The sequence below is a fragment of the Myotis myotis genome, unplaced genomic scaffold, assembly GCF_014108235.1.
Source record: "Myotis myotis isolate mMyoMyo1 unplaced genomic scaffold, mMyoMyo1.p scaffold_m19_p_24, whole genome shotgun sequence".
Taxonomy (NCBI): Eukaryota; Metazoa; Chordata; class Mammalia; order Chiroptera; family Vespertilionidae; genus Myotis; species Myotis myotis.
In genome coordinates, this window is record NW_023416329.1 from 4,918,520 (window position 1) to 5,421,573 (window position 503,054).

At 44.6% G+C, this 503,054-nt stretch overlaps 9 protein-coding genes, 1 long non-coding RNA gene, 2 other non-coding genes and 2 pseudogenes across 24 annotated transcripts; 7 read left to right on the top strand and 7 right to left on the bottom strand.

Annotated features, from left to right (window-relative positions):
* Positions 1-9,106: 9,106 nt before the first annotated feature.
* SLC18A3 (solute carrier family 18 member A3) lies at positions 9,107-11,504 on the top strand. The gene has a single exon (XM_036356060.1). The coding sequence runs from the start codon at positions 9,568-9,570 to the stop codon at positions 11,158-11,160; it is 1,593 nt and encodes a 530-aa protein (XP_036211953.1). The 5' UTR covers positions 9,107-9,567; the 3' UTR covers positions 11,161-11,504.
* Positions 11,505-13,004: 1,500 nt separating this feature from the next.
* On the top strand, positions 13,005-66,485 carry CHAT (choline O-acetyltransferase). The gene is made up of 16 exons (XM_036356032.1): positions 13,005-13,181; positions 15,321-15,401; positions 18,523-18,714; positions 19,333-19,451; positions 21,019-21,072; positions 26,629-26,809; positions 27,831-28,008; positions 50,553-50,722; positions 52,987-53,087; positions 53,916-54,041; positions 56,251-56,373; positions 59,163-59,304; positions 59,413-59,475; positions 61,832-61,969; positions 63,670-64,435; positions 64,872-66,485. The coding sequence occupies exons 2-15, from the start codon at positions 15,336-15,338 to the stop codon at positions 63,913-63,915; spliced, it is 1,899 nt and encodes a 632-aa protein (XP_036211925.1). The 5' UTR covers positions 13,005-13,181; positions 15,321-15,335; the 3' UTR covers positions 63,916-64,435; positions 64,872-66,485.
* On the bottom strand, positions 47,850-51,853 carry LOC118679372. The gene is made up of 3 exons (XR_004975220.1): positions 51,758-51,853; positions 51,475-51,581; positions 47,850-47,961 (listed from the first exon to the last, which is right to left on the bottom strand). It is a non-coding gene; the product is annotated as an uncharacterized LOC118679372 (long non-coding RNA).
* A 5,604-nt stretch (positions 66,486-72,089) lies between the features above and the next one.
* On the top strand, positions 72,090-89,144 carry CUNH10orf53 (chromosome unknown C10orf53 homolog). The gene is made up of 3 exons (XM_036355905.1): positions 72,090-72,186; positions 88,288-88,407; positions 89,080-89,144. Exons 1-3 carry the CDS (start codon positions 72,090-72,092, stop codon positions 89,142-89,144), a joined length of 282 nt encoding a protein of 93 aa, XP_036211798.1.
* A 9,743-nt stretch (positions 89,145-98,887) lies between these two features.
* Positions 98,888-98,994, top strand: LOC118679385. The gene has a single exon (XR_004975224.1). It is a non-coding gene; the product is annotated as a U6 spliceosomal RNA (small nuclear RNA).
* Positions 98,995-113,535: 14,541 nt separating this feature from the next.
* Positions 113,536-141,106, bottom strand: OGDHL (oxoglutarate dehydrogenase L). 4 transcript variants are annotated; one of them, XM_036356009.1, is made up of 24 exons: positions 140,995-141,106; positions 138,728-138,800; positions 137,092-137,296; positions 134,863-135,033; positions 128,418-128,520; positions 127,928-128,043; positions 127,648-127,802; positions 126,733-126,879; positions 125,041-125,131; positions 123,747-123,926; positions 123,491-123,619; positions 122,539-122,718; positions 122,136-122,288; positions 121,579-121,681; positions 121,009-121,137; positions 119,894-120,044; positions 118,849-118,976; positions 117,995-118,173; positions 116,563-116,634; positions 116,361-116,486; positions 116,179-116,251; positions 114,723-114,886; positions 114,427-114,581; positions 113,536-113,994 (listed from the first exon to the last, which is right to left on the bottom strand). In XM_036356009.1, the coding sequence occupies exons 3-24, from the start codon at positions 137,293-137,295 to the stop codon at positions 113,871-113,873; spliced, it is 3,033 nt and encodes a 1,010-aa protein (XP_036211902.1). In that variant the 5' UTR covers position 137,296; positions 138,728-138,800; positions 140,995-141,106; the 3' UTR covers positions 113,536-113,870. The 4 variants fall into 4 exon arrangements, with proteins under 4 accessions (XP_036211902.1, XP_036211903.1, XP_036211904.1 ...); XM_036356010.1 differs by lacking the exon at positions 140,995-141,106 and adding an exon at positions 140,088-140,200; XM_036356011.1 differs by lacking the exon at positions 121,009-121,137.
* A 36,259-nt stretch (positions 141,107-177,365) lies between these two features.
* On the bottom strand, positions 177,366-364,132 carry PARG (poly(ADP-ribose) glycohydrolase). 5 transcript variants are annotated; one of them, XM_036356033.1, is made up of 18 exons: positions 363,515-364,131; positions 357,443-357,509; positions 355,105-356,085; positions 353,840-354,023; positions 344,268-344,390; positions 344,056-344,139; positions 329,986-330,060; positions 272,013-272,105; positions 263,812-263,969; positions 247,810-247,889; positions 239,191-239,251; positions 231,974-232,049; positions 224,532-224,679; positions 212,851-212,929; positions 206,975-207,083; positions 195,231-195,336; positions 180,438-180,566; positions 177,366-179,655 (listed from the first exon to the last, which is right to left on the bottom strand). In XM_036356033.1, exons 1-18 carry the CDS (start codon positions 363,732-363,734, stop codon positions 179,501-179,503), a joined length of 2,928 nt encoding a protein of 975 aa, XP_036211926.1. In that variant the 5' UTR covers positions 363,735-364,131; the 3' UTR covers positions 177,366-179,500. The 5 variants fall into 5 exon arrangements, 4 of the variants coding, with proteins under 4 accessions (XP_036211926.1, XP_036211929.1, XP_036211928.1 ...); XM_036356036.1 differs by having other exon boundaries at positions 363,794-364,122; XR_004975221.1 differs by having other exon boundaries at positions 179,517-179,655; positions 206,989-207,083; positions 363,515-364,132.
* On the bottom strand, positions 243,606-245,605 carry LOC118679307 (annotated as a pseudogene).
* LOC118679375 lies at positions 259,866-261,217 on the bottom strand (annotated as a pseudogene).
* A 45-nt stretch (positions 364,133-364,177) lies between the features above and the next one.
* LOC118679374 (mitochondrial import inner membrane translocase subunit Tim23) lies at positions 364,178-390,048 on the top strand. Of its 2 annotated transcripts, none has more exons than XM_036356038.1 (7): positions 364,178-364,311; positions 366,758-366,816; positions 374,236-374,329; positions 374,520-374,604; positions 377,593-377,651; positions 378,553-378,663; positions 389,536-390,048. In XM_036356038.1, exons 1-7 carry the CDS (start codon positions 364,206-364,208, stop codon positions 389,649-389,651), a joined length of 630 nt encoding a protein of 209 aa, XP_036211931.1. In that variant the 5' UTR covers positions 364,178-364,205; the 3' UTR covers positions 389,652-390,048. The 2 variants fall into 2 exon arrangements, with proteins under 2 accessions (XP_036211931.1, XP_036211932.1); XM_036356039.1 differs by lacking the exon at positions 364,178-364,311 and adding an exon at positions 365,889-366,196.
* Positions 376,854-377,056, top strand: LOC118679388. The gene has a single exon (XR_004975226.1). It is a non-coding gene; the product is annotated as a small nucleolar RNA SNORA74 (small nucleolar RNA).
* Positions 390,049-391,844: 1,796 nt separating the features above from the next.
* Positions 391,845-418,824, bottom strand: NCOA4 (nuclear receptor coactivator 4). Of its 4 annotated transcripts, none has more exons than XM_036355892.1 (10): positions 418,672-418,824; positions 401,942-402,090; positions 400,145-400,285; positions 399,916-400,004; positions 399,501-399,609; positions 398,867-398,956; positions 397,261-397,407; positions 394,289-395,287; positions 393,742-393,885; positions 391,845-393,396 (listed from the first exon to the last, which is right to left on the bottom strand). In XM_036355892.1, exons 2-10 carry the CDS (start codon positions 402,077-402,079, stop codon positions 393,391-393,393), a joined length of 1,863 nt encoding a protein of 620 aa, XP_036211785.1. In that variant the 5' UTR covers positions 402,080-402,090; positions 418,672-418,824; the 3' UTR covers positions 391,845-393,390. The 4 variants fall into 4 exon arrangements, with proteins under 4 accessions (XP_036211785.1, XP_036211784.1, XP_036211782.1 ...); XM_036355891.1 differs by lacking the exon at positions 418,672-418,824 and adding an exon at positions 409,847-409,960; XM_036355889.1 differs by lacking the exon at positions 418,672-418,824 and having other exon boundaries at positions 397,261-397,404.
* LOC118679306 (ADP-ribosylation factor 1-like) lies at positions 412,771-413,776 on the top strand. The gene is made up of 2 exons (XM_036355893.1): positions 412,771-412,839; positions 413,046-413,776. Exons 1-2 carry the CDS (start codon positions 412,786-412,788, stop codon positions 413,538-413,540), a joined length of 549 nt encoding a protein of 182 aa, XP_036211786.1. The 5' UTR covers positions 412,771-412,785; the 3' UTR covers positions 413,541-413,776.
* A 3,110-nt stretch (positions 418,825-421,934) lies between the features above and the next one.
* On the bottom strand, positions 421,935-432,799 carry MSMB (microseminoprotein beta). Of its 2 annotated transcripts, XM_036356003.1 has the most exons (5): positions 432,671-432,799; positions 427,692-427,754; positions 426,841-426,946; positions 425,454-425,559; positions 421,935-422,217 (listed from the first exon to the last, which is right to left on the bottom strand). In XM_036356003.1, the coding sequence occupies exons 1-5, from the start codon at positions 432,785-432,787 to the stop codon at positions 422,088-422,090; spliced, it is 522 nt and encodes a 173-aa protein (XP_036211896.1). In that variant the 5' UTR covers positions 432,788-432,799; the 3' UTR covers positions 421,935-422,087. The 2 variants fall into 2 exon arrangements, with proteins under 2 accessions (XP_036211896.1, XP_036211897.1); XM_036356004.1 differs by lacking the exon at positions 427,692-427,754.
* Positions 432,800-503,054: the final 70,255 nt, after the last annotated feature.

Genomic DNA, 503,054 nt, shown 5'->3' on the forward strand with positions numbered 1-503,054 from the left:
GGTTGTGACCAGCATTGAGCATAAATACAGTGGAACCAGGCATATGCCTTGCTTCAGGGGTTGGTACACACATCCATATGTGTACATGGCACAAACTGTTCCCAGATGCTTTTCCACCTGTGAGGCCCATCGTGGCCTGGAAGATGTAAGCGGGATCGAATGTAGCCCAGGTGGGGAGAAGACACTCAGTCAGGCCTGGGAGCACTCCTCAGTGCCAGGGGGAGGCCTGTGCACGTGGGCCAGGGTGCCCCCCGGGAAGCAGTCTGCTGCCGGGAAAGAGAACATGGGCAGCAGTGGGCACCACAGGGCCCAGGGACCCTGACAGCTGTGCACTGCGGGACGCTGGGAGGGCCAGCGTGGGACTGGACCCTGGCAGCGGGAATTGAAAGCAGAGGATGACTAATTTAGCAAATGCCCTTTGAGTGCTTACGATGGGAAGATTTATGTTTCAAAAAGTTGACCATGAGGGCAGTTTAGGGGTGAAGAGCTGGTGGCAACAGTGGAGGCAGGGATCTACTGAGAGGGCAATAGCGCTGGCCAGGGGCAGAGCAAGGACAGAGTCAGAACAGAAGGCGGAAACGGGTACCACACGGCCTCTGTCCCTGGGGCTGGGTGGTCCCTGGCACCCAGCGGGGGTGGCAGCTCCAGGGAAAAGAGCAGGGCTGTGACGGCCACAGGGAACATGACAGCCACATGGTCAAGTGGGAAAACCAATGGGCACAACAATGTGTCTGTGGCACAAACTGTTCCCAGCTGCTGCGACCAGACAGGCAGGTGACCCTGGCTGTTCCTCAGCCCCTGTGCTGCCAGTTTATGAGATGGGCCCCGAGGAGGACTTGGCTCAGAGGAGCGTCTGAGACTGGAAGCTAATAACGGTAAAAGCCTTCTTCCGGGTCTGGCCTAGGGCCAGGGCTCACACGGGGACGGCCTTCTCACCCCTCTCTCCTCACGGCGGCGTGGGAAGGGGCCGACCCCCAGCCTCCGGGACAGGTCGGCGACGCTGGCTGCCCTCGCAGTGCCCTCCACCCTCCAGGCCCAGGTTCACAGCGCAGACCCGTCCACAGGCCTTGGAGCCGAGGACTGGCAAGTGCAGTGCAGGTGCCTCGCAGGCCAGCCCTGTCAGCAAATGGGGCCTCCTCCTCGCACCTCCACCATCCAAACGGGCCCCTCTAAGAGGGAATCTATCCTCAGAGGCCTCGGGACAGATGACCTCAGACCTATGGCCACATTACCCAGCACAGGGGGCTTCCACAGCTCTCAGAGAGGTGGTCCCTACATCCCCTTCAGAACGAGCGTCCGCCTTGGGCTTGCACTGAGCCCTGCCATGTGCGGAGGAGGGTGGAGCTGGGGACCTGACCAGCCTGATGCTGCAGCCCAAGCAGTCCGCACCTGCAGGGGCAGCGTCCTGAGGGCCGTCCTCTGCCTTCCCTCTGCGCTGGTCTCCGAGATGTCCCTGCCCCAAACACACTTTTCAAGTCTAACAGTGGAAGTGCCTCTGACTGGCCAGTGCTTACTTTCCCGACCAAGACAAGCTTCCCAGACCAGCAGAGGTGCCTGGCAGCCTTCATCTGTCTTCTTCCCCACAGAGCCAACCTGACTGTGAAGTGGAGCATTTCCCTTCAGTATTGCTTTGCCCACCCAACGATTCGATGGCGGCGCTTTCCTGTGAGGCTGCAGTGTCAGCGGGCCTTAGCGAAATCTGTGTCGCTCTCCCCAGGGTGCATCTGGGAGACTTGTCAGGAACACTTTAATTTTCCTCTGACTGTCCCTCCATCCATTCCTGGCTCAGGGTTTTGGCATGATGAGGAAGCTTATTCCTTCCAAAGTGACAGACTCCTTCCGTTGCACAGTGTTCTACTGGGCGTGTTGTGTCCCAGGCACTGAGCAGACCCCACACCTCAGCCCCCGTCTGCAGGGCGCACGCTCTGGTAGAGGATACAGACATGTGCCCTCACCCTAGTAATAAACTGTGACAGTGCAGTTGTAGATGCATGGTCTTGGCACAAAGGAGAGGGAGACCAGCTTCATTGGGAGAGAGGGAGTGACACAAAGAAGCATGATTTGGTTATAAAAGGTGAGTAGCAGTCATTCAGGCAGACAGGAGGGGTTAAATTAACAACCACAGCAACTCATGTACTTTAACACAAACCCTGTGAGGCATTGTCAGTGCACCCACTTTACAGATGTAAGTAAGGTTTGGAGAAATTAAGTAACTTGCACAAGGTCAGAGACTTAGAAGACTTGCAAAGAAGGAGCAATTCTGTAAACCTTTTAAATGAAAAACATAGACCCATAGCATTTAAGTAAATTGGCTCAAGTTTGGACAGGTGGAAGGTGTTGGAATCAGGAATCAAATCCGGGTATCATGCCCTAGCCAGTTTTGCTCAGTGGATAGAGCATTGGCCTGTGGACTGAAGGGTCCCAGGTTTGATTCTGGTTGGGGGCACATGCCTGGGTTGCAGGGTCGATCCCCAGTGGGGGGCATGCAGGAGGCAGCCAATCAATGGTTCTCTCTCATCATTGATGTTTCTATCTCTCTCTCTCCCTTCCTCTCTGAAATCAATTAAAAAAATATTTTTTTAAATCCGGGAATTATGTTGAGACCACAGAGGTAGATGGATTAGAGGCCCTTTTATATCCAGCTAAAGAGTCTGGATGCTTCCCTGTTGATGTTGAGAGGCACTGAGGGGTCTCACTTGGTATAGCAGCTTCATGTCACCTCTAATTTATCCTGCCCAACAAGTGTAAACCACAAATTCTAGTAGTGAAAAAATAGCAACAGTTTTTAGCTGGACATGTCCAGGGCAAAAATATTTTCTTTAATGGTGTTATCCTGTTTGATGATGGTATTTTATCTAACAAGACTTCCTACAACTCAGAAAGAAAAAGACAATCTAATAAAAAATGTTGAAAGAAAGTAATAGGCAATTTACAAAAAAAATACAAATGGCTATCTATAATAATAAAAGCGTAATATGCTAATTAGACCGGACGTCCTTCCTGATGACTTTCTGGACAAAGCCAGGGCTTTGAGGAGCGAGGCAGAGGCAGCCACGGTGGCAGCAGGGGGCCGAGCCCCTTGCACGAATTTCGTGCATTGGGCCTCTAGTTAAACATACAATGAAACATGCAATGAAAACAACAATGAGTACCATTTTTCTCCCATCAGATTGACAAAGGGGATTAAGAAAGATGAGATCAAGAGTTGGCAAGGCCTGGTGCTGGGTAGCGTGTCCTCTCACCCTCGGCTTGCACGGATATATATTTAGGCAGCCACTTTGGAAGGCAATTTGGAAATTTCTTTTAAAACTGAAAACGTGCACAGATTGCCGGGATCAACCCCTTTGTTGGTGTATCCCCTGGGGAAGCATGTCCACAAGCCACGGAGACCCATCGCAACAACCTCACACCTGAAAATTACAAGCCACCCGAATGTCCATCATAGGAGAATAACTGCACGCACGGCAGTGCGTTCATCACAAAAACACGATGTGGCGGCTAAGAAAGCTGAGCTGTTTCTGTATCAGCGAAGGTGGGTATGTTGTTGAGTGGAAAAGGAAAGAACTACAGAATGATAGCGTTATAACACATGTTAGAATATATTTATTTAAACATAAAGGCTGTTTATCTTACATTTTATGTGGGTTCATTGATATGTCTAAAACACCCATAAAAACAGTAACAGTGGTGGTTTCTTTTCTTTCCTCCCTCCCCTCTCCCCCAGTGAAGAAAGATTGGTTATTTTCTCGAAAGTCCAGCGAGGGCTTCTGAGTGGTGGCAGAGGAGACGAGGTTTTGGGGTCACAAATGAACATTCATAATGTCCTAATTTCCATGAGCATCTCTATAAACAATGTCTGTGTATGCATTACTTACGTGATTCATTTTCACGTAAAGCATTTAACAACCACTGACACATCCATGCCTGTGGAAGGCGCTGTGGCCAGTGCTCTGCATAGCAAGTCAAGCAGACACAGAGGCAGCGCTGGCTTCAGGGAGCTCCCAGGCTGGTGCAGAGCACATGCCATCACCAGGAAGAATGAAGGCCTGAAGGGGAGTCTACAATGCATGGGCTCATGGTGAGGGAGGAGTTGTTCACAGTGTTTCGGGAACCAAGCAATGTGATCACAAGGAGAGCAGAGCTGGGCATGGGCTGGGCGCACTCCGCGTCCTGGGGGGCTGTTAGGAGGACAGGGACCATTGGGGCACACTGTGAAAAACCGCGATTCTGGGACTCCAGTCCCAGGCAGCCAGGAGTCCTGTGAGGTCTGTGAGCATGTGGGAACTGGCTGCCTCGTTACAGAGGTGTGGGTGGGTTGGCTGGGTCTGGAATCGAGGGACAAGCAGGAGGTGACTGCCTGCCACTGTGGGAGACGATTGGGGTTGGGGGCTGATTGAGGGCAGGGATGGTGTCCGTGGAGGAGGTAGATGACCCTGAGAGACTTATTGGATTGGGATGGGAAGTGAGTAGAGGGAGTGAGAAACCAAGATTTTGAGGCCCCGCTGCTCCACAGTAATTCACAGAAATGTCAGGAGTCAGAGGAGAGCAGGGAGGGACAGCCCCTTCCTACACTCACAGAGAAGAAGGCGCTACGCGGCCCACCCGCAGTGCAGGAGCTGCGTCCTTTCTGTTCCCTTCAGAGCTCAGCTACACTCAGGAGGCAGGCCCAGGCCCTGAGGACGGACTGGCCAAGGGCGGGCAGGCACGTAGTCCTGGCTTCCAGCCACCAGACTCACAGGCTTCCGGGAAAGGCTGGCGGGGAGGCTCTGTTCCTTTGAGTCTGAGAATCTGTGGCTGGGGAAGCCTAAGTTAATTAAGTGATGCTGCGGCCTGAGGCGCTGCCCAGGAAGCCCACAGGGTGGGTAACAGGGGAGGCCAGCCAGCTGCACGCCCTCCCCCCAGCACTGGAATCCAGAGAGGCTCATGAGCTTTGTTGGAACCAAGCCTGCACTTAAGTGCTTCCAGGGAAACAAAGAAATAATAAATCAGGAGCAGGTGCCCCGCCCACATGCTGCCGCCACCATCAACTTGCTTTTCGACGGAAACATAGTCATTTTGTGTCTCAGGGACCAGATGTCTCAGTGAAGCAACAATTGACAAGGCCCTGGAATCGACTTGGCCCATGACCTTCTCAGGACCAGCTGATGCCTTCCTCCAAAGTAGCACCCCCTCACACACAACCCCCCCCCCCCACATACACACACACAAACCAGACCTCGCCCCGGCACAGATGCAGGAAAGTTATCCTTCCATCCCCTCCCCACGCTCCCATATCCCAGGAACCCTGAGTCCTCCACTAGCCCACTCCACAGGCACCGTCCAGTGTGGAAAGGACTTTGCCCAGCAGACTGAAGCCACAACTATGTCCAGCGGATAAAGTGAAAGCAGTCACCCAGAAATCATCAAGGTGCCTACCCCTACAAGAGCAAAATTGAGCCTCGTAAAGTGCCAGGCATCGAGCTAGACGCTCTCAGTAAGTCATGGCGTGTTCCTCAGCCATCCTGGAGCAGGGCGGCGTGGTGGCTGAGCGTGAATGCTGGGCCAGGCAGCCTGCATTGGAATCCTGTCTCTACCACTCGTGAGCAATCTGGGCATGGCTAAATTATCCCGCCTGCAAAAAGATAATATGAAGGTTGGTAAGATGATTAAATGAGTTAATGTCTGTAAAATATTTACAACTGTGCCTGGCACATTATAAACACTTCTATGTGTCTAATAAATAAAGTCCTTCCTTTATTCATTTGATTTACTTTGCATACCAGATAGGCTCTTTGCAGCAACAGTCCCTAAATCTGGCTGAGAAAGGAGAGAAAAAAATGCTTCCATTTTCCCCAGCAGGATGGGAGGGAAGGTCTCTTATGCCTGTAAGTTATGCTCAGAAAAAGGGGTCTCCAGAAAGGAACTCACCAAGAGGAAGCCACAGGCACCGGAAGACCTCGCGGCAGGGCCCTTGTGGGAGGCTGGCTGGCAAATGGAGTCGGGGCCAGCACCCTGGACAACTCCCCAGAGGCCAGCGCAGGAAGGGGCGTTCCCCATGTCCTGCCAAGGCTCAGGCCCCATCCTTTTGCTGAAACTGAGGGTCCTCCCTCCCACCCCCCACCCCCCCTGCAACTCCTGCACCCTAGCTCTTGGGGCTGCTGAAGGATGGGTGTGGGAAGTTGTCTTCTGATCTTGAAGTTGGAGGGTAAAGGAGCTTAGTGTCCCTGAGGCCTCAGGGAGCCAGGCAGGACCTGCTTCCTCCCATGATCTTCATCTGGCCTCTCCCCTACCTGTCCAGGCTGCCACCTTGCAGATGGAGGAGCAGAAGCACACGGAGGTACAGGGTATAGGGAGGTCGTGTGAGGACCACGAGGTGAGTCACGCAGCCTGAGTTCAAATCCAGGCTCTACTGCTGGGACCGTGGGCCAGTGAGCAGCTTCTCAGTGCCCAGTTTCCCATTAGTAAGGCAGGAGGGATGGCACCAGGATGGAGTGAGGATTAAATAAACAGCACACATAACACCCCTGGCCCAGAGTGTGTCATAACTGAGTCTGCTTCCTGCCACTAGGGAATGGAGGACTGGAGAGTTAGGAGGAGCCTGGAGATAGCGTGGCTCCATGCTCAAGGATGGCCTGAGTTATGTGGGCCAGAGGGCTGGGAGAAGGGTCTGTGCCTTGAAGACCTGGGAAAGTTTCTCTTCTCTAAGATTCCACTAAATTCTAAATTCTTCAGTCACTAGACAGAACACATCTGCTTTAATCCCCCCCTTCTAATCAGACAGGGCAAACAGTATATGCATAAGTCACAACTGGTCTGCAGGCTGCCTCTTTCAGAGCCTCATAATTCGAGAGTCAGAGAGGCCTGAGGTTTCAAACTAAATGACTGGACAGCTAGACAGGTGACATACCTGTGCAAAGCTAGTTAGAGGGAGCCTGCCATGAGCCAGAGAGTGTGTGTGTACCCACTAAAGGCCCTCAAATACAATCTATAATAATAAAAGTGTAATATTCTAATTAGACCAGACAGCTGAATGACCTTCCAGATGTCCTTCCGGACAACCTTCCGGACGAAGCCAGGGCTGCGAGGGCCAAGCCCCTTGCACATATTTCGTGCATTGGGCCTCTAGTGTAAAGCAATTCTCTCACCCCAACGGAGCCCTTCTACAGCCCCCATTTCTGCTCAAGGACTCGGGTGAGAGGGCTCTCCTCTAACCCCTTCCTTAACAGAGACCAGGCTGGAACCCAGGGAGAAGCTGTGGCTTGTCCGTGATCACGCAGAGCCAGGCCTCTCCCTCCCTCCGACAGGGAGCAGCTCCACAGCTCCGAGCAGGTGAGCAGGTGCTGGCAGCTCCTTCCCTGGAAGAATGTCTCCTTCCCTGGGGCCAGGGTGAGTGGAGAGATGAGACAATAGGCTGCTCCTCTCACCTGATGCTCTGTCTCCATCACCTCATCCCATAGCCATCTCAGGGACAGAGCCAACTTTCCGATCCCCCCCCAGCCCTCCACCAGCCAGGACAGAGCCTGGAGCCACAAAGCTCACCCACTGGAGGGTCTAGCCAGGAAGCCAGGCTGCCCCTGTACCCTTTCTCTGCTTTTTGCAGACCTACACTGTGAAATGAAGACAAAACACCACATTTTACAGATGATAATAGTAACAATAGCAAGCACTTCCATTGCTCTTACGAGATCAGACACCCGTCAATGGCACTATTACCCAATATTGCAGATGGAGAAACAGACACAGAGAGGGAAGTAACTGTCCAGCACCCTGGCTAGCAAGTGAGCGGAAAGCCGCCTCAGCCGCCTGGCTCTGAAGCCGTCTCAGGGCATCGGGTGCTTCCCTGGGTGGGGAGCGCCCAGGGGAAGAAGCGAGACCTAACGCTAGTTTGCTTTTGAGGTGAGGATAGGAAGATGCTCTCGGACTCTGGAAGGGAGAGACGAACTGGGATTTCAACCGCGCAAGTCTCCCAACCTCCGCCGCCTCGGAGCCCCTCTCCTGCCAGCCCGTAGACCGGAACACGGACTCGAGGTGCCACCCAGGGTCCACGCTCTTATGAGGACGCACTGGATCCAGCGCACAGCCAGGGCGTCTCAGTGGGTGCGGCGCTTTTGGGAGGTAAGGGAGCAAAGTGGCTGTGTCCAGCCCAGGAGGCGGGCGGAGGGGTGTGGGGGAGGAGGAGGGGGCGGGGGTGCTGGGCTTGGAGCCTCAAAGGTCTTTCTTACAGAGAGGACCCAGGCCGCACCACTCCCGGAGCCCACCCAGGACTTGGAGGCAGCTCTGGAGATTAGGGGGTGCGGTGGAGCTGGGGGTAGGGAAGGGGCGGGACTCGCCGGAGCGCAGAAAGGGACCCTCCCAGGAGCACACTGCCCGAGGGGAAGGGGTGAGGGGAGGGGAGGGAGAAGAGGCGGAGCTGGGGGGCCAGGACAGTCACTGAGGAAAGGGGAATACTGGCTGGGAGAGGGTGGCGAGGGAGTGCGGGGTGTGGGAGCTGCAGGGCTAGCGCTCCGGGCCGGTGGGGGCAATGCCACGTCCCCCCCCTCCCCCCCTCCCCCCGATCCCCAGACGCTCAGTCAGGAATCTCTGCGGGGACATTCTCCCGAAGGGCTGGTCATCGGAACCCGCCCGGCAGTCTCTGCGCCTCACCCTCCCTCTCCCGGGGCAGAAGGGGCCAGGGGGCGTGGCCATACGAAGCTCTGGGTCTCGGTACCCTGCGCCCCTCGGGTCCCCGCCCCACAATCCAGCCGCTAGAACAACTGGACACTCCGCGGCTCACCTCGGGGGCTCCCTGCCGGCTGCGCGCGGAGATCCGGGCTGAGGTGGAGGTCCGAGCCCCCGGCGCACCCTCTCCCGCGGGGCCGGGAACAGCTGCTGCTGCGCGCCCTCCGGGAGGGAGCGGAGGGGCTTGGTCCTAACCCGGGAGGGGGAGCGGAAAGCCGGGTCCTCGCACGGAGCACCCGTTACCCGCAGAGTCTGGGCCAGGACTCTAGACGCACCGAGACCCCTTTCTGAGGTTTCCAGCCGGTGCCGCTGGGAAGGAGACCCCCACGGGCCGCGCCCCGCCCCGCCCCCGCCCCCGCCCCCGCCCAGCCGACGTCGCATTAGCATGAACGACGCAAGTGGCCGGGGCACCACTCGGGGGCCGAGACTCACAGCGTCACAGCCCCGAGTGGAAAGGGAAAAAAGAGGAGGCGAAGGAGGAGGAGGCAGGAGCCGGCGCTCAGGGAGGGGAGAGCGGCGGCAGGGCGAGCAGCCGGCGCGGGCGGCCTCTCCGCGGCGGGGGAGGCTCCGGGGGCGCCGGAGGGCAGGGCGCTCCGCTCCGGCCCCGACCCCTCTGCGCGCCGCCTGCCTGGACACCCCTGCACAGCGGCGGCGGGTCTGGGGTTCCGCTCGGAACAGCGGCGGCGCCTCCCCAAACAGGGTCCTTGCCTTCCCCGGGGCGCAGAGCCATGAGCCTGGCCGCCACCTGAGGCACAGGCGGCGCCGCGGGGCGCGGACCGCACCCCCGAAGTCCGAGCTCTCTTCTCTGCCGGCAGGGCGCCCGCGTCCGACCCCTGCGGAGGTGTCCTCGCTAGAGCGGCCGGTGGGGCGATGGAACCCGCAGGCCCGGCCCGGGAGGCGGCTGCCAAGCTGTCGGAGGCGGTGGGCTCGGCGCTCCGGGAGCCCCGCAGGCAGCGCCGCCTCTTGCTGGTCATCGTGTGCGTGGCGCTCTTCTTGGACAACATGCTGTACATGGTCATCGTGCCCATCGTGCCCGACTACATCGCCCACATGCGCGGGGGCAGCGAGAACCCCACCCCGACCCCGGAGGTGTGGGTGCCCACCCTGCCGCCGCCCACTCCAGCCAATGCCAGTGCCGGCTCCACGGCCAACAGCTCAGGGTCCCCGACGGCTGCGCAGCCCGCCGGGTCTGCCCTGCGGCCCCGCTACCCCACGGAGAGCGAGGACGTGAAGATCGGGGTGCTGTTCGCCTCCAAGGCCATCCTGCAGCTTCTGGTGAACCCGCTAAGCGGGCCCTTCATCGACCGCATGAGCTACGACGTGCCGCTGCTCATCGGCCTGGGCGTCATGTTCGCCTCCACCGTCCTGTTCGCCTTCGCTGAGGACTACGCCACGCTTTTCACGGCGCGCAGCCTGCAGGGCCTGGGCTCCGCCTTCGCCGACACGTCCGGCATCGCCATGATCGCGGACAAGTACCCCGAGGAGCCGGAGCGCAGCCGCGCGCTGGGCGTGGCGCTGGCCTTCATCAGCTTCGGCAGCCTCGTGGCGCCGCCCTTCGGGGGCATCCTCTACGAGTTCGCGGGCAAGCGCGTGCCCTTCCTGGTGCTCGCCGCCGTGTCGCTGTTCGACGCGATCCTGCTGCTGGTGGTGGCCAAGCCCTTCTCGGCCGCGGCGCGGGCGCGGGCCAACCTGCCGGTGGGGACGCCCATCTACCGCCTCATGCTGGACCCGTATATCGCCGTGGTGGCCGGCGCGCTCACCACTTGCAACATACCCCTCGCTTTCCTGGAACCCACCATCGCCACGTGGATGAAGCACACGATGGCGGCGTCGGAGTGGGAGATGGGCATGGTCTGGCTGCCGGCCTTCGTGCCTCACGTGCTGGGCGTCTACCTCACGGTGCGCCTGGCGGCGCGCTACCCGCACCTGCAGTGGCTCTACGGCGCGCTGGGGCTGGCGGTGATCGGTGCCAGCTCGTGCGTGGTGCCGGTCTGCCGCTCCTTCGCGCCGCTGGTGGTCTCGCTCTGCGGCCTCTGCTTCGGCATCGCGCTGGTCGACACGGCCCTGCTGCCCACGCTCGCCTTTCTCGTGGACGTGCGCCACGTTTCCGTCTACGGAAGCGTCTATGCCATCGCCGACATCTCCTATTCCGTGGCCTACGCGCTCGGGCCCATCGTGGCGGGCCACATCGTGCATTCGCTCGGCTTCGGGCCGCTCAGCCTTGGCATGGGCCTGGCCAACCTGCTCTACGCGCCCGTCCTGCTCCTGCTGCGCAAGGTGGGCCTCCTGACGCGCTCCCGCTCCGAGCGCGAGGTGCTGCTCGACGAGCCGCCGCAGGGTCTGTACGATGCGGTGCGCCTGCGCGAGTGCCCCGTGTCCGACCCGCACAGCGCGCCTCGCAGCCCGTCCGGCCCGTTTGCCGAGAGCGAGAGCGACTACACCGACTACTGCCCCCGCAGCTAGCAGCCCCCTCCTCTCCGCGCCGCCGCCGCTCGCGGCTGCTCTGCGAGCGCACCGGCCGGCGCAGCCTCAGGGCCTCCCCTCCAGCGACTTCCCCGGCGCAGGTCCCCGTCTTGACTTCCTCGGCCGCGACCCCTCTCCATGGCCTTTTGTGTGTCCCCCTCCCGCTCATCCAGTGGAGTGTGGAGCACTGCGGCATGCGAAGCGATGGGCTTCTTGCACAGAAAAGGCGTGCGGGCCTCTACCTCGGGGCCGCCCTGTGTAGGGCTGTGTGTCTGTCTGCCCTCCCTTCCACTCCTTAGCCCGCTGCGCAGCGGTGCCTCCCGCCCAGATCAATAAACCAGATGTGTCCCAGACTGAGTCTCTTCACTGACGGGGTGGGCGGCCAGGCACAGGGCCCGAGGGGAGAGTGACTTTGGTCCAGCCCCAACCCAAGTCTCAGCGGGGAACACGCGGAAGCCCGTGTGGCTCTTTCACTACCCAGACAGAGAGGTACAGACGGAAGAAGCACCCCAACAAGGGCTCTCACCCACGACCCCCATTCATGCCCCCTCAGCCTGTGACAGCTCCGCCTTCCTAGGCCCAGCTCAGCGCCCAGGGTGCCACCCCCGGGAGCCCGAGGACCCGCTCCCGCCCCGCATAGGCCCCGCCCCTCTAGGACTCGCCCGGCGTCAGACACCTGCCCCCGAGGCACTAGGGAGGGGTTTCCCTTTAAGCTGGGCACCCTACCTGGTCTAGGTTCTCCGAGACGGAGTGGGGCGGAGTTGTTCTGGGAAGAAGTGCCGCGTCTGGAAACTCCCATGTTAGAGAGCCAGGCTCCATCCTAAGAGGAGTGGGACTTGCTGTGTCCTTGCCATGCGGGTCTGAGTGGGACCCGAGAGGGTGCCAGTGCGGGATCTGATGCTAACCCCCACCCCTCCCCCCCTCCCCTCCCTTCCCCACCCCTTCCTGAGTGGAAACTGCCGTCCAGGGTTGTCAGAGGTCTCCCCACCTTGAGTGCGGGTCCCCAGGAGCCCCAGGCATGCCTCTGTGTGTCACTCCCAGTCCTAGAGCCCGCGGCCTGCTTAAGGCGGCAGAGTGCCCCCACTCCAGCCCGGACTGGCCCCCGGGGTCCAGCACCTGTGGTCAGACACGGCCTGTGGGGACCTGCAGGGCTGTGTGTGCAGGGCTGTCCGGTGCTGCCTGGCTGGGTGTCGTCTGGGCAGGGTCTGTCTTTGTGGGTCAACCTCTGAGGAACTACCTGGAGGCGGGGGAGGAGCGCTTTGCCTGGAGGAGTGTTTGCCTCTGGCCGCTTGTCTCTACGCATCCCCAGGTCGGTATCTCCCCCACCCCAATAGTGGCAGCAGAGAGGACCTGCAGTGAGGAACAAACAGGCCGCTACTATTATATTTTTTATTTATTTTTTATTTTTTGCTACTATTATTTTAAAAGGAGTTGTATGTGGTAGGGCTTGACCGTGGGGAGGGCACAGATTTCTCCAGATTCACCCTCCCCAGGGCTTTGCAGACGCAGTGGCGGCCAGGATAATGGGGTGGGGGTGGGGGTGGGGCTCGGGGCCAGGGGCTGGCTGGGCTGGGGCCATGGGCATGGGTGGGGCAGTGTTCTGCACGCCCTTCGCAGTGTGGATGCTGCTACCCTTGTACGAACTGGTCCGGGCTGGGCGGGGAGCTGGGAGGTGGGATCCCGGAAGGCTGCGGGGAGTGGGGAGGTGGGGGACAGAGGACGGAGAGGGAGGGAGGGAGGGAGGGAGGGAGGGAGGGAGGGGTGGGGCTGGGGGAGGGAGGAAAAGAAGGAAGGGCGGGAGGAGGAACAGGAGGAGAGGACCGGCGGGGCCGGATCGCTGGCAGCCGGCAGGTTGGGAGCCGCGGGGACCCGACCACGTCGTCGGAGGCTCTACCTCCGACAGAGGCAGCAGCCCCCACCCCCGCTCTGCTGACGCGCCCCCAGATCCCTCCAGCTCCCCTTCCGGCCCCCAGTGCTGCTCAGTGCGGCGAAGCGCGGCCAGCGGCCGCCGAGGAGAGCAGGTGAGAGGGCTGGGCTGGCGCGCGGGGAGCGGAGGGAGGCTCCGTCCAGAGGCCGCGCCAGGACCACACGCCTGGGACCCTCGAGTCCCGCAGGTCCCGAACGGCAGCGGCCGTCGTGGGCTCGCCCGGAGACTGAGGGGTTCCTCCCGAGTGGGGGCAGGGGACGGGGAGCAGGACGACGAGACGTAGGGGGCAAGGGCTTGGAGAGGCTTGGCCATCGGAGCTCCGGGATCCGCATGCATGTTCTCGCTTCTCCTGGACTCCAGCTGCTGCGTGCCAAGGGCTGCCCTTTCGGTGCCAGTAGGAGGGTCTGCAGGTCTCAGCTTGCCACCCTGAAGGACCCTCCGGCGCTCGCCTCTCTCCCATCCTGGAAGAGGCAGGAGGTGGGGAAAGGGCGACGGTAGCTAGCGGGAGTCAGGTGGGGCTGGGGTGGGGGGAGTCGCTGGAGCACAGGTGCAGGCAGAGCTGGGGTCGGGTCCCTAGGGCAGAGCCTAGATCTCTGCGGGAAGCCTTTGGAAGCCAGGAGGGGCACAGACAGACACCTATGCCCTCTAGACGCCGGACCAAGCCCTGGAGGAAGGGCAGCAGGCTCAGGGCAGGGACCTCCCCCCGCGCCCCCAGGGAACCACATTGCTGTGACCCCTGAGCCTCTCTGACCAGGGGTCCCTGAGGTGTGGCCAGTACCTTCCAGCTCCGGCGCTGGCCTGGGGCCAGGGCAAGAGGAAGCATGGGCTGCACTGGCTCTAGAGCCTTTACCAACCCGACCTTCCCCTGTTGCCCCCTCAGAACCTTGCTGTGCTGGGGGTGGACCCTCGCCTGGATACTGCTGCTTCCTGGGTAGGCAGGGCCACTCCTAAGCTGCATGGGCTGGCGGGTGGGGGACCACCTAGCCCAGAGCAGGCTGCTGTAGTGCTCTGAGGACTCGAAATTCTCTGCCTGGAACTTCCAGGCGCCCCGGGCTCCTCCATCCTGTACCGGAGTCATCCATCTTCCTGGATGCTCTGTCCTCGGGTCAACTGTGCCCATGCCCAGCCCCCACCTGGACTGAACCTGGGGGGGGAGGGTGTGGGGAAGGGGTTGGGAGGAATGGGTGAGTAGAAAGCATGGGGGTCTCTACAGGCTTACGTTAGCACAGTGGTTCTCAACCTTCCTAATGCCGCGACCCTTTAATACAGTTCCTCATGTTGTGGTGACCCCCAATTTCATTGTTACAAATTGAACATAATTAAAGCATAGTGATTAACCACAAAACCAATATGTAATTATATATGTGTTTTCCAATGGTCTTAGGTGACCCCTGTGAAAGGGTCGTTCGACCCCCCAAAGGTTGAGAACTGCTGGCTTAGCGGGATCTCTGAGGGTAGAGGTTGGGTCCTACTAGCCTTAAAACCTGGCCTTTGCTCCCCCTTGGTCTGGCTCCCTCCTGCTGCCCCTTCAAAACTAATCTCCAGACTATTAGGTGGCCCCCAGGGGATGGGGCTGCCCAGCTTCCCTGGACCACCCCCTTAGCACTCCTATGCCACCTGCACTGGGAACCTACTGTCACAGCCCACCCCATGGCGCCAGGGCTTTGCATTCACTGAGGTGTGCACTCGTGCACACGGGCGTTGATTTCACTCAGCTCCCCAACATGCATCCTACTCATGCACCTGCTAGGTCCCAGAGATGAAGCACTGAGCATGCCGCCCTGGAAAAACACGAAGTCTAGTGAGAAAGAGAGATTTTAATCTGCAAGGCACACAGCTATTGGGCCCCACGCAAGAACAAAGCCAGTGCTCTGCCAATACCCTTGTGGATCAGGAGTGGGCAAGCCCAGCCCTGCTCCCTCCCACACTGCCCTGGGGGAATCAGTTGGGCCCGGTGACAGCAGTCTGATGGAGGAGGTAGCAGCTGGAGGCTCACTTCACGCCCCGCCCGCTCTTATTTGGGGGCTCAGAGAGGACACTGTGCGGGGTGGTTGGTCTGGATGTGAGGAGATTGAGGCCAGGCCAACAATGAGGCCAGTGCACACTCTGTCCAGCTCTGGCCCCTCACAGGGTGCAGGTGGGTGTCAGGCTGCGGGAGGGGAAAGGCCCAGCAGGTGTGGCTGTTGTGTGGATGCCTCTCTGCTTCAGCAGCTCTGCACCTCTGTTTCCTCAGCCAGAAGTCACGAAGATGCCCATCCTGGAGAAAGCGCCCCAGAAGATGGCAGCAAAAACTCTCAGCAGTGAGGAGGAGACTGTGAGTAACTTTTGGAGCTCTCTCTCTTATCGCTACTCTCCCCACTCACATGCCCTTGGCTTCCAGAATAGTCCTGAATGGGATTTGCCCTCAGCATTTGCCTGACCCCAGCCCGCCCCTCTCTTGGGCAGGAGGCCCAGCTGCATCCCTGCCTGAGTCTGGAGGGCTTGGCGGCTCTAGGAACAGCTTCAAGGTGCCACAACCTTTTGCAGCAGGGGTTCAGGATCTGAAGAAGGGGCTGAGGCACAAATGAAAACACTGGACAAGAAATATGCATTTAGAAGGCATGGGGGGTTCAGGGGGAGACTCTTCCTCTTGGAGAGGCACACTGAAACCTGGCCTTACTCAGTTTTAGATACACATCTTACCCTCAGTAAAGCACAGCAAACAGGTAGCAGAGAGACCGTCTCCAAGATCAATAAAGATCAGTCAGGTTCAGTAAACATTTACTTTGAGGCTATTAGGTCAGGAAATTGCTTCAAGTCACCACTATCTCAACAGAACAATGGTACTTGGCATTAGTCCTGCTGACAACCAAGGTCCATCGGCCTTCCGAGTTCCTTGATGCACTCTCTGATAGTATGGGCAGTGGGTGGCTTCCCGCATCAACGGAAATGCTGATAGGCACACTCCCTAGCCCCACAGTGCAGGGGGAGCCCTTGACCTGGGCCAGATACTTTTATCTCCCAGGACTTCCCCCACCCCAAGTTCCACTTCCGTGCCACATCCCAGCCCTGGCTATTGTCACTAGTTCAGCTCTGGAGCTGTAGGTACCATCTTCCCCACTGACTTGAGACAAGACACCCTCCCTGGGAAGGCCTCCTCCCTCCCATCCCACTGACCTCCAGAGTGATAGAGCACATCTGATCCCCACAGTGTCACACATGTGTGTCCCTCTGCCACACTTGTCTTCTTGACATCTCCTTGACAACCACACCCCTCTCCACCCTCCCGTCCACCCCCACCCCCCTTGCTTCCTTTGAAACCCTGATCAGAACTTCCTGGACTCTCCCTGTGAAGTGGCTCACCACATCGTCCTGTCTGCTGCTGCTGTGTCGACACCTCTTTTGCTGCTTCTGCTCCATGGCGTGTCCCTCCCGCTGGGCTGTGGCTGCCTTGTCTCTCACTGAGCCTGAGTCCAGCCCAGGGCCTGGCCCACATGAACTGCCCAGGAAACGTGTATTGACCTGAGACCCCAGGGTCCAAAGACCCTGATTAGTGCTAGTCCCTGCCTCTGTTCCCACTGTGGGCCAGAAGCCCATGAGCTTCTAGGAGGAGCCACAAGGGGCTGAGACATCCAAGCAGAGATTTCCTGCCCAGCTCCTTTTACACATCACCAATTCCCCCCTGACCCAGGCTGAGTCCCAGGGCACTGACAGGGCTCAGGGAAGGGAGGCCTATTTTTAGCATGGGTTAGGGTCAGACATGCTGCCATCTTGGCGAGGCCACCAAATAGGCTGGGCTTTCTGTGGGTACTTACCCACTCACCTACCGCACAGATCCACGGCCCCAATAGAAGGAAGAGGGAACCAGAGCAGCTGGGGGGGGCGGGGGAGGCCTGCACCTGGCTCTCTGGAGTGGACTAGATAACCTGAAGTGCTGTCCAGACCTGTCCTCACGAGGTCCCCGGGTAGCAACAGCACAGAGCACCTGCAGCCTCCTTCCGTCCCCTAGGGTAGTGAGCTCTAGACACAGGGCCAGGCAGGTGGAGGACCCCCATTCATTCCTCAGCGCATGCTCAGTCCCATCTGCCCGGGCAGTCGTGGGGACTCCGGCCTGTGCAGCAGGAAGAGCAGAGTGGAGGAGCGCTTTCAACAGGCCCCTTCACTCCACCACCTGCCTGGGGCAGAAGGTCACCGCCCACCACCCTAGAGAGGAGAAACCCCTGAAAGAAGGCAGCCAACTTTGTAAAATTTAAGCGATAATACGAAAATTCCTGGTTTCCAATTGTGACCAGTTAAGTGAGGAAGGAAGGGGGCAGAAAAGAGAGCAAGGGAGACAGAAGAGAACAGCCGAGGAAGGAGCAGAATGAATATGGGATGAAGACTGACTTCAGGTCTCAGCTCTGCCACCAAATTGCTGGATGACCTGGGACTATCTACTCCCTGGGCCTCAGTTTCCTCCCCTTCAGTGAGGCTAAGCCATGATATGTGAGGTTCCTGGTGAACACAGCTGGTAAACTGAGAAGCATGGGGCCCATACTCCCTCCACACTTTGGGGGCCCCCAGAGATTATGAGACTCCTCTTGGGAATTCCTCTGGAAGGATAAGGACAGTAACATTGTAACATTTAATGATGTGCCTATTTAATGAAATGCTTCTCTCATTTTATTCTCTGCGGGCCCCTCTCAGGTAGGAATTGTCATTTATGTCCTATGGATGAGGAAGCTGAGACTGAGAAAGATTAGGAGAGGAAGGACTTCCACCTCACCCCACTCCCGTACCGACAGGGAGCAGAACCCCCTCTCTGGGTTTCATAAGTGCGAGGGATTTAATAAGGAGCCCAAGGCATGAGTCACCTTCCCAGGACACATCTTGCAGAATTCTGGTCATTAGGACAAGCAATGAACGATGTCTCCCACCCTCTTCCACCTGTCCACAGCTCTCCATTAGAGTCAATTGGATTCTAGAGCTCCAGCTGGGAACAGTTCCTAAATTAAGAATGACCAGCAATCACTATCAATTACAGGGCTATTTCATCTTAGACCCATTCACTAGAGTTGATGGGTCTTTCACATCAATGATCTCTTATTCTATAAGAGATAGAGGTTATTAATGCCATCTGACAGGGGGGGAAACTGAGGCACCGAGATAGGGGTGACTTGCTTAAGATCAAACAGCTAGTCAGCAGCAGGGTCAGGGATGAGTCCAGGTCTGTCTGGGATCACATCAAGGTCTTTTCCTCTGCACTTTATTCCTTTGGGGTCAGGGCTGAGGTATGGGAGAGAGCAAACAGGAACCTCCCAAAGTCACAATTCTGCTGAGCTGAGCCCTGGAAACAGATGAGTCTCAGGATAGGGAGCAAGGATGGTAGCAGATGGAGACAGACACTAGGCATCAACTTGGACAGGCCTGGGCCACACATGACAGGCACAGCAAGTACCTGTGACCCTCTTTTCCAGGAGCTGCCCAAGCTCCCAGTGCCCCCCCTGCAGCAGACCCTGGCCACTTACCTGCGGTGCATGCAGCACCTGGTGCCCAGGGAGCAGTTCCGGAGGAGTCAGGCCATCGTGCAGCAGTTTGGGGCCCCTGGTGGCCTGGGTGAGACCCTGCAGCAGAAGCTCCTGGAGCGGCAGGAGAAGACTGCCAACTGGGTAAGCGTTGTTGGGAGAGGGCTGACTCGGGGGGGGGGGGGGATGCGGGGGGGGGGGGCAGGCAAGGCATCCATGGGGCAGGAGATGGACTTGGAGGCAGAGGAATTTGGGGCAAAGGTGAGGAACAGACAAGATGTGGAATGTGAAGTAGGTATGGCTGGCAGATAGGGGAAAGGGATGGGGGACAGACAGGGACGAGGATGGGGCAGAGGGGCACAAGTTTGAGCAACTGTGGGTGACAGGGATGGGGCAGCAGAAGATAGTGATGAGGTCAGGGAAGCTGAGAGGGTGAAAGGCAAGAATGGGCCCTCATAAAGAGGGCAGGGGACATGGATGAAGCACCAGACACCAGGACAGGAACCTGGGGTGGGAGAGGAGAGAGTACAGGGCAAGGCTGAAGGGCAGGCTCCTGGGCTGCGAAACATGGCCCTAGCACATAACGGTGCAGCGTATGTTTGTGGAATGAATGAATGAAGTGCATGATCCGGTGAAGTGTCCCGACTGGCCCACAGGGCTGCCAGGTTGGGATCAGTGTGCTCCACAGGCAAGGTGCCCTTCTGGGAGGGGGTGTATGTGGCCCTTGTGGGTAATGGCTCCCCTTCCCTGTTCCCCCCGCAGGTGTCCGAGTACTGGCTGAACGACATGTATCTCAATAACCGCCTCGCCCTGCCTGTCAACTCCAGCCCAGCGGTGATCTTTTCCCGGCAGCACTTCCAGGACACCAACGACCAGCTCAGGTGAGGCCACCAGCTCCCGGCTCACAGCTGGGGAGCGGCCAGACGAAGGGTCCTGGCCCTGGCACCAGGAAGGAAAGGCTGAAGCTCGTGTCCTGGTGGAGCTTTCTGAGGCCACGTGGCGCTGAGACAGGGGCTGCCCAGGCCATGAAGTCAGCAAGGAGGTTAGGTGAGGCTGCACCTGAGGAACAAACACAAGGCCTGCCTCTGATGCATTTATAGGGGGCGGGGGGACTAATGGAGGGCATGGGCGCCCAGGTGTCCTCATAGCAGTCTTGACCTGGCTGAGGCCCTGGGAGAAGGTGGGTCCCCTCTGATCCTGCCAGTACTTGAGTCTGGGACTTGTCTGTGGGACACACTGCCCCGGGTGATCTGAGAGGCCCCTGCAGCCCCCAGCTCCGAACAGAGGCTCCGAGGAGTTGGCAAAGGTTTCTTCCCCCCAGCCGCCTTCGCCAGAGCCTGTGCCATCTGCTGCAATCTCACAGCTCACTGAGCCACTGCAATGGCCTCTGGGTCTGCTGATGACGGTGGAGGGACCATTCACGCAAGGGTGGGGCAGGGACGAAGGATCTCCCTGAAGGAGTCACTGAGCTCCAAATCCCGTGTCTGGTTTTAAGACCTGAATGGGACACAGTGTGGGACAGTTCAGGGAGAGGAAAAGAGCAGAAGGCAGGGCCCGTCGCCTAGAGGCGGGGCTCAGCTATGGTTGGGAGACCCCCCAGCCCGTCCTTCCTCATCAAGACCAGTCCAAAGGTCTGGGACACCTTCCCCCTCCCCTGCAGCCAGGGCCTCCCCTTCGCCAAAGGAAGTGAGTGGATGGATGAACAACTTCTGGGAACAGTTCTCAAAGTTGCACCGAAGTGGGCATTTTCCTCCGGATGCAATAAGCCGGGCTCATCATCCAGGAACAGTAATGGTGACACCATTCCGTGGCATGGTTCTCTGGTGTGTTTTCCTTCAGCACCCACCTTCCTTTTCATCAGCACTTAGGGGACCAAATTACTGACTTTCCCCAGGAGACTGAATTGCCCAAAACCCAGGATGCTGGCCCCGTCCAGCCCAGCATGAGCCTTTCCTGGGAAAAACCCCTGCTTTTCCAGCCCTTTCCTGCGGCTCTGTGGCCTCTCCCGGCTTCCTCTCCTCCTCCTTTGCCTCCTCATTCATATTTTAGTTCCCTCTCCTCCCCAAAGTTCTTTCCAGGGCACCATTTTTAATCCAAAGCTTGCCAAGTACTGACAGCATAGAGGTGGGTAGGGAGCAGCAGATAGCTCATCTTATTAGCAATACTCAGACCTGGCATCTGGTGGGTGGTTATTGAGTTTGGGAGAGATAGAAAGAGGGAGGGGGAAAGGGAGGGAAGGAGGTGGAGAGAAAGAAAGAAGAAAGAAAGAGAGAAAGAAAGAAAGAAAGAAAGAAAGAAAGAAAGAAAGAAAGAAAGAAAGAAAGAAAGAGAGAAAGAGAGTGGGAGGGCGGGAAGAAGGAAGGAAGGAAGGAAAGAGGGGGAGGTTGGAGACAGAGAGGGAGCCTGGGCCCCGGAGAGGAGAGGCTAAGGCCTCATCTCTCTCTGCAGGTTTGCCGCCAACCTCATCTCGGGAGTGCTCAGCTACAAGACCATGCTGGACAGGTAGGACTGGGCCCAGCCTGCGAAAGGCAGAGCCTTTTGATTCACCTTTCTCCCTGCCACAATAGACAAGGAGCTCTGGAGGGCAGTGACCCTGACATTGTTCAGCTCTGTGTTCCTGGCTCCTGTCAGAGGAGGTGGGACCACACCCACCCCAGCATCAGGATGACCTTTACCCCAGCTGGCCCAACCACCAATAGTTCCTTTTCCTGGTGTAAGCACTGTCCTACCTGGATCCCTTTAAAATGCCCCCTTCCTTCATGCCTTATGTGTACACGGGAGCATGTGCACCAGGAATCTAGGACACACACGAGAAGTGGAGAAGGGAGAGTTGTAGGAGCAAGACAGGTGAGTCATCCTTGCCACCTGCTACTCGAGGGGCAGGTTCTCCTCAGTCCAAGCCTTTTTACTTGGCTTCAACCCCACTTTCCCTTCTGCCTCAATCAAACGATCTCTGGTGTGTGTAAATATAATGAACTGTTTGTAAAACACTACAAAAATTAATTAGTAAAAAGTGGTACAAAGTATGAGATCACTTTTTGTTAATTCATATCTTAATTTTATTTTTTAATTACAGTTTACATTCAATATTATTTTGTATTAGTTTCAAGTGTAAAGATGAGTGTTTAGACAATCATATACTTTACAAAGTGTTCCTCCTGATATTTCCAGTAGTCAACTGGTACTGTATACAGTTATTACAATATTACATCCCCAATATTACTATTTTGAACTACCAATCTGTACTTCTCAATCCCTTCACCCTTTTCACCCATTTCCCCAACGCTCCCCTCTCCTTTGACAACTATCAGTCTACTGTCTGCATCTATGAGTATGTTTCTGTTTTGTTTATTCATTTCTGTTGTTCTTTAGATTCCACATATAACTGAAATAATATACTTATTATTTAATATACTTAATAAAATTTGTTTTTCTCTGATTGACTTATTTCACTTAGCATAATACTCTGTAGGTCCAACCATGCTGTAGCAAATGGTAAGATTACATTCTTCTTCATGGTAGAGTAAAATCCCATTGTATATATGTACCAACACTTTTACATCCATTTGTCTATTGATGGGCACTTGGGTTGCTTTCATATCTTGGCAATTATACATGTGCTGCAATGAACATGGGGGTGCATCTATTCATTTGAATTAGTGTTTTGTGTTTCTTCAGATATATTCCCAGAAGTAGAATGATGAGGTCATAGGCAGTTAAGTTTTTAATTTTTCAAGGAACTTCCGTATTGTTTTTTTTATAATGGCTGTACCAATTTTAAATCCAACAACAGTGAAAAAAGTTTCCCTTTTCTCCACATTCTCATCAACACTTTTTTTGTTGATTTAGTGACGATAACCATTCTGACAGGTGTGAAGTGATATCTCACTGTGGTTTTAATGTACATTTCTCTGATGATTAGTGATGTTAAGCATCTTTGTCTACAGGCCCTCTGTATGTCCTTTTTGGAGAAGTGTCTATTTAGGTCCTTCACCCATTTTTAACATGGATTGTTTGTTTTTTTGGTGTTGAGTTGTATATGCTTTTTATACATTTTGGGTATTAACCCCTTATCAGATGTATTGTTGGCGAATATGTTCTCCATTCAGTGGGTTGTCTGTTCATTTTGTTGATGGCTTCCTTTGCTGGGCAAAAACTTTTTAGCTTGAGATAGTCCCATTTGTTTATTTTTTCTTTTGTTTCCCTTGCCCAAGGAGATATATGTGAAAAAAATATTGCTGCAAGAAATACCCAAGATTTTACTGCCTATCTTTTCTTCTAGGATTTTAATGGTTTCAAGTCTTACACTTAAGTCTAATCCATTTTGAGTTTATTCCTGTATAGGGTATAAGAAAGTGGTCTAGTTTCATTTTTTTTTCTTATATCTTGTTCAATTTTTTTCAATATTATTTATTGAATAGACTGTCTTTAACCGATTATATATTCTTGCCTCCTTTGTCATGTATTAATTGGCCATATGGGCATGGGCTTATTTTTGAGATCTTTATTCTGTTCCATTGATCTAGATGTCTGTTTTTATGCCAATACCATGCTGTTTTGATTACTATGGCATTGTAGTATAGTTTGATATCAGGTAGCGTGATTCCTCCAACTTTGTTCTTCTTTCTCAAGATTGCTATGGCTATGTGGGGTCTTTTGTGATTCCATATAAATTTTAGGATTATTTGTTCTAGTTCTGTGAAATACACCATTGCTATTTTAATAGGAATTGTGTTGAATCTATGGATTGCTTTGGGTAGTACGGACATTTTTACAATGTTATTATTATTTTTTTTAATCCATGAGCATGGTACATGTTTGGTTTAATTTTTTTTTCTCATCAGTGTTTTATAATTTTCCAAGTATAAATTTACCTCCTTGGTTAAATTTATTCCTACATATTTTATTTTATTTGATATGATTGTAAGTGGGATTGCTTTCTTAGTTTCCCTTTCTGATAGTTCATTTCTGACATATAAAAATGCAACCAATTTTTGAATATTTATTTTGTATTCTGCTTCTTTACTGAATGCATACAATAGTTTTAGTAGTTTTTGGTGGAGTCTTTAGAGTTTTCTATGTGCAGTATTATATCAACTGCAAATAATGACAGTTTTACTTCTGTTTCCGATTCAGATGCCTTTTATCTTATTTTTCTTGTCTGATTTGGCAAGCCCCCAAATTCCAGGGTCCTGGTAGAACACGAAGCACACTGGGAAGCCAGGCAGCAAGGCAAACATCTTTCCTCCTGCAGGCGGCCGCGAGCACTGCACACTCAGCAGGCGATCTGCTCGGCTTTTTAATCCTGATACACTGTGACCTGTCCCTCACTCTTGATTGGAGCTCAGGCGCACAGTCTTTCACGATTGGCTAATTCAAAGAAAGGGGTGGGCCTTTGCTGTTTCAAGGTGGCGACTCCCAGGGAGCTGCAAGTCATGCAGCTGACATGGCGGCTGCCAAGTCCCATGAGCCAAAGTGGCGGCTGCCTCAACTGTTCTTTGACAGAAAAGATTACTTGTTTATTCTCACACCTCTATTCCCAGTATACTGAGAGTTTTTATCATAAATGGGTGCTGGACTTCATTAAATGTTTTTTTCTGCATCTATTGACATGGTTATATGGTTTATTTTTCATTTTGTTTATGTGGTATATGACATTTATTGATTTGCATATATTGTACCAATCTTGCATCCCTAGAATAAATCCTACTTAATCATGGTATATAATATTTTTAATGTATTGCTGGATCTGGTTTGCTAATATTTTGTTGAGGACTTCAATATCTATGTTCATTAAGGATATTGGCCTATAATTTTCTTTTTCTTTTTAATCCTCACCTGAGGATATTTTTCCATTGATTTTTAGAGAGAGTGGAAGAGAGAGGGAAAGACAGAGGGAAATATCGATGTGAGAGAAACATATGGATTGGTTGCCTCCTGGTACAAGCCCCAAGGAGCCTGCAAACGAGGTACGTGCCCCTGACCGGAATCAAACCCAGGACCCTTTGGTCTGCAGGCCAACGCTCTATCCACTGAGCCAAACCAGCTAGGGCTGACCTTTAATTTTATTTCTTTGTAGTGTCCTTACCTGGTTTTGGAATTAGGAGAATGCTGGCCTTGTAAAATGAGTTTGGAAGTCTTCCCTCCTCTGGATTTCTTTGGGATCGTTTGAGAAGGTTAGGTGTTGTTTCTTCTTTGAATATTTGGTACAATTCACCTGTGAAGCCATCCATCTGGCCCAGGACTCAGGTTTGTCAGAAGTGTGTGATTCCTGCTTCAATTTCATTAGTTGTGTTTGGTCTATTCAGATTTTCTGATTCTTCCTGATTCAGTTTAGGAAGATTGTATGTTTATGGGAATTTATCCATTTCTTCCACTTTGTCCAATTGGTTGACATATACTAGTAGTTGTTCATAATATTTTCTTATAATCTTTTGTATTTCTGTGGTGTCAGTTGTTACTTCTTGGTTTTCATTTCTGATTTTATTTATTTGGGCCCTCTATTTTTTTTCCTTGAAGAGTCTGATCAACGGTTTGTCAATCTTGTTTATTTTTTCAAAGAACCAGCTCTCAGTTTCATTGAGAATCTTAAAGATTTCACCAAAATGTTACTATTAACTGATAAATAAATTCAGTTAAATAACAGAAAACAAAATAAATATTCAGAAATCGGTTGCATTGTTTTGTATTTTTTAGGCTGTATTTCATATATTTCCACTGTGATCTTTGTTATTTTATTTCTTCTACTGTCTTTGGGCTTTTTTCCTAGTTCTTTTAGGTGTAAAGTTTGGTTGTTTATTTTATATTTTTTCCTGTTGTTTTGAGATAGTCCTGTAATGCTATGGTTTTTCCTCTGATGTAGGTTTGCTTTTGCTGTGTCCCTTAGATTTTGTGTTGTTGTGTTCCCATTTTCATTTGTTTTAAGGTATTTTTTTATTTCTTCCTTGATCTCATTGTTAACTCATTCGTTGTTTAATAACATGTTATTTAACCTCCATGTGTTGTATGTTTTTCACTTTCTTTTAAATTGATTTCTCATTTCAAAACATTGTGGTCTGAGAAGATGTCTGACATGATCAATCTTCTTAAATATATTGACTTGTTTTGTGTTCTAACATGGGATGAGACCACTTTTATTATTAGATTCAAAGACATAAGATTCCTGTTACAAATGTTTCTGTAAGCACCCCATGTTGTGGGTTGGTCTTTACAGTTCAGTTTAATACTCACACTTGGAGCAGTGGGGTGGTGGGACACCCACCCAGTCACCTTGATTGGCCCCAGCTCTTCTCATGGCTGCCTTTTACCCTCATGGCTCAGCTCACATGTCCCATCATCAGCAAGCCTGTCCCTGGCCACACCTCCTTGTCACCCTGGCTCCCTACCTGAAACCCTCCCATTTACCAGTTTGCTGCTTGTTATCTGTGCCCCACTCCCATGTTCTAGGACCTGCGCCCCTTAGAACAGGAAACTCATCTCTTGTTTGCTGCCATATCCTCCCAGATCCCAGAATGGTGCCTAGCACAAAGGAGTGCGCAATAACATTTGTTGTCTGAAAGGTTAGAGGGAAGGAAGGGGAGAGAAACATGGGGGAAGAAAGAGAAGGAGGAGGGAGAGGAAGAGGGAAAGGGAGGGAGGAAGGACACAAGATAGGCTGAGGCCACAGGGAAAAGAGAATATTCTGCCTTGAACTCAGAGGAGGCTTCTAGAAGAGGTGATGGAGTAGAAGGGGTTTTCTAACAAATTAGCTGAGCACAAGGTGGGGGTGAAGGCATGCTAAGCAAAGATCAGCATAAGCAAAGGCAAAGGGGGCTAAAACAGTAAGATCTGCACTCAAGTGCATGAGTAAGGGAGGAGGGAGACTAATGAAGGTGCGGGAAATCCCTGAGGATCCTCTTGGCCATGGAAATGGGCATTCCACTCCTTTAAAAAGTAGAGATTTAAGCTCCTTGACTGCCATCACAGTGCCGTTCTCGTTTCTGTGCCCCGCTTTGCCTAATCAAGTTGCAGTAGAACCAATTCTGACTTCCTGCCTCGCTCCCCACTCTCCCCCTCCAGTCACTCCATCCCCACTGACTGTGCCAAGGGCCAGCTGTCAGGGCAGCAGCTCTGTATGAAGCAATACTATGGCCTCTTCTCTTCCTACCGCCTCCCTGGCCACATCCAGGACACGCTGGTGGCCCAGAAGAGCAGCGTCATGCCGGAGCCGGAGCACATCATTGTGGCCTGCTGCAACCAGGTAAGCGGCCCCCGCTGCAGCAGCCTCTTGGGCTCGGGGAGGAAACATGTGTGCTCAGGCATTCCTGCTTTTCCAAGGGTGCTCACCCCCTCCCAGAGCCACACAGTGAGCTGGGGCGGAGTGGCCCCAAAGTGGGACCTCCGGACTCCCTGTCGGTTCCATTTCTCTCCACTGGTTGGACTTTCAGAATGAGGAGAGTCACCGATTAAGAACACCTTCAGTGGGCTGCCATCCAGCCTGACCCTCCAGGTCAGGTCAAAGAGCTGCCTGGAGAATGGACTCAGGGTCATCAATGAGACCCTGCAAGGCCTCAGAACCTCCACATGCAGTGACCGGGGCCGTGACCTTCCCAGAAACTATACACAGACAGACAGCTTTGCAGATTGTTGGGACCTCCTTGCCTTTTTATCTGCACTCACTAGAGTGTTTGAGATCTATCCCTGTAGCTGTATATGCAACTAGTTTGTTCCTTTTCACTGCTGGGTAGGCGTACACTGGACAAGTACATACATTTTACTTAGCGTCTCCTACTGGAGACATTTAGGTTCTCTCTGCCATTTTGCTGCTGCAAACTGCTCATATGTGCATTCCCGTATACATGTTTCGGGGCACAAGGGTATATGTTTCTCTAAGCCTTAGGCTAAAATGTGTATTTATAAGAGCAATTGCTGAGTCATTGGGTATACACATTTTAGTTTTAATAGACACTGTCCCCCAACAGTGGTTGTGCCAATTATACTCAATTCCCCGTAAATGTAGTGCTTTTATAAGAACTAAGAACCACAAAAGCAAGTGTTCATTTAGCTAAGTTTAATGTGAACTTCTCTGAATTGGAGCAGCTTGGAGTCCAGCACAGTTAACAAAGTTGAGGTGGTCCCCAACTTGTGACTACTCGGAGCCATGACTACATGGGAACCTTGGGCCTGAACATCTCCATCCATTCTCAGATCTGAAGGTTCAGTGAAGGCCTGGCACCTGGCCCGGCTGCCGTGAGTGATGTGTTTGACCTGTTTCCCCACAGTTCTTTGTCTTGGATGTTGTCATTAATTTCCGCCGTCTCAGTGAGGGGGATCTGTTCACTCAGTTGAGAAAGATAGTCAAAATGGCTTCCAACGAGGATGAACGCTTGCCTCCAATCGGCCTGTTGACATCAGACGGGAGGAGCCAGTGGGCCGAGGCCAGGACAGTCCTCGTGAAAGGTCAGCCGCAGTGCCCAGCGCATCTCCACGCCCATCTCATCCTCACGTCCATCGGCTTTCCCTCCGCCAGGGTCGGGAACCATGCCTCATCCCCATCTGCCATCGCACTGGAGCTGAGGCCTCCCTCCAACTCAGGACCCGGTGGCAAGTCTTGCTGTCAGCTGAGGTTCCTTGATGCTGAAGGCACCTTTGGTACCTCTTATTTCATCTGACCATGCTCCAGCTCTCTGGGTGACACTGGCTAGCACTGGAACCCTGGGATTTCTGGGAACACTAGCGGGGGGCAGTGGGGAGGGAAGATTTTGAGCTGGAGGAAGGCTGGCAGCAATTAAGCAGTTGTGCTTTACTTGTTGGCAGGGGTGGTTCTCATTTGAGGGGTCTGAGTTGCTGGGAGAGCCGTCAGATGAGGATTTGGGATGGAGCCCACCTCTGGGAGGGTAGTTGGCTGCCTTCTTTATATGAATTTTTGGTCCTAAACTTTTCATAGTTAAGCTGAGAGTTTCCAAGCACCCCTATAAGAAATCCAGTTATAGTCTTAACATTTTAAAATCATTCTTCTGGAAACTACTTTTCAAATCCAAAGCCAGCTCTATTCCCAGGAACTGGGAGAGCCTTCCTTTCTTGCCCATGTTAGAGACTCCGGGATGAGAGGTGAGACTTCCATAAACCTCCATCTGTCCTTCAGGTTTTCATTTGGCCCGGTGTCTATCTAGACTCCCCAAGTGTCTGCAAGCTGAGGACTTGTGCTAGGCCTGGGGAGTGTAAGAGATAGGATGAAGTGCCCTCCAGCCCACTAGATGAGAACAGGGGAAGAGAAGGCACAGGGGAGCAGGTTCAAATACACAGTAATGTGATATTTACCCATGTAAAGTAACAGAGACAGCAGTGCTAAATAACTGCGTCAGGACTTCAGAGTGGGAAGGGAGCCCTTCTAATTGGGAAGATTTCAAAAGGCTTTGTTGGAAGAGGTAGAAATTGTGCAAATCTCTGTGACATGAGTGAGAACTGCAGGAGGGATGGGTGGCATACAGGCTGGCAGACTGGGGGTGGGCAAAGTGGACTGCCCATCAGGGACATCTGCTCTGCCAGTACCATGAGGAGAGCAGCCAGGCTGGCAAAGTGGCCATGCTGACCGTACTAGTAGAGTGAGGAGGTAGCAGGCCTGGATCTCTGGCAACAGGCACTGCATTTTCTGGTCCCCTCCCTAGAACGTTCGTCCCACAGGGCTGGCTGGCTCTTTGCACTACTCAGAGCTCAGCTCAGCTTCGACACCTCAGGACTTCCTTGAGCGTTTCTCCCCAATTATATTCTGTCCCTTGGTCCTGTTTTCTCCTCTTGATCACCTGTTTCACTCCCCAAAGTCAGCTTTTCCTTTGCTTGATTCCTGCTGATTATCTGCTGCCCTCCCCCAGTCAATAAGGTCCAGGAGAACAGTAAGGGCCCAGCTGTATTTGTTAAATAAAAGAATGAAGGGTTATTAGGAATACTGGGGCCCAGACTTATTTCCCACTTACCAATGAACTATTCTTTCATTCAATTGTTGGGCACCTGTGAATACTTGGTTCTAAATCGGGGTTGCACAGGCCACAGGGAAGTTGGAGAGCTGAGCCTGTTCTCATGAACCTAGCCGCCAAATTGGAGAATTAATAACATCATTTGAAAGTGAGTTCATTCCCTCAGTAGACCGTGGTCTAATCAAATCCCACCCTTCTCCCCTCCGGGGACAGTGACAGGCATCAAAATAATCGCTTTTGCTTCCAGTACAGTTTCCACTTTATTAGCAGGCCAGGCCAAGCCATCTCCCTGCAGGACTACCAGGGATTGCCTGGAGGTCTCAGTGCTTGGGCTGCCCTAATTGGAATTAATTTGTTAATGGCACTTGATCTGGTTTTCTGAATGGAAGTACTGTTTCTGTGGGAAACGTGACAGAAAGGAGGGGGTGCACACGCCTTCCCTTTGGAAATTCAATTAATTCAGTTAGCACTGACTGTGTCGTCTGTGTGGCAGGAAACCATTTCTTCCCAGAGCCCTCTTCTCTAGAGCAGCCCTTTCCCACAGAAGGCAAATGGAGAGACCATTTAGAAAACAATTCCAGTGTAAAAGTAAAAGATTATGACAGCTTGGGCTAGGATTAAGAGGGAGAATAGAAAGACATGGGTGGGGTCTAGATATATTTCAAAGTAGAAGAAGGACAAAAGAAGTGAGAAGTGTTTCCAGGTCTTTTATTTGAGCAACTGAATAGATGGTGGTCTTATTCGCTGAGATGGGAATCAGGTTGAGAAAGTGGCTATGAAATGGAGAAGTCCTTTCCAAGTATGTCAGGTCTGAGATGCCTTGAGTCATCTAAGTGGAGACACCAAATTAGATCTATGTGTCTGGAACTCAAGAGAGAGGTCAACACGGAGATATAAATTTGAGAGCCATCAGCACATAAGTGATATTTAGTCATGGACCTGAGTGAGATCATCTAGAAGCAGAAGAATGGGGCATCAGAGGCCAGATAGAGAAAGATGCTGAGGGCATTGAGAAAGCAGCCCTGAAATCAAGAGAAAACCAGATGAGTCACAAAGATCCAAGATGGAAGGAAGCTGCAGAGAGCTCAAGGAAGAGTCACCAGTGACCTTCACAAAGGCCAGACTGGAGTAGTGGGAAGAATGAATGGTCATATGCTGATGGAAGTGATCCAACAGCAGGAGGAAATTGTGTTTGAGGTCAATGAGTAGAATTAGTAAGTGTGGATGACACTTTTCAGACATTATGGGATTAAAAGGAGCAGAAAAATTCGGGAGTTGCTAGAAGAGGGTTGGGGTCAAGGGAAGTGTTTTTATTAGTAAACGCAAGGGCATGATAGTATGTAGACAAATACATGGACATAATCCCATAGGATAATTAATGAGGAGAGAGGTGATAAATAAAGGGGTAAAATTATTGCAAAGAAAGAAGATGGAACCCAGATAATAGAGGCCTTTGGTTGGTGCCAGGAAAATGGAGATCAGAGGTCCATAAGACTGTGCTGTGGTAGTGGAAGTATGAGGAGGTTTCCAACTGGTAACTTCTGGTCTCAGATTAGCAGAGCATGGCCATGAGCTGAGTGGCAGAGGATGGTATTCTGAAGACAAAAGAGAATGCATGAGTCCTAACCAGCTTGACTCAATGGATGGAACATCAGCCATAGACTGAAGGGTCCTAGGTTTGATTTCGGTCAAGAGCATGAATCTCAGTTGCAGGCTCGATCCATGGCCCTGGTCAGGGTGCATGTGAGAGACAACCAATCAATGTGCCTCTCCCACATCAATGTCTCTCTCTCTCTCTCTCTCTCTCTCTCTCTCTCTCTCTCTCTCTCTCCCTCCCTTCCATTCTCTCTAAAAGTCAATGGAAAAATATCCTCAGATGAGGAGAGAGAGAGAGAGAGAGAGAGAGAGAGAGAGAGAGAGAGAGAGAGAGAGAGAGAACGCATGAAATAGCCTCTTGGAAAGTAGGAAAGAGAGCTTACTCATGAAACTTGATAAGATTTATGGACTGTGTCAAGCTCATATTTGAGGATTTGGGGTCATACATTTAGGAAAAACTAATTAGCATTGTTTTGCAGTTTCCCTCCACAATGTTCAGCTCCTCAGGTTCAGGCAAGAAGGTATATCACCAGGTTTAGCCAAGGTTGGTGAATAAGACCGAGGGAAAGGGGGAGGTGTGGGAAGGGAATGGTTATAATGTTGGAATCTAAACTGAGTTGCTAGGGCTACCATAACAAAGTACCACATTCTGAGTGCTACCCAACAGAAATGTATTTTCTCACAGATCTGGAAGCTGCAGGTCTGAGATCGAGGTATCAGAGGGGTCAGTTTCTTCTGAGGTTCCTCCCTTTGGCTTGCAGATGGCTGTCTTTCCTTGTGTCTTCACCTGGTCTTTACACTGTGTCCTAATTTCCTCTTCTTATAAGGACACCAGTCAAGTTGGATTAGGCCCCATCCTGATGACTTCATTTTACTTAATTACCTCAATAAAGACTCCATGTCCAAACACAGTCTCATTCTGAGAAACTGGGGGTTAGGACTTCATCTTAGGAATTTTGGGAGAACACAATTTATCTCACGATGGGAGGGAAGTGAAAGACAGAGGTGCATAATGGATAATGGAAATAGGTAGTGTGATTCATGGTTTGGGGGATGTCATTGACACGAGTCATGTTGCAATGGGGGTAACCGACTGTGTGAACCAAAAGGTGATGAGTATGGTCAGAAGGTTGGATGCTTGAAACTGAGACTTCAGGAGGTGTCCCTGGTCCTGAATTCCCAGATGTGATTATGGAAGTGGGGACTGATGTTGGACTGCCACAGTGGGGAGGTTGAGAGTCTGAGAGAAGAGGATGTGAGCTGGGTTATCCACATGGACATTGTAGTGATGGGGAGGAGGAAGCTGAATCAGGAGCCCAGATCTGCACGCTGATGAGTTGTGAGAAGGTTGGTGGAACACAGCAATTAAGGGAGTGTTGGCTATGATGGGAAGGTAAACGTCTAGCAGGTGCAACTACAAAGGGAAAGGGGGGAGGAGGAGTCATTTAGGGGTGGGAACAGGGAGAATAAAGTCACCTACCTGACCTGGCCCTTGGGGACATGAGTGTCAAGGAAAAGAGTCTGTGAAAGGGCACAGGGATGTGTAACCCTCAGGGGATACCACCTTCAGGTGAGGCATAAGGTGAACAGAGAATGCATTCAGAAGAAGTTAATGATGCAAGGGGACTAGCCATCACTAGTCAGGCATCAGGAAGGGTTCAGGAAGGAGGAAAGGCGAGGGCAACAGACCCAGGAACAGCGGCCATCATTGCCCACAACACTCCCCAATTCTTAACTCCTGGGAGCTACTCTCTCCTAGTTCCAGGCAGGCCTGTCTGGTGGTTATGGGGCTGGGACATCTTTCCAACTCCATAGCGGCATCACAATTAACACCACGGGGTGGGTGCTTTCCAGGCCATCTCTGCTGAAGGCCCAAGGTCTCCACCTCCCTTCCAGGAACTGGGCAGAGACCAGTGCCTGTGGCAGTGGGCCCAGGCAGGTGCTGTCCTGCAAGATGCCTGCGCTCAGATGAAATCTGCCCTTAAATTCTCATAGGGTCAACTGAGGCCCAGCGAGGCTATTAATTTCATTAACCCTCTCTCCTCAACAGAAGAGGCAGCCCACCCACCCCCAGGCAGGCTGGCTCCCTCTGTGAGGTCCCAGGTTCCTCAGCCCAACCTCCCTGCTATGCCATTGAGAGGGTGGAGGTCACAGAAGTCCAGTGGCGCCACCTTGGCACAGCCCACAAGCAGTGGGGCCATATGTCTGCTATGAAGTCCATACCCTCCCTATGTGCTCAGTGTCCCCACACCTCCACAGCCCCTCACACAGTGCTTCTCATACAGCGCTCACTGACAATGTGGTGCAGGACATGTGTGTGTATTGTCGTCTACTTCGGCAGCCGGATCATCCACAGCCAATGCCGAGAGACCTCCTGGGAGAGTCAAGGCTACCAGGACCATCACTGGTGTTTATTGGGGAGACTGGAATAAGCAGGATTATTAGAACACAAATAGGATAAAACCAAAGGAGTATCTCCAAAAGGAGTCCCGAGGGCATTTGTGGGCCTCACCCCTATGCCTGTCCTAGCCCAGGAGGGCTTCCTGTGCCAACTAGCACTTGAGGCTTATGCCAACTGCTGTCCTTGTGACTGGGGCTGGCCAATGACATCAGGGTTCTCTAACGAACCCCTTAAAACACACACACACACACACACACACACACACACACACACACACACACACACCAGATTCCTCAAGCCCAGTGCTTTCCCAGTAGGTCAGGGGGAGGCCCGGGATTTTCATTTTTAAGCACTACCTGGTGCAGCCAAGGTTGGGACCCCATTGTTAGTGGCCTTTGTGCATGGCGGTCCCCCTTGATGCTGAACCCTGTCCTGGGCACTTCGTTGCTTTAGGTCTTCATTTATAGCCCAGAGGGGAATCTCATCCCCAAAGAATGGAGGAGGCTGTGTCTCCCACGGGTTGAGGGAACCCAACCCTTAGAGGTGGCAGCTGCAGACCTGGGCCTAACCCAACAGCAGGGCTTGGCAGGCGCCCATAATTAGGGACCCCCAGAGGGATGTTCATCTCCTCTCAGGACCTTCCTCCCCAGCGAGCTGTGGCTTTCTGAACCCAGAAGGAGCCAGCACTGTTATCCTGGTCTGGAAATGTAATTATACATTTGGCCCTGAGTCTGGAAGACTGCAGCGCCTGTCAATTTATAGGAAAAGGATAGCCAGCTCGGAGAGCCCACACCCACCCCACTCCAGCCTGCTGGCTTTCCTGGGTGCTGCGGTGAAGATCCAGCCAACAGGCCTGGAGGCAGATGCCTCCGTTTACACAGTCCCGTAAATATTTATCCCCAGCAGCCAATCAGAGCTGGGACACTGCTGTCAAGGAGGGAGCTGACAGAAGGCGGCTGGCTCTGCAGAAGGCCTCGGTCACGGTTTACAACCACCACTCAGGGTGGGCGTTTGGCTATTTAAATATTGTCAACCAGAGATAGGCAAGTCTGCTGATTTATAACCAACTACACCTTAGCAGCCTCTCTGATTTAATTGGCCCAGAATACCGCCTGGGCTCTTGAGGCTGAATGCTGTTTTCCCTCTCGGGGGGAGGGGAGGTTTGATCCAATGCTCCCTCCCACAGGGGACGCGTGAAGGCCAGAGCGCCCACGCAAGCAGAGGCACGTGGTCTAGGGCAAGAGGGCTGGCCTTGACCCGACATCCTGCTGTGCCCTGGAACCCGGCTCCCGAGGCTAGGGCATGAGGACAGCAGCCCTCCCTGTGGGTAGGACCATGGCAATGCAGAGGGCCAGCAAGCAGTGGTCTGGTGCCTGGCACACAGAGGATGATCACTAAGTGAAAGCTTTATTAGATTTGGGGAAATGCTCTGGGGACACAGCCTCTCTGGAAAAATCTGGTGAGCTGAAAATCGGCACCTGTTGAATGGGCACTGTCCATGCAGCAGTGACGGTGGCCTGTGGCCACAGACTGAATGGTCTGTACTCCTTGCCTGGAACCCCAACCCTCGTTAGCTCTGGGATGCTCTTCTGCTGCCCTCAGGTCCGCCACGTACCACATGCCCCGTGTGCATAGGTTATAGACACCTCTCTTTCAGTCCCCCCTGGTTGCCGTGCCCTCACTTCCATGAAATCGTGGGCAGCACAGTGGTATTTGGAGTACAAGGCAGCTGGGAGGTGGTTTGGGTATCTCCTGCTTTTCTTCACTCACCACCCCTCCCCTGATCCCAGAAGTATGGTAGCTCTTAACATCTGCCTTTGTGGGAAGCATGGTTAGAGCACAGAGGAAGAAGCAATTCTTGGCTCTTGAGTTCTGTTTTTTAAATTAAATTACTGTAAACATATTTGGGGGTAATTGTAGGTGCATATCGACTTGTAAGAAATAATCTTGACTCTCCCCTTTTCCTACCCAATGCTAACATCTTGCCAAACTCTAGTACAACATCACAACCAGGGTGTCGCCACTGAGATAGTTAAAATACAGGACCTTTCCATTCCTTTATAGCTACACCCGCTTCCTCCTGCCCCCACCCTTCTCAACCCCTGGCAACCACTAATCTGTATTATTTCAAGGACATTATATAAATGGAATTATATAGTATGAATCTTCTGAGGCTGGCCTCCCTCCCACCCCACTCAGCATAATTCTCTAGATTCATCCATGGTGTTGCATGTGTCAGAAGTTCATTCCTTTTATGTAGTCCATCGGCACGCATGCATCACAACAGGTGATGTAGCCATTCACCCATCGAAGGACATTTGATTTTTTCCCCTTCAGATAAAGCTACTATGAACATATATGTATAGGTTTTTGTGTAATTGTAATTTTCATTTCAGGAAAAATGCCCAGAAATGAAATTGCTAGGTCATGTGATATCTGCATGTTTAGCTTTTTGAAGAGACTACATTCCCATCAACAATGTCTGAGCGATCTACTTTTTATGCATCCTCATCAGCATTTGGTTTGTCACTATTTTTTATTTTAGTCATTCTGATAGCTCTGTATTGATACCTTAAGATAGTTTTAATTTGCATTTCTCTTTATGATTGATGGTGCTGAATATCTCTTCACCTGCTAATTTGCCATCTCTATATCCTTTTTGATGGAATAGTGGCTGTTTGGATTTTTGTTATTGTTTTCTGTTGTTCTGTGAGTTCTAAGAGTTGTTCATGTTCTTTACTAGCCCTTTATTGGATATGTGGTTTTATATTTCCTCCCAATCTGTAGCTTATCTTCTCAACTTCCTAATAGGATGTTTCACTGAGTAAATGTTTTCGTTTTGATAAGAAGTCCAACTTATCAAATTTCCTTTTTATGGGTTCTCCATTTGGTGTCAAGTTTAAGAATTCTTTGCCTAGGTTTAGGTCCCAAAGATTATCTTTTTAATTTTTTCTAAAAGTTTTTAAATATTACATGGTACATTTAAATTGATGATCCATTTTGAATTGGTTTTTTATAAGGTGTGAGATTTATGTCCAGAATTTTTATTTATAAATTTATTTATTTTTGCTTGTTGGTGTTCAATTGCTCTAGCAACATTTGTTGAAAAAGGCCTCCTTCCTCCTTTACTTTTACACCTTTGTCAAAATCAGTTGGGCATATTTATGTGGGTCAAATTGCTGGTTTTCTATTCTCTTTCGTTGGTCTATGTGTTGATCTCTTTGCCAATACCACATTCTTGGTTATGTGGCTGTATAATGTCTTAAAATTGAGTATACTGATTTCTCCAACTTTATTCTTTTTCAAGATTGTTTTAGCTATTCTAGCTCCTTTGCCTTTTCACACAGACTTTAGAAAATCTTGTCTATACATACAGAAAGCCTTGCAGGGATTTTGATGGGAGCTGTGTTGAATCTGTATGTAAATTTTGGAGAATTGACATCTTTGCTGTGCTGAGTCTTCTGATGCCTGAACACAGTGTATCTCTCCATTTACTTAGACCAGTGATGGTGAACCTATGACACGCATGTCAGAGGTGACACGCGAACTCATTTTTTTGGTTGATTTTTCTTTGTTAAATAGCATTTAAATATATAAAATAAATATAAAAAATATAAATCTTTGTTTTACTATGGTTGCAAATATCAAAATATTTCTATATGTGACACGGCACCAGAGTTAAGTTAGGGTTTTTCAAAATGCTGACACGCCGAGCTCAAAAGGTTCGCCATCACTGACTTAGACCTTTTTGATTTATTTCATCAGTGTTTTGTAGTTTCAGCACACAACTCCTGTACCTTTTTGCTAGATTTACACAGAAGTGTTTCATTTGTTTTGCATTAATTTTGGTGTTCGTGTGTTTGTTACTGGGATACAGAAATACACTTGATTGCCGTATGTTTATCTTATATCCTGCAAACTTGTTGAACTCATTTATTAGTTCTAGGAGAGTTGGTTTTTTTCCTTGGGATTTTCTACATAAACAATCATGTTGTGAAAATAGGGGCAGTTTATTCCCTTTCTGATCTGTATCTCTTCTATCCCTTTTCTTGACTGTTGCACTGGCCAGAGTGCCTGGTACTATGTGGAACAGCATTGGCAAGACTGGGTGGTATCTTTTCTTGTTCCTGATTTAGGTGGAAAGCATGCAATCTTCCACCTTTAAGTATGATGTTAGCTATAGGCTGTTTTGTAGATGGTCTTTATGAAGCTGAGGAAGTTACCATCTATTCCTAGTTTTTTGAGATTTCATTATGAGTAGATGCTGAATTCTGTCAAATACTTTCACTGCATCAATTGATATAATGAATTTTTTTGCAGTCTCTTAATATGATGGATTACATTGATGGATTTTCTTGTATCTCTGAAATAAAGGCCCACTTAATCATGGAGCATAACTCTTTTTATATGTTGCTTAATTCCATCTGTTTATGTATTGCTTACTATTTTCGTATCTATATTCGTTAGGATTATTGGTCTATAGTTGTGTGTGTGTGTGTGTGTGTGTGTGTGTGTGTGTGTGTGTGTGTGTGTGTTGTTTTGGTGTCAGAGTAACACTAGGTTTCATGAACTGAATTGGAAAGTGTTCCCTCCTCTTAAATATCTAAAAAAATTGTGTACACTTGTGTTAAGTCTTCCTTAAATGTTTGGTAGAATTCTCCAGTGCCTGAAATTTTCTTTTTTGGAAGTTTTAAACTTACAAATTCAATTTCCTTAATAGTTATAGAATTATCCAATTTTTATATTTTATGTTTGGTGTATTATAGTAGTTTATACTTTTGAAGGGATTGGTCCATTTCAGTTAAGTTGTCAAATTTATGTCTGTAGAGTTCATAGTATTTCCTGATTATCTTTGATGTGTGCAAGGTCTGTAACGATAGCTGTTTCACCCTGATGGTATGTCTTTCCTCTCTTGGATTTGTTGTTGTTGTTAGACTTGCTAGAGATTTGATTGATCTTTTAAAAGAACCAGCTTTCTTTTCATTGATTTTCTATTTTTTGTTTGTTTTGTTTTCAATCTCACTGACTTCCTTCCTCCTGCTTGCCTTGTGTTTATTTTGTCTTCTTTTCCTGGTTCTTGAGGTGAGAGCTTATATTATTCATCTGAGACTTTTCTTCTTTCCTAATGTCAGCATCTGTGCTGTACATTTTTTCTCAGCGATGCTTTAGCTGTGCTCACAAATTTTGATATGGTGCATTTTTATTTTCATTCATTTCCATTTTTAGAACATTTCCTTTAAGACTTCCTCTTTGACCCACAGGAGTGTTCATGAGTATTTAAATATTTGAAACTTTTTCAGATACTTATTTCTACTTTGATTCCAGTGGTCAGAGAACACATTTTGTAAGATTTCAATTCTTTTCAGTTTGTTAAGGGTGTTTTATGGCTTAAAATATCGTCTACGCTAGCATATGTGTTCCATGGGAACGTGAGAAGAATGTGCATTCCGCTGTTGGTGTGTGAGGTGTTCTATAAATGTCAATTAGATCCTGGCGATTGATTGTGCTGTTGAGTTTTGCTATGTACTTGCTGACTTCCTATCTAGTTTTCTATCAGTTATTGAGGGAGGGGTGCTGAAGCCTCCAATTGCAATTGTGGGTTTGTCTATTTCTCCTTCAGTTCTGTCAGTTTTTGCTCCACATGTTTTATCTTGTTTTGTGGCATGTTTAATATACTAGTATACACATTTATAATTGTTGTCTTCTTGGTATTGTTTGTTTTACATGTAATGTCTCTTGTCATTTTCTTTGCTCTGAAGTTTATTTTATCTGATATTAATATAGGCACTCCTGCTTTTTAAAAATTAATGTTTGCTTGATATACCTTTTTTCCTTTTTTTTTTTTAACTTTCAACAAACCTATATAATTATATTTGGTATGAGTTTCTTGTAGGTAGCATATATCTGGGACATGTTTTTAACCTACATTGTCAATTTCTGTCAATGTAATTATTGATATTCTGGGATTTGATTCTGCCGTTTTTTCTCTTTTTCAGTTCTTGCTTTCTTTTTCTTGCCTTCCTATGGGTTACTTAAATATTTTCTAGAATTCAATTTAAATTTATCTGCAGTGTTTTCAGTGTATCTGTTTGTATAGCTTTTCCTGGTGGTTTCTATAGGTATTACATAATTTATCATAGTCTACTTCTGTTAAAATTTTGCTACTCTAGTGAAGTGTAGGTTTACCACCCTTTATATCTCTTTACTCTTCTCCACTTATAATATAATTGTCTTAAATATTTTCTCTAATATAAATTTAAAACCACATCAGGCAGTGTTATAATTTTTGCTTCAACAGTGAAATATAATTGAAAAAAACTCAAAAAGAAAATGAAAATTTGTTTATAAGATTTCTGGAGACAAATTCTCTTCGAGTTTTCTGACCTGAGAATGTTTTGATTTCCCTTTATTCCTGGAGGATATTTTGCTGGATGTAGAATTCTGGGGTGACAGAATTAGCGCAGAGTGGAAAACTCCATACTGTTTTCCACAGTGGCTGAACCAATGACCATTTCATCAGACCTTTTCCTTTAGCGCAGAGAAAGGTCACACCACCTCCCGCCAGCCATAAGGCTTCTGATGAGAAATATGCTGCAATTTCTATTGCTTTTATATTTCTGCATAGGTAAACTGTCATCTCTCTCTCTCTCTCTCTCTCTCTCTCTCTCTCTCTCTCTCTCTCTTTCTTCTCGGCTTTCTTTTCTTTGTCTTTAGTTTCCATGAGTTTGACTATATTATGCCATGGTGTGCATTTCTTTGAATTTATTCTGTTTGAGATTAGCTGAGCTTCAATCTTTAGGTTTATGTCTTTTGCCCAAATTGGGAAGTTTCTAGCCATTATTTCTACTAGTGAGTTCCTAATCTTTCCTGCCCCGGGAGATCTTTTGTTCCACAGATCCCTTAGGCTCTGTTCTTTTTCTTAGTAGTCTATTTTCTCTCTGTTCAAATTGGCTAATTTCTATTGCTTTATCTCCAAGTTCACTGATTTTTTTTTCTCTGCCCACGACATTCTACTGTTGAGTCCATCGACTGACTTTTTTTATATTGGCTCTTATATTTCTTAGTTCTAAAATTACCATTTTTTTATCTTTTAAAATTTTTATTGAATTTATTGAGATGACATTGGTTAATAAAACTATACAGGATTCAAGTGTACACCATATGTGTATTGTATTGTGTGTTCATTGCCCCAAGTCAAGTCTCCTTCCACCACCATTTGTCCTCCCTTAACCCTCCCCTACTGGTCCTATTACTGCACCGGAGCCTGGTGATGTAGTGGGAAGTTGCAGAGAGGAGAGCATTCTATAATCTTATGATTAAAACTCAGTCTTTTAATGGGCCTATGTCCCAGTGTTTGTACTAAGCTGGAAAACTGTTGCTATTTTATTTTAAAATGTTCAGCTTTATTGAGGTATCACTGACAAATTAGATCAATTAATTAAAGTGATGATTTGATATAGACTTACATTGTGAAAGGATTCCCCATCTAGTTAAAATACCACATCCATCACCTATGTATTTTATTTTTGTGTGTGTGAGAACACATAAGTTCTACTCTTAACAAATTTTAGTTACACAATAGGGTGTTATCAACCAAGGTCACCATGTGACACAGTAGATCCTCGGACCTTATTCTTCTCATAGCTCAAAGTTACCAATCTCCCCTTCTTTCCCCGACCCCTTAGCCCATAGCAATCACTTTTATACTCTGTTTCTATGAGTTTGCCTTTTTTTAATATTGCACATATAAGTGATACCGTGCAGTGTTTGTCTTTCTATGTTTGACTTATTTCACCCGCCATAATGCCCTGAAAGACCATCCCTGCTATTCTAAATGGCAGGATTTTATTCTTTGTCATGGCTGAATAATATTTCATTGTATGTAGACACCACATCTTCTTCATTCAGTCACCATTGATGGGCACTTCGGTTGTTTCCATATCTTGGCTGTCGTGAGTAATGCTGCTGTGAATATGAAATGTAGATATCTCTTCAATATTCTGTGTTCGTTTCCTTTATATGTGCCCAGAAGTCATAGGTTTATTTTTAACTTTTGGAGGAACTCCATACTGTTTTCCACAGTGGCTGAACCAATGACCATTTCATCAGCAGTGCATAAGGGTGCTTTTCTCCTCCACTTTCTAGACAACATTCAAGTGTCTCAGAAACCTCTGTGATTGTCCAAGCTGCCTTCTTTGTTCTTCCAGTGGCTCCCAGTTGAGGGTGTCCTAGTTGAGGGTGTCCAAGTTGAGGGTGTCCAAGGCCTGTCAGTGCACATAGATGCAGACTGATTGGAAGCTGGACCCTTGGGCAGATGGGAAAGGGTGCAGTTAGGCCTGTTTCAGGGAGAAACTGGACACGGACTTTTTGCCAGCTCCCTCCACACTGGGTTGATGGGAGGTGTGTGTATATGTGTGTGTGTGTGTGTGGCGGGGGGGAAGTACTCCTGCACCTTTTTAGACTGTTTATTTGTTTACTACAGTCCTTTGGGTCTCATGAATACAAGCCCTGGTGACTTTCGGAGCATGTGATCCAGGGTCTGTCCCTTGCACAGAAGCAGAAAAAGCTGGGGTGCCCTTCTTGTATCTAAGCTCCTTCCAGGGAGATCCTGGTGATTGGGGCAGGGGGTGGGGGCGCTTCAGGGAGAAGGCAGAGTGGTCCTTCTGTCTTCCCTGGTTCCCAGGGAGCACTGCATTAGCCCTAGGTGAGTGCTGACAGATGCCTGGTCCTCAGGAAGCAGCAGCCCCCCCTAATGATTTCCAAAGCCGGGTGTTATACGGATGCCTCTTCCTGGCTCTGGTGCTCTGGGCTAGGGAGCCCAATGAGACCCATGCTCCTCAGGGGGAATTTTCAGCTGAGATATTCCTCCCAAATTTCAGCAGCCACCGAGGGAGCAGGGCCAGCCTTCCTTGCATCTCCGCCCTTCCTATCCATCTGTGTGTGACTTCTTCTGTAAATCCTTCCTTATAAGACTTCTGGTCAGCTAGTCTTCAGCTGGTTATTCAGGTTGAGTATTGTATATTTTGGTTATATTTCCAGTTTAGTCCTGGGAGTAGGTGAGTGTAACTTCCACCTGCGCCACCACCATCTTGGATCGCCTTCATATTTTTTACTAGAGGCCAGGCACATGAAATTTGTGCATGGGTAGGGTCCCTAGGCCTGGCCTAAGATCAGGGCCCATCTTCCCCAGCTGCCAGCAGCCGTCCCCACCCCCTGCCACCAATGGCGACCCTCTGTGTGGGGGGCAACTGGCAGGGTGATGCCCTGCCAGTGTCCGGTGTCTGCCACCACCCAACCCCAGTTCCCAGTTCCCCATTGGGCCATCAGGGCCTACAGGCTGGGGGCAGCTCCTGCACTGAGTGTTTGCCCCCTGGTGGTCAGTGCGTGTCATAGCCGACCTGTCATTTCGCTGTTCGGTTGATTTGCATATTACGCTTTTATATAGAGAGATTCTTTGCTGAAACTCCGAGTTGTTTTGTTTTGTTTTGTTTTTCATTTTTTTCAAATGTGCTCATAAATGCTCTTTCAAGCACAGTTTATGAGGGCTAATTTAAAAATATTTGTTAAATAAGTCTAACATTTCTGTCATCTCAGTGTTGGTACCTACTGATTGTCTTTTCAAATTCAATTTGAGATTCCCCTTGTTCTTTTTGTGACAAGTGATGTCCTATTGTATATATAATGCTCTGAGACCTGAATCTTATTTAAACCTCTTGTTTTAGTTGGCTTCTTCTGGCACTGCTCCAGCAGGGGTGGGGTGGGCTGCCTTGCTACAGTCAGGTGGGATGGAAGTTCAGGATCTTCATCTAGGCTACATTGACATGCCAAGGGAGGTGTTCTTTGCTACTGGTAGGGAGTTATGAATTTAACCGCCCCCCACGTGGTCTCTACTGATGCTGTGTGGGGGGTAACTGTGGTGGCAGTTACTGCCCAGTGGAGATGGAAGTCCCAGCTTCCATCTGAGACCAGGCCTTCTCTGAAACCACCGAGATGAGATGCCTCATTACAGACCGGTGACGTTAGAAGTCTAGGCTCTCCACTTTCTCTTTGCTGGGGGGAGTAAGTTACGGTCTAAGAGTTTTCTGTCTTGCAAGTCTGTCTCTTACCTGGTCCTTTGGCTAAAGAGAGCAGGCTGTTATCAGGCTGCGGTTGTGTTTGTTTATTTTTTGTCTACTCTTGTTTGTGTTTTTATGTTGCTGGCTACTTCAGCTCCAAGTCTGAAGTTTTCTAAAACAGAAAACCTAAAGACTCGGTGGCTTGAACAACAGACATTTTTTCTCACAGTTTTGGAGGCTAGAAGTACAAGATCAAGGTGCTGGCAGGGTTGGTTTCTCCCCAGGCCACTCTCTCTGGCTTGCGGATGATTTCCATCTCAGAGCATCCTCCCATGGCCTTTACTCTTTGCAAATCCATCCCTGGTGTCTGTTCCTCTTCTTATAAGGACAACAGGGCTATTGGTTTAGGGCTCTACCCTTATGACATTATTTAACCTTAATGAACTCTTTAAAGGCCCTGTCTCAAAATACAGTCATATTGGGGGTAGGGTTTCAATATATAAATTTGAGGGCAGAGGGAGGGGACATAATTCAGTCCATAATAGCCAGGAACCCCACTATCATGTGTTCCTTGTGTCCTGAGGTTCTTAGTCATTCTGATTTCCTCTTTCCATCTTTCAGAGTCTTCTATGTTTGTTTTAAATATAGTGGGAGGAGTAGGGAAAAGTCCACTTGCTCTTCCTAGAAGTAGAAGTCCCTCCTTGTTGAGCTTTCTAAAGAGCCTTTGTAACTCAAGTCAAAGCAGTTCTGATTTTCAAAGACCAAGTTTAATTGTGCAAGAGACACATTTCTTAGAATTCTCATAACCTCCTGGGGTGGGGAGCATAAAGATTGCCCCATAAGCCATAGAGTAGAGAAGTATATGGCATGTGTGATGGCAGATTTCCCTCTCAAGGGAGGTATGACCCCTTCATCTGGGGAGGCAGGATGCTCAGATGGGGTTCACAATGGTTTAGAAGCTATAAGCCTCTGAGGAGGTGGTGTGTGTGTGTGTGTGTGTGTGTGTGTGTGTGTGTGTACAGCACCTGAGAGTTCTGCAGACTTCCAAAGGCAGAGGTGCCGTGCTGGTTTTCTCTTTGCTCACCTTAGTCACAGCCTGTAAGCTTTCCACCGCTAACAGAAGCTACAGGGCCCTCCAAGCCCTGGTGGCCTCTGGAATGTCTGCATCCCCAAAGCTGTCAACTCCCCATGCGTGGGTGGCAGGACAAGCTCCTCCTATTAGTCAAGTCCGGCTTCTCACTATTAAGCAGGGGCTCCTTGAGGAAGATTGATTCATCGCATTAAACGAGCCTCCCTGTGCTCGATGGCGATGTCACAAGACAAACGGCCCCTGCCGTGTGCCTCCAGTCCTCGGCTCCGCGTTTCCAGCACATTTGAGCCAGAGTCATGGTGGATGAGTTTGGCTGGAGTTTATTTTCTGCCTCCCACGATAAACTTGTCAGCATTTGACCGATCAGCTCCTTGTATGCAGGGAGTTCATTTGCAAGGCCACCTGGCATCCCCATTCGGCTGTCCTGCTCCCATTTCACTCTGTCTAATGAGCCAGGACCTGGTTCCTGTTGGCTGGCGCTGAGCTCCAGGGCCCTGCACAACCAGCATGCCAGGAGTGATGGCTCAGCCCTCCCAGGAGTCCCCCTCTCCTGTCTGGAGGGGGGCGGGGCACCGATGCCTGGGAAGCTATCCTTTTTTCCTGCCCAGCTGGGAAGGAGTGTGCCAAGCCTCCACTTTCCTACTCAGAGGCTCTATCGGGCCTGTTCCCTATCCTCTGGCTGGGCTCCTGTGGGGTTCCTGGGGAGCTGCAGCCTTCCCACCCACCTTGGCCTTGGAGCTGTTCCTAGGGAAACCTTGGTGTAGGCAGACACCAAACCTGGGTCCTCAGAGCTCACTGAGACATGGCCAACAGGGCCAAGGTGGGCAGCATTGGGGCTGCTCATGGCCCTGTCTGGGTCCAGGCCCGTGTCCTTCTCAAGAGCCCTTCTCAAGATGTTGGAAACCTAGACTCTCTCTGACCACATCAGCCTCTGCCCAGACCTGCCAGTGGCTCCCTGCTGTGCTAGATGAAGTCCATCTTCCCAATGCTGCTATTCATCCTTGATGATCTGCTCCTGCCTTGGCATTAGGTGTGATCAAGGGCAGCTCCCTTCATGTCCTGGGTTACTTCAGGTAAGACATGCAGCTCCTCTGTGCCTCCCTGGGAGTGGGATGGTAACAGTACACGTTCAATAGTCACCTGTGTGAGAGCTTAGACTGATGCCTGACACATAGCAGGAGCTCAGCAAGGTTAGCCAACAGCACCACTGTACTGGGTCCTGCCAGCCTCACCTGCACCCTGCATGCCTTAACCACAGCCTGCTCTCTGCCTCCCAGCCCTCGGAGCCTGTTCTCATACTGTTGTCCCCTTCCTGACATGCTTCTCCCTTCTTCTCTGTGTACCTGAATCTGACCCAGGCCTCCCCATGCTCTGAAGTCATTAGCCAGCCAGGAAGCCCAAAGGAACCCCCAGAACGGCACATGGTGCAGGACCAGACAACATGATAACTGGTCAGGACTCCTACTGGAGCAGAGAGGGGTAGAGCTTGGAGCCTTGCAAAGCGTCATGATTCCCTTCCCATCTCCTTTCCACTCCTCACTCCCCCATGAAGCTCCATGCCCCCCAAGTAGTGGTTTTCTGACCCTCCAGCAGCCATGGCCTTTCCTGTTGGCCAGCTGGGCTCCTTTGGGCTCCGTCTCTGAGCTGTGCACATAGATCTCACCCCTACCTGCCCATACACTATCAAGTCCATTGCCAGCCATAGACATTGCCTGCCTGAGCTTGGGGCCCAGATCGCACCCTCTGCAAGCTCATAGAAGGGGGGAGGGACCAGATCAGGGCTTCTGGAGCTGGACTGGCAGTGTCTGCTTGAGGCATGGGTATCAGGGCAGGATGCACTGTAGGGTGTGTGCTGTGTGGTAGTAGACAGTTGTGTAGAGGGAATTGGACGAGCCCTGGCTCAGGTGCTGCGTGAGGCTGGCCTGGTGGACAGAGCATGGGCTCCTCATCTGCACTGAGCAGGTGGCTCCAGGTGTGAGGAGTCCTGGGGGGCAGGAACTCTGTCTGGGCTCCTCCCCGTGTGCCTGGACACAGGGCCAGCACTGTTAGAGGACTGGGAGCGTGAGAGGGTCCCGGAAGCATGGCTTTGGTAGGCAGCCTGGGAGAAGGGCGCCCATCCTGGGGACAGCCTGCGCAGTGGTGAGGGGCTATGTGTGCACAGGTGTCCAGGGAGTGGCAGGAGGCTGGTGTGCGGTCCATGCAAAGAGCAAGGGGAGTTGAGCCCTGAGGGCAGCAGAGGCTAGCTCTGGACCCAGGAGTTGTGTTTAGAAGTTCGGATTCTACCTGGTGGGCAGGAGGAGCTGTTCCAGGTTGAAGGGGTGACATGGTGACTCCACCACACTTAAGGAGCAGAGGGAAGGCAGCGCCACGGGTCTCATTTATCTTTAGCTCCTCAGCTTGTGTTCACGAGATTGAAGAGGGAAGCCGAGGCCACGTGGAAGGTGATTTGTCATCCTAGCCCCATAGGGATTAAGAGGCATCCTGAAAGTACGGTGCCCCCCGAACCCTCATTATTCTAGGAGGGAGAGGGTGGATGGCAGAGAATGGCTGGTCACCCTCCTTCCCAGAGTGGAAGTTCTACTCTGGGTGATGGCTCCTTCCCCAAGAATTTTCAAAAAGTGGGAGGAAGGGGATGGTTAGAGACGGGAAACACCTTTCACAGGAAGATTTGTGGAGACTTCTCATGAACCTGGAGGAACCGCCTGGGCAGGATAGGGAACAGCACAGGTAGCCTTCGCATTGTGTGCCCAGCAGGTGCTGAGGAGGCCCGGGGAGGGCCTCAGGGATTACCTCACTCGAGGCCACAGCACCAGCAGGGGCGACTTTCCACAAGCCTGAGAGAGTGAGCAGCCAGAGAGGCTAGGGCAAGGCCAAGGGTAAGGAGGAGCAGACAGGACCTCACCTAGGACCACTCCAGGGCCCAGCTGGACAGAAGAAAGGACAGGCACCTTCTTTTTTTTTTTTTTTTTTTTTTTTTCCTATTCTCTCTTTATTCCATTTAAATGACAGAATCTGTGATCATCTCGAGGCACCTTCTTGATGTGGTCCTCCGCTGGCTTCATCGGCCGTGCCTGGACTCAGCCCCCCACTGCCTGAGGACGGTGCTGTGCGCTCGCTGCGACCCACAGGCAGGGCCAGGCTGTGAGCCGAGCCTGCGAGGAGACCTCGAGCCTGAGAGTGGGAGCTGCGTCTGCTCCCCCACGTTCCCTTCAGAAGGCAATTCCAGGCGACTGTGAGACGGTGGGCATAATTCTTGGCTTGAGGCTCTGGAAGAAGAGAAGGATCCAAAGCTGGGCCCTGAAAGGGGGAATCCAGACTCAGCAGGACCCCAGTGGGGAAGGGAAGGCACAGGAGCCAAGAGTGCAAGTGGCTGCACGTGCAGAGGGCTGTGCACCTGGGCTCAGAACCAAGGGGCACCGGAGATGGGAGGCCAGCGCTCAGGACCAGGGCCACCCCAGGGGAGAAGGGAGGGACTGAGCTGTCATCTTGGAGCCCCCCATATTCCACAAAGACAATAGCCTCTGGACAAGGACCTTGAATTTAAATACCTGCAGACCCCAGGGGGCTGTATTATGAGCAGAAACTATGCAAAGCAAGGGTGCACCTTCTCAGCTGCAGCTAATCCCTGCAATGTAGGAATGTGAACCCAATGCACGGGGCAGTGCACGTTAGGTTAAACATGGCCACAGGTGACAGAAAACCCACAATAACAGTGGTTTAAAAATACAGAGGTCCTTCTCCCTTTCACGTGTGCCAGAAGTGAGCCAGCGCTGACGCAGGCGCCTGGGGCTCTTCCATCTCGTTGCGAGGGCATGGCCCTCACCCCCCTGGTCCCGGGTGGAGGCTAGAGGTCCAGTGATTGCACCTGTGTTCCGGGCAGCAGGATGGAGGAAGGCGGGAAGAAGGGCAAAGAGCACATGTCAGTCATCTCTAAGGAGGTTTCTTAGAAGCTGTCAGGTAGTGCTTCTAGATCTTGCTGGAAGGGCTTAGACACATGGTTACCCTAGCTGTAAGGGAGGCTGGGCAGTACAGCTGTATATCTGGTTGCCGCTGTGCCAGCTGAAAGCCAGGTGTCCTGCGGCTGAAGACAGCATGGACATTGCAATATGCAACCAGCAATCACACACTCGCTGCCCGTCTGCCTCAAACACCACCCCCACCTTCCCTGCAGGCAATATCCTGGGACTCGGGGTGGTGAGGGCAGCCCTCATCCTGGTACAGCAGCCAGTCCAGAAGTCTGGCTCTCTGGGTGATGTGCAGCCTCTCCAGCGGTCCTGGTGCCACACCCCGTGTGGGTGGTGGAGAGGGACACAGCCGCCACCAGGAAGACTCCTGACTGGAGAAGGGCCAGGCATTCCAGCCCTGGTGCCCCGGGCAGGCTTTGTGGTGGAGGAAGCTGCCGGCAGCCCATCTGGCTGGCCTAGCTCTGCTCTGGGAGGAACCCCATGCCCAGTGTCCCTGGGGAGGGCTCCAGCTCCCTTGGCAACAGGCCTCCTACACAACTCGGTGGTTTGTCGTGATGAGTCTATTGGCTTGAAAGGGCCCCATGGGCTCATCTGGTCACAGGTTTAGGACAGCCTGGCCCTTCCATCTGCCCCAGCATGGACATAGCTGCGGAGGGGGCAGGGTGCGGGGAGCGGGAGGGCAGGAGAGCAGTATCCTGGCTCTCTTACTTCTGACTTCCATGTGGAACAGACTAATTTTAAAATTCTGGAATCTAATATTTGAAAAGCATAGTTCAGGACAAATAAATATGCCTGTGTGGCAGACTGGGGTTGTGGTGTGGAGCGAGGTGCTGTGGGTGGGGAATTGGCGCTGTGGGCGGGGAATTGGCACTGTGGGTGGGGAATTGGCACTGTGGGTGGGGAATTGGCGCTGTGGGTGGGGAATTGGCACTGTGGGTGGGGAATTGGCGCTGTGGGTGGTGGCATTGGAATTGGCGCTGTGGGTGGGGAATTGGTGCTGTGGGTGGGGAATTGGTGCTGTGGGTGGGGAATTGGTGCTGTGGGTAGGGAATTGGTGCTGTGGACAGGGAATTGGTGCTGTGGACGGGGAGTTGGCGCTGTGGGTGGGGAATTGGCGCTGTGGGTGGGGAATTGGCACTGTGGACGGGGAATTGGCGCTGTGGGTGGGGAATTGGCGCTGTGGATGGGGAATTGGCGCTGTGGGTGGGGAATTGGCGCTGTGGTTGGGGGCATTGGAATTGGTGCTGTGGACGGGGAGTTGGCGCTGTGGATGGGGATTGGTGCTGTGGATGGGGATTGGTGCTGTGGATGGGGAATTGGCGCTGTGGATGGTGGCATTGGAATGGGCGCTGGGGGTGGGGAATTGGTGCTGTGGATGGTGGCATTGGAATGGGCGCTGTGGGTGGGGAATTGGTGCTGTGGATGGTGGCATTGGAATTGGTGCTGTGGATGGTGGCATTGGAATGGGCGCTGTGGGTGGGGAATTGGCGCTGTGGTTGGGGGCATTGGAATTGGTGCTGTGGATGGTGGCATTGGAATGGGCGCTGTGGGTGGGGAATTGGTGCTGTGGACGGGGAATTGGCGCTGTGGATGGTGGCATTGGAATGGGCACTCCTCCCCTGCGTAGAGTCTACTGTGCATGGACAAAGCTCTGCACCAGCTCCGTTCACTTAGACAGGCAGAACAGTGGCCACACATCTGGAGGCAGAACTGGCCACAGCTGGGGGGACACTCAGGCTAGTACAGAAGCTCAGACAGTCTGGCTGACTTCACAGCCCACCCACTGGGATAGGGGAGGGGTCAGGACTGGCTCATGATCTGGGTGTCTGGGTGTGTGTCTGCCTGTGGAGTGTGAGGCGATGCAGAGGGGGGCCCAGGCCCCGAGTGGGACAGGTGATGAGTCCTTGCTTGCCCGCCCTGCAGACTCCACCAACCGGGACTCGCTGGACATGATCGAGCGCTGCGTCTGCCTGGTGTGCCTGGACGCCCCAGGGGGCTTGGAGCTCAGTGACACCAACAGGGCGCTCCAGCTCCTTCACGGCGGAGGCTGCAGCAAGAACGGGGCAAACCGCTGGTACGACAAGTCCCTGCAGGTGAGTCGCCCCTGCCGCGTGGCCAGTGGCCCGAGCCAGCCCTGCTCACGTGGGGCAGACCCGCTCTCCGGCCTCTGCTGGCCAGGATGCTGCATGCGAGGCCCAGGGAGCTGGAGGGGTTGGAGATGTGGCCTTGGTGTCAGCCCAGGAGCAGGGGGCCAAACCCCACTCAAGCTCAGTAACCTTCCTGCAGCCGGTGCTGTGCCGGGTCCTCTGGGTCGGCCCTGGGCTCATTCCCCATCTCCCACCACACACTGTAAAGTGGGGGCCTGCCAGGGCCCCCACCAAACAAGTCCTCAACACGTTCAGTAAGAATCACATCTGACGCCCAGAGATGTTTCGTGTTTCTGAGTTTCTGTCACCCTGGCTGGCCGTTGGATACACCTCCCTTCATCCCTGGGAGGTAGGGCAGCCCAGCATCTCCGCAGAAGAAAAATCAAAATAAAATAAAGCAATTAATTTTTTTTTTCATTCGTATGACGTTAGCTCAGAAACAAGGCACTTGCCTTGGCCTGGAGAAAACACTCATGCAGATGGGGGGAGGGGGCGGGAGGGCCACTCATTCCCGTTCTTACATCCTTTTGCCCAGGCATGCCCCCCTAAATCTGATCTTGTTTGTTTTTAAAGCCACCACACTGTCACAGTGACCCAATTAAATAGCAGAACGATCGCTGGCTTCGGGTCAGCATCGCTCACACGTAATGAGCGTTTAGGCTTGTTTTGTCCTCCCCTGGCCCGCATCCTGCAGTTACCCTCTCGTCGGGGTGCATATTGCTGCTGCCACTTCCGATGCGTCCTCGCTGCTGCGCTGGCTGTCAGCCTTCACGGCGATGCTAATGGCTCACCTTCCACGCAGCAACTGTGGGAGGGAAATGATATAATGGAGGTACAGGGCATGAAGCATAGTAAGGCTTGGCAGCAGTCGTTAAAAGGCACTGTTCGCCTGTCTTTCTTTTAGTGGCAGGGACAGAAAAACATCAGTGTGTGAGTGGGCACCGTCCTCCCCTCCCTGCCTCATGTGGGGACTGTACTCACCGCTGCGTTCTGTTGGAGGTGGGACAGGTTACCAGGCGATCTGGAGAAGCCCACTGGCTTCATGGACAGGAATTGGAAGAACAGAGAGCATCCTGGGACAGAAGGCAGGGGCACTGGGGGAGGGGCGAGAAAAGGGAGGAGCTCTGAGAGACTCTGTGGGAAGTTAGAAGAATGGGAGCGAAGACTGGGGCAGCTGGCAGCCGTGGGCGCCTGGGGGAGAGTGGAGACAGTGGGCCCGGTGTGTGCTGTGTGCCGAGTGCCCGGCAGGGTTCAGTAGCTCTCAGTAGCTCGTTCGCTCGCTGGTTGGTTACGGCTGGTGGGCTAGTGTCTCCTGAGTGTGGCGTGCTGGCTCAGCTACCGGCGGCCCTGCTTTACTTGGGTTATGCTGTCAGAGTCGATGCTCATTTCATTCTTTTCTCCCAGTGTTTCTGTGCAGAGTGTGTCCCTTTTCCATGCCAGCTGACCACAGCCTCTGTAAGATCATGAAAATTCATAAGTCCCCGTCCCAGTTCCCATGGTCCTTCCATGTGCCTTCTCTGGAGCCCTCAGATCAGTGCTGTGAGCCAGCCTTGTCGGAGGCATGTCCGCCGAGAGCTGACGGAAGCCAGAGGAGGTGCCTGTGGGCCTCTCCCTGCCGCGGCCCCCGCCGGGGTGGAGTCGGGTCCCTGATACACCTTTTCCTCGCTCCCATCAGGGGAGGTTTTGTTTCTCCCGAGGAATCTGTGCGCCATCCAGGTTGGAGTGTTATCTTTCATTCGGTCATCCAACAAAATCATTGAGCACCCACTATGGGGTAGGCACTGGCCTAGATCCTGGGAATAAAACCAGTGGTGCCCAAGCACACAGGGGCCACCAGGTACCCCCTCACACAGTGCAGTACAGGATGGTGGCCCTGCCACCCCCTGTGAAGGGGACTCAGGGCTCACAGACACTGAGGGAACAGGCCCATGACTGACGGAGAGTGTGCCCAGCTGTTCAGGGGTCACTGGACCCTGGGCTGCGCCTGCCCTGCCCAGAGCATTTCTGGGAGGGCGCGTGGGGCTGTGCTGCGTGCGATGCCCACAGGCTCAGGCCCTGGCAGCGGCGTGCAGTGTTCTTTTTGGGAGATAACGTGCTTCGGTGGCCTCAAGAAGGGGTTCCCTCCGGTGGCCAGGGGCCCCGGCCTGGAGCCGAAGGGCAGGTTTGAAATGCTGACTCCAGGGGCCTGCTCACCTCTCTTCTACTTGCAGTTTGTGGTGGGCAGGGATGGCACCTGCGGCGTGGTGTGCGAGCACTCTCCGTTCGACGGCATCGTCCTGGTGCAGTGCGTGGAGCACCTCCTCAAGCACATGTGAGTCTGGGGGCAGGACCTCCGGCAGCCCAGCAGCCACGCCAGACTCCCCAGCGGCCAAGCGGCCCACTAAACCGGGAGGCCACATGGGGGCTGCGCCAGCCTGGAAAGTGTCAGCAGAATTGGATTTGCAAACCAGCTTGAAAGGGACATTTTAGCTTTACCAGCCACGCACAGCGGGCTTAGAGCAGCCAGGGGGAGGCGTGGCAGCTCCTAGCTAATCAGAAACATCTCTTCAGCCCAGGGAGGCTCCCATCCGCCCTACTGTGTGCCCTGAGCCCGGGATGGCGGCCTGAACACCCAGCACGGAGGGAAGGGCTGTAGCTCCACCTCCTTCCGTCCATCGGCTGGGCCTCCCTCCCTCGCTTTCGAGCTGGCCGGACTAAGGGCTTCGCTGGCCTTTGAACACACCGCGTTCCTGCTCCATTTACGACTTTGCTCATGCTCTCCTTCTAGAACCTTCTCCCTGAATCTAAGTTCTAAACCTCTTCCATGATGTGGGAGCTCTTTAGGGTCACTGAAAACCCAACCAACCCTTGCAAACAGAACAGCACCGTTTGCTTCAATTTTTCTCCAAATGTTTTATAACTGTTAGTGGTATATGCAGTTGAACAGGAAAATTATTATTATTAATATTGGCTTTGGAGTCGGGTGGAACTGGAGGGACCCTGGCCTGCCCCTTGCTAGTCTGGGTGGCCTCTGAGCCTCAGGGCAGTGGCTGGAAGCTCCTGCCCACTGACCCTCCAGCCGCTGGGACGGCTGCGGAGGCCCCGAAGCTGCTGCCCGCAGCCCCCGCACAGGCTGCAGGAGGGCCCTCTTTGCCTGCAGGATGAGCAGCAAGAAGCTGGTCCGAGCTGACTCCGTCAGTGAGCTGCCGGCCCCCCGGAGGCTGCGGTGGAAATGCTCCCCCGTAATTCAAGGCTTCCTAGCCTCCTCGGCAGAAAAACTTCAACGGTAAGGAGAAGCCTGTCTCCTTTGGGGTGATGCTCTGGGGTTACCCTGTGTCCTCCTTCCTGTCCTGGCTGCTGAGGCACCCTGAAGCATTCCAGAGACCCCGCTCCTCCGCCCCCACCCCACATGGAAATGTAGGCAAAGTGAAGGGGGGTTATAACTCGGGGGAAATGGCCTTGCTGAAGGATCCATCATTTCCATAAAATGCAAATGCGCAGCTATATTTTTCCCAAGGGTTCCACCTGACTGAGCAGAGTCCAGGCGGGGGAACCATCCTGTTGGAGGAGTAATAAACAACTGGTTTGAATAGTTCATTTGAATCCAAGCTACTTCAATTTGCTTGAATTTACACTGCAACTTGATAAGGGAACTTTTATTCCCAAGGGCAGTTCAGGCCCTAATGGGACCCCGGCAGGGGGGCCAGGGGCAGGTGTGGGCCCCTCTGGGGGTGGGGTGCAAGGTGTGGAGAGAGCTGTGGGCTGACAACTGAATCTGGACCTTGGTTGGTCATTCCCTTGTTCAGTGAGTGTGAGTGCATTCATTCATTCATTCATTCGACCAACATGTGCAGACTCCAGTCTATGCCAGGCCTGTGCTAAGACTCTGAGGACACAGAGGTGATGTGCCAGGGCCCTGCCCTCCGTACTTCAGTGGGGAAGTGGACCCCACAGCAAAGGTGTGTGATGCGTAACCCAAACCCACAGAGAACACAGGAACTGGATTCTGTGAGGAGCCCTGGAGGGGTTGTGCAGGGGTTTCGAGAGCCAGGAGGAGCCTGTGGGAATAGGGTAGGTGAGCTGGATAGAGTGTGACTGGGCTTGGAGGCCAAGGGGTAGGGAGGACAAGTTCACTGGGAGCTGCTGGGGAGGTTGGAGGGCCTTCCTGGAGGAGGGGTGTTCGCTGTTCATCTCTAAGGTGGTGCTGACATCTCGACCTGGGGCAGCTGTGTGGGGATAAGCCGAGCACTAGGCGGGTGAGCTGGTTGCTGAGCCCGGGGCGAGGGGAGGAGCCTGCTCACTTTTAGGGGTGGAGCAGGCCCACTTGATCCTGAGGCCCCCAGCTGCTCTCCAGAGAGGCCTGTGGGTGGGGAAACAGAGGTTCCTGAGCTGCACATGGAAAAGGGTGGGGTCGAGTGGGCAGCTTCTGGGTAAAAGGTTTCCCGGGGGCCGTGGTGACCGTGAGCTCAGCCTGTGTGGGGCCGGTGAGTCAACGGGCCAGGCGTTCCCATGGGAACGGGCTCTCTGCGCTCTGAGTCCCCAGACCTGGCATGGCCCCACCGAGAGCTGAGGCCACGGGTGTGCGGCCAGAGAAACAGTTCCGGGGTGGAGGGGAGGGGGAAGGACGAAGGCAGGGAGCGCCACGTCCAGAGGGCGTGAGTGTGTGAGTGGGGCCAAGGTTGCCCCTAGGGTTCTGCTGGCACATGGCTGGTGGGTGTGTGGTGTGGACCTTGCTGGGCACTGCTCCAGTGGGCAGTCAGCCCAGACCCAAAGCTCATTATGAAGGAGGAGATTGGTCATTATTCGGGGGCAGGAAGGGAGAATCCTGTGGCCACATTGGGGGGCAGGAAGGGAGAGGCCAGTGCTCAGGGTTCAGGGTAGACTCGGGGAACCTTCCTGCTACTCTGACAATGACTCCAGGGCAGCCAGGGCCTGGGTGTGGCATGGAGCAGCAGCAGCAGTTTCTGGGTAAAATGGATTTTCAGTCACCGGCAGGCAGCCTTCGCTGAGTGCAACAGGGATGAGTCTCAGAGAGGAGTGCTACGCGCAGCCATCTGAGAACTGGGCTTTTCCCTGGACAAAGAGTGTTCGCGGATCTGGCAGAATGGCCCGGGTGCCAAAGGAATCCATAGGGAAGCTGGACACACCTTCCAAACAGGCCAATGAACGGCCTCTCCCAGGCTCACTTCTGCAGGGCTGCTAAGATTTGGTTTGTTGGCCGTGTTCTCCCTGCCATGCAAATGCCTCTTCTGCCCTCCCTGCAGCCCGGCCCATCTCCCTTGAGCCAGGCAGGCCATCATCCACCCAGCCACGCCCCACCTTCAGTCGAGAGTGACCCTGGCCCAGCATGCCCTGTGCCACGCTCTGTTCCTGCAGGGCAGGCACCGTCCTGGACCTCCAAGTGCTGGCACCGTGCAGGCTCAAGAGACTTGGTTAGACTCAGATGTGTGCATTCTATTTTGCATGAAATCAAACATCTTCTCTTTTTTCCACAGAATAGTAAAGAATCTTGACTTCGTGGTTTATAAGTTTGACAACTACGGGAAAACGTTCATCAAACAGCAGAAGTGCAGCCCCGACGCTTTTATTCAGGTGGCCCTCCAGCTGGCCTTCTACAGGTGAGCGGAGCCGCCCGGGGCTGCGACAAGCTGCTCTGACTCCAGAGTCTAGAAGCACCGGAGGGAGGAAGGTCTCTGCGGGCTGGGGGGCGGGTGGAGGACCGGGGCAGCCTGCTTGGAAGGAGGTGCCACCTCACAGGGTTTCAAGGTGTAAAACCTTCTCAGAAGGGAGAAGGTGTCCCAGTCAGGCAGGTGCCTGAGCAACGGCCAGGGGCACAGAGCACAAAGGCAGGAACGAGCTAACCAAGGCCAGGCCGGCGGTGGGGACATCGGGTTGAGAAGGTGCCCCTCCTCCTGAGCTCATCCAGTCCACCTGGCCCCTGTAGCTGCAGCACAACCTCCTGTTTTTCTGGCCTCAATAGTGAAATGGAACTAGCGTCCCTCAGTGGGTCAGGTCAAAGGGTTAGGACTCATCCTTGATTCGTCCCTGTCCCTTGTCCCCCACCAACTCGGTTATTTTCCACGTGTCTCTTTGCCCTTCACCTCCATCCACCTCCCTCCCCCTCCGTTGGCCCCTCCCGAGCCCCTGCCACCTCATGCTTGGCCAACCGCATCATGCTCCCCGGGGTCTCTGCCTCCCACCTGGCTTACTAGATCCTGTCTTCATAAAGCGTGAAGTTGGGAATACACAAATGAGATTCTCATTTACCACCTGGGACCTCCCAGAGTCCAGGCTTAGCAAGCTCCTATGAGCTGGCTCACCTGGGGTCTCCCCAGGCTCTCCCGTCTCTGGACCTTTGCTCTGGCTGCGCCTCTGCCGATTCACCTTCCACCGCCACTCTTCCCCTGCCAGCTCCTTCCCACGACTCAGGGCCTTTCGTGACCCCTTATCTAAGGCAGGCACCTCAGGCCCCTTGCCACCCAGTCCTCTGTCAGACCATTGTGTCTCTTTTCCTTTTGTGGCGGTTGTGGTTCATGTGAACGACCCTGTCCATTGATTTGTTGACTTTGCTTTCTAGACTGCCCCTCCCAAGCATGACACTCGGGGTACCTTGCATACCTTGCACACCTGGCACAGAGTAGGCCTCAGGCACTGAGTCCAATGTGAGAAGACACAACGTGAGTGTCAGCTAGGGGTGGCACGGCCAGGTCTGTGATTTAGAAAAACCTCTATAGTGGTAGGGGGTGAGGGTTGAAGGCAGAGTGTAGACGCTAAAACTAACATGCAAAGTAGATCTTCTTCAAGATAGGGCGCTCCAGGGCTCAGGGCTCCAGGGGCGACAGCTCATAGGCTGGCATGACGGCAAATTGCAGTCGTCCACCAGATCTGCTTTCGATTTGCAACATCCAGGGGCACGAAGTGACCTTGTCTAAAGCTGAGCAAGGCAGTCTCAGCAATGAGCAGGCAGCACATGTGGGTCCTAATGGCCTGTGAGGCCATGACTCCTGGGAAAGGGAGCAGCCACTCTGAGAATCTGTCTTCTTAACTCATTGGGGAAGTCTGGCGTCACCCGCATTGCCAGGACACAGACCTTGTCACCATAGAACTGCGGCAGGACCTGTGTCTGGAACTGCAGTCAGTGTCATTCTGATGCATAACAATTGGCTGAAATGGGCCGTGAGGCTAGGGTCTTGCTGGAGCCATGACTGCTCACCCCCCCTCCCCCCCCCCCCCCCTTGATTGAGCACTTCAGAGCTTCAGATCCAAAGCCAAGAGGAACCTACACAGAGCACCCCCTCCTCATGCGATCGTTGCTGTCACTGGACCTGGGCAGGAATGGACATGGCCAGAGGCTCAGGGGTTCATGAATAGCTAAAACATGGAGAACATTCTCCAGAGTCTAAGCTTTAATGAATTAAAAAACAAAAAAATATCTGCTCCTAGATTCAGTAAGAACCTGGAAGCTGCCTACAGGTACTGGAACCTGACCAGTACCCAGCCAGTGAGGGCGTCTGTTTGCCTCCAGGGACATGGAGACACAGGGAAGGCACCCCCTGCCAGTGTCCTGGGCAAATGAGATAGAAGGGCAATGGGAGCGTAGTCACTTGTACCCCAAGCAAACAGAGCCAAGCACTGGGCCCAGTCGACTTGGCCTTCTGCCCTCCTGGAGGCCACCAACGAGGGAGAGACGTACCTGAGGAGGCCGAGACCCAGGGCTGTCACTGCTCTTCTCAGTTCTGTGTCTTTCCCTTCCCCAACCCCCAAACCAAGGACTTTACCGGCTGGTAAAGAAAGGTGTGTGCCAGCCAGGTCCGCAAGCACAAGCCTAGGGTGCTGGTCTGGTTCGTGCCTAAGGAAGAGAGGGCCCCTGGCTGTTGGGGGAGTGGCCTGCTGTCCTGTCGCGGCTTTCCAGAGGAGAGGCGCACCCAGGGGTGCCCAGGGGTCTGTGGGAGCCCAGGTGCTTCTGGACTTCACACCCATGACCACTGAGGCCCCTCCCTGCCTCCATCCATAGTTCATGCGTGAATTGTTTTAAATCAAACAGGATTCTCTCGGGGCCGTGAATGATTAATTACACAATTATTCTATTCTGTGCTATTAATCAAAGATTCATCAGGTCTTGCAGAAAATTCTAGGTTTCCCACTAGGTTGGGATTTTTTACAGCTACTTTGTATTTTGCTTTATACCTGTGCAGTGTCACCACTGTATGGAAATGTACACAGCTCTTAATATTAGCGACTTCAGCATTCATCTTGGGAAACCTCCTAGAGCTCGATTACCGTTAAAATGAAGTACTCTGCCAAGCAAAGCCAGGACTGTAAAACTAAAGCTGCCCGGGCTATCTTTCTCCCGGTTTCTGAGTCCCTGAGGATGCATCACCTTTGCACTCATCCCTCATTTGTGCAGGCTCCATTGCAGACTCGTGCCCACCTATGAGAGCGCATCCATCCGTCGCTTCCGGGAGGGACGGGTGGACAACATTCGATCGGCCACTCCAGAAGCACTGCGGTTTGTGAAAGCCGTCACAGACCACGAGGCTGCCGTGCCGGTAAGCCCCGCTCCGTCTGAGGGGTCTCAAGGGAGCCGTCCCTTCGGCCTGCTTGTCACTGAGCAGCCTCTTAACACCCCACATGCTTCAAGCCTGGTCTGTTTGCAGGATTCCGAAAAGCTGCTGCTCCTGAAGAGTGCCATCCGCGCCCAGACGGAGTACACAGTCATGGTGAGTGCCAGTGCCCAGGCCCGGTGAGTGCCCCGGCTCTGCTGCGCCTGAGCACATGACCGTGGGCTCTGCCAGGACAGGCCCCCAGCACAGGCTGGGTGGCAGCTGAGCCACCAACTGTCCAGCTACTTGGCAAGGCCAGCTGGCTCTCAGAACCTCCTCCCTCTTATTTTTAGAGCCTAGGTAACATACCACACCTGCCTTCTACAGGGATTTCATGAGAATACAATGAATGGGCTTTGAAACAAGAACAATAATAGCACCAACTATGCATAGCAATGTCCACTTTATACAAGAGAAGTCAAATGCGAGGGGATTGCACCTGGGCCTGGCAAGCTGTAGTGGCCTGCACACCATGCACAGTCACAGGCCAGGCAGCATCAATCCCACCCCGGCCTGATTTTGCCTTCTTATTTTCCATGCTTTTATTTATGCTGCCTATACTGGTAAATATAAAGTCAGTGAACATTAATAGTGACATTAAAGTTGTAAGGGAAATGTTTCCTTAGTTTAGAGCAGGGGTGGGCAAACTTTTTGACTCGAGGGCCACAATGGGTTCTTAAACTGGACCGGAGGGCCAGAACAAAAGCATGGATGGAGTATTTGTGTGAACTAATATAAATTCAAAGTAAACATCATTACATAAAAGGGTACGGTCTTTTTTTTTTTTAGTTTTATTCATTTCAAACGGGCCGGATCCGGCCTGCAGGCCGTAGTTTGCCCACGGCTGGTTTAGAGAAATGATTTATTTTTTTAGCACTGCAAGCCAGCATACAAACAATAGAGAATAAGCTAGGGCTGGTGATCAATATATTAATTGCAAATCATTCTGATACAGCCTTTGAAAAGAAGTTGACCAGATTTCACTCTATATCAGCCGTGGGCAAACTACGGCCCGCGGGCCGGATCCGGCCCGTTTGAAATGAATAAAACTAAAAAAAAAAAAAGACCATACCCTTTTATGTAATGATGTTTACTTTGAATTTATATTAGTTCACACAAACACTCCATCCATGCTTTTGTTCCGGCCCTCCGGTCCAGTTTAAGAACCCATTGTGGCCCTCGAGTCAAAAAGTTTGCCCACCCCTGGATTACACAGAGGTAACCAAAGAAGCCAGAAGAGCACTCTACTTCCTAGAGGGGCTCCGTCCTTCCCCTGTCCTACTGGGGCACATCTAATGTGAGCTGTGGGTGTGTAACATGTCTTTTCAGCCTATAATTAGGTGCATTTGGAGACTGGGGCCTCTGAGTCATCTTTATGCTTCCATTCCCAACTGAAAGAGAAGAGCTGTCAAATCCAAATGTGCCTTGTAAACCTGAACAAAGTTCACTGTGATGGGAGGTTTCCTCTTATGCGGGGCTTAACAGCTAATGACCAACTTCCGTAACTGTGACCGCGCCCCCCCCCGCCCCCCCTCCCGCCAAGAGTTATTCACAATTGCCTTGATGTTGACCCAGAAGTTATCACTGTCGGTCAGAGGTGGCTCCCACCAAATTGTCCCAAACAGACATGTAATTCAGGCAAAACCAGTGTGTGTGCTACACATGCAGCCTCGAGTGGGAAAGCTGTAGAATGAGTGCCCTGGCCCACTGCCCACTCCCAGCCACACCATCACCCTGCGCGTCTCCGACAGAGCATCTTATCCTTTGATAAGAGCTCAAATACCTTGTGATGATAAAAAGAAAAAAACGTTTCTTCATTCAACAAACTTTCCCCTTGAAAATGTCAGCTGAGCCTCTGCTAAGATGTCTACTTTCTGTCTCAAAATGACTTCTTGGATTTTGAATCATTGAGTTGAATTGGTCCTGGGCCCATGAAATAGCTGCCAAGATTGAGGAACAGATCTTAACACCCTCTGTCCTCATTCCTCGGGCTCCCGCTGGAGGCTAAAGTGTTGGTTGTGGTGAGAGTCTGCGCAGTGACAGCCTGGGCACCCCTCGCCAGGCCTGCATGGGGCTGGGCAGTCCCTGGGCCCTGCACTCGGCCTCTTCTGCCCAGACTCCTTCCCTTCCTACCCGAGAAGGAGTGGGATGGCCAGGCCAGCCTGCTCCTTTCGCTCAGAGCCCCACGTGGCGGTAATGGCACGTCAGCAGGACCACGGGAGGGGACTCAGACGCACATTAGGAAGCAGCCAGGTCTGCAACTCATCCTGGGGACGTAAAGTGCACAAGGGCCCGAGGAGCAGAGGCCACGCGGTAAAGCGGTCAGCCGGGGCCGCTGCCCACACACTGCCCGCAGCAAGCACCACGGTAACTGCGGCCATGGGAGTCCCGCTTAGCACTGCGGACGGAGAGGAGGGGAGAAGGCACGTGGGAGCCACGTCTCCTTTCCTATTCTTGGTTCCCTGCTGCCCAGGCCATAACAGGGATGGCCATCGACAACCACCTGCTGGGGCTGCGGGAGCTGGCCCGGGACGTGTGCAAGGAGCTGCCGGAGATGTTCACGGATGAGACATACTTGACGAGCAATCGATTCATCCTCTCCACCAGCCAGGTACAGCCCTGTGGTGCCCGTCGCCCAACAAGCCACTTAATGTCACGAGTGGGCTTTCTAAAGAGCTTGGTGAATAGGGCCCTGGCTGAAGTCAGGCAAGCCTCATATCTCAACCTCACGAGCTTTGTGGCTTTCTGCAAAATGACCTAAATGATCAGAGCGCTGGGTGTCATCTTCTAAGTGGGGGTAATGACAGACGCCCCCTTAGCAGAGGTGGACAGGACAGGAAGCACCCAGTCTGGTGCCCTAACCATCACACTACTGCCTTTCATCTGCTACCCCCCAAGCCCGACAGGCCTAGAGAGAAGCTCTGGCCCAGCGAGGTGCGATGAGGGAGGGGGAAAGCCCAGCCCAGTGCCCGGCAGACAGGGCCCTCCAAGCAGGACACAGCTATTGTTATAAAGGCCGTGCAACCCGTAGCAGGCATGAGCTGCCAGCCGGCGGCTCCTAGCCAGCACCGCAGGCTTGTCCTGTGGAGGATCACTGTCACAGAGGCAGGATGAAATCATTCGAGAAAGGCAGCTGTTTAGGAGAGAAAGCACCCCCCCTGCCCACATCAATTTACTAACAGTCCACCTCACCTGTGAAAGGCTGGACACGGGCAATAAAAGGGGCTCATAGCACATGTTTGAGGATAAAAGCCCACGCAGTAATTTGATTTTCTCATTACTGCCGTGAGCTCACTGACGTGGCTAAATGAGGGCAGAAACAACATAAATTCTTCAGGAAGCCACCCGTGGGCAAGAAGTGCTTTGGCATGGCTTTCTGGCCTGTGGCTGACGCATGGCACATTTATCTGACAAGGAGGGGCTCTATTAGCAAGACTAATGGTTTGTTCTGCCCGTTTAAAAAAAACAAAAAAAACAAAACAGTGTCATTTCTGAAGGCCCGAGTACACGGTGCCCAGACCTATGGGTTTAAAACAGACCGCCCTGCGCCTGCCCCCGAATGTGGTCCATTTCCCCCAAGACACGCTAATGAAGTCAAGGGGGTGTGGTGGGTTTTTCCATGGAAATGAACATTTATGACTGGAATGCCTTCAGAAACACATTTTCTGGGCTTGTGATCCGGATTATAAAATCTCGATGCTCTGAATTAAAAACATATTAGGTGCATAACTAAGTCTCCAATTGATGGCAAACTTTGAAACACCAGTGCTGAGTAACTGTGCGTGCCAGGCCATGGGGAGAAAAATCAGACCAGCCAAGCAATGCTGACAGTAATTAAGGATGTGGGGGGGATCGACAGAGGCGACGGGCCAGATTTCCTCCAGTTCATCAATTACCCCCTCTGGGAAGCCACTGAGCCGGTGGGTGTCACCAGGGTGCCATTTAGTAAATTACCCTGATTGCCTCGGTGCCTCGAACGGCCCCCAGGTGAGAGAGAGACTCAGCCGAGACCCAGCGGCAGGTGCATCTCGTAGCTCCTGACTCCACACGCAGAGCAGATTTCACACCAGGGAGTGGCTGATGGCCCCTCTTCTCCTGACGTCGTGCGGTGAGATGGGCTTGTTGTTATGACTCTGGCCGTGGCCATCATGCTGACGCAGTCGGTTGGTTTGGTTAATTCAGTCAAATGCCCGGGTGGAAAGTAGTCCGAGAAGCAAATATTCCATGGAGGCCGCGGTGCCAGACGCCCTCACTCCAGCGGGCTGTGGGTGGCATTTGGGAGCCAGGGCTGCTGACCTGTCCTCTCCCCAGGTGCCCACCACCATGGAGATGTTTTGCTGCTATGGGCCTGTGGTGCCCGACGGGTACGGCGCCTGCTACAACCCCCAGCCCGAGAGCATCCTTTTCTGCATCTCTAGCTTCCACAGCTGCCCGGAGACCTCGTCCACCAAGTTTGCGAAGGCCGTGGAAGACAGCCTCGCGGAGATGGGCGGCCTCTGCAGCCCGCCACCGTCCGCTGCCAGCAAGCCGCTGGTGACAAAGGAAAAGTGCCACTAACTGTGACTCCCACCACCACGTCTGCTCTCCCAGCCTAGCATTCTGCAGCTGCCAGACCCTTGCTGAACCCCTCTCCCAAGCCTCACCCCAGCTTTCTGCAGCTCCCCTGTCCTCGGGGCCCCATGTGCAGCACAGCGAGATCCCCCAGAGCTGAGTGTCTGCAGGGGAATGTCCCTGTGCGCAGGAGTGTCCGTAGCTACAGACGGCGGCTGGCCGGGCCCTGATAACATTGCACAGGAGAGAAGAGCAGCCGGGCTCAGGAGGGGTCAGGTGAGGTGGGACGGGCACGCTGACTTCCCTCACTTGCTGCCAGCAGGACCTAGCACGGCTGGGTCATGTTTTGCCCAACGGAAGGAAGAATGAGTCGCCTTATTAAATGCAATGTACCTAGTGAATCATGAGGGAAGAGGCTAATCCAGGTCATTGCCTCCTTTCTTTTGCGGAGAAGTAGGGGCTTTGTTTTCGGATGCAGAGCAGTCTAATCATTCACAGGGCCTGCGCTGAGCTCACATTTAGCTGGGTAAGCACCCCTTCCCGCCCCCCCTCCCCTGACACACACATACACAGCCCAAGTTAATGTAAAATAGTGACCTGGGCCCACGAAAACATTGCCCCTTTGCCTCTCAGGGGCAGCCTTCCATGGAGCTCAGCTTCTGATCTGGCTGCTCTGGAGGGAACAACTCCCTGCCCCTGGTCCTGCCCCCGGGACCTGCTGCTCGCTGCCCCCCAGGGCCTCGGGCAGTCCCGGGTGAGGAAACGCTCAGGCCGGGCAAGCACGGGAGGGAGAGAGGACCATCTGCTGCCCACAGACCCTGCACTGGCGTTTCCTCTGGTTGCTTCCTCACTCCCCTTCACTCAGAACAGGCCCCGCTATGGGATCTGCCTTTTAGGGGAGATGAGAGAGGGTTGCGTTGGGAGTTTTCTGTTGTTTACTCGTTTGTTTCATTCATCCTTAGAGAGGCTGTTAAGAGCACTGCTGTGACATCCATTTCAAGAAATGATCGTGGTGGCCCCAGCAGGGCATCCTTGAGGATGCTGTCCGGGGATTCTGACTAAACCCATGTGGAGGGCCCAGGGCAGGGCTCTCCCCCGGTCTCGGGGCTGAGGGGCCAGCGGGCCGGGAGGGGGACCCGCCACATCCAGAGCCAACCCTGATGGAGGGGCAGACAGTCACAGAACCTGAGTAGAGCTTGTCCTCGAGGCTGTGACCAGCGAGGAGGTCTCCCCGCCGGGGCACGTTTTATGGGAAATCAAAAGGACACGGAGCAGGGAGAACAATCAAACTGCACATCGCTGAGCAGCTGCCTCTGTCCAGAGGAGGCTCCGAGTTCAGCTCTCTCCACTGCGGGTTCCTGGGTGGGGCGGGTCCTGAGAAGTCACCCCGAACCCCACCTGCCCATCCTGCTGTGCTCTGTGCCGTTCTGCGCACCCACTCTGGCCCCTTTATGGGCCGCTGTGCGTGCTGCCTGCACCTCAGCCCGGCTGACACGGGCAGGGCAGAGAGGGGGCAGGCACTCTGACCTTTGCTCAGCTCTTTGAAAACACAAGCAGCCACAAGCAGTCAAGTCCTTGAGGCCCAGGTTTTGGATTGAGGACTTGGGTGGGAGATTCCGGCACTGCTCATCGAAGTCATTGGTCTGTAGGTGCTCGCTCCTGCCCTCAGACAGCACCTTCCTGCTCCCGTTGGATGTGGCAGCCAAGAGTCTAGGGCACACCGGGGGAGCTGCTGCCCCTCTGTAAGCGGACCCAGAGCCACTGGTCTGTTCTCACTGAGGACCACCCTGCAGACCTGCCTTCTCTTCTGGTTTCCCTCCGAGGATTTCTGGGCAGAGATCTCCGGTCTGGGGCCCAGGGAGCCTCCTCACAGGGGAACGAGAATGTGCCAACCTTGTGAGGCTGTGAGGATGGTAGATGGTGTGTGAAGGGCCTGCACAGCAGGTGGGCACTGGTGCCCACTGTCAGGATGGGGTTTCCCCAGTGGGCACTGTTCGAGGGACTTTTATTTCAAACTCTTATACTGATTTGACAGAATCAAACTCACACCTGCCATTCTTTGAGCTGAGGAAGGAAACCGACTCTATATCAGGTATCAGCCATGTGTTCTGGGGGCTTCCCGAAGTGTGAAGGGCCATGCAGGGGGGGTGGAGGGGAGGGGCTGGGAGCTGGTCTTCCGCCTCCAAGCACAGGTGGGTGCACAGAGTCTTTCTGCAAAGGCGACAGTGAGCCATGGTCACGGGCATCTCTGTGGGGACCCTGGTAAAGGAGACCTCCCCAGAGAGAAGGCAAATGCAACCTAGAGACAGTCATTTGGGGGGCAGTGCTGCATCATAAAAGTGCATTTGGCCACCTTACAATATGCTATGTTGCCAAAACATGTCGTTATTTGAGTTCTATTTTTATAAGATAGTTTTAGATTTATGGCAATAATCATATGTGCATTTATAGCCTTTCCATTCTGAGTTATAGTTTTGTGCTTTAAATAAATCTATATATGACTAAAGAACTGTATATTTAAAACACTATATTCAAATTACTTAAAGACTATAAGTCTGTATTCAATAAAAAGTAATGCCAAGAAAGATGGTGTTGGCCCTTGTTTCTTCCCAGAAATGCTATTAAAATTTTGGCATATATCTTGTGAGCTGGGTCAGCAATTCATTTGCCTTTGTCTGAGGTCTGTCCGCAGCAGTGGTGGGTGTCCCAGGTACGGGGACTGAGAGAGAGGGGAGAGAGGAGCTTTGTCTTCCCTGGTGTGTGGGTGTGGCACGCCACCCTGGGGCTGCTGAGGGGCAGGGAAGCTTCATGGGGTGTCTGTGATAAGGTTGGCAGCAAGCTCGTGTCGAGTTGGGTGCCTACATTTGGGCTCGCACAACATGCAGAGGTACAATGGAGTGGAGGGAAAGCACCAGGCACAGAGGTGGGATGCCTGAAATAGGAACCCAGCTCTACTTCTAACTTACCATGGGCTTTGGGGATATCATTTCCTCTATCTAACCCTCAGTTTCCCCATCTATAAAATGGGGATGTTGATATTAGCACTACCCACTCCCAGGGTTGTGATGAGATGACATAAGATGGTTATTGTATGAAAACTTCCTACAGGTACCTGTGCACACAGGTGCCCTCAGCCTGCAAAACCCCAAGATACATTCTGAGCTGCAAGACCTCTGTAATCCTCAAAACCAGAACCGAAATTCCTCCAAACAGAAGCCCCAGCGCTTCCCAATCAGAGCCTAAAAAGAACCTCAAAGTGTATGATGTATGTGATTGGGATGTGGAAAAGGCATTCTCCAAAAAGATGCGGGCTAGGATGTTCCACAGCGAATGGAAGATAGGAAGGCCCAGGATCTAAGGAACCTGGGTTTGCTCTTATCACACATATCACAACTGGCCCAGAAATAATCAGCTGTAGACAACAGAGAAGGGTATGACGGTCAACATGCAAAATGCTGCCACCCGCCCCTGTTGTCTCTGCAGGTCCTGTTGGGTGGATGTTGGTCAATTCAGGTTGAGATGCAGGGAAGAGTCCTTCCCAGTTTCACAAGAGGAACCAGAAGTTTCCAAATTACTCCTAAGCAGTTCTCCTTGGGGGTCAGGTGAGAATCAGGGTCAGGTTTCCTTTATAGAGTCAGCCCATTCCCTGGTTGTGTTTCTCTGCGTTGTCCTTTTAAAGTGAGCAGGATGGGCCATATGCCACCCCAGGGGAAAGCTGGCCTCCCACCGCATAAGAGGACCTTTCTCGAAGCTCTGGTCTTCTCTGCTGCCCAAGGACCAGCTCTCTCCTTGGTTTGGTTTGTTTTTTTCCTACTGCTTCTTCCATCTCCTTGTGTGATTTCACTTCCTATTTCTGTACCTTACGTCATTGGCCCCAGGATTCTGTGTTTGGTCTCTAATTTCTTATATTAAAGGAGCAGGAAAATAGCCAGCTGAGCTGATGCAGACAGGCCCCTTACCCTATAAAATACATACAAATAAAGAGAAAATTCTTTTAAACACAGAGATCACCTCGAGAAAGAAATCCTCACATGCCAGGAAAAAAAGAAGGATGTGCAACACAGAGCAGTGAGCAGGAGCTAAAGGTAAATACAACCAGATACAGACCTCAGAGGCTGACGCCCTGCAAGTTTAAAAGGCATAACCCCAGCCCATGCAAGGTGGGAAATACAGCCAAACTCCCCAGGTAAAACTGTGACCTCATAGAGGCATCCCAGCCCTATATAAAGGACTAGAGAACCTCTCCCGCCAACCCAGGGGAGCACTGAGAAACCACGCCATTCACTCAGAGCTGTAGGTAATGGAAAAAATGCATCAATGAGAAATCAAACTATAAACTGTGTCATATGTGGATGTGGAGTCTGAATTTATACAAGTTAAATGTAAAGCTGGAATTACAAGCCAATAATTTGTTTTAATTGCCCGGGTCAATAAGACCCAAAGGGTCTCAGAAGCAAATGCAAAACCACTTTCCACAGCCACGAACACCACAGACACGCACAGGGGGAAAGTACTCCATTGAAGATGAGCTCACAATCAAACAATACAAATGGCATAAGAATGGCTCACTGGAGGGAAAGTGGCAGATAAAACAAACAGGAAAATTAACATCATAAAGACTGGAGATAATAGATGACTACAAAAAAGCTATAAAATCAATGTTTAACATTAAAAATAAATAAAAATAGAGAGAAGATACACATAGGAGTTCAAAAGGGAAACATTAGAGAGAATGGGGGCAGGGGGAATGGAGGAGTACTGTTCAAAGAGAAAATGGCTAAGAATATTCCACAGTCAGAGAAACACATCTTTCGAAAACTCATGGTTCAAAGAAAAACTAATACAATTTTAAAATTTAGAGCAGAATGATAATAAAGATACTGCATATCAAAACCTCTGGGATATAACAAAAGCATGTTTTCAGAGAAATTTATATGTTAAAATACATCAGAAAAGAAGTCTGAAAATTGATGAACTAAGTGTAACTTAGAAAGTAAAAGTTTGCCCCGCTGGTGTGGCTCTGTGGTTGAGTGTCAACCTATGAACCAGGATGTCACGGTTCAATTCCTGGTTAGAGCACATGCCCAGGTTGCGGGCTCCATCCCCAGTGTGGGGCGTGCAGGAGGCAGCCAATCAATGATTCTCTCTCATCACTGATGTTTCTATCTCTCTTCCTCTCTGAAGTCAATAAGCATATTTTTAAAGTAAATTTTTTTAAAGGAGTCAAACAATAAACTCAAAGAAAGCAGAAGAAACAGTAAACTCAAATAAAGTAATAAAGATTAAAAACAGCTATCAATACAGAATTAGAATATTCCCAAAATTCATATGGAACCACAAGAGAACCTGAATAGCCACAGCAATCTTGAGAAAGAAGGGCAAACTTGGAGGGATCATGCTACCTGATATCAAACTATACTACAAGGCCAAAGTGATCAAAACACCATGTACTGGCAATAAAACAGACATATAGTCAGTGATGGCGAACCTATGAGACGCGTGTCAGAGGTGACACGTGAACTCATTTTTTTGGTTGATTTTTCCTTGGTAAATGGCATTTAAATAACTAAAATAAATATCAAAAATATAAGTCTTTGTTTTACTATGGTTGCAAATATCAAAAAATTTCTATATGTGACACGGCACCAGAGTTAAGTTAGGGTCTTTCAGAATGCTGACACGCTGAGCTCAAAAGGTTCACCATCACTGATATAGATATATGGAACAGAATAGAGAACCCAGAAATAAGCTCACAATTTTATGGTCAATTAATATTTGACAAAGGAGGCAAAAAGATACAATGGGGTAAAGACAGTCAATTTAATAAATGGTGTTAGGAAAATTGGACAGATACAGGCAAAAAAAAGAAAAGAAAAGAAAAGAAAAGAAAAGAAAAGAAAAGAAAAGAAACCACCATCTTACACCATACCCAAGAATAAATTCAAAATAGATAAAAGATTTAAATATTAAACTCAAAACCATAAAAATCCTAGAAGAAAACATAGGCAGTAAAATCTCAGACATTTCTCATAGTAATATTTTTTTTCTGATATATCTCCTTGGGCAAAAGTAACAAAGGGAAAAATAAGCAACTAGGACCACATCAAACTAAAATGTTTTTGCCTAGCAAAAGAAACGATCAGCAAAATGAAAAGACAGCCCACTGAATCGGAAAACATATTCGCCAATGATACATCTGATAAGGGGTTAATAACCAAAATTTATAAAGAACTCATACAACTCAATGCCAGAAAAACAAACAATTCAATTAAAATATGGCAAAGGACCTGAATGAACAAAAGTAACAAACAAAATAGAAACCGACTGAGAACAGACTGACAGCTGTCCTTGGAGAGGGATGTTGCAGGGCTGGGTGGAAAAAGTGAAAGGATTAAGCAAAAAACCATAAAACTCATAGGCACATACAATAGTGTGGTGATTACCAGAGGGAAAGGGGTAGAGGGAGGTAGAAGAGGGTAAAGGGGCATAAATGGTGATGAAAGGAGACTTATCTTTGGGTGGTGAACACACAGTACAATACACAGATGATATACAATTCTAGTATACCTGAAACTGTATAATTTTATTAATTAATGTCACCCCAATAAATTCAATAACAAAAATTTTAAAAGCAGCTATCAATGAAAGAGAAAACAAAAAACAATAGAGAAGCTAGACGAAGTAAAAGTTGGTTCTTTAAAAAGACTAACAATATGCACCCCTATGTTCATAGCAGCCCAATCCTCAATAGCTAAGATAAACACCCTAAGTGCCCATCAGCAGATGAGTGGATTAGAAAACTATGGTACATCTACACAATGAAATACTATGCTGCTATAAAAAGGAAAGAACTCCTACCATTTGCAATAGCATGGATGGGCCTGGAGAGCATTATGCTAAGCGAAATAAGCCAGTCAGAGAAAGATAAATATCACATGATCTCACTCATTCGTGGAATATAAAGAACATCATAAACCAATGAATAAAAATAGATATAGAGACAGAGAAACATCAAACAGACTGTCAAACTTCAGCGGGAAGGCATGAGAAGGGAGTGGATAGGGGTAAAAGATCAACCAAAGGACTTGTACGCATGCATATAAGCATAACCAATGGACACAGACACTAGGGAGGTGAGGGCATGTGCCAGGAGGTGGGGGGTGGAGAAGGCCGGGAGAGGTAAATGGGGGGAAGAAGGAGACATATGTACTACTATTTGTAATACATTAAACAATAATAAAATAAAATAACTAACAAGATAGACGTTTCTGGTAAAACAAACTTAAAAATGAAAGTCAGAAATAAATAATATTATAAATCAAAAGTTGACATAACCACAATAAAGTAGACATTTAAAATAAGAGACTCCATCAACCACTGTATGCCAATAAATTTGAAAACTTACATAAAAATAGAAAAATTATTAGGAAAATATAATTTGTTGAAAGTGATGCAAGAATAAAATTTCTGAATATTTTTATAAATCTTAAATAAACTAAAGAAGTAGTTTAAAATCTTCCACTCAGTGAAAAAGGGGGGGGGGATAAAATTTTATACAGATGTTCTATCAAACATTCAAAGAAGTGATCAACAAGTCGCAGGCAAGATAAATAAGAAGAAATCTATACATAGACACCTCACCAGGGTTTCCAATCCGTGCTGCACCCCTGAATCATCTGCGAAGGTTACTTGGCCCCTCTGAGCCTCCGTTTGGTAAATACTAAATAACAAAGTACAACCTATTTTATAAGAATGGTAAAATGATTACATGAGCTAACATATGGAAAGTGCTTAGTATGTTGCCTGATACATACTTTCTGTAATTGTCTGTAAATACTGGCTATTGTTATTGATCAACACTTTCCATATCAGATTAAAATCTCATGTTTACCTGACTATGAGAGTTGCTGAAGCAAATAATCTCTGACCACCACACCTTTTTGCGCCCAGCAGTGGGCGCACAGTAGGTGGTGCAGGCATCCAGGAGGGAAACTCCTCACTCTCACCCATTACACTGGGCACCGCTGGGTGGGGGTGGGGTGGGCGGTGATACGGAGGACCCTCAAGCTCCACCCGCCTGGCCACGCCCAGCCGCGCCTGGCCACGCCCACTCCTAAGGGCATAAAGCGCAGTTGCCCAGCAGTGTGCGCTATGCGGTAGCCCGGGCAGGAGGCCCAGCCATGCCCAAGAACGCAGTGGTCACCTTGCGCTATGGTCCATACAGCGCAGTCGGCCTGTCTGTGGAGCACCGCACCTTCCGCCTGGAGGGCCTGCAAGGTGGGCAGCCGAGCGCTGGAGGGCCGGCAACACGCGTGTGCCCAGGTATAGCGAGCCTCTGAGCATCCGGGAAGGTTGTGCTTTCTGTCTAGACCTCCTTCCTTCCTCAGACCTCCTTCCACCTTCTCTGGAGAGTCTTTCCTGCACCCCCAACACCCTGGGATGCGTTAGCATCGTCCTCCGCCTTCCCCTGCTTCAATAGAAGGATAGGACCAGTAAGCATGCTCTGTGCGCCCATGAGGTGCCAGGCAGTGCACACCGTTACCTGGATAAACAGAATTGCAGACCCCGCTTTACGCAGTGGAGCCTGCGGACCAGGAATGGTAAGTGACTTCTCCAAGGTCATAAGGCTGACTGGAAAAGGCAGGGACTCTATCCCCTGATCATTCACTCATGCAGCAGACCTTTATTGAGCACCTAATATGTGTGGACACGCTTGTAGGTACCTGGGACACGCTGGGGAACAAAGACATATGTCCTTGAAGTGATGTATGTCCCTCTCATTGATGACTACTAGCTGGCCGTAGTGCTAAGGCTGTGACAGAGGAACGTAATCATAGTGGGCCCTGCCACTGCCAGAATCGGAGGGGAGAGGGGAAATATCTGGAAAGGTTTACTTGCTGCAATTACATTTGAGTTCAGCTTTAAAGAATGAAAAACTAATTAGGTAAAGAGAAGAAAGCTCATTCTCAATGGGGGAGCTAATATCTGTAAAGACTGGAAGCATGAACAAATGATGTGTTTATTGAACTTATGGGAAGATGTGGTTGGAGAGGTAGGCAGGAACCAGATCCTGCAGGGTCCTGTAAAAGTTCTAGGCAGGGGATAAAACACTGGCCGCTGTGCGGACAGATGAAAGGGGTCTAGGATGGAAGCATGGAGACAAGTCCGGGGCTGTTGGAGTGCCCATGGGAGAGATGACAGTAGCTTGTACCAGGACAGCCATAAAGGGGTGGTAGATGAAAGTAAAAGCAATGGTGCTCCCTAAGAAATTGTAGATGGGAGGCAGGGGTCAAGAGGCTGCCCTCTGGATCCAGTCCGTTCTGACTTGAACCAAGTGAGGATGGATGGAAGTGGTCTACATTGAAGTGACAACACCAAAGATATTCAATTGGAGGAACATGCTTTATTTTGGACATTATTGAACTTAGTGTGCTTTCAGCTATGTAAGCAGAGATTCTGAGTCAGCTCTGCAGTTCTGGAGTTCGGAGAAAAAGTCTGTTTTCTGGGGAGAGAAAAGTATGAGTCGTTGGCTCAGGGAGAACACATAGAATGAGAAGAAAGCCTGAGACTGAGTCTCCATGAACTATATTATATGACCCAAACCCAGAATTTTCCAGGCAAAATGCTATGGGAGTCCAGAGGACACAAAGTCAGCAATCATGGAAGGCCTCCTGGAAGAGGTGACACTTGCATTCTAGTTTAGAGTGTGGGGAGAATTTCAGTGATCAGAGAAAACCACTTTCTCTGAGAGAAGAGTTGATTGAGAAATTTCTGTTGTAAATAACCCAGTATTATTTGGTAATGCTTAAAATGTTTGTAGTCTTGGCTAAGGACACTGCCTAAATAATTGACTTTTTGCTTCCTCCCCATCTGATGAACTGGGCCCACTCACCAACTCTTCACCTCATAACCCACTTTTAGTTTTTCATTTAATAAATAATGAGACTAAGCAACTATAGCATTTCCTTAAAAATAAGGTAGGTCTGGCTCTGATCAAGATGGCAGTGTACTTGGAATGTGGTACTTGGAAACTCCCACAACCACGTCGAAATTACAACCAAACTACAGAAGAACCATCATTCAGAACTGTCTGAAATCTAGCTGAACAGAAGACCTCTAACTAAGGTATAAAGAAGAAGCCACATCAAGACTGGTGGGAGGGGTGGAGACACAGAATAGGCTGGTCCCACACCCACATGTAAGTGGTTAAAAATTGGGAGGAATATCTTGGCCACCAAGGTTCCCCCTGAAAAGCCAGAGGTCCTAGCCCCACACCAGAATCCTCAGTCCAGGGTTCCAGTGGCTGGAAGAGAAATATTCAAAACTTCTGGCTGTAAAAACCAGCGGAGACTGTGGCTGAGCAAGACAAAGGGCCCACACGTAGACGGACTCCGTTCCACTGGCTCTGAGCTCAGCACTGGGGCAGCAGCTTGAAAGACACCAGGGGTGTGTGGGAGGAACTGAACTGTCTGACTTCAGGGTGAGTTCTGGAGGAGCAGCTTTCTCCCAAGCAGCAGTGCTGACAGAGGCCATGGTTCCTTTGCTGAGCCCTCTCTGAACAAAGCCAGCAGGCAGGCACCATATTTGAGTCTCCATCAACCTGGCTGACATCATTTCCCTGACCCTGGTGATTCTCAGAGGTCTCCCCCCGCCCCACCACCCAAGCCCTTTCCAGTGTCTTTCCATACAAATGGCCTGTCTTGGTTCATGCTGCCAACTTTCCTAAAAGCTCTCAAACAAGCAACATCTGGCCTCTGTGTACCCTGTACCTCTTGCTAAGTGGCCCCAGGCCTGGCACTAGTGGCAGCTGGCCATGGTCCTCAGCTTGGGCTCTCCCAGGCACCTCCAAGCCCAGCACGAGTAGCAGCCATCTGTGGATTGCTTTGTAGTTCATGCTGTGTGGCCCTGGGCAGGACACAGGTGGCAGCTGGCCTTGGCCCACACCTCCCAGAGGGCCCCAGAGCCAGCACATGTGGTATTAGCTTCAGGACAAACTGAAGCACCACCCAGTCACCTCAACAAGCAACACAGTCAAGGCGTGGACTCAGTGGGTACCTGAGACTTGGTAAAGTGAGTTCTGCTCTCTGGGGTTGGCCTCTGCACTGCTGATTCTCCACGGTGGTCACAGCCAATATTTGCAGCTGATTGGCCTGGAGGTAAATCCACCCCATTGACTTGCCAATAGCAATCAAAGCTCAACTATTACAGGAGGATGCACACAGCCCAGATGGAAGGCACACCTGGAACACCAGCTTGGGTGGCTGGGGAGACTGTGTGAGACCTACAGTGGAACCTGGGTTCTCAAACTTAGCTCATTCCAGAAGACTGTTTGAGAAGCAATTTGTAAGAAAACTGAAGCATTTTTTCCCCATTAGAAATAATGTAAATTTAATTAATCTGTTCCAGAACCCCAAATGATTCCCTGTTTTAACCTTTCTTATATACAGTGCATGTCTAATGTAATGTTTAACCTATAGATAAACACATTTAAAACAAAAAGGAGATGAACTATAAATGAAAAATTTTTAAAAAGGGAATGAAATGTACAGTAAAAAATGAAAATTGATGTCAACACTAGAACTTTAATGTTGAGAGCTGTTGCCTCTGAAGTGCTTTCACTGGCTAACTGCTTTTCATTTATCCAAATCAATAATTTTTCTACCTCTTCAGCATGTGATCAGTGTTTTATGAGCACTTTTACACCCTTAATATCAGCACTCTTGATGGCCTCTTTATGTTTTAAAATTCAGCTAATCAGCAATTTCTCCATGCCATACTAGGTAGCCAGATTAAACACATGAATACCTTGATTATACTTTGCAATTATTTCTTTTGTAAGCTCTATTATTGTTCTCACAACTTTCCTTTTCACTTTGCTGCTATCACTAACCTTCTTAGGACCCATGGTGACTTACTGTACACATTTAATAATAAGCAGCAACAAAAGCAAAAAAAAAAAAAAAAAACAACACATAAAAATATTCACAGCACAATTTCCTGAGGGTTTAACAATGCGAAGTTTAGCAGTAAGCTGACTAATACTAGTACATTCTCTCCTTTCTTTGTCACCTGAGAGGTATCATGCAGGTATCAGCATGAAAGGGTTGTTGGGTGGGGAACCAAAGTTTTATTCAACAAACAGGACATTTTTCCATTGATAAACTTGGTTGAAAACAAAATTGTTTGAGATAGGAGACATTCAAGAACCAAGGTTTGACTGTACTCCATAAGGCCACTCTACCAAGACTAGGAGAGGTAGCAACTCTAACCTTATACATAGAAACAAACACAGGGAGGCAGCTAAAATAAGGCAACAAAGAAACATGTCCCAAAGGAAAGAACACAGCAAAACTCCAGAAAAATAACTAAACAAAATGGAGACAAGCAATTTACCAGATTCAGAGTTCAAAACACTGGTTATAAGGATGCTCAATGAACTTAGGGGAAGAGTAGAAGAACTTAGTGAGAACTTTAACAAGATAGAAAACATAAAAAAGAACCAGTCAGAAATGAAGAATACATTACAAGGAATCAACAGTAGAGTAGATAAATCAGAGGATCAATCAGTGATTTGAAGGAAGCAGAAAATACCCAATCAGAATAGCAACAACAACAATTTTTTTTTTAAAATAAAATGAGAATAGTGTAAGGAACTTCTGGGACAACTTTAAGTATACCAAAATTCACATCATGGATGTGCCAGAAGGAGAAGAGAGAGCACAAGAAATTAAAAAGCTATTTAAAAAATAATAATGGGAAATTTACCTAACCCTGTGAAAGATATAGACACACAAGTCAAAGAAGCACAGAGAGACCCAAACAATATAAACCCAAAGAGACTCACATCAAGACACATCATAATTAAAGTGTCAAAGGTTAAAGACAAAAAGAGAATTTTAAAAGCAGAAAGAGAAAAGCAGTTAGCTACCTACAAGGAAACTCCCATAAGACTTTCAACTGATTATTCAACAGAAACTTTATAGACCAGAAGATAATGGCATGAAATATTCAAAGTGATGAAAGGCAAGGACCTACAGCCAAGATTATGTTATCATTTAGAATTTAAGAACAGATAAAGAGTTTCCCAGCAAGAACAGCTAAAGAAGTTCATCACCACCAAACCAGTAGTATAAGACATGTTAAAGGTCTTTAAGAAGAACAAGGAAAAAAAGATAAAAAATCTGATAATAAAATGGCAATAAAGACATATCTATTAACAATTGCTTTAAATGTAAATGGATTAATTGCTCCAATCAAAAGACAGAGAGTGGCTGAATGGAGAAGAAAACAAGACCCTAAAAGTAAAGGGATTGCCCTAACCAGTTTGGCTCAGTGGATAGGGCGTCAGCCTGTGGACTGAAGGGTCCCAGGTTCGATTCCAGTCAAGGGCATGTACCTTGGTTGCGGGCACATCCCCAGTGGGGGGTGTGCAGGAGGCAGCTGATCGATGTTTCTCTCTCATTGATGTTTCTAACTCTCTATCCCTCTCCCTTCCTCTCTGTAAAAAATCAATAAAATATATTTTTTAAAAAATAAATAAAAGCAAAGAGATGGAAAAATACATTTTATGCAAATATATATTTAAAAAGCTGGGGTAGCAATACCAGACAACATATTCTTTAAAACAAAGGTTATCTCTGGCTGGTTTGGCTCAGTGGATAGAGCCTGTGGACTCGATTCCGGTAAAGGCCGCATGCCTGAGTTGCAGGCTCAATCCCCAGTGTGGGGGCATGCAGGAGGCAGCTGATCAATGATTATCTCTCATCATTGATGTTTCTGTCTCTCTCCCCCTCTCCCTTCCTCTCTGAAATAAATAAAAATGTATTTTTTAAATGTTATGCAATTATCATCTCTATGTACTTCCAAAATTATTTAATACCCCAAACAGAAACTCTGTATCCACTGATCAATAATTCCCTATCCCGCCCTCAGCTCCTGCTAACTTCTAACCTACTTTCTGTCCTTATAACTTTGCCCAATATAGATACTTTATGTAAGTAAAACCATACAATATTTGTCTTTTGTGCCTGGCTTATTTCACTTAGCATACTAGTTTGAAGTTTCATCCATGTTGTAACATGAATTAGTATTTTCTTTCTTTTTATGGCCAAATAATAGTCTATTATATGTATATATCACTTTTTTTATCCATTCATCTGTTGATGAACTCTTTGCTTGTTTCCACTTTTTGGTTATTGTGAGTAAGCTGCTATAAATATAGGTATGCAAGTATCTGAGTCCCTGTTTATAATGTTTTGTGGGCATGTAACTAGGAGTGGAATTGCTGAGTCATATGGTAATTCTATGTTTAACTTTTTGAGGAACTACCAAATTGTTTTTACAGCAGCTGCACCATTTTACATTCCACTAGCAATGTATAAGGATTCCAATTTCTTCACATTATTTCCAACAATTTATATATTCTGGGTACCAGGCCCTTTTCAGATAAATGACTTGCAAATACTTTCTCCCATTCTATACATCACTTCCTTAATATTGTCCCTTGATGCACAAAAAGTTTTAAATTTCATGAAGTTAGGTTTTTCTGTTTTCCTTTTATTACCTCACCTTTGATGTTTAAGAAATCATTGCAAAAATCTAAGGTCATGCAGAATACTGTTTTCTTCTAAAAGCTTTATAATTTCTAAATTTAGATCTTTGACCTATTTTGAGTTAACTTTTATATATGATCCTAATAAAGAGGGAATATGCTAATTGACCCTCATGCCATCGCAAAGATGGTGGCACCCACAGCCAATAAGGAGGGAATATGCTAATTGACTGCCACATCCTCAAAGATGGCAGTGGCCACAAGATGGCCTGCAGGGGAGGGCAGTTGTGGGCAACCAGGCCAGAAGGGGAGGGCAGTTGGGGGCAACCAGGCCAGCAGGGGAGGGCAGTTGGGGGCAACGAGGCCTGCACAGGAGGGAAGTTGGGGGACACCAGGCCTTCAGGGGAGGGCAGTTGGGGGTGACCAGGCTAGCAGGGGAGGGCAGTTGGGGGCGATCTGGCCAGCAGGGGAGCAGTTAGGCATTGATCAGGTTGGCAGGGGAGTGGTTAGGGGGTGATCAGGCTGGCAGGCAGGCGAGTAGTTGGGAGCCAGCAGTCCTGAATTGTGAGAGGGATGTCCGACTGCCAGTTTAGGCCCGATCCCCTGTGGGGTCCCAGATTGGAGAGGGTGCAGGCTGGGCTGAGGGATCCCCGCCTCCCCCCCCCCAGGTGCACGAATTTTGTGCACCAGGCCTCTAGTATAAGATAAGAGTTCAATTTCATTGAAAAGATATTCATGTGGGAACTTCTAATAAAGATGGCAGAATAGGTAAATGCTGTACTCACCTCCTCCCATGACATCATAAAAATCACAAGTAAATTATAGAAGAATCTCACTTGATAACCACCTGAAGATTAACTGAATTTCTATAACTAAGAATATAATAAAGATGTCACAATGAGACTGGTAAGAGGGACAGATACATGGAACAGGAAGTCTTACCCACATCCATGGCATGACAATTAAGAAAGAATTGGAAGGGGTACACCAGGTTCCCCAGCCCAGGGCACCACTGCTGGGAAGAGAAGTCCCTATAACATTTGACTGTGAAAACCAGTGGGGTGTACAGCCAAGTGAGATGGAGGGCTGCTGGAATCCTAGGCATTCCTCTTGAGGAGCCTGTCAATGGACTCACTCAAAAACTCACTGTAGGATCCAGTGCAGGGAAAACATCTCAAAATGTGCCAGGGACCTACAAAGAGGAACTAAATTGACTAGCTTCAGGGTGAGGACTGGAGGGGCTGGGCTCAGGGCAGCTCTCTCCCTAAAAGTGCTGGTAGGTGCCATTGTTTCTTTGTTGAGCCCTCCCAGCACTCAGCTGACCCTGGTGCAGGCAGGTGCCAAATCTGTCCTCTCCATTAATGTAACTAACACTGTTCCCCTGATGGTTCCCTGAGACCCAGCTCCACCCAAGTTGTGTGCCCAACCTGCACAGCTTCCAGTGGCTTTTGAACACAGTGGTCTGCCTCAGCTCATGCTGGGATTGTCCTAAAATCTTTCAGAGGTCTACACACCCCACATAAGCAGCAGGCAGCTGCACCTCTTGCTAAGTAGCCCTAAGCCTGGCACAAGCACTGACGGATCTCAACTTGCATTATAACACCATGAGGTTGGCCCCAAGGCTGGCAAAGCTGTGGCCAGTGGTGACTTGGAAAGTATCCTTAATTAAATGATCACAAGCTGGGCCCAAATGCAGCTGACCTCAGCTCACATCTCCTGGAATTAGTTGCAGCTGGCCTCAGTCCACAGCATGGCCTCGCCCAAGCACCTCCAAACTCTACACAACTGGCAACCGAATGCATATTACTTTGTAGCTCCCACCAGGTGACTCCAAGCTGGCACAAATGACCATTCCCCTGGCCTGCACTATAACCCTTCCAAAGAGGCTGCAGAACCAATATACCTACTGGCTATCTTCAGACCTCACCAGAGCACCACCCAAACAGCTCCACAAACAAAATACTTGAAGGATGAATTCAATTGACACCAGAGCCCTATGAAAGTAACTCCTGCTCTATGGGGGTCAGCCTCCATACAACAGCTTTCTTGCTATAGTTACAGCCAGCTCTTGTAGTCAGTAAGCCTTGGGGTCAGTCCCACCCACTGATGTACCAACAGTAATCAAGCTTAGCTAGAATAAGAGGGCACACACGGCACACAAGAAATACCCTAACATGGTCAGGGAGACTGCACAAATATGCCACACAGGACACCTACTACATAAGGCCACTCTGCCAACACTGATAGATACAGCAGATCTATGTAACACAAAGAGCAAACACAGAAAGGCAGCCAAAATTGGAAGATGGAGAATCATAACACAAATGGACAATAAGACAAAACTCCAGAAAAAGAACTAAACAAAATGGATACAAGTAATCAACTAAATACAGTGTTTAAAACACTGGTTATAAGGATGCTCAATGAACTTAGGGGAAGAATAGATGAACTTTGTGAGAACTCAACAAAGAGATTAAAAAAAACATTACAAAAGAATCAGAAGTAAAGACTACAATAACTAAAATGAAGAATACATTAGAGAAAATCTACAACAGATTAGATGAAGCAGAGGATCAAATCAGTGATCTGAATAACAGGGTAACAGAAAACCCTCAATTGGATCAGCCAAAAGGAAAAAGAAATTTTAAAATGAGACAGTTTAAGGGATGTTTTGGACAATATTAAGCAAGATAACATATCATAGGGGTACCAGAAGGAGAAGAAAGAAGAAAGAAAACCTATAGGGAAAGATAATGACCAAAAACTTTCCTAACCTGGTGAAGTAAATGGCCATACAAGTTCAGGAAGCACGGAGAGTCTCAAACAAGATCCAAAGAGGCCCACACCAATACACATCATAATTAAAATGCCAAAGGTGAAAGACAAAGAGAGAATCTTAAAAGTAGCAAGAAATAAAAGTAGTTTCCTACAAGGGAGCTCTCATAAGACTGTCAGCTGACTTCTCAAGAGAAACTTTGCAGGCCAGAGGGATTGGCATGAAATATTCAAAGTGATGAAAGGCTAAGACCTACAACCAAGATTGCTCCACCCAGCAAGGCTATCATTTACAATCAATCAGAGGAGAGATAAAGAGTTTCCCAGACATTAAATAACGTAAGTAGTTCATCACCACTAAATAAATATTACAAGAAATGATAAATGAACTTCTTTAAGAAGGAAAGAAATGATAGTGAAATATGAATACAAAAATATAGGAAAAAGATAGTCATGGGGCCGGGGGAGTTCTAAAATGGTGGTGGATTAAGTAGAAGCTACATTGACACTCTCCCAGGACCAAACTGGAATTACAACTACAATACAGAAAAAAACATCCTGAATAATCAACTGAAGAGTAGCTGGAGAGAACCCTGATAACAAGGACTGAAAATGGAGACCACATAGAGACTGGTAGAAAGTGCTGAGGCTCAAGAGGGCTGGCCAGGCTCCCACAGACAGCAGCTGGAGTTCTGGAGGGATATCTCAGCTATCAGGGGTTCCCATTGAGAACTCTGGAGTCTAAACGCCAAGCTTGGCTCCAGAGCTGAGAAACCACCAGAACTGAGAAAGGTGCCCACATAACATCTGGCTGTGGAAAGCAGCAGGGTTGCTGTCTGCTAAGGAGAGATGGCTGGAAAAGCAGCAACTCACCTTGGGCTCTGGCAGAGGGAGGGCAGGGTGGGCTAGAGCTGTGTGAGGAGAATGCAGGGTTGGAGGCTCCGGGGTTAGAGCTCAGAAGGCCACTGCACAGTTTCCTGTGCTGAGTCATTCCCTCATTCTGCAGAGGACATCTTTCTCGAGAAGACATTTTCCATCCCGGCAGCTTTTGCCTGGGAGGGAAGCAATTGCCCCTCCCTGTTGGAAAACCTCTCACCTACCCTGTAGTAGAGCCTATGCCTTGCTGTGGTCTGTAGCCTGAGACAAATTAAGACTGAAAATAACAATCAGACCACAGGCAGAGGGTGATCTCTGGAGGCTTTGTGCCTTTGCCTGATCTCTTCCTGGGCCGGGGGGTTGGAAAAGCAGACTTTGATGCACATCTTGGTCCTTTCCAAAGGCACCCAGCCCAGCAGAGGGAGGCACAAGCTGTGGATTCCTGATATCTCCAAACAGTGGTCAGGGCCAGTCACAGAGTCTGACATTGTCCTGCACCAGAGATCGGGGCTCCTAGCTGATCTACCTAATACAGAGACTCAAACCCAAACAGGCAGCCCAATGGGGAGATTAAAAAATGAGCCCAAATGAAAGAACAAGAGAATTCTCCAGAAGAAAAGCTAAATGAAATGAAGGATAAGAAATTTATCAGATATTTTCAGTTTTTTTATTGTAATTGATTTCTAGTTTCTTACTGTTGTAGTCAGAGAAGATGCTTGATATTATTTCAGTCCTCTTAAACTTACTAAGCCTTTTTTTTGTGTCCTAATGTGTGTCTCTCCTTGAAAATGTTCTATGTGTACTTGAAAAGAATGTATTTTTGCAGCTTTGGGGTGAAATGCCCTGAATATATCAATTAAGTCCATCTGATCTAGTGTGTCATTTAAGGCTGCTGTTTCCTTGTTGATCTTCTGTTCAAAAGATCTATCCATTGATATCAATGGTTTGTTAAAATTCCCTACTACGACTGTATTACTCTTGATCTCTGAGGAAGCAGGGATTCTTCTCTGTTCTGTTCTCTGCTATGTCCCAGTGTCTGGAATTGTGCCGGGCATGTTTTAAGGATCGAGAAATATTAGTTAAAATGAACCTACATGGAACTGAATGCTAGAGCCACCGGAGGTGAGATTGCAGAGGAAGCAAGGCAAAACAGAACCGGGCAGACAGTAGGACGTGAGAGTGGTCCCTCAGGTGGGTGCTGATGTAGGAGAGAACCTGGAGGCACAGGAGGCAAATGAGATGAGAATTGCAAGAAGAAAATGGCCAATGGGCACCAAACTGTTAAGTAGGAATTATCTTTAGAAAAAGATGAATTCATAGCTGATGAAGGACCTGGGGAAAATGTGTTCTCAAAGACTTGAGGAGGGAGGGTAAACTGGAGGGCAATTCGGCAGTATCTTAAAATTTAACATATATTGTGGAATCCACCTATGCCATTTCTCAATTTTACACACACACACACACACACACACACACACACACACACACACACAAACTTGCACATGTACATGGAGGCATCCTCTTCCTTTATATTTCTCGATTTCTTGACTGAAAAATAGGAAACAATCAGAAAAAAGAATGGCTGAATAAATTGCAGTACATTTGTCACATGACATGCAGTGTAGCTGATCTATGTATGTTGGCAGGACTGGATCACCACACCACAGTGTTCAAGGCATAAAGTATGTTCCTGAATCCCGTATGCATTGCGATCCCACCTCTAGTGAAAAAAGACAAAGGGCAGGAGGTGGAAGAATTATGTATAATTTAAAATTTTTGTCCATTTCTATACTAGCAAGGGTTTTTTAAGTCATGGGTCTGCATCATAACCTGTAGAATTTTAGCGTAAAAGTATTTTATTTTATCTTATTTTTTACAGGCAATAATAAAAAGGCTATTTATTATACAACAATTCAGTGAATTTTACCTAGTTTCAAGAATAATGCATGCAATTACAAATGAGGGGTAGAAACACTGTATTAGAGACCTAAGAATACAAACATCAAATAAATAAGTGTTCAAATTAACTGCTGGAATTTCATACAGATAAATAAGGTAAATTACATTACTTTGTCAAAGTAAAGGGAAGCCTTGTTTTTGTTTTTATCATGTCACTAAATTAGATTAACGCCAAAGAGCTTCTGTGCAATTTGTCAGTTCAAATTTATTATCTAAGAGGATTAAAATAAAAGGATTAAAACTGAAGAGTGGTTTATTCAAGTATTCAAGCAGGTAAATAAAAGAAACCAAATAATGTACAAGGTAGGAACCATTTCTGGAGAAATATTACCTGCCCACCTTCTCCATAACCAGCTATTTAGTAAACTGTCAGGATTCACATGAAAAACACGTATTAGGCTACAAAGCTGCTGCTTTCCTAAGAGAAAGCAAACCTCATTTCTCACTAATTTCATGTAGGCACTCCCCATCATTAACAAGCCTTTAGATCCCAACATGACTTGGCCCTATTAGAATTCTAGCGGGTATCCCTTGAGTGACATTTTTTTCCTAATACTGCCCAAAAAAACCAGCTGTTAAGAAGTCCCGGCCATCAGTGCACATCCGCATGCACAATAAAGAATGCAACCAAAGGCCAACAGCTGCAGCTCAAAAACATCGCTGAGAAAACCTGGGGTGCAGATGAGGAGGTTAGAAACCCAAAGGTTCACCTGAACACAGGCTCTTACCACTGAAAAGCCTACTAGCGACTACATGTGATGCTGGAAAGGGTGTGTGTAGACAATCAAGTAAAGTATTTTTCAAAAAAAATATTTTAAAGCAATAACGGAGATGGGTCTGAGCGTTCATCTCCTGAGGGGTAGGAGAGACAGGGCGAGCCCCTGACTGTGCGGGCGGTTCTTCACCGAGAGCACAGGGTCAGAGCGGGCAGAGGAAGCAGAGGGCACAGGCAGCTTGTCCGCCAGCAGGGGAGCAGAGGAGTGTTCTGAGAAGATCAAGGGAAGAGTTTTTATGGTTGAAGGAGACTTAAGTATTGCAAGGTATCAGCAGGTGGTTGATTTTTAAAGTTAGCTTTGTATATTCCTGAATGATGATTCGTATTATACTGGCAGCCAACATTCACTGAGGGCCAGTGACACATGCCAGAGTGCCAACTGAAGCCAGGCAGGCAGCATCTGCTCCTCCTCCCTCCCGGGCCCACCCTCCCCGACCACCGTAGCCTCAACGCTAACACCAGAGCAGGCACAGAGCGGTGCACTTGCAGACCCCCTTCTGTAAAGCCTGCATCTGACTTCTGTGTGTTCCTTTAAAAATCATAGCTCTTTATCATTTCCTGAAGCCTGCTGGCTTTGGTAATACATTTGATCTTTCCTGAACTTACTATGCCTTAAGCAATCTGAACCTTTTTGTTCTTTCTTTATTATAATAGCTCAGCAAAAATGTCTGCACTGTGGCTTCAATCCTGATGAAACTAAACTAACTAATGCTTAACGAAAAGTTCTAAGTAAGTCCCCTGGCCATGTTGCTCCTTGCCTGGGTACTTAAGTTTGCCAAGTGACCCGCTGAAGGGAACTAGAAGGAAGTGAAACTGTCCCATACAAACCAGAGTCTGCCTTATTCAGTTAGGATGCTGTGTGACATCCACCGCCCCCCCCCCCCCCCCCTGCATTAGCTACACACACTACGCTCATCAGCATTGCATCTGCACAAGTAGAGAAGGGGGACAGGCCTGTCGTCTGTTTGCCTTGACTTCCTAACCAGCGTGTTTAAATCATTCACAGATGGTGCACACTCCCCCAGCACCGAGAAGAGGGGGGCTTTTCGTGTCCCTTCCGTTACCCAGATCCCACTTGAAGAATGAGGTGCCACTTCAAAGAACCAGGCATTCTGCAGGCGGCCTTACAGCTTCTGGCTGATTTATGCTGGAGGTTCGCCACTGCCTTTGCAGAGACTTTGTTGCATGGAGTATATTTATCTGACCTTTCTTTGAATAGACAACCCATGGCAGTTCACAGAACAAATGCGTCCTCCATGTAGAGAAGTTGGCATTTGCATGAGCTGCAGGAATCTGGTGCTGCTTCAAGTTTTATCCCTTAAGCCTGCACTGGCCACCCTCCCGCTGGGCTCAGCGCATCCTGGCCTGAGGAGAAGGGATGGGTGTCCTGAGAGTAATTTACGACCTAGACTCAGATGGCTTATCGCTTTAATAAGTCAGACTCGGGTCACTCAGGGTCCAAAACAGTCCTTGGAGGTGCCCAGCGCCATTGTGAGCATGTTTATTCCGTGAGTTTCATTAACACCAGGCACCTGGGGGCGGTGGGGAGGGGGTAGGAGGGTGCTGTGGTCAGTGAGGGAGAGGCATGCCCTTAAAGGCCGCGAGAGTGCGTGCTTTGCGACCATATAGAAGGTAAAGTTAGGAGTTATTGCTCTCTTAGGATTTCTTCTTGTTGGGCTTCAGTCACTTAGACCCCATTAGTCGGCACCCCTACTTCCATAGGGTGGCTTGACTATCTGATGGTTCGAATCCAGTGTCTTAGCTGCACCCTGCCAGGAAGAGTGCGCTGTTCTCATAAAACAAACCCCAAGCTCACATGCTGCACGAGGCTTGGTCAGCGGGCCCCGAGGGAAAGGGCCATGGCAGCTGCAGGGGGCACAGCTTCCCCGGTCGCCCCTGCAGCGCCCTCCTCACTTACACTGTGTTTGCTGTGACCAGCCCCAGAGCCTGCAGCCCCCTCCCCGAAACCCCAGGCCTTAGCTCCTAGCCCCAGAAGGGGGGGTGGGAGTGGGAGAGGGAGCGGAGAAGCTGTTTTGTTCCCGATTTTTCTATCATGTTGAACTCCACTTCCCAGCTACATCTTCAGAAAAGGGACAGTCAAGGTCACAGAGGCTGAATTGCCTCCTATCTACCCACTGGGAGCTCTTCCTTCCCTCTCCAGCTACACCCCCCATTTTTCCTCCCCCCACTCAAGAGGGTATGATCCCCAGAAACCTGTAGAGACCTATGCTTACTAGACGACCCACTGGCCATTCCAGACCGGGTGGTCTGCTTCATTTAAACCAGTCCTGGGTCCAAGCTGAGTGCCTTCCTCCAAAGAAATGTAAGAACAAGACCTTTCACCAGGATACAATAACATAAATATGCCATAGAAAACGATGCGGTGTCTGCAGAGACGGGGTTGGCTGACACAAAGTCAATTAGGGCCGCCACGGGGTGCCCGCGGAGCGCTGTCTTGTTAATGGAGATCCTCGCTGAGTTACTTTCTGAAGTTCCTTTCCAGAAGTGAAATTAAAATCACGCAATTAAAATGCTCACAGTCAGGGCTTGCTGTTCTTGAACTGATTGAAAGATGAAGTGGGCATGCCAACATTTTGAAAAAGCAATTGTCTCTGTGATTAAATACAATTAGCTGACATAACTGTCTGCTTTTCGCCACGTAAGGTGAGAATAAGAGTCTAGTCCATTAGCTTTATTAAAAAGATTTTAACCTGAAAACATGATAAAAGAATAAAGAGAAAAAAACTTCTCATAATCTCACCAGAGAAAGATAATCACTGGGTATTTTTTTTCTATTACATATACATTTTAATTAATGTGGAATATGTAGTTTATCTGTAGGCTCATTTTTGCTTATATTACAAATATTCTTGCAATTAAAAATTCATAGTATTGGGCATGTAAGTTATTCACAGTATTTTGCTATTATAAAACTACAGAATGAAATATCTTGTTGCCAAAAATCTGATATTTTCCTCAGGAAGACTTCTTATAAGTGCAATTTCCTTGGCCAGAGATTAGAATCATTTTTTAATTCTAATTTTTTGAGGCTTTTAAGGTTTTTGTCATGTACTGTCAAATTGCCCCCCAGACAGGTTCCATCAGCAAGGTAAGAAGTTACCTAATTTCACAAATTCTCTGAAACACTGAGTGTTGTCTCTATAAAAAACTCAAAAGCTCTTCCTAGAAAAAGCTCATATTTTCACAATCATGTGGGTCTGGATCAAATCACAACCGATCCTGAAACGCTCAGGCCTAGGGCTATGCCTCTCAGAGAAGGCGAGGGCATCTGGGGCCAGCGCCAGGCAGGTGCCCACCGGGACGGCGGAGTTACAGCCATGAGTAACTGGAGAGCAGACCAGCTGCTGTGACCGTGAGGACATCTGCATGCCATGGCCATCGGCAGTCTGTCCGCCACCACACCCCTTTCTCTCTCTTGCAGCTGTGCTAGCTGCAGATGGACACCTGGTCACTCTAGAGAAGATGGAGGACTGGAATGTGGTGGAGCTCAAGGTGAACGAAGAAGTTGTCTTCCACTGCAACATCAAAGACTTGGAATTCGGTAACCTCCCCCCCACCCCCCGCCCAGCCCACCTGCCCCGCAGCGTGGCCTTCTCTCAAGTGCCCTCAGCTTCCAGCTGAAGGGGTCCGTGTGTGTGCCCAGATCCAGCCCGGGCTTCTTTCCGAGTCTCACACTCTTACTGAAAGCCCCGTGCCCTGTGGCACTGAATGAGCGCATCCTAAACCACATACAGTGAAGTGCTTGGTGCTCGCGGCTTCTTCCTAGAACACTGGGAACAGAGAGAGGCAGAAAGAGAATGAAGTTTTAGCTCTAGGCTTCAAATACCTGATGGGAATTTAGGGATGATCGGTTGTTGGGGTGCATTTTAATAATGTGTGTTTTATTATGTTATCTTCAGAACAAATTTTGTTTCATTTGACTATTCTGTCTAGGCCTCATAAGACAGAGTTGATACGCCCGTTGTACAGTTTGTCAGCGATATTCTAAGGATTTCTTTGCACTGGTGAGCTGCTGGCCTGGCAGGCTGGTATCAGGCATACCTCACTCTGCTCAGAAGTAAACGCTTTTGCAATCCACTAATGCAGACCAACTAAGCAGTGCCGTGCCCGTGTACTTAGAAAATGCTCTCCTAGTGGAAGCCATACGTGTGTCTTATGTGACATTAAATTGCATATAAAGCTGGTCACAAGAAAAGTCTATCTGTTTCCCTAGGAGGTGATGGTAAACTAGACCCTCTGTGCCAAGAGGCCAGGATAGCCGTGCTAAATGCCTACTGATCTCGTGGAAACGGGCACCTCAAGTCAAAACAGCAACTGCCTCAGGCGTTCGGTGATGCAAACAAAAGCAGCAATTTGGGCCATGGACGCCAGCACCCCCTTCAGAACGAGGCAACTCCAGACTGTCCTTCCGCCTGCACAGGGCTGCGCACCTGGCTGCAGGGAAACGGGTCCACACTGCAATCAAACCACACCATTTGCTGTGTGTCTCAATCCGAACCCATAGGGAGGCCCTCCAATATCAGGTACATGTTGAGCTGAAGGAAATAATAAAATGCAATCTCATACCAAAGCGTCGTCTCTTACTAATAAAGCACAGCCGCCGGAAGCATCAGGGATTCCATCCTATAGTTAGCAAAGCGCTAGGAACAGGCAAAATTAAAGACGGATGGGGGTGGGGGTGGGGTGGGGAGGGAAAATAGCGGCCTTTGAAAATCTGAACTAACAGTCAATTTCAATATTTGGAAACCTGGCTAATCCTACAGGTTTATTTCTTGTTCCCAATGGAATCCTACATAAATGCTAATAGACAATTACCTGAAGCCAAATCTCTGGTTATTCACCTGGCCAGCATGGCTCAGTGATTGTGTGTTGACCTAGGAACCAGGAGGTCATGGTTCGATTCCCGGTCAGGGTACATGCCCAGGTTGCAGGCTCAATCCTGTGTAGGGCCTGCAAAAGGCAGCTAATCCATGATTCTCTCTCATCATTGATATTTCTTTCTTTTTTTAATATATTTTTATTGATTTCAGAGAGGACGGGAGAGGGAAGAGAGAGATAGAAACATCAATGATGAGAGAGAATCATTGATTGTCTGCCTCCTGCACGCCCCCCACTGGGGATCAAGCCTGCAACCTGGGCATGTGCCCTTGACCAGAATTGAACCTGGGACCCTTCAGTCTGCAGGCTGATGCTTTATCCACTGAGCCAAACCAGCTAGGGCAGCCGTGGGCAAACTACGGCCAGCGTGCCGGATCCGGCCCGTTTGAAATGAATAAAACTATTGAAATAAAAGACCCTACCCTTTTATGTAATGATGTTTACTTTGAATTTATCTTAGTTCACACAAACACTCCATCCATGCTTTTGTTCCGGCCCTCCGGTCCAGTTTAAGAACCCATTGTGGCCCTCGAGTCAAAAAGTTTGCCCACCCCTGAGCTAGGGCCATCATTGATATTTCTATCTCTCCCTCTCCCTTCCTCTCTGAAATCAATAGAGAATATATGTTTTAAAATCTTCAGTTATTCTCCTATCACACAAGAAAATGACCTGCCTCCTTTTGCATTAGCCAGTCCACAGGCTGTTCTGAAGAGGGCCCAGTGGAGGCAGGGCCGAGGGAAAAGGGGCTCCGTCCCTCTGGAGGAAAAGACAGCCTCGGAGCTAAAGAGGGGTTTCCTTACGGTCAGTGTAAAGATCTACCATGTCAAAATGACGCTCCTCTTCCTGTCAGGCCCATGCACCAAGCCGCAGCCATGTTCCCAGCTACAGAGCAGAGGGGGAGCTGCACATACTGACGAATGGCGCTAATGTGAGGGCCCGGGAAGAACGCAGTGCGCCTTGGAGAAGACGCACAGGAGCCTGGGCTGTGGTGACAGAGGGGCTCTCAGGCTTCTGGCGCTGCTGCGCTGGGCTCACCCCGCCCCTCGGGAGTGGCCGCCCCGCCCTGGGCTTCCCCGCACCCTGGGAGCTACCCTTCCCCTTGCTCCAGGCAGCCTCAAGCCCCCTGCACCCCAGGACTTAAAAGGCATCTAGCACTTGATGAAGCCACTGTACAAGTTCTCTCTCCCATGGGGTAAAATAGGGGATAAAACTTTCATTTTCAGCCCAAACCTCACTTATCAGATTGTACTCGGAGCTGAGGACTCACTTAGGGCTCTTTGGAAATATTTCATCATCCTTCCTGGGAACCTGAATCTAAAGCATCCTTCCTGGCATCCGGCGCCTGCGTTCCCACGGTTAGTAGCCCTAGAATGAACCCTCTTTCCAAAAGGCCAGCCAGTTATCTCAGTATAGCCTCCTATCTTTGTCTTCATATAAACATATTACTACCAAAGAAGTGCGTTTTCACTGCAGTAAATGGAAAAATATAGGTAAAAGTAAAGTGTAAATTTGCTAACATTTTGGTATATTTCAATTTGGGTTTCTTCTATTTATGACTGAATACCTACCAAGAAATAGACCTATATAGAAGCTGAATTCAACAATTTGGGATCTTGTTGCATGTACCAATTATATATCTTTTTTTTTTAACTTAAGATGTTTATATTGAGCTTCTCCAGTGTGACTAAAACAGTTGTTGCTACGAATTCCATCTTAAATCAGGAGATTTCTTCCTCCTCGAATAATGATCCCTATTTTCTGCTGAGAAATGCAATGGTCACTTTTCCATCTGCACTTGCTGCTTTAACTTTGGCTCCAAGGACAGTGGACCCGCCCAGGACCCTGGGACATCAATGTTGAACTGGTGAAAGCGCTCTCTTCAGCCCCCTTGCCCTCCTCCTCCTACAGGCCCCTCAGCCTGTAACTGGAGCCTCAGGGCAGCCTCCCACGTCCACCAGGGCCTGCTTTCCGCTCTATGACCAGAGCAGAAGGGCAGTGAGACGAGATTGCACTCGGATTCCATGGAAAACCCAGGGGCAGAAAGCTTCTGAGAGATGCCCGTGCGCAGGGCACCGCGCTCCAGTTTAAAAGAGTTAAATGATGTGTAAATCAGCATCACCGGAAAAGGTTCCAGGGTTAGCTCTGGGTGGTCCTTGGAGAGATGGATGGGGTGGGGAGAGGGGGAAGGTCTGCAAGACCATCATTTCTTCCATACTAGGAATATTTTAAAAAATATATTTTTATTTATTTCAGAGAGGAAGAGAGAGAGAGAGAGAAACATCAATGATGAGAATCATTGATCCGCTGCCTCTAGCACACTCCCCTACTGGGGGTCAAATCCTCAAACCAGGCATGCGCCCTGACCGGGAATCCAACCATGACCCCTGGTTCTTAGGTAGGCGCTCAACCACTGAACCACGCTGGGCCGGGCATACTAGAAGTATTTTCAGGGGTGGCATTGATTTTATTTTGCATGATATTCAAACATTTAAAATAAAATCAATTAAACCAAAAATAAAGCAAAACTTTGACATCGAGGTCATCTGTCTATATGACCCAACCCTTCTCTGTCTTGGATTAGGAAGAGCTTTGCCTGAAAATGTAATCATTTTTAGCCTAAAGAAATGTGCGCTCACCTCCTCTGCCTCCCTGTCTTCTGTCTGCCTCCTCGTCCCTGCCGAGAAACAGGAAACACGCTTGCTCCCAACTAAAGACAAAACACAGACATTCAGGTGCCTTTTAACGCTCTTAAAATACCACTTAATTAGATCACATTTTAAGTTTTGTAAGATGCCAAGCAATTTTCTTGTTATTGGATCATGTAAAGGAAGTCTTTTTAGAATAATGCTATCTTAGTTTTTAGTCTGAAAATTTGGAATCTCTAAGTTTGTTCATATAGTTTTAAAATTTTTAAATAATGGAGATTTTTAGGGGCCTCCCTGAGCTTGCTGCCTGGGGCGCACTGGCTGCACCTGCTCTCTTGGTAAGCTCACCTTTAAAACAGTAAGAAACAATACTTGTGCCCAGCTGGTGTGGCTCACTGGTTGAGCGTCGACTTACGACCAGGAGGTCAGCCTGGTTTACGGGCTCGATCCCCATTGTGGGGCATGCAGGCGGCAGCCGATCAATGATTCTCTCTCAGAATTGGTGTTTCTATCTCTCTCTCCCTCTCCCTTCCTCTCTGAAATCAATAAAAATATATTTTTTAAAGAAACAATACTTGTGACAAGACAAGGCCATCTATAGAAGAAAACCGTGTTAAAAAATCAGTTCCCAGTGTACGCTGCTGGGACATTTGAACACTGGGGATGGAGAGAACCCCGAAGAACACTGCATACCCTTGGGGGCAAACGCTATGCCTGTGGACACATATCCCAGGCAAAGTAGTACTGGGACTTGGTGCTGAAGTTCACCTGTGTCAGACACTCAGCCCCAGCTTGTGGGGTTGTGGGCACCATGGGGAGAACATCCCCTGTGGGTGCCAAGCTTCCAGGGGAAACACACAGTTGGCAAATCCAGATGAAAGACAAGAAACTGCTAGTCCAGGTCCCTGGCATAGGCACGGGGAAAGTTTCTTCCCGAATGGCACGAGCATTCCTTGGGAAAGAGTGGTTAATTGGATAGCAGTGTGATCAGGTGATCCCGTCCTGGCTCTGAGCTGAGGTTCTGACTCAGGAGGGGGCCAGCGTCCTCTCCTCACCCCTGAGGTTTCAGACTCAGGACAGGGCAGGCTGATGGCCTAAACTGGGGAAGGGGACCAGCATGATGACTACCCATGGACACGCCTGCTGGGTGCCGGGAGGGTTGGGGGGGACGGGGGGAGAAGGTGGGATGGCCCCGCAGGGCAGGCACCCGCGACACTGCTGCTGTGAGGCAGGACTGGTAGCAGTAATCGCCTTAATTTTTCCAGAAGATCCAGAAATCTGGATTTTTATTTGAAATGTTTGGTTTTATAGTGTTGGCTCAGTTTTTCGAAGAACACAATGACAACCACAAAACAAAAAGCAAAACACACTACATCTGGCCCATTAGCAGGACAATCGTCTGTTCCTGTGGGCCCGGGGCCCCCTGCTTACACCTGTGGCCTGGTGTAATTGTCCCCATAAATGGCAGGGCCACCCTCTCACAGGCCCATAACCCTCCTGCCCACAACACTGGTGTGTGTCCACTGCTCTGTCCCAGCGGAACCACTTGGTTATGCAAATGGAAAGCAGAAGCTGTCTGCAGATCTGTGAGATGAAGACACTTGGGAAGCTGAGCCCCTATAGAGGCCAATTGTTCTCTGTGATGAAGTACCAGGGGCCCAGGTGGAGGCAAAGCTGCGTCCCCGACCCCATTTCCTGATAGGAATGGTCCTTCTCTCAGTGAGGATTCGGGCTGCCTTTATCTGCCCAAATGGTTACAAACGTCTTGAACGTGTGTTCCTGTTTGAGTTATGGAAGACCAGAGAAAAACCAAGCCACGCTTAGAGGAAGGGAATTACATTTTATTATTAAATTCTGCACAAGCCCAGAGAAAAATGTGTCTTTCAAATTCTGGACCCCCCAACATGAAGGAAACTCTCTTTATTTATACTTTTTCCAGTCCTTTGTCTGGAATGAGACCTCCGGGCCTTCTGAGAAAGAAGGCCTGTGAGCTGGGAAGGGGCCATGAGACCATATCAAGGCCTGGCCTGGCGCCAGCAGTGACAACTCTGTCTGGGGCATAGTTTACGGCCTCTCTGGAATGGGAGTAGTCTTGTTTTCCTTATTACTTAAGCAAGCAAGTGTTTACAGAAGCCAAAATAGCAGGGTTAACATTTCAAACAGCAGTTTTTATATAAGATGGATGCTTCAGAGTGGCTGTTCAGAAGAGGACAAGAGCTAAGGCCCAGAGGACGAAGGAAGAATGGTGAGCCCAGGACCCTCCTCACACAGGAGCAACAGGTGGGAGATGCTCAGGCCTGTCTGTGTGACCGATGCCCCAATATAGAGCATTCAAGACCCAAAATGTCTGACTCCAAGGAATGATGTTGCAGTGTCTTCTAGCAAATTCTGGGCCCCAGGCCCAGGAATCTGCATGCTATACGTGCTTCAGCCGATTCCCATCATATAGTGCATCTTACTCTGAGAAAAGTGACATTGGGGTGTTAGGACAAGACCACATTCCTATAGAGTAGTGGTTCTCAACCTTCTGGCCCTTTAAATACAGTTCCTCATGTTGTGGCCCAACCATAAAATTATTTTCGTTGCTACTTCATAACTGTAATGTTGCTACTGTTATGAATCATAATGTAAATATTTGATATGCAGGATGGTCTTAGGCGACCCCTGTGAAAGGTTCATTCAACCGCCAAAAGGGTCGCGACCCACAGGTTGAGAACCGATGTTATAGAGAGAGGTGAGGGTTGCCCCATGAAGGAGATGGAGTTGCCCCCTCAGTCATCCTGGGCAGGCTAGGAAGGCTGCCCCTAACAGGTGAGATGGACTGTTTCCTCCTTCTGGGCCCCCTGTTCTGGATCTCAATTCAAGGAACGTAGGAGGCCGGGAAAGCCCCGTAGGCTGTGGGAGAAGCTGGTCTCGGAAGCAGGGAGGGGAGCTGGGGATTAGGCCTGGGAGTGTCCTGTGGCTGGTACCCCAGGAGTGTGACCAGCTATCCCAGAGGTTCCAGAAAGCTCTTGGCACCTGGACAGTGGGGTGGGGACTTAGGGACTTAAGGGGCTCTTCTTCTAGGTCTATGCCTGCTCTGGGGCAGGAGAGAATGTACCCACAGGTGAGCACCCAGCAGCAGAGGCCTTCAGAAGCGTGGTCCTGGAACATGCTGGAGGTGACTCCGGGCAACACGGACAAAAACTTCCCAGAGGCCAGAGAAGTGTGGGAGACCATGGAGGTGCCCCCGCCCCCACAACCTGTGCAGAGAAGGGGCGCACGGAAGAGTGCCGTCTTGCCCGTAACCACGCCGCCCGGCCGACACTGCCGAGCAAACTCGGGCTTTTGTTGCTAAGCTTTCATTTGTCCCCACGACCCCAGAAGGGGCAGGTAGCATTGGGTTATGCATATTAAACCATTTTCCTGCCTATAAACATCTATCAAAATCTGCACTCACATTGCTAGGTCTTATACTTTGGATAAAAATTAATCCTTCTCACAGCAGAATAGGCCGGCTACGGCCAAGAGCAGTGATCGGAGAGCGGGGGTGGCTGAGAGGGAGGGCAGCCTCCCCAAGGACGGTCCGATTCCCTGCGTGTTGGATCCGCAGACACCTTCTGTGGAGACTGAGAGGAGGCGCTGCCCATCCTGGGAGCGAGCCTGCGGCTACGTGAACCACGATCACTGATGGGAGCATATGTTGAGAGGAAAACCAGGTTGAGAAACACACTATAAAGTGCTTCTTTTACCATTAATCCTATGTTAAATTAGGAGTATATGTCTAACCTACTGTACGTACAGTGCTACAAGCTGGTCCCCAAATCTATTATGGCTTCGCATTTCTTTTAAGTCCTACCACTGACCTACACCTTTATCCTATGTACAGTCAACCTGGATGCCCCAAATTTCTCACAGTTCTCAACAGAAGCTACGCCTTTCTTTTCTCTGCCTGTCTCGTGCTGCTGTCTCCTCCTGGAATGTCCGTGCTGTGTCCCCCGCTGACAAAATCTTGCTTAGACTTCAGGTCTCTGGTCACCTACCAGACCCCCCTCACAGTGTTTGAAGCCACTTAGAAACGGGAAGCTGTAATGGTTACTTGACTGGGACATGGGCTACCCAGATGTTTGCTTGGCCATTCTTCTGGGCGTCTATGCGGGTTTGTGGGTGAGATTACCATTTACATCTGAGGACCGAGGGAAGCAGGGGCTCTCCCCGTGTGGTGGGCCTCATCCCCTGGTCCGGGCCTCAGTGCACAGGGCAGGGGAAGGGAGAACTTACTCCCGCAGCCCGACTCTCTGAGCTGGGGTGGTGGTCACCTCCTGCCCTCAGGCTGGAACTTACACCATCAATCGGGCCTCCTGGTCCTCACGCCTTCGCACTCGGACTGGAAGCCACACGCTGGCTCTCCTGAGTCTCTGCTTGTGGACGGCAGATTGTGGGACATCTCAGCCTCCAAAGTCACGTGAGCCAATCTTTAATAATAAGTTTATATACACATACATGTAACATACATACTAGTATATCACATATAAAATACATATGTAATACCCTGTATATATGTACACATACATTTATAATATTTGTGTTTAGTGTGTGTAGATATATCTATAGCTGCAGATTAAAAACATAAATGTATTATGAGGACCGGGCTCACGTTGTTATGGAGGCTCAGCAGTCCCACGACCTGCCGTCTGCAGGCTGGAGACAGACATGTGCCTCCTGTTGGGTCGGCTTCCCTGGAGAAGCCTGACTAACACAGACCCTATACCGTGTCCGCTCTCGGTCCCCAGCAGCCCCACCTCCACCACTTCGCTGCTCCATCTGCTTAGCACGGAGCCTCCTGGTCCATAATGGCTAAGCTGCAGCCATCGGGTTTGCGTTGCAAGCCGCCGGGAGGAGGAAGGGGAAAAAAGGGGGGGTTCCCCTTGCCTTTCGGAAGAATTCTCAGAGCCTAATCAGTTTGGCTCAGTGGATAGAGCGTCAGCCTGCGGACTGAAGGGCCCCAGGCTCGATTCCGATCAAGGGCATGTACCTTGGTTGCGGGCACATCCCCAGTAGGGGGTGTGCAGAAGGCAGCTGATCGATGTTTCTCTCTCATCAATGTTTCTAACTCTCTATCCCTCTCCCTTCCTCTCTGTAAAAAATCAATGAAGTATATATTTTTTAAAAAAATAAACTGCCATTGCTAACATGTTAAGTGTATTTCCTCCCTTCTCATGCAATAAAATGCCATCTATTAAAAAAAAGAGAGAGAGAATTCCCAGAAACCTCACATGACCCTCCATTTACATGGCCAAACTTTGCTACAAGGACTGGGAAATAAGGATGTTTAGCCCAGTAGATGTGTGCACTAAAACTCTTATCACTAAAAAAGATGGGAGGCATGGCTAATGGGAGGCGATTAGAAGCCTCAGCCACATGCTGGCAAAAAGTAGGTGCTCACGGGATGGCTGCTAGATGTGTGTATTAAAGGGGGATCAGTCGTCACTGAAGGCTCATGATGCCTGATCTTGTGATATGCTGAGTGTTGTTGGTCTGGGAACATTTTTATTCATCGTACCTCCTTCCTCTGCCAAGGCAGGCTCATGATAAATTACCACGTCCCCTAAATTAACCTATATAGGTAATGTTAACCCAACTAAGATGTCAACAGGATTTTCCAAAACAAGAAAACTGATGATCAAGTTTATATTGAAATATAAACAAATTATAGCAGTAAAATAATAATAATAATAATAATAATGGAAATCTGTTATCTGTAATATAGGACATAATAAAAAGCTTTTCAAACCAGTAGGAAGAGTCAGTCTAAAAACGTTGTTAAACAACTGGATTGCCATCTGGAGGAAAGCTGGATTCCAATTCTACCTTATTCTAGAATAAATTCCAGATGGATCAAATATTTAAACATAGTAAATAAAATCACAAACTTGAAATCTTTTTTAAAACTCTGAGTGAAGACCTTTCTAAGTACAACTCAAAACCCAAAGACATAGTAGAACAAATGGATAAATTCAACTCCATAGGAATAAAAATGATTTTGTGTTTTAAAACTGTAAATAACCTCAAAAGTTAAAATACAGATAAGGAAAAGCATTTTCTGTGCATATCTTTAATATATACAGTGCTCTCACAATCAATATGAAAAGAACAGAATAAAGGCAAGGGATCTGAAAAGACAATTTATAGGAAAGGAAATATAAGTGTTCCTTAAACATAGGTTAACCTCACTCATAGTAAGATCAATGCAAATGGAAACTGAGGTAATAATTCAAAAACTGAGATAACCTTAGCCAGTGTGACTTAGTTGGTTTGGTATTGTCTCATGCACTGAAAGGTTGCCAGTTCGATTCCCAGTCAGGGCACATGCCTGGGTTGTGGGTTTGGTCCCTTGTAGGAGGCATGCGGGAGGCAGCCGATTGATGTTTCACTCTAACATTGATGTTTCTCTCTCTCCCTCTTCCTTCCTCTTTCTAAAAATCAATAAAAATATATATTTTTAAAAACTGAGATAGCGTGCTCGCTTCGGCAGCACATATACTAAAATTGGAACGATACAGAGAAGATTAGCATGGCCCCTGCACAAGGATGACACACAAATTCATGAAGCATTCCATATTAAAAATAAATAAATAAAAACTGAGATAGCATTCTGGGTTGGCAAAGTTGTGAGGAATGGGCACTCATGCATTGCTGGAAGCAGTATAAATTGACTACATGTCTGCAGAGCAATATGGCAATATCTGTTAAATATTGAAGGCATCTAGATTCAATAGATTCCTCTTATCATAAAGATTTATATCCATACATATAAATTTCCATATGTACAAAAAGTCTGTATATCATGGCTTGTAATCAAAGATTGGGAAATGCCCCATAACTGCTAACATAGGACTGATTAAATGAACCACAGTTCCTTCTTGCAACGGAGCCCTGTGTCCTGTAAAGAGACTGAGAGAGATTTTTGGAGTACTGTTCTGGAACAACCTCCAAGATATATTGCTTAAGTCAAAAAAGCACAAAAAGCATGCTATAGAAGGGCATATATGTTATGATTTGTGAAAAAAGGAGAAAGAACGTATGTATATACATTGAAAAACAAGAATCAAATGAAAGACTGTACTAACGAGAGATTCCAGTATGTGGAGAAAGATCCAAAGGTCTGTCTCCTCAAGAAATGGTGCTGGGAGAGCCGGGAAGCCACATGTAGAAGAAGGAAGTTTGATCCTTACCTCACACCATATTCAAAATCTAATTCAAAATGGATGAAAGACCTGTATGTAAGAGCCAAAACTATGAAACTTTTAGAAGAAAGTATAGGGCCATGAAGACTTGCCCCTATACTTTCTTCTAAAAGTATAGGGGCAAGTCTTCATGGCCCTGGATATCAATGGTTTCTTAGCTATGACACCAAAACTATTTAGTTGCTTATGCAACTAAAGAACAAAATAAATTGGGCTCCATCAAAATTAAAAACATCTATCCTTCAAAGGATTCCATGAAGAAAGTGAAAATACAACCTACAGAATAAAAAAAGCCATATATCTGTTAAAGGATTTCTATCTAGCATACATAAAAAATTCTTACGACTCAATAATAAAGATTGAGTTCATGTTAAAATAGACAAAGGGCTTGAACACACGTTTCTCCAAAAAAATATATACAAATGGCCAACAAGCATATGAAAAGACTAGAGGCCCAGTGCACAAAAATTTGTGCACTCGGGGGGGTCCCTCAGCCCAGCCTGTGCCCTTTCACAGTCTGGGACCTCTCGGGGGATGTCCACCTGCTGGCTTAGGCCCACTCCCCTGGGGGATCGGGCCTAAGCTGGCAGTCAGACATCCCTCTGGCAGCCCAGGAGCCCTCAGGGGATGTCCACTTGCCAGTGGGGAGCAGGCCTAAGCTGCAGTCGGACATCCTTAGCACTGCTGAGGAGACGGGAGAGGCTCCCGCCACCACCGTTGTGCTGGCAACCATTAGCCTGACTTGTGGCTGAGCAGAGCTCCCCCTGTGGGAGTGCACTGACTACTAGGGGGTATCTCCTGCATTGAGTGTCTGCCCTCTGATGGTCAGTGTGTGTCATAGTGACCAGTCATTCCCAGCTGCTGTTAGGGTCAATTTGCATATTACCCTTTTATTACATAGGATAGAGGCATGGGAACCCCCATGAGAACCCCCCCCCCCCACACACACACACACACACAGGGGCCTCAGGATAAAGTAAACTCTTCAGCCAGGCCTCTGAAACCCTTTGTGATCAGGGCAGCAGTGAGTAGGTGATTCAAGTCCCAGACTGGAGCATGTATGCTGGGGACTGCCCACTGTCTCCTCCACGGCCCTAAGCAACCATGCCAGGTGCCCTCCTGTTATACCCTACTTCCCCTGGTAAAATGCCACGCACCTCAAGTGGCTCCTCTTGACATATCTTTCCTCATCCCTTCTCTCCCATCCTCTAGTCCAATGGTTCTCAACCTGTGGGTCGCGACCCCTTTGGTGGTCGAACGCCCCTTTTACAGGGGTCGCCTAAGACCATCCTGCATATCAGATATTTACATTACGATTCATAACAGTAGCAACATTACAGTTATGAAGAAGCAACAAAAATAACTTTATGGTTGGGTCACAACATGAGGACCTGTATTTAAAGGGCCAGAAGGTTGAGAACCACTGCTCTAGTCTCCTGCAGCCGTCACTCCCCCGAAGGCTTTGGACCTGTGTCCACGTGCCTCTGTCCTGAGAGGCCCATACAGCCCCTCAAAGCAGCAGTAGGTAATCTTTCACATCCTGGTGCCTCCCTGCAGAGCCGAGCAAAGGAGGCTTCACACAGTGAGCCCTCAGCAAACAACCGAGGGCTGAGAAACCAGCCATCACTGCTCCAGCCTACTCTTGCTTATGGGGCAGTGTGGTGTTCTTGCCTAATAAAGCATGCTGGAAAGTGCTTCAATGCCTTGGAGAAAAGTGCTCAGTACGGACTTAGTGTCTCCCTTTAGGAATTGGTTGACCTCCTGGAGAAAAGTGTCTTGGTGCAGGCGGGGCTGTTATAGGGAGGGAGCAGGAAGGCAGAACAAAGAGGCCAAGGGGAGGGGTGGGAAAGTCCTGCTCAAGCACAGTCCATTCCACTGGTCACGTGCAGTCTGGTGTGAATCGTCCTGGTTCCACGTCATCCTGGCTTTACAGTTGAAGGCCAGCAAATCTCCTGGAACAGGGATGACTGAAGATTGGAGTCTGTATCTTCTGAAGTTATTTCCTAGGATTCTTATAAAACACTAGTGCCCCAGTGCACAGATTCGTGCACATTGAAAGGAAATTAATTAGAAGATGGCCGACGGGCGAGATGGGCCCGACAAACCCTGGAGCCAACCACCCATGGTCCCTCCCTGGCCGGCCGCACCTGGGGTGGCCTGTGGCTTGAAGGGCATCTGGGGAGTGAGCGGGGTCCCTCCGGCAGGTGGGGCCCCTCAGCCTGGCCTGCGGGGATCAGGCCAAAACCAGCTCTTGGACATCCCCCGAAGGGTCCCGGAGTACAAGAGGGCACTCTGCAAAGCTGCTGTTGTGCAGGGTGTGGAACGCAAACACAAGTGTGCAGTAAACCAGATTTGGGCCGACAGTGCCCCAGCAACAACATAACCCACACTGAAGGTGGAACCACATGGCCCCGCGAGGAATCAGGCTCCTTCCTCTCTGGTTTTGGGGTGCGTCACCCGAGAACCTCTGCTGCCAAGTCACTGCAGCTCAGTAGCTCCTGCGGTGAGCGTCTGCCCCCTGGTGGTCAATGCATGTCATAGCTACCAGTTGGATGGGCACTTAGCATATTAGCCATTCATATATATATAGATGCTCTTCATCTACAAGCTACACATTAGTCAGACTCAACATTTACAGAAACAGTGTCAAAGGAATGGTGGGTGGGTTACAAGCCCCACTGTGACACCATTCCCCAACTTTGTTTAGCTGTCACCACAGTTGTCACCATTTTCCAGACAGTGTGACTTGCTCCGAACATGAGCTGTGCCCATCCTGGACTCAGTCACAGGTGGGTGGAGCCTTTGTTGTTCGAAGCACATGTCCCTTTCCTAAACAAGACAACATTGTGCATATGAGTTCGAGAAAATGCTTTACAGGTTACTCAGATAGAAGCACATGTGTCATTTTATGGATGAGGCCATAGCAAAAACAAACAAACAAAAAGGTGGGGTGTTTCCTTTGTCAGCAACGCAATGTGCACAGCCCAGGGTGGAGATTTGGAGCTGGGGTATAAAGGTTAGCCCCCACCCCACCACGGTCGGTATGGCCTGAAAAATTAACCTCCCAATTCTCAATGTTCTCATTTGTAAAACAGGGTGGTAAGACGACCTTCCTCGTGGCAGTGTTCTGAGGATAAACATGAAGCAATGTGATGAGCAGGGCCCAGATCCTGGCACACTGTTAAGCCACCGATAACTGTTGGTGATTATTATGCTTTATTGTTATGCTGAGTGTCTCGTTTTCACTCACATGACATATGTCACATTGCTCCTCTGGAAAAACATAACTTCCGGCTTTTCTGATCCTCCCAATAAGCAGCAGCTGTTCCGTGGCCTTTCCTTGGGCCCAGCAGTTCTGAGAAAAGGACCACAGGCTGTTCCACTGGCACGTCCGCTGGAAGGAGGGCGGCAAGCAGCTCAGGAGGCAGACTCTGGCCTCTATGGCTGAGAATCCCCTCTCATTCTGAAAGTCCCCTTGGGCGTTCAAAGAGAAAACTGCTCACATCATCTCTCACTCCCCACATACAGAGAAAACCCAATGAGCCCCAGTCGGATCCACATGGACCAACCTGGTCGGACACTGAGCGATCCCCAGGGCCTGGCGCTGTGTCAGGGGCTCGCTGCACTGTCCTGCTTAATGCTCAGTCAACCTGGTAACGAAACAGTGTGGCTCCGTGGCTCGGGGTGAGGACCCCACCCGCAGGACGCGAATCCCAGCTGTGTGACCTAGAAAAGTTGCTCAGCCTTTCTGAGCCTCAGCACCTTAATCAGTAACATGAAAGCAATGCATGTCTCATGGGGTATGGTAAGGATTAGAGGTGTAAGTAGATGGGAGAGACCAAGAGCAGGAACTGACACATAATAAGTACTTGATAAATATTGTTATATTGTTCTCACACCTGCTTAGTGACAGAGCACGTAAAATGGGCATATGTAGTGTTTTCTGCCCAACATGCATATTCCCATCTTCTGAAAACAACACCCCAAATTTATTTTGGGGTTTCTTCTCCATTCATCACAATAGTCTTAGATAGGCTATCAATCAAATTGTTCCAATAAAAATATGAATGGCCCAAGAAATGCCAATCAGACATTCTTTCATGAAATCTGACTCTTGAAGATAGTGACAGAATGACTGAACATGATTCTAATCATGTTCTAGGAATTAGATCCCGGAACAGCATGAAGCAGGCTCTCCATTAGTTCCTGCTGCCCAGATCCCTGGATCTACTCATGGGCCTCCCTTCACCCCATGTGCCACCTCCCAGGCTCCCATGTGCAAATTCCAGAGATCATTTCTGTGGCTCGTGATCAAAGAACTCTAAGACACCATTCAAGAAGTCTTCCCACTTCAGCACAACCCTCTGCTCCAAATACATAACAATGACAGAAGAAAACTTTAAAAGAGGAGCACTCTAAGATACAGTCATCTCCAAAAAAAAAAAAAAAATGTTTGGAGCCAGAAACAGGATAGCAATACAACATTGTAGATGGTGCAGAAGCCGCAAGGCTGCTGAGCACTGTAGCCCAGACCAGCAGGACAGGCAATATTCCTGGGAGTTTGGCTTTTTCAGAGGAAAAGGGACCAAAAATTTCCATGTGAGGTGGAGGATGGGCTCCACTTTCTCTGCTTCGAGTTGGGTGTTGGGATTTGGATTTCCTGGTAGGAAACAGGCTGAAACAAACTCAGCTCCACTGCCTGGACCACCCGTTTATTTGAGCTTCTGGATCTCAAGGGAAGGCTGAGCAGAGAACTGAGAATTAATCAAGGCTGCCTGCTGGCTTCTTGTCTGAGCCGAGGATTTCTCTAGCATTACCAAATAATAGGATCTGTAAAGCTCCATCACAATGCTCAGTCCTAGACGGGAGTAGATGTGGCTTAGTGAAAGACAACTATAAAAATGAAAAACTGATGGTCAAGGTGGAAAAGAGAAGAGAGGGAAAAAACCAAAGCAAAACAAGAGCCCAAAAACATTTTACTCAAAATAAACTAGCAAATTAATATTGCAAGAAATAAGGGAGATCCCAGACCAAAAAAAAAAAACTGAAGGAGTTTATTACCACCAAACCAGTGGTACAAGAAATGTTAAAAAGTTTTCTTTAAGAAAAAGAAAAAATATAAAAATCTGAATAACAAAATGTCAATAACTACATACATATCAATAATTACTTCAACTGTAAATGGATTAAAAGATCCAATCAAAAGACATAGAGTGGTTGAATGGAGAAGAAAACAAGACCCATACATATCTGCCTACAAGAGACCCACTTCAGATAGAAAGACACACAGACAATAAAAGTAAAGGGATGGAAAAAATATTTCATGCAAATAAAAATGGGGGGAAAGCTGGGGTAACAATACTTATGCCAGACAAAATAGGCTATATAACAAGGGACAAAGAAGGACCCTATTTCCACTTCTGAGTATTTATTCAAAGAAACCCAAGCACTAAATCAAAAAGACATATACAACCATATGTTCATTGCAGTGTTATTACAACAGCCAAGATATGGAAGAAACCTAAGTGTCCATCAGTAGCTGAATGGATTAATAAAAGTGGTGCATATATATAATGGAATATGACTCAGCCATAAAAAAGAAATATTGCCATCTGCAACAACCTGTATGGACCTAGAGCAGGGGTGGGCAAACTTTTTGACTCGAGGGCCACAATGGGTTCTTAAACTGGACCGGAGGGCCGGAACAAAAGCATGGATGGAGTGTTTGTGTGAACTAATATAAATTCAAAGTAAACATCATTACATAAAAGGGTACGGTCTTTTTTTTTTTTAGTTTTATTCATTTCAAACGGGCCAGATCCGGCCCGCGGGCCATAGTTTGCCCATGGCTGACCTAGAGGGCACTGTGCTAAGTGAAATAAGTCAGGCAGAGAAAGACAAATACTATATGACATCACTTACATGTGGATTCCAAAACAAAATAAGCAAACAAGTGCAACCAAAATAGATTCATAGATACAGAGAACATTTTGAAGTTTGCCAGATTTGGGGGGGGTTGGGGTGCAGGGGGAGGTGTATGGGGGGGTGGAAAAGGTGAAGGGATTAAGAAGTAAAATTTGTAGTTACAGAATAGTCATGGGAATCTAAAGTACAGCATAGGGAGTATAGTCAGTAATCTATATATATAAAAGCCAAGCAACCGGAATGACAGAATGACCAGAACAACCAGTCACTGTGACACACACTGCAGCAGCCAACCAACCCGATCAGGGCCCCAGTCGCCCCCCACCAACCTCCCATGGCCCCTCCCCCTGGCCGGCCCTGTCCTCAATCAGCCCCCACCCCCAACCCCATCATGCAGGCCAACAGGACCCCACTCGTGCATGAATTCATGCACCAGGCCTCTAGTATTGTAATAACTATGTACGGTGTCATATGGGTACTAGAGTTATCAGGGTGATCACTTAGTAAGTTATATAACATCTAATCACTGGGTTGTACACCTGAAACTAATATAATATTGTATATCAACTGCAATTGAAAAATTTAAAAAAAAAATTAACTAAAAAAAAAAGGAATTGCATCCAGTAGAGAGAGTATATTTTAGTACCTGATCCCAGAGAGACCCTAGACTTTCCTCCTTGACAACTGATCTCCTTCCTAGATAAAAGGTGGGGGGAAATGACCAAATCAGCACAAAGAATAAAAGGGGGAATGGAAGTATACTATAATGGTAAGATAACTAAACTGTGTATAATGCGTTACAATAATACCATCTGATGGTAGATTGATGAAATAATGATGTATATGGTAAATCCTAAAGGCACTACTCAGAAAAATCAAAACAAAAACATAGTAAGTGAATATAACTAGTAAGTGAAGATAAAATAGAATATTAAAAAATACTTAATTCAAAGTAAGGCAGAATAAGAGGAAAGGGAGAAGAATGGATTAAACAGGGGAAAATAGCAAGATGATGAGTTTGAAACTAACCACATCAATAGCCACATTAAATATGACTGGCTTACCTATAGAACTTACCTATAGAACTTACCTATAGACTGGCTTACCAGTGCTACCTTATAGAACTTTCTATGTTGATGAAAATGTTCTGAACCAGTTCCATCCAATACAATAGCCATACCCAAATGTGGTTACTGAGCACTTGAAATGCAGCTGGTGTAACTGAGGAATGGAATTTTCATTTTGTTTACTTTAAATTATTTTAAATTTAAATAGCTACATGTGGCTACTGGCTACTCTATTGGATGAAGATCTAAGCAATCCAATGAATAGACAGAGAAAATCAGATTAGAAAAAATATAAAGGTCCAACTATATGCTGTCTACAAGAAAAATCACTCTAAATACATAATGATATAAGACAAGTTAAAAATAAAAGACTAGAAAATATATATCACTCACACACAAAGCAAAAGATAGCTGGAGTAGCTTTATTAGGATCACACAAAGCAGAATTCAGAAAAAGGAATATTAACAAGAATAAAGAAAGATGCCATGACAAAGTGATCCACTGATCAAAAAGATAACAAATCTAAATGTGCAGGCATCTAAGAACAAAGCCTCAAAACAAATAAAGGAAAAACTGATAGAACTGGGAGGATTAAATAGACTGAACCATAAAAAAAGAAGGCTCTCTTACCCTTTGAGACAGCATGGAGGGACCTGGAGAGTATTATACTAAGTGAAATAAGTCAGTCAGAGAAAGACAAGTATCACATGATCTCATGCATATGTGGAATCTAATAAACAAAATAAACCGTTGAACAAAATAGGTCCAGAGACATAGAAGCATGGAACAGACTGCCGAATCTCAAAGGGAAGCCAGGGTGGGTGGGTGGGAAGAGATCAACCAAAGAACTTGTCTGCATATATGCATAGCCCATGGACACAGACAATAGGGTGGTGAAGGCCTGGGTGTGTGTGGCTGGATGGGGGGTGGAGTGGAGGAGGGTTAGAAGAAGTCAATGAGGGGAAAAGGGGACATATGTAATACTTTCAACAATATAGATTTTTAAAATAAAATTTAAATTTAAAAAAATAGACTGAACCATAATTATATTTGGACATGCTGACACTCATTCTTAGTAGAATAGACTCAAAAAATCAGTAAGAATTTGTCTTAAACAGCATTATCACCCAACCTGTCCTAATTGGTATTTGTGAAAAAGTCCACACAACAGCAAAATAAACATTCAAGTTTACAGGGAACATCACCAAGATAGACTACATTTGACGAATGGAACAAATCTCAGTAAATTTGAAAAGGATGGAAATAGAGACATGTTCTCTAATCAAAACAGAACTAAACTAAATACCAATAACAGAAAGATATGAAAAAACACCCAAATATTTGGAAATTAAACCATACTAGTATGTTCCTAAATAACTATGGGTCAAATAAGAAACCACAAGGGAAATTAGAGAATATTTTGCACGAAATGAAAATGAAAATACATTGTATTAAGATTTGTGGGATGTAATGAAAGCATTCCTTAGAGGGAAGTGTATATAATTAAATATTTATATTAGAAAACAATAAAGGTCCAAATATCAGTGATCCAAACATCTACCTGAAGAAACTTTTAAAAAGAGCAAATTAACCTTAAAATAAGAAAATAAAGATGAGAACAGACATCAATGACATAGAAAATGGGGGGAAAAATAGAGAAAAGTCAATAAAACCAAATAAGTTTCTTTGAAAAATTTTTTTAATTGAACAACTTTAGTCAGAATTATTGGGGGGGGGGAGAAGACACAAATTGCCATAATCAGGAAATTTGAAGACAATACTTCAGAGGCTACAAATATTATAAGAATAAAGGCAATACTGTGGACAATCTTTTATTGTAGTATAATACACATAAAACTATCTTGACCTTTTTTAAGTGTACAGTTCAGTGGTATTACATTTGTAATATTGTACATCACTACCATCCAGCTACAAAATCTTTTCATCTTGCAAAACTGAAACTATACCCATTAAACAATAACGTTCCATCCCCCCCTCCCTCCGCACCCTGGGCAACCACCATTCTACTTCTGTCTCTATTATTTCAACTGCTCTAAGTACCTCATAAGTGGGATCATACAGTATTTATATTGTTGTGAATGGTTATTTTACTTAGCATAATGTCCTCAAGGTTCACATTAAAACATACATCAGAATTTCCTTCCTTTTTAAGGTTGAATGTTCCCTTGCATTTATAGACCGCATTTTTCTTATTCATTCACCCATTAATGGACACTTGGGTTGCTGTCACATTTTAGCTATTATAAATAGTGCTCTATCCCAGCTGGTTCCCTCAATGGATAGAGCATTGGCCTGCAGACTAAAGGGTCCCGGGTTCAATTCCAGTCAAGGGCATATGCCCAGATTGGGAGCTCAATCCTCAGTAGGGGGCGTGCAGGGGGCAGCTGATCAATGATTCTCTCTCATTATTGATGTTTCTATCTCTCTCTCCCTCTCCCTTCCTCTCTGAAATCAATAAAATATATTTTAAAAATTAATAAATAAATAATGCTCCTACAAAAATGGGTATACATAATATCTCTTTGACACCCACATGTCTATTGTTTTGCATATATACCCAGAAATGGAATTGCTGGTTAATTCTATTTTTAACTTTCTGAAGAACTGACATACTGCTTTCCACAGTGGCTGTACCATTTTACAATTCCCATAAGAAGTGCACAAAAGTTCCCATTTCTCCACATTCCCATCAACATTTGTCGTTTATTTTTTATTTTTTTTTATAGTAGCCACCCTAATGAGTGTGAGATGGAATGTCTTGAATTTTGACTTGCATTTCCAATGCAATTTTACGTTACAAAATTCAACATCTTAGTGAAATGGGCCAATTCTTTGAAAGATTGTATTACTTCAGTAGGGCTGACATAACAAAGCACCACAAACAAGGTGGCTTAATCAATAGAAATTTTTCCCTCACAATTCTGTCAGCTAGAATCTGAGGTCACGGTGTGGACAAGGTTGATTTCTTGAGGCCTCTTCCTGGCCTGTAGCTGACCAACTTCTTCCTGTGTCTTCATATGCTCTTTCTGTGTGCATGCCCGTGTCCTCATCTCCTCTTTTTAGAAGGGCACCAGTCTTATTGGATTAGGACCCAATCTCTGAACTCAGTCACATTATGAAGAACTGAGGGTTAGGACTTCAACATTAGAATTTGGGGGGGGGACAATATTCAGCCCATAACAGATACAAACTACCTAACCTCACTCAAGAGAAAGTAGGTACAATATCTAGCCCTGAATTTATTACAGAAATTGAATTCATAGTTTAAAACCTTCCCATAAAGAAAACTCCGAGACCACATATCTTCACTGGTTAACTCCACCAAACATTAAAAAAAAAAAAAAAAAGTAGTACCATGACTACACAAACTCCTCCAGAAAATGGAGATCGTGGAACACTTCTCAACTGATAATCAAAACCTGACAAGAAAAAACGCTACAGAACAATATCCCTCATGCCTAGATGCAAAAATCTTAACCAAAATCTTAACAAATTAAGTCCATCAATATACAAATGGGTAACACATCATGACCAAGTGGGTTTATCCTAGGAATGCAGAGTTGGCTTAATATTCAAAAGTTAAGCAATATAATCTATCATATTAATAGACTAAGAAAACTATATAATCATATCAATATCTTTGATGCTATATAATTTACTACATATACAGAAGGTGTCAAATTTATTCAACGAATAAAAGATAGTCTTTTCAATAAATGGTATGGGATCAATTTGGTGTCATATGGAAAATAACTCAGTTATTTTACTAGTAAAGAGCAGAAAATACAGGAGAAAATCTTTGTAACATTAGGTTAAGCAACAATTTTTATAATAGTTTTACTGATTTTTAGAGAGGAAAGGAGAGGGAGAGTGAGAAACATTGATCAGCTGCCTCCTCCATGCCCCCTACCAGGATTGAGCCCACAACCCAGGCATGTATCCTGACTGGATATTGAACTGGCAATCTTTCAGTGCATGGGTAGACGTCCAACCAACTGAACCACATTGGCCAGAACAAGCAACAATTTTTTTACTTAGGATACAAAAAAAATGCAAACTATTAAAAATGATGACTTGGACTTCATTAAAATAAAAACATTTTTGCTCTTAGAGAAAATTAAAATATAAGCCACAGACAATATTTATAAAACATATCTAATAATAGAGGAATATGCAAATTAGCCAGGATGCCATAATGTCATGACCTATCTACAAGTGGTGGAGAGCTACAGGAGGGCGGGGCAGTGGGCGGAGAGCTACAGGAGGGCGGGGCAGTGAGCTACCAGTGGCAGTGGGTGGGGTGGCCAGCTGAGGCAAGCAGCAGCGAGCTACTCTCGCAGGGATTCGTGCACAGGGCTACTAGTATCTAATAAAATATTTGTATCCACATTATATAAGGAGCTCTTATAACTCAGTAACAGGGAGCAAACAATTCAGTTTTCATTAAACTTTTTTATTTGACTTAATTATTTGCATGCAGTTGTAAGAACCATATCCCACATGGCCTTATCCAGTTTCCCCGAATGACAATGTCTATAAAACTATATTACAAGGTCAAGCCAGGATGTTCACAGGGGTAGTCAAAAGAGAACATTTCCGTCGCAAGAATCCTGTTTTCTCCTCCTGGGACCCTGTTAAGATGCATTCAGAATCATGGGATCGATGTTCATTCCATGTCACCTTAAACAAATTCAAAAAGTACATTTTTGCCCTTTGTTCTACGTTCTTAGAATTCCCAGGCCTTGTGTCCAAACTTATTACTTTACATTTCAGTGGTGTCCATTCTGCTATTCAGCCCATTTTTGAGGTTTTTATAAGCAATATTTGGTATTTTCTAAATATCTGATTTTTATTTTATTTTATTGTTTAAAGTATTACAGATAGTAGTACATATGTCTTTTTTTTCCCCATTGACCTATCCCCGGCCTCCCCTACCCCCTGGCACATGCCCTCACACCCCCCCCCCCACCCACCCCAGTGTCTTGTATCCATTGATTATGCTTATATGCATGCATACAAGTCCTTTGGTTGATCTCTTACCTCCCCCCTGCCCCCCCCCCCCCGCAACACTCTGATTTTTTTAGTGTGTTACTGTATCACAGTAGCAATAGCCCCCTTGCCCTCTTAAAGTTATTCATTTAAAGTCTTTGTTTGGCCCATGAGCTCCATTTTATGTCCAGTGTCAGTTCTTACATTTGTAGTTTGCAGCTCTTTTCATGTGGTTGGTTTTCCTGTTGGATCACAGCAGATGGTCCCAAGCAGTCATTTGCAGCCTTCCTGCATGCGCGAGTGAAGAGGCAGTGTGTGCCTGGGACAGGAGGTGCCCACCTCCCACTGCAGGGCATGAGGACGCCCTGCGCAGCCCAGACGCCTGTGTCCCACCCACTGCACAGCCCAACAGCAGGGGGAGCCCAGACGGCTGGATCTCCATGGCCAAGGATGCACAATACAGAAAAAGCTTGCTTCCCAAGAGAAGCAGTGTGGGCTTAGGGACAGAGGTCAAGGTCAGCTGGCAAGTGACCCTAGACAAATAACTTCATGTGAACCTTAATTTCCTCATCTGAAAAAATGGGGATATTCCCAGCATGCAAAGCCACAGTGAAGGTTAAATATTATTTTGTAACTAGCGGCCTGGTGCACGAATTTATGCACCAGTGGGGTCCTTTGGCCTGGCCTGCAGGATCGGGCCAAACATCCCCCAAGGGGTCGCAGATTTTGAGAGGTCTCAGGCCAGGCCGAGGGGCCCTACCAGTGCATGATTGGGGTTGGGGAAGGACATGGGAGTTTGGTCAGCTGGGGAGGGACTATGGGAGGGCTCCAGGGCATATCCGGCCCATCTTGCTCAGACCCCAGCAGCAAGCTAACCTACTGGTCAAAGCGTCTGCCCCCCTAGTGGTCAGTGCATGTCATAGTGAGTGGTTGAGCGGCCTTAGCATATTATTAGCATATTATGCTTTGATTGGCTGAACGGACGACTAGACAACTGGACACTTAGCATATTGGGCTTTTATTATATAGGATATCTGCAAGATGCCCAGCAGAGGACCCAGGACACAACGAACACACTATAGGCAGCTGTAATTACTTTTACTTTGTCACTTACACACTCCTGCCGTGTGACTCAAAGTGTACTCCAGCAAGCTGTGCTTGAGACTAATGGACGGTAACACTCTGTTCTCCAACTTTAGACTGATTTTTCTCTAGGTTGCCTCACCATGGCCAGTATTTCTGGGTCTGTTCCGTGGAAGGCTCATGTCTCCTGTATTCTCCTGTAAGACTCTTCTTCCTTCAAACAACACCTCCTCCTGCTCCCACAGCCCTCTGCAGTAACGTGTAACTCAGTGAATAAACTGTTTGCAGGTCTCCCAGCTGGACGCCTGACCCGGAAGAGCCAGTGGAAGGCAGATGCGCCTCTTCACCCCGGGCCCAGCATCTAGCACCAAGGAGGCGCTCTGAGACGGGCATAGGTGCATAAATGATTTGCAGAAAACAAACCATCCTCCTGTGCCACTGCTCCCCCAGCAAAACCAACAGAAGGCTGAAGGGTGGAGATACCAACAGATCTGCAAGCTCAGTGGAGGGCTAGTTTACCCTCCACAGTTTAGCTTTTCCTCTTCTCATCTCATGCCTTCTCTAAACCATCTGACTTTCCCCTCGATTTTACAACAGGAAATGAAAACAGACAATCTCTCTCAAGCATTTTTTATTTCTGTCATTGGCGTTCTGGTTTGGTACACATGCGCTGTGGCTGTATCTCACACTCATCACGACACACTCCATAAATCAGCGCAAGATAAATCACCAGGCACGGTTTTGCTTCACCTGGTTGTCACACTGAAGTCTCTATTTCTAAGAGCACAAAAGATAGCAGTCCTTGAATCTACACATGAACAAGGACAGGGTGAGTGGCAGCCAGATCTACCAGGAAGCGGGAGACCAAAGTCAGGCTCCGGGGTGGCTGTCTGCAGACAGAGGTGGGAAAAGCTACACAAAATCTCCAGAAAGGCCAGGGCAGCTGCAGAAACACTCCTGACTGCATCCCACCTGTCACCTCCTCTGCTTTCTCAGTCCTAACAGATTCTGGAATAAACACGAAGGCCCACAGAGGCATAAGACCAAAGCCAGTGGTGCCTGCTCTACGGCCTCGATCGCTGCGTGAGTATATTTCACCCTGGGGCCTGAAGGACCCTCCCCAGCCCCAGCCAGCCCCATGGGAAGACCCAGGCAGGCCCTGCCCAGCGCTAAAATGTCTTGCCCTCAAAGGCCTTCAGATTGAAGGCAGTATCCAGAAACTTCTTCAGAGACACCAGGTGAGCGTTCCTGTTTCCCGTGGCCGGTGCAGCCGCTGGGTCACGGCCAACATACCTAGGGGAGGAGAGACAGTGAGGGGAGGGCTGGCCTGGCCTGTCCGCTAGCCCAGGGCTGTATGGAGTCTGATCCCTCTCGTCCTGCTATAGAGATGAAGAGCCCGAGGCACCATGAGGCAAAGTTACTGGCCTAAGGCCAAAGGCGGGAGAGCTGAGAGCGCGGGAGGTGGCCTAGGTCAGTTCTGGCTGCAAAAGGTTTTGCTCCATGAGGTGGTTCTGATGGGGGTCCCTGATGGGGAAGCTGACCTGTCCCCAGTGGTCACAGAGCCAGCAGGTACTATGGTTCCCAATGTGGCCAGAGAAGGGCAGTGGCCAGTTCTCGGTGACACACCAAACGGGCCAGGCAAAGCCAGGACGGGGCCTCGGCCCCCACCCCGCAGGAGCCGCAGTGAAGGGTAGGCGGCTGGCTTCCCTGCACCCAGCCTTGTACCATATGGGCCGTGTCCGTTTCAGGATGGTCATGAAGCGTGGATTGATGTAGTCATAGTAGCCCATGTTCTTGTGCTCCTCCTGGCACCACACCAGCTCTGCGCCTGGGTACTTCTCCGCCTCTCTCTTGATCAGGTCGAAGGGGAATGGGGAGATCTGGGGCAGACAGGAAGAAAGGGCAGCGTAGCCCGGGGGAACGAGACAACACAGCTCCCTCGGGCCCAGATCTGACCGGGCCCGGCACACTGCCCAGGGGGCTGGCTATTTGACCTCGTCCATCTCTCCGAGCAGGCGTACCTGCTCCAGGCGCGTAATGGCCACTTGGTCATCCAGGCACTGGTTGCTCCGCTCCTTCACCAGGTCGTAGTACACCTTCCCCGTGCAGAAGATGAGCCGCCGCACCTGCTCCGGAGCCCGAGCCGCAACCCCATCCTCCGGAATGACCCGCTGGAAGCTGGTCCCTGGAGACCGACAGGGCATGGAAGAGGCATCAGCTCCTGGAGGGGCTGGAGCAGCCGGGGAACCAGGCTCGTGGCCCCCGCACCCGCAGGCGCCCTTTGGCCATTAAGACTAGCCCAGGTTTAGATCTGCGGCTGCACTGGGTACCTCTCGAGCCAAATGATGGAGAAGATGACAAATGAAACCTGAGATGTCACAGGGAAAGAAAGGGAGCTGGGAGCCAGAGCCAAGGGCAGAGCCCGGGAGCATCACCGTTCAGGGGCAAGCGGGGTCCAAGGGGAAAGCCCCTGGCGGGGAAATGAAGGTAATGTCGTGCCCCTCTCATGAGCTCGGTCCCTGCAGCGGAGCTGCTCCCCATCCAGCCCCGCCCACCGCTGTGTGCACTGTAGTTACCCATCACCAAGCTAAGGGTGAGCAGCTGTCTCCAGAGACCACCACACATCCCTCCCTCCCTTAGCCCCGCAACCAAGCCCCCAAGTCCTAAGTGCTGTCCGTCTTCCTTCCTGAGCTCACATCACGTACCCGGCAGCAGGCCAAGCACGCTGCAAAGATCTCTGGGAAAGCTGCCGTGTCCTGGTGTCCCAGGGAGCACAGTGAGCTGAGAGGGAACAGGCTGCCAGGCCCCACCAGAGAAGAGCCAGCACCGGGCGTCAGCCCAGGCGGCCCAACCCAAGGCCAGAGCTCGGAACTGCCGGCTCAGACCTGCCCACACCACGGGGACACCCAAACACACGCTGCCCACGCTGTGGAGACCCTTCCTGGCCAGACCACTTTCCAGGCAGCTCTACTCTGCCAGCCTCAGGGCCCCACGCCTGCACTCCCTGACCCTCCACTGGCTCACACCTCAATTCCGACATTTGGTAGCTTTATTAGGCTGACCCCTGACTCCAGGTAATGAGGCTGAGAGCTCTGTAGGGGACACTGCGTCCCCAGGGACAGTCATGTTTGGCTCATGAGTGGGGAAAAAGTATTAATGAATCAGTGATACTTACTTTCCTGCAAACGAGGCAGACCTCTACCTGGCCTCCTGCCTCTCAGCTCCCCCAGCACAGCCAAGCCAGCCTGCTGGGACCAGTGCACCCCTGTCCCTGGGACCAGTGCACCCCTGTCCCTGGTGCTGAGCCCAGTCCAGCTGGCTGCCCGCCAACCTCCCCACCCAGCCACGGGTGGGGACCAAGCGGGAGTTGCTGCAGAGCTCACAGAGCCACAGAGTGCGTGATCACAGAGTCCCAGGAGCAGAGGCCGCACCCGGGCCCCAGCCTCCCCTCGCTGCCCAGCATGCCCAGGCACCTACCAGATATCATCTGGTCAAAGCTGGACTTGGCCTTCGGGTGCCTCAGCAGAGATTTGGGAGTGAAGATGATCAGCTGGAAGGGAAACACGTGCCAATCTGCCAGCTGCCCCCGGGACAGGCTCCGGGTCTGCCCCGCGTGGCTGCGGCTGCGGCTGCGGCCGCGACCAGGGCAGGCGGCTCACCGGCTTGCGGAAGGGCAGCAGGATCTGCCGGCGCAGCACGTGGAAGTAGTTGGCCGGCGTGGAGCAGTTGACCACGATCCAGTTGCAGTCGTAGAGCTGCCTCACCTCGAAGTCCTCCGAGAACGCCTGGGGGGACAGGGTGTGGCTGGGAGGTGGCCCCTGGTGCCCAGGCCCTGTCCCAGGGGAAGGCAGGAGTACTCACGGGGTAGGCGTCCGAGTCATCATTGCTCATCTGCAGGAACCTCTCGGGCCTCGCCGAGGAGTGCTCCGGCCCCTAAAAGCAAATGCCAGGCATCCAGGTTGGCCGAGGGGACATCACACAGGACAGAAGCCTGGCTGTGCAGGGACCCTGGTCTCAGGAAAGAGAGTGGAAGGCTCTGGGAGAAGGTGTCCTCGCTCTGGAGCCCAGACCACAGGAAAGACCAGGAAGCGGGAGCGGGGTCGGGAAGGCATCCTCAGAGGGGCCCGGGGAGCCAGCACGTGTGGGTGGGCGTGAGGGCCTGGCCGAGGCCTGTCCCCAGCACGTCCGACCCAGGCACAGCTCCGCGGCCCACACGTTAGGCACTGGCCCTGAAAGGAGCCCCATGATGCAGGCACTCGTTTCCTCATTTTACAGATGAAGACGGTGAGGGGCAAAGAGATTAAGAAACAACCCCAAGATCCGTCAGCCAGAAGGACAGATGTGACCCAGAGCTGACTCCCCGCCCACCCGGACCCAGGGGCTGCTCTGCTTCACGAGAGCAGACAGCTCAGGGACCTCCAAACTCGCTCCCGTGCAACAGGGGTGACCTGCCCCACGGCGCCACCCGCCCCTCCCTTAGTGGGGACTCACCAAGGACCCAGTGCCACAGGCTCCAGCCAGGCCACCCCAACCCTCCCCACCCAGCCTGGCTCAAGCTCCGCCAGAAAGAAGCCCTGGCAGCTGGTGACCCTGCGCAGGCCACGCCCCTTCTCCCCCAAGTGTGAAATGGAAACAGGACTGAGGCAGGTCCTTCGTGAGGACTCGGCCGGCCGGGTTTACAGGGCATGAAAGTGCTCAGCACAGGGAGTCCTGGCTCTACACAGCCACGCGACGGTGCCAGCAGTGACCAGCTCCTTACTGGATCCGAGCCGAGTGGGCCCTCAGGGATATCCCCTGCAGCCCAGCCCGCCCTGCTCAGCACTCCACTGCTCAGCCTGCACGTCTGCCCGCCTCCCTGGGAGGGGACCGGAAGGCAGGCAATGCTGCACAGATCGGGTTCAAGTCCAAGCTACTAGCTGAGTGACCTTGGACAAGCTAGTCCACACCTTTGTGCCTCCGTTTATCTGAAAAATGGGAACAGGACTCGCTTCATTACATTGTTGGAACGAAAGGTTGTGAGACTGGAAGCGTTAATACACAGAGAGGGTTTGAAACAGAGCCTGGCACGTAGCAGGCTCAGAGGTGGCAGCTACTTCTACCGCTAGTGACTAGTGTCATCATTTCAGCCGCAGCCACCCAGACCTATGCAGCGCCCCCTAAGGAGACTCCGTGTTCCATGGGCCCAGAAGGTGCATAGGTGCATACGCTCCAACGATGCATGTGGCCAAGCCCCCCCCCCCCCCCCCCGCCGGCCCCGCAGGCCTGCCAGAGCCCTGGCCCCGGCAGCACTCACCATGCCCTCCATGCCATGGGGCAGCAGAAGCACGATGCCATTGTGTCGAACCCACTTGGCCTGGCCGGTGCTGATGAACTGGTCGATGATGCACTGGGCCGTGTTGTGAAAGTCGCCAAACTGAGCCTCCCAGAGGACCAGGGCGTTGGGGCTGGCCATGGCATAGCCCAGCTCAAAGCCTAAACGGAAGAAACCAGGACAGCCTGCCACACTGTCCCCAGTGCCAGCGGCTCGTCAAGCCCAGCCCTTTCTCACACACCCTCCCTGACCCACCCACTCCTCCTGCCAGGCCAGGGGGAGCGGGCTCCTTGGGGCCCACGATCTTGCGTCCTGGGAACTGAGGACACGCGAGGGGCACCCTCAGCCGTAGCTGCACGTGGCTAGCTCAGCCTCATCGAGCCAAGTCCAAAGATTCCCTGGGGAGGCAGCAGGGGCCATCTACCAAGAGGAGCCCCCAAAACAGGTGCAGGGCTGCTGAGGGGGAGGGGCAGGAGCTGGTCCCTGGGGGTCCTGCCTCTAGGAGGAGGCAGTGAGGGAGGAGGCCAGCTCAAGATCAAGCCGAGGGAGAGAATGCAGGGTCCAGTAAGGAGCTGGCCACTGGGGAGCCCTGAGCCCAGGAAGGGGAACTTGAGACAGTCCCATGTGGCCTCAGCACCCCCATGACTGTGCCAGGACCCAGGTCCACCCCAGGGGCCTCTGAGCCTCTCAGTCCCTCCTGGGCCCAGACCCTGCCCTGCCCTCTCAGCCACAGGCCCCATCCATGGTCACAGCGACAGGGCACCTCAGGATGCAAGCCCCTCTTTGGTCCCCGGGCATCCCAGGCCCGCCCGACCTGCCTGCAAAGTCTGACCCACCCAGGACGCCATACTCCGAGAGGGAGCTGTTGCACACGGTGTACGGGGCCTGGTCAGGCCAAAGGTGGTTCATGGGGACACATGTCCTCCGGTCAACTTCCTGGTCGTGGAGAACGTGGTGCCGGTGACTGGAGAGGAACAGAGCAGGAGGGAGGGGGAGCAGGAGGCGGGCAAGCCCTCGTCACTGTGCCCGGGAACCTGAGAGTCCCCTCCTCCAGGCAGCCCCCAGCAGTGCCCCACACCTCACAGGCCTGAGTCTCAGCTTCTACCTCAGAAAGGTCCCCGGGAGACCGGCCTCAATGTCCTCCCCAACCAAGTGCTGGGTGGAGCCCGAGACCCCGAGACCCAGAGACCCCAAGACAGTGCCACACCCCTGGGGCACTCTCCCTGGCCAGGTCCACAGGAGGTACTACCTACACAAAGAGGGGACCGCCTGGCTGACCCCACACCAAGGAGGACTAACACGCAGCTCAGGGGGCAGTGGAGCTGGACCAGGGCCAGCAGTGATGAGCCCCTGGGACCCAAGAAAGCTGCTCATCACACCCCGGACGCCACGGTTCCATGACTCACCAGCATGGCAGTGACCACACCGGGTCCAGAACCTCTGGGCCCAAAGAGGAAATGAGGTGCGGACACTGACAAGTGCAGTCCTGTCCCTGGACTCAAAAACTCAAGGAAAACAAGCAAATGGGGAGGCTGGCTGGACAGCAGTTCACACGCACCGTGAGGCCACAGATGACCCAGGCCTAGGCCAGGCGGTCTGCTCTGCATGCTTATCCCCTGGGGTCAGAGAGGTGGCCCAGGGTCCCCCTGATGGCCTGGCCCAAGGGCAGGGGCTGGGGTGCTGATGGGGTTACCAGTGATGCCCCCGCCAGACAAGGGCCCTCCTTGGGCTCCTCAGAAAAGGCCCAGGAAGAAGAGGAAAGGCCAGCTCCACCCCAGAGCTCCCACGATGATGCTGGGGTCCCCAAGCACAGCTGGCCCCTCAGCTGCCCCACAGGCTCAGTGCTGACAAGGCCAATGTGCACGAGGCCCCTGCCCTCACCTGAACGTGCCCCTCTCCACGTCCTGCCCGCTGAGCCGCACGTGGATGCCCTCCTTGAGCAGGGAGCCGAAGGCCATGTACTCCGCCAGCGCCCAGTCTACCTCCCGCTTCTTGGTCATGTCCGCACGGCCCCACAGGATTCGAGAGAGGCCTACAGGAGGGAAGGGCCAGCCTGAGGTAGCCAGGACTGGGCCACCCTGCCCAAAACAGCCAGAGCCCAAGGGACCAGGGACAGGTGTGTGTACTCAGTGCACACGTCTCCCACTGAGCCGGCCCTGGCAGGGCCCTTCTCCAGCACAGCCCTCCAGCCAGTACAGTGGGCAACCTCCCTCCCATGGAAGGAGCAGGTACCGGTGGGCAGCCACCGGCACTGCGCACACCTGCACGCCTGGAGTGGGGTGCGTCCTCCACCACCCACGGGTGGACTGTCCCAACTCTCCAGATGGAGACAGGAGCAGTAGAGGGAAGTCATTTCCCCACAGTCACAGCTATAAGATGCTTAAATTTGAGCCCCAGCGCCCAGGCCATGCTGGGCTCCTGGGGGCTCTACAGCTGCACAGACCCCGTGACATGCACACAGAGCGATGCCTCAGGACACCTGGGCCTCCAGCACACTGTGGAGGAAACCCTCGGAGCACCCACCCGCTGGTCAGAAGGGGCGCAGGCGCCCATCACCTCCAGGGGTCTCTCCAGGGGCCCGAGTAGAGGCCACAGCCACGATTTACAGCCAGCGGCCACCCCCTGGCCCAGGCTCACCGGGAGCAGCAGGATCACCCTGTCATCCATGCAGGCTGCTGGCAAGCCCAGCGTTCCGCCCCGTAGGCCAGGCCCAGCACTCCTTCCACGGGAAACCCTGCTCCCCTGCTCTCCGGCCTGCCCCAGGGATCGACATCAGTCTGGTCTCTAGAACCCACCGGGAGTGTGGCACCACCTCAGCCCACCCTGAGAGGAGCCAGCATCAAGGGCACCTCCCGGGGTGCAGACAAGGCTCCAAGAGCCCAGCCGACCTGCCAGGGACAGTGGGGATGTGGCCAGGCCTCCCGGACCCGCAATGCCATCTTGGGGCAAGACAGCAGGGACCATGGCCCATGCTGCAGCCCGCACAGCAACCTCACCCGTGTGGATTTTAAAGTCCTCCAGGGGCACAGAGCTCGCCACGTTGCCGATGTGGGTCAGCACATCCTCAGGAATGCCCGTGGTTGGACAGGTCATGCTCTTGGGCTCCCCGTCCACGGTGAAGAAGCCTGAGAAGCACAGGCTCTGTGCACTTCGGGAGGCGGTGGGGCCTCAGATCCCCGCCAGCCTACACCCCAGCCCAGTCTTCCTGGGCCCACCTGCTACCTGAAGACTGAGCCCAACCTCAGGACTGTGGCAGCTGATGTCACAGCTCCAGCTCCTACACCTGCTACCATCCTTCCCTGGGCCCTTGCGAGAGCCACCCCAAGCCCAGGGCCATCTAGCTCTACCCAGGGAGCCGCTGACCATCCCTCTGTCCTCAGCTCTCTCCACTTTGGTGTCCACCGGCCCTGCTCAGCCCTTTCTCTCCAGAGGTTGCTGGTCACAGGTACTTTGAGGGCAGTGCCTGCCCAGCCTTCAGGAATCAGCCCCACAGCCTCGGGGCCTCAGGGCAGGGCTGCAGCCTCGGGGCAGAGTCGCTCGGTCCTGGGCCCACGCGTGCCGCTCACCGGGCCAGGGGGAGTCCAGCCAGTGCTTTATATGCAGGATCTTTTTGTCTTTGGACCTGCCGTACGCCTCCTCACAGATCCGGTCGTATTTGGCAATTTCTTCCTGGAATCAGAGTGAAGGCAGGGACGCTGTGAGCAGCCAGAGCCTGGGTCAAACTGGACTCGAAAGTCGGTCCCCCTCATCATGTTCTAGAACTCTCTCTGCTGGCCTGCAGGGGCCCTGTGGCCAGAGACCAAAGTCTCAGAGTTCAGGGGGATCCCATTCAGCAAGGGACTTGGGGGAAACTCGGGAGACTCACAGTCCTTGCTCTCAGAGCCCCCTCGAGGCGGGAGGACCAACACATCCACAGATAACTGAGGGGACAAGCCCACCTCAGGGGGTTGCTGCATCCCACCAAGCTGTGTATGTCTGGTCCTCTGTCCCCCTTGTACCTGGAGGCTGTTGGGGACAAGGGCCATATTGGCTGCTTCTGTAAATCACGAGGTCCCAGCACTGGGCCAGCAACATCAGCGACGTCCCAGGGCCCCAGGTGCTCACGAGGCCCGCCACCACGCACCTCGAACTCCTGCAGGGTGACCGTGTCCTCGGCGATGAGCTTGTCTGCGTACCTCTTCAGCACGGGCACCTGCTTGTGGATCTGCTTGTACATGAGCGGCTGCGTGAACATGGGCTCATCCATCTCGTTGTGGCCGCGCCGGCGGTAACACACCTGCGGGGACAGCGAGGGAAGGGGGCTTGGTCCCTGTGCCCAGGCAGTGCAGGCTGTGTCACTGCACAGCTGGGGCACACCTGCAGGGCATACCCTTCCAGGCCCCTGAATGCCCCCCGACCCACGTTTTGCTGTCCCACGTTTTGCTCTTGGTAGCACTGAATCTATCTCCCAGGACTCCCAGCCCCGACTGCTTGGCACAGCCCGGACAGGCTGCCCACCACGGCCCCGGCCTCAGCCCCAGACCCACCAGGTCCACAACCACGTCTTTATTGAAGGTGTTCCTCCACTCGGCCGCCACGCTGCACACGTATATCACAGCCTCTGGGTCATCCGCGTTCACGTGGAAGATGGGCGCATTGACCACACGGGCCACATCGGTGGGGTACGGTGAGGAGCGGGCCATCCGAGGGTCAGTGGTGAAGCCAATCTGCAGGAGCAGGAGGAAGCGGCAGTGCCGTTACCTAGGGCTAGACCCGTGGTCCAGGAGGCCGGGAGGGCTTTGCCTCGAGGTCCATCAGGTGTGCCCAGGAGGCATGTGGGACAGGAAGGGATCTCTGGTGAGCAGCCCCAAGAGCAAACACAGCAGCGGGTGCCATGGGGGTGCCCGCTCTTCCCTGCCATCATTTCATATCGTGGCAGTGAGGAGCACGGGCCCGGGTAAACCCGTCCCACCAGTGACTAACTGTACAACCTCGGCAAGGCACTTAAATTCCCAAACGCTGCTTCCTCGTCTATGTAAAGGTTTGTTAATCCTGACATCACAGGGTTATTCTGGGAAGATTAGGTGACTTGGTGCAAATACTGCAGTTAACCAGGGCTGCCCGGGCTCAGGGAAGAGCTGCTACCACAGCTGCCGGAAGCGAAGGCTGTGAGAGCTGCGCACTAAGGTTGACACATGGAGCTAAAGGCAGCATCTCACCACGTGTCCAGCCTCTGAGCTCGTTACCCCTGTGCTCCTTCGTCCTGACAACTTTCTCCAGGATGATAGACAGACAGACAGACACAGTAGATAGATGGATGGATCTCCCGATTCCACAGACAGGCACCAAGGCTGGGAGAGCCGGCAGCTGCCTGAGATCGCACACTGGGACACGCGGCAGTGGGATCAGAACCAGGATGGTCTCACTCTTCCCCTCAAAGTGACGCCTGGATTCAGGGATGGGATGCTGACGAGGCCGGGCATGCAGCCAGACCCTCACCTGGTTGTTGACAACCACATGCACGGTGCCGTTGGTGGTGTAAGAGGGCAGGTCACTCAGGTGGAAGGTCTCATAGACCACACCCTGGCCGGCGAAGGCAGCATCCCCATGGACCAGGATGGACATGACCTGCAGAGCAGAGGGCGAGCTAAGAGGAGCCCCAGGCCCCAGCCTGTGGACCCCAGCCCTGCCCCCTGCACTGCAGACTCAGGGCCCAGCCCTCAGAGCTCACCCCTCAGGACCCAGGGGAGCTCACCTTCTTGCCCTGGGCGTCCCCGCGGTAGAACTGCTCGGCCTTGGTCTTCCCCTGCACCACAGGGTCCACGGCCTCCAGGTGGGACGGGTTGGCCACCAGGGACAGAGTGATGTTTCTGTTCGTGACCCGGTTGATCCTCTCATGGTACATGCCCAGGTGATATTTGACGTCTCCAGAGCCCTGGGGTTGAGGTGGGCCGTGATGAACCCGGCCCTCCCGCCTCAGACAGGGAGACAGACGGACGGACAGACAGATGCAAGGCCAGTGTGGCTGAAACAGTCCCTGGATTCTGCTCTAGAAAGACTTGTGCTGGGTCTGACCTACACCCTCTTGCTGCCGCCTCCCTGCCCTGCACCCTGCCCCTCCTGCCCTCAGGGTGGCCCCTGCATTTCAACCACCGTCCTCTTTTCACAGATGACGGCAGGGTGGACGGGGAGGCCTCAGCAGGAGGCGGCCGGCCAGCGGCAGTGACAGCAGAGACATGCAGGAAGGCCCACTCGCAGGGTGGAGACCGCTCGGCAAACACCAGGCTGGGCCCACTAACTTCCCCATCCCGTGACGGAGCCACAGTATCAGGAAAGTGTGACATATTTGATGATCCTGGAGCAGGGAACATCTTTCTACACAATCTACAAACCTCGGAAGCTATGAAAGATGAGACAGCTAAAACCTAATACATTTGTCACGGGGGCAGCAAATCCTGCACAACATCAGGGGAAAATCAAGCTGAAAGAATAGTCATAAGACAAATGCAGGCAAAGGGCTAAGTGCTTCCATATGTAAAGCACTTTTTACAAATCAGGGATATACAGCCCAAAACCCCACAGAAAAATGTGCAAAAGCCATGAAGAGAAATTTACAGGGGGGAAAAACCATACCATACATGGCTTAAAAACATGAAAAGATACTCAAATTCATAACAAAGAAATATGGTAGAATGCAATCATTTTTATACCAATATATTGTCCAAGAGGGAAGGTCAGTAAGGGAGCACAGGGCCCTCCCACATGCCGGGGTGGGCTCCCTAACGTCTGCAACCCTCCGAGCTCCGGCCACGGCATCTGCAACACACTCAGGCCCTCGTCCCGCTGGAAACAGGGCGGCTGGCCACATATCCCAGGGCTTTCACCACCAGGGGCCTCCTGCCAACACCCCAGCCTCTCTCCCACTCCTCTGTGTGTCTGTCCATTTCAAGGTCTGTCCAAGCCTGGAAACTCCTGGCCCCGTTCCTCCCCAGTCCACCTCCCAAACGCCCAGCTCTCCAGGGGCCCTGAGACCTGGGCTTGGTACCCACCTCATCCGCTGCCTCCAGCTTGGGATCAAATTGGCAGAAGATCTGCTCCAGGTCCTTGCGGATGACGTTAGCCAGCACGTTCAGCCTGCCCCTGGAGCCAGAGGGGCTGGGCTCTCACCTGGCTCAGAGGCCTTCCCTGATGGGCCCTGCTCCCTGCCCACCGGGGACCTATCAGAATCGGCATGCAGTCTGGAGACACCCCTCTCCAGGGAGCCCAAAGGAGGCCCAGCCCTCTCATCCTGTCTCAGTCTACAAGGCATGTGAGTATCCTGGCCAGCCAGTCCCCCCTCCTCCTCCCAGACACCCCTATACATCTCTGACTCAGGAGGCCCTCATGAGCAGGGAGCCACCAGCCTCATGCAATGCCCACCCTCCCCACCCAAAAGTTGAGCCCAACCCAGTACCTTGGTCCCAATCTGCTGATGCATCACAGTGGCTCAAACTACCCCCACCCCAGCCTAGCAGCATGTTGGAGCAGGACAGAGAAGGAACCGGACGGACCCTAAACCAGGAGTTACCAGAGGACCTGTCCAGAGGAGCTGAGGGAGGTCTGAGGGGCAGGGGTCAGGAGAACAGCCAGGGACCAGGGTTCTCCAGCCCAGCCAGCCCCCCAGCAAGGCGCAGTTTACCCAGGGGTGGGCACCAGCCCATGGGGGTACAGCGCATGACTCACCCCAAAGCTCATCAACAGATGCCAGCCCGACACACACATGCCCCGTCCGACCTCCAGCCCCACGTGGCCTGTGGCAGGGCGGCCCTCGTCCAGGTGGGCCTCTCTCCTGTTCTGTGGGTCCTGGGAGCCAGGGAGCCACGGGCAAAGCCCTGCAGCCTCAAAGGCCCCTCAACGACTATGGAGCCTCCACCAGAGCACCCTCAGCTCCCAGGGCCTCCGCAGGCCAGAGCCTGCCCAGCACCACCTCCTGACCTGACCACCCAGTCCATCCCCTTCCACAGGGCCAGCCACTCAGACCCAGGGCCAGCTCTGCCTGACCCTCTGGCCGGACACTGGGCACTTCCAGGCCCTCAGAACAGGCTCCCGGCTCCTGGCAGCCAGCCCACCGGAGGGCCCTCCACACTCATCGGGACTGCTGAACGCCCCACCTGCTGGCGCAGCCCGGCCTGGCCCACCTGAGAGCAACCGGAAGTGGTCAAGGAAATGCTGGGGCTCTGCCCCCGACTGTTCAGCCCATTCAGCATGAACCCACCACTTTCATTTGTCCGGGGCTGCATTCCTGTCAGACCACAGGCTCCAGCCCAGGAGTAACTACCCGACTGCCAAGCCAGTCTCCCGTCTGTATCAAGGCCACAGGGAAGCGGGCAGTCAGCCTGCAGCCAGAAGAGACCTCCAGACCGCCTGCCCAGGCTCCGCCCACACTTCCCTAGGACTGGCCCCTGCAGGGCTCCTTAGCCACAGGCACCTCAAGAACAACGCAACCCTTTCCCGGAACCCTGACCCTCCTGGGAACAGCTGCAAGCTGGTGAGACATTGATCTGGGAGCCCCGTCAGGCCCTGGCTCCATGCGCTGTGACCATGTGCTTGGCTCTGTCTGTGATGAGCAGGGATCTGAGAACGGTCCAGGCCACTCTTCCCCTACCCTCGTGTCCCACTAACAGCCCTGCTGATTCCCATCCCTGCCTCCACCTCGGTGCCCGGCCCCGAGAAGGAAAAGGCGCGGGAGGACAGAGGCCCACCTGTGTGGCATCCCCAGGATGACATTCTCAATCCCCATCTCACTGGATTTGTCAATGATGGTCTTGAGGGCAGGGATCATGACCTCACAGCCCTCCAGGCCAAAGCGCTTCTCAGAGGACCACTTCCGGGCCAGGAAGTCTTCGAACCTGCGTGGAGAGAGGAGGGAAAGAATGGAGAGGCCGCGGCTCATGGGCCATCCCTGGTGGCTTGGAGCAGGGCGCCCAGAACAGGGGAAGGTGCAGAATCGCCTCCCTCCACATAGTCCGGGACCTGCCTCAGACAGCACCAGCCAGGAGCACAGGTCTGAGGGAGGCGAGGGGTCCTCCCACTTAACCAGAAACCTCTGCCTGCACCCTCCTGATCCCAGCTACCACCCTCTCTCCCGCTTCCAGCCAAACTGCTCCGGCCCCCTGCCCTCCTGCGCACACATGCACTGCACATGCCCAATCACCACACCAGACCTCCTCACGGCTCCGCTCAAATTCCAGCCCCTATACTGCTCAGGATGCCGCAGTGTGCCCAGTGGCTGGGGAGCTGCTCCTCCAGGCCTGGGCACACCCAGCCTCAGAGAAGCCAGCAGCAGCGCCAGGTGGTGCCCCCCCAGGGAGGTCCTGCTGTACGCACGCCACACAGGACATCTCTCTGCCCAAACATTCCCACGGCCACTTTCTGCCACTTGTGCCCTCACTCGGCATGCCTCCTGAAGCCCCTCCCTGGCCACCTGCCCAGCTCTGCCTGAGCACCTGGCCCGATGCTCCTGCTGAGCCCTCTCCCCAGCGAGGGGCGAGGCCCCTGCAGTCCTGCCTTCAGTTGCCAGGCATCCTCCTGGCTGCTCAGTCAGGGCCTGGGCAAGTCGAACAGCCCTGGGCAGGCCCCTCCAGCCACTCGGCCGCGCGGTGGTCTGAGCGCCTGACCTCATGGAGCGCACCAGCCGGGCCAGCAGCCTCCGCTTCTCCTCACTGGAGAACTGCATCACGCCAGGGGTCTCGAACTTCTGCCGAATCCACTGGCACTGCTCCACATCGTTGATGAACATGAACTCCAGGCCGATGTGCTGGCAGTAGGTGCTCTGGGGGGACAGCCAGGAAGAGGGACAAATGCCCCGGCATCTGGAACAGAAAAGGCAGCACCTCCCGCCCCCTGGCAGGCTTGAGAGCTCCATCAGGTGTGGCCCCCACACCTGCCCGTGCTCACCTCCAGGCGCTGAATGATCTCCCGCAGGGAGAGGGTGTGCTCGGAGCCTCCAATGAAGGTGGTCGTGGGCAACTGGAACTCCTTATCCAGGTCAGCCTCCCGCAGGTCATAGAAGGCTGGGCAGAGCCCAGGAGGCAGAGAGGAAAGAGGGATCAGGCCCGGGTGGGGCCCCGCAGTATCCCTCCTGCCAGGTCCCGCCTAAGCGCAGGGAACCTGCTGCAGGGACCAGGGCGTGAGAGAGCCCAGCTGCCACCATAGGAGTGAGCCCGGCAACATCTCTCAAGCTTGCCGAGCACAGTGCGCCCCTAGGGAAGACGGGGAGACGCCCTCACAGGGACACTGTGCAGTAGATGGGCAAGGGTCCGAGAAAAGCTTCCTGGGCTGCTTGCGGGGCCCCAGGGCCCACTGTGGTCCTACAGCCCCTCACGGCACACAGGCACCAGGTGGCTCTGGCATCACCGGGGCGACAGAGAAGGGTACCAACTCTCACCCAATTTATCGATGCTTGTGATTAAGTCTGAGGGTACAAAGGAGTCCAGGTCTGCATCCAGAATGCCCAGGGGGTCCAGCTGCGCCACATGGTGGCCCCGGATCTGGGAGAAGGGAAAATGTCAGGGCAGGGCTAGGCCACAGCTGGACAGACCCTCCCCAAGAGCAAGGTTCTGGGACCTGGCCCCCCACCTCGCACTTCAGAACTTCAAGTTTCCACAAGTCTCCAGCACCCAGCACTGTGCAGGTGCCTCTAAGCCACTGAGGTGGCAGGAGCTCAGCTCCACTCCAAGGACAACACGCAGCTTCGAAACCAGGAAAGGATGCATAGACCAAGGCAGTCACTACAGCACTATTAGGAGCTGCGAAATCCTAGCGATTTCCCAAGTGTCCATCACCAGGAGACTGGCACACGGCTATGGGAAATCCACAGGGAGGGCTAGAGGCATGAAGAAAACCCCCACCAACTGCAAGGAGGGATCCCCACAAACATATCACAGAAAAGTGTGTGCCCTAAGCGCCCATTGCCTATGAAAGGGGAGCTGCAGTGAGTGTATGCATTTGCATATATTTGTATATATTTATAAATGTATACATGCATCAGAATAAATTATAAAATAAGAAAACTATGAAGTCTGAACAATTATTATCTATGGGGAAAGGACGAAAAAGGGTAGAGTGGCTGGGCTAGAAGCTAGACTTTTAAGGATATCTTGCTTTGAAGACTTGAGTTTGGAATCTTGTGAATATTTTATATCACTATAAAACAAAATTAATTTTTAAAATTGAAAGTAAAACAAAACAAATGAATTAATGCATCCATTTGGTGGCATGACTCACAGAAAGGAGCTATTCCAATTGACTGATAGAATATTCCCTAATGACACACAGAACTGCGGGGAAAGGCTCAGAAATTCATTTCTACTATCAATCAGTGGTGTGGTGACAGAATTGTATTCTAAGGCTGTTGTATGGGGGTTGTAAGAAAATCAAATAAGTCACTGTATTGCTTGCTGTCTTGGAGAACCTCTGTTTTTGTCAACTTTAAAAAGAAATGATGCCGAAACCGGTTTGGCTCAGTGGATAGAGCGTCGGCCTGTGGACTGAAAGGTCCCAGGTTTGATTCCGGTCAAGGGCATGTACCTGGGTTGCGGGCACATCCCCGGTGGGGGATGTGCAGGAGGTGGCTGATCGATGTTTCTCTCTCATCTATGTTTCTGACTCTCTATCTCTCTCCCTTCCTCTCTGTAAAAAATCAATAAAATATATTTAAAAAAAAAAAAAAAGAAATGATGGGCCCTGGCCGGTTTGGCTCAGTAGACAGAGTGTCGGCCTGTGGACTGAAGGGTCCCAGGTTCTATTCCAGTCAAGGGCACATGCCAGGGTTGCGGGCTCAATCTCCAGTAGGGGACGTGCAGGAGGCAGCCAATCAATGATTCTCTCTCATCATTGATGTTTCTATTTCTCCCTCTCCCTTCCTCTCTGAAATCAATAAATATATGTATATATATTTGAAAAAGAAATGGTGGCATAAGGGTGATAAGGTCAAGGGTAAACCCTAAGTCCCACATTTGACACATATAGAATCATCAATATAAACCCATAAGTATGTTATGTTTTTTAAAAAATACATACTTCCTAGCTACAACCACTGCAAGGCCCAGAAGTCACGACCAAAGCAATGGCAGTGAACTACCAGCACTCCCTTAACTGGCTGGTCCCAGGGCTGCGCAGAAATGCACAAGGTGAGCTCGGAGCACTTTGCTATGACAGGCAGCAGAGAGGAGCTCAAACACCGCGGGCTGCGAGCAAGGACACTCTGAGCATGATAAGCATAACAGCTGCAGCAGGCGGAAAGCGAGCAAGCACGTTTAAATCCACGCATTCACATCATACTAAAAAGATGGAAACCTTCATTGGACATTTTTGAAGGATGCCAGGGAACCACCTCATAATTTTGAAAATTTATCAATAAAAAGAAAAATCAGACATTGATCTTGCCTTTTCTATACAATTTATGCCTCAGAAATAAATGGAGTTTCAAAAGGCCATTTCTCTTGATAGCAGTATTCCAGGAAATAAACAGAGAAAGACTGAATTAGAATACAGTGGGGCCTTGACTTACAAGTGTCCCGACTAACGAGTTTTTCGAGATACGAGCCATCTCTCGGCCGATTTTTTGCTTTGAGTTGCGAGCTAAAATTCGGGTTACGAGCCAGCTTCAGATACCCCACCGCTAGTTGGCGCAGCGAACGTCACAGTGAACACCACAACTTCATCATGTGTCTCACTCGTTCACTTTAATGATTTGACATACGAGTAATTTGAGTTACAAGGTCCGTCACGGAACGAATTAAACTCGTAAGTTAAGGCCCCACTGTATCACCATTTTTACCACCCCTAATGAATCAATGCGTCCAGGAAGTAACCATCCATAGCTGCTCTGTGATAAAGAGCCATCAGCACCAGGAAGCTGATTTTGAAATAAAAATAGAGTCAGATCTATACTGAATAAAGCTTCTAGAGCCAACTACCGATGTACAGAAATTACATAGGACAAAGGGACAGATGGAGTGACACCAGGGTATGTAATCAGTAGAATCCAGACTCCGGATAATTCTAGAGGACAAACAACCTGGTTTCAGAAGGAAGGAAGGAAGGAAGGAAGGAAGGAAGGAAGGAAGGAAGGAAGGAAGGAAGGAAGGAAGGAAGGAAGGAAGGAAGGAAGGGGAAGGGAGGGAGGAGAAGGAGGAGGAGGAGGCAGAGGAGGCGGCAGGGAACACAAAAAGAAATAATGAGCCTCACCCTAATAGTGGCTCAGTGGATAGAGCATCAGCCTGCGACTGAAAGGTCCCAGGTTTGATTCCGGCCAAGAGCATGTACCTTGGTTGCGGGCACATCCCCAGTGGGAGGTGTGCAGAGGCAGCTGATGGATGTTTCTCTCTCATCAATGTTTCCAACTCTCTATCCTTCTCTCTTCCTCTCTATAAAAAATCAATAAAATATATTTTAAAAAAAAAGAAAGAAATAGTGAGCCTTAACCAGTTTGGCTCAGTAAATAGAGGGTCGGCCTGCGGACTGAAGGGTCCCAGGTTCGATTCCGGTCAAGGGCATGTACCTTGGTTGCGGGCATATCCCCAGTAGGGAGTATAGAGGAGGCAACTTATCAATGTTTCTCTCTCATCGATGTTTCTAACTCTCTATCCCTCTCCCTTCTTCTCTGTAAAAAATCAATAATATATATATATATATATATATATATATATATATATTTTTTTTTTTTTTTTTTTTTTTAAAGAAATAGTGAGGAACCCACAGAGTACAAGAGACTTAAGGGCCACATCAACTTATCACAACCTCTGGCTTTATTTGGATCCTGATCCAAAGAAGCAGTAGAAAGAAATCATAAGACAAACAGGCAACATCAATAGCACCTGAATATTTGATAGTGGAAGTTTAGAGACAGGAGGCAGTGTTAGGGAAGGGCGTCCATGGGAGAGGAATGCATCCGTGATGGGCAGAGACGCTCCAAGCCGCCAGGTTGTTTATCTCACATACACAGAGGATGGAGGAATGTTACAAGAGAAGGGGAAGAAGAAGAGCACCGGTGAGCTTTGAACTCTGAAACTGATACCATACAGGGGAAAGGGGGAAAGTGGCCAATTAGGAAAGCACAGGGACATGAATTAAGGAAGGGTCCAATTAGAAAGTGGAATGAACGGACAAAGAGCTGTGAGCATTTATAAACCCACAGACAAAGAGGCTCACTAGATTGGTTTTTTCCCATTTTAGAGAGCGAGCAGGTTCTTTCCCTTTGGGGACCCCTTCCCAGAGGGAGTTTGTATATGCTTGCAGTAAACTTGCACACCGTTGCTTCAAAATCTTTTAGTCCGCGAATTTATTCTTCAACAAGAACCCACAAGGAGAGTCCATTTGCAATTCCACGTACCAATAGCATTAAGAATCACTGTTATTATTTTAGGTGTGATAATGCTATCGTGGCATAATTTTTTTTAATATATATTTTATTGATTTTTTACAGAGAGGAAGGGAGAGGGATAGAGAGTTAGAAACATCGATCAGCTGCCTCCTGCACACTCCCCACCGGGGATGTGCCCGCAACCAAGGTACATGCCCTTGACCGGAATCGAGCCCGGGACCCTTGAGTCCACAGGCTGATGCTCTATCCACTGAGCCAAACCAGTTAGCACAACGTGGCATAATTTTTAAAGGGCCTTTATCTCTAGAAATATATGCTGAAATGTTCAATTAAGGAAATATGACATCTGGGGTTTGCTTCAAAATAATCGGTGGCCAGTGGGTGGAGCCAGGAGTGGGCAATAGGTGAATCAAGGCTGGCACTGTGTTGTGTGGGGTTCGGAACACAATTCTCTACCTTCCAGGTTTGAAAATGTCCATAATAATAAGTTTGGGGGTTTTCAGTACTGTGTGCAGGTGAGTCAAATCAGAATTCTGCCTCCTACTTGTGGCCCCTCCCCCGGGTGCTCACCATCTGTCCCAACCTTGGGCAGGTACAGAGTAGGTGCCTGAATCCAGAGACTTGTCTTGGCTAAAGAACAAAGCGCAGCTGGAAACTGTGCCTAGAAGAAAAGGCCCTTAGGCAGCACTCTGACTGTTACTTTGTGTGTAATATAGTTCTACGTTCCTTGCTCTTTGTTTTCAAAATCAATGGTTAAGATCATGTTCTGCTTCTTTCACCCAGTCAAAACCACAATTACAAACACTGCTGCTTGCTCCAAGGTGTCCCACAATCCATTAGTCCTCAGGCCAGCGAGGGAGCCCAGTGCTACCTCCCTTCCCTCTCCTGCGCACAGGCTGCAGCTGCCATCCCACACAGAGTGCTTCCTTCCGAGGCAAGGCCCTGTCCTCATTGGCCAGGGCCTCCCCCCCGCCAGCTTCTGCAGCAGCCTGCTGCTCCCTCCCGTGGAGTACCTGCCAAGGGCCCCAGGATGTCCCTGCCCTTCCTTCTGCATGTCTGTAAAATGACTTTCGTAGCAAATACATTCGGCCACTGATTCCCAGAGAGATCCCAAACAGTAACACTGGTTTTGCAATTAACACCCAGAGCAGCCCTCCAATTAGTCCTGTTCAGTCAAGACTGGGAATATGGACCGTCATTAGGGCTCTTTGGCAGGGCAGGGGCCCTACCTGGGGACCCACGGGGAGAGCATGAGTCTCCAGAGCAGAGCAGCTGGTAGAGGGAGAGTTGTTTACTGAACTATTCATTCATTCCATAAACACTAAGCACCTGCTTTATACCAGTCCCTTTAAAATGGAAGAAAAGGCCTTCCTTTTTCTTTGCTGTGACCATCCACAGTTTAAGAAGCACCTGGTAATTAAACCCCAAGATTGTTAGCTCCTCAGCTCCTCTGTTCAAGCTGCAAGACAAGTTACTCTCAAGGCTAAATTCTTACATGCATCTCCTCCCTGCTGGTTTTACAAGCCAGGGAGAGTTAATAGAAAGTTCCCTTCTGCCCTCCTCTTCAAATAAGCCTCTTTAAACTCTTCCTAACTTTTGCTCTAAGAATGTGTTACAGGCTTGGGAAAACTACTGATAAGACACCTCCTTAGGACATCTGCCCAGACCATGTCCTGCAGAACTAACAAAGACAATCCCTCTGATGGCTGCTCAATTTCACCTAGCAACAGCAGCCGCTGGAAAATCCCCCTCCCTCCCTTGTATGGTTTTTGTTCTTTGCCTTTCGTATTGATTAGCAATTCACTGGCCCTTTCCCTCGGGGAAAGTAAACTAAACTATCTCTCCTCTCAGTTGTGAATTCCTTCACAGCCTGTGGTCACCGGCCAAAATCCTGACACCTGCCCTCTAGGAATGTTCAAGAGAAGATAATAGACGTTAACAAAAGCCAATCTATTCAACTTTCTTCTCCTTTTTTTAAAATATATTTTTATTTATTTCAGAGAGGAAGAGAGAGGGAGAAATAGAAACATCAATGATGAGAATCACTGACCAGCTGCCTCCTGCACGACCCCTACTGGGGATCAAGCCCACAACCCAGGCACGTGCCCTTGACCGGAATCAAACCCAGCACCCTTCATTCTGCAGGCAGACGCTCTATCCACTGAGCCAAACCAGCTAGGGCTACTCAACTTTCATTCAAAATTTACTGAAATGGATTTTTTACTAAGTCCTTCCCTATACTTGGGCACAGTGGTGTGTGAGACAGATAACATTCCATAGAAAGACCACAAACAAACAAATCAGTAGGCACAAGCAAGGCGAGGGGGTGGTAAGTGACCTGGTAATGTGACAAGTAGCAGCAGGAGTGAGAGCCATTGGACCGAGGGCTTAGAGAAAGGTTCTCTGAAGAGATGCCATCGGAGCTGAGCGAGTTCCCTTCCCTCAGCACCTGGCCACACCCCAGGACCAGTCCAACGTCGCAGCCAGTGCCCTCCCAGCCACTCACCTGGTAGGCCCGAATCAGGGACTGCACAGCCAGGTGGTCTTCCACCAGCTTGCTGGTCTTGGTCCGGCTTGAGGCGGCTGGCCTGCTCTCAGGTACAACAGAGAGGGCCTGCGGCTGAGGCGGGCCACACGACGCTTCCTGGTTGACTTTCCGGAAGAAGCTGTCCCAGGACTGGGCAGGGGTAGAAGCAAGAAAACAGCCAGGTCAGGGTCTGGGAGGAGTGGGGTGGTCCTGGTTTGGGCTCTGGGGACGTTGGGTGTCCTTCACCACCACAGCTCTCAGAGCCCTCCCAGGACCGTGCCAAGAAGACCCCTCAAAACCAGGCTAGGCCCCCCACCCAGAGCCAAGAGCCCTCCGGGACCCAGGCAGGCAGAGGGATGGGGGCTAAAACTTGTGGGCCAGAGGCTTCCGATGTGAAAGGAGCGTCTAGCCCCGGGGTGGGTCGGAGGAGGCCTTTGCAGGGGGCAGCTAGGCAGCAGGCCCTCCGCATTGTCAATGTATCTAGCTTTCGAGCTAGCAACCGCTGCTGGTAGTTTACTCTACGGTTGTACTTGTGCAGGTGTGCCTAGATGTATGGATAGGATGTTCCCGGCAGGACTGTTCATAAAAATGACAACAGAAAAACAATCCAAGTGGTAAGCGACAGCAAACTGGTTAAATAAATGATGGTACGTTTAGATGCTGGAAGATTAAGCAGTCCTCACAGAATCTTTGCTACTTTATTTGTGCAGAAGCAAAAAACAGATATGCATATGCACAAGCACCTCTGTGTTCTAGCCCAGCGATCTGCAACCTTCATCTCACGGCACATAAACCAATTACTAAAATTCTGCAGCACACCAAAAAATATATTTTTTGCCAATCTGACAAAAAAAAATACATATAATTTTGATTCATTCACATAGGATGGCGATTGTTTTGTTGGCTGTTGTCATTTTTTTATTTGACAATCTAAGAGGAAAGGGGTCATTGCCCCTGACTAATCAGGTACTGTATGTTTTAAAAATTCTTGCAGCACACTGGTTAAAAATCACTGTTCTAGCAGAACACATAAAAGGGTTTTCCTCTCATACAGTGTGGGAAACCAGGGTAGTACAAGCCCTATCGGAAGCAATTTGTCAAAACCCATCAGTATTACATAGACAAATAATCTTTGGCCCAACAATTCCACTTTGGGGAATTTCAACAGATAGCTGCACACACGCAAGAGGAGAAATGTTCAAGATTATACACTGCAGCACTGATCGCGACAACCAGAGAAAGGAAAAGAGCCAGATGTCTGTCAGTGGGTGGGGGTGGCACATCCATACAATGGAACAGTACGCAGCTGGGAAAAAAGAAGAATGAGGCTCTGGCTGCACTGGCGTGGAAAGAGCTTGGACGTGTATGCTAAGTGAAAAAAGCCCGGAGCAAACAGTTGCAATAAGTTTACCTGAAGAAATTCTCTGCAAGACAACAGAAGCTAAGAATAAACTGAAATTGACGAGGGGGAGCTGAGCAGATGGATGGACTGGGAGGGAGCCTTACTGTCTAGATCAGGGGTGGGCAAACTTTTTGACTCGAGGGCCACAATGGGTTCTTAAACTGGACCGGAGGGCCAGAACAAAAGCATGGATGGAGTGTTTGTGTGAACTAATATAAATTCAAAGTAAACATCATTACATAAAAGGGTACGGTCTTTTATTTTTTTTAGTTTTATTCATTTCAAACGGGCCGAATCCGGCCCGCGGGCCATCGTTTGCCCACGGCTGGTCTAGGGTCATACTCCTTGTTTCCGGACCATGTGAGTCTGAGTAAAGAGAAGGAAGAGGAGCTTCACTTTTCAGGTTCACCTGTCATCTGATTTTTTTTTTTTTTTTTTTTACCATCAACAGGTATTTATTTTGTCGGCTCAATACATACCTAAACACGTGTACCCCTAACTACATAACAAGGGGCCCTGTGCAGACAGCCCAGCCTGATGGAGGGGCAGGGGCAGGTCTCGGGCCAGGAGTGGCTGAGCAGGGCATTCTCGGGACTTCCAGGCCAGCCCACCCCCCAACTAGTTGGTTCCACAACAGGAAGGAAGCAAATTTTCTCACCAAAGGACAAGGCTTTCACACAGGGATGACGAAGGACCCGGAAGACAATGAAACCTGCCTGAGATCACACAGTTGGCAAGTTGCTTCTCCCCACTCTCCTCCGGCCCAGGAGCTGCCCTCCCACACCGCGGGCCGGGTGGGTGCCAACCTTGTGGACACTCTGGGGGTTTTCCAACCAGGCGACGTACATCTCCTCCATGTAGCTGGAGCCTCCTCCATCTCTGCTGCCTGGGAAGGCGGTCCGTGGCCCAGACGACCTGCTGCGCCAGCTGGACATCTGGACGTCATGTGGGGCCAGAAGCCTCGCGGCCTGTACCCCCAGCCGGGATGTCAGCAACCTCAGCTGACTCATTCTGGACACAGGCAATGAGGGAGAGGCATAAGCCACAGGCCAGGGCAAAGGGGGCTCTGGCAGCCACTCTCACTCATCTGGCATTTATTGGTCCTACTAGGCAGGGGGCCCTCCTGGGTTCACTGCCAGTGGAGATCCCAGCACAATAAATCCACCAACAGCTTTCAGCATCCCTGAGCCCTGGTCCTGCTGTGCCCACCCACCCCAACCTGTGCTCCCTCCCAGCCGTCCCCCCAGCCTGGTGCAAAGACAAGTACAACCCAGGCCCTGCCTCAGGGAGCACCCAGACCAGGTCCTGCAGCCCATGAAAAGGCATAAGGCACGTGCATGCAGAACCCCCAATAAGGAGTAGGCCACTAGGCTGGCCACCCTGGAGCTTAAGCAGGGGAGTCCTCCAGGGGCAGGGTGTGCTATGTCTGGTCAGTAAAAAGCCAGAAAAAAGGGGGTCTGGCTGCGCTGCATTATATCAGGAGGCCCATGGCACATCTGGATCTCTGGTGATTATAACCAAAAGTCACCAGTGACGTCCTCTAACTGCAGTGCTGACTCAGCGCACCATCCAGGCCAGAAGGCCAATGACATGGGCCTGAACTTCCCCACTTCACAGCAGGGAGGACTGAGGCTCAGAGAAGGGAAGGGCATGGGACCAGTGGAGGGTAGACCAGCAGGCCCCACGCCCATCTTAGCTGGAGCCACTCTCTGGCTCTCTTATCCTTCCCAGAGCTTACACTCAGCACCAATGTCACTCAAAACATCTAAGAGCTCAGGGGGTCATAAAGGCCGGAAGCCCACCCCGATGGAGAGGAACGAGTACCTGGAGCTCATCTCACCCCTATTATGCCACCTGCCCTTTCCCAGGGGAAATTCCTGAGTAACAGGGGGAGCTTCTTCCACCCTCAGAGGACAGAAGTTCTAAGAGCTTCCTCCGACCCTGAAGAGCCTCAGGGGTCCCTACCAAAGCAAGCCGAGGGTGGACAAGGCCCACTGAGGCTCCTGCTGCCCGAGACCTCCTGTCCCCCCACCCCCACAACTGTGAGCAGAGCCGCTCCCCTGCCCCAGCCCAGCACTGCCTGGACATAGAACAGCTCCCCCTGAACACTTGCTAATGCTCTTCTGCCCAGAGCACCCCAACCTGTGAGCAGGGCCCAGCACTAGAGCCACCCCACCAGGGACAGTGTAAGCAGGAAGGGCCAGGCTCCCATGTACAACTCAGGCCCCGAAAATGTGCCTTCTGAGCATAACTGGCTCCCAGTCCTGCCTGAGCGTGGCCCTGAGCCAATAGGCCTTTGGCCTGGTGTGCTCTCCTGCTCCATCAGCTTAACCAAGTCACCAGAACCATCAGGCTGGGCCCTTCTACAAAGAGTCAGGCCCCAAGGCAGGACCGGGTACAGCCCTCCCAGCCTGCTTCCTCCACCTCTCCCTCCAAACTCACATGAGCCAAAGAGAAGGGGAGATGATCTCCTCAAGCAAGGGAAAGTGGGCTCCTCAGGCAACCAGTAGTAAGTCTAAACAGAAGAAAATTAAAAAGCAAAAATATATTCCAGTGCAGGAAGGAAGGAGGTGAGATCAGCTGGAACCTGAGCACCAAGTGCCCCAAACTTCCTTCCCACAGGCTCAGCCCCTGAAGCTTTGGACCAGATGCCCAGCCCCACCAGCCAGTGATGCCACCCTACGCGAAGGCCACTAGGGGCTGGCTCTCCCTGGAGCAGCACCTCTTCAAGTGCAGAGTAAAGCTCCAGGCCCAGGGTCCCAACCACTGCTCTACTTCTGACCCCCCGAGGCCTGAGCAAATACAGGCTGCCCCGGCCCAGAGAGCCACTGGCCCAGGAGCTGCTGGCCTGGGATGTCCGAGAATCTAAACAACCCACGAAGCTCTGCCATCCCAAACCAAGACCATCCATCACGGGAATAAAAATAAGAGCACACAATAAGCACTGATTCTGGAGCAGGCACTCTGCCCATTTAACCCTCTCAACAATCTCATAAAGTGGGCACTAGGATTAGGCCCTTTTTATAAACAGGGAAACTGAGGCACAGAGAGGCTAAGCTGGTGAATGATAGGGCTCTGTGTGGTTCCAGAGCCTGCACCCTCCTCACTGTGGAGTCAAGATATAAACCCTGATTTTGTTGGGACAATGCATTTTCCCCAGGCTGCAGCCCGGGGCACTCTGCCAGCACAGGGGAATGGGACGGCTCCAGGGAACAGTGACAAAGCCTGGCTGTACCCAGCCAGCTCAGCTCAGGAACACTGTGTTTTACAAACAATGAACTGTCTGGGCCAGCCACTGGACACTGCTGTGGCCTTCACCGCCTGGCAGGAGGGCAGCCAGCCAGCCACCCCTGCCCATCCCAGCAGGGCTTGAGGACCCAGGAGCCCTAGAGGACAGGACAAAGCCAACCTCAGTATCTGGAGCCAGAGCCCCCTGCCAGTCCTGCCAGGTTCTACCTACACAGGTGAATGCAGGAGCAGAGTCGGTCAGCCCCCTGCACACCCCCACCCAGCCCAGCTCCCAGGGCACTACCAGCAGGTTGCTCTGGGAAGCTCCTGGAATAGGGGGTGGGGGGTACCAGGTCTCTTCTCTAGGGAAAAGGTCAGTACCATCCCCACTCCCAGCCCCAGAACAATCACAACTGCAGACTTCCTCAACCACTAGCCCTCACACACTATAGGCCTGTCTGCACTGCCCAGGTGAGGACTGCTCTGCCTTCCTCCATAGAAATCTGTTAACAGGATCCCAGGGGGAAGGGCCCTCCCCCAGACATTGACTCTGGGCAGCAGAGCCTGCACTCACATTCTGAGAACCGGGTGGGCTTTTCGCAGGAATAAACCCCAACACTAGTTTGCTGAACCCAAAAGAAGGCCCGGGAGGCAGACTCCAAGGTGGGAAGGCAGGGTATGCTTATTTACTTGGCAGAGATGAAGTGCCGGGGCTAAAGCCCAGAGTTGGGCAAAGTACAAAAATAGATGGGCCTGTTCCAGTGAGCTAAGGCCAGCGTGGGGAGGAGCTGCAGGGCAGTCCCCAGCGGAGGGGTGTCAGGTGGGGCCCTTGGGGTCTGGTTAATTAATGCCCATTGCACCCTGCAGGGACCTCTGAGTAAACCCATCCCCCTCCTCCCCATCTCCCTGAGAGTGGCTGAATCACTTCCCAGGTTGGCTGTGACGTCAGGCCAGTCTTGCCTCTCTCAGGGCCTCAGTTTCCCCATCTGTGAGCGGACACAGCGGTTAAAACCGTCTGTAAGGTCTCTGCTCCCACGAGGTCCTGAGGCTATGAAGCCGACACCTGACCGCCTAGCACAAAAGGCGGGCCCCTCCCCATTTTAGTGTGGCTCCGCAGTTCCTGCCCTTGAAGGGACTAAGAGTAGCAGGCCCTGCACCGACCACAGGACAGTCTGTAGTCTTCGAGCTGGAGAACCCCAGGTGATGCCGGAAACCCCACCATTAGTGCGTCACTCCTGCACGCAAAACACTGCACTCGCAGGGTCGGACCTGCGCAGAGGGCTGGGAGTCCTAGGGAGCCCTGATCAGCCAAGGGCGAAGCCAAGGTCACGCTCCTTCCCCCTCCCTGGTTCCCCCGCGGGGCCCCGTAAGACTGCGGGCAGCAGCTCCCCAGGACCCGGGAACGGGGAGCAGAGGGGCCGCCCCCAAGACGGCGGGAGAAGGGGCAAAAGGACCCAGAAGGGAAGGGCCGCCGCGCTCACCCGGCCGGCGGGTTCCGCGCGGCAGAGTGGTTGGTCCGGCGCCTGCAGGTGAAGAGTGAGCGCAGGAGGTGCGCAGCCTGGACAACTACCTGGATCACGTGACGCGGCGGCGCCAGCGAGCGCGCCCGGGAGACTCCGGCGCGTGGTGACGTCTCCATGGACACCACGCCCCGCCCCTGCCCCGGCGGCGCTGTCCTCGGTGCTGACCGCCCGGGCCCGAGGCCGCCCGGGCCGGGAAGAGAGAAGATCCTGCCAACCACAGGGCAGGGCGATCCCATGGGGCTGGCCGTCTGCTGAGCCCCGGACCCCAGTGTCCTTGTCCAAACACTAAGAAGTGTGTACCAGGAAATAAGCAGCCGTGTGTGTATACGGGAGAATGGCTTCCATACACAGCGTGCTATTTAAAAGTCCCACTGGTATAGGGATACTACACATAAAGTGGGGATTTCACAAAGCCTAATACACATGTTTCCCATTTACTGGCCCAGTTATTGGCCTTCACTTCCCTGTTGCTACAAACAATGCTACAATAAATATCTTTCTTCACATTCCCCATGAACGTGTGCGGAAATTTCTCTGGAACATATAACCAGGAGCTGAATTGCTAGGTCAGGGGTATGTGCACACAGGACTTGACTAATCAGTGTCACATTGCCGCTCGATTCTACATTTCCATAAATGGAGCAAGAGGATGTTTAAGTCTTCATAACTCAGCTACTAGTTGGCAGTGTCCAGCTTTCTAATATTTGCCAGAATAACAGATGCAATGTCATGTCATTGTTTTAATACACATTTATCTGATTATCAATAGTTTGCATCTCATTTTCTTTTTAATTTTGGGGTTTTCTTGTGTTATTTCTCTTGGGCTTTTGTTTGTTTACATACAGGATTCCCTGCCTTAGCCGAGTTTTCTCAGTAGTTAAAGCGTTGGCCAGCAGACCAAGGGTAATGGGTTCCGTTCCCAGTCAAGGGCATGTACCTCAGGTGCAGGTTCAGTCCCTGGCTGGGGTCAGGGCATGTGTGGGAGGCAACCAAACAATGTATCTCCCTCACATAGATGTTTCTCTCTTTCTTTCTCTCTCTCTCCCCCCTCCTTCCTCTCTTCCACTCTCTCTAAAAAAATCAATGAAAAAAAATATTCTTGGGGGAGGATTAAAAAATAATAATAACATTAACAGGAGTTCCTCATGTAGGAACATATACATTTGTGGTTCAAACCACCATCAACCCTCCATGGATTTTTGCAACAGCCCCCTAACCAGCCTCCATGCTTCCACACTTGCACCCCTGAATTTTAATCTCAACACAGCAGGCAGACATTCCCTTGTAAAACACTGATTCAAATCATGTTTCCCCTCTGCTCAAAACCCTCAAATGACTTCTCATTTCACACACAGTAAACGCCAAAATTCTTACATTTGCTTCTAAGGCCCATCTCATCTCAAATACTTCAGGCATGCAACCATGCTGAATGAAGAAAATTAGGAAACCAAAAGAAATATGCCATGTAATACTCTTCATGTTGATTAAAAGCACATGCCTACAAAACTACAATATACATTTCACAATAAAACATTAAAATATATATCAAACACATTAATATGGTTGTCTATGGGGAGGGGGGAAAATTGGGGGGATAGAGGTAATTAATTGATTACCCATACCAATACTGACAGGGTGCCATGAATGGAGAGATATGATTATCTCTGTCCTCTGCACCTAAAGTCTCTCCCCAAAAGTTGTTCATTTGGAGACATTTTAAAGTCCATATGGCAAAACCATATTTATTTAATTTATAATTATATCCCCAGCACTTTTCATAGTGCCCAAATCATAGTATGTTTTCAGTAATTATTTATTGAATGAATAATTGAATGAGTAAATGGACATTTAACTTGGATCTTGGAAGATAAGCATAAATAAAAGTTTCTCTGGTGCAGAAAGATGGGGTTCTTTGGGAGTTATTTCATTAAAAGCACAGCAAGAAAATTACCTGGCTATTCATAGGAAGGGTGTCTATAGCACAGCTTACAGCATCAGAGGAAAACTGAAGAATTACTCTTGGAAAGCAAGACTGAGCCAGAAATGGACTATCTCTTCAAAGCTCTTATGATGTTCAAAACTCAAAAAAAGAAGCTAAATGATCTGGCTTGGCCTGAAATGGGGGAGAAGGGGCCTGGAGCCACCCATCTGAAACACATGGACTGAGAAGCAAGGTAGATGGTTCATGGGATGCTGGTACCACAAGAAATAGAAGTGATTGTCGGGGAGGAAAAATCAACACATGTGCACTGAAGACCTCCAGCAGAAAAGCACTGTATGCAAAGGCAGAGTTGTATGAAGGTCTAGGGAATGAAAATTGCCTGAACGTGGACAAGGTGTTAGGGGCAAAAATAGAATATTGGGGACTAGCTGTGATTATGGAAAATATTAATCATGCTCTGTTAACCATGTTCTGGTTAAACAAAGGACATTCTAATCTGGCTGGGAGTTGTATGCCACCAAGACCTGAGAGTCAACCTTGGACTTGGGAGTCAACCTTGGAATGCTGTCCATTCTCATTCAAGAAGGCGGGGGAAGGTGAGTAGGTGGGAGGTAATCAACCAAGGCCCTTGTATGCATATATGCATGGCCCATGGACACAGACAATGGGGCAGTGAGGGCCTGGGACCAGGGATGAGGGTGGGGGCAGGCTGGAGGGGGTCAATGGGGGAAAAGGGGGACATATGTAATATTTTCAACAATAAATAATAATTTTTTTAAATGTGGAGATTGGAATGTGCTTTCATGTTTGCGAATGTAATATGACAATATTAATGAAAATAACACCCCCCTGACCCAGCAATCCACAGTGGGGGATATCTCCCACAGAAATAAGAACTGGAGGGGAGGAATATGTAAGGATGTTTACTGAAGCTTCTTTTGTTATGTTGAACTGGAAACAACCCAAGTGTCCATCAAAAGAGAAAAGACTCTGGGGCCAGCAGAGAGGGGACAGGGGGTGTTGGGGGAATCGGGAGGGCTGGCTAGAAGGGGTCAATGGGGAAAAAAGGGGATGTCTGTAATACTTTCAACAAAACTAAGGATAATTTTTTTAACTGCCTATTATCAAGGAAAGATTAACAACCTTGTTACTCTAACAATGGAGCCCCACTGCAGCCTGCATAGCCTGCTTCCCCATACTTGTACCCTACTCCCCATGTAATCTTTGTCCTGCCTATATAAGCAGCTGGCTTATGGTGAGCAGACTTTTGTGGATGACCTGCTGCTCTCCCATACTGCCGGCAGGATTGGAATAAACGCTCATATCTGATTCAACCCTGTCTCTGCTTAATTGGCTCAAGTAGTGACAGGCAGCCTGGACCCACTGGTTGTCCGTTTCAAAAGGACTGGTAACTTAGTCCAGGTGGGACCCAGTTTTGTATGCCATGTCAAGTTTGAACTTTATTCAGTAAGCACGGGACACCAGCAACATTTTAATCGCTGAAGAATATGATCAAATTTGCTTTTTAGAAAGCTTTTCCTGGTAACCGGAGGAAGGTCATATCCACATATAAATGAGATCATGTGATACTTGTTTTCTCTGACTGGCTTATTTTCCTTAGCATGATACTCTCCAGGTCCCTCCATGCTGTCTCAAAGGGTAAGAGATCCTTCTTTTTTTTCATCTGCATAGTATTCCATGGTGTAAATGTACCACAGCTTTTTTATTCACTCATCTACTGAGGGGCACTTGGGCTGTTTCCAGATCTTAGCTATTGTAAATAGTACTGCTAGGAACATAGGGGATGCATATATCCTTTCTGATTGGTGTTTTGGGATTTTTAGGATATATTCCTAGGAGTGAGACTCGAGGAGGGGGAGCAGGTGCAGGGTGAGGGGGTCAATAGGGGGAAAATGGGACATCTATAATACTTTCAACAAATAAAGATAAATTTTAAACACACACACACATATATATATATATATATATCCTATATAATAAAAGGCTAATATGCAAATCAAATGGCAGAACAACTGGTCACTATGATGCACACTAACCACCAGAGGGTAGGCGCTCAACACAGGAGCTGCCCCCTGGTGGTCAATGCACTCCCACAGGGGAAGCGCCAACCCGGGCTCACAGCTGGCGAGCGCAGTGGCAGTGGCGAGGAGTGGCCCTAAGTCATCAGTCAGACATCCCCTGAGGGCTCCCGGACTGGGAGAGAGCACAGGCTGGGCTGAGGGAAACCCCCTGACCCCAGTGCACGAATTTTGTGCACTCGGATATCCTATCTAATAAAAGAGAAACATGTTAATAGGCGTACCTCCGCTACCCTTCCCATTGGCTAATCAGCGAGATAAGCAAATTAACTGCCAGCAAGGTGGCGGCTGGCAGCCAGGCAGCTTGAAGTTAACATGAGGCTTGCTTGTTTCAGTGACGGAGGACTCCAACGTTCCCCACCTGCCTTGAAGGCCTCTGAGCTTGCAGTTTAAAACATTGTTACAAATATAGAAACTAAACAAAACCCCAGAAACCTACTTTCAGCCCGCCGGGATCTCAGAGCTGGAGTTGATAGTGTTTCAATTATAGAACCCAAACAAACCAGATACCTGCTTTCAACTGCAGAGGCCTCAGAGCTGGAACCAGAGTTAAAGCTGGCCCAGAATAAAAAAAGAAAAAGAAAAAAAGGAGCAGTGGGAGCTTCAGTCACCTGCCAGCCTGAAAACAGCCCTCAGTCCCTCACCCAGACTGGCCAGGCAACCCAGTGGGGACTCCCACCCTGATCCAGGACACCCTTCAGGGCAAACCAGCCAGCCCCCACCCATGCACCAGGCCTCTATCCTATATAGTAAATGGGTAATATGCCTCCCAGCACCAGATCAGCGGAGCCGCGAGGCCTCCCAGCACCGGGATCAGTGTGACAGGGGGCAGCGCCCAAACCCCTGATCGCCCTGCAGCTCTGTGTGTGACAGGGGGCGGGGCCACAACCTCCCTATCCACCCTACTCTGTTTGTGACAGGGGAAGGCGCCCCAACCCCCTGATCAGCTCTGCTCTGTGCCTGATAGGGGGGAGCTCCCCAACCCCCTGATCGCCCTGCGGCTCTATGTGTGACAGGGTGCGGCACCCCAACCCCTTGATTGGCCCTGCTCTGTGTGTGAAAGGGTGCGGTGCCCCAACCCCCCCCCCCCCCCCCACGGGCCCTGCTCTGTGTGTGACGGGGTAGAGCCATAACCTCCCATCGGCCCTGCCCTGAGTGTGACAGTGGTGGCGCCCCAACCCCCTGATCGGCCCTGCTCTGTGGGTGATAGAGGGCGGCACCCCAACCCCCTGATGGGCCCTGCTCTGTGCATGACAGGGTACGAAGCCCCAACCCCCCTGATGGGCCCTGCTCTGTGCGTGACAGGGGGCAGCGCCCCAATCCCCCAATTGGCTCTACCCTGAGCATGACTGAGGGTGGCATCGCAACCTCCCAGTCCGCCCTGCTCTGTGCATGACAGGGGGCAGCGCCCCAACTCCCCAATCAGCCCTGCTCTGAGCCCGACCAAGGGCTGCACCTAGGGATTGGGCCTGCCCTCTGCCACCCGGGAGCAGGCCTAAGCTAGCAGGTCGTTATCTCCCGAGGGGTCCCAGACTGCGAGAGGGCACAGGCTGGGCTGAGGGACCCCCCTCCCCACCGAGTGCACAAATTTTTGTGCACCGGGCCTCTAATATATATATATATATCTCCAGATTGTTAGGTCTGATCAAATAATTGAACCACTTCACAACTGACATTCCCTTTTGCTTAGACCACACTACATTCCACTTGCTAAAACCATTTTCTTTCCCTCAGGACTTTCCTAGGATCCAGACCCACCTAGAGCCCTTTAAGACTTCTGACTCCCCATCCCTGGGTGCTGGAGCCATTTGGGGGCTCAGCCCATCTAGTATCTTGATTACCTAATCCTCCTATATAATAAAGATGTAATATGCAAATTGACCATCACACCCTTGCACAAGATGGCTGCCCCCATGTCATCACAAGATGGCCATCACAAGATGACCAGCAGGGGAGGGCAGTTAGGGGTGACCAGGTCAGCAGGGGAGGGCAGTTGGGGTGACCAGGCTGGCAGGGGAGGGCAGTTGGGGGTGACCAGGCCTGCAGGGGAGAGCTGTTGGGGGGGACCAGGCCTGCAGGGGAGGGTAGTTAGGAGTGACCAGGCTGGCAGGGGAGGGCAGTTAGGGGCAATAGGGCTGGCAGCGGCGCAGTTAGGCATAGATCAGGCTGTCAGGGAAGTGGTTAGGGGGTGATCAGGCTGGCAGGCAGAAGTGGTTAGGGGCAATCAGGTAGGCAGGCAGGCAGGCGAGCGGTTGGGAGCCAGCGGTCCTGGATTATGAGAGGGATGTCTGACTGCCAGTTCAGTCCCGATCCCTAAACCGGCAGTCGGACATCCCCTGAGGGGTCCCAGATTGGAGAGGGTGCAGGCTGGGCTGAGGGATGCCCCACCCCCACCCCTACTCCCCTGTGCACGAAATTCATGCACCGAGCCTCTAGTAAGTTTATAATCCCTTACCACTTTTGACCTTGTGTGTTCCTCCTTTGGTGACCCTAACATTTGGTGTCAAAGTTCAGAGGCTCCCTTACGCTTCTCTCACACTACACGAAGTCAGATCCCTCCTCCTACTCCTTCTCTCCAGTCAGGAATCCAGGGAGTTCTCAGACCTCAGTTAATCTGAAAATCCAGGATACCACTGCCCCTTCCATTGCCTGGCATCATGACCCAATCCTCAAAAAATTAAAAAAGCCCCCCACCCATCCTCATCAACAGCAATATCCCTTGTCTGTAGAGTCCCAGAAGGGCCTCTAACACATTATAGGCAAACTGCTTTCCCAAACCCTCCTCATATCTACTCATTCTCTGTGCAATAGCCCCATCTTACCTATCAAAAAATTGGGTGGCTCCTACCGCCTACTCCAAGATCTTTGAATCATTAATCAGGCAGTATTCCCAACCCACGGGTGGTACCAAACCCACACACCATCTTTTCCCTCATTCCCTCCAATACCTCCCACTTCACGGTCCTAGACCTGAAAGATGCCTTCTTCACCATCCCACCGCACCCGATTCTCAAATGCTCTTTGCCTTCACTTGGATGGATTCCACAACCCATCAGTCTGGTCAACTCACATGGACAGTCCTTCCTCAGGGTTTCAGTGAAGCTAGTCCTCACGTCTCTGGACAGGCTCTAGCCTCCAATCTTCCTCTCTTGACCTCCACCCCAGAGTTCTTACTCAATATGTAGACCTCCTCCTTGGCAGTCCTTCCTGTGAACACTCTCACAGCCATACAATCACCCTCCTTAGCCTCCTTGCAGAGAAGGGATATTGGGTGTCTCCAAAGAAAGCCCAATTATCACCATCCCCAGTCACTGACCTAGGTCTGTCCATTACTCCTCAACACTGAGCTAGCACCCTAGATAGAAAAGAACTCATTTCCACTTTGACTCCCTCTACTTCAAGACAAGATGTATTCTCCTTCCCAGGATAGCAGGATACTGTATCCCCTGTTTCAGAGTATTTGCCCATCCCTCATACCAGGCAATGAGAGAACCCCCAGATCCTACTATTAACATTAACCCACATTTTAGAAAGCTCCAACAGGCCCTCACCACAGCACCTGCCCTCGCCCTCCCTGGTATCACCAAGCTATTCAAGCTCTACCCTAGCAAAAGAGAGGATATGACAGCCGTTGGCTTTGGCAGGACAAAGCACCAGGTCTTCAGATAAATGCTTATCTCTCCAAACAGCTAGATTCCACAGTTAGGGTATGGCTGGCAAGGTAAGGGCCCTTGCAGCAGCCACCCTTCTAATCCAGGAAAGTAAAGAATTAACCTTTGGACAAGCCACGACACTGTACTCTCAGACCTCCTATCACACTGAGCCTCACAGCTACTTCCACCGTCCAGAATACAAACTTCCCATGTAGCCTCCATTGCTTCCCCAAACATCACCATAGCCAAATGTCACACACATAACCTGGCAACCCCCTTACCCACACCTACTAGAGAAACATCACATTCTTGTACAGAAATTTTAAATTGCAAAAAACCTCTCTTTCCAAACATCACAGACCAACCTCTGTCTAATACTGACTATACCTCGTTTATCAATGGGAGTTCATACACCCAACATGGGAAAAGATGGGCCGGCTATGCCATTGTATCCCACAGGGAAATCGTAGAATCTGAAACGCTTCCCGAAGGGACCACATCACAAAAACCGGAGTTAATAGCTCTAACCTGTGCCTTAATTTTAGCAGTGGATACCATTGCTATAACATTTATACAGATTCCAAATATGCCTTCCACATTTATTCATTCTCATGCTTCATCTGGGAGGAAAGAGCATTCCTAACCACTAAAGGCTCACCCATAGCAATGCCCCTTAATTCACAAATTTCTATCGGCAGCCACCTTCCTAAGGTGGCGGCGGTCATACACTGCAAAGGATGCCAAGTCGGAAATGATCCCATAATACAGGGAAATAACAAAGCAGATCAGGAGGCCAAGTCAGCGGCTCAGAGGAAGCATGTGTCTCCCCAATCTTAGCTATACTTCATGTAACACCCTAGTACACTCCAGAGGAACTTCAGTCCCTAGTAGCTCTTGGAGCCACTCCCAAAGACCCATGGTTAAAATTTCAGGAAAATATATCCTTCCCCAGGGACAGGCCTGTGATATCTTACAGGCTATTCACAATTCCCTATGTATAGGGTACAGACTCCTTTTACAACTCCTAAAAACCCTCATTACATATCCTAACCTAGCCTCCTTACTGCAAGATACCACTGAAACCTGTTACTCAGTATCTCCCCAAGGACAGGGTAGACTTCCTTCTTTTCCCACTCATCAGGCAAGGGGCCAAACACCTGGACAAAACTGGCAAATTGTCTTCACTCACATGCCCCCAATTAAAAGAACCAAATATATCTTAACCCTAGGAGATACCTTCTCAGGCCGGGTAGAAGCATTCCCCATTACATCTGAAAAGTTCTCTGGGTTACACAAGCTCTCATTTCAGCGTATCATTTCCAGATTCAGCCTACCCACCTCACTACAATCAGATAATGGACCTGCTTTTATATCTCAAATAACTGAACAGGTTTCCTCCAATCAGAACATCCAGTAGAACTCACACACTTCCTACCAGCTCCGATTTCAGGCAAGGTAGAAAAGGCAAATTCCTTATTAAGTCTCACCTAACTAAATTAACTCTCTAAAACCAAAGAACCTTGGACTACTGTCCTACCTCTAGCCCTTATGGGCATCAGGGCAACCTCCTCGCACCTTCCTTAGTCCCTTTGAACTCATGTATGAAAGACCCTTCTTATTAGGAACCTTCCCTTCCACAGAGACTCCTCTAGGAGGCTATGTCCCAAGTTTAAATCTCGTCCGACAGTTACTGAGAGAACACGCTGGTCAGGTTCTCCCTCAACCTTTTACGGAAGACATTCTCCCTACTCCCCTACAGCCAGGGGCCTGTCTCAGGACCTACAACCACAATAATCCCACACAGGAGGCAAGAATATACAGTGGGTGAAAACAGTCTATTCAATAAGTGGTGCTTGAAAAATTGGACAGATACATACAAAAATAATGAAACTAGACCACCTTTTTATACCATGTACAAGAATAAACTCAAAACCAACTGAGGGCCTAAGTCTAAGCCCTTGGACCATAAAACTCCTAAAAGAAAACATAGGCAGTGAACTCTCTGACAATGCTCTCAGTGATATTTTTTCTGATATATCTCCTCTGGCAAGGGAAACAAAAGAAAGAATAAACAAATAGACTACATCAAACTGAAAAGTTTTGCACAGCAAAGGAAACCATCAATAAAATGAAAATATAAGCTACCAATTGGGAGAAGATATTTGCCAATGATACATTCCATTATGGGTTAATATCCAAAATTTATAAAGAACTCATACAACTCAACACCCAAAAAATGACAATCCAATTAAAAAATGGGCAGAGGACCTAAGCAGGCATTTCTCCAAAGGAGATATACAGATAGCCAATAGACATATGAAAAGATGCTCAATGTCACTAATCATCAGATTCTAGTGCTTGGTCAGCTGTATTTTCTCCCAGTCTGTATCTTGTCTTTGCATCCTTTAACAGGGTCTTGCACTGAACAAAAGTTTTTAATTCTAATGAAATCAAATTTATCGATTTTCATTTTATGGCATATGATTTGGGTTTCCAATCTAAGAACTTTTTGCCTAACCTTAGATCCTGAAGATTTTCTCCTCTATATTTTCTAAAAGTTTTCTAGCTTTATATATTAGTAGAGGCCCAGTGCACAAAATTCGTGCATAGATAGCGATCAGAGCTGATTGGGGCCTTCCAGCTGCCGGCTGGGGCCTTCCTTTGTTCTGTGCTGCCCCTTGGTGGTCAGTGGACATCATAGCAAGTGATCAAACTCCTGGTCGGTCGAACTCCTGAAGGGACAATTCACATATTAGCCTTTTATTATATAGACTACTTAAGCCTATCATTCATTTTGAGTTAATTTTTGTATAAGGGGTAAAATTTAGATTGAGTTTTGGGGTATTTTTTATTTTTATTTTTGTTAATCCTCACCAGAGAATATTTTTTCCATTGATTTTTAGAGAGAGGGAAAAGGAGGAAGGGAGAAAAAGTGAGAAAGAGAGAGAAAAACATCTATGTGAGGGAGACACTTCGATTGGTTGCTTCCCACAGACAACTAGGGTAGGGATCAAACCTGCAAACCAGGTACCTGCCCTTGACTGGGAATCAAAACCTTAACCTTTGGGTGCATGGGCCAATGCTCTAACCACTGAGAAAACTGCCCAGGACTGGGGGGGAGGGGCTATTTTGTTTTGTTTTGGCCTACGGTTGCCATTGCTCCACGCTCCAGCACCATTTGTTGAAAGGCTCTTCTTTGTCCATTGAATTGCTTCTACACTTTTTGTTGAAACTCACTTGGGCATATTTGTGAGGCTCTATTAATGGGCTAAGCTTTACTGAGATGGAATTCACACCCCAGAGAATTCACTTATTAGAATGTACCATTCAATGATTTGTAGTATACTCCCGGAGTTGTGCAACCACCACCACCATCAATTTTAAAACATTCCATGATCCCAAATGTAAACCAAAAGGGGAACTTTTACCATCTTAAAAAAACAAATTGTTCCAAAGCCTGTGGCATGTTAAAAACTGCCTGTGGGCGCCCGCAAGAGGAGAGCAGGCCTCCCTGACAATCCTGTGATGTGTCAGAAGTCTGGTCTGGAGGGGTCACTCCCTTCAGAAGTCCCAGAGCAGGTTGGGAAGCTCCCCACAGTCACAGCTGCCTCCCACAAGCCTCACCGGCCCCCGGCATTGGGCCTGGTCCCCAGTCTCCAGAGACAGATGAGATTTCCACCCAGAAGATGGAACCCGTGCTGCCAAGCCTCTATCACGTCTCCACCCCAGATGGACCTTCACGCTCCGCCCCAGGCCAGGTGGGGCAGGCAGGGAGCCTGCGCGTGTGGGCTTCTGTTTGGAGCAGCCGGATCCAGATGCAAGTTCAGTCCCCAGCCCTCTGCAGCTTCCTCACCTGCAACAACTGGGTACTGTACCTCCCAGAGCAAGCCAGCAGGGGGTCACAGCCAGGTTAGTGCGAGGAAGGTAATGACCACCCAGGTGTTGCTCTCACTCCAGGCTCCGCACCTGCCAGGGCCCCTCACAGGCATCCGCACTTCCAGCCCCTCTGCCTCAGCCGCGGGGCCCTCTTGGGTCCTCGTCAGCAGGGAGGCTTGGCTCGGCGGAGGCGGAGGCGGAGGCGGAGGCGGAGGCAGGCCCCTCCCGGAGTCCAGAGCGGGCTGAGAGCTCTCAGCACCACCACCCGAGGGGTTTCCCGCCTCTCGGGGTGTGGACTCGGCAAAACAGGCATCCTGCCAGTAAGCCACTGGTGTCCCGAATGCGAGCACACAGCAGTGGATGACATCGGGAGCTTGTGGGGTGGGTAAGGATGGACCTTCCGGCTGTGGCCCTGAACCATGAGTAAGATTTTTCAGGCAGCGAACCGGGCTAGCGCAGGAGCAGCACGTGGGAAAGCGCTGGGCGGCGATCTTGCCTGTTGAAGGAATGCAGGGTCATTTCCTGGGCCGGGCTTGTGGGGAGGTAGAGAGGGAGGGGAGGCTGCAAAGGCAGGTTGGGGCCAGACCCCTCCCCCGGATGTACAGAGGGCCAGACGCAGGGACCACTTGCACTAGCCCAGCTGTGGCTAGAACCCGAAGTGTGACCTACAAAAGGCCCCTCCCGCATTCTACCTCCCTTCTCTCCTCTGCTCTGCCTGCACCCAGAGCCCTTGCTGGAATGCGCCTTTAATGAGGCTCTGAGCCGGAGGGCATGTCCTATTTGCAGGTGGAGCTAGCAGGGAGGTGCAGTGAACCCTGAGAGAGAAGATACCTACTAAGAAGGGCTCCTGGTGGCTAATGGGGCTCCAGTGTTAACAAACAGCCTAGCAGCCAGGCCGCGAGGCTCAGTGGTTGAGCGTAGACCTAGGAACCAGAAGGTCATGATTCAATTCCAGGTCAGGGCACATGCGCGGGCTGTGGGCTGATCCTCAGTGTGGGGCGTGCAGGAAGCAGCCAATCAATGATTCTCATCATTCATGTTTCTATCTCTCTCTCCCTCTCCCTTCCTCTCTGAAATCAATAAAAAATATTTAAAAAATAAAAATAAAGGAGTTCCTGGAACCCTATTTCAACCAATAGGACTGAGGCTTTCCCCATCCAATCAAAGCCGCACAGCTCTGACTCAGCAGAGCAACTCTGTTCTGACCAATCAGGAATGCCTTTTGACCAATCAAACTGTGAAGATTTGGAGTCCTTATTTGCATGAGGATGGACCAATTGGGGACCAGAGGCTGGAACTTCTGTCTATATAAGCCAGCTCCCGGTGGCTCTGAGAGTGCACTTTCCCTTTGGACCGAAGACTCCCTGGCTCAGCTGAGACACCACACGTGTCTTGCTGGAGAGGAGCTGGGGAGGAGCAGACCCACTTAGGCTGGAGCAGACTGGCACCAGAGCAGACCAAAGCACATCTGAGCCCAGCAGCACAGCACAAAGCAGGCCAGCAGGGAGCAGAGCAAGGCAGCCCATGGAAGAGCAGAGCAGAGTGGGGTGGAGCAGAGCAGAGCTGTCTATCAGTGATGGCGAACCTATGACACGCGTGTCAGGTGACACGCAAACTCATTTTTTTGGTTGATTTTTCTTTGTTAAATGGCATTTAAATATATAAAATAAATATCAAAAATATAAGTCTTCGTTTTACTATGGTTGCAAATATCAAAAAATTTCTATATGTGACACGGCACCAGAGTTAAGTTAGGGTTTTTCAAAATGCTGACGCGCCGAGCTCAAAAGGTTCGCCGTCACTGGTAGAGAGGGGCCTAGCTCTCTCAGCTGTGCGGTATCACAATTGAGCTGTTTTGCACTAACTAAAGTTTTCCCCTTCACTGTACAGGAAATTAGGGATTCCTGTTCACGTTGAATTGGCACCAAGGACCGTGAGTTGTGCACGGTGGACGGTGCCCATTGTTTGTGGAAATGGGCACCTGGGAGGCAACCCTGCGCCCACCGCTGAAGAACTCCTTCAGGGAGTATCCTGGGAAGACCTAATCCGGGCCCCTGATGTGCAGAGACATGGCCTGCACTGTGAGGAAGCTCTGTGTTCCTTTTCCTAATTTTTTTTATTTAAATGTCTTTTTTTAAAAAAAAAAATATGTTTTTATTGATTTCAGAGAGGAAGGGAGAGGGAGAGAGAGATAGAAACAGCAATGATGAGTATCATTGATCGGCTGCCTCCTGCACACCCCCCACTAGAGATTGAACCCGCAACCTGGGTATGTGCCCTTGACTGGAATCAAACCCGGGGCCCTTCAGTCAGCAGCCTGACGCTCTATCCACTGAGCCAAACCGGCTAAGGCAGCTCTGTCTTTCTTAAGAGGGACCTCAGTTTCCTGTGAAATGAAGACAGCCTGATATCCACACACCATGTGAGCACTTGGTTACGGGGTCCCTCCCAGGCAGAACCAGACAGCCTGACCCCCAAGCATGCCCTCTTGGGGACTGGCATGAGGACAGGTGTATCAGGGAGGACTCCCTACACAAAAAAGGTAAGGATGTTGGTGTGAAGGGTAGTGTTATATGCAAAGGCCTGGAAAGCAAGCAAGTGAGGAGGGTTCTCTGTGGCCAGGCCCAGAGTGCTACAGGGCAGGGACTGGAGTTCAAATGGAGACATCAGCCAGGCCCAGCGAAGGACCTCAGGCTTTCTACCTGACATTTGAGTCCTCAAAGCTCTGTGGAGCCTCTTCAGGGTTTAAAAGTAGGGGAGTCGATCTGATTTTGTTTTAGTAAAAACATTCTGGAAGGTGGTGGAAGACTGATAGGAACAAGGCAGAGGCAGGGAGGGAGTGCCCCACTCTTGGAGACAGCCAATGAGGCCTGCAGTTACAGCAGCGGGTGCTGGGAGTAGGGATCATGGTAGAATATTACGGAGATGGGATGGGGGTAGTTTGACAGTGGTTCATGCAGGACAGAAGGGTCAAAGGTGCATTCCCGCCCCCTGGAGGTGTTCCCAGGACCTCTTATGCTTACTAGGGAGAGGGCTCTTAGGAAGCCCTGCCTCATGCAGAGCTTAATAACCTTTGAGGCCAAGAAAATTGTGTTTCCACATTAGCTTTGGAGAACTAGTATGAGCTCAGTGGGGAGAGGGGTCCAAGCAGTCCCTGCTTCCCTGGTAGTTTCAGAATCTAGAGGTCACTGTCCGGAGGCTCAGTAGAGCCCTCAGCCCTGAGTATGCGCAGAGGCCGGCACTTTTAACTGAGTTGCTTTGTAGAGTCAAGATTTTTTTTCATTACAGTGTCAATGCATCTCATCATAGAAAAGTTTACAAGCACAAAACAATTATGAGGACAGCTATTCATATCCTTCCACTTAGTTAAGTTTATCATTTATTGTTTTCCTTCCTTTCTTTCTTCCTTATATACTTGTCAGTACAGTAGTGGTCATACAGTAGCTCCTTCTTATCAAGGTTTTGCTTTCCTCAATTTTAGTTAACTATGATCAACTGTGGCCCAGAAATATTACATAGAAAATTCCAGAAATAAACTCATACGCTTTATATTGCGTGTTCTGAGGAGTGTGATGCCATCTCAGGCGGTCCTGTTCCGACTTCCTCCCTTTGTCTAGCATATTCACTCTGCAGACACTCCCCATTCACTAGTCGCTTAGCAGCTGTCTCAGTTATCTGACTGACGCACGGTACCACAGTGCTTGTGGTTAAGTAGCCCTTATTTTCCTTAACAATGATCCCAAAGTGCAAGAGTGGTGATGCTGGCAATTCAGATATGCCAAAGAGAAACCATCAAGTGCTGCCTTTTTTTTTTACTCCTTACCTGAGGACATGCTTAGACAGAGTGAGAGAAAGGGAGAGAGAGAGAGAGAGAGAGAGAGAGAGAGAGAGAGAGAGAGATACACCCATGTGAGAGAAAACCATCAGTTGGTTGCCTTCCATATGTGCCCCAATCTAGGATCAAACCTGCAACCCAGGTATATGCTCTGACCAAATCGAACCGGCAACCTTTGGGGCACAGGACAATGCTCAACCAACTGAGCCACCCCAGCTGGGCCATGAAGTGCATCCTTTAGGGGAAAGGTGAAAAATCTCAACTTAAGAAGGAAAGGAGCCGAATCCAGTTTGGCTCAGTGGATAGAGTGTCGGCCTGCGGACTGAAAGGTCCCAGGTTCGATTCCGGTCAAGGGCATGTACCTGGGTTGCGGGCACATCCCCAGTAGGAGATGTGCAGGAGGCAGCTGATCGATGTTTCTCTCTCATTGATGTTTCTAACTCTCTATCCCTCTCCCTTCCTCTCTGTAAAAAATCAATAAAATATATTTAAAAAAAAAAAAGAAGGAAAGGAAAAGAATTGTATGCTGAGGTTAAGATCAACAGTGAAATCAAATCTATCCATGAAATTGTGAAGAGATTCATGCTAGTTTGCTGTTATATAACTTTTATTACATCATCCTATATAATAAAGAGGGAATATGCAAATTGACCATGACTCCACCACAAAGACAGCGGCACCCACAGCGGAGGTGGGGTTTCCGTAACACAAGATGGCTGTGCCCACAGCGGAGGCCAAGTTCCCATAACAAGCCTTAACGAGCAATCAGCAGGGACCTGAGGCTGCACCCCCCCCCCATGGGGCTTGGCAGGGGACCTCAAGGTGTGCCCCCTGCCCTGGTGCTGAGCTGGGGGACCTCAGGCTGCTCCCCCAGCCCTGGCACCAGGCCGGGGGACCTGAGGCCGTGCCCCCCGCCTGGCAGGGCTTGACAGGGGACCTCAGGCCACGCCCTCTGCCTCAGCGCTGGGCCAGGGGACCTGAGGCTGCGCCCCCAGCCTGGCGGGGCTTGACAAGGGTGGGACTGGCTGAGTCTGGATCTAGCCTAAAGGGCGGGGGAGCAGCCGGGGGGATGGCCAGGTTTGGGTCTCACATGATTTTGAGGCTCATGTGAGTGGGCAGGGACTTGACTCTGGGTCCCATGGTGCACCCCAGACTCTGACAGGAGAAAGATTTCCATATACATTTTACTAATTTTCTTTCATCCCTGACACTTCTATTATAGAGAAAGGGCAAATAGCAATATTAAAATATTTCCTCTAATAATCCCCTTTTAATGTGCACGAATTTCGTGCACTGGGCCACTAGTATAGTTATAATTGTTCTATTAGTTATTGTTAATCTCTTACTGTGCTAATTTATACATTAAACTTTATCATAGGTATGTATGATCTGTCAACTGAAGGTCATCACCACCAATTCAATACCAACAGCAGTCCCCAATGTGGAGTGCAGTGAAGGGGGAGAATTTATTCACTATAAACAGCTCCATGTGATGCCGCATGGCTATGGAGCAGCATGGCTGTGAAGCAGCCTGGGCAAGGCAGCCTGGCCCAGGTGCCCAGGTACAGTGTCAGTGCTGCTCTACCCTGGTTACAGCTCCAGCTCCAGCGTTTAGGTCCTGCTGGGGAAGCACAGTCTTCAGTGGAAACTGAAAGTGCACTCTAGTGAGGCAGAAGAGAAAGCTGGCTTATACAGAGAGTAGTGCCCGCCCCCACTTCCTGATTGGTCTGGTTTTATGCAAATGAGGACTTCAAATCCTCAGAGTTAGATCAAAATAACACTGTCCTCATGGTTGAAATGGAGGAGCTCTGATTGGTTGGTGATCAACCAAGATGCAAATGAGGCTATAGCTGTGAGCTCTGATTGGATGGGGAAAGCCTGGGTCCTATCGGTTAAAATAGATCCTAGGAGCTCTCTTATAAGGGTCTACTCAGCTAACAGAACACAGGGCAGGCTTGGCAGCCCAGTCTGTAGCTCTTCACTGAAATTCAGCCTGCATGAGGGACCTCTGCAAACAATGACTGCTAGACTCTGCTATGAATTTGAGTCCAATTAACTTTGAGGTGTCCTTTTTGGCAGGTATGTTCTTCTTGAGGTCAACAGAATGTAGGAAAAACAGTAGTATCTTTAGAGACTGGTACTATCCATGGTTTCAGGCAACTATTGGGGGTCTTGGAATGTATCCCCTGTGAATAAGGGGGGGACTACTCTATTGTCTGCACAACTTGCAGAGTTCCTTTCACTTCAAAATATCTCAAAAGCACTTCCTATTATGTAACAACCTCTCCCCATCACTTTGAACGTTGCAGTGTTGAACAGCTCACCCCATCCTGGCCCGCCAGGTTCAGCTTAACCCCTAATCCTCAGATTCCAGTGACTCTACCAATTTTCAATGCAAATGCCACTTGGTTTACTTGTCTTTTGCATTATTACCAAAGTTAAGAAACCTGGCTTCCTAATTATTAATTTTTTTTTCTGAAAAAATTTAGGCAATTATAAGTACAGTGACTTCGAAACTACAAAAAAGAGAAAGAATTCATGGATGCAGACAACAGTGTGGTGATTTGGGGGAGAAGGGATATGGGCGGAACTAGAGGAGGATATAGGGGGGATAAATGGTGGTGGAAAAAAAATTAAAAACATATACTAAAAAATTATAAACCAAAAACACCAATAAACACATTTAAAAGGAGAAAAAATACATGAAACTACACCAGGGGTGGGCAAACTTTTTGACTCAAGGGCCACAATGGGTTCTTAAACTGGACCGGAGGGCCGGAACAAAAGCATGGATGGAGTGTTTGTGTGAACTAATATAAATTCAAAGTAAACATCATTACATAAAAGGGTACAGTCTTTTTTTTTTTTTTAGTTTTATTCATTTCAAATGGGCCGGATCCGGCCCGCGGGCCGTAGTTTGCCCACGGCTGAACTACACCATCTAATTACTATCAGTGGAAGCAAGGAGGAAGTGTGGGCTGAGGTTAGTTAATAAGATTGGGATTGTCTCCTATATTACGTGGAGCATGTGGGCTAGAGATGGCAGCCTTGGGACGTATCCAATGCCATTTTTAGTTGGGTTCAGATTCATTTTGTAAGGAAAAACTGAGCTATTGAAACATCAGATAGAGACGTTGTCTCATTATTTAAACTCCACCAAAAAGAAAAGAAAGAGTTTGCAATATATTCTCAGTGGTCAACCCTGGAGAGGGAAGGCGATATTTGTCATTGTTCACACTGAATCACAGTCTGGAAGAGGGCCTCTGCTGGCCTCTGAGGAAACTGTAGGGAACAGGCCTATGTTTTGAGCTCAGAAACCCAGAAGCCCAAGTACATCTCCTAGGAACTGGGCTCCATCCTCATGGTCGTTCTCACTCCTCTGGTCAGGTCTATGAACTAGGAGTCTGGGCACTACCCGGGGCTTGTTAGCAGGCCTCACCCCACACCTACTGCGTCAGACTCTGTATTTAAACAGCATCCCCAAGTGATATGCACCTTAAGTGTGAGAAGCGCTGCTCTCTGTCACATCAAGAATCCTTCAGTCCTTTACCTTCAGAAAAGTTGACTATATGTTCAAGAATTCCAATCTTTGAGAATATCTTTCCTTTCCCTCTTTCCAGGATGTTACTTTTCTACCCAGTGCCTCAGGGAGGGGAGATGGGAGGCGAGTGAAATGTGAGGTCTTGCCTGTGTGTGACATGTCTTCTTAGGAAGGTTTGCATTGACTTTTTCTGGGTGAAAAGGCAGCCAACAGCTTTGTTTGCCTAAAAGTATAGTGACCCTGGAATGAACCCCAGTTGATCGTGAGGTATTATTTTTTTGAGTTACTATTGTATTCAATTTGCTAGTATTTTGTTTAGGATTTTTGCATCTGTATTCATCAGAGATATTGATCAGTAGTTTTCTTTTTTCGTGTTATTTTTTCCAGGTTTTGGTGTCAGGATATTAGGCCTCATAGAATGTGTTAGGAAGTATTGCCTCTTCTTCATTTTTTTTTAGAGTTTGAGAAGGATAGGTTTTAAACTTTCTTTAAATGTGTGGTAGAATTCACTGGTGAAAACATCTGATTCTGAATTTCTATTTTTGGGGAGTTTTGTTTTAATTTGATAGGAATGTTCTATTTTATTTTTTGTTAAATATATCTTTATTATTGATTTCAGAGAGAGGAAAGGAGAGGAAGAGAGAGATAGAAACATCAATGATGAGAGAGAATCATTGGTCGGCTACCTCCTGCACACTCCCCCACTGGGGATTGTGCCCGCAATCTGGGCATGTGCCCTTGACCGGAGTCGATCCTGGGACTCTTTAGTCCGCAGGCTGATGCTCTATCCACTGAGCCAAACCAGCTAAGGCATTTGAGAGGTTTTAGATGTTTGTTTAAATTTCTTCACTTCTGATTGATCTATTAGATTTTCCAATTCTTCATGATTTAGTCTAGGGACATATCCATTTCTTTTAGGTTATTGAATTTGGTGGCATATAGTCCTTCATAATATTCTAGTATGGTCTTTTGTATATCTGTGATGCCTGTGGTGACTTCCGCTTTCTCATTTCTGATTTTGTTTATATGTCTTTTTTTCCTTTCTCCCCTAGTGAGTCTAGCCAGAGGTTTTAAACAAGGATGGTTCAACATACACAAATCAACCAATGTAATAATACACAACATTAACAAAAGGAAGGATAAAAATCACATGATCTTATCAATAGATGCAGAAAAAGCATTTGATAAGATACAACAGCCATTTACTAGTATTAGTATGATTAAAACACTAAATAAAATAGAAATAGGCCCTAACCGGTTTGGCTCAGTGGATAGAGCGTCAGCCTGTGGACTCAAGGGTCCCAGGTTCAATTCCGGTCAAGGGCATGTACCTTGGTTGCGGGCATATCCCCAGTAGGGGAAGTGCAGGAGGCAGCTGATCGATGTTTCTCTCTCATCGATGTTTCTAACTCTCTATCCCTCTCCCTTCCTGCTGTAAAAAATCAATAAAATATATTTTAAAAGAAAATAGGAATAGAAGGAAAGTACCACAACATAAAGGCAATCTATATATACAAAAGGCTAATATGCTAAGTGTCCCTCCCACCATCTGACCAGTCGCTATGACGCACACTGACCACCAGGGGGCAGACGCTCAATGCAGGAGCTGCTGAGCTGCAGTGACTTGGCAGCGGTGGTTCTCGGGTGGCGCACCCTGAAACCAGAGACGAGGGAGCCCGATTCCTCACAGGGCTGCGCAATTCCACCTTCAGCCATGGTTTATGCTGTTGCTGGGGCACTTTCGGCCCTGAATCTGGTTTACCACACACTTGCATTTGTGTTCCACACCCTGCATGACAGCAGCTTTGTAGAGTGCCCTCTCACACTCCAGGACCCCTTGGGGGATCTTGGAGAGCCATTTTCGACACAATCCCTGCAGGCCAGGCCAAGGGACCCCACCTGCCAGAGGGACCCTGCTCCCTCCGCAGATGCCAGGGAGAAACTGTGGGAGGTTGGCTCCAGGGCATGTCCTGCCCATCTCGCCCAGTCCCGCCCTGCCGGCCACCTTCTAATTAATTTCCTTTCAATGTGCATGAATCCATGTACTGGGTCACTAGTATATGATAAACCCTCAGCTAATATCATACTCAATGATGAAAAACTAAAAGCTTTTCCTCTAAAATCAGGAACAAGACAAGACAAGGATACCCTCTCTCGCCACTCTCATTCAGCATAGTGCTGTGTGTACTAGTCCGAGCAATAAGACAAGACAAAGAAAGAGGCACCCAAACAGGGAAGAAAGAAGTCAATCTGTCACTTTTTGTGGGTGACATGATGCTGTATATAGAAAACCCTAAACATTCCACCAAAAAACTATTAGAAACAATGAACAAATACAGTCAAGTTTTAGGATATAAAGTCAATGTGCAAAAATCCATTGCCTTCCTGTACACCAACAATAAAACTTCAGAAAAAGAAATTTTAAAAACCCACAATTTCTTTTGCAATTGCAACCAAAATAATAAAATACCTAGGAAAAACTAAACAAAGAACGTGAAAGACCTATATACTGAAAATTACAAAGCATTATTAAAAGAAAATGAAAAAGACACAACAAAATGGAAAAATATTCGATGCTTATGGATTTGAAGAGTCAACAGAGTTAAAATGGCCATATTACCGAAAGCAATATACAGCTTTAATGCAACTTCCATCAAAATCCCAATGTTGTCTTTTAAGAAATAGAACAAGAAATCATCAGATTTGTATGAAACCACAAAAGACCCCGAGTGGTCAAAGCAATCCTGAGGGGGGAGGGAAAAAGCTGGAGGTATCATGCGACCTGATTTAAAATTATACTACAGAGCTACAATGGTATTGGCAGAGAAACAGACACACAGATCAATGAAACAGATTAGAAAGCCCAGCTATAAAACACATGTATACGGACAGATAATTTTCGACAAAAGAGCCAGAAACACACAATGGAGTAAAGGTAGTCTCTTCAATAAATGATGCTGGGAAAACTGGAAAGCCATATGCAAATGAATGAAACTGGATTACAGTTTTTCCTCAAACAAAAATTAATTCAAAATAGATCAAAGATCTAAATATAACACCCAAAACATTGGGGGATGGGAGAGGCTGGGGAGGTCAATGGGGGGGGGGGGGGAGGAGACTTATGTAATACTTTAAACAGTAAAGAATTAAGGAAAAAAAAGACCCAAAACAAGAAGTTACATAGAAGAAAATACTGGTACCAAACTTAGGACCTGGGTCATAGAGAACATTTTATGAACTTGACCCCAAAGGCAAGGGAAGTAAAGGCAAAAATAAATGAATGGGACTATATCAACCTAAAAAGCTTCTGCACAGCAAAAGAAACTGCCAACAAAACGAAGAGGCAGCCAACCAAATGGCAGATGATATTCGCAAATAGTAGCTCTGACAAAGGTTTCATTTCCAAAATATATAAAGAACTCGTAAAACTCAACAACAAACATCTAATAAAAAAGAGGGCAGAGGACCTGAAAATACACCTCTCCCTAGAAGACAAACAAACAGCCAATAGATGCTAGTATATGAAGAGATGTTCACCTCACTGGCAATTAGGGAAACACAAATCAAAACTGTGATGAGATACCGCCTCACCCCCGTTAGAGTGCCCTTATCAACAAGACAAGCACTAAGAAGTGTTGGAGAGGTTGTGGGGAAATGGGAAGCTTCATTCACTGCTGGTGGGAATGTGGACGGGTACACCACTATGGAAGGCAGTCTGGCGATTCCTCAAAAAATGAAGAAAATAGGGGCGCTGGAGAGCATTATGCTAAGCGAAATAAGTCAGTCAGAGAAAGATAAATCTCATATGATCTCACTCATTTGTGGATTACAATGAACAACATAAACTGATGAACAAAAACAGATCCAGAGAAGCATCGATCAGACTGTCAAACCTCAGAGGGAAGGTAGGGGAGGGTGGGGTAAGGGGGAGAGATCAACCAAAGGACTTGTATGCATGCATATAAGCATAACCAATGGACACAGACAACAGGGGGTGAGGGCATGAGGGGGGGGGGGTAATGAGGAGATAAGGACACATATGTAATACCTTAATCAATAAAGAAAAAAAAAGAATAGAGCTACCATACAACCCAGCATTCCCACTCCTGGGTATATCCCTGAAAAACTCAAAATCATGTATCCAAAGATACATGCACCCCATGTTCACTGAGCATTATTCACAGTAGCCAAGACATGGGTAAAAACGAAGTGTCCTGGACAGAGGACTGGGTAAAGAAGCTGTGATGTGTGTACACAATGGAATACTACTCAGCCACAGAAAGGATGAAATAGCTCCATTTGCAATAACATGGAAGGACCTTGAGAACATTATGCTAAGTGAAATAAGCCAGTCAGGAAAAGCTAAGAATGTATGATTTCACTCATATGTGGGATACAAAACTGAAACTCGTAAACACAAACAGGAGTGTGGTGGTTGCCAGAATGACGGGGTGGGGGGAGAAGGGGAGTCCCAAAACATAGTGACAGGAGAAGATGTGACTTTGGATGATAGGCACATGGTACAATATACAGAAACGCACACCTGAAACCTATATGATCATGTTGACCAATGTCATCCCAATAAATTTAATAAATAAATACATAAATAAATAAAAAGTGAATACACATACAAAAAAATAAATGAATAAAAGACCTACCATAAAGAAAAAGGAAGAAGACAATGGCATATGAAGTGTTTGTAAAGATGGAGGAGAAGCTGATGTTAGGAAGTGTGACGGGGACGAGTCCTCATTCAGTAAATATTCAGAACGGTGCTGTGGGTTCTGCCCGCAGTGCTGAGCACTCAGAAGCGAAACAGCCAGTGGCTGCCCCGCTGAAGCAGAAAGAGGACACACACACACACACACACACACACACACACGGATAAGAGCCAAACCCTGTTCAATGTGTCGCCGTGGACCACCAGCTTCAGAGCCGCCTGGGGTGTTGTTAGAAATGCTCCAGGATCAGAGCTGCAGGTGTGGGGAGCCTTGCTTGATGTGAGGGTTTGTGGGTAGCATGGCTTTGGGAGGAGGGCTGACTCTAGCTGGGGTCAGGGCGGCTTCCTGGACATAGTCACGTCTGGGCTGGATCGTCAAAGGTGAGCGGGAACTTGGGAAGCCAAGTCGGGGAAGGGAGAGGATACAAAGGCAGCCGACTGAGAAGGTGGAGCAGAACCAGAACCACTGGCTGGGATCTGATTTTGAAGAGGCTCGTCTGCCGTGTTAGGACATGTAAGTTGTTTTCTTTCCTAAGGACGGGAACAGAGCCTCCCCGCACCGTGCTGCTGTTGCTCAGCTCAGGCACTGAGGCCTTGTTCACCGTGGAGGTATGTTTTCAGGGGAGAAACCAGGACAGACCATTGCCCTCCAGGTTTACTCACAGGTGGTGCAGAACGTCCGCAAATTTGAAAGGAAACAGAAAAGAACATTTCCATCTAAGAACATTTTTTTCTGAAGGCAATAAAGGCAAGGAAGGTATTGATTCCTCTAAATAATATTAAACAAACACAGTGCCAAGGGACTGGAAATTAATTTTCCTTAGAGGCAAAGTAGCTACTGTTTAATCTTTTAAACAACCTCATGAAAAGCCAAAGATGTAGAGAATTCTTGCCTCACTTTAGCTGAAACTTAGTTCCAACTCAGGCCTCAAAAGTCCGGTGTTCTGATAAGGATGGTTGATCAATACGCCAGATCAATCAGATGTTGAATGGTGGCCCAGAATCTTGCCTCTGGGTGTGATTGCCATCCCCCAGCAGGCCCAGGTCTTCCTTCATGATCCAGTGGGCTAGATTATCTCAGCGATGAGCCAGAGAAAGGCATGGGGCTTTAAATGTGCAGAAGACATTTGTTCCACTCTCCTATTATACTGATTATTGATTTCTTAAGTGGTCCTATGAGTGTGGAATAAGATAGTATGTCAGATCTAGCATGGACAATTCAGGCAGCTTCTGTCTTTAGAGATAAATGTATTCTGGCATCTGACGGTGACTTATTGTAGCAAAAGTCCTGGGGCCATTGGGACTGTTAAGAGGAGAATAAAGTGTGTGAGAAGTAAAAGTCATGCTGCAAAGTATAGCAGTGAAAGCTTCTAGCACTAGCACTGCTAGCTGCCGGCACAATGATGTGTGCCCTACAGTGCTCACCTCTAATTCATTCTGGAGCCCTACAGGACAGCTGTCAGCAGCCCCAATTTCAGACTAGGAACCTGGCACTCAGTAAAGGTGGTGGTTACTTTAGGTCTTTGAGTTTGCAAGACTGCCATGCAGGCCTTCCCATGGGATGGGCAGCGCTGTGATTCAAGTGCAGGTTAGACTATTACTGACAACGGCCCCACTACCCCAACTCTAGAGCGTATTGCATAGCCACTCAGAAGTCCAGGAGTCCACAGGTTTGCTGCAAGTTTGTCTGGCCATCAGAAAATTCACCAAAACGGCAGAACAACATGCAGAATCCACACAGCTAAAACAGATTAGTAAGCAGTGATCTTTAAATGATACAAAATGTGTAAATTATATGTAATCATCCTATCTAATAAAGAGGGAATATGCTGATTGACCCTCACGCCATTGCAAAATGGCAGTGCCCACAGCCAATAAGGAGGGAATATGCTAATTGACTGCTCTGCCCTCAAAGATGGTGGTGCCCATAGCCAATAAGGAGGGAATATGCTAATTGACTGCCCCACCCTCAAAGATGGCAGTGCCCAGTCCCCTCAGCCCCCCAGCCACCCAGGGCCAGCCCAAGGTGCAGGCAAGCCTTGGATGGTGGCTGCCCAGCCTCCCAGGGCTGCTTGAGGCTCAGGTAACCAGGGCCAGCCAAGGCTTGCACTACTGGCAGTGGCAGCTGCAGAGGTGTGATGGGGCGTCGCCTTCCCCTGATCGCTGGGTTGCCTCCTGCCTTTGAGGGCTCTTGGACTGTGAGAGGGGGCAGGCTGGGCTGAGGAACGCGCCCCCCCCCCTCCCTCCAGTACATGAATTTTCATGCACCAGGCCTCTAGTACATATATAATAACAATAGCTTTACTTTTAAAAGCTCCACTATATAATAGGCTTTGGGATAGGATTTCTTTTTTAAAAAATATGTTTTATTGATTTCAGAGGAAGGGAGAGAGTGGAAACATCAATGATGAGAATCATCAAACGGCTGCCTTCTGCACAACCCCTACTGGGGATCGAGCCTGCAACCCGGCTATGTACCCTTGACCAGAATCGAACTTGAGACGTTTCAGTCTGTAGGCAGATGCTCTATCCACTGAGCCAAACCAGCCAGGGCTATAGTTTATTTCTGAAACAGTTTCAGTAGTCTTTATTTATTCAGAAATTTGTCCATTTCATGAAAGATATTTGAGTCTTCTCTCCTTTCTCTTTGTCAAAGTAACTAAAGGTTTGTCAATTATGTCAGCCTTTCAAAAAGTCAGCTTTTTGTTTCATTGATGTTCTCTAGTGTTTGTTTAATGCTCTATTTCTTTTTGTTTCTGCTCTAATCTTTATTATTCTCTTCCTTCTATGTGTAGCTTTAGTTTTTCTGCTTTTTTCCAGTGTCTTTCAGGAGTAAGTGTAGGTTATTGATTTAAGATATTTTTCTTTATTGTAGGCATTTAGAGATATAACTCCATCTCTACGTACTGCTTTAGCAGCAGCTACGTTTTGACATATTGTGACTTGATTTTTACCACAAAGTATTTTCTGATTTTCCATTTGATTTGTTCTTTGACCCATTGGTTATTTAGGATCATTAATTATTTAGATTATAAATATTTATATATCTTTATCCTTTGAATGATTACTCATACAATTTTTAACATCCATAGTAAACATTTATATTTAACAATGTCTCATACCTCCACTTGGAAAATACATATTATTTTTTATCACTCCCCTCCAAAATTCCATGATATTGCTATCTTGTTTTTAACCTCACAAATTAGGCATTAATGATATTCTTGTCATACCAACACTGTTTTTAAAAATTATACTTACTTGCACATTACTATAATATTTGTTTATCACTTCTTCTGAAATCATTTACCATCTTTCTAAAGTATATTCTTTTAGAATTTGCTTTAATAAAAGCATAACAGGTAAACACTTAATTTTTGTTTTATCTAAAAATGTATTTTCATTCTTCAAAGATGGTCAACTAGGTTAACAATTGTTCTTTCAGCATTTAAAAGTATTATTTCATTAATTTTTATTCAAAAATATATTGTTTTACTCATTATTATTATTAATTACTACATAATTACTATATAATTTGCAACAAATAAAAATCAACACACAATATTCCATAACTTACTACCATTATATTACTAGAGGCCCAGTGCACGGATTTGTGTACCAGTGGGGTCCCTTGGCCTGGCCTGTGGGGATAGGCCAAAACTAGCTCTCCGACATCCCCCAAGGGGTCCCAGATTGCAAGAGGGCACAGGCCAGGCCAAGGGACCCCACCAGTGCACCATCGGGCCCAGGGAGGGGCCGTGGGAGGGCTCCAGGGCATGTCTGGCCCATGCCAATCAGCTGGACCCCAGCAGCAAGCTAACCTACCAGTTGGAGCAGCTGTCCCCTGGTGGCCAGTGTATGTCTTAGCGACTGGTCGAAAGGTGGAATGGTTGGACACTTAGCATATTAGGCTTTTATTATCTATACTAATAATAGAGGAATATGTAAATTGTTCAGGACACCATCACAGTAACGACTGAACAGCAGGCTGCGTGGGGCAACAAGGCCTGCAGGGGGGTTAGGGAGGGATGACCAAATGACTGAACAGCAGGCTGTGTGAGGAGACCGGGCCAGAAGGGAGGGAAGTTGGGGACGACCAGTCTGGCAAGGGGAGCAATGAGGGGTGACCAGGCCAGTGGCAGGGGGGTGGGGTGCAGTTAGGGGCAAACAGGCTGGAGGGGGGCAGTTGGGGTGACCAGGCCAGCAGGGGGGACAGTTAGGGGTGATCAGGCAGGCAGTTAGGCCCAATCCCTGGGATCAGGTGAGCAGTTAGGAGCCAGTGGTCCCAGATTGTGAGAGGGATGTCCAACTGCTGGTTTAAGCCTGATCTCCGGGATTGGGCCTAAACTGGCAATCAGACATCCCCTGAAGGGTCCCGGTTTGGCGAGGGTACAGGCTGGGATGAGGGGACCCCCGCCCCATGCATGAATTTTATGCACCAGGCCTCTAGTATAGGATAATCCTAATATATAAAAACCCTGGGTCATAATGACTGGTAACGACCGTGGCTCAACCAACCAGAAGTCAGTCCTGCAGCCATAGCAACCCAGCACTGACTGCTGAGGGGGCTGTGAATCAGGGCCAGAGAGAGGCCTGAAGAGAGAAGCAGGAACTGATCCGTTGCCTCTATGGCAGCTTTTGATTAGCACTTGCCTCTCTCTTTCTCTCCCAGTCTGGCCAGCAGCCACGCCTCCATTTCTCTACAGGCCTCCACCAGGGCTGCTGATCAGACCCACTTTTCTGATCAGGCTGGTTAATAGTCCCAGAGATGCTGCCTGGCATAGAAACTGATCAATCAGAACCAAATCTGGGTGAAGTGGAGGAGCCAATGGCTGGCGAGGAGGCGGAGCTTTTGATGATGACTGGAATAGGAACCGACCAATCAGAACCAAATTGGCCAGCAGAGGAGGGCAGTTGGGGCGAGCTCAGGCCTGCATGGGAGGGCAGTTGGGGGTGAGATCAGGCCGGCAGGAGAGGGCAGTTAGGGGCGATCAGGCAGGCAGGCAGAGGCAGTTAGGGGTGATAAGGATGGCAGGCAGAGGCTGTTAGGGGTGATCAGGCAGGCAGGCAGGTGAGCAGTTAGAACCAGCAGTCCCAGATTTCGAGAGAGATGCCCAACTGCTGGTTTAACCCAAGGGGTCTCCAATTGGAGAGGGTGCAGGCTGGGCTGAGGGAACCCCCTGTCCCACCTCCATGCATGAATTTTGTGCATCGGTTAATTATATTGTGTTAATGTAAAAACATTCAAACCTGTGAAGAATTTTTGTTAGTTTATTTGAGCCAAACTGCTAACAATTGCTGGGAGCAGAATCTCAGCATATTGGGATAATGCTATTCTGGAGCATATTCCAGAGAATGGCAGTTTTTCATCTTATTTTATACATTACAATCAAAAGGAGATATAAGTGGGCTACATGAAATCCATGGTGATAGATTAGGGAGTCCAGAGAAAGCAAAGCAGGAAACCTCTGGGATTGTATAGAAAGTAAAATGATAGGCACATACTTCTTTTACTCAGCTGGGTGCAGGATAGTTAACTGTCAACAACATGGTAACAATAACAATGAAGGAATTTATGGTATCCTGGGCATTTGGTTGTGCCCCACGGGGTCCAGAAAAAGGGAAGTTACAAGTTACTCAGACATTTCATAGGTATGTTATCTTAGATACAAAAAGACAGTAGACTCAGTTAAAGTAACGATTGACCTTGTCAGGGAAGATACTGGCCTAGGACATGACTGCCCTCTATAACTGCTTTTAGTTAAAGTTTAATTTCAGACCATCCTTTGAGGTTTCTTTAAGTCTCTGAGTTTGCAAGCCTGCCATGCAGACCTCCCCTGAGCTTGTCAGGTTATCACGTGGCTCCTTTTGTCCACAAATCTTTAATAATAAAAGGGTAATATGCAAATTAACCACCACTCCACAACAAAGATGGCAGCACTCGTAGCCACAAAGATGGTGGTGCCCATAGCCACAAAGATGGTGGCACCAACCGGAGCCACGGAGCTGGCCAGAGCGGCAGGATGCTTGACTTCCTTCGGGCGGGATGCTTGGCTTCCTTTGTCACTCCAGTGACAAAGGAAGGCAAGCCTCCCGCAAGCCCCAGCCGGCTACCGAGGGCCAGCCTTTGGGTGGTGGCCACGAAGCTGGCCGGAGGGGCGGGAGGCGGCTCTGGCCCAGAATGAAGGCAGGAGTTGGCTCCGGCCCAGAGCCAAGGCGGGAGGCGGCAGCCAGAGCAAAGGTCCGGGTCCCAGGTGCCGGAGGGAAGCCGGTGCCAGCAGCCAGGGGAAGGAAGGCTTATTCTTGCACGAATCTTCGTGCATCGGGCCTCTAGTGTTATAATAATATTTTATCTCATTAATTGTATTTTTTTACAGAGTATCGCTCTTTTCTACCTTGCCGCTTTTAAGATCTGCTTTCAGGCTCTGCTGTTCTGTGAGTTCACACTATGTTTAGGTATGTATTCCATTAGTTCTAGGAAATTTCTGTCAAATATTTTCTCTCCTCCATTTCCCCTGTTCTTTTATGGAACTCTGGATAAATCTACTTTACATCTATTTTGTCGTCCACTTATATTAATTAAATTTGAAATGTTTTTCCGCATAAAAAATTGTTATGGTTTCCACCTGTTCCACAGCTTGGAATAATGTCTGGGGAGTGTGTAAGCAACTGCCCTGGGGATGAGTGCAGAAGTTCGGTGGAATTCCCAAGGCCAAGGGACTGCAACAGCACCCCCTCATGGCCACTGGATTAAGGAGGCCTCTTATCATGCCCAAGAGTGAGCCTTTTGAAGAGGTCCTACCCAAGCTTGGCCTGTGGAGGCTGGTGAGGTAGAAGCCCATCTTCTTGATGAGTTTCACTTCCTGCCCTAGGTAGTGGATTCAAGAAGTCACAGTCATGAGGGGCTGAGCTAGCAGAGCCCAGAGGGTGCAGATCTGGCAGGGTCAGCTTCAGATGCTTTCCTAGAACCAGGAAGGCCTCCAAGGCATCCGACGGGTGACCTGATTCACCTTGAGAAAGCTTCTGGTTATCTTTTGAGAAGGCAATGTCGCCACTAAAGATTTCCAGAGACACTTGGTACCCTTGTATTTCTGCCTTGCCAAGTCAAAGAAGTGGCACACACCCTTTAGAGCCATGCGTGTAATCCAAAGAGAGTTAGATGTTGGAGCTTCACAAATACAGATTGTCCAGGTAGTGAATGGTGGCCTGGGATTCCTTTGAGTAATTCTGAAGGCTCTGGGAGTTTTTGCTGGAAACAAGGCTCTAACCACAAAAGACAGAATTAGCTGGTCTTACATGCATGTGCTATCTGAGAGGTAGCCTAGACGCTGAGGCTGGACAGGAGATTGCAGGGTGATCAGACCCTAGAAGTAGCATATGCCTGAGATATCTTCCATCTAAACACTGTTGAATCAAGGGACAGATCTGTGGGGGCCTTCAAATGCACCATCTCTTAATTATTTTACATTTTGATCTACTGACTTGCCTCTCTGTATCTCACTTTTAGTAATTTCTTCAGATATATCAGCCAGATCTCAATTATTTAACCAATTTTATATTCCATTTCTTTAGGTTTTAGTAGATCCTTTTCCTAATCTTCCTAATTATTCCCAATTATTCCTTAAGGTCAAAAATTTATTAATGCAAATTATATTGCAGTTATCAGCCCCTGCCCTTAGGATAACCTTGTCTCCCCCATTTGCTTACTATTTGCTATTTGAGAGATGGAATGTTTCAAGAACAAAAAAGCCATAAAACTATGTTATACCTATATAGTTTTTTTCAACTATATGTTCACCATATAGTTGTTTTCAGCATTTACTCCACCTTACTATTAGAAGAATTCTCTGGGTCCCTTCGTATCCCCAATGCCAGTAAACTAAAAATCCAGTATATGGAGATGTTTATTGAATTGAGGCTTATTACTTTTGAAAAAGGAATGGAGGAGCCGCTATTTTCATAGATCCATAAAGGTGTAGAGAATTACATTTCAATAGGCTAATGAAAAAGTCTCATGACCGTCATCATCAGTAAAAGGCCCAAAATGCAGGTGTTCAATAATAGGACCTTATAGGGGCACTTAAGGCCTACCAATGTCTCCTAGTTGTTCTTAGAGACGGAAATCTTCACTGCGTTTCAAAGCCATGCCAAGTCTGGCCCCGTAATCAATTCACACTGTTCTCACTCTCTTTTCTAAAAGACTTTATTTTCTAGAGTAGTTTAACATTTACAAAAAGCTAAGCAGGTAGTACACAGTTAGTTCCCTTCCCCTAGAGTTTCCACTATTCTTGACATCTTGCATTAGTGTGGTATATTTGTAACTGATAAGCCAATACTGATACATAATTGTTAATTAAAGTCCATATTTATGTTAGTTTCTGTGTTGTACAGTTTGACAGGTTTGACAAATGCATGCCATGTATCCACCATCACATTATCATAAGGTTATAGTCTAAATACCCTAACAATCCCATTCTCCAACTTTTCACCTCTTCCTAGATTCCTGGCAACAACTGATCTTTCCACTATCTCTATAGTCATATATATGGAATCATACCATACAGAGCAATGTGCATTTAAGGGTATTCCATGTGTTTTTGTGATTTAATAGCTTATTTGTTTTTGTCACTGAAGGATATTCCAATATATGGATGTACCACAGTTTGTCCACTCACCTACTGAAGGACTGTGAATATTTCTCTCTTTTCCGCACCCAGCGCGGCTAGAGAGCAATCAGGTTCCTGAGTAGGGGCTGCTGGGGATTGAGAAAATGAAAGAGACAGACTCAGAGATGGAAGGAAAAGGCTGGGGCCGGGTGGGACCACTGTCCTCTGATGGAGAGACAGGGACCCAGGGCCAATACAGCGTGTTTATTTTATACAGCAACAACCAGGAAGTTTTACTAAAGGTCCAGACAAAGAGTATGCGCATTCCTGGGTGGGCTCGAGTCCTATTCATTCCTGGTGCTTGGCTGGCTTTCAATAACAAAACCCACCCCCTGCCACCTGGGCTGAAGGTCAGGCTGACAACACTCCTGCCTTTTGGCAAAGCGTGTTTCCAGGACGTGGCTCTGCCTATGCCACTGGATTTAGCTGACAATAATTAAAGAAATGCTCATGTGCCTTCCCTGGTGCTCTCTACAAAGGACATCTTGATTGCTTCCAGTCTGGGCAATAATGGATGAAGCTGCTATACCATTCATGTGCAGGGTTTTCTGTGGACATACGTTTACAAGTCATTTGGGGAAATATGTAGGAATGCAATTACTGGATCAATGACAAGACTATGTCTACCTTTGTAAGAAACTGCTAAACTGTCTTCCAAAGTGGCTATACCATTTTCATTCTTACCAGCAATTAGTGAGAGGGCTTGTATATCCACATCCTCACCAGCATTTGGCATTGACAGTGTGAATTCTAGCCATTCGAATACATGTGTAGCAGTGTCTCATTGTTGATTTTCAATTTTATTTTTTTAATTAAAAAATTCAATTACATTTGACATATATGATGTTTCAGGTGTACAACTTAGTGATTAGACATTTATATAACGTATGAAGTGATCACCCGATAAATTAGGTACCATCTGACACCACACATTTCACTGTTGTTTTAATTTGCAATTTCCTAATGATATATACAACATTGAGCATTTTTCCTTTTTTAATTTATATTTTATTTTAATTTTTATTTATTATTTTTAATCCTCACTCGAGGATATGTTTTTATTTATTTTTTGGAGAGAAAGGGAGAGGGAGGGGTGGAGAGAGAGAGAGAGCATGAGAGAGAAACATTGATCAGTTGCTTCTCATAGGCACCCCAACTGGGAATCTGAACCTACAACCTTGGTATGTGCTCTAATCGGGAATCAAACCTGCAACCTTTTTGGTGTACAGGATGACACTACAACCTGAGCCAGGGTGAGGAGTATTTTTTAAAAACACAAGTTTTTAGAGCAGTTAGGGTTACAGCAAAATTGAACAAAAGGTACAGAGATTTCCCATATATTCCCAGTCCCCATATATGCACAGCCTCCCCCTCTAGCAACATCCTGCACCAGAAAGGGACATTTATTATAACTGCAAAACTGACATGGACACACAATAATCACCCAAAGCCCATGGTTTACATTAGGGCTCACTCTTAGTGTTATAGCTACTCCAATCTATAATAATGAAAGCATAATATGCAAATTGATCGAACAGCCGAACAGCAGACGACCTTCCGGATGACCTTCCAGACGAAGCCAGGGTGGGGCTGTGAGGGCCAAGGCAGCCAGGGCTTGGAAGGCCTACTCTTGCACGAATTTCGTGCATTGGGCCTCTAGTAAATTTAATAAAATTTAAAAAAAAAAAAGGAAGATGCTCAATGTTATATATCATTAGGAAACTGAAAATTAAAACAAGTGATATGTACAGAGGTGGGCAAAAGTAGGCTTACAGTTGTGAGTACATGAAACAGTTTATTCTTAATTATTATATTACTAGAGGCCCGATGCATGAAGATTCATGCAAGAATGGGCCTTCCTTCCCCTGGCTGCTGGCACTGCCTTCACTCTGGCCCGGAGCCGCCTTTCCGCCTTCCCACACTGCCCAGAGGCCCAGAGCAGCTGGGGCGGTGCAGAACGCCCTCGGCGCCTGTGAATGCAAATTAACCCATCTTTGTTGGATTAATTTGCATACTCACTCCTGATTGGCTGGTGGGCATCATGAAGGTGAGGTCAATTTGCATCTTTCTCTTTTATTAGTGTAGCTTTTCCATATGAACAACTGTAAACTTACTTTTGCCCACTCCTGTGTGGTGTCAGATAAGTGCTAGATTTATCAGGGTGATCACTTTGTAAGTTATGTAAATGTCTAATCGCTATGGTGTGCTCATGAAACTAATCTAATATTGTATGTCAACTGAAATTGAAATTTTTACATTCTATGGGTTTTGACAAATGTATAATGGATACATACATCTCCTTTACTGGTATACTAAGAAGTGTGATTGCTGGATTGTATAATAAGAGTATATTTAGTTTTGTATGAAATCACCAAACTATTTTCCAAAGTGGCTGTACCATTTTATATTTCCACCAGCAATGAAAGAGAGTTCTTGTTGCTCCAATTTGGAGCATTTGGTGTTGTCAATGTTTTGGATTTTCACCATTCTAATAGGTGTGTAGTGGTTCTTTTTTTTAACTAGAGGCCTGGTGCACAAAAAATTGTGCATTCGGGGGGGGGGGGTTCCTCAGCCCGGCTTGTGCCCTCTCACATTCTGGGACCCCTTGGGGGGATGTCCACCTGCTGGCTTAGGCCTGCTCCCTGGGGGGGATCAGGCCTAAGCTGGCAGTCAGACATCCCTCTAGCAGCCCGGGAGCCCTCGGGGGATGTCCACTTGCCAGCGGGGAGCAGGCCTAAGCTGCAGTCGGACACCCTTAGCGCTACTGAGGAGGCGGGAGAGGCTCCCACCACCACCCCTGTACTGGCAGCCGTCAGCCTGGCTTGTGGCTGAGCAGAGCTCCCCCTGTGGGAGCGCACTGACCACCAGGGAGCAGTTCCTGCATTGAGCATCTGCCCCCTGGCGGTCAGTGTGTGTCATAGTGACCAGTCATTCCCAGTCGTTCTGTTAGGGTCAGTTTGCATATTACCCTTTTATTATATAGGATTGGATTGTTTTCTTATTGTTGAGTTTAAGAGTTCTTTGTACATTTTGGATTCAGATCTCTTATCAGATAAGTGTCTTACAAATATAGCTTGCCTTTTCATTTCCTTAATAGTGTCTTTTGCAAAGTTATTCATTTTAATTAGGTCTAACCTATCTATTTTTTCTTTCATGAATGGTGTTTTTGGTGTTGTACAGTGGGGCCTTGACTTACAAGTTTAATTCGTTCCGTGACGGAGCTCGTAACTCAAATTACTCGTATGTCAAATCAACAGTAAACGAGTGAGACACTTGATGCTGGGCTGATATTGTGGCGTTCACTGTGACATTCGCTGCGCCAACTGGCGGTGGGGTATCTGAAGCTGGCTCGTAACCCGAATTTTAGCTCGCAACTCAAAGCAAAAAATCGGCCGAGAGATGGCTCGTATCTCGAAAAACTCGTTAGTCGGGACACTTGTAAGTCAAGGCCCCACTGTATCTAAAAACTCATCACCAAGCCAAAGTCACCTAGGTTTTGGCTTGTTATCCTCAAGAAATTTTATAGTTTTGTATTTTACATTAGTTTATGATCTATTTTTAGTTAATTCTGTGAAAGGTGTAAGGTCAGTGTCTAGATCAGCTGTGGGCAAACTACAGCCCGCGGGCCGGATCCGGCCCTTTTGAAATGAATAAAACTAAAAAAAAAAAAAAAAGAAGACCGTACCCTTTTATGTAATGATGTTTACTTTGAATTTATATTAGTTCACACAAACACTCCATCCATGCTTTTGTTCTGGCCCTCCGGTCCAGTTTAAGAACCCATTGTGGCCCTCAAGTCAATAAGTTTGCCCACCCCTGGTCTAGATTAATATTTTTTTGCATGTGGATGTCGTTTGAACATTTGAAAAGACTATACTTTCTCCATTGAATTGCCTTTGCTCCTTTGTCAAATATCAGAAGGTTTCTTCTGTTTTAGCTGGAATTACATTGTCTTAGTCTGAACACTGCAGATTTAATTGATTAAGAATGAAAACAATGAGCTTAACAAATGAATTTTACTTGATATCAAAGTATTTCAAAATATGGGGACTTTGAGAACAAAACAATAAAAGGGGTCCTTGGTGAGAAGGAGGAGACCATCATGTCGGAATGTTGTAATTTCTATTAAGGTTTGTGAGAGTAACCTATAAACTCAGACATAAAAATTCAGTATTTAGGAAGAAATATACTCTCTCTAGAATTGGTAGTAGCCTAAAATATACTCTAATCTGCTGCTGAACATGTATGAAGCACAGTATTTCAGAGTATACATTTATTCCACAGATACCATATTTCATTAATTCCAAAATGAACTTTTTCTTCATATTGTGGCATCTGAAATCCAAATACTTACAAAATTAATGGAATATCGTATTCTAATTTGCAGTAATTTTTAAAAATGGTACATAAAATAAAGGTTTTATAATCTATGGGAGGACTTCTTAGCTGGATATAACAGCTTAGCTCTCACATAAACCATCCTATACTTTTCACAGTGTTTCAAAGAACTTTTCACTTAGTCTTGGGGCTGGGTAAGAAGGGAAAAATTTGGAGCTAGAATAAAGAAGTAAAATATAACTATGAATGTTTACCAAAGCATAGAATGGGTTAGAGAGGAAAGAGGAAACTTTAGTATCAACAGAAATACAGCCAGACACTTCGGATCTAGGGAGATGAATAAAAATCTTAGTTACTATGGCAAAGAACTTGGTTAATAGTAAGTGGCTGCCTTTAGGTTCCAAATCCATTAACCTCTCAATCTATGCAAACAAAAAAGTTACAGACATTGGCCAAGCCCCTTTTTCCCTGCCAGTGCTGACACCACCTACCCAAACTCCTCATTTTTAGGATTTTACCTCCAATAGCTTTTCCTGACACTGACTATAAACCAGAACTTCTACGGTACGGTTTACAATTATTTTAGAAACTGAAATCAATGCTTTTGTGATTAAACTCTACTCTCCATTAACACAGAATTGGTATTGGTTTTTACTTGAAACCTTCAAAAGACATTATTAGTTTGTTGCCAGTTTTAAAGGGACACAACTGTAAATAAGATTTGAAACAGAGGCCCTGATAAAGCTTAAACGGAATCCTTTTCCACAACTCCAGTTTTATTTAGACTTTATGTGGTTGCACAGACACACTTAGAGAAGATATATTTATATTACATATAAATATAGATAATGAGAGTTTCTGACAAATGATTGCTAATGAAAATTTATTAACCATATAACCTTGAATACCAGAGAAACTTCAATATGAACAAATCAGCACTAAGTTCCCAGTTCATAAACTTTGGTTGTATGATGATGCCTTAAGCCCCAAGGAACAAACAATAATCCTAATTTAAAAAGAAAAAAAAAATCCTAAGAAACAAAAAATCCTTCAACTCTCTTGAATCGTTTTTTTAAACATCATTTGGGGAAATTCTCTCTTATTCTACCTTTTTTTTTCCATCTTGGTCAGTTTCTATAACCATTATCAATAAAAATTGATGAGGGAAAAAAGGACAGAAAAACTATAACAGATAAAGATGATGTCTCAAAATAGGTATTTCTGGAAATTATTCTGTCTTAAATACAAAATTGTTTTAACTTAGGAGATTTGAATTATATAACATGAATGAAAAAAGCCCAGCTCTTAGTTTTCTAAAGTCAAAATCTCAGACAATGTAATCTTAACAAGAGCTGGGATGAGAGGCCCCTGGAGAGAGCTTTAGCAGACCCAGCTGAAGAGATTCGTGGACTGCAACTTCTTCCCTGGCGCTACTGGGTCTGTGGTACAGAGGCCATTGGTATAACACACAGGCATCAAAAAAGAGACCTGATGGGATGAGCCCAACCTTTCATGGGACTTCCCAAGAAATCTGACGGGCAAAAGGAAGAACAATCAGAGTGGAGATTGAAACAGGAAAAGTGAAAAAAATATATATCTAAGTTTACACAAGTCCAGATGGAGGGGACTTGGATGTACAAACTGACAACTGCATACGCGGAGAAGGGATGGCATCCTTGCACACAAGTGTGGATTATACACACATTCTATTAAGTCAGTTCATATATTACACCTGACAATTCACACAGGATGTTTCTGCGAGGAGGTGGAAGGAGGTTCTAGTCACTCCGCTCCTCAGGCCCCAGTCCTTTGTCCAGGCTGGTTGGTGGTCTCCACACAGGACTCAACGGCCTGGTATATGAATGGGTAAAGCTTCATGTCTGGTCCGGGAGTGGAACAGTTTCTACATTCTTCATTGTAATAGCGTAGCAACAGCTTATATACTTCTCCTGGGGAGTAAAGGGCAAGACAAATTTGCACATTAAGGTATATAGATGGATGAAACTACTAAACAACACTCAGTTTTATCTTAACATATGTTTAAATTTGAAAATAAAGTATGAATTTCATATGCCTGGAAGGCTTTCCTGACATAAAGATAAAAATTTAAAAAATACCTTAAAGAAACTATTTATTAGCTCATGATTCCAACAGGCTATATACAGGGGCAAAAGTAAGTTTACAGTTGTGGGTACATGAAACAGAGTTCATTCTTCTATTATTATGTATTAGTTACTGTGCTATTTTCCATCTGAACAACTGTAAACTACTTTGCCTCTGTGTGTCACACATTATCCACGCATCCGTTGGGAGCCTGCAGCAGCTCTGATTCTGCACTGGGCTCCCATGGCAGCAAGGCCTCTCCTGTCCAGCGGAAACACTAGGTGAGCAAGCTGGCATGTCTGCTAAGCAGAGCTCAGAACGAGGCTTCTTAGGATTGAACTTGCCCCCTACGCTTCCTTCCTTTAGTTTTCTGTATACACAAACATAAAAGTGGACACTACCCCAGCTTCTTAGCCTTTACTTTAATAAGATGATATACCCTTTCAAAACTGTGAATGACACTTTGCCAGAAAACAATGATCCTACCAATGACGCCTCTCTAAAACTTTGCCTCCCCTCCTCAAAAATCACACTTGATTTTTTTTTCTTATTCACTGTGATCCATCCAGATTTGGCAGGTGCTCCTCCTAAATCCATTGGATAGCAGTGTCAAGACTCTCCTACTTACCAACAGTCAGTTTCCTTTCGGTAAGAAAAGTGTGCATGCTGTAAATGTCTCTCATCAATTCCGAGTCCCCAAAGGTGAAATAAACCACATCCCGCTCAGCTACAGCAGCTGCCAGTATCTGTATTAAGGCTGTGGCAAGAGAGAAAATACAGCTATATTATGACACTTCCATGAAGACACTGTTAGTTCTTTCAACCAGCTAAATTATAGCTGGTGTGCCTGAGAGGAATCCTGCATTAAAAGATTTATAAACCCGATAGACACATTAGAAATGGCAAATACAGGGTGGGCATAAATCATCTACTTGTGTGACTGTTCAGACCTGCTGCCGAGACTAGCATTAAGCCACAGAATTCCCATCAAGCACCTTTGTGGGAAGACAAAGGAAGGGGCATTTTGAGGCAGCAGAGCTAAGGCACTAAGGTGGTATTTCTTCTTGCTTATACTAATCTGGAACTAAATTTTTTGTGTTTGCTCACCTGATTATTTTGTCTCATTACACAGCCACTGGTCTTTGTACCACAGGAGTCTCTGTGATTTTCCTTGACCAGTATACTTGGGAGGCTGCAATGCTCTCATTAACCCGCAGCAAGCATCTCACCCCTCCTGCACTCCCACCCCTACCCAATCACCGCAGCCTGGAGTGATTGCTACTGAGAACACTGGACATAACTCTGCGTGATGGGATGGGAAATCACTCAGAACCACTGTCTCCAGGAATCAAAGTTACAAATCACTGAGACTCAAGGATGTTTCCAAAAATTAAGTTTCTTGTAATCTTCATCTCAATAGACAAAAGTTAATTTAAATAATAACAACAAAACTGAACACAGGTATAATAAATGCCCTTTTCTAGTTATATATCTTTTTCCTTAAAAAAAAAAAGTGGAAATAAAACTAAAAGTTTTAGTCTGGTTTTGAATTTTGAGAGCATGTTAATATTATACACTTCAAAAAATAAAATTAAAACAGTAAGAATGGAGCCCTAGATGGTTTTCTCAGTGGTTAGAGCATCGGCCTGTGGACTGAAGGGTCCCTGGTTCTATTCCAGTCAAGGGCACATGCCCAGGTTGTGGGCTCAATCCCCAATGGGGGTGGGGGAGGGCACGTGCATGTGGGAGGCAGCCGATCAATGATTCTCTCTCCTCAGTGATGTTTCTAACTCTCTCTCCCTCTCCCTTCCTCTCTGAAATCAATAAAAATAATTAAAAAAAAATCAAACCCAGAAAGAATGAGAATGATGCCCTAGCCAGTTTGTCTCAGTGGTTAGAGCGCCGGCCTGTGGAGTGAAGGGTCTTGGGTTCTACTCTGGTCAAGGGCACGTCATACCCCGGTTGCAGGCTCACCGACGGGTGCCAGATGCCGAGTTCACAGGTGGCGAACGCAGCTGCGCAAGACTCTCCCACAGACACTCCCCCTGGCATTCCTCCCACATCGGGACTGGGATCAGGACTGGGATTGGGACGGATAGGGACTGACTGGGGGGTGTGTGTGGGAGGCGACCAATCAATGTGCCCCCTCACATCAATGTTTCTCTCTCTCTGTCTCTCCCTTCCATTTTCTCTAAAAAACCAATGGAAAAAATATCCTCGGGTGAGGATTAACAAACAAAAAGAATGGGAATGAGGAGAAACCTATAATGGAAAGCAAATGAAGACAAATGAGCCAAATTTTATTTCAAAAGAATAACATAACTACACCGAAGGGAACGGAAAAAGGAAGGATGAAAGAAAGAACTAATGTAACTTATGAACACAATATTTGACTAATATAGCCTCAGTATTGGGCAAGAAGGAAAGAATTACAAACTCCCCACTCTTTTTACTAGGTCTGCTTACCATAGTGGTACAGGCAAAGCAATTCTGAAAGTATTTTAGATACATTTCAGGATTGAGCAAATGAGTAAATGTTGATACTGTTGGGAGCTGGGGTTCTCTCTAGTGGGAAAAGACAAATAACTCTGGGAGGAGATACACTGCAATGGAAGACACCGGTATGTGCCCATGACATCCCCAATGTGTGCGTGTGCGTGTGTGCGTGTGTGTGTGCGCGTGCGTGCGTGTGCGCGTGCGTGTGTGTGTGCGTGTGTGTGCGTGTGTGTTTGTGTGCGTGTGTGTGTGTGCGTGTGTGTGTGTGTGTGCGTGTGCGTGCGTGAGAGAGAGAGAGAGAGAGAGAGAGAGAGAGAGAGAGAGAGAGAATCTCCTACTTTGCTGAAAAAGTCTAAAAGAAGACATCCTAGTAGCAATGAGCATAGCTAGTGCCCAGATCTTGGTATCTAACACCATTCCCCCTAAAAGGAGCAGGACTCCTAAGGGAAATGCCTGATTCCACAATAGGGACAGGACAGGTACAAGATGAGTTCAAAATATTTTTCTACACCAGAAAGTAAGGATATGTTAAAAAAAAAATGGTGGGAGAAAAAATTGGTGGGAATGTGTCACATGGATACAGGGGCCAATTTGAAGAAGCTCCCACTAGCCAAATCTGGAAGCTAAGTACCAAAATATTAAGTACAGTAATAAATTACAAACTACTGAAAAAATATGAATTGCTGAGTCCACACTGATAACACACAATAAACAGAGAAGAGGAAGGAAAGCTCTTGCTCAGGAGAAAGCCAAAGACTAATAATCAGTAAGTTGGAGAGACCGCTAGAATGAGATAATCCTCTTTTTGCAACCATCATGGCAAAGATTGGATCCAGCAAAAATCATTAAAGGGTGCTAAATCTATGGTAAATTTTGTCTTCAAGTGTCTAATTAGCTACAAGAAAGGAAAAAAAATCCAAAACCTACACAGTGGAGAGATTAGACAACATCTTTACTGGATGATCAAAATTAACATCACCAGTGGGGTCAGATGGCCATCATGTGCCTGAGACACTATTACCTGTGCAGTGCTCTGAGCATGCAGAGACTCAAGCTAATCACGAGCAAACAGCAAACAAATCCAAGGAACACTGTATTCTTAAAACATGTCGATGACAGAGAAGACAAAGAGAGCTGTGGAAACGCTCCATATTCAAAAGGAGGCTACAAGTCATGACAATTAAATGTAATATCTGAATCCAAACCCTGTACTGAAGGGCAAAACGGCCACTTGACAAAACTGGAACATAGATGATACAGTAGATAAAAGTATTCAATCAAGGCATAATTATGAAATTAATAACTATAATGTGTTTTATATAAAAACTAGAGGCCCGGTGCATGAAATTCGTGCACTGGGGGGGGGGGGGAGAGTCCCTCAGCCTCACCTGTGCCCTCTCGCAGTCTGGGAGCCCTCAGGGGATGTTCGACTGCTGGCTTAGTCCCACAAGAAGCGGGCCTAAGCCGGCAGTCAGCCATCCTTAGCACTGCTGCAGAGGTGGGAGAGGCTCCCGCCACCACTGCTGCACTGGCCAGCCATGAGCCAGCGTCTGGCTGAGTGGCGTACCCCCTGTGGGAGTGCACTGACCACCAAAGGGCAGTTCCTGTATTGAACGTCTGCCCCCTGGTGTCAGTGAGCGTCTTAGCGACCGGTCGCTCGGCCGTTTGGTTGATCTGCATATTAGCCTTTTATTATATAGGGTATTTTATTCTTTTTTTAAAAAATATATTTTATTGATTTTTTACAGAGAGGAAGGGAGAGGGATAGAGTTAGAAACATCGATGAGAGAGAAACATTGATCAGTTGCCTCCTGCACACCCCCTATTGGGGATGTGCCCGCAACCCAGGTACATGCCCTTGATCGGAATCAAACCTGGGACCTTTTAGTCCACAGGCTGACGTTCTATCCACTGAGCCAAACCGGTTAGGGCAGGATATTTTATTCTTTTAAATATATATATAGATAGATAGATAGATTTCAGAGAGGAAGAAGAAGGAGAAAGGGAGATAGAAACATCAATGATGAGAGAGAATCATTGTTTGGCTGCTTCCTGCACACTCCACCCTGGGGATTGAGCCTGCAACCTGGGCAGTGCCCTTGACCGGAATTGAACCCAAGACCCTTCAGTCCACAGGCTGATGATCTATCCACTGAGCCAAACTGGCTAGGACAGAAAATATTTTATTCTTAGGAAGCACAAACTAAATATTTAAGAAAAGGAGCACAATGTACATAACAAGCTCAAATGATTCAGAAAAAAATTATATGTGTGTCCATATATGCATGCATATATACACACACATATGTATGTATATACACATACACAGAGAAGTGTGTGTGTATAATTTTACTTTTTGTAACTTTTATGAATTCAAAATTATTTTCAAGTAAAAAGTTTTAAAAATTAAATAGGAAGGAAAAATATTTTTAAGTTAAACTAGTAAATTTGATATACTGAGTTTCCCCAGATTTGAGAAAGAATATAAGACACTATACTACAGGCAAGATTCTAAAATACCAAAGTATTTTCTAATTTCCAAACTAATATTTATTGAGTATCCACAACATGACTAGGCCTCATTAATCTCACAGTACTGAAAGCAATTAATCTCAAAATAGAAATGTTTTAATTAAAACTGCTCAACCAACTTGTGCATACATTAAAGCTTCAATACACTCAATTTCAAAGGGTCCTAATTAACCTTAACTACACATAAAAATGGAAACTAATGAATTGTCATCTTCCTCTACCAAGAGGTATCACTTCTTACCTCTTAATTTGAATGAGAATTTAGCTTTAAGTATTTCCTATTTAAAACAGAGAGAGGCTGGCCAGTGTGGCTCAGTGATTGAGCAACGACCTATGGACCAGGAGGTCACGCTTCAATTCCTGGTCAGGCCATATACCCAGGTTGCAGGCTCCATCCCCAGTAGGGGGCGTGCAGGAGGCAGCCAATCAATGTTTCTCTCTCACACTGATGTCTCTCTCTCTCCTCTCTCTCCCTCTCCCTCCCCCTTCCTCTCGCTCTAAAATCAATTTAAAAAATGCTTCACTGGCCATTTTTCCCCAGTGGACAGGCTCTTAGAGATAAGCCTGACAGAGCTACCAAAAGGAGGCCAGTTTCTAATAAGAGACACCAAGTCACATTACGTTCTTGAATTCACATCTATTTCTATTTGGGTGCCCACTGTGACATAAAGATGTGTTAGACAAGTTGGGTCTGGAGATAGGAGCCCTAGTTCAGCCCTCACCCTTCTCTACCGATCAGCTCTATGACTTTCACCAAGTCAACTCTCTTTCCAGCATTTTCCTCAGCTATGCAATGGAGGGCAGATCCCTAAAGACTCTGAGTGTAGAATTCCATAATCTCTGCTACAATTTTTCTCCTTTCATTGGCTATTAGACTACAAATTCACAAATAAATTTTTCAGAAATATACATTACTCTTGACCTGAGATGCATCAGTAATCACCAACAAAATATTATTTTAAACAGAATTGTCTTTAGGCCCCACTAGGCACAACATCCCCAAGGCGTTCGTAAATTGAGAGAATTGTGTTCTCGGAGTGAAGTGAACTCTCTTGCCTCACTAGTCTAATAGGATATGTGGACTGACTCCAAGTGTGATATAAAAGCATCAAATTCTAACTTCAAGCACAAGTAGGTGCCAAAATAATCATTTAAATTAACCTGCAGGGAACTTGGTTTTAATTTTCTTTTTGGCATCGATGTTAAGCTATGAAAGAAGTTCAAATAAATATAACATAAAAAACCACAATTCACAGTGTCCTCCTGCATCAGATGAACCAAATAAAAATTGAGTAAAATGATGGATATTCATACCTAGGTGTGGGTTGTAATATCAGCATGCAACATTAGTAACAACTGCTAACACTGAGCTCCTATCTCATAGCATGTTGGACGGTAAGCACAAACTCAAGATTTATAATGATTAACTCACTTAATCCTTACAAAAACCAAACAAGGTAAATATCAGTATCATCTCCATTTTGAAAATAAGGAAATATAGCCACCAAAGGTTAAGTAATTTGTTTAAAGTCATAGAGCCAAAAAGGAGTGGAATGAGAGTCGACCCTGGCAGTCCGACTGAAAACCTCCCGCCCTCACACACTATGCTGCAAAGCTGCCCTGTCATTCTGGTCTACTCCAAGCAAATTTACCAAATGTCAGTCAGGAGAATTGCCTCCAATTGTTTGTTTACATTATTTAAATGCATGCGGGCAAGCAGGCTGAAATAGCATCGATGTGCAAGTACTGCTACTGACGTCCTTCTCATTAACCCCAGCTGTTTTGTTAGCTCACGTGCTCGCGCATCTGAAAAGCTACCAGCCCCCAGGCTTCGGCTTACTCTTCCAGGCCAGCTCCTATTCTCTAATTGGTCTTGTCCTCCGGTGCGGTTCTTAATATTTTTAATCTTGACACCACCTGCCCACTCCCCCTCCCCCAAGCCCCCAAAGGACATAACTAAAGGCTCAATTGTTGGTCCTTTCATCTGCTTTAAAAGCTCTCTCTCTACAAGAATTCAACCACCATCTCTAGAATGCCATCTCCAAATCTAGATCCAGATAGAGAGTTTGGCCAATAAAGTAATAGCAAGAGCACAGACACTGGGCTCTTGGGCATCAATCCTGCTTTGAACCTCAGCACTGCCACTTGATATCTTTGTGACCACAGGCTAGTTATTTACTTCTCTATTCCTTAGTTATCACACCTCTAAAGCGACAAATAAACCTACTGAATAGGCTGTTATGAACTAATGTAAGAAAAGCGCTTAGTACAATTCCTGGAACACAAAATACATTCAACATGTTTAACAACAACAACAACAACAACAACAACAACAACAACAACATATACTGGTTTTTGAGGATGACAGGCCAAATCTGAATGTGGGCTCTGACATTTACTAGCTGTCTCTCTTTGAACAGTTTCTTAGCCTCTTTAAAAACTGGTCTCCTCATCTTAAAAATGAGGCTACAAACTGAAGGGTAACTATTCAAATTAAAGAACAGAATGCAGCATTTCTTAAACCTGCCTGATTGTCAGCAACTTCTGGAGTGAAAAAAAAAATCCAAAAGGCATTTTCCAGATTCACTAACTCAGTGGCATCTTCCAGGTGCTCATAACAACTGTTCCGCTCCCTCTAGTCACTATGAATGCAGTTATCATACAAGACCCCATCCTACGCCCGGATCCATAGAAGAGAACAATGCAGAAAGATTAAGAAAGGAATGCCTATCAAGTGTGTAGGTGCAAGGCTGTGAGATAAATAGAGATGTGTTCTGACAAAAGATAACAAAGAGAAGAGGAACCTGTGGTAGACAAACCGGGGTGACCTGGCCCATAATTCTATTTTTCTACCTTCCATGTCTAAGTAGGCACCCCTTTCCCACTTCCACAACCAGACCTCCCACAAACGCCAGCCAAAGGGATAGGCAGGCCAACCACAGCATGGTAGCAAATGATTTATCAGCACTGTCCTGGTTCCAACCTTTTCTAGAATATTGGTTTTTCTGGAGTTTAGCTAGCTTGATTCCAAAATAGCAAAATAACTAGTAAAGATATCATTTAGGTTTGATATAAATGGGATATAAATTATGAAAGAAAACAAATTTATATACATTTCTATAAGCTCAGAACACTTTTTGTTTAATGTGTATATATATATATATATATATATATATATATATATATCTCAACTGGATATCCTCTTAACGTCATTAGGGGATGTGTTCAGTGTTTAATGACTCCCTGATTACAATGATTTGGTCCAAGGGAGGGGAAGCTGATCCAAGTTGGTCAAATTAGAATATTTCCACAGAATTTTTAATTAAAGGAGTCCCCTTTACCTTAGGGACTCAACTGCAATACTGCAGGCCTGGAACTATTCGGTCACGGCTCCTGCCATGTGGAGATGACCAATGCAAGAAGAGAACAAGGCCCATCATCTTTAAACAACACACACGAAAGGAAGCATCTGATCTCAGGATGCCAACTCTACACTGCCTCTCAGCCACATCAGCCAATAAAATTCCCTCTCATACTTAAGTGATAAGGTACACGAGTGTCTTTTGTAACTGAAAGAACCCTAACACAGAACTATTTTGCAGGGTGGGGGAGTGGGGTGGGTGAGAAAGGGGGATTTTTGTGGAATAGTTAGCACTAGAGTGGAGTTTTAAAGAAAAAGAAGAAATTAGCCAGATATAGACAGTTTAAAAATATGCAAAATGGAAAAAAATGGGCAAAACTGTAATCTAACGAAAGGCACACAGAGGTTGTTGAATAAGTTTGTTAAATAGAAATATTGTATTTGCAAGTCACTTTTGGGTAGTGAAAGTCAACATCAAGATATATTTTAATTATGCTAAACTAGCAAAGGCATAGTCTCCCAAAAGTTAGGTAATACAATATGGAGACATAAAAAATAAACACTGAAGGGAATGCAAAAAGAAATAGACAAAAACACAATAAAACAAAAAGAACTTTAGTCACCACTCTACTGTTCTTGCTGCACTCAATCCCTTCACAAAGCAAAGCAACGAAATTAGAATGATAAAGGTCTGATCTAATGGTATAGATAAGTGCTACACCATTCAGAGGCAACTTGCAACTGCCAACATAATATCTGAAACAACTGACTACGTTAGGCCACAAAGAAAAGCTCGAAACTCTGCAAAAAGTAGAAATAATATTATCTACATCTTTGAATACCATGCAATAAAATCTGAAATAAGGGATAAAAGAAACATTAAAAAACACAACAACCATTTAGAAATGGTTTTAAATTACCTCCTAAAAATCTCATGGGTGCCAGGTGGTACACTTAGGGCAGGAGCCCTCTCCACAGTCTCCACTGAGATGAGATAAATAAAGCTTCAAAAAACCCCATTGCTTCCACCTTAATAATGAGAAAAGGCCAAGTGAGCTACAGAATCCTAACTTTTCCTGAGTCTACCAGGGAGCCGAGTTTGCAAAGTAACTGAAGTATGACAAGCTCCTTTCAAGACAAGATGAGACACAGATAGTATAATTGCTGAAAGAGCACAGAAAAAAAGAGGTGGCCACCATAGAAATGGGTAAGAATAAATCAGTTAAAACTAACAAAATGTTAAAAGTCAAGTATGGACTGAGGGGTCACTTTGGAACAGCTACGAGCCCCCAAAATAAGAAGAGGTCACGACGGTCACTCAGAGCGTTTCCGCAGGGTGCTCAGAAAGATGGGGGATCAGGGGGAGGACAGAGTGCTCCTTTGGTCGCACCGGTGTGCAGGAGGCCACTGGCTGCTGCCGGGGGACAGGCAACAAGCCTTTATTCTTGTATTATTATTTATTAATTATTGTATTCAAGCAAATGAGTCAATGATTATTCAAGCAAATACAGGGGAGGGAATGATCAAAAATTTGCTCCAGCCCTAGCTGGTTTGGCTCAGTGGATAGAGCATCAGCCTGCGGACAGAAGGGGTCCTGGGTTCGATTCCAGACAAGGAATCTCTCTTCCCCATGTCCCTTCTTTCCTATTCTCTGGTTGCCTGGGGCAGAAAGTTGTTAATAAGTGCTTGTTGAATGAGTAAATATGTGAAAAATATTCTCTTATTAGCTATAAATATAATATATGACAGCAGTTCAAAATTAAGTCTTTATAAATTGTAAAACTCATATACAATTGGACAACACACATATTAAAAACACTTTTGCCTTATTTCTAAGAGAAATACAAGTTTAAGGATTTACTTATCCCCCCCGTTTTCCCTCCTTTCTCTTGTAAGGTAGGGAGAGCACCTGATAGGTCAGAAGAGACTTCATGAGAGGGTGAGTGAGGCCTAGGGACCGCTAAGGATGGCAGCAGAGAATGTTAACATTGGCCTGTGTTTAACTGCTCTCAGGGGGTTTTAGCTCCCAAATTTGTGTCATCTATCAATACTCTGAATTGGATGAGAACCTCTAATTCTTTATGTACCTGCTCTATCTCCCTAACATGAGTTCATTAGCAAACATCTTTCTTGGTGCTCTCCTCCCTTGGAGATTAATCTAGGATTTACATGTCCCCTTGCTCATGTCTGTGATGTGACCAATGAGAAGGTGGGCTTATAAAAGAGGAGCTTATACTATTCTGATGGCTGACTTGTAAAAATTGTAATATGATTGACCTATAACATTATATTAGTTTTAGGTATACAACATAATGTTTCGATATTTGTATATATTGAGAAATAAATGATCACCACTGTAAGTATAGTTAACATTCACCTCCATACATAGTTACAAAAATTTATTTTCTTGTGATGAGAACTTTCAAAATCTACTCTTTTAGCAACTTTGAAATATACAATACAGTATTATTAATATAGTTATGCTGTACATTGTAGCTCCATAGTTTATTTATTTTATAACTGAAAGTTGGTGCCCTTTTAAAAAAATACATATTTTTATGGATTTCAGAGAGGAAGGGAGAGGGAGAGAGAGATAGAAACATCAATGATGTGAGAGAATCATTGATCAGCTGCCTCCTGAACACCCCCTACTGGGGATCCAGCCCACAACCCATGTGCCCTGACCGTGAATTGAACCATGACCTCCTAGTTCATAGGTCGATGCTCAACCACTGAGCCGCACTGGCCAGGCATGGAAGTTGGTACCTTTTGACCCTCTTTAGCAGTTTCAACCCCCACTCCCACTTCTGGCAACCACCAATCTATTCTTTGTATGTATGAATCTATGAGTGTTTTTTTGTTTTGTTTTTAGATTCCACCTATAAGATCATATGCCATTTGTTTTTTTTCTATCTCACTTATTTCACTTAGCATAATGCCCTCAAGACCCATATGTTGTCAGAAATTTTTTTGTTACAAAACCAATGTATAGGAGAGGCAAAAGTAGGTTTACAATTGTTTGTATGGAAAAGAATACAATAATTAATAAATAATAATACAAGAATAAACTGTGTTTTGCATACCCATAATTATAAACCTACTTTTGGCCCACCCTATATGCTCACAACAGAAAAATACAGATTGAAAAGAAAAATAACATCTATATCACACAGCTAGAGACAATTAAGTTAATCTTCTTTTTTTAATTTTATTGATTTTTTTACTGAAAGGAAGGGAGAGGGATAGAGAGTTAGAAACATCGATGAGAGAGAAACATCGATCAGCTGCCGCCTGCACACCTCCCACTGAGGATGTGCCCGCAACCAAGGTACTTGCCCTTGACTGGAATCGAAGCTGGGCCCTTTCAGTCAGCAGGCCAACGCTCTATCCACTGAGCCAAACTGGTTAGGGCTAATTAAGTTAATCTTCACATACAGATAAACATAGAGAATCTCAAATTTGTGTATCATACTTGATGCTCATAGTTTAATTTAAAAAGTGATTTATATTACATATACAGTGCATTTCCTCCCAATTTGGCAGATTCCAAAAGAATCCTTCCATGTCATCAGTTATATTTCAGCAATAGATAATTAATGGCTGCATATATTTCATTGCATAGATGTACCATAATTTATTTCTTTTCAAAATTAGTTTTAGTAAATAATCCCTCACTGAAGGACACTATGATTACTTCTAATTTTCTTTAATGATTATTCAAGCAAATAAAGGGGAGGGAATGATTTAAAAAAATTGCTCCAGCCCTAGCTGGTTTGGCTCAGTGGATAGAGCATCGGCTTGCAGACAGAAGGGTCCTAGGTTTGATTCCAGACAAGGGCACATGCCTGGGTTGCAGGCTCCATCCCCAATAGGAGGTGTGTAGGAGACAGGCAATCAATGATTCTCTCTCATCATTGATGTTTCTATCTCTCTCTCCCTTCCTCTCTGAAATCAATAAAAATATATTTTTTAAAAAGGCACTCCAAAGTTTTAAATCTCGATAATTGAGAAAATGAATTACATAATGAAAATCTTTAAATACTATACTTGATAGTCACCAGCAGAAGCAATCTGCAGTCTGAAAAGCTTTATGCCATAAAGAAAGAAATGGAAGAAACACATTTATAAAGCTTCCTAAATGGTCCAGCACAAACGACCAAAGCTTATGGCAGACGTGGCTTCTGGATTGATGATACAAATGCACTCATTCATTTCACTTCAAAGAAAAACAGAAAAAAAGTGTCTGTCATAAGATCAATAAGTCCAGAGTGAAAAACAGGTTTCCTCAAATTCAGGATGATAAAGAATTTCATAAAATAAAACCCAGAAAATTTTTTCTATAGACTTCAAAACACTGAAAATAACATGAAATTTTTGAGTTGAAGAAAATGTGGGCAAAAGTCTTTAGAATAAAAAAATAGGTAAGATTTTTCTAAATACATCACAAAACTGCAAACATGTACAAATTAACTTCATATGACCACAACCCAACAGGCTGAAAATAAGTGGAAAAAAACTAAGAAAAATACTTGCAACATATGACAGTCAAATAATTAATATTTCTTAATATAGAAAGAGCAAATGAAAAATCAAAATAACTCCTTACAAGCTAAATGGGCAGAAGACATGAAAAAGCAATTCACAAAATAAATAAAAATGACCAATAAACACATGAAATATGTTGAATTTCAGAGAAATTAAAACAATTGACAATCTCATCTTTGTGAGCATGCCTGTGTGCAAAGGAAGACAAAGTAATTCAGAAGGAAATTTGCAATAAGTATAAAAATATAAAATACAAACATCTTTTGAGTCATTAATCTTACTTCTAGGAATTAACCATAATAAAACAATTATATGTAGCATTTATAATTATATACTGCAGTATTGCTTTTCATATAAGATAAAGAAAATAAATCAACTGTGTACAATGGAGAATTGATTAAATAAATTAAGTATATAGGTACATACAACAGACAAGCATTTAGCTACAAAAAATGTCAACAGCAGGTCTACATTTGTTGGTGTTGAAAGCCATCCATGAGACTGTAATGTTTTTAAAATGAGGCAGTTTAGAGCATAGACTATATGGTGTGATCTTATTAATGTCAAATGGTTATATAGATTATTACATAGAAATATCTGAAAGGGTGGTCACCAAAATGTTAACAGTAAATCCTGGTGATTTTCACAAACATCAGGATAATTTTCTGAATTTAAAATATAATAATAAGTGTGTTTTTTTAAAAAGTATATTTTTATTGATATCAGAGAGGAAGGGAGAGGGAGAGAGAGATAGAAACATCAATGGTAAGAGAGAATCATTGATTGGCTGCCTCCTGCATGCCCCCTACTGCAGATCCAGCCACAACCGTGGCATGTGCCCTTGACTGGAATCAAACGCGGGACCCTCCAGTCAACAGGCTGACACTCTATCCACTGAGCCAAACCAGCTAGGGCATAAATGTGTTATTTTTTATAAAAATAAGAGACTCATTTATGACAGCTCAACTCTTTTACTCCCAACAAGATGGATTTTGTCTATCTCTCCTTTGGCCATCAAGGCCAGCTGGCCATTTAGTGTTTGCTTTGTTTTCTTGTTAACTTGATAAATGTAGTAGAACAAAGACTCTGCCTGGCCTTGGTCCTGGGTTCGTAGCAGAAGCTTCAGAAGCCCTGGGCATTTCCTGAGTGACAGTATCTTTGTTATGAGGTGATTCCTATTGGACCCCGAGATAGCTTCAGCATTGGGACTTTCAGCCTTTGAACTTCAGGGAGCAAACAGAGGGTTGAAAATGATGTGGCCAATGTCCCAATCAATGATGCCCATGGAGGAAGCCTCAATAAAAACTTTGGACACCAAAGGTCCGTGGAGCTTGCTGGTTGGCAAACACCTTGATGTGCTGGGAGAGTGCCCCGACACCACAGGGAGCGGGCATGGAAGCTTTGTGTTCTCTCCCAGATCTCACCATTATGTACCCTTTCTAATAAAGTTGTAATAGTGCCCTCTTGGCTCTGTGAGTCACTCTAGTGAACTGTTAGACGAGGGGAATCGTGGACACCTCTCAACTTGTAGCCAATTGGTCAGAATTGTGTGTGGCCTGGAGGACACCCACCCCCACCTCAGACATTTGGCTAGAGTCTGAAGTAGGGGTGGTCTTGTGGAGGACTTCGCCCTTATCCTGTGAGGTCTCCACTAACTCCAGGTATTCACTGTCAGGATTGCATTGCAGCACACCCCGTTGGTTTTGGTGTCAGACCAGTTGAGTTGACAAGACCAGTAACCATCCTAAGTAATGATATAATACTATTTTCTATAACTGATACTTTTGAGAGTAGAGGACATGTCATAATCTGGTAAATGGCCAAAAGCTTTGTTGATCAGGTTTTGTGATTTTTATACACAAACAATAAAATTCAGGAATTGTTTATCTTTCTTGGGTACCCAAATGCCTCCTTATATATGCCATTCATGCAGCTCTCCCAAGCATTACTCCCATACACTGTGCACCCCTAGTAAAGCACTTATCACTGTGTGCTGCATTTGCCTATGCCTCTCTCATATGCTAAACTGTGAATTCCAAAGCAGGAACCACATATTACCCACTTTTATATTCTCAGAGCCAGCCAGTGCCTGGTCTTGAGCATGGTTTTGAGGCCAGAAACCTCAGTATCTACCTTCCTGTCTGTCTGGGTGATGCCCAATCTTGCTGGGCCAAGAGCACAGCAAATGCCCCATAAGTTTGGTAAATGAATGACTGAGTCAACAAAACAGCTCTGAACACACATAAAAATCACTTCCGTGAAAGAACATGGTAGATCAGAGAAATAAGTAACCTCTGAAGGGAAACAGTAAATAAAAATAAGATTCCTTTAAACACAATAAGAAAAAAGAGGATAGTGTCAAGTATTCTTTTTCTCCTCTCTTAGATCTTTGTGGTCTTTTATTATGATAGAAAATCAGTTTGAAGGACTAACTTTTCTCCCTAGTCAGAATGCTATTATCCTTCTTATAACAACGTGTCCACTCACCTTTTAATCTCGCATCGCCCCCAAAGGCACCGCAGCCCCAGTTTCCCGTGGCCACTGCAGAAAGATTCTCTGAAGAAATCCCAGGACGGAGAAATCCACAGTAAGCCTGCAGGATTAAACAAGTATCAAAGCACATGAGTGACTGGACACCAGCAGCCTTTCTAACTAGATGGACTGGAGCAGTATCCATTAGCAAGCTTACGTTATCTCTCTATTTTTCCTTAGGGGACAAAATAAAGGGAAAAACAAAAAGTTGTGGGATTATACAAGAAAGAGAGTAAGAAATGATTAATTCTAATACTTATTTGCTTTGATGCTGGGCAAATCAAAGCCCTAAAGCCAGGGGTGAGGAACGTCCAACCTGCGGGCCTTACCAGCCCTGCGGCACCATGTGCTCGGCCCTCCAAGGCATGAGGGGTGAGTTAATTAAATGTGTGACCAAACAGAGCAGGCTAATTTTTAAGGTGATAATTTTGTATGGCCTGAGAATGATGCTATAAATATCCAAACGGCCCTCGGTAGATGAAAAGGTTCCCCACCCCTGCCTTAACCCAACATGGGCCTGTTTCTTTTTTCAATTCAAAGACATAGAAATGAAAATATCAGAGACATTTCAAGAGCTGATAGCATCACAATGACACACTACCAGGAACTAACTAAAGATAGGAAAGGCACGTGAAACACTGCTTTATTTGAAGGCTTTTGATCACCATTTTTTTCCATTAAGGTAAAGAGCAATTACTATTATGTTTTCTTAGCACTCTCTCTGAATTATTGGAACTAGATTAATAACTGTGAATAGCTTTTTAATGTGCCTCCTGCCACTAAAATGCTTAACAATGAGAAAGCAACTATATTATAAAAGGGATTCCTACACCTGGTTACAAAATAATCCTAAGAACCATTCCAGCTCCAAGAGTCTCTAGTTTCAAGGTGTTTTAAACGAGAATATCTGAAAATGTATTTCTCAGTAACCTGGGAAAAGAACAACATATCCTAAGGATGCTGACTAAGTATTAATTACATGAACAGTTCATTTTGTATGAGAAGACTGCAGTTTAAGGTCCCAGAGTTTCTGATGTCCATTTTTTTCCGATCAGCCTGGTTGGTCTCCCTGCTTCCTAAGGGTTCTTAGTTTTCTAAAACTATCAAATTCTATTAAGAGGTTGAGTACAATAGCAAAGCAAATCTTCCTGGGTTTTCTCAAGTAAGAACCAAAGCCAAAAATTAGCTTATGCATAATCATAAATAAAATAAAAAATGACCTGTGACAGATGTTCCCAGAGAAAAACCAAATATAAAGAAAGATGCTCTATGAAATCCACACACAGATATATAGTCAATTGTTCTGTGAAGTTTCCACAAAGGTATAAAAATTTCACCCACTGTCTGGATGGATTAACAAGGCAATTCCTTGCACCCCCTCCTAGGCTGTAAATCATGACAGATACTAATTATAAGCTGTAATTATTCACCACACCATTATTCAATGATGTGGTGCAGAGCTTACACCAGAACTCACAAATGACCTGTAAAATTGGATGCATGGAGCTTCTGAAAATCCCTTTCAGGTAAAACATATCAAAAAGCAAGATTTTTTTTTTAGCAGATTCTTGAAAGATATTCTCTCCCTCCCTTTATGCCAACAAGAAAGGGAGCACACTCTGTCAGAGTAGATGTAGGTTTGGTTGCCTGTCAAGTTCTCCTGCCAGGCCTCGCTGAAGAGGGAGACCTCTTAGCTTCCTTGTTCATGTCATTTCTGTTCTACATGTCAGACTGGCTTTAGTCTCTTCTCACTGCTGTCTCTACATATCTGAGCTAACTTTTCTTTAAGGAACAAAAATAGCTTCCTGAAACAAAAGCCTAACAACAGAATTTTAAATATTTAGATTAGAAGCAAAATCTAATATAAAGTATTAACCAATTTTACAAAAAAAAATCCTATCCTAAAAAATAGCCACAACTAAAACAAACTATATGACTGAAATTAACCTGCATTTGGTGTTTTTATCAAATACAACTTTAAGAAGATAATCAGAAATTAAATGATATAAAACAATTACATGATAATTAGATATAAAAAAACCTGTTTGTAATAAATAATTACAAAATTCTTTTATTCTTGTTAGAGCCAAGCATTTCCAAGGTCAGAAAGAGGAAAGAAGCAGCAAGCCCCTCTAACGTCCCTGAAGAGGGACAACCATGCTCCTTCTCCAGCAAGGACAGGGTCCCTCAAACGCTAGAAACCAGGGCAACGTCACTGTCAGGGAGTCCTTTCCTTTCACAGGAGTAATTGAGCTACTTCAGTAAGAAACAACCATCGGGTAAGGATAGAGACCTTAAAAGAACTGCCAAGTTCTTACTTCATGGGGAAAGGTGCCAGGAGTTCTCAAGAGCTCACACTGGCAACAAATACTTTATTTTTTCCCCCGCCCAGAGCCACTTGAGGCGAGTAATCAGAACAGTAATAGAAATCCAGCTTAAATTTAATCACATCCTGATATGACCTTCACCAATGACAGAGCTACTTATTTTTTATTTTTTTATTTTTTTTACTAATAAACAACTTTAAACTTGGAAAAAGGGAAGCATTTATATCTCAGGACAGTAAGTAGAAGATATCAATGAACACTTTAAGAAACAAAAGGCAGGAGGAAAATACTGATATCTAGAGTAAAAACCTAGAGCCCAACCAGGAAGTGGTAAAGATAGAGATGTAGGAAGGAAATAAAGAAAACTGAAGTGATGCCTGGCCCACATGGCTCAGTGGTTCAGTGTTGACCTATGAACCAGGGGGCCACAGTCTGATTCCTGGTCAGGGCACATGCCTGGGTTTCGGGGCTTAATCCCCAGTAAGGGGCGTGCAGGAGGCAGCCAATGAATGATTCTTTATCACTGATGTTTCTATCTCCTTCTCCCCATCCCTCTCTGAAATCAATAAAAATATATTAGAAAAAAAGAAAAAGAAAACTGGCCCTAGCAGGTTTGGCTCAGAGGATAGAGCATCGGCCTGTGGACTGAAGGGTCCCGGGCGCGATTCCGGTCAAGGGCACATGCCCTGGTTGCAGGCTCGATCCCCAGTAGGCGGCGTGTAGGAGGCAGCCGATCAATGATTCTCTCTCATCATTGGTGTTTCTATCTCTCTTTCCCTTTCCCTTCCTCTCTGACATCAATAAAAATATATTAAGAAAAAAAGAAAACTGATGTGAGAACCTACAGGCCCAGAAATGAGTCCAGGAAATAGATGGTCCTCAGGAACAGTGTACCACAAACATCCATGCACCCATGTGCATGAGCACACACCACTTTTGTAAAAACTCAGTCTGCAACATTAATTTTAGCAGGCTCAAGTAGATATAATTAAACTATGTCTTTCACTATACTATAAACATATTATTTTACTTGCTAGATTAATAATTTAATTAGGAATAATAATTATTTAACTTAAAGTAATATAGTTGGTACTGATACTGATTTTCTGAGGTTTTAGAATACTGTGGTTTCTTAAAAACAAATACAAAAAAAAATTTAAAAGGAAAGAAAAAACAACAAACATAACATAAAAAATCCCTTAAGAATCATGGGGACATATGTGTTAAGTTTGCACAGTGACATATGATTACTAAATTTAATGGGGTGATCACACTGTAAGATATAAATATGTTGAACCACTATATTATATACCTGAAAGCATTACAACTAATATAATACTGTATACCACCTATACTTAAGAGAATCTTTTGGAAGATAATAAAATAATATTAATAGTCTTAAAACTATCCTTAGATTCAGTTCATCAATTTTATAAACTTCTCTTGCTACTTTATTAAATAGCAACTGTGTAAAGTTGTTTATTACTATAGTATGTATATGTACAATAGAGAAAAACTTGGTACCACCTAATTGTTCAAAACAGTAGTTAAGTCACAGTATATCAATCCCACAGATTTTATGCCTATTAAACGTATTATTATGAAGATTATTAGAAAGTATGAAAAATATTTATAATATAGAGCTAAAATAAATAGGTAAAATACAAAATTATAGGTACTTTTTGAACAGATATATATGAAGCTAAATATTCATGTAGAAAGACCTATACAAATGAAAACAATTATTTAGATGATTTTTTATCTTTAAAATAACTGTAAGATTGCCCTAACTGGTTTGGCTTAGTGATAGAGCGTCAGCCTATGGGCTGAAAGGTCCCAGGTTCGATTCCGGTCAAGGGCATGTACCTTGGTTGCGGGCACATCCCCAGTAAGGGGGTGTGCAGGAGGCAGCTGATCGATGTTTGTCTCTCATCGATGTTTCTAACTCACTATCCCTCTCCCTTTCTCTCTGTAAAAAGTCAATAAAATATATATTTAAAAAATAAATAAAATAAAATAACTAAGATTAATAAATTGATTTTGCTTTTTAAAAATGCAATATAAGCCCTTGCTAGTGTGCTCAGTGGTTAGAGAGTCGCCCCAAGCATCAGAAGGGTCTTTGGTTCAATTCCCAGTAAAGGGCAGGTATCTGGGTTTCAGGTTCAATCCTCAGCCTGGTCAGGGTGCATATGGGAGGCCACCAATCAATGTATCACTCTCACATCTCTCTCTCTCACATCTCTCTCTCTCTCTCTCTCTCTCTCTCTCTCTCTCCCTGCCCTCCCACCTCCTTCCCTCCCTTTCACTCTCTCTCTAAAAAAAGACATCAATGGAAAAAAAAATATCCTTGGGTGTGGATTAAGAACAACAAAAAAAGCAATATAAAATGAAAGAATTATGCAGACTGTAGTTTTCTTTCTTATGTGTAAAACAGAAGATTAGAATAGGTATCTGTTTGGTTATTCTGATTCTATATATTGAGAAACTTAGGGGAAAACTCACTTGAACTAATATTTCTGTAAAGTAGTGACACATTTCAAGAAAAGATTATAAATGATCAGATGTTGAACTTCCTAGACATATCAGCAGCAAGTATTGATTGGTTTTGTTAATCAAGCTCTGGTTTAATAACAAGCCCCTTCTAAATTTGGTGATAAGCAATAAAAAAATCAATAAATGAATCAATTTTTAAAAAGTTAAATGGTAGTGATTTCCTGCTGGGGTGGTCTCTTCACTTTGTTAAATTTCTGACCCCGAAGCCTCCACAAAATACATTCATTACTTAATCTTACCTGAATGAGTCTAACCATGGCTAAATGTAGCTTTTCACAGATGATTTCTCTCTTCCCTTGCTGAGCTATTTGCCACTTTTGCAAGCTGGAGTCATAAATCTTCCCAATCACAAAAATAACTCTCCTCTAGAATGTCACCCAGCTGATCTCTCAGGGGATTAAACACTGCTTCACAGCATCAGTTAGCTAAAAGGAGACTGACTTTTCCTTTTAAAAACCAACTCTACTTACAGGCCACGTGTCGTCCAATAACACGAGTGGAGCCTAGATGAAGCAGACTGCTTCCAGAAGTAATCAAGCACTTTGTGGGATTGCCCTTCAATTATTATCTGGTGACAATGCCCCAAAGTAGCAGATAGGCCTCTAGAGTTCAAAGATCCACACTGAATTCTGATGGTGAAAACTGGTCTTATGTTTGTTGCTTCATTTAGAAAAATAGAGTTTTTCTATTCATTCCTACTTTCTCTCTGGCATGCAAAAAAAAAAAAAAAAAAAGAAAGTAGAATTGTGCAAGTCATCTCTAAAGTGATTTAATATAGACTTCTGCTTTAAACACAAGTTGACAAAACATAGTGAGATGTAAAACATTTAATACCCTCTCCAAGTTGTGCTGTCAGTTTCTGGAAAACTTCCTGTTGCATCTACTGAAATTTATTATTAACTCTCTTTTAATAGCTAAGTGTCCCTAATAAGTTATGAAATGCTTTAATTTAGAAAGCCCAAAGTTATTTGGATTAGTTTTCTAATTAAGTTATTAGTAACATTTAAGAAAACCACTTACTGCTTTCTTATTTGTCAATGAAAGAATTAGAAAACTGATTCTTTGCTAAAAGGGCAAATGTTTATAAAAACAGTAGTAAATAAAAAGCCATACATTTATTAAATGATTTCCCGCATGCCAGGCCCTAAGTGCTTTCTCAATGCTAGCCCATGTGGTGATGGGCTAACTTTACGCTTGTGGTATTTCCTTGTCTCATGGGAATTTAATAAAATTAAATTGTCAGGGGAAGCAAGGAGGAATCCTCAAATTTTCTTTAAAAAGTGTATCAAACAGAAAGGGATATTGAGAAAGGTATTCACTGGAAGCTTGCTTACAGTATAGGATTATGACTAAAACAGAAGAGGTAAGCCAGGTGTACATGCTTGTAGATCATATTTTAACAAATGCAGGATATACTCTTTTTTTAAAAAAAAACACACATATATTTATTGACTTCAGAGAGGAAGGGAGAGGTAGAGAGAGATAGAAACATCAATGATGAAAGAGAATCATTGATCAGCTGTCTCCTGCACACTCCCTACTGGGGATTGAGCCCACAACTCAAGCATGTGCCCTTGACTGGAATCGAACCCGGGACCCTTCAGTTCACAGCCTATTCACTGAGCCAAACTGGCCAGGGCAGGAAATATTCTTAATGATTTAAGATTGAAACAGGTAAAAAGTCTGGAAAGACAGATTTAGTTATAGTAATCTTTATGTGTGAGGAGTTAGATTTTTAAAAAGTAATTAAGGTAAAATTTTATTTTATCATTTGCCTTAACCACATTTCAAATACTCAACAGTTACAATACCATCATCACAGTAAGTTGTATTGGACTTTAGGCCTTAGATTCTTTAGCTGAGTGCTAATCAATTCATGATTAGTGACTAAATTACCCGAGGCCAGAAAAGGATCACTACAAAGCAGTAGACAGAACAGTCCCTGTTTTACAGGGCCATATATACCTTGTGTTTCCACTTGCTAAAGTAGAAACAGTGCCTCAATAATGGCGTCAAATTAGCCCTGGTCTAAAGGATTTACCTAAAAAGCATAAAAGCAAGCCTCCGAAGGATTAAGTTGTCCAAGTCACTTATTTCTAAAACAAAGCTCAAAATTAAAGAACATTTTTAAAAATTCCAGCAAGAAATGCAAAATTTAAAACATTTGGCATCGATCATAAGTTATCAGGTATACAAAGCACAGAATACAATGCATATTGAGGAGAATAACCAGTCACTAGAAATAGGCCTAGAAATGACACAGATGATAAAATTAGTAGACAAGGACATTGTAATAGTTGTAGCTATTTCCTATGTTAAAAGCTACTTTAAAGACTGAGCATATTAAATAGAGACATGGGCCCTGGTTGGTGTGGCTCAATTGGGTGGATTGTTGTCTCATGCACAGAAGGGTCACGGGTTTGATTTCTGGTTAGGGCACATACCTGGGTTGTGGGTTTGGGGGTGTGTATGGGAGGCAACTGATCAATGTTTCTGCCTTTCTGTTTCCCTCTTTCCCTCTTCCTCTCTCTAAAAATCAATAAAAACATATTGGGTGAGGATTAAAAAAATAGAGACACAGAAGATAAAAACAACGATCCAATTAAAACTTCTAAAGATGAAAATTATAATTTCTGAAGTGAAAAATATAGTAGACAGGATTAGCAGTAGATAGGCATTGCAGAAGAAAAAAAATCATGAACTTGAAGACATAGCAATAGAAACACCCAAAATAAAACATAAGAAAAAAATCATAAATATAAATATACTGTGATAAATGAATGATGAATGAGCAGTGGGACAACATTAGGCATTCAAGAATACAGGTAATTGGAGTCTCAGGAGTGTGGGTGTGGGGATAGAAAAAGTTTGGCTCAGTGAATAGCAGTGCATAGAGCGTCGGCCTGTGGACTGAAGGGTACTGGGTTCAGTTCTGGTCAAGGGTACGTACCTTGGTTGTGGCTCGATTCAGGCCCCACTGGGAGGCCTAGGCCTGGGAGGCCGGGAGGCAAGCAATCAATGTGTCTCTCTCACATCAATTTTCTCTGTCTCTCCCCCTCCCTTCCACTCTCTCTAAAAATAGATGGGGGGAAAAAATATCCTCAGGTGAGGATTAACAAACTAATAAGCAAAAAATAAGATACGGAAATCTGGGCACACAAAGGGACACCAGGGGCATGCTTGCAAAGAAGAAGGACAGTGAAAAGGTTGCCACAGCAAGCCAAGGAGAAAGGCCTCAGGAGAAACCAAACCTATGGATGCTTTGATGTTAGACTTCTAGCCTCCAGAACTGTTGAGAAAATGAACATTTAAGCCAGTGGTTCTCAACCTTCTGGCCCTTTAAAGCAGTTCCTCATGTTGTGACCCAACCATAAAATTATTTTCGTTGCTACTTCATAACTGTAATGTTGCTACTGTTAAGAATCGTAATGTAAATATCTGATATGCAGGATGGTCTTAGGCGACCCCTGTGAAAGGGTCGTTCGACTGCCAAAGGGGTCATGACCCACAGGTTGAGAACCGCTGAAAGCGATAAAAAGAAAGAAAGTCCTTTGAAGGAAGGGGAACCTGGCTTCTTTACTGCCTATATGTGTGGCCTGGGGCATGTTAGTCAACTTCCTGAGGCTCAGTTCACTGTCTCTAAATTGGAGATAAGAACAGTGTCTACAGTGAGGTTAGGATTAAATCAGACATATCTTTTTAAGTGTGAAGTAGAATGCCTAGCATATATGCAATTATTTAACATTAATGATCAATTTTACTATTGTTACTTGTATAATTTTTTTAAAGTTTCTACATGCATTTGGCTTAATCTTTTATGAAATATAAATTAGGCTTACCTGCATTCTGACATAAGTAATGGCAGGTTGAAAACAAATAGAGAACTGCAACACTATACATTAAAAACCAACCCATCTGCTTCATGTAGTTTCATCTGTGTCACACTTCCATTGACACTGGGATTTACTGGGCTTTAGTTGCTTTATTCAGCATTTATATTTAAGAAATATCCATAAATCTGTAACATTTTGAATGATTTGAGATAATTTATTTATATCTAAAAAGTTTAAAAACTGTATTAATAATATATAAGAAGTTTAATTAATCATTGACTAACTCATCTAACAAATATTTTTGAGAAGTTCCCTTAAGCAAGGCAGTGTGCTAGGCACTCTTTTTTTTGGTATGAAGTTATCTCATAAGGTCTCTATAAAACGCTTTTCTATGTTGGTGACACAACTAACAACTTATTCACATATACCAAGGCTTCACCTTTTTAAAATTTCTGGTGTTTTGAGGATGGGTAAACTGAAGGTTCGTGCTGTATAAGTAAATTTGTAGAACATCAATTGGCCATGGGAAATTAAAAAGAAAAGAGTTATGCATGCTGAGGGTTATCTTTTAAAAGATAATACTTGTTGTCCGGCCAGAGTGGCTCGGTTGGTTACAGTATCATCCTGTGCACTGAAAGGCTGCTGGTTCAATTCCCAGTCAGGGCAAATGCCTGGGCTATGGGTCTGATCCCTGGTCGGGGGTATGAAGGAAGCAGCAGATCAATGTTATGCTCTTGCTTTGATGTTTCTCTCCCTCTTCCTCTCCCTCCCACCCTCTCTCTCTCAAAATTAATTATATATATATATTACTCTAGAATAGAAATGTAATGGGGAGATGATAATGCAGTTTTTCTAGCAGATACCCTTCGTCCAGCTGATTTATGTTTCTTCTCTCTCTCTCTCTCTCTCTCTCTCTCTCTCTCTCTCTCTCTCCCCCTCCCTCCCTCCCTCCCTCCCTCCTTCCCTCTTTCTTTCTCTTAGCATGTCCTCTGGTTAGGTTTGGGAAAAAAAAGATCATATTTGTTGATAATTTCTAAAAGTTAATTATCTACCTCCTTCATGAGGAATGTGAAAATATGGACTTTATCCATTAAAAACTGAACATTTAAATCTGTGTTAATACATACATGATTGAGCTTAAATACATTTCCTTTTTATATATTTCTCTCCACACTCTCTACTGCTTATATAAATGACTTCTAGTATCAATGAACATGTGAAAAATTCGCATTACATGTTTAATAAGGTACATCTAAATATAAAATGAAAATCTAAATGATGAAAATCTAAATATAAATTTTCTTATCCTACTGATATACTAAAAACATTATGTCTTGGAAACAACTGCTACAAGGCAAGAGTTTAGAACAGCAAAACAGGCTTACATTTTAAAACATAGTTAATAAAAGATATCCTTCAGGCAAATTCTGACTTTCAGAGTCAGGTAAGAGAAAGTATAGCTGCTGATATAACAAAAAACAGTCTTTCTGGATAGTAAAATTACTTCTTTAAAAAGGTAAACAGCCCTAGCCGGTTTGGCTCAGTGGATAGAGCGTCGGCCTGTGGACTGAAGGGTCCCCGGTTCGATTCTGGTCAAGGGCACATGCCTGGGTTGCGGGCTCAATCCCTAGTGGGGGGCATGCAGAAGGCAGTCAATCAATGATTCGTTCTCATCATTGATGTTTCTGTCTCTCCCTCTCCCTTCCTCTCTGAAATCAATTTAAAAAATAAAATAAAATAAAAAAATAAATAAAAAGGTAAACAAACAATATCTATTATATAAATTCAACTTTGGGAAACAGTGCATTTAATCTTCAAACTTTTTATGAGATTCCTTTGAGAATGTTAAACATTAAAACAACCTAATAAATTATATATAAGAAAACATGTGCAACAATAAGTTAGATTCTCATGTAGATTAGGATATAAGATAATAAATGTAATAATTACATTTACAATGGCTACTAAGTTGTTAAGATTATTTGGTTGTTTATTTTACTAATAATCTGAAAGGCAAGGTGGTTCAGCTAGGATAAGAAGACCACCACAAGGAGGGACCATTCCTGTGGGGAGACCCAGGAAGATGTGAAGATGACACACTGAATGCCGACATGCCAATCCAAGCACTCCAACCCCTGCAGAGACACACCCAGCCTGCTCTCATTCTCGGAAGTTGGTGCAGGGAATGGCACATCTGTAACCATGCAGAACCACAAACCTCATAATCTTCATAAACAATCTCATACTAAATCCTACTGTAGGAGTTAAACCATGGTTTTCAGAATTGGGCCAGTGTTCTTAGCTGTGAGAGTAGGTTGAGGAACTAAAGAAAAAGCCAACTGTTTTGGTAAGACCCTAAATCTAGAGAATAGTATCAGCAACCCTATATGATAGTGTATTTATTCTGGTTAACAGTGGTGAAAAGGTAAACTAACAAAAGTAATGGCTCATTTTTATATTTCTGTAATACAATTTAAAAAAAATGATTATAGTAGACAGCACTAAGCATCATAGAAAATCATAGATTCCACAATAAGTATGTCTAATTGCCAAAATTAGTAAATAATTTACAGGAATCTTACACACAATAGAACAGTTTTAACTGGACTTTTATGGTTTACCTGTTTTAATTCTGAAAGTATACCTTGTGGAGAAAAACGTCATTGGGTTGGTCTAAAACCTTTTAAGGGTTCATTCACATCTCCATAGTTTTGCAATAATGTTCCAAAGCAGCTACCAGTACTTGGTGAGATAAATGCACGTGTGGGGCTTCATGTCAAGCAACAGTTTATCTGGCATCAGTAATCAAACAATTACGAAATGGAAAGTACATCTTGTACAAGCTGACAGATCCATTAAATCAGGAGAGCTATGGGCAGACATACTGACACTGCAAGAATTACCAGAAAGCATTAATTTCAGCATTAATAAAATGACAGTAAATAGATGACAGCTGCCAGATGAACTAAGAAATAAGGTTGCTGGCCTTGTTAAGCTCACGTCTGATTTTCTCAGGCACAAACTGGTCGAGGTAGCGTCTGAAGTGAAGGGCATCGATGGCGACAATTTCAGTGCTGCGCCGCTGCCAGTCGTCCCTGGGCAGGAAAGAGGGGGAAAGATGAGGGACAGCGAAAAGCACTCACAAAGAAAAACCCTCACAGGTTTCCTGAGGCACTGGCAGGGTTAAAATATTAAAAACAAAACCATGTCATAGATCTCAGAAAAACAGGAAGGCAGAAAACACTATTTTATTTTAGACTCCAAGGTACACATTGTGGACTGTCAGGCATTATACAGCACATAAAAAATTATGGAGAGACAAAAAATATGATATGTTATAAACGGGTACATCATTTACAGTGAGTCTCAGAGGTTAAAGGATTTGGGGGAAAACAAAAAAACCTTAGGTCTTTGTTTTCCTCTAATATTAAAGATATGGCATTTGTATTTTGACAAGAACTCATTCCTCCTCTGTTTTGAAAGATCTCCTCTAGGTCACTGGGTCTGTAACATCACCATACATCACCCAAGAAATAATCCCAAGAAGTCAAGTGTTACAACATGTGTAACGATTCAGTACAACATTCTACCTACTGTGCTCAATCGCTGACTGTGGAAATATTTTTTAAAAAGACAAAAACAGCAAAGCAGACAATAACACAAAGCAGCACAAATAACACGTTGCCTGTAGAAATATGAAGGAAGCGCTGAGATGATTCTGAAACATAAAATTCCAAATATTTCATCTCATAAATTTGCACATATTGATATGCCAAGCAACTTTCCACTCTGAAGAACAGCAATAAAAACCTTCATGTTAGTCTGTAAGTAACTATCATAAGTTAAGCATCCACTTAGATAACTACTGCAACCACATGGTTTAAACAAAACAAAGGGAGAGGCCAGGGGCTGGCCTGAGATGACGAAGACTAAATCTGCACTGCTGCAGGGGCCGTGACTGCAGGGGCCGTAGCTGGTGATTTCTGCCACTTGGCTTTTTTTTCTTCCCTTAATTCTTTCTCCTTTTTCACCCAGTCCCACAATGCTTTTCTCTTCTGACAGCTGTCAGCTTGTTCTCCATCTATGAGTCTGTTTCTATTTTGTTTGTTAGTTTATTTTGTTCATTAGATTCCACATGAGTGAGATAATTGTCTTTCTCTGACTGGCTTATTTCACTTTGCATTAATACTCTCCAGGTCCATCTATGCTCTCACAAAGGGTAAGCTTTCCTTCTTTTTTAAGGTCCAGTAGTATTCCATTGTGTAAATGTACCACAGCTTTTTATCCACTCATCTACTGACACTTGCATGGTTCCATATCTTGGTACTGTAATGCTGCAACAAACATAAGGTTGCATATATTCTTTTGAATTAGTGATTCAGGTTTCTTAGGATATATTCCTAGAAGTGGAATCTCTGGGTCAAAAGGCAGTTCCATTTTTAATTTTTTGAGGAAACTCCATACTGCTTTCCACACTGGCTGCTCCAATTTGCATTCCCACCAATCCCTTTTTCCCACATCCTTGCCAGCACTTGGTTGTTGATATACTGATGTCAGCCATTCTGACAGGTGTGAGGCGATATCTCATTGTGGTTTTAATTTGCATTTCTCTGATGTTTAGTGGTGTTGAGCATCTTTTCATATGTCTATTGGCCATCTGTATGTCTTCTTTGGAGATGTATCTATTCAGATCATTTGCTCATTTTTTATTTGGGCTGTTTGGTGTTTGTTTTGGCGTTGGGTTGTAGGAATTCTTTATAAATTTTGGGTATTAATCCCTTATCAGATGTATCATTGGGGAATATGTTCTCCCATTCAGTGGTTTGTCTTTTCATTTTGTTGATGGTTTCCTTTGCTGTGCAAAACCTTTTTAGTTTGATGTAGTCTCATTTGTTTATTTTTCCATTTGTTTCCCTTGCCCAAGGAGACATATTAGAAAAAATATTGCTATGAGAAATGTATAAGATTTTACTCCCTGTTTTCTTCTAGGAGTTTTATGATTTTCGGTCTAACATTTAAGTCTTTAATCCATTTGAGTTTATTCTCATGTATGATGTAAAAAGGTGGTCTAGGTTCATTTTTTTACATGTATCTGTCCAATTTCCCCAACACCATTTATTGAATAGACTATCTTAATCTGACTGTATGTTTTTGCCTCCTGTGTCATAATTGTGCATAAAATGGGCTTATTTCTAGCCTCTCTGTTCTGTTCCATTGACCTATATGCCTGTTTTTATGCCAGTAACACGCTGTTGTGATTACTATAGCCTTGTTATATAGTTTGGTATCAGGTAGCCTGATATGTCCAATTTTGTTCTTCTGTCACAGGTTGCTGTGGCTAATCGAGATCTTGTATGTTACCATATACATTTTTGGAATATTTGTTCTAGTTCTGTGAAATATGCTATTGGTATCTTCTTAGAAATTGCACTGAAATCTATGGATTGCTTTTGGTAGTACAGGCATTTTAATGATGTTAATTCTGCCTATCCAAATGAACATGGTATATGCTTCTACTTATATCTATCTTCATCAATATCTTTCATTAGTGTCTTATAATTTTCCAAGTACAGGTCTTTTACAGCATTGGTTAAACTTATTACTAGGTTTTTTTTACTTTTCTTGATGCAATTGTAAATGGGACTGTTTTCTTAGTTTCCCATTATGATAGTTCATTATCCTATATAGTAAAAGCCTAATATGCTAAGTGTCCAGTCGTCCAATCAACCAATCAAAGCATAATATGCTAATGATATGCTAAGGCCACTCAACTGCTCGCTATGACGTGCACTGACCACCAAGGGGCAGACAGTCAAACAGTCGATCAGGTGCTATGATGTGCACTGATCGCAGGGGGCAGACGCTCCGACCAGTAGGTTAGCTTGCTGCTGGGTTCCAGCTGATAGGGACTGAGTGAGATGAGCCAGACATGCCCTGAGGCCCTCCAGCAGTCCTTCCCAGGCTGGCCAACCTCCTGCATCTCTCACCAGCCCCGATCATGCACTGGTGGGGTCCCATGGCCTGGCCTGCGCTCTCTCGCAAGCTGGGCTGAGTGACCCCTCCCGCCCCCCCCCCCCCCGAGTGCATGAATTTCGTGCAGCGGGCCTCTAGTTGGTATATAAAAATGCAACTGAATTCTGGTATTTGTTCTGTATCCTGCTACTTCACTGAATTCATTTATCAGTTCTAGTAGTTTTTTGTGTGGAATCTTTAGGGTTCTCTATATACAGTATTATGTCATCTGCAAATAATGGCAGTTTTACTTCTTCCTTTCCAATTTGAATGCCTTTTATTTCTTCTTCTTGTCTGACTGCTGCGGCTAGGACTTTCAGTACTATGTTGAATAAAAGTGATAAAAGCAGACATCCTTTGTCATGTTTGCAATCCTAAGGGAAATGTTTATAGTTTTTACCCACTGAGTATGATGTTGGCTGTGGGATTGTCATATATGGCCTTTATTATGTTCCCTCTATTCTGCCTTTGCTGAGAGTTTTTAACATAAATTGGTGCCAGATTTTACCAAATGCCTTTTCTGTATCTATTGGTATGATTATGTGGTTTTTATCCATTTTATGTATATGGTGTATCCCATTTATTGATTTGTGAATATTGTACAACCTGGATCCCTGGAATAAATCCCGCTTGATCATGCTGTATGATCTTTTTAATGTATTGCTGGATACGGTATGCTAGTATTTTGTTGAGGATTTTACCAACTATGTTCACCAGGGATACTGGCCTACAATGTTCTTTCTTTGTGGCACCTTTATCTGGTTTTGGAATTAGGATAATGCTGGCATTATAAAATGACTTTGGAAGTCTTCCCTCGTCTTGAGTTTTTTAGAATAGTTTGAGAAGACTAGGTGTTAATTCTTCTTTGAATGTATGGTAAAATTCACCCGTGAAGCCATCTGGTCCAGTACTTCTGCTTGTTGGGAGTTTTTTTAATTATTGTTTCAATTTCATTAGTTGTAATCTGTCTTTGTTCAGACTCTCTGATTCTTCCTGATTCAGTTTGGAAGATTGTATGTTTCTAGGAATTTACTTTTTGCCCAGATTGTCCAATTTGTTGGCATATGGTTGTTTATAATATTTTCTTAATAATCCTTTCTATTTCTTTGGTGTCAGTTGTTACTTCTTCTCTTTGATTTCTGATTTTATTTATTTTGATCCTCTCTCTTTTTTTCTTGATGAGTCTGGTTAAAGGTTTGTCAATCTTGTTTATCTTTTCAAAAAAACAGGTGTTGGTTTTATTCATCTTTTGAATTTCATTTTAGATTCTATTTTATTTCTACTCTGCTCTTCATTATTTCCTTTCTTCTATTCACTTTGGGCTTTGTTTGCTGCTCTTTTTCTAGTTCTTCTAAGTATAAAGTTAGAATGTTTATTTAGTGATTTTTCTTATTTCTTGAGGTAGGCCTGTAGTGCTATGAATTTCCCTCTTAGGACTGCTTTTTCTGTGTCCCATAGATTTTGGGTTGCTGTGTTCTCATTTTTATTTGTGTCAAGGTCTCTTCTGATTTCTTTCTTGATCTCACTGTTAACCCATTCATTGTTTAGTAACATGCTAGTTAGAGTCAATATCTTTGTGTGTTTTTCAGGTTTTTTTTCCCTTTTGATTTATTTCTAGTTTCAAAACCATTCTGGTCAAAGAAGATACTTGATATGATTTTAATTTTCTAAATGTATTGAGACTTATTTTGTGTCCTAACATGTGGTCTATCCTAGAAATGTTCCATATGCATTAAAAAAAAAAAGTATATTCTGCAGCTTTGGAGTGCAATGCTCTGAAGATACCAATTAAATCCTTGTGATCCAGTGTATCATTTAAGGCTACCACTTCCTTGTTGATTTTCTGTTGGGAAGATCTATCCATTGACGTCAATGGGTGTTAAAATCCCTTACTATGACTGTATTACAGCTAATCTCTTCCATGATGTATGTCCATCTAGTTTGCTTTACAGATTTAGGTGCTCCTATGTTGAGTGCATAAATGTTTACAAGGGTTATATCCTCTTGTTGGATTGCTCCCTTTATCATTATGTAGTGTCCTTCTTTGTCTCTTATTATATACTTTGTTTTAAAGTCTATTTTGTCAGGTATAAGTATTGCTACCCCTGTTTTTCTTTCCTTTCCATTTGCATGAAATATCTTCTTCCATCCCTTTGCTTACAGTCTGTGTGTATCTTTTGTTCTGAGGCGAGTCTCCTGTATATAATATGTATGTGGTTCTTGTTTTCTTATCCATTCAGCCACCCTTTAATTGGAGCAGTTAAGCCCACACTGGCTCTTCTTCATTAGAACACACATACACACACAAGCATCCAGGTTCCAGTTGCATAAAAATTCACCTCTGTTAAATCAATTTATTGGGGAAGCAACATCATGTAAAAATATATTTCAATAAAAAATAGAAGATAGCAGCAGCAAAGTTCACTGTAATTTCTGCTGTCAATTGTTTGTAGCAGTAGGCAAATTGTCTGAAAAATAGATTGCTTCACCTACCTAGCCTCCCAGAAAACATAAGGATAACTACTTATGCTGTTTAAGGGTTTTAAGCTATAAATATAACCAATTCTAAATAAGTCTGGCCTTGGAAGTTAACCTCTATTGACTGCTTACAATTGGTAGCTAAGATGCAAGGACTGTAAAGAGCTCTGGTTGTCCTGTTCTTGATTTAGACTTTTGGCTTTCATTTCTTTTTGATATATGGTAATACTGTTTTAACTACTAATGAAGCTGTAATACTAAATTTTAGAAGAAAGTTAAATTTCTGAAATAAGAATAGGTGGCAGACAGAATATACGAGGCCACATTCTTTAGCTTCTGGCCATGCGATAATCAAGTCAGAAATGAACTCACCTTTCATTTCCATCTTCATGGCTCCGGGCCCAGCGATAAGTTTCAGCATAGCCTGTGTATTCACTGTACTGTTCAGTACCTGAAAAAAAGAAGCTTCCAATATTATTTTTCAGAAATATTTTCTTAAAAGCTTCACCTTCTAAAAAAAAAAAGCCAACAATAAAAAATCACTGGTCTTAAAATGATTTATTATTTTTCATGAAGAAATAATAGAATGCCTCCAAAAATCACTACAATGTTTATCATACAGTGACTAAATGTCTCAACCAATACAGTAAACAAAACATGTTTTCAAATTTATTTCCTTCTTCTAAGAGGAGTGCATAAAGACTGTGTTTTATACAAGTCCACTGTTTTGAATGTCAGTAATCTGATGATAATACTTACTTCGTATTGTTGAGAAAAGAAATTTTACATAAAGACATTCCCTGCTTCCTCAACAAAATCCTAGCAAATCGGATCCAGCAATATATCAGAAAGATCATACACCATGACCAAGTAGGATTTATCCCAGGGATGCAAGGATGGTACAATATCCGAAAATCAATAAACGTAATACATCACATAAACAAATTGAGAGAGAAAAAAAACACATAGTCATATCAATCGATGCAGAAAAAGCATTTGACAAAATCTGACACCCATTTTTGATAAAAACTCTCAGCAAGGTGGGAATAGAAGGATCATACCTCAACATAATAAAAGCCATATATGACAAACCCACAGCCAACATCATACTCAATGGGCAAAAACTAAAACCATTTCCCTTAAGAACAGGAACAAGACAGGGATGCCCACTCTCACCACTCCTGTTTGACATAGTACTGGAAGTATTAGCCATTGCGATTAGACAAGAAGAAGAAATAAAAGGCATCCAAATTGGAAAAGAAGAAGTAAAACAGTCCTTATTCGCAGATGACATGATATTGTACATAAAAAACCCTAAGGACTCAATCAAAAAACTATTAGACTTAATAAATGAATTCGGCAATGTAGCAGGATACAAAATTAACACCAAGAAATCTATGGCATTTCTATACACCAATAGTGAACTTACAGAAAGAGAGACTAAAAAAGCAATCCCATTTACCATCACACCAAAAAAATTAAGATACCTAGGAATAAACTTAACTAAAGAGGTAAAAGACCTATACTCAGAAAACTACAGGACTTTGAAAAAACTGATAGAGGAAGACATAAACAGATGGAAGAGCATACCATGTTCTTGGATTGGTAGAATCAAAATCATTAAAATGTTCATACTACCCAAAGCAATCTATAAATTCAACGCACTTCCCATTAAAATACCAACAGCATATTTCACAGACCTAGAACGAACTCTCCAAATTCATCTGGAATAAAAAAAGACCCCGAATAACTGCAGCGATCCTGAGAAAGAACAAAGTAGGTGGGACCTCAATACCAGATATCAAGGTGTATTACAAAGCCACTGTTCTCAAAACTGCCTGGTACTGGCACAAGAACAGACATATAGATCAATGGAATAGAATAGAGAGCCCAGAAATTGGCCTGAACCAATATGCTCAATTAATATTTGACAAAGAAGGCAAGAACATACAATGGAGTCAAAATAGTCTCTTCAATAAATGGTGTTGGAAAAATTGGACAGATGCGTGCAAAAAAATGAAACCAGACCACCAACTTACACCATACACAAAAATAAACTCAAAATGGATAAAGGACTTAAATGTAAGATGGGAAACCATAAAAATACTAGAAGAATCCAAAGGCAACAAAATCTCAGACATATGCCGAAGCAATTTCTTCACTGATACAGCTCCTTGGGCATTGGAAACTAAAGAGAAAATAAACAAATGGGACTACATCAAAATAAAAAGCTTCTGCAACAGCAAAAGAAGCCATCAACAAAACAACAAGAAAGCCCACTGCATGGGAGAACATATTTGCCAATGTTATCACTGATAAGGGTTTAATCTCCAACATTTATAGGGAACTCATACAACTTAACAAAAGGAAGATAAACAATCCAATCAAAAAATGGGCAAAGGACCTAAATAGACACTTTTCAAAAGAGGACATTCAGAAAGCCAAGAGACATATGAAAACATGCTCAAAGTCACTAATCATCCGAGAGATACAAATCAAAACAACAATGAGGTATCATCTCACACCTGTCAGAATAGCTATCATCAACAAATCAACAAACGACAAGTGCTGGAGAGGATGCGGAGAAAAGGGAACACTCGTGCACTGCTGGTGGGAATGCAGACTGGTGCAGCCACTATGGAAGACAGTATGGAGTTTCCTCAAAAAGTTAAAAATGGAACTCTTATTTAACCCAGTGATCCCACTTCTAGGAATATATCCCAAGAAAACAGAAACACCAATCAGAAAGGATATATGCACCCCTATGTTAATAGCAGCACAATTTACCATAGCTAAGATTTGGAAATAGTCTAAGTGCCCATCAGCAGATGAATGGATTAGAAAACTGTGGTACATCTACATGATGGAATACTATGCTGCTGTAAAAAAGAAGGAATTCTGCCCTAACCAGTTTGGCTCAGAGGATAGAGCATCGGCTTGCGGACTCAAGGGTCCCAGGTTCGATTCTGGTCAAGGGCATGTACCTTGGTTGCGGGCACATCCCCAGTGGGGAGTGTGCAGGAGGCAGCTGATCGATGTTTCTCTCTCATTGATGTTTCTAACTCTCTATCCCTCTCCCTTCCTCTCTGTAAAAAATCAATAAAGTAAAATATATTTTTTTTAAAAAAAGAAGGAATTCTTACCATTTGCAACACCATGGATGGAACTGGAGAGCATTATGCTAAGTGAAATAAGCCAGTCAATGAAAGAAAATTACCACATGATCTCACTCATTTATGGATAATAAAGACCATTATAAACTGATGAACAAAAATAGATACAGAGGCAGAGCAGCATCGAACAGACTGTCAAACTACATCGGGAAGGCCGAGGAGGGTTGGGGGGCGGTGGCGGGGGGTGGGGGGTGGGTAAGAGATCAACCGAAGGACTTGTATGCATGCATATAAGCATAACCAATGGACACAAAACACTGGGGGGTAGGGGAGGCCTGGGGATTGTCAAGGGGGCAGGGGAAAAAAGGAGACATATGTAATACTCTTTGTAATGCTTTAAGCAATAAAATAAAAATTAAAATAAAAAGACATTCCCTGCTAAAACAAATGTCATTATAATTAAATCTAGGCCCTAGCTGGTTTGGCTCAGTGGATAGAGCATTTGCCTGCAGACTGAAGGGTCCCGGGTTTGATTTCTAGTCTGGGCACATGCCCAGTTGTGGGCTTGATCTCCAGTAGGGGGAGTTCAGGAGGCAGCCGATCAATGATTCTCTCTCAACATTGATGTTTCTATTTCTCCCTCTCCCTTCCTCTCTGAAATCAATAAAAATATACTAAAAAACTTAAATCTAGAATTTGCCAATCAATAGGCAAGGTACTTCAAAAAAGCCTTGTAAAACTAGAATATAATGGCCTGAGAAGAAAGGAAAGAGGAAAAGTATAATTAATATTAATCTGATGAGGACATGCATCAAACTTGCCACATAACATAGATTTCTAATTCATCGTACCTGAATATATCAGGATAAATGGTGTCAGATTGTTCCACTATTTAACTAAATAAAATTATTCCAATTCTTATGGTCAACTCAATAATCACTTGACTTTTCAAGAATTAAAAAAACAACAACAGTAAAAATGAAAAGCTGAAAACCCTGGGCAAGATAATACTTTGAAATATAAAAAAGAAAAATAAAGAAGAAGAAACAATTTCTGATCTTCAAAAGTTACTGTTACAATAATGAAAAGAAACCACATATACCTGATAAAGGACATGTAGATACATATATACATAAATACCAGTATGTATATATGTATATAGATAGCACTTTTAAAACTTAATAAAAAACTCAAAACATGGACAAAAGATTATTTCATGTGTATAGCTGTATGTTAAAACTTACCTAATTTTACACTTCAAAATATATAGTTTAGTGTATGTCAATTATACTTCAATAAAGCAGTTTAAAAATGTAATCTAACTCCCTCACTAGACTGTCGGCTTCTTGAGGGTAGGGATTATAAATTATTAACATTTGTGTCTACATTAACATCTAGTAACACAAGAATATAGAGGTAGATGATTAAGTACTTTCCATAGAAACATGATAATTAATGAGAAAAACAGGAAAATATTGTATTAACTGAGGTTAAAATAATGAATCCAGAAATACTTAATTCACATTTACACAATGTGTGGCAGGCTAAAAAGAGTACCACACTGAGATTAAGAGATATGAGGAACCCAAAGTGAATCCTTAAGTGACCAAATCTCATTAGACTTCATTTTGTCATCTAAAAATCAGACTTGTTAATAATTCCTGTTTGCCTGATAGAATTGCTTGGAAAACCAAATGAGATTAAAATACTTCAAAACCATAAAGGAGTTAGTACTGGTGTCTAGACTTAACTTTGTAAGGGGGTAGAGAAATCAAAGATACATGATTCCAGGTATGTGGGGTTTGAAAGCAACCTGGTCTACTGGCCCGGCTAGGAATAAGACAGCAGAACAGTTGTGTTCTTGTCTATTTTCTGCCCTGCAATGGCCGTGCCTTATTTTTCAAACAAACAAGTCTACTCTGATCTCTTAACTATGGAAACAAATAACTGTTCTGTCTTTTGAAAAGTGGTTGAAAATTTTATATCAATTATATTTCTATTTCAAGTTAGATCGGTTTCAGTCTTCTTTCCTAAGACAAACAAGGTTAGATTCATTTCCTTCGGTAATGGGAAGTTATAAAATCACATGTAGATGCTTTTACTCTAAACAAATTAAATCCTGGGTTTTCTAAATAGACTCTTTCAAAATTATGTAAACTATTCTGAAAAATGAATACCTATAAGTTGTTTTAGAATAAAATTTATTGATAAACTATGATAAAAATACAAAGGTAAGCAGTGATAACAGCAAACAACAATCAGAAGACTGAATGAACTTTATGGCAAGCTCTCTCCACCTTCATTTAGGGAAATAGCTAGAAGGAACCCACTAAAATCTTTTCAGGAGTTCCAGTTTTTGGATTTAGCAGTAAGAAACATTCTTATTTTCTCTTACTAGTAATGAAAGTTTGTGATAAACATAGAAAAAATATTTGGAGATTAAAAATATTCTACTTAACAATGGGTGTGCTCTTAGAAAGAAAGATTATATGAAAGCCACTGACTCTGCTTTTATTAATATCATTCATATAGAGGTAATTATGTGGCAGATAAAACAATCTTGCCTTATATTCCCATGATTAACACGAATTAAGAAAAGCCAAATTCCAATGAATTTGGATCTTTCCCAATGACCTGGTATCGCTGAGTTAGCAATGGGCTGTTTTTGTAGTAATGGGCTCCTCTAGTGCTGTTATTAAAAGCACCAGTACTATAAGCAATGGTTTCCACTTTTGTTCTATCAGTTCTGCTGACACTCATAAAAGATACAAGGATCTGTGATGTCTGGAACAATTTGATTCATTAGAGTGCAGGTTTATGTTAAATGTACTACCATTCTGCTCAGTAAGTTTCACAGCTAGGCATCTTCATACGCTCACCACACAGAAACAAAACAATCTCCTAGAACTCTTTGGTATTGAAGCTATAGCTGCTGGTTGTTGTAGAGCAGTGGTTCTCAACCTTCCTAATGCCACGACCCTTTAATACAGTTCCTCATGTTGTGGTGACACCCAACCATAAAATTATTTTCATTGCTACTTCATAACTAATTTTGCTACTGTTATGAATCGTAATGTAAATATCTGATATGCAGGATGTATTTTCATTATTACAAATTGAACATAATTAAAGCATAGTGATTAATCACAAAAACAATATGTAATTATATATGTGTTTTCCGATGGTCTTAGGCGACCCCTGTGAAAGGGTCGTTCGACCCCCAAAGGGGCCGTGACCCACAGGTTGAGAACCGCCGTAGAGGAACATGAGAGAGGGAAAAAAGGAAAAAAGAAAAGGAAAGATTGGAGTTTTAATTCTTTCCCTCTATCTATACTTACTGAAAGGTTTTAACTCATGGCTGCCCTATGGATCATAGAAAATAGAGGAATAACACTGTCTGGATAAAAGGATTTGGCTGTTTGCATGACCTGTTTCATATTCATTAAAAGTCTGATACCAACCAGATGCCCCACAATGATGATAAATTTAATTTATTTCCAATTTCTCAACCTCTTCTACAGATTCAGGCAGCATAGTCACAGCCATTAGCTAGTCACAGCCACTGAGCCTAGATGAATCATTGAAGGAATGGAATTGATCCGGCAGATAGATTGCAGTGCCCAGTTAAGAGTCTCCTAAGAAGGGAGATGGCAGATATCCAACATCAAATAGATGATGAAATGGCCATTTCCATTAAGGGAACATCACATCACAGATATTAATTAGGAGGCTCTATAATAGAGTTAAGAGGATGTGGGGGGGGGGGAATGCTGAGTTAAAAGTCACCCCGGATGTCCTTAGCCTGAAGCAATTATAGATATGAAGGTGAGTCATGGATCTGCAATTTTCCATCTATTTTACAGTGCCTATAGATAAGTTAGAGACCAGACATAGTTCCAGAGTGATGGAATTTTTCAGATTGGAGACAAACTATCTTTTTTTAAATTGATTTGAGAGACAGAGCGGAAAGGAGAGAGAGAGAGAGAGAGAGAGAGAGAGAGAGAGAGAGAGAGAGAGAGAGAGAGAGAGAGAGAGAGAAATATCGATGTGAGAGAGAAACATCCACCAGTTGCCTGCCGTCCGTGCCCATATGTGCCCTGGGGATGGAACCCGCAACCGGGGTATGTGCCCTAACCAGGAATCGAACCCACCACATTCTGGTGTAGGAGATGATGCTCCAACCAACAGAGCCACACCAGCCAGGGCTGGGGACAAACTATCTTTAAAAAGAGGAAAAGAAAAATCTACTATTTTCCTTGTACATGGAAATTACATCCTTTATTTACAGCAACATTAATATAGGTGGCAAGAGACTTACTTCTTTCCCAGTATAAGAGAAATGAAGGAAATAAAACAAATTAGCTTTGAGCTTAAATGCCCAGCATTCTACCAACTTTTTTTTATTTCAAACATGTTACAGCTGACCTTTGAAAAACATGGGGATTAGAGATACCAACACCCCCACATGGTTATAACTCTTAACTCCCTAAAAACTTAACTACTAATAGCCTATTGACTGGAAGCCTTGTCGATAATATAAACAGTTGGTTAACATATATTTTGTATATTATATACTGTATTCTTATAATAATGTAAGATAGAGAAAAAATGTTACTAAGAAAATACATAAGGAAGAGAAAAATACATTTACAGGACTGTACGATATTTATTGGTATCATAAGTTTATAGTCTGTTTACAAAATGAATCATCTGTCAGTACCTACATCGCATTGTCTCGTATGATATATAGACACTGTAGACATTATATGTATTACTAACACTAGGCATCAAAACTGAAAAGATGGAGACATGTAATACTTTCAACAATAAACAATTATTTAAAAAGATAACATGAAAAGATTCATGCATTAATAACAAAGAAGCAGCAAATACGATTGTTTTATGGTAGCCTTGTGCAACTGATACAACTGCTTCACAATAGTAAGGAAATCTCTACAAAATTTTGATATATTTATGTTTTAAAATCCATGTATAAGTGGACCAGTGTAGTTGAAACCTATATTGTTCAAGGATTAACTATAGATTCATCTAAAATATTGATTTTGGAATCTTCAGTTCAAATCTAGCTTATCTGCTTAAACTTCTTTTAAAGTATTAATTAATACATCTAAATGTTGGAGATGATCACATTCCATACCTTCAGAGCTCTCTAAAACAGTGTAAGACTAATATTCAAAGTATTAGCCCAGCAATGGAATTACGACAGTTTAAATTTTTGTTCTGTAATTCCTTGTACTCTCTTCTTTCCTCATGTCTTTCAACTACATTCTCTGTATCTGCATGTGTAATAAACAACATATAAATATAGCTAAATCAATGAGACAACACAGAATAAAAGGGTTTTATATCTTTCCATTTCATTACAATTGGATCACAACCTCCATCCAAGAAGAAATTCCTTTGCCAAGGTTCAATTTTTATTTCTTACACACACTCAGACAATTAATAGTTGTTATTTTTTGCCTTTCCACATCAAAACAGCAGACTCACAATTCCTATATAATAAAAGCCTAATAAGCAAATTGACTGACCGGCAGAATAACCAGTCGCTATGATGCGCACTGACCACTAGGGGGCAGACGATCAACACAGGAGCTGCCCCTAGCCCGCAGGCCAGCCAACGTGGGTGCCACTGGGGGACTCCTGATTGTCCCGCTGGTTGCCCCACAGATCAGCCCTGATTGCTGGCCAGGCTTAGGGACCCTACCCGTGCATGAATCTCGTGCACTGGGCCTCTAGTGATATTATAAAAAAATAGCATAGGAATTCTAAATGATGTGGAATAACTTGTTGAAAGCCTTTTTACAAACAAGTACTTGTGAAAGATAACATATCAGCAAAAATGATGGTGTGAAACTTCTGAAAATTCTCTCCTCTGTAATTTTTACACTGGTAAAAATTGTGAGGATCAACAATTTCTGAACTGTGGGAGTTAATCAAAGGCTAAAAGCAATACAAGTAATGTTTATTAAAAGAAAATTGACTAAATCTTGGTAAAAAGAGTGGGTTTTGTGGTGTTTTTTAACTTGCCCTCCCACTCTCCGAAGCTCTGTGGTAGCCTTAAAACCCAACAGCTTGTAATCACAGTGAAAACCAGCAGCCTGGTATCCACGAGAGGTGGTAGAAGAGGGCTGATGCTCCTTCAAAGCCCCATTCTCAGAGAATTGCCATCATATAACCTGTCTGGTGGTTCCCTGGAAGACCTCACTCACAAGACTAACTTTATTTGACCTGAATTAGAGCTTGCCCTGTAGAAAAAGCCTAATACAGACAGTCCTCAGGTTACGTCGGACTAGACATACGTTGTTTCGTGGTTATGTTGCCATCTCCCATTTATTTATAAAAAAAAAAAAGTTCCGTCATTTCGATGTATGTACCTATGTGCTTTATGTTTTTTATTATTTATTTACCACAAGTAAAGGTCAGGAATTATCTTTCTTTTAAATTTTTTTTGCTGTTTGACTTCATTACTGCTATGTATGTGCTCCATGTGAGTGACATAGGTGCTTATGTAGGTGGGTTCCGACTTACGGCGAAAATCGCCTTATGTCGCATCGCACCGTAGGCTAATATGCAAATCAACCATATGGTGGATGGACCTGTCGCTATGACGCGCACTGACCACCATGGGGCAGACGCTCAATGTAGGAGCTGCCCCCTGGTGGCCAGTGCACTTACACAGGGGGAGCGCCGCTCAGCCAGAAGCCCGGCTCATGGCTGGCGAGAGCAGTGGCGGTGGTGGGAGCCTCTCCCACCTGTGGCAGCGCTAAGGAGGTCCAACTGCCAGCTTAGGCCTGCTCCTGAGCGGGCCTAAGCCATCAGTCAGACATTCTCTGAGGGCTCCCTGACTGTGAGAGGGTGCAGGCCAGGCTGAGGGACTTTCCCCTCCCCCAAGTGAATGAATTTCATGCACCAGGCCTCTAATAGGAAAAATAAAGAATAAAGAAAAATGAACAGAGTTTTAGAGAGCAATGGGACACCATCAAATGTGCATAATGAGAGCCCCAGAGGGAGCAGAGAGAAAGAGGCAGAAAGAATATCTGAAGAAACGATGACCAAATATTTACCAAATTTATCAAAACATTCAACAAGCTCAATGAACTCCAAAGTGGCTAGTCAAATGGACCCATACCTAAAAACATCATAATCAAGCGATGGAAAGACAGAGACAAAGAATCTTGAAAGCAAAATAAAATTTAGATACTCTCCTGAAGGTTGCCTACAAATGTACCTGAGGGAAATAGTGTGGTTTTAAGATGAGACTTCCAAGTCTTAGTTCTGTCATGTACCCCTTTGGAGGTGAATCAGTTGAATATATATATTTTTTGTTTTCTTTTTAAATACGTTTGTATTGATTTAGAGAGAAAGGGAGAAGAGAAATATTGATGATAAAGAAACATCGATCGGCTGCCTCCTGCACTCCCTCTACTGGGGATCGAGCCTGAACCTGGGCATGTACCCTGGTCAGGAATCAAACCTGCGACCACTTGGTGCATGGTATGATATGCTCAACCAACTGAGCCACACTGGCCAGAGAGTTAAGTATAAATTTGATATAACTCATAGGGGATGGTTTTTCTCCCTTTATAATCTTTGGGGCTAACAATCAACCAAATTCTCCAATCCAGTTGAATGTTTGGTCTCCTACATCACTCTCAAAGCAGCAACAGATTAAAAAATAAAGTAACAAATTCTCTTTTGCAGGGAAAAAAAAGTATCATCAATTGATGAGTAATTATGGCTTTTATGTGAGAATGTTCTTTCAGGTACTTGAATTAAAGGCTTAACTTACCTAAGGTAACTAATTAAGAGTTTCTTAAGAGCTATTACTTTTTGTAGCTCACTCACAAGAAAATACTAAGACATAGTGATATTTCAATTTAAAAAAAAGTAAATAAAGATAAAAATTTTAATCTCAATAATAGACCTAAAGTATAAATTTGACTCTCTTTTTCATTAACTTAAATCAAGGACAGGTACTAAGATAGTCATACGTTTTCTCTTAGTATTAGAAATGAGGGTAACCATAAGGTTCCTGATTTATTTCTCTTCTTTATAGCTCACTAGTATACTAACTCTCTCCAAACACTGTAACTTTGCTTTTTGCATTTATATATTGTCATCATATTGAATTATAACAAATCACTTTGGAAATACAATAGAAGAAGAATAATAGAATACATGCTCAAAGTCCTATCATTTTCTTATTTTTAGGGCATTACATCATAAAAATTCAAACTGGAAGATAACTGAATAGTTTTTATCCTTGTTTCTAGATAATGATGCCTAGGGGAAAAAAAGGAGAGGATAAAATATCTTACTCAAGATCAGGCAAATAAAACTACAGTTGATGGTGGGGGCTTGCCTGGGCTGGGAAGGGATGGGGGGGGGGGGATCAATTGGGGGAAAAGGAAACATATGTAAAACTGCAGACAATAAAAAAATAAAATAATAATAATAATGAAAATAAATAAATAAAATCTTCAAAAACAAAACAAACAAACAAACTACAGTTGATTACTGAACCACAAGCTTGAACTGCCCGGTGCCACTTAATAGTATATGTGGATTTTTGATCCGTTTGGGATTCTGCAGATGCAGAGGGCCACTGCATGCACTGATCTATGCCATTTTATAGGGGACTTGAGTATCCTCAGGTTTTGGTATGTGCAGGGGGTCCTGGAACCAATACCGAGGGACAACTTAAATTTTGGGGAAATAAAAATTATCTGTGAATTTTTGACTGCATGGAGTTGGGAGTGTGGGTTGGTATTCAAGGGCCAACTGTGTAACAACTTCAAAACACCAAATATAAATGAATGAATAACAATACTGGGACTAATGCCCATGGCAGAGAAAAGCTTATCTGAGTGGCCTCTAGTTTTCATGATATGTATTCATAGATTATCCCAAACTAACCTGTGATGATAAGACATTCATTGTGATCCAGCACCTCAGTAAAGAGCCGTGAAACAATCAACTCGGGGTTGATTAAAAAGCGAATTTCTTCTTGCACAAGTCCAGCACTGGTTACACCACCTCCAACAAAACGGTTTGCAAAATCCACCTATTTGGAAAAATGTGGCATGTTAAATGATGATCTAAAATACCTACATAAATGATACACAAGTATACCACCTCTAATCTCTAATCTTGCTTTCCTTTCCTATATAAATCAACCCCAAGTTAGTAATCTTTTCAGGAAGAATAGGTTGTGGTTGCCTGCACTCTTTCCACCTCACTGCAGTTAACATCTCTTCGTATTTCTTTAGATCTAAAACCTTAGAAGGAACCTAGAAAATGGAGCTTTTAGGCAAAAGACTCAATGTAATTATATGGATTTTCGTTTATAAACCGTTTGTGTTCCAAGGACCACAAATCAAGAAAGGCTGTATCTGGAAAGTTCTCTAGATCATTTCCCCACCATTCACTACTCAATTTCCATTTATGTATTGCATAGACTTTAATGTAACTATACCTTTCTTATATAATATGGCAATCAAAAACTTGTTCTTAAAGAACTTTAAAGTTCAGTAATTGACCTTTTTTGGGGTAAACTTTCCTTCTATGGTAGAATAAAGGGGTAGGAACTTTGTCCTTCTAAATTCAGTTGCAAACTCCCAACTACATGAACATTACAAACTATTTTTTAAAAATATACCTAAGGAAATAAATGAAGAACAAAACCTAGTTTAACAATAAAGATTCAACAAAATATTTCCAATTTAGTTTAAAACTATACATAAGCTTCCTGTGGAATACTAAGATTGGATCCTCAAGCTCCTATTAATAATGGTGATTATACAATCCTCAAGAGAAAGCAAACTCAACTTGCCATCATTATTTGTTTGTCTTAGACTTACTAAGCACTCCAAGATGTCATACAACGCTAGGAATTATGAGGAAATATGTAAGAAATGGTTTCCAACTTTGCCTTAGATTACTCTATTTGAGGAGTTATATTACACACTTATATACAACTGTGCACACACATAACCATACCCATACAAAAAAAACCCAGAATTCAGTTAAGTAGTGTTAAGAGAGGCTTATATACTGTGTAAGAAAACCACATTCCTGTATCTCCCCTTTAACTTCACACTGCTACCAAACTCACTACACTCTGACACCAAATGTGTGATATTGGACACATCAAGCAATTCTGCGACACCACCTAGGTGTCCAATTCAGTTTTGACACTATCTGCCTAGCATTAGCATCGGATTTCAAAAGCTAAGGGTTCAGTCCCACAAGACTGCCCAACGTCAGATGCCAATCGTAAGTCCTAACTTCTAGTTGACTGCTTAATAGGGGTTTCCATGACCCCCTCCTGGGGTTTGATAATTTGCCAGAGGAGCTCACAGAACTCAAGATAATGCTCACTTACATTTACTGGTTTATTACAAGGTTATAATAAAGGACACAGGTGAACAGCAAAATGAAGAGATACACAGGGCTAGGTATTTGGGAAGGGGCACAGAATTTCCAGGCAAGTCATTCTTCCCACAAGTCACTCACTCTCCTAGTACCTCCACATGTTCACCAACCTGGAAGCTCTCTGAATTCCAGACTTTTGGGATTTTTATGGAAGCTACAGCATGTAGGCGTGATTGATCATGAACTCAGTCTCCAGTACCATTCCCTTTCCCAGAGGACGAGAGGTCAGGTAGAGAGTTCCAAACTTCTAAGCATGGCTTTGGCTTTCTGGTGACCAGCCCCGTTCCTGAAGCTATTCAGGAGTCCACCAAGAATCACCTCATTACAACAAAAGACACTCACTCCTGTGACACAGAAAATTCCAAGGGATTTAGGAGCTCTGTGTCAAAACCAAAGACCAAATCCTATATAATAAAAGTGTAGTAGGCAAACTGTCTCCTCTACCAGGAGTTAGTCCGGGAGTTTGACCAGGGGGCGGGGCCAGCTGGGGGAAGGGAGGGAGGCCCTGGCGGCAGCAGGCAGCCAGGAGAAAGGAGGGAGTGCCCAGGCAGCAGCTGGCAGCCACTAGGGACCCTACCAGTACATGAATTTCGTGCACTGGGCCTCTAGTATTAGAATACAAGATGCTCCTTGTGCTCTCATTACTTACATAGCTACCCGGGTTTTAGGAGCTCCATGCCAAAAGCTGGGGCAGAGACATATAAATATATATATTTTTTATTATTATTTTACATATCTTTTCAAATATAAGATTTCTTAAAATTTGTTCTCTAAAGCAATTATGACATTAAATGATAATCTGAAACCTATTTTACAAAAGAGTAAAACAAGAATATGAATCTTTTGATATGGAAAAATATGAGAAAAGACAGAAATTAACAGAAGGCAAAGTATTATTTAAGTATAGAAGAACTTGGAAAACACTGAAAATTACAATTAGACAAGTTCTTGAGATGAGTTACCACAGAGAATCATATACATTTGGATTTATATTCTGGCATACTAAATCAATGCTAAAAAACAGTTACTCTTTAGCTATCATAGAAAAATTAGAGGCCTGGTGCACAGATTCGTGCACACTAAAAGCAAATTAATTAGAAGGTGGCTGGCGGGGTGGGACTGAGCGAGACGAACCAGACACACCCTGGAGCCAACCTCCCATGGCCCCTCCCTGGCCAGCTGCACCTGCGGCCATCTTCTTCTTCTTTTTAAAAATATTTTATTGATTTTTTTACAGAGAGGAAGAGAGAGGGATAGAGAATTAGAAACATTGATGAGAGAGAAAATCGACCAGCTGCTTCCTGCACACCTCCTACTGGGGATGTGCCCGCAACCAAGGTACATGCCCTTGACCAGAATCGAACCTGGTACCTTTCAGTCCACAGGCCGAGGCTCTCTCCACTGAGCTAAACCAGTTAGGGCACTACCTTCTAATTAGTAGCAAGTGCCACCTGTGGTTTGTAGGTCGTCTGCAGAGTGCGCGGGGTCCCTCTGGCAGGTAGGGTCCCTCGGTCTGGCCTGCGGGGATCAGGCCGGAACCAACAGCCCAACATCCTCTGAGGGGTCCCTGAGTGCAAGAGGGCATTCTGCAAAGTTACTGTTACTCGGCAGCTCCTGCATTGAGTGTCTGCCCCCTGGTGGTCATTGGGCATCATAGCTACCAGTTGGAAGGTCAAACAGTCAGACCAGCAGTCGCCAATCGGTGGTCCCTGGACTACTGTCTGTCTGTGAGGTCCGAAAGGTTGGTGACTGCTGGTTCAGACAGTCACTTAGGCTTTTATATATATATATATAGATAATTTTAGTTAAACTTGTCCATTGATTAGAATTAGTTACCTACTACATAATGAGGTCTTTATGCACTGGGTGATTTATGGCTTAAACTGTTCAATTCAACAAATACTGACTGAATCTTGTGCTGGGAATCATAGGATGCAAAGATGAGTAAGACAGTTTCAAAGCATTTACAATCTACCCAGGAGTCAGGCACATAAGCAGAATGATAGAATAATTATTAAAGAACTTATTAGCACTAAATTGATAATGCCTAAATAATATATATATATATGAAAGCCTAAGTGACCATTACAATTGAACAACCAAAATGACCAGTCACTATGATGTGTACTGACCACCAGGGGGCAGACGCTCAATGCAGGAGCTGCCCCCCTGGTGGTCAGTGCACTCCTGCTGGGCTCATGGCTGGCAAGCACAGCTGCGGCAGCGGGAGCCTCTCCCGCCTCTGCGGCAGCACTACGGAGTGGCAGCACGGCCAGCGCAGTGGGGCGGGATGAGCGGCAGCAGAGCTGTGTCCAGCCCCAGCTAGGGCTCCTCCCCAGCCGCCTGCTGCTTTGGCACTGCTACATCCCTCGGGGGGATGTCGGACTGCTGGGTTCCGGCCCGATTGCAAGAGGGCACAGGCCAGGCTGAGGGACCCCACTGGTGCATGATCCCATGCACTAGGCCTCTAGTACAATGAAATAAAATAAGCATGGGAAGGAGAATAGAGAGCATTACAAGAGGACGTGTCATTCAATCTGGATTTTGCTGATTTTCAGGCTGAGGGACATAGGAGAAACCAAAAGTAAGGAGCTGTCTGAGGAGAATGGAAGCAGACTCCTCATGCGTGTTTGTAATGTAGAGTATGGGGAGGGTTATAGTGGTGATGAAGTGATCTGGGGTCCAGGAAATTTTTACTTAATTCTGAAGGTTCTAGAAAAGATTCTAAAAAAGAAAAGTAACAACAAAGAACCTGGACTTTAGGAAGATAATTCAGGGTAAAGTTTAAAGAATAAACCGAAAAAGTATAAAATTAAAAGTGGAGGCTGATTAGGTGACTACTGGATAGTTTATACAAGCTATATTAGTTCCTCAAATAGGTCAGTGGAAGGAAAGTGAAGGAAAGAAAGAGAGATGCAGCAAAGAAATAAAATGGACAGCACTTAAAAATTGAGAGACTAAGTATAATGGTATTATAAATAAAAATAAAAAACAAAGAAGGTTTGAGATTAGCAAAACTTAATTTTTACTGGAACGAGGTAAATAATCAAAATAGAAAGATAAGCTCTACCCAACTTATGTACTACTTGGTAATGATAAATGAAATACATTCTGTGTACATGCTATAATAAAAGGCCAACATTTATTACTTGATAGTTATTCACACAAATACACTAAACTCAATATGCCTGAAAGCAGGAGGAGTCTTTTAGAAAATCAAAGTTTCTACTACATAAAAAGTTCCTAATAAAAGGCTACTACAGGTGAGAAACTGGTTCCAGTACATGAAAACAGCATGTGAGTGCTTCTTTATTTTTAGCTAGTCATTTTCCAACTCACTTTAAAGCTACTTGTTCAGATTACTCAGTGTCTGAATTATAACTTGATGAAAAGCGAGAAATGATAACACTCCTTAGAGGTTTTGTTGTTGTTGCCATTCAGCATAATGTAATTAGTATGCTACACAAGAAGCTTTGTGGCACTGCAATACAATATTCCCTGACCTCCTGGGGATACATGGCATGAGGAGGGAGCACAATTAATAGAAGCCTTTATGGTATTCTCTTAATCTACTGAGGTTTCATATTTCTTCTATAATATGTTCCAGGAAAGTGGGGAGAATCTCAACTTTGAATGTTGTTAAGTAATTCCTTGTTGAATTGTGCTGTAATGAAAGGTCAGCATTCCTGCAGTGCTAACTAGCAGGAGCTTTGTTAATTTTTGTGTGCATTAAGACTCCCTCAGTTAACACAAGACTTTAACGTAGGAAAGAATGTCATCAAGATGAAAATGTGGGAAAAAGTGATATTCATTTGAAACAAATTTTAACCATATTTTAAAATTATTGTTTTAAATAGAAAGGTACTGATTAAATACAAATTTAAAACAAATTTTAAGTATAGGACAAATATTAATTCAGTTATCCTAAGCATTTTTATTAACTCAAACTAGAGGCCCAGTGAACGAATTCGGGCACAGGTGGTCCTTGGCCTGGCCAGCGATCGGGGCCGATTGGGGCCGTCTCGCCCAGTCCCGATTGGGGCCAGCCAGCTAGGGGGAGGGACCACGGGAGGTTGGCCCGCAAGGGGGAAGGAGGGGGACCGCGAGAGGTTGGCTGTAGAAGCGCACTGACCACCAGGGGGCAGCTCCTGCGTTGAGCATCTGCCCCCTGGTGGTCAGTGCGCACCATAGTGACCGGTTGTTTAGGCTCTTATATATATATAGACTAATGGCCCGGTGCACGAAATTCGTGCAGGGGTGTGGAGGGTTCCTCAGCCTGGCCTGCACCCTCTACAATCTGGGACCCCTCGGGGGATGTCCGACTGCCGGTTTAGGCCCATAGGGATCGGGCCTAGACTGGCAGCCAGACATCCCTCTCACAATCCGGGACTGCTGGCTCCCAACCGCTCACCTGCCTGTCTGCCTGATTGCCCCTAACTGCCCTCCCCTGCTGACCCGGTCGCCCCCAATTGCCCTCCCCTGCCGACCCGGTCGCCCCCAATTGCCCTCCCCTGACGGCTTGGCCCCCCTTAACTGCCCTCCCCTGCAGGCCTGGTCGTTCCCAACTGACCTCCCCTGCCAGCCTGGTCGCCCCTAACTGTCCTCCCCTGCAGGCCTGTTTCCGGCCCCCCCCCCCCCAACTGCCCTTCCCTGCTGGCCTGGTTGCCCCCAACTACCCTCCCCTGCTGGCCTGGTCGCCCCTAACTGCCCTCCCCTGCCAGCCATCTTGTGATGGTCAATTTGCATATTACCTCTTTATTATATAAGATTATTGTATTATTTTCCATGCAAACAACTGCAAACCTACTTTTGCCACACTCTGTAAATGCAACAAATAAGGACTGAAGAAGAAAAATCAGCCATTCCCACTATGAGATGATACACAAGATTCTTTCAGAGAAAATTGATACTACAATGCTCTTATAAATGGGATAAGAACAAAAGTCACTAACATTTTCTCTTATTAGTGATTGTAAGTAAAAATCACTTTAAAGCAAAGGAAAACAGGTATTCAGGTTAGGTCAGGGGTCCTCAAACTTTTTAAACGGGGCCAGTCCACTGTCCCTCAGACCGTTGGAGGGCCGGACTATAGTTTAAAAAAAAACTATGAACAAATTCCTATGCACACTGCACATATCTTATTTTGAAGTAAAAAAACAAAACGGGAACAAATACAATATTTGTATTTGCATTTGCATGTGGCCCGCGGGCTGTAGTTTGAGGTCCCCTGGGTTAGGTTTTATCAATTTAAAGCTAGATACACAGGGTGTTTTACTTGTTGACACCTTTTCTCAAAAATATTATTTTAAATAAAGGCAGTAACACAAAATAATAACAAAGATTGAGAGATGGACAAAATTACCTGCTCTACAACTGAGAAAAGACAGCAGATCTACAACAGAGAAAAGTCAGCAAGCATAGTGGGTTCACGTGCCTATAATGATTACATATGGGAGAAAGGACTTTCTTATCAATCAGTTTTAGACGTCTGTCTCCTAAACCTAAACAAGTTTGGTGGCAGAAAAACATCTCAAGCTGGTCATCATTTAGGGCAGAGCAAGAGCCTTTAAAGAAAAAGAACAAAACCGTCCTGTGACAGCTTGTCAAGACCATACCCTGGGAACTTCATCCACTGTCAATCCACAATCTATGTCTGAACCAAGAGGTCTGATGTTGTCCAGATCTTGGGATTTACTGTCAAAGGCTTTTTAAAAAAGAGGTTCATGTAAGAAACAGAGAGTGTATGCTGGCAAGTAACAATATTACCACAGCTGTCAAGATGATCTGTTTGGTGTTTTTCTCCATTCTGCTATCGTGCTTCTTTGCATTAAATCAGAAGATAAATAAACAGCTTTCAAACGCTTTTTGCTGTCAAAAGCTTGACAAAAGTCCCAAACACAAGCATGCTGCTGGGATTCACCCACCTGTAGCATGCCTTGACCATTTCCTTCTATGGTACCTTCATAAGTGACATGCAGTCGAGTCAATGGTTTTTCACACCTATAAGGAAAAAAAATTCCCTTATTTATTTTTTTAATGACAGGTATTCACTACAGAAGAATTTTAAAATATAAATGATCTATTAAAAAATTTGAAAGCACTCCAAATTTCAAAAGCCAGAAACAGATGCCTACTGTTAACATTCTTGGTACAGAAACAAACATTTTCAAATTCAAATATATAAATATACATTTTTAAATTAAAATGATATAATATACTTTTTTGAAACCTGTTATTCCCTACAAAGTATCAAAGTCTTTCCTCTTTAAGTGTTGAAAACTTAAAATATAAAAGAATTAAGATCTATAAAATTTTATTATTATCCTAGAGTTGACAACCGAATAAAAAATAAAGAAAAAGTTGGTAATAAATCACATATGATTCTCAGATGGGCTCTATTTTCACTAGTTTGATAACTGTGTGTGTCGGGGGGATATGTCTTGATGAAAATATATGCCACAGAAATTCTGATCTATAGTATTTTTATATTAATAAAATTGATAGATGAGCCTACTACCGGTAAGTCACAATTATTTTCTTTCATTTCCATACACCATGGTCACTAAGGTGTTTATGAAGTTCAGGACACACTACACCTTAGCATATTCAATATTTTAAGTGGAAGAGGTTTGAGAAAACAGCAGAAGAAGGTCACTTGAACCTCCCTTCTTCCCTGAAACAGGCTATGAACCCTCATGTGAGAGGTACCTTCCTTATACCCAGAGGAAAACAGCATCCTTATCTTTAAACACAAAGGGATCCCAAAAAGAATCCAAGCAAAGACAAAGGGGCCATGGTATCTCCAACAGTTTACTATAATTGCCTCCTACCCCTCAATCCATCCACAACTGTCTACTCTCCATCAAACCTAGCCTAAAAGTACAGATGTCTATTTCTTTAGGTCTTCCTTTCCTTATGAAGGCTCCCATGTCATGTAAACTTATATAAAATAAATTTGTATGCTTTTCTCCTGTTAATCTGTTTGGTCAGTTTAATTTTCAGACCCAAGGAAAAACTTTTTTCTTCATTAGAGTGTTTATCAGGCTTACATTATATTAAAAAGCCAATTCCATTTGATTAGTTTCATGATGACATTTTTCCTTAGATTTTTCCCTATTAGTTATTATATAAAAATATAAATTATAATAGAATGTAAAAGATGAAACCCAAACTCCTAACTTTTATAAGGGTGGCATTAATTTGGGAAGGGGGATACGGGAATTTATACACACACACACACACACACACACACACACACACTAGAGGCAGTTGCAGGAAGATTCCTGCAAGAAGGGGGCTTCCTTGGGCCTATTCCTGCAAGAACAGGGCTTCCTGAGGCCAGAGCGAAGCCGAGAAGGGAGTGAAGCCCGCCCTTCTCTGCTGCCTCGCTCCCTCCTGTCTCTGCTGCCTCGGCTCTGCTCCTGTATCCGCTGCCTCGGGACACTCCATCGGCGGCGGAGCAGCGAGGCTGGATAGCCGCCGGAGTGGGCAGATCGTGCCTCGCCGCTCGGCCCCGCAGCCCCTGGCCAGGTCGACAAGCCCGAACAATCCAGCGGCCCTCTGGCAGGCCGGGAGCCCTTGGGGGATGTCCACTTGCCAGCGGGAAGCAGGCCTAAGCTGCAGTCGGACATCCTTAGGGCTGCTGAGGAGGCGGGAGAGGCTCCCGCCACGACCGCTGTGCTGGCAGCCGTCAGCCTGGCTTGTGGCTGAGCAGAGATCCACCTGTGGGAGCGCACTAACCACCAGGGGCCAGCTCCAGCATTGAGCATCTGCCCCCTGGTGGTCAGAGTGTGTCATAGTGACCAGTCATTCTGCTGTTAGGGTCAATTTGCATATTACCCTTTCATTATATAGGACTAGAGGCCCGGTGCACAAAAATTTGTGCACTGGCAGGGGGGGTGTGTCCCTCAGCCCCACTTGTGCCCTCTCACAGTCTGGGACCCCTCGGGAGATAATGACCTGCTGGCTTAGGCCTGCTCCCAGGTGGCAGAGGGCAGGCCCAATCCCTAGGTGCCTGCCCCGCAGCCCCTGGTCGGGCTCAGAGCAGGGCCAATTGGGGAGTTGGGGCGCCTCCCCCTGTCATGCACAGAGCAGAGCAGATCGGGAGGTTGCCATGCCACCCCCAGTCACGCTCAGGGTAGGCCCAATTAAGGGGCTGGGGTGCCGCCCCCTGTCACACTCAAGGCAGGGTCGATGGGGAGGTTGTGGCACCACCCCGTCATGCACAGAGCAGGGCAGATCGGGGGGTTGTGGTGCCACCCCTATCACATACAGAGCCGGCTGATCAGGGGGTTGGGGCGGGGCCCCCTGTCACGCACAGAGCAGGGCCTATCAGGGGGGTTGGGGCTCCGTACCCTGTCACACACAGAGTAGGGCCGATCAGGGAGTTGGGGAGCTCCCCCCTGTCATGCACAGAGCAGGGCCAATCAGGGGGTTGGGGAGCTCCCCCCGTCACACTCAGGGCAAGGCCGATGGGGAGGTTGTGGCTCCACCCCGTCACACACAGAGCAGGGCCCATGGGGGGAGGGGGGGTGTTAGGGCGCTGAACCCTGTCACACACAGAGCAGGGCCCATGGGGGGGTTAGGGTGCCGCACCCTGTCACACACAGAGCAGGGCCAATCAGGAGGTTGGGGAGCTCCCCCCTATCAGGCACAGAGCAGGGCCGATCAGGGGGTTGGGGTACCTTCCCCTGTCACGAACAGAGCAGGGCGGATAGGGAGGTTGTGGCCCCGCCTTCTGTCACACACAGAGCCGCAGGGCGATCAGGGGGTTTGGGCGCTACCCCCTGTCACGCTGCTCCAGGGGCCAGGAGGCCTCAAAGTTCTGCTGATCCCGGTGCTGGGAGGCCTCGCGGTTCCGCTTGACACTGGGACAGTGAGGCCTTGCTGCTCCACTGATCCCGGTGCCAGGAGGCCTTGCGGCTCCACTGATCCCGGTGCTGAGAGGCATATTACCCTTCTACTATATAGGATAGAGGCCAGGAGCATAGCCCAGGGCTGGCCAGGGCAGGTGGGAAGCTTGGCTTTCTCCATCGCCTCCTTCTCGCTCCAGCTCCATGGCCACCGCGATCTTAGTTGGGTTAATTTGCATACTCAATCCTGATCGGCCGTTGGGTGTGGCTGGTGGGCGTGGCTTGAGCGTAGCAGAGGGATGGTTAATTTGCATGCTTCCCTTTTATTATATAGGAGATATATACATATACACACACACACACACACACACATATACATATATATATAATTTTTCCTATTGATTTTTAGAGAGAGAAAGGGAAGTAGGGAGGGGGGATGGAGAGAGAGAGAGAGAGAGAGAGAGAGAGGGAAAGGAAGATAGAGATAGAGAGAAACATTGATGTGAGAGAGACACATTGGTTGGTTGCCTCCTGCATGTGTCTGGACTGGGTCAGGGATCGAACCTGCAACTCAGGTATGTGCCCTTGAGTGGGAATCGAACCCACGACCCTTGGGTGGGCAGGCCAATGTTCTAAGCCACACTGGCCAAGGCAACAATTACATATTTTTAAAAACAGTTTAGCTGAGGAAGCACTATTTACTTACTGTGGCTTGCTTTTTTCCTGGTTTCAATGAGTCCAAATACATTTCAGACTGACAGCCTTAAACTCAGAAGGTAAGTCAATATATGTTCTGTTACAAGAGTTTAATTTGTATTAACTCATTTAATCCTCACAACCCTATCACTCCCTCCTTTCACAGATGGGAAAACAAGGCACAGAAAGCAGTCAAGTTACCTGCCCAAGGCTAGTAAATGAAGCAATAAAGATTTAAACCCAGGTAGCCTAAATCAATGGTTCAAGCTCTTAACCAGTATGCAATACTTTTAGAATAAATTACATTATAAATCTCTCATAAAACTGTATTATAAGTTTGACTTTTTAACTTTCTTTTAGGGGGGGAATCCCCACTTTCCTAGTCATTTTATTCCAAAGGAGACCACCTTTGAGGATACTACTGAAAAGCTAAAAAAGCATGATCCAGAAACCTCTGGTTTGTCAGTCAGGATTTCAAAACAGAAATCTCAACTGTTGTCAATGATTCTCTATGACTGAAGTTGTCAACTTACAGCACAGTTCTCAATAACATTATGAAATAGCTAAAAACGGGGCGGAGGTTTTGTTTTTTTAATATATATATTTTTATTTTAGAGAGGAAGGGAGAGAGAGAGAGCAATAGAAACATTGATGATGAGAGAGAATCATTGATTGGCTGCCTCCTGCATGCCCCCTACTGGGGATCAAACCCACATTCCGGGCATGTGCTCTGACAGAATCGAATCATGACTTCCTGGTTCATAAGATGATGCTCAACCACTAAGCAATGCCAGCAGGCAGGTTTTTGTATTCTTAAGCATCCTTCTAGCTTTTTAAAGCAGGTCTCTCCTTCTAGCCGTAGAAAATCCTCCATTTCACTGTTCCAGGAATCAAAGACACAGCCTATTCTGGCTGTCGGTGATTAACTAAGCCTGGCTAAGGGATTTACTGATAATCAAAAGGTTAACTATAACATGTCAGAAACTTGGTCATCAGAAAGCCTCTAACTTCCTGGCACCCATTTAGCCCCTTACTCTTGAAACACCAAGAATCCTCATCTCCTCTTCATCCTTCCTCTATAAGTGAATGCATGTTTCTGGTTCTGTGGAGTCTGGGAGATGGATATTAATTATATTCTCTAACTCACTTATAAAGCAACTAAAACAAAACAGAGAACAAAAAGCTAGAAAGGCTACCAAGTTAAATTCTGTCTATCAAAGTTAAGGGGAGTATCTTGATCGTATTTAGGGGCAAAATTATCTCACGGACACAACACCTTGCAGATCTCTGCATTTTGACCTATCCCTTCACTACCAGATGGCAATGTGTAAACGAGTGTACTTTCACATTAGAGTCAAATAAATGACGAATGTAGAGGCGATCCTGAGCTGAACTGAAAACAAGCCCTCTGAATGACTATAAAATCTACATGGAAGTGACATGAACAAAACATCTGTATTCCTATTACAGACTAATTGAAGATCTAAGAAGAGCAATCCTCTGTACCCTGACCTGGGCAGAGAACATAGCAGATTGTTACTTTTAGATCTAGGCACCATATTTTAAGAGGGGCCAATGGTCTGGGGTATGTAAATAGCAGAAACAAAGCATTTAGAATTTATATTATATGTGAAATAGAAGAAATGAGTAAGGTTTGTATGTACCTGTGTGCATTGTTAGAGGTGTGGTGAGTCAAGAAAGCATTAAGATACATGAAGGAAGGCTAAACGTTAAAGAAAATTAAATTTACTTATTGTAGCTCTAGAAGAACCAGGAATGGGAAGAGAGGGATTATTGGAAAGACAGACTTTTTTAGTGAATGACAGTATTAGATAATAACACAAGCAGCTGAGTGAGGTGAAGTTGTGTACTTCCCACCACTGAAGCTGTCTAGTCTCCACCTGTCATAGGTAGTATAGAGTTGACAATATTTTTAGTAGGCCCCTGGACCCAATGATTTCCTGGGATAACTTTAATCTCTAATATGCCATGACTCCAAAATGCTGTTCATGTTCTCTTCCTTTTTGGCTCAACTTTGCTTTTGTTTTTCTTCAGATGTTTGGTCTTTAATCCATTTCTCCCTATCAATAATCATCTCAGCCATGCCGTCAGCTTCCTAAAGTAAGCTTATTTTTCTTTCACCTTGCAAATAAACATGTTTGATGAATGAAGACACCATGGGAGAGCCACCTAAGCAGATGTGCCTTCTTAAGTTAACTCCCTTAAGAGTGAGTCTCTTTCATCACTTATTCCAAACAAAACAATTAAAAACTACAATAAAAATTATTAGACTTGCTAGCGTGGCTCAGCTGGTTGGAGCATAGTCCCGTGCACCAAAGGGTTGCAGATTTGATTCCCAATCAGGGCACATACCCAGACTGTGGGTTTGATCCCTGTCTGAGCTCGTATGGGAGGCAAGAGATTCTCTCTCTCTCTCTCTCTCTCTCTCTCTCTCTCTCTCTCTCTCTCTCTCTCTCCCTCCCTCTCAAAAATCATTTGCTGCAATCTTAACAAAGACATTTCCTCGGGTGAGGATTAAAAAAAATTTTATTAGAATGTGAAAATGAGAAGCAATGGTTAACCAGAATGCACACTCAAAATATGCATTTAGTATGCCTAGTCATGTCCTCACATGCATTGAAAAAGTCGATCCATTCTACTTTAAGTGCTTTGGAGATTTGCTCTAGACTAGGAAATGTGTTAACTATTCCAGGACACTAAAAAAAGTACAAATCTGATGAACTCAGATTGGTTATTATTCTCCTCAGTATTTACAGATAAATAATAAGAACAAAACAATAAATTAGCAACTTCCACAAAATTTGCCAATAGTACACATGGACAGACAAACCTCAAAATTCTTATCGGGCAAATTCTAGGTAACTACTATTTATATTTTAGTTTAATAAAAAAATTTTTCCCACCCTGGCCGGTTTGGCTCAGTGGATAGAGTGTTGGCCCACAGACTGAAGGGTCCTAGGTTCGATTCTGGTCAAGGGCATGTACCTCGGTTGCAGGCTCGATCTCAGGGTCCTGGTCATGGCGCGTGCAGGAGGCAACCAGTCAATGAGTCTCTCTCACATCGATGTTTCTCTCTCTCTGACTCTGCCCCTCCCTTCCACTTTCTCTAGAAATCAATGGGAAAAAATCCTCAGGTGAGGATTAGCAAACAAACAAACAAAAAATTTCTCAATCTTGTTCTCCAGGAAGAAAAGCCATAAAATATAAATACTAACCAAAAAAGGAGCTTATGAAGGAACAATAAATATTGGTGTTCCATTTAATATCAGTGCCTTCATGCACAAAACTCTACCTCTAAACAGGACTTTGTTTCAGAAGACAAAACTAAGGGAAAACAGTAGAAGAAGTCAAAGGGTTGCAGACTTTGATTCACAAGACATAACCTTTCTAACAATGAGAGCTATCTAAGGGTCTAACAATGGATTTTGTTAGGTTCTTATGAGAAGAAACTGCCTAGCAAAACAGCAATTAAGAGTTTGGAAAACATCTTTCCAGGGGCTGTAAAATAAAATCCTCTCATGGTAAAAACAGTTCTTCTAATTCCAAGATTGCAGCATTGTTTTTGTCATTACCTTTCCCACTCTGGAAAATCTTCAAGACTCTGTCTGGTAAATGTCACCAACCCAGTAGGTTCTACAAAAGCAATGAAAGAAAAACAAGTTTCGATTTTGAAAAGATTATACATATATTCAGTAAAAGAATGGGTCTAACAATGGCTATAAAACTAGTTTTGGAATACAAAAGAAGATTGATTTAAAATAATATTATCCTTACAGTAGGAACTCTTTCTATGAAATAGCATGTCCTCACTAAAACAAAAAAATACACAAACAGCAGCACAACAGGAGGATGTGAGTGCTGGTACTTTTTTAATGTCATTTTCTAAACTGCAAACACTTTTAAGAAATAATTTGGGGGAAAAGATGCAAATAGGTGTAGCTTACATAATAAAGACAAAAGTGGATTTTAATCTGTAGATGGACTCTTTCTCAAAGAAGAACTTTAACCCTACATCTAAAAGTTGGTGAATGTATACATATTTATGTTTTATAATGAAAAAAAATGTTTAGGATTAAAAAAAGAAAATTGTTGGCATGCCTTTGGAGGTGACATAGCCAAATCCAGGGCTTAGATGATATGCAATTGCTCTTTTTATAAGGTGCCTTAGGCGGAAGGAGGAATTACTGTATTCTAAATGATTAGAGAAGAAAGATGACATAGTTTTCAAGTAGCAATACATATAAGATCAAAACACAGTAAATTTTAAAGGATATGATCCTTTTTTGTTAGGTTTATTTTTTAACTAGTAGCAAAAGCAACAAATAAATCAGCTGGCCAAAAGTAATTTGTTTGATTCGATCAAAGAATAAACTAAAAAAGCCAGGCCATTTTTGTTTTCTCCTTTTGTTGTTGTTTGTTTTGTTAAGCTCTTAAGCAAAGAGAAATGTCAGGAACTATTAGGGATAATGGTGGTAGAGTTCCAATGAAAGCTTAGCAATCGTTTCATTCCTTTGAATGATTCTACATTTCTGTACTTTCAGTCACAAGCATTAATAACTCAAAAATCATATGGAGTATTTATATTAAAAAACAGAATTTTGTTAACATGAGTTATAAAATATTTAGATGTCTATCTTTAAGACAAATGGATAGCATATTTAAAACTCACAAGAGGTCAAACAATTCAAATACCAGAGAAGTAATTCTATTAATAGAAAACTAATGTTAGTATTATCAGTCACAAACATCAGTCAGTAAGAGAAGTAAGAACATTAAATGTCCTTCATATACACTAGGAAAGATCAAAAGAAATTCATAAATGAACACTACTGGCAAAGCAAAAGAAAAGGCATATAAACATGGTTCTTAAGATATCTATACTAATAAAAGGGTAATATGCTAATTAGACTTGATCTCTTCCAGACAAAGCCACAGTGGCGGGGGCCAAGGCAGAGGCGGTTAGGGGTGATCAGGCCAGCAGGGGAGCAGTTAGGGGGCCATCAGGCTAGCAGGGGAGCAGTTAGGGGGCAATCAGGCTGGCAGGGGAGCAGTTAGGGGGTGGTCAGGCTGGCAGGCAAGTGGTTAGGGGCGATCAGGCAAGCAAACAGAGTGGTTAGGGTCAATCAGGCAGGCCAGCAGTTAGGAGCCAGCGGTCCCAGATGGCGAGAGGGATGTCCAACTGCCAGTGGGATCGGGCCTAAACTGGCAGTCGGACATCCCCCAAGGGGTCCCAGATTGTAAGAGAGTGCAGGTTGGGCTGAGGGACCCTCCTCCCCCATACACAAATTTCGTGCACCAGGCCTCAATTAATAACAAAAACACCTTGAGAGCATGCCTATTGCCTTTCTTCCATAAAAAGGCACCGTTCATGCCAGAATAAGTTATTTTGGTTGATTAAATGTTTTCCTTAATAATTCAAAATATACACTGCATATGAATCATTAATTTTTAAATACTCCACCTATAAGATACTTTATTTAAAACTATATTGAAAATAATTTAATTCAGAAAGCCCTTTAAAATCTTTCAGTCTCAAGATCCTCATTACAAATATTGATGTTTGGCAACACTCAAAAGCTGGTCCTGATGGAATTGTATTTTATCAATTCTAAAAGCACATTTTTTCATGTATTAAATTTCTGAAAATGAAATACATCTTTCATAGTCCACGGTATCTATCCATCGCATTTGGTCTGGATTAAAGTCAAACCTTTCCAGAGAAGATGTGCATCTGCTTCTGCCATCATCTAAGGGCACCACCAACCTCAGATCAGTCTGAAGTAAGCCCTCTGTTGCAGGCTTTTGTGGATCACACTGGTAATATGACTTTGGACCCCAAACTTGATTCACATTCTCAGAGGATATTTTTTCCCCTCTCTACCCAGTGCCAACATTGGCAGTGGTTTGCTTACTGTCCCTTTTCTGCACAGCCAGGTTAACTCCTCATGTATCCTTAGACTAAGGGTGTAGACTTTTGGTGTGTCAGCTTTATCAGAGAGGTCTCCAACGATTCCCCATCCTGAGTGTTTTTTCCGTCTTAGTGGTACATAACATAATGGCACTTCCTACCATCTACAATATCCTAGATTTGATGAAATATATGGTACTTTAGGAGAACCAAGATGGCGGCATAGGTTAACGCCGGAGTTTGCTGCCTTGAACAACTACTTCAAAAGTGAAACTAAAAGACGGAACGGACATCACCCAGAACCACAGGAACGCTGGCCGAGTGGAAGTCCTACAACTAGGAGGAAAGAGAAATACATACGGACACTCAGAGGAGGCGCAGTGCTGAAGTCAAATTCTGAAGTGCGGAGTGCGCGGAGCGGGCTGGCGGCGGAGGGCGCGGTTGGCGTTTTCAATCGGGAGGGAGTCGCAGACTCTGAGCTCCAGATACGGGCGAGTCTTTAGGGACCCAGACTCAAACGGGAGAAGCGGGACTGTCTGGCTTCGGTCAGAGCGAGTGCAGCTTTCTCTCCGAGCTTTGCAGCGGGTGCTGGGACTCAGAGAGGCAGAGCCCCTGGGGACAGGACTGAGAGCCGCCATAACTGCTCTCTCCGGCCCACCCTGTTGACCCTGTGTGACCCGCCCCACCCAAGCCCTGCACAGAGGCATTTGCCGGATAGCCTCAGGCAAAGGCTAGATTAGCACCTCCCTAGAGGACAGAAGTTCTCTCACTGCTGACACAGCTGATTCTCATAGCCACTTGGCCTGGAGGTCAAACCCTCCCTGGTATTAGCTACAACAATCAAGGTTTAACTATAAGACTGCGCACAAAGACCACTAGGGGGTGCACCAAGGAAGCATAACAAAATGCGGAGACAAAGAAACAGGACAAAATTGTCAATGGAAGATATAGAGTTCAGAACCACACTTTTAAGGTCTCTCAAGAACTGTTTAGAAGCCGCCGATAAACTTAATGAGATCTACAAGAAAACTAATGAGACCCTCGATGTTATATTGGGGAACCAACTAGAAATTAAGCATACACGGACTGAAATAACGAATATTATACAGACTCCCGACAGCAGACCAGAGGACCGCAAGAATCAAGTCAATGATTTGAAATGCGAGGAAGCAAAAAACACCCAACCGGAAAAGCAAAATGAAAAAAGAATCCAAAAATGCGAGGATGGTGTAAGGAGCCTCTGGGACAGCTTCAAGCGTACCAACATCAGAATTATAGGGGTGCCAGAAGATGAGAGAGAGCAAGATATTGAAAACCTATTTGAAGAAATAATGACAGAAAACTTCCCCCACCTGGTGAAAGAAATGGACTTACAGGTCCAAGAAGCGCGGAGGACCCCAAACAAAAGGAATCCAAAGAGGACCACACCAAGACACATCATAATTAAAATGCCAAGAGCAAAAGATAAAGAGAGAATCTTAAAAACAGCAAGAGAAAGAAACTCAGTTACCTACAAGGGAATACCCATATGACTGTCAGCTGATTTCTCAACAGAAACTTTGCAGGCCAGAAGGGAGTGGCAAGAAATATTCAAAGTGATGAATACCAATAACCTACAACCAAGATTACTTTATCCAGCAAAGCTATCATTCAGAACTAAAGGTCAGATAAAGAGCTTCACAGATAAGGAAAAGCTAAAGGGGTTCATCACCACCAAACCAGGATTATATGAAATGCTGAAAGGTATCCTTTAAGAAGAGGAAGAGGAAGAAAAAGGTAAAGATACAAATTATGAACAACAAATACGCATCTATCAACAAGTGAATCTAAGAATCAAGTGAATAAATCATGTGATGAACAGAATGAACTGGTGATTATAATAGAATCAGGGACATAGAAAGGGAATGGACTGACTATTCTTGGGTGGGGGAAAGGGGTGTGGGAGATACGGGAAGAGACTGGACAAAAATCGTGCACCTATGGATGAGGACACTGGGTGGGGAGTGAAGGCGGAGGGTGGGGCGGGAACTGGGAGGAGGGGAGTTATGGGGGGGGGGGGGAAGAGGAACAAATGTAATAATCTGAACAATAAAGATTTAATTAAAAAAAAAAAGAAATATATGGTACTTTAAATACATTTCTTTTTCCATCTTTTTAAAAACAATCTTTTCTCCATAAATGTAAAAACACCTCAGTACAGCAGAGACAGACACGAAGGGCAAGTGGGTGGGTTTGTAATTTAATTGTTTTAAACCTCAAATGAACAGGACTGCTGCTGTCGCGCGGGATCCTCCAGAGACACTGGCTGCAAAGGTTCGACCTCCAGCTGGGATCTCCTAATGACCCTGTGGCTGAGCTCACTGCAGCGGTGGGGCAGGGGCCCCTGAGCAGTGACAGTGGACAATGAGCCCTTGCCATCCTAGCGGTGCCAGACCTGGGTCTCCTCTGACTGGCTGGTGGGAGGTAGACCCTGCCCATCGATGTATTGAGGTGGATGTAGGCTATTCAAGCTGTGTCCTCTCCCATCACATGGGCATGTGGGTTCAAGATGATGGCATGAATGCACTTGCTGTTCTTGGACAGAAGATTCTCAAAGCAAAACTTACGGAATTCATTCCCTCCACAAGGTTACCAAGGCCTTCAGGCTCAAAAGAAGTGAGTCCTGGATTACAAATCTTTGTGCAGGCCTCAAAATCTCCATTGTTGATGGCCTCAATCAGTTGTTCTGTGATTTGAATGATCTCCTGTTTTCTCATATTGAGATCCTTATCTTCAGTGGTGGTGTTGCAGTTCTCTGTGGAGTCCTTGATCCCATCTGTAATGTTACCCACCATAGTGGTTTATGGCGCCTTGTCACCGCCACCCGACCTCTTGCTCAATAGGCTTTAGGCAGCTGAAAAGTTCCTGAAGACAAGTAATGGTCATGAGGATGCCACCCTTCAGTTTCCTAGGGCACTGAACTTACGCAAGCACTCCGCAGTCTCCTGATGATGTATCATGGATACCACCGTGGACCGTTAGCAGAACCATGGATGCTTAAGAGCCTGGTCAGCTGAGATATGTTTTGCAGGGTTGTGGTTAGCATCTGGTTGATCAGTTCTTGGCTTCAGGGGTCACTGCCCCACTCTGGATAGGAAATCATAAGCTCCAGCCTTGATCTGCTGATATAGCTTCTGTTGGTCCTCATCCTGAAAGAGAGGATATCCCACCAGCAGAATATACAAGATGACTCCACAGACTCTGAAATCCACTGGTTTTCTATAGGGATCTTTCCTTAAAACTTCAGGGGACAGCCCTAGCTTGTTTGCTCAGTGCATAGAATGTCGGCCCACAGACTGAAGGGTCATGGGTTCAATTCCGGTCCAGGGCACATACCTCAGTTGCAGGCTCGATCCCCAGTCCTGGTCAGGGCACATGTGAGAGGCAATCAATCGATGTGTTTCTCTCACACAGATGTTTCTCTCTCTCTGTCTCTTCCCTTCCCTTCCACTCTCTCTAAAAATCAATGGAAAAAAATATCCTCAGGTGAAGATTAACAACAACAAAAAAGGCTTCAGGAGACATGTAAGCTGAGGTGCCAGCAAAACCAAAGTAAGCCTGCTGTTCTCCCTGTAGTTGGATGGCTAGGCCAAAATCAGCCAGCTGCCCGAAGCATCTTTGCTTTTACACACCAGCAGCAGTTTCTCGGGCTTCTGGTCCCAGTGGACAATGTCACGCTGGTGGATGTAGTTAACGCTCTCTAAAATCTGATGTAAATAGTGGCTGGCATCAGCTTCATCGTAGGATTCTTTGGATATGATGTCTACAAACAACTCTCCACCAGTAACAAGGTCAAACACAAGGTAGTGAAACCCTTTTTCTGAAATACTGTGATGGGAATGCACAATGGATGTCTCAAAAGTCAATATATCCAGGCCTCACGGTCTAGTTTCTGGTGATCCCGGACAGACCAACTTCTTGGTATTGATTTTTGCTGCATACTGCTGCATGGAGGTTTTCTTCACACACCTGTGGACCACAGGAAAGCACCTTTGCCAAGCTCCTTGAAGAGCTGGTAGTTGTCGGTGAGTGTAGCCCATGCTGACATTGGTGCACAGTCACCATCACCCCACCAAGGGACCAAGAGGAGGAGACCTAAATACATTCCTATAGTTTCTATTCAGTAGACTCTAGAACTTCTATATAAGGTAATTATTAAACTGCAAACCTCTTTTATTCCACTTAGTATTTCCTCCTTAAGCCTGTAGCTTTACATCCTGAAAACCTATAGCATGTTTCTCTATATTTCTACAAAGAACTACATTACCACATATAGTAAAAAAGCCAGAACATAAAATGTCTAATTACAACTTATTTTTTCAGTGTGATTAATTTCTAACACTTAGGATGGTTTATAAATTTCTAGTTGAAAAAAAGAAAAACACACAAAACTTTAGCCTGGCCAATGTGGCTCAGTGGTTGAGAATCGACCTATGAACCAGGAGGTCATGGTTTGATTCCTGGTCAGGGCATATGCCTTGGTTGTGGGCTCAATTCACTGTAGGGGGCGTGCCAGAGGCAGCCGATTAATGCTTCTCTCTCATCATTGACACATCTCTCTCTCTCTCTCTCTCTCTCTCGCTCTCTCGCTCTCTCTCTCTCTTTCTCCCTCTTCCTTCCTCTCTGAAATCAATAAAAATATATTTAAATAAAACTTTAGCTTTTTTCCTCAAATTATTTAAAATCCTAAAATGTAGAAAGGCAAGTTAGCTTTTCTACAGGAGACATAGAGAAGCCTAGAGAAGATATACATGATTCGACTCCAAGGACAGAAAAGTAAACACTGAATTACCTAAGTATAATAATGAAACTCATTCTATTTAGATTTAGAATAACAAAAAAGTACTTTTTTCTAACAAGTTATTACAAATTTTAATTTGGTGTCATGTATCATAGCGTGAATGAGCCTTCATTTTCCTTAATATTTTATTCTGTACCAAGCACAAAACTAAAAATTGATAAGCTAAGAAATAAATAAACCCGTCAAAGAAGCATATAAAAATTTTCCCTTAAATTCCCAAATCCTAATAATTGATTCCTTATAAAAAAAAAAGGGGGGGGGGACAATGTCCAATAGCAATACACTGGGGGGGGGGGGGAGGTGCCAATTAAATATACTATAATGAGAGATACTGACAAAAGGAAAAAAATGACCTTAAAATGATTCAATGATATGTTTCAAGATAATCCCACAACCTGTATGACCAGAACTAAAAAGAATTCATTACTCATTTCACTTGACCAGAGTTAGCAAAAGCAAGCTTTTGAGAAGTTTTGGTTTGCTTTAAAACCAACTTGTAAGAAAAGCCACCCACTGGTAAAAGTTAATATTTATTAAGCATGTAACTTCATTTAATATTTACAACTAGCCTATGAGATAATTATGATCATTCTATTAAGATGAAGAAATTGAGGCTTAGAGATGTTAACAAAGTGTCTGTAGCTACGCAGCTCCTAGGACAGAAGTGGCAATAGCAATCTACAGTCAGTGGTTACTAAGAGCACTGGTTAGATATTTCCCACCACTGCCGTAGGGGCTGCAATTAGCCTCTGGGGAAACAAGATGGTTGAGGTTCAACAGAGGAAGGCAGACATGTGAACACTAAGTGAAACACTGCTTTATAAGAACTCTGCAAAGGGTTTAAAGGGGACACAAAAGAGAGGGACCTGTAGGAAGACAATGAATTGCTTGACTTCTACAAATAAACTAACTATAAAAGTCAATGCTTCTTTAAATAAAGAACACCAAAAAATGCATTTCCTGCCCTAACCGGTTTGGCTCAGTGGATAGAGCGTCGGCCTGCGGACTGAAAGGTCCCAGGTTCGATTCCGGTCAAGGGGGCATGTACCTTGGTTGCGGCACATCCCCAGTAGGAGGTGTGCAGGAGGCAGCTGATCGATGTTTCTAACTCTCTATCCCTCTCCCTTCCTCTCTGTAAAAAATCAATAAAAGATATTAAAAAAAAAATGCATTTCCTGGTCAACATACTTCCTTTTGAAAATATTAATTTGTTTTTATTCATGAAAACACATTATGGTATGTTACGCTGCTCTAATTTTAGAATATATAAGACCCACACACATTCATGGCACACATTTATGTATATACACATGTATATAAAATCTAGATTATAATGAATTATTTGGTTTGGGCAGGAAGGTGTACTTTGAACACAAAATGTTCTTGATCTGAACTGTCCCCCATCAGTGATAAAAATTATAGTTAAGAATGAAAGGAATTTACTTTTCTCTGTGACTCTTCTGAAGTAGCAGAAGAGCGTTTTAAGCTTCTCTGGTTTTCTTGAGGAACGTCCTTCAAACAACCTGAAAGAGACCAAAAACAAAGATTCACAAAGAACTAAATCTATATTACTACTCAGTAATAAAATAACTAATTCTTTCAGAAAGCAATTCTGTAATAATAGAGAACTGAAAACTGTTTGGATTCAAATGGCATCCGAAAGGACTGAAAGCAAGTAGAACCAGGCTTCTTAAAAGTTGTTCAAGTCAGCCCTAACTGGTTTGGCTCAGTGGATAGAGCGTCAGCCTGCAGACTGAAAGGTCTCAGGTTCAATTCCGGTCAAGGGCATGTACCTTGGTTGCGGGCACATCCCCAGTATGGAGTGTGCAGGAGGCAGCTGATCGATGTTTCTCTCTCATCAATGTTTCTAACTCTCTATCCCTCTCTGTAAAAAAACAATAAAATATATTAAAAAAAAAAAAAAAGTTGTTCAAGTCAGATGGTACTCTAATAACTCGTCTCTCCAGTCTATCTTCCTCCAGGGAGAAGGCACCACCTGGTCCCCCAAAGACAATTAAGCCAGTGAATTAATGCTTGGTTTTTTCCCAATGGCAAATATATATAATTCACAATATTACTAGGCAGTGAAATGATTGAACAAAGACAGTATCTGAAAAAGACTGCACATGATTGTTTGTGTTGGGGAGGCAAGAACAATAAGGACAATGACATGCAGTATAACAAGATGTTAGAGTAGAGGAATGACCAATCCTTGGAAATTAAACAAATACACTCTTTGCGTGGTAACCTGTTAAATAGCGCTATCCATCCGCCATCTGGTTTCCAGAAACCTAGACTTGTACTACTTTAGTTTTCTTTGAAATGATGTGGCATTGTTATTGGTAACACATTATGCAATTTATCCCGAGGGAAAGAAAAGAAGGGCTTTAGAAGCATTTGACCTGAGTAAGTAGTTCACTAAAAGATTTCAATCACAAAAGCATGCTTTTAGGCACAAGATCTACTTTTCCAAAAGCACTGAAAAATTAGAGAAATTCTGTGACTATAAATAAGGAGGTATTATTTATCTGCCTCTGGTCATATATCCTGGCTTTAAAACCAGAAATACTTCAAGTAAAAGTTCACTTTAACAAGCGTCAAAATGGATAAAATTTTTCACCAGAAAAGCATGTTTATATAACTATGCAGAAAGGAAAAAGTTAATTTCATGAGAAAATCCTATTGAGTAAATAAAATGAATTAGAAAAAGGGAAGGAAATACAGATTTCAAATGACCTGTTTTCAGTGATCTGAAATTCTGTATTCAGAGTCAATTTCTGAGAAAACAATTTATCTGAATACTTATCTCCTAAAAAGAATACTAATAATAGAAAGCATTTTAACCAAATCTAAAATCTAACCGATTTTTTAAAAGAATTGTGCCTATGTAATAATTTTTAGTCGCCTAACTTATTTTTCTAAAATGTTTATTACAAATATTCTTAAAAATCCAGCTGCCTGCCCCCCAAGAAAGGATATCTGACAGTGCAGTTTTCAGCTTAGTTTCTTCTGCAGTGTCAACCAGAATAGAGTTTGTTTAAATCAAAATGATGGTCAGAATAAAGAAGAAGCCACTTGGCAGTTTAATTAAACATCCTGTATGAAATAAATATGATTTACTAAATGAATACCTTGGAACCCATTGCAAAATCCTTTTCTAGGTTTACTCCTTAGTAGAGGGAAGCAGTATTAATATAAAGGCAGCCACCACCCTTTCTCAGAGATGAATTGAGGACTACACAATTCAGTTAAGGAGGAAAAAGTTCCACTTCCACAGAACTGTTGCACTACGAGAAGAAAATGGCTGCTGAACTTAAGAAATAATTTCCCAAAACATAAAAATATCCCTAATTTCTACATGAGATCAGCTATATGTAAAATCACATAAAATGTCACATATTTCATAACCATGATGACAAATTATTAACCTTAGGAGCCTCTTGGGACTGCAGATTTATTAACCTAAGGATATGACTTCCCTGAAAGATGATGTGGCTATTACCACCAACTACAAATGAGCACCACTGTTGATTTTGCAGGTCCAAACCTCAGAGGTACAAATCAAGCAGAACCTCAATGTATTCTGATTAATCATTGTGTGTGAGTTTCACAGCCTGATTTCAAATCACTATGTAACCAAATATGCTTTGCCATCTTCCTTGTGAAGCAAGGACGTGTGTGGGGGTTGGAGGCACAGAGGAAAGGGGGAGGTGGAAAGAAAGTCAGGGATGATGAAGCAGGTTTAAAACTTATGCCAATTCTCAGACTTCACTGCTGCGAATTTTTATAGTACTATGTATAGCCACCCAGATAAAATGAATTACCCTGGTATGGAAGCAAGTGAAAAATACCATAAAAACACAGGCAAACAGCATTAGTGAAAGTTACCAGAAGAGCGATGTATTATCTGAGGAACAGTTCTAGGGAGAAAGAAGGAAGACAAAGGAACTGAGGATGGAGCCAGAAAAAGGAGAGCGACAGAAAGACACTAGTACAGCAGGGAAGACTAAGAGGGAAGAAAGGGATAGACAGAATGGGGCTGGAGACCAAGGGAGAGTCTGAGAAACAAACTCACATGCAAAGACACTCAGAGAGACAAACACAGAGCCTTCAAGAGAGACAAGAGACTGGAGACAATTAGATTTCTCATACTAATCAAGCACCATCCAATTTTTCTTTTTTTACTTCCTAACACCAATTTTTTCTTTTAATTTAGATTTCCAGGTCCTGGGTACGTATATTTGAAGGCATATTTTGAGTCAGCAGGCATGCATGTAAACATGAACATAAATCATGCCATAATAATCCCTCTGCATATAGGGAAGACATTTTGGCATTTAACTGAATAATTACAGATTATTAAAGAAAGCAAACAGGAAAAGTTTGTCAGGCAACCTCACCTTTGTTCTAAAAATACTTTCTATTTTCAAGGGAGTAAGTCAATCAGAGTTGATACTTATTAACTGGTATTTTTCTTTCCATACATAGAAACATCTGTAATAATAAAGAGCTAATATGCTAATTAGACCAAATGGTGGAACGACCTTCCGGAATGACCAGTGGGCAGGGCAGCAAGGCTGTGGGGCCACAAGGCAGCCAGGGCCAGGAGGGCCGAGGTAGCCGGGGCTGCGAGGGCCGAGGCCCTTGCACAAATTTTGTGCATCGGGCCTCTAGTAGTTTCATAAAATCTTTCCCTGAATGACATATTGATAACATTACTGGAATTGGATTACACACACACACACACACACACACACACACACACACGCACACACACACGCACACACGTGATTTCAAGTTAAGGATTAATTCCATTAGTACACGGTAAATCAAACCCAAAGCACTATAACCTCCACTATAAAATGGAAGCAAATGATAATCTGAAACCCAGCCAGAAAGTCCTTTCTGCCATATGGCCCCAGCAGCATTTTCAATCCAGAAGAGGCAGATGTAAAAGCCTCCTGGGCTGACCACTGCTGCAGCACACAATTAATCTCTGACCATCAGTTTCTAAGCAATCTTAGAAGCATCGATGTTAATCACATTGGGAGCCTTTATATGAATGTTTAGGCCCTGAAAGGCAAGCAGGAGAAAAGGTCACGGATATTTAACATAACTAAGCAGGGCTGGAAGAACATAACAATAATTTAAAAAGGAAGACTTATTCCATTTATTGACGTCAGCCTCCCACCACAAACTCTTAACCATTTTTCTTATTCAATCAACTAGCTAGTCAGTCATACCTCTTTTGAGACTAAATATGCATGAGTGCTCACACACGCATAGATTCCAACTGCCAGAAACTATAATCATAAATAGCAACTATGCAAAAATGAAAACACAACAACATGTTCCATAATCAGCTTACCAAATGGCTCATCAAATTAGGTACTTGATCTTTCATAGCCACATAAAAAAGGGGAACTTTGGGTTGTGTTCTGTTTCAGGAGCACACTCAGAGCATTTTGTTCTTGAGAGGAAGCAAGACATAATGAAAGAGCACTGAGTTTGAACAGAAGACAATATTCAAGTCCCAGTTCTGCTGACAAGTCATTTACTCAAACTGAACCTATTAGGATAAAGCTTCCCCACCTAGAAAAGTGCATCGATAGAATCAAAGTGAGCTGCTGTCAATAGACTGCATCAATGATCATGTATAATCCAGGTTCTTGATTGCTAGTTTAGGCTTATAAAAACCCCTGCCACCCCAGTGAGAGGCAAGTGCAGACATCCTGGCTGCTGAAGAGTCCCTAAAACGACTATATAGACTACCACGGGCTTAATCTGCCATAGTTAATTTTCAGTGTTCTGGTGACCAAAAGAACATCTGTCAGCCAGGAAGACAAGAGTAAGCCTGTTTCAAATCATCAGCAGACCTGCTTAAATTCTAATTTGGTAAAAATGCTACTGGGATACTGTAAGTTTCAATTTCTCATGGTCACTTTGGATTGACAGATGGCTTTGGTTCATTTTACAGATCAATAATTATTTCTAAGGGTAGTTCTAATTTCTTATTAGCTCTGAGGTAAGAAGTATTAATACAGTTCATTGAAAGGAGGCTATATAGTAGAGTGATTAAGGTAGTGGTTCTCAGCCAAAACCGGTTTGGCTCAGTGGATAGAGCGTCGGCCTGCGGACTGAAGGGTCCTAGGTTCGATTCCGGTCAAGGGCATGTACCTAGGTTGCGGGCACATCCCCAGTGGGAGATGTGCAGGAGGCAGCTGATCGATGTTTCTAACTCTCTATCCCTCTCCCTTCCTCTCTGTGGAAAATTAATAAAATATATTTAAAAAAAAAAAAAAAAGGTAGTGGTTCTCAAACTTCCTAATGCCGCGACCCTTTAATACAGTTCCTCATGTTGTGGTGACCCCCAATTTCATTGTTACAATTTGAACATAATTAAAGCATAGTGATTAATCACAAAAACAATATGTAATTATATATGTGTTTTCCGATGGTCTTAGGCGACCCCTGTGAAAGGGTCGTTCGACCCCCAAAGGGGTCGTGACCCACAGGTTGAGAACCGTTGGATTAAGGGATACAGCTTTTAGAGGCTGCCTATGTACTCCTGAGTTTGAATCCCAATTATACCAGCTAGCTCTATGCCTTCATCTCCTCATCTGAAAAAATGAGAAAAATACCTAACTTATAAGAGTTAACACAAAGATTAAACTAAAAATAGCACAGTAATTGGTAAATGGAAAGTACTTAATATTAGCTATAATAAAGAGATCATCTCATGCAGAAAAATTTTCAGATAATGTTAAGTAAGCCAAGGGACCTGTGCTAGAGGTAAGGCATTCTATAATAGCCAGCAAAAACACACAATCATTTACATAAATGCTCACATTGTTCTAGTCCATATTCCCTTCATTAAGAAAAGTGGCTCAGCCCTGGCCGATTTGGCTCAGTGGTTGAAGCCTGGGCCCTTGGACTAAAGGGTCGTGGGTTCCATTCCCGGTCAAGGGCATGTACCTCGGTTGCAGGTTCCTCAGCCCGAGTAGGAGCGCATGCAGGAGGCAACGAATCGATGTATCTCTCTCTCCTGTCAATGTTTCTCTCTCTCTCTTCTCTTTCCTCCTTTCCATCTCTCTCTCTCTCTCTCCTCCCTTCCACTCTCTCTCTGGAAATCAATGAAAAAATTTCCTCGTGTGAGGATTAAAAAAGAAAAGAAAAGTGGCTCAGCTTCTTTTCTCATCAAAGCCTAACATGCTGACACTCAGAACCTACCAGCTCAATCTTTAGAATAAATGACCATGCACAATGAAAAAGATAAAGATGCTGTTTCCAAGAAGGCCCAACATTCCTGTTCAGAAGTTTAGCTGAAAAACAAACCGGTGGTTCATTTTACTGTTGAGAGAAGAAGGCTGTCAATGTGGCAGGTGCTCAACCCTGAGAGGGCCCTTGTGTTTCTTTTACATGCTAAAACAGAAAAATTAGGGTAAAAAGAAGGTAATGATACTGTGTCTATGGGGCGGTAATTAGGAAGGCATAAACTACCCACACTAGCTGTTTAAGAAAGGCTCAAAAAATCTGTGGGATGAAGCATCTCAGAGAGAAAGTGACAGGGTCAGAGTGTGGGGGGGGGGGTGAAATTAGGGAATTTATATATATACTAGAGGCCCGGTGCACAAAAATTTGTGCACTCGATGGGGGGGGGGGGGGTCCCTCAGCCTGGCCTGTGCCCTCTCGCAGTCTGGGACCCCTCGGGAGATAACGACCTGCTGGCTTAGGCCTGCTCCCGGGTGGCAGAGGGCAGGCCCAATCCCTAGGTGCAGCCCCTGGTCAGGCTCAGAGCAGGGCTGATTGGGAAGTTGGGGTGCGCCCCCTGTCACACTCAAGGCAGGGTCAATGGGGAGGTTGCGGCACCACCCCGTCATGCACAGAGCAGGGCCAATCAGGGGGTTGGGGCGCTGCCCCCTGTCACTCACAGAGCAGGGCCCATCAGGGGGGTTGGGTCTCCGTAACCTGTCACACACAGAGCAGGGCCGATGAGGGGTTTGGGGCGCCACCACTGTCACAATCAGGGCAGGGCCGATGGGGAGGTTATGGCTCTACCCCATCACACACAGAGCAGGGCCTGTGGGGGCAATGGGGGGGTTGGGGTGCCGCACCCTGTCACACACAGAGGCGCAGGGCGATCAGGGGGTTGGGGAGCTCCCCCCATCAGGCACAGAGCAGGGCTGATCAGGGGGTTGGGGCGCCTTCCCCTGTCACGAACAGAGCAGGGTGGATAGGGAGGTTGTGGCCCCGCCCCGTCACACACAGAGCCTCAGGGCGATCAAGGGGTTTGGGCGCTGCCCCCTGTCACGCTGATCCCGGTGCCGGGAGTCCTCGCGGCTCTGCTGATCCCGGTGCCGGGAGGCATATTACCCTTTTACTATATAGAATAGAGGCCTGGTGCTCGGGTGGGGGCCGGCTTGTTTGCCCTAAACGGTGTCCTGGATCAGGGTGGGGGTCCCGCTTGGGTGCCTGGCCAGCCTGGATGAGGAGATGATGGCTGTTTGCAGCTGGTCACACACCCTTCAGGGTGGGGGTCCCCACTGGGGTGCCTGGCCAGTCTGGGTGAGGGGCTGAGGGCTCTTTTCAGGCTGGCGGGTGACTGAAGCTCCCAACCGCTCCTTTTTTTCTTTTCTTTTTCTTAAATTCTGGGCCAGCTTTAGCTCTGAGGCCTCGGCTGCTGAAAGCAGGTATCTGGTTTGTTTGGGTTCTATAATCGAAACACTGTTTCAACTCCAGCTCTGAGATCCCGGCTGGCTGAAAGCAGGGATCTGCGTTTGTTCTATAATTGAAACAATGTTGCGGTCCTGCTGGCTGAAAGCAGGTTTCTGGGGTTTTGTTTAGCTTCTATATTTGTAACAATGTTTCAAACTGCAAGCTCAGAGGCCGGCAGCAGCAGGCGGGGAAAGTTGGCTTCCTCCGTCACTGAAGCAAGCAAGCCTCATGTTTGCTTCAAGCTGCCTGGCTGCCGGCTGCCATCTTGGCTGGCAGTTAATTTGCATATCGCCCTGATTAGCCAATGGGAAGGGTAGCGGAGTGACACCAATTTGCATGTTTCTCTTTTATTAGTGTAGATATATACAGAGCCCATGGACACAGACAGTAGTGTGGTGAAGGCCTGGGATGAGTGGGTGCAGGGTAGAGGGGATCAATGGGGATTAAAAAAGGGGGGGATATCTGTAATATTTTCAACAATAAAGATACATATTTTAAAAAATCTGTAGGATTCCACTCTCAAAATCAAATTATAAAAATTGTCCATTCTTTTTAGTAACTGTGTGTCTTCAGTTCCATTTCTGATGATTGACTTGTTCCTCCTCTTAAGTAACTATTTTTCTTCTAATTATAAAAGTAATATATGCTCACCTGGCCAGTGTAGCTCAATGGTTGGTTGATCATCGACACGTGCACTAAGAGGTCACTGGTTAGATTCCCGGTCAGGGCATATGCCCGGGTTGCAGGCTCGATTCCCAATAGGGGGCGTGCAGGAGGCAGCCAATTAAACTGTCTCTCTGATCAATGTTTCTATCTCTCCCTTCTCCCTCTCCCGTCCTCACTCTCTAAAAATCAATGAAAATATATATTTTTAAAAAGTAATAAATAGGAGAACCAAGATGGTGGAGTAGGTAAACACCTGTACTCGCCACCTCCCACAACTACATCAAAATTACAACTAAAATACAGAACAACCATCATTCAGAACCGCCTGAAAGCTGGCTGAATGGAAGTCCTACAACTAGAGAAGAAAAAAGCACATGGAGACTGGTAGGAGGAGCAGAGGCACGGAAATGGCTGGTCTAACACCAATTTATGCTGTTTTTTAATACCCCAACCCAGGGTTCCAGAGCTGGAATGAGAAGTCCCCATAACTTTGGGCTGTGAAAGCCAGCAGGGATTGGGGCTGAGTGACATGGAGGCTGCTAGAGACACAGGTGTTCCTTATAAAGGGCCGGCGCACAAACTGACAAGCTCCTGCTTCCTCTGAGCTCCAGAGCTAGATGCCGGGTGGAGGCTCTGGGAGACCCAGACACATACAGGGAGGAACTGATTATCTGGCAACAGGGCAGGAACTTGGAGGTGGCTTTCTCCCAGACAGGGGTGCTCCCAGGGGTCATTTGTCTCCGCATTTTGACTGCTTTCCTGTGTTTGTTTCTACGTATTAGACAGAGCTACTATGTCTTCTTGAGTTGGTAGAATGGCCTTGTGTAGTAAGTGCACCCCTGTGTGGCCTGTGTACTCAGTTTTATAGTTGAGCCTTGATTGCTCTTCATGTCAATCAAGGGCTGGGACCTCCCCCGTGGCAGGGCTGATTGGCAGGTATATCTGTTTGCTCTGCCCTGGTGATTCCCTGAGACCCCAGCCCATCCAATTTGCAGCCCCACCCAAACCATTTCCAGCAGCTTTTCCATATGAATGGCCTGTACTTGCTCAGGCTTCAGACTTTGCTGAAATATCTCAAACAAGCTGCAACTGGTTCAGCATGCCCCAAACCTATCAATAAAAGGTACAAAGCTTCAAACCATAGCAGGTTACAACTCTACATATCCATAAGCAACACACTCAACAGGCAGACTCAGGGAGCACCAAAAACCCAATGAAGCAAGTCCTGCTCCATAGGAGTGTTTCTTGCACAGCAGCTCTCCCACTGTAGTTGCTGCTGGTCTTCACAGCCAATTGGACTGGAGGTCAATTCCTCCCAGGTACACGAAGAGCAATCAAAGCTCAACTATAAAACTGAGTACACAGGCCACATAGGGGTGCACTTACTACACAAGGCCATTCTACCAACTCAAGGAGACATAGTAGCTCTGTCTAATACATAGAAACAAACACAGGAAAGCAGTCAAAATGCAGAGACAAAGAAACATGTCACATATGAAAGAAATGGAAGCAAGCAAACTGATACAGAGTTCAAAACCATGGTTATAAGGTTACTCAAGGATCATCATGATAGCTTCAAGGGACTTAGTAAGTTATTCAAGGATCTTACTAAGGTCCAGATATCAAGCATACACTAACTAAAATATATATAAAAAATAAAAATGGCAGCAGAGTAGGAGGATGCAACACAGATGTGCTACTAGGAACAAGCTGGAATTACAACTGAAATATGGAAAGGCTTCCTGAATAATCAATGGAAAACTCACAGGAGTGAACCCTGATACCCAAGGACCGAAGGTGGAGATGGCATAGAGACTGATAGGAGGGGCGGAGGCATGAAAGGGCTGGCTGGGCACCCACAGACGGCAACTGAAGTCCTGGAGAGATATAGCAGCTGTTGGGGGAGGGGGGGTGCCACTGAGAACTCCAGGATCTAATCCTGAAGCTGGGCTCCCCAGCAGAAAGCACCAAACTGAGGAGGGTACCCACAGGAAGTGGCAGCTTAAAGTTTGGGCATCCTTTTAAAGGGCCAATGCACAAAAATTCCCTGTGGAGTCACCCACCTTGTGCTCTGGCAGAGGGAGGATGAAGTGGACCAAAGTTGTGAGAGCAGAACCCAGGACTGGAGTCTCGGGGGATAGAGCTCAGAAGGCAGACACACCAGGTTTCCTAGGCTGAGTCATTCCCTCACACAGCAGAGGACATCTTTCCCACATAGACATCTGCCTTGACTGGGGGAAAGATGGTTGACACACCCTATTGGAAAACACCTTGCCCTGAGGCCACTTATGAGATTAAAAGTGACAATTAGCCCCCAGGCAGAAGCAACTGCCCTACCCTGTTGAAAAAAAAACTCTCACCACACCTGAGGACGATTGCCTGGGGCAATTCAAATCAGAATCCTATTAGTCTGTAGACAGAGGCGGTCTCTGGAGGCTTTGAGTCTTTGCCTGATCCAATTAGTCAGAAACAGCCTTTAACACTGTCCTGCACTAGAGATTGAGAGGTATAGAGGATCTACCTAAAACACAGTCACAAACCCAAACAGACAACCAAAATGAGGAAACAAAGAAACAACCCCCAAATGAAAAAACTAGTGAATTCTCCAGAAAAAAAGATAAATGAAGCAGAGATAAGAAATTTATCTGAAACATAGTTCAGAGTAATGATGGGAAAGTTGCTCAACAGCATGAAAAAAGATACAGTAATTATGAAAAAAGAACACTACGAGATAAAGAATGACATAACACAAATAAAGAACACATTGGAAGGAATACACAGCAGATTAGGGGAAGCTGAGAATCAAATCAGTGAATTAGAAGACAGAGTAGAAAATATCACTCAATTAGAGAACCAAAAAGAAAAAAACAATTAAAAAACAGGAGGACAGCTTAAGGGAGCTGTGGGACAATGCGAAACGTAACAATATTAGAAAATGTAATATCAGAAGAAGCAGAAAGGGAGAAAAGAATAGAGAAGGTGTTTGAAGAAATAATGGTAGAAAATTTCCCTAATCTGGTAAAGGAAAAAGTCACACACATTCAGAAGGCATAGAGAACTCCAAACAAGAAGAACCCAAACAAACCCACACCCAGACACATCATAATTAAAATGCCAAAAATTAAAGACAGAGAGAATCTTAAAGGCAGCAAGAGAAAAGAAAACTGTTACCTACAAAGGAGTTCCCATAAGGCTGACATCTGATTTCTCATCAGACACTCTACAGGCCAGAAGGGAATGGCATGAAGTACTCAAGGTAATGGAAAACAAGCACCTGAGACCAAGATTACTATATCCAGCAAGACTACCATTCAAAATCGACAGTCAAATAAAGAGCTTCCCAGACAAAAAAAGGCTAAAGGAGTTCATCACCACCAAGCCAGCATGACAAGAAATGCTAAAGGGATTGCTGCAAGAGATTCCTGAGAAGAAGAAATAGAGAGAGAAACGTAGCCACACAGAATTAAAATGGCTATAAATAAGTACCTCTCAATAATAGCCCTAAATGTAAATGGATTAAATGCTCTAATCAAAAGGTGTAGGGTAACTGAATGGATACAAAAACATGACCCAACTATATGCAGTCTACAAGAGACACACCTCAAAACAAAAGACACACACAGGATGAAAGTGAAGAGATGGAAAATTTTCCAAGCAAATGGAAAAGGAAAAAAAAGCTGGAGTAGCAATACTTATATCTGACAAATAGACTTTATTTTTTTTAAATCTTTATGTTCCTTTATTGGAGCAAGATTCCTGACCACTATACAGTGATGTATTCACTAAACAGAGACCTGGACAGAGATTACATACTATCCATCTAGATAGGTTTTATTACACTTTGCCTATTGATGGAATAATTCCACTTACAAAAATTACAATAGAGAAATGTCAATTCTGAATAAGATCCTACAGGTTCTGCTGATTCTCCCATCAAGTGGCAGGGCTCAAGTCATCATTAGGAGAGAATTTTATTTTAAAAGTGTCATCTTAGACTGCAGGGATGTCCATTAAACATCACAATTAACATGCCAAAGGACAAGCCATGTTGTCAAAATGCCCACTTAACCCACCCAAATATGACAAACCCACCCTTTGCTGACCTTCTATAACCCCTCCTTTTTTAAGTTTTTTTTTTTCTTTTTTAAAACAAGAGAAAGTAAACAGATACATGTTGGTAAATGCTAACTGTCCATATTCACATAGAGACAGTGTAATCTCTGAGCCCAATATACAGAGAAAGGAGGAAAATAGCAAGAATTCTATGCACTAGTACACAGGGGACTAGCATCCTCCAGCTCCCAGCAGAGCTAAAGGAACAGAAGGTTTTTCTTTTTTCCCACAGAGCATGGTGGTATTGACTCCATTAAGTTTTTCTTGAGACAGGAAGGGATAAAAATGAATTTGGAACAGAAAGCGGCAAAGATTCTTTTTCCACTGTATTCTGCTCAAGGTACATCCACCCCAAATAAGGTGAGAACCATGGTGTAAAGGAGAGAAAAGAGACCTCAAAAACAGGGCTCAAGAGGGAGAAAAAAAGACAAAGAAAAAAAAGTCTGCAACATGCTCCCAGGGACTGGAGAAAATTTTAAAAAGTTGGAATCCATCAGTGTTCATTAATCGTCTTCTCCTTCATCTTCCTCTCCTTCTTCCCCCTCATCATCATCTTCATCTTCTTCACCTTCATCCACATCACCTTCTTCATCAATATCTTCTTTCTTCCTTCTTCCTTCTCCTTCTTCCCCTTCCCCTTCTTTATCATCCATGTCAGGAACCAAGTAGTACTGTAATGGATTTGGCCAAATGTCATCTTTAATGACTTCTCCTGACTCATCTGCACCTGCATCAGAATGGTCAGTAAACCAGGTAAAGAGGCTTTCTGGTTCCTCATGCTATCTCTTCCTGCTGGCTTTATTCTGTGTTGACTTGAACGTTTTGTCAAATCCTTTCCAGATTTCCATTTGATTTCAGTGGACTTTGAAGATGGATCACCACTCTCATTCAGATAAAACTCTTTGGAAAAAACTTTATTTTCAAAGTAAGGATTTTCATCAAAATAAAAATCTATTCTGTAACCTGATTTAATATCTTCAAATTCTGTCTCTTGAACTCTTGTCAAATAATGCAGCACCTCTTCATCCTCTTCACCTGGCAGTGCAGACACTTGTGGATGGTTGACAAATGTTGTTACCCAAAAATTTGGGATTTTGACAATTCTGACCTCTTCTGAAAAAATGGTTGGCGGAGTTTGTTATATTTCTGTTCTACTTTCAAAAATCTCCTTACTGGCTTGTTTAAGTCTGTCTATTTCATTTTGTACTTCATCAATATGTTCAATCATTTCTTACTGTTCTTTTTCTCCCTTTGGCACATCCTGAGGGGTCAGCTTCTTCTCCAGCTTGGGGGCTGGAGGCAGTTTCAGTTTCTTCGTTTGAGGTGGGAGCTAGGACTGGCGTTTGGGGGCCATGCTGTGAGGAATGTCGGAGGATCTGATCGCTGGGAAGTTGCCAGGCTCGAAGGCATGCTGAGCATTCCAAAATAGACTTTAAAAGTATCATGCTAAGCACAATAACCCAGTCAGGGAAAGATAAATATCATAGGATCTCACTCATTTTTTGAATATAATGAACATAAACTGATGAACAAAAATAGAGCCGGGGGGGGGGGGGGGGCGGCTGGAATATACTAGAATATAATACAAGTAATTTTGTTATTTGCAGATTTTTAATATTTCCTACAACCTTTGTGCTATCATACTATATTAGTATAGTTTTGGTAATATTATACTTAAAATCCTTTTAGTCTTGAAATATTAATGTTTATTGCATGTAATATTAAAAAAAAAGAATACTATACAGGGATTCAACAGTAGAGTAAAGGGTTCTGTGAAACAACAATTTGTAATACGAGAAAGCAAAAAATACCCAATCAGAAGAGCAAAAAGTTTGAAGTAGTTTAAAAAGCCTCTGAGACAACTTCAAACATACCAACATTCATATTTTGGGAGTGCCAGAAGGAGAAGAGAGAGAGCAAGATATCGAAAACCTATTTGAATTAATAATGACAAAAACTTCCCCTACCTGGTGAAAGAGATAGACTTACAAGTCCAGGAAGCACAGAAAGTCCCTAAAGAGGAACCCAAAGAGGCCCACACCAAGACACATCATAATTAAAATGCCAAAGATTAAAGACAAAGAGAGAATCATATAAGCAGCAAGAGAAAAGCCATTAGTTACCTATAAGGGAGTGCCCATATGACTGTCAGCTGATTTCTCAACAGAAACTTTGCAGGCCAGAAGGGAGTGGCAAGAAATATTCAAAGTGATGAATACCAAGAACCTACAACCAAGATTACTTTACCCAGCAAAGCTATCATTTAGAATTGAAGGTCAGATAAAGAGTTTCACAAATAAGGAAAAGCTAAAGCAGTTGGTCACCACCAAACCAGTATTATATGAAATGTTGAAGGGTATTCTTTAAGAAGACGAAGAAGAAGGGAAAAAAAGATAAAAAATATGCAACAAAATGGTAATAAATACATATCTATCAACAACTGAATCTAAAAATCAAAATAAACAAGAAATCTAAGGAACAAAATAAACTGGTGAATGAAATAGTATCAGAGACATGGAAACATGGAACAGACTGACGAATCTCAGAAGGAAAGGGCTGGGAGGTTGGAAGAGATTAACCAAAGATCTTACCTATAGACACAGAAAGTAGGGTGGTGAAGGCCGAGGGCTGGGTGGGAACCAGATAGAGGGAAGCAATGAGGGGCAAAAAAAGGGAGACATCTATAATAATCTCAACAACAAAAATTTAAATATATATATGTATATATGTACATTAAAAACAGTTTGAAAACAGAAAAAAAAGCAAAAGTATTAAATGTTTTTATCTCAACACCCAGTGGTATTTTTAAATGTTGCATCAAGCCGCATTTTTAAAAAAATATATATTTTATTGATTTTTTACAGAGAGGAAGGGAAGAGGGATAGAGAGTTAGAAACATCGATGAGAGAGAGGCATCGATCAGCTGCCTCCTGCAAACCCCCTACTGGGGATGTGCCTGCAACCAAGGTACATGCCCTTGACTGGAATCGAACCCGGGACTCTTCAGTCCACAGGCTGACGCTCTATCCACTGAGCCAAACCGTTTAGGGCAATCTGCAATTTTTTTTTAATCCTTATCCGAGGATATGTTTTTATTGATTTTAGAGAGAGAGGGATAGAGAGGGAGAGAGAGAGAGAGAAGGGAGAGAGAGAAACGTTGATGAGAGAATCATTGATCAGCTGCTTCCTCCACACCCCACAGGATCAAGCCAGCAACCTGGGCATGTACCCTGACCAGTAATTGGTTCATAGGTCAATGCTCAACCACTGAGCCACTCTGGCCAGGCAAAATGTTTTGGTTTTTTTTTGTATAGATGATGGAAACAGTAAACATTTGGGAAAATGGTTAGAATTTAAAACTATCAATACCTTCACAATGTATTAATTATTTAGTCAAATTATATAAACATTCTTTTGTCTTCCTTTTTAAAACTATTCCACTGATAAAATAATCATGTCTATACAAAGTCAATTTTCACTTTTGCTTTTCATGTTTTTTAAGTTTCATAAGATAATCAGCCTCATGTCTTTCAACTCAGACTTCACAAAAAGGAGAACTCTGCACTCCAGCTCTACCATTTTTAAGCACACAAAGGATACAATGTATGATGAATGTCCCTGTGACTATCACACTGAAGAGGCATAGAGTTCAGGCACTCAAAGAGGAGGAGGACAATCTGACATGCTGTAAATAACATGGACCATGGAGTAAGACCATCTGAGATCAGCCTCAGCTCTGTGACTTCTTGGCTCCTGGACCCTAATCACGTTCTAGAAACTTTACTTACATTTTCTGCAAAATGGCAAAAATATCACTCAATTCACTTTATTGTAAGCAATAAGTTAAGTAAGTATACAGAAAATGTTGGCCTGAGGCAAATCCATAAATACTATTGGTTCTCTCCATCCTTCTCTATTTCATTGTTAAAGAGATGTTCTCTGAAAACATACCGATTGAAGTTAATGTCTGGGTAACTGGAATACTCCGATTTCATCTTCGCATTTCGACGTGGAAATGTGCAGAAGAACGCATTAGCTAAAAGACTGGCAATCTGTTCCTGAGACATTGTGATGGAATGATTCATCTTCTGTTTCAGGAGTGGTATTGGCTGATTGAGGAAACAAAAAATACAGACAAGAAGTGCAATAATTAGCTTAGCAATTTCAAAAGCAGAGGCATGAAATGACATTTACTAAATTAAGGTAGGAAAAATTACAAGCCATTCTTGAATTCTTAAATCAACAGTAATACCATTAGAAATATATACTTGTTTGACTGGAGATTTCTAATCAATAATAATAGTGAAGAGAACACAAAAGTCATTATTTATTAGTGAAAAACAAAATTGCTTTGGCAAGAAATAAAAACACACTGACCATGTAATAAAAAATTAAAACAGAAAAAAACCAAGATGGCAGCATAGGTAAACACAAGAGATGGTTGCCTCACACAACCACTTCAAAAATACAACTAAAAGACGGAACGGACATCATCCAGAACCACAGGAAGGCTGGCTGAGTGGAAATTCTACAACTAGAAGGAAAGAGAAAAGCATATCGAGACTTAGAGGAGGTGCGGTGCGGAAGTAAAATACAGAGGTAGAGTGGCGTATGCGGAGAGGGCTGACGGCTGAGGACACGGTTGTCTTTTTCAATCGGGAGGGAGTCTCAAGCTCTGAGCTCCAGTTCCGGGTGAGTCTCTGGGAACCCAGACTCATACGGGAGAAACAGGACTGTCTGGCATCAGTCGGAACTCGAGGGCAGCTTTCTCTCAGAGGTGCTTACAGCAATTGCCGGGACACTGAGAAGCAAGGCCTCTGAGGGCAGGACTGAGAACAGCCATAACTGCTCGCTCTGCCCTGTTGAACCCCTGGGACCCCGCCCAAGCCGTGCACGGAGGCTTTTGCATATGAAAGGCCTGGCCCATTGCAATCTGATAATTACCTAACAAACTGCAGTTGGCCTAAGGCCGAAGGGCAACTTGCATTGCATCACAGCTGGCTCCTGCTGGGTAGCCTCAGGCAAAGGCTAGATTAGCACCTCCTAGCACAGGGGTGGGCAAACTTTTTGACTCGAGGGCCACAATGGGTTCTTAAACTGGACCGGAGGGCCGGAACAAAAGCATGGATGGAGTGTTTGTGTGAACTAATATAAATTCAAAGTAAACATCATTACATAAAAGGGTAGGGTCTTTTTTTTCAATAGTTTTATTCATTTCAAAAGGGCTGGATCTGGCCCGCAGGCCATAGTTTGCCCACGGCTGTCCTAGCACCTCCTTAGAAATCCAGGTGCCAGTGTGCCCGGTGGTCAGAGTGGGACCATCCAGATTGCAGCTCCTCGGATCCATAAAGGACACACTCAGGGGGAAGACTCAGTGACCACCAAAGCCCCATTGAAGCAAGTCTTGCCCCAGAGGGGTGTCTCCAACACAGAAGTTCTCCCACTGCAGACACAGCTGATTCTCACAGACAATTGGCCTGAAGGTCAATCCCTCCCAATGTTACCTACAACAATCAAGGCTTAACTACAACAAGACTGTGCACAAAGCCCACAAGGGGGTGCACCAAGAGTGTCTACCTCAGATAATTGGGGAGGCTGAGCCACTGGGCCCTATAGGACACCTAGCACAGAAAGCCACTCTATCGACACAGCGAAGCATAAAAAAATGAGAAGACAAAGAAACAGATCACAAATGACAGAAATGGAGGAAAGCAAACTACTGGATATAGAGTTCAAAACCACACTTTTCAGGTTTTTCAAGAATTTTCTAGAAACCACCGATAAACTTAATGAGACCCTCAAGAAATCTAATGAGACCCTCGAGGTTGTGATAAAGGACCAACTAGAAATTAAGCATACACTGACTGAAATAAAGAATATTATACAGACTCCCAACAGCAGATGAGAGGAACGCAAGAATCAAGTCAAAGATTTGAAATATGAAGAAGCAAAAAACACCCAACCGGAAAAGCAAAATGAAAAAAGAATCCAAAAATATCAAGATAGTGTAAGGAGCCTCTGGGACAGCTTCAAGCGTACCAACATCAGAATTATAGGGGTGCCAGAAGAAGAGAGAGAGCAAGATATTGAAAACCTATTCGAAGAAATAATGACAGAAAACTTCCCCTACCTGGTGAAAGAGACTTACAAGTCCAGGAAGCACAGAGAACCCCAAACAAAAGGAATCCAAAGAGGACTACACCAAGACACATCATAATTAAAATGCCAAGGGCAAAAGACAAAGAGAGAATCTTAAAAGCAGCAAGAGAAAGACAGTCAGTTACCTACAAGGGAGTACCCACACGACTGTCAGCGGATTTCTCAACAGAAACTTTGCAGGCCAGAAGGGAATGGCAAGAAATATTCAAAGTGATGAATACCAAGAATCTACAACCAAGATTACTTTATCCAGCAAAGCTATCATTCAGAATTGAAGGTCAGATAAAGAGCTTCACAGATAAGAAAAAGCTAAAGGAGTTCATTACCACCAAACCAGTATTATATGAAATGCTGAAAGGTATCCTTTAAGAAGAGGAAGAAAAAGGTAAAGATACAAATTATGAACATCAAATACACATCTATCAACAAGTAAATCTAAAAATCAAGTGAATAAAAAATCTGATGAACAGAGTAAACTGGTGAATATAATAGAATCAGGGGCATAGAAAGGGAGTGGACTGACTATTCTTGGGGGGGAAAGGGGTGTGGGGGATGCGGGAAGAGACTGAACAAAAATCGTGCACCTATGGTTGAGGACAGTGGAGGGGGGGTGAGGGCGGAGGGGGGGTGGGAAACGGGTGGAGGGGAGCTATGGGGGGAAAAAGAGGAACAACAGTAATAATCTGAATAAAGATTTAATTAAAAAAAAAATTAAAACAGCCCTTGCCGGTTTGGCTCAGTGGATAGAGCACCGGCTCATGGACTAAGGGTCCCAGGTTCGATTCTGGTTAAGGGCACGGTTGAGAGCACATACTTCAATTACAGGCTGGATCCCAGCCCTGGTCGGGACATGTGTGGGAAGCAACGAATTGATGTGTCACTCTCACATCAATGTTCCACTCTCTAAAAATTAATGGTCCAGCTGGTGTGGCTCAGCAGTTGAGCCTCGACCCAGGAACCAAGAGGTTGCCGGTTCGATTCTCATTAGTGGGCGTGCAGGAGGCAGCCAATTGATGATGTTCCTCTCTCATCAATATTTCTATCTCTCTATCCCTCTCCTTTCCTCTCTCTCTAAAAATCAATAAAAACATGTTAAAAAAAATAAATGAGTAATAAAAAAAAAAACAATGGCAGAATATCCTTGGGTGAGGATTAACAAAAATTTTTTTAAAAAACGATGAAACAGAAAAATGCAATTTTGACTTTAACTATTAATGCAGATGCAAAATTTTGTTCTCATTTATATTAAGGATTGCTGGACAAAGCAATTTTTCTCTTTTAGTCCAAAATAAAATAATCGAAAAAAATAATTCATTAAATAAGTCTTTTCCTTCTAATTCTGAATCACACTTCACATTGGTAATCTTTATAAGACTCAAATCTAATTTTATGATAGCAATTAATAGACTATATGTATACAAACTTACATATAACTTGTAAGAAGACAGACATTTATCTAATCATTCCAAATCATGGAAGAAACGGGACATTTTACCTTCAAAATTTTGATGTCTGAAATGCCTTCTAGTTGTACCAAACTCAAATTTATTGACCTTTTAATTCCAGTATAATATACGGGACCTGATTATTGTATCCAATAGGCTTTATTCTATTCTAAATATTTAAACGATGTGTTTAAAGACATAATGGTAAAACCAAAGACCAATTGCCAACATCTCTTTTACGTATCAATTGTTAATTTCAAAATATTCCAGGGGATGCTTTTCCTTCTCCTTTCAGTCAGAGCCAGAACTAAGAATCCTGGATGCCTGCATTAACCACAAACCAGTATGCAAGGAGAACTATTTATCACGTCTCATAATAAACATCAGAAATGATACTGAGGAAAGGCAGGCAAGACAAAACTGCAATACTATAAGAATTAACTTTATGCCGAACCAGTTTGGCTCAGTGGATAGAGCGTCGGCCTGCAGACTGAAGGGTCCCGGGTTCAATTCCGGTCAAGGGCATGTATCTTGGTTGTGGGCACATCCCCACTGTGGGGCGTGCAGGAGGCAGCTGATAGATCTCCCTCATCTATGTTTCTAACTCTCTATCCCTCTCCCTTCTTCTCTGTAAAAAATCAATAAAATATATTAAAAAAAAAAAAAGAATTAACTTTACAGAAAATGCCTATCATTGCTAGAAAGAGTTTGCTAGAAAAAGGAAAGGTTAAACTTGTAGCTCAACTATTTCTTTAGAAAAAAAACACAAAAACTAAGCAAGAGAAACATAAAGAATTTATTTTCACTTCAGTATCCAAAATTCTCTCTCCTTTTAGGCCTTAGCAATCACTCTATCTAAGAAAGAGGAAATAGCACATATTGATCTCCATTTCCCAGCCTATACATTTATTTACAATCCAGCAATAAGTTTAGAAAAGGTAACAATGTGTCAATGGTTTAAAGCAAACTGGTACTTGTTTTTAGTAAAAAATGAGATTTTAACTACCATTTAACAAGTTACTCACAAATACTATTTTAAAAATTAATGGTAATATTTCAGGCTTAACTAACACAACCATTTCTTGTTCTCCTAGTAACCAAACAGTATAATTTTAAATAGAATAGATGGTTTCTGCTCTTTTGGTGAGGAGAAATGCCTGAAAGCTCATTTGGGGAAAACCAGAGGATGTAAATCTTACTGTCAAGTCTCAGCTAAGTAAGAGAATAATTAACATAAAGATCTTTCCCAAAGTGCATGTCTAAAATTTGTTTCTTTTAATTTTCTTTTTATAAATATAATGTACCATTTAGATTTGGTCCAGAGAATGTTAATGTGATATAAATAATTAAATAACAACATATGCAACTTAACATGTTAACTTTTACTGCAGAGATTTACATTTCAGTAGACAGGGCACAGAACTGAAGTGTTCTCCCCATTAACACAGTTATTTTAAATCAGGACAAAAAGTTGGGAACCACAAGTCTGGTTTTGGTCTATCAAGTGATTTGTAATAGCTTATATGTATTTAAATATATATATTCAAAGGCATATAAAAATATGAAAACGATCTCTCCTGAAACATGAGGGGAAGAGAAGTTTAAGTGATTTATGTCTAAAGGCTATATACTGTCAATTATGAACTAAATATTGAATTCAAAAAGCATTTAATTATGTGGAATCTAAAGAACAATATAAAAGAACAAACAAAACAAAACAGACTCATAGATACAGAGAACAGACTGATGGTTGCCAATCGGGAGTAGGTTTGGGGAACTGGGTGAAAAAGGTGAAGGGATTAACAAGTACAACTTGGTAGTTACAAAATAGTCACGGTAATGTAAAGTACAGCACAGGGAATATAGACAATAATACTGTAATAACTATGTATGGGCCAAGTGGGTACTGGAAATAAAATACTGGGGGAGAGGGCAATACTTTGTAAAGTATATGACTGTCTAATAACAATGTTGTACACTAGAAACGAAATCAAAATAATACTGAATGTAATCTGTAATTAAAAAATAAAAAATAGTCCTGGCTGGTATGACTAGTTGGTTAGAGTGCTGGCCAACACACAGAAGGGTCTCAGGTTTGATTCCTGGTCAAGGGCACGTACTTGGATTGCTGCTTCGATCCCTGCCCCAGTTGGGGTCTATGCAGGAGGCAACCAATTAATGTGTCTCTCTCACATCAATGTTTCTCTCTCTATCTCCTCCCTCCCTCTCTCCCTTCCACTCTCTCTAAAAATCAATTTTAAAAAAATGCCCTTGGGTGAGAATTAACAAAAATAATAAAATTTAAAAATTAAAACAATAAAAAATAAATAAAATAAAACCACATCTAATTAAGCACCATGTTAAACTTGGGGACACCAAGAACATCTCCATGGAAGAACATAAATTACAAACGCATGTGCTAAATATGATTTGCGTGCTACAGAGGGATTAGATTTGGCTGGGAGAGGTAGAGAAGATTTTGCAGGGGAAGTAAAAACTAGAGCATAGAGGTAGTGAAATTTTACTAGGTAAGGAAAAAAGCAAGGAGGGAAAGAAAAAAGAGTAATCATGACACATAAGCAAGCAAATACAGGCATACCTTGTTTTATTGAGTTTTGCTTTATTGAACTTTACAGATAACTTGTTTTTTATAGATTGAAGGTTTGTGGAAATCCTGTGTCCAGCAAGTCTATTGGCACCATTTTCCCAATAGACTCATATAATGGTTAGCATTTTTTAGCAATAAGTATTTTATAAATAAGGTATGTACATTATTTTCTTAGACATACTACTATTGCACATTTAATAGACTACAATATAGTGTAAACATAACTTTTATATGCACTAGAAATCCAAAAAGTTCATGTGACTCACTTTATTGTAATACTCACTTTATTGCGATACTAGAGGCCCTTTAGCAGTCTGAGAGCCCTCAGGGGATGTTCCGACAGATGGCTTACAGATGGTTTTAGCCCACGGAGCGGGGCTTAAGCTGTCTGTCAGAAATCCATAGCGCTGCCACGGAGGCAGGAGAGGCTCCTGCTGCTGCACTTGCCAGCCATCAGCCCAGCTTGTGGCTGAGCAGCACGCCCCCATGTGAGAGTGCACTGACCACCAGGGGGCAGCTCCTGCATTGAACGTCTGCCCCATGGTGGTCAATGCGCGTCATAGCAACCGGTTGTTCCACCGTTAGATCGATTTGCATATTAACCTCTTATTATATAGGGTTTGTTTTATTGCAGTGGTCTATAACCAAACGTAGTATCTCCAAGGTATGCCCAAAACTTCCAATATAAACAACCAGTTGAGTTTTACAATATATTTATCCTTCCCAATAGAAAAACTTATTTTAGACACAATGCATTAATGAGGTAAAATTAAAGTTACATAAAATTGGAAATATCATAGTGAAATGCTAACAAATACAGCACATTCAATGGATCTCAACTGAAGGTGGCAGCATGGCGCACAGGCATCTGGACATATTTGTGTTTTGGGTTGTTGTATTTTGTGTCCCAAGGACTATACTTATAGTTTTTGGGGTACCCCAATGACAGAATGAAATGTGTGAGACCATCCTATACATTCAGAAACTGTTTCACCCAAAATGTCCCCAGGGCCTCTGTGGAGCAACAGTGTTCAGCATCCAGGCAGAAAGGGGGCTAGCCCTAGGAGTAAAAGACAAAGGCAAATGCAAACCACTGCTGTGGGAAATATGGGGAGAAAATCATGAAGACTAACCAACAACCTCTTGTGAAGGTTTGAAAATATGTTTGTAAATTCTTTGACAAATCCTTCTTTAAAGAAGTAGAGTTTAATTACCATCTCCTTGAGTGTGGGCTGGATTTAGCAACTAATTTCTACTGAATAGAAAAGTAGCAGAAGTGGTATTAGGTGCCTTTAAAAAACTAAGTCATAAAAGGCACTGACACTTCCTTGCACTCTCCCTTGAGTAGCTTATTCTGGGGAAGTTAGCAACCATGTCATGGGGACACCCAATCAGCTTATGGATAGGCAGCCCCATAAGGCATTAAATTTTAAAGCAATTTGTTACATAGCAATAAACAATTACTAGTAAAAAACTCCAGACAAAATAGAATATTACCAGATTATTTCTTCTATTTTTAAAAGTTAAGAAAATACCATGGCTCATTTGTTATGCAACATGCCACTTTGGAGTGGGGGAGAAATGAGTGAGGAGTAAGCCATTTGGAAGATAAAATGTTCTAAATCCATTAGTATGTTTTGAAATAATAACTACTGGGTTGTTGTTGTTTTTTTAAGTTAGAGACAATTTAAAGAAAAAGATAAATAGAAGTATGAGTAAGCAAACTTCAACAGTGTAAACTGAAGCTCAGAAATTGAATGCTGCATTTTTAATGTCCTTTTGTAGCATTCTCCTTAGCCTCTAACCTTTTCTAGCAAAAGCATCATACTCTTTGGCAAAAACTATTTCCCATCTTTCTCTTCTGCCTCTTTGACTTTGGCCATTAGAGTTTAATTGTGAGTCACAAGAAAGCTACTAGGAAAGACGTTATTTCTACTAACCTGGGTGCAAATATTTGGCAGACAGAGTGCAATTTTCACCATATCGGGCAAAATGGACTGATATAAATGTTGGGCTTCTGCTTCTTCAAGTACCTGAAAACCAATGAAATATGTTATCAGTGATGTTTGTTAAGAACTTAAATTATATACCTGCTTTTCATAGGATCTCACAATAAGGCACATTATTAGTACCATCAAATGCACAAAGGTGAACTTATAAATTCATTTTCAAAATGTATGTAATTCACCATAATGCCCTCTGAAAACTAATATCCCAAATATCAAATATCTCTCATATCAAAATTCACAATCAAATAAAACACAAATAAAAAAACAGTACATTCTGCCCCTGCTTACGTCAATAAGAAACTGATTGACCCTCAAGAACTCTCGCAGAAATCCTCAAGGACCCATCTAGCTTCAATAGTAGAGAATTTAAAACCATCATAAAAGTCACACTCATTATTTCAGAGCATATTATATGTGTCAAATCTAACCTATTAGATAGTAAACAGTGAAGTTTCTGATGACCTTAGAATTTTCCTTTTTCAGGTACCCTTGGGAAGTTAAAACCATAATTTCCATATCATAATTTAAAGTACAACAAAGAGGACAATCATGGCCTATTGTTATCTTTTATAATTTGCCATCTCTAATAACTTTTAGAAATTACTTTTAGGCCTTTTGACACAATTTCACTCTAAATACCAGGATACTTCTTTAAAAGTGCTGAAGATAACAACACCTTTAATTTGGAGATATAGTCAAGATTAAAGTAAATTATATATCTACTTGAAATGACACTTGAACTAGAAGCCACCTTTATTATCCAGTCTGATCCTGTCATTATTACAAAGAAAACTGAGGGGAATGAAATCACCTGATCATCCTAGATTGTGAAGATCAATTAAGCAACTAGTCAGAACTAGTGTTTTTGCCTGTATTCAACAGCTCTCCCCACTTCCCTGTGGGACCAATGTTTGGGATTGATGAGATCATAAATATCTATGAATTTTCTCAGCTATCAAAATATAGATGTTCACAAATATCTATAGATTTCCTTTGCTATGAGCTGAAATTAAAAATATCCATTCATCTAGACAGGGTTTGTGTGTAAATAGAAAAAGTAACAAAGATCATTTATATTCACTCTGGTTTTACAAGGAGTTTCTAACATTAAGAAATGTCCTTATACCAAGACCCTAAAATTTAACCTAAGCTTACCCCCTCTTTAAATTAGGATAATGAGAAAACTGAAATTCCAAATGAACAGAAAGATATTTGCAATTCAGGGATATTTTAGCTAATTAAGGGGAATATGCAAATTGACCATCATGCTGTAGTGGTCAAGATGGCTGCGCCCACAGCAGTGGCAGGGATTCCATAACACAAGATGGCTGCACCCACAGTGGAGGCTGAGCTCCTGTAACAAGCCTTAATGAGCAATCAGCAGGGACCTGAGGCTGCATGGCGCTAGGCCGGGGCAGGGGACCTGAGGCTGCACCCCCTGCCCGGCAGGGCTTGACAGGGAACCTTATGCCGCGTCGCCTGCCTGGCAGGGCTTGACAGAGACCTCAGGCAATGTCCCCCGCCCGGCAGGGCATAACAGGGGACCTCAGGCCACGTCCCCCCCCCCCCAGCGGAGCTTGACGGGGGACCTCAGGCCGTACTCCCCTGCCCCCCAGCGCCGGGTTGGAGGACCTGAGGCCGCGCCCCCTGCCAGGCTGGGGGACCTGAGGCTGTGCACCCCACCATGCCAGACTTGACGGGGACCTGAGGCCACGCCCCTCGCCTGCAGGGCTTGACAGGGAACCTCAAGGTGCGCCCCCCGCCTGGGGGACCTCAGGCCGCACACCCTGCCCCGGGCCGGGGGACCTGAGGCTGTGCCCCCCACCCGGAAGGGCTTGACAGGGACCTCAAGGTGTGTCCCCTTCCCTGGCCCGGGGACCTGAGGCTGCACCCCCCTCCTGGTGGGGCTTGAAGGGGACCTCAGGCCATGCCCCCCACCTGGCAGGGCTTGACGGGGAACCTCAGGGCATACCCCCCGCCCCAGTGCCAGCCAGAGGACCTGAGGCCGTGCCCACCAGGCCTGGGAACCTGAGGCTGCACCACCCACCATGCCAGGCTTGATGGGGAAACTGAGGCCATGCCCCTCACCCATAGGGCTTGACAGGAAACCTCAAGGTGCGCCCCCCACCTGGGGGACCTCAGGCCGCGCAACCCGCCCCGGGCCGGGGGACCTAAGGCTGTGCCCACCGCCTGGCGGGGCTTGACAGGGGACCTCAGGCCACGCCCTCCCATCCCAGTGCCAGGCCAGGCGACATGAGGCCATGTCCCCCGCCCGGTGGGGCTTGACGGGGGTGGAGCGGGCCGGGTCTGGATCTAGCCCAATGGGGGTGGGCTCGCCGGGTCTGGGTCTCACACGATTTTGAGGTGCACGTGGGTGGGCGGGGACTTGACTCGGGTTCCTGTGGCGCGCCCCAGACTTAGACAGGAGGAAGATTTTTATATACATTTTACTAATTTTCTTTCATCTCCAACACTTCTATTATAGAGAAAGGGCAAATAACAACATTAAAATATTTCCTCTAATTAATTCCCTTTTAATGTGCACGAATTTCGTGCACCGGTCACTAGTATAGATATATCAATTAATCACAGATATACAGAAAACTAAGCAAGTGAACAATACAAGAAAATTATTAATTCTGGAGAAAACAAAAAGTTGTAGAAGAGTGGAAATGCAATCATATCTTAAATAGTGTTTTTACCATCCTACTAAAAAAATAGACTATTAATTTAACTACAGTGGGAAAATATAAATAAGCCTTGTGTTATTGGTGATGGGGAAAGTGAATGATAGCTAAATCCTAATCTATAACGGGAAGTTAATAGATGTTAAAAAAATAGCTTGCCCTGACTGGTGTTTTCCAATGGTTAGAGCGTTGGCCTGCACACCGAAGGGTTTCAGGTTGTATTCTCAGTCAAGGACATGCAGGTTCAATCCCAGGCCTCCAGTCTGGGCACATGAGGCTCCCCCAATTCCTTCCTTTTTTCCTTCCTGATGTTTCAAGATTCCATCTTTTATCATTTCCTTTCTGTTTCAAGAAATCCCTTTAAACATTATTTTAGGAGATTCTAATGATAAATTCCCTTCCTTTCCCTACATCTGAGAATGTCATGAAGAAAGTTTCACTGGACACTCTCCCTCCAGGGAGCACACCCATGCCATCCCCTTCTCCCTCTCCTTCCCCCACAGGCACATATCCCCTAGCCTCTAAGGGGACCCCATGAGACTTGCAACCAGGGGAGCAATGGGCAGCAGCAGCTTGTCCCAGGCTAACCCCCTGAACCTGTTCCAAGGCCCTTTTCCCTGACTTCCCAGTGAACCAAAGGAGAACAGCCTAGGCTCTCCAGTTGCTTCTTCTATGCCCTTCCTTATTTCACTTTCCTAAGTATATTTTTTTCCTGTGGTCAATAAATACTTGTATTTTTCACACTCTGTCTCGATTGAAATCTTTCCCTCAAGAAGACAAGAACTGAGGTCTCCCTGTCTCACCAGTAACACCTCTTTGGTGCTGCGACTCGGATTGCACCAACCAAAGTCTGTAAAGTGGATTTGGAGCTGATGAATGTCTTGTGCTTTCTGGAGGTTGTTTCTTGAAAGCACATATCTCCTAAACTCCAGGGGATCCCATGAAATGTGCAACCAAGAGAGCAGTGGGCAGTGGCAGCTTCTCTCGGGCTAACCCCCGAACCTGTCTCCCATGCCCTCCCAACCTTTATTGACTCCTCCTGTTGCTTCTTCTGTTTCCTTCCTTATTTCACTGTCCTAAGTATATTTTTGCTGCAGTCAATAAATTTTTTACCAAAAAAAAAAAAAGAAGGAAAGAAAAAAAAGAAAGTTTCCCTGAATATAAAATTCTAGGCTGGAAAAAAAAAACTAAGATGGCGGCATAGATAAACATCAGGAAATTGCTGCCTCCCACAACAATTGAAAACTACATCAAAAACACAAAACGGACATCATCCAGAACTACAGGAAGGCTGGCTGAGTGTAAATTCTACAACTAGAAGGAAAGAAAAGCACACTGAGAGCCAGAGGAGCTGTGGAAGTAAAGTGCAGAGGTAGGGGGCTCGTGCGCGCGGAAAAGGGCTGGCACCTGAGGACGCGGCTGTCTTTTTGAATCCGGAGAGAGTCACAAGCTCCCGACGGCTCTGAACTCCGGTTCCGGGAAGTCTCCGGGGACCCAGGACTCATACGGGGAGAAACTGGACTGTTTGGCAGCGGGCAAACTTGAAGGCGGCTTTCCCTCAAAGGTGCTTGCAGCCGTTACCGGGACACTGAGACTTGGGACTCCTTAGGGCAGGGCTGAGGCTCTGCCATAGCTGCTTGCTCCGCCCTTTGATTCCTTGAGCCCCCGCCCCACCCAGGCTGCGGCAGAGGCTTTTGCATATGAATGCCCCGGCCCTTTGTAACCTGTAATTACCTAACTGCAGCCTGGCCAGACAGACCCAGAACTTCCAAGAGAAGGCCCAAGGGCCCACAGCAGCTTGCATTGCTTCACAGCTGAGCCTTATCAGGGCCAAAAAAAGGAAGGGGAATCTGCAGTTCTCTTCATAGTTCCTGCTGTGTAACCTCAGGCAGAGGCTAAATTAGCACCTCCTTAGATCCAAGAGCCACTGTACCCAGTGGTCAGAGGGGGACCATCCAGATCACAACTCCTCAGATCCATAAGGGACACACTCAGGGTGCAGTCTCAGTGAGCACCAAAGCCCCACTGAAGCAAGTCTTGCCCCAGAAGGGTGTCTCCAGCACAGAAGTTCTCCCACTGCAGACACAGCTGATTCTCACTGCCAATTGGCCTGGAGGTCAATTCCTCCCAGTGATCCTACAACAACCAAGGCATAGCTACCTCAGGTAAGTAGGGAGGCTGAGCCACTGGGCCCTACAGGACACCTAGCACACAAAGCCACTCTATCAACACAGGGAAGCAGCCAAAATGCGGAGACAAAAAAACAGGTCACAAATGGCAGAAATGGAGGAAAGCAAACGACTGGATATAGAGTTCAAGGCCACGTTTATAAGGTTTTTCAAGAATTTTATGGAAACCGCCGATAAATTTAATGAGTCCCTCAATAAGTATAGTGAGACCCTGGAGGACATGAAAAAGGGCCAACTAGAAATTAAGCATACACTGACTGAAATAAAGAATAATATACAGAGATCCAACAGCAGACAAGAGGATCCCAAGAATCAAGTCAAAGATTTGAAATACAAAGAAACAAAAAATACCCAACCGAAAAAGAAAAAAGAAAAGAGATTCCAAAAATATGAAGATAGTGTAAGGAGCCTCTGGGACAACTTCTAGAGTCCCAACATCAGAATTATAGGGATACCAGAAGAAGAGAGAGGGCAAGATATTGAAAACCTATTTGAAGAAATAATGACAGAAAACTTCCCCTACCTGGTGAAAGAAATAGACTTACAAGTCCAGGAAGCGCAGAGAACCCCAAACAAAAGGAACCCAAAGAGGACCACACCAAGACACATCATAATTAAAATGCCAAGGGCAAAAGACAAAGAGAGAATCTTAAAAGCAGCAAGAGAAAGACAGTCAGTTACCTACAAGGGAGTACCCACACGACTGTCAGCTGATTTCTCAACAGAAACCATGCAGGCCAGAAGAGAGTGGCAAGAAATATTCAAAGTGATGAATAGCATGAACCTGCAACCAAGATTACTTTATCCAGCAAAGCTATCATTCAGAATAGAAGGTCAGAGAAAGAGCTTCATGGATAAGAAAAAGCTAAAAGAGTTCATCACCACCAAACCAGTATTATATGAAATGCTGAAAGGTATTCTTTAAGAAGAGGAAGAAGAAGAAAAAGGAACTCTTACCATTTGCCACAGCATGGATGGAACTGGAGAGCGGATAAATACCACATGATCTCACTCATTTGTGGAATATAATGAACAACATAAACTGATGAACAAGGACTGATCCAGAGAAGGAGAGGCATTGATTGGACTGTCGGGCTTTGGGGGGAGGGGAGGGGAGGGTGGGGGTAAGGGGGAAAGATCAACCAAAGGACTTACATGCAGGCATATAGGCCTAACCAATGGACACGGACAATGGGGGAGGGGGGGGTGAGGGCATGAGTGGGGGGGGGGGGTAGAGGGTAACGTGGGGACAAGGACACATATGTAATATCTTAATCAATAAAAAATATATTAAAAAAAAATTCTAGGCTGGCAATTTTTCTCTTTCTGGCCTACATGTATTCTGATGATAAATCCACTGTCATTTATATTGCTTTTCCCTAAAAGCAATGTCATTTATCTCTGAATGCTTTTATTTCCTTGCCTTTAGTTTTAAGAAGTTTGGGTATGATGTGTCTTGGCATAGATTGCTTTGTGTTTATACTGTTTGGGGTTTGTTAAACTTCTTGAAGCTGCAGGTTTATGTCTTTCATCTAATTTGGGGAAATTTCAGCTATTATTTCTATTTTACAGCTGTTTTTTCTTTGAGGGTGTTTTTTTTTTCCAGCTCTGCCCTCTTTCTCCTCTCCTTCCAGTATTAAATGACATAAACGTTAGATCTTTTGTTATAGTCCCATATGTCCCTAAACTGTTCTCTTTTTTTAGTCTATTTTCTTTCTGCTATTCAGACTGAGTAATTCTGTTCTTTTTCAAGCTCACTGATTTCTTTCTTCTGTCATCCCATTTCCATTGCATTTTTCAAAAGTTTCAGTTATTATGTTTTCCAGTTCTAAGATTTCTATTTGGTTCTTCTTTATAACTTCTATTGCTTTGCTGGGATAATTTTTTCATTTGTTTCAAGCAGCTCTATAATTAGTCATTGAAGCCTTTCTGTGATGGCTGCTTCAAAACTTTGTCAAATTATGCTAACACTAGAGGCCCAGTGCATGAAATTCATGCACAGGTAGGGTCCCTATGCCTTGCCAGCCATCAGGTCCGATCAGGGGCTGCCAGCTGGGGCCTTCCTTCGTTCTGCGCCGCCCTTGGTGGTCAGCCCACATCATAGCAAGCAATTGAACTCCTGGTCTCCCAGTTGAACTCCAGAGGGACACTATGCATATTAGCCGTTTATATATATTGATCTGTGTTTTCTCAGGGAGGGTGTTGTCTTTTTTCATTTCAGTTGAAATTTTCCTGGTTCTTTGTGATGAGTGATTTTTTTTTATTGAAATCTGGACATTTTGGGTATTAGGTTATGAGTTGCTGGATCTTATTTAAATCTTGTTTTAGGAGGACTTCTGTGACAGGGGAAGGGATAGCCACCTCAGTGGCTTACTGCCAGTTGGGAGTAGAAACTCAGGTTCTCTACTCAACCTTTATTGACTCCTACAGCAAGGAGGAAGAGAGGCATCTTCTTGTTTGTTTGTTAATCCTTACCCAAGGATATTTTTTTCCATTGATTTTTTTTTTAGAGTGAAAGGAGGGAGGGAGGGAGAGAAAAAGAGAGAGAGAGAAGAGACATTGATTGGTTGCCTCCTGCACATGCTCCGACCAGGGCCAGGGCTCAAACCTACAACCCAGGTATGTGCTCTTGATCAGGAATTGAACTGGCAACCCTTCGGTTCTTGGGCTGATGCTCTAGCCACTTAGCCACACCGGCCCAGGCAGGGGAGAGGCATCTTTATACCACTGGTTAGGGTGAGAGTTCAGGCTTACCACTAGGCCCCTGCTGATACCACCCTGGTGTTGTATCTTTTCTAGGGCCCCATAGACCCGTGCTAGTCAGTCTTCTCTGCATCTTTCAGTGCCCTATGTTTATACCAGTGCATGAAATTCGTGCACTTGGGGAGGGTCCCTCAGCCTGGCCTGTGCCCTCTCGCAGTCCAGGAGCCCTTAGCGCTGCCACAGAGTGGTGGTGGCTTCTGGCTGAGCGGTGCTCCCCTGTGGGAGTGCACTGACCACCAGGAGGCAGCTCCTGCGTTGAGCATCTGCCCCCTGGTGGTCAGTGCACATCATAGTGACTGGTTGTTTCATCGTCTGGCCAAAATCGGCTATTTGACATCCCCCAAGGGGTCCTGGATTGCAAGAGGGCACAGGCCAGGCTGAGGGACCCCACCGGAGCACGATCGGGGCCGGGCAGGGATGCAGGAGGTTGGCCAGCCAGGGAGGGACCGCAGGAGGGCTCCAGAACATGTCTGGCCCATATCGTTGAGTCCCAATCAGCTGGACACCAGCAGCAAGCTAACCTACTGGTCAGAGCGTCTGCCCCCTGATGGTCAGGGCATGTCATAGCGACTAGTCAACCGATTGACTGTCTGCCCCTAGTGGTCAGTGCACATCATAGTGAGCAGTTGAGAGCCTTAGCATATCATTAGCATATTATGCTTTGATTGGTTGAACAGCCGATTGAAAGACCGGGCACTTAGCATATTCGGCTTTTATTATAGAGGATACTGCCCAGGGTTTTAGCTATATTTTGCAAGATGCATAGGAAAGGGTGTCTATCCAAACATTTTTAACCCAAAGACATTTAACCTTAAAATGTCTAACAATTGGCAGACAACATTTTCTCCTTTGGGTGCCTTTTAAAATTGACATATGAGTAGCTGCTGCCATGCTTTACTGACAGTCACAAGCTTTAAAATATCACTTATTTATCTGATAGAGCATTATTGCACTGGACTTCTTCAAAACTGTCAACACTTCAGACCTATGTCTAATGCTGCTTTGGAAACACTAATAAAATAACATGAAAAACATTATTTCATAACATAACCAACCCATGTTTGAAATGAAATGCACAATTTAAGAAAACTAGCATGATCTTATCCCTTCTCATATATCATTTTTATCTTTATGCAAATCTAACTTATACAAATTATTATTTAATAGTTATTAATCTATACAATGCAACCAAGATATAAGTAGTAAAAGGTTTTTAAAATGTAAATCATTTTAACTTCAAGAGTAGCAAAAAACCCTTAAATAATAAACATTTATTTATAATATGTCATATATTGTAATATTACATTGTTTATTTACAATAATGATTATAGTGAAGATAAGCATTTACATTATGGTAAAAGAAAAGCTTCATTAAATTCTCCCATAAGTAAAGCCCTGCTCCCAATTGGATAGTCTGTATAGATAATTATATGTAGTAAGTATTTCTACATATGTATTTATCTTTTTATTCTAGTATTACAAATTGATTATGTATATGTCTCATTCATAAGTAATACAGTAAGTTTCAAAATTGTAATGCTATTTTTGCCCATCTCTTCCCTTTAGACTATAGATCTGTTTGTTCCTTCAATTGGCCAACAAACAAATATTTAAGTATTTATTATGTGCAAGACACTGTGCCAGGAATAAAGATAGAACCAGAAACAGTAACAAACATGAATCACTGACTCATTAATCTCACAGCAGAAAGCCCTATGCTCTTTTGGTGACCCCTCAATACGTCAGCCCTAACCTTGAAGTATAGTGATTACTACAACCTCTCCATAGTGACCGTGGACAGGCTATCTTTCCTTCTTCCTTCAGCAGACAGAAACATGGGCAAACTACTAAAAGACTAATGAAATTTGCCAAGTGTCAAAAAATTATAAATTATTTAAATCGGTAATACACACACGCACACACACACACACATACACACAAAGAGAAGTGATTTTTGCTTACTTCTTTCTTCTTAGAATAGTACTTGATCAATTAAAAATAAATCTGTGAACAGTGCTCTAACATTAAAGACATATAATGACTAAATACAGTGCTCTAACATTAAAGACATATAATGACTAAATACAGTGTCTGGCAAACAGAAAGTACTAAATAAAAAAATGACTACTGAACTTGGCATGAATAAGTGAAATCGTAGCTGATAAAATCAGAAAACTAGTATCATTTTACTAAAGAATATTTCCATTGATCTACTTCTTCAAACAGTTCATAGCAAACAGCTTTTAAAAAGTGACCAATTGCAAATCAATCAATGTAATAAACACCTCAAGTTAATCCATTTTACCTATTGGTCTAACCTAGTTAGATCCTAGTAAAGTTTTAAAAGGTTACTAATCATCTTCTTCAATGAAAATTCTCTGAAAACATTTATTTAAGAGATCTAAAACATTAAATTTTTAAAAATTGATTTTAGAGAGGGAGGAAGGGAGAGAGACAGAGTAACATCAATGTGAGAGAGACATATACATGCCTCGACCTGGGATCAAACCCACAACCTACGTAGGTAGGTAGGTGCCCCAAAAGAAATCCAACCCGAGAGCTTCCGGTGCACAGGATGATGCTCTGACCAACTAAGCCACCTTGGCCAGAGTTAAAACATAAAATTATTAAACAATTTTTCATTATAGCCCTAGCTGGTTTGGCTGAGTGGATAGAGGGTCAGCCTGTGAACTGAAGGGTCCAGGTTCGGTTCCAGTCAGGGGCACATGCCCAGGTTGCAGGCTCAATTCCCAGTAGGAGGTGTACAGTAGGCAGCCGATCAGTGACTCTCTCTCATCATTGATGTTTCTCTCTCTCTCCCTTCCTCTCTGAAATCAATAAAAAATATATATTTAAAATAAAATTAAAAAAGTATCCGAGCTGGTATGACTCAGTAGTTGAGCACTGACCTATGAACCAGGAGGTCACCGTTGGATTTCTGGTCAGGGCATATGCCCAGATTGCAGGTTTGATCCCCGGTGTGGGACATTCAGGAAGCAGCCGATCAATAATTCTCTCTCATCATTGATGCTTCTCTCTCTCCTTCTCCCTTGCTCTCTGAAAGCAATCAACCAATATACATATATATATGTAAACACACACACACACACACACACACACACACACACACACACACACACACAATAGAGGCCCGATGCACGAAATTTGTGAAAGGGCCTTGACCCGGGCCCGGCCCACTGCCGCGGCCTCTGCTGCCTCAGCCACAGCCCCCGCCCAATGTGGCTTTGTCCGAAAGGAAGGGCATCCGGTCTAATTAGCATATTACACTTTTATTATTATAGATAGATAGATAGATAGATAGATAGATAATCATACGTCATCCAAAACCTACACAGAGGAAAAAACTCATAATTCTATGATCTTGAAATAGTAAGTAACCACTTAAGTGCTTGTTATGTTTTCCTTCGTTTACACATATGAAATCACTTCAAATCGTGTTGGTCAAACAATCCTATCTAATAAAAGAGAAACATGGTAATTGGCGTATGACCGCTACCCTTCCCATTGGCTAATAAGGGCGATATGCAAATTAACTGCCAGCCAAGATGGCGGCCGGCGGCCAGGCAGCTTGAAACTAACATGAGGCTTGCTTGCTTCAGTGACGGAGGACTCCAACGTTCCCCGCCTGCCGCTGCAGGCCTCTGAGCTGGCAGTTTGAAACATAGTTACAAAAATAGAAGCTAAACAAAACCCCAGAAATCAGCTTTCAGCTAGCCAGGATCTCAGACCTGGAGTTGATACAGAGTTTCAATTGTAGAACCTAAACAAACCAGATACCTGCTTTCAGGAGCGGAGGCCTAAGAGCTGGAGCCTCAGAGCTAAAGCTGGCTCAGAATAAAACAAAAGAAAAGAAAAAAAGGGGCAGTTGGGAGCTTCAGTCACCCACAGCCTGAAAACAGCCCTCAGCCCCTCACCCAGACTGGCCAGGCACCCCAGTGGGGACCCCCACCCTGAAGGGTGTGTGACCAGCTGCAAACAGCCATCATCCCACATCCAGGCTGACCAGGCACCCCAGTGGGGACCCCCACCCTGATCCGGGACACCCTTCAGGGCAAACCAGCCAGCCCCCACCCGTGCACCAGGCCACTATTCTATATAGTAAAAGGGTAATATGCCTCCCAGCACCGGGATCAGCGGAGCCGCGAGGTCTCCCGGCACGGGGATCAGCATGACAGGGGGCAGCGCTCAAACCCCCTGATCGCCCTGTGGCTCTGTGTGTGACAGGGGGCGAGGCCACAACCTCCCTATCGGCCCTGCTCTGTTCCTGACGGGGAAGGCGCCCCAACCCCCTGATCAGCCCTGCTCTGTGTCTGATAGGGGGGAGCTCCCCAACCTCCTGATCACCCTGCGGCTCTGTGTGTGACAGGGTGCGGCGCCCCAACCCTCCCACCCCACGGGCCCTGCTCTGTGTGTGACGGGGTAGAGCCATAACCTCCCTATCGGCCCTGCCCTGAGTGTGAGAGTGGCGGCGCCCCAACCCCGATTGGCCCTGCTCTGTGGGTGATAGAGGGCGGTGCCCCAACCCCCCCACCCCACGGGCTCTGCTCTGTGTGTGATGGGGTAGAGCCATAACCTCCCCATCGGCCCTGCCCTGAGTGTGACAGTGGTGGCGCCCCAACCCCCTGATCAGCCTGGCTCTGTGGGTGATAAAGGGCGGCGCCCCAACCCCCTGATCCGCCCTGCTCTGTGCGTGACAGGGGGGAGCTCCCCAACCCCCTGATGGGCCCTGCTCTGTGCGTGACAGGGGGGAGCTCCCCAACCCCCTGATGGGCCCTGCTCTGTGCGTGACAGGGGGCAGCGCCCCAACCCCCTGATCGGCCCTGCTCTTTGCGTGACAGGGGGTGGCACCGCAACCTCCCCATCGACCCTGCCTTGAGTGTGACGGGGGCAGTGCCCCAACCCCCCAATCGGCCCTACCCTGAGCGTGACTGAGGGTGGCATCGCAACCTCCCAATCCGCCCTGCTCTGTGCATGACAGGGGGCGGCGCCCCAATTCCCCAATCGGCCCTGCTCTGAGCCCGACAAGGGGCTGCACCTAGGGATTGGGCCTGTCCTCTGCCACCCGGGAGCGGGCCTAAGCCAGCAGGTCGTTATCTCCCGAGGGGTCCCAGACTGTGAGAGGGCACAGGCCGGGCTGAGGGACCACCCTCCCCCCCCCCAGTGCACAAATTTTTGTGCACCGGGCCTCTAGTCCTATCTAATAAAGAGGGAATATGCTAATTGACCCTCACACCATAGCAAAGATGGCAGTCTCCATAGCCAATAAGGAGGGAATATGCTAATTGACTGTCCCACCCTCAAAGATGGTGGCGCCCACAGCCAATAAGGAGGGAATATGCTAATTGACTGCCCCGCCATTAAAGATGGCGGTGCCCACAGCCAATAAGCACCCATATGTTCATAGCAGCACAATTCACCATAGCTAAGATCTGGAAACAGCCTAAGTGCCCATCAGTAGATGAATGGATTAGAAAACTGTGGTACATCTACACAATGGAATACTATGCTGCTGTAAAAAAGAAGGAACTCTTACCATTTGAAATGGCATGGATGGAACTGGAGAGCATTATGCTAAGTGAAATAAGCCGGTCAATGAAGGAAAAACACCACAAGATCTCACTTACTCATGGATAATAAAGACCATTATAAACTTTTGAACAATAATAGATACAGAGGCAGAGCTGCCTCGAACAGACTGTCAAACTACAGTGGGAAAGCCGGGGAGGGTTGAGGGGCGGGAGGAGGGAGGGGGGGGGGTAAGAGATCAACCGAAGGACTTGTATGCATGCATATAAGCATAACCAATGGACATAAGACACTGGGGGGTAGGGGAAGCTGGGGGATTGTTAAGGGCAGAAAAAAATGAGACATATGTAATGCTCTTTGTAATACTTTAAGCAATAAACCAATTAAAAAAATAAAATAAAATAAGGCGGGAATATGCTAATTGACTGTCCTGCCATCAAAGATAGCAGCACCCACAGCCAATAAGGAGGGAATATGCTAATTGACTACCACGCCCTCAAAGATGGTGGTGCCCACAGCCACAAGATGGCGGCACCCAGCCCCCTCAGCCCTGCTGGGACGGTAGGCGTGTGCCAAGGCTGGGCCCACCCCCAGGCGGGCCCAGCCGCTCTGTGTGCCTGCCTCCTGAGGCCCCCAGTCCCCTCAGCCCCCCAGCTGCCCAGGGCTGTTCGAGGCTCAGGTAACCAGGGCCAGCAAAGGCTCAGGTAACCAGGGACAACCAGGGCCGGCTGAAGCTTGCGCTGCCGGCAGTGGCAGCAGCAGAGGTGTGATGGGGAGTCGCCTTCCCCTGATCGCCTGGTTGCCTCCTACCCCTAAGGGCTCCCAGTCTGTGAGAGGGAGCAGGCCGGGCTGAGGGACCCCCACTCCAGTGCATGAATTTTCATGCACCGGTCCTCTAGTTTAATATATATTTTTCATCTAATATGACAACAAAATAATTTTCTACTTTGTTATATAGTCTTCATAAACATCAATAAAAACAAAATGTTTTTTAAAACAAGTTGTGCATTTTCACTATAGGAAATTAACATAAACAACAAAGATCTCTCCCTTTTTCTTCCTCTCTGAAATAAATAAAAATATGCACTTGAAACCTATATTATCCTATTAACCAATGTCACCCCAATAAATTTAATAAAATTGAAAAATATTTAACATTAAAAAAATCACTCATAAAACCACTATTAAGATATCTACTAATAACATTTTGGGATATATCCTTCCACATTACTATTAAAGTCTATATTTTGTTTTCGTTTATGTAATGGATGTTTCCCATGTAAGTAAATATAACTCTATATGACCATTCTTTTTATTTTTTTTAATTTTTCTATATCACCATTTAAAATATACATATATCTTTACTAGAGGCCTGGTGCATGAGGGGGGATGGGGGCCCCTCAGCCTGGCCTGCGCCCTCGCAGTCTGGGAGCCTTTGGGGGATGTCTGACTGCTGCAGAGGAGGGAGAGCCTCCCACCACCACCACTGCACTCGCCAGCCATGAGCCCGGCTTCTGGCTGAGCAGCACTCCCCCAGTGAGAGTGCACTGACTACCAGGGGGCAGATCCTGCGTTAAGCATCTGCCCCCTGGTGGTCAGTGCGCATCATAGCAACCGGTCGTTCTGCCGTTTGGTCAATTTGCATATTGGCCTTTTATTATATAGGGTTGATTTCAGAGAGGAAGGGAGAGGGAAAGAGAGATAGTAACATCAATGATAACAGAGAAACAGTGATCACCTACCTCTTGCACACTCCCTATTGGGGATGGAGCCTGCAACCCAGGCATGTGCCCTTGACCAGAATTGAACCCAGGACCCTTCAGTCCACAAGCCGATGCTCTATCAATAGAGCCAAACCAGCTAGGGCTATATCACCATTTTTAAGAGCTGGGTATTATTCTATTTGAAAACACAATAATTTATTTCCCAAATTAATTGTCTGCAATTTTCCACTATTATAATTACCATTGCAATGAATATCCTTGCACACATATCTTTGTGCATCTGTTGAGTATCTTTAAAAGTGAAAATGTATCAAAAAGCATAGGCTTTTTATTTTTTATTTTTTTGTCCTACCAAGATACAGGACATTATTATCACCTTAGAAGTTCTCTCATGCCCGTTCCCATACAACTCCTGCCCCCACACCTTAGAGACTACCATTGTTTTAAATTTTCCTACCATGGATTAGTTATGCCTCTTGTAAAACGACATATATTGTAAACATAGAGCATGTACTGTTTGATGAAAGGTTTCTCCCTCCCTCCCCCTCACACAATAGTTTTGAGATGCATCTATGTGGTATGTATTTGTGTCTTTGTTCCCTTTTATTCCATTGCAGGAATACACCACAATTTATTTTCTCATTCTCCTGTTGATGAACAACTGGGCTTTTCCCAAGTTTGGCTATTAGGCAAAGTTACTATAAACATTCTTTTATACACACTGGACTTTTCATGTACACATATTTTCATTTCTTTTGGGTAGGTCTAGAAAGAAATGGAATTAATGGGTCTTAGGGTAGGTAAATGTTTAGTTTTTTAAAGAACTGCTAGAGATTTCTCCAATATGGTAGTATCATTTTATACTTCCAAAAACAAAGTGTAATTCTTTATATATTATAAATACAAGTCCTTTGTTATATAAAACATTATGCAAATATTTTCTCCCTGTCTTTAAGCTTTGTCTATTTCTTTTCTTAATATCTTTTGATGACAAGTATTTATTAATTTTTTTATGGTTAATGCTTTTTGTATCCTAAGAAATCTTTTGTCTACTTCTAAATGAGAGAGATGCTTTCTTCTAGGAGCTTTTGCATTTAGAGTTATTTTTTATGTATGATGTAAAGGAAGAGTTGAAGTTCATTTTTTTTTCATCCATATGGATATCCAGGTTTTTCCAGCACCGTTTGTTGTTGTTTTATTCACTTTAACAATAAAAATTTTATTACAAAGATAAAAAAGTAATAACAAAATGGTTCAACAAATCTATATTCAATGTAATCAAAATAAACAAACACCAAATATAAAAATATATACATCTAGCTCTGGCCAAATAGCTTAGTTGGTTGAAGCATCTCCCGTAGTACGTTAAAAGGTTGCGAAATTGATTCCCAGTCAGGGCATATACCTCAGGTTCAATAAATGATCAGGCACTTAAAGGAGGCAACTGATAAATGTCTCTCTCTCTCTCTCTCTCTCTCTCTCTCAAATCAATAAACATCCTCAGGTGAGGCTAAAAAAACATATAGATAGATAGATATGCAAGAAAAAGTACATTTTTGGGTCCCAATAATTTTTACTACATTACCTTTATCCAAAGGAATTATTTAATGAGTAAGAAGATATTGTGTATTAGATGTACAGAAATGTACCTTTTAAATTTGTTTTAAAGTCTACAGGAAGTATTTTGTTGTTGTTTTGCCAATCCTTTATGTCTTTGAACTCACAATCTACTTAAATAAAAACCGTGGGTGGTGTTCATCACGACCATCAGAATCGCGACCAAGCGGAAGGAAGTCAGTCCTGCAGGGGTTGTCTTGGCAACGGCTGCGCCCACCCCCGAGGGGTTTCCTGAAGCTTTTTCCGGTGAGGGCGGGGTTTGAGGCAGGAACCCGCCCTCGGAGTGTGGACCCACTGAATCCTGGGTCGTTTTGCCAAGGGCTGCACCCTCCCTAGCTGTTTCCGTGTGGCCTGAAGGAAGAACCTACCCTAAGAGCACCAGGAGCGCCCAGCAGCAGTCAGTCCTGGGATGCTGAGGTGGAGGCCACGGCGTGGTAGAACTCTGGGTCTGGCCCAACAGGGGGCATGGCCGACCATCAAACCAGACCCTAACAGTAGAAAGGAGGGAGCCCCATTCCTCACAGAATCCACTGATGAATAGCTTGTTAACAGTGGCCTGCCAGCCAGGAACCCCATTCTCCTGCACCCGGGACCCTGACAGGAGGGAGGAGGGAGCCCCTTTCCTCACAGAATCGACAGGTGGCCAGTTTGCTAACTAATTCCCTTTTTTAAACAATATATTTTATTTTTTACAGAGAGGAAGGGAGAGGGATAGAGAGTTAGAAACATCAATGAGAGAGAAACATTGATCAGCTGCCTCCTGCACACTCCCCACTGGGTATGTGCCTGCAACCAAGGTACATACCCTTGACCGGAATCGAACCCGGGACCCTTGAGTCCACAGGCCGATTCTTTATCCACTGAGCCAAACCAGTTAGGGCAATTAATTCCCTTTTAATGTGCACGAATTTCGTGCACCGGGCTGCTAGTCACTAATAATGTTAATAACAGTCCCAAGGTGGACAGGGGATGCAATATTTACGAAATTAAGAAGCTACCAAGAGGTAGCTACATGAAATCTGTAGAGAATTCTAAGGAATTTCTTGGAGTTCTTAACAAAACACACAAACACAAAACAAGTGTTAAGGAAAAGAGATAAAAGTGGACATAACAAAACAGACATCAATAAATTTGCTGAAGAACAACATGAAACCAAGATAAAATTAAACTTAAAAAATTTTTTAATAATTGTATTGCTGAAAACTCCTAGGGTTAATACTGGATAAAACTTTAAGTGACAGTACAAATAATTGTAACTTTGGAACTGTAATTTTAGAAATCTGTTTTCCAAGAACATGAAAGTAACCTCGGTTCGGTTCCCTACACAGCCAGTTCTTATACTCCTTGGACTGCATACATGCTAGAGAAAGACTAATGGGCCACAGCCAAAGTGATTAAACTTCAACTTGGGTTATAAAGCATTGACTTGATGGGCTTTTCTTGCTCAGAATTGACATATCAGCTTAAGCTCAAAAACCAAAGCCCCAGTGGGAAGTTGTGTTCAATTTGCTGGGCCTTGAGGTCATCTCTGATCAAATTAGCATTAACCAGTCATGAAGGAAGGGACTCTCCTCAAGATCTGATTTCCTACAGCCACATCTAGAGGAGGTCTCACAGGTAAACAATTCACATTCCTTGGAAAAAGAGAACAGGCATTGGTTGTGTCCAATGAAAGGAAACACTGACCAGGACACTTTTTTGAAATGTCGGGGTCCAGCATCATTTCTTGAAAGGTATTTCTTTCTCTCACTGGATTGTTTTGGCACCTTGATACAACCAAAGTATCCTTTGATGGATGACTGATTAGAGAAGATGTAGCATATACATATACAGAGTAATGGAATACTACTCAGCCATAGGAAAAGATAAAATACTGCCATTTTGTGACAACATGGATGGAACTTGAGAATACGATGCTAAGCAAAATAAGTCAGACAGAAAATGTTAAGAACTATATGTGGGACATAAAACTAAAAGCAAGAATGAGTACACTGCGGTAAAAAAGAAGGAATTCTTACCATTTGCAAGTGGATGGAACTGGAGAGCATTATGCTAAGCGAAATAAGCCAGTCAGAGAAAGATAAATATCACATGATCTCACTCATTTGTGGAATATAATGAACAACATAAACTGATGAACAAAAACCGATCCAGAGACAGAGAAGCATCAATCAGGCTGTCAAACCTCAGAGGGAAGGTAGGGGAGGGTGGGGGTAAGAGGGGGAGATCAACCAAAGGACTTGTATGCATGCATATAAGCCCAACCAATGGACACAGACAACGTGTGGGGGGGTGGGAGGGCATGGGTAGGGGGGGTGGGAGGGGGCAATGGGGAGATAAGGACACATATGTAATACCGTAATCAATAAAGAAAAAAAAAAGAAAAACACAAAAACTCATAGACACAGACAACAGTATGATGATTACCAGAGGGAAAGGGGGTGAGTAGTAAAGGGTAATGGGGTGCAATATATGATGATGGAAGATTATTTGATTTTGGGTGGTGGGCACACAATGCAATAAATAAATCATGATCACAGAAATATACACTTGAAACCTATATAATCTTTTTTTGTTGTTAATCCTCATCTGAGGATATTTTTTCCATTGCTTTTTCAGAGAGAGTGGAAGGGAAGGAGGGAAAGGGGGAGAGAGGAAAGGGGGGGAGGGAGGGAGAGAGGGAGGGAGGGAGGGAGAGAGAGAAAGAGAGAGAGAGAGAGAGAGAGAGAGAGAGAGAGAGAGAGAGAGAGAGAGAGAAACATTCATATGAGAGAGACTCATTGATTTGTTGCCTCTCGCACATGCCCCAAACAGGGCAGGGAGCAAACCCAAAACCAAGGTACATGCCCTTGACCAGGAATTGAACCCACAACCCTTTGGTATAGAGACTGACGCTCTAACCCAGGGGTGGGCAAACTTTTTGACTCGAAGGCCACAATGGGTTCTTAAACTGGACCGGAGGGCCGGAACAAAAGCATGGATGGAGTGTTTGTGTGAACTAATATAAATTCAAAGTAAACATCATTACATAAAAGGGTACGGTCTTTTTTTTTTTTTTAGTTTTATTCATTTCAAACGGGCCGGATCCGGCCCGCGGGCCGTAGTTTGCCCACGGCTGCTCTAACCACTGAGCATACCAACCATGGCAAAACCTATATAAATCTTATTAACTAATGTCACCACAACAAATTTAATTTTTAAAAAATAAAATGATTGTGTAATCGTGGGTCTATTTCTGGGGTTTCTAAGATTAATTTGATTCGTATGCCCCTACCAAACTATATTTGTTTCCTTGGGCTGCTATAACTAAGCACCACAAATAGGTGGCTTAAAACAACAAAAATTTATTTTTGAAGGCTGGAAGTCTGAAATCAAGGTGTTGGCAGAATCATGCTCGCTCTGAAGGCTTTAGAGAAAAACCTTTCCTTGCCTCTTCCTAGCTGTGGTGACTACCAGAATCCTTGGGGTTCCTTGGCTTTTAGAAGCTTTCAACAAATAGTAGCTAATATGATGATGATGATGATGATGATGTATATTTTATCCTCTGCCCTGTTTAACATTTTACTACAGTTAAGCCACTAATTATACATCAAAACTTAGTTCACATCTCCCTGTGAAGCCTTCCCTGATTTTCCTAATTTCTCCTTCCTCCTTCCACTTACTATGGTTTTATTATAACTATAATTATTTATATGTTTTTCTACTCTAATCTATGAAACACTGCAAAAGTAGGGATTGTGTCTTATGCATCTTGCATCTCAGTACCAAGCAGAGTAATACTATTACGGGCTGAGTAAAGAGTTAATAAAAATAAAAAACATTACATTTTATCTGGAAAGTATCCCTGGCAAAGTAAAAAGCATAAGGAAGGATATGTGGAGAAACTGAAGCTTGAAGAGGCAAAGCAATCTCCCACATTCAACCTAGTGGCACACACTGGGGCCAGTTGCCAGGGCTTTTCTTCCCATGTTCACCAGGAAGGTCATTTTAGAAAACAGAGCACTGGCCAGGAAACCTGAAGACTAGTCAGAGGCCTGGGTCTGCATTAACTCGTATTAACAGAAAAATCCCTGACTTCTTCATTTCTTCATCCATAAAGATAATTCTAACTCCATTTAACATACAGAGTTATGAAGGCTCAGCTATTACTGTGTTTTATACATTCTAAAGCTCCATATACAAATGCAAAGTATTATTATCTAATGGGCCAGTAATTCACCACCTATCTGGAGCCTCCTCCTTCTTTCATCACCCCCACATCAATTAACTACCAAGTCCCACTGATTGACCCAGCAGGGCCTTACATATTCATTACCTCTTTTTAATCATTATTAAACTACCCTGACTCAGCTCCTCATCCAATTGCACCAAGATTAACTTCATAATCGAACTGCTGCCCTGCTGCTAGCCCACCTTCCGTTTCTGCCAGGACACCCTGGTGTGTCCCAGCTCCACTTGAAAGCTTTCAATGGCCTTTCATTGTATTTTCAATACAGTACAAACTCAGAGAACTAATAATCAAGCTATCTGGCTCTCTAGATGCTTGTCTGGTCGTACTAAGCGCGCATGCGCACACACACAACTTCTGTGCGTTTTACATACTAGGCAACTTAGCAATTTACTCTTTTCTAGCACCTGTGGTTCCAAAGATAAAATTTGCACCACACCAGGAATATCTTTCCTACTCAGCTCTAAAACTTACCTAACCTTTTAATGTTTTGCTCAAAAATAAGTTTCTTCAAAGTCTATCTAAAATGACTTACCAGCTGGTAACTCTCCCTCTTGTAATTTATCTGTACTTCTTTACACAGACACTTAAGACTTCCTGCTTTATGATGTAGTTATTTATTTATGGATGTGCCTTCTAGTGCTAACTAGAAGTTCCTTTGAGACAAGATTTATGTACACCTAGAACAGTGATGTTCACAGGTAATATTCATAATAAGAATAAAATTAACTGACACTTTCTATCACCTTTAGGTAATTTTATAAAGCTCCTTTCTTGTCCTCTTCCCTACTGCCTATCAGAATCTCCACTTCTTAGGATAAATACTAGAGTTGTTTGTTTTTAAAGAAAGGTAAATTAAACTGCATATGGATTGAGTTTTCTATAATATACCTTAAACTTAATGGAGCTATGTCTAGAGCTTCCAAAGTCCAACAAACAGGTTCATATTTCTGAAATTAAAAAGAAATAAGCCAGACTATTCAGATCTTCCAGATTTACCTGTTCTTCAGGCATGTTTTTAGGCTACAAAAATTAAACAGAGGAAACAAACAATTATAGTACTAAATTATGTGAGGGTAAAATATCAACTGGAGAAGATGAATGTTTCCGGCATTTATCTGTTCACGACTGACACTCTGAAGAGAATGTGACAGCTTACAAGACAACAAACTTACTCATTCCCTGTAATTTCTGAAAATTTATGCCAGTCTGACAGGCCAACCACAGAGTGGTCTCTCATGTGTATCAGCCATGACAATTACGATTGCAATAAAAATATTCTCCAAATTTTAAGAGTCCAAATGGTTTTCAGGAAATAGCTAGCCTAATATTTTCATATTTAAGAAGACATATTTCACAAATTATTGAACTAATTTGTGGACCTAAATAAAATTGTCCAAAAAGTTTATCTTATGGAATAAGAAATGGTCCAAATGAATATGGTAAGAGGTCAAGGTGACATGAAAGGCTAAGTGCTAACAAGGGTCAGCAGTGGTGACACAAGAAAAAGGACTGCTGAGAAGCCATCCGACCTCTCCATCCTCTTTTGGTGAGTTTGATTTTTGCCTTCACATAGCTATTGAGTTGCCCTATGAATTTCAAAGTCCTATGTATCAAATCTGGGAAGCAATGATAAAAATCAAAGTTCATTATAAGCATCTGAAATAATTTTAAAGAAAATACAAAAGAGCCTTTAAAGTATTTTGTCCGGTAACTTACACTGGAAATAATCTTTATCACTATATTAATTTCATAGTTATTTAATCTGGGATAAATCAGGTTCCTATAGACATGTCCCCATCACTGGTTCCCAGCAGAAGGAGAAAAAAAGAGCGCTGTGATGGAATCTCCTTTTATTCTTAATTTCCTATCCCATAGCCAAGCTCTATTAGCCAGTACAGGAAAAAGCAAGGAGGAATGAAATGAGAAAGTTCTCCAGCTAATCCTCACCACAATTCCATATCCAATCTCTCCCAATCACTGTTGTTTCTCATGATATAATTCCGCATTAGTTTCTCACTTTACTCAGAAAACAAGCAATCAGTGGCTTAACATGTAAAGGCTTTTGTAGATAGATGTAGAAATTTTACCATCATGTACTCCTGAAACCAAATAATTAACAACTAATCTGAGAACACAAGCAATTTAGAAAGAATATCTTCCTCCAATTCTTGAAACAAAATATGCATCTAATAATATGCATCTAATAAAAATCAACCACACTGTTTCCTACACAAATTTCATTAGATTATACAGAATGGTGTAGGTTTATGAAACATGAAGGCAGCTCTTCTCTAAACAGTATTCACTGATAATCACTCTCTTTTTCATGCTAATAATAAAATTCACAGAGCATTCATACCTTGGAAAGGACAAAACATAATAATACACCCTCATTATCTGCTGTCTCCAAAGAAGAAATTATTTCTCAATACTGTTATGGTAAATGATCACCTTTAGGAAATAATCCCACACTAGCACAAGATGCTTTGACAAGTCTTTCTCATCTTTCATTTCTATTACTGTGACTCATGGCCATATCCATCAATCATTTTAGCAAACACCACCAAATCACAATGCTATTACATACAAGCCAACAGATATTTTCAAAACCATACAGGCACACTATTATTCATCTTTTATAGACAGACAATCAAACTCAACATGACAAGATTTCAGAGAAATATATAATGGTAAGGTAACTTTCTAGTCCTAGAATTAAAATAGACTTAATTTGTCCAAAAAAATATAAGAGTGAGCAACAACTTTAATCTTTTATAATAGTTTATACTTTTAAATTTAATAAGGATATTTTTGAACTATAAAAATACTTTTAAATTACTTATTTTTACTTTTAAGTGATTTTTAAGATAATCCAATGATAGCTTCTCACATTTATATAATCAGGAAAATAATTTGCATACAAATCAAGTAATATGCACACATATATATTACGGTGCTTAATTCTTAATTTAATTCTTAAATGATCCTGTATAAATGGATAATCAATATTATTCATTCTTCACTCTTATTAAAGGTGAAACATAATTTTCCCAAAAGGTTGAGGGCACCCCCTGGTGGCAGATTCTTTGGAGAAAAAAATACAAATGGATCAGTAATTAAGAGAAATGCTATTACAATGAAAATATCTTTTGTTAAAATTGACCACCACTCAACGATTTTAGGTAATATCCAACCTGGAAAATTCAAAATGTGACCAAAGAATATTGATAAGTCTTGGAAGTTCCCCATGAAGAGATCTGACATGCAGCAGTTTCCAGGTAGCAAGAGCAGCAATGTCAGAAACAGAAGGGATCTCAGAGATGACCTAGCCCAGTGCACTGTCCAATATGGTAACCACCAGCCAACTGTGTTGATTGAGCATCTGAAATGTCGCTAGTGTGACTAAGCAACTGAATTTCAATTTTTATTTTACTTTATTTCAATTTAAATAGCCATATATGGCTATTTGCTACTGTTTGGACAATGCAGATTTAGTACTCCATTCTGTTAGCTGAGAGAATGGCACCAGGTGTTACACCAGTGGTGTCAGACCACGCCTCAGTACTTGAGTTCTGGCTAGGAAAGAATTCAGAGCCAAGATTCAAACTATAAGAGAAAGTTTATTTAGAAAATCACAGAAATCTAAGTGAGTGGTAGAAGAAATGGGCTCAGGAAATAAGTTACAGAGGCAAAAGAAGGGCCCTTGAAGTTTAGGAAAGAGAAAGCAAGGAAAATGTGCTGGGTGGCAGGGTGGGATGGGGTGGGGGTGAGGGTGGTGGAGGGCATGCTCCCAGCAGGGGGAGCTCTGTTAAGGGCTTTTAAGGGCAGGGACTTTAGGGGAGATCCCAGGGGAGGATCTCCACAGAATATTCATCAGGGTTCCAGGTGACTGGTCGGTGGCAGGGAGTCATTGGTCAATGCAACTGGTCCTAAGGTCAGCCATGGCATCCTTGTCTGGTTTTGCTGCTTTTCTGGGCCTGGAGCTGAAACACAACTAAGGGCTAGCCCTGGTGACCTCCTATACCTGGTCCATGGTCCTTACTCTGCTCATGTCTGTCTAACTGCCTATCACACATGGAGGCATGCACAGGTACTACTGTGAGCACACAGAGTTTTTAGTAGAGGCTAAAAGGACAGAAAAGGGTTCTGGAAGACAAAGATTGAGCTGAATCTGAAAGTATGAATTAAGAGCAAGCAAACAGCATGCCAAAGAACCACAAGCAATTCAGAGTCATTAGAATATCAGATTTGGAGCAGGAAATTGGCAAGAAATGATGATAGAGAAGTGGGCAGAGGCAAAGCCATGGAATACCATAAATATCATCTAATAGAGCTGAAAATAGATAAAGTATCATAGAAAGTTTAAACAAATAAGCTTCAAACAGACTGATGAATCTCACAGGGAAGGCAGGTGGGAAGAGATTAACCAAAGACCTTATATGCATATATGCATAACCCATGGACACAGACAATAGTGTGGTGAAGGCCTGGACAGGAGGGAGTGGGCTAGAAGGGGTCAATGGGGAAAAAGGGGGCACATCTGTATAACTTTCAACAACAAAGATAAATTTTTAAAAATAAAAGTGCACACACACGGGAGCACATACACACACACACACAGACATATGCTTCAGATAGTTCACTGAGGGTGAGCAGCATAAAGGATGGATTTGAAGGGAGCAACATTGAGCATGGGGGTCAGTTGGGCGACTGTTGCAATATACCATCTGAGTCATGATGACGGCATGAATTGGACAAGTGTAATAGAAACACAGGTGAGGCTTGAGAAGTGTTTAGAAAGTAAAATTATCCTGTCTTTATATAAGAAGCAGACAGAAAGAAAGAGCTGAAGATGAAAGATTTCAATGTGCACAGCAGTGACTGGTAAAGAGATGGACAAAGAAAAAGTCAATAGCAGCAGCGACAGCTATGCTGACACTAAAGGACAAGCAAGTGTTAACCTTTCTTTCTGGGGAAAGAGGGATGAGGTCAGAAAACATACAGTAACATCTATATCCTAAAGTATAATTCTGTTTTGGACATGCTGAGTTTGAGGAATGGAATAAGACTGGTTTTTCCTTTGAGATACAAGGAAAGAGATAAAAAACAATGAAAACCTAAAATGAAGAAACTGAAAGAATTTACCTCAAATCTCTCAATGTGGTGTGAAATAGGAGCAGATGGATAGTAAAGTTTGGGCAAAGATTAGAGAAGAATGAAAAGGTTCAGAACCATAGAAGAAATAGATAAATAAAAGATGACAAAAAGAACCAAAGGCCAAGTTAAAAATCCAATAACATGAACTCTCAGTAAGGCTATCAATAAAATGTATGCCTTATTTCCTTTCCTCCCTCCCTTCCTCTTTTAATAAGTATAACCTACTTTGTAAGAGCAAAGGAAGCAAGTAGCTGGATGCTATCAGAGCTGGAAACTAGTAGATACTAAAGGTCAACGAGGATCTAGATGAAAAAGTAGAGTACACATACCAGGTTGGGCAGTTAGAAAGGCAGAGGGGAACCAATAACTGTTTTTCCAAGGTGTGTTCCATGAAATACTAGCTACAAGGGAAATGTTACACAGAAAGGGGTTCTGCTTATAAATAAGTTCAGGAAAAATGTTTAGTTAATTAAAACTAAGGTTTCTTTATTATAAGACTCCTCAGAATTATTCCCAGTAGGAGGATATAATCCTATCTAATAAAAGAGAAACATGGTAATTGGCGTACAACCGCTACCCTTCCCATTGGCTAATCAGGGCAATATGCAAATTAACTGCCAGCCAAGATGGCGGCCAGCAGCCAGGCAGCTTAAACTGAACATGAGGCTTGCTTGATTCAGTGACGGAGGACTCCAACGATCCCCGCCTGCCGCTGCAGGCCTCTGAGCATGCAGTTTGAACATTGTAACAAAGATAGAAGCTAAACAAAACCTCAGAAACCAGCTTTCAGCGAGCCGGGATCTCAGAGCTGGAGTTGATACAGAGTTTCGATTATAGAACCTAAAAAAACCAGATACCTACTTTCAGTAGCTGAGGCCTCAGAGCTGGAGGCAAGCCTCAGAGCTAAAGCTGGCCCAGAATTTAAAAAAAAAAAAAAAAGGAGCGGTTGGGAGCTTCAGTCCAAGCCTGAAAACAGCCCTCAGCCCCTCACCCAGACTGGCCAGGCACCCCAGTGGGGACCCCCACCCTGAAGGGTGTGTGACCAGCTGCAAACAGCCATCATGCCCTCATCCAGGCTGGCCAGGCACCCCAGTGGGGACCCCCACTCTGATCCAGGACACCCTTCAGGGCAAACCAGCCGGCCCCCACCCATGCACCAGGCCTCTATTCTATATAGTAAAAGGGTAATATGCCTCCCAGCACAGGGATCAGCGGAGCCGCAAGGCCTCCCTACACCGGGATCAACGTGACAGGGGGCAGTGCCCAAATCCCCTGATCGCCCTGCGGCTCTGTGTGTGACAGGAAGTGGGGCCACAACCTCCCTATCGGCCCTGCTCTGTTCCTGACAGGGGAAAGCGCCCCAACCCCCTGATCGGCCCTGCTCTGTGCCTGATAGGGGGGAGCTCCCCAACCCCCTGATCGCCCTGCGGCTCTGTGTGTGATAGGGTGCGGTGCCCCAACCCGCCCCCCCCCGCCCCACGGGCCCTGCTCTGTGTGTGATGGGGTAGAGCCATAACCTCGCCATCAGCCCTGCCCTGAGTGTGACAGTGGTGGCGCCCCAACCCCCTGATCGGCCCTGCTCTGTGGGTGATAGAGGGCGGCGCCCCAACCCCCTAATCTGCCCTGCTCTGTGCGTGACAGGGGGGAGCTCCCCAATCCCCTGATGGGCCCTGCTCTGTGTGTGACAGGGGGCAGCACCCCATCCCCGATTGTCCCTGCTCTCTGCGTGACAGGGGGTGGCGCCGCAACCTCCCCATCGACCCTGCCTTGAGTGTGACAGGGGACGGTGCCCCAACCCCCCAATCGGCCCTACCCTGAGCGTGACTGAGGGTGGCATCGCAACCTCCCAATCCGCCCTGCTCTGTGCATGACAGGGGGCGGCACCCCAACTCCCCAATCGGCTCTGCTCTGAGCCCGACCAGGGGCTGCACCTAGGGATTGGGCCTGCCCTCTGCCACACGGGAGCAGGCCTAAGCCAGCAGGTCGTTATCTCCCAAGGGGTCCCAGACTGTGAGAGGGCACAGGCCAGGCTGAGGGGTCCCCCTCCCCCCCGAGTGCACAAATTTTGTGCACCGGGCCTCTAGTCTACACTAATAATAGATAGATATGTAAATTGGCCATACCTCTGCAAGACCCCACAGCCAATCAGGAGGGAATATGCAAATTAGCAGGACAGAGATGGCAGCGACCACGGAGCCAGCTGGAGCGGTCGGGAGGCTTGGGTCGCCCCTGCAATGGAGGAAGCCAAGCCTGCCACGAGCCCAGCCAGCCTCCAAAGGAGAGTCCTGTGGCCTCCAGGCACAGAGCAGGCTGGAGCGAGCAGAAGGCTTGGGTCACCAGGCCAGCCGCCGAGGGAGGAGCCTGCAAACGGCCCTCAGCTCCTCACCCAGGCTGGCCAGGCACCCCAGCGGGGACCCCCACACTGAAGGGGGCGTGGCCAGCCTGAAAACGGCCCTCAGCCCCTTACCCAGGCTGGACACGCCCCCATGGGGTGAGGGTCCCCACTGCGGGGCGTGGCCAGCCTGCAAATAGCCATCAGCCCCTCACCCAGACTGGACATGCCCCCCCAGCGGGGACCCTCACCCCATGGGGGCGTGGCTGGTCTGCAAACTGCCTCAGCCCCTCACCCAGTATGGCCCATCCCCAGTGGGGACCCCCACTCCAATGGGGGCATGGCTGGCCTGCAAACCACCACAGGCCTCCTCGCCCAGGCCACCCCGCCTCCCAAAGCAACTGATCTGGGACACCCTTCAGGGCAAACCAGCCGGCCCCAACCCGTGCGCCAGGCCTCTATCCTATCTAATAATAGACAAACATGGTAATTAACCGTACCTCCGACACGCTTCCCATTGGCTAATCAGGGCGATATGCAAATTAACTGCCAACCAAGATGGCGGCCGGCAGCCAGGCAGCTGAAGCGAACAGGAGGCTTGCTTGCTCCAGTGATGGAGGAAGCCAAGGTTCCCCGCCTGCCCCTGCTGGGCTCTGAGCTTGCACTCTAAGAAACAATGTTGCAATTATAGAAACTAAACAAACCCCATGCTTTCAGCCAGCCGGCCGAGCTGGAGTTGCAACAGAGTTTCAATTATAGAACCCAAACAAACAGATACCTGCTTTCAGCAGCCGTGGTCTCAGAGCTGGAGCTGAGCCTCAGAGCTAAAGCCAGCTCTCAGCTCCAGTGACAGCCATAGAAGGTAAATAAATCCCAGAATAAAAGAAAAAAGAAAAAAAGGAGAGGTTGGGAGCTTCAGTCACCCACCAGCCTGAAAATGGCCCTCAGCCCCTCACCCAGACTGGCCAAGCACCCCAGAGGGGACCCCCACCCTGAAGGGGGTGTGACCAGCTGCAAATAGCTATCATTCCCTCATCCAGGCTGGCCAGGCACCCAAGTGGGACCCCCAGCCTGATCCGGGACACCCTTCAGGACAAACCAGCCGGCCCCCACCCATGCACCAGGCCTCTATCCTATATAGTAAAAGGGTAATATGCAAACTGACCCTAACAGCAGGACTGGGAATGACTGGTCACTATGACACACACTGACCACCAGGGGGCAGACGCTCAATGCAGGAGCTGCCCTCTGGTGGTCAGGGCGCTCTCGCATGGGAGAAGCTCTGCTCAGCCACAAGCCAGGCTGATGGCTGCCAATATAGCAGTGGTGGTGGGAGCCTCTCCTGTCTCCTCAGCAGCGCTAAGGATGTCTGACTACAGTTTAGGCCTGCTCCCCGCTGGCAAGTGGACATCCCCCAAGGGCTGCCGGGCTGCCAGAGGCATGTCTGATTGCCATCTTAGGCCCAATCCCCCGGGGAGCGGGCCTAAGCCAGCAGGTGGTCATCCCCTGAGGGGTCCCAGACTGAGAGAGGGCACAGGCCGGGCTGAAGGACCTTCCACCCTCTCCACCAAGTGCACAAATTATTGTGCACCGGGCCTCTAGTCTATACTAATAAAAGGGTAATATGCTAATTAGACTAGGAGACCTTCGGACATTCTTCTGGACAAAGCCATGTTGGTGGGGCCGAGGTAGAGGTGGTTAGGGGCCAAGAGGGGAGGGCAGTTGTGGGTGATCAGGCCGGTGGTGTGGGGGGGGTTGGGGGTGATCAAGCTGGCGGGGGTGGCAGTTGGGGGTGAGCAGGCCAGCAGGGAGGGCCAGTTGGGGGTGAGCAGGCCATCAGTGGGGGTCAGTTGGGAACGATCAGGCCGGCAGGGGGGCAGTTGGGGGTGAGCAGGCTGGTGGGAAGGGCAGGTGGGGGCAAGCAGGCCGGCAGTGGGGACAGTTGGGGGCTAGCGGGCCAGCAGGGGGGACAGTTGGGGGCAAGCAGGCCGCAGGCAGAGTGGTTAGGGGCAATCAGGCAGGCAGGCAGGTGAGTGGTTAGGAGCCAGAAATCCCAATTGTGAGAGGGATCCCAGATTGGAGAGGGTGCAGGCCGGGCTAAGGGACACACCCCACCCCGGGGCATGAATTTCGTGCACCGGGCCACGAGTACACAACATAATAACCTAAGCATTCAACCCTTTATTTAGAAAGTATTTGAGCAGCACAATCTGGGAAACAGTGGCCCAAAAGAAAAGGGATAGAAGCAGTAGCCTTAAAAAACAGAGTGGAAAAAGAATGAGAAAGTAGAAAACTAGGAGGCTATGGTAGGAAATTCAGAACTCATAATCTTAGAGAAGGAACTGGCCCAATGAATAACCAAGTACGATTTATGACCATACGCTGTCATACAGGTTAATACAGTAGAGGGCCTCACATACAGATTTGAATCATATTAGCACACGGGTCATTAATATGAATACCAACCAAAGTTCCCCAAGTTGATGTCACATGCAAGTTACTTAAACTCTCTAAGCCTTGGTATTTAGCTCATTTGTAAAATGGAAATATTAATAGTGTCTACTTAATGGGATGGGATAGTTGTGAGAATTAAATGATCAAACACACTGTATTTAGTACATAGTAAACCTCCAGTAACAAGCATCACCACAGTCTCTACCACAGATAATCAAATAGGATGTTTCAGCACACTTAAATACCTAATGGGTAGAAGAAGTCTGGAAGGAAATAGAGCTAAGCCCTTAATGAATAAGAGTTTGCAAGTGAATTGAAGCCGAAATGGTCTGCAACTTAAGCAGCGGGCCAGGAAGAAGGAAAAGTTTGTAAAGGGAGTCAGAAGTCAACTCTGGGGAAAGAACCCGTTTAAGGCTGCTTAATCCAGTGAACTACGACAGTAAGTACTTTTAACATTCCATTCCCAATGAAAGCGCCCTTGTGCTGCAGCCTGAATGATCGTGTCCCCTGCAACATTCATATGTTGAAACCTAATCCCTAATGGGAGGCTATTAGGAGGTGGGTCCTTTGGGAGGTGATTAGGTCATGAGCATGGAGTCCTCATGATTGAGATTAGTGCCCTTCTAAAAGAGACCAGAGACTGAATCTGCCAAGACCTTGATCTTGGACTTTGCCATCCTCTAGAACTATAAGAAATAAATTTCTGTTGTTTATTTATCACCCAGTCTATCGTATTCTGTTACAGCAGCTTGAAGGGATTAACACATTTTGTGTATCTTTGAGCTGGGCTTCCCAGGGCTGAGACAGATTAGACCAACAGCATCACTTGGGAGTTCATTTACAAATATTCCATTTTTCACTATGCTGGAAATGGTTCTCATTGCAGCAAATGTCTTTTTATAGCACTTTTCATGTGTCAAAGAGCATCTGAGACAACAAAGTACTATGCCACTTAGCTTATTAAAAACTTCTTCAGCCCAGCCAGCATGGCTCAGTGGCTGAGCGTTGACCTATGAACCAGGAAGTCACGGTTGGATTCCCTATCAGGGCACATGCCTGAGTTGTGGGCTCCATTACCAGTGGGGAGAGGGGTGGGATGCAAGAGGCAGCCAATCAATGATTCTCTCTCATCATTGATGTTTCTATCTCTCTCTCCCTCTCCCTTCTTCTCTGAAATCAATAAAAATATATTTAAACAAACACACACACACAAATAACTTCTTCAGCCCTAACCAGTTTGGCTCAGTGGATAGAGCGTCGGCCTGGGGACTCAAGGGTCCCAGGTTCGATGCCGGTCAAGGGCATGTACCTTGGTTGCGGGCACATCCCCATTAGAGGGTGTGCAGGAGGCAGCTGATCGATGTTTCTCTCTCATCGATGTTTCTAACTCTCTATCCATCTCCCTTCCTCTCTGTAAAAAATCAATAAAATATATATTAAAAAAAAATAACTTCTTCAACAAAGAAGTTATGTAAAGAATAATTGCTCACACAGCTTAGAGTCTGACTGCCTTGTGTAGTTAATTAATCATTACCATGGCTAGGAAATTTCATGACTAGTACCAACAATAAAATATGGAGAAGACTTTTGGCTCAGTCCTCAGTAGATTCAGCTTTCATAACACTGATGGTGTACTCTCTGCATCAAGAGGACAATAATGAACGTTCAGTCTTGTCCTAACCGGCTTGGCTTAGTGGATAGAGCGTCTGCCTGCGGACTGAATGGTGTCAGGTTTGATTCCGGTCAAAGGCATGTACCTTGGTTGCAAGCACATCCCCAGTAGGGGGTGTGCAGGAGGCAGCTGATCGATGTTTCTCTCTCATCAATGTTTCTAACTCTCTATCCCTCTCCCTTCCTCTCTGTAAAAAATCAATAAAATATATATATAAAAAAAAGAAGAATGTTCAGTCTTGAGAAACCAAGATGGCGGCATAGGTAAACACCCGAAATTGCTGCCTTGCACAACCACTTCAAAAATACAACTAAAAGACAAAACAGACATCATCCAGAACCACAGGAAGGCTGGCTGAGTGGAAATTCTACAACTAGAAGGAAAGAGAAAAAGCATACTGAGACTCAGAGGAGGTGCAGAAGTAAAGTGCAGAGGTACGGAGGCTTGAGTGCGTGCGAAAAGGGGCTGGCAACGGAGGATGCCGGTGTCTTTCGCAATCGGGAGGGAGGCACAAGCTCCCAATGGCCCTGACTCCAGTTCCAGGCGAGTCTCTGGGGACCCAGACTCATACAGGGAGAAACTGGACTGTCTGGGAGCGGGCAGAACTCGGAACTCGAGGGCGGCTTTCCCTCAGAGGTGCTTGCAGCGATTACCAGGACACTGAGACGCAGGACCTCTTCAGGCAGGACTGAGGATCAGCCATAGCTGGTCACTCCGCCCTGTTGATTCCCTGAGACCCCGCCCCACCCAAGCTATGTGCAGAGGCTTTTGCATATGAAGGAGCTGGCCCTTTGAGATCTAAAATTACCTAACAAACTGCAGCTGGGTCAGAAAGACCCAGAACATCCAAAAGAAGGCCCCAAGGCCCCACAGTAGCTTGCATTGCTTCACAGCTGGGCCTCACCTGGGCACCTCCAAACCCCAAACAAGGAAGAGGAACCTGCAGATCTCTCCGTAGCTCCTGCTGGGTAGCCTCAGGCAGAGGCTAAATTAGAACCTCCTTAGAGATCCAAGAGCCTGTGTACCCAGTGGTCAGAGTGGGACCATCCAGATTACAACTCCTCAGATCCATAAGGGACACACTCGGGGCAGACTCAGTGAGCACCAAAGCCCCACTGAAGCAAGTCTTGCCCCAGAAGGGTTTCTTCAGCACAGAAGTTCTCCCACTGTAGATACAGCTGATTCTCACAGTCAATTGCCCGGATGTCAATTCCTCCCAGTGATACCTACAACAATCAAGGCTTAACTACAACAAGACTGTGCACCCAGCCCACAAATGGGTGCACTAAGAGTGTCCACCCCAGGTAATTGGGGAGGCTGAGTCACTGGGCCCTACAGGACACCTAGCACAGAAAGCCACTCTATCAACACAGGGAAGCATAAAAAATGCAGAGACAAAGAAACAGATCACAAATGACAGAAATGGAGGAAAGCAAACGACTGGATATAGAGTTCAAAACCACACTTTTAAGGTTTTTCAAAAATTTTTTAGAAACCGCCAATAAATTTAGTGAGACCCTTGAGGATATGAAAAAGGACCAACTAGAAATTAAGCATACACTGAATGAAATAAAGAATAATGTACAGAGATCCAACAGCAGACAAGAGGAAGCCAGGAATCAAGTCTAAGATTTGAAATACAAAGAAATAAAAAACACCCAACCGGAAAAGCAAAAAGAAAGAAGAATCCAAAAATATCAAGATAGTGTAAGGAGCCTCTGGGACAGCTTCAAGCGTACCAACATCAGAATTATAGGGGTGCCAGAAGAAGAGAGAGAGCAAGATATTGAAAACCTATTTGAAGAAATAATGACAGAAAACTTCCCCTACCTGGTGAAAGAAATAGACTTACAAGTCCAGGAAGCATAGAGAACCTCAAACAAAAGGAATCCAAAGAGGACCACACCAAGACACATCATAATTAAAATGCCAAGGGCCAAAGACAAAGAGAAAATCTTGAAAGCAGCAAGAGAAAAACAGCCAGTTACTACAAAGGAGTACCCATACGATTGTCAGATGATTTCTCAACAGAAACTATGCAGGCCAGAAGGGAGTGGCAAGAAATATTCAAAGAGATGAATAGCAAGAACCTACAACCAAGATTACTTTATCCAGCAAAGCTATCATTCAGAATTGAAGGTTAGATAAAGAGCTTCACTGATAAGAAAAAGCTAAAGGAGTTCATCACCACCAAACCAGTATTATATGAAATGCTGAAAGGTATTCTTTAAGAAGAGGAAGAAGAAAAGGTAAAGATAAAAATCATGAACAACAAATACATATCTATCAACAAGTGAATCTAAAAATCAAGTGAATAAACAATCTGATGAACAGAGTAAACTGGTGAATGTAATAGAATCAGGGGCATAGAAAGGGAATGGACTGACAATTCTCAGGGGTGAAAGGGGTGTGGAGGATGTGGGAAGAGACTGGACAAAAATCGTACACCTATGGATGAGGACAGTGGGTGGGTAAGGGCAGAGGGCTGGGTGGGAACTGGGTGGAGGGGAGCTACAGGGGGAAAAAAGAGGAACAACTGTAATAATCTGAACAATAAAGATTTATTAAAAAAAGAATGTTCAGTCTTTATGAGCATGTTTACTGTATTGTTTATATAGGCTATATACTAAAACAGTATATAAATTTGAAAGACAGATTTATATTGTTTTTATTTCCTCTTATTATTTTTATCTTGTACTGTTAAATGAGATCTTACAAATAGATGAAAGCATTAGAGCTTTCCCAAAAGGAATACAGAATTTATTTTTAATGAGTAGGAGCATAAGAAGAATAAATGTAAATTAATGTAGCAGGAATTATAAATCAAGGTATCATGTCAAATTGGGAAGAAAAAAAAGACCGACCACCTCAGTTGACAGAGATGTAAATCATGGGAAAGATTAAAGATGAAATTACTATCACCCCTCTAAAAGAACAGACTTCTGGATAATCAATGACACAGCAGTATTTTAAAGTAATGACTTCATAACTATCTGAATCAAATGAATAAGGCTGGAGTTAAAGAACATTAATGTATCACCTTAATTTCATTATTAAAATATAGGAGGAATTATACTGAGTGGATTTCCACTTTGGGGTATTTGTAATTTCTATCCTCCTTATCCTCCAATACATAAATACAACTCAGACAGTGTTTCACAAACAAAAAATAACTCTACTTTCATCAATGACCTAGTGCATAAAGAAGTCAACTAACATTGGTCCTCCATAATAACTTAGCAAGTTTATCAAGCAGGTGCCTACTTCCAATTGGAGCAATTAGTCCTATGGGATGTGCACTATTTACAATAAATCATGAACATGAGACCCTCAACACAAGCTCCAATTTGAAAACATACATTAACCAAACCGGGTGAGTGGGGGATCCACATATCTCATATGAATCTATCATTTAACATTTTAGTGACCCTGATGCGTTCTCTTTTGGCTCCTATAGTTTTCATGAATTAAGTTAAATCAAGCTGTAAAGCAATGCAGACCTTATGATTCCAGAGACTGAGTCACCAATGGAAAGAGTCCCAAACGTTTAAATTTCCACTGACCTCCAAACCAGAGGTTCAAAATCTAGAGAGATAAAGACATTAGCTGTAGCCTTATGAAATATTCAAGGCTGCTGGGCTGCTTTCATTTTATTAGGAATTTGCTACAAGCTCCTTACGACAAATTTAACAAGGATACTTTAAATCTTTTAAGCTTTGAAGAAAGATCCAGCAAACAGATTAGCTATGAAGAAATTCAATTTGGAACTGGAAGTGAAGGAGTAATGTGTTTATATACATTTAGTATTGTATTACCAAAGAAAACAAAAGGCTATTATGGAAGATCACAATCTTTACTGGTTATTAGTTAAAGAAATATGTTCTGATTTCAAACAATGGTTACAACAACTTCTTACATTACATCAGCTTTTGCCAAACTCATCTAAAAAACACTAATGTTTCATGAAATGTTTACAGAGATTCTGGGGGGGGGGGGAGAGATTTGAGAGAGAGAGAGAAAACAGAAATAATCCTCTAATAATTTTGTTTTAAAATTTTTAATACACAAAAAACTATACTTGATACAGTTATTGGATAAGCTGCCCATAATAGTATGCCTCTCTCCAAAGGTCAGAAAGTCCACAGACACTATTTATGTATTTAAACACTGATGGTCAAGTGTGCATAAACATACAATTAGAGTGTTTTACACTATTTAATGACATGATTTATGCTAGAATTTTTGCCTAGTAATTTCAACATATTATGTTTTAACTTTTATCACATAATAAAGATATGAGTCAAAACTTGAAAATTTTGCCGAAACCGGTTTGGCTCAGTGGATAGAGCGTCGGCCTGCGGACTGAAAGGTCCCAGGTTCGATTCCGGTCAGGGGCATGTACCTGGGTTGCGGGCACGTCCCCAGTAGGGGATGTGCGGGGGGCAGCTGGTCGATGTTTCTCTCTCATCGATGTTTCTAACTCTCTATCTCTCTCCCTTCCTCTCTGTGGAAAATCAATAAAATATATTAAAAAAAAAAAAAAAAAAAAACTTGAAAATTTTGCTATAGCTGGTTTTGCTCAGTGAATACAGCATCAGCCTGCAGACTGAAGGGTCCCAGGTTCAATTCTGGTCAAGGGCACATGCCCGGGTTGCAGTCTCAGTTTCCCAGAAGGGGGGATGCAGGAGGCAGCTGATCAATGATTCTCTTTCATCACTGATGTTTCTATCTCTCTCTCCCTCTTCCTTCCTCTCTGAAATCAATAAATATATATTTTTTAAAAAGAACCAGCAGCTCTTCCTTAAAAAAAAAACTTGAAAATTTATTCTAGCCATTACTTTATATGTGTGAAATTATTTTTTCGGGAATCTAATACAAGCTTATATTTGTTTTTTTCTGAGTTTTTACTGATGTTCTGTCAATAACGATAATTTTTTTAAATTTCTCATGAGTTTAAAAAATGTTATTTTAGTTAAAAACACGTATACATTACACACCTCAATTTTGGAGACAATAAATTCTGATGTAGCTGTTTTTAAAATTCAAAACTTCATATGAACTCTGAAGGAAAAGATGACATAAGTATAATTTGCTGTACTTAATTTGAATCCTTCAAAACTCAGTATGACCTGCATTTACCTTTTAAAATTTACTAGTACATAAGCAAGAATGTAAGTTCATTACAGAGAGATTTATACACCCTCGTTTATAAGGGGGGAAAAAAACTTTACACAACCTTTCTTGTTAAGTCATAGGACAACATATACTAAGTATTTTAGTAAAATACTGCACAATTTATAAGTTGCAATAAAGAATACTGTTGCTGCAAAGCTGGGCGAGTGCAGCTGCAGCTAATTTGTAGCAGGTTGGGGTTCCAGTCCCCCCTCATCTTTGGCGGTGAGAGCCGGCCCCGGATCAACCTTGGGCATGTGAAGTTTGTCTTCAACGGCTGTAGTGGTGCAGCGACCTGATTTCTAAGTGCAGGCCTGTATCTCCCAGGAGGCCCCAGAGCCAGTGCACCTGGTAGACAGCGTCAAACCACATCATAACATCACCCAACCAGCTCCACAGCGACACAATCAAGGGGGCAGACTCAGTGGTACCACAACCCTAATGAAGTAAGCCCTGCTCTGTGGGGAGGACCCCTGCACAGAGGATCATCCACAGTGGTCAGTGGTGGCAGCCAGTCCTTGCAGCAGATTGGCCTGGGAGTTAAATCCCTCCCATTGATGTGCTAAGAGCAATCAAGGCTCAACTACAACAGGAGGATCTACACAGCCCATAGGAGGAGCAGTTGCACAACTGGAGTGCCCAGCTTGGGTAATCAGGGAGGCTGAGCCACTGGACTCTACAGGACACCTACCATAACAGGTCACTCTACCAAGCACGGGAGACATACCAGCTCTACCTAATACACAGAAACAAACACAGGGAGTCTGCCAAAATGAGGAGACAAAGAAACACATCCAAAATGAAAGAACAGAACAAAACCAGAAAAAGAACCAAAGTAGAGATAGCAATCTGTCAGATGCAGAGTTCAAAACACTGTTATAAGGATGCTCAAGGAACTTAGTGAGAACCTCAACATCATAAAAAAGAACCAGTCAGAAATGAAGGCTGCACTAACTGAAATAAAGAATAATTTACAGGGAACCAACAGAAGGGTAGGTAAGGCCAATAATCAAATCAATGATTTGAAATACAAGGAAGCAAAAAACACCTAATCAGAAGAGCAAAAAGAAAAAAGAATCCAAAAAATGAGGATACTATAAGGAGCTTCTGGTACTACGTCAAGCATACCAACATTTGCATCATGGGGATGCCAGAAGGAGAAGAGAGAGCAAGAAATTAAAAACTTATTTGAAAAAGTAATGACAGAAAAATTCCCTAACTTGGTGAAAGAAACAGACATACAAGACTAGGAAGTGAGGAGAGTCCCAAGCAAGATGAACCCAAAGAGGCCCACAACATGACACATTATAATTAAAATGCGGAAGGTTAAAGTCAAATAGAGAATCTTAAAAGCAGCAAGAGAAAAGTACTTAGTTACCAACAAAGGAGCTCCCATAAGACTACCAGCTGATTTCTCAACAAGAACTTTGCAGGCCAGAAAGGAGTGGCAACAAATATTCAAAGTGATAAAAAGCATGGACCTACACCTAAGATTACTCTACTCTGCAAAGCTATCATTTAGAATAGAAGGACATGAAGTTTCCCAAACATGAAAAAGCCAAAGGAGTTCATCACTACCAAGCCAGTATTACATGAAATGTTAAAGGATCTTCTTTAAGAAGATAAAAAATATGAACAAAAGAGGCAATAAATACGTATCTGTCAACAAATTAATCTTTAAAAACAAAGCAGCAGAACAGAAACAGACTCATAGATGGAAAGAACATTTTGATGGTTGCCAGATGGGAGGGGGGTTGGGAGGAATGGGTGGAAAAGGTGAAGGATTTAAGAACTACAAATTGGTTGTTAAGAATAGCCATGGGGATCTCAAGTACAGCATAGGGAATATAGTCAATAATATTGTAATAACTATGCTTGGTGTTAGATTGGTGCAGGATTTATTGGGGTGACACTTAGTAAGTTATATAATGTCTAATCACTGGGGTGTATACCTGAAACTAATATAATATTGCATGGCAACTGTAATTGAAAATTTTAAATGATTTAAATAAAAAAATTTAAATAAAAAAATATTGTTTATATATAACTTGAGGTATAGATGTCATGCTCTATGTACAAAAAAAACTTTGTGGCTTCCAAAGAAGAATATATTAATAGCCTCACAATGGCAGCAAAACTTTCTACTTTAAACTATAAACGTTTCCATGTTTTATTTTTAAATGCCCTCTCATTCCTGTACTCCCAAATCTCACTCTGCACTTGTGTCAACCACAAAATGTAATTTTTTAAAAATATTTTAAAATTGATTTCAGAGGGAGAGAGCGAGAGAAACATCAATGACGACAGAGAATCATTAATCGGCTGCCTCCTGCATGGCCCACACTGGGGATCAAGCCCACAACCCAGCATATGCCCTGACCAGGAATTGAACCATGACCTCTTGGTTCATAGTTTGATGCTCAACCATTGAGTCACACCAACTGGGCACACAGATATAATTTAAAAACGAAACAAACAACAACAAAGAAACACCCTCACTTTGTTATTTATGGCAGCCTTATAGATAAATCAACAGAAATTAGGAAATAAGAGGCCTATTCATTCCTAGCTTTTCTATTCCAGACATAAAACTAAACATGGAAAGAAAAATAATATAGTCATTAAAATGTTGTTTCCTTTGACCACTAACACTTTGCTGTAAAATCTTGCCATACAAATAAATTTTAGCATTTAAGGATCTCTACATTGAACAAATTAATATTTACATTTATTGTGAACTATATAGTCAAAAAGTACATAAAATCTACATGTATGACCTAATGAATAATTATAAAGCAAACATCTATTTTTAAGCTACCATCCAAGTCCATCAATAAAAGCCAAGATCCGAGAAACAGAGGTCATCTCTCTTAAACATACTCCACCCATCTTTAATCACTGTGGCTTCAATGTGCTCTGTAAATTCCAGAAGTTCATTCACCAAAAATAAAAATAGTGCCACAGATGTTGTAAGGTGGAAGTATTTAAAATACCCATAAAATACATTAATAGAAAACATTTTCTAATATATAGAACATTTTGTTAAACTTTCCTGTGGAAAATGCCAGCAATAAGTGTATCGATCTATTTAGAATTCAAATTATTGAAGTGTTTGAATTTAATTTTGTGGAACACCACACAGGAGAGCCATAAAACACAGATTATTTGTTCCTAGCACTTCCAACAGCTGGCAGTAAAAACCAATGTCAGCACTCAAGATGGGAAAAAACACTAAATAATGGCCATTTCGACTCAGTAGCACCTAAATATTTAACTATAAATTACAAAATAACACACTGATCTTTGTGATCTTCGCTGGGCTCTGACAACATAATAAAAGCTTAGGCAATAGTCCTCAGTTCCATCCCAAATAAGAATGCTCACATAGCAGGATTATCAGGATTCTGATCTCTGACTTCTTGTACTAGATATTAGTGTATAGGTAATAACTGTAACATGGAATCACACTAAATGTTTATATTAATGCTTCTTATTTTAGGTAGTTTGAGTTACAAAACCTATTACTCACAGAATTAGCCAAAGCAAGGTTTTAAGGGGATAAATATTAACAGCTCCAAAAATAAACTTAATTGTAAAATATTTAAATTGATGTCTAATTTAACTTCCTTTTTTTTTCTTTAGCAAAGCAAGCCACTCAGAGTTCAATGTGACTTTTCCAAATACTGTTAATAAACAACATTTAAGAACCCCTTTTGAAGAAGTACTCTGACTCCAAAATATGGACATAGATAATGCAAAACAAATATGATTCATTTATAACTTAAAATCTAGCCAAATAAATTGTTTCCCTTGCACTAAAGATATTTCCTTCCTCTCCTTCCAACATATATGTCTAATACTTACTTCTCACTAACCACAGCTGCCTGGGCAATGTTATTCCTGTGGGCCATGAGATAGTAAGCTCTATATAATACCTTTGGTGATTTGATGGAAGGAAAAACAAACAACTGTATTACACACTCAAGGTCTTCTGTTACGGACACTGACAATGATAGAATTAAAAAGTTACAGGGAAGAAAATCCTTGAATTTCTAGGTATTCTTTCACAAATAGATTTCCTTAAATCTCTAACACTGGAATGGCTGAGCAAATGATATAACAATTTGATGGAATATTATGCAACCATTAAGGAAAAAAATAAAACTATGTAATATAGATTTTATAAAATATTTAAAAATACTTTTACATCTGGGTGTAACTATGAAATATTATATATCTGAGCAAAACATAAAGTTAATAACAAGTGAGTAAATTACATTGTGGGGACTCCTCCAACTGTCCATATGTTTATAAAATAAATAGAAATTAGACGGTCAAAAATGCAATGACTCCACTCTCTGAAAACTATAAAACTATCATCAGCACCTTAGTAGTCACCTCATATTTATGACCTACATGAAACATACCAAACTTGCCATGTATTACCCTTCAGGAATGCTTCTGTGCAAGGTCACTAGACAAGGGGGAAACAAGGACCTGTCTGTCTGAATAGTCTCATTAAAAAAGTGGGGGGTATCTCAGAGCAAGGTAACAGAAGTATTTTAACCAATGGCATGTTGTACTGCCATTACATGATATCAAATTTAACATTACTTCATACCAAAATTAATAACTGTCAAATTTAATCCCAGAAATTACAAAATGCAAATAGAACACCTGTATTTTATAATTTAAGTGGAAGATTATATCAGTTTGGTCAACTTTTCATTGCATCAAAAATTACATCTCTTTTAAGAGAGATACCCAGAGTCAAGGATATTCTGATACAGGCATAGCTTCTATTACTTACTTTAGGCCTGCCTGTAAACATCACATGCGTCAAAAGTTCAATTAGGTGTCTTGAAATCACCGGTCCTATCTCAAGATGCAGAGTTACCATAATTTGGATTCTATGTATATGATAATTAAAATTGCTCTTCACAATGAACTTTTTGCAGAAATGAACTAACTGACCCTAAAATTCATATGGAAATGCAAAAGATCCCAAGTTACCACTATAAACTAGAAAAAGAACAAAGTTAGAGGATTCACACTTCCCAATTTAAAACTTACTATAAAGCACCTGGCCAGCGTGGCTCAGTGGTTGAGCATCGACCTATGAACCAGGAGGTCACAGTTTGATTCCAGGGCAGGGCTCATGCCCAGGTTTCTGGCTTGATCTCCAGGATGGGGGATGCAGGAGGTAGCTGATCAATGATTCTCTCTCATCATTGACGTTTCTATCTCTCTCTCCTTCTCCCTCCCTCTCTGAAATCAATAAAAATATATTTTAAAAAACTTACTATAAAGCTATAGTAATTAAGACTGTGCAGTAGTGATACCATTGTAATAATCTGGTTATTATTTAACAAAAAGGAGAAAGGGAAGACTAGATAATATAGGGATGCCATTTATACAGCTTTGCTAATTTAACACTCTCCAAGTATTTTCGTAAGAAGATATACAAATGGCCAATCAGCACAGATTGATGGGGGAAGGTACTGGACAAAGGCAGTATAGACTCATGCCCAGTAAGGGTTTGAGTGACCTGGGAAGGTGCCTACCTGTCTGCCAGTCACGCCTGGGAATAAATTAGTGGCTAAAATAGGCATGGCCACTGCAAGGGTGTGACACCTGAATATTTAAACTCCTGGACAAAGGAACACGCTCTCTGAATTCCTGCCTCTCCTGCTTGCCTGTGCTCCTCTTGCAGCGGGCATGCTCCACTGCATACTCCCAGTGCTCATACTGAAGTGTAACCCAAATAATGGTTTGGTGGACTTTAATTAACCTGAATGCTGAACTAGACCTGGTTGCAACATGCAATGGAAGCTCTGGACACTGGCCTTGCTTTTGGCTCGAGGGCTGCACCTTTTTCAGGACTAGTTTAAGGGGCATGGGACTTAGCAACCCGAGAAATATGACTCCATGCAAATAAAGCCTTTTTCCACACCTCATTCTCCCATGGGGGCTTCTTAAAGTGCTCATTTCAGTGGTAGCCCAAGAGCCACCCCACTCCTCTAGCAAAGGAGAAATTTTATTCCCCATTAACAGTAGTGACATAAACATAGACACACAGATCACTGGACCTAAAACTGAGAGGCCAGATATAAACCCTTATGTTTATGGTCAATTTAAAAAGGTGCCAAGGCAATCAATAGGGATAGAATAGTCTTTTCAATTTATGGTGGGACAATCAGAGATCCACATGCAAAATAATGAAATCGAACCTCTGCCTCACACCATACATGAAAATGAACACAAAATGACTATTCACATGAGAAACAATAAAACTGGGTCTCTAATTTACCTCAATGTGGGGTTGGGAGAAGAACAGATAAATGAAAGAACTTATATACTTACTAGTGGCCTGGTGCACGAAATTCCCTGCACCCTCTCCAATCAAGGACCCCCTTGGGCGATGTCCAACTCACATTCTGGAACCACTGGCTCCTAACCGCTCACCTGCTTGCCTGCCTGATCTCTCCTAACTGCCTCTGCCTGCCTGCCTGATTGCTCCTAACCCCTCTGCCTGACGGCCTGATCTCACCCCAAACTGCCCTCTCCTACCGGCCTGACCTCGCTCCTAACTGCTCTCCCCTGCTGGCCTGATCATCCCTAACTGCCTCTGCCTGCCTGATCACCCCTAACTGCCCTCCCCTGCCGCCCTGATCTCGCCCCCAATGGCCCACCCCTACCGGCCTGGTTGCCCCCAACTACCCCCCCCTGCCAGCCTGATCTCACCCCCAACTGCCCTCCCCTGCCGGCCTGATTGCCCCTAACCCCCTGCCAGCTTGATCTCACCCCCAGCTGCCCTCCCCTGCTGGCCTAATCACCCCTAACTGCCTCTGCCTCAGCCCCCACCACCATGGCTTTGTCGAGAAGGAAGTTGGATATCCTGAAGATGGCCAGTTGACCTGGTCTAATTAGCATATTACCCTTTTATTAGTATAGATAGATTATATAGGATAGAATTGCTTAAATGTGGGGAAAAGCCTTTTTCATCAGGAGGAGATGCTCTTGGCAGATAAAAATACATAATCCCTATATCTGGACAGATAGCCAGCCATATACTGCCAAACCAGTCATTAAAAAATTGTACTGCTTTCTTACACCTTACACCAAACAGCTGTTGCCCTTAAAACCCCTCCTCAGCCCCCACCTTAGGTTCTCCCTTCGCAGTTCACCCAGATTAGGTTCTAACTGGTCGGCTTCTATGTCAGTCAGCGTCAAAAGCTTCGCCTCCTAGGCAGCCATTGGCTCCTCACAGTTCACCCAGATTTGGTTCTGAATGGTCGGTCTCTATGCCAGTCAGCGACTCGGGGCCTATCTCCGGGCCTGATCAGAGAGGCAGGGCTGATCAGCAGCCCCCTCGGCTGCTGGCGAGGCCCAGAGAGAAAGAGAGGCGCGGCTGCTACTAAAGCCAGAGAGAGAGAGAGAGGCAAGGGCTGATCAACAGCTGCACAAAGGCTGCGAATCAGGCCTTGCTTCTGTCTCCAGGTCTCTCTCCGGGCCTGATCCACAGCCCCCTCAGCAGTCAGTGCTGGGTCAAGGCACCTCAAGTGGCGGCAGTCAGTGCTGGGTTGCCATGGTGACCCAACACTGACTGCAGGACTGACTTCCCGTGTTCAGTCATCCGTTCGGTCGTTTTGAACATTACAGACCCTGGCTCTTTATATATAGACTAGAGGCCCGGTGCACAAAATTTGTGCATGGGTAGGGTCCCTAGGCCTGGCTGGCAATCAGGTTCTCTGCCTCCCCGCCTCTCCCCTGCTCCTTCCCTCGCCACCAATTGGGTCCTGTCAGTCAGAGGGAGGGGCTGTGGGAGGTTTCGATCGCCAATTTGGAACATGCAGGAGGCAGCCAATCAATGATTCTCTATCATCATTGATGTTTCTATCTTTATTTCCCTCTCCGAAATCAATCAAATATATATTTTTAAAATGCGAGGTTTTTAGAGGGAGAAAGGTAGGGCAAGGGAGCTATTAAAAAAAAAAAGGGCAGGGGAGCATTTGAGATCTTGCTCACATTTCAAATAGGGTAACATAAGGTGATCCTCAGGGGGTGACAGGTGAGGAGTGGCAGTGGGTAGAGCAGGGCACTGCGGGCCGAGGAACGGGCTGTAATGACTGGGAATGTCTGTAACAGTGACACTGAGCATGTGTTGAGACCATCACTGGGATCATTCATCCCCAAGAGGTTTTGATTCCAGATGGGAGGAGAAACAGAGAGATCAGTGGGGCTTTCTTGGCCTAAAAGGCGATGCGGATGGCAGGAGCGGGTTGCCTTGCTTCCCTACAAATGTAAACAGTGTAACTGAACATGGACATCAGTCAGCAGCCAAATCAATGCCCAGCCAGCCCTGGTGGCTGTGTTCTGCCATTCTCTAGCTGTGCTGCAGTGCTATTAGCTGAGGAGGCCGAAGCCACACCCCCAAGTGCACATAGTATATAAAAGTGCGGGCAGGAAGTCGGAAGCCAGAAGTTGGAGCTGACGTGGCACGGCCCAGCAGTGCTGCATCTGCCAGGGAGCGGGACAGGCAGCAGCTGTCTGCACGACTGGCTTTGGAGTCGGAGGGGGTGCACTTCCTGCACGTCACCGGTGAGTCGCCGTGAGCCATGGGACCAAGGGGCAGCGGGGTGGGGAGCCCCGTCATGGTCGGGGTGTGGTCCTTTGTGGTGCACCAGCTAGGCCAGGCAGGGCCTGGGGAGGCTCTTCCCTCCTGGAGCCACTCTTGCCAGGCAGCATCTGGCCGCTTTTTTTTTTCCCAGATTTTTTTTTTGGAAAGCAAGCTCTGGGTTTGCGGTTCCTGGGATCCCTGGGCCATAGTGTGCACCTCCAGGCCTCGCTGTGCCCGCCTCCCTCTCCTCCTGCATTGAGTGTCAGCCCAGCCTGCGCCCTCTTGCAATCCAGGACCACTTGGGGGATGTAGCAGTGCACCAAGAGGCAGGCAGCCAGGGAGGATCCCGAACAGGGGCCAGGTGCCTCATGGCTCATGCTCATCCAGGCTGTTGCACCTGTTACCGCTGCTTGGTAGTGCTGCCGCAGATCACCAGCCATGAGCCCAGCTTCTGGTTGAGTGGTGCTCCCCCTGTGCCTGGTGCAGGGATTCGTGCACTGGTGGGGGGCATGACCTGCAGGGATCGGCCCAATGTGGGAGCACTGCTCATCTCGGTCAGCCAAATGACACTCCCCCTGGTGGTCAGTGCGCATCATAGCGACAGGTCAACTGGTCATTCTGGTCATGCCGCCTTTTGGTCGCTGGGCTTTTATAATACAGACTAGAGGCCCGGTGCACGAAATTCGTCCACAGGTGGGGTCCCTAGGCCTGACCAGTGATCAGGGCTGATAAGGTTACCTGCCTCCCCGCCTCCTCCTTCCCTCACCACCCGCATCCACCACCACCCACTCCTGGTTCCCTGTCCTGGCCCCCTGCTGGCTGGGCAGAGGGGCCAACCGCCACCACGGTGGGCGGGTGGGCAGCAGGCTAATCGGGACCTGCCAGATGGGGGGTGGGAGTGACTGGCTTTGGAGTCGGAGGGGTTGCGCTTGGAGCCCCCAGGAAAGGGGCTGTGTCTGCTGCCACCCACCCTCAGTTCCCTGTCCCAGCCTCGGGGCCCAACCCTGATCAGGTGATCGGGGCCTGCCGGCCAGGGGGAGAGACCGGGAGGTTGGCCTGCAGGCCCCATCAGCGACCGGGGCCTGCAGGCTGGGGGCAGCTCCTGTGTTGAGCATCTGCCCCGATGGTCAGTGCATGTCATAGCAACCGGTCGTTCTGTCATAATGGTCGCTTAGGCTTTTATACTAGTATATATAAATATGCATAGCCCATGGGCATGAGCAATAGGGTAGTGAAGAACTGGGGGGAGAGGTTGGTTAGGGGCTGGGAGCAAAGGGATAAAGGGGAGAATGGAAGTTATCTGTAATATTATCAACAGTAAAAAAAATGTATTTAAAAAGAAAAATTAACTCAAAATGGGCCATGGACCTAAGTGTAAGACCTAAAACCATAAAATTCTTAGAAGAAAACATAGAAGTAAATCTTTGCAATCTTGGATTAGGTTCTTAGATATAACACCAAAAACAGAAACAAAAGAAAAAACTAGATAAATTAGGCTTCATCAACATTAAAAACTTTTGTGCTTCAAAGGCCACCACCAAGAAAATGAAAAGATAACCCACAAAATGGAGAAAATATCTGAAAATCATATATATAAGAAACTATAAACATAGCATCCAGAACATATAAATCAATAATAAAAGACACATAAATTTGTTAAAAGGACAAGGTATTTGAATGGATATTTCTTGTAAGAAGATACACAAACAGCCAATAAGCACATGAAAAGTGCTCATCATTTGGCATTTGAAATGCAATTCAAATCACAATGAGATACTATTTCACACCAACTAGGATGGCTAAAATAAAAAGGACACATTAAAAAATGATGGGGTGAGAAACTGGAACCATTGTGCATTGCTGATAGGACTGTAAAATGATGCATCCACTTCGGAAAACAGTTTTGCAGGTTATTAAAATGTTAAACAAAATTACTGCATAACTCAGTAATTCCTAAGTACATATACCCAAGAGAACTGAAAACATGGAAACAACCCAAATGTCCATTAACTGATAAGAGGAAACAACATGAGTATATTCACCAAATGGAATATTACTAAGCAATAAAAAGGAATAAAGGAGAACCAAGATGGCAGTGTAGGTAAACACTGGTACACGCCGCCTCCCACAACCACATCAAAATTACAACTACAATACAGGACCAACCAACATTCAGAAAGGCCTGAAAGCTGGCTGAATGGAAGTCCTACAACTAGAGAAGTAAAGAAGAAAGAACATTGAGACAGGTAGGAGGGCAGAGGCATGGAACAGGCTGGTCTGACAACCATGTATGGAGGTTTTTTAATCAGGAGGGATATTTTGGCTACAGAGGCCTCCCATGAGGAGCAAGGAATCCCAGCCCCAGATCAGATCCCAGCCCAAGGTTCCAAAGCTGGGAAGAGAATTCCTCATAACTTTGGGCTGTAAAAACCAGTGGGGACTGTGACACAGAGGCCACAGAAGACCCAGGCAGTCTGTAATAAAGGGCCAGCATACAAACTAACATGGACTTGATCCCTCTGAGTTCCAACACTGGGGCAGCGGTTTGGGTGGATCCAGGGACATACAGGGAGGAACTGGATTGTTTAGTATCGGAGCAAGAACTTGGGGTGGCTTTCTGCCAGACAGGGGTCTCACATGAGTCACTGTTTCTATGCTGAGAATTTCCCTATTACAGAGCTGACTGGCAGCCATATCTGAGTTTCCATCAACGTGGTTCACACTGTTTGCTCTACCCTGGTGATTGTCTGAGACCCCAACCCATGCAATTTGCAGCCCCACCCAAGCTGTTTTCCATATGAATGACCTGTCCTGGCTTAGGCTTCAGACTTTCCTAAAATCTCTCAAACAAGCAGTAGCTGGTGTCAATGTGCCCCTTACCTATCAATAAGAGGCCCAAGACCCGCCACTTGGAGCAGCCTGCCTTGATTCCAAGCTTGGCCTCTGCTGGGCACTTCTAAGCCCAACACAAGTAGCAGCCATCTGCAGATCTCTCTGTAGCTCCTGCCGGGTGGTCCCAGGCAGTGACTGACTTTGCACCTCCTGGGAGGCCCCAGAGCCAGTGAACCCAGTGGAAAGATTCAAACCCTATAAGATTACAACTCTACACATCCACAAGCAACACACTCAAGGGGCAGACTCAGTGAGTACGAAATTCTCCCTGAAGCAAGTCCTGCAACATAGGAGTGTCTCCTATACAGCAGCTCTTCCACTGTAGTTGCAGCTGGTACTCACAGCCAATTGGACTGGAGGTCAATTCCTCCCAGTGATGCCAACAGCAATCAAGTCTCAACTACAACAATACTGTTCACACAGCCCACACAGGGGCACACCAAAGAGTGCCCAGCTCAAGTAACTGGAGAGGCTGAGCCACTAGGCCCTACAGGACACCTACTACACAAGACCACTCTACCAATTCCAAGAGACATAGCAGCTCTACCTGATACATAGAAACAAACACAGGGAAGCAGCCGAAATGCCGAGAAATGTAACAAATGAAAAGTAATGGAACCAAGCAAACTACCGGATACAGAGTTGAAAACAATGGTTATAAGGTTGCTCAAGGATCTTAATGAGAGCTTCTAGAGACTTAGTGAGGCTTTCAAAGACATGAATAAGGACCATTCAGAAATTAAGCATATACTAACTGAAATAAAAAATAATTTGCAGGGACTCAACAGCAGAGTAGAAGATTCTAAGAAACAAATCAATGGTCTGAAATATGAGGAAGCAAAAAACACCAAATCAGAAGAGCAAAAAGATAAAAGAATCCAAAAATAAGAAGGTAGTGTAAGAAGCCTCTGGGATAACTTCAAGTTTACCAAAATTCGCATCATGGGGATGCCAGAAGGAGATGATAGAGCAAGATCTTGAAAACCTATTTGAAGACATAATGACAAAAAACTTCCCCTACTTGGTGAAAGAAACAGACTTACAAGTCCAGGAAGGGCAGAGAGTCCCAAACAAGAGGAGCCCAAAGAGGCCCATACCAAGACACATCATAATTAAAATGCCAAGGATTAAAGACAAAAAAAAAAAAAAGAATGTTAAAAGCAGCAAGAGAAAAGCAGTTAGTTACCTACAAGGGAGTGCCCATATGACTGTCAGCTGACTTCTCAACAGAAACTTAGCAGGCCAGAAGGGAGTGGCAAGAAATACTTAAATTAATGAATAGTAAGGACTTATAACCAAGAACACTCTACCTAGCAAAGCTCTCATTTAGAATTGAAGGCCAGATAAAGAACTTTACAAACAAGAAGAAGCTAAAAAAATTCATTACCACCAAACCAGTATTACATGAAATGTTGAAAGGTATTCTTTAAGAGGAAGAGGAAGAGGAAGAGAAAGAAGAAGAGGAAGGAAGGAAGGAAGAAAGGGAGGAAGGAAGACGAAGGGGATGAAAAATGTGAGCAATAAAATGGTAATAAATACATATCTATCAACAATTGAATCTAAAAGTCAAAATAAACAAACAAGGAATCTGATGAACAAAATTGATGAATAAAATAGAATCAGCTGCTAAAAAGAAGTGTTTCTTTAGTTTTCCAGTAGGTGGCGATGAAGCACAAGTTTTTGTTTCTTTTGAACTGTTCTGGCTTCTCAGATCTCTCCTGAGCTGTGGAAAATATGGTGCCCTGTATTCTCTGGGCAGGTGGGCATCTCCTCTGTGACCAGTTCTCCTCTGTCTCAGGGCACTACCCCTGTGGGTGAATGTGGAGGGGGCAAGGGGAGCGATGGAAACATGGAAAAGACTGATGAATGTCATAGGGGAGGGGGAAGAGATTAACCAAAGATCTTATATGCATATAGGCATTACCTATGGACACAGACAATAGGGTGGTGTAGGCCTGGGGTAGGGTGGGAACTGGGTCCAGGAGGGCAATAGGAGGGGAAAAGTGGGACATCTGAAATACTCTCAATAATAAAGATTTATCTAAATAAATAAGAACCTAAGATTCCCATTTCTATATGCTCTTTTCTCCACCAGAAGTTTGCAAAGTGTGGTCCCCAGACCAGAAACAGCAGCAGGAGCAGCAGCAGCCATCCAGGAACCCATTAGAATGCAAAGTCTCACACAGCCCAGCCCTAAATTTACTGTGGATCTCTTTATGGAGTTACCTTCTGCACTCCCTGCAGCCCCAAGGAGCAGAGAGATACAGTGTGCATGAGCCTTCCTGCCTGAGTGTTTGGTACATTCTGCAGATAAGCCCAGTGACCGAGGTAAACACGTAGGGCAGAGATTCAGCCCTGGTTGTCTGGCGGTGGTCATTGCCAAATGCAAGGTAAAAAAAAACAAAGTGTGGGTGAGGGTGTCCTGGTCACCTTCCCTTACCCTTCCAGAGTTCACCTCCCCTCACCCTCCCAAAACCAGAAGTAGGCCCCAGAAGAAGCGGTAGCAGTGAGTGCCCGGCAACAGGGCATATTATCTGCAATGCAGTCCTGAGAACTGGAGAGGCAGAAGCACTTTTCTCTGAGCACTGGGGCAGCATGCCGCAGCTAATCCGGTGGCAGGGGTGGAAATATAGAAGTGAGGCAGCTGAGGTCTGACAGTTACCATTACTGGGGAGAAAACAATGCCAGAAATGCACCAGCTGGCTTCACCCGCCTCACCCAGCCACCACCCATCTGGGCTGAGCCCAGTGGGGGCACCTGGGATACCACTGGCAGCATCTGGTTGCAGGGGAGAGTGCTGGAATTTCATGGGCTAGGAACTCCATCACCACCTGTTCCCACATTCTCCCGCAGGGGTGGTGCCCTGAGACCGAGTAGAACTGGTCACGGAGGAGATGCCCACCTGCCCAGAGAATACAGGGCACCATATTTTCCACAGCCCAGGAGAAATCTGAGAAGCCAAAGCAATGCAAAAGAAACAAAAACTTGTGCTTCACTGCCACCTACCGGAAAACAAAAGAAACACTTCTTTTTAGCAACCTACTAAATAAAGAATGCCATTCTTAAGAAAAAAAAATAAAAAACCCACAGGTAACATTCCCATAGATGTGTAGGCAGAGAAAGAATTCATCAAATACAATGAATAACCAAGGTAATGAGGCAGCTCAAAAAAAAAAAAAATCTCCAGAAAGTAAACTTAAAGACATAGAAATATGTGTTATTTATTATTATTGTTATTGTTAATTCTCACCCAAGGATATTTTTTCCAATGATTTTTAGAGAGAGTGGAAAGGAGAGAAAGAGAAATATCAATGTGAAAGACACATTGATTGGTTGCCTCCCGCACAAACCTGACTGGAAGCCAGGGTTTGAACCTATAACCCAGGTATGTGTCCTTGACTGGGAATTAAACCTGTGACCCCTCAGGTGTAGACCAATGCTCTAACCACTTAGCTTACCATCCAGGGCTATTTAATTATTTTTTTAATCCTCAACCAATGATATGTTTTTATTGATTTGAGAGAGAGAGAGAGAAACATTGATCAATTGCCTCCTATACACTCCCTCACTGGGATCTAACCAAAAACTAGGTATGTACCCTGACCGGGTATCAAACCCTCAACCTTTTGATGTAGAGATGACAATCCAACTAACTGAGCAAGCTGGTCAGGGCAAAAAAACATGATTTAATTAACAGAGAATTTAAGAGTGCAATTCTGAAAAATCTAAACAAGATACAAGAAAACTGAAAAATAAAATCAACAAAAAGACGAATACTTTACTAAAGAGACTGAAACTTTAAAAAAGAACCAAATAGGTAAAGATCTCAATAAAAGAGATGAAGAATAAACTAGTGAGCATAGGAAACAGAGTTGACCAGATGGAAGAAAGAATTAGTGATACAGTAGAAATCTAGACATAATGCAGATTTAAGAAGAGAGAGACTTGGGGGTAAAATCAAAACAAAAAGAGAAAACTCAAGAAGTGACTCCATCAAAAAGAGCAATACAAAGAAGAGGAACCCAAAGAGGCCCACACCAAGACACATGATAATTAAAATGCCAAGGGCAAAAGACAACGAGAGAATCTTAAAAGCAGCAAGAGAAAAACAGTTAGTTACCTACAAGGGAGTACCCATACGATTGTCAGCTGATTTCTCAACAGAAACTATGCAGGCCAGAAGGGAGTGGCAAGAAATATTCAAAGTGATGAATACCAAGAACCTACAACAAGAATACTCTACTCAGCAAAGCTCTCATTTAGATTTGAGGGTCAGATAAAGAGCTTCACAAATAAGAAAAAGCTAAAGGAGTTCATCACCACCAAACCTGCATTACATGAAATGATGAAGGATATTCTTAAGAAGAAGAAAAAAGAAAGAAGAAGAAAGAAGAAAGAAGGAAGAAGGAAGAAGAAAGAAGGATGAGGAGGAGAGAGAGAAGGAGGAGGAGGAAGAAGAGGAGGAGGGATAAAAAATATGAACAATAAAATGGTAATAAATACATATCTATCAACAATTGAATCTAAAAGTCAAAATAAATTAACAAGAAATCTAATAAGGAGAGAACCAAAATGACAGCATAAAGTATATACCTATACGTGCTGCCTCCCACAACCACATTAAAACTACAACTAAAAGACAAAACGGCTATCATCCAGAACCATGGAAAAGCTGGCTGAGTGGAAGTTCTACACCTAGGAGGAAGGAAAAAAGCGCATTGAGACTGGGTAGGAGGTGCGGAGGCGCCAAGAGCAGAGGTACGGAGGCGCGTGAAACGGGCTGCAACTGGGTGCGCGTTTTTTTCAATCGGAAGGGAGATACAAGCTCCCAACTGCTTTGAACTCGTTTCTGGCAATACTCTGGGGACCCAGACTCCTATGGGGAGAAACTGGACTGTCTGGCATCGGGTCAAAAAGCGAGGGTGGCTTTCTTGCAGAGTTGTTTTCAGGGATCATTGTTACTGTGGGGGCGTGGGACTAGGGGACTCGGGGATGCGGAGACGGCTGACGGATAGCCATAGCTGTTTGCTCCGCCCTAGTGATTCTCTGAGACCCCGCCCCACCCAATTTATAACCCCACCCAAGCTGTGTGCAGCGGCGCAAATGAATCGCCTGTCCTTTCACAGCCTAACCTAACAAACTGCAGCTGGGTCAGAGAGCTCCAAAACTTCAAACCCCAAACAAAGAGGAGAAATCTGCAGATCTTGCTGTAGCTCCTGCTGGGTGGACTCACAGTGGCTGATTTTGCACCTCCTTGGAGATCCAGGAGCCAGTATACCCAGTGGTCAGATATCGGATTACAACTCCTCACATCCATAAGTGACAGACTCAAGAGGCAGACTCAGTGAGCACCAAAGCCCCACTGAAGTAAGTCCTGCCCCATAAGGGTGTCTCCAGCACAGCAGTTCTTCCACTATAGACACAGCGGGTCCTCGCAGTCAATTGGCCTGGAGGTCATTTCCTCTCAGGGATACCAAAAGCAATCAAAGCTTAACTACAACAAGACTGTGCACCCAGCCCACAAAGGTGCACCAAGAGTGTCCACCTCAGGTGATTGGGGAGGCTGAGCCACTGGGCCCAATAGGACACCTACCACACAAAGCCACTCTATCAACACAGGGAAGCAGTAAAAATGCGGAGACAAAGAAACAGGTCACAAATGAAAGAAATGGAATAAAGCAAAACACTGGATATAGAGTTCAAAACCACAGTTATAATGTTACTTAAGAATCTTCTAGAAACCTCTGGGGAACTTAGTGAGACCTTCAAGGATCTTAATGAGAATGCCAAAAAAAAAAAAAAACCGAAAAGGACCAGTCAGAAATTAAGCATACACTGACTGAAATAAAGAATAATATACAGAGATCCAACAGCAGACTAGAGGATCCCAAGAATCAAGTCAAAGATTTGAAATAGGAGGAAGCAAAAAACACTCATCTTGAAAAGCAAAAAGAAAAAAGAATCCAAAAAATATGAAGACAGTGTAAGGAGCCTCTGGGACAGCTTCAAGCGTACCAACATCTGAATTATGGGGGTGCCAGGAGAAGAGAGAGAGCAAGGTATTTAAAACCTATTTAAAGAAATAATGACAGAAAACTTCCCCAACCTGGTGAAAAAAATAGACTTACAAGTCCAGGAAGTGCAAGTGAAATCCAAAGAGGACCACACAAGACACATCATAATTAAAATGCCAAGGGCAAAAGACAAAGAGAGAATCTTAAAAGCATCAAGAGAAAAACAGTTAGTTACAATTCTCCCCGTGTAACCAAGGTTGCTATCATATTCAGAAACAAAGATGGAGAACCTCCTTTTGAAAGGGATTTGCTCATTCATTGTAAACCAGATCCCAATAATCCAAATGCCACTAAAATGAAACAAATCAATATCCTGTTTCCTACATTAGATGCAATGACATATCCTATTCTTTTTCCACGTGGTGAAAAAGGCTGGGGAACAGATATTGCATTAAGACTCAGAGACAACAGTGTAATCGGCAATAATACTAGACAAAATGTAAGGACACGAGTCACACAAATGCAGTATTATGGATTTCATCTCTCTGTGTGGGACACATTTAATCCTATTTTAAATGCAGGAAAATTAACTCAACAGTTTATTATAAATTCATATTCAAAAATGGAGGCCAATCGGATAAATTTCATCAAAGCAAACCAATCTAAGTTGAGAGTTGAAAAATACAGTGGTTTGATGGATTATCTCAAATCTAGATCTGAAAATGACCATGTGCCGATTGGTAAAATGATAATATTTCCATCATCTTCTGACGGTAGTCCCAGAAATATGCAGCAGCGATATGAGGATGCTATGGCAATTGTAACAAACTATGGCAAGCCCAATTTATTCATAACCATGACATGCAACCCCAAATGGGCAGATATTGCAAACAATTTACAACGCTGGCAAAAAGTTAAAACAGACCTGACTTGGTAGCCAGAGTTTTTAATATTAAGCTGAGTGCTCTTTTAAATGATATCTGTAAATTCCATTTATTTGGCAAAGTAATAGCTAAAATTCATGTCACTGAATTTCAGAAACACAGACTGCCCCATGCTCACATATTATTGATATTAGATAGTGAGTCCAAATTACGTTCCTCTAATTAATTCCCTTTCAATGTGCATGAATTTCGTGCACTGGGCTACTAGTATATACATATATATATATATATATATATATACACATACACACACACACTCACACACACACATACATGTATATACGTGTATATTTATATATCTATATATCTATATACCTATGTATCTATATCTATATCTATATCTAATCTATCTATCTATCTATCTATCTATATATATAAAAGCCTAAGTGACTGACCTATCTATATATATAAAAGCCTAAGTGACTGACCAGTCGCTATGATGCACACTGACCACCAGGGGGCAGACGCTCAACACAGGAGCTGCCCCCTCGTGGTCAGTGCGTTCCCACAGTGGGAGTGCTGCTCAGCTGACCACCGGGCGCCAGACATGGGGCTCACGACTGGCGAGTGCCGCTGCAACGGCGCAAGCCTCTCCCTGTTGGGACTGATTGAACATGAGCCAGTGGCAGGCACAGTGGGGCTGGGATGAGTGGGAGCAGCAGGCAGGAGCAGCAGGTGGCATTGGACTGCCAGTTTCAGCCCAATCCCCACAGGCCGAGCCAAGGGACCCCACCCGTGCACGAACTCGTGCACTGGGCCTCTAGTATAAAAATATAGGACATATTCAAAGTTCAATAATTACTCTCTATTAGGTAAATCAAAGTTATGTAATACTGAAAATACTTCAAAATGTTTCCATTTCAAAAATTATTATTTCTATTATTTGTAAACGAAGCATACATAATATGAATGAATCTGAGAAAAAATTTTTCAAGATTGTATATAAAGTATTTTTCTTTGGGAGGCTTACTTAGCAAAAGTATACTGGCATTTTCTTCTAAAACTGAAAATACACTTATCAATTTGACAAACACACTCTTGGGCATTTATCTCAGAGAAATAAAAACGTATGTTCATGTAAAAACCTGCACACAACAGTACATGGTAGATTTGTTGTAACAGCCAAAAACTGGAAACAACCCAAATGTCCTGAAATGTGACTATGATTAAACAAATTATGATATATCAATGTCATGGAATACTACTCAACAATAAAAAGGGTAACAAAATTATAGAGATGGAGAAGATTAGTGGTTGCTAGAAGTTAGGAGGGTGTTGGTACGAGCACTGTGGTTCTTGTATGTGATTTAATCTCATGCTGTTTTATTTTGTACAGTAACATGTTGCACAGGCTTGTAGCCTAAGAACAATAGGCTGTAAGAAATAGCCTAGATGTATAGTAGGTTATATCATCTAGGTTTGTGTAAGTATAAAACATCTATGATGTTCATACGACAACAAAATCACCTAAAGATTCATTTCTCAGAATGCATCCCATTTGTTAAGTGGCACATAACTGTATATGTATCTGTGTGTGTGTGTGGGGGGGGGGGGGTGCATGTATGTGCATGTGCGTGTGTGTGTGTGTGTGTACATAAACTAAATACAACCTAGATGTCTGAGAATATGGGAATCATTAAAATCTCAAAAACTAGTTATAAAATATGCAGCTACTGATAATGTTGATACTGGTACAAAATTATAAAAGAAAAAGAGAATAAAACAAAATTCAAAATTAGTTCCTATAAATGCATATAAAATAACAGGAAATATTTTTCACGAAAATAAAAGATAATTGTGTTAATGTGACAGAATTCCAGATATTTTTCTTAAACTTTTTTATAGTTGTCATATTATTTTCACAATTAAAGAAATAAGCATACTCTTACCTTATCCCAGAAATCAACCAAAGCTGTAAAGTCCCATTTCTTAGAATATGCCACATTGTATTTCAGAATAGCATCCTATGGAAAAAAACATAAAGAAAACCTCATCATAGAGTCAAGTGAATTATCTATGACTAGACTGTCTTCTTAATGAACTACTTCCAGTAAATTTCTTAATGCTGGACAAACTTCCTCCTACCATTAACTGTTCCACATAAGTAGCTATGAACCATCAGAATGCATACTAACTTATTATTTACTTAAGAAATATGAGATAAGTCAAGGATTAAGGGAAAAACATAATTATTCTAAAGCATACCTTCTAAATAGAGGTAATTAATACAAATTAAGTAGACAAAAATTAGATATTGGGGATTAAAAAATAAAATATTATGATTTCTGGACATTAAAAGGGTCACACTACATATACAGATATACAGTATATTTACAGTATTAAAATTTCAGTCCGGCCTGTGTGGCTCAGTGGTTGAATGTCGACCTATGAACCAAGAGGTCATGGTTAGATTCCCGGTCAGGGAACATGCCCAGGTTGCAGGCTCGATCCCCAGTATGGGGTGTGCAGGTGGCAGCCAATCAATGATTCTCTCTCATCATTGATATTCCTATCTCTCTCCCTCTCCCTTCCTCTCTGAATTCTCTCTCTCTCTCTCTCTCTCTCTCTCTCTCTCTCTCTCTATATATATATATATATATATATATATATATATATAAAATTTTAAGGTCATAGGGACAGTAAATTAGGAAACAAATATGAGAAAAGGATCCCTGATGGAAAGGGCAATAATAAAAAAATAATTGAGAGACATTGCCACAAAGCACAAAATGGTATTTTTCCTTTATTATCCACTATTTTTATAAGCTATATATTAATAGTATCTTCCCCCAGCAGTTCACACAAACTAAGGATTTATGTAGAATGAAAAGTTAAAATAGTTCGCCATCTACTGGTATAACATTTAACTGTCGGAATAGGCAGTACTTTATAACTGGTTAGTCGTATTAAAAATAAGACAATAGTCCCCAAAACAGAGACACATGCTGAACCCCACGTCACCAAACCAAACTTAATTACAGTTTTGGCTCTCCCACAAACAGAATCTTAAACCAGTCAATCAGGAATCACCTGGATGGCACTAGTGAGGTTATCTGCCTGATAGACCCTTGCCATTCCCTGAAGGAAAGTGACCTTGCAACAACCAATCCATTTTGCTACTATAACTTCCTTGTTCCCACTCCCTTCGTTTTTATAAGCCTTTATCTTGCACAGCTCCTTGGAGCTCCTTTCTATCTGTTGCCCAAATTCATGAATTGTTGAATAAAGCTGTTAAGATCTTTAAAATGTACTCAGTTGAATTTTGTTTTTTTAACCTTAGAGTAGGTTATGCATAAGACAATCCATTTTGCAGAAAGAACTGTTATTTACAATTATGTTTTATTTCATTTCTTTTAAATTTCCATTTTGATTATATTTTATAATGTGTATATCTCAATAAAGTAATAAATATGTAGAATTTATAAATAACTGTTAATACTTATAATACATACCCCCAAATTTGTTTTACTGTAAGTGTAGGTAAATCTGAAAAACACGGTTAGATCATTACTACAAATCTTCCAAATTTCTTCATCACTAAAGAAGTTTTAAAAAATTAACTCTGCCAAAGAGCTTCCTAAAAAATACTTCATGCCATATAAATAATCACCATGCATCTATCTAGGTTAAAAACTGAGCCAACAAGTGTGTATTATTTACTTGGAATCAGGGGATATTCACGTTCTTTCAAAAAGGAGATGGGGGTATCAACCATAAAATAACATGGCCAAAAAAATTTATTTTTCTCTCACAGCCATAATATAAGATTTTCCATTAGAAAGAGAGAAAAAAAATTTGAAGAATTTTTTTTTTCTAATCGCTTGTAACTGATTTCAGAACCTCAAAGTATTAAATAGCAGTGTCTATCAACAGGTGAATGGACAAACAATGCATATACTGGGACAAACGCATATAGCTGATACACAAAACAACATGGATAAATCTCAAAAATCTTCATTCTACATACTATGTGAATCCATTCATGTAAAAATGGAAACACACTGAAAAAAGCAGATCAATAGTTGACTGGCACCAGTGCAGAAAGAAGACTCAACCACAAAGGGGCAAGAGGAATCTTTGGTGGTGACAGGAACATTCTGTATCTTGACTGTAGTGGGGACTTAACAGATGTATGCAAACCTCAGCAGATTACATATTTTAAAAACATGCACTTTCTTATATGTAAATTATTCCTCAAAGTTGATAAGAAAAAACACTTTAAGTAGCGTTTACACTCTTATTTAATGGGGTTTTATAATTAGTATTAACTCTTAACATCTACTTTTACTTCAGTCTTCAGGTCTCAAAAGTAGTCTACTATGAGGTCTCCTATCATTCTCTATTCAAGCTATCAATTTCTAAGTGAGTTTTTAGTTCATAAATCATGATAGCACAATTCAGTAAAGCACAAAGAAGTCCACCCTTGCAAATTATCCGACACTTCACTTACAGAAATATTACTACGTAAATCAACTTTTGAGGACATTGCTCCTTTTAAAATTTTAACATCTCTAAGCTCTCTTAAATCAACACCAAATGCATAAAAACAGCAAAAAGAGTATATTTACAGGGTGGGGCAAAAGTAGGCTTACTGTTGTTCATATGGAAAATACAATCTACTTATATAAAAACCCTTGGTGTAACATCATGGCCAGAAGCTCGACCAACCAGAAGGAAGTCAGTCCTGTAGGGGTTGTCTTGGAAACAGCTGCACCCTCCCCCAGCTGTTTCCCCGGAGGGCGAGGTTTCAGGCAGGAACCCGCCTCAGAGCAGAGCGTGGTTCCTGGGTTGCCTTGCCAAGGGCTTCGCCTCACCAAGCTGTTTCCCACGAGGCCTGAGGGAAGAACCCACCCTCGGAGCACCAGGAGCGCCCAGCAGCAGGCAGTCCTTAGTTGCTGAGGCAGAAGCCACAGCGTGGTACAACTCTGGGTCTGGCCCAACTGGGGACGTGGCCGGCCTTCAAACCAGGCCCATTCCTCACAAAATCTGCTGTTGGATAGCTCGCTGTCAGTGGCCTGCCAGCCAGGAACCCCATTCACCTGCACCCTGGACCCTGACAGGAGGGAGGAGGGAGCCCCATTCCTCACAGAATTGACAGGTGGCCAGCTAGCTGTCAGGGGCCTGCCAACTAGGAATCCTATTCACCTGCATATCTGTGTAAAGTTTTAATACATTATATTAGAGGTCGTGGTGGTACTGTTTTACCCACAGCATCTACAGGAATTGCTGCAAATTTACTTCTCGGTGGAAGCACCTTTCATTTCCAATATAAATTACCGATTCCATTAAATGAAACTTCAATTTCTAGACTCAATATAAACAGTGAAGTTGCTAAAACTATTAAAAAGGCCCAACTTCTCATTATTGATGAATGCACCATGGCATCCAGTCATGCTATAAACGCCATAGACAGATTACAAAGAGAAATTTGAATGTTGTATTTGGTGGGAAAGTTCTCCTTCTTGGAGGAGATTTTTGACAATGTCTCAATGTGATCGGCCATAGTACAAACGAGTTTAAAGTACTGCAATGTTTGGGGATGTTTCAGAAAGTTGTCTCTTACAACAAATATGAGATCAGAGGATTCTGCTTATAGTGGATTGTTAGTAAAACTTGGAGATGGCAAACTTGATAGCAGTTTTCATTTAGGAATGGTTATTATTGAAATCCCCTGTGAAATGATTTGTAATGGATCTATTATTAAAGCTACCTTTGGAAATACTATATCTGTAGATAATATTAAAAATATATCTAAACGTGCAATTCTTTGTCCAAAAAATGAGCATGTTCAAAAATTAAATGAAGAAAATTTGGATATACTCGATGGAGATTTTCACACATATTTGGATGATGATTCCACTGATTCCACAGATGATGCTGAAAAGGAAAATTTTCCCATCGAATTTCTTAATAGTATTACTCCTTCGGGAATACCATGTCATAAATTAAAATTGAAAGTGGGTGCAGAGAACCAAGATGGCGGCATAGGTTAATGCCGGAGTTTGCTGCCTTGAACAACTACTTCAAAAGTGAAACTAAAAAACGGAACGGACATCACCCAGAACCACAGGAACGCTGGCTGAGTGGAAGTCCTACAACTAGGAGGAAAGAGAAACGCATACGGACACTCAGAGGAGGCGCAGTGCTGAAGTCAAATTCTGAGGTGCGGAGTGCGCGGAGCGGGCTGGCGGCGGAGGGCGTGGTTGGCGTTTTCAATCGGGAGGGAGTCGCAGACTCTGAGCTCCAGATACAGGCGAGTCTTTAGGGACCCAGACTCAAACGGGAGAAGCGGGACTGTCTGGCTTTGGTCAGAGCGAGTGCAGCTTTCTCTCCGAGGTTTGCAGCGGGTGCTGGAACTCAGAGAGGCAGAGCCCCTGGGGACAGGACTGAGAGCCGCCATAACTGCTCTCTCCGGCCCACCCTATTGACCCTGTGTGACCCGCCCCACCCAAGCCCTGCACATAGGCATTTGCCAGATAGCCTCAGGCAAAGGCTAGATTAGCACCTCCCTAGAGGACAGAAGTTCTCTCACTGCAGACACAGCTGATTCTCATAGCCACTTGGCCTGGAGGTCAAACCCTCCCTGGTATTAGCTACAACAATGAAGGCTTAACTACAAGACTGCGCACAAAGACCACTAGGGGGTGCACCAAGGAAGCGTAACAAACTGCGGAGACAAAGAAACAGGACAAAATTGTCAATGGAAGATATAGAGTTCAGAACCACACTTTTAAGGTCTCTCAAGAACTGTTTAGAAGCCGCCGATAAACTTAATGAGATCTACAAGAAAACTAATGAGACCCTCGATGTTATGATGGGGAACCAACTAGAAATTAAGCATACACCGACTGAAATAACGAATATTATACAGACTCCCGACAGCAGACCAGAGGACCGCAAGAATCAAGTCAATGATTTGAAATGCGAGGAAGCAAAAAACACCCAACCGGAAAAGCAAAATGAAAAAAGAATCCAAAAATGCGAGGATAGTGTAAGGAGCCTCTGGGACAGCTTCAAGCGTACCAACATCAGAATTATAGGGGTGCCAGAAGATGAGAGAGAGCAAGATATTGAAAACCTCTTTGAAGAAATAATGACAGAAAACTTCCCCCACCTGGTGAAAGAAATGGACTTACAGGTCCAAGAAGCGCGGAGGACCCCAAACAAAAGGAATCCAAAGAGGACCACACCAAGACACATCATAATTAAAATGCCAAGAGCAAAAGATAAAGAGAGAATCTTAAAAACAGCAAGAGAAAGAAACTCAGTTACCTACAAGGGAATACCCATACGGCTGTCAGCTGATTTCTCAACAGAAACTTTGCAGGCCAGAAGGGAGTGGCAAGAAATATTCAAAGTGATGAATACCAAGAACCTACAACCAAGATTACTTTATCCAGCAAAGCTATCATTCAGAATTGAAGGTCAGATAAAGAGCTTCACAGATAAGGAAAAGCTAAAGGAGTTCATCACCACCAAACCAGGATTATATGAAAGGTATCCTTTAAGAAGAGGAAGAGGAAGAAAAAGATAAAGATACAAATTATGAACAACAAATATGCATCTATCAACAAGAGAATCTAAGAATCAAGTGAATAAATAATCTGATGAACAGAATGAACTGGTGATTATAATAGAATCAGGGACATAGAAAGGGAATGGACTGACTATTCTTGCGGGGGGAAAGGGGTGTGGGAGATGGGGGAAGAGACTGGACAAAAATCGTGCACCTATGGATGAGGACAGTGGGTGGGGAGTGAGGGCGGAGGGTTGGGCGGGAACTGGGAGGAGGGGAGTTATGGGGGGGAAAAAGAGGAACAAATGTAATAATCTGAACAATAAAGATTTAATTTAAAAAAAAAGAGCAACTAAAGCAAAAAAAAAAATACAGTTTAAGAAAAAAAAAAAAAAAAAGAAAGTGGGTGCAATCATCATGCTATTGAGAAATCTCAATAGTAAATGGGGTCTTTGTAATGGTACCAGATTTATTATCAAAAGATTACGACCTAACATTATTGAAGCTGAAGTATTAACAGGATCCGCAGAGGAAGAGGTTATTCTCATTCCAAGAATTAATTTGTCCCCATCTGACACTGGCCTCCCATTTAAATTGATTCACTGTGATGCCAGCATTTGTGATGACTATTAATAAATCACAAGGACAAACTCTAGACAGAGTAGGCATATTCCTACCTGAACCCGTTTTCACACATGGTCAGTTATATGTTGCTTTCTCTCGAATTTGAAGAGCATGTGATGTTAAAGTTCTAAAATCTTCATCACAAGGGAAATTAGTCAAGCACTCTGAAAGTGTTTTCACTCTTAATGTGGTGTACAGGGAGATATTAGAATAAGTTTAATCACTTTATCAGTCATTGTTTGCATCACTGTTGTTTTCATATCATGTTTTTATCGTTTTTTATATCATGCCTCTGTTGTTATATCCTTTTGTTACTGTTTATTTATTAATAAATTTATATATTATTTTCATACACATTTTACTAATTTCCTTTCATCTCTCACACTTCTACTATAGAGAAAGGGCAAATAGCAATATTAAAGTATCTCCGCTAATTAATTCCCTTTTAATGTGCATGAATTTCGTGCACTGGGCTCCTAGTAGTAAATAATAATACAAGAATAAACTCTGTGTTTCACGTACTCACAACTGTAAACCTACTTTTGCCCAACCCGCATCGTTCTTTCAACAAAGGAAACAATTATAGAAGAATGCTCAATAGATTACTCTGTTCTGCTGAATCCACTGTAAAATAAACAAGGGAAATTCAGATTAAAGCAGTTATCCTTCCTAAAGTAATCATGGAACACTAAGGAATTGCTAAAAAGGTGAGTGGACAATGTAATTTAAAATACTATGATTATTCTGCATTTAAGCTTTAAAAAAAAAAATTGGAAAATTCTCAATAATCCTGTTTTTAGGCCATAAAGGCACTAAGACAGTGTTTCTCAAAAAGAGTTTAGATAGTACTCTTGGATGGCCTGTTTTGGTATTTTTGAGTTTATATTATTAAACTGTGGTTTTAGAATACAATAGCCAAAAGACAACACACTGTAGGAACGAAAGCTGGTACTTGAAATAGATAAAAATGATCAGAAGATTGAGCCATTCTAAGATCCACTGTAGTACAGGATGTCAAACCAAAGACTATCTACCACTATCATATTTACTAGGTGTACCAGTTAATAATGGCAGATTTTGTAATAAAAGAAAGCACGATAATTTCAAGAGAAACATTAGAAGTGCTTTATTCAAAGTAATGTCCATCGCTAGCTACACATTCCCCCCATCTTTCAGGTAATTTGTGGATACCGTCCCAATAGAACTTTTCTTGTTTTGAGACAAACCATTCAGAGACCCAATTTTCCACTTCTTCGTACGTTTTGAAGTGCTGCTCAGAAAGTGCATGTGCCACAGATCGGAACAAGTGGTAATCTGAAGGAGCAAGGTCTGGTGGGTGTGTTAATACTTCCCAGGCAAGATCTTTTAACGTGTCTTTAACTGGTTTTGAAGTGTTTGATGGTGCGTCATCATGAAGTTAAATTACTTTGCCATGTCTTCTGGCACATTCTGGTGGTTTCAGGTTCAAAGCATGGTTCAAATTGATTATTTGTTGTCTGTAGAGATCAGTATTAATGGTTTCACCTGGTTTTAGAAGCCCATAATACACCACACCTTCCTGATCCCACCAAACGCAGAGCATTGTCTTCCTTCCGAAGCAATTTGGCTTTGCAGTCGTTGTTGATGGTTGACCTGGATTAACCCATGATTTTGTGTGTTTGGGATTCTCAAAATAAATCCACTTTTCATCGCCAGTCACAATTCGATGCAATAAAGACTTTCTTTCGTGCCGTTGAAACAACATTTTCCTGATGACTTTTCGGTTTTCCATTTGTCTTTCATTCAGTTGATGTGGCACCCATTTTCTTTCCTTTAAAATCTTTCCCATTGCTTGTAAAAGATCGGAAATGGTTTGCTGAGCAACGTTCACTCTTTCTGCAAGTTGTGTTTGAGTTTGACACACATCTTCATTCAATAATGCTTGTAATTGTTGGTCTTCAAACTTTTTCAGTTGACCTGGACGTTCTTTGTCTTTCACATCGTAATCATCACTTTTTTTTTTTTAAATCATCACTTTTAAAGCATTTAATTCAGAGTTCATAAGTATCTTGAGATGGAGTATGTTCACCATAAGCTTCCCGAAGTATACAATAATTTTTTCTTCAAAATAAAGTAATGAATTAAAACTTCCTGCAAATGCTTTTTTTGGCATGAAATTTGACATTTTTAAGCGTAAAAATATCTATGATGTTAACACCTTCAGCAAATTTGACATATGAAGTTTTGAAGCTTGCTGTCAATACAATAAAATAGCATACATATCAAATCGCATATATATCAACATATGTGTAACTCCATCTATTAAAGAAAAAATCCGCTTTAGTAAATGATACACCTGGTATTTACAAGTTAATGTTCTGCACACAGATCCCATCTTTGCATCTACCAACATTCACCAACTGTGCTTAGAAAGAAAAGTAACAAATACAAAATGAAAATTTTTTCTTGATACAGTATTTTTTTTTTTTAAGTTTCTCAGCATATTACTTTGGGGTTCAAAACAGTGGTTAAAAAACTTATGTGCAGAAGGTGGTGCTTCAGGCAACGGACAGCACAGCCATTCTCTTCAAAGGGGAGCCAGGAGTTGCTAACTTGGTGGCAGCTATGAGAGCCACAACTATAATGATGAGCTGCAGTTCTTAGAAAAAATCAATAAAGCTCAGGGCAATGTTGCTAAGTGGCTAGCAGGGGTGGGCAAACTTTTTGACTCGAGGGCCACAATGGGTTCTTAAACTGGACCGGAGGGCCGGAACAAAAGCATGTATGGAGTGTTTGTGTGAACTAATATAAATTCAAAGTAAACATCATTACATAAAAGGGTATGGTCTTTTTTTTTTTTTTTTTAGTTTTATTCATTTCGGCCCGCGGGCCATAGTTTGCCCACGGCTGGGCTAGAGTGTTGGCCTGTACACCAAATGGTCTCGGGTTCGATTCCCGATCAAGGGCACATATCTTGGTTGCAGGTTCCATCCCCTTCCCTGGTCGGGTCCATGCAGGAGGCAACTAATCAAAGTGTTTCTTTCACATCAATGTTTTTCTTTCTTTCTCTTTCTCTCTCTTTCTCTCTTTCTCTTTCTCTCTCTCTCTCTCTCTCTCTCTCTCTCTCTCTCTCTCTCTCTCTCTCCCCCCCCCCCTTCTCCTTCTCCCTCTTCCTTCCTCCCTTCTACTCTCTCTAAAAATCAATGGGAAAAATATCCTCAGGTGAGGAGTAACAAAAAAATTCAAAAAACAAAATAAAGAAAAAAAGATCAATAAAAACTGCTAGAGAGCCCTGGTAGGTGTGGCTCAGTAGGTTGGACATTGTCCCATACACCAAAAGATTGCCAGTTCAAGTCCCAGAGTACATGCCTGGGTTTCGGGCTCGATCCCTGGTAGGAGGCGTGCGGGAGGCAGGCGACCCATGTTTCCCTCTTACAGTGATGTTTCTCGCTTTCTCTCTTTTTCCCGTCCTCTCTCTCTAAAAATCAATTTTTAATAAAAGAATTAAAAAAAAACACAAAACTGCTGGAGAATCAAGTAGGGCTTTGTGTCCAACATGTAGGTTGAAGGAGTTTTCTGTTGAATGATGCTCTGGGAACGTTACAATTTGAGGAATTAAGAAAATGCCTGTCGCAGGTTATGGATTTGCTATTGTGATTATGGCAGCCTTTGATATGAATGACCCTGAAGCAGTGGTGCCCCAGGTGACATCAGATTTTACATTAAATGCGGTGTCCACTTGCTAAGAACCAATGTAGATGAAAGTGAAGTCCCACCTATGAAGGAGCACCTTGCACAAGCTATGTTTGACCACATTCCTGTTGGGGTGGGATTCAAAGGTATCATCCCAATGAATGCCAAAGGCTTGGAGGAAGCCTTGGAGACCGGTGTGGACTGGTCAATAAGAGAAGACTATGCCTGGGCCGAAGACAAGGCGCACTGTGAGGAGCACTGTGAGAATGCTACCAGCTGACCTCATAAAGTCTCTGCAAGAGCTAAAAAAATAGGCCTTCCTCAGTTGGTGACCCCGCGAGCAGGTAACCACTATGCAGAAATTCAAGTTGTGGATGAGATTTTCAATGAGTATGCTGCTACGAAGAGGGGCACTGACCATAATGGATGGGTGTGTGAGATGATCCACAGTGGAAGCAGAGGCTTGGCCACCCAGTAGCCCCAGATGCCCTAGTTGCTATGGAAAAAGCCAGGAAGAGAGACAAGATTATAGTCAATGATCATCTGTTGGCTTGCATTCAAATAGTTTCTCCAGAAGGTCAGGACTACCTGAAGAGAATGGCAGCGGCAGGGAACTATGCTCTTCCATGACCTTCTTAACCTGTCAGGCTTTTGCTAAGGTCTTCAGTACAGCCCCTGATGACTTGGACCTACATGTGATCTATGATGTCTCTCACAATATCTCCAAAATCGAATAGCATGCGGTGGACGGAAAACAATGGACCTGTTAGTTCACATAAAGGGATCCAGCTGAGCTTTCCTTCCTCACCATCCCCTCACTGCTGTTGATTATCAACTCACTGGACAACCAGTGCTCATTGGTGGCACCATGGGAACCCACAGTTATGTTCTTATTGGCACTGACCAGGACATGACAGAGACCTTTGGAACAACCTGCTGTGCACTGTCCCCAGCAAAATCTTGACGTTGATTTAGATTTCCAGGATGCCTTAGACAAATTGGCAGATATGGGAATTGCAATTCGTGCTGCCTCACCCAAACTGTTTATGGAAGAGGCTCCGAAGTCCTATAAGAATGTGACAGATGCTGTGAACACCTGCCAGGATACTGGAATCAGCAGGAGGCCATTAAATTTAGACCAAGGGCTGTTATCAAACGGTAGACTCCAATGACCCTTACTGAAATAGAAATGGACTGAAATGCTCTTCAGACACCAAGACTCAGAAACCTGCCCTAGTTGATTTGGCTCACTGGAAAGAGCATCAGCCTGCACACTGAAGGGCCTCGGGTTCGATTCCGGCCGCAGTCAGGGGCACATGTGGGAGGGAACCAATCAATTGTTCCTCTCACATCAATGTTTCTCTCTGTCTCCCTCCTACCTTCCACTCTCTCTAAAAATCAATGAAAAGCCCTAACCGGTTTGGCTCAGTGGCTAGAGCAGCCGGGGGCAAACTACGGCCCGCGGGCCGAATCAGGCCCGTTTGAAATGAATAAAACTAAAAAAAAAAAAGACCGTACCCTTTTATGTAATGATGTTTACTTTGAATTTATATTAGTTCACACAAATACTCCATCCATGCTTTTGTTCCGGCCCTCCGGTCCAGTTTAAGAACCCATTGTGGCCCTCGAGTCAAAAAGTTTGCCCACCCCTGGGCTAGAGCGTCGGCCTGCAGACTGAAAGGTCCCAGGTTCAATTCCAGTCAAGGGCATGTACCTTGGTTTCGGGCACATCCCCAGTAGGGGGTGTGCAGGAGGCAGCTGATCAATGTTTCTCTCTCATGGATGTTTCTAACTCTCTATCCCTCCCCCTTCCTCTCTGTAAAAAAATAAATAAAATGTATTTTAAAAAATAAAAATAAAAATCAGTGAAAAAATATCCTCAGATGAGGATTAACAACAAAAAGACTCAGAGGCCTGACAGGTTCCAAAGTGTGCAGCTGTAACTGCCCATTGCAAATGGCTGACGGAGGCTCCTGCGTCAGGAGCCAGTATGGTAAAATTACCTTCTGGGAGGAGTCACATGGTCCCCATTTGGAAAGGAATGTATATGCTTCCTCCCTGGTTGTCCCACAGATTTTTAGGGAAATTAGTGGGTGGGGATAGTTCAAGAAACTGCCTTACTCAGTCACACAAGTCTTTAATCATCAGAATAAACTTCTTTACACTGAGAGGTGTCATGAAGAACATTTTTATTATTCAGAAGGATTCCTTTTTGCCCCTTTTGTCACATTGTCCATTCACCCTCTAGCCCAGCCGTGGGCAAACTACGGCCCGAGGGCTGGATCCCGCCCGTTTGAAATGAATAAAACTAAAAAAAAAAAAAGACCATACCCTTTTATGTAATGATGTTTACTTTGAATTTATATTAGTTCACACAAACACTCCATCCATGCTTTTGTTCCGGCCCTCCAGTCCAGCTTAAGAACCCATTGTGGCCCTCGAGTCAAAAAGTTTGCCCACCCCTGCTCTACCCCATTCCCCTGCACTGAACAAAATCCTAAACACCACTCTTACTTGGAGAGTATCCATGGGTCATGTCAGGATGTTAGGTGATTGAATAAGGGACACACTGAGGAGAGAATATGTGTGGCAGTGTAGGAATAGGGACCCAAAAGAAAAAAGTAATTGTTCATAAACTTGCTACCTTTCTCATTCTAAATATAAGGCAGAGTTTTGACTTAATCTGCAAAATGGCATCAGCTAGTATCTGTCATTAATTAGTCCTGGTCTGGGAAACTTTTCTGGAATAAAAACTTGCACAATAGTAGCAATATCTTTACATGGGTGACCGAATCATTATAAAACAGGAGGCTGCTGCATCTGTGATGCTGATGACTGCTTGTGTTGACAAGACTAATCTTGTGCGGCTAATTAGATTTCATGCTATATACTGTACTGTGACACCTTGAAGATAAAGTTATAGGAGTAGGCCTCTGTTGAGCCCAAATAGCCAGTAAAATGGGAAAATCTAATAAAGCTGCAATATGTTGCTAAAAAACAAAAAACGAAAAAAATCTTTTGTGCAAAAAGGAAATACTGACTACAAATCGCTTTTACTGTGAAATGAACACAACTCAAAATGATGTTTCATAATACTTCAAATTGACATAGCTCTACACTACTTGTGTGAATTTATATCTAGTTTTTTGTGTGTACATATGTAACATTATACTAAAAATAAGTAAATTCTGGTAGACATGGAGAAATTCTTCCATTTAAAAGGAGTACATTACAAAATTGAAAACCACTGTCCCTAAGAAAGGAAATTTTCAAAATACAGTATGGCACAATATATCAATGTTTTTTCACCTTAAAAAAAAAAAAAAACAAACCCCACAGGAGTTAGAGAAAGATATAGGAAACTTAAGAACAACTTGTAAGTATAAAAGGAAAACAGTATAAAACCTGAGAAACTATCACAACAAATTAAGTCTCTCAAAGAAAATGAAACACCCCCAAAAAAGAAACCCAATTTCATGGAAGTATAGAAATATCTTACTGTTTAGTTATAAAACTTCAAAGTTTACATAGTGTCAAAAATAAACATATACTCACCCACATTTTACTAGTAACTATTAGAAAAGCGATCTAATGAATGCCCCTACAGTCGTAAATGAAATATTTTAAAAAATAAATTATTGCCAAAATATTAGATTAATAAATTATTAAACTGCTAGAAGCTATATTAAAAGCAATAAAAAACAGAATGCTTAATGTATACTTTAATCATTAGGAAACTCAGCTTCCCTTTGGGCAAATACTGCTGAAGTCATAATTCTTTCCTCATTTACTTTTGAAGACATTTCAGAAACACGATAATTCTAAAACAAAATAAAAGAGAAGCTTGAAAGGAAGGAAATTGGATGGGGAATCAAGAAACAGAAGTCCAATTCCTGGTTCTCCAAATTATTCTGTGTGGCTCCAGGCAAGTCATTTACAACTCTTAATATTTCTACTCGCTTCTTAGTGATGGAATAGAAACCAAGAATGTCTCTAAATAGAGTTCCTCAGAAAGAAACCACCTTGCATATAAATAATGCTGTTACCTGAGTACATTAAAGATCAAAAAATGTCTTTGAGGGAGGAGACACAGGGCCCATCACTAATAACTGCATGTAAGAGGCAAGAATCGCAAAAAGAACTATACCTTCAGGTTTTGGGGTCTTGTGAATTTGTTGAGAAGTGCAGTCTGAATGAGTTCCCACCTGCTCCCTGCAGTTCGCTCACCATTCTTTGAGGAAAAGAAAAAAAAAAACAAATGAGAAAACTACTCTAAGTTTTTTTGCATCATAGAAGCAAGAGTCAAACAAGAATGTACTAAACTACCAAAGACTAAAGGAATATAAGCTTTGTTTTTACCTCATCTTCCACAGGGTACAAGTTTTGTTCTGAACAAGGCATCTTTACATGCTTATTGTCCCACAAATCTTTAAAATGTGTTGGAAAAGGTTTAGGAACTTCTCCTGCCCGTAAAAGATCTACCTGGAAGAGAGATTAACAAGAAAATTGTAAGTGTATAAAAACTAGGTGTATCATCTACAAAAGAAGTCAAATAAAGCAGCCAAAGCAAATGCTGTAAAATACAGACTAGCTCCTAGGGAAGAGACCTTCTTAAGCTGCTTAGCAGTTTCCACTACTTACCTCCATTTCATCAGTTGCCTGGTCACCATGCTCTGGACATCTATCTCCAGCCCATCGAGGCCTCTAATCCTCATTATTCCTTGCCTGAATTTCTGCCAACAGCCTTCTATCCCTTTCCCTCACTCCAGCTCTTCCCAGAACATTCATCCCTCTTTCACATTTCATGCTCATTTGAGAATGACATTATCTTTCTCAAGTATTCCCAGGCCCGCGCCCCTTATTTTAAAAAATTAAATATACTGTTATTGATTTCAGAGAGGAAGAGAGGGAGAGAGAGATAAAGCATCAATAATGAGAGAGGATCATTGATCAGCTGCCTCCTGCACACCTCCTACTGGGGATCCAGCCTGCAACCCAGGCATGTGCCCTGACTGAGAATCGAAGTGTGACCTCCTGGTTCATAGATAGATGCTCAACTGCTGAGCCACATCAGCCAGGCTCCAGGCTTCTAATCTTATAATGACTCCTCTCTGCCTATACTCCGATTCCAAATGATATTCCCAGTTTTTAACATCTTGTCTTATCCAAACACTATCTGGTTAAACATCTATTCTGACCTTTAACACTCAGCCCAATTTTCATTTCCTCTAAGAAGTCTTCAAAAACTTTTAAATGGTAGTTCATTTACCAGCGGTTCTCAACCTGTGGGTCACGACCCCTTTGGGGGTTGAATGACCCTTTCACAGGGGTCGCCTAAGACCATCGGAAAACACATATATAATTACATATTGTTTACAGTAGCAAAATTACAGTTATGAAGTAGCAACGAAAATAATTTTATGGTTGGGGGTCACCACAACATGAGGAACTGTATTAAAGGATCACGGCGACAGAACCTGGCTGGAGATCCTGGCTAGAACCTGGCTGGATAACATGGCTAGGCTGCTGATCAACTGAACGCTGTCTCCGTGTCATTCCTTCTTCGACGACTCCATCCACACATTTGGGAACCCCTGGACCTGCTGGGGCTGGACCCCGACACACAAAGAATAAAAATGGCTACAAACAGGTACCTATCAATAATAACTTTAAATATAAACTGACTAAATGCTCCAATCAAAAGACATCAAGTGGCTGAATGGATTAAAAAAAAAAAAAAAAATGACCCATATATATGCTGTCTACAAGAGGCCCACCTCCCTCAGAACAAGGGAGTCTCACAGACTGAAAGTGAAGGGATGAAAAAATATATTTCAGGCAAATAGAAATGAAAAAAAAGCTGGGGTAGCAATACTTATATCTGACAAAATACACCTCAAAGTGAAGGCCATAACAAGAGATAATGAAGGCCACTTAATAATACTAAGGGATCAATATAACAAGAGGATATAACCCCGATAAGTATATATGCACCCAATGCAGGAGAACCCAAATACATTAAAAAATCCTGGAAGATATCAAGGGAGAAATCAACAATACGATCACAGTAAGGGACTTTAATACCCCACTGAACTCACTGGATAAATCCTGAGGACAAAAAATCAGCAAAGAAATAGCAATCCTAAATGACAAACTAGAGCAGATGGACTTAATTGACATCTTCATAACAATTCACCCCCAAGCCATGGAATACACGTTCTTCTCAAGTCCACATGGAACATTTTCAAAGACAGACCACATATTGGGTCACAGACAAAGTCTCTCCAAATTCAGGAAGACTGAAATCATATCAAGCATCTTGTAAGACCAAAATGGCATAATATTAGAAATAAACTAAACAATCCAAAAAATTCAAACAATTGGAAGCTGAATAGCATGCTATTAAACCAGCTGTGGGCAAACTACGGCCCGCGGGCCGGATCTGGCCCGTTTGAAATGAATAAAACTAAAAAAAAAAAGACCGTACCCTTTTATGTAATGATGTTTACTTTGAATTTATATTAGTTCACACAAACACTCCATCCATGCTTTTGTTCTGGCCCTCCGGTCCAGTTTAAGAACCCATTGTGGCCCTCGAGTCAAAAAGTTTGCCCACCCCTGTATTAAACAATGGTTGGGTTACCAAAAAAATAAATAAATAAAAAAAATAAAGGATCGCGGCATTAGGAAGGTTGAGAACCACTGGTTTACTCCCTCTTGTTTTATTAGGTCATTATCATAGTAGAGCACAATGGTTTTTCCTTACCCTACTAGACTCTAATCTTGAGAATAATAATAATCATATTAACTTTGTATTCTGGATATTTCCTAAAGAATAAAGCATGTATTTATATGTATAATGTATACACATATATGTAAATATGCACATTTATGTTTGTATACACATATGCTATTTATAATAAGCATTCAGTAAATGTTTGAGAAAGGAGATATTTTAAAACACAAAAGTTTTGCCCTGGCCAGTCAAAACAAAGACCATAACAAGAGACAAAGAAGGCCACTACATAATACTAAAGGGAATGATTCAACAAGAAAACATAACCCTTGTAAACATATAAGCACCCAATACTTGAGCACCCAAATATATAAAAAAAACTCTTGATGGACTTTAAGGGAGAGATCGACAGCAATACATTCTTAGTAGGGGACTTTAAAATCTCACTGGCTAGATCTTCCAGACAAAAAAATAAACAAGGAAACAGAGGCCTTAAATGACACAATAGATCAGATGGATCTAACTGATATTAACAGAACATTTCACCCCAAAACTACAGAATATACATTATTCTCAAGTACACAAGAAACATTCTCAAAGATAGACCACATGTTTGGACACAAAACAAATGTATACAAATTCAAGAAGACTGATATAATACCAAGCATCTTTCTGAATCACAATGGCATGAAGTTAGAAATCAATAAACTACAATAAAATACCTCAAAAACACGCAAATACATGGAAGCTAAATAGCATGTTATTAAACAATGAATGGGTTACCAATTAGGTCAAGAAATTCAAATCTTCCTGGAAATAAAAGAAAAAACACACACAACCACCCAAAACCTATGGGACACAGTGAAAGCAGTCCTGAGAGGGAAGTTCATAGCATTACAGGCGTTCCTCAAGAAACAAGAAAAAGCACTAATAAGCTATCTAACCGGACAACTAAATGAATTAGAAAGAGGACAGCAAGAAAAGCCCAGAGGAAGTAGAAGGAAGGAAATAATACAGATCAGAGCAGAAATAAATGACATAGAGACTTAAAAAAAAGTAAAAAAAAACAAAACAAAAAAAACCACAATGGATCTAAGAGCTGGTTCTTTGAAAAGATAAACAAGATTGATGAACCCTTAGCCAGGCTCATCAAGAAACATAATGAAATCAGAAATGAAAGAAATGATATAACCACAGAAATATAAAGGATTGTAAGTAAATACTATGAACAACTATATGCCAACAAATGAGATAAACTGGGCAAAATGGACAAATACCTAAACCAAACAATCATCCAAAACTCAATCAGGAAGAATCAGAAAACCTGAATAGGCCAGTAACAACTGATAAAATTGAAGCAGTTATTTAAAAACTCCTAGCAAGCCCGGCCGGCATGGCTCAGTGATCCAGCATCAACCTATGAACCAGGAGGTCACGGTTCGATTCCTAGTCAGGGCATATGCTCAGGTTGCGGGTACGATCCCCAGTGGGGACGTGCAGAAGGCAGCCAATCAATGATTCTCTCTCATCATTGATGTTTCTAACTCTCTCTCCCTCTGCCTTCCTCTATGAAATCAATAAAAATATATTAAAACAAAAACAAAACACAAAACTCCGAGCAAACAAAAGTCCTAGGACCAGATGGATTTACAGGAGAAGTTTACCAAACATTCAAAGAACTAACACCTATTCTCTTCAAACTATTCCGAAAAATCAAAGAGGAAGGAATACTTCCAAGCTTTTTACAAAGCCAGCATTATCTTAATTCCAAAACCAGATAAAGACACTACAAGTAAAGAAAATTACGTGCCAATTTCCCTGATGAAAACATGCTAAAATCCTCAACAAAATATTAGCAAATTAGATCCAGCAATATATTAAAAGGATCATATGCCATCATCAAGTGGGATTTATTCCGGGGATGCAAGGCTAGTACAATATTCACAAATCAATAAATATGATACATTACATTAATAAACTGAAAGATAAAAATTACATGATCATATCAATAGATGCAGAAAAAGCATTTGACAAAATTCAGCACCTTTTGATGAATCAGCAGCCCTAGCTGGTTTGGCTCAGTGGATAGAGCACAGGCCTGCGGACTGAAGGGTCCTAGGTTCAATTCCAGTCAAGGGCACATGCCCCGGGTTGCGGACTCAATACCTAGTAGGGGGCGTACAGGAGGCAGCCAATCAATGATTCTCTCTCATCGTTGATGTTTCTATCTCTCTGTCCCTCTCCCTGCCTCTCTGAAATCAATAAAAATATTTTTTAAAAACTCTTAGCAAAGTGGGAATAGAGGGGTCATACCTCAACATAATAAAGGCCATATATGACAAATCTACAGCCAACATAATATTCAACGGGCAAAAAAAGTGTTTCCCTTAAGAATAGGAACAAGACAGGGATATTCGCTTTCACCACTCTTAGTAAACATAGTACTGTAAGTCCTAGCCACAGCAATCAGACAAGAAGAAGAGATAAAAGGAATCCATGTTGGAAAGGAGGAAGTAAAACTCTCATTACTCACAGATGACATGATACTTTACATAGAAAACCCTAAAGACTCCACCAGGAAACTAATAAATGAATTCGGCAAGATAGCAGGATACAAAATCAACATCCAGAAATCAATGGCATTTTTATACACTAATAATTAATTCTCAGAAAGAGAAACTAAACAAACAATCCCATTTACCATTGAAACAACAAAAATAACTAGAAATAAACTTAAAGATGGAGGTAAAAGACTGTACTTGGAAAACTACAGGACATGGAACAAAGAAACAGAGGAAGATACAAACAAATGAAAATGTATACCATGTTCATGGATTAGAAGAATTATCATTAAAATGTCCATACTACCCAAAGTAATCTATAGAGTCAACTCAATCCCTATTAAATACCAACAGCATACTTCCCAGAACTACAACAAATACTCCAAAAATTTATATGTAACCATAAGAGACCCCAAATAGCTGCAGCAATCTTGAGAAAGAAGAACAAAGCTGGAGGGATCACAATACTGAATATCCAACTATACTGCAAAGCCATTATAATCAAAACAGCCGGTACTAGAACAAGAACAGGCATATAGACAAATGGAACAGAACAGAGACCCCAGAAATTGACCCACACCATTACAGTCAATTAGTATTTGCAAAGGATGCAAGCGCATACAGTGGAGTAAAGAACGTCTCTCCAACAAATGGTGTTGGGAAAACTGGATGAACACATGCTAAAAGATGAAACTGGACCACCAACTTACACCATATACAAGAATAACCTCAAAATGGATAAAAGACTTAAATGTAAGCCATGAAACCATGAAAATCCTAAAAGAGAACATAGGCAGTAAAATCTCAGACATCTCACATAGCAGAATTTTTGCTGATACATCTCCTAGGGCAAGAGAAACAAAAGAAAAAAATAAAAGAAACCATCATCAAAATGATAAGGAAACCCACTGTATGAGAGAACATATTTGCCAATGATACATCTGATAAGCAATTAATCTCCAAATATATAAACTCATACAACTCACAAACAATCCAATTAAAAAACAGGCAAAAACACTTCTCCAAAGAGGACAAATGGCCGAGAGACATACGAAAAAATACTCCAAGTCACTAATCATCAGAGAAATGAAAATTAAAACTACACACCTGTCAGAATGGCTACCATCAATAAATCCACAAACAAGTGCTGGCAAAGATGTGAAGAAAAGGGAACAAGTTCACTGCTGGTGGCAATTGGTGCAACTACCATGGAAATTAGTATGGGTTTTCCTCAAAAAATTAAAAATGAAACTCCACTGGACTCAATGATCCACTTCTGGAAATATATCCTAAAAACCCTGAAACACCAATAAGGAAGCATATATGCACCCTATGTTTATAGCAGCATTATTTAATGCCGGGAGCCAGTCCATGCTTGCTGTTTCAAGGGACCTGGCATATATGGCATACTGTTCTTAATATGTTTGCTCACCTTCTTGGCACTATGTGTTTTAACCAAGGTCTCTGAGAAAGGTTGTTTCCCCAGGTAGGGATTTTCCCCTGAAGTTAGGGAGGGAATAAAACCCCTCAACTAAGTGCCAGGTGGGTAATTAATCACTTTAACTATGAACAATCATGCTTAAGCTACATAATCTTTACTCCCTGGAATGGAGATAAGAAACGCCCTAACCTTTGTAATAGAGATTGATAGGATTGAATCAACTGGTATAAATACAGTTGTAACAAGACAGCAAGACACAGAACTTAGAACACAGAACTTAGAAGACAGAACTTAGAAGACAGAACCTACACAGAACCTAGAGACAGAAGAACTTCGCTGGAGAGAACATGGCAAAAGATCCTGGACTGAACCTGACTACAGAAATTGGCAAGAGAACCTGACTAGAACCTGGTGACTGAACCTGGCTGGAGAACCTGGACAGAACCTGGCTGGAGAACCTAGTGAGGGAACATGGACACAGAACCTGGCTGGAGAACCTAGTGAGGGAACATGGACACAGAACCTGGCTGGAGATCCTAAGCAGAACTTCTCTGGAGATCCAGACCAGATCCTGGCTGGAGATCCTGGCTAGGCTGCTGATCAACTGAACACTGTCTCCATGTCCTTCCTTCTTCGCCGACTCCGTCTACGCCTTTGGGAACCCCTGGACCCGCTGGGGTTGGACCCCGGCAATTTAAAATTAGCTAAGATTTAGAATCAGCCTAAGTATCCATCAGTAGATGAATAGATAAAAAAGCTGTGGGACATTTACACAATGGAATACTATGAGCTGTTAAAAAAAAAAAAAAAAAAAAGAGGGATCTCTTATCCTTTGCGACAGCATGGATGGACCTAGAGACTATTATGCTAAGTGAAATAAGCCAATCTGAGAAAGACAAACATCACATGTTCTCACTTATTTGTGGAATCCAATGAACAAAATGACTGACTGACCAACAAAGTAAGAGCTGAGCATGGAGGCATGGAACAGACTCACATACCTCAATGTGGGGGTGGGGGAACGAGGAGAGATAAACCAAAGAAATTACATACTTACATACATAGCCCATGAACATGGACAATAGGGTGGTGGAGACAGGGGTTAGGGGGGCAGGGGCTGGGCAGAGGGAGATAAACGGGGAGAAAATGGGAAACATCTGTAATACTGTCAACAATAAAAAAATAATAAAAAATAAAAAAATAAAAACGTGCGTTAATATTAATGTTCAAATTAAAAACAAAAAACAAAAAAAACTTCAAATTTCAAAAGAACCCCTGAACCACATCAATGCAGCACAATTTGATAATTACTATCTCCTTACTTTTCATCTCCTATGAATTTTACCTGTTTCCAGTGCAGCCTCACTTCTATTGTTTTTTTATGTACAGCTGTTCGATTAATCTTGTTACAACCTAACTATTGCCGGCACAAGCAGTTTACTAGTAATGATTTCCATAATCTACCGAGTCAAGTACAGTTCCAGGCACCTGAAGCCCTCTATGATATGAACCCAGTACACTTTTCAAGTCTTTTCCTCCAATCATTTCCCAAATTCTAAACTCTAGTAAACCAACTGTTTTCCATTCCTAAAACAAATCTTTTTCAACTACACAGCCTTTTATTATAAAGGTTATGTATCTACTGGTATTTGAGATTTTCTTGCCTTACTAACTCCACCTAAGAAATTTCTGCTCATCTTTTTGAGCTCAGCTCAAACCCCACCACCCTGCTAAACATTGCTTCCACCTCTAACCATGCTAACGAATTATGTACTCTATTTAATCACATCTAGACTAAGTTGTACCATAAAAAGGATTTTTAAAAAGTAGTTCCTATAAAATCTAATAACAGAAACTGACTAATAACTGAGATGACTATTTAAAATTGCCCAATTAGTGATAGAAATCTTCCAATAGATAGAAATTGGATTGTGGTGGTGACTAAGTAAATTCACTAAATATTACTGAATTGATGACTTAAAAAATGGGTCAATTTTATATACCTAAATAAAAATGTATTACTTTTTAAAAAAGAACTCACAGGCCTGGCCGGCGTGGCTCAGTGGTTGAACATCAACTTATGAACCAAGAGGTCATGTAGGGTTCGATTCCTGTTCAGGGCGCATGCCCAGGTTTCAGGCTCGATCCCCAATGTGGGGCATGCAGGAGGCAGCTGATCAGTGAATCTCTACCATCACAGATGCTTCTATCTCTTGCTCCCTCTCCCTTCCTCTCTGAAATCAATAAAAATATATTTTTTTTAAAAAATTACAGAACGTATAAAAGAGGTTACCAAGGACTTGCAAGGAATGGGATGTTATTATTTAGTAGGTACCAAGTTTAGTGTGGGATGATGAAAAACTTCTGAAAATGGATAATGGTAATGGTTGTATAACACTGTGAATGTTCTAAATGCCAATGAAACATACATTTTAAAATGGTAAATTTTATATTATGTATATTTAACCATAATTTTTAAAATGAGGTTGGTTTTATTTTTTATTTTATTTTCTGAAAATATATATATCTTTATTGATTTCAGAGAGGAAGGGAGAGGGAAAGAGAGATAGAAACATCAACGATGAGAGAGAATCATTGATCAGCTGCCTCCTGCATGCCCCCTACTGGGGATCAAGCCCACAACCGTGGCATGTGCCCTTGACTGGAATCGAACCTGGGACCCTTCAGTCCGCAGGCCAATGCTCTATGCACTGAGCCAAACCAACTAGGGCATGACGTTGGTTTTAAACATATTGAGTTTGCGATACCTGCGGAACAATGATGGAGATGTTAGAAGAATATAAAGCTCAGAAAAGAGAGCAAAACTGAAGAATAATTTAAAGATACTGAACCATAACTTTGAATTTTAGGATGTAACCCAGTACCTAACATGTAGTAGCTGCTCAATAAATATTGTCAACTAAGTATTTGTTATTAAAAAGAATCAATAAATTTTCTTAAAAATACAAAACATTTCAATTTTCTCATCAGTTGACAATGATTCATCTTACGGATTTGTTAAGTACCATATTAAGCTATCATTATATTTCTACATTCTATAGACTTCTCAGTACTTTATATGCACAAAAGGGAATCGCTTTCTTATGCCTTGGTTTGTTTTACACAGGAATAAGTATCACAAGAAATCAAGACTTGGAGTCTTCTCTCTTTATAGGTGAGAGGTAATACCCACCCGAACAGTTACTGTGTGATTGGCAGATGGTCTCAAGAGAGGCAGCTGGGTCCCACACTTAGGCATTCTTCTCATCTCCTCAATGGGAGTTCCAAGCCATTTCTTATCTGGAGAAAGGTGCGGTGGAACGTATTTAGGGATCCTCCTGTCTGTCCTTTGATGTTTGATTTCACATTGTTCTTTTCTAAGGTCAAAACAAATGTATACAGTCACAAACTACTTCCTGTTTAAATTCACTTAGATACACAATACAAATCTTACCTAGAATGTTATTGTTTTAAATGTGCCAAGCTTGTCTTTCTCCTTGGTAATTAAGAAAAATAAAAAAACTTATAAAGCTTATAGTAAAACCCAAGAGTTCAGTTTCACTAGTTTGTGGAAGAAATTCCCAAACACAAGTAAATCACTTTCTGAAGAAAGGACCATGTAAGAATATGGACACTGCCAGTCATCTTCCATGAAGTGAACTTTGATAGGAAAAATAAATCACAGAAATAATAGAGTGGGCTTTAAGATTCCATGAGGAATATTTACAAAAACGTAACTTTCAATATATTACTTTTGTAATTAGACAGCTTGGGATTTAAATCTCAGTGTTAAGACCCACAAATTACATAATTTCAGTGAATTCTCTAACCCAAATTTCAGCTTTCTCATTTTTTAAGTGAGTACAATACCACCTGCATGACTGTCACAGCATTAGAGAAACTGCAATATACCATGGCCTAGGGAACGGCTAAATGAACAGTAGCTGCTATCAATCAAATATTTTTTTTAAATATATTTTATTGATTTTTTACAGAGAGGAAGGGAGAGAGATAGAGTTAGAAACATCGATGATGAGAGAAACATCGATCAGCTGCCTCCTGCACATCTCCTACTGGGGATGTGCCCGCAACCCAGGTACATGCCCTTGACGGGAATCAAACCTGGGACCTTTCAGTCCGCAGGCTGACGCTCTATCCACTGAGCCAAACCGGTTTCAGCAATCAAATATTTTTATGTCTTGATAATTCACATTAACTTCAAAAGGAAGTTCATTAAACTAAAAAACTGATTAACAATACTTATTTACATCTTCTTTTCTGTTTCAGGCCTTTTTAGAATTTAAAATTTGGAGTCTAGGTTCAAATTAGCATAAACAGATAGTAAGAAACACAACTGTTTCTTTGCTTCAGTGTAAACTGTATCTTTGCTAAACTCCCCTTAAAAAAATTACAAAATGCATTACACTATTGGAGATACACCTGATAGAAAAAAATTACCTTTTGTCCTCTGCTTTAGGCATTCTCACGAAATGATCTGTGATTTTAGAACCCTTTTTCCCATGTTGCTTGGAATTTCTGCATTCTACATTCAGGCTAGAAGTACTTCCAGGCAGTCTGGCACTTAAATCATTCATTCCAGCACAACTTTCTCCTTCAAACTGGAAATGTAATCGAATTTCACCTCCCTTAGCAGATGACTGTTTCCTCAATTCAGTGTCAGCTTCTTTGGCTTGGAACTTTGAAGGTTTATTTGCTCTTTGGGTGGAACTATCTTCTTGTTCATCAAATCCTGGACTCGTTTCTTCATCTGCTTCTGAGTCCTGACAACTATTTTTGGAATTATCTACATCCATTGGTGACTCGAGTTCACTTTCTTTCTCAAATGGAGGAGAATTTCCTAGGCTACCTTCCTGCCTACTCAATTTGTTGGCATTTTTCAGTCCAGTACTGACATCCTCTGAGCCAATGTCTGACAAGGGACTCTCAGGCACTACATCTATCTCTTCCTGTTGACAATCTGCACAGTCTTCCACAAGGTGGCAAGACTTTCTGCACTTCTGGTGGCTTCTGGCTTCTCTGGCCTGTTCATCTTCTGTAGTCTGCTTTGCATTTGCAAGCTTTACAGGTATAAAAAACTGTTGATTATCTCTACTTTCTTCACTATATGTGTCACTGTAATCATCATTTTGAGGTGACTGATCAACGTTAGCATTACTGAACTGTTCTGATACCAGAGTTACTGTTGGAGGTTCACCTTCCAAAAGTTGCTCAGTGTGTTTTCCTTCATTTTGCCACTTACACATAGCTGCAGTCTGCTGCTGGTTCAAATACTGTGTACTTTTTTCAACTGGTGATTTATCAATACTTCGCTGAGAAACATTTTCTAATTTTTCCATGTTATGTTGATAAAAGTTATCTTTTTGTACAGAACTCATCATGGATTCTACTCTTGTATTGTTGTTTTCTTTACTATGCAAACTATAAGAAAATAGAAAGAACTAATGACAAAACAGAACTTACATTATAATAGAAAGAACTTATGATGCAAAGAAACCACTTACCCAACCACATTCCAACATCAGAGCAATAATTAAACTACTTGTGATTATCTAAGCATACAGCATTCTCTTTCATGACTCCATGTCTTTGCATATATGCCTATAATGCCCTTTCCCCAACTATGTGCCTAGTAACTACCTCCCAGGATGAAGCAATAAACGTCACTTCCTGTGCAGTCTTTCCTAAAGGTAAAGTGGATTGTTTGTTTTACATTCTTACTACCACTGTACCTTGTTTATACCTTTACTATTGCATTTATCACACTAAGTAATATAGCAGGTCCTTGATGACACTGTTTCATTCAATGTCATCTATACACATATAAAAAGCCAGAGACCTGAATGGCTGGTCACTATGATGCCACTGCAGACAGCAAACCCGCCAATAAGGGGGTGGGGCCAACCTCCTGCGGCCCCTGATCAGCCTCTCCCAACCCGATTGAGGGTGGGGCAGCCAGCCAAACCTCCCCACGGCCCTTCCCCCTTGCCAGCCCTGCACCCAATGGGCCCCCACCACCCCCATTAGCCCGCAGCCCCTCCCTCTGGCTGGCCCCGCCCCTGGTTGCCCCCCATCCCAATAGTGGGGGGGGCCAACCAGCCAACCTCCTGCAGCCCCTCCTCCTGCCCGGCCTCACCCCAGGGCTGGCCGGCAAATCTCCCACTGCCCCTCCCCGGCCACTGCCCCCCACCAATGGGCTCGCCCCACCCCAATCAGGGGCAGGGCCTGCCAGACAATCACCCTAAGCCCCTCCCCCCAGCCAGCCGGGCCATGATAAGGCCCCCATCAGGGCGGGCTGGCCTGGCAACCTCCTGCTGTCTCCTCCTCCCAACAGGCCCTGCCGATCTGCCCTGATTGGGGCTGGGGTGGCCGTACCCCACCCGTGCACGAATTCATGCACTGGGCCTCTAGTTTTGTTATAATGTTGATAAGATACAATAGGAACTTAACTCCTGTTTCTATCATTTAGCCTACAGCAAAACTGGTTTCATTATGTCATTTCACTTAAAGATGTGAAACCTATTGAAACATTAAGTGAAGATTACTGTAATCATATGTTTCTGTATCTGTTATCACCATTACAAGTATCTTAAAGAAAATTATTTCTACTTCACCTCTGTATCGCAAGTATATAGGACAATATAAAAACTATTTATAAACTGGAAGAATGAATAAATGTGGATTTAAAAAACAGAGAAAGCAAGGAGAGAAAATAGCATGAAGATAAAACATCAATATATCATGCCATTCATTTCTCTATGTACATATGTTTCTGTACCTTTCTGATTCAGCTGTCTTGATTCCTTTAGTGTCCATCCAACTGGTAATAGTCTTTTGTTTGAAAACTGTTAAAAAAAAAACCAACAACACCCAAAACATCAATGTAAATGAATACATACCTTCAAAGAGGAAATACTTATAATAGCATATACACATGTAAGGCATTATGCTAGGTTCTGTGGGTTGAAAAGATCAATCACTCCTTTCACACTCAAGCAATGGGAAATAATACAGGAACATAAATATAAATACACTAGAGGCCCGGTGCACAAAAATTTGTGCACTGGGGGGGGGGGGGGGCGGTCCCTCAGCCCGGCCGGTGCCCTCTCGCAGTCTGGGACCCCTCGGGAGATAACGACCTGCTGGCTTAGGCCTGCTCCCGGGTGACAGAGGGCAGGCCCAATCCCTAGGTGCAGCCCCTGGTCGGGCTCAGAGCAGGGCCGATTGGGGAATTGGGGCGCCGCCCCCTGTCATGCACAGAGCAGGGCGGATTGGGAGGTTGCGATGCCACCCTCAGTCACGCTCAGGGTAGGGCCAATTGGGGAGTTGGGGCACCACCCCTGTCACACTCAAGGCAGGGTCGATGGGGAGGTTGCGGCGCCACCCCGTCACGCACAGAGCAGGGCCCATCAGGGGGTTGGGGCGCTGCCACCTGTCACTCACAGAGCAGGGCCCATCAGGGGGGTTGGGGCTCCGTACCCTGTCATGCACAGAGCAGGGCCCATCAGGGGGTTGGGGAGCTCCCCCCTGTCACGCACAGATCAGGGCTGATCAGGGGGTTGAGGAGCTCCCCCCCGTCACTCACAGAGGAGGGCCGATAGGGGAGTTGGGGCACCACCCCGTCACACACAGAGCAGGGCCTATCAGGGGGTTGGGGCACCGCCACTGTCACACTCAGGACAGGGCCGATGGGGAGGTTATGGCTCTACCCCATCACACACAGAGCAGGGCCCGTGGGGGGTGGGGGGGCGCCACCCTCTATCACCCACAGAGCAGGGCTGATCAGGGGGTTGGGGCACCGCCACACTCACACTCAGGGCAGGGCCGATGGGGAGGTTATGGCTCTACCCCGTCACCCACAGAGCAGGGCTGATCAGGGGGTTGGGGCACCGCCACACTCACACTCAGGGCAGGGCCGATGGGGAGGTTATGGCTCTACCCCGTCACACACAGAGCAGGGCCCGTGGGGGGGGGGGGGGGGTTGGGGCGCCACACCCTGTCACACACAGAGCAGGGCCGATCAGGGGGTTGGGGCGCCTTCCCCTGTCACGAACAGAGCAGGGCGGATAGGGAGGTTGTGGCCTCGCCCCCTCTCACACACAGAGCCGCAGGGCGATCAGGGGTTTGGGCGCTGCCCCCTGTCACGCTGATCCCAGTGCCAAGAGGCCTCTCGGCTCCGCTGATCCCGGTGCTGGGAGGCATATTACCCTTTTACTATATAGGATAGAGGCCTGGTGCACAGGTGGGGGCTGGCTGGTTTGCCCTGAAGGGTGTCCTGGATCAGAGTGGGGGTCCCCACTGGGGTGCCCAGCCAGCCTGGGTGAGGGGATGATGGCTGTTTTCAGCTGGTCACACACCCTTCAGGGTGGGGGTCCCCACTGGGGTGCCTGGTCAGTCTGGGTGAGGGGCTGAGGGCTGTTTTCAGGCTGGTGGGTGAAAACAGAAGCTCCCAACTGCTCCTTTTTTTCTTATTTTTTTTTAATTCTGGGCCAGCTTTAGCTCTGAGGCTTGGCTCCAGCTCTGAGGCCTCTGCTGCTGAAAGCAGGTATCTGGTTTGTTTGGGTTCTATAATCGAAACACTGTATCAACTTCAGCTCTGAGATCCCGGCTCACTGAAAGCAGGTTTCTGGGGTTTTGTTTAGCTTCTATATTTGTTACAATGTTTCAAACTGCAGGCTCAGAGGCTGGCAAGGCAGGCAGGAAACGTTGGATTCCTCCGTCACTGAAGCAAGCAAGCCTCATGTTAGTTTCAAGCTGCCTGGCTGCCGGCCACCATCTTGGCTGGCAGTTAATTTGCATATCACCCTGATTAGCCAATGGGAAGGGTAGCGGTTGTACGCTAATTACCATGTTTCTCTTTTATTAGATAGGATTTGTCATAGAGTAGAAAGCAACCAGACTCTAAAAGAGTTGGTATGGCCTAATGAATGAGAGTATATAGGCTCTAGAATCAGACCACCTGGACTCAAATCCTGGCTCTCCCACGGGATTCCTATGTGACTTTCTGAAGGGTCCTTTCTCTGTGTCTCAGATTCCTTACCTGTAAACATGCAAATGAATAGTATCTCTCTTGGGATTACAAAAAAAAGTGCCAAAAGTCACACTCAGAGCTGTAATTCCAGAATTCAAAACAAGGAAGTCCCAGTAATGCATGACACATGTAGCCTAGAAGGCAAATCTGAAGGGGCAAGAAGAAACCTCATTGGTAGAAACCAGCAAGAAAACTACTGATCTAGGTCAGTGGATCCCGAACCCATCTGAATCACTGGGAGGCTGCTAATAAGTGGGTCCCAGAGCCACATCACACGTACTGAATCAGAGCCTGTATGTGTGATGATGGAGGTATGAGGGGAGCTAGAATCTATATTTTTTCCAAAAAGTGATTTTGATGATCAACTAGTTTGGAGAACTACTGCCAAGGACCGAACTAATCCTTCTGAGAATAGAGAGGAAAAGTTGAGAAGTGAGTCATTACAGACTTCATAATCATAGAAATCAAAGGTGACACTAAGTTTTAAGCTTAACAGACTTAAAAGATGGGACAGCATTACATAGAAATCAGGGGGAGGGTCTGGATTTAGGGGGAAAATATAGTTAGGTCAATTCTGAACATACTAAATTTGAGTTGCCAATGAGATAACTAGATAGAAAAGACCGGCAGACAGTAGCAAAAGTAGCTCAGTAGAGAGAGATGCAACATAAATAAATGCAAACCACAACTTATATAAGCATTAGAAATAAACATGCTTTCAAAAGTTAATGTACTTCATGTAGATTAAATGTATATAATATTTTAGTATAAAAAACACAAAATCTTGAACAGTCTCAACTACTGGTCTAAACTGCAATGAATCTAGGCATATTGAATCATAGACTCATTTTCATCTACGTATGGCCCTCAAATACAACATGAGCAAAACAGATGCTGTCCCAAATATATGAAAATCAACAGCTTATTTATCACTGTAATTAACTGCCACATAATTTGAACCTTCCACAAAATACTAACAGTCTATCTAGTAAAAATGTTTAGCTTTTTCAAAATAGTTTCTTTCAAAAAAGTAATTACATATATATTTAATATTTCTTAATTAAATATCACTCCTTTAGTGATTTACTTAAGTACAGCAAATCAGGCTTCAGAAAAAAATTAGTTTCAGTCAGAAAGGAATAAGAGATGAACCACTTGATTCTGGGACATTTTCTATAGTTCCACCTTCTCTATTTAATTTCATTATATCAAATACAGCAAGTATAAAAAGTCCTCAAATTACAAACCAGCAATGAGTTCCCCCAAAACAAAATCACTTTTTGAGTCAGTGTAGAATTTAACACTTCTTTTTCCATAAATGTAAGGATTATATGGTATCCAATGTCTAGGTTCCTATGATACACATAAAACAGTACCACAATGACAAGTATGTAGAACCGAAATACTGCCTACATTATTTCATAAAAAAACTATGAAGTGTTCCAGTGCAGTTGAAGGGCAGGGTCTTTAACCACTTGCACCATCCGTGGAGTGGGAGAGAAACTAGGTAGTTATAACAGACAGAAAAAGGGAGCTCCCACAGCAACACAACTGGACAAATCAGGCCCTATCAAAATATGAATGGCATGCTAGATTCTGGCTGTATGTAGATATACAAATCTTAATCAATATAAGAAATATGCCCAGGAAAATAAATAACACAAAATTTAAAGACACTGAAAAAATACCCACTTCCTTATCCTGCCTACTTCTCCTAGGATAACTATACATAAAAATTCTAAATACCAAGTTCATAAAAAAATTCCAAAATTTGAAACAATTTTTGATAGATTTAGACTTTGAACACTTTGTTAACTGGCATCCTGTGTCAGATATACTGAAAACATTTACACACATAGAGTATAGCCCAAGTATTAATTTGGTTCATCTTCTGCAGGAAATCAGAAAATCCAACCAGTAAGGACTGCCTGCCCCCTACCACCTGCAAATAACTTTTCCTCCTTTATTTGTAAACTAGAGGCCCAGTGCACGAAATTCAAGTGGGGGGGGGGGTCCCCTCTGCCTGGTCTATGCCCTCTCCCAGTGGGGGAGCCCTCGGGGGGATGTCTGACTGCCATGGAGGCGGGAGAGGCTCCCACCGCCTCTGCTGCGCTTGCCAGCTGTGAGCCTGGCTTCTGGCTGAGCGGTGCTCCCCCTGTGGGAGTGCACTGACCACCAGGGAGCAGCTCCTGCATTGAGCACCTGACCCCTGGTGGTCAGTGCACATCATAGTAACCAGTAGGTCCATTTGCATATTGGTTGCTTATCCTTCAGTACTTAGTTTAGGTCTGCTCCCCACGGCCTCTAAATCAGGGGTTCTCAACCTTCCTAATGCCACAACCCTTTACTACAGTTCCTCATGTTGTGGTGACCCTCAATTTCATTGTTACAAATTGAACATAATTAAAGCATAGTGATTAATCACAAAAATATGTAATTATATATGTGTTTTCCGATGGTCTTAGGCGACCCCTGTGATAGGGTCGTTCGACTCCCAAAGGGGTCGCGACCCACAGGTTGAGAAACGCTGCTCTAAATCCCGAGAGAAGTGTACACCACTCACCAGAGGACTGCCTGACCTCCTTTTTGAAATGCTATCTTCCCTACAAGACACAACAAAAGCCCGGCTCTCCCCCTACTTCTCTGGCTGCTTCTCTTCAGTCTACTCTACATGGTAGTTTCTGAAAGTTTCTGTCCTAGGTCACCTCTATTTCCTCTGCATGCTTTCTATGATCTAACTTCCATAGCATCAATTATCATGTTTATGCCCAAAACTTCCAAACCTTCATTTACAACACAGATAATACTCCTTCTGAGTACAAACCCACACACTGCATTCTCTCCTAAATGGAACCACTTCTCCCCTTCCCTACTGCCCACAGCTAAGTACAAAACCATCTTTTCTCCCACCTAGATTAACCTTTAATGAGTCTTGGGCCTACACTTCTGCTTTCTTTCAGTCCATTCATTTTCCACACACCAGGCACGGGGACCTTTATCCCAAGCCCCAAAAAGATTATACATGATCAAGCCACTCCCTTACCAAAAATCCTTCATTAGCCTCTCCTTGCCTTGTAAAGTGCAAAACCCTGCAAGTCCTAATATGACCTGGTCTTTGCCTAGCTCTCGGTCTCATCTCTCACTCTCGCCCCCTTGACAGTTTATCCGCTGCCTGGAGGAGTGCCTCCTTCCTTCCTCTTCACCTCGCTGACTCCGCAGTCCTCATTCTTCAGGCCTCAGAGTAAGCATCTCATCTTCTGGGAGACTGTCCTTGATCCCAGACTGGACTAGGGATTCCTGCCATCTATCAAAACACCCATTACCCTTTATTATGTAACGGTCTCTCTCTCCTGACAAGTTTTAGGGCCTGAAGACAGAGGCCAAATGACTCTGGTTCAACCCCGCACGCCAGAGTCGAGCACAGCACCGGCTAAAAGGAACAGCTCTGCACCCCTGGAGCCAGAATCTGAATTGAGGGAAGTTGCGTTATAGTTTCTTTCCATCGAGAGGTTGAAGGTTCGCATACACAATTACACCTCCTTAACGCCTAAGACAATTTCTCACGTCAAACCCGAGTAAAGCAGACGGGGGGAGTCTCCTGTCATTTTCCGCCCCGGGACGGCTCATCAGGGCTTCTCACACCACGACAGGAAAAACGTGACCCCATCTCCCCACCGGTGGCCTTCGTGGCTCAGTAAGGGGACCTCGGAGCGGTGCACACTAGACCAGAAGGGGTGACTGGAGTCCCTGGGTCCTCACGGAGCCCAAGAGGAGGTTGGGGCCGAGGCGAAGGGCAGAGATCTTTATTTCCCCACGTACCAAGCGAGGTGATGCTGCCTCTGTGCGGTCCCGCCCACCCCGGGACGCCGCCTGGCGAGGAGGGTGGGACCCTGCACCGCACAGCAGCGTCCTTGGGATCGAGGACGCGCCTCTGCCCGCCGGGGAAGCTCCGGGCGTCGGAGGCGGCCGGCGGAGAAGTTTCAGAGGCGCCCCACCGGGGTCGCTTGATGCGGGGCTCACAGGCGGGGCCCGAACTCATGCTGGGACCCGCACCGCACAGTCCCCGGCCGGCCCGGGCGGACAGCCTCGTTCACTAACCCTGCGGGACGGACTGCGCCTCCTTCTCGGCGCCGCCGGGCACCATCCCCTCTCTGCGCTGCCAGCTTCTGCAGCTGCTGCTCCGCCGGCTGCCCAAGCCAGGCCCTCCCCCGCCGCCTGCCTTCCCTCTTCCGCGGGGAACCCGCCTGCCTCAGGATGCGCCGCCCCGACACGGGCTCCGTTCACTTTCCCACCACCGGAAAACTGCCGTCAGGCGCGGCCGGCTTCCGGGTCGTACCACGTCGCAAAGCGGAAGTATGAGGCTTAGCGGACACCGGCGCCCGGAAGGTCAGCGTGTGGAGGAGTCGGTGGTAACGCGCGTCTCCCCGCTGTTACTGAAGAGCGACGGCCGGACGGGCGACCGCGGCCTGAGGCGGGGGTGAGGGGCCGACGGGCAGTTTGCGGCGAGGCCATGGAGGGCGGCGGGGGAAGCGGCAACAAGACCACCGGGGGGTTGGCCGGCTTTTTCGGAGCCGGCGGAGCTGGTTACTCGCACGCGGATTTGGCCGGAGTCCCGCGTAAGTACCGCGCGCGGCTCGCAATCGTTTCTGCGACTCGGCCCGGCGTGCGGCTGCCCTGCCCTCTCTCACTTGTTGGTGCTCACGGTCCGCAGTGGCCGTGGTGCGGTTGGTGTGTCTCTGCCGCCCCGTCAAGACCGAGCAGGTGTTGGGGGCCCTGGGTCCCCGGCAAGCTGACGAGGGCTCAGATGTTGCACGTTTCCTTCCTTCCGTATCCGCGCCTCGTGCCGTATCTCTCCTCCCACACGTTTATGTCCGTGTGGTGGGCTGTGCCTTCGGCCCTACGTTAAGAGGGGGGCCCAGCTCTGCCCGTAAATGTATTCCAAACAGGATCCCGTAGAAAACCTTTTAGCGCACAGCCGCCTCTTCTACCCACAAAGTCGCCGTCAGGGCGGAACCTCAGTAGTACCGGGAGGCGACCGAGAGAGAGGAGCCGGGACCCGGGCGGGGCTGGAGGTGAGCTGACCTTGCAGGTCCCCGGCGAGAAGAAAGACTTTCGGGAAGGCGTGTGCGAGGCGGAGGTGCAGAAGCGTGAACACCGTTCCCAGGAACATGGACTCCAGACCCTCCGGACGGCGTGGGATGCGGAGAACTCGGACTTAAACGTAGTAGGGACTTGGTGGAGGATAACGGCTGGATAAAACTGTTTTCTTTTTGATAATTCTTGAATTTCTCTAGGTCCTTTAATGCTCAAGAAGAACAACAACAAAAAACCTTTTCCAGCTCCTAGTGTCACCTGTGTCAAAACTGCATCTAGAACACAGTTCATGTGTGCATCGTAGGAGTCTGGGTGTTGGGGCTCGAGGCAAAGCGTTGTCGTGTTGACTGGACTAAGGTTGAAGGCTGGGGGGGGGGGGGGGGGTGGAAGGGTGCACACCAGTCATTGAGCACCTACAACGAGCCAGTGACTTTAATGGACCTAAGCAGTTAGTTTCTTTTTTTTTTTTCTTTGTAAGGCCGCTGCTTTCATGGAGTTTACATCCTACGGAAGTGAGCAAAGTCACAAATGAAAGCACCTCAGTTAGCGTTAAGCGTGCGTAAAGGCAGCAAAGCCAGGCCGTGAGATGGTGCGGGAAGCAGGAACCATTTGAGAATGGGTCGGGGAAAGCAGCTCAGGGTGTTGATATTTGGGCTGTGGCCTGAATACGAATGCCTGGGAGGAGGCAGACATGCCACTGAAAATGTCCGGTACCTGTGTCCCGAGAAGGAAACAAAGGGCGTGTTGGAGGAACTGTTAGATGTGTCTGCAGAGTTGCAAGAGAGTTGGGGCGGTAGGAGATGCTGAGCAGAGGGGCGAGGAACGGCAGCTACTGTAGTGTTTGTGAGCCATGGTGAGGCGTTGGCACTGGTGAGTGTAAATGGCCGCCATTCGGGCTGATCTCCGTTTCTTAAATCGCGTTCGTTGCTGTGTAGAAGGTGAACTGAAGGGCCCCAGCCTGTTTGGCCCAGTGGATAGGGTTTGGCTCGGTGGAGAGAGCGTCGGCCTGCGAATCCCTGCGAATCAAAGGTCCGGGTTCGATTCGGTCAAGGGCACTACCTCGGTTGGGTGGCATGCTCCTCCCAGGCCTGGGCCCTCAGGGCGCGTGCAGGAGGCAACCAAATCAATGTGTTTCTCTCTCTTCCACTCTCTCTAAAAATCAATGGAAAAATATCCTTAGATGAGGATTTTGTTTTTTAAGTGAATTGAAGGGACTACTGTAGTCGAGTGAGATTTAATGGACTAGGATGGTGTCAATAAAGACAGTGGTAACACCCAATACAAGATAGCTATTGAATCGGAACTACTAGGACTGTCAGTTGATGAAAAGACCAGAGTCATAGGAAATGCATAGATTTGTGAACAATCAACTAAGATACAGAAGGATCCAAAGATTAAATTTAAAATGTGAGAAAGTTTATTTTCCTAACTTCAGTTAGTGGGATTCCAGTCTGGCCCTCTTGCGTTTGCATTTTCTCTCGTCCTAACCCCCATCCCTGTGGTAATGGCCAGAAAATTCTCTACCCTGCCATAGTAAATCAACTGTGTCAGCAACTGTCAACATGGAACTGCCATGAAATATTTATTCACAGCACACAGCCCAAACACTGTTTCTCCCATGGAATTATTTGGTTTCTTGTCAGTTTCATTTTGCAATTTGTACAGTTGGCAAGCACTCTTGTAGCAAAGTAGAAAGAAATTAGCTTTATAATTGACCTGGGCTGTGCTTCCTTATATGTGTGGGTGCCTGAGCCACCACTGTAATACCCGGTTTGGGATTGAAGGCAATAGGAGGAGGTAGCCCCAAAACTGCCAGAGAAGAAGGATAAGCATAGAAAAGTGAGAGGAAATATCACATTCAGTGAGTCTGTGAGTCAGAATTGCAAAACATGAAACAAGAGCACAATTAATGCTAAATTAAATAACTTTAAACTTCTTGTTGCAATATGATGCTTTGTTTTCTTCTAGTGACTGGTATGAATCCTCTCTCTCCTTATTTAAATGTGGATCCACGGTATCTCGTGCAGGTAAGATTAAAACTAGTCCTTTTATGGTTTTACTAGTTAGGTGCTTACCATTAAAAAATTTTAAATGTTAGGTATTTATGCTGACCTGATCTGTAATATATATTTTTGGAGGCACCAGTTCTCTGGTATCTATTCACCCTTTTTTCTCATAAACCCTAGGGATTTGGCTTGCAAATCTCCCTGACATTAGTTGATTAAATCTCTTTGAAAGGTTTTGGGGTTTGGTTTTTCCCCCATATTTTTTAAATTGTGGTAAAATAACACTAGCAAATTTTGCTATATAACTGTTTTTAAGTGTTATGTTCACTGTCACTAAATACATTTGTACAACCATCACCACCTACTATATCCATAACTCTTGCATCTTGTAAAAAATGAAACTCTGTAGTCCCCCCTTTCCCGCAGTTTCACTTTCTGTGGTTTCAGTTACCCATGATTAACTTTGAAAATACTAAATTTAAAAATTCCAGAAACAAACAATTTATAAATTTTAAATCACAGGCCATGCTGAATAGTGTGATGAAATCTCCCACTTCATACAGCACAGGACATAAATCATCCCTTTGTTCAGCAGACTGACACTATATATGCTACCCTCCTCTTAGTCACTGAGTAGCCTTTTCTGTTATCAGAGAGAGAAAGACCCACAACATTCACATAACTTAATACAGTGTATTGTTAAAATTGTTCTGTTGTATTAGTAGTAGTTGTTAATCTCTTACTGTGCCTATTTTATAAATTAAACTGTCATAAGTACAGGAAAAAAACATAGCAGGTATAGAGTTCAGTACTATTCACAGTTTCAGGCATCCACTGGGGATCTTGGAACAGATCACCCATGGATAAGGGAGGACTAGTGTACCCATTACAAAATAACTCCTCATTCCACTCACCCCCCAATCCCTGACAGTCACCCTTCTGTCTCTGATTCTGTATACTCTAAGTACCTCAAATAAATGGAATCATATAGTATTTGTCTTTTTGTGACTGGCTTATTTAGCATCTCATTCCATTGAATAATACTACATTTTGGTTATCCATTCATCTGTCCGTGACACTTGTATTGCTTCCATGTTTTAGCAATTGCAAATAATGCTGCTATCAACATGGTGTATAAATATAAATACCTCTTTCAGACCCTTCTTTTAACTTTTTATTATATAGCCAGAAGTGGAATTGCGGCATCATGTGGTAATCCGTTATTTTCTGAAAAATTGCCATATTGTGTTCCACAGCAGCTTGCTATTTTACATTCCCACCAACAGTGTTCAAGGACTCCAATTTCTCTATGTCCTAGCCAACACTTGTTATTTTCTGGGTTTGTTTTATATCATAGCTATCCTAATGAGTTTGAGGTAGTAACTCATTGTAGTTTTGGTTTGCATTTATATCTCCTGTGGAGAAATGTCTGTTCAAGTCCTTTGTCCACATTTAAATGGCGTCTTTTTTTGTTGAGTTTTCTATATATTCTGAATATTATGTCCCCTTATCAAATGCATGATATAAAAATATTTTGTTCCATCCTAGCTGGTTTGGCTTCGTTGGTAGAGCATTGGCCTGCGGACTGAAGGGTCCCACTTTCAATTCTAATCAAGGCACATGCCTGGTTTGCAGCTTGATCCCCAGAAGGCAGCCGATCAATGATTCTCTTTCATCATTGATGTTTCTATCTCTCTCTCCCTTTCCCTTCCTCTCTGAAATCAATAAAAATACATTTTTAAAAAATTAAAAATGGCCCTAGTCAGTTTGGCTCAGTGGATAGAGTGTCAGCCTATAGATCGAAGGGTCCCAGGTTCAATTCCAGTGAAGGGCACGTACTTCAGTTGCAGGTTCCTGCCTGGGCCCTGATCAGGATGCATGCAGGAGGCAACCAATTGATTTGTTCCTCTCACATCGATACTCCTCTCTGTCTTTCCCTCTCTCTAAAAATTAATGGAAAAATATCCTCAGGTGAGGTTAAAAAAAAAAACACAAATGGAACTGCCTTATGACCCAGCAGTTCCACGTCTGGGAATTTATCTGAAGAAACCCAAAACACTAATTTGAAAGAATATATGCATCCCTATGTTCATTGCAGCGTTATTTACAATAGCCAAGATTTGGAAGCAGCCCAAGTATCCTCATCAGTAGATGAGTGGATAAAACCACTATGGTACATTTGCACAATGGAATACTACTCACCCGTAAAAAGGAAGAAAATTTTACCCTTTGCAACAGCATGGATGGACCTGGAGAATATCCTGCTAAGTGAGATAAGCCATTCAGAAAAAGACAGGTACCAAATGATTTTACTCATGTGGAATTTAATGAACAAACTGGTCTAACAAGCAAAATAGAGACAGACTTAAAGATAGCAAGCAGATAGCTCTGGTGGTTAGGGGATTGAGCAAAAAGAGAACTTGTGGACATGGAAAACTGTGGTGATTGCGGTGGGAGGGAGAAGGAATGTAAGGGTATAGGAAGAACAAATGGTGGTGGAAAAAGTAAAAGAAAAATGAATAGCATTCCAGTAAAAATATTGGCATGATTTGTTATCCTGTGTAATAAAAGCGTAGTATGCAAATTGTCCCCTCAACCGGGAGTTCGACCATAGGCAGGGCCAGCTGAGGAAAGGGAAGGAGTAGCCAGCTGGCAGCCCCTAGGGACCCTACCAGTGCACGAATTTTATGCACTGGGCCTTAGTAAAAGTTATAAGAAATAATAGTAAGTTAAACACAAATGAGGAAGCATAACCTGGGAATCTTTAAATGAAATCTTAAATCCTTACATATATAAGAAAGTACTTAATTACTTGAGTTTATTTTATTAGATCAGATTATTAATATTCATGAGTCTATGCATGAACACTTGAAATTAGGGTTATACATTTTAAGGTTTACACATTGGCCTCAGTATTCTATTGTTTTGGGTTTCGTTTTGTTCTTTTAATCCTCACCAGAGGACGTGCTTAGAAAGAGAGAAGCATTGATTGCTGCCTCCCGTATACTGCCCCCCACTGGGGATCAAGCCCACAAACCAGATATGTGCCGTGACCGGGAATCAAACCAGTAACCTTTTGGTGCTTGGGATGATGCTCAACCAATTGAGCCGCTCAAACTGAGCTGTTTTGGGTTTTTTGGTTGATTGGTTTTTTATTAGGATATTGGATTAAACTGATCAAGAAACTTCAGAGAGTTTTGTTAGATATCTCAGGAATGCAAGGTTGATTGAACATTTGAAAATCATTGTACTGTGCCATATCAGCAAAGAAAAGAAACTACACGATTAGCTCAATAGATGCAGAAAAGGCATTTGACCAAATTTAACATTCCTTTGTGTTTAAAACACACACACACACACACACACACAACAAAACAAAACAAAAAAACAATAAACTAGGAATAAAGGGGAATGTCTTCAATCTGGTAAGGTTTTTTTAATCAAAATTTCCAAAGCTATGGGACTGGGTGACGGTGGACAAAGGGATGGGAGTGGGGACGGGGACATCTGTAATAGTGTCAACAATAAAAATGAAGTTTAAAAAAAATCCAGAGAGAGAACTCATGCGGGGGAAAAAAAGCCAAAGCTAACATGGTGAAAATCTCAATATGTTCCCACTAATAAGGAACATGACAAGGATATCCACTCTCTTCGCTTGTCTTCAGCATTGTCTTACCAGGGCAATTAGGCAACAGAATGAATGGCATCCAGATTGATAAAGAAAGAAGTAAAACTATCTATTTGAAGGTATCATGATCTTGTGTATGGAAAATCCTAAGGGTCCAGCTGGCATGGCTCAGTGTTTGAGTGTCAGCCTATTCACCAGGAAATCATGGTTGGATTCCCAGTAGGGGGCTTGCAAGAGCAGCTTATCAGTGATTCTCTCATAATTGATGTTTATCTCTTCCTCGCTGAAATCAATAAAAATATATTTGAAAAAGAAAGGAAATCCTAAGTACACCACAAAAAACTTAGTTTTAATTTAGAATTTCAGCAATGTAGAATGACACAAGATCAGTATACCTAATTAATTATATTTCTATATAATAGCAATGGACACCACAAAAATGAAAGTGCAAAAACAATTCCATTTGCAATGATATCAAAAAATAAAATATGTAGGACTAAATTCAATAAAAATGCAAAATTTGTACTTTGAAAACTATAAAACATTATTGAAAAAACTTAAGACAAATAAATTGAAGGTATTCCAGTTTCTTAGAAGGTTTAATATTGTTAGAATAACAGTAATTTCCAAATCAATCTGCAGACTCAACAGCCTCTATCAAAATCTCAGCAGGCTTTTTTGCAGAAATTGGCTGATTTTAAAATACATATGAGAATACAAAGAATACAAAATAGCCAACAATCTGGAAAAGAAGAGCAAATTGGAGCACTCACACATCCCAATTTCAAAACTGATTCCCAAGCTACAGTAATTAAGACATTGTGGTGCTGGCACAAGGATAGCTATATAGATCAACAAAATAAAATTGAAAGGCCAGAAATAAACTCTTCACATTTATAGTCAGTAGGTTTTCAACAAGGGTATGAAGACAATTCAGGAGGGAAAAATTGGTAATCATATTTTTATAGAAACCAAGAGCTTTAATTTCATGGATTCCTCCCCCAACCCAAATTAATGTAATTTGACCAGGGTCTACTCCCTCAAAATCTTTGAAAAGTTTTGTTATATGGAACAGTACTTTTTTTTTTTAATGCTCACCTGAGGACATGTTTGTTTGTTTGTTTGTTTGTTTGTTTGTTTGTTTTAGAAAGAGAAGAGAGAAACGTTGATGTGAGAGAGAAACATCAACAGTTGCCTCCTGCATGCGCCCCAAATAGGGATCAAACCAAAGACCTTTCAGTGTACAGGATGACGTTCCAGCCAACTGAGCCACACGGGCTAGGGTGAACCAGTACATTTTTATTAACTTTAAAAGCCCCAGTGACAAGTAACCATCACATTATTTTCAAGTCACTATATATGAATGAAGTATATTTGCTTTCAATCCTCATCGTCTTTTTAGTATAGTTGACCCTAACAAAGAGTAAGTTGGTAATGACATGCATTTGTACTTACTAATGTTCATCACGACCGTTTTTTAAATTACCTATTTGTAATTAATGACTCATTTTTTGATTGAAAGATAATTACTTACCTCATCAAATCAAATGTCACATTTCTAAAAACCTCAAACCAGAAGCATAATTTAAAATTAAGTCATTAATTTGAAATTCAGGAAGCACCCAAAATTTACAAAACTGTCTAATAATCTAATAATAAAAGCATAATATGCTAATTAGACCTGATAGCCGACCGTCCTTCCAGACAAAGCCGAGGGGGCTTCGAGGGCCGAGGGCAGGCCCCAGCAGCGGTGGCGGGGTGATGGGGGCAGCACCTTCCCCTGATTGGCCCGGTCGCCTCCCGCAAATGGAGGCCAGACTGTGGCTTAGGCCCGATCCCCGTGGGACCTTTGTTTAGTAAGTGCATTCCTGATTAGGAAAATCATAGCTCTGCACTGGTTTTAAGCTGTCAGTAGGACATCCCCTGCTGGCTCCTGGACTGTGAGAGGGGGCAGGCCAGACTGAGGGGACCCCCCTCACACCAGTGCATGAATTTTCGTGCACTGGGCCTCTCGTGTATGAATATTATTCATGGTATGGCATCTATTCAGTGTGTGCTTATTGCCCAACCAACCATTTTTGTGTGATAAGAATAGATGTGTTTGCTTATTTGTGCGATTTTTGCTGAGAATATATGCATAAGGCAAAAATCAAAATCCAGTGCAGAGCTATGATTTTCCTAATCGGGAATGCACTTACTAAACAAAGGTCAGCATTTCACAAAGGGACCTGTTAGAGAGTTGCTAAATGTGTATGTACTGTCCTTCAGGGGCTTTTTCTAATCATTTTTGTGTGGAGAGCTTGGAAAAATGTATTGAACATGTCCTTCATAAGAATGTATTTTATTGCCCTAACCGGTTTGGCTCAGTGGCTATAGAGTCGGCCTGCGGACTGAAGGGTCCCAGGTTCAATTCCGGTCAAGGGCATGTACCTTGGTTGTGGGCACATCCCCAGTAGGGAGTGTGCAGGAGGCAGCTGATAGATGTTTCTCTCTCATCAATGTTTCTAACTATCCCTCTCTGTAAGAAATCAATAAAATATATTTTTTAAAAAAGAATGTATTTTATTGCACAATTAATCATATGGTGTTATTAGAGTAGCATTTCTTATCCTAGGGTTTGGTTCATACCAAATTTTGTGTATGCATTTATTGGAAAGAGGGTCTATAGTTTTCTTTGTAAGATTATCAAAGGACTAATTATTAAGGTAATTTTGCCCTTGCATAACTGATCCAAACTGTTGTGCTTTTATAGTTTCTGCTCGTTTTTTTTAATGGTCATTTGCTCTCTTACACATCATAAAATGGTGTTTGATATGGAATGAAAGTTATTTTCTCCTTTCAGACTGTTAAGAATAAATGGTTACTTCTCATAGCTTTCACTTTACCTTTCTCTAGGGCTGTTCTTCCTAAACTCTGTTGCACTGTTGTTTCAAATTTATTATTACACCAGAGGCCTGGTGCACAAATTCGTGCATGGGGGCAGGGGACCATGGGAGGTTGGCCGCTGGCCCCAAGGAGGGAGCCAGCCCTCAGCCCCCTTGGGAAAGGGGCCGTATCCACCACAACCCACCCCTGGTTCCCCAGCCCAGCCCAGAGCCCAAAGGCCCCGGTGGGTGGGGAGAGGAGGCAACACCGCCATTGGCACCCCGCCTCTCCCCCCTCCTCCTTCCCTCGCTGCCGCACCACCCACTGTGGCAGGCAGGCAGGCAGCTCCCAGGGAAGGGAGAGGAAGGGACTTGTGTCGAGGGCTGACTTTCATTAGATTGCAGTGAGGGAGCTGCTCTGCTATGTATGAAACACCAACCCAGAAGCAGGTCTCTCTGAATGGTTTAGCAACAGGGACTGATGGGGGCCGGCCGGCTGGGGGGAGGGGCCGCAAGCAGTTGGCTGTGGGAGTGCACTGACCACTAGGGGGCAGCTCCTGCATTGAACGTCTGCCCCCTGGTGGTCAGTGCGCGTCATAGCGACTGGTCTGTCGTTCCGGTAGTTCGGTCATAACGGTTGCTTAGGCTTTCGTATATAGAGATAAGGCAAATGACATGCAATCTGTAAAATTTACATTGAGAAGCACAGTTCTGAACAAGGATCCTTCCTAAGAATGCAGGTGCATAACTATATATGTTGTATGTTTCATTTCACTTTGATTTAGATGTTGCTGTTGTTGCAGAAAGTTTTATTTTTAAGTATAGTTAAGTTTTAGTTAATTTAAGATGATACTTTCTGTGAAAAACTACTTTAACAAATTAAAAAACACTCTGCAAGTACTCTGTCTTGAGAGGAGCTCAGCTTTGTTTTCATTATTACTCCTTTAGGATACAGATGAGTTTATTTTACCAACCGGAGCTAATAAAACCCGGGGCAGATTCGAACTGGCCTTTTTCACCATTGGAGGATGTTGTATGACAGGTGGGTGTAATAAATTTTTTAAGTGTTCTTAATCTAAGTAGTCAAAGATGCTTAAAATCAAAAGCAATTAGAATATTTTACGTTTTTCATCTTTTTCTGTTATATAAAAAATGAAAAAGAATCAAAAGTGCAGTTGTTTTTAAATATAAAGATGTATTATTTGGATGAATTGTTAACTATGATTTACTAGGGGCTGCATTTGGGGCAATGAACGGTCTACGGCTAGGATTGAAAGAAACCCAGAACATGGCCTGGTCCAAACCAAGAAACGTACAGTAAGTCTTATGTAATCATCTGATGTGGTAATGTTGACTGTTAACCGCTACTCTGTCGGCTTGATGAGCACTATCTTGTGATTACAAATGTTGAGAGTATTGATAAACTTTTTGGTCAATCTTTTTTCTTAGTCAAAATAAAAGGAACTAAGAAATCGAGTTAGTGACTCTTAAGCTTTTAAAAGGAATGATTTTTGAGCCAGTGTCCCTCAGTCAGCTAGTGCTACCCCAGCCTAACTTCTCAGCTACACTTGTTTCATTCTGCAGGCCTACAAAACCTGCTTTTCAAATTTCTGAATGATTAGTATATTATTTGGATTGTTCAGGGGCATCCAGAACCATAGGGTAGTGAAGAAATAAAAAGGACATAAGAGTGATTGCTAGATTCGCTATTACTTGACTTGAATTTAACTTCACTTTCCACTTCTGAAGTGGAACGCTACAGAAAATTTAAATCAAATTCCTAGAACTTAGAGGTAGTTCCAGAAGGAATAAGACAGTTTTCTAAGAAAATTATTTTGCAGAAAAGGGAAAGTACAATTAAGAAGACCAGAAAGTGTATATAATATATATCTTCACCCAGCTTAAGAAATAAACATGACCAGTCCCTGTTGACATTCCCTTAATATATTGTTTAGTTTTGTATGTTTTTATACTTTATGTGAGTGAAATCACAGTATACATATATTCTTTTTTTTAATGAGAGTCTTGTTGGTCTTATTTTTTATTGTTACTGATTTTTTTAGAGAGAGAGGAGGGGAAGGGAATAGAGAGAGAGAAACATGTATGAGAGAGGAACATCATCAATCGGCTCCCTCCTGCAAAGTCCCTACCAGGGAGTGATGCCACAACCTGGGCATGTGCCTTGACAGGGAATTGAACCAGCAATTGTTGGTTCTTGGGTCTACACTCAACTGCCGAGCACACCAGCTGGGCTACATATATTCTTCAATGGCTCACATAGAACACTTGAAACTCCATCTGCATTATTTGTTGTTTAGCCAGCAGATGGCAGCAGGTGTCTGCTAGAATTAGACCTTGGGGAATTTGAAGGTAAATTCCTGTTACTGTGTTGATCGTTGCCCTTGCTTTACTAGCCCAGATTCTTGACTATTCATATATATATATACATATACACACACACACACACACACACACACACACACACACACACATATGTGTATATGTATATGTGTGTGTGTATATATATCCTTAATATTTGTTCCTTACTCCGATAATTTTTTTTTTTTACTTTTTGTGTTGTGGAAAATTCGGAATGTATATAAAAGTAGGCAAAATAGTACAGTGAACACCTATGAACCATAACTTATGCTCAATAGCCATCAACCAAGACCAATTATGTCCCATCTCCTTCCCTTCCATATTATTAAGAAACCAATTCCCAGTGTTCTATCATTAAATATTAATTTGGAAGATCTAGAAGAAATAACCTTTGTTTTTTAAAACAGTAACGTTATTAATTTTTAGAGAGTCAAATTAGTTTTCATTTTTTAGAAATCTTCCACGCCGTTTTTTACATAATTATCCTGCTCTTCCTAGATAAGGAGACAGCATTTAAAAATGGAAAAAAGATAGGGTTTCAAGCTAGACAGATCTATGTATCTTCAAAGCCTAGTTCTATTACTTGCTATTTTGTAATCTTAGGTAAGCTTTTCGTACTGCCTGCCTATAAAGATTGTTGAGAGATGATTAAAGTTAGAAGTAAAGGCCCAATATGTGGAGGTACGGTGCCCAGTTGCATCCTAAAGAATTTTACCAATTTGCAGTGCTATCAGCAGTACAATACTATGAAAATTAAGAGTTTTTAAAGCTTGTGACAGCCCTAGTCAGTGTTGCTTAGCTGATGAGTGTTGTCCAATGCACTTTCCGGCCATCGGTTCAGTTCCTGGTCAGGGCACAAACCCAAGTTGCGGGTTTGATCCCTCGTCCGGGTACGTGACGAAGGCAGCCGCTCAGTGTTTCTCTCTCACATTGATGTTTCCGTCTCTCTCTCCCCTCTCTTCCTCTGTTTAAAAATCAATAAAAAAAAAGAGTGGTTTCTGTTTGACAATTTTTTTAAAAGGCTTGTGACAAATGTAAAAACAACGTGCTAAACTTTAAATATATTGGTAAATAATTAATTAAAACAATATACTTCTCTGTAAACAACCTTTTATAAGTAATACAAATTTTTATCATTGAGCATTAATATTTAGTTATTTTTTGTTTGCTACTATAATTCTATAATACCCAGCAGTAGTCAGCTGTCCAGACGGATCGTTCCTGTGATGGTGTTACACTGCTGGGAGAGAAATGTCCTGTCTTCTTCCTCCAGTTGCCCCTGTCACTGTTCTGGTGGCATCAGGCACTGGTGCAAGGCAGAACTGTGCTTCCTTGAGAGTGTGCTAAGCATCCACTTTGGCTGCTTAGTTCTAGTGTGGGAGCAGACACAGCGTGCTTTCTCCGTGGGTTCTGGTTTGTTTTTTCCTTCTCTTCGAGTACATATTTATTTTTAATTCTGCCCTATGTTCTATAATTTTCCACGATTTGATTCTACTTAATATTCTCAACATATACCCCTCCCCCCCAAAAAAAACCTTAATTGTATGCTACTTTGTTCATTATAATGGCCATGTCAGTTTCTGTAAACTTTTTTTCTTTTTGTGTTTCTGTAAACTTCTTATAAAAATACATTTCAGGCTGTCATTCAAAGCCTTTATGTGTTTGATATATATTTAATAATCTTATATATGTAAGAAATTTCCTTACTTGTTACTCACAATGGTTGGCGTTTTTAACATACCTTCATTTATATTTCTATAAAGTAAAAGCCATTCTTACTGAATTCTGAGGAGGCATTAAGTTTTTTTCATGAAGAAAACTTGGAATTGGATTTATACTTTTTAAATAGCTGCAATTATGGTTTTTCACATTACTAGAGGAAATAATGATTCTAAATACAGATTCTTTGTCTTTCTGCCCTTGCAGGATTTTGAACATGGTGACGAGGCAAGGGGCACTTTGGGCTAATACTCTAGGTTCTCTGGGTAAGTAAAGATTTCACTTGATAATAAATTAATGAAAAGAAAGAATGTACACATGTCAGGAACAATTTGATCAACCAAAATGTTTTAAATTCTAGGAAGAACAGGAGCTACATAAAATAATCCCAAGGTTCTAATACCATCTTGTATACCATTTCTGAATGTTTTAAATCTATTAAAACTCTAAAAAAAAAAACCCTCTAAGTACTCTCCTATCCAAGCACAACACCAAATAAAATCATGAACCTTTCCAAATACCTTCTTTGCATATCCGGAGTCATAGTCACATGCCTGGATTAGTGACTATAGCTCGTCCTCCTTTTTGTTTTAAGTGAGTATACATAGCATTCCATCATATGGAAAGTCCCTTTCTGGACCAGTCTCTTCCTGATGGGCATTTTAGTTGTTGCCAGGCTTTTTCTATTACAAACATTGTTCAAGTGATCCTGCTGGCAACATGGGAAAGCAGCAGGTCATCCACAAAAATCTGCTCTGCCCTCCACCATAAGCCAGCTGCTTATATTGGGTAGGAGGACAAAGATTACATGGGAAAGCGGGCCCAGGGTAATCATTACAGGTTACAAGTCATGTAGGCTTGGCAGGGGGGCGAGGGGGGGCATGGGGAGTGTCACACAGGGTGGGGTGGAGGGGTCAAATGTGGCAGTTTTGAGAACAGGTAAGAAAAAGGGTTAATGCAGCAATTTTTCAACTGGTGTGCCTGGTACATGGGAACTTTGATGCTAAATCTAAGAAAGTCTGGGTAGAACAGAATGGCTGAGTGATCACTCTTTATACCTTTGAATACTTACAGAATGATGACTGTAGGATACATTTATCTAAGTATAATTTCTATACTGACTTTTAATCACCATTGTATTACTGATCAGTTCCATTTCCCCTGTAGCTTTGCTTTATAGTGCATTTGGTGTCATCATTGAGAAAACACGAGGTGCAGAAGATGACCTCAATACAGTAGCAGCTGGAACTATGACGGGCATGTTGTATAAATGTACAGGTAGGAGATTTTGAATAGAGAGCTCTCTTAATACACTTGAAGTATGCTTTTGATGCATAGATTTCGAAGGAATCTGCATCCTTTTTTTTTGCAGTATAATCTAGTGTTCTCAGAAACTAGAGATTGTTACGGTTTTGGTTTGTTTAGTTTTGGTAAAATACATATAAGATTAACCATCTCACTATATTTTAAGTGTACAGTTGAGTAAAGTTAAATATATTTACATTGTTGTGCAACCAATCTCCAGAACTTTTCTTCATTTTGCAAAACTGAAACTACTCATTAAGCAACTCTCCATTTCTCCCTTCAGCCCCTGGCAACTACCATTTTGCTTTCTATCTATGAAATTGACTACTTTAGGTACCTCATGAAAGTGGAATCATACAGTATTTGTCATTTTGTGACTGGCTTATTTCATTTAGTGTAATGTCCTCAAGGTTCATCCATGTTACAGCATGTGTCACAATTTTTTTCCATTCTAAGCAGATACTTGGTTGCTTCCACCTTTGGCTACCTTGAATAATACTGTTATGTATGAACATTAGATAAACTAAATACCATTCAGTTTTGAAAATAAAGTCCTAAGAGTTGATCCAAAATGGTCTGGGGAAGATCAGATATCAAATTTTCCTCTAAAATAGAAAAATAATTAACATTCACTGAACTATGATTATACTCCCAGCAATGAATACTTAATAATTTGTTTTATTTAAAACTGTGAAATGAGAATCACACTCCAGCTTTATAGATGAGCACAGTATTAAGACGACCTTTTTCAAAATGTCATATAAGTAGTGACAGCCTCACATTTTTCATCACGTCAGTTTGTTTGTTTTTTTAATATATTTTATTTCTTTTTCACAGAGAGGAAGGGAGAGGGATAGAGAGTTAGAAACATTGATGAGAGAGAAACATGGATCAGCTGCCTCCTGCACACCTCCTACTGGGGATGTGCCCGCAACCCAGGTATATGCCCTTGGCCGGAATCGAACCTGGGACCTTTCAGTCCGCAGGCCGACGCTCTATCCACTGAGCCAAACCTGTTAGGACCGTCATGTCAGTTTTAAATTACTTAATTAAACTGCTTAAGTTCTTCACTCCTGTCTCTGAAGAGCACTTTCATGTGTTTGATTGCTTTATTATGTCTGAGACACTTGATTAACTAAGTAATTCTGTTTATTAGGAATTCTTTCATCACATGTATCAGGTAGTATTTTTGCTCAGTTTTTATGAGAAAGAAATGTGAGAAGTCTCATGGTTATAAAGTCCAAGTTTTCCTATCATATCTAGAGTGAGAGGCTTTTCTATTTTGAAATAGATTGCATTTGGAATTTTATTCCTAAGAGCTCACACAGCTTCTTACACCATGTATGGTGTGTTTACAAGCAAACAGTTTCCAGGTAGAATATGTCCATGAAATGTTGCCTTGGCATAGAAAAAGCTTATTTTTTTTTAAATATATATTTTTATTAATTTTTTTACAGAGAGAAAGGGAAAGGGATAGAGAGTTAGAAACATCGATGAGAGAGAAACATCGATCAGCTGCCTCCTGCACACCTCCTACTGGGGAGGTGCCGGCAACCAAGGTACATGCCCTTGACTGGAATCGAACCTGAGACCTTTCAGTCCGCAAGCCGACGCTCTATCCACTGAGCCAAACCGGTTAGGGCGAAAAAGCTTATTAAAAACCTAAAAACACTTGCATATTGAAAATCTGTAGGGTCAGGCAAAAGAATTTAAAATTTTAATTGGCAGCACAAAGGTGGCACTCAGCCTGAAAGGGTTTTTAAATAACAAATTAATATTTTAAAAAATGAAGATTTCACAAAACTCTGGAATTCCAGCTTCTTTTGAATAAATGGAAGACACCAAGCTCACACTGTATGGTGGCAAATGGCTGGAGCAGAATGGGGAGCCACTTCTACCCCAGTGGGTGGGCATGGAAGCTGAGTCCCCACCATTCCCTGTTTTCTTACTCAGAGTAAGCCATTATGGCTTTTCCTGTGTTAGGAGCAGTTCTGAATATACAAATGCAAATTATCTAATTTAAGGCATTATGCATATTTAAAAAATAGAAAGGAAAAGGCTGAATACTTGATATTATCAAAAGAAATGGTAGCCAGTTTTCTGTGTCTAGGACTTCCTTGCAGTAATAGCTTGGGACAGCTTCCACATAAATTATGGAATAGAAAGCCCTTGGCTCAAAAGAGAAAAAGCAAAAAAGATTATCCATTAGTTCTGTCAGGTGATGAGTTGGTTGCAGCTCCCTTTCCATTGGGGACCATAGAGGAAGGTAAATGATCTGCTGAACCAAAATTCCAACATTGCTTCCCATCCCTGCCTCAGCAAAGGCAGATTGGTGTCTTTTATTGATTTTGTGTGGCAGGAATGCAAATGTGTAACTTCAACTTTCAGATTTGGAAAAGAGTTTGGGCACCCTAGTCTAGAGCAGCATAAACTATTAGGAGAGGAATTTCACATTTAGAGAATGGCTAATTCCTGCTGACCAAAAATATTTGCAATCCCCAGTGTACTCTTCAAAATATTTTTTTTTTTTTAAAAAAGTATAGCTCTGGGGCTGTCACTTTAGCCCTCACCAGTTTGGCTCAGTGGATAGAGCATCAGCCTGTGGACTGAAGGGTCCCAGGTTCTATTCCGGTCAAGGGCACATGCCCAGGTTGTGAGCTCAGTCCTCAGTAGGGGGCGTGCAGGAGGCACCCAATCAAAGATTCCCTCATCATTGATGTTTCTATCTCTCCATCTCCCTTTCTCTCTGAAATCAACCATATATATACATATATGTGTGTGTGTGTGTGTATATATATATATACACACACACACACATATCTATAATAATCCTATCTAATAATAGACAAACAGGGTAATTGACCGTACCTTTGCTACGCCTCCCATTGGCTAATCAGCATGATATGCAAATTAACCTCCAACAAATATGGTGGATAATTTGCATACGTAGGCTCCAAGCGGTGGAGCGAAGACTGAAGGCAAGCTGGAACAGCGAAGACAGAAGACAGAAGGCGGCTCTGGCCAGGGCCGCGAAGATGGAGGACGGAAGGCAGCTCTGGCCAGAGCAAAGGCCTGGGTCCTGGCTGCCGGAGGAAAACCTGTGCCCGCAGCCAGGAGAAGGGAAGGCCTATTGCACGAATCTCTTCGTGCAACAGGCCTCTAGTAAAAGTATAATATGCTAATTAAACTGGGCAGCCAGACGAAGCCGGAATTTCGTGCATCAGGCCTCTAGTATAAAATAAATGTGTTAAAAAAAAGGGGGAAGGACTTTAGAATGAAAGTAGTATGATCCAATGTAGCCACTTTAGTACAAAAGTAGTACTTTTGCAGCTACTTAGTAGAAAGAAAAATTATGAGGAAAATACTACATGACAAAATGGGCTATTGTAACCAGACAACCAAGGAGTCAGGGCTGCCTGTCACTATGTGAGCCAATTAAGCAGAGACAGGGTTGAATCATACATGAGTGTTTATTCCAATCCTACTGGCAGCATGGGAGAGCAGCAGGTCATCCACAAAAATCTGCTCTGCCCTCCACCATAAGCCAGCTGCTTATATTGGGTAGAAGGACAAAGATTACATGGGAAAGTGGGCCCAGGATAAACATTACAGGTTACAAGTCATGCAGGCTGGGGGGGGTCCACATAGCGTGGATGCCCTTGGGCGCCCCAGGACCAGATTGTAGATAATAGGGGCTGGGGTTGTAAAGAACAGGTGCTTCCAGAATAGATTGTCTCAGCCTGGAGGTTATAAATCTCTCCATAACCACAGGCAGTTCTTGGGACAGGAGGTTGGACTGCATTCCGATGTGAGCTCCCATGTCCCAGGGCGGACAATTCCCAGCCAAGAGAAAATGTGCTTTCTAATCAGAACAGAACCATCATGGTTAACAGCATGATTAATATGTCTCATAATTAGTTTCCAATCTTCTATTTCTGCCCCTAACATTGTCACACCAGAATATGTTTATTGATTTGAGAGAGAGGGGGGGAGGGAGAAAGAAACATCTATCAGTTGCCTCCCATACGCACCCTGGCTGGGGTTTGAACCTGCAACTTTTTTCATGTACACTGACCAACCAGCTGAGCCACCCTGCAGAGTCAAGAGGATAATTTTTAAAGTAATAATTCTGATGATACCATTTTTTAAATTTTGCCCTAGCCGCATTGGCTCAGTGGATAGAGTGTCGGCCTGTGGACTGAAGGGTCCTAGGTTCGATTTTGTTCAAGGGCACATGCCTGGGTTGCAGGCTCTATCCCCTGTGTAGGGCGTGCAGGAGGCAGCCGATCAATGATTCTCTCTTATCATTGATGTTTCTATCTCTCCCTCTCCCTTCCTCTCTGAAAATCAATAAAAATATAATTTTAAAACATTTTTCACTTTATTTTGTTAATCCTCACCCGAGGATATTTTTCCCATTGACTTTTAGAGAGAGGGAAGGAGGGAGAAAGAGGAACACCAATGTGAGAGAGACGCATCAATTGGTTTCCTCCCATACGTGCCCCGACCTGGGCTAGGGATCCAACCTGCAACCCAGGAATGTGCCCTTGACCAGGAGTTAAAACTGGGACCCTTTGGAGCATGAGCCGGCGCTGAGTGACACCGACCAAGGCAATGTTCTTTTCTTTTTTTCCATCACCATTTATCCCTTCTATGCCTTCTTTCACCTCCCCCCACATACAAGCTGTCTTCCTGCTCTCTGTCTATGAGACTATCTCTATTTTGCTTGGTAGTTCAGTTTGTTCATATGATTTTAGTTCAGACCTAATGTTTACTTAATAAGTTATGTAAATATTTTTCAGAAGGCGTGAAATGTCATTATTAGATTTCCTGTGGCATATGAAAGTATTTAATAATAGCCAGTATTCTATCAGAACAAGAACAGCTTTAGTTTTGCTATTACCCATAAGTTTTGGAATGATTTAGAGGCTGATCACTTATCTTCAGGAAATAAGGCCTCAGAAACCAAGACATGGGTCCCCCTTGCCACTCACAAAAAATCCCTGATCAGTTAATCCTGCTCCTTCCATAAGAAAGTCATCTATAAAAGCAAACTAAGCAGAAGTAAAAAGATACACAAATCCAGTTAATCAAATTAAGCAGTTGTCATCAGTTGTTATTAAAAGGTAACATTTATCCATGAATACCAGGCCTTCCAAATTAAACTCTGTGTCGGAAGGAGGAGCCTCTTGATGACTTTTTTGTTTCTGTTACTGACATCAGCATTGTTCCAGCAAATAAAAATGCACGTAACATAAAATACGCAAAGGGCTAACTGCCGTAATATAGAAAACATTTCAACAAATCACTTAGGTAAAAAATGGAGTAAGGATATGTCAGACACTTCAGGGGGAAAATACAAATGACTGCTCAATGATAGAAGTGGTTCAGTCTCACAAGCAGCCAGGAAAAGTAAAAGAAAACATTAAGATAATATTTTTCACCAACTGGCTTAAATAAGGTGATGATAGATGGCATTTAATATTGGCAAAAGATAAGCAGGTGTTTTGAAGGGAAATTTGGCATTAGTTATTATTTTAAATATGTAGATCCTTTGCTCAAGTAATCTAACATTCGGCAGTTTATTCCACAGCGAACTAAGTCATAGATGCAAAACTAAGGCTTTTGAGACTCACTTCAAGGAGAAGGTGATGTTTGCACAAAGACTGACACATGAGGGAGCATGTGAGGTGGGAGTCTGGAGGGAGTGATATAGGTAAAGGCCCTGCAGCATGAGTTCAAAGGCATTGGGAGGAGTATTTGAATCTGGGGTCATAAAAATGGCAAGGGTCTTTACCAGTTTGGCTCAGTGGATAGAGCGTCAGCCTGCAGACTCAAGAGCCCCAGGTTCGATTCCGGTTAAGGGCATGTTCCTTGGTTGCGGGCACGTCCCCAGTGGGGAGTGTGCAGGGGGAAGCTGATGTATGTTTTTCTCTCATCGATGTTTCTAACTCTCTATCCCTCTCCCTTCCTTTCTGTAAAAAATCAATAAAATACATTTTTTTTTAAAAATGGCAAGGGACCAAATCATGGAGCAGATAGAGCTTCACAGGCCACAGGAAAGAATTTGGCCTAGACATCCGTTAATCTTACCTCCTAAATACTAGCATTTATTTTTACTTGTAAACCTTAAATTGTTTGTAACTTCCAGAGAGAGTTAAACTTTCACTCTTCTTCTGAGTACAAAGTTTATACCAGGAGATATTCACTCAGGGTTGATAAACCCTCTAAAACTTGCATAAGATTCTGAAAGAGTCTGGGACACTCCCTACCACCCATAGAAAAGCCCCCTTGAAAAAGACTAAGGATCTGTGAAAATAGTCCTAAACGGACGCAGTAATGTGGGGAGTCAAAAACAGCTGAGATAGTTTAGTGTGTGTAGTGTTGCACGGAAGAACTGGCACTGCATGGGAGAGAGGGTGAGACTGTGCTGAGGGAAGCACAGCAAAGTCAGTGTCTACTGTTCAAAGTCATATATCACTTCCACTCTAACAGCAACAAGAAAAAACAGGGAAGCAGGAAACAGCCTCCAGTGACCCAGTCACCTTTGATTTCTGCCTTTTTCTCACTATGCCCTCATTTCATCAGTTGTGACCACCTGGTTCATAGGTCGACACTCAACCACTAAGCCACGCCGGCTGGGCTCCATTGATTTTTAGAGGGCGTGAAAGGGAGGGGGAGAGATAGAGAGAAACGTCCATGTGAGAGAGACAGATCAATTGGTTGCCTACTGTAAGCACAACCACAAGGGCTAGGGATCAAGCCTGCAACCAAGGTACATGCCCTTGACCAGAATCGAATCCGGGACCCTTCATTCCACGGGCCAATGCTTTATCCACTGAGCCAAACCAGCTAGGGCGATAATCATATTCTTTAGAATCATGAAGATAAAGACAATTAGGGAACAGGGGATTAAGGTGAGGATGGGACTGCACCAGACAATTGTGCATAATGAAAGTCTTTTAGTGCTATCTTGACTTTTAAATTGTGTATTGGGCTACTTTGATGATAACAAAAGTGAGTAAAGATTTAACAACATAAAAAGCAGGCATACTTTGGGAGTGGGGTGGAGAGACACAGTGTAGTGGGCACAGAGTTTCAGTTTTGCAAGATGGAAGTTCTCTGGAGATGGATGATGATGGTAGCACAGCATTGCCAGTGTACTTAATGCTACTGAACTGGGCACTTACGGTAAATAACCATGTTACATGTATTTTAAAACAATTTTTAAAAGTAATACAAAACAATTGTCAAGTTCATGCAAAATTTTAAATGTTTAGTAGCCATCTCAGTGTGTGTAGGTAAGGTTGTTCTTCTAAAGCAGGGGCCACCAGTTCCCTTTTGCTAGATGCCTGTCTATTCCTTATGCTTTACTTTTTTTTTTTTTAGCTACATTTTAAATGCTTATATAAGTACTGCATAATAGCCATTGGTCCCTCAGAGCCTAAAATACTTATTTTCTGTCCATTTTAAGAAAAATTTGCCAATTCCTGCTCTAAAGTAATTATCAGTTCAATATATAAGCTCTGCCATTAGCCAGCTCTCTGCCTCCCAAAAGGCATTTAAAGATTCTGGGCCTCATTTCCCCATGATTAGAAGGAATATTTGCCCTCGCTGTTAGTTGTGTAAGGATCCAAAAGATGGAAGGTAAATCTGTGAAACACGTCTCTTGTTTGTTGTGCTTTACAGGCACCGACCGTTGGCCTTATTTGATTACTCTGTGTTCAGAACAAGATATTTGCTAATCAACTTCCTGTGCTTAGTTAGCCAGAAGTTGATTACAGAAAGCTTAAAGCCAAGGTCCTCAAACTTTTAATAGATCAACCAGTTGAAAACTCTAAAGTTAGTGGTAAGAGTTAAAACTAAAACATGGCTGGTATGTGATAAAAGGCTACCCTAGAGTAAGGATTAACTGTGCTTACTATCTCAAACACTGCATATTTTTGGTGTTTTTTTGCTGGAAATAATTTTTTTCTAGTCTTCAAAGAAGTAACTTGAACTAAGTTTGTTTTATTTTGGTCAGAAAGTAGAAAGCTTTCTGGGGGATACACTGTTAATGACACTTAATATGCCATTGATGTCCCAAAGATCGGAAAGCCTTCCAGTTTCATTGTTACCCCAGTGCCTATGCCCAGGAGGTTCATCTGATGGCTGAAAGCTAGTGTAAAAATCTTTCCAAAAGGGTCAAGTAGAAGCTATGTTAAGATACTCAAAGCAGTGGGCCAACTGGCAGGCAGTTAGCAGCTATTTCCAAACCCACAGGCAGACTTCAGAGCTCTGGGTCTGCAACCTCCTAACCAGTGATCGGCAAACTGCGGCTCGCGAGCCACATGTAGCTCTTTGGCCCCTTCAGCGTGGCCATGAAGTTTCAATAGCACTGTACGTGCGCGCCCGCACGTAGTATTTTGTGGAAGAGCCACACTCAAGGGGCTGCAGTTTGCCAACCACTGCCCTAGTCCAGTGGTCGGCAAACTCATTAGTCAACAGAGCCAAATCTCAACAGTACAACAATTGAAATTTCTTTTGAGAGCCAGATTTTTTAAACTTAAATTGTATAGGTAGGTACATTGTTATTAACTTAATTAGGGTACTCCTAAGGCTTAGGAAGAGCCACACTCAAGGGGCCAAAGAGCCACATGTGGCTCGCGAGCCGCAGTTTGCTGACCACTGTCTAACCTAAAGGTCCAGGGAAGTTAGTCCGAATGTTTGATCCCAGGAAAGAGTATCTATGGACATTATTGTGCTTTCAGTTCCTTGCCTTCCATCATTTTTCTGATCAGTAGCAGTGAGGCCACCTTAGCTTTTGCTTTGTGTTGACTCAGAATGGTTAGAGCAGCCGTGGGCAAACTACGGCCCGCAGGCCGGATCCGGCCCGTTTGAAATGAATAAAACTAAAAAAAAAAAGACCGTACCCTTTTATGTAATGATGTTTACTTTGAATTTATTAGTTCACACAAACACTCCATCCATGCTTTTGTTCCGGCCCTCCGGTCCAGTTTAAGAACCCATTGTGGCCCTCGAGTCAGAAAGTTTGCCCTCCCCTGGGTTAGAGTATTAAATTTCTGTAATCTGTTTCAGAGAACCCTCATTATACTCAAAAGGTTAGGTTTAGTAACTGAGCCATAGTGATCTGGCAGATAGCTTAGTTTTTATTCTCCTGTACTTCGTAGTTTTTTCCATTTTAGGAAATTGGTCTAATTATAGTTCACTTTCAGCCCATAGAACTTTTTATTGACATACTCATCAAAAATAATTCATAGGTCCTTATTAAACTGAGATTGTTTTAAATGAGATTGACTGTACATTACTTTTGTTTCAACCACATTGAATACAGTTGCAAGTTAAACTGCAATGCCTACTCTAACAAGATGATAGAGAGATCTGGACTTCAAGGAGATATCTCCTACTTAAATTTTTTTGATGTTTCTGACTCTCCCCCTCCCCATATTTGACATCTACTTATAGATGTTGTGTATGCAGTTTCTGTTTGGGTCTGTTTAAGAGAGATAATTAGGGCGTTTCATAGTGGAAGCCTAATAAGCAGCTCAGCTATCAGAACTCTTCAGACTAGAGAGGCTCCTGGAAGGAGTGGCCATTTAATCTATCAGCTGAAACCATCTGGCAGGACATTCATTGCCGAAATGGTTGAAGTGAATTTGGCAACATCACTGAATTTCACAGAATTTCCTGTCTCAGACCTCAATAAGGTAATCACTGGATTGCAGCTCCATTCCCTTTGCGATCCTGACACAACTTGAAAAAAATACTCCACAGGTGCAGAGGTAGCTGCCTAAAGCTTATGGTCCCTACTTGTTTACGAAACTGTAAAAAACATCAAATACTTGTTACTTTTGGTAACCCCCATTTGTCTTAGCAGACTTGGGGGCTATTTTCAAATAACTGGTTGAAACATTTTTGTTTCTGCATTTCAAACAAAATATCTATTGCTGATCCTTTTCAACACGAAAACTATTTTGTTGTTAAGCAAAGAGTTTAATCCTTGAATGTTTTCAACTAGTGTGATGATGCTAAAAGCCTCATTGCTTTGTAGTTGTAGAAGATTGTCCGACACATCAGTGTAGGAATGGGGGCAGGGGAGTGGTGCTTCACCAGCACCTAACTCAAAGCTTCATTATAGCCACTTATTAGCACTACTTGAATCTTTAAAGTTAGTATTTTCAGAACATGTGCAGAGTCCAAAGGCTGCTCACTATTTCCAAAGAGAGTGTCGCCTTGTCTATATTATTGCCTTACTATCGTCAGTTGACAGTGCCAGTGAAGTCTGTATTAGCAGGAAATACTTTATCTGGCTGAGACTTCAATGATAAGCATAAGATCTTTAAAAGTATAAGAACAAGTCAGATTGAGAAAAGTCAAATTTTTAATACTGATTCTTATGTAAAAATTGTGACATTGAAAAATGTTTTAAATGAAATATAGTATGTAAACAGATCATTTAGGGCAGCGGTTCTCAACCTGTGGGTCGCGACCCCTTTGGCGGTCAAATGACCCTTTCACAGGCGTCGCCTAAGACCATTCTGCATATCAGATATTTACATTACAAATCATAACAGTAGCAACATTACAGTTATGAAGTAGCAACAAAAATAATTTTATGGTTGGGTCACAACATGAAGAATTGTATTTAAAGGGCCAGAAGGTTGAGAACCACTGATTTAGGACATTTATCTCCTGATTTGGTTTATTATATCACTTGTAAAACTTTTACTCTCCGCTTGGGATGGAGTATTTATAAACATGAATGCTATGTCTCCATCTTGATACTCCTTTAATCCTTTGGTGCTAGGACACTATGCAATACAAATCTCTTTCTCTCTCCCCCAGGTGGTCTTCGAGGGGTAGCACGAGGTGGTCTAGCAGGACTGACACTTACTAGCCTCTATGCACTATATAACAACTGGGAGCACATGAAGGGCTCTTTGCTCCAACAGTCACTCTGAAGATTCTGCCAACTTGTGACTAGAGGACACTTTAGTAGTCATCCAGATCAATTTATGAGTCCGTCTGGAGTTCTCTTCTATACCTACAAATAGTTTGAAAAATTGTGCAGATTTCCGAATTGCTGTGATGAAGATGGTTGACTAGACTGGCTTTCCTTCCAGCCATTAGTGAGTCGAAGCCAAAACCCTTTGGTGGCTGAGTAATATGGTTCTTTTTCAAGATCTTGCACCTGTTCTCTTTGTTACCTCCTGAACTGGAAAACCACTTACTCCCATCATTCAGGTCATTCTTGTCAGTACTATATTCACCATGTTTGTTCATTTAATGATCCAAGACTGTAATATTGCCTTGTAGTCCCAATAAAGTGTGAAAAACCAAAGTCCACTCCAACGTAAACATAGTGGGTGTTTCCATTTAAAAACATCTTTCTGATTTTAAAGTGAAATTTACTCTTAGCATTTTTTTCTGCCCCAACTAGGCTAAAACATGTTTTCATGTTTGAATTGAAATGAAGGGTTACTGGCAGTATTAACAGATGGGTTAAAATTTTCCTCCAATAGAGTTGACACTAAATAACCTCAAGATACTTCAGATTAAACATTATACCATTAGTGTGCTAGAACCACCTGTCCAGTGATCATGCTTAATTATGTATATACTAGAGGCCCAGTGCACAAAAATTTGTGCACTGGGCGGGGGCGGGGGGGTCCCCTCAGCCCGGCCCGTGCCCTCTCACAGTCTGGGACCCCTCGGGAGATAATGACCTGCTGGCTTAGGCCTGCTCCCTGGTGGCAGAGGACAGGCCCAATCCCTAGGTGCAGCCCCTGGTCGGGCTCAGAGCGGGGCAGATTGGGAGGTTGTGATGCCACCCTCAGTCACGCTCAGGGTAGGGCCAATTGGGGGGTTGGGGCACCGTCCCCTGTCACACTCAAGGCAGGGTCGATGGGGAGGTTGCGGCCCCACCCCGTCACGCACAGAGCAGGGCCAATCAGGGGGTTGGGGCGCCGCCACTGTCACACTCAGGGCAGGGCTGATGGGGAGGTTATGGCTCTACCCCATCACACACAGAGCAGGGCTGCTCAGGGGGTTGGGGCCCCACCCCCTGTCACACACAGAGCCGCAGGGCAATCGGGGTTTGGGCGCTGCCCCCTGTCACGCTGATCCCGGTGCCGGGAGGCATATTACCCTTTTACTATATAGAATAGAGGCCTGGTGCATGGGTGGGGCCGGCTGGTTTGCCCTGAAGGGTGTCCTGGATCAGGGTGGGGGTCCCCACTGGGGTGCCTGGCCAGTCTGGGTGAGGGGCTGAGGGCTGTTTTCAGGCTGGGAGTGACTGAAGTTCCCAACCGCTCCTTTTTTTCTTTTTTTTTATTCTGGGCCAGCTTTACCTTGAGGCTTGGCTCCAGCTCTTAGGCCTCAGCGGCTGAAAGTAGGTTTTTGGCCTTTGCTTACAATGCTGCAAATCTGCTGGCTGAAGTCGGCGGTATTTGTTACAGTGTTTCTTAAACTGCCTGCTCAGAGGCCTGCAGCCGCAGGCAGGGGAACGTTCCTCCAACGATCCTCCGTCACTGAGGCAAGCAAGCCTCATGTTAGTTTCAAGCTGCCTGGCTGCCGGCCGCCATCTTGGCTGACAGTTAATTTGCATATCTCGCTGATTAGCCAATGAAAAGGGTAGTGGTCGTACACCAATTACCATGTTTCTCTTTTATTAGTGTAGATTAACTGGTCCCCTTTCTGGGGATAGTTAGAAAAAGAGATGTAATAGATAAGAGTTTTAAGTTTTTAAGGAAGCCTTGGGAAAGTGAAAGGAAATAAAGGCAAGTTATTTCTAGTTTCTATATATGAAGAAATAAAATTGCACTGCAGATTATACATATATAATAAATTCTAAACAAGTGGTGGTTATGACTGGAAAAAGTGGGGTCTTTTTGGATGCATCTAGTAAGGAGGGATTTGGCAGAAAGTTTTAGCAGATTGAAAATTAAAAGGAATAACATGAAGAGTTTGTAGCAACAGACTGAAAATGGAAGTTAGTAGCAGCATACCTGTTCTTACTAACTTAAGATTCATAAAATACAGATATTTTATTGAATATAAAAATTTTTGTTATCAGTGTACTACTAACCAAAGGGTATCACATTTACATGTGATAGAATATTTTGTTACAAGGTACTTTTACAAATACACACAACTATGGCTGTTAGACTTTTAATGGAGGGAAGTACAAAATGCATCAATGCAAAAGACTTTTACATACTAATTAGCAAAGTGATTAATGTAAATGTAGGCATACACAGTGTTAAACCTCAAAAACTACAAAGTTTGCTGCAACCTAAAATAATGGAAAGGCTCCTTAACGTTTTTACCCACGATCTTTATTAAAGTTCCAAATGGTGTCTGGGGGAGATAAAATAATAGAGGGCTTTTTCCAGCCACGGTTCAAGAATTCCAATGAAGCTGTATGGCAAACGGCACTGTTAAGACTGAAATTTCCCCAAAGGGGCTTCTAGATGATAACATCACACACTTTAAAAGTATTTCCAATACCATATACCAGGGCAAGTTTGAGTGGCTTAATTTAGAAGCCTGGAAAGCAGCTTATCAAAGAATTTAAAAACAAATCCCATCTCTCTCCTACAGAGAAACTTTAAATCGTGGGCATGACTTTAAGGATTTTGAGAAAACACCAGTTTTCATAAAGCTTCAATAAACACCCCAAGGCACAAGTGTTCAGAACAGCCAGCTCACTGCACTTTTAGAGGTAAAGGTACAAGGTACACTGCTTACAGTAAGGATATTTAATTTATCCCTAGTTAAAAGCACCAAGTGTTAATGTCAAGCTCAACTTCCATTTACACAGGATACACCAATAACCAACGCGTAGGATAATGAATAGTTCAAGTACTATATTTCCAACATGTTTTGCCGTTTGCTCTCTGATTAATCGGCACTGGGGCTCTTTTGCTTGCATTTCTTCAGAATATTTTCAAATAGGTTAGGATTACCCAGAATATCATCTTAAAGCAATTTAGAGCTTTTCTAAAAGAGCTCACTAGATAATTTAATAACACTTAAGGAAATAAATACAAAATTTGCAGTAGCTTTAATTTCTTACAAAAGAAAATGTAGAATCTGACCTGTGGGTTAAATGTTTTGTAATTAATGTCAAAAATTGCCAAGATGTTGGCACACATTTTGGTTTACCAAAAGAAAAAAAAAATCACTATTCTCAAGGTTATTTGTGTGAAATATGCTATATATTACTTAAACAGAAGAAATAATGACTTCCACCACTAATGGGAAAAAACCCACAGCAAGGGAAGCATCTAAAGAAGGGTAACCAAAAGGTTAACAAAGTTGACTAGCTTTAAATGAACACCTTGATGATAGAACTCTCTTGTTTTTAAAGCTACAGTTTTAATATACTAACAACAACACAATCTAAGGAGCCATGGAGACTTGTGAAAGAAATATCCACCAAAATTCTGTTTCTTTCTAGTGTAGGGGTGAATTGTAAGAAGAAACTGAATCACCTCAGCATCAACAAACAGCCTTTTTCTTTTACACAGTAATTCATAAGTGATGACATTTCTCTTCACTAGTTCAAAATTAGACAGGAAAGGAACTAAACTGGCTGGTCACACCCAGAAACACAATGATTTGGCAAGCTGCAGTCACTCGGCTCATGGAAATGTGATGATTTGCAGAAATGTTGCTTGATTCTAGTACTCCATTCCTTCACATCTGTAAAGAAAAGTCCACAGATAAACAAGCACTTCACTGTAGCATGAAAACATTTCTCCCCACCTTAAAAGCTCACTCATTTCTCAATAAGCTATTTGAATCCACACAGATTCCAAAAATTCCCGACAACTACATCATATCTTGAAATGCCACTTTCAAATATGTACTAGTTATTTCATAAAGCAAATTCAAGTGAAATACCTGAAATGTTATTATCTCCCTCTCCCCTCATTTGCCTAATATTCATTCCCTTAATATGAATTTAGTTTAATGGGCAAAGTACAAGTTTATATATAAGAAAACAAGCTGTAAAATCTAATACATACACTATTGGCATGTACCCACCTGTAGAGGAGTTCGATATAGCCACTTTTCTTTATCAACTTTAAGCTGCATACAGGCAAAGAGATCACAAACTGCTGGGAGGGCATAGTTATGTTCTGGGGGGAAGTTATGTTCCTCCTGCAGGGGTGAATTAAGTAATACTTCCTGCAAGACAAAAAGATGAGTTGCTACAAATAATCTTCCCAATAATACAGTGTCAATAAGGAATAATATAAGTGTTAGGCATTCTCTCTTTAAGAGCAAAGGTGACAATTGTTTCCTCTGCCCCTAAATTTTTTCCCATAAATAGCAATAAAACAGGCTGGCGTGTTTTGTGTATTTCTCCCCCTGCAGGAAGGAGATTGTGAACCTGGAAAATGTTCAAAAACTTTAGTCTGAATATTCACAAATCCTCCATTCTGTAGCTAATATTGTACCAAAATCAATACTTAAGCAAAATTTAACACTTAACATGTTTAAGGATCTGGGCCATTTGCAAGGTTTGGGATTAGGAAAGTAAAAACCTGTTAAATATATTTCAAATGGTGCTATTTTGATGTCTGCCCACCTTGGCCTTCTTTCGTAGTAGCCACTTGTCTTCTCCTGAGGATAACTGGCTGAGGTTTCCTGTCTTCTTTCCTGGCAAGACCCAGTCAGCTGTATTAAAGGGACACCAGGAAGTGGCCACCGGACTCATAAGCTTTTGTTTGCCAGCTCTATCTTTGGGATGTGCTTCTTTGCATGAGGGTATGATGAGCCACTCTGACAAGGAACTGTTCCTTATCATTTTGAAGGAATCAGCAATTTTGGAAGCAGCCATTGCCTTTGATATTTTAGCTTGTTCTGCTGCGTCTTTCCTGGAAGGACAGAGCCACATATTCAGGGAATCTGGATGCTTCTCTGATTCAAATTTTGGTTCCACAGGCATACCATTTTTATCCTTTCCTTCTTTCTCCAGCAGCCACTTAGACATGGCTTCCTTCTCACAATTTTCATCACACACACACTCTGCAAAGCTTGTACACGGCTCATTGGCTTTGCAGACCTCCTCTACTTTATATGGGTCCTGATGGTTCCGGACAAGCCAATCCTCAATAACCATGCTGGGAGTGGACAAGGTTTTCTTGGCCTCGCTGTGGTCATTCAGGCACTTCAGATTACCCAGGTTTTCAATCTCCACACCTTTGGGCTGGTTGCCCCGACAATTGGTACAGGAATCGGACTTGACAAGCCAATCATTCACATTGTAGGACTCATGGAACACCTGGAACAGGCGCTTAAACTTCTCACTGGTTTCACAGCTGCCATTCCCAGGCTTCTCCAGCTTTGGAGAGTCCTGGTCAGTCAACAGCCAATCAGAAAGACTCATCTCATCTTGATCAAGAAGCTCTGGATCTTCAACCTTTTCAGTATTAATGGAGCATAAACTGGTGGTAGAACAGCTGTTACCCTTTTCATAATTTGGTTTTTCAGGAACAACTTCTTGTTGGCTCTTGTGGAGCCAGTTTTCCAAGCCCTTTTGGTTGCCCCAGACATTACTAAAGATACTGCAGGTTCTGGAGGAAGTCTAAGCAAAAAGTACACAATATTAGTTCAACAGAATAGCATGAGTGCTTTAGGATTCAATGATAACAGTCCCATTTGCCTATTCACTACATTGCCCAGTGTTTCTAAATTTAAGTATACAGAGACAAGGGATTTCTCTGGGGCAGTAATAAAATATTTGAGTACATAAAAAACATTTTCTGCAATTTAAAAAAATGGAAAATATTAAAGGCAAACTAAGAGAAAGCATTTGTAGCATAAATAGAAAAGAGACATTAGTTCTACATGATATGCCTCTATGAATAAAGACAAAAGTGAGCAAAAGATACAATTAAGCAAATCACAGAAAAAGGCTAATAGGAAAAAATACTCAATTTCCTTAAAACAAAATTGTTATTTTGTGTCAAATTCACAAGAAAACTTTTAAGTACTCTTAGAGAAGTTTCAGGGAAGCAAATACAATCAATATTCTGCTGGGGGGAATGGATATCAATTTCCTGGAAAGCCAAGTTGGTAATATGTATCTATAACTGTAATCTAAGAATGCCATTTCTAGGTATTTTCTCCTAAGGAACTAACAAAGAATTAGCTCCTGAATGTTTAGAGGAACTTTGTTTATATTCCCCACTAAAAAAAACCTGGAGATTAAAATTATAGCCAATCAATGAAACATATTCTATTAAGGATTTTATGGAAGAAATTAAGTGACAGAGAAATATATTTTTAGTGGAAAAAAATCTAATAGCCAAAACAGGACTTACAGTATAATTTTTTAAGTATATGTATGCATAGAAAAATCTATATATATAAAAGCCTAAGCCCTAACCTGTTTGGCTCAGTGGATAGAGCATCAGCATACGGACTGAAGGGTCCCAGGTTCGATTCTGGTCAAGGGCATGTACCTTGGTTGTGGGCACATCCCCAGTAGAGGGTGTGCAGGAGGCAGCTGATTGATGTTTCTCTCTCATCGATGTTTTTAATTCTCTATCCCTCTCCCTTCCTCTCTGTAGAAAAACCAATAAAATTTAAAAAAAACACATAAAAAAAACCTAAGCAACCAGTCAACCAAATGACTGAACTACTGGAAGCTATGACTGACCACCAGGGGGCAGACGCTCAACACAGGAGCAGCCCCCGGGTGGTCAGTGCGCTCCCACAGCAGGAGAGCCCCTCAGCTGACAAATGGGCACCAGATGCCAGGCTCATGGCTGGCGAGTGCAGCTGGGGCAGCACCAGCCTCTCCCACCTCCCCCACCTCCATGGCAGTGGTGGCAGAGGCAGGCGCAGCGGGGCTGGGCTGAGCGGGAGGCAGCGGGGCGACCAGCCTGGGCACAGGCATCTCCCCGGCCGCCTGCCGCTTTGCGCACTACTACAGGCTTTGCGCACTACTACAGCCGTCGGGGGATGTTGGACTGCCAGTTTCGGCCCTGCTGCAGGGATCGGGCCAAAACCAGCAGTCCGACATTCCCCAAGGGGTCCTGGATTGCGAGAGGGCGCAGGCCAGGGTGAGGGACCCCACCGGTGCACGAATCTGTGCATCGGGCCTCTAGGGAAGTATATAAAAAAAAATGTTAGTGGTTGTCTCTGCATATTGGGATTATTTGTATTTCTTTATATAGTTCTTTGTTTACTAAACTTTCTATGGTGAAGAAATGTCACTATTGTAATTTAAAGTTATTAAAAATACATGTTTCTAGACCAGAACTAAAAACTCAACAAAGACATACCCAGCCGTGGGCAAACTACGTCCTGCGGGCCGGATCCGGCCCGTTTGAAATGAATAAAACTAAAAAAAAAAGACCATACCCTTTTATGTAATGATGTTTACTTTGAATTTATATTAGTTCACACAAACACTCCATCCATGCTTTTGTTCCGGCCCTCCGGCCCAGTTTAAGAACCCACTGTGGCCCTCGAGTCAAAAAGTTTGCCCACCCCTGTACTAACCCCATCTACTACTACATCTACCTCAGAAACAAAAAAGCAACAACATACCTGACTACTCTCAAAGGTCTGCTTTTGGGTGAGCCAGTCCTGGAGGTTGGTGCTGGGTGTGTAAGGAGCTGGATGACCATTGGTCGGTTTGCTTCCAAGGAGCCATTCACTGAGAGGGACAGCTGTGGTGCTGGATGCTGACTTCTGCTAATCACATAGCAAGGCAATGAATGTCAAATGCAGTAGAAAGTTCAGGAAAGCAGGAGACCTAAACTCTCTAATCTTGGCTTGCCACTAACTCTTCACAAATTACATGACTTCCTTAAGCCTCCATATTCACAATTATAAATGAAGGAGTACGGCTGAGCCAAACCAATGGACATGGACAACAGTGGGATGGGAGCATGAGCGTGAGGGGCGGGGGGGGGGGGGGGGGGGGAGGTTGGAGTTAATGGGGGGGATGAGGACACATTTGTAATACCTTAACTAATAATAAAAAAAAAAAAAGGGAGTACGGCTGAGTTCCAGGGTTCTTTCTCAACTCACAATGTCTAGAAACCTATATTTGAATTGCCTTTAGAAGTAAATTAAATCTATGAATTATAAAGAAAAGGATCCCCAAGAGAGAACCAACTCAAGCAGAGAGCTAATGACAATTTTTTTTGTTTATTTTTTGTTGTTGTTTTTTTTGTTTGTTTGTTTTGAACAACATACAGTGCTATTGGGGGACCAAGCCATGGGACAGGTATAAAGAAATTAGCCCACCGGCTGTTACATATGCATCTGCTCTCAATCGCTGATCGCTAGTAGGATTTTTTTTCAAGGCCTGGGAGTGGGGAAAAATGTAGAGTTAGTGCTTAATGGGTACAGAGTTTTTATTTGGAATGATGAAAGTGTTTTTATTCTTTTTTTACATTGCTTTTATTTTTTTTTAATTGTTTTATTGCTTAAAGTATTACAAACAGTATTACATATGTCTCCTTTTTTTCCCCGCCCTTAACAATCCCCCAGCCTCCCCTACCCCCAGTGTCTTATGTCCATTGGTTATGCTTATATGCATGCATACAAGTCCTTCGGTTGATCTCTTACCCCTGCCCCCCACCCGCCCCCCCAACCCTCCCCGGCCTTCCCGCTGTAGTTTGACAGTCTGTTCGAGGCAGCTCTGCCTCTGTATCTATTTTTGTTCATAAGTTAATAATGGTCTTTAATCCTCACCCGAGGATATTTTGCCATTGATTTTGAGAGAGTGGAAGGGAAGGAGAGAGACAGAGAGAAACATCCATGTGAGAGACACACAGATTGGTTGCCTCCCGCATGCACCCCAACCAGGGACGGAGATATGAAGCCTGCAACTGAGGTCCATGTCCTTGACTAGAATCGAACCCTGGACCCTTCACTACACAGGCCAATGTTCTATCCAGTGATCCAAACCGGTTAGGGCTGATGATAATTTCTTATGAACTAACTGATAACAATAACTTTCTGTTACTCAACACCTATTAAACATCTAAATTTCTATTTGACAGTCCATCTCAAAGGAAGAATTTAATTGCATAAACCTTTTTACAAATAAATGGAAGCAAAAAAAAAAAAGTGATTTACTTAAACCCAAAAGAAATATTAGCCAAGTAATAAATCAGTTATCAGAAACAAAATTACATTTTACCTGCTCTAGCAATGGGATAAGTCCTCTTTTCTCCATGAAGGGCCCAATATTGGATGAGCTAGCATGAGCCATCAACTGCTCGGGAATTTGCTATAAAATAAAAGCAAAATAATCATATTTATTAATGTTAACTTTCATATCAAAAAGTGAAATTGTAATTCATAATTTCGAAAGTATTAAGCAAAGCATTACCATTTCTATAGAATATTCTTTACACTAAATTCAATGATAACTACAATGTAGTTATCAAATCTGAGAAATCTCTATTTACTACGTAACATCATACAAGAAATTTCACCACAATTGGTAGTATTACTCTACTTTTAACAAGACCCAAATGAGACCATGTTTGCTTCTTTATATGAAAGACCATTCAAGCCATAAATTTTATAAGAAATATGTCAAAGATTTTAATACCAGGTGAATTCTTGAGATTATCCATGAGTCAATACCACATCCCAAGAACTACCAGGCTAATGCCCTGTCATCTTAATCGGAATGTGAAATTTCTGAAGTTCACCAAATTCTCTAGAAAGCCAGTATTCAAAGTAAAAATGTGATGTTTTTAGTACCACGTGTGCGGCCACAGACCTGAGCAGCACACTATGAACCATCTGAGACCAGTATTACTCACGATGGTCTTGAGGGACCCAAACGTGGTGATGGCCTGGCGCAGAGCAGTTGTGTCTGCTTCAAAGAATAGGACAGTCGAATCTTCAGGTTTAAGGGTCAAATTGCCCAGTCTGGAGAAAAAAATAAATAAAATCTGGCTATTTTAAAGAAATATCTATTTCAACTGCATCCAAAGCAAAAGCCAAATTGTGAATTATCTGAAATGACTGTACTTTACTAAGACTCTCAACCAAAGATAGATCACTTAACCATGCACCAAGTATAATACTAAACGTATAAAACAAGATGATCTTATCACAGGAACAGAGAAGTCAAGTTAAATCCAACAGGTGCAATGAGTTACAAAAGTGACTTTTTTTTTTTAATACACCGAAGTCAAAATGCCAAAAATCAAAACAAGCAACGGTAGTCTTTACCTCTCCAGGCACACGGACACTTGGTTGGCTAGATCTTTGTTTTGGGTGCACTCCAGTTGATGAATAAGACAATTGAACTGGCCCAGTAACTATAAGAAAAATGAAACCACCTTGCCACAATGATACAAAAAGCACCAAATATATCCAAGTTAACAACAGCACTTGAGATTAAACTTTTATCTGATGCCACAATATAGGAAAGACATTCTCTAGAAACCAGCCACCTTACCCAGTAGAGCTGCTGGGCCTGCTGCTGCAGTGTCTCCTCTTTAAGCTGATAGATGAGATCTACCTGTTCATACAACCACACCTCCCGGCTTCGAAGGCATTCCAAGTGACGGCTTATGCAGCTGTGAATCTGGGCTTTGATCTAGGAAACACATACATATTAATATTAGCTTCATTACTGTTATTTATTTTTAAATATATTTTATTGATTTTTTACAGAGAGGAAGGGAGAGGGATAGAGGATTAGAAACATCGATCAGCTGCCTCCTGCACACTCCCTACTGGGGATATGCCCACAACCAAGGTACATGCCCTTGACCGGAATCAAACCTGGGACCCTTGAGTCCACAGGCTGACGCTCTATCCACTGAGCCAAACAGGTTAGGGCAGCTTCACTATTGTTATAAGCCCAAATAATTATTTCCCACTGAACAGTGAGGTTCTTAAACTTTTGGGAGTCACAGATTCTTTTGGCTATCCAATGACATTTCCCCAGAAAAATGCACACACTAAAAATTGTACCTATAATTTCTGGGCTTAGTGTCCCCAAAGCCCCAAGGACCCATTTTAAGAATTCCAGCCAAAAAAGTATACCTAAGCTCTAAAATCTCCCCACAATACTAAGAGGCCAGGTTAATTTTGGGTGTTCTAAAATAATCAAGAGAAAATATAAGGATATGTCAGGTAATATTGATCCCCCTCAGTGTTTCATATAACTTGAAAACCTATAGTTTTATAAATTTACAAGTGTAATAAGATAAGACTATTGACTTAATAGCTAGCCTTTATCTCTTTTCTCATCTTACAAATGAGCAACCCATTGACGACGGTAGACCAATTTGATAAAGAGATGTGCCACTATATGTCAATAACCAGAGAGCACTAGGATAGACAGTTTAAGTAAAATTGTAAAGTAAATGTTTCTGGAAGCATAAACAGTGATTCAAAGAGGGGTAAATATAAAATCCTAAGGAAAAAAAATCAAAACAGTTATAAATTATCAATGAGAACCCCTTTTTAAAAAACTACTTTAGCCCTAGCCAGTTTAGCTGAGTGGATAGAGTGCCAGCCTGGGGACTGAAGGGGCCCAGGTTCGATTCCAGTCAAGGGCACACACCCGGGTTGTGGGCTCAATCCCCAGTAGGGGGCGTGCAAGTGACAGCCAATCAATGATTCTCTCTCATCGATTTCTCTCTCATCATTTCTTTCTCTCTCTCTCTCTCTTTCTCTCTCTCTCTCTCTATCTCTCGTTCCCTTCCTCTCTGAAATCAGTAAAAATATATATTTTTTTAAAAGCTATTTTAAAACACATTTTTCTGTATAATAAAGTATTTCAAAGTCATGTAATACCACTTGGTCTCCCCAGTCACCAGAAGAATACTATTAAGTCAATGGAACAAACATATTTCATTCTGGCTTACTCTGACAGTCATTTACACAACCATGGCACCACCAAAACCATGCAATCAACAAGTTAAAAAATGTTAGGGGACAGGATCTTGTGCCATCCTTTATGCATCCAGGATACAGATGAACAGTAAGTATACTGCTCATTCGTTTTTTGGGGGGTTTTTTTGGATGGCACTGCTTGGCACAGGGACTGCAAAGAAGAGCAATCAAAAATGCATGCTGAACTAATTCTCTTGGTATAAACTTTTCCAAACTCTTCTAACATCTGTATTTCCCTTGGGAATCAAAGACATCAACATTTCAGGCAGACCATGGAAAGCATGGGGTGAAACTTCTTGGTTGGCACTGAGAAGCCAAAACTTGGCCATGAGAAAAGCACACATTATACCTCTCGCAAGTTATCTTTAATTTGCTGTTCAGCCCGGAGAACTCCACCAATGGCAAGCTCCAAGTCCCTCTGTGCATCACGACACCTCAGAAGGGGTTCTCTCTTACTGAAGCCATTCTGGTCCTGTGAGGTACTCATTTTCACTGTTCCTTTAAAAAAAAAAAAAAAACAGAACAATTCAAACTGCACCATCATTACAACCAGAAACCACCTTTCAATCCCAAAATGATCATTCCATCCAGCTCCCAGTTACCAACTGCTTAGATTACTTCCAACACAGGACCTAGCACATAGAAAACTCTTTATACACATATACATATACATATACATATACATATACATATACATATACATATACATATACATGCATATTTTTTTAATTGATTTCAGAGCAGGAGGGAGAAATAGGAACATCAATGGTGAGAATCATTGATAGTCTGCTTCCTGCACGACCCCTACTGGGGATGGAGCTCACAATCCCAGCATGTGCCCTTGACCAGAATTAAACCTGGGGCCCTTCAGTCCACAGGTCGATGCTCTATCCACTGAGCAAAATTGGCTAGGGCCACAGCAAACTCTTAATAAATACTCCCTCCTCTCCATGCCCACCACTATTGTGTTCCTGCCACAAAATTCTATGCATCTAACTTTAGTGACACTTTACATGTGAACAGGTATTTCTGAAATAAACACAACAATTTTTCTGAATCAATAAGGCATACAGCCTCCAAAAAGTTCAAAGAATATTAGAGTGTAAGTTTCTATTTATAACACACATGAAGTCAGACAGTTTAAGTCACGTGTTCTTATTTTGCAGATTTAGAGGTGAAGATTAAAAGGTCTACAAGGATCCATAATTACAGTACTTTGAAAAACAGCTGCAAAAAAAAAAAAGCTTAGTAACAGTTTAGAACGTTGTATAGATCTGACAAGTACCTAAATTTTTTGAGGACAGAATTTTAATTTATTCTCTCTTTTCTTTATGTATATTTTTTAAATTTAGGGACAACTTAGAGATGCCTTCATAGCTAGGAAGCTCTCCAGAATGTAAATCTAAAATAACAAATTCATAGGATTTTGACATAAGGGAGGTTCTTACAGTGATTAGTGTAGCAAACTACAGAGAATTCTATACTAAGCTTAGGTTTACAAGAGATAAGAAATAGATGTGGAAAGAATAGCACATAACCAATGATATATCAAACTGGGAGACAAGAGAGTCCGAAATGCAATGAAGCAGAGCTTGACAAGAGCCACGAGTTTCTACCCTGGATAGATGTAGAATCACAGCTGTGCTTTTGTTTTGTTTTTAATCCTCGCCCGAGGATATTTTCCCATTGATTATTAGAGAGAGTGGAAGAGAGAGGGAAAGACAGAGAAATATCGACTGGTTGCCTCCTGCATGAGCCCCAACCAGGGCCTGGGCCAGGGAGGAGCCTGCAACCGAGGTACATGCATGCCCTTGACGAGAATTGAACCTGGGACCCTTCAGTCTGCAGACCAACATTCTATCCACTGAGCCAACTAGCTAGGGCCACAGATGATTTTTAAACACTTAGAAAAGAAAGCTGTGATCACTGTAGCCCAGCATGGGTTCACTAAGCCCTAACCTACTTCCTTCTTGGATAGTTTTACTAAACTATCCAATGTAATGTAGACCAAGCATGTCAAAACTCGCGGCCCACAACATAACGGTATGCAAGAAACCTTTTAATAAAAATTTCCTAACTTAATTTTTACAATATCCTGTTATACATAATTATTAATAACGAACTATAACATTCGCTGACTGATTACTATAATCGTGTTGCATTCATTTCCCTTACACGCTTTATGCACAGGCGCACCATTTCTCTCCACTAATACTAGCAGCGAATATTTTAGCAGCCGATGGCCACCTCATTAGTCTTGGACTCACTTGTTTGTTGTGCGCAACAGGAAATATTTTGGTTTTGGAGAACAAGAAAAATAGGTTTATTTGCGTTATGCGTATTAATGTGTGCAGTTATTCAGTGTCTGGTAAGTTAATGTTCAAGAAGAAATATTAACTTTTATTAAAATGTTCTATTATTTTATGTTAACGATGACTCATTTATTTCAGCCCTTTGTATTCAGCATGTCTCTTATCGAAATAAACCTACGTTTCTATGAAAATTAAAGCTTTTGTTTTTTGTGGCCACATAAAGTTAAACCTTTATTTGGCCCGTGTTAGCCTTTGAGTTTGACATGCTTGTTGTAGACACAACATATCTGGACAATAGTAAGACCTGTGACAAGGTTGTATGCTATCTTTGTGGACAAAGTGAATATGGGCTAAATAGAAACGCAATTAAATTAAATCATAATTTTTTTACACAGTACTCAAAGGATAATGGACTGAAGCCAGTCTGTAAAGTTTTCAGAGGTATGTCCCTGTTTTCCTCAACTGAACTTGAATTGGGGAAGAGTACAACATTTTTTTTTTTTTTTTTTTTGGAGGGCAAGGGGGAGTATAAATTTTTAAAAGGATGGAGATTTTTAACTGAAAGTGAGCCCTATATGAGATAGCAGTGTGCTGGGTCTGAGGGGAAATAATCTACATACCATTTGACTGATTTCATCAAAAGTACAGTGTTTGTCATGGGAACATTTGTTCTATGTTTATTAGACTATATTTGAAATTTTTCTGAATAACAGACTTTAGAAAGAAGCATTTAGAAAAGGGAAAGAGACCTCAAAACAATGAAAAATTTCTCCGGAAGGGAAGCTGTTTAACCTTGATAAGAGAAGTCTCTTCTCAAATATTTGGAGACATTTCAAAGAGAAGAATTACACTTACTCAAAATAACCCAAAGTGGGGGGCGGAGTATTAATAGGAGGCATTGGAGGCAACACATGAAAGAACTTCCCACCAGTCCTGAGGGCAATGACCTTTGAGAAGCCAGCTTCCAACAGAACAGCAGCCTACTCAATGCAGTCCTGGGCATGGCTGTTGCTCACCTGGAACACAGGGAACGCTGGCTTAACCTGCATCTTCAGGCCTAGCTTAGGGCCAAGCGGCTAGCTAGAAGCAGGAAAGGGACAAACTTGTGTGATCCCCACCCTCTGAAACAAAACAGAGAGAGCAAGAAGCCCAACAGGCTTCCTTTTGACCATTCAGCAAAAGATTCACATTCAGGAACTGCGGACTTCCTATAAGAAACTGAACGCTACAGGAAACTCCCCAACTTCACCTTATTTTGTTGCCTCAATCTGTTTCCCCAGGATTTGACAGGAATCCTTGAAATGCTTTCCAACCCTTGAAACACCAAGCTGTACCTACTTTGCCGCCTTCCTTTTTCATACTGCAAGTTGCCCTGTTTTAAGTGTAGACACTAGTGCACACTTGGCACATACTGTAGGGACTTTGAAAAGCCTGCAATAAGCCCAGTGAGAGAAAGTATCACATGATCTCACTCACATGTGCAATCTAAAGAACAAAATAAACTGATAAATAAAACAGATCCAGAAATGTAGAAATAGGGAACAGATTGATGGCTATCAGAGGGAAGGTCAGAGTGGGTAGGTGGGTGGGTGGGAAGAGATTAACCAAAGAACTTATATGCATAACCAACCCATGACACAGACAGTAGGGTGGTGAAGGCCTGGAGTGAGGGCAGGCTAAAAGGGGGAGGGGTGGGGTGAGGGGAGGGTACAACTGTATTACTTTCAACAATAAAGGTAAATTTAAAACAAAAAATGAAAAAACCTGGCTAACACAAGTGAAACGTTGCCTCAGACTTGCATCACCACGAGTTGCTTCACTTTGTACTTAGGTTATATGCAAGGCATGTTTAGCCATCTTTCAAATGTATTAACCAAATTTCCCACTCTTAGGTCCTCAATATTTATGTGAAATGCCACAATGCCTGGCACAGTATAAAATTTAATCAATAAAATGAAATTAAAATGTTGTTTCATGATGTCAAAACCCTGAAGTTCTAGATCATATGGGAGACCAATTCAAATGCATAGAGCACTGACTGTATGTGTTACTAGATCCCTAAAGTCTTCTCATTGAATCACAAACACTATACAACTGCCTAGTAGAATATGGCAGAAGTACACAAGTTGGATTTTTCTTATCACTTATGAACAGAAGGTAGGATGAGATTTAAAAGTTATAAAACTGATTTTTTCCCCCACATACTTATCAAGTTTTCAAATTAAAATGAGTGCTATTCTTTAAAACAGTCATCTTCTTAGGCCTGGCTGGGTTGCTCAGTGGTTGAGTCAACCCATGAGCGAGGTCATGGTTCAGATCCTGGTTGGGACATATGCCTGGATTTCAGGCTTGATCCCCGTGAAGGGCTTGGGGGGAGGGGACGATCAACGATTCTCTATCATCATTTATGTTTCTATCTCTCTCTCCCTCTCCCTTCCTCTCTAAAATCAAGAAAAAAATCCTTTTTAAAAAACAGTCATCTTGTTAGAACAAGGTCTTCAGAGCCCATTTGTCAGCTACTAAGAAAACCTGTTTCCTTTTTTTAAAATATGCTTTTATTGATTTTAGAGGAGGGGGAAACATCAATTGTCTGCCTCCTGCACTCCCCCCACCCCCGCTACACAAACACACATACACACACTGAGGATGAGCCTACAACCCAGGCATGTGCTCTCACTGGGAATCAAACCCAACTTTTTGGTGCATGAGACGGTGCTCATCCTACTGAGCAACACTGGCCAGGGCGCCTGTTTCTAACTTTACAGCCAGTCCCAGGGCGCTGTCCCTTTGCTGCCCTTGGCTCTGCCACTCCTCCCTATGGGCAGTAGCTTCCACCGCCCAGATCGCAAGACGGGAGCTGTGTAATGCTTGCCCTCGTGCACTGCAGGGAGGAAGAAGCCCCTACACAGATGGACTCAAATCACAATGTGGTGAAGCCTCATTTAGTTTTATGAAATGCCACATCCAGAGAGCCTTGTTCGAGGTAACTAGTTCATATAACCGTTTTCAACAATTCACCATTTGTAGTGCCAGTGAAGCAAGGGTAAAGGTTAATAGATTACTCTGGGGTTGGACAAACCAGACTTCCAGCTTCATTTGCGAGCTTGAAACCCATGAAGCTACTTAATTTCTCTGGCCTCAATATCCCCTGGAAAAAAAATGGAGAAAATAACAGGCTACAAAGGGACGCAGTAAAGTTAAAGTGAGACATTACCTGCCTATAAACACTTAGCCTGGCCCCTGCATACTGTACTTTTTAATACTGCATTTATTGCTATTATGTGTACCCGATCTGTGGGAACCTCAGGAACCTCCACCTTTGGACTATAGAAAGCAGCACTGACGCTAGAACAGGCTTTGAAGTGAGGAGGCCCTGACTTATAATCATTTAGCCATTCATTAACTAAATAGTCTAAACTAAATATGCACACTTTTGCCTGTTTTCTAACCTATAAAAAGACTGGACCAAATCAGCTCTAATTCTAAAATTCAAATCAATGAAAGACTACTAAAAAAGTCTTTTCATATTCGCCTTTATAATCCAAACTACAGCCCTACCACCACCTTCCAAAGAGGACTGCCTTAAGCAGATTTTTTTTTCGAGACAGAGTTAAAATTTTAAGTGCTTCCTAAAACGTCCTTGCCTCTTGCCTCTAGGATCCTGTCCTAAATTGTGGGGGAGGGAAAAGAGGGAGAAACACACATACCCTACAAACAAGAAAGGATTTCCACGAACTATATATGCCCTATTTGCACAATGCTTTGCACAAATCTACTTATCAAGTCCGAACAGAGATCAGGGAACCAAAACTGAGCAACTAACCACAAATGAAGCTGAGTCATTATCTTATGGTTTAACCATAAAATTTCCAGAGTTATGATCCACGTGTAACTGACACAAACCACAATTTGAGGTTGGAAAAAACGTTGCCATCTCTTTAGTACACTACTGTCATTTTATAGGTGAAACCACAAAGGCCCAGATAGTTTAAATGAGCCTGGGAAGGGCCACAGCCATGAGGGGAAATATGGTTTCTTAAGGTCTAGTCCTGGATTCTCTCGCTGACAAGCTTGTTCTTCCTTTAGTGTATTATCACCCAAAAGTTATTTTTATTTACCAACACTAAAATTTAAAATTAACATTCCAAAAACACATTCCAATTACCATTCAAATAATAACATCTGGATTACTATTGGAATACTTCCATTAAGATTCTCAGTCCAAAAAAAAAAAAAGATTCAGTCCATTTTCATAGCCCTCAATAAGTTATGACAATTTTCAGAACCTTCTTCCTTAAATAATGTGAACAAAATAAACAGTACATTTGCATATCAGAATAATCCAAGCACTGCCAAACACAGTGCCAAGTGTAAAGGACAGCAGCAAGAGCCCTAGGTTCTGATCTCACATCTGTACAACAACCACTCAGAGTTCCATTTGTCTACCTGAATGAAGGTGTGGGAGGGATCATCTCCAACTGCAGCTTCCAGCTGTTTGTTTTCCCACCTATTCCTCTTCTCAAAAAAATGAAAAGGATGTCCACTTTTTATTTTCCTGGCATCTGAATCATTGCTAGAAGACCAACCCCTTAAAACATACAGTTCCTCATGTTGTGGTGACCCCCAATTTCATTGTTACAAATTGAACATAATTAAAGCATAGTGATCAATCACAAAAACAATATGTAATTATATATGTTTTCTGATGGTCTTAGGCGACCCCTGTAAATGGGGTCGCGACCCACAGGTTGAGAACCGCTGCCTTAAAACATAATCCACAAGATACCTCTTGCTCTATGGATTACTAAATTCAAAAAACTGCCAATCTGATTACCTTTGATGAAGCTGTATATAAACAGGGGTGGGCAAAAAGTAGGTTTTTCAGTTGTAAGTACCCAAAAGTTTATTCTTCCACTATTATCTATTAATTATTGTATTACTTATTTGTATTACAACTGTAAGCCTACTTTTGCCCACCATGTATTTGACCATAGATACAAATTTTCAGAATAAAAAAACTATAAAACAGTAATATCCCACATTCAATTTTACCTTGAGACATTTCTTTTACTTCACACGTTCCTTCAGTTAAAAAAAAATTAAAGGTTGTTTTTTATATCACATTCATTAACTCAAGGGTTATATGTATCTTATTTTAGCCCCAAACCAGCTTTTTTTTAATTTTTATTTTTTGGAGATTAATTCTATATTTTTTTATTAACCCCAACCCACTTTTTAAAAATATATATATATTTTTTTTCACTGATTTCAGAGAGGAAGGGAGAGGGAAAGAGAGAGAAACATCAAGGATGAGAATAATTGATTGGCTGCCTCCTGCATGGCCCCGGCCCCTAGTGGGGACTAAGCCCGCAACCCCAGAAGGTGCTCTGACCAGGAATCCAACCATAACCTCCAAGCACTGGGCCAGGCTGGCCCGCCCCAGCCCACTTTCCTTTATTAAGACAAGTTGTTTATGAAATTCGGGATCTGATTCCCAGTAATTTCTTAAAACCACGCAAATAAAAGTTAATGCCTTAAACAAAAATAAATTCACAAGAGCATATTTAAGGTTGGCACTTCCGACGTTACTGAACTCAGATTTGTCTACCTTTATACAATTATGAGCAATCAACCCCAGATAATCAACTTTCGGGAACAGTAACTGAAAACTGACCACAAAATTGGTTTTTACCATCCAATGCCAAGGTTTATCTAGTTTCAAAAGCAACAGTTACTCAAGCGACTTTCCAGGTTCCCCAATACTTCCTAGACAGCCAGTCTCGCTACGAAGCCCTGGGTTCCAAGCAGGCTCGGTCACCGCTCAGCACGCATGCGCAGCCCCGGCGCAAGTCGCCCCTCCCCCACCCCCCCCACCCCCCCCCCCAGGCCGTAGGCCAGCGGGCCACAGGGGTCCTGCTGTGATCCTGAGCCGCCAAACGTACCTGAAGACCAGGGCCCCAGGAGCCGCCAGGAGCCGCCAGGAGCGCCGGAGGCTGCTTTATCCAGGACCTGGGTGAGGAAGGTCTCCGCCCATGGATTACACCACGCCCCGCTGACTGATGGGAGCCAGCAGAAAAGTGTGGGGGCCGGAAGCTCCGCCCACACCGGCCGCCCACTCCGAAGGGCCTCCCCCTCCCCCCAGCCTCCAGCGAGGTTAAGGCGTGGCTGCAGCAACTCCTGGGCTAGGCAACTCCATCCCTGGCCACTGCTCTGGGCAAAGCCAGTTCCAAGAGCCCCGCCGCCTCTCCGGCCTCTCCGGCCTCTCCAGCCTCTCCGGCCTCTCCGGCGTGTTGGTGTCTGTGGTAGTGAGTGACACCGATCGGCAGAACAAGGAGGGTGGGCGAGGTAGAAAGCCCTGGCTGCCTAGCAAAGGACAATGGCAGGGTGGGACCTTGCCCCCAGGTGACCTTTCCTCCCCTAGCAGATCACTGGTCATGCAGTCAGGACCACTGACCTTTCCTCCCTAGAGATAACTTCTAGGCCTCAGATGTACATCAACTCCAAGCCCAGAGAAGCAGCAAAACCAGACAAGCGACACTAAGGCTGAGCTCATGACCAGGTGCATTAGATAATGACCCCTGCCCTGGCACCCACCAATCAATCAGTGGAGACCTAGGCCCTGAAAGGACACACCTTTAAGATCTGCCCCTGAGATGGGACCTCCCCTAAAATCTCAACCCTTAAAACCCTTAGAAAGGAAGCCCAGTGCCTCTCCCTCCCAGGAGCAGCCGGCTCCTTTCCCTTCCCCCCTTTCCCTTCCCCCAGGCTCGTTACCATTTCCTTCCTCACTCCCAAGCTCCAAGGGCCCTTCGTTACCTCTATAACTTGTTTCCTAAACCCATTTCTTATACAAATTACTCCTTTTACCTCTTTTCCAAATAAATGTTCTCTTATAGTTTGAGTCATGGCTCTGAATTCTTTCCTAGCCAGGTCCAACACCTGATGCCGTTCCACCGCCCACAACATATCCGCCCAACCCTCCGCGCGCCAAATTGTCAAGACATTTATGATTTAAGGATTTTACTGCTAATCATTACAGAGAAATAACAAACTTGGAGGTAAGTCAGAGGCTTGCCAAGTTATTAGAATGTTCCTGGTCAATAGCTTAAGATCCTCTCTGAGATTATAACATTCAGTTAGGGGCAAAAATAGAATATTTGGGGACTAGCTATGGTTATGGAAATAATAATGCTCTGTTAACCACGATTGCCTTGTGTTGGTTAAAGAAAGGACATTCTAACCTGGCTAGAAGTTGTATGTCTGTGGGACCGGGGAGTCAACCTTGGAATGTGGTCCAGTCTCATTCAAGAACTATTATCATAGGAAGATTAACAACCTTGTAGCCCAAACAATGGAGTCCCACCCCAGCCCACACTGCCTACTTCCCCATGCAATCTTTGTCCTACCCTATATAAGCAACGGCTTATGGGGGGGCGGGGGGGGCTACAGAGCAGACTTTTGTGGATGACGTGCTGCTCTCACATTGGTGGCAGTATTAGAATAAACACTCATATATGATTCAACCCTGTCTTTGCTTAATTGGCTCAAGTAGTGACAAGCAGTGCAGACCCACTAATTGTCTGGTTACAAGCCCAGCTGGGGGTTTAGCCCTCAGCTTGTTTCAGGCTCTCAGACATCGCCTCACATCTCTGACACACCTGTACCTTAATTCCCCCCTTCCCACCACTGCACACACACACACTACCACAAGGACTCAGTCCAGTGCTACTTTAACACTCATGGATGCTTTTCACTGAACAAAAGTTGACTGAGCACCTCCAGATGCCAAGCACTATTCTAGGTGCTGTGACTACAGAAGTGAAATTGAGAGTACTATACAATACACAGTCGGTGCAAAAATGGACCTATTTTGGTACAAAACCTGGCTCCACTTAAATGCTGTATAACCTTAGGCAAGTCACAACCAATCTGCCTCAGATCCCCCATCAGGCGTGTGTCTCTCTCCCTTTCCCTCCCTTCCTACCTCCCCCACTTCCTCTCTTTCTAAAATTCAATAAAAACATCCTCCAGTGAAGATTTTTTTAAAAAGAAAGGGGTACACTAAAGGCCATCATCCTCAATTAAGCATCCCTCAGATTTCAGATGAACAGAGTTTGTGGAGGAGCCTGCTTTATCTGAGATGCACAGTTTCTTGGATCCCATTTCAGGCATTCAGTACCAAACATAATAAGAAAACAATTTCTTAGTTCAAAGTACTAGTACTTTCACTGGATAACATTTTGTTAAGATACAAGAAAAAAAACCTAGACATACCACTGAATGATGAAAAGTTAAAATTCAATGGCTAGAAAGAAGAAATTTTTCAGTCTATCCTATATAATAAAAGCCTAATATGCTGTGTCCAGTCATCTGTTCAACCAATCAAAGCATAATATGCTAATGAAAGCTAAGGCTGCTCAACTTCTGACTATGATGTGCACTGACCACCAGGGGGCAGAAGCTCCTACTGGTAGGTTAGCTTGCTGCTGGAGTCTGGCTGATCAGGACTGAGCGAGATGGGCCGAACAGGCCCTGGAGCCCTCCCACGGTCCCTCTCCGCCTGGCCAACCTCCCATGTCCCTCCCTGGCCCTGATCATGCACCAGTGGGTTCCCTTGGCCTGGCCTGTGGGATGGGGCCGAAACCACCTCTCTGACCCTCGGCCTGGCCTGCACCTTCTCACAATCTGGGACCCCTAGGAGATGTCAGAGAGCCGGTTTTTGGCCCCATCCCGCAGGCCAGGGACCTGACTGGTACACGGGCCTCTAGTTAAAATATAACTGATGCTGGTGGGAGTAAAACCAATGCCTGGCTCAGAGTAGCAGCAGCACTGCGGCTGCCGGGGGTTTCTCTGGCCAGTGTCTCTCCATCCGCTCTACAGCATGGGGAATATCTTTGGGAACCTCTTCAAGGGCCTTTTTGGCAAAAAAAGAAATGCACATTCGCATGGTGGGCCTAGACCAGCCGTGGGCAAACTACGGCCCGCGGGCCGCATCTGGCCCGCGGAGCCGAAAGAGCGGAGGGTTCTCTTGCTCTCCCCTCCGCTCCTTCACCAGCAGCAGTGTTAACATGGCAACGTCCGGAAACACGGCCGCAGCTCCTTCTTCTGAGTCCAGTTTAAGAACCCATTGTGGCCCTCCAGTCAAAAAGTTTGCCCACCCCTGGCCTAGACGCTGCGGGAAAGACCACCATCCTGTACAAACTGAAGCTGGGTGAGATCGTGACCACCATCCGCACCATAGGTTTCAACATGCAGACTGTGGAGTATAAGAACATCAGCTTCCCTGTGTGGGAGGTGGGTGGCCAGGACAAGACCCGATCTCTGTGGCACCACTACTTCCAAAACACACAAGGTGTCATCGTGGTTGACAGCAATGACCGAGAGCATGTGAACGAGGCTCGAGAAAAGCTTATGAGGATGCTGGCGGAGGATGAGCTCAGGGATGCTGTCCTGCTCAAGTTCGCAAACAAGCAGGACCTCCCCAATGCCATGAACGCAGTTGAGCTCAAGGACAAGCTGGGCCTCCACTCTCTGCGCCACAGGAACTGGTCCATTCAGGCTACCTGTGCCACCAGTAGTGACGGGCTCTATGAGGGACTGGACTGGCTGTCCAATCAGCTCCGGAACCAGAAGTGAACCGAACTCCTCTCTTCCCCCTCACTCCCTCCTTCACCCTTGCTTTCCTCTCATGTGGCAGATGTGCCCCTGTGGTGTGAGTGCCAGAAGCTGTCTCCATGGTTCGTCCCAGTGTGCTTCATCATGCTGTACATGTGCAGACGCAGCCTGCAACCGGGTTTTTATTTAATGTAAATAGTTCTTGTTTCCAATGAGGCAGTTTCTGGTACTCCTTTGCAATATTACTCAGCTTTTTTTTATTGTTAAAAAAAAAAAGAATCAACCCACTGTTTAGTACTGAGAAGGGATTTTAGGCACCCAGGGCGGGGCCTCTAGGAGTTGCTGTGAGATCACATCAACGCTCCTCCTCTGGGCTTTAAATCTGTGTTGAGATCCATTTTGGTTGTTGGTTTTTAACCCAAACTCAGTGCATTTTTTATAATATAAATACAAGGTAAGGAGACATTTTAACACAGAGAAGGGAGAAATGTGCTTAGTGTAGGTTCTGTAGTAACAGCTTGAGTCCAGTCTGCCTGTGGTCTGTCTCCCATCTGGAGCGTGCAGTGGACAGAACCAGCCATAATACATTCTGCATGGTCACTTACGGTCCCTGATTGGCTTTGTCTTGCTGGGTCATCTGCATCCCATAACGTTTGTGCTTGTACCTGTGCTTACACCACTGCCCATGGGGGTGCGCTGGGGGCTGCGGCCACCACTCAGGCCCCTTGGAGGGACCCCAGCCTTCCCTTCGGTCAGCGTGGGTCAGCGTAGGTGCTTTGGTGGGACCACTCTGGCCAGAACGGGAGACCCCCATGGTCCCTACACACACTCACTTGCTCCAGGTTGTCTGGGTCTCACCAGTAGGAACGCAGACAGGTGACCGGTCATCTTAGAGCCTAACTCCTCAGAACCCCCGTCCACATGTGCTTTCACTCCCTCAGCCTGCAAGGGTCAGGTTGCCATCAAAAACAATCTCTACTTTTTTCTTTTGTATTTTGATAAACACTAAAGAAACAAAGAGCTGTTAAAATTTACCTTGGGGAAAACCTCAGAACTGGTTTATCTGGTGTTGTGGAACCTCTTACTGTTTTCAATACACAATTAGTAATCAACTGTTTTGTATACTTGTTTTCAGTTTTCATTTCGACAAACAAGCAGTGTAATTATAGTTATTAGAATAAAATCTCTTAACTAAAAAAAGTGTGTATGTATATATGTATATATATATATATGTATACATATATATATACACACACATACATATCTGATGCCAAGAACTTTCATCTCTTTTATGTGCCCTATAAAATGGTCCCAATGTTGACCTTCACCTACATAATCAGTGGTCTCTACTGGTATGCCCTTTCTAAAAGATCCTGACCAAAACTTCACTAAATGCTCCAGCTCTCCCTCATTTGAATTCCCACAAAGTTAACAATTACAGAGTCAGTGTCTATTCTGTCAGCTTATGCCAGCTTTACTGTTACTACAACGATGTGATTTTTTTAAATATTACATAAACATAAAAGGACTGGAGAAAATCATATAAATCTATTAGAATTCTGCAATTAGACCAACTTGCAAGCACCTCCTCATTCCCTTAAATTGCATTATTTGCCCTTGGATCTTTATAAAATTTTTAGATTCTATAAAGGAAAAATTCATAAAGCAGTTTACTTCTCTTCTGCTTCAAGATTTTTATGCTGTCTCATTTCCTAGCAGATCAGCTCACCTAGAGGGAGCACAAATTATAATTCTCCAATGGCTTCACACTTGCCTACAGGATAAAGTACAAATTTCTTATAAAGGCAATATAATTCTCTATTTTCTGGTTTCAGCCTGACTCTTCTGCAGTCTCCCGAGAGCAGCCCCCACACCGTGATCTGGCAGACAGCTTGTTCCATGCACAGTCCAGGTTAGTTCACCTTGTCCAGCCTGGCTCTCCTATTCTCTCTGCCAGCAATGCCAGTTGCTTCCTGTCCATTTTTCTGACTAAGCTCAAGTCATAGCCACTACTAAACTTTTCCTGACCAAGCACCCCAATTCCTCAATTGCTTTGGCCAATAAAGTTAGCTGATGCTTCCTCTGTATAGGTTTACAGCATGATACCTGTAACACATGTTACCTTTATTGTTACATTGGATGATGTCTGCCTCCTTAGCCTGAGAGCTCTCCAAGAGAAGGGACAATGTCTTATTTGGCTTTGCATACCCTAATGCTGAACAGATAGCCTGGTATCAGTACCTGGGCATTACCAACTCCCTCACATTCTCGGTGCACTATTGAATTGACTGAAAGAGAATAGTGTCCCTGGAGTTGTGAAATGCTGTGGCCCTAAACTCAACAGAGGCTTAATACATGTTTGCTAAGTGGATGGATGAGTAAATGATAAACAAATGCTTAAATTCAGACCAGCTACAATAAGTATGGTATAGTTCTGCTTTAAGTATAGATAATCAACTTGGTCTTCCACTAAGACTTTCATTAGTTCAGGAAGGTTTTTCAGAAGTGGAAATGTTTCTAACTATTACTTTTAGTTTGCTTTCAAACAAAATAAAACTGACAAGGGTATTGCCACTGAAACCAGGATTCTAGGACAAACACTGAGATAAAGTGTCTTTTCTGATGCCAGACCCGTCAAAGCTCAGCTAAACAGATCCACAAGCAGCAGCAGGTTTGTCAGTTAAAGGGGAAACATTACTGTATTTACAGCCAACTCTGGATCTTTTTCTCAGATTCTGCAGTGCCAAACATGCCAGCTGACATCACAGAAGTTTTGGTAGGCTTTCAGAACTGGGCTGTGCCCTAACTTCAACTTGAAACTTCTTACCATAATATAGTCAAGGATAAGAAAACATGTTATTTATCTATCATCATAGTAATAATACTATTTTATTCCTGATTTTATATGGTAAACATCTTGTGGTTTTCCCCACATAAGTAAACAAGTGATAAAATATTTTCCTTCCTCCCTATGCCAAATAAAACTCAATGCTGTATATACCCAAGATTATGTTCTCATGCAATCTGTAATTATTCAAGTATTAAAAGACTCAACTTCTTATCTATGACCAAACAGACAAGCAAAGAGTTTAAACCTATTTTGTCAGTTATTCACTCCTTCACTGAACTGAATTGTTAAATTCAGTTAAGATTTTATGTATTCGCCGAAACCGGTTTGGCTCAGTGGATAGAGCGTCGGCCTGCGGACTAAAAGGTCCCCGGTTCAATTCCGGTCAAGGGCATGTACCTGGGTTGCAGGCACATCCGCAGTAGGGGCTGGGCAGGAGGCAGCTGATCGATGTTTCTCTCTCATCGATGTTTCTAACTCTCTATCTCTCTCCCTTCCTCTCTGTAAAAAATCAATAAAATATATTTAAAAAAAAAAAAAAGGTTTTATGTATTCATTCAACAAATATGTATTGAGTGGCCTAAGCTGACATATACAGTGATAGTCCGTGAGGACTTAATGGTGAACTTGCCATCTAGAGGAGAATTTGTGCAAAACTAAGCAGAAAAAACTAATTCTATAAAACAAGAAATTGATTTAAAAATCCATCAGCAGCAATAAGTGGCTCTGAATGTCTTCCTTACACTTACTCTCTGAGGAAAATTATTATAAGCCACTAGTCAATAGGCTCTCAGATGGTGGGAAGGGTATGTGTCAAAATGTCCTGTGCAATTTTATGAAGCCCACACCGGTTCCTGAGCCTGTGGCACAGCTGAGCTGATTTTGTAAAGTAGGGGTGGGGAGTCCTGAAATAAGTTCTCTCCTCCCAGCTTGAAAATCATCTTCCTTTCCTTACACAGCTCCCCATGCATCTCCACTTTTGAAATACCTGTTTGTCCAAAATGAATAATGTAATTGAAAAGATTTATTTAGACACAAAATATAATAAAACTTTAGACTGCTAGGATTTTTCCATAGGGACCCAAAGAACAAAAGTTCCATAGAAGAGCGGGAATAAGTAAAATATAAGAAATGTGACCGAGCTAGACTTTACAAATATTATCTCACTTAATTATCTTAACAAATGTGCAAGCTAGCAAACCTCGGAAAGTGCAAACCAGGCTCCTGGCCCGAGCACAAGGCACAAGCACCCTGCCCACCTCCACGGAAGCACCTGGTCGTCTTCCTCAGGGGTCGCCGTTCTTTACATTCAGAAATGCCACACCCGGGCGGCAACGCTGCCAGGAGCCGGCTCTGACTACCTGCCTCCTCCCGAGACCGTGTCCAATGAACCCGTGGGCGACCCCGTGGGCGGTGCAGGGACGCGCGGGGAGCCACGCGGACTAGGCGGCAGCCCCAGGCGGCAGGTGCAGAGCCCCGCCGAGACCGAGCCCGCACTGACTCCGCACCCACTCCCGGGTGGGCTACTTCCTCCCGCCCCCCGCAAGCACGCAGCTCCACGGAGGGGAGGGCTGTGTGCTCGGTCACTCTATTCCCAACACCCTGACGCACGGGCACTGGGCAAAGGCCTCCGGGTGGAGCGCATCAGCGAGTGAGAAGCCTCGCTCCGCTCCTCCGCAGGGAGGGCACCGACATCCCCCTCGGGGCCGTGGGACAATTAGACGAGGCCGTAGGTAGCGCTGTGCTGCCACACAAAGGGCCGAAAAGTATAGCCTTCCTCACGTCTCCACCCGGCAGGCAAGATTCATGTGTTCTGGGCGCTCCGGGAAAATGGGCTCTCCTCCCCCCCCTCCACCCCCACCCCCGAGACAGCGGGGGGCGAGCAAAACACACCCAGTCAACGCCAGGGAGGGGGCGGGAGCCAGGCGGGCGGCGAGGAGGGGGCCCGGGGGGCAGGAAGGGCAGGGGGAGGGGGCCGGGAGGGCAGGAGGAGGGGGCCCGGGGGGCAGGAAGGGCAGGGAGGGCAGGGGGAGGGGGCCGGGAGGGCAGGAAGAGGGGCCCGGGGGGCAGGGAGGGCAGGGGGAGGGGGCCGGGAGGGCAGGAGGAGGGGGCCCGGGGGGCAGGGAGGGCAGGGGGAGGGGACCGGCGGCCAGGGAGGAGGAGGCAAGGAGGGCAGGAGGAGGGGGCGCCGGGCCGGCGTGTCGCTGGCCGGGGAGCAGCAGGCAGGCCCGGGCCGGCGTGTCGAGGAAGAGGCCGGCCCCTCGGGAGGAGGCGGGCCCGGCCTCCCCGCCACTCGGTTCTTACCGACTACAAACGCGACTCCGGGCGATCCGAGGGGACCTTCGCTGCAGAGACACCGCCTGACACACGCCAAGGGCCGAAAGGCAGAATTCTCGCGATAGCACAACCTTCCCCTCCCGTCTCTCGCCGCACATCTGACAGTCTCGCGAGAGCTCTACTCGGGTCAGCCCCCAGCCCCCGTCTGCCCTCCAGAGGGCGCAGAGCGCAGGCGCACACTCTTGCCTGTGCTCCGGGTCACAGTCCTCTCGCCCTCCCTGAGTAAATTAGAACAGATGGAACAAACGTTTGTTGAAGGCACGCTTTGTACCGAGTGATATCCTGAGTGATCTGGTCACATCACATGTCCTCAAAGGCGGCTGTTACTTAGCCTTAGCGTACAGGTACAATAAATGTCAGAAGACACAAAAGGACAAATGCTGTATGATTCCACTTATACGAGGTACTAGAGTAGCCAAATTTATAGAGACAGAAAAGACCTCGCCACAGGCTTGGGAAAGGCGAATTATTGTTTAATGGGTACAGAGTTCCATTCGGGATGATGGGAAGTTCTGCAGTCTGGGACGGCAGTGATTGCACAGCCATGCGAATGGAGTCAACACCGCTCACCTGTGCACTTACCAGTGGTGAAAATGGGAAGTTTTATGTTATGTATATTTTGCCACAATTTTTTAATTCAGTAAATAAATGTTAGGCCCACATTCCAAGCCACATCATCTGACTACAAAGCATATATTTGTTTGCACCATGTCTCACGGCAGCTTTCTACCCTCCACAGCCCACCACTGTAATCCCCTCACAATCTGTCTCGTGTGGCATTATCCACATTGGACTGTTTTGTTTGCTTATGTATTTATGACCAGATGTTAAAATGGGAATCCTTCTGTCCCTGTTTTGACAGATGTCCCCAATTCTAGGTGCTAACTGTGCCCCCCACCTTTCCTAGAAAGATGAAGGACTATCTAAGTAGAATTTACAAAGGTGGCCATGATCGGGTTTTGTGGATCCCACCCAAGAGTGAGTCCTACAAGAAGCAAGGCAATCTCAGCCAAAAGCAACAGGAAACAGATTGATATGCAGACGTTCGGAAGGCACAGTCATCGTCTTTAGGTGGAAGGGAGCTGCGGAGGAGAGGAGCAGTAGAGACTGTCAGAGAGCCCGTGAGGGAGCACTCACCGTAGGCACTGCCACAGCCCAGGCAGCCAAGCCGGCACCCGGCCCTTCACTCACCCCTTCCCCATTTCCTTTTCGATTCAGATGCAGATTAACTAAAAGTAACCAAAGCACTTTTTAAAAATTATTATCTTATGGTGGTCCCCAAAAAACTAAGGGGTCAGCCCAGGATTGCTCAGCTAGTCCAATAACATGTTTGAAGAGATAGGATTAGGGTTCAGAGGAGAAATAAAGCTCTTTACCAATGGTCCACAGATTCTTCAACAGAGGACTGTTTGCCTGCTTATGCGCTGTCACATGCCCGCACAAAGAACTCCAAGACCCAGGAAAGCAGGGACCTGGTCTCTCTGGTTCATTGCTGTATTCCTGGCCCATAGCACTGCCTGGCCCTGGCACTTAAGAAAGACCTGTTGAGTGAACAAATGTTCTCTAACACAGAAGCAAGAGATGATCAATATTGTCACTGTTTTTTTTTAATATACATATTTTCATTGATTTCAGAGAGGAAGGAAGAGGGAGAGAGAAATAGAAACATTAATGATGAGAGAATCATTGATCGGCAGCTTCATATACACCCCTGACTGGGGATCAAGCCTGCAACCTGGGCATGTGTCCTGACCGGGAATTGAACCTCCTGGTTCATAAGTCGATGCTCAACCACTGAGCCACGCCGGCTGGGCTGTGTTTGTTTTTTTAATTTTACCTTTGTAAATTACGATGTTTAGTGGGGGTTTTTTTTTGTTAATGTTTTTATTGATTTGAGAGAGAGAGGAAGGGGGGGAGAGAGAGAGAGAGAGAGAGAGAGAAACATCGATAGTCTGCTTCCTGTAGGGTCGCTGAAGGAGAAATGGAAGAGGCCAAAAAAAGTAAAGAATTATGAAATGATTAGGTCATCTGGAAAACCAGATGGGCTGAGCCCCAAAATGGCACCAGCACACAGGGACAAGGAGTCAGAGATTTTAAAGGACTCTAGGCAGGCTTTTTCTGGGCAGAGAATTCTCTGGTCGGGTCCTGAGGCAAAAGATGAATGGTCTTAGCAAGTGGACTGTGGTCTTAGCAAGTGGAAGCACATTACATCAACAATGTGCAAAGGGAGTGTTGGTTGTGAAGTGGTCTAAAGGTTAGTTCCCAGGGAAGGGAGTGTTGATTCAATTATTTGATCAGACCTAACACCTACACATTCAGGATGGAGCCTGCAACCCTGGCACATGCCGGGACCAGAATCCAACTGGTGACTTCTCAGTGCATGGGACATGATGCTCAACCGACTGAGCCACACTGACCAGGGCAACATTGTCACTGTTTAAGTGCTTAATTTTTGCAGGAATCTGTATGCAGCTAGAGGTGAGTGACTGGAGCCCTGCACTCAAGCCATTCTCTCAAGCCAGGACCCCTGGCCTTTCAAGACTCCGTCAGGCTGCATGTGGTCTCAGAGCTACTCCTTCCAGGCTGTCCTGTTCTATCTTACCTGCTCCAACCTCTAGCAAACAGAGGTATATGAGGGACACAGCATGGAGGACATTCTCTATAGAAGAGGAAGGAGTCCGGCCAGTGTGGCATTGCGGTTTAGCTTCAACCTAAGAACCAGGAGGTCACTGTTTGATTCCGGTCAGGGCACATGCCCAGGTTGCAGGCTCAATCCCCCATGGAGGGCATGTAGGAGGCAGCCTACCAATGATTCTCTGTCATCATTGATGTTTCTCTCTCTCTCCCTCTCCCTTTCTCTCTAAAATCAATAAGAATATAATATATATATATATATATATATATATATATATATTTAAGAAAAAGAAGAGGAAGGAAGAATAAATATGAAAAACTCAAAGAAAATAAGGAATCTGATTCATTTTGAAGACTCGTTTATTTTTTGAATTGTTCGCGAGATAGCAGGACACCAGGGCAGCAGAGTGCCGATACTATATCAGAAGCAACAGAAGCAGCAGTACTTAAGTGGGGATGCATAATGATTTATTGGAGTATAGGAAAAATATAACTTTATTCATATTTATTTTTTTCCCTCTTAAATGTTTGAACGCTTTATAATGTGTATAAAAATCAATGCACACATAATTTATAAATTGCAAGTACACATATAGTCAAATGTTTGCTCAATTGTTAATTATTTATTTTTTTTACGAACAGATAGGGTTATACAATCATAGACTGTTAGAGGCCACAGGAGAATGAGGCCTGGCCTTGGAGGACCTGGAACCCCTCTGGCTGGGAGCCACGGGTCCACTAGAAGCACATTACATCACCCATTGTTGGACAAGACAAGTCTTTTTTGGATTCTTTTTCTCCACCACCGTATAGGTGCAGGTCTTCTGGTTGAATAATATCTTGCATTTCATTTTGCTAAAACCCAAAGGTATAGCAACACTGCCATTGAGACAAGAGCAAAGCCAATTAGAAAGGATAAGATATCGACCCTAGCCATTATGCTCAGAACTCAAGAACATGCAATGGAGTCAAGACAATCTCTTCAATAAATGGTGTTGGGAAAATTGGACAGATACGTGCAAAAAAAAATATGAAACTACACCACCAACTTACACTATACACAAGAATAAACTCAAAATGTATAAAAGACTTAAATGTAAGTCATGAAACCATAAAAATCCTAGAAGAAACCATAGGCAGCAAAATCTCAGGCATCTCTCATAGCAATATGTTTACCGATTCATCTCCTGACCTAGGGCAAAGGAAACCCAGGTGAAAATAAACAAATGGGACGACATCAAAATAAAAGGCTTCTGCACAGCAAAAGAGTAAAAAGGGAGCCCACTGTATGGGAGAACATATTTAGCAATAATACATCTGATAAAGGGCTAGTATCCAAAATATATAAAGGAACTCATACAACTTGACAAAAGGAAGACAAATAAAACAATTAAAAAAATATACCCTAACCAGTTTGGCTCGGTGATAAAGCATTAGCCTGCGGACTGACGGGTCCCAGGTTTGATTCTGGTCAAGGACATGTGCCTTGGTTGTGGGCACATCCCCAGTAGGGGGTGTGCAGGAGGCAGCTGATCGATGTTTCTAACTCTCTATCCCTCTCCCTTCCTCTCTGTAAAAAATCAATAAAATATATATATTTTTAAAAAGCTACATTGTTTAAAAAAATGGGCAAAAGACCTAAATAGACACATCTCCAAAGAGAACATACAGATGGCCAAGAGATATATGAAAAAATGCTCAAAGTCATTGATTTTCAGAGAGATGCAAATTAAAATGACAACGAGTTATCATCTCAGATATGTCAGAATGGCTACCATCAACAAATCAACCAATGACAAGTGCTGGTGAGGATGTGGAGAAAAGGGAACCCTAGTACACTGCTGGTGGGAATGCAGACTGGTGCAGTCATTATGGAAAACAGTATGGAGTTTCCTCAAAAAATTAAATATGGATCTGCCATTTGACCTAGTGATCCCACTTCTAGGAATATATCCTAGAAACCTGAAACACCAATTTTTAAAAAAGTATGCACCCCTATATTCATAGCAGCACAATTTATAATACCTAAACCCAAGTTCCCATCAGTAGATGAGTAGATTAAAAAAAAGCTGTGGTACATTTACACCATGAAATACTATGCAGCAGTAAAAATGAAGGATCTTTGAGACAGCATATAGTGACCTGGAGAGTATTCTGCTAAGTGAAATAAGCCAGTCAGAGAAAGACAAGGATCACATGATCTCACTCATGTGTAGAATCTAATTAACAAACTAAACTGATGAAGGGAGTGGATCAGAGACATGGAAGCCTGGAGCAGAGTGCAGAGCCTCAGAGGGAAGGTGGGGGAAAGTCGGTGGGTGGGAAGTAATCAACCAAAGGCCTTGTGTGCATATATGCATGACCCATGGACACAGACCCTAGGGCGGGGCAGGGGGCGTGGCTGTAGGGGGCCAATGGGGGGGGGGGAGGAAGGGACATATGTAATACTTTCAACAATAAAGTTGTTTTTTTTAAAGATAGGTTTGTGAAGGCCTGGAGTGGGGGGCGGGGTGGGCTAAAAGGGGTCAATAGGGGGAAAAGGGAGACATATGTAATATTTTCAATAATAAAGGTTTAATTTTTTTTAAAAAATAGCAAGGATAGGATGCCCAGCCTCCTCAGGGCCAGCTCTCTGCCAGGGGCAGCCCACACTCCAGCTGTCTAGGGTGCCCCTCAGCAACGTAAGATCACCTTTTAGTTTGCAACCCCAAAGTGCTGACTTCAGGAGCCTGGATTTGAACACACAGAACCTGGTCTATAAACACATAGACCACCCCTGACATCGTTCCTAAGTTCCATCCTGCATCACAAGACGAAGTAAGCTCTGAGAGGCCCAAATGCACACGGGGCTTACTGGGGCCAGGCAGCTTGTTCTAGCCTGACTTCTTGTCCTGGCTCAGGAAGTGACCAGCAGGTCTGCGGCTTGAATGTGGGAAGGGAAAGATTGTCCATTCTAATTAGCATAGGAGCTGCTAAGCCAACAGGACCAGTGTCACTCCAGGCCAGGATCATGGAGCCCAGGAGCAGCTAATGAGAACTGGGGACCATCTCCCCAGGAAAGCCCACCCACATATTCAAGGGTGCAAGCAATGTTAGGATTCTTCACTCTCTTGGAGCGCATGGGTCCGAGCTGTAAGTGGCCCCTGCCCAAGGGTACACAGAAGCAGCCATCACCGGGCCCTTTGTGAGAATGCTTTTTTCCAAAAGGTGACGTTTGACTTATTTTAACAGAAGAGGATAGTTCAGTCCTCCTCCCAAAGGGTAATCTGTAAGCAAGTGAGGACTGGAAAGAGATTCTCCAGGGCACCTGGGGGGGGGGCCTTGGCAGTGGGGAGGCCACTGAGCTGCTTGAGATCTGGACTGTGTCCCCTGGAGAAGCAATGGGTCAAAAAATTATCCCAGAGAAAATTTAATCAAAAGCTGTCTTTTGCTATAGAAAAAGAAATGATGAAAACAACTTGGTGGGCTGTGAGGCAATCGCAGGGAAAGGAGCTGTCTTTGAACAGTAGAGAGAACTGTACACATTTCCTCCCTGCGGAGCAGTGTGCTAAACGGGATAGGCACGGGGAAGGAAAGACAGAAGGGACACTTTGCGTTCCTATTAGGTGTTCATTACTGTCCCAGGCTCAGGGGACACAGACTGGCAGAGAGATGGCATAAATATGTGTTGATTTAATATATGCAGAATCTCATTAAATTCTCATGGACACCTGACTATCCCTATTTTATTGCAAGGAAACTGAGGCTCAGAGAGATTAAGAATTAATCCATGCCCAGCTGGGGCATGGCTGAGTGGTTGAATGCCGACCTATGAACCAGGAGTTCACATTTTGATTCCTGGTCAGAGCATATGCCTGGGTTGTAGGCTCGATCCCCAGTGTGGGGTGTGCAGGAGGCAGCCAATCAATGATTCTCTATCATTGATGTTTCCATCTCTTTCTCCCTCTCCCTTCCTCTCGGGAAGCAATAAAAATATATTAAAAGAAAAAAAAGAAGAAAATAGTGCTGAAAACGAAACCACTTCAGAAGGGGATTTTGAAAGAGGGAGTAGCTGCAGCTCAGGAGCAGCCCAGTAGCAGCTGCACCCCCTGTTGGCCCTGCTGGCTGAGACTTACGTGTTGCAGCAGTCGATTCCAGTTGGGTTACAAGAACACTCCTCACATCTCTCATTCTTCCACTTTGAGTTCATCGCGTAGGTGACTCCACCAAGATCCTTGCATTCTAAAATAACACGTGTGGCAACATCAGTGGTGTCCTCAAGGCATGCAGCTGGAACAAGGCTTGTAGGACACTGTGGCCAGCCCTGCCATCTGTGCCCCTCCCAGAGAGGGAAAATCTCGTCAATTTAAGGGTGTCTAAAAAAAGTGCTTCTGTGGTCTGGCCAGTGTGACTCCGTGGCTGAACATCGATCTATGAACCAGGAGGTCCCGGTTTGATTCCCGGTCAGGGCACATGCCCAGGTTGGGGGCTTGATGCCCAGTGTGGGGCATGCAGGAGGCAGCCAACCGATGATTCTCTCTCATCATTGATGTTTCTATCTCTCTCTCCCTCTTCCTTTCTTTCTGAAATCAAGACAAATCTATTTTAAAGAAAGAAAGAAAAGTGCTTCTGTGGTCACCCACAGCTAAATTCCAGTACTGTCCAGTTCATGTCACCGGTCGTGTTTTCTTACAGCAAGCTTAAGTCCTTCCAGATCTTATTTCAGAACAAATATTACAAGAATAAAATAAGGCCTTTCTCTTTTATCAGATAGCTATTATGATGCTAGGGGCACTTGGAGCCGAGTTCTTTTGGTGTGTTTTTTTTCTGCTGGATTATCTCTGGATAAATGTCTCATTTTACTACTTCTTTGCTTTGCTTCTCAACCCTAAATGCACATGTAAAACATCTTGGGCATTTTTTTAAAATTTATGCCTTGGTCTCACCTCAGAACAATGAGTCTCTCTGGCCATGAGGCCCAGGCTGCCATATTTTCCCAAAGCTCCCCAAGTGATTCAAATATTCAGCCAGGGTTCAGAACCACTGCTTTAAGCCTTGGTGGTCCAGGTGAGCTGGAGGAACTAGTAGCATCAGCACTCCCAAGGCTGTGTTGGACATGCAGGCCCACAGAATCAGAGCTTTTATTTAGCAAGATTCTCAGAGAGTTTACATGCACATTGAAGTTTGAAAAGCACTGCTTTGGAATATTGATGGTTCTTTGCTTGCGTATAGGGGTGAATCCAAAAGCGATTAGCTGTGCAGCTCCTACCCCAGAGATTCTGATTTGCCTCATATTGGATGGCTCCTGAGCGTTGGTAGGTTTCAAAGCTTTCCAGGCAATTCTCCTACACCTCAGGTTGAGAAACACTGTCTTGTACAGTGACAAATTGAAGTCTCTCATTTGACTCTGTTTGATATCCGCCCTAACCCTCCCCCTCATGTAGATGTAAAGGCCTTCCTCTGCCAACAGGTTATACCTACCAAGCTGCAGTAAAATAATACACTGGAAAAGCTGGGACTTACCCTTAAGCGAGTTGTCTGGAGAACCTTCCATAGGTATGAAATAGCACTGGGCATTGCATAACATCACACAGCTGGCCAAAACCACAAGGCTTCCCAGGAGAGCATTCTGCAATGTGAAGCAGTGTCAGGAAGAAAAACAGACTGATTCAGACAGCGATCATTGACTGAGTGTCCTGCATGAGGATCCCTGCTGGGCTCCACAGGTGGGTTAAAGGTGGTGCTTCAAAGGAACAACATCTACACAAGTTATTAAAATAAACTGGGGAAAAAGCTAAATGTGAGTCAAAGTCATAGACCAATAAAATAATGATAGTGTGCTATTTTTTTTAAAAAAAAACCTCACCTGAGCATATGTTTTTATTGATTTGAGAGAGCAGAAGGGAAAGAGACAGAGATAGAGATGGGGGGGGGGGGAGAGAGAAAGAGAGAGAGAGAGAGAGAGAGAGAGAGAGAGAGAGAGAGAGAAACATCAACCTGAGAGAAAAACATCTATTGGTTACCTCCTCTACACCCCCTGACACCAGAGATAGAACCCGCCAGCGAGGGCTGTGCCCTGACCAGGAGTGAGCCTGTGACCTTTGGATGTATGGGATGACACTCCAACCAACTGAGCCACCCAGCCCGAGCATCGTGTGTTATTTTAGCACCAAGGAAGTTCAGGGGACCCTTCCGGATTGAGTTTTAGCTGCTTGGCAGAGTGTGTATAATTCAAAGGACAGAATTGAGTGTGTGGAGAAGAGTTTTAGGAAGATAAAACATTGACAAAAGATGAAGAAAACACAGCAGGAGACTTGATGGAACTACTGAGTTAGTTGGCATTCTTAGACCATGAGGCTAAGAACTTCACTTTCCAGATGATAACTGCATTGTTGATGGCTGCATGAACACATCAGTTCATCTAGCTGATACCGAATCTGCAGGACAAAGAAAAGTATCAAGTTGCTTTTGTCATCATTTTGAGATGAGCAAGCCAAGTAAACAAACTTTAACGTGGGAATTTCCAGGAACCTTTTTAAAAAGAGGATGGGGCCCGGCTGGTGTGCTCAGTGGTTGAGCGCCGACCCATAAACCAGGAGGTCAACGTTCGATTCCCTGGTGAAGGTACATGCCCAGGTTGTGGGCTCAATCCCTAGTGTGGGGTGTGCAAGAGGCAGCTGATCAATAATTCCTCTCATTGTTGATGTTTCTATCTCTCCCTCTCCCTTCCTCTCTGAAGTCAATAAAAATATATTTTTTTAAGAAAAGAAGATGGGGGGTGAGGGTACTTGTTCTGTAAGATGTCTAAAATTAATTATGAACTGATGCTACCTAAAGTAGTATGTTATTAATATAAGAATAGAAAGACAAGTACAGGGAACAGCATAGAAACCCCAGAAAGTATACTTATAAATCCATATAAAAGTTTATTATAAGATAAACTTAGTTTTTGAAATCTGTAGAGAATTATTCAAAAAATGATATTAGAACAAATGGGATATTTTGAAAGGAAACAAAGTTAATTTTCTACTTTAGTTCCCACAAATAAATTCTAAAAGAATTTAATGGTTAAACTTTTATAAGATCATAAATTAACTTTGTACGATGGCAGATACACCTGAAACGAATATAATATTGTATGTCAACTGTACTTTAATAAAAAAATTTTAAAATCATAAACGAATCACAGAAAAAATAAGTAAATAATAATCTTATTCTAAGTATTAAAAAATAAATAGCTTTGAAAATGTAAAAGTTATAAATCCATAAATAAAAGTTAAAAATAATTACCAAATTTGGAGAACAACATCATCATATGAAGAATTTCTGTATATCAACAAGAAAAAGAAAAAGATCCTAGTAGAAAAATGACAAAGAAAATACCACACATAGCCCTGGTCATTTGCTCAGAGGTTACAGCATCAGCCAACACACTGAAGGGTCTTGGATTGATTCCTGGTCAAGGGCGGGTACCTGGGTTGTGGGTTTACTCTCTGCCCGGGTCAGGGCGCAGGCAGGAGGCAACAATCGATGTGTCTCTCTCACATCAAAGTATCTCTCCCCCCCGCTAACCCCCCCCACCCCTGTCCTCCCTTCCACTCTCTCTCAATGGAAAAAAAAAATATCCTCGTGTGAGGATTAACAACAACAACAAAAGATAAGACAATAACACACATATACAAACAGAGATGATGAACAAAGACATGGAAAAGTTCAAGTTACTGCTGAGACCAGAAACGCAAATTTGTACATAAAATAGAACCATATGGGATGACAAAAAATAATTATTTCATTTATAATATCCAGAGTGAAATAAAGGCATATCTGAGAAGTGAAATTCACAAGGCTGGTTTATGTTTGAATAATCTTTATGGAGCACAACTTAATAGTAGGCATCCGTATTCTTAAAACTGTTTACAGCAGCCCTGGCCGGTGTTGCTCAGTTGGTTGAGTACTGGTCCATGTACCAGGAGGTTGCTGGTTTGATTCCTGGTCAGGGCACATGTCTGGGTTGATCCCCAGTAGAACCAATAGATATTTCTCTTCGATGATGTTTCTATCTCTCTCTCAAGTCAATAAAAACATTAAAAAAAACAGTTACAACATTTGACTTCACCTTTTCACTTCTAAGACCTGGTCCTAGGAATGACACAGAGAAGGACTTAGACTTCGCCTCTTGGATGCTCACTGCAGCAGGGAAGTGAATCAACCAAAATTCCCCCCAAACAGGGCTGTTTCAGAGCATGGTGACTCCAAAAACAGAACTGGTCAACTTAGGAGGTAAGAGAATATGAAATGACATAAATGATCACTATTATGACTACGTTAAAGAAGGCAGGTATTCCTATGATGTGGGAAAGATCCACATAGAAGGAGATGCTCAAAAAGAGATTACAGTTTTTGTACCAAATTTTAACAAGTGATTTTTGAGCTGTGGGATTTTTCTTTGGACTTTTCCTCTTTTTTTCCTAAATTGCTTATAATGAAAGACATTAGTTTTATAACCAAAAGAAATAAATCAATTCCTATAATAAACTCTCAATATAGTTAGCTCTCATCAGAACTAGAGGTTGCACCTGCTCTCTCTGTTTCATTCTTTTGCAGAAGCTTCACCTTCAGATCATTGCGGAAACCTGAATTTTTTTCTCAAAACAAACAAACAAAAACAAAACAAAACAAACAAATGAAAAAGCCCGTCTTATTGACAGAATTTCCACTCCCTTCATCCAGAAAGGGGGCTCCTGAGAGGTGCTGGTGATCACAGGAATGTTGGAGGTCTTGTTCTATCAGCTAGAATCTATCTAGTCACAGAACAGAGGCACCAGTGGGCACAAGCCAGGACTGCAGCCCAGGGTGAGTGACGGCTGCAGAATTCCCGGATCTTCTGCTGCTCTGAGCGGAGGAACCCAATCGAATGACTGAGAGATGGAGTCCAAACATGGTGACAAGAGAGAGCAAAGTATTCAGATTTGAAATTAACCAGTTGATAGTATCTCACATATAGCCTCCATATCCTCTCTCTTTCTCTTTCTCTCTCTCTCTCTCTCTCTCTCTCTCTCTCTCTCTCTCTCTCTCTCTCTCTCTCTCTCTCTCTCCCTCTCTCTCTGCCTCAGTTTCCCCCTGTAAAAACAGAGGTTCTCCCATGTGGGTGGCATCAAAGTAACCCAGGCTGCTAATCATGAGCACACAGTTTCAATCAAGCTCATTGGAGAAGGACATAGCCAAGGCCTTTGCATCTTTACCAAGTCCCCCATGTGAGAAACACAAGAAACAATCAAAACTAGTGCTTCTTTAATGTGGATATGAATCCCTGGGAAATTTTGTAAAATAAAATGCAGATTCTGCTTTGGTGGAATCAAAGAGTCCTAATTTCTAGCAAACCCTCCCCGCCCGCCCCCCAGGTGATTGATGCCCATGCTACTGGGCTGAGACTACTTGAGCCGAGAGGCTTTCAAGTCCTTTCCTGTTCCCATGTTCTATTCGTTCATCTCCCTTCGCTCTTTTGCTTCCTCTCCTGCATTCAGTAAAGATGAGCACCTGCTAGGGGCAGGCACAGGAGACAGTGCAGCCAGGAGACCGGCATTAGCCTTTCCAGATGCCTGCACGTAACAGGTGCTTCATGCCAGACTTAGAGTGAAACGGGCTGGCAGTGCCCCTAGAAATAGTGTCCCTTTAGGTAAGTTGCTGTTCCTTGTGTCTTCCCAGCATGATCAAGAGTCAGGCATCTTGCGCTAGCCGGTTTGGCTCAGTGGATAGAGCATCGGCCTGCGGTCTGAAGGGTTCTGGGTTCGATTATGGTCAAGGGTGCATGCCCATGTTGTTGGCTCAGTCCCCAGTAAGGGGCATGCAGGAGGCAGTCCATCAGTGATTCACCATTGCTGTTTCTCTCTCTCTCCCCCTCTCCCTTCCTCTCTGAAATCAATAAAAATATATATTTTTTAAAAGAGTCAGGCACCTTTAAGGGTCCTAAGCAGGGCAGGGACGTTGTCAGTTCTGCAGCTTAGGAGTTCACTCTGAGGGTGGAGGAGGGGTCTGATGGAGCAGGAGGACCCACCCCACGGTTTCCTGCTCTTTCCAGCTCCGTGTTTCTGAGACAGCCTCTGAGCTGAGGCCCAGGGTCCATCCTGGAGGACCCTGCGCCTCCTCTTCTGCTTTGCCTTTGGCCACTTCCTTCCTCTTCTCCTTGGCACCCCAAGAGCAGCCTGGTTCAGTCCCTTTCACTGGCTCTAGCAAAGGGGACTTTTAAAAGATCAAGTTGGAATTGAAGGCAGAAAGGATGACTAGATGAGTTTTTGTAGGTTTTGATGCAAATTTTTTCTTAATACAACATGACACAGTGGGGCCTTGACTTACGAGTTTAATTCGTTCCGAGACTGAGCTCATTAAGGAGCTCGTTAACTCAAATTACTCTATCAACTCAATGCAAAAAATCGGCGGAGAGACAGCTGGTATCTCAAAAAACTCATTAGTCAGAACACTTGTAAGTCAAGGCCCCACTGTATATTGAAAAGGGCCTAGGTCAGGATGATGGTTCTCATATTCTGCTGAATATTGAAGTCACCTGGGCAGCTTTAAAAAACCCTCAATTACCAAGGACTCACTGCCAACCAATCAACTCAGAGTGTCCGGTGTGGGAGTCAGGCACAGCTGTCCACTGTGCAGCCCGTTTGCGAGGGAGCCGCTGCCCTGGAGAGGGACACGTAGCTGCCTGCCTCAGCCGCACACAGACAGCTCTTCCCTCCCAGGCTCCGTTCTCACCTGCGATGACGCAGTGCTGTAGCTCCGACATCATATCTAACTCACAAATCACTCACTTAGGGCCCAAGAATTAGAGACACACATAAAACCTAATTGAATCCCACACTTACTAGAAGAAACAACAGCTTTGACCTGGGAGAACAGAAATAGTGCTACAGTCATTAACATTTTCTCTAGCTCCCCGCCTCTCATTACCCTCTATCCATTCAGTTGCAAATATTCTATAGAAGGTTCATCACTAGCTCACATTTACCATTAAGTTGTATCCAGTAGAAACACCCTTCACAGCAAATTCAAACAAAGACTATTCCAGTGGTTCTCAACCTTGGCTGCACATTAGAATCACCTGGGAATCTTTTTAGAATCCTGATTTCTGGGTCTCATCCTCCGGAAATTCTGTTTCTTTGTTATGGGGTGGGGCCACAACATTAGTAACAAAGAAACAGAATTTCCGGAGGATGAGGCCCAGAAATCAGGATTTTAAAAAGATTCCCAGGTGATTCTAATGTGCAGCCAAGGTTGAGAACCACTGGACTATACTGTATGTCCTTCTTCCTTGTTCTGGCCTCGAGGTACGAAGCAACCAGTTACCTACCATTGTGATGAGCATGGGTCCTATAGGCCTGTACATCAGGAAGAGGCACAGCGACTTATATAGAACAGGACTCCCCCCGGCCTGGCACCCTGTGGGAAGGTAACGTGCCAAGGACATGCTTAGTGTTTACCAAGGGCTGACTGTCAACAGGAAACTGGTTTCAGATGATTTATGAGTCATTCATAAATCAGGTCTCCACCCCAGCACATGTTTACTCTTGCCATCTGCACCCCTAATGTTTGTTTGCCCTGGACATGAAGGAGCAGAGGGGAAGAGAAGCCCTTCGCTGCGCCTTTCCCTCTGCTGGGTGGATGGCAAGGCACATGATATATACATCTTATTTGATTTCACACAGCCAAGCAGTGACGCTGGACTTCAGAAGCAATGCAATAGTTCAATGGGTCAGCCCCGGCCCCCAGGGTGCCCTTAGGGGCGGCTCTGAAGGCACAGATGGGCCCCCTGTGGAATCAGACAGCGGCACTGCAGCCCTGGTTCCCTTGATGAGCCACGTGTGCTCAAGCAGCTTGAACTCTCCATAAGCTTCTTGAATCGGAAGGCTTTGCTCTGTCACAGCGAGCAAGCCTTCTCCAAAGCACCTGCTCGCCCTCATTCTGCCCAGGGTGGCTTTGGGGAGCGGCAGTAAGCAGAGCCTCCTGATATTTGTAGGGGCTCTCCATGTGCATGAGTCGGCTTGGGTTACCTTAACAAAATACCACAGCCTGGGCCGCTTCAACAATAGAAATGGATTTCCTCACCGTCCTGGAGGCCAGAGTGTGAGATCCAGGTGTTGGCAGGGCTGGCTTCTTCTGAGGTCTTTCTCCTTAACTTGAAGATGGCCACCTTCTCCCAAGTCTTTCCAGGATCTCCCCTCTGTGTGCATCTGTGTCCCGTCTCCTGTCTCATGAGGAGCCCAGTCATTTTGAGCTAGAGCCCAAATTAACGGCCTCGCTTTAACTTAATTATCTCTAAAAGGCACTATCTCCAATACAGTCACATTTTGAAGTACTGGGAATAGGATTTCAACATATGGATTTAGGGGGACACAATTTAGTCCATGACACCATTTTATCTCTCTGCAGTCCAGGGTGCAGTGTCAGTCATGTGAGGGGCAGCGACTATGAGCAGGAGCAATGAGGCCTCGCTGGAGCCATCAGCAGTGGGCTTTTGGGTGACTTATCTGGCCTTGTGGCCACCAAGTCTGTCTCTGGCCTTCCACAAAGCCTGTGAGCTGCCTGCCATCTTTCATAAATTGCTTTCCTGCCCACACAGGGCAGGTCCTGTGGTTCACAAGTAAGAACTCTGTGTCCAAGGGAGTGCCCATGACTAATTCCTGCGCGCGTCCTTCCCAATGACTGACATGGTGCCCGGGACAGTGCAGCCATGCAGAACAGGAGCATGCTGGTTCAGTGCAGGCATCCACACTGCCAATCAGTGCCATAGCTCGGAAGAGCTCCTCTGCCACTCACAAGGTGCTGGCAGGAAGGCTGTCCCTACCTGCCCTCCCCTCAGCTCCAGGAGCGAGAACTGGGGCTTGTGATAGGGGAGGCATGCTGGGCGCAGGTTAGGGTGCTGCCTGTAAGGACTGGGAAGAAAAACAAAATGAGCAGCATTCTCCAGATAAGTTGCAACCAGCTTCGTCCAAACATGTCGATGTTGATGCTGTTTCAATTTTCATCTTAAAGAGCAAGGCTTATTGCTTTAGTTATTTACTTGTTTGTTTGTTTATTTATGGCACACAGGCACGCACACCCCCCACCATACGTGTAAGCAAAAAAGAGAGAGCCAAGATAAGCAAGAGAAAAAATGCTGTGATTGTACTGTGTCCCAAGAGAGCCACTGTCAGCATTTTGTAGGTTTCTAGGTATATTTTCATTTAGGAGAGACAAAAACCATAGGCACTTTTTCACAACATGGGACATTGTTCCTCACGTTATACATAGGTTATAGCACATTGTTATACAATCTGCTTTGTTCATTTAGCAATGCTATGACCATCGCTATATATAGGTCTGATCACGATTTAATGGCTAGATTTTATTACATAACCTGTCTAAGCCCTCATTTATTTGGTCAATTGTTTCTTGTTCAGCATCCAAGCTGTTTCTGAATTTTTTAAATTAGGAATTTTATTCTTTAGACTAGAGGCCGGGTGCACAACATTCATGCACTTGGGGGGTCCCTTAGCCCGGCCTGTGCCCTTTTGCTGTCTGGGAGCCCTCAGGGGATGTCCGGGAGTGGGCCTAAGCCACAGTCAGACATCCTTAGCACTGCAGGGAGGCAGGCTGCTGCACTTGCCAGCCCCATCAGCCCTGCTTGTGGCTGATTGGTGATCCCCCTTTGGAAGTGCACTGACCACCAGGGGGCAGCTCCTGCGTTGAGTGTCTGTCCCCTGGTGGTCAGTATGTGTCATAGCGACCAGATGTTCCCCCGTTTGGTCGATTTGCATATTACCCTTTTATTATATAGTATAAAATTTTCCCCACACAATGCTAATTTTCTTAGGATAAATTTGTAGAGATAGAATTTCTAGGTAAAAGGTATTATTTCATTATGTGCTAATGTGATCAGTGAGGAATGTTATTTTGTTTTAATTTACTTTTCTTAAGGGTTTGGCAAGACTAGACATTTCTTTTTGTAAGTTTTTTATTGTTGTTAATACTCACCCAAGGATATTTTTCCACTGATTTTTAGAGAGTGGAAGGGAGAGGGAGAGACAGGGAGAAACATCGATATGAGAGAGACACATAGATCGGTTGCCTCCTGCACACACCCTGACCAGGGCCGGGGGAACCTGCAACTAAGGTACACACCCTTGACCAGAATAAAACCCGGGACCCTTCAGTCCTTAGGCCAACGCTCTACCCACTGAGCCAAACCAGCTAGAGCTGTAAGTTTTTTTAAATATATTTTTATTGATTTCAGAGAGGAAGGGAGAGGGAGAAAGAGAGCAACATCCATGGGCTGTGTCCTGCATGGCCCAAGCTGGGGATCAAGCCCGAAACCTGGGCATGTGCCCCAACCAGGAATGGAACTGTGATCTCCTGGTTCATGAGTTGATGCTCAACCACTGAGCCACACTGGTCAGGCTAAAATTGCTTTCTTTAAATGAACTTATAAAAAATATATTTTATTGATTTTTTTACAGAGAGGAAGGGAGAGGGATAGAGAGTTAGAAACATCGATGAGAGAGAAACATTGATCAGCTGCCTCCTGCACACTTCCTACTGGGTATGTGCCCGCAACCAAGGTACATGCCCTTGACTGGAATCAAACCTGGGACCCTTGAGTCCACAGGCCGACGCTTTATCCACTGAGTCAAACCGGTTAGGGCTAAAATTGTTTTCTTTAAAAACCCCCATTCTCACCTGTCTCCCAGCCTCTCGTTCCTCTCACTAGAATGCATGCTTGTTGAAACACAGTTCTCAGAGTGCCTCACACTGTTCTGCATCTTGCTTTCTTCTCTTAGTGGTCTATTCTTTCTCACGGCTGCCTAATATCTTACTGCTTAGATGTACCGTAATCTAGATAACCAATCTTCTATCAATGAGAGGGATATTAAGTTGATTCCAAGTTCACTGTTACTGTTACAGAAGACCGGAGAAGACCAAGCAATGCTTAGAGAGATGGAATTACATTTATTATTATTATTATTACACGTGGGCCCAGAGAAAAATATCTCTAGAATTCTGGGCAAAGTCACACAGGAAGTTTCTTGTGTTTATACCTTTTTACCCTCTTTGTCTCCCAAATATGGGATTTTCTGGTCCCCTTTGCAAATTCTTAAAGAGCCCCTATGTGCTGGGGCTTTGAGACCTTAACCAAAGGCTTGGACTGGTGCCAGCACTGATAACTTCGTCTGGGGAAGGTTTAATGGCCTCTCTGAAATGGGAGTAGTCTTATTTTCCTTATTATTTAAGCAAGCAAGCATTTACAGAAGCCAAAATAGCAGGGTTAAAATTTCAAACAGCAGTTTTTATATAAGATGGATGCTTCATTACCAACCATGCTGCTGCAAAAATGTTAGGCCATACCGACACGTGACCTCTCACACTGGCTCTGTCACTGGCCCAAAAGAACACTAGACATGGCCTAACCTTTGAACCTCATTCCCATTTTCAAAGAACTTTTATCTTGTCCTGGTGGTTAGAGCATCTTCCTGATCCACTAAGGTTGCAGGCTCAATCCCCAGTCAGGGCACAAGAATCAACCAATAAATGCACAAATAAGTGGAACAACAAATTGATGTTTCTCTCCCGCTTCCTTCTTCTCTCTTTCTAAAAAATCTACAAATTAAAAATTTTTGAATATTTTTATCTTAAAATAATTTGACTCACAAGAAGTTGCAAAAATAGTGCAGAGTTCCTGTGTACCCATCTTCTGCAATGATAACATCTTAAATAATTGTAGTCTTTTCACAAACCAGAAAATGGCACTAGTACAATAGTGCAACACTATGTATAAACTGTAGACTTTATTCTGATTTTATCAGTTTTGTGTGTTTTTAAAATCTTCCCCGAAGACATGAAAGGAAGAGAAAGAGAGAGATGGAGACTTTTGAGAGAGATACAATGATCAGTTGCTTTCCATACATGCCTCCACTGGGAATTGAACCAACAACCTTTAGGTGTACAGGATGATGCTCAACCAGCTGAGCCACTCTGGCCGGGATCACCAGTTTTATATGCACTTCTGGGTGTGTCCAGTTTCCACTGAACAACATTCCACTTGTTTTCTGCCCATGTTACTTTTGAAGCAGGGTTGGTTAGGTAAGTGGCGGGACACCAACATGTGACCTCTCACACTGGCCCTGTCACTGGCCCAAAAGAACACTGGACATGGCCTAACCTCTTCATAACTGACGGCCTCCACGAGGTGACTTTTGTAAAGGTCCTTGACGTATTTCTATGTGTTTCTGTGTGTGTGTGTGTGTGTGTGTGTGTATGTGTGTGCACGACTCTGGTGTCATAGGAAAAGTCTAGGATTCATACCACTTTAAAAATATCTCACATATTTGTTCCACATATTTCCCCCTGAAGGTGGAAATTCTAAATATTAACAAACATAAGAGATCAGCCCAAGAAAAAGGAAAGATTTCAATGAGTCCACCTGCTCCATGCTTCCTGGGTGTGTGATCCTGGGCGCCGTACTTGAAATGAGCAGGATTATTTGTGCTTCAAGGTCGGTCCCACCTAGGGAAGGCTTAAGATTGTGGACTGTGCGGCAGACAGACCAGAGTGAGATCCTGCTTCCAAAATGTTTACCATGTGCCCTAACTGGTGTGGCTCAGTGGATAGAGCGTCGGCCTGCAGACTGAAGGGTCCCGGGTTCAATTCCAGTCAAGGGCACATGGCCAGGTTTCAGGCTCAATCGCCAGTAGGGGGCATGCAGGAGGCCACCAATCAATGATTCTCTCTCATCATTGATGTTTCTCTCCCTCTCTCCCTTCCTCTCTGAAATCAATGAAAATATATTTTAAAAAAATGTTTACCACATGATCTTGGCAAGTTATTTAACCTCTCTGTGCCTAACTGTTCATCTAATATGGGAATTAGAATAGTGCCTCCCTTGCAGAGTTCTAAGAATTAAACGAGATAAAACGTGCTAAAATGCAGCGAAGACCAGGTCTTCTCTCCCAAGGCTTCTTATCTTGCTCACAGTCCAAGCTGGAGTTCTTCCCAGGCTCGTCAGCCACTGCGTGACCCTCAACCCTCTGGCCCCTCTGGCCTTATCTCCCCTGTGGGCCCCTCACACACTCCACCCCAGCTTCTCTCGTTGTTGGCCCTCAGATACCTCCAGATCTTTACTCAAATGTCACCCTCTCAGTAGGTCCCTCCCTGAGCTACTTTATGACATCTGGGCCACATACCTGCCCCCACACTCCCCTCCTCTCCACCTTTTCTGCTTTATGTTTCTACAAGGCCCTGATCCTCACCTTACCCCAGACACAGCCACCTGTTGCTTTGCCATTGCCTGCCCCCGCCCCCCGCCCCAAACTAAAATATAAGCGCCTTTGTTCATGGCTTCATACCCAATACTCAGAAGTTCCCGGCACAGGGGAGGGGCTCCAATGAATGAATGAATGACCAGAAGTACATGTAGAGTCCCTATACTATACTCTCTAAATAGGCGCGCGTTGGCTGTGCTGTGCTGTTGTATACACTGAGAACATGATCCCCGAACCAGGCCTGCAGTGAGATTTAAATGAAACCATGTGTGTGGAAGGGGCTGTAGAAACTGTAAAGTGCCATACAAATAGGTGAGAGTTATTCTTACAAGGCTGTTTGTTGGTAACATTTTTACTCACTCAAGACTCTGTTCATTGTCCCTGTGTCTCAACAGAGCTACCAGCCTGTCACAGAATAATCTCAGAATAACCACAGATTAACCTGTGTCCCAGCAGGACAAAGATCTGCTCCGTGTTCTGCCCGACCAGCTTCTGCTAGAAATGCTGTTGGAAGGGCATGTGTCCTCCCCCCAGGGGCCCCGGGACCTGTGCCCTCTGTGCCAGTCTCTCCCTCCACTTGAGTTACACTGGCCTCTGGGGCACTTACTACACCATCCCAGGCTCCAACTCAAGGTGTGACAGAATTTACCAGGCGACTGGAAGGCACACAACGGGCACTCGGGAGATCAGGAACCGCACTTTGTTACAAGAAGCTCCGGTGCTGAGTGACCCAGGGGAATTGGATCCCAAATCTGAGCACCAAATATCCCCCCTCCCCCAGGTTCTTTGTCCCCCAAATATGGACTGGGCTTCCAGACTTTACCCGGGCCTTTGCAGCCCTTGTGACGTTTGTAAGGGGGAAGGGAGATTTCAACCAAGACTCTGGTGCCAGGAGCCGGCCACCTTTGGAGGGGGGTGGGAGGGTGTTGCATAGTTTTGCATAAAATTTTATGGTGTTGTGCCCAGATTTCAAGGTTCCCAGGACCCCCAGGGAGCCCGTCAGTCCGATGCAAAAGCAAAGAGTCCTTCATTTCGAACTAGTTCGGCTCCCCGACCACACTCACCGATACAACAACGGTAGCCCAGTGGCCGAGAGAGAGCGAGGCCTGATGGGATTGTGGGTTTTATAGTAAGGGCAGGGGAGGGGACTGTGGGCCCCGCCGATTGGCCAGGTGCGAGTCGGGTCTTGTTACACAGGATGTGGTCATCTCTCTGGCGCGCACGTCCCTTGACTGTCATTGGTTAGTTTAAAGAAATCCTGGGCGTGGCCAACAGGGGCCTGGGCTTCCGGGAAGAAGGCACTCTCCTGAGCACATGGCGGCCGCCCCAAAACTGGAGGACCCAGGGCAAGATGGAGGGCGCAGTCCTCGCCCCCCCAAGGGCGAGCTGAGCCCGGGCTCCAGGGGCCAGTCCAGTTGCCGGAGGTCCAGCAGATCGACCAGTTCCAGCCCAGACAGGAAGTCCACGTCCTCCATCTCGTTCCCGGGGGCGCCAGCGATCGCCTCCTCCTCCATCTCCTTGGGCGAGGGCACGTGCCTCGCCCCGCCGCCGCCGCTGCTGCTGCGTGGGTCCGGTCCGGGGGCGGGGCGGCGGGCAGGTGGCAGCCTGCGCCGGGCTCCCGCCGTGGGCTGGGGAGTCGGTGCCCGAAGCCGCCAGCAGCGTGGTCAGGCCCCGCGACTACTCGCCCTTTCAATGGCCCATGTAAGACAGGTTTTTCAAGGCTAGGCCGCAGGTGGAAAGGGGGTTGGGGCTAGCAAGCATATGCATGGGAGTGCAGGTTGCGGGGAGGGGGGCTCAGGCTGCCTTCACAAAGGGAGAAAAGATTCCATTGGTCTCCTCTGAAATGGGCACTCAAGGCAATGAGTGTTGTGCCCGTGTGTTTAATATGGCTGTAGTTTAAAGGGACAAAGTAAAGAATGGCTCCTGGGCAGCTGGCTTGCTTGGCTGCCAGGTCTTTCTGGGGAAGGGTGTCCTGGTGGGGTTGCCGTGTTCTAGGCTGTGATGTTTGGCATCTAAGTTTATAGACAAAATCACTGCTTGTTCTAACGTGTGGCCTCACAGGGTTGCACCAAACACCCAAGAAGCCCAACGAGGTCCCTTCATCACAGTGGGGGGAGGGAGGGAAAGGAGCAGCCGGGGTTAGGGGTGCCCTGCGCCGCCTGGAAGAGGGTTTTTCCTGGGAAGCCTCTCAGTGCCCCTGTTCTACAGACAAGGAAGGTGAAGACCCTCTCATGACCCCACAGCTCATAAGTGAGTTCCTGCATTCGAACCAAGTCTGCTTGTGTCTTGACCACAGTCTCCTCTAGAAAACTCTGCCTGAGGAGCTGGGGTGGGGCAGGGGGGCAGGATCAGAGCAAGGTGATTTAGTGTAGAGTCAGGACAGAAGGAGATTCTAACCAAGTGCTGCCTCCACGCAGCTGTGGGACCTTTGGCCAAGCTTCTGAACTAACCTCTGGCCCTTGTTTTACTAATTTATTAAACAGGGAAGATGAGGATCGCTCCCCCAGAGGGTTGACATAAAGTAAATGAGCGATGAGTGTAAAGCATTTGGCCCGATGTCAGATAAAGGGTGATGTCGTCATTGTTTATAACGGCAGCACCTTCAGGCGCCAGCAGTTTGCTGCCTCCTTCTGCCCTGGGCGTTTGGTGGCCAGAGCCCCCTCTTCCAGGCAGTGTTACACGCCCTGCTCAGTTCTGCCTCTGCCCTGTGCCGTCTGCCCTGTGCCGTCTGGGGACAGTGCCACAGGCCACAAGCACGAGGCCACACTTCAGTAGGAACACACGTGTCCATCTTCCCATTGGGTGGTCTGCAGCGGGTGGTTCTGGGGCAGAGAAGAGGCGAGAGCAGCTATGCTGCATAGGGGTGATCTTGGTCCCTGTGGTGTTTACTGGCTGATTTCCCCTCAGAGACAGCGCCAACTGCACCTTTTATAGGGTGCCCTGTGACGTCCCATCGTACCTGCTGGGGCGGCCACCTTTTCTGATGGTCGGCACACCTCACCTCCTGTAGTTTGGTCCTCTCCTGTCCTTGCACAGGTGGGCCTTTGAGAAAAGGTGGGCCAAGTATTGGCATATGCAGGAGCTTTGATGCATTTGCTTGATAAACATTTGCTGAGTGCCATTCAATACCTTCTGGCCGCATAGCAAGTCCTTCCTTTTGAGTCCCAATCCAGGATTTCCTTATTTTCAGAAGTACAGCGTTCCTTAACTTAACCTGTGGGGATTCACATTTGCTAAACTGATAGGTGGCTGGAATTAACAAGAGTCCTGCCTCCCATGGGAGACAGATGCTGGCTGGGGGGGGGGGGGTGTTGGGGGGTTGGGGGGGGATTGCTTGACCTTTACGTGTATCTATTCTGTTTTCTGAGTTGATTTTACAAATGAGCCTTTGAGATGTTTCACTGTAACAACTGTATTACAGCTGCTAAACAGCAACCATTGTAATTGTTAGGTGGCTCAGGAGGCGGCGTAGAGAGAGCCAAGTCAATCAGAAAGGAAAGAAAAAGTTTTATTCTGCGTCCCCAGGCGACCCACGAACCCCAAAGACAGGGCCAGTGGATTCGCGTCAACAGGGAGGGGAGTTTCTTTTTTATACAGGTGTTTGGTGAGGGGTGGGGACATGAACTGAGGAAGTTTCCCCCGCAGGGGTCGGCAGGGTATTCAGGAAGGAGCCAGTATCTGTGTGGGAGTCGTGGATTCAGGGAGGAGCCGGTATCTGTATCTGGCATGCTAATCTGTTAGAAATTCCAGGGAGGGTCCATTATCTCCTCACCATCTGCATGCATCTGATCCTGGGCTCTCTCTGACCTGACAGTGATCAGTAGCATCAGAGCTGGAGGCCCTGCTGTTGCTGATTGGGGTTACCGGCTGAGACCTCAGATCTTGTCTTCCTGAGAAAAAGATTTCAATAAAGAGACGAAGTGTAGAGAAGCAAGCAAGAATTTATTGACCGCAGCAAAAACATATCTAGGAGAGTGAAACAGGGAAGGGCATAGAAGAAGCAACAGGAGAGCCTGGGCTGGGCTGCCTTGGCTCACTGGGGAGTCAGGGAAAGGGGCCTTGGAGTCAGGTTCAGGGGGTTAGGCTGGGATGAGCTGCAAGTCTCCTGGGTCCCTTAGAGGTTAGGGGATACATGGGGGGCGGGGGGAGGGATGGGAATGGCACAGGCATGCTCCTTGGAGGGAGAGTGCACACTGAGACCCTCATTTTCAGGGTTTTAAAGACTGGGCATTTAGGGGAGGTCTTAGGAGTAGATCAAAAGAATATTCATCATTTTTATGCTGATGAACCAAAATGATATTTATTCTCTTAATAAATATCCTTGGGTGTGGTTGGCAAATGGAATTTAATTAGATTTCTGTTATCTTCTCTCTGAGTAGGGTGATTTAAATTATTTACCCTCTGGTTGGGGAGAAGTACAAACCATTTACTCTTTTTTTATTATTATTTCAGAGAGGAACGGAGAAAGATAAAGTGATAGAAACCTCAATGATGAGAGAGAATCATTGATTGGCTGCCTCCTGCACACCCCCTACTGGGGATCTAGCCCGAGACCCGGGCATGTGCCCTTGACCGAAATCAAACCTGGGATCCTTCAATCTGCAGGCCGACGCTCCATCCACTGAGCCAAACCAGCCAGGGCCAAACCATTTACTCTTAAGTATCCTTAGTTTAGGGGAGATAGGATTCCCTACGTGGCTACAAATAGCTGGGCATCTGTCTTCGTTTCCCTATTCCCCTTGTCCTGGACTTCCCTTAATTTTAATACGCTATAACACACTTATAATAAAGAATGTTCAGGAGTTCCTGGTGAACACTGCTGATCTCATTTTAATCTCTTGGGATGAGCTGACTTTGACATGGGAAACCCTGTTTTGCAGCAGCAACTCCGCCTGATGGCCAGGATTGATCTGGTGGCAGTGGGAACACTTGCCGGTCTCTGTCGCCACCTAAAACCTAATCAGCTGCTGAGAGATGGCCTTTGGAGGCCAGGCTTTGAGATGGAATCTTCTCACTGGACATTGTCCCTGTTGGTCATTTGTCACAGAGCCTGCAAAGCCAGGCAAGGATGGCCGAGGCACACTCCTGTGTCTAAGTTGCGGTCCTTGAGAATCTTGGCTTCTGTGGTGAGAGGTGTTACCTCACCTGACTGCAGTTTGCCATACAAAGGAGGGTGGACTCCAGCAGGTGTCAGCCAGAGTGTGAGATCTCAGCACCCCGCTCCCACTGTGCCTCCCCGCCCCAGCTCTGCCCCCTGGAGCTGCTCAGCACTGAGAGCACACAGCCCCAGGGAGGCCGCGGCAGGGTGGGGCTCCAGGATCAGGGCCCCCACTCACTGGTCTTCCCGCTGATTACTTGTCTGTCGTGCTCCGATCCTCCAGAACCTTGCCGAGTGGTTATCCGTCTCTTAGACCTCCCACCCACCTGGACCTTCTAATGCTTATCTCACAGAGAACAGAGGGGAGGAGTGCCTGCCTGCCCCCTACACGCTGACCTGCACTTTCTCCTGTTCCTTCAGCTTTCCCTCCGGGTCCCTTCCCTGTCACAATCGCGATATCGGGATCCGAACTCCACCCCCCCCACCCCCCAGACACCTTCCCAGGGACTTCCCCGAGCCGTTGGTGACAGGTGGGCTTGCAGGGGCAGATAGAACGCATCCCACACATGTGAGTTGTCGAGTCCCAGCCAGAGGAAGAGAGATCCTCACCAAAGGGAGACACAACCCCGTCAGGTTTTCATTTCAGGGTCTGATGCTTGTAGTTTCCCAGGGCAGCACCAGGCTCTGCAGTTGTCAGGATACTGTCAGCGTGTTACAAAAGCGAACTCAAAGGAGCATAGGCAAAAGGAAATGTTTTGGGTTCAAGTGTTCAGTCCAGACGTGAACTGGCTTCTAGATTTGGGAACTGAGACCATGTCAGACCTTGTGGTAGAGATTTCACTCTCCAGGAACCAGAACGACGGAGGCTAATGCTATTACATGTATTCATTTATGGGACATGAATATTTCATCTGTTTCAGTACAATAAGACAGATCCAAGTCCATATACCAAAGACACAGCAGAGGGCCTTTTACACCATCGGGGGGCTGGCAGGTGAACCCTACACTTGGCAAGGGGACAATGAGACAGATTCTGCAGTTCCAAGACTGAAGCTACAGTGGAACAGCAGGAACCGTGGCAGCTATAGCTTTCCCCGGGCCATCGGGGGCACTGTGAATGCCAGGAGCCCTGCCTACCCGGGGGAGGTGTGGAAAGAATGTTCTAGAAGCTAGAAAGTCAGGGACCTAGAAGAATGCTGGTAAATATTTGTTTTTCCCTGTAGGTCAATTGGAAAGCTTATCCAGAGGCCCATGAAAACAACAGATAAAACACAAAGAGATGGAGCTAAAGCAAACACGCCTGGGATTAAGCCCTGGGAAAGCTAACCAGATTTTGTTCCAGAGAAAGGGCAGACCCAGGCCGCCCCGAGGAGGCTCAGAGGGTTGTTTGTCCAGTGGATTAAAGGCTCTCTGGTCAAGGACCATGTGTTTACAGCTTACGGCACCTGTGCAAAGAACCCAAAAGCTTGCCGCGCTGACCTTGCTGCAGCCTCTGGGAAGTGGGTGTCCGCCTCCTTTTGAAGATGGGGTGATGGCAGTGAGGCTTTGGTGGGGGACAGAGCGTTTCTTCCTTCTTTCTGGGTGGAATTCACAATTTGAGCAACCAGCATGACTCAATCACCGACCCACCCGGCAGCGGCCTGCAGCCTGTGGGGCCTCTGCTGGGTCAGAAGTTGCCTCTTTCGCTTCTATGTCTAGTGAGATGGAGGGGCCAGGAGGTTCGGCCGGGCAGTGGGGACACGCAGGAGGCTGGTGAGTGGCCGGTGTCCACCAGCACCTGTGAACGGGTGCACAGCAGCAGCAGCCCTGGTTCTCTCCTCTCACAGAGCACCTGCAAACAGCATGTGGCCACCAGAATGCAGGGAAGGGCAGGCAGTAGCCCTCAGTCTCCCAGGAACCTTGCCTTCCAGGAGCTCTCAGGACTGAGGGCTGAGCGGCAGGAGAGGAGTGGTCGGTGATAGGGGGGACTTATAATCCGATAGGTAGAGCACCTGAATTAATCTGAAAAATGATCATATTAATTTTAAATCCTAGAATACATATACTAGTACTTATGTGAATAGAGGGTTAAGTTTCTTATATGGGAACACAGGGTTAGGTTTTTCTAAGTTTCATTTCTTAGGCCAGTGCACCTGCATACTATCTTTGATCCTGAACAAAGTGATTGAGGAGGTGACTCAACTATGGACAATGTACCCAGCAAGCAAGCAGAACTGTTAAGCATGGTCAGGCCGAACCTACCAGGAGTCAAGACATCATCTCATCAACTGATGACCAGGAACAATAGCTGAATTCTGTGGATCCCCAGGACTCCAAGTAGCTGCTCCCGCTCCTGGACTCACCCCAGTCCCTCCCCCTTTATAATCCTGTTCCCTGCACCTTGCTGAAAGACAAGGTTTGCTTGCTTGTAAGCAGGGAGCAGGCCTAAGCCGGCAGGCGGACATTCACCTGAGGGGTCCTTAAGTGCTGCCGGGGAGGCAGGAGAGGCTCCCGCCACCACCGCTGTGCTCACCAGCCTTGAGCCTAGCTTCTGGCCGAGCAGCACTCCCCCTGTGGGAGCACACTGACCACCAGGGGTAGCTCCTGCATTGAGTGTCTGCCCCCTGGTGGTCAGTGTGCATCATAGCAACTGGTTGTTCTGCTGTTCAGTAGATTTGCATATTAGCCTTTTATTATATAGGAAAAGCCTAATATGCAAAGTGTCCCCTCAGGAGTTCAACCAGGAGACCAGAGTTCAATCACTCACTACACATGTGCTGACCACCAGGGGGAAGGCCCCGGCTGCAGGCAGCAGCCAGGGGAAGGAAGACCCAATTTTGTACCACACTCCATAAAAATGGCAAGACAATTGCAGTAGGGGACTCTCCGTATAAACTGAGCTCAACTCCACAAAACAAAGGGAAGGAGGCTTTTGAAGTGCTGGGCTGTGCTAAGGAGGTTCTGGGGTACGGGGAGGTTCTGCCTGTGACTAGACCAGCCGTGGGCAAACTACGGCCCGTTTGAAATGAATAAAACTAAAAAAAAAAAGACCATACCCTTTTATGTAATGATGTTTACTTTGAATTTATATTAGTTCACACAAACACTCCATCCATGCTTTTGTTCCGGCCCTCCGGTCCAGTTTAAGAACCCATTGTGGCCCTCGAGTCAAAAAGTTTGCCCACCCCTGGGTTAGACCATCCTGCTACTGCCTGGTGGTTACAGAAGTCACGCCCCTACACACCCCCGAGACTGGCAGGCGGGGCTCATCCTGGTGATGATTATATTTCAGACGATGGCTCCCAGGTCCTGGAGAAAGAGATTCTCGGGGGTTATAGAAGATGCCTCTTAAAGAGACAGAGAAAGGATCTGCAATTGCAAGGTTTCTGAAGTAAGTGCTCTAAGAAAGGGGAGGTGGGGCCTAGAGTCAGGTTTTGACTGTTGCAAACAGTACATTCTTTTGTCAGCATTGCAATTTCTCAGGGGGATTGGGGTCGTCATACTAGGTACGCAGCCTGAGCAGTTAGAAGTTATGCTGGTATTGCCCTGGCCAGTGTTTCAGTGGTTAGAGCATCAGCTCTTAAGGGTTCCATTCCCTGTCAAGGGCACATACCTGGGTTGCAGGTTCATTCCCCAGCCCCCCGTCAGGGCACATGTGAGAGGCAACCAATTGATGTGTCTCTTTCACATCGATGTTTCTCTTTCTCCTCCTCTTCCCTTCCACACTCTCTCTAAAAATCAATGGGAGTCCTGGCTGGTTTGGCTCAGTGGATAGAGCATCGGCCTATGGACTGAAGGGTCCCGGGTTCGATTCGGTCAAGAGCACATGCCTGGGTTGCGGGCTCGATCCCCAGTAAGGGGCGTGCAGGAGGCAGCCAATCAATGATTCTCTCTCATCATTGTATTTCTACCTCTCTCTCTCCTTCTCCCTTCCTCTCTGAAACCAATAAAAATATATTAAAAAAATAAATAAATAAAAATCAATGGGAAAAAATATCCTCTGGTGAGGATTAACAACAACAACAAAACAACAAAAAAAAAAAAAAAAAAAAAAGAAAGAAACAAAAAAAAAGAAGAAGAAAAGAAATTTTGCTGCTGTTTGTTCAAATCTCTTAGTATTGGGGGTGGATAAAATTGTTGTGCAGAGTCACAGTTCTCATAGATCAAGGTTGAAACCTAGTTGAGAAGAGGGCTCAGAGGCACCTGCCTAAAGTTTGGTCAAGGAGAGAGTCTTTGTCACTAAAAAGCCACAGTAATCAAGACAGTGTGGTAATCGCCTAAGGACAAACTTACAGATCAACAAAATAAAATTTCGAGTTCAGAAATAACCCCTGCATATGTGGCCAATTAACTTGACATCGAGCAAATCCATACTGAGCTCTTCTCACCAACCTAGTATGGTGCCAAGTTCTGGGTTACTGAGATACTTAATATTGGCTTCTCTTGAGTAACTCCAGTTTTTTTAAAAAATATATTTTTTAATTGATTTTTTACAGAGAAGAAGGGAGAGGGATAGAGACTTAGAAACATTGATGAGCGAGAAACATCGATCAGCTGCCTCCTGCACACCCCCTACTGGGGATGTGCCTGCAATCAAGGTACACGCCCTTGACCGGAATCGAACCTGGGACTCTTCAGTCCACAGGCCGATGCTCTGCCACTGAGCCAAACTGGTCAGGGCAAGTAACACCAGTTTTTGAAGAGCATATTTTTAACTCTCCATTTTTAAGAGAGAATATTTTCGGTTAAGCGATGTGACAGGAACACAAGGAAAGCACAAAACAGCCATCAATCTGCTGTCAGGTTTCGCACTTATGAAGTAGTGTGGTTGGACAAAACCATTATTCTCAAGCTTCCTAACGTAAAAACATTCAAACTTGTAAAGAATTTTTGTGAGTTTATTTGAGCCAAACTGTCGACAATTGCTGGGAAGCAGAATCTCAGGGGATTGGGATAATACTTCAGAGAATGGCCATTTTTCATCTTTATTTATTTATTCATCTATTTTTATACATTGCAATCAAAGGAGGAGACGTAGGTGGGTTACATGAAATATACTGGTGGTAGATTAGAGAGGTGGGAGAAAGCAAAGTGGGGAAACTTCTGGGACTGGATAAGAAATAAAATGATAGACACATACTTAGCTGGGTACAGGATAGTTAACAGTCAACAATTAACAGGGTAACAATAACAATGAAGGAATTTGTGGCATCTGCCCAAATGCCTAGGCCCTAGGGCATTTGGTTGTGCCCTGAGCGGGTGGGGAGGGGGAAGGGAAGTTACAAGTAACCTTGACATTTCTTTCTTTTTTAATCCTCACCCAAAGATATTTTTCCCTTGACTTTTAGGGAGAGGGAAAGAGAGGGAAAGACCGAGAGTGCTGTGGCAGCAATTCTTCAAATGACCCAGCACTCAGAGGAATCAGGAAAGGAAACCTTTTTTACGCAGCCAGCGCTGCTAGTCCAGGGGATTCTGATCCAGAGCCTGCACTGCCAATGTGGGGAGGTTGTGATATGTATATGTTTCCTTGTGGGGGCCCTCTGGTGGGCTGTGCAGCTCCGCCCAAGTCAGTCAGAATGGGGCTTGTAAGGTTACTGTTTAACTAGATACGGAGCTAGGCTGTAAGCCCCCAAAGTTGCCCCCCTATTTTCCTTCTCAAGAGAAACATTAAGGTGAGAGAAACACATCAATTGGTTGCCTCCTGCACAAGCCCCAACCAGGGCCCGGGCCGGGGCGGAACCTGGAACCAAGGTACGCTCCCTTGACTGGAATCGAACCCGGGACCCTTTGGTCCATAGGCTAACACTCTATCCACTCAGCCAAACTGGCTAGGACTAACCTTGACATTTCTATAATCTGTTATCATAGATGCAAAAAGACAATAGGCTCAGTAAAGGTATAGACTAATCTTGTCAGTGAAGATACTGGCCTAGGACGTGAATAACCACCATTAACTGCTTTTAGTTAAAGTTTTAATTTCAGACCATCCTTTGTGATTACTTTAGGTCAAGCATGTCAAACTCAAAGGCTAACACAGGCCGAATAAACAAAGTTTAAGTTTATGTGAGCTGCAAAAAACAAAACCTTCAATTTTCATAGAAATGTAGGTTTATTTTGATGGAGACATGCTGAACACAAAGGGCTGAAATAAATGAGTAATCATTAATATAAAATAATAGAACATTTTAATAAAAATTAGTATTTTTTCTTGAACATTAACTTACCAGTTAATGTGCCACTGAATGCACAAATTAATAAGCGTAACTCAAATAAACCTATTTTTCTTGTTCTCCAAAAGCAAAATATTTCCTGTTGCACACACCAAACAAGTGAGTCCAAGACTAATGACATGGCCATCGGCTGTTAAAATATTCGCTGCTAGTATTAGTGGAGAGAAATGGTGTGCCTGAGCATAAGGCACATAAGGGAAATGAATGCAATATGATTATAGTAATCAGTCATTAGCGAATGTTGTAGTTCGTTATTAATAACTAGAGGCCCGGTGCACAAATTCATGCATGGGTGGGGTCCGGGCAGCCTCCCCCAATTGCGGCCAATCTGCTGGCAGCTGGGGGGAGGTTGCCCTGCATCGCCCCTGCTAAGGGTGTGGGGGGCCGATTGCAGGTGGGGCCGGCTGCGGGGAGGGGCCCCGGGTGGTTGGTGGGCCAGCCCCACCCCCTGGTCAAACTCCTGGTTGAGAGGACAGTTTGCATATTACTCTTTTATTATGTAGGATTATGTATAACAAGATATTGTAAAAATTAAGTTATGAAATTTTTACTAAAACATTTCTTACATACTGTTATATTGGCGGGCTACAAGTTTGATATGATTGCTTTACATTAACAGTTTCAAATCTATTTTAAGCTTTTTGTATTAAAAAAACCCAAAGTGGGTACATTTGACTTTTAGCAATCAATGGTTTAATAGCTGAAGTGAGTAAAGTTGATCTGCTTTTTTCTCCAGAAACTTGTATTTTAAAAGATGGCCTAGCCTGGCCAGCATGGCTCAGTGGTTGAACATCGACCTATGAACCAGGAGGTCATGGTCAGGGCACCTGCCCGGGTTGTGGGCTTGATCCCCAGGAAGGGGTGTGCAGAAGGCAGCCATTCAATATTCTCTCTCATCATTGATGTTTCTATCTCTCCCGCCCCCTTCCTCTCTGTTTTTTTTTTCCCCTTCCTCTCTGAAATCCATTTTTAAAAATATTTTTAAAAAGATGGCCTAGTTAAGAGTTTTTGACCAGGTATTTGCATTTCAAAATGAAACTGAAACGTGGGTGTCTGAGTTTGTTGTCTCGCTAAATCAAAGAATGAAGTCTTGGACAAAAATTAGTGGGAACAAATTTTATTGAGAGAAGCCATCCTGGAAAAGGTGCAGCCGGGGTTCCAGGAGCAGCCGGTGTCCAGAGCTTCCGCTCCCTGTCACAGTGGGTGTAAAGTCTGTTAGTCCCTATGTGGAGTCCCACATGGCAGCGTGGGCCCAGGGGACCGTGTCTCCTGCCATCAACCCACTGGAGAGAGAGCAAAAGGGTGAGAAGAAGTGTGCATTTTTTAAAAAATATATTTTTATTGATTTTAGAGAGGAAGGGAGAGGGATTGAGAGATAGAAACATCAATGATGAGAGAGAATCATTGACTGGCTGCCTCCTGCACACCCCAGATGGGATCGAGCCCGCAGCCGGGCATGTGCCCTGACTGGGAATTGAACCATGACCTCCTGGCTTGTAGGTGGATGCTCAACCACTGAACCATGCCCGCTGGACAGAAGCATGCATTTTTAAATTCAGGGGGTGGATATTGATTGGTCTTTTCTAAGAATTCTGTCTTAGCAACATTCTTGGGATTGGTTTATATGCCTCATTGCCTTGTGATTGGTTATCTGCACGCTGCCAGTCTTAGCAATATCCATACATTTTAAAGTTCATGCCTCCCACCTGTGCCCCTCCTTCCCTGCCCAGTGGGGTGCCTTAGTAACTCAGTCTCATAGCATGGCCAGGGGGTTCTGAGGACGAGTGTCCCAACAGTGACCAAGGCAAACTTTGCCTTCGAAGTCCCAGAATGTCCCAGCTGCCATATTCTGTTTGCTAAGCAAGTCACTTAGCCAGCCCAGATCCAAGCGGAGGGGAAACAGACTTTCCCCTTGATGGTGGGGGAGATTGCATTGCAGAAGCGCAGACATTAAAGCCATCTTTGGAAAGAATACTTTCCCACACATAGTGTTCGGCATTTTGCTTTTTACTCTTAAAAGTATACTTGGAATTCTTTTACATGTCAGCTCTGTAGTAGTCCTTTATGACTTTGACAATTTCTTTAAAGAGTTCCCTGTAGATGAGTATTTAGATTCTCCCCCCCTCTCTTTCCCATCTTCTAATAGAAACAATAGTACTGAAACTGCACAATCAATGGGTTTATGCTGCCTGTCACTACTTGAGCCAATTAAGCAGAGGCAGGGTTGAATCAGATATGGGTGTTTATTCCAATATTGCTGGCAGTATGGGAGAGCAGTAGGTCATCCACAAAATTCTTCTCTACCCCTCCCCATAATCCAGCTGCTTATATTGTGTAGACCAGGGGTCCTCAAACTTTTTAAACAGGGGGCCAGTTCACTGTCCCTCAGACCGTTGGAGGGCCGGACTATAGTTTAAAAAAAAAACTATGAACAAATTCCTATGCACACTGCACATATCTTATTTTGAAGTAAAAAAACAAAACGGGAACAAATACAATATTTGTATTTGCATGTGGCCCGCGGGCCATAGTTAGAGGACCCCTGGTGTAGACGGACAAAGATTACATGGGAAAGTAAGAATTATAGACATGGGGAAGTAGGCGAGGTATATTGGCTACAGGTTACAGGTGTTGTGCCCAGATTTCATGATTCCCAAGAACCCACAGGGAGCCAGCGAGTCCGATGCAAAAGCAAAGAGTCATTCATTTCAAACCTAGGTTTGGCTCCCCTGCCACACTCACCGATGCAACGGTAAGCTCCAGTGGCCGAGAGAGAGAAAACTCTGTGTGGAGAGAGGTTTTATAGGGGTTTGGGGCAAGGGGAGGAGAAAGGACTGTGGGCCCTACCGATTGGCCAGGCGCGAGTACACAGGATGTGGTCATAGTGATGGCGTGCACTTCCCTTGACTATCTTCCGGGAAGAAGCTTGCTGAGCACATGGCCAAGTTAAGATGAAGGGCATAGCCCTTACCCTGGGGCAAGGTGGAGGGCGTAGTCCTCGCCCTTTCAACAGGCAATGTGGGTTTGGGGGGAGGGTCAGAGAGGGAGGGTGACTCCGAGACTAGACTGTTTCAGCCATAAGGTTGTTATTCTTTCCATAACGATAGGTAGTTCTCTGAAAAGCAGGATGGACTGCATTCTGAAGTTAGTTACCACTGTCCTAGGGGGCGTACCAACTCTCAGACAGGTTAGAATGTGCATTCTCTAATCAGAACAGAACAATCATGGTTAACAGAGCATGATTAATATTTCTTAAAATTATGGCTAGTCCCCACTATTCTATCTCTGCCCCTAACGCTACAATGATCAGTCTAGTGCTTATATATTTGTCAGACTTTTATCAAAAGTTTTGTGGACAAAAGGGGCCACATGCTAACCTGACAAGCTCAGGGAAGGCCTTCATGGCAGTCTTGCAAACTCAAAGACCTAAAGCAAGCATGTCGAACTTGCGATCTGCGGTCCACAACGAATATTTTTGCAGCCTCTTCAATATAATGGTATATAAGAAATGTTTTAATAAAAATTTCATAACTTAATTTTTACAATATCCTGTTATACATTTTATATATTAAAATATATATATTAAATATATATAATATTAAATATAATATTAATATTAATTAAATATAATATTAAAATATATATATGTATATTAAAAGCTAATGTGTCCCCTCCAGAGTTCAACAGGGAGAATGGAAGTTCGATCACTCGCTATGATGTGCACTGATCACCAGGGCGCAGCGCGGAACATGGCGGGTGACCAGCAGCAGCAGTGGGCACTGAGGGAGTGAGGGAAGGAGAAGGTGGGGAGGCAGGGAACCTGATCAGCCCTGATCTCTGGCCAGGCCTAGGGACCTACCCGTGCATGAATTTCATGCACCGGGTCTCTAGTTATTAATAATGAACTACAACGTTCGCTAATGACTGATTACTATAATTGTGCTGCATTAATTTCCCTTACGTGCCTTAGTCTCAGGCACACCATTTCTCTCCACTAATACTACCAGCGAATATTTTAGCAGCTGATGGCCACGTCATTAGTCTTGGACTGACTTGTTTGGTGTGCGCAACAGGAAATATTTCATTTTTAGAGAACAAGAAAAATAGGTTTATTTGCATTTACGCTTATTAATTTGTGCAGTTATTCATGTCTGGTAAGTTAATGTTCAAGAAAAATATTAATTTTTGTTAAAATGTTCTATTATTTTATGTTAATGATTACTCATTTATTTCAGCCCTTTGTATTCAGCATGTCTCTATCGAAATAAACCTACTTTTCTGTGAAAATTGAAGCTTTTGTTTTTTATGGCCGCATGAACTTACACCTTGTTTATTTGGCCCGGGTTAGTTTGACATGCTTGCTGTAATCCAATCTCTGCCTGCTTTCTCCCACCTCCATGTAGTCTTCCTTATGCTCCCTTCCGAACTTCAAATGCATAAAAGAAATTGCAAAATTGTTATTCTCAAAGCGTTTGAGATCTTGCTCCCTATCAGGTCCATTTGGGTTCAGGTAAACTCTTACAGGTTTTGTTGTTGTTAATCCTCACCTGAGGATATTTTTTCCATTGATTTTTTTTTTTTTAGAGACAATGGGAGGTAGGGATAGGGAGAGAGAGAAACATTGATATGAGAGAGACACATCAATTGGTTGTCTCCTGCACGTGCCCAACCAGGGCTGGGGATCGAACCTGCAACCCATGTACATGCCCTTGACTGGGAATCGAACCTGTGATCTTTCAGTCCGTGGGCTGACACTAACCACTGAGCAACTGGCCAGGGCTTGGATGTTTCTTATGTTGACAGTTACATGACTACACATTTGTCAAAACTCATGTAGATTAAAACTTGAAACAGATTTTTGAAAAGACACAGGTTGCTGAAAACAGTGAATGGAAGTTTAATGAGGGACAGAAAGTGAAATAAAAAGGGGCCACGTTTTAAACCTGACAAGCTAGGGGAGTCCCACATGCAGGCCTTACAAACTCAGAAACTGAGAGAAAACACAAGGTGGTCTTGATAGGGGGGCTTATCATCTGATAGAGCACCTGAATTAATCTGAAAAATTATCATATTATTTAAAATCTTAGAGCACATATACTTATGTGAATAGGGGTTACGTTTTTCTTAAGTTTCCTTTTCAAGGCCTGAGTGAAGCGATTGAGGAGGTGACTCAGCTGTGAATCCAGCAAGCAGAACCGATAAGCAGGGTCAGACCTACCCACCAGGAGTGAAAACATCATCTTATCAACATCATCTCATCGCCTGATGACTAAGGACAATAGCTGACATCCATTCCAGCCTCACCTCAACCACTTCCCCTTTATAATCCTGTCCCTTGCACCTTGCGGTAAAACAGGATTTGATGCTTGTAAGGGCCCCTTGTTGTCTTGCTTGGCTGGCCTTCTCAATAAACACCTTATATGATTCAACCCTGCCTTCATTATTGGACACAGCAACAGGGGGCTTCCCGGGAACAGTCTGAATGTAAAAATTTCTAACTAAAATTCCATGGTGGGTCATAGCATCCTAGGCCTGTAGGATCCTTTACCCTTGAAATTGTCTATTCTTTGTGCATCTAAGATAACACACCTTTGAAAGATCAGAGCCATTTTCTTTTCCAGACCCCAGGAAGGCACAATGCTGGCCCCAGAGCACAGACCACATTGTTACCTTATGTCCTGTGCAGGAGGCAGCCAATCCATCATTCTCTCTCATCATGGATTTTCAATCTCTCTCTCCCTGTAAAAGAAATATGTGTCTCTCTGTTTTACTTTTTATCCTGTCTCAGAGATTTCCCCACTTGGCTCTCTCCTGCGCTTCTAATGTACTGCCAATGAATTTCGTGTGATCCTCCTTATGTCTTCTTTGATTCTAAAGTATAAAATAAGTGGCCAAACTGCAGAGCATTTTCTCATTCCGTTGAGATTTTGCTTCCCAGCATCTGTTATCAGTTTGGGTCAAATAAAGTCTCGTAAGACTCTTCATAGGCTAGACATTCTTTTATTGACAAGAATATTATCTTGAAGTATTCCCTCCAAATTGCTTATTAGTTACCAAAGGAAAAATAGAAAATTTCAATGAGACTAAGTGGTACCACCTTAACCAAATAATCAAAGCTAATGGTTAATGATGGGGCAAACATGGGCCTCCTATTATGATGCCTTGAGGATCTTTTTTTGTGGAGTTTCTGCAAAAAAAATTGCACAACTTAATCTAATCACAAGGAAACAGCAGACAAACCCATTCTGAGATAGGGTATGTGGTGAAATGGCTGCAACTGATAGAAGCTTCAGGAACTGTAGGCCCTGGCTGATAGCTCCGTTGGTTGGAGCATCACCCTGACATGCCAAGGTTGTAGGTTTGATCTCTGTTCAGGGCACATACAAGAATCAACCAATGAACGCATAAATAAGTGGAACTTGATTTCAAGTTTCACACATTATGGTCAGAGAAGACGCTTGATATGATTTCAGTCTTCTTAAATTGATTGAGACTTGTTTTGTCTCCTAAAATGTGGTTTATCCTAGATTGCATTCCATGGGCACTTGGAAATAATGTATATTCTGTTGCTTTGTGGTAGAATGCTCTAAAGATATCCAACCCCAGACTCTCCTCATGTAGCTGTAGTTCGCGCCGCTCTCCTGCCTCTGGAGCAGGGTGATTGTGAACAACATGTTGTGTGTTGGTCCTTTAAGAGGGTGCCTGTACTTCTCACCGTCTCTCCCTGGCGGACAGAAACCCACTGCTTTTCACAGTCAGATATTATGTGGGTGCCTTTCCCGGTCCTGGTGCTCTGTGCTGGGGAGCCCAGATTGGGGTTCCCCATACTAGTACTTCTCATATATCCCTCTGGAATTCAGCTGCTGCTTATGAGTGCCTGGCCAGCCCTTTTGTGTTCCCACACTCCTGCCAGCCTCAGCGTGGCTCCTCTGTACTGCCTTGGTTTAAGGCTTCTCTTCAGCCAGTTTTCAGGTGGTCATTTAGGATGGTTTTTCTATGCTTCAGTTGTAATTCCATTTTGGTCCTGGTTGGTGGTAAGTGTAGCTTTCGCCTAATCCACCACCACTGAGAAGTAAGGAAGAAGGCAGCATTCAGGGTAACTCACAGGAGAATGTAGTGGCATTAGCTGCTGAGCTCCTCGCGTTCACTGCTTTCTCACCGTCTCCAGAGTCTGTGGGTAAGTTTCCTTCCGAACCTAACTCTGCAGCTGTTGTGTTATAAGCTTTCGGACTTCGAGCATTTCATTTTCAGACTGCTCTTTCATTCCTAAAACATCCATATGAGAAAACCAAACCTAGCATTATGCCCCCATTGCCCAAACATGTGGTTCCCAACCTCTCACTTTTACTTCAAAGTCCCTGAAGGGGAAAGTGGGTCTAAGACATTTGGGTGATTACTCACCATGCACTCCCAACTTTCCTCTCCCTGGTGAAGAAAGGAGCTTCTCTTTCCCAGCCTCCCTTGGAGCTAAAGGTAGACATGTGATGTCATTTTGGCCAATTAAACACAAGTATAAGTTTTCTCTACAGCTTCTGAGAAAAAAAATTATGTATATTTAAATATATTGCCATTGATTTCAGGGGTGAAGAGAAAGGAAGAGAGAGATAGAAACATAAATGATGAGAGAGAATCATCAACTGGCTGCCTCCTGCATGCACCCCACTGGGGACCGAGCCTGCAACTGGGCATATGCCCTGACCCGGAATTGAAACAGTGACTTACTTTCTGGTTCCTGGCTCAGTGCTCAACCACTGAGCCACACCCGCTGGGCCTCTGAGAAAGATATTTTGTCTTATTTTCCCTTTTGACATAAAAGGGACCAGTACAGGAAGAGAGACACTGGGGGTTGGTTTGTGGGGTTTTTGTTTGTTTGTTTTTTATCTACTTATTCCTTCCTTGAATATGACCTGTGATGTCTGGGGCTGAGGCAGTCACCTTATGGAGATTATATAACAAGAATAAAAAAAAAAAATGTACTAAGGATAACAGAGAAAAAAATAGAAATGACATCACTGAGTTACCACACCATTCCTGATGCCATCGCTCCTGGACCTTGTGAAAATTAAACAAGCCAAACAGTTTGGAAAGCTTGCAGCCAGCTTGTGAATCACAAGACCTTTATCTTTCCCAACCAAGGGTGCTTGGCAGAAAATGGTTAATACCTTTCCTCCCCGAGCAGAGAATGCATAGCTTAAAGGGTCCTGGAACTGCTAAGGCAGAAGTGGGGAAAGGGGAAGGAAAAAAAGGGAGTTGTATCTCACTCACTAAACAAAGAAGTCAGCAGTCTTGGGACTTGTCAGATGTTCTCATAAATTCTGGGAAAGCCACAGCAAAGTAAAAGGGGGCCTTGAAACCTAGTCTGTGCCTAAGACACCGGGCAGAGGAACCTTGAAACTTGTAGACAGAAGAGTATAAAACTCCTTGAACCTCCACCAGGCTCACACTCAGATTAGCTGGATTCCCATCTGTGCTTTATGGCAGGGGTATTTTGATAAATTGTTGTAATGTCCCCACGAGTGACACACAGGACGAAAGATCAAATCAATGAGTCATTTAATCAATAAAGCCGGCGACTGTGAGGGAGATGTGGCTCCTTGGCCGAAACATCAGACTTATATAGGCAAATATCACAAAGGTATTGATTACATCTCAAGGTTTGGAATGAGGAACCTGGTTTGCAAAAAGCATTTTGTTACAGAAGCTTAGATTGAGCAAGTTAGTTATCTACAAAGATTAATTATAGTTTCAGGTCTTGGGACCACTGAGTCAACAGAAACACATTATCTGGAGCCACTGAGGCAATTTAAAGTAATTGTGCTGTCCTGGTCAGGTCTTGGGACCACTGAGTCAACGGAAACACATTATCTGGAGCCGCTGAGGCAATTTAAAGTAATTGTGCTGTCCTGGTCAGGTCTTGGGACCACTGAGTCAACGGAAACACATTATCTGGAGCCACTGAGGCCATCTGTGCTGTCCTGGTCTCCAGGTGCAGAGGAATGTGTTTCGAAAGACCAGTAAGACCACAATCAATGGGATATTCAAACCACAATCAATGGAGTACTCAATCAAATGGGATAACTTCTATAAGTTCAGGAAATCAAAATAACTTTTCTATTATTTTAGCAAGCAAATAATTACAGAAGCCAGATCAGCAGGGTTAAAATATTAAACAGCAATTTTTACCCGAGATGGTTGCTACCATACTTCAAAATGTGCTTGCCTTGCGTCTTCAACAAATTTGCTTGCTTCACTTCCTTAACAAATTCACTTGCTTTTCTACAATGCTGCTGTCTGGTGTCATTTGTTTGAAATCTTTCATACGAGACTGACAAGAACTGAGAAGGGGACAACCCTCTCCTTTAGACTTAGGGGGCTCTCCCATAATATCTTTTCTGGTGTTTCTGGTGTCCTATAACACTGAGAAGTCAGAGAAAGGGAGCCTTGGAAACAAGTTCAGGGGGTCACCCCAGAATGAGCTGCTACTGTCCGTTGCTCCCCTGATTGCAAGTCTCATGGGAACCCTTAGAGTTCAGGAAATGCACACCTGTGGGGAAGGAGAGGGGACGGAAAAGGTGCAGGCATGCTCCCAGAAGCATGGGTCCTTTGTTTGGAGGGTTTTTAAAGGCTGGGAGTTTAGGGGAGGATCTCACTAAAATATTCATCAGCTTTTCCAGGTGTTCCCTTTCTGGGTCATGGTCTCTACTGGTTAGTGCCAGGGAAGGGAGTCATTAGTCATTGCATCTGGTCCTGACATCACCTGCCTGGTGTTGCTGCTTTTCTGGGCTGGAGCTGAACAACTGAGGCCTAGATGTTATCTCTAGGGAGGAAAAGTCAGGGGGTCTAAGCCTCATGACCAGTGATAGGCTAGGGGAGGAAAGGCCATCCTGTGGGTGAAGTCTGGCGCCAGTTTTGCCCGTTGCTAGGCACCTGGGGCTTTTGCCTTGGTGACCTTTTGTATTTGGCTGTAAATTGCTCATCCAGTTTGTTCCACTATTTGTCTCAGTTTTCTCATTCTACTTGCCAAGGACTTTTCTAGCTTCTTACTATCCTGCCTCAAAAAGATTCTCTTGCCCTCGCTGGTTTGGCTCAATGGATAGAGCGTCGGTCTGCGGACTGAAGGGTCCCAGGTTCGAATCCGGCAAAGGGCACATGCTGGGTTGCGGGCTCAATCCCCAGTAGAGGGTGTGCAGGAGGCAGCCAATCAATGATTCTCTCTCATCATTGATATTTCTATCTCTCCCTCTCTCTTCCTCTCTCAAATCAATAAAATATATATATATATATATATATTTTTAAAAAAGGATTCTCTTTGAGTCACTAAATCCAAAGAGACCACATCGCCAGGGACAATGAATATCTCCCCAGGAACAGGAGGAGACTCTCTCAAAAAGCTTGACTCTGCAGTCCCCATGACTCTGAAATGCCCTGGAGAACAGGAGGAAACTCGGCCAAAGGACAGACAGAATTCTCTATCATCCCAGCGACAAGGAGGCTTGAAATAAAAATTAAGTTGTAGGGAACAATTTCATTTCATTCGCTCCTCATTTGGGGAACTATAATACTGTGGTTTGTAATAAGAAATATATATTTGGCCTTTGTCCCTATTTCTGGCAGAGGTAGACACTGGAATTTCCTAAGTGATAAGAGTGATAAAGGTGTCTTTTGTTATTTATAACAAGCCCCTTTCCACCAGCCTGAGTTTATATGAATGCAAGATTTTTGAAAAGCCCCTAGGAACAGGGATTGATTGCTAGGGAAACCAACCCTGTGGTTAGAGGGTTGGAACTTTCAGTCCCACCCCTGGACCTCAGGGGAGGAAAAAGGGCTGAGTCATCACAATGGCCAACGATTTAATCAGTCATGCCTAAGAAATGAAGTTGCCATTAAGGCCTGAAAGGATGGAGTTCTGAGACTTTCTGAGTTGATGAACAGCGGGGGGCGCTAGGAGAGTGGCACCCAGAGAGGGCCCCAAAGCCCCATGCCCCTTCCCGCACACCTGGCCTTATGCATCTCTTCCATCTGACTATTCCGGAGTTATATCCTCTTATAATAAACCAGTCATCTAGTAAGTGAATTGCTTTCCTGAGTTCTGTGAGCCTCTCTAGCAAAACCAGAGGAGAAGGTTTGGGGAGTTTTCAATTTATACGTTTTAGAAGCACAGGTAACAACTTGGACTTGCCATTGGCATCAGAATTGTAGGGTGGGAGTGCATTTTTGAGAGACAGACCTTAACCTGTGGAATCTAAAGCTGTCTCTAGGTCGATCAAGTCAGGATTGAGTTAAACTATAGGACATCTAGCTGGTGCTGCAAGAATCAGAGAATTGCTTGGTGAGTGAAACTCCCTCACTCCAAACACATACACATTTGGTGACTAAAAGGGAAGTGAAAAAGTCTAAAGGCTTCATTTGAACTGCAGCCCAAACCCCTTGTGATTTTAATTCCCCTAGTATTCTTGGCAGTTAGAATTAAATAACTTAACTCTTAATTAGGCCTTTGTTGACATTAACTGCTCTTCCTGCTCCATTCCTGTTCGCAGGAATGTAATCATAAGTTGCTGATGTGGTTTGCCAAGCAGGAGGAGGCAATTTCAGGGTTGGAGGAGAATTTGTGAGTTTTTTTACAGAAGCAAAGAATGTCTTTAAGGTAGCTGCGACCAGCTGCTGGCGCCAGGAGTCTGATGCAGAAAAGCATTATCTGTGCTTAAAGAAACATAACTTCTCTTTCAGTTCCCGGAACTCTCCGATTCCTCTCCTTTAAAACTCTTCTGTTTGGTCAGGGACTTTGGAGGTGGTTTTGGATGTTTGTCTGCTTCCTGAATAAAGCAACCTTTTCTTTTCACCCAACACTATCTCTCAAATATTGGCTTTTGAGCAGTGAGCACCCAAACTTGTTTTTTTTTTTGTTTTTTTTTTTGGTAACACCTTAGCCCTGAAAAGGATGTTAAGGATGTATATCATCTTAATTTTACTAAGTTTTTTTAAAAAAATTAAGAATAGATTTTGTATTTTTTCACATCTTTTTTGGCAGCTATGAGATAATCATATGGTTTTTCTCTGTGAGTTTTTTTTCTTTGTTTGATCCCCTTCACCCATTTCACACCCCTCCACCAACGCCTCTCCCCAACCACCTCTGGCTACCACCAATCTGTTCTAAGTCTATTTCTGATTTTTATTTTAGATTCCATATATGTAAAATAATGATGTTGCTGGTGGAAAGGGGGTCCTTTTACAGAGTCACAAGAAAAGAATTTCTGGGGACCCATACATGGGAAGTTGCGGTGTAGTGGTGTTAGGGGCAGAAATAGAATATTAGGAACTAACTATAATGATAAGAAATATTAATCATGCTTTGTTAACCATGATTGTTTTTTTCTGATTAGAGAAAGCACATTCTAACCTTGATGAGGGTTGTATGCCCTGGGCACATGGGAGCTAACATCAGAATGCAGTCCGTCCTCCTTCCAAGAACTGCCTATCATTACGGAAAGATTTACAACCTTGTGGCACCTAGTCCTGGAGGCACCTGCTCTTTACCTCCGCCAGCCTCTATTACCTGCAATCTCTATGCCCCCACCCCCACGCCCCAGCCCGCTTGACTTGTAACCTGTAGTGGTTATCTTGTGCCCACTTTCCCATACCTGTAATTCCTAGTTCCCCACGTAATCCTGTCCTTCCACTCAATATAAGCAGCTGGCTTATGGTGGGGTGCAGAGCAGACTTTTGTGGATGACCTGCTGCTCTCATATGCTGCTGGTAGGATTGGAATAAACGCTCACGATTCAACCCTGTCTCTGCTTAACTGGCTCAAGTAGTGACAGGCAGCGAGGACCCCGTGGTTGTCCGGTTATAGTAGTAAGGTTTACTGGGATAGAAATAGAAGGTTGCCCCCCGTTTTCCAGTGTCTCATCTCTGTCCATCCTGCTGTGGAAAAAGTCCAGCCTTGTCTCCATCCAGCCCAGAAGAAAGGCCAGTGTGCAGACATTCTGTGCCATTTGTTCAGTCCAGGTCAGCCTCTGTCCCCACCTGGCTAGCTTCGTCTCTGTTCGCAGCTGCACTTGGGCAGATGCTATGTTGCTGTAGCCAGGCTCAGCTTAGGTTCCACAGAGAAAGAACACCCAAGTCAAAAAGGGGAGCGCATGTACTGGGAGAGAGAGAGAGAGAGAGATAGAGAGAGAGAGAGAGAGAGAATTGTTAAATTTGGATTAGCTTGGATTATATTATTTTGGGTTTGAGAAGGGCTAGGTGCTTTTTCAACTAACCAATAGATTTCCCAATCTTTTACAGGCTGCTGGTGGGTCCTTCCCCTAACCAATCAATATGCTAGGTCTTTCAGGGTTCTGTGTTTCTTATCCAATCTGGTCCTTTCCCCAGGCTAAGCACCACCTCTTCAGGGTGGCCATCTTAGTACCTGCTGGGCATGCCTCACTGTAGAAGCACCTCCCCCTGCACCGTCACCATCGTAGCTTCTAGGCTACTGCAGAGTTTGTGCCAAGCAGAGGGATTTCCCCTTTATTGTCACTCCTTCTCCCCACAGTCTGGATGAGCACACTGGTTGTACCCTGGGGAGATTGGGAAGCTGGTCTTTCCTTTCTACATGGGGGTATTGAGCAATGTTCATTCCCCCAGGCGGGGAAATGCTGCGATCCCCCTCGCTGTCTGTGAATGCTGCAACTTCCTAGCAAAGCAGGCTTATTATCCCGTTTAGCTCCTTAGTTTATCATGTTTACTAATGTCTGATTCCCTTTAGGCCCTTCCTTTATTAATAATATCTAGCTCCTATGCTAACATATTGGTATTTGTCTTTCTCTGCCTGACATATATTTCACTTAGGATAATGCCCTAAAGTTCCATCCATGTTGTCACAAATGGCAATATTTCATGCTTTTTTTTTTGGCATTTATTTATTTATTTATTTATTTATTTAAATCTTTATTGTTCAGATTATTACAGTTGTTCCTCTTTTTTCCCCCCATAGCTCCCCTCCACCCAGTTTCCACCCCCCCAGCCCCTCCCGCCCGCCCCACTGTCCTCATCCATAGGTGCACGATTATTGTCCAGTCTCTTCCCGCATCCCCCACACCCCTTTCCCCCGCAAGAATAGTCAGTCCACTCCCATTCTATGCCCCTGATTCTATTATAATCACCAGTTCATTCTGTTCATCAGATTATTTATTCACTTGATTTTTGAAGTGGTTTTGCGAGGCAGCAATCTCCGGTGTTTACCTATGCCACCATCTTGGTTTCTCCTATTTCATGCTTTTTAATGGCTGAATTATATTCCTTTATGTATATATTGCATTTTCTTTATTCATTCATCCACCGATGGACACTTGGGATGTTTCCATTTCTTGGCTAGTGTAAATGATGCTGCAGTGAACCTAGGGGTGCATATATCTTTACAAGATATCTTTACAAGGTACTGTTTTCATTTTCTTAAGATCAGTAACCAGAAATGGAATTACTGGGTAATATAATAGTTCTTTTTAAAGTTTTTGAGGAACCTCCATATTGTTTTCCAGAATGGCTATACCAATTTACATTCCCACCAACAAGGCACAAGAGTTCCCATATCTCCACATCCTCACCAATATTTGTTACTTCTGTTCTTTTTGATAATAACCAATTTAACAGGCATGAGGTGATATTTCATCATGGTTTTGGTTTGCATTTCCCTGATGGTCCGTGATGTTGAGCATCTTTTTCATATACTTGTTGGCCAACTTTATAGTATATCTCTAAAATTCCATTCCTCTATAAAAGCAATGATAACTCTGGCAAAAATGGTCACAATCAACTTTTTCAGAATTTAGATCTTCTAGCCATTTTAAAATCAGATTATTTGCTAGCCAGTTTGGCTCACTGGATAGAACGTCGGCCTGTGGACTGAAGGGTCCCAGGTTCGATTCCGGTCAAGGGCATGTACCTTGGTTGCAGGCACATCCCCAGTGGGGGGTGTGCAGGAGGCAGCTGATCGATGCTTCTCTATCATCTATGTGTCTAACTCTCTCTCCCTTCCTCTCTGTAAAAAATCAATAAAATATAAAAATAATATAAAAATATAAAAATATAAAAATAATAAAATAAAATCAGATTATTTTTTTTTCCTTTCCTTTTTTTTTGCTATTGAGTTGTATGAGTTCTTTATAGATTTTGGATATTAACCCTTTATGGGTATATAGTTTGCAAATATTTTCTCTCATTCTGTTGGTTGCCTTTCATTTTGTTGATGGTTTCCTTTGCTGTGCAGATGCTTTTTCGTTTGATACTAAAAAGTTAGTATAGTCTCACTTGTTTATTTTTATAATGTATTTTTTATTGATTTCAGGGAGGAAGGGAGAGGATGAGATAGAAACATCAATGATGAGAGAGTATCGATTGGCTGCCTCCTGCACGCCCCCTACTGGGGATCAAGCCTGTGCCCTGACCAGGAATTGATCCATTACCTCCTGGTTCATAGGTTGATGCTTAACCACTGAGCAACACCAGCCACGCCCACTTGTTTATTTTTGCTTTTGCTGTCAAATCCAAAAAATTATTGCTAAGACCGATGTCAAGGAGCTTACTGCTTATGTATGCTTTTAGTTTTATGATTTCAGGTCTTACATTCAAATCTTTAATTCATTGTGAGTTAGTTTTTGTGTATGGTGTAAGATAATAGGTTATATTTTTTGACTTTTTAAGGTGTCAACTAATCATTAGATTCCCTTTTGTCGGAAGAATATTACATGCTTTAAAAAGAGAACTTGCTGGCATATTACTACTTCAATATGCTCTTGGCTTCTGTTCACTAATGTTGATTTAAGATATTTACTTGAATACTCCCAGAGGTTGCCCTCTGGCCTGTTATTGCCATTGTCCTTTCTGTGCTATATTTCTCTGTTTGGGGTATCCCTCCAGAGGATGAAGCCCTGGTTGCCCTGCTTTAGGGTAGAGATTTGTTGTGATTAGAGGACCTCAGCCTAGACAAGAAAAGTCTGGGATAGATTTGCCTTGAAATGAAGGTAACTGGGCAGAGGGCACAGATCTGTACATATTTAAAAACTATGAAGGTGACTAAAAAAAAGTAGCATCAAGCTTAATGGGAAGACAATGAAAGACTGTCTACTACGTCAGGAACAATACAAGAACTCTCATTCTCACTACTATGAACACACTCTGAAGTTATTATTTTTTTTAAACTAAATCTTTATTGTTCAGATTATTACATTTGTTCCTCTTTTTTCCCCCATAACTCCCCTCCTCCCAGTTCCCGCCCCACCCTCCGCCCTCACTCCCCACCCACTGTCCTCATCCATAGGTGCACGATTTTTGTCCAATCTCTTCCCCCATCTCCCACACCCCTTTCCCCCCCAAGAATAGTCAGTCCATTCCCTTTCTATGTCCCTGATTCTATTATAATCACCAGTTCATTCTGTTCATCAGATTATTTATTCACTTGATTCTTAGATTCACTTGTTGATAGATGCATATTTGTTGTTCATAATTTGTATCTTTACCTTTTTCTTCCTCTTCCTCTTCTTAAAGGATACCTTTCAGCATTTCATATAATCCTGGTTTGGTGGTGATGAACTCCTTTAGCTTTTCCTTATCTGTGAAGCTCTTTATCTGACCTTCAATTCTGAATGATAGCTTTGCTGGATAAAGTAATCTTGGTTGTAGGTTCTTGGTATTCATCACTTTGAATATTTCTTGCCACTCCCTTCTGGCCTGCAAAGTTTCTGTTGAGAAATCAGCTGACAGTCGTATGGGTAGTCCCCTGTAGGTAACTGACTTTCTTTCTCTTGCTGTTTTTAAGATTCTCTCTTTGTCTTTTGCTCTTGGCATTTTAATTATGATGTGTCTTGGTGTGGTCCTCTTTGGATTCCTTTTGTTTGGGGTTCTCCGCTTCTTGGACCTGTAAGTCCATTTCTTTCACCAGGTGGGGGAAGTTTTCTGTCATTATTTCTTCAAATAGGTTTTCAATATCTTGCTCTCTCTCATCTTCTGGCACCCCTATAATTCTGATGTTGGTACGCTTGAAGCTGTCCCAGAGGCTCCTTACACTATCCTCGCATTTTTGGATTCTTTTTTCATTCCGCCCCTCCAGTTGGGTGTTTTTTGCTTCCTCGCATTTCAAATCATTGACTTGATTCTTGCGCTCCTCTGGTCTGCTGTTGGGAGTCTGTATAGTATTCTTTATTTCAGTCGGTGTATGCTTAATTTCTAGTTGGTTCCCCATCATAACATCGAGGGTCTCATTAGTTTTCCTGTAGATCTCATTAAGTTTATCGGCGGCTTCTAAACAGTTCTTGAGAGACCTTAAAAGTGAACACACTCTGAAGTTATTAACAAGTGCGTTTAAGTAAGAAAAAAATTTTTAAATGGGAGGGAAAATGGATGGTAAAGTATTATTTGTAGAAAATTGCTTTATTTCTTAGAAACTAATAAGAACCAACAACAAGGGAACTATTCTAAGCAACACAACAATTCAACAAGAATGCAATGGCAGACTGAGTATCTCCAAAATGCCATTCCTCCATAAAAGCAATCACAACTCTAGTAAAATGGTCACAATCAGCTTTTTTAGAATTCTGAAAAAGAATCAAAGGCTTGCAACAATCCAACGAACATTTATTCAAGAAAAATGGCTGAGTCTCAGTAAGAAGAGGGAGCTATGCAATAGCCTTGAAAACCAGCAGCCTCTCTCACATGGTAGCTGTGGAACCCAGCAGCCAAGCAGACAAAGGAGAGAGGAGAACGGGTTTCAGTCCCCGTTTTCAGAGAATTATATAATTTGATCTGTCTGGAGGCTCCTGGAAGCCCACATTTGCAGGGCTCATCTTTATTTGACCTCACTCAGAGCTTACTCAATATAAGCATTTATTTTTAAACAACCAGTAATGACTGTTTCATGTTGCAGGTACCTAAAATAAGGGTAACAGCTGCAGCAAAGAGGAGGCTGACCAAAAACTTAAAAGGAAGAGTTTGGGGGAAAGATGTTCCCAGAAGACTTTGAAAGGTTCCAGTGCATTCCTGGAGATCTGAAGGCCATGTCACGTGCAAGGCAGTGCACACGCCCAGGAGAGACACGCCTGGTCAGTGCCGAGGCGCCGTGCGAGCAGGTCCGTGCTGAAGCGCTGTGTGAGCAGGTCCGTGCTGAGGCTAAGGCTGAGCTGTGAGCTGACAGAGCGTGAAAGGTGTGCTCAGGACATAGACACAGGCCCTTGGAAAAGGCTGGGAAACGTCTCTGTCCAGTCATTGCCTCATCACTCACCTTAGCGAGCAGAGACTTAGGGGCCACACATTACAAAGAAAATAGACTTCACAGAATTAGTACAGGAAAGTCACAAACAAGTAATAAAAACCACAACAAACATTAATGATAATAAATCCTGGGTGGTAAGCGTCTGATTTACAGAGTTGCCACATCATATAATTGAAAGTGTTTAGCAGCCGCCTGGGGTTGCGGCAGTCCACTGGGCTCCAAAGGACTGAGTGTTGGTTTGAAGCAGAAACGCTGGGCACCGGCCTTGTCTTGGCCTTCCTGGAGACATGGCTGGGCTTTTTCCAGGGAAGGAGATGGGGCATTGGAAACCCAGGGCAGGCTTCCCGAATCAGCTGTGCCACACACCAGCCTCCCCGTGTGGGTCTGAGAAATGCTTTTCTCGCGAGGCCGTGGAAGAGCCTGATGTTCACCGACAGCAATACATCAGCTGCTCGCCGACCAAAGGCACACGGCTGAGCAGGAGTGTTGATGGGGCCTCCTGGCCGCCGCCCTGTGCTGGAAGCTGCAGACTGGACGCTGGCTGTCCAGAGGCACCGGTTTGGAGCAAGATGTAACAGATACGCCTGAAAGAATGTTGGAAAGCCTTAAAAACACTCAGACGCTCTTAAACCTTGCCATTTCATTTTTAGAACTTTATCCTAAGGAAATGATCACACAAGAGAGACACAGGCTCAGAGATGTTGTTTTAGGCATTGTTTACAATATCTATATGTTAGTGAAACAAAAATGTCCAGTGACAGGAAATTACATAAATTTCAGTGTATCTATCATGTGGAAGTCTACACAGTTTTAATGATACAGACCTATATGCACACCAAATAAGGTACAGATCTAAACTGCACCAAGTTACCATTATAGATGGTATTCATAGTATGATCATATCTATAATAATAAAAGCATAATATACTAATTAGACTGGACGTCCTTCCAGACGACCTTCCAGACAAAGCCGCAGCCGTGGGGGCCGAGGCAGAGGTGGCTACTATGTTGGCGGGGGCCGAGCCCCTTGCAGGAATTTCATGCATTGCGATATATATATATATATATATATGTATATATATATATATATATATATATATAAAAATATATGTATATGTATATGTATTTATATATATTTGTTGTTGTTGTTATGTTTTCCATTGATTTCAGAGAGGAAGGAAGAGAGAGAGAGAGAGATAGAAACATCAATGATGGACGATCTCACTGGGGATTGAGCCCGTAACCTGGGCATGTGCCCTGACCCCTGACCGGAATCAAACTGTGACCTACTGATACATAGGTCGACACTCAATCACTGGACCACACTGGCTGGGCAGCAAGCCTTCTTTAAACTGTAGAAAGAAGCTAGATGAGAAAGAACAGCAGGGTTTATTTACACTCTTCAGGTACCAGAAAGTTGACTGCTGCCTTAAGACAAACAGAATGCATAGCCTTTTTTTCACTTAATTGGAGTGCTAATTTGTGGTTACATTTTATTCCCTTTTACTGACTAATTATATTTTATTTAATGGATATGCCACATCTTTTTTATCCATTCACAGTTGACGGACATTGAGTTGTTTCTCCTTTGTAGCTATTATGAATCGTGTTTAATACTTTTACCATGCATAGCATTTTTGTTGCAAAGATTTCCACTGCATAACTAACTTGCTGTAAAAAAGATAAACTATCTGGTTGACAGTTTGGTTTTTTGTTCGTTCATTTGATTGATTGGTTAATTTCATTTCTCTATTGACGTATCGATTAGCTACCATAAAAAGATAAAATAACTGGCTTATACTTGGGAGGTTTTTTTGTTTGTTTGGTTTCATTTCTCCATGACAAATTAACCACCTTCAGCAGACTAATGTATTTAAGGGTGTTGTCAGTTTGGTTTCATTTCTTTCGATGAAGTTCTTGCAGTAACTCTCGTTTTTATATCATGGGTGAATCTGAGCTAGTCCTCATAATGGTCACTACAATGAGAAGTAGACGTGGTAGTGCTGTTAAAGCAGTGAGCATTCTTCCCGATGACAAGGATTGGCCCCAAGAGTTGGTTTGTTATATATATTATTGATTTCAGAGAGGAAGGGAGAGGGAGAGATAGAAATATCAATGATGAGAGGACTTCCAAAATGGCGACGGGGAGGAAGGTAGGGAGGGAGAGAGTGTGAGAGCGCAAGGAAGTGATAGAGGAGTGTGTGGACCTGTGTGGTGTGTGTGTATGAGCTAGGGACAGTTAGATTCTGCAGGTCTTCTAAGGGGCTGCTAAACCAGGCAGTCTTAGGCGGCGGAGTCCCTCTCCGTGCGCGGACACTCCTGGGCGGCCAGCACAGGCACGGCGACCACGCCATCTTGGGAAACAGAGCTGCTTGAGACTAGGATCCTGGCCCCAGCACCACCCAGTCTGATCTCAGACGAATACCAGGACCCTGCAGCCACGGGGGACAGAGACCTGCGACCACAGCTACAGACCTGCGGACACCAAAAGTTCAGAAATCCCCACGGCAGATCCATGAGTAACAGAGCCCATCCCCCCTTCCCGCAGGCTTGTGGGTAGCGCCAGAGTAACTAACTGATAGACCCACCCTTTGCCGGGGCCTCAGCGCTCCAGGAACTTTAGCCTGGAAGTGCGGGAGCACCTTGGAACTGATCCTACGCGCACTGCCGGCTTCTGGGCCCTGGGCTGGGAGCAATCGCGTGAACACTGGGAATTTGTCCCGTGTATCACAGGCCCAGGGATCCCGATTCTCTGGGCAGGAGGCAGCACCAAGCACCAGTGACTTGACTGTGTTTCTTTTCACCTGCGTCTGAGATCCTGATTTCCTGTGCATTCATACTAAGAGCCAGTGCTCCAATTCCTGGTGCAAGGGCACACAGGGACCCTGATTCTCAAGGCAAGGTCGCGCGAAGCAACAGAGACTCTGATACTGGATTCTGGGGAACTCTGACTCCTGCCCCACGCTAGGGGGCTCTGGTTTTCAACACGCTTCAGGGGGGTCTCTGTTTCAGCACGGTGCAGGCAGGGTCCCTGATTCAAAGGGCGCGTACAAGGCCACATTGAGCGCTGACAGCACTGACTCTGAGCGAGCCTGGTTCTCACCAACCCACAACAACCACACATCTTAGTGTCAGAGCTCTTCAGTGACACTAGGGTGGTGGGAGGCTCCCACTGTGCACGGCCCAGGCCCACGCAACTCGACGTTTGAACCATCGGGAGATAATCAGAATGAAGAGACGAAACAACACCCAGAGGAAAGACAATGAGGAGTCACCAAGAAAGGACATTAATGAAGTTGAAGCATGCAACATGACAGAAAAAGAATTCAGAATAATGGTTGTACAATTAATTCACCGGATGGATGAGAAAATCAACAACCTATGCAAGAATCAGGAAGAAATGAAAAGTGATATAGCTACAATCAAAAACACCATGGAAAGTTTCAACAGCAGACTAGAAGAAGCAGAGGACCAAATTAGTGAATTAGAAGATAAGGCAGAGAAACAAGCTCAATCTGAACAGCAACTGGAGAAAAAAATTTAAAAGCAGGAGGAGAGCCTAAGGGAGCTTCGGGACAACATGAAACGAAGTAACATACGCATAATAGGGCTGCAAGAAGGACAAGAAGAGCAGCAAGGATTAAAAAATCTATTTGAAGAAATAATGTCAGAAAACTTCCCAGATATGGGGAAGAAAAAAGTTACACAAGTACATAGAGTCCCAGGCAAGATAAACCCCAAACACCCACACCAAGACACGTGATAATAACGATGGCAAATGTACAAGACAAAGACAGAATCTTAAAGGCTGCAAGGGAGGAACAGAGAGTTACCTACAAAAGATCCCCCATCAGATTATCAAATGATTTCTCAACAGAAACACATCAGGCCAGAAAAGAATGGACAGAAATTTACAAAGTGATGCAAAGCAAAGGACTGAATCCAAGAATACTCTATCCAGCAAGGCTATCATTCAAAATTGAAGGGGAAATAAGAAGCTTCACAGACAAAAAAAGGCTAAGGGAGTTTATCACCACCAAGCCAGCAATGCAAGAAATGCTAAAGGGACTGGTGTAAAAAGAAGAACTAAAAAGCCCAGAAAGAAAGCAGCCACAAAAAAAAAAAATAGAAACGGCTACAAACAAGTACCTTTCAATAATAACTTTAAATGTAAATGGACTAAATGGTCCAATCAAAAGACATCAAGTGGCTCAATGGATAAAAAAAATGACCCATATATTTGCTGTCTACAAGAGACCCACCTCATTAAAAGGGACTCACACAGACTGAAAGTGAAGGGATGGAAAAATATCTTTCAGGCAAATGGAAATGAAAAAAAAGCTGGGGTAGCAATACTTATATCAGACAAAATAGACCTCAAAGTGAAGGCCATAATAAGAGATAAGAAAGGCCACTTCATAATACTAAAGGGATCAATACAATAAGAGGATATAACCCTGATAAACATATATGCACCCAATGCAGGAGCACCCACATACATAAGAAAACTCCTGGAAGATATCAGGGGAGAGATCGACAATAATACAATTATAGTAGGGGCCTTTAATACACCACTGACATCACTGGATAAATCCGCTAGACAAAAACTCAGCAAAGAAACAGCAATCCTAAATGACTCACTAGATCAGATGGACTTAATTGACATCTTCAGAACACTTCACCCCAAAGCCACAAAATATACATTCTTCTCAAGTGCTCATGGGACATCTTCAAAAATAGACCACATATTGGGTCACAAACAAAGTCTCCCCAAATTCAAGAAGATTGAAATCATATCAAGCATCTTCTCAGACCACAAGGCCATAATATTAGAAATAAACTGCAATTAAAAACAACTCAAAATACTCAAACACTTGGAAGCTGAATAGCACGTTATTAAATATTGATTGGGTTACCAATGAGATCAAAGAAGAAATTAAAAACATCCTGGAAACTAATGACAATGAAAACACAGCAATCAAAAACCTTTGGGATGAAATGAAAGCAGTCCTGAGAGGGAAGTTTATAGCTCTACAGGCCTATCTCAACAAACAAGAAAAAATGGTAGTAAATCATCTAAATCTACAGCTCAAAGAATTAGAAAGAGAGCAACAAGAAAAGCCCAGAGTGAGCAGAAGGAAGGAGATAATAAAGATTAGAGCAGAAATAAATGACATAGAGACCAAAAAAACAATACAGAAAATCAATGAAACAAAGAGCTGGTTCTTTGAAAGGATAAACAAGATTGACAAACCTCTAGCCAGGCTCACCAAGAAGCAAAGAGAAAGGACCCAAATCAACAAAATCAGAAATGATAGAGGCGAAATAACAACAGATCCCACAGAAATACAAATGATTGCTAAAAAATACTATGGACAACTCTACTCCAACAAACTAGACAACCTGGAGGAAATGGACAAATTCCTAGAAAAATACAACATTCCAAAACTTAATCAGGAAGAATCTAAAAATCTCAATAGGCCAATAACTATGGAAGAAATTAAAGCAGTCATCAAAAAGCTTCCAGCAAACAAAAGCCCAGGACCAGATGGCTTCACAGGGGAGTTTTACCAAACATTCAAGGAAGAACTAAAACCTATCCTCCTCAGACTACTACAAAAAATCCAAGAGGAGGGAACACAGTCTATGAAGCCAGCATCACCCTAATACCAAAACCAGGTAAAGACAACACAATGAAAGAGAATTACAGGCCAATATCCCTCATGAACATAGATGCCAAAATCCTCAACAAAATCTTAGCAAATCGGATCCAGCAGTACATCAGAAAGATCATACACCACGACCAAGTAGGATTTATCCCAGGGATGCAAGGATGGCACAATATCCGCAAATCAATAAACGTGATACATCACATAAACAAATTGAAAGAAAAAAACCACATAGTCATATCAATTGATGCAGAAAAAGCGTTTGACAAAATTCAACACCCATTTTTGATAAAAACTCTCAGCAAGGTGGGAATAGGAGGATCATACCTCAACATAATAAAAGCCATATATGACAGGCCCACAGCCAACATCATACTCAATGGACAAAAACTAACACCATTTCCCCAAAGAACAGGAACAAGACAGGGATGCCCACTCTCACCACTCCTGTTCAACATAGTACTGGAAGTATTAGCCTTTGCAATTAGACAAGAAGAAGAAATAAAAGGCATCCAAATTGGAAAAGAAGAAGTAAAACTGTCCTTATTTGCAGATGACATGATATTATACTTAAAAAACCCTAAAGACTCCATCAATAAACTATTAGACTTAATAAAAGAATTCGGCAATGTAGCAGGATACAAAATTAATGCCAAGAAATCTATGGCATTTCTATACACCAATAGTGAATGTGCAGAAAGAGAGACTAAAAAAGCAATCCCATTTACCATCGCACCAAAAAAATTAAGCTACCTAGGAATAAACTTAACTAAAGAAGTAAAAGACCTCTTCTCAGAAAACTACAGGACGTTGAAAAAAGAGATAGAGGAAGACATAAACAGATGGAAGAACATACCATGTTCTTGGATTGGTAGAATCAACATCATTAAAATGTCCATACTGCCCAAAGCAATCTATAAATTCAACGCACTTCCCATTAAAATACCAATGGCATATTTCACAGACCTAGAATGTACTCTCCAAAAATTCATCTGGAATAAAAAAAGACCCCGAATAGCTGCAGCGATCCTGAGAAAGAACAAAGTAGGTGGGATCTCAATACCAGATATCAAGCTGTATTACAAAGCCACTGTTCTCAAAACTGCCTGGTACTGGCACAAGAACAGACATATAGGTCAATGGAATAGACTAGAGAGCCCAGAAATCAGCCCCAACCAATACGCTCAATTAATATTTGACAAAGGAGGCAAGAACATACAATGGAGTCAAGATAGTCTCTTCAATAAGTGGTGTTGGGAAAATTGGACAGATACATGCAAGAAAATGAAACTAGACCACCAACTTACACCATACACAAAAATAAACTCAAAATGGATAAAGGACTTAAATATACGATGGGAAACCATACAAATACTAGAAGAATCCAAAGGCAACAAAATCTCAGACATATGCCAAAGCAATTTCTTCACCGATACAGCTCCTAGGGCATTGGAAACTAAAGAGAAAATAAACAAATGGGACTACATCAAAATAAAAAGCTTCTGCACAGCAAAAGAAACCATCAGCAAAACAACAAGAAAACCCACTGCATGGGAAAACATATTTGCCAATGTCATATCTGATAAGGGCCTAATCTCCAAAATTTATAGGGAACTCATACAACTTAACAAAAGGAAGATAAACAATCCAATCAAAAAATGGGCAAAGGATCTAAATAGACACCTTTCAAAAGAGGACATTCAGAAAGCCAAGAGACATATGAAAACATGCTCAAAGTCACTAATCATCCGAGAAATGCAAATCAAAACAACAATGAGGTACCATTTCACACCTGTCAGACTGGCTATCATCAACAAATCAACAAACGACAAGTGCTGGAGAGGATGTGGAGAAAAAGGAACACTTGTGCACTGCTGGTGGGAATGCAGACTGGTGCAGCCACTATGGAAGACAGTATGGAGTTTCCTCAAAAAACTACAAATGGAACTCCCATTTGACCCTGTGATCCCACTTCTAGGAATATATCCCAGGAAACCAGAAACACCAATCAGAAAGCCATATATGCACCCCTATGTTCATAGCAGCACAATTCACCATAGCTAAGATCTGGAAACAGCCTAAGTGCCCATCTGTAGATGAATGGATTAGAAAACTGTGGTACATCTACACGATGGAATACTATGCTGCTATAAAAAAGAAGGAACTCTTACCATTTGCAACAGCATGGATGGAACTAGAGAGCATTATGCTAAGTAAAATAAGCCAGTCAATGAAGGAAAAATACCACATGATCTCACTCATTTATGGATAATAAAGACCATTATAAACTTATGGACAAAAATAGATACAGAGGCAGAGCTGCCTCGAACAGACTGTCAAACTACAGCAGGAAGGCCGGGGAGGGTGGGAGGGCAGGAGGGGGGTGGGTAAGAGATCAACCAAAGGACTTGTATGCATGCATATAAGCATAACCAATGGACATAAGACACTGGGGGGTAGGGGAGGCCAGGGGATTGTCAAGGGCGGGGGAAAAAAAAGGAGACATATGTAATACTCTTTGTAATACTTTAAGCAATAAAAAAAAAAAAGAAATCAGTGTTACATAATAAATAAAAACGATGAATTTAAAAAAAAATAAAAAGAAATATCAATGATGAGAGAGAATCATTGATAAGCTGCCTCCTGCATGCCCCCTACTGGGGACTGAGCCTGCAACCAGGGCATGTGCCCTTGACTGGAATCGAACTCGGGACTCTTCAGTCTGCAGGCTGATGCTCTATCCACTGAGCCAAACCAACGAGGGCGGTTTGTTATTTTTAAACACACTACAGGAGGAGGAGAAAGAGAGGCACTGAAGGCAGTGTGGAACCCACATTTCCCATGGAATGAACACAAGTGCTTAGTTAGGTACAATCCACAAAATAATATCAGTTGTTTTCACAGTGTTGCTGTAAGGCTACCCACATTTTAAATATATTGAAATATTGTGTATTTCCAAAGCCCTTTTAATCTTATGTTCTTTTTAATATCCCTATTTTATTTTTCATGATTTTATCTTTTTTGTAGCAAAATTGCCTTACAGCCAATTAGTTATGTAGAAAAATGTTTGTGGCAAAAAGTCTTGTGGCAAAGATGTCTACAAGCAAAGATGCTTACACAAGAAGTATCTAGAACCATTATGAAGAATGCTGCTAAGAACATTTGTGTAGAAGTATTTGAGTGCCTGTTTTTTTTTTTAAAAAATATATATATTTTATTGATTTTTTTACAGAGAGGAAGGGAGAGGGATAGAAAGTTAGAAACATCAATGAGAGAGAAGCATCGATCAGCTGCCTCCTGCACACTCCCCACTGGGGATGTACCCACAACCAAGGTACATGCCCTTGACCGGAATCAAACCTGGGACTCTTCAGTCCACAGGCCAACGCTCTATCCACTGAGCCAAACCGGTTAGGGCATGAGTGCCTGTTTTTAATGCTTTTGGGTAGATACCTAGGAGTGGAATTGCTGAGTCATTTAACTTTATATTAAACATATTGAGGAACTGCTAAAATGTTTTCCAAAGAGGTTGCACCATTTTACATTCTCACTAGCAATGCACGAGGCCTCTAATTTCTTCAAGTTCTTACAGCTCTTGTTATTTTCTGTTTTTGTTTTAGCCATTCTAGTGGGTGAAAAGTGGTATCTTCTGGTTTTCATTTGCATTTCCCTAATGACTACTGACTTGACCATCTTTTCATTGGGCATTTGTATGTCTTCTTTAAAATGTTTGTTCATGTTATTTGCTCATTTTAATTGAGTTATTAGAATTTTTACTGCTCATCTAGTGTTCTAGTTCTTTATATATCCTGCATAAAAGTCCCTTAATAGACATATAATTTGTAAATATATTCTCCCATTCTTTGGGCTGTCTTTTCATTTTTTTGATGGTCATTTTTGTAGTTTCAAAAGTACTAATCCAGTAGCCAATCACAAATATTTAAGTTCTATTCATGAAATACTTAAAGTAAGCAAATTCATAGAGATAGAAAATAGATTACTGGTTGCTAAGGGATAGGGAATTGGGGAGTAACAGCTAAAGGGTATGGGTTTTCTTTTTTATTTTTAATCCTCACCCAAAGATATGTTTTTTAGTTTTAAATACATTTTTATTGATTTTCGAGAGGAAGGGAGAGGGAGAGAGATAGAAATATCAAAGATCAAAGAGAATGATTGATTGGCTTCCTTCTGCATGCCCTCTACTGGAGATCGACCCCACAACCCAGGCATGTGACCTTGACCAGAATCAAACCAGGACCCTTCAGTCTGCAGGCCACTCTATCCACTGAACCAAACTGGCTAGGGCTGTTTTTATTGATTTTAGATGGATGGGGAGGGAGGAACAGCGAGAAAGAGAGAGAGAGAGAGAGAGAGAGAGAGAGAGAGAGAGAGAGAGAAGAGAAGAGAGAAAGAGAGGTGAGAGAGAAACATCAATTGGTTGTCTCCCCTATACACCCCCACCAGGGATGGAACCTGCAACCTAGGTATGTGCCCTGACTAGGAACTAAACCCACAAACTTTTTAGTGTAGAGACAACACTCCAACCAACTGAGCCACCTGGCCAGGGCATGGGTTTTCTTTCTTTCTTTCTTTCTTTCTTTCTTTCTTTCTTTCTTTCTTTCTTTCTTTCTTTCTTTCTTTCTTTTTGTGTTGGGAAGTTCTGAAATTGATTGTGGCAATAATTAGACAACTCTGTGACTATATAACAATTAATTCTACCAAGGAATAAATAGATAACTTGAGTAAATAGAAGGGCATATTCTATTCTTTAATAGGAACATTCAAAACAATAAAGATGTCAATTTTTCCTAAGTTGATCTATAAATCTATTTTTAAAACACCTACAGTATATTTTTGGTATAGACAGGCTGATTATAATGTACACAAGGAAACAGAAAACAAGCAACAGTAGTCCAAATAATTCTGAAAAAGAACACGAAGGGACTTACCATGCATCCAAAGAGAGTATAAAAGCACAATTTGACCTTTGGAAAAGCAAAGCTAAAGCAGAACGTACTAGTACACTGAGTTGTAACCAGCCTTGCTGCATTGCTGGCCAACTGGGCTCATGCCAGCGAGCTGTTGGCTCTCTAAGTATTTGAATCACTCAAGAGAGTAATTTTTTTATATTGAATCATTGAAATATTTGTCTGTTTTTTGACCTACAAAACCAGCAGTTACATATGGTTCAACCAAATTAGAGAAAAATCAGAGCAGAGAATGTGAGTTAGTTTTTTGTCAATGGTCATAGACAAAGGAACCAAGAACCACACAAGTTCAAGGGCCTTAAACCTGGTTCCAAACTCAGATATGCAATTTGTGACTGGAAGCTGGTGAAATGGGAGTGGGACTGGAGCAGGCGGGGCATAAAGTGAGAAAAGCCCCGAGAAGCAGCTGCCGAGGACTCTGAGCTATTTGGGGCTTTCCTTGGTTGGCTGAGTGGGAGTGGTGGTGGTGAAGACCCAAGGAGAATGACAACAGGCTTGAAGACACAGAGTCAGGGTTGATTACAGTGACCCACGTGGGAAAGGGGAATTGTGACCCACGTGGAAAAGGGGAATTGCAGCAAACGTGAAATGCATTTGTCATCAGGCAACTTATATTGTTCATTTCTTTTCTTTTTCTTATATGGTTCAATTCCTAAGTTGGAAACCAAGCAAGTCACTACCAGGAATCATGGCTCAAAAATACAATGCATGACCTTTGTATCCAGGATTAGAGAAAATTTGCTATAAAGAATGTTATTGGAGGGGGGTAAGAGATCAACTAAAGGACTTGTATACATGCATATAAGCATAACCAATGGACATAAGACACTGGGGGATAGGGGAGGCTAGGGGACTGTCTAGGGCGGGGGGATAAAATGGACACATATGTAATACCCTTTGTAATATTTTAAGCAATTAAAAAAAAAAAGAATGTTATTGGGACAATTGGGTGATTTTGAATATGGGCACTATGCTAAGAGATAGTATTGTATCAATATTAAATTTCCTGGGTGTGATAATTACATTATGCTTCTGTGGGGGAATATCCTTGTTTTTGGCATTTTGTGGTAAAGTGACAATATTTGCATCAAATTGCTTCCCCTCAAAAGACAAATACACAAAGCAAATGTGGCAAAATACTAACAACTAGTAAATCAGATGACGTAAGTCTGCTATTAAAAATAAACTCGGGAGGAAACAAGTAATACTAGCATACGCTGGATTTCTATCCCTCTGTCATATGGGAAACACCAAACATAGGAATAGTTAGGTACGTGATCACTGGCGAATATGCTTTTAAAGCAGATGCTTTTAAAGTGAACTGATACAACACCAGGCCTCCTACGTGTCAGAAACATGCTGCCACCTGCCAGGCCTTCTATTGGTCCTGTTCTCCACTTCTCCAAAGGCTCACGTTTAGGGTGGGGAGCATTTATAAGCCACCTGTTTGGTTGTGCCTGGGCTCATTGTTCTTATAAAGTTTCTTTATGACCCCATCATGGGCAACATCCTCCTGTCCTGTCTACATTCCCTTTTCCCTTGTGCCTTGGCACACCAGCGCCTGTGTGTTTGCTTTAGAGCCTGTGTAAATAACGGTAGCTGTTCTTCTCCTGGCCTGGGGAAGATGTACATAACGTGAGTACGTGGTTTAGCTGTACTCGAAGACAGGGAAAAGGCATGTGGATTTACCTGGCATTTAAAGAAACTTACTTGGAGCTTTGAAATACTTGGAGCCACAGGAAACTATTAGAAAGCAAACTGGCAAGTGCCTGGAACCACAAAATGACAAGTATCCACAAGACAAAGAAAGAGCCCAACAGAACACAGCAACGGCTCCCTTCTGTATTTCTTTTTTAAAATCCTCAACCGAGGATATTTTCCCATTGGTTTTTAGAGAGAATGGAAGAGAGAGGGAAAGACAGAGAGAAACATCAATGTGAGAGAAATACATCTATTGGTTGCCTTCTGCACACACCCTGACCAGGGCCCTGCAACCGAGGTACATGCCCTTGACCAGAATCAAACCCGGGACCCTTTGGTTCACAGGCTGACTACCCACTGAGCCAAACCAGCTAGGGCACTGTTCCATCTCTCTCTCTTTTTTAAAAATATATTTTTATTGATTTCAGAGAGGAAGGGAGAGGGAGAGAGAGATGAAAACATCAATGATGAGAGAGAATCATTGACCAGCTGCCTCCTGCAGGCCCCCTACTGGGGATCAAGCCTGCAACCCTGGCATGTTCCCTAGACCAGAATCAAACCCAGGACCCTTCAGTCTGAAGGCCAATGCTCTATTCACTGAGTCAAACCAGCCAGGGCCTGTCTCTCTTGATAACATTCCCACCTGCGTATTCATCATCAGATGTGGGTTGTCAAGATGATGAAAGGAGCCTAACTAAGACTAGGACAGGTGTTGAGATCTGGATGGACATCCTATTTAATAAAAGAGTAATATGCAAATTAACTGTCGCCCCGTGACAAAGATGGTGCCCATAGAGGCTGGGCAGAATGCTGGCAGCATCACCGGCAATGTGAGCGCAGCAGGCAAGCGGGGCGCAGGCAGCACCCAGCTGGGCCTGCTGGGCAGTGGTGGCGGCAACCATGAGCAGGCAATCAGGCCCGCAGGCAGCATCCAGCAGGGACTGCTGGGCAGTTGAGGCAGCAACCCATGGGCAGGCAAGCAGGGCCTGCTGGGCAGTGGCAGCAACAACCTGCAGACAGCATCCAGCAGGGCCTGCTGGGTGGTCACCGAGGAGACCGGTGAGCAGGCAATCAGGGCAGGCAACCCGCAGGCAGGCAAGCGGGGCCGCAGGCAGCACCCAGCAGGGGCTGCTTGCCCATCCCGGTGGTGTGGAACAGGCAGGCCCCACAGAGAGCAGAGAACCATGGGGAGTGGGCCCAAGCTGTCAGTAGCACATCCTTTGAGGGCTCCCGAATTGGAGAGGGTGTAGGTCAGGCTGAGGGACCACCTCCCTTCCCTATGCACAAATTTCATGCACCAGGCCTCTAGTCCTTTGTAATAAAAGCCTAATATGAACCAGGAGTTCAACCAGGAGTTCAAGCAAGGGGTGGGGCTGGCCAGCTAACCGCCCATGGGCCCTATCCCCAGCTGGCCCTGCCCCTGATTGGTCCCCCCAACCCCAATCGGGGGGCAGCGCTGGCCAGCTAACCTCCTGTGTCCTCTCCCCCAGGCAGCCCATCCCGATCGCCCCAAATTGGGGTGGGCTGGCCAGACCTCACCCGTGCATGAATTTGTGCACTGGGCCTCTAGTCTATAAAATAAAAGCCTAAGCGACTGTTACAGCAGAACAGCCAGAATGACCGGTTGCTATGATGCACACTGACCGCCAGGGGACAGACGCTCAATGCTGGAGCTGCCCCCTGTGGTCAGTGTGCTTCCACAGGGGGAGCGCCACTCAGCCAGAAGCCAGGCTTACGGCTGGCGAGCGCAGTGGTGGCGGCGGGAGCCTCTCCTGCCTCTGCTGCAGGCAGGCGGTAAGGAGCAAGGGGTCCCGAACTGCGAGAGCCCTGGACTGTGAGGGGGATGTCTGACTGCCGGCTTAGGCCTCATCCCTGATGGGTCCCAGACTGTGAGAGGGCACAGGCCGGGTTAAGGGACCCCGCCCCCCCCAAGTGTATGAATTTCATGCACCAGGCCTCTGGTATTCTCATATGAACCTTCATGAATGCTTATTCCTTTGAGCTGCCCCTCCTTCACCATCAAGCAGGTGGGCATCAGAAGGCCAATGAAGCTTCCCAAGACTTTGTGAACTCAGCGTTCTAATTCTCTCAATTATCAATTACCCAAAAGAGGCAATGTTACTGGTAGCAATATCTGTCAGGATCATAATAGCTATTGAATGAGATTCCTGGACCCAATTTCTGACATAGAAATTCTTGGATACTAGCAGAGTGTTTAAGAATTAAACTCAAATTCTAACACTCTCTACCTGAAGATGGCATCAGATTCCACAGGTTAGGGTCCACGCCTATAAAATTGCCCCCTCCCACCTCAATTGGTTTGCTAGAATGTCTCAGAGAAAACCACTTATTCACTAGAACATCAATTTCTTTTTTTAAGTTTTATGCATGCATGTATGTATGTATGTATGTATGTATGTATGTATGTATCTGTCCCAGTCTTAGTTAGGCTCCTTTCATTATCTTGACAGCCCACATATCATAATAGGCCTAGGGTTAGAATGCCAATTTCTTTTTCTTAAAATATATTTTTATTGATTTCAGAGAGGAAGGGAGAGGGAGAGAGAGATAGAAACATCAATGATGAGAGAGAATAATTGATCGGCTGCCTTCTGCATGCCCCTGTTGGGGATCGAGCCCACAACCCGGACATGTGCCCTTGACTGGAATCAAACCAAGGACCCTTTAGTCCACAGGCCAATGCTCTACCCACTGAACCAAACCAGCTAGGGCTAGAATACCAACTTCTTACAAAGGATTTTAAAGGGTAAAATTCAACATCCAGGTAAAGAGACACATAGGACAAAGTCCTGAACAAAAGTGCTCGGTGGCACATCAGAGTGTTCTGGTTTTCTGATGTGGAAGCTCCCCTCTCAGAGACTGACCCCCTGGGCTTTCATGAAGCTTCGTTGTGTCATCATGACTGACTGTTGTTGGCATTGGTGATGGATCAAATCTCCATTTCCCTTCTTCCTCCCTAGAAATGGGGGGCAAGGGGGACTGAAGTCTTCTAGTCACATAGTTGGTTTTCCCAGCAACAAGCCTCCACTCCTGGGTGAGGTCCCCAAAATACCTCCTTTATAAAAGAAAAAACCATCTTTAACACTCTTAAGAAATTCCAAGTGGTTTGGTAGCTGTGAACCAGAAACTGTGAACGAATACCAAATATTTTATAACTTACAGTATCACAGTTGCCCTTCTTGGAACGCCTATAATTTGTCAGGTTCTGTTCAGGGCATTCAAATTCATTACCTCATGTCAGCCTCACCACAGACCTCTAAGTCAAGCATCACTATTCCCATGTTACACAGAGAAACAAATTCTCAAAAAGATTTAAGTGTCTGACTCTAGGTCATATTGAGGGGGAATGTAAGACCACTGGGGGGCTAGCAAGCTGAATCTGTGCCCAGTAACTGGTATTCTGACGCACATTCTTGCTAGTATATAATTAAGCCCCATTCTTATTGATGCTTGTCCAGCCTTACAGAACCTGTTTCCTGGAATACTTCCATTTTACAGAGGCCATAAACCATGAACCATACACAACCCCCAGAGGGGTTGGCGGCGCTGGCGCCAGCCAGGCCAGGCCTTTGGGTGTAATCTCACTTTCCCCATTCCAACCCACAGGGGCCGCAAAGCCTGCCACAGAGCCCGGAAGTTAAGAAACAAAGAACTCAGGGCTATTTAACATGAGAACACACGACAGCCAATGTTCAGGATTTGGAGACTGTCTGCCCTGAGTCATCACACTAGTGCATCTGCAAATAGAGGCGTTCTTTCTGAATCCTCTGCGTGCCAGCTGATCATTCTCCCATGCTGCCCGGCGGCTTATTTGCAACAATATAGCCAGTGAGGGGCCCACTGAAGTCTACTGAGTTCTGCTATCCAGAAGCGAGAAGCATGACCAGAACTATTGTGTACAATGGAATGTTATTCAGGCTTAACAAGGAAGTAAGTTCTGACCCCTGCTACGACATGGATGACCTTGAGGATATTATGCTACATGAAATAAGCTGATCACAAAAATAGAAATACGATTAGATTCCACACACATAATGGATCTGTAATAGTCAAATTTGTACAGACAAAAAGTAGAATAATGGTTGCAAAGGGCTGAGGGGAGGGGAATGGGGAGTTGTCTAATGAGCACAGAGTTTCACTTTTGCAAGATGAAAGCGTTCTGGAGATGAATGGTAGTGATGGTTGCACAACAATGTGAATGTACTTAATGCCATTGAACTGTACACTTAAAAATGCTTACAATGGTAAATTGTATGTTATGTGTATCTTATCACAGTTAAAAAAAAACAACAGAACAATAAAAAAACACACCACAGGTCATTTAAAAGGTGGGGGGGAGGGGGGGTTAGAAGGGGCAAGAATGCAATTAGCCAAGTGTCTGGACTTGGAGAAGTCAAGTGCCTGTAAGCAGGAAGGTCTTTTGGGGAAAACTTGCCCTTCCCTGAGCTCTGTTTAAAGATAAGGAGAGGTATCTGGGGGGCTTTGTTGAGGGTTGAGTACTTCAAAAGCAACCACAGATGAAACTTGAGGTGCATGATTTTTAGAGTTTAACACCTGTGAGAGGGCGGGAAAGGAAGCAGGTGGAGCGGAGGAAGGCCTGAACTGCAGTGCAGGCCCTGCAAAGCCGCAGCCCACCTGGGGCCGCCCTGGAGCAACTAGTACCCATCAAGGTGTCCACTTCAGACTGGACTTGTCAGACCTTTGCACTCTGCTTCACCCAGTTGCTGGAGGAAGGAGGCAACCTCAAAGGTACCCAAGCTCACCCTGAAAACCAAGGACCCTGAAGGAGCTGAGAGCTATAGACCAGTGATGGCGAACCTAGGACACGCGTGTCAGAGGTGACATGCGAACTCATTTTTTTTGGTTGATTTTTCTTTGTTAAATGGCATTTAAATATATAAAATAAATATCAAAAATATAAGTCTTTGTTTTACTATGGTTGCAAATATCAAAAAATTTCTCTATGTGACGCGGCACCAGAGTTAAGTTAGGGTTTTTCAAAATGCTGACACGCCGAGCTCAAAAGGTTCGCCATCACTGCTCTAGACCGTCCACTACAGCTGGGCAGCCAGTTCTTTCATGATGGGGGTGAGGAGTGGCGAGCACAGATAGGGGGAGGCGATTGGGGGATACAAGAGAGACAGGGCAATTCCATGTCAGCCATGGGCCTCAACCCAGGGTCTTGAAAGCCCCCCCAAAACATTGTTCCCTAGGTCAACAACCTTTCTTTCTTTTTAAAAATTGATTGTTGCCGAAACCGGTTTGGTCAGTGGATAGAGTGTCGGCCTGCGGACTGAGAGGTCCCAGGTTCGATTCCGGTCAAGGGCATGTACCTGGGTTGCGGGCACATCCCCAGTGGGAGGTGTGCAGGAGGCAGCTGATCGATGTTTCTCTTTCATCGATGTTTCTAACTCTCTATCTCTCTCCTTTCCTCTCTGTAAAAACTCAATAAAATATATTAAAAAAAAAATTGATTGTTGACAGTATTACAGATGTCCCCCATTTTCGCCATTTTCCTCTCCCACCCCAGGCCTTCTCCACACTACTGTCTGTGTTGGGGGCTATGCATATATTCAGATATGCTATTTGATTGATCTCTTCCTGTCCCCCCGCCCCATCCTCTCCCCTCTGAGACCTGTCAGTCTGCTTCATGCATCCATAACAACTTTTTCTTAAATAGTGTTATGGCAGATGCTGTTGATGCCTGTTCTGTGTACCTCCAGCCCCCCTTTGGGTTCATCTGCAGCCGTGTGGACAGTTCCTGTGTAGGGTAGCAGCTTCCACTTTTTGCTATTAGGATCAGTTAACTTTCAACTACAAACAAATCTCTTTAAAACACACAAGTGCACACACACACACACACACACACACACTTAAAAGAAAAAAGTATTGCCTTTTCAGATTCTGTAAAATTTTGGAGCCAGAATTGGACACAGTGCTTTGAATTCAAAGAATGAACTGGCATTACTAAAAGAAAATAGAAATAGTAATTTGTATTTGCATTTCCCATAAACCAAATTCCATTATCCTGTAGCTATGAGTAGGTGGTGACATGTAATCACTGGCGTCTTACTAATCTTGTCAGCCATTATATTAGCTTTGGGGCTTCTTAGGATTTCTTATCTGAGTAGCATTGGGCAAACAGAATTTGATAAAGAAGAAGGAAATTCTTTTTTCTCATTGGATGTTTATATTTTAGATTTCAATCATGGCGTGTACATATTAGTTCCTTCCTTAATTAATCATTGGCTAATCGTAGTTGAAGTTCATATTAACAATGCAAAGTGTTTTCTTTGTAAAGAAAGACAGTTGTGCTGGCTTCCTGCTGTCAGGCAATTGTCCTGGTGCTTGCTCGGCCCGGCCCAGCATGATCTACATCCAGTTTTGACCCTCTGGGTGCCAGCCTTGATGTTAGCCCAGAGATGAAGATGGTATAGTACTAGTATACACAGATCAGGAAAGAGATCAAAGGAAACAAGAGACAACAAAAAAGATTAATACAGAAATAAAGACGTTTTTATCTTGTAGTATCAAAATGGGTTATAAAGATTCCTCTTCAGCCGTGGCCGGTAGGCTTCGTTGTTAGAGCATCCTTCCATGTACCAAAAGGTTGCAGGTTCAATTCCCAGTCAGGGCACATACCTAGGTTTCCTGTTTGGTCCCCTGTCGGGCATGATTGAAAGATAATCAATTGGTCTCTCTCTCTCTCTCTCTCTCTCTCTCTCTCTCTCTCCCTTCCTCTCTCTCTAAAAAAACAATTTAAAAAAGATTCCTCTTCAGAAAGACAAATACCATATGATCTCACTTACATGTGATGTCTAAAAAACAACGACAAGAAAACAACACAAAATACCCTCTGAGCTTGTAAACACAGAGAATAGATTTTGGGGATTGCCCAGAGATAGTGCCTTTTGTGGGGATGGGTGGGGATAGGCAGGTGAAATCGGTGAAGGAAATCAAAAGGTACATATTTCCAGGTATAAAATGAATAAGTCATGGGAATGTGGTGTACAGCATGTTAACTATATTAATAATACTGTATTGTATATTTGAAAGTTGCTAAGAGAGTGTAACTTAAAAGTTCTTATCACAAGGACACAAATTGTAGCTATATGTGGTGATGGATGTTAATTCAACTTATCATGGTGATCATTTTGCATATATATCAATATCAAATCATTCTTGAACATCCAAAATTAATGTTATGTGTCATTTATATCTACAGTACATGGAAATGCTGTTAATACTGAGTCAGGTGTGAGAATTCTAAGCCAGAAAATTATTGTACAGAAAGGAGTTCCAGATGTTTGAGGAAAAGAAGAATACACTGAGCAAATGGAAGGTCTTATGCATGGTTAATAGATCAGTTAAAACAAATAAATTTAATATCTTCAGCAACATAAAGCAAAATAAAATCAAAGAATTCTTTTAAAAAGCAATTAGAGCCCTAGCCAGTTTGACTCAGTGGATAGAGTGTTGGCCTGCAGATTGAAAGATCCCAGGTTCGATTGTGGTCAAAGACATATACTCCGGCTGCAAGCCCTGGTCGGGACGGGTGCAGGAGAAAACCAGTTGATGTGTCTCTCTCACATTGAATGTTTCTCTCCATGTGTCTCTCCCCCTCCGTTTCATTCTCTCTAAAAAAAAAAAAATCAATGGAAAAATATCCTCGGGTGAGGATTAACAAAAAAAAAACAAAACAAAAAGAATCAGATTTTTATTGTAAATTTCATCAGCAACACTATGTACAAGAAGACAGTAAGACAATGAGCTGTTGAAAAATCTGTCATTTTAGAATTTATACCTAGCTGCAGTATAATTTAAAAGCATGGGTGAAACAAAGTCATATTTTGAGCAATTCAGAGTTTAAATTTATCACCAATAGAAAGAGCTATTTAAGATGTATACCTATAAGGAAAAAAAGCTGAGGGAATGCAGAGGTAGAAATAGTTTGAAATAAGCAATCTAAGTCATCGGTCAATCCTATTGTTTGAGATAAAATCAGTATTAATAGCCAAAAAATGTCTAAAATAACAAGTTGGGACAAGAATTCTGGATGACTTCAACAGGGGAGCTGGCCAGGAGAGAGAGCAGAGGTAGGTGAAAATTTCTTGTCCTGTTTGGGAACAGTCTGCACATATCGATTATCTTTAGATTTTGTTAGGCAAGCATAACTTTACGTGTGGATATAAAAAATTAAGAGAAAGCCTTAAAAAATAACAATGGAATGTATAAATTTCAAAGTAATAGATTTTTCAAAGGAAAAATGATGGAACAAAGAAAATTCAATCAACCTAAGAAAAACCAGGAATGGGAAGAAAAATAAACAAAAAGAGAACATAAATAAAAACAAAGTAAGATGATAAGGTTAAGTCCAAACAAATGAGTGTTCATAATAAATGTACATTAGGGAAGTTTTTTTAAATGAGTAGAAAATGAGAGACCCATACATGTAAAAATACGATTCAAGGAAAATTAAAATTGCTGATAAACATAAGAAAACATGCTCAGTCTCACCATTTATTAAGGAAATACAAATAAAATGGCAAGGAGATGCAATTTTTACTGATCAGATTGACAAGTATTTTTAATTTTGGTAATAGCATGTGTTAATAAGAAACTTGCGCAAGCAGTTACACTCATGTCCCACCATTGGGAGTTAAGGAGCAATTTAACATATCCATTAAAACAAAAAAATTGCATATGTATACAAGAAGTATGATCAAGGATATTCTAGCAGCATTACTTGTAATAGTGAGATATTGGAAATAATCTAAATGTCCATGAATGAGAGAATGACTAGATAAATTATAGCATATTCATATGTGGAATACTTTGAAGTAGTTACAAAGAATAATTTAGCTTTATTTGTGATAATATGCATAGAGATTGTGAATATTTTAAAATTTACAGAATAAAAGGCACAGAATTGTCTTATAAGTGTAAAACCACATATCAATACTATACTAATATATATGTACACATGCATACATATTTTATAGATAGACATATGTACGTAAACACCTAAAAAAATCTCTGAAAGGTTAAACATCAAATCCACAGTTAAGAGCACCTTTGAGGAGACAAGATGAGATGAAGAGTGAAGTGAGCGGCGTGTATTGCTTAGAGGGAGAATTTGTGTCGGGGTCGGGGTGGGAGGAAGTTGGTCTTATTAGTAGTCTGATTTTATTTTTAAGGAAATTATTTGTGTATTATTTGTTGAAGAGTCTGATTAAGGATCAACTTTTCCCCTCTGGATGTGATTGCCTGTGCATAGATGACAGATTTGCTAATCTAAACTGGCTGGGCTTTCAGGGAGTGGACTGCGCACAAATAGTTTACCAATCATTGCATCATAGGAATTATGACCTCTCCCTCCTTTCCACTTCCTAGTATTCACCAGATGCCACAATCTTAAGGAATGCAAAGGGTCTGCCATACATGGCTGTGAACGACTGATAGTGGTACACTGTCTTGAATAAGCAGGTTCCTAGACTTCGAGAAACAAAGCTGTGTGTATGTCTACTGGGAAGTCGTGCTTTTATGTAAGTAGAATGAAAATTTATACTTCAGGTAAGGTGTCAGGGACACAACGAACCCTGCAGCTTCTAGTCTGTTAAAGCTCTTCTGCGACCTCCCTTGAGCTATCTACTTTCAGAGCTCTTATGTGTAACATCAAGAAAAGGAGTATCCTTCACTTTGTCAGTGAAAGTTGAAAACACAGCCAAGAACAACTCTTTTAAAAAAAAATATTTTTATTGATTTCAGACAGGAAGGGAGAGGGAGAGAGAGATACTGTTGTATCCTAAATCAGCAAATGAGATACAAGACGCCTTAATGTAGTCAATTAATTAGGAGTCATTTGTTGCGAGGCCCAGAGGGAGGTGTTTCTTCCAAATCTCTGAGCACCACTTACAGGAAGTCTCCCGTATTTATACTTTTTGAGCCTCTTTGTTTGCAGATATTACAGAGAACTCTGTGTGAGTTATTGTTACAGACAGTTGTAACCTTGAATACATAATGAGTTTGTACTTGGCATAAGAATATGGGTATTATTATCAGTAATAGTCTATTACATTGGATGGCCAGCTTGCAAGGTCAGACAGTTAAGTTTATCTTTTTCTATTATTTGAACTAAAAACAAAGTCATTTTACAGAATAACAGACTGTCTTAAGGTGAGAGAGTTTATAATGACAGAGTTTACAGGACTAGGGACTATTTAACAATAGCAGAGAGTTTCAAACAGCAGTTTTTTATACAAGATGGAGGTTACTATGCTTCAATACAAACATCAGTGATGAGAGTAAATCATTGATCTGCTGCCTCCTACACGCCCCACACTGGAGCCCACAACCCAGCATGTGCCCCAACTGGGAATTGAACCACAACCTCCTGGTTCATAGGTCCACACTCAACCACTGAGCCACGCCAGCTGGGCAAGAACAACTCTTTATGTTAGTCAATTCCTCCTAATTAGTCTCCGATTATGTATTTTTCTATTTAAACATTATCTTTGTTTCAAATCAACTGCTTATAAATCTGTCTGTTTTGTAAACTGGCACACCTTCATTAGAGTCCTCTGAGTGATATTGCTGTAAAAGTAAAGTACTCACGACAACATAAAAACACTGATGGTTGGGTCACAGCCCCTCTGCTAGGGGCTGAGCCTCCGACGCCAGAAATTGGAAGAAGAAATGAGTAGCCGCTAGCAGATGGGAGAGACTTTTTGTAGACTGAGCAGCCATTGCACACGGGACAGTCTTTCCAAACACAGCAGTTCTTGCCAACACAGTAGCAAACACAAAGCAGCCACCCACCGGCTGGTCAGTAACACATTTTTATACCAACTCAGACAAAAGAGACGTCTTGCCAAATAGTGACATTAGTATTTGGGTTATAGAAAGGTACGCCTGCGCAGAGCGTACAGTAAAACTGCTATGTCATTTCCTTTGCACATGCGTATGGCACATGGGCCTTGAACATCCAGTATCCTCTGGTCAAAGTCCCACAACGATCCTTTCTGATTATCCCAATTCCATACTACAAACTCTAATGTGTGTCCTTTCTTTCTCTCTCTGACCCCCACAGCCTCATGAGCTTTCTCCATAATCTGAAACCCCAGTAGTAAATTATAATCTACTAGAGGCCCGGTGAACAAAAGTTTGTGCACTCGGGGGGGAGGAAGGGGTCCCTCAGCCCGGCCTGTGCCCTCTTGCAGTCTGGGACCCCTCAGGAGATAACGACCTGCTGGCTTAGGCCCGCTCCCGGGTGGCAGAAGGCAGGCCCAATCCCTAGGTGCAGCCCCTGGTCGGGCTCAGAGCAGGGCCGATTGGGGAGTTGGGGCGCCCACCCTGTCATGCACAGAGCAGAGCGGATTGGGAGGTTGCGATGCCACCCTCAGTCACGCTCAGGGTAGGGCCAATTGGGGGATTGGGGCACTGACCCCTGTCACACTCAAGGCAGGGTTGCTGGGGAGGTTGCGGCACCATCCCCTGTCACGCACAGAGCAGGGCCAATCAGGGGGTTGGGGCACTGCCCCCTGTCACTCACAGAGCAGGGCCCATCAGGGGGGTTGGGGCTCCTTACCCTGTCACGCACAGAGCAGGGTCGATCAGGGGGTTGGGGAGCTCCCCCCTGTCACACACAGAGTAGGGCCGATAGGGGAGCAGGGCGGATCAGGAGGTTGGGGTGCCGCACCCTGTCACACTCAGGGCAGGGCCGATGGGGAAGTTATGGCTCTACCCCGTCACACACAGAGCAGGGCCCGTGGGAGGGGGGTTGGGGCGCCGCACCCTGTCACACACAGAGCCGCAGGGCGATCAGGGGGTTGGGGAGCTCCCCCCTATCAGGCACAGAGCAGGGCTGATCAGGGGGTTGGGGCGCCTTCCCCTGTCACGCTGATCCTGGTGCTGGGAGGCATATTACCCTTTTACTATATAGGATAGAGGCCTGGTGCACGGGTGGGGGCTGGCTGATTTGCCCTGAAGGGTGTCCTGGATCAGGGTGGGGGTCCCCACTGGGGTGCCTGGCCAGCCTGGATGAGGGGATGATGGCTGTTTGCAGCTGGTCACACACCCTTCAGGGTGGGGATCCCCACTGGGGTGCCTGGCCAGTCTGGGTGAGGGGCTGAGGTCTGTTATCAGGCTGGCGGGTGACTGAAGCTCCCAACCGCTCCTTTTTTTCTTTTTATTTTTTTATTCTGGGCCAGCTTTAGCTCTGAGGCTTGGCTCCAGCTCTTAGGCCTCTGCTGCTGAAAGCAGGTATCTGGTTTGTTTGGGTTCTATAATCGAAAAACTGTTTCAACTCCAGCTCTGAGATCCCGGCTGGCTAAAAGCAGGTTTCTGGGGTTTTGTTTAGCTTCTATATTTGTAACAATGTTTAAAACTGCAAGCTCAGAGGCCGGCAGCGGCAGGCGGGGAACGTTGGTTTCCTCCGTCACTGAAGCAAGCAAGCCCCATGTTCGCTTCAAGCTGCCTGGCTGCCGGCCGCCATCTTGGCTGGCAGTTAATTTGCATATCGCCCTGATTAGCCAATGGGAAGGGTAGTGGATGTACGGCTAATTACCATGTTTCTCTTTTATTAGATAGGATAGGATCCACTTGGAATTTACAATATTGAATTCTTTTAGTATTGCCTGTTGTATTGTACCACTAGTTCTATCTTCCTAATTTTATCTTTACTTTAAGTTCCTAATGCAGTGGTTGATTGGCTACTTGGTTGGGTAGAATCTGGAAGTGGCTGGTATATAGACCTCATGAATCCTGGTTCTCTAAGCCAGCAGTGGCTTGATGCCTGTGGTCTGTGAGCCCAGGGTTCCTGCAAGGACAGGAGTCCTGCTAGCTCCGGGCTTCCCGAAAGCCAGCAGTCCAAGAGAGGCAACTTCAGTTTCTAATCCTAAGCACTTTCCTTACCTCTACCACCCAGGGAGGGTAACCAGAAACACACCCACCTACATCTAGGATCCACTACGTTATTTGTGGGGCCTAGTCCCTGTCTCATGAGCCTCACAAGTGAATTCTTGCAACTTGCAAGAAGCAAGTCCTGGCCTCTCTCTCCTGTGACAGTCAGCTCTTTCTTAGTCACTTCTCCTGTGACACAGAGACACACTGATGTCAAGGTTGGCACCATGGAGCAGTAATGCTAACCCTAGAACTCAGCCTGGCCCTTTATCCCAACAACTGTTAGTGCCAGGAGCCTGGGACCTTCTTAGAAATACTGTGTCTCAGGGCCCATCTCAGACCTATTGAATTAGAATCTACATTTTAACAAGATCCACGGGAGACTCCTGGGCACATTAAAATTTGAGAACTGTAGATTAAGGCTCTGGTTCTGAGGTCTACCCTGGTAGAGTTGACTTCACAAATGCCCTGGCTCTAGGATTTTCAATGGTAGACAAATTTAATGTTTAAGGATAGAAAGATGTTGAATGAGGAAAAGGACAGGAAATAAAGGAGCTAGGTTAAATGACTGTTTAAAAATATATTTTTATTGATTTCAGAGAGGGAGAGATAGAAACATCAATGATGAGAGAGAATCATTGATCAGCTACCTCCTGCACACCCCCTACTGGGGATGGAGCCCACATCCCAGGCATGTGCCCTTGACTGGAATCAAGCTCAGGACCCTTCAGTCCTCAAGCTGACGCTCTATCCACTGAGCCAAACCGGTGAGGCAGGTTAAATGATTTTTGAAGAGCCTACCAGGAGTGTCTGTGCCTTTGAAATCGAAGCAGAGTGAGCTATGATCATAGAAAAAAAATCCTGGGTATGTCACAAGTAGGGGTATGCATGTTCTGGGAAGTTGTTTATGTTCAACACAACATCAAGATGCAGCTGAAAACCACCTCCTGGCTATCAGGGGCTGCTTTTCCCTTTCTCAGTGGGCATTAGGTTGCTTCCATTTTTTCTGCAAAATGAATATCCTTTTATGTATGTTTTTCATAGTGTTGGGAGTGTATCTTCAGGGTAAGTTTCTCAAATTTGGATCTCTGGGTCAAAAAATACATATATAGATTTGCTAGATATTGCCAAGGTCTCCTTCAAAAGGGTTGTATTCCAACCAATAATGTATGAGAAAGCCTTATCTCCACATTTTTGTTAATAAAATATGCTGTCAGACTTTGAAATTTTGCTGCTCTGATAAAAGATAAATAGACTTTGTGCTGTTTTAATATGCTTTTCTTTTATTTTTAACATTTGGACATATTTTCATATGTTAAGGGCCATTTTGATTTTCTTTTTTTATATTTACTATTGAGTTTTTTATTCTTTGCCACTTATTCTTTAAGAGCTCTTTGTATATTAAGGATATTAGCCATTTGTCTGTGACATATGTTGCAAATATTTTATATCATTTGTCAATTGTCTTTTGACTTTGTTTATGGCTCTTGCATGAAAAAAGTTTTATTTGTATGCATTACAATTTATCCATTTTTAAAAAATATGTCTTTATTGATATCAGAGAGGAAGAAAGTGAGAGGGAGAGATAGAAACATCAGTGATGACAGAGAATCATTGATTGGCTGCCTCCTGCACACCCCACACTGGCGATCAAGCCCACAACCCCAGCATATCTAACCGTGATCTCCTGGTTCATAGGTCGATGCTCAACCACTGAGCCATGCAGGCCCGGTTATCCATTGTTTGTCTTATTTTATATCAGTTGTTTCTGGATTTTGAGTCATAATTAGACTTTCTCTACAATGAGTTAAAGAGGAAGTCATTCATATTTTTTGTTAGTACTTGTATGGTTCCCTTTTTTACATTTAGACATGTGATCCAGTTTGAGTTTATTTTTATGTAAAATGATAGGTATGATTCTACGTTTACCTTATTCCAAATGGGTATGAAGTTATTCCAGCACCATATTTTAGCAAGTTCATTTTTGCCCCAGTGGCTTGAGATGCCACTTTGATCACTATATTAAGTTTCCAAATGTGCTTAGGTCTATTTTTGAGCTTTTTCCTTTATTCCACTGGTCTGCCTACTCATGCTGATACTGTTCCGTTTCAGTTATAGAGGCTGTACAGTATGTTTCCGCATCTTGTAAGGCTATTTCTCCTCAATTTTTCCTTTTTAGTGTTTTCCTAAATACTCTTGCATATTTGTTTTATTTCCACGTTGTATTCTTGCCAAAAATTCACAACCTGAATTTACTTATGGGGAAATAGACGAACCCAAATTAGGGGAAATTCTATAAAAGAATTGGCTGATAGTCTTCAAAAGTGTTAAGGCATGAATGAAAAAGTAAGAGAAAGGGATTGTACCAGTTAAAAGGGGACTAAGTAGACATGACACAAATACCATGTAGCCATGGATGGGTTCTGGTCCATAAAAGGCCATAGGAGAAGTAACAAAATATGAATGAGGCCTCTAATTTAGGTAATAAAAATATATTGGTGTGAATTTCCTGGTTTTGATTATATTGTGTTTATGTAAGTTATAAACACTTGGAAAAGCTGGGTAAAGGATATATAGGAATTCTTTGTACTATTTTTCTGACTTTTTTATAACCCTGAAATGATTTATAATTGAAAAGTGAAACTATTAAAAGGTGAGAAAATTTGTCCTAGCTGGTTTGGCTCAGACTGTTGGCCTGTGGACGGAAAGGTCCCAGGTTTGATTCTAGTCAGGCACATGTTTGGATTGCAGGCTTAATCCTCAGTGTGGGGAATGCAGGAGGCAGCCAATCAATGATTTTCTCTCACCATTGATGTTTCTATCTCTCCCTCTCTCTTCCTCCCTGAAATCAATAGAAATATGTTTTAAAAAAGATGAGAAATTTTTATGTAATAAATACATATTATAATTTTAATTGAATATTTAAAGATTACATGTAATCAATATCTTTGCCAAATGCAGGAATTGCAGACTTGCTACTGGCAAGACTGAAGCAATGTGAAAACACAAATAGAGTTTGTGCATATTATGCTGACTGAGGGAAGTCAGACAAGAGAGAGATAAATACTGTATGATATCACTTATATATGGAATATAAAAAATGTGAAACTTGTAAAAAAAAGAGAGAGAGAGAGAGAGAGAGTAAAATGGTGGTTATCAGGGGATGGGGTGGTGGGAAGATAAAACTAATGTTGTTTAAAGGTATAAACATGCAATGAGTAGTAAATAAATCATAGTAATCTAATCCACAGTATAAGGAATATATACAACAATATTGCACTATGATTATGTAGTTTAATAAATGTTGATAAAATGGCAATCATATCATAATATATAAATGTATCAAAGTGGGACTTGTATACCTTGCCCTGGCCAGTGTGCTCAGTGGTTAGAGCGTCAACCCTGGCACTGAAGGGTCCCGGGTTTGATTCCTGGTCAAGGGTACATACCTGGGTTGCAAGTTTGCTCCCTACCCCCTGGTCGAGGAGGATATGGGAGGCAACCAGTAGATGCGTCTCTCAATGGTGTTTGGGTTTTTTTTTCTCTCTCTCCCTTCCACTCTCTCTGAAAAGCAATGGGAAAAATATCCTCTGGTGAGAATTAACAAAAAGATAAATAAATAACATGAACAAATTTAATAAGAAGTATGACTCACAAACCTTTTCAAGGTCTGTGGAAGAAGTGTTAGGAAAGGGAGCAAGACAGCTCCATCCCCAGGGAGGCAGGAAGTGTTCAATCAAGAATATGGCCGTGACTGACCTGGGCCAACATGGGGGATGGCTTTTCCAGAGACTGGAAGAAAGGGGCTGAAGGAGCATGTAGGCTATTGCTTTTGATCTCTTCTCCCTCATTTGGTTAACAGTCCTCAATTTCTGTTTTTAGACCCACTTGTATAATTCTGTGAGGCCTTGGTAGAAGTGACAATTAAAGAAGTAGAAATATGACATAAGGGAACCAATCAGATTCTAATTATCTCAAGAACGTGAAACTTCAGCAGAGAAATGATGTGGGGAAGCACGGGACTTGGTTGGACTGTCTGTAAGTAGGATTCTCCGAAAGGTCGGGAGCCTCGGGGAGGACCTTGCCGAAGGCGACAGCCCCTACCTTGACTTTTCCAAACAAGTCCGATCCCCCAGGGTGTTTTGTTAGAATCTCTATGTTTAGTCTTTTAGATCCAAACTTGTAGAAGCATGTGCTTTCTCAAGGATATTTACCCTGCTGATTGTATCTAGAGGTTAATTTTAATTCAAGCTGTTGTGACAATAAAAGACGAACAAGGCAGGTGAACAGTGCTACTTGGTGGCAATAGCCAAGTGATCCCTTAGCCTCTCTTTCACAGAAATCCGTGTTGGAATAATCATTCATCCGTCATTCAGGGCTTTCCCGTCAGCCCTGGCAAAACATAACAAGGGAAACGATTAAAGCTGAGTCATTCTGACAGCAGTAGCTCAGAGGAGGCTGTCCTGGGTCCTTCTGGTTTATGATCTTCCCAAGACCTGTCTGCTTAGCTTTTCCTAAAGTTCTTTGATCTCTGCAGTATCTTTTCCAAAAATTCTATTTTGCTTAAGTTTGCCAGCTGAATTCAGTTGTGTGCAAATAAAGAGCTGCACAAAATACAGGCATATACATAGAAACATAAGTATGAAGTAGGAAAGGAAAGTCGGCTCTCTCTGGTTGAGGGAAGTTTGAACAATGTGAAGCTGATGAAGGCTAAGTATAAAGATCAAAGGGAAGTAAAAGGACTGCTACTCAGTGCTGCAGGTCTAGCTAAGTTTGTAGAACATGAATTTTAGTGATTTCCTTCAGTAACCGAGGTGCAGGAAAGGAGAAAGGGCATAGTTGGACTGATTCAAAGTTAGGAGCTAGCTGTGAAAGAAAAGCAGCAAAATGGAGTTAATATTGTTGAAAGAGCTATCTAAAACGGAGCCGGGAGGCTCTAGGACTCTGAGCTAACACACACCCTCTGTAAGAAACTCAACTTTTGAACTGGACTAAAGCACAAATTGCCACATACTGAAATAGTCCTGGGGACTGACTCTGCATCACGGAACTCTATATTGAAATACATAACATTTCACCTGGCAATAGACATAGCAATCAATCAGAATAGCACAATGTAAGTTTGCTTGTTGGCACCAATCACAGCTCTTTCAAAACAACTTGTTTCAAAACAGCTTTCCTCTGGAAGTCCTCATTTTTCTGTCTTTAAACACCCTGTCTCTTTCTTTTTCCCCTTGGAACACTGTTGGTTTTTTTTCCAAATCTATGTGTCCAGAATTGCAATTTTTGAATACTCCCAAATAAGGCTTCTGTTTACCTTATAGTTCCTTATCAAAATTGATTGACATTATGATACCATTGTAATTAGCTAGTTATTAATAACAGGAAAGGAGCAAAGGGGAAAGCCAGACATTATAGGAGTGTCATTTGGGCAGCTTCACCAGGAAGCTGCAACTTTGCACTCCCCAGGGAACCACTGGTCTGTTCCCTGCAAACACTAGGGAAAGGGGACTAGACAAAGGAAGATAGCTGCTTGCCTAGTAAGTTTGGGGTGACATAGGGAAGGTGCTTGCCTTCAATTAATGGTCCCTGGGAACAGAGATCATTGGTCAGAATGGGCATGGCCACTGCAAGCACGTGAAAATTTGGGAATACATAATCTCTGAAACAAGCTCTCTCTCTTGTTACTCTTGGTGCACTTGGCTCATGGCTCATGACCCTTGGCTCTCTTGTGGCTCATGGCCTGTGAGTCCTGGCTAGTGGGGCTCTCTCATTCCGGCTTCCTTGCATTCGCCTGTATGGCCCATGGTAATGGACTAATGGGTTGCAGAGGGAAACACAAGCTAAGCTAGCTTGATACTGGACTGGACTTGGCTCCAACATGATAAGGAAACTTTGGACACTGGCTTTGATTTTAGCTCTACTGAAACCCTAGCTACACTTCTATGACTGGACTAAGGGAAATGGGACCTTGGAAACTCAGGGATTTAATTCCATGCAAATAAAAATCTCCTGTGAGTCTCAGAAAATTCCTTTTCTTGGGATATTGCAAAAATTCCACCCCCACGAGCAACTGGGGGGGGGGGGGGACGAAGCCCCTTCCCTCCGTTAACAATTACATGGTGTCAGAAGTAGGATCTAGAGCAGTGATGGCGAACCTATGACACGTGTGTCAGAGGTGACACGCGAACTCATTTTTTTGGTTGATTTTTCTTTGTTAAATGGCATTTAAATATATAAAATAAATATCAACAATATAATTCTTTGTTTTACTATGGTTGCAAATATCAAAAAATTTCTCTATGTGACACGGCACCAGAGTTAAGTTAGGGTTTTTCAAAATGCTGACACGCTGAGCTCAAAAGGTTAGCCATCACTGATCTAGAGTGATCTTCCTCCTTGTCCAATACTTTGAGTAAGGTACCCACAAGTGTCCATTGCACTTTATCATCTCCTTGGTGGTCCAGATTGTTGTAGTAAGTCCTCCTGGACCCAAGGTTCAGGCTCTATTTGGGCATCCTCTGTTGCCAGCTCTTTGTCTATGGGACTTAAAATGGCTGTTTGGCGAGTAATCACTCTTTTGAAAAATGAGAATTTCACTTTCTAAGGAAATGGCTGCTCAATAGCCACCCTCTGGAACTCCCACTGTAATATTTATATACAAAAATTCTGGGTTTTTATCCTGAAAATTTCTATCTCACTGGACCATAATTACCTGGGATGATTACAGTTGATGGGAAGCATATTTAATTGGCATTTTATAGCCTCCAAACACATAAGTGATTCCAAAATTGCTTCCCTCCGAAACACAAATTCTGAACTAACCAAAGAAAATTCTGAGTTTCTCACAGACTTACTAAACTTGAGAAGAATTCTAAATATTCTTCTGATGTCTCATTATCTGCACTTCTCATTCCTTTGTTATCTACCTGTCCTCTCCCTCTTTACCCTTTACTTGCTCAATTCAATTCTCTTTTTATAACAATAAATTTGAGGCTCCATTAGATGCACTCTCCATTTAAAATTAAAATGTCAGATGAGCCTGACCCAAGACAATAGCTCCTTATTTTTTATTCCCCATAAAATTAAGCTGAGCTCCATGCCATTATTAAAGATTTCCCTAATCCCAAATAGGACCTCACTGGGTTTGCAGAATTTCTGTTCACTACTCAAACATAGGAGCCAGGGTTATCTAACTTCTATGAGCTTATCCATATGTTCATAGGAGAAGGACACGCCAGAGAAGGACTAAGCAAGGCAGGATAGCAAAACTTTATGACAGACTTTTCTCATTGAGGACAAGAAGCCATAAAACTGGCTAAATATCTTCCATAAAAAGATACCCAAGGCTTTAGAAAATGTTTTTATTTATTTCAGAGAGAGGGAGAGAGAGAGAGAGAAGCATCAGTGATTAGAATCATCCATCTGCTGCCCTCTGCTGCTAGGGATTGAGCCCACAACCTGAGCATGGACCTTGACCAGAAATTGATTCATGGGTCTGAGCTCAACCACTGAGCAACACCAGCTGAGCTTGTACTTGAGTTATTGATCAGAAGAAAATTTTAAAATGTGTTAAGAAAAACCAATGAAACTGTTTTGGATTATGACAATAGGCTCAAAAATGTTTTTAAACAGTAGTTCAGCATAAATGAAGTCAATGATGACACCTCAAGTCTTTTTAATCCAGCCTTGTTGAGAGTCTGCAAAAACAAAATTGAACAACAGATCAATATATTACAACCTAATTGGGCCACCATGCAAACCCATGATTTAGTAAACTATCCCGAGCACCTCTCCCAAGCTAGCCCAAAAGATACCCAAGAGAAAACTACACAAGCCCTAAATGCCCAAATCCAGGCAACTCAAGTAATGAGCCTATAAATACAGCAATTGGCAGTTAAATCTGCCTTTCAAGGTCCCTAGTGCAAAGCACCTAAGGGTTTTATAGTAACTGCAAACAGCCTGGACATTTGGAAAAAGATTGTTTAAATCTTCAAAGGCAATTACAAAGTCCAAGAGCCCATAAAATTTGTGGATCCTCAAGGACTCCAACCTGTTTTCTCAGCAATGGGGTTGCTCTGAGGATCAAGAAGGGATTTCCCTCGTGCTTTTAACTAATTCCTAAGGAGGAACTGACATAACAACTGGGAATGTGGTAACTAGAGCCCTTGTAGATACTGGAGCCAAGTTATCAGACTCTTCATTCCTCTTCCTCAAAGTACTAAACCATACAAATAGTGGGAGTTGCCAATCAATCCATGACTCTCTGAATCCCTTCAAATTTCTTTTCATCTTGGACCTATACAAAGAACTTAGCAATTTCTTTTAGTTCCCTCTGTCCCTATTCATCTCCTAGGATATTACTTTCTTGAAGCTCACAAAGCCCAAATTTCCTTCTCTCAAAATATCCCAACCTGTGTGACTCAGACATTGAGCATTGACTCAGAACCAGGAGTCACCAGTTCGATTCCTGGTCAGGGCACATGTCCAGGTTAAGAGCTCAATCCTCAGTGGGAGGCGTGCAGGAGGCAGACAATCAATGATGTTTCTCTCTCATTGATGTTTCTGTCTATCCCTCTCCCTTCCTCTCTCTCTCTAAAAAAATAAAAATTAATAAAACATATTTTAAAAAGGAGGGGAGGGGGGAGGAGAGATTCTTACATCTTGAACTTCTAACTAATGACCCTCAAGAGGACTCGTCCATAGCTATTTCAGTTTTTTCAGCCAAACTTCGACTTAGCCAAGCCCTCTTTTAGATTCCATTCCAAATAAACTTTGTTCAAAAAATGCTATTGACAAAAATAAACCAATGCAGAGGCCATTGAAAGAATTAAATCTATAATTGAGGAATATTGCAAACAAGACCTCATCATTCTTTGCATAAGCCCTTGTAATACTCATCTCATAGCCTCCATATTTAAAAAGCCTCATGGAGGGGGATGAAGATTTGTTCAAGATCTAAGAGCCACAAATAATGTAATCATATATTGGCATCCAGTCATACATAACCTTACTCTCAGCCATACCACTAGAAAGTAAATTCTTTCAGGTATAGATCTTTTTTTAAAATATACTTTTTATTGATTTCAGATAGGAAGGAAGAGAGAGAGGGAGAGAGAGAGAGAGAGAGAGAGAGAGAGAGGGAGAGAGAGAGAGAGAGAGAAACATCAATGATGGAGAGGATAATTGGTTGGCTGCCTCCTGCACGCCCCTTACTAGAGATCGAGCCCACAACCTGGGCATGTGCCCTGACCAGGAATTGAACTGTGACCTCCTGGTTCATAGGTCAACACTCAACCACTGAGTCACTTCCAGGGATAGATCTTTGTAGTGCTTTCGTTAGCACCCCTGTTGATTCTGAAAGCCAATTCTTACTTGCTGTCATGTCAGAATTACAACGATGTACTTGGACAGTAATGCCTGCAGACTACACTGAAAACCCAACTTACTTTTCCCAAATTTTAAAAGCAGATACTGCCAATATAGAATTCCTTTACCAGCCCACTCTCTCTTTTTTAAAAATATGTTTTTATTGATTTCAGAGGAGGAAGGGAGAGGGAGAGGGGGATAGAAACATCAATGATGAGAGAGAATCATTGATTGGCTGCCT

Coding starts and splice junctions, on each gene's coding strand:
- SLC18A3 (XM_036356060.1), top strand. CDS start 9,568: ATGGAACCCGCAGGCCCGGCCCGGGAGGCGGCTGCCAAGCTGTCGGAG.
- CHAT (XM_036356032.1), top strand. CDS start 15,336: ATGCCCATCCTGGAGAAAGCGCCCCAGAAGATGGCAGCAAAAACTCTC. Junction 54,042..56,250: donor TCGGCAGAAAAACTTCAACG/GTAAGGAGAAGC, acceptor TTTTTTCCACAG/AATAGTAAAGAATCTTGACT. Junction 56,374..59,162: donor CTCCAGCTGGCCTTCTACAG/GTGAGCGGAGCC, acceptor TCATTTGTGCAG/GCTCCATTGCAGACTCGTGC.
- CUNH10orf53 (XM_036355905.1), top strand. CDS start 72,090: ATGCCCAAGAACGCAGTGGTCACCTTGCGCTATGGTCCATACAGCGCA. Junction 72,187..88,287: donor CCGCCTGGAGGGCCTGCAAG/GTGGGCAGCCGA, acceptor TCTCTCTTGCAG/CTGTGCTAGCTGCAGATGGA. Junction 88,408..89,079: donor CATCAAAGACTTGGAATTCG/GTAACCTCCCCC, acceptor CTGTTTCCCTAG/GAGGTGATGGTAAACTAGAC.
- OGDHL (XM_036356009.1), bottom strand. CDS start 137,295: ATGAGTCAGCTGAGGTTGCTGACATCCCGGCTGGGGGTACAGGCCGCG. Junction 128,044..128,417: donor CACAAGCATCGATAAATTGG/GTGAGAGTTGGT, acceptor GGCTCTGCCCAG/CCTTCTATGACCTGCGGGAG. Junction 121,138..121,578: donor GCTGGACTCCCCCTGGCCCG/GTGAGCGGCACG, acceptor TGTGCTTCTCAG/GCTTCTTCACCGTGGACGGG.
- PARG (XM_036356033.1), bottom strand. CDS start 363,734: ATGAGTTCGGGCCCCGCCTGTGAGCCCCGCATCAAGCGACCCCGGTGG. Junction 330,061..344,055: donor CAAGACCCCAAAACCTGAAG/GTATAGTTCTTT, acceptor TTTTTTCCATAG/GATGCTATTCTGAAATACAA. Junction 195,337..206,974: donor TCAGACGTGAGCTTAACAAG/GCCAGCAACCTT, acceptor TTAATCCTGCAG/GCTTACTGTGGATTTCTCCG.
- LOC118679374 (XM_036356038.1), top strand. CDS start 364,206: ATGGAGGGCGGCGGGGGAAGCGGCAACAAGACCACCGGGGGGTTGGCC. Junction 374,330..374,519: donor TGGAGGATGTTGTATGACAG/GTGGGTGTAATA, acceptor ATGATTTACTAG/GGGCTGCATTTGGGGCAATG. Junction 377,652..378,552: donor TAATACTCTAGGTTCTCTGG/GTAAGTAAAGAT, acceptor TTTCCCCTGTAG/CTTTGCTTTATAGTGCATTT.
- NCOA4 (XM_036355892.1), bottom strand. CDS start 402,079: ATGAGTACCTCACAGGACCAGAATGGCTTCAGTAAGAGAGAACCCCTT. Junction 398,957..399,500: donor TTGGGTCCCTCAAGACCATC/GTGAGTAATACT, acceptor TTTATTTTATAG/CAAATTCCCGAGCAGTTGAT. Junction 393,886..394,288: donor TACTACGAAAGAAGGCCAAG/GTGGGCAGACAT, acceptor TTTGTCTTGCAG/GAAGTATTACTTAATTCACC.
- LOC118679306 (XM_036355893.1), top strand. CDS start 412,786: ATGGGGAATATCTTTGGGAACCTCTTCAAGGGCCTTTTTGGCAAAAAA. Junction 412,840..413,045: donor TTTTTGGCAAAAAAAGAAAT/GCACATTCGCAT, acceptor GTGGCCCTCCAG/TCAAAAAGTTTGCCCACCCC.
- MSMB (XM_036356003.1), bottom strand. CDS start 432,787: ATGTCCTTGGCACGTTACCTTCCCACAGGGTGCCAGGCCGGGGGGAGT. Junction 427,755..432,670: donor GACCCATGCTCATCACAATG/GTAGGTAACTGG, acceptor TTTGTCCTGCAG/ATTCGGTATCAGCTAGATGA. Junction 425,560..426,840: donor TCCAGACAACTCGCTTAAGG/GTAAGTCCCAGC, acceptor GTGTTATTTTAG/AATGCAAGGATCTTGGTGGA.